At 43.2% G+C, this 576,716-nt stretch overlaps 1 protein-coding gene across 1 annotated transcript; it reads right to left on the minus strand.

Annotated features, from left to right (window-relative positions):
- Nucleotides 1–74,014: 74,014 nt before the first annotated feature.
- Nucleotides 74,015–478,744, minus strand: SLC7A10 (solute carrier family 7 member 10). The gene is made up of 11 exons (XM_085637573.1): nucleotides 478,447–478,744; nucleotides 318,678–318,882; nucleotides 201,368–201,519; nucleotides 188,950–189,075; nucleotides 128,911–129,064; nucleotides 123,318–123,441; nucleotides 123,121–123,224; nucleotides 117,173–117,269; nucleotides 82,569–82,718; nucleotides 77,262–77,439; nucleotides 74,015–74,147 (listed from the first exon to the last, which is right to left on the minus strand). Exons 1-11 carry the CDS (start codon nucleotides 478,616–478,618, stop codon nucleotides 74,017–74,019), a joined length of 1,593 nt encoding a protein of 530 aa, XP_085493699.1. The 5' UTR covers nucleotides 478,619–478,744; the 3' UTR covers nucleotides 74,015–74,016.
- Nucleotides 478,745–576,716: the final 97,972 nt, after the last annotated feature.

Raw genomic sequence — 576,716 nt, forward strand, 5'->3', positions numbered from 1 at the left:
TATCTTATGGCGTCCAGGCATTACGCCTACATGCTGGATTCATTGGTTACACAAACAAGTCTACCTCAAAGAGAGAAGTTAGGGTACATACATGTACCGGAGGTAGTACATTCCGTCTCCGAATGGTAAAGTCCTTCAAGTAAGAGTTTGAGGGAACGGGACTTAGAGGTATCAGTTGACTAGCGTAACAGATCTCACTGCGATAACAGAGGAGGTGACACTCAGGGTAGGGAGTGTTGTTAATATTATGGCTAGTGCTGTCTAAATGTTAGTCGATGTGAGAAAGGCGGGCAGTAAGGCCAAACATTAATAATAACTTCCATATTCACAAGTAGACTCATAGAATGACTTGCTTAGCGTTACAGAAAAAAGGGAAAGGAATACCTTAATAATTCGAATGGAGGGTTACATCTGGTAGGGAAGGCTGTGCCCGCTCTTTAAAAGGAAAAACGGAAAGTATTAGAAAATTAAATACATTACGTCTCTTCGTCGGCGTCCTAGTGTGTTAGGAGCGATACCTGTTCGACGGCAATAAACGACTTGTTCTGTCACTGCTTCTCTCCACCCGGTGTAGTTCAGAGTAACCGGGTCAAGATAAAGAGTTTATTCATCGAAAACAAAAGAGGACTTGCGTCGCAGTTCACTGGTCTATTTCGCTGCTGACAGTATATATGTATGTAATTACTACTCTAATCATTCGATTAATGAGGAATGTCATAACAATAGAAAATAAATAAAAGCTTCGTTTTTATAAGTAATCTGCTGATCCTCATGGGTATTCTTTTGCATGATAGAGTTTCACTTTTGCCAATAAAGTTTAGTCAAAAAAATACAAAAGAAAAAAAGAGATAGAGGCTTTGTTTTTTATCAAAATTATACTTGTCCTCAGGAATATACTTTATAGGGCAGTGTGTTCCTTGCGCCACTGAAGTTCAAGCTTCTGTTTGAAGTGAAGAAAGGAGATCCCATTTACTAGCACAACGGGAGGGCAAAGAATGGTCAAATTGGTAAACACACCACAAATTTATAGATGAAGTGCGTGCTTTCTAAAAGATGGAGAGGAGAGTACATAACTCAGAAGCAAGGCACTATAGTTCTTAACATACAGGGTATCTTTTACCTTTGTCAGTCTTTTCATATCACTGGAGTTAAGGAGTAATGAGCCTGTATTCACGTCATGATGCATCATACTTAGTGATGGTTGGTTTCGGTGTGGTACGGCCAGAAATGTCTCTGAGGGTGTTGTTGCCTCAAGTTAAAATTCTGTCACATTCATCCCAGTGTGGTTCTGGATTCATTATACTCAAATTCTTATTTCTTAATACTGAGCCACGGGATGTTATCGTTCAATCCGTGAGTATGTGTATGTAAGCGGTAGACCCACCTTTGTTCTTTTTCGAACAGAATACTTTCTGCGTTATGATTTTTCGTTGTTAGGGTCTCTAGAATCACCCATTGAAGGTGATTAACTGTGTGACCTTTCTCAAGGTAGTGGCTGCTCATCTTGGTCGTGCTTCTCTTTCATTTAACGTTACTCTTGTGTTCGCAAAGTCGTTGTTTGACTTTGCGACAGGTCATCCCAATGTAACGTAATTCGCAAAGGCAAGTGATCATGTAGATTACATGAGTAGTATTGCAGTTGGTATGGCTTCTTATAGTCCATTTCAAGTCTGATCTTTTTGACCTCGTTGGATACCAAACTGTTTGGTATCCAACGAGGTCAAAAAGATCATTAACAAGAATTGGAAAATTCTAACGTCTGGATCCCTGAAATGGCCAAAACCGAGGTTCTCAAAGAAACGAACCAGGAATTTGAAAGATATGTTAGTACACACAAGACCTCCAGCAAAACCAATCTTGGCAATTACTTCCAGCCTCTGGAACTCTACACCAGTAACTGGTCACTACCCCTGTGGCTCCTGTTCTGTCTGTCACCTCACTAAGGCAACCAAAACCTTACAACTACTACCAGACTTGAAATGGACTATAAGAAGCCATACCTGCTGCAATACTACTCATGTAATCTACATGATCACTTGCCCTTGCGAATTACGTTACATTGGGATGACCTGTCGCAAAGTCAAACAACGACTTTGCGAACACAAGAGTAACGTTAAATGAAAGAGAAGCACGACCAAGATGAGCAGCCACTACCTTGAGAAAGGTCACACAGTTAATCACCTTCAATGGGTGATTCTAGAGACCCTAACAACGAAAAATCATAACGCAGAAAGTATTCTGTTCGAAAAAGAACAAAGGTGGGTCTACCGCTTACATACACATACTCACGGATTGAACGATAACATCCCGTGGCTCAGTATTAAGAAATAAGAATTTGAGTATAATGAATCCAGAACCACACTGGGATGAATGTGACAGAATTTTAACTTGAGGCAACAACACCCTCAAAGAGACATTTCTGGCCGTACCACACCGAAACCAACCATCACTAAGTATGATGCATCATGACGTGAATACAGGCTCATTACTCCTGAACTCCAGTGATATGAAAAGACTGACAAAGGTAAAAGATACCCTGTATGTTAAGAACTATAGTGCCTTGCTTCTGAGTTATGTACTCTCCTCTCCATCTTTTAGAAAGCACGCACTTCATCTATAAATTTGTGGTGTGTTTAACAATTTGACCATTCTTTGCCCTCCCGTTGTGCTAGTAAATGGGATCTCCTTTCTTCACTTCAAACAGAAGCTTGAACTTCAGTGGCGCAAGGAACACTCTGCCCTATAAAGTATATTCCTGAGGACAAGTATAATTTTGATAAAAAACAAAGCCTCTATCTCTTTTTTCTTTTGTATTTTTTTGACACAACTTTATTGGCAAAAGTGAAACTCTATCATGCAAAAAAATACCCATGAGGATCAGCAGATTCCTTATAAAAACAAAGCTTTTATTTATTTTCTATTGTTATGACATTCCTCATTAATCGAATGATTAGAGTAGTAATTACATACATATATACTGTCAGCAGCGAAATAGACCAGTGAACTGCGACGCAAGTCCTCTTTTGTTTTCCATGAATAAACTCTTTATCTTGACCCGGTTACTCTGTGAACTACACCGGGTGGAGAGAAGCAGTGACAGAACAAGTCGCTTATTGCCGTCGAACAGGTATCGCTCCTAACACACTAGGACGCCGACGAAGAGACGTAATGTATTTAATTTTCTAATACTTTCCGTTTTTCCTTTTAAAGAGCGGGCACAGCCTTCCCTACCAGATGTAACCCTCCATTCGAATTATTAAGGTATTCCTTTCCCTTTTTTCTGAAACGCTAAGAAAGTAATTTTTTATGTAACGCTAAGCAAGTCATTCTATGAGTCTACTTGTGAATATGGAAGTTATTATTAATGTTTGGCCTTACTGCCCGCCTTTCTCACATCGACTAACATTTAGACAGCACTAGCCATAATATTAACAACACTCCCTACCCTGAGTGTCACCTCCTCTGTTATCGCAGTGAGATCTGTTACGCTAGTCAACTGATACCTCTAAGTCCCGTTCCCTCAAACTCTTACTTGAAGGACTTTACCATTCGGAGACGGAATGTACTACCTCCGGTACATGTATGTACCCTAACTTCTCTCTTTGTGGTAGACTTGTTTGTATAACCAATGAATCCAGCATGTAGGCGTAATGCCTGGACGCCATAAGATACTAACTACATTGTCACCCCACGTGACTGACTTTTCAGTACCTAGAACCCAATGGCCCACCAGGGACACATTACCTGTTCGTAATTTCATAACAAATTGGTTGTTGTGTTTGTGTTTTTATGTCTTTTCTTATGAATTGCTATCAAATAGAAAGGAGGGCTTATTTTGCCGTTACTGCATTTGAACGAAAATCAGCTGCCAAATTGGCTACATTGAAGTATTGCCATTTTTTAGTTGCTACGACAGTGGATGTCTCGAGTTTTGAACATCCCTACAGCATACACTCTGACTGAATTCGGTTTGTCTTTTTATTTCCTTTTTTCTCCCTTAACCCCTTACTTCCATTCTGAAATAGGTTCAAATCGAACACAGATTGGCTGGTGAAGAACATTATTCAACCTTTCCAAGATGGAGACTTTCTTAATAATAGAGCCTCCTACACATACACTAGGGTCCTGATGAAAGCCTATATGACCCTTTTGGGCATGAGATAAGGCTGAAACATGTCGACCTATTTTCTGGACACATTTTTATAAGTGCACCAGACCCTAAATAGTCTGTTTTGTGCACGATAAGCGTTTTAAACTCAACTCGAACCCAGTTCCATTACAATTACAAACTGGTTTTACGAGTTTTAAAAAAAAAAATATTTTCACTCACTATACAGCACTTCACTATACACCCAACACGGTTCTCTGATCACAACTGAAAAAACCAGAGGAATTACTTCCGGGTGGAGGAAGCACTCATTAACCCGATGATGATGCTGTCACGCTGTCAAGCAAGTAGCGGATAATCGAACATACCGCTAAATTCCACCTGTAAATAAACACGTGATTGAGGGTTTCTTAACAGTACCTAGTACTGTTGTTGCTAACCCTGGTTCTTTCAGCACCTGTGATCCACTTTGAATCCATATAACCAGAATTTCAACTCAACTTTTTGCTGCTAGTTTTAGGAGTGAACCTCATATGGGGATCACAAAGATTGATCCAAGATAGAAATTCTTCAAGTTAGTCTTCCTCGCCCTTCCAAATGAAAAAGATATTGTCTATATGTCTAAACCACAGGTCTACATTTTCATCAAAGGGTGCAATTTCATTATATATGAATTTGCCTTCAAAGGTTTCCATGTATAGGTTCACTACACTAGGGGCACAAGCTGCTCCCATGCTATAGTTTTCATGTAATACAATGGATAGACATTGTACGAAACAGTCCTAATGTTCATTATTTCCTGATTTATTGAGAGTAAGTCTTGTTGCCTCATGCGTTTGGTATTTATGGTATATTGGCGTACAACGCCTCAATATAAATAGTAACTAAGATTTCTGTAGCACAATTTAGAGATAATATGCCCAGTATCTTTAATGTATGACATTAAAGCAACAACCAGGGGTTTCAAAAAGGTATCAACATATTTAGAAAGCAGCTCTAAAGTCAACCCAATGGTGGAGACAATGGGGTGTAGAGGTGGATCCCGGGTCTTTTTTTGAGGGTCTTAGGAACTCCATAGATAAGACGTAACCTTGTATTGGGGCTGTTCAAATAATTAAATTCTTGGTTACAAATAATTACTTTTTCCAGAGCTGCCCCCATTACCATGTGGATCGAACTTTTGATCCTAATTTCCAGATTGCCGCTAGTTTTTACATAATAGGTCGGTTCTTTGAGCATCTCTTTCATTCTGTATTTGTATGTCTCAGTGTGAAGGACAATGCCTACACACTTGTCGCAAGGCTTGTTGGGGAGTTGTTGTATAGTGTGTGTAATGCCCTGTGTTCTTGGCTAGAGATATTATACACTGGTTTTGGGACACACTCGTGCATTTTTTGCATTTTAAATGTAACTACTTTCTCAAAAATGTCTACTTCCAGTCCGAATTTACCTAAAGGGGGGATATAAGTAGATTGTGGCTTTAATACCAAGCTATGTATCTCAACATTAGTTTTCCTGTTAAAGTATTTTTTTAGTCTGCTCCTGCGAATGAAGGTGAATATGTCTTTCATCACTTCAAATTTATCAATTGTCACCGTAGGTATTAAGGCTAACCCCTTGGAAAGAAGGACTTGGTCCACCAGGATCTTCAATAGATTAGAAACGGGGATCAGGTTTAGTCCCTCCAATATTGGTGCCACCTGGTTTGTAGATAATGTTGGGAGTTGTCCAGATTTGTATATCATCCCCGTGTTTGGTTCCTGAACCTGGTCCTGGATGTCCCACTTCTGGAGCCTAAAAAATAGCTATTCCAGTTTGCTCCTTCAAAATGACCCTGTCTGTTGCCATATGAGTCAAAGTGGTGAGAGCTAACTTCTTCTTCAGATTCAGATGTATCGGAGAAAGTCAGAATTTTTTCATTCATCCAATGCTGATTATCCGAATGATCTCTTGGATGATTGTAGTATTTCTCTCCAAGGTATGGGTAATCCCACTCTTGTGAGAATAGTCTCATATCTCTTTTCAATCGATCAGTTTTCTTCTTAACCCAGAATTTCTCACCAAGCATCCAGCTTCAGACAGCCTTATTGTACAGGCTTCAGCCAGTAAAGGGAATCCTATTTCATTCCACTCCACTCCTCCGGAAAGAGAATCTAAAAGGATTGACACCTTTAGCAAACATAGGTTTTCTTTTACTAGTCTGTCATTGTGATCTATAAACACAGTCTGTCGTTTGAGCCAATACACCGATGCCCTCTGGGACATGGCCAGTGAAAACCTGCCAGGTGCCCTGGAAGATCTCAAAGCCTTCTTGGCCCAAACAATACATGATTGGTAAGACTTGGCCAGATATATTATCCATGCAGGTTTGGATACCATGGATTTCCTTGGCAGGACAGTTGGTACCAGTGTGGTCCTTTGTCAACATGCCTGGATGAGGTCTATTGGGTACTCTGGTGATGAATAGACTTTGCTGATGAACATGCCCTTTGATGGTACCCGCCCCTTCGATGAGAAGGCAGACTCCACTGTGGAACACTTTCAAGACTTTTGAGTCTGTGCGTTCATTGAGGCTTTTGGCCCTTGCCAAACAAATTAATCACCAATTTCAGAAATGTAGGGGTTACTCCAGTGGGGTGGCATAAAGACAGAGCTAATTCATTTAGGGCTGTGTATGCAGAACGGGCAGGTAACGTGAGGGCCAGCAGGGACACCAGTCTTCCAACTTCTCCTCCCCTGCTACAAGTCTAAAAAACATTTTAGTTTGGTGTCAGTGGTGCATTCACACACAGATGAAGACCAAATCCAGCATTTCCTCCTGGGATGGCAATCCACCACATCTGCCAGATGGTTCTTGCAAATTATTCTAAAATGTTATACCCTATTTTAATTTCCTTCCCACCAAATATCTCTGCCACACCAGAATGGATTGTAGAGGAGCTTCTGCCAATCATTCTGCAGGCAGTGTGGGTGTTGCTCTCCTGAAGTGCCATAAAGAAAGGCTGGGGTAGTTTCTCTCACTATTTCGGCGTCTTGAAAATGGATGGGGACCTCAGGCCTATCTTATCTTGGTCCTCCCTCTCATGAACTCCTTCCTGTGAAATTGCAGATTAAAGAGGCTCATGTTGGCTAGGATCCTGTGTGCTCTGGACCCAGCCTACTGGATGGTGTCCTTGAACTTGCAGGGCATGTATTTTCATATTCCTTCCCTGCAATCCCACAGCCCTTTTACCTGCAGTTCAGGGAGGGTTCGCCAACACCCTTTTCAATTTATTGTGCTCCCTTTCAGGATCACCAGCGCCTCTCGGATGTTCACGAAAGTGATGGCGGTGATCACTTCCCACCTTTAGAGCATGGGAGTTGCTGTATTCCCATCTGTCAAATAATGTTTACTGATGGCGGGCTTGCCGCCGTCAGTCATAAACCACCTACGGAACAACAGTGGATCTTTTGAAATTTTTGTTTTTCACCCTAAGCAAACCAAAATCCCACCTGATCCCTTCTTGGAGACTTCAGTTTATTGGGGGTAATCCTGGATACAGGCGTGTTCAAGGCTTTCCCTCTGCAGCAACAAGTACAAGACATTCAAGCTATGTTCCATACGTTTCAGGCTTGCTTCTGGATCCTTTTGAGGGTGGTTCTGAGACTTCTTGGTCTTTTAGCCCAGTGCATCCTTGTCAATCACACCAGGTTGAACATGTGAGTCACAGTGGGGTCAATATCATGGCCACTTTTTTTTTTTTTTACATTTTTCAGATATTAGAGGAGGCAGTGCCAGATCTGCAGTGGTGGCTGACAGACTACAACTTGTTTTGTGGCATGCCATTCTCCCTTCCCTTCCTGGAGCTGATAGTGGTGACAGACACATCACTGTTGGGTTAGGAAGGCTCTCTGGGAGAGGTGAAGATCTGAGGACTCTGGTCTCCAGTGGAGGGACGGCCCCACATCAGTTTTCTGGAGCGGTGTGAATGAAGTGACCCAAATAGGGTCACTGGGTCACTCGCGACCACCTCTCAGCCTTCCAAGAAATGAAGAGTCGATGAAACAGTAGAGAATACAAACCAAGTTATTTATTAGTATTGCGCTGCAGTAGAGTCCAGTCTGACCAGCCTCACAATATAGCTGCCGAGGGACTGGCTTTCACAAGCATAAAGGTAACGAATATAGGTTTCGGCATGAGTACAAAACACACCCACCCGGTAACTTTCCACAGAAGGCAGCTTTAGGACAAAGGGGCACACAGAGATGAGCTAAGAGTCTGAGACCGGGCACACACTATCTCTCTGGCAAGGTCGTCCTGTCTGTACACGCAGCTGGTTTAGTGGGAGCAAACCTCTATCTTAAGGGAAAGGTATGTACTAATGAGCAATTTTCTCATGCTTTCAGTGAGACTTAGCCTTGGAGACACAAATACATCGGCACAGCTTTTAGTAATGAAAGCAGAAATATGATTCGATTATTTTTTTAAATGGTGACAGAAGAAAATGGTGCCATGAATGCTAACTTAACACGGAACAAAGCAATAGCAATATGACAGTAATTTTACAATTTTAACAGGTGGGCCATTTGACTGGGCTTGAAGGCCTTCCTGCTGTCCACAGTGTACAACCTTAACATATTTTATTGGACACAAATATCATGTAATCAAGAATATTACAGGTAAGGATATCATTTTTTTTAAATGTTGAATATTATGTTTGATTTAGCTGTTTTATTGTTTTATTACTTTCCCTGTTAGACTTTATTTTTATTTTAATGTTGATTATATGTAATACTTTTTTAATATAGTTTTTTATTTTTGCTTTGGTAATGTATTTAAAGAATTTTTAAATTTTATTTGAATTATGTTATTTACGATTTGTAGGGAAATATGTTGAGGTTTTTTGATATATATTGTATAATTGTTTAGAAATGGTTTATTTTTTTACAGTTTTGTTTGATTATTATGTAAATTGTTCTATTTATAAATTATTTTATAAATAATTTCAAAACATGGTACTTGTTTAACGAATTGATTAGTTTAAAGATGTAAATTTGATTATTGTTCATTTCTATACTCATTAGTTGTAATACTTTTAAATATTTTTAAGAAATACATGTTCTAGTATTAGTAGTTTTTTTATTTAAAGTGTACTTTTACGTTTATTTTAGTATTTGTATCTCTTTTTGTGGGTATTAGATTTTTAGGATACTACTGTGGGGGAAGTGTTAAAAGTTTTTACTTTGTAAATACGTCTTTAATATTTTATGTAGTATCCTAAAAGTTAATGTAATCCTATTTTAATCATTTATATACATTATATATTTTGAAAACATGATATACTTAGTTATATATCCATTGAAATGTATTTTGTTGTCTTATATATAGGTTTTTTTATTTTTATTTAGGAGTGGCAGTAGTAAAAAAGGCAAACACTTTCCCTACTGTTGCAGAAGTTGGAGTAGGAATAGTAAATATGACCCCTCCATAGTTCAATATTTTCCTACTGTTTAGGTTAGAGTAGGAATAGTGAATTTTAACCTCCGAGTCTAATTATTTTAAGTATGTCACATTGATATTTCTTTCTTCAGTATTTGTTGGTGATATTTTGTACTGTGATGTTTTTGTAGGTGATATTATGCCATAGAGTGCCATCCATCAAGGGGAGGCTGGTGCAGGTTCTCACAGACAACACCACCTTCATGTGGATTTACAAAAGCAGAATGGTTTGGGAACTTGGGTCTTGTGCAAGGAAGTAAAGCATCTCTTGAGGCACCTAAAGTTCCAGGATAGCTTTCTGGTTGCCAACCACCTAGCAGACTCCCTGAACACAAGAGCAGACCAATTGAACAAGCATCATCTGGTGGTTTCTGTGTGGAGCTTACATCGCAAAGTGGCACAAGGTATTTTCCATTGGTGAGGAGAACCCTGGGTAGAAATCTTCCCACCATTGAGAAATGCACATTGTCAACATTTTTGCATGTTGGAGTTTCTGCAAGAACACTCATTAGGAGTCACTTTCCGGAAGGAATGGAACAAGAGGCTTCTGTATGCCTTTCCACCAATTACTCTTTTGGCCGAGTTTTGAAGGAGACCAAGAATGACAGGGCCAAATCATCCTTGTGGCCCCAGATTTGGCCAGGCAAGTGTAGTACCTGGAATACCAGAGCATGAATATGTGTCCTCCTATCAAGTTGTCACTTTGGGAGAACCTCCTATATCAGCTTCAGGGTAGGGTCCTTCTCCGAGATAGAGGCTACTTATACCTCCAGGATGAAGATTAGGTGCTTACAATTGGCTGCATTCGATTTACCACCTGAAGTGGTGGAAGTGATCCTTACTGCCAGATTTTCCTCCACAAAATACATTCATGCCTGATGCTAGGGCAAATTTGCAACCTGGTGTGGAACCCGAGACAATAATTCCTCCCAGGCAAAACTGGCAGATTTTCTTTTATTTGTTTTGTCATTATCCTAGCAAGGCCTTGCAGTAAGCATTGTAAAATAAAAAAATGTTGGCCTTTCAGCGTTGGCAGAACCAAGTGTCCATGTTCGAAACACCTGTTGTAATGAGATTTATTAAAGGTTTGACCCACATGTTATATTTCAGTCCCTTTGTAATGCTACAGTAAGTCCTTAACTTAGTAGTACCATTCCTCAAGTGTACATTGAGCCAATGCATGTTTGCTCGCTGTGTCTCCTGACTTTATAGGTTGTTCCCCTCATTGCGATTACGTCAGCTCATCGCTTGAGTGAAATACAGGCACTTTCAATGTAACCTACCTACACCACCTTTATTCCTGGAAAATTGGTGTTGAGGACTTAAGTGGCCTCTTTACCTAAAGATATGACTCCCTTCGTTGTTTGACAGTCCATTACCCTATGGATGTTCTTTGCTCCCCCTGACACCAAAAAGGAGGCGTGGCTCCTTCACTTGGACTTCAAGAGGACTTTATGCTTTTACATAGCCTGTACCAAAGGTCATTGGGTAGATTGTCAACTTTTTGAGTAGTTCTCTGGACAAAAGAGTGGGACGGCTGTGCAGAAGAGGGCATTGTTCATGGGAACAGTACTCTGTTTTAAGATCTACTCTGCACTGGCCATGATTCAGCCCCTGGAATGTCTAAGTGCCTATTTCTCCAGGGGTAAGACTACTACCACTGCTTTGTTGCAAGGACTGCCTGCCCTAACATCTGCCTGGCTTCCATGTGAGCGTTGTTTCATATGTTTACAAAGCACTAATGCCTGAACAGCCAGGTCTGACGGAAAGGACACTTTGCCCACTGAGACCAAAAAGCCTTGAGGAACTGAGTCCACTTCACTGACGTTCTACATTGCGTGGGGGTGCTAATGCTCTCGTATCTATACTAAGGTGAAGAATCTAGGTTAGAAGTATCCATCGGAAAAACAATTTGCTTACTTTCGATAATGCTGTTACTGGTTGAGTAACCATCATAAGTGCAAGGTTTTTTTTCTTTGTTTTTATCCAATATCATCTATATTTTCCTCACAAGTCAAGATAAGGCACAGTCTTGAGCTAAGGAAAACACAACTATAACAATGTGCTAACAATAACCCAACTTTAGTCTGATAGGCAAGTCACATCCCCCCCCCCCCACATTATACAGTTTGTTTCCTCTTTCCCTTTTGTTTCTCCCATCCATGCTGTGTATTTTTTCGTTCACAACCATTTGTTTATAATCAACAGTGGATTATTCTAGCAGCCTATTTTTACGGTAAGTATCCATATGGGTTTTTGGTAGATTGTGCAAAGTTCAAACAGTCAAGCAGGTTGCCATTATGCCATATTAATCTAACTTAGCTCTCCCCCTTTCTGACTCATTTTGCTTGGTCTAATATGTGTTTTTCCTTTAACTGTCTTAAGTATGGTGGCACTCCCCACCTTTATTCATGGAGGTCTGGTTCTCAGTGGGTCAGATAGCAAATAATCTCAGACCATTACAGCAGGTCTTCAGAAAGTTTATTACCCCTCCTCTCTTTCTTCATTAGAGTGTCTTCTGCTGCAGCCCATTCCATCATATCCTGAACCTAGCTTCCAATGGGCGAGTTGCTTGAGCTGAAGCAATGTATAGGAATTCTTCTCAGTCAGTATTGCTCCTAATATAAAAAAATGTTGTACCCAAGTCTACCCTTTTTCTTTTTTTGTATTATTCCCAGCAAATATTGTTTCTTTTGCAGTGATCATGCGTCTCCCGGACAGGCTCCAAGTCTGTGGGTAACCACCAACCAGAACCCATGTATCATTGGGCATTCCCATACGACATGTAGAAAACCCGCCCCCTCGGCAATGCATCTGAAGGATCTACCCAGATTTATTACACTCAATTTGACTGGGTCAGGTATATCCTATGAACGTATTTATACTGAATTAATTTAAGGTGTGCATTACTTGATGCGGTCTTCACACTTGGACATGCTGCCTTCAATTTCCTATCAGTGAGAATCTCGTCATTGTTCAGCTGCCATTGCTCCCTTACCCAGAGGGTTTCCCAATGGTCTATCTCCTCTCAGCGCTCTATAAATGTTAGAAACAAGTTTTCTGCAATGTGGCAGAGCAAGCTGCATTACCACCTCCATGACTTTAAACACAGTTCGCATAATCACATGAATGGGTCCTTGCAGCACATATAAGCACTGTTGGTGAAACATCACTTTGGCTAAAGCCACTTTTGCCCATAACAGACTTGTGCAGTGTATTCCAGAAATGTATCGAAGACTGAAGCCTTTCCATCACCCTTCCCATATTCTACCTTTGACTATTGTTTGTATTCAGTGTGATCCCAATATCCAGTTACCTAAAGTCCATGGATTGCTTATGTCACTTTAACTTTCGATAGGGAGTCAACTGTCGAGTCCCTAAGCCCTCTTATTGGGTAGAGCTTGGATTTATTCTGGTTAATGTTCAGATCTGACACGTCTCCAAACTCATATAATGTATGTAATAATATCTGGGTGAAGTAGGTCGGTTGTCCAAGATAAACCAATGTGTTATCTGCGTATAATACCACTTGGGTGTTAGCCCCCATTTGTATTCCCCAGTGTTGAAGCGCTTCACATAATTTGCAGACCAATAGCTCCATCGGTAATGCAAACAGGGGGCAGGACAGCGGACAGTCCTGTCCTGTGCCCAGCGCCATCTTAAATCACTGCAAAACTATACTTATCTTGTGTCCTCTTGCCACAGGGCTGGTGTACAGCAGTTTGACCCATCTTATATACCTATGCCCGCGTACAATAGCTGTCAAAATCTTCCACACCTAAGACCAGCAGACTGAATCAAACGTCTGTTCGATAACCAGCAAGGCTAAAGCATATTCTACTTATTTTACTTAGGCCTCTCTATATTGAGCAACCAGCAGCACCTCACCTCCTCCAACCATCCTTTCCGAATTCCCAAAACAACATTCCACCTGTACATTCTCTCACTAGCTATATCATCCCAACATACCGTCCCCTTTTAATTAACAGAAGGATACGATTACAAAAACAAATGAGAATAATCTTGCAAAGGACAAAGCTAACCCCAATATGAAACAATTGAGAACACTTTACAAAGGACAAAAGCAAATGAAATATTGGTCATACAAGAGTTCACACAACTTTCCTATACTGTAGATAATACTTAGAGATTACATATAAAGCTATAATGGAAAAATCATAACCTATAAAAGACGTCATTTTCATCTCTTAACATACATAATCCTTGATGACACCTTGTGACTGTGTGATGTATGGTTTACAAATATTGCCATTCCCAGACTCTATTGTCCCCATTTCTACTTGAACAAACCTTTCTTTCGTTTGGGGAATTACTGCATTCACATCTTTGTCCCAAACCTTTCCTTGAACCACATTACACAAGACTTTGGTAACTTGTACTGGGACAGAAAACCTGGATTCACCATTGGGTATCCACTCTGACTTCTTAATCTTCACCCAACAACCAGTTACAGTGTTCTGATTGTCCTTATCTGTATGTTCACCAAAATAGTTGCTCCGTACTTTCTCTCTCACATTAACTACATTAGACAACTGTGTGACATCTACCAATTGTCTCTCTTCATCCATTCTCTATTTAACATGGATCCCACAACACAGCCCCTCAGAAGCACAAGCGGAGATACATCTGTCGACACATTGGGCGTTCTATATGCTCGTAACATGTTTTCAACTAAATGCTTCCAAGGCAACTTATTAGCCATGTACAGCTTCAATTGGTTCTTCAGGGTGCGATTAAAAAGTTCCACAAACCCATTACTACTGGGATGATTAAAGGATGTCCTAGTATGTCTGATGACATTATTATCCATAAAAGACCTCATTTCTTCAGACACAAATTGGGTGCCATTGTCTGTCACCAACTCGTCAGGATAACGTTCTCTCATAAATACCCTCTACAAAAACTGGATAGCAGATGCTATATTAACACTGTTCACAAAACAGATCTCAGGCCACCTTGAAGTAATCAATTAACACTATGGTAAATTTAGAATTCTCCCCCAATATTCTTATCACACCAGCAATATCTAGAGCCAATTTGGACCATGGTGCTGTAGGGACACTGGCTGAACTAACTAGATGGTTGGGTCACTTGAGTCTTGTCACTCAGAATACAAGTTCTGCAATCTCTCAAAAAACATTCAATGTCTGTATCCACTCCTATCCTCCCCTACCCTCCGTTTCATAGCTCAAATACCAATATATCCCTCATGAACTAGTTCCAACACTCTCTTCCTCAATGTTAGTGGTACAACAAACTGTCCCAACCTGTAGAGCAAACCACTATAACTAGTCAGTTCCGAGTCAATATGGAAATATGGGATTTTGTCCTGCCTTGCACCTTTAACACTTAGCCAACCTTGTGATAGCTACTTCACCACTGCTTTAAGGTTTGTATAAGCTTCCAGTTCACACTTCCACTCTCCCTCTTTCAAAGCCCCTTTCATTACCTCAGCTACTTGGCTAATCATACACATCCTTTTGTCATTATCCATAGCTTGGCTTTCCAAATCCCTTACAGGCATCCTAGGTAAGAAATCGGCCACAATATTTTTTCCTTCATGAAACATACTCTATTTTGTAATTGAATTATTGTAACTGATGCCACTTAGCAGTTCCAGGTGTAGCTTTAGCAGCCCCTTTAGCAGCAAAATGGGTTCATGGTCTGTGTGGACAACAAGTGGTACATCCCACACATATGTACTGAAGTACTGTGTTCCACCACCATAAAGCTAATGCCTCCTTCTCTATGGTCGAGTGTATGTGTTCTGCCATCACATCTTCTTTGTCATTCTTTTTCATAGGAGCTGCACCTAACCCAAAACTACTTGCATAGTAATAATAAGGGTTTCATCCCTCGTTTCATACATTGTCAAAGGTTTAGCTGAAACGGTGTCCTTAAGTATACCAACAAATGCATACTGGCATTCTTCATTCCACAGATTCACTACTCCCTTTTTCAACAAATTGTGCAAAGGATTGGTTTTGTTCGGAAAGTGTAGCACAAATTGACAAACTTCAGCTGGACCCAAAAATGATCTCAATTGATCTTTCTTGGTGAGCTGTGGGGCCTCATCAATGGCCCTCACTAATTTAATTTTGTTTTCCACTCCATTTTCAGCTATAAGAGGACTCAGGTGATCAACACTTCTATCCTCAAACCTACTTTTGTCATGTCTCAATGTCCTACCTCTTTCCTGAAGAATTTGACAAACGTTAATCACAAATCATGTTGCTGAGTACCACCTCATAAAAAAAAAAATCAATGTTGTCTTGAAAACACCTCGCAGCCACACATCCTTTAAACATCTCTTGATCCACTAAAGTAATTAAGAGGCTGACACCAAGACCAACATCATATGCTTAGAATGAAAAGCACCATCAGAACTCACAAAAGACGTGAGATATCTTGACTCTTGATTAAAAACTACTTGATGGTACGCAACTGACATATCAAGGTGGTACACACTGAGGCACCTTCCAAAGCAGTCAACATTTCATTAATGTTTAAATTACATTAAATTAAATTTGTAGAATTATATAGCGTGACTTATCAGAATCAGAATAAGCTTTATTCGGTAAGATAATTTGCAAACCATAAAAGCATATACAATTTAACATGTAAACATTTGTATAAGAACACAGGAGTTAAAAAAAAGAAGTATAATTTAAAAATGGCCAGTGTAATCAATACAGTACAAATCTGTGCAAAATCGCAATCTTAAAAGAGAAAATTGATCCAATTGTTATCATTTTCATAGGATAGTCATGAATTAGCCGCCCGCGTTTAGACAATTATGCATTTCTTCTGTACAGAAACTCATGTGGATTAAAAATCTTCAATACAGCCAATTCAAAAATATATGTCAATCATGGAATGAAATTTTGTCAGATTGTTATCGTTTTTCTTTACATGGTCATAGATTACTTATCAACTGTGAGGGTATCCAGGCACTGTCCATGGACCCGGGAAGATTACGTGATTTGCCCAGAATCACAGGATGTTGATGCCAAGACTCAAACTCAGATCCCCCAACTCCAGAGTCTGAAGCTCTGACCACTGTGCCATATCCTCTCCTAAATGTTATGATTTAAATCACACAGATCAACACACAAATGTAATGATTGTCTAACTTCTGTGCGAAAAACCCCCAGAGAAAGCCACTCTGAGCCTTCTGTCTGCTCAATCACATCAAAATTACACAGTCTAACTCTTTCCGGAGATCAGCCCTTAGGGATAATGGTACTCTGCTAATCTTAAGTGCAACTTGTATGATTCCAGACTTTAAAACGATTTTATGTTGGAAACCTTTTAGTTTTCCTAGATGCTCAGAAAAGACTTCTGGATATTTTCTTACTCATTGGTTCTCATTAACAACATTCAAACACATTAGCTTAGACCTTGAAACTACACTCTCTGGCTAATTGGAATCAAGTACTATGTCCAATTCACCTTGATGATGCCATCCTAGTACATTTGATCCTTGCTTTGCTACATAGACCACACATAGTGCTTTTTGTTGCTCAAATTCTAATAAGACATCAAATTGACCCTCAATTTTGATTCTTTTTCCCCCATAAGCATACATTTAAATGCTTGACTCAACACGTTTTTGAGGCATGAACTTATTGAACACCTCAGAAACAATCCATGTGAATAGTGATCCCGAATCAGCCATTAAATGTACATGTATGGCATTTTACATAACATTACAATACCGGGGCTTCCTCCTCATCTGTTTTTACTCTCGTACTGTATTTCATGGCACACCTCATTGCAATCTAAAGCAAGCACAAAATCATTTTCATCCTCACTTGGGCTTGTCACACCACACTCATCTACGAGACCTACTGTGGATTTACATACACCACAACACACTCTAGCAAAATGTCCTTTACGGTTACATTTGAAACACATTTGTAACCGTGGCAGGCAGTTTTTTGCTATTTCCACATGTGTAGTACCACTACATCTATAGTACATGTTTTTGTCACTTTTTTCCTTGCTCCTCTGATAATCGTCCCTTGATCTCTGATCCTTTTTGACATTCTTTCGGCCGTCTTTTGTCATTAGGACGTTAAAGTCTTTGAACAAATTCTGTTCACAAGGTCTATAGCTGATTATAGATCTGAATCCTCAGTAAGTAATTGCTCCTGTATCTTCTTTTTATTCATTTTCTCTATTAGCTTGTCCCAGATAATCTCGTCTTTGAATTCCCTATATTTACAAGTAATAGCTAAACTCCTTAGAGCTGGTACAAAGTCATCGATTGATTCTCCCTGTTCTTGAGAATGTTGCAAAAATGTAAGCCTTTCCAATACCACATTACGAGATGGTGAGAATTTTTTATCTAACTTTGTGAGAATTAAGGAATACTCATCTATGACTTCTCTTGTAACCACTTCACCAGACACTCCCTCTTGATTCAATTGAATCTTCACAACACTCAACAGTAATGTCTTTAATATAGCCCTGCCTTCAGGAATCCGATTATGTAGCAATTAGGCTTTCTTTTTTTAATTAGTAAAAGTATCACTATCTAGTGCCACCGATTATGTTGTAAATGCATATTTACAGTGCAGCCAATCCAGGGTCAGAGGACTAAAAACAGCCAAAAAAGGAGCCGTAACAGAAATAGTTTCTATTTTGGTTGTAATAGTGAAGTACCAAAAACACTGGATATCAAATCCTAAAAATACAAATTGGGCCCGTAAAACCAGTGGATTGCTGTGGCTCCTATAGGCCCATTTCGCTGATTAATGCGGAAGCAAAAATATTGGCAAAAGTGCTGGCTAATCGGCTGGTAACGGTCATATCTTCACCGATCCACCCGGATCAGTCCGGGTTTATGCCAGGGAGAAACACGACCCTTAATATACGGGCCAACACAACGTGCTGGCACGTAGAGAACTCATTGCGGAAGATGCGGTGGTGTTGTCACTGGATGCTAAGTCTAATTGGTCGCACACTGCTCCACCTACCAAGCGTGTTACCCCAATGAAAAATGGTCCCTGAGGTCAGCGTCGGCGAGTGCGCCTATGCCCGTGTAATGCATGCAAGTATGAGTAGCGTTAGCCATCCCTGGACACGTGTTTCGAGGTAGTTGCCTCTCGTCAGCAGGGAGTAGGAAAGTGTGTAGGGTTGCTGTGTAAGCTGCTAAAATCGTTATCAGGTAAAGTACCTCTCGTAGCGCGCAGGTGCGTAACCATGAGCCCGTCGGCTCCACCGGCTCAAGGGAGCCTGAAAATAAAGTTAAGTCTAATTGGTCGCACACTGCTCCACCTACCAAGCGTGTTACCCCAATGAAAAATGGTCCCTGAGGTCAGCGTCGGCGAGTGCGCCTATGCCGTACTCACCGTTGCTACTACATTATCCAGAGTTCTATGGGGCTATTTGCTGGTATGACGAGCAGTGTGCGACCTACTTTGTTTTGTTTGTGTTTGTCACTGGATGCCTCAATGGCATTCGACTCAATAGAGTGGCCATATTTGTTTGCAGTCCTGGAAAGGGTGGGATTAGGCCCTAAATGTATAGCCTGGGTGAAACTGTTATACACTGACGTACAGGGACAGGTAAGGGTCAATAACTACACATCCCGGACCTTCAGGTTAAAAAGAGGTACCAGACAGGGGTGTCCACTATCCCCACAGAAATATTCTCTCGTGTGAGAACCCCTTGCGGCATGGGTGCGATGAGATGTTATGGTGCGGGGGATGCGCTGGGCGGGCGATGTGGAAGTCCGAATATCCCTATATGCCGATGACATTTTGTTATATCTAGCCTCCCAGTACAGGTCTATACTTGTGGTGCTTGACATCTTCACAAACTTTGGGAAATATTCGGGATATGCGATCAACTGGCATAAGTCCATACTCTTTGTGCCATGTCCCTCGACTCCCGGTGAACTGCACCATAGCTGTGGCGAAGGAAGGGTTTCGATATCTGGGAATCTTTGTCACGTCGGATCCGGCTCTATTCTATAGCTTAAATTTGGCTCCTCCACTTGCTAGGTTACGTGCCGACGTGAAGCACTGGAGGTCCCTGCCTCTTTCATTGGTAGTTGGAGCCGCCCTCTTTAAAATATTAGCTCTCCCTCGTTTTTTGTACAGTCTTCATAATTGCCCGCACATAGTCCCAGATTCTTATTTTAAAGATGTAGAGAGTGAAATCCGCATCTTGTTGTGGGACGGTAGGGCTCCCAGTGTGGCACTGCAGAAATTAACAAAAGGCTGGTACGACGGTGGTATAGCGCTGCCTGACCTGCAACTCTATTACTGGGCGGCTCAGCTGGTGATGATTAACCATTGGCTGTATCGCCCCCCCCCCCCCCCCCCCAATGACCTGGCATACGCTCTTGATAAATATCAAATGGACCGCTCTGGTTACCTTGGGGCCCTATAGTCAAGAGATAGGAAGAAGAAATCAAAATATTTTGGGCCCACCTCACATACGCTAGAAATATGGAACATAGCAAATACTCGATTGGGATGGGTGGGTGTCCTCACTAGAGCAACGCCACTGTGGTATACCCAGAAGCTGGGCATGTTGTGATATCAGCCTGGGTTTGATAAATGGGACCTGATAGGCATCTCAGCAGTAAAAGACCTGGTGAAAAAGGGTTCCATACTTACATTTGGGGACCTCCAGAGTCAATACCACCTGAGCCAGGGAGAAATGTACCGGTATTTGCAAATAAGACATGCACTCCAGGCTGCATTTCCGACCCTTGCAGACATACCAGAGGCATCGCCATTAGAGGATCGCCTACTGGATGGGCCACTACTCTCCAAGGCTATATCTCTCACATATAAAAAATTGAGTAATAATCTACCGGATACCTTTTCACAGCTCAGGGATAGGTGACAGGATGACCTAGGACCAATAAGCGACGAGGACTGGCAACTGGCTTTTATGTCCCTTAGGGAGGCAGCAATCACACTTAGATTTAGGCTTATACAGCTCCGGAAACTCCATCGATCATACATGACATGGAAGACTTTGGCAAAACTGGGTTCCAGACCTGATGACCTTTGCTTGAGAGGTTGCAGACAACAGGCTACCTTTTATCACATTCTCTGGAGCTGCCCAGCCATTCGTAGCATTTGGGAGGAAGCCTCAAACTATATGCAGACGGCTTTGGGAAAGGAAGTAGCTCTGACACCACAATTGGGGCTACTAAACATATGGGCCGCAACAGACCTTTCTGACGTTGAACAGCAATTCACGACGCTGGGATACACGTTGGTTAAAAGGGAACTGGCGAAAGGGTGGGGGGGAGCAACTCCTCCCTCCATCACCAGGTGGGTGACAGAGCTGGACAGATGCATGCTGGCGGAGACGGAGGTCTTTGTAGCAAGGGGTTGCCCTAAAAAGTGGGACAGGAAGTGGTCAAAGTGGAATGTGTATCGTGGTGATATTTGTGTGTCCCCTGTGGTAGAATTGGAAATGCGCAGAAACACAGATCAGGATAGAACTGTTTGATGTATATCTTAGGCCGGTACATACATGCACATGTAATATTTTGAGCAATTTGAAAAATATTGTCTACTTCTTCTGTATGGCTGTCATTAAAACCAATAAAAATATTTAATAAAAAAAAAAATACAAATTGGGCCCAATCTAAGATGTCCGCTAAGAATTCACTGTATACACTAATCCTTTCCCAAGTCAAAATGGCTGCTGAATCTCCAGAAATGTTTAAATTTAATCCAAACCCAGATAATTGCTGTAGATACACTTCACAGGAAGTCAATCTAAGATGGCGCCTGAAGCTGTACAGTATAAAATGGTGGCAAACGCTGCACAGTCCTCTTTCCATGACCTCTCTTCTAATACTGGTGCAGATTGGGGTGTACAAATTCTCCCTACTTCCACGGATAGAGTAAATTCACAGATACACGCACATACACTCATCATACGCTTGGGCCCATTTCACTAACATACACTCAAATTACTCTATTAGCACTGAACCTGTGGAAAGAAAACCTTTTAAACACTCTGCATCTACACCTATGGTCGATAAGACCTAATTGACACTGTCTTGAGTCATGATTTAACCAATAATAATCAACAATAATCAAAATAGAGTACTCAATAATTGACAAGAAATAACCACCAACACAGTATCTCAAATAATGGTAATTTATATAAAATTAGTTCAAAGGAAATCAATTCAAAAGCAAAATCATTATTCTCATAATTACCTATTCTAGCTAGATGTCATAAATGGGTCAGGACAGGTCTCTCAATAGAAGTCTCTTAGGTCACCGTCCTCACAGCATCGATCCTCACCAACGCAAGTTCGGAAAGAAGTCGCCTCAGAATCCAAAATGCAACGAACGAACCGTCTCTAAGCTAACAATATTTATAATGAATTTAACAATAGAAGGCAACATAAAATGTTTTCGATATCCGCTGAACCGCTGAGCAAAGCGAGCAGGAAAGGATGTAGCATCGCTACATTTGGAAAATCTCCGCTCAGAAAAATCACAAAAATAAAAAGACGGAAGACGGAACTAAATCTTGAAATGTTTCTTTTTCATGTTCATATTTCCTCGGAACCAGCATGATGATCATAATGTTCATTGAGGCTGCTTTGTCTTCCAAGGACATTTGGATGTCCGCCCAGAGCTGCTGTCCTCACGGAAAACTTTTAACCAGGTGAAGACTGTGGTCAGATGACTCTCGACCATGTTCAGCAAGGCCTTCTCATCAAACTCTCAGCACTCAAATTTAGGCTTTAAACGGTAGCCATTTTTCACTAGGCCAAAACGTATCCTCTTAATTAAAAGAGCCAAAAACAACGTTACCACAGCATAGTGATTAAACAGTGTTAACCCCACTAATACCCTTATGTGTATGTAATTATCTAGCCTTTGCAACACAAGAAAAGCATTAGTACACAACATTTAAAAAGCGTTTTTGTGCTTTAAAATAAACAGCACTCAGCAACATTTATTAATAAAACATGCACATTATTAGTAAACAACACAAATGCTTCCCCACGTATAGTTTTCTCTTGTTATTTCTTATTGGTTAATTAGAACATTTACACAAAACAAATAATTAGTAATTATAAATTAATAATTTTAATTTCTTTCGACAATAGACAAACCAGAGCTTAAAAAACCCAATAGATTTTCAACAGAAAACTCTGCTCCAGCAATCCCCCCTTTGGTGATATTATCACCAAATAAACAACCCCAAAAAAAAAAAATTAGTAAAATTTAATCCCAATTTTTAGGAGAAACTGGAAATGTCTTTTCTTTTCACAACACTAGACACCAGACTCCCTTTCATCATCCCTCTTTGTCTCCAAATAAACACTCTCCCTCAATTCTTCTAATTTTATTTCTTGTGGATCTCTTTTTCTTTTATTTCTCCTTTCAATATTTCTTTTGATTAATTTCTTTTTCCCTCCCCTGTTTTTACAACACAAACACACCAATCTTAGTATCAATAAAGCAACAATTATACAAGTCAAAGGAAACAATATCTTACCTATAATAGTACAACCTATCTTTGCAATAAAATTCTTAACAGCAACTATTTTATTAGTTATTTTAGTCCAAATACTATCAACTTCCGGTGGTACCAATTCTTCATGCAAGTCAGTAATATTTTTGATATAGACCTTCAGGTCTTTGCTTTCGTCTGGAATGTAAGTGCAACAATGTTGAACTTTCAATATTCCACAGACCCCACCATCCTTAGCTAATAGAATATCAAGGGCAAGTCGATTTTGCATAGACATGGCACGTACGGCAATCAATTCCGTATTCACCACAACAAACCCTCCAGCGGTATTTGTCGATAAGCGATCCACCACTGTTGACAGTTTCCGAATTCCATATGCATTCAAAGAAATTCCCACTGCTGGAATTAAAGCTCCAAAAATGTCACCCACTATTTCTGACCAAGTTTCTCTCTTAAAACGTGTTAGTAAATTAATATGTTCTACATCTTCTATTCTATCTAAATGAAAAATCTTTGGAAAGACCAGGCCCACATAACACGTGCCATACCAATGGTCAGGCAACTTGTAATAAGCCTTGTTCCCACAAACATAATACACTCCTGGGAAAACTGGATCCTCTCCTCCTCTAAAACCCCATCCTGTCGCAATGAAGTTTGTATCATGACACTCACTAGTCCCAACAAAATATGTATCATATTGGGATTTCCTTCTTGTAATGCACAGCTTACCCTTCTGTGGTGCATCTAAAGCTAAAGTTGGACTAGCTCCATTTCTCAATTCTTTTCCTATCTCAATGTCCCAAATTGTCTCACTCACTTTATATTTCCCTGACTTTTCATGCATGCTCAATCTCCTTTCCTCCACCATGTTTAGGAAAGCTTTCTCCTCTTCTTTCAAACTGCAAGTTAAATTATTCTTAAAAATGTAATCTAATGTTAATTCTTCTTTTTCAATAAAAATCTCACCAAAAATGTTAGCTTCTTTAGCTGGATTCAGCTTTTCATTCATAGGCAATTGCCCAAAAATACTATCTTTGTTAGACATCTCATAATCTATTTTCCCTAGCAAATAAAAAACACTACTTAACACACTACAAGAAATTCCATACGTAGCTGGTAAATGGTGATAAGTAACACCCTCTGAAACGGATGCAGGTAATTGCATACAAACGTAGCAATCCCTCACTTCCATTGTCTTCACATATTCATACAACAATTTCGAAAAAACATTGCTTGAAAAATCATTAATTGACCTATCTTTATGCATGTAAGTATTACTAATTCTAGTTGGAACTACTTTTTGTGAACTTTTCTCTACATTAGTCTCATTCCCAGTATGTATTTCAAATGTACCTATTGTAACTCTAAATGTAACTAATAAAGCTAAAACACCCCATAGTAGCATCAATAATCCAGTACAGCAACAGCACATTCTACACCATCTTTTCAAGAAGGCACATCTACTTTGATTATTCTCTATGTTAGCCATTTTACTACTTTGACCGTGTCTTTTGACTTAGCCTCTACTACTCCACTACTGTATTACTCTTTATTTCTAGATTACTTCAGACAGCTGAATTTCAGACTTTCTCCTTTTCACTTTTCTCCAAGTGATTTCTTCAGTTCACTCAATTTGGATATTCATCACTTTTCACTCCTTCTTCTTCAGCAACATCAAATTGTATCAGATCATCAACAACATCCTGTGCATCCGACTCTTCTCCAATGTCAGTCAGAATAACTTTTAAGATTCCAACAGATTTTTCCTTTTCCTCAACCACTTTTCTCAAGATCCCCTCCGGATTGTCTCGATTCACTGTTTCTTCTTCTTCTCCTCCTTCAGACAGTGCCACATAAGACCATTCCGGTGATCTGTACTTTTGGTTGGGTCTTCTAATTCTCTTTATCTCCTCAGGTTCTCTTGACTCCTTTTGCTCCTTTCTTTTTACTTCGTTTTGACTCGACACCTCATTCACTTGTTCAGCTTTCGATGTATTTGCTCTTATCAGTCTGTATCTCAGCCTCTTTACTCTGTTGTTAGGCCAAAAATCTCCTCTTACAACCTTTTTCGGTCTTGTTTCTGTATTATTTCTTTCTCCAATCCAAGTTCTCTTTCTCAGAACTCGACCTTCTGATTTTTCATTCTCACTTGCATCCGATTCTGTTTCAAATGCCTCTTGTTCTTCAGCAGTTTTCTTTCGCTCCACAGTCTTTTTCACCACTGTTTGAGACTTCCCTACTTCTTTCCCTCCTCGAGTCTCCGACACGCAATCTTCTTGCTGTCTACTTGTCCCTTCACCTAGCTTATCAGGAATGTTCCCTACACCTCCTCGGGGGTCTTCCGCAATCTGTCCCTCTCTATCTTCTTCTGACCCTACTTCTTCAGGTATAATCTCAAGTGGTTCTTCAGTCTCCTCTTCTGATTCAGGAGTCTGTGGAATTACTCTTTTCTCTTTTTTTTCCTCCACTGCTTTTTGGAACTTCAGGCTCTCTTACAGAATCTGATCTCCCTTCTGAGACTCTCAATGGTTCTCTTGAAGTCTTTTCTGCTTCTTTTCCTGAACTTTGATTTTTTTCTCACTGGTTCTGGGTCTTCATCATCACTGGAATCTGATTCTTCAAAATACTCCTTGCCAGTCCCATCCTTTGGGTTTGGAACTCTCAGAGTATGACTCGCATGTACCCAGTTTTTCACACCAGCACACTTCACTGCAGTTGTCGTAGTCAAAATAACTTGTCTTGGCCTTCCCCACCTTGGAACCAAGCAATTTCTTCTTCTGTGTACTTTAATCCTCACCCAGTCCCCTGGACTCAGATCATGAGCTTGCTTCTTCTCAAGTGTGGTAGCTTCTTCTCCAACCTGGTGAAACACAGAATGAACTGCGTCGGCCAGGCCTTTACAGTAATCCAAAATCATGTCATCAGTTATTGTCATCAACTTATTGACAGGTACAAATGCATGACGCATTGCACGTCCCATCATAATTTCGTGCGGACTTAACCCAGTAGTTCTATCTGGAGTAGATCTAATAGTCATTAGCACTAGAGGCAAGACATCAGGCCATTTCATTCCAGTGGCTAAACACATCTTACCAATCCTGTTCTTGATTGTGCCATTTATCTGCTCAACAACACCAGAAGCCTCTGGCCTGTATGCACAATGTAGCTTTTGCTGTATGCCCAATGCTTCACAAATCAAACTCATGAGCTCATTATAGAAGTGTCCACCTCTATCAGACTCAATCGTTACTGGAAACCCGTACCTAGGAATCAACTCTCTTAACAGTAACTTTGCCACTGTTATTCCATCATTTCTCCTAGTCGGATAGGCCTCCACCCATCTTGAGAACAAACAGACTACCACTAGAACATTCCTCAGTCTGTTCACTTGGGGCATTTCAATGAAATCTACCTGCATTCTCGTAAAAGGACCACCTTCTCTGCCTATTGTTCCTAGACTCACCACTGTCTTTTTCCCAGTGTTAAATTGCTGGCAAATCAAACATCTCTGACAGATGCTCTCTGCAATGGTCCTGAACTTTGCATTGTACCAAGTCTGTTTAAAAGACCTGATCATCGCATCCCTTCCCAAATGTCCCTGGCCATGATACATCCTTGCCATTGTCGACAGCATTGAGTTTGGCATGACTGGTCTGCCATCTCTATAGACCCAAACATGGTCCGTTTCTCTTGGGGCACAACCTGCCTTGATCCAGTCTTTCTTTTCTTCCTTTCCTGCCTCATCCTGCAACTGTTTCACTTCATCCCACGTTTCTAGGACATTAGTAAACATCACAGAACAAAAAGACATTTCCCCTTCTCGTTCCCTATTAATTGAGTGATTGTTCTTAGCACAATATTGTGCAATGTCGTTAGCAAATCTATTTCCAACTGTCACAAAATCATCTCCTTGTCCATGAGCAGCACATTTTACAACTGCTAATTCTTTAGGCAGCTGTATCGCCTCAAGCAATTTCCCAATCACTTCTGCATTCTTTATTGGAGTCCCACTCGACGTCAAGAAACCTCTTTGTAGCCAAAGTTGGCCAAAATCATGCACAACTCCAAATCCATACTGACTATCAGTCATCACAGTCACTCTCAGATCTTTCCCAATCTCACAAGCTTTCGTCAATGCCACCAATTCTGCAACTTGTGCAGATTTCACTCCTTTCAATGATGATGCTTCCATCACTTCTGAAACCTTGCACACTGCATATGCTGCACTCAGCACACCCTCATCATTCCTCAGGCATGATCCATCTACAAACAGCACATGATCACTCTCAAGCAAGGGAAGATCCCTTATGTCTGGTCTCGGTTTTGTACAGTAATCCAGCACATCCAAACAATTGTGATCATCTTCTTCTGTCTTCACACCCACATTTTCAATATCCGGCAACAATGTCGCTGGATTCACATTCACACATCTCTCCAGAGTCACATTTGATGCTCCCAGAATGACTTTCTCATATTTAGTCAGCCGACTATGTGACATGTACTGAGTTCTGCTTCTTGTCAAAAGAATTGCCACGTTATGAGGTACGAATACCCTTACATGATATCCCATTATGATTCCCTCACTCTGTTCCAGACTTCTGCATGTTGCAGCCACAGATTTCAGACAACCTGGTAAACCCACAGCTACAGGGTCAAGTGTCGATGAGAAGTACGCAATAGGCCTTCTCAGTAATCCATGCTTCTGGATTAACACTGAAAGTGCACATCCATTTCTCTCACTGCAGTACAATTCAAACTCTTTCTCATAGTCTGGCATACCCAAAGCAGGGGCTTCACACATTCTGCTCTTCAGCTCCTCAAATGCTGCCATTTGTTCTCCATCTAGTTCCAATGGATCTGTCATCTCACTTTTTGTCAGCTTAATCAGTGGCTTTGCTATCAGCGAGAAATTAATTATCCACTGACGACAATAACCCACCATTCCCAGGAACATTCTCACTTCCCTCTGGGTCTTTGGGGCTTTCATTTCTTTGATAATTCTGATCCTGTCATCAGTCACTTTTCTCAGACCTTTTTCAATATTGTGTCCAAGATAATGCACCTCTTTCTTGCAAAATTGCAATTTAGCTGGAGATACCTTTAACCCTCCATCCGCCAGATGATTCAGTAAAGCTATGGTATCTACTTCACAAGCTTCACGTGTCTTTGATGCCACAAGTAGGTCATCAATATACTGCACTAGTACTGAATTTTCTGGCATAATCAAACTCTCCAATGATTTTTTCAATAACTGATTGAATATCGAAGGACTCTCCGTATACCCCTGTGGGATACGGCACCATGCTAAAATACGCTGGCCAAACCTAAATGCAAAAATTGGCTGGCTGTCATGATGCAATGGAATTGAAAAGAAAGCATGACACAAATCAATCACTGTGTACCACTCAGCATCATGTGGAATCTGATACAAAATCACTGACGGATTTGGCACAATAGGACAACATGCCACCACAATTTGATTAACTTTTCTCAAATCCTGTACAATCCTGAACTTCCCATTAGGTTTCTTTAGCCCCATTATCGGTGAGTTACACGGGCTACTCAATAGTTCTCTTAAAACTCCTTGCTGAATCATTTTCTCAATAATAGGAGTTATTCCCTCAATTATTTCTGGTGTCATTTTGTACTGAGGAATGTTAGGATAAGTAATTCCTTCTTTCACTGAAATTTACTCTGGATCTACATTATTCATCAATCCCACATCCTCTCCAGTAAAATCCCAAACTGTCCTTTTCACTGTGTCTCTCAGCTTTTGAGGCAAATTCTCCGGATCAAACACAGCATATGCACCAATCAACTCACTCTCTCTATTTTCTAGAGTCATTCGGTACAAAACATCCTCATCTGGTGTTTCAAAAGCTATCCCATCCGGTGTACAAAAAATTGTACAGTTCCTCTTACAACGCAGATCCCTTCCTAACAAGTTCACTGGACTAATGTCACAGACAATAAATCTGTGCATGTCTGAAAATTTCCCTATTTGTACTCTTACTGGTTCAGTAAGACGTGTCTTGATTTGTGTATTGGCTACACCAACTACTTGGATTGCTTCATCCGAGAGAGGAAGATTTCTAATATCTGTTGACCTGACAGTTGATCTTGTCGCACCTGTGTCTACTAAAAAAGTAACACCTTCTTCATTTATTTTTCCATCCACAAATGGTCCTGCCTGGTCTATTTCTAGAGTTGCACCAAGTATGCACTCTTCCTCCTCTCTTCGGCACCGTCAATAATCACCTTCAGATTCACTCCCTTCATTCTTTAACAAGTACTGCTGTACCTGGTTAGAACGCCTGTGTTTGTTTACCTGCTCATCATTGTAGAATCCCGAATCCTTATTATACTTTTGTGATCCTCTATTCTGCGGCAAGGGCGGTTTTGGCTCTTGACTCCGCTGTTTCACAACAGAAGGTTGTTGCTGCTGTCGATTATTCCCTTCGTTCTGCACCTGTTGATATAAGGGTTTACTCTCATTATTCGCTAATGGTGGATTGGTACATTCAGATCTCCAATGTCCCAGTTGGCCACAGTTGTGACACGGGAACTTCTTTTTGGCTTCCTCAAAATTCCCCTTTCCTTTCCCTGCATATCTGGGCCTATTCCCTGGATTATTTCCTGCATTATTCGCCTGTTCCACCAACTGTGCTTCCTGTCTTTCCGCAACTTTCACTTGTGCCCACATTGCTTTCTCTTTCAGCTTTCTCTGTTTTGCTTCAATTTCATCACTGAAGTATTTTGCATGTCTCAAAATCTCATCTATTTTCTTACTCTGCCAGTCTACTGTATGCTCACGAATTCTCTCACTAATCTCAGGTCTCAGGCCATATACAAATCTGTATACAAAATGACTCAAATCCTTGTCACCCAGGTGTTCATCCCCACTGAATTGTTTAAAAGCCAGTATCAGCCTCTCATAAAAAGCATGAACCGATTCTTTTGCTTCCTGATGTGTTCGATCTATTTTAACCCAGTCTGTCTCTTTTGGAGGTACTTTATTTTTCAGGTATACGATCACCTGCTCATACTTTCTCATTACCTCTGGATCTGGTGCTCCTGTTCTCTGATCTCTTGGATATTCCTCAGTAGGCCAACTTACAACTATTTTACACTCAGCCCACAAGTCTGCTGGAACAATTATATCAAATAGACTATTCAGGTCAATCCACAGCACTTTTGACAATTTAACAAACCTGTCTACCTGCCTATACCACTCGACGGGCTTTTCTCTCAGTCGAGGGAAATCATTCGTAAATGATAAAATATCCTGTCTGGTCCATGGAACATGTACATATCCTCCTCCAGGTATTTCTCTCATAGGATAAGCATCCACTGTTTTCTCTTTTTCTCTCACAGGAAATGCTGAATAAGTCCTATCCCCTGATTCTTCTCTTTTCTCATACCACCTGTCCTTCCACTTCTCAACATCACCCCATTTTCGCAATAAAGCGATCATCTCTTTAATCTGTCCTGTTCTACCAGCACCATTCAGATTCTCAATATCTTTGTCTGTGAAATCCATCCTGTAAGACTTCTGCAAAGCTTTCACTTTATCAATGTCAACTCCGTGCTCATTCGCTATTGCTTTTAATCTGTCATGTGTATTTTTAGTTCTCCAGGTGATATTTTTACACATAAATAACAATTCACCATCATGATGATTTTTCAGAATTTCTGTAGGAACTGTCCCTGCAACAAGCTCTTCTAATTCTACACGTAACCTAGCCACATCAATTGCCTGTGAATCTTTATCCCTCTTTTGAAGAACTTTCATCCATTCATTCAAATCTTCAGCTGTTATTTCAGTAGATTTTCTCACTGGAACCACTTTCTTCTGCGGTTCTAAAATCGGCATCCCTGAACAACTAGCTTCACCAGCATCCAATCTTGAATTAGACTGTATCTCTAATCCTTCACTACATGTCTCATGTCTGGATTGTCTCAAATCATCATTTTCTGTCCTTTTTCCTGAATCTCCTGAAGGACCAGCCAAACTTGTCAATCTATTCCCAACATATGGAATCACCAAATTATTTTCACCCGTCCTCTGCTTATCAAAAACAGGCATAACCGGACCTATGGTTACAGGCACCGTAACAGCTTCTAGATTCTTTGTCAGCTCTCTAATTTTTTCAGTCAACTCCGATGTAGTTCTGGCTAATTCTCTTGTATTTTCGCCTCCGCTTCTATTCTCTCTTTCCCTGAAAGGATTACCACTTCTTAACTCAGGTGTCACATTTTCTGTCTCAATGATACGCAATGTATCTCTTATCGGAGAAACAACTGGTGTGCTCTCTTCTGGTTCTGGTCTATATGGAGGTGGTCTTTTGTAAATCATGTCATTCAAGACTTCATCCTCATACTCATTAACTCCATATCTTCTCACTTCTGCCTCAGGAACCCTTTCTGTACCCTTCTCTTCAATTGTTCTCATAGGGTATAATCCCTCTGACATACTAGCATCTCGCCATCTCTTCATTCGATCATGATGAGTTTCACGATCATGTCTCCTCCCAAACATGTACCTATAATTTCCCCCAGACCTTTGTTTTTCTCGCTCATGTACTTCCTCTTCCCATTCCACTAAAGCCTCAAACTGTGTCGGCCTTGGTCTTGGGTCAAGACACAACATCTTTTCCCGCAAATTTTTCAACACGGCCAGATTAAATTAACCATGTTCTGGAAATGCTAGAACACCATCTTCTTTAGTATACCTAACCCAATTCTCCAACCATATACAGGTATGATACCCATATCTCGCAGCCATGAAGGATGCAGGCGTTTTCGATGGAGGTAACAATTCACCTTCTCTCGTTTTAACATCTTTATCCTTGTCGAACCAATTTTTAATCTTTCTGAACAAAGATTTTTTCTTTTTCTCTTCTTGGTAATACATTTTAGTTTTTACCAAACTTTCTAATCCCTTCCGTAATACAACTGAATAGTACGATGTTTTATCCAATAACAGCGCGACTCACACTAACGCACCAATCCTGGAGCGTCTACGTCACAAGAATACAAGGTGACTCTTTCCAATCCTTGCGCGGTTCACACCAAAGCACCAATCTCAGCGCGAGCACTGTTCTGATCTAATATCCAATCAGAGCGCGGTCTGTTTGACGTCAGCAGTCGCTGCAGTCTCTCCTGTCTCCTGTCAGTCGTCTACCCCTCCTTTACAAAACTTCTCAGTAGACTTCGTGTCAGATTCTACAAAATCTATTAGTTACAACATATAAACATCTCCATTGTCTGCTTCGCTAACCAAAGAATAGTAAAGAAAATCTATTTCACAAGAATACCGTTGACACAGTAGCACATCCCTCTACTCTGCCCTTCTAACATGCATTCATTAACTGTTTCCTCTAGGACTGCTCCAAAGAGTGTTACAATCAACTAAATGTATGAGCATTCACGCACATTCATACAAGAAAATGTAGTACATACACACAGAATCCTGCTTTTCCCGAGAACAGCGAACAATCTTCCCCACTACAGAATTATAACATACGTTAACCAAGCAGTGTTTACCTCTGCCCAGTCCTTCAAACAAACTCAGAGAATACCTATTACTCCTCCCGCGATAAGCTTTAACGGTAAACCTTACGGATCCCTGGGACTTAAGACCAGAGTTTCACAGATAACCTTCGCTACCATACACACTCCTTTTATACCAGAAATATTTCTAATAGTAACACACAACAATGTCACTGATTCCGAACCCAAACAATGTGACGCGCAACTTCAATTGTCACACGTTTTTCCTGCATACGTACAGGACCAACAATCCTGTCTTTCCCGAGAGCAGCATATACTTCCCTCTGCCCTACTACGGAACGGCTACCAGCTCCCAAATTCCAGAAGCACTACATAAAACTCAACATGATGACTCCAACATATAGTATTAGTACATATACCAACATCAATCAATAATCAATAAATCAAAAGCCAATGTACAAGCAATCTAATCAGATCAAGACAATCATCAATAACCATCAAATTCTGCTACCAGGAAATTGGTGCAGATTGGGGTGTACAAATTCTCCCTACTTCCACGGATAGAGTAAATTCACAGATACACGCACATACACTCATCATACGCTTGGGCCCATTTCACTAACATACACTCAAATTACTCTATTAGCACTGAACCTGTGGAAAGAAACCTTCTAAACACCCTGCATCTACACTTATGGTCGATAAGACCTAATTGACACTGTCTTGAGTCATGATTTAACCAATAATAATCAACAATAATCAAAATAGAGTACTCAATAATTGACAAGAAATAACCACCAACACAGTATCTCAAATAATGGTAATTTATATAAAATTAGTTCAAAGGAAATCAATTCAAAAGCAAAATCATTATTCTCATAATTACCTATTCTAGCTAGATGTCATAAATGGGTCAGGACAGGTCTCTCAATAGAAGTCTCTTAGGTCACCGTCCTCACAGCATCGATCCTCACCAACGCAAGTTCGGAAAGAAGTGGCCTCAGAATCCAAAATGCAACGAACGAACCCTCTCTAAGCTAACAATAGTTATAATGAATTTAACAATAGAAGGCAACATAAAATGTTTTCGATATCCGCTGAACCGCTGAGCAAAGCGAGCAGGAAAGGATGTAGCATCGCTACATTTGGAAAATCTCCGCTCAGAAAAATCACAAAAATAAGAAGACGGAAGACGGAACTAAATCTTGAAATGTTTCTTTTTCATGTTCATATTTCCTCGGAACCAGCATGATGATCATAATGTTCATTGAGGCTCCTTTGTCTTCCAAGGACATTTGGATGTCCGCCCAGAGCTGCTGTCCTCACGGAAAACTTTTAACCAGGCGAAGACTGTGGTCAGATGACTCTCGACCATGTTCAGCAAGGCCTTCTCATCAAACTCTCAGCACTCAAATTTAGGCTTTAAACGGTAGCCATTTTTCACTAGGCCAAAACGTATCATCTTAATTAAAAGAGACAAAAACAACGTTACCACAGCATAGTGATTAAACAGTGTTAACCCAACTAATACCCTTATGTGTATGTAATTATCTAGCCTTTGCAACACAAGAAAAGCATTAGTACACGACATTTAAAAAGCGTTTTTGTGCTTTAAAATAAACAGCACTCAGCAACATTTATTAATAAAACATGCACATTATTAGTAAACAACACAAATGCTTCCCCACGTATAGTTTTCTCTTGTTATTTCTTATTGGTTAATTAGAACATTTACACAAAACAAATAATTAGTAATTATAAATTAATAATTTTAATTTCTTTCGACAATAGACAAACCAGAGCTTAAAAAGCCCAATAGATTTTCAACAGAAAACTCTGCTCCAGCAATACCACCAATAATGTGTACATTTGCTGCGACCTAATGCCGCCCCTAGCACTACAATGTATGCTGTACCAACCGCTGCAGTGCCGGTCAGGGAGTTGGATGATCCCGTTACACTTTCCTCTATGCTGCTCCTGATGTGCAGCTGGCAGCAACAGGGAATTTAGCTCCCCAGAAGTGGAAAGCTGGTGGTTGGCAGGGTCCAGACCTACTCGTTGCCAATAAAATGAAGACACTGCACCAGAACTTAGAGGTAAAGAGATTTTACTTAGGTCTCTTCATATTGAGCGACCAACAGCACCTCACTTTCTCCAACTGTCTCTGAATTCCTGATCCTACATTCCAACTGTGCGTTCTCCAACCAGCTATGTTATCCCAGCACTATGTAGATTACACATTCTGTTTCTCTAATGCAAAAATTGACATTGATCATCGTGGATCAAACCCAAAATTGCTTAGGATAACCTCTAGGCCAGTTCTTTGCTAAGTACTTTGGCATGAGCATTCAACATTGATAGTGGTCGGTATGCCGAGAATTACTCTGGGACCCTATCGGATTTAGGACAAGGACTATCTGGGCCATCCTTCTGTACTCCGGGTAACACAGCAGTGACATATGCTTCCTTTTTTACCTCTAACTATTTCTCCTATATATTTCTGATGGAATTAGCTTGGTAAGCCATCACCTTCTGGGGCCTTGGCCTTCTGAATATCCTTGATTGCTCCCGTGATGTCTTCTCCACTTAGCGGTGCGGCAAGTATTTCTGGTTGTAATGGAGTGATTTTTTTTGAGGGGCAGGGATACAGTGTAGGCTCTAACCTGTTGTTGATCGGATATCTGATCTTGTCTATATATAGGTTTACATATGGTGAAAAAATGCGTGTTTATGCTCTCCTGGATGAGTACCTCATGTCCCCACCTATCTCCAACTTTTAATTTGTGTGTGTTTACGGCATCTCTGTCTTAAGTAGCCGTGCCAGTAACCCACTTGACTTGTCCCCTTTTAAGTATAATTTCTGCCTATATGTCCTGTTAGTGTACGTTTTGAGTCTATCCCAGGTGTCCATATATGCTATTTTTAAAGCTGCTCATTGCGTGATTTTTGTGGATGCTGGCGTAAGTAGTCAATCGGAACTTTAGACACTTCCTGGCTGCTCAGCAAGTTCTCCATCTGTTTCCTAATCCCATAAGTTTTTGCAATTCATCCCACGCTTATTACCACCTTCAGTGGCTCCCACCATGTGAATTTGCTATTGGTTATGACTCGGTCCTAGGTTGCTTGTGTTCCGGTTGAGGGTGGACCTGGCCTTGAATTTAGGGCTGGACTGTTCCCATGAGGCACAGGGTCAAGACTGATTTGCATATGGCTGGGTTCAAACTGGAATGGCATGGTGAGCAAAAAAACGATGGATTTAGGCCCAGATCTCGGCACTGGGGTGAATGTATGACATTGTTCTGCATTCTGTCCATCAACTGTTGTTTTTTTGCATTTGTCACCCTGAGTGGGACGGGTATGCCCAGACATGGGTCCTGTGCTCTCCATGCCACTGGAATCGAACTATTTTGGCTGAAGAGGGGTGAAACCCCGAAACCGGTCCTAGGATGCTTGTTTCTAGTCCAGGGAGGACCTGGCTTGGCAGTTCGGGCTGGACTGTTCCCATGATGCACAGGGTTAAGACTGATTTCCATATGGCTGGGTTCAAACTGGAATGACATGGTGAGCAAAATAAATGACGGATTTAGGCCCAGATCGCGGTAATGGGGTGAATGTAGGACATTGTTCGGCATTCTGTCCATCAACTGTTGTTTTTGCATTGGTTATGACTAGGGCTCCCTGTTTTATGGTATTTTTTTTTTTTTTTACATTTCTGTCTGTATTTATTCATATTTATTTTTTGCTCTGTATTTATCCATTTTTATTTTATGTTTTCAACATAAATGAAGCTGCAATGGGTATTTTTCCACTTTTATTTGACTGATAAATGTACACTTGCATTTGAATGTCCAAAAGGTTTCAGTAGTATACAGTGCAATAGCGTAATCTGAAAACACTTGCATTGTAGAAAGCATCAATAACTGTAGATTTGCACTTAATTTGAAAATCGATTGTCTTTTTTCATCTCCCCTACCTCACAATCTGTACTTCTTCTGACCTGTCACTCATGATTGACTGTAGAAACAATCATCCAAAGAAGACCTATTTTCTGTATTTTTTTGTATTTAAAAATAAATACAGACAGGGAAGTAAATAGTTTTATGTCTGTATTTATCTGTAAAAATCTGTAAAAACAAAAAATGGAGCCCTAGTTATGACTTAATTGTTCGTAAAATAGTGTGTGATTGTTTCCTAAAGCCATTGCAAGAATACCATGTCTGACAGGGATTCCATATTCAGTTGCTACAATAGAACCCTGGGGTCCGTACCACTGCATGTATATGTGCCGAGCAGTGGCGAGTGGTCCAGCAAATATCTAGCTAAATATGTTCTATTCAATAGTATATGACTATGCATAGCTTCCATCAGTAAGTAGTCTATCCTACTATATATTCCTGTAGCGTGGTTATAACCGAAATATGCCTCTTCTGTTGGATCCACCACACATCCAGCAGGGCCACCCACTCGATTATGTCAGAGATTTCTGGTATTGTTATGTTAAATATTCTCCCTAGAATGATGCCTCTCTAGCACTCCATTCATTGCACAGTTAAATCGCCTGCCCATTTAATGTCTATGTGCAGAAATGGGGCCATTGCACATAGAATTACACAAAAAGGGCCTCTTTTTAACATCTAAAATGGTCCCAAACTAGTTTTAAGCGCACTGTAACAGTTGTTCACGTTCTGCATGGGGGGGGGGGGGGCGTGAAAAATGAAAAAGACAAGAAACTGACATTAGCTCTCAGGGGAGGCACTTGTATGCTGCTCTGTCCCACTTCTCATGGAGTGGTATGTATTCGGCATAGAGCCACACAAAGCCACTAAGTGGTTCACTAAAGCTCTGCTATGAAATATCTCTGGATGTTGTCTGGCACCCGTGGGATATTCTAAGGTGTGGAATGTGTAGTTAGATAGAATATCCAACAAAAAGAGCTTTACAGAAGATAAGTAACTTGCTCTTTTCTTATCTGATGCCTTGTGTTGCGTTTTGCAGTCTCCTAAATTAGCCTGTTCTATTTCTGTCTAGCAAGTGCCCCAATATTCAGGACCACACAATCGTGCTTTGATGCATACTGTACGTATCGGAATTCATCAGCAGTCCATTTTGTCTGCACAGCTGTTTGGATCAGTACCTACTTCTCTTGAGCTCATTGATTTTTCTTTCCTACACAGGGTCGAAACCTAATACCTCATCTATTTGGTTTCCTCTGCTTTTCTACCATTCTCTTTCTCCATGTTGGCTACCTTATGCTACAACACTCCCAATTCAAACAGTACTTGTTGTGCTTCCGCATCTTTGCTGTAGCTGTCTCACATAATCTGTGTCTCATGCTTGGATAATGGTTATCCACTGCTGTATATGCTACCACCAGTACAAGGCCCTTCCAGAATCACCTAACTGGCTTGCAAGGTAAGGATGCACCAGCATCTGAAAAGACACTGAGACCCTGCACCTGCTTTGTGAAATTCAACCACAAGCCGTGGTAACGAGCACCCGTTTTGCTCTTGAAGTAGCAAGGCATCCCCTTCGAGGACCATTCCTAATACTTGCGTGGGTTTCCTTCACTGGTGCTACATAAGTGGAGCAAGTAACCATAGAGAAGGTGAAAGTACCTGGGTGCACAAATATCCCTCCGTCCCGACAATTCAACACTATTGTGGCAATCCATGATAGTGGTGTGCCCAGGAGAAGAGGACCCTCAGGGTCTTGGTATCTGTTCTGAAGCCTCAGCAACACCTTCTAGGCAAGCCTAGCTCCACATATTGGCATGTAGGACTCCAGCAGTTGTTGCACTGAAGGTCGAGTTAGCGGGCCTGATTCACAATCTGCACTTTGCAGTGTGCTTTGTAGTACTGCTAAACATACTACATAGTGTACGTTTTGCCTATACTTACTTATATGTGCGGAGTTCTCTGCCCGACTGCGGAGTCTCCGCACATTTAGGTATAGACTTTAGTAGTAAATGTGGGAAGAGCATGGGAGTGGGTTGGAAAAGCGTCAAGCATACTACTAAAGCAGATGGGATAAGGAAGGAGTAGGAGGGGTTTAGGAATGTTCATGGAGGGATCGAGAGGGACGTCCATCACCCACACAGGAGTAAACCAATTGCTTTACTCTGGAGGTGGAGATGTAACTTACACTTTTGTAATAAGTTTATAGTCGAAGTCTGTGAATACCGAAAGTAGTTAGCTTACCTTTGTGAATCACGCTCAGCATTTTCTTGCGGTTGTGGTGCTGCAGATCCACTGCAGTGAGATGTAGAAACCATCTCCCTTCCTGGATGTGGTTCAGAAAATCAAATCCCCACCTGCTCCAGTGGCTTTGCAAGCTTGTACTGGGATGTTGTGACTAGATCAGTGGTGTAGGGTGTAGCTAGGCCTTTTGCTGCCCATGGCGGCCCTTGCGTTTGCCGCCCACGGTGGCTGAATTTAAGAGCAGGGGGGTGCTGGCGATTGCCATTGACGGCCGCAAATAAGAGCTACGCCACTGGATCAGATCCTCCTGTGGGGCTGTCTATGTTGAAGTAACATTGTGATCAGGTAGACCCACTTACTACCTCTTCTTCCTCTCCCATGGTTGAGCCTGGCACTGTGCCGATGGCTATTTCAAATGGGACCTCCATCCAGGTATCCTTGTTAAGTCTTTCCACAAGAAACCTAGGAGGTACATCTCCTCCAGTGCAATAAGCTAGCTTTTCTGGATACCCTGTGGTCTCAGTCTTGTCCAAATTACTCACCTCAAATTCCTTCTTCAATGTTCGGAGTGTGAAGTTGATCACTGGAGAACATCTTGAAGCCCTTCTGCCTCAGATCCCAGTGCAGTTTCTGCTTCTTCCTCTCTGGTTCAGCCGCCCCAGTCTCTGTTATGGTTCCCAAGACCAGAGGACCAGCCAAAGACACCCGTCCCCTACTAATAGTTGACACTCTGATGGTCCAGGTTTGGACCCTTAGTTTGGTTCTGACTGCACTTCCTGAACAATTACTCCCTGGGTATACCTCCCAAGTTTGCTCCCTGCAAAAGGGTTTTGTCTGGGGGAGTTTTGACACTGACACAGAGGCTGGTGACTGAGGGCCAGCTCACAACTAGGGATGACCATGTTGTCATAGCCAAGGCTTTGGATTGCCTTTCCATCAAGACCATGGTGTACCCATCAGAAAGAGGTGGTCACAATAGCTCCTTCATCATAGCTAACCCTGACTACAGAAACTGAGAGGCAATGTGTAAAGTAATTATGCAGCACACATAAAAGAACCAAGCGAAAACACAACACAAGAAAAATCCAAACCAATTTAGAAAAATAGAGTAAATGTTATAAATAAAATGAGCAACAAAAATCTAATCCGAGTGTGGAGATATTCAGTTTTAACGTTTTTGTGTGAACATAGCACCTAAAAGTACAAAGAGTCATTTGCGGTTATCTGGTTGCACTAGACCATGATAAAGCGACAAGCTCAGGCTGACCGCGATGGAGCGTGGGTCGGATACAGAGATCAGGCTCGTCCCACTGAAGAATTATCTACTCAAGTCCTGAGAAGAGCTGATGTTCACCTTGGCTTCAAGGAGGTTGTTTTTTTGCACGAGGAGCAGGTTGGTAGTTGTGGATGGTCACTGTTTCAGAGCGAAGTGCAGGTCTCACCGGAGCTGTGTTGCTGGTTGTCACAGACGGTCGCTGTCTGCATGAAGTGGAAGTCCTGCTGAAGCTCCGTGTTGCCAGTTGTTGCAGTCAATTGCTGATGACCTGAAGTAAACGTCCCACTGGAGCTTTGCTTTGACAGTCGTTGTGGGTAGTTGAAAAGAGGTCACTCTGCGGTCGTGAGGAGCCAAAAACACCTCTATCTTCACCTTTTCTGCAGGAGGAATAGACCCTGATGCCATCCAGGACCTAGGAGCACCTGTCGGGGATCAGGACTAACTCCAACAGCAGGGCTTAGGCTGGTCCAGTTGGTGCTGGTCAGTGGGGTAGTTGCAAGGAGGCCTCTGGAACCTTGTTATGTTCCTAGAACTCAAACAATAGGTCAGCCACCTGACCCTAGGAGACACTTCTGTGGAGCCTGGGTTCAAGGCAAGCAGGTCTAATATTCCTTCTTCAGACAGCAGGGCAGTCATCTTTTGAATCTTCCACAGGTCCAGGAATGTTCTGATGTAAGGTTCAGAAGTGTCATCTCTATTGCCGGCGTTTGTGTGGGGGGAATTACCTGATCTACCCCAAAACTGGTTCTGGTCAGTTTCTTTCCCCTCCCCCTGGTCCTGGCTTCAAACTGTAAGGTTGACAAAGGCGAGGGCAGGCTTGGTGTTAGGTTCCTTTGTGTGTGCTTTAGGCAGGGCTCTTTGAAGCCTAATCAGGGCAAGGCACAACTCCCCCTCAGCCATTCTGTTACGAAGATCCCTCTCCCCCCACACCTAAGACTCTTATATCCCAATGTCTGGAATGTATATACAACCCACAATAGGAGAGCCACTCGGTCACCCAGGGCACTGGCAGAAAGGCACAGTTGGTTTGGGCAGAAAAACACTGCTCTCCAAAGTGGCATTCTCAAAATTGCAACCCAAAATCCTACCCCACCATCAAATAGAACTCCAAACTACAATCTATTTGAGTGGGAATAGCATTTCTCTTTCTGGCCCAAAACTGATGTAGTCATTCACCAAGGTGACACAGTGTTAGTCTATGGGAGAGATAGCCCCTGTAGAGTTTACCAACGACGCAACGAGTTTTCCTCTGCTGTGACATGTATTGGACACCATGTACCTTGCAATACAAGACTTTCGGGCCTACCCTAGGGTTCACCCTCGCGTTCCAAAATGAAAAGTATAGGCCTGGCAAAAAAGCCCACTTTGCAACGTCTAAAATGGCAGTCTCAAAACAGCAGCACAGGCTGCAGTGGCAGCCCCGAGTCAAGTTCTGCAGTTCTACTTTAGTTGTCACAAAGTGTGCTGTAGCCCACCGGCAGCACTTAATTTGCAGACCCTGGGCACATGCATCGCCATTCACCAAGGACCTATAAGTAATTTAAATGTGCCAACTGAGTGCATTCTGATGTTACCTTGTCTAAAGAGGAGATCACAAGCACCCTTCCACTGGATAGCAGAGAAAGTTCCCAATGGCTCTAGCCGCTAGGCCATATCTCCTGCAAAATGAGTTTACAGTCTGATACTGGGACACAGCTGGATGCAAGTGTAGGATATAGTTACCTTTATGGTCAGACTGTGACTCTAAACTCATAGCTCTATGGTTGTATGCTTTTTCCCATTATGTGAAGGATCACACCAACTCCTATGCTAAGATTCATAAAACATACAATGATTGTCTCTTTCTGGAATGTAGAACCTGCACAGATTGTCAGGAGTGTGCATCATGTGGCAGAAATGTGTGTGTAGTACAAGTCTGCAAAGCATTGTATTGGCTTGACCAGTATATTTCCATGTCAGGGCCAGACTGCAGCGGTCAAACATAGTGGGTTCTGCCTCATCCCTATATTGTACATTTACAAGCTCTACAGGCGGGAAGGAGGAGATGGAGCTCACACTGGTGGGCCTGGAGTACTCCGGCAAGACCATCTTCGTCAACGTGATTGGGGTAAGAGATGTTCCTACTCCTGCTTTTCATTGTCTTCAGTATTATGGATGGGACTCTCCTGTACCTTACTTTTAACTGAATGGATGCTGTGTATGCATGAAAACACGGGGATCATGATGGAGATGAGCAGCCCGACAGGTGAAGGTTGTGGGTGAGGGGGCTGGTGAGGTGGAGGGGGGGAGAATTGCAGGCTGCTCAAAATATGCATAACAGATCCTTGTGATAGTAATGTAAAAAGGGTTGAAATATCTTTTTAAAGAGCTGTCATTACTACGCAGGGCCTACAGAAAAAGATGCAACCATCTAAGTAAAATGTCCGGGGATGATATGGTGGGGATTGCAATGCAGCAGCAGAGCGAGGTGGGGCATCACAAGTTGTGTATCAGAGGCATTTATTGTTTACCATCATTGCTGTAGAACCATTTGAGAGTGTTTCTCCTTTCTAATGTCCCTTCTATGTTGTTCGCCAGACACAACCTTTGTTGTAGTGATTGATGGCCACCACAGAGGGGAAGACTTCGACCGAGAACACCCGTAACAGAGGCACAAATGTGTGTGGTTTCGACACTTGTCTGTTTTTAGCTTAACGGAAAGTGTGATCAAGAAAGACAAGAGGCTGGGCATCACCTGAGGCTCTCTTTCACCTTGCAGAACAGTATCTATCAATTTTTGCCCCTACCATTTACCAAAGGTCAGTGCTTCCAAAAGCCTAATGGGCAGCCTCCTGCTAACAAAGTCCTCATTACATTCAGAATGGTAAACCCCTTCTCCTGTCACCATCCTCCTATCCTCAATGTTTGGGTCACCACCTTCTAGACACAGGAATGCAGGCAATACCCTTCAACTGTCTAGGGAAGCTGTCCTGTTGTACCTTATCTACTTTTTTGTAATTAATACTATGAGCCAAACTTGAGGATGAACATCAGAAAACATCTGCTGCAACATATATCTTTATATGCTGCAGCCTTTAAATGTTGATGCTATTTACCCTATGTTTTCTCACAGTGCTATGATCTTCAATTTACTGCTTTTACTTCCTTTAAACGCAGCCTAAAGCATGCCATATATAATCACCCAACAATTGCTTTAACCAGCTCATGAGGTGATGAGCTGACCTCGCTGGAGAGATGGCCTAGTGGTAGCTTAGCAGTGAACAAAATGTTTGATTAATTCTAGTGCATATTAAGGGTACCTAACATAGCACTTTCTCCACAGACTAGCATCCTCAAATTGCGCACAGTCTCAAAAAAGCGTTCTCTATATTACTAAAAATCCAGCATTAAAAACTGGCTTTTAAATAAATTGTCTGATTTGTCATGCCTCCTTTTTTCTTTCAAATGCCCTCTCCTTACTTTTATGCAATGACAATGACACAATGACAATGATTCTTTATTTGTGGGATTTATAAAAACCAATACAAAAGAACGATCAATATAAAAGGGATAGTTAAAATAGAACAATATAATGATATATATACACGTCTTATTCCTAAAACCACCATTTGGTGTTTTGTTTTATAAAATGCAATAAATATTAGTCCTTTAGATGCACCGGGAAAACTTTCAGTGGGAGCCAGACTGCATAGGTCCTTCATCCGGATGGTTTCCATGCAATGCCGAGGTTGACCTGTCCATTAGGGCTTGACGGGCGTGATAGATGAACTTGGCAAAATTGGCCATATGCTTCACTGTGTCCAGCAAGTATAACTGAAGGACGGCCTCCTTTGCCGTCCGCGTTGGCCAGTTGGAGGAGAATGGGCCTTAGGTGGATTCAGCGGACTGGCAACAGGGCAGGGCAGCATAGTAAGATGTGAGCCACTGATTCACGCTTGTAATAGCAGAGATGACACTCCGTAATCGCTGGTCTTACTTTTACTGAAGGATACAGATATTTTAAAGGGAGCGCATGTAGTCTGGCTGCAAGAATCCTTTGTAGGGCTTGCCTCTCCACCGGCTGTGTGAGATGTGGTTTGAGGCCATACGAAGTATGAGGGGAACTTTGGGTCTCATGGAAGCCTCTAGCTGTCAGAGCTTCGATGTCCAATATACGAGAGCATGATCTTAATAGCTTTTTTATTGATGTTTTAATAGTGGTATACTTAATTATATTAGGATCCCAGTTCTCTATAGCTAGATTCAAAAGATCTTTGGCTGAGGCAAGACCAGTTGACCACGGGTTGCCCGGATTTTGGAATATTTTGTTTATAACAGACTTCATTGAGTTCTCTGGAGCCACAGTGGTTAAATTAAAGTATTTTGCCAGACTTGCCAGTTCTTCCAAAGATTGTCGATTAAGGTTGAATTTCAGGTGAATTAAAGTGTTCCTTGTGCATGCTGGAAGACAGAATAACTTTTTGTAAGCTGCACAGTGGATCTTTTCGAGGTCTTGCGCAAATTTGCCTGTGAACGCCTGTATCGCATAATTGAGGGAAGGTAATCATTTTGCCCTCAAGACTCGTTGGATGGCCGTAGTTGTTGGATTTTCCAAAGTGGCATTAAGTTTACAGATGCCATAGGTAACCATTTTTCCTTTCTGCTGGAGCTTGTGGCGATGGGCCTGTGGCCAGCCAGTCTCACTGAACCAGACTCCGAGGTAATTGTACGATTGTGTACTGTTCAACATTAGTGGACCCAAACTCCATTTCATAAGCTTCTTTTTCGGATGGCGTCCAAAGATCACTATCTTCGATTTCGTTGGGTTTGCAACCGGCTTATTTTTAGCGTTCTACTCTGAGAGTGCGGTTAAGGCTTTTTGAAGGCCGACTTTGGTATGGTCCAAAAGGACCAGGTCGTCTGCATATTGTATCAGCTGGATCCTAATTCTCCCAATCCTAGGAGTCGCTAAAGTTGCTCCGTGCAGTGCGCTACCCAAATCTGCTGTGTATAGATTAAAGAGCAACGGGGCAAGGACACAGCCCTGCTTTAACCCGTGATCTGTGATGATTTTTGCTGTAGCAGATTTGCACGAGAGTTTAACTCTTACCCAAGTTTGCGTATACAACGATCTGATGGCTTGTAACAGTTTCGGGCAGATGTTCCAGCAGGCCAATTTCTTCCGTAGGATGCTGCGATCTACCCCATCAAATGCTGCTGTATAATCGATAAAACAAGCAAAAAGCGTCTGATTGCCACGAGCCATTGTTTGATGTGCTAAGTATGAGAGGGCAATGATAATGTCTAAGGTGGAGCCTCCTGAACAGAATCCGGTCTGATAGAAGGGGAGCAGGTCTTCCTTGCTAACCCAGTCTGCTTGTTCCGTCAGGAGAGTGCTTGCATAAGCCTTGTCCTCAATATCCAATAAGGCGATCGTGCGGTAGTTCCTAGGGTCCGTGCTTGGCCCTTTTTTGTAAATTGGATGTAATCGTGATCCCCTCCAGGAGTCTGGGACATCCTCCAAAAACCTGCACTCAGCATACAACTGTCCCAAATTCTCAGCCCAGAAGTTGATGTCCTCTCTGAAGAGGGAGCCAGGCGGGCCATTAGGTCCAGGAGTTCCATTGTGGCGTATTTTTTTCAGGATGTTTCGTATTGCCTGTTTTTCTGAGGGGGTGGCAACTTTTATGCCCTGATGTCACATGCAAGGTTTTCTTAATCTCTATTAATTTACTTTTGCAATTTGCCCACAACTCTTTTCAAAGATCTCAACCTCTCCTTATTTGAAATTTATACCCTGCAATATCACAATTCCTAATCTGCACCAGCTCTTCTATTAACCCCAAAACCATCCGCAGGAACTCACATATTTCCCCCCAACCCCACTAATGTTAACACCTAACTAGTCGTATTAATTTAATCCACCACAAAGAAAACTTGAGTGAGTGCATGGAATAGTTTGCTGAAGAGCACTAGACTAATCCTAATAACAAACAATAACCATTGGATTAGCCGCTAACCTTCAGTTCCGGAGCAGTTGCTGCCTGGCGTAAAGCACTTCAACTCCTTGCCAGGAGAGGTAAGCACTATATAAATACAATTACAATGCAATATTAAAACTGCTATAAAGGTGGTTTACAGTCCCACCGCAAGGTGTCATGGTTACCAATAGGTTAGTAATTGGAAAGCAACTAAGGGCTCGTGTTCGCCATAAAGGTAGCTCTACATTTGTAACTTGTTTTTAGGTGGCACGCCTGCCATTTCGAAGTACTGCAATTACGAGGTGTTGTTTTACCTCCTTTCATGGTTTTCAATTTACTGACATAAGTCTTAGTAACTGTCCTCTTCAGACTACATTTTGCCAAGTGGTCTAAAAAATCAGCAGATGTGTATTTGGGCACTTGTGCACTGATTACCGCTGCATCAGCACCAAGGCTGTTTTTGAGATGCTACTCAACTTGCACAGTCCTTTCCTGGGTTTTTTGCTATCAGTTCTCCAACCAAGATCTGTTTTTAAGTTCAGTGCATTGTCAAGCAGGATTACCTGCTTTGCCTATTTCGGGTCTCCCGCCCCTTGTGCTTTTGATTTTATGACTCAAACATTGGCGTGAAGGGTGAAGAAATCTACTTTCAGAACAGCAGGCTATTCCACTTCAATCTATAACCCCAACCACTCACATACCCACTACCCAAAGACAAAAGAATAACCAATCCTGGAACTTGTCTTAAAATACTTTGGCCCTCATTCCAAATTTGTTGGAATCATGATGCTATTCATTGTACCTCATCAGTAACAATACCCCAGGATATTATTTATTGGGTGGGAAAAAATCATGCCTAGCACCTAAAATCCACATGGGACAGTATATACCGTACACTTTTCCCCTGTTAAATTTTGACAAGCTTGACCTGTCCAAATTTGATGAAGGGTGAGGTATTTACTGTACCCAGTGCCTTTCATAATCGGATCTTAAGTGTCTCCTATCATTTGATTTGCACTATGCTTTATTGGATTGCTTGTGGAGTTCCTGCCACTTTCATTTTATTGTTAGCTTATCATGGCCCAGAACGTCTTTGGATCAGCTCATTTGCCCCTTCAACTTTTGCATTTCAAGGTAAACTTTATGCAGTTACAACTATTGCTAAAACTAGAAGGTATAGCTTTTTTGTTAGAAGAAGTATCTGGTAATAGTTTGACGTTTGGAGTGTGTTGTCCCTACTTATCCTAGAAAGAAAATCTCATAATGAAGCAACATTTGTCGCTACAACAAGATGGCGGCTATGTCTAGGACCTATTTGCCGAAAAGAATTAATTAGCAAAGTTAAGCTGTACCCTTAAAGTGTTACGAAAAGGAATAAGAAGATAAAGGTTGTGATGTAAGCGGTGAATGGAAGAAGCATAAATAGCGAAATATTGTCTAATAGATACTTACAAAGGGCAGGTATTTTAGAGTCCTCCTTCAGTATGTTTGTGTGCTCACATCTCTGTAATTGGCGAATAAAGACTGTAAAAGCAAAATCATGGTATCACGACAGCCGGGATAAACAAATGAACATGTAAAAGCAATTATTGAATAACACTGTCTTTGACAGGCTAATGCATCCAAAAATGCAGACACTTCCTAAACAAAAAAACCTCATAAATGTAAAACTAAAATGTTGTCCGGTAAGCAAAGGCGCACACTGCCTCTAGTCTACCAAGAAAAACAACTTCATGCCCAAATCACCAAAGGCTAATAAAAATGTAAATGGTACAATGCAACCATCCATCCAAGTGCAGGGTTCTTGATAAACCACCCATGCAAGCACTGGCAAACCATGCAAAATACATGATGCAAATGGCAGATAGGGGCTATGCCAAAAGACACCATATCTCTATTTCCTATATTACTTTTTGAAGTTCTGATGGCACGAGGTCTTAAAAAGCTAAAGCTGCCTGTGTAGTGAGGGCTGCAATTTATATACGTACATTGCTAAGTTAGCATAACCGCGTTAGATGTTAGAAAGCCATCTTGCCACTTTTGCTGCTTTTACACACGACACTGCAGTTACATGTTATTATTTGAGAAATGCTTGCTCGCCTTTTCTTCACATGAGAACTGTCTGTTGTTCACATCCCTAACAGTGAGCTGCGACCTTGGTCTGAACATTGTGTGAAGAAACAGTCTGGGTCGCTAGACGGTGCATGTTTTTGGGTTCAGGTTGATCGGCCCACTATTTAGCCATAACACGCACACAGCTGCAAATACCTGAGAGTCGAGCGCTTTTAATATTGCAGGCGGCTTGCTTGATTCATTCATTCGGAAGAAGAGCTTTCCCAGGAGCAGAGTATACCTGATCCTGTGATGTGATTCCACTAAGCTTATCTTTACGGTATGGAGTTCCCCATTCAAGCCTAGAGACCATCTATTAGTCTAATAATAATAATATTAGTTTACTAGCGAAAGGAAGGTGGCTGTATTCCACTGTCATTTTATTATGATTTCTCCTTTCATTTCCTATGGTATTGTAACTATGCTGATGGTTTTGATTTTAATCATTTGTCTGCTTATGTTAGCCAAAGTACTGCATCTTAGGACACGAGGTTTATAAAATAAACTCTTTAAACTTTACCGTGTTTCTGTTTACTCTTGTTGTGGACTGATATGAGAATAATAACGAACAGGTATTTCTGATTCCCACCATTCCTGAGAATACACTAAGTCACTTGTTCTGGGTTGTCTATACATTGGGACCGCCGAGATAAAATCGGATAACGAATGGGACACTGATGCTGATCGGATAGGGGTTCTGGGTTCTGAGGTGAGTTTTTGGTACACCACAATTCACTGAGGTCCTGGTTTCCTGTGCATAGTTCTGTGCATGAGCAGAATCCCTGCAACATGGCACACCTAACGTTTGGTCTATTGATTTGAAACGCCTTCGTAGTGCTTATATTAGTCCACGACTCCCTCACTCTTGTTTCCGGATAACGGGAGTGACGGATTTAGACCTACCTGTTACTAGACTACTAGGTTCTTTCAGGCTTGATCATTAAAAAGGTTTCTTCAATATCTGAACCCTAGTGCTACTGATTAAACTCGTTGTTGATCTTTTGTGTGTCCTTATGGTGGTTGAGATTGCTGCACATAGCCGTACACCTCTGCGACGTCATTTGACGACGTATGGAGTGCCGGACGATGGGATGGCTGTTATTTTTGTGGTGAGCTCTGATGCGTCATTTCCTTACGAGTTGTTTTACTCTTGGGTGACTTTGCCGGCGGTGGATGCAGACGATGATACGTTTCACTCCTATACTCCCACGCAGCTACCTGCAAACTATACGCCATATAGGACACAAGAAATTCCTATTTCTGCCTGGCAGCATAGCATTTGGTTTAATGGCGCCCTTCCCCATGCGGTTACACCGGCTGGAATGGGCCCTTTGTCAATTCCAGGGACCACATGGCCGGTGCTGGCCGGATTTACGCCTCATCCCCGCTATCTCACGGTAGCGGTGGCTGAGTTGCGAGTACTTCACACAGCCCTTATTATAGTGCATAGGGCTTTAGTGCAGTACGTGTCACGCAACGTGCAGGTGGGGGCACCTGCTGTTGCGGGACAACCAGCTGATCACCACGCAGTGGTTATTAGTCCTGTTATGGTTAATTCGGTAATGGGCAAGCGCCCCCAAAATAAGGATGACTTACCTTATTGGCTTGCTGAGAAATTTGACCAACTGGAAGCATTTTTTCCGCATACTACTCCTGTGGAGAAACACAGGATACTCACCATTAGTTTGCCGAAAGACTTAGTCCCAGATATGGCCGATTGTGACAACTGGGGCAAGGTCTTTGCCGCGACATACTCGAAGTGCTTCGGCACTCCGTCTATGTCTGTGCTTCCCTCCGTCATTAAACGTGTTCAAGATAATCACGGTGTGGAGGCTGCTGTAGAATTAGGAATGCGGCTTGTCGGGGTGTTCAATGTGGTTGCTTCCATGGTAACGGGCAACCTCAAAGGCGATGCTATGCAGTTCCAAGTGGCTAATAAATTGGACCGCGTGGACGAACTCGACAGGCCTAAGGAGTTCGCTAAGATTATTGCGGAAGCCTATAGAACCATAGGCTGCAGTGCCTTAGGTGTTAAACCAACTGTAATAATTCCGGATTTGATACAGCAATCTAAGGTGAGCTCGTCTAGTAAGGACGAATGCCCACATTTTCCAAAACAAAATTGGTGGGCAAAGAAGCAGGCGAAGCAGTAACAGAAGCAGGGGTCTCGTCCTGCCACACCCGTACAGTCGACTAGTGAACGCACATATGGTCTGCGCGATCGCTCTAGTATTAAGTCACCTGATAGATTTCAGGTTTCTGAACAACGTTCTCCTCGTTCTTCACAGGAAACATCGGCTTCACAGTCCGGTGGCGGGGACCGTGGGAAAGGACGGGGTGCCCAACAAGGACGTGAGCAACCCCGTCAGACTGACAGTAAAGGCAAAGCAAAAACCAAAGAAAATGATGGACGGAGTGTTGAACATTGCAAGCACTCACCCCCAGTCAACTAATCTGGGTTTAATCCATCACCGTTCTTTAGCCAACTCTGCCACCCCAGTTCAGACATGGCCATATGCAAATCAGTCTGACCCTGTGCCTCATGGGAACAGTCCAGCCCGAATTGCCAAGCCATGTCTTCCCTGGACCGGAAACAAGCTTCCTAGGACCGGTTTCTGGCATTTCAGCCGTCTTCAGCCAGGCTTGCTTGTATCCAGTGGCAAAGTGAGCAAGGGACTCGCGTCTGAGCATACCCTGCCAACTTATGGCGAACAAAGCAAAAACCAAAGGAAATGATGGACGGAGTGTTGAACATTGCAAGCACTCACCCCCAGTCAACTGATCTGGGTTTAATCCATCACCGTTCTTTAGCCCACTCTGCCACCCCAGTTCAGACATGGCCACATGCAAATCAGTCTGACCCTGTGCCTCATGGGAACAGTCCAGCCCGAACTGCCAAAGTGAAACCCCGAAACCGGTCCTAGGATGCTTGTTTCCAGTCCAGGGAGGACTTGGCTTGGCAGTTCGGGCTGGACTGTTCCCATGAGGCACAGGGTCAAGACTGATTTGCATATGGTTGGGTTCAAACTGGAATGGCATGGTGAGCAAAAAAACGATGGATTTAGGCCCAGATCTCTGTACTGGGGTGAATGTATGACATTGTTCTGCATTCTGTCCATCAATTGTTGTATTTGCATTTGTCACCCTGAGTGGGACGGGTATGCTCAGACGTGAGTCCCGTGCTCTCCATGCCACTGGAATCAAGCTATCCTGGCTGAAGAGGGGTGAAACCCCGAAACCGGTCCTAGGATGCTTGTTTCCAGTCCAGGGAGGACCTGGCTTGGCAGTTCGGGCTGGACTGTTCCCATGAGGCACAGGGTCAAGACTGATTTGCATATGGCTGGGTTCAAACTGGAATGGCATGGTGAGCAAAAAAACGATGGATTTAGGCCCAGATCTCTGTACTGGGGTGAATGTATGACATTGTTCTGCATTCTGTCCATCAATTGTTGGTTTTGACAGTAAAGGCAAGCAGGACGAGTCTGCACGTCAACAAGACGTCAGAAGAAGGTTGCTGCGCTAACAGCGAGGTATGCCACAGATAGTGCGGACGCAGCTTCGGAACCTGACATTGGCACTAACGCTGCTCGACAGCGCGGCGGAAGTTACAGTAGTGCGACAAGCACTGCGTCCATATCTGGTGGCGACAGCAACTGACACGTTCATTACTGTAGAAACTGCTGACACTAGAGTGGCTCACCCTGACAGTCTATATAATATAGTCCTCTTAATTGAAGGTGACATACAACGTTCAATTCAGGGGATTTTTGGGGATAATCTGACCTCTTCGTACGATATTCTATTGGCAGAGGCAGACTGGCCCCCGGCTTTCATTCTAGATGCTCCTAGAGGGGATCCTCCCGTCCTTTGCGCACACAGTGCCAAAGGACCAAGCTAAGAAGTTCGCCGATGAGTGGGCTCTGGTGCTAGCACCAGCTTTGTATCGCACTCAGGTAGGCTGGGATAAATTGTCCCCCAGCCATGAGATTCCGTTGCGGTCTATGCCCCAGCCACAACCCCAATATCCCATGCGTCGCGAAGCAAGACCTCACGTCGCGGCAATCCTTGAACCATTGGAATATCAAGGTGTTATTGAAACGTGTGTCACCAATGAATAATCCTTTATTCACTGTGACGAAGCCTGATAGGTCGTACCGCCTAGTTTTAGATTACCGGCATTTAAACTCTCATTGCCGGACATGCGCAGTACAGAATACCCACAGTTCTGCTCTCGTCGATAGTCTCGTGAGAAAACGGTTTAAGACCACACTTGACATTTCCAATGGCTTTTACAGCCATAACCTGTCCTCTCTTAGTAGTCAGTGGACAGCGTTTACTTCAGGCGGCAAACTAAAACATTTTAAAAGATTAGCCATGGGCTATAAAAACAGCCCTGGTGTCTTTGCCGCTCGTGTAGTCTGTCTGTTAGAGAGCATTGACCCTGATGCGTACTCATATTTGGATGATATTTATCTCACAGATGACAAGTTGTGGCCGCATATGTGTTGCATTATTGTTATGTTTGCAGACTTCGGTTACAAATTCAACTTTGCGAAGTCTCACATTGCAGAGTATACAGTGTTGTTTTTGGGATACAAACTCAACAATGAGGGTCGAGGATTGGCTCCGCACTTCCTAGAGAAGTGCGCATGCCTGCGTGCTCCTACAACACTGAAAAAATTACAATCTTTGCTGGGCTTTCTGAATTTCGGTCGCACGTACATTCCTGATTATGACTAGCGTATCAAGCCACTTTATGCATTGGTACAACCTACTTTTTCCAAATCATGCTGGCTGCCGGAGCATTCAGCTATATTGCAATCTTTGCAAGCGGACCTTCTTGCTTCAAAATACTTACTGACGCGTGATTACCGCACTAACCTGGTAATTAGAATTGTGCAAGGCGCAGTGGGTTTCACGTACTTAACGTTCAATGAGGGCGACACTGTCCCCATTGCCTACAAATCACACCTGTACACTTTGGCTGAACTGCGCTTTTCCTCTGTCGAGAAAGTTTTGACGGCAGTACAGATGGCGATTCTTAAAGAAAGAGTGCTGTCGCAAGGGAAACGCATGTTGGTGGTCACACCATATCCTGCCCTTGAGGCAGTGACCAAAGCGAGTGTACCAAATTCTAAAGCTTTGCATCTCCGGTGGATACAATGGGCCACTTCCTTGACATCGCCCGACGTCACCTATATCTTTGACGCAGCATTACAGACTCATGAGTACTTACAGTATGAATTCGTTCATCCAGCTCCTCTGTCTTTGTGCCCGCTCGAGGATTACCATTGTGTCATTTACACTAACAGTTCTGCGCAACCGGCGACTGGATCCAAGCATGCCTATTCAGCGCCCTGCGCAATTGTGGTGGGTACTTTCGTGAATGGTGAATTCCAATCTGATGTCGTGCATACGCAGTCATTGGGTGATTGTACCGCACTGTTGGCAGAGCTCCGTGCTCTGGTTCTCGCAATGGAGTTTGCTGATTTTCTGGTCACTACTCTTATAGTGAGTGACTCGTTTTATTGTGTTTAATCTTACAACGACAATCTACAATTTGGGTCTCAAAATGAATACCGTGATTCCAAAGGTAGCACAATTTAGCATAAACTGCTTTGGGTTCGAGTGGCAGAACTTAAAGAACATCTGCCTCTCGTGAACGTTATTCACACTCTCGGTCACCAACGAGTTGGTGTCCATGCTGTCGGCAACAGCTTAGCTGTCGAGGCAGCAAAAACAGCAGTGGCGACATACTTAGTGGCAGCAGTTACAAGATCCAAAAGTAAGATCGATGATGACATCTTGGCAGCTATTGCTGCTACAGAGAAGGGAACTAGTTACCCAAGAGGTTTCCCTTCTCGTTACCATTATCACTTAAGTTCTGATAACGTCCCGTTAGTGAGCATTAACGACGTTGGTGACAGATTGATTCCCAACGCAGACTGCAGACCATCTTTGATATTAGCGGCTCACGAGGGTATGGCCTCTGCCCATGCCGGCATTGCAGCTACTGTATCTCTGTTACAACAACGTTACTGGTGGTGCGGTTTATATAAACAAGCTCGTGCTTATGTTCTTGACTGTGACATTTGCCAGCAGATTAAACCTTCAACTGCTGCGCGCCCACCACAAACTCAGTTGTACATATCTAATAAACCACTAGGGTGTGTTAATCTAGATCACTGCGGTCCATTCACCTCTGATACTGCGTACAAGTACATCTTGGTTGCAGTGGATTCGTGCACATGTTTTCTGTGGGTATGGCCACAAAGGAGTGCTGATGCCCATACTGTCATCAGGGATTTGCATGTCTTTGTGGGAAGTTTTGCGTGTGGTACCTTTCATTCTGATCAGGGCCCTGTGTTCGCCTCTAAGGCGTACAAAGAAGCCATGAGAAATTTGGGGGTCCAAGTCAAAATTTCGTCTCCCTACCGACCTGAGGGTAATAGTGTGGTGGAGCGAATGAATCGTGACTTAAAGCAATCTTTGACAGCTATGGTTTTAGGCACTGGCCGAAACTGGCTAGCCCATTTGTATAACGTCCAACGTGCACTTAATAATCCACCTAGAAGGTCTCTGGGTGGGCGGACCCCATACATGATGCTCTTTGGCATACAAATGTTTGTCCCGGACCTTGATGGTCTAGACATGGCGACGTCAGCCGCACCCTTTGACGTAGATGATCACTGTGCTGTATTGCAGACTCTACAAGAAGCCAGAGACAGTCTAGCGAAGGAACACGTGCCCTCCACATCTGATGCTGCGCTTCAGATTCCGGTAGTCGGCTGGCTACCTCGAGTTGGTGATCTGGTCCGTGAGAAGGTGGAGAATAAGAAGGAGTTCGGCCCCTCTTATCGTGCACCGGTTCCAGTGCTTGGCGTGCAGGGTACACGAACAGTAATTTTACCTCCACTTCCTGGTCGCAAGGATAACAGGTACATCTCTATTGACAATGTCAAGCTACAGCGAGTGGCCGATTCTTCTTAGTATGACTCCAGCGGTTTCTTGCCCTGCGATGCTGAGAAATTCTGTTTTGGCTCCAGCTTCTACCACCTTGCCTGATGTTGCCATCGAGATGCATACAGTTACTGGACCTTTGTTGCCACCAACAGCTGGTGGTCTACCTGAAAAAACTGAGTATGCTTATCCTGCAGATGTACCGTTGCCTGTTTTACAATCCACCGCAGTTAACCAGTCACGCTTCTCCTTTGACACTAATTCAATGACTTCCATTGCCCCATCAAAAGTTTCAATTTTTGCTGTCTGGTTTAAAAGACATTTTTTAATTCCCCCTTGGACTTACATTTGGCTGGTGCTCATATCTATTTTTTTGTTTATGTCCATTGGATTTGTGGTGGTGTTTTTTCTTCTTGTAAATGGACATTACCTAAAAGAAAGATCTACAATTAGACTAATTGATGGAACTTTGGCCCCCCCACTCCTCATCCCATATCATGAAAAGGGACCAGACTTTTGTGAATATTACTGCCTGGCCTGTGTTGGATGGGATTGCGTGGGATGCTGTTAATTTCAAATTCATGTTCCCACTGAAGTAATCAATGTGCCAAATGTATTTCGTGTTTCTATGGGTGATGTAGTTAAGCAAAGCATCCGCTCAGATGATTGGGATGTTCAAGCCATAGAAACACTGTTTTCTGATTTGAAATATTATGCTGCGTTTGAAGCTGAGGATCTGTATTTAGATACTGCTAATTATGATGAGCAGTTTTGCTATCAACATTATGGCAATCATTTCCTTCACAAAGCCAATACGTTTAGAAATTTTGTAAATTATACGCAATGGGAACACTGTCCAGCGCCTAGGCTGGGCAGCTCCACTACGTTAGTGGACAAATTCACATATTTTTCTGATTTCAGTGTGTCGAATCCTGCCTCCTTTTACTTTAAAGTGGCAGCTGAGTCTGCCTCGAAAGTTAGGCTGACACACACAAAATTGTTATATTCCAAATCATTTATGGATGATTTGGCAATCAGAGGTTATGATCTGTGGAAAGCTACTATTGATCTTAAATCGGTTTGGGGTTCTAAACCGTGGCAGGTACAGGGAACAGAAGCTTTGCATCGTGCCTGCCTCATTCCGAACCACGTTATTTTTGAATTCGTCAATTTTTCAGACCACCTGCTTTGGATTGGCTACTTCTAAAAAATGTAATTCTCCCTCTACTCCGGATCTGGGTGCTTATGCTAATTGGGATAATCATACAGATCTGTCCCTTGCTGCGTTGCAGTCATACATAAATCCGGAAGGATGGTTAATATGGCAAACAAGCTCAGATTCCTGTCAGCACCGGTTTCTGGATTTAAATCCGGGGTATACGCAAGTTCGTGTGGACCCCTGTTTTGAATCCTCTCATACTGTAACTACCTACTCAGTAGGGAAGTTATGCCAATCTTGGCTGCAACATTCCACCTTAGCATCTGTTAAACTTCATTTATCACAATTACACGACAAAATAGATTTGAATGATTTTGTTAAGGGTCCTGCGGTTGGCATGTCCAAAAGATGGGTATATGCTATTTATAACGAAGTTTGGAAGCTATCACAAATTGAAGCTGCATGCAGATTACAGGTTATTGATCAAGCCAATATGGAGAAGGTATTGGCTGTTATAGATAATAGCATTAACACCCTGTCTTCCAGAATCTATGCGTTAGATAATATCGTTTCATCTGTTGTTGACATTGTGCAGGATGATGTCTGTTTTATATCATGGTCAAAATCAATTGCGTTCTATAATGCAGTTTGCATGGACATTGCAAACGTTAAAGGCAGGGAAAGTCCCTTGGGATTACATGAATACTTCATCTTTGTTCCTTCCATTTAATTTAACTGCCAAATAACAGTTCATGACCATGAAAGATGCAACATACTCATTGCTGCACATTGAAAAGTTAGAACCTTTGCCTTTCTCTGTTGCCGAATTAAACTCCGCTGTGTGGCTTATCCACGGGTTAATCACATTACCATTTCCCCTGTTTAAGTTCAGTTCCTGCATGAAACATTATGCGCTAGGCAGATATGAACAACTAGGTACTGCCTTCCTGCATGAAGTTTGGTCGCTCCCATTCACGTACAGGTGCCTGAGGGAAGGTAAAGAGGTTTACTTAAAAGGTGAAGAATGCACTTCCACTCCGGATCACTCAGTGGTGTGTAGGCACATTCAATTGCATGGTGCATGTAATGTGCACGCTCCTAATTTAGCTTGCGTCCTGAAAGGGATTCCAGTGCCAGTCATAACACCGTCATTTACGCTGCTGTCTAACGGTAGTTATTTGCTATTAAATAATGAAGCTTGCTGTGGGATGTTAGTGGGAATTCCCTACACAGTGACTGTATCACAGAGAGTAGTCTGCTGTAACAACGTCCTTTTCCCACCCCCGCATGGACGGCTCGATGTATCCATCTGGCTTTCCATTCCAACCTTTTAAGCAGAGTTCAACAAGATGAGCAGAATAAGGGCTCTATTGTCTCAAAAAGAAGTCACGTTGACTTTGTCCAGGGAAACATTTGTCCTTCACGGAGCAAACACGCGCACAGAGGTGCAAGTGCTTTTGAATACTGATCTCCCACTTCATTTTGGTGCCCTGATTCAGACTATCTTTAATGCCTCGTCAACAAGTGGCCTGGCACATTTTTCCAAAATTATGGGCTCCGGCCTCGTGACCTCCTTCCAAACTATTTTTGGTGTGATCCCGGCATTTTTTCATTCTATTTTTCCAGCGTCTTTGGTGGTCTCCCGTTGATTCTCGCCCTCATGGCTGGGGTGCTGTTGTTGGTCTGCTTACTACGCAATGGATGCACAATTTGTGTCACATGACAGCCTGTCCCGGCTGCTCCATCTTCGTAACCGGATGCTTGAATACTATGGAACACTATCACTGGCAACCTTGAGCTTAGCCTATGGATTGTCCTTCCGGTTTCCCTACTTTATTTTGCGTACAACCTGTCTTTCATTGCCTAGAGTGTCCGTTCCAATGGGCTCTGGATTTGTGCTTGTCAAACTCGGTGTCTCCCGCCCCGGATTATGATCGACCAATGAGCCCCTTAGTGGCTCATGAGTTGGACTGTTCTGGTGTCAGGATTATGGCCCGTGGAGCAGCACATGGAGTCCTAGGGAATTGGGACATCGGTACGGCTGCAGATGATTTCCTGGCAAGAAGTTACCTTGAAGAACACGCCAGTTGTCCTCTGATGGTACTAGAGGCTCCAGTTGTCGAAGAACATGTGTGTTCATTCCCCTCGCTGAACTGGATGGCAGATAATTTTGCAGGACGTTCCAATGATTTCCTCCTGGAAGCCGTTGCTACTTATTGGGCTTATACATTGATGGATTAACTTGGATGTCATCCAACATTCCTTTGGAATAACTTTTGCCTTTTCGTTGGACATCCATCGATAATATTTTTTTTCCTTGAAATGTTTTTTTTTTCTCTCTTTTTTCTCTTCGAACTTTCACTGCCCTTATATGGATTCACAATTTGTGCCCTTAGTTCCATTCTATCGAACTTGAACTCTGCGTTCCTTAATTGTACCCCTATTGGTTAGTGGTCCGATCAAGGGGGGGTGTAGTGAGGGCTGCAATTTATATACGTACATTGCTAAGTTAGCATAACCGCGTTAGATGTTAGAAAGCCATCTTGCCACTTGTGCTGCTTTTGCACACGACACTGCAGTTACATGTTATTATTTGAGAAATGCTTGCTCGCCTTTTCTTCACATGAGAACTGTCTGTTGTTCACATCCCTAACAGTGAGCTGCGACCTTGGTCTGAACATTGTGTGAAGAAACAGTCTGGGTCGCTAGACGGTGCATGTTTTTGGGTTCAGGTTGATCGGCCCACTATTTAGCCATAACATGCACGCAGCTGCAAATACCTGAGAGTCGAGCGCTTTTAATATTGCAGGCTGCTTGCTTGATTCATTCATTCGGAAGAAGAGCTTTCCCAGGAGCAGAGTATACCTGATACTGTGATGTGATTCCACTAAGCTGATCTTTACGGTATGGGGTTCCCCATTCAAGCCTAGAGACCTTCTATTAGTCTAATAATAATAATAATATTAGTTTACTAGCGAAAGGAAGGTGGCTGTATTCCACTGTCATTTTACTATGATTTCTCCTTTCATTTTCTATGGTATTGTAACTATGCTGATGGTTTTGATTTGAATCATTTGTCTGCTTATGTTAGCCAAAGTACTGCATCTTAGGACACAAGGTTTATAAAATAAACTCTTTAAACTTTACCGTGTTTCTGTTTACTCTTGTTGTGGACTGATATGAGAATAATAACGAACAGGTATTTCTGATTCCCACCATTCCTGAGAATTCACTAAGTCGCTTGTTCTGGGTTGTCTATACATTGGGACCGCCGAGATAAAATCGGATAACGAATGGGACACTGATGCTGGTCGGATAGGGGTTCTGGGTTCTGAGGTGAGTTTTTGGTACACCACAATTCACTGAGGTCCTGGTTTCCTGCGCATAGTTCTGTGCATGAGCAGAATCGCTGCAACACCTGTAACCAGATTTAGAAAAAAAATTCAACAAATAATGACAAACCACTGTAGTTTTGTAGATGTTTTGGCGGCTCCACTACATATTTTTAGCCATTCGGAGCAGTAAGACCACACATCAGGACTGTTAATAGAGCTGGATATTTACTATGTAAGTATTGAAATTTCAGTACAGTATTCCTGCTTTGCTGTGTCAATCTGTTTCTCTCCGAATTAAAACATGTGGCGTCTACTCAAACTACCTTCTTTATTTGATTCTATTCTCCTTTTACATCAGTTCGAGTATTTTATACCATAACACTCTGGATTCAAGCCAGATGCATTGAGTATCCTTGCTGCGAAGTGCTGAAGTTCATCCTTAAGAAGGGATGTCAAGAGGGGAACATTGGGCTTCAGAAACCATGCCAAGTGCAGACTTCCTGTCATTGAAATAGCGAGGCAAATATTTCTTGGACCTCTCATTGACTAGGCACGATGGGTGCTTTCAATGCCAGAAAGGGTGAACGTACTTGCTTGTTTGGGCGTTATTCCCATGATACATGTTAATTTGTTTCAGCCAAATCCAATTTTTTAAAACTCAAGGAAATGGGTGTCTGATGCCTAGTAGCTGATGGCCAGTTGGCTAACAAACCACACCTCTCCACAGACTCTTCATTTTTGTGTGGATATCATTTGGTGACTTTTGTAAAATGGTATTGACCAAGTATGCTGTTGTGGACTTGTCTCTGACCCATTGCACTGCGATGTTAATCATACATCCTTCTATGGTCAAGAGCCATGGAGCCCACCGGGGTTTGCACAGAAGAGTAGAGTCAATATTGGTTTCTGGCCTCCTCTTTCTTATTGTCAGTTTGGTAAAGCCTGTCCAACTACCGTACATTCAAGTGGTACTTTCTTTCGCTGCACGATGCTGTTATTATTATTTTTATTACTATTATTCCGGAATTTATAGTGCGCACAGCTATCTCATGGGGTTTCCCGGTGCAGAACGAGGATAGGGAACAGAGAGGGATGGAAACCAGGAGCAAATTAGAACAGCCAGGTCTTTAGACCCTTGCGGAACGTGAGAAGAGGTGTTGAGTCTCCCAAATAAGCAGGCAGGGAATTCCATAGTGTCGGCCCTAGATAAGAGAAAGACCAGCCTTTCATGTGTGCTAGGTGGGTTTTGGGAACCACAAACCGAATCTGTCGAGCGGGGAACTGGGAGGAAAGCATAGATGGACCAAATCCATAAGGTATTTGGGAGCAGATCCCAATTTGAACCCTGAACATATGTCACAGTGCTTTGAACTTGATATAGTTCGACAGTCAACCAGTGTAGGTCAGGAAGAATGCCGGGGATGGAGATGAAATTGGGTAGGCGGTAGAGAAGCCTGGCAGCTGCATTCTGCACAAGTTGCAGTCTATAGATGATGGATTTATCGGCTCCCAGATACAAGATGTTACCGTAATCCAGTCTAGAAATCAAAAGGGCTTGGATCACTGATCTCTGTGCTGGGAGGGGAATCAGCCATAGTATCTTTTTTTTAACCACTTCAAGACTGCAAAGCAGGTGGATGTCATCTTGGCAACTTATTGTTTCATGGATAGTGACTCATCCAAAATGAACCCCAGGTTCTTAGCACTACTAGCAGGCGTGGGAAGAGCTCCCAGTTCAGTGGGCTAATGCTGAGGCCCCCAGAGATTAGGCCTTTTGCTTAAATTCATGACTTCAGTTTTATCACCGTTAAGTTTGAGCAGATTATTCTGCATCCAAAGGGAGACCTTGCTCTGGCCCAAACTGAGGTCTGAGGTTTCATGTTCATGCGACGAAGAGAGGGTAAACATAATCTGTGTATTTTCAGCAAAGGAAAAGAGACAGTCTTGCATTTCTGTCCACCACAGCTAAAGGGCGGACATATATATATATATATATATATTCAATAGAAGAGGACTCCACACCGAGCCCTGTGGTACTCCACAGGGGAAATCGTGTGAGTTCGAACTGGCCAATTGAGAAGAGACCTGGAAGGTTCGGTCCTTAAGAAAGGAGCGAAACCATTCCAAGGCTATTCCATTCAGACCCAATGTCTTTAATTTCCTCAGGAGGATATGGTGGGACACCGTGTCAAGGACCGCGCTAAGATCTAACAGGATGAGTGCCGCAGTTTTCACCCTCATCCAAGCGGTGTCTTACCATTTCTGTGACCCCCAGAAGGGTGGGTTGAGTGGAGAAGCTAGCTCTGAACCCCGATTGGGAGGGATGAAGAAATTTCTAGGTTTCCACAAGGGAGGACAATTGGCAATTAGCGTGCTTCAACACAATACACAATGGGGGCTGGAGGAGATTTAAAGGACCAGCGAGGGTACTCTCCCCAATTCTAACAATAAATAACACTAGAAGCCCTCTGGTCAAAGCAATGGGTAATCGGTTGTCCAAATGAGAAAGAAGTAGTGGAAAAGAGTGCTGTGGGAAAAGGGGTGGTGTCCCTTTTGAGAACGGTTTTCCTTACACACCAAAGGTGTCATGCTTCATCATGGGGATACCTCCTCACGTCACAGGCCTAGCCGTGACACGGGCTACAACCCCCTTGCTGAAAGGGAGGACCTCAGGGATGTTTTTATTGAGGGAAGGGGTATTACTAAGACTCAATGTGAGCGATTGTGTGAGTGAGGTGGTGCAGTGCTGACTAAACAGGTAGAGAAAAAACTAAAACTAGCTACTAGGTAAGCCTACCATAGTTTATTGATGCTTCCTGGTGCCCGGATTAAAAACAGACTCCGGTAGTTTGGATTCCGTCATTAGAGACAGCTGCACTGACAAGGGATCGACATGTTTCAGCCTTATTGACCTATAATAGTGTTGTGGCCTTCTTCAGGATCTCTTACTTAGCTACTGCAAATGTGTGTAAAAACAATGAAAAATAAGGGTGCACTAATAAACGCGACGCAGTGTAATACCAAACCAGTGATCCGGCTGCTCAGCAGATTCACCGGTGTACCTGCAAATGTCAGATATCATACATCATCTGTCCCTGGCACTTGGCCCTAGGTACACACGCCCATCCTACTCGCTCGCTTCAGCGTGGTGACAGCAGCGTTTGTCTGGGAAGTTTCAGACAAATGCAGGGACACCTCTACCCTCTCAATCAAAATCCAATGACAAGCTTTTTATCACATGAATAATAGTCCAAAAGAAAGTTTTTGTACACATTTGTGTTTATTTGTAAGTACATTCATTTTCCTGGGTTATACCAAAGATTCATTAGAAATACAAAAAGTGGACGTTTTAATGGGCACTGTACTCCACCGCGTACATCTCTCTGACTGGGCACCTCTAGGTTCTGCTGGGAGTTAGCTGTTAGATTGAAGTAGCACTGAACCCAGGAGTGTGTGACACTACTCTCATAACTCCTGTACCGGACTCTAGAGGGACAAACCATTAGACCAAACTCTCTGGATCATTCCTCAACTGTGGCAGCAGTTACCAGTGGTCATTCTCAAAACTCCCATAACTTCAGAGTTCTCCACTGTCTGTCCCTCTTTTTGGAAGGGTCTCCGGTAGTGAAGGATGGATCATTCAATAACAATTTTATGTTGAGTTGCTCTGGTTTCATCTGTTTTGTAATATTGATTTAGGGATTTTCTGGTGATGTTGAATGTGTAGTCCACTAATAGGATAATCTCTGTACAGTTGTGGGTCAGAGTCGGGGGTCCTCCAATAATTTTCTGTTCGATCAAGTGACACTGTGGGCTTAACACACTGGGATGCTTCATAAACTTTTACAAATTGTATTGGCTAGTTTGATATCTAAATAGTATATGGTCTTCTAGTTCCTGAGCCATGTTTTAGGGAAAACATGTTTTTTAATTATAGGTGGTTGCTCATCGTCCTTATTTTATTGGGTCAGGGTTTCCACAGTTTGCAAGATTTTTACTGAGAAGCATCTTGCACCTATATGGTTTCTTCTGAAAGGAGATATGATTAATAGCAGCACCATTCTTGACCTACGGTTCTTCCTTTGGGTGTACAGTATAGATTTCAGTTGGAGAAACATCACCCCAGCGGTATGGAATGCAATGCAGCGAGTTTGAAAGGAATTTCTACTTGTCACTGGCAACCAGTTTAGGGACTTGAGGTTGTGTCATGTAATTACTGGCCACAATTGGCGAGAAGTATTTTTGCGACTAGAAAATAATATTCAGAACCAACCTATGTGCAAATCAGCCAGTTTGTATGGTTCAGATTCAGACTGGGTTGCATGTTGCTTTTCACTCCGAATAGAGGCAGTCACCGGGATGGTGGCCTGCTGCCGTCAGCAGCACATTTCTGAAGCCCTCTGGCTTACCCCCTTCATAATGCTTGCTGTCCGTGCATTAGAGGTTATCGCAGCACGGTGTTCATTTCAAAATTAGGCGGGGACGTCTCCGTCAGGGTGATGGAGTAATTTACTCGGTCACCCTGGCAGCGAAATGGGCTGCCCGCCTAAATATAAATTGGGCCTTGAAACTGCAAGCCAGCAGTGCTCCATGAAACCACCACTCTAACCCAGAAGTTCATTTATCTAAACATTTAATCATGTTGGAAATGTTGTTTTGATTCTTTTCCCCCAACATCCATGTAGTGAAGTGGTGGGAATGCCTCAACACATAAGAATAAAGCACATAGGGTTTGGGGATTGCCTTCCTCCTTCCCCTGGATTATTGTCCCTTGCCCTTCTTGGGAGCAGTGACCACTTGCCCGTTCTATCAACAGTCCCTCATTGCTATGCTGCACCTTTCCAATTGAAAGCATGTGTTCCTAAACAATTTGTCTGTTCCCTTCCCTCTAAGGTCAACATTCATCTACTGTTTCAGTAATTTGGCTATTGGTACTTATAGTTGTCCGGTACTGGGAAAAAAGTTACTGATTCAATATAGCACTGTGTTCTGATCTTGGTAGGGACATTGTCACATGACATGGTCATTACCACACACACGTGAAGGCCCTACTTGTGAAACAGGAGTTGACACATACATCCAGGTTCATCGTGCAGAGTTGTTCAGCATAGCAACATGTGAACAACAATCTTAAACAAAGAAGGAGCGTGCAGCTGCATAATAGTACCTTTCTTCAACTACATTCGATGCTTGCACACAGTTGCTGATATTACTACCAGAGCACCATTGGCGCTAGCTCACTTTATTCTCCTATGACAAACACAGGTGACGAAAAGGCCAGTCTGTTGTGATGCTTTCTTCTTCAATATCCTTTTTCTTTCTCGACCATAAGGCTTGTGTGCTCTGTTTTGTTTAAGACTGAACTATAATTTAATTTGTCAATGAATAATTAATTACAATTCAAGTTTAGAAAATTGAGGTCTTTCATGTGGATTTATTAGCATGATAAAGTGATATATTGTGATGGATATTGTTACCTAAGTGCCAGATTGCAGCTGGAAACTTTTCATAGCAATGCTCTTGTGCGCCACCAGGTAGAGGCGTGCAACACTGCATTGACCCCAGAGGTGAAGAAGTGGAGCACCATAAAAGTGGCACCCTTGTGTGCCGATTTCAGTTCCTTGCCTTTGAAGGCAGATTTTGAGCTCCGCTCCTCTTTTTGTCAGTATTTAAAGATTTCGATAAAAAATCCAGTGTGCAAGTGAACAATGATTTCCCGATCTAAAACTACAGGGATCAAGCCTTGCAGTGACTGTAGGAAACAGATATCTGTAACAGACCTGCAAGAAGTGTACCTTTGGTGTTTGGACATGGGACACTACTCCAAGTCGTGCAATGAGCATACCCTCATGCACCTGAAGGTGATCCGGGACCATGAAGCAAAGCTTTATGTTGCAGAACATGCACAAGGTCAGTGACTTTCTCAGTCTCACTTTGAGTCGAGCCCGTGGACCCACTCCCACTCACATTCCCGATCCTGCAGCTGTTCTTCTCAATGGTCACAGTCATCTGGTATGTCAAAGTCCAAATCGTAGAGGAGACATAAGAAGTCGATCCAGTTGACCCATCTCATCACTCTAGCTAAAGAGAAGTCAAAAAGGCATCAATGTGGCATTTGATCTCACTCTGAAAATCCCTGATGGAGTAGCTGATTCTGCAGTTGATCCCAATGAACTCAAGTTGTCTGGCCCTTTGCTGATGCTGCAGCAGGTCGAGACATTTAAGAAGGCTATGCTGCATATTATTGCACTTTGCCTCTTGGGCATCTTTGGTCTCCAAGGATTTGCATGGGTCTTCAGTCAAGTCACAGCCAGCAGACCCATCATCTGCACAGTATGAGCCCATTGAACCTGTCTCTGGTTCCACACTGACCCAGTGCCAATTTCCATTCTGGCTTCAAGACCTGCTCTGGTCCCTCTTTCATTGATGCTGGTCCCAATGTCATTGATGCCAGAGAGGAATCCTGTGTATACTCCGATATCTGATCTCAAGCTAAATTTGTCTCGGCCCCAATAAGTCATGTTCCAACTCCACTTCAGCGCAGCCGGTACCTGCACAGCTTGATTCAGCCAATATACTTCCACTAGCATGGAGCCATACTCAGAAGCTCCATCTCTTTTTGGTTCTGATACTAACCACAGTTTGCCACCACTCGGAGTTGACAATGGTGATGATGGGGGTGATTTACTCCCACATTATGATGACAGTTTATACATGGGTTTATAGGATGCCAGTAGGCTTGATACTTCGCCTGATACAGGGGTTCATTTCCCCCCTTGTGCCACCAAAGGAAGAAAGTGCTTCCTGTGCTGTGGTAATTTGATGTGCTGCTGAGGTTTTGAATTTAGAACTGCCTTCTGTTGAAGTTCAGATAAACGTCCTTACAGAATTCCTGCATGCCTGAGTCTGCTTCTTTTGAGCCCTTGCTAACCATTCTATGAAGCGCTAACTAATACAAGGAGTCGAAAATGATTGAGGCTTTCAGAAAACAGATGCTGTCTTCGGCCAGTCTAGCCTTGATTAATGCAGCATGCCTCTTAGGGTAATAAATGCATGCCCTCTGGGATAGGACCAGCAAGATCTTGCCAGGGGTCCCAGGAGAACTTTGGCCCTCCTTATTCAAACCATTCAAGGTGGTCAGAATGTGGCCAAATACATCATTTGTGCTAATCTGGATAATACAGAATGCTTGGACAAAGCAGTCAGCACTAGTGTGTTTTGTCGCTATGTGTCGATGCTATCCACAACCTTTTTATATGTGCAGGTAATCCTTATGGATATGCCTTTCGATGGATCCCACCAATTTGCAAAAAGTTGCTGACTCAGGTTGTTCTTTGGGCCTTTCCACCCCTGCCAGACTGTTACCCCATCAGTTCCTGCCTTTTCAAGGCTACTCCAGAGTGTTGGTGTACAGGCAACACCAGGACCACCTGTTCCCACTGCAGTCACTCCAATCTTTCTGTGGTTAGGGACAAGGATCAGGCAGGCAACATGAAGATCACCAGAGGCAACGTTCTTGCAAGTACCTCTCCCCTGCAGCATCAGCATCCAAGTCACTTTAGTTTGCCCTTGGTGGTGTGCAACTGCCCTGTGGAAGTAGGATCAATCACTTTCTCTGAGGGAGGCAATCCATCACATCCGACAGAAGGCTCCTCCAGGTCATTCAGCAGGCTATGCCCTTCCATTCATTTCTGAACAACTACAGCTTCCTCCCACGCCAGAGTAAATCTCAGAGGAGCTCCTTTCCCTGTTACTGCAAGAGGTGTAAGGTCTACTGTCCAAAGGGGACATCAACAGGGTTGTGGACTCTGAAATAGGGACAGAATATTACTCCCACTTTTTCCTTTTGCCAAAGAAGGATGGAGGTCTTCATTCTACTTCGGATCTTTGCTCTCTGAATGCCTTCCTATGGAAGGACAAATTCATAAAGCTCACAATGGCCCAGTTTCTGTCTGCCTTGGATCCGGACGACTGGATGCTAACCTTAGACCTGTAGAACGCATACTTTTATGTACCTAACCAGGAGTTCCACAGACGTTAGCTGCAGTTCAAGATTGGCCTTTTCAGTTGCCAATTTCAGTTTGTTGTGCTTCCCTTCAGCCTTACCAGTACCCCTTTGGAGGGCGAGGATCCCAGTTTTCCCCTACCTCCTCAACTGGCTGTTGAAGGGCAGCCTTGACAAAGTCAGTCTTAGATCACCTGCAGACGATTGTGAACATCCTGACATCGTTAGGTTCTCAATCCATGAACCAAAGTACTGCCTGACTCCTTTATAGAGTTTATAGGAGCTTTTTTGAACAGTGTACAATTTATGCCCTTTGCTAAATCACGATGAGTCCAGGACATTCAAGCTATGATTCTGATGTTTCAGCCTTGGATCTGTGACAGCAGCTCCTAGGCGTCTTGGCATTATACATTCTGCTTATCCACTGTGCTAGGTGGTATATCCAGACTCTACAGTGGGATCTGAAGTCTCAGTGGGCCAAGCACCAAGGAAACATGCCAGATGTAATTCCAGTTTCGGTGGAGACTGCACAAGAGATCTGCAGTATTGGCTGCTCGATCTCAACCTGACCAGCGGCAGACCACCTATTCATCCCTCCCTCTACAGATGACAGTAATGATGGATGTGTCACTGCTGAGTTGGGAAAGATCATCTGGTAGATGTGGAAATTAGAGCACTTTGGTCTCCTGTAGAAACACAGACATCAATCTTTTGGAGTTACTGTTACTGGCCATTCGTCTGGCTTTGAAGGCCTTCCTAAAGTCCACCAAAGGGAGACTGGTACAAATCATACGGACAGCACCACCACCACCACCATGTGATACTACAGCAAGCACATCAGAGTTGGTCCTGGGTCCTGTGTAAGGATGTTTTGAAACTTTTGAGGTGGTTGGAATTTCAGGCCATCTTCATGATTGTGAGCGACCTGCCTTGAACTTTGAATGGCATGGCAGACAAGCTCAGTTGGTGTTACCTGGTGTATCACAAATGGCAGCGGCACACCAAAGGGACACCGGGCATCTTCCCACAATGGTGGGAAGCCTGGCTAGATCTCTTTGCCAACGTCAAGAACTCAGTGTCCAGACTTTTGCACATTGGAGCTCCCAGTAAGGCTCTCTGTAGGAAATGTATTTCGGCTAAAGTGGACTAAAGGACTGCTGTATCCCTCCTGCCTCTGCTCTCCTAAGTTCTGAAGGAAATTAGAAATGACTGGGCTCAAGTCACTCTAGTGGCCTCTAACTTGGCCCGGAGAGTGTGGTATCTCGACCTTCTGTGATTGTGTGTCCGACCCCCAAAAAGGCCACCACCAGAAAGATCTATTGTTGCAGCAGCAGAGCAGTTTTCTCCACTCGAGCCTGTAGAATCTACACCTCCATTAGTGGTGGTTGAGCAGTGCAGTTGACTGCATTTTATTTGTAAACTGAAATTGTGGCAGTCTTCCTTGCTGCCAGGCATCCTTCTATGAAGACTATTTACGTCAGGTGCTGGGACAAATTTCTGGCCTCGTGTGCAGTTGGCAGGACAAATCCTTTACATGCCAAACTGTTGGACATTTTGTTATTCGTTTTGTCTTTGGCCTACCAAGGCCACTCAGTGGGCACTATTAAAGGTTATTTATTAGCTCTTTCTACATTTGCCGGACCAAATGCCCTTCTTTAAGTCAACTGTTGTGATGCAATTTTTTAAAGGCTTGCCATCCAAGTTCCCTCTCAGAACATTTGTGATACCAGAGTGGGACCTTAATTTGGTTCAGAAATTTTACATGTCTACTCATTTCAAGTTGGCCCTCAGCTGATCATTGTTTCTTCTGGCCCTCAAGACTTTATTCCTCGTTGCGATCACTTTGGCTCATCACTTGAGTGAGCTTGAAGCTCTCTTTGTGCAACTGTTCTGCACCACCTGTCCCTGGACTTACTGGCACCGTTGGCCAGGGCGACCTTCTTTCCAGAATTGATAACTTTTTTTTTTTTCATGTAGGTGATCTATTATCGTCCCAGTGTTCTTTGCCACACCTCATCCCTTGAAAGAGTAGAGACTCCATCGGCTAGACCCCAAAAGGGCTTTACTCGTGTATTGATTGCATTAAAGATCTGGGTCAAAGAAAGGTAATGCGATGCAGAAAAGGATTCTATCAAGGTCTGACTAGTACTTTACATTAAGATCTGCTACACATTGGCCAGAAAGAGACCACTGGAAGGACTGAGGGCCCAGTCCACTAAATCCAAGGCTGCCACCACTGCGTTGGCCCTCAGAGTGCCTGTCCTTGACATTTGCGAGGCGGTGACATTGGCATCAGGGAGCACATTCATGTAACACTACCATCTTGACAGCCAGTTATGAAAGGAAGGGTGTTTCACCTATTAAGTCCTGCATGACTTCTTGGTCTCAGTCCACTTCACAGACCCTGCACCTTTGACAGGCACTGCTTTGGTATCTAATCCAAAGGCATCTGCGATTAGAAGCATCCATCAGAAAAAACAGTTACTTACTTCCAGTGACGTGCTTTGTAATGGATAATCTTTCGAACCGCTGGTTCCACACGGACCTCCTACCTCCCTGTTCTGTGGAGTGGTCTCTTCTTACCATCTAAAATGGTTCCAAATTAGTGGCCTGCACACTGGTACCGCCAATTGTTTTGCGATCCACATCCAAGAGTGTGGAAAGAGTTCAGGCAGAAACTTACATTGGGTGCATGGGTGATGATTATATGTGGCTCTGTGTGTTCTGTGCAGTACGAGGTCAACACAGAATTGCTCCGCATGTGGGAGCACTGTACTGAAAAGGTTCCAGGTCCAGTTTGGTAACTGTGGAAGAATCTAACAGTAAGGAATCTTTGGTTAGAGCATCCACACAAAAAAACCTTACCGAAGGCAAGTACCTTGTTCTCTTTTCAATAATTCCTAGAATTCTCTTGTTTGTGCTTTGAGAGGTGGGTACAGAACTAATTTCGACTTTCAAGATGCACACAGTTTGTTTTTCATGTGAACATATTTTACTTTGAAGATGGTTATTTGAATGATGGAATAGATGTAGAAGCTAACCAAATGGAATTCCCAATGACTCAAACCTCATTGAGAAAATCTTGTTGAATTTTATAAACCAGATTCTCTGGTGAGCTCCCATGCATCGCACTTGTACTTTACAAGTTAAAGACATTTCTACAATTTAACATTTATTTGTTGTTTTGGCTGCCATCGAGGTGAAAGACTGGCTATGAAAAATATAGTAGCATGAAGCACACATTAGGAACCTCTTTGGTTGGAAGGTAATCTCTGTCAGTACAAATTTGTACTTTCACTTGAATGGTCACACACAAAGTGTATTGGGCCATCCTGTTCATGGGATAAGTCTATCTGTATTATGTTCCTATTTCTGGATATCTGGCTAATTGGGACCTTTGTGGCAGCTCTATTAATGCAAAAGCTCTCTTGTTTCTTAACATCTCACTTTTCTTCATGCCTTCTCTAAATAATGGCAAGTTATGCATTGAATTGAGAAAGAACTTCCACTTCATGTGAGCCATAGTGGCATTGAATAGGACAGTGATGTTTACCTCCACCAAAAGAACCTTAATGCTCGGATTGATAGAGCTTCAACACCAATGGCCTTGTGCATACCAGTAGTCTCACTGGAAGGCTCAATATGACTGACTTGCAGATTCCTTGGCCCTCGCATCGGGATTGGGAAACAGAGCAACGATCAAAGGTGGTTGATCATAGTGTCAATCATCCACTCAGTAGTTGTCCAGCAGGCCTTGAAAAATCACCTTTTTAAAGTGGACTTCAGACGAACAAGCCTTGGGGATTCCCTACCATCCCATCGGCAACCTTGACCGGGATAAACCTTGTCAACAACTTAATATTATTTGCATAGACATGGCTTTTATAAAGCATCACCAAAAAAATAATACCATGGAATGCACCCTAACTGGCACAGATTAATTTAAGCATTTCCACTGAACACGTTTGCTGTCTAAGTAAGTCACCTTGAGTGTTGTGGCTAATGCCAGACATGGCTCCTTTGTCCACTGAGGCTGTTTGTGGGTTCATTAAGAGGGATTAATTATCTCCATCACTTCTGTGCTATTACATCAGCCTGTTTTAACTATGACTTGGTCAATTTGCTGGTCTAACTCCATTTATAGGAATTTGGGCGGTAGATCCAGGTCAATGTCATGATCATTTTGGAACCAGTGCTTTTGGTGCAAAGGTTTTGTAGATGGCAATGTATGTTTCTGCAAAGGTCAGTATATAATGGGAGTGATTTTCTCGCCCACATCTGAATTATCCGAGTTGTTGGAGGTGCCTTATGCTCCATGAATTCCTAGAGACCATGATAAAAGGAAGAGGGCGGGCACCACTTGAACAAGAAATGCTTGTGAAAATGGTTCTGGGGCCATATTACTGAAAGTCCCCCCGGGTTTGGGCCCGCTTTGCACGCCCGGGACAGACGCTTCTGCAGCCCCTTCTGTAATGGCGATAGTGCTGGCATATATAAAGCAACAGCGCTATCTTCAGGGGGTAAGCCCTCATTTGTATGGGCGAGTGCCCCATGCAAATGAGGGAATCCCTTTCGGTCTGTGCCCACGCCATATTACAGGCACGGGAAACAGAAACTGTCAGGAAGCGCACTCGCAGTGCACCATCTAGAAGGTGGCACACAGAGTGCGCCCCTGAGAGCAGCCCTCTGGAGGTGGAAAAGGGGGTCCTATGGACCCCCCAGGCATCCCCTTGCAGGCAGGTGCAGTCACTGACTGCACCCACCTGCAAGGGGATCTCTTATGCCCTATAAAGTGTAGGTGGGTTGCCGCCTGCACAGTGAAAACACGGAGTGGCTTTAAAGCAGCCACTCCATTGTTAACTGAAATGGCATGTTTTCTTTGGCGCACCCTTTAAAAGGTGTGGCCAGCACAAAGAATGGAAACACGCGATGTACATAATACGGGCCCTGATGTTCACTGAAAAAATCTCTTACTCTAGATTGCCATGTACCATCCAACCTACCTGGTTAATATACCTATCATCCCAACATCTTTGGATCTTGGTTCTAAGCAAAAAGATCATCTGGTGACTGTCTCAGTAATGAGTAAAGAATGTGGTGTTGGAAAGACTGGATTGAGGTGAACATAAAAGAACACTTTACCTCGTCTTAATTACAAAGAAACAAGCATCCCCACATATATCATTTATTACAAATGTCACAAATGCCAACTTTTCTAGGGTTGAGATGGTTGGTGTGACCCTTCCTCTCATCTCACCCGACATACCTTTGTAGATCTCACCTGGTCAATCCTCCTCTGTCTCCACTTTCTTTTTTGTGGTTTCTTGGTCATTTCGTTTGGGATTATGGGTCTCCTGGTAATGGGGGTAGTGTTTTTCACATAATGCTTGACAGACTGTGCAAATTGACTCTGTTAATCAGAACAACTTTAAGTGACAGGCCTAACCTTTATAAGGAAGCAGTGTTAAAGGCTTCCTCCTAAGTGGTTAAGTTGCTGACTTTGTATTCGGGAGACTTGGGCTCTGATTTCTTCATCTTCAGTGTTTTACTCCTCCTGTCACAAGAGGCGCGGTGAGTATTATTTCTCCACTAGGACCAACACTCCTTTGTTGTGAATCTATTATTTATACTAGAAGTGTACTAGAGACAGCTCTACTGCCTCAGAACAATAATGCAGTCTCGTATGAACTTTGGCATATTAGCTAATTTCCCTCTTTAGGACTTTAAAAAAAAGCCGAGCCTGAACACTGAGGTACCACGTTTTAGACTACACAAGTGCCACATTTTCAAAAACATTTGAGAAGCGGATAAGCCCTAAAATGCTGACTTTCCTAGACCCCACTTGCATGCTAAGTGACAAAGGAGCCGATTCACAAAGACAAAGGGCCTCCACACTCATGGTGGAGGCTCCGCCGTCTTATCAGGCGGCCTGAACTCTTGGCGGGGACCCCACATTCATGGCGTGACCTCCGCAATGGGTAACTGCAGTACCGAGGTCCCACCACGAGTGCAGGACCCCCGCCACGATTGTGGGGACTCCACCACGAATGCAGAGGCCCTTTGTTAATCAGACCCAAAGTTTTTTTTTGTGACTGAATGGTTTATGACTGAGAAAGGCCTTTCAGTAGCTGCCACATCATCTCCAAAGCACCAATAAGATGCAACCATTTCTCCTTGTTTGATGCTTTTTAAGTAGTGGCACAGGTAAATCTCCGATTGAAAGTCGAAATAATAAACAACGAGTTTCTGGTTTTATTTTTTAGGAAAAACCATGAGCATGTTGGTGTTCTAGAACGCGAGTTCTGGGTGCAGGTTTGCCTTATTTTGTGAATTCCTCTATCCTAAACACATTTTTTCTCTAAGTACTTTATAAAGATCAACATGGAAACAAAAAAGCTACTTCTATTTGAATATTTTATTTTTTCTTTAGTGAAATTTCATTTTCTGCAACTTCTGAATTATTATAAGGTACGTTATCTTCCGTCGATGCATCGTCCTGGGGATATACCACATAGCAAATCTTCTGCCCACAGTATGTCATGGACTCTGCAGAAGAAAAAAACAAACAAATACTGCTCTGTAATTCATTTTATTAAAAAAATGTATACATTTGGACTGGGCAAAGACATCATTGGGCTGCAATTACCAAACTGCAAATGCTGTACCATGTGAAATTCAACTCTCAAACTACAAATCGAATTAAAATATGGACTTTTAGATGTTAGCTTATAGATGCGAGGTAATGTATTCTGACAGATTGTTCGTTTAAAGATTTGTTTAGATAAGCAAATAAATTATTCTTTATGACGCATAGATTTTGGTCTTGATTAAATGTTTGAGATTGTTTTGCAATCCTTGAAGAAATTGCAGCACAGTCTAACATTGTTAAGTAATAAATAAAAATATGTGTTACAAAAAATGGACATTGCTTTGCCAGGCTTCAAAGCAGTAATATGAACACAGTAGCAATAACGCACATAGTGGACACAGAAAATTGAAGTGCAGTGGGTCAAATGTGTATACACCCCGTTATTTATGTGATAAATGTGTAGCCTCCAAATTGGTGTGTAACCATTAATCTGTGGATACAAGTTTACAATACACTGTTGCCAGAGGAGATTAACAAATACCAAAAGGTCTATATACATTGTGTTTATAGGTTGTGAAGGATTGTCCATTAAAATGTTACAAGTTTCTCAAAATGTTCCAAGTTGTTTTAAAGCCCTCAATGCAGACTCAATCTTGATTCTCTTTTTTCAATGTTATTCCTTCCTGTGAGGAAGTTATCATTTCATTGAGATATGCAGCTGATACCGCTTTCGTCCTGTATTGTTGGAAAACTAGCATTCTAATGGTTGATAAGATGCAACCTTTAATCTTAAAGTACTTAGTGCCAGATTCATTGGAAAATGCATACACCTACACAGTGCATGTTTCTGCTTATTGCTCACATTGATTTCTGCCTTTTGTTTTTAAGATTTACACTGTTTTGCTTAATATTGAAATGTTTATTTTTAGTTTCCTTATATGTATGTTGCATGACATTGTAAGGACGTGGTACTTTTCACTTACTACCTTTTCAATGTGACCAGCGGAAGATGCAGCCTGTGTTTCATAGGACTATAGCAATCTTCTGAATGGACACGGAACATGACCGGATCGTTACACTCAACATTTTACACATTTAAGTGAAGGCGCACAAAGTTTCATTGGAAGCTTCGAGTATTGATTCATTGAATGAGGAATGCCTGACTGCAGATTCCACTTCCAACGTGGGAATCTGGATTTTCAAACAAGAAATTCATTTTACAACTGGGTAATAGTGGAAAGAATTCCAGAAATTCTGCTCTTGTTTGGTTACAGGTGTGTGGGTAGAATTGGGGAGTTTATGTGCATGACCAAAGCCAGAGGAAGATCCTTCTACCTCTCAGGAAAGCCCTGGAATACCCTGCTCTCCAATCACCATCACTGCCTCAATTCAGGAAGGACCTCACAACCTGGCTCTTAGACTGAACCAAAGTGCCTTCGGATCAGCACCACCACCAACCCCCCGAACCCCCAGCGCCTTGAGACACTTATGGGTGAGTAGTCATGCTTTACAAGTCACTTGATTGATTGATTGATGGAAGTTATGCCAGGTGTGTCTGGCTCTGCAAAATGTTTGGAACACTTACAAAGTAGTTCCCAAACATTATACATAGCCAATCCCACTTTGAAAATGCATGTGAAGTTACTCGTACTGAAGTTAGGAACAAGTGTTTCAAGAATGGCAAAGTGTTTTCAACATCCCCTTATTTTCTGTCTTCGTGAGGCAATGGGGGTTTTCCTCCCCTGAAAAAAATTGTTCTAGGTGGAGGAAAAAAAGGTTTGCTCATACTGATGTGCATAACTGCTATATGTACACCTTTATGCAGCAGGTTCTGTTGAATATGGATGGGCCAGTAAGAATTTGCATGGTATCCCACAATTTGTAAAGAAAAGAAGAAAATCCTTATTTACTTCTGGGGATTTTCTTAATTCCAAAAGTCGTCAATTTTTCCAACTCATAAAAGGAAATCTATTGATTTTATTTTTTGTGAGTCAGAATCGACGTATTAGTATACCTGTCTATATTCTGGAACAATTGAACAGCACTTGTCAAGCATTCCTGGGATGACTGTTTTGTTAATATGTGACCTAATTAAGACTTTTAAACTTACTGTGGTAAATGACACAGCACGGGGCTAGAGGTGAGAACCATAATTAGCAAGCAGCACATTTGGTTGCTCTGATATACTTTTATTAGGACTTTGTTGACAATTGATCCTAAATGCCCTTTTAAACTGTCTGGTTTGATTTCCCAGTGCAGTCAAGCAAACTCAGGCTGGCCTCTTCATGGTTGAATTTATAGAGAATACATAGGAAGATTCTAGTAGTGCCACTTAATTCCCAGTGGAAAACAAGCTTGGTATCTGATTAGCAAACGTGCCTGCCACAACATGAATTAAAATAGTTAAGAAAGATTCACTGTGGTGGTGTTAGAATAGCTGCTGTGTGCTGTAGGCGGATAATGTGCAAGTGGAGTAGTTACCTGCATGGTTGATCCTGATCTCACTATTGATCACTCCCCTGGTCCTACAGTTACTGGTCAGGAGATGTCCTAAGACAAGTTTTAAGGTTATGTGAAGTTGCAGTTTTATTTCAGACCTTATTGAAGTTCTGTGGACAACCTTGCACTCTCACAACGTTTCAATGATTTACCCATTCTCCACATTTTTGTGAACATCCGGCCTTTTGCAACACTAGACCCCACACTGATAAACTTGAAAGGATAAATTCCACTTCCTTTTGCCACTGTGCAAAGATAACACTGATAAAACTAGATATAAAACAATCTATATACATCTTTGCTGGATTTAATTAGCGTGAAAATGTCCTCCCAATGAGGTGAAACTTACTTTGCAATACACATAAACTATGAAGGGGTGATGGCGACCCTTTACCAGAACACTTTGCAAACTTCAGAAATTAACGAAAATTGTTAACTTTGCTGGCATGAAAATACTAAGCAAACCCTTACATTATACTCCAGATCTTTTCTGGTGTTAAAACAATAATTACCCTTGACATTCTGAATGAAAGATTATATGTTTTGTACAGTAAAGTAAAATTGGTCCTCACCAATAAAACTATTTATGCATTTTGGTTTGTTTCTCCAATATACGCCCAGAAAAAAGACAGGTACTCCTGTCAATATGATTATAAGGCCAACTCCGCAGACGACTGGTTCCGAGTAAAAACTGAAGATGAGTAGGAATGCCCAAAATAGCAGGTACGTAATTGGAATAATCAGACTAATCTAGAGAAAGAATAAACATGTTAGCACAATATACCTATAAGCTGCGCATTTTAAAAATATTAAATCATGCAAATAAATGTAATCTAGGATATGCATTTCTATACACACAATTGGCTTTTTGTCTAACACTCAATTTGACTTTTTCTGATTTGACAAAAACCTACCTGTATTAATGTTTTTTTCTTCAGCCCATACTGGTAAAGACAAAGGGGTCTATTAGGATGGCGGGTGGACTTTTGGCCGCCCGCCACCCTAGCTGTGCAGGGACCGGCCGTCAGTGGTGCAGCAGTCCCGCACCGGCAATTAGGATGCCACCGCCACCATGGCGGTGGCATCCTCTATTCCTAGCACTGTGGCGGGCGGCCCTCACAGCACCACCCGTCACAATGCTGGGAATGCACGTTGTGCATTGTCATGCACAAGGTGACAGGCACTACGCGGTTCCTGCCACCTCGTCCGTGACAATGTAGGGGGTACCATAGGTACCCCCCCATGTGCACCCCCCCCCACCCCTCCAATACCCTGGGGACCCGCAACGGGCCCCCGAAAGCAAAATCTGCATGGCTTTCCATGGTGGAGTCTCCGCATGGAAAGCCCTGCACCGCTGCTCATGCTAATATGGATGGCGGCGTCTAGCAGACACTGCCACCATATGCAGCCCCTTTTCCGCCCGGTCGACTGGTGGAAAACCGGCGGACGGTCTTTCCGTCCGCCGGGGTCCCCCCGCCATACTAATATGACGGGGGGAAATGGGTGGCGGGGTATGATGTAGGGCGGATCGCCACCGCCACTGCCAATCTTAAGTTAGGGATCACAGGTACATGTTGTTAACTAGAAAGTCCACAGACCACTTGTGAGCCACTTGGTTCAACCACCCTCCATTTCCGTGCCTATGCTCTTTGGTCAATTATGAAATGAGACAGGAAATCTTTAGATTTAGGATTGGGCTCAACTCCATTTATTCTTGTACTGTGATGGCTAAACTTTTAACTAAAAGTACATAGGTGTGTAATTGTGTGTTGCAAATTGTCTGCATTTCTGTCAGGATAGAATACATATCTTGTAAATATGTTCAAATCTCCCAGCTCCGAAAACTAAGGTATAAACTGCTGACCAGGGGAAGATTTTGCAGCACTGGAAACATTTAAATATGCTCAACCACACCATCTTATACATCTGTCACTTGCTGTTGCATTCTATCCCCCAGGGCATTAGACCTGCTTGCTACCATACTGTTGTTGTTCCAATGCCAAGTAAAGCTATTCCATTTTAGTGCCAATCCAGAATTCTTCCCTTAACTCTGAGCAAGTCTTAGAAGCATTAGACCTCTATCTACAAACACTCAAGATACATAAGAATGAATGATGAATCTGAAATCCCACATAGTCAAAACAAGTGACTGTCTCCTCCAGTTATTCAAGAACAAAACTATTTTCATTAACACTTTAAAGGAAGGGGCAGGATCAGATACATTTCCAAAAGCCCTGCAAACATCCTATAGTGCCATTCCAGTAGTGGCAGTATGGTTGAACTAAGGAAGAATGCTGCAGGATAGCAAACACATAGAGGCTGCATAATGAACAAATAACATTAACAAATTTCATTTCAGATTCTGGACCTATGCATAGATGATCCCGATTAGGGAAAGCTCAAGTTAATTGTATTTCATTCATTAAGTCTTTATTTCGATTATAAGACCATAAAAGACATTGCATCTATTAAAATTTAGCAGTTAAAAAAAGAATTCTTTAGTTAAAATGATTGAGTCGTAGCAAAGTAGCATTGATGTAGCAGACACAATGATACAATTAAAATAAGTATTAAACCATGATTAATCTTAGTCTTATGTTATAAAATAATTGTTGTAGAAAGATGCAGGATATAAAATAGGGTAAACCATACGGCATCTACCCCTATATATACAAAAGAAAATATATCAGAATCCAACTACCCCACATCCCACAGACATTTTTAAGCAAGTGAAGTCAGTGTGCCTTAAGTTTGTTAACCCGAATCACCCATATCCAACTCAAGAATTTTGCAATAGCAATAACAATGGATTCCTGGGTACTTGTCTGTAGAATTCTCAAGGCCTCAATGGCCGCTCTAATTGTATTTCAGAAAAGTACCTCATATAGTTTAAAGAGTTATAATTTAACCTATGGCTGGAAAGGTCACCCTTCTTCAAACCCTTGTGGATCCATCATTAATGAAGAAAGGGTTTATTTCAAATGGCTTAAAGAGGACTAGACCAGAATATCGACAACCAGCAAATAAACACACTTGCAAAAGGATATCTTTATCAGAAATGGCTGTAAAAGTGACTAAATCAGGATTTGGAGGTGTGCGAACCAAGACTCTTTACTTCTAGGCCATCACATCTGCAGTTCACAGCAAATACTTATTAAATGTGCAAGAACAAGGCAAACTCTGTTTGCCTGCTCTGCACCAGGCGTTCCCTGATTCTAGACATATTCTTGATGAGTTGCATAAATGTACACTTTTCCTTGTACATGAATGGTGTCACTGAATATCTGGCACAAATCGCTTCAGAATTATGGCTTCATTCGGCCATGAAAAGTCCACTGCAGATGCAGCCATGCATGAGGACATAATGAAATGTTTTGTGAATCTCTAAAATGGACTACCTTATCTTCCTCTAAGTGACCAAAGACCTAAATATAACACGTCTGTGTTCAGCTGAATCTAAACAAAGAACTCTCCTTGACAATCTAATAGTCTTTTTTTTTTTACAACCCTCTAAAATTTGTCTTCTTTTTATTGATCACAGTTTTACGTAAGGCGCAATAGACTTGAAAGTCATTGCATGCTCATCTGGCTCCATACCCTTGAATCACCTACCTGCTAATTCTAAGAGCATCATTTGTAGCTTGTATGTGGGATGCTCACATCATTAACGTAGATGGTTAAGAGGAGACAGACTGGGAAGAACCCTTGATAGACCTCCCTTCTCTCTAAAATTGATGCTGCCTTTCCTTCATATTATCCTTATCTGACCCTACCCGCAGTCTTCACCTCTTAACCAATTATACTGTTTAGCAATGTCGGTTACAGATGAGAGATTCTACTTTGTATTAACATGAAAGTGCCTAATTTAGGTTTGCCTTAGTTACCATAGTAGGCTGCATTACAAAAGGGTGCATGTTTATTTTGCTGTGAACGAGCTGTGCACATTCATGTTTTATTTTGCTTTCAGAAAATCATTCAAATTCAGCTGCAAACAATGGTCTTCATATGCATGTAACAAAACAATGTTTCTCTAGCTTCTCTAGTAGAGGATGTTCTGATGTTGCAACATTGCAAGGCCACTCAGCTGAGCCTCTATTAACACATCCATGTTTTGTTATGTGCAAATGCAGTTTACTGTTTATTCTCACGTTTTGCATTAATAAAAGAAACCATTTTATTTCTGTGCAACAAATTATGTGCACTGTTAACAAATGCAAGTAATGTACAACTAGAAGTTGTTTTTACATTGATAGCTGATTGGCTCACTGTCATTTTTCAGTGCTGCTTTTACAAAATGTTGTGCTATGAAAATTGTGTGTGTTTCATTCTTCTGAGCATTAAAAAAGAAGAGCTTTTTGGGAAAGAACCAGCTATCTTTTTATTTTCTGATTGTTCCTCAGAGAGGGCAAGATGGTAGTGGTCAATTCTGTATTTATCATGGTTTGGGTTTATGCTAATTCACATAATGAACTGATGCGTTTCGCTTTCTGTAATGGTACTTTTATTTGACTGAATGTGCAAATATTGAGAACTGGCATATTCTTGTAGTACAGGTTTTCTTAATGATCTCAATTGAGTGGTAAAGTCCAGGATTCTCCCTTTCCTGCCTATCGAGCCTCCTCAATTAATTTTAGGTGGACAGTTGACACATTCTTTTAAAGCGTTACCTCCCTGTAGAAATTATTACACTAATAGAGTGAAGGCTGAGGTTTGAAAAAGCCGTGTTCACTTCGATGTGAGGAACTCATGGACTTGCGTCCCATTCTAGTCAATTGTACCTTTAAATTGCAGTTCATAGGTGACACTTGTGCACCCACTTATGCTAATTCGGATAAGTTACACCACCATGAAGGTATTTCCATGGGTCCATGTAAGCTAAAAATCAATTTGACATGGTTTCACACAGTGCTTTGATTCAGTCACTTCAATATTTGACTTCTGTGGACTATAGTCTATTGCAAACATAACTTTTGGTTTTATACTATCACAGGTATTCTTAGAGTCGGTGATGAGCATTTTTTTCCAGAGTAATCCCATCACATACTGTTCCCAGATGGGAACTTTTATAAATCTAAGTGCCTTTCATTTTGTTATCAGACTGAGAACTTCTGAAGGCTGGAAAATTTAAATGCAATGGGGCAATTGTTGTGAAACCATGTCATTTAGTAATGTCTCAACAATTATGCCTAACATTATTTATGCAACTTAAAGGATTAACATCCAGTTACTTTTGAACTAAAGTAGCCCTTCCTACATCATTTACTCTGATTTTTGTACCGAATTTATTCAATAGCATTAGTCTTCCAAAGGTCAAATTAATTTCATAGTATAATGTATATTGTTTAAAGTAAATGGATCCCTGAACATTGGAAATTAATGTTGAAAAGAGTGACCGTCCACAGGTCAAGTTTTAATAGTAATCAGTGAATGCAGAATTTTCAGTTGAAATTAATTGCATGTAAAGTTTTGTCATGTGGAGATCATGAACATCTGGTACAGCTCCAGCCCTTTTGGAAAGCAATTCTATGAATGCACTGATAGAATAACCAAATCTGATTGCCGTTCCACAAAGATGCGATTATCTGGTGACAAAAAACTGTTAACACTTGCATGAACTGCTGAGCTATTTTACTTTTAGTGATTTTACTTTCAATACCTTTTGCACCTTCTGTTTTCCAAGCACCTACAATTTCCCACCCACCAAAATACTCTGAAATTGTCTCACTTAACACTTGTACCAATAAGGAAAGCAAAGAATCCCATTCCCCCAAAAATTTTATCTTTAAGGGAGATTAATTATTGACTGGGCCATAAGAAAGATAATTTTTCACTTAGCACGGTTATTATCCTTTGCATTTGCACTCCACAGCGTTGCTTACCTTTATCGGCCGGTAGAGTTTTGGCTTCTTGAAACGTAGTACAATCAATCCCATGATCGTCACTCCATAGCAGAGGTAGTTAATGAAAGACACATAATTGATTAGTGTGTATGTGTCACCCACGAGCATGATGACGATGGTGGTGCCACACTAGAACAAAAAGAAGTCAGATAGAGATGGTCAGTGGCATCGAATGAATGATTATCAGAAGCAAACAAAGATATATTGAATGTCAAGTTGGGTGCCTTAATTCTGATGTTGTTATAGGTTCTGACAACACTTGAGAGTGGTGGGCCACTGAATCTTTGGAACCAGCCATGAGATTGAGCAGTTTTATGTTCTCAGCTACCTTCAAGAGAAATTGCCCCATTGTTTAGTCACTCATATTATAAGGTGCTGCTCAGGGAGATGAATTCAAATCCTCCAATTTGAAAATTTGCCAGAAACTTTTGGCACCTTTCAGTTCTGGACACAGCTGACTTTAGTTTGTTTCTTGATCGGCTGAGAAGTCCAGCTCGTGTGACCAGGATCTGCAAATCCTTCATAATCATAATGAAAGTTACTACTACCTTTTACATCTGGTTGAAAGTGCTCACTACCACCTACGAAGACCTGTTGGCAACAGGCCCCAGGTGTCCACTGAGGTTATCAGTCCCAGTCCTCCCAGACCATGCGATTAAAGTCAACCTGTGGATCTGAGGGGCGTACATCCGTTGTTGAGGTGGAGGTGGGTAGATGGCAACAAGCAATGATTGTCTCAAGCACTGTGTAGGATTCAGGTTGGGCGCATGGTTTTCCTCAAACTCTCCTATCCAGTTTTATTGTAACTGTGTTTGCACTAGTAAAAGTGCTGCAGTGCAGTTCAGACAGAAAATATATATTTTTTTAAAAAGTGTTTCTTCATGTATATAAATTACACGTCCTAAACTTCTTACATGTTTCATGGTATAGGAACTCAACAAGACCCACGAGAAGTAAATTTCAGTAAGCTATAGGGTAGAGTTCTATTTCACCATAGCACTGTAAATGAGTGAACAGAGCCAAGCCCTACCTTGAAGAAACTGATGGTTTTATAGGTCAGATAGGTTTAATAGTGAAATGTATACAAACCCTTTGGGCTCTCAGTGTTTGTTAGGCCCATGGAGCTCTTCGAGTTAATGTTAGATGTGAAAATATAAAATACAGCTTCTGGTGTAAAATAAAAATAAAATTCCACTTTGGGCAACATTTGAATAAAATATACTTTTTTCCTAACTTTCCCCATCTATACTGCAAGCTACAGCCACACAACTGAAGAAATGATATGTTGTGCATGACTTTAGAGTTCAGTTATGTTACATATATTAGTGTCGCATCTAGGAGGGTAGCTCACTTAAGGGCACTATGAATTGTTCACAGTTGTCCGGTATCCTGTACTTTGTTTTGCCCCCAACCAAATGTGACCTTCACACTGCACAACAAAAAGGTCCTGCCCTCTGGCTGTTGACACTAATATCCTGTAACAGCCGTTGTGAGTCTTTCTTGGCATTTTAGTGTCTGACTACAGATATGTAGGGCATGTTGTTGATGTTGATATGGTGTCATTGACACCACTTTGTCGCAGGTGAAGCGGCCATGTTTTCTGCGTCACTATTTTGCATACATAGAGTACTGATATCATCATGTGCCTTATTTATGTATGACAAGCCAGGGGCGTTTGTATTGCCAATGTTTTTTTCTAGTTTGAATCCCAGCATGTGGAATGGTTGGCGAGTCTATGCAATTGTTTGCAGCGTGCTTATTTACTAACAAATTTCTAGAGGAATTTTAACATGAAAACATTGAAAGCTACCGTAAATCGACATCGGAAGAACAAAGAACGTTACTGTTGGTGGAAATGTGTACAGACGATGTAAAATAACCACAAGAAGGACTGTGTCGGCGTTACAAAATTACGGAAAATCATCCCCATCAATCTTTTTTTCATTAAAAAAATTGCTACCTGATTTTGCTTAGTTATTTTAAAGTTATTACCTACAATATAGGAGAATGTAATTACGTTTGTGAAGAATTTCGTAAGACATGTTTTATCCAGTAGACAAATATTTAGACACTCTTGCAAAGAGTAGTTTTTGCTTAAAATATGAATTGAAAATTTAACATCTTAAATGTGTGGCTGTAGCTTTCAGCGCAGATACAGTAAATTATTGCAAATACACAGGGCATATACATCTTAGGCTACGAGGATGTCCATATATCAGCCTCTGCAAAAGGTAAGAGACAATGTCACTATATAACTAGAGTTAAGAAAATTGTTAGTGGGCGAACTCTTGAATGGCTAAACTTTATTAAAAAGCCACGGGATGACATTTGAAAGGAATCCATTGTCCGCAAGAAACAGAACCCCATGTTAGTCTGGGGAATCTTTATTTCTAGGTTCTCTCAGCAGAGATTTTTCTCAAAGATTGTTATTGGGTCTTCAGTGAAACCTTTGAAAAAGGGTCTCCCATATGAGTAGATGATGGCGGGATCCATGCCATATCTATATGAGAACCAATAACCATGTAAATTAGGATAATTTAATTGAATTACATTTAAAAGTATTTTATCTTATATTACAATATTCTGGCGTGGATCCGATCCCTGGACCCATATTGGAGACCCATGCTTCAGAAGGTTTGCTACTTGTTTTTGACCCCTCCCCCCAAGGTAGCTACGGTATTGCTTAACACCCGTTTTCAAACGCGCCACAACACCTTTCCCTTCTCTGTTGCTGAACTGATCAAAACCGAAATGACAGCAACTTCCCTCTCTACCTATATGAATTTTAGGTTCTATAGCCAAATATGTTTTCAAACATTACTGTGCCATGGGCGTTTGCGAAAATACACTGCTATAAATACTTGTCAGGGACGAACTAAGGCCTCTATAAAGCCTTCGGTCAAAAACAAGATGGAGGCACTCGAACTGTCATCAAGATGTACGCTCTGGAACTGTAAACAACATGGACGCCCTGGAAACTGGAAACAAGACGTGCACATTCCATCAGAAAGTTATTTCTTGGCATTGGGTTAAAGGCTGAGGTACACGGGTAGCAGAGATTATACTACACCTCTGTACTAAGGAGGAATATGACTTAATTGTTGGGGTGAGGAACGCTACAAAGCGAATTAGTTGCACTTGAGTCTACTTAAGTTGGCCTGTCAGTCCTATACATTATACTTGTACCTTTGAATATCACACCAACAGTAAAAACGTTCTTTATTTTTCCGTTTATTAGTTCACTTTTTCCCCCGTTCTGATTCCAACAACAGGTTCATCCAATCACTCATTTTCTGGTGACAGTGTGACCCTCTGGTAAGCAGACAAGCAATTGGAGCTAGACAGAAAACAGAAAAAATTACGTCTTTTAATACTGGTGGAAATTAGTTCTTAAAGAAGCGCGTGTCACATGTGAAATCAGACCCAACAAACAACTTTGTTTATCAAAATAGTTCCTGTATTTCCAGTGCCATATTTTGATATTTTTTCAAACATGTAATTCTTTTGGGAGTGAACTTGTGTAACTATGTGTACCCGCTCCTAACTTCTGTTAATTGTTGTAAAGGGGGACACATTTGTGAAACAGCAGGCCCACTGAGAATTTAAGAAATGAAAAAACCCTGTAAACCTTGCTTTCATCTTAATCTGACTATCCTTGTCATGTTTTCTAGATTTCAATTCTGGACCTGACTTAGTGTTCGGTGATAATGAAAAACCTTCTGATATTTGGAGATGGTGCTGAATTCAAGGGAAAATCCACTTGTGAAATGTTCTTGTTTTTTGCTGATTTTGTTTATTTATCGTAATGTTGGACAACAATTGGTTCATATAGCAGGGCAAGAGATAGAGAGGGTGGATACAGATAGAAGTAGTGTTACAACATAGTACCCTCAACTTAGAGAAAATCATCAACAGACACCTTGCCAAATACCTCATTGACCCACCAAACTCCTCGAGACCACTCAGTCTGGTTTCAGATCCAACCACAGCATTGAAACTGCCCTTATTGCCATCAAAGATGACATCTGTATGACTTTGGATGGAGGAGACATGGCCGGCCTCATCTTCCTGGACCCGTCTGCATCATTTGACAGGGTCTTCCACCTCATTTGACACCTACACGACATCCGAGTCCAAGGACACACACACTGAGGGATCTGCTCCTTCGTGACGGGAAGGTCCCAGTCAGTCAACCTGGCACAGTGCATCTCAGATACCCACAACCTCATCTGCGGAGGTCCACATGGAACCTCCTACACCACGACCCTCTTCAAAGCATACATGATCCCTCTTGCCAGCATCATCCGCTCTCACAAAACCAACTTCCTCTTCTATGCCAACAAAACACAACTCCTTCTCTTCCTCATGGACAAGATGCAGAGGACCCGGCTCAAGTTCAGTGCATGCATGGCTGAAATTTCCAACTGGATGAAGAGCAACTGTCCGAAGCTGAACACTGACAAGACCGAAATTGTGATCTTTGGGAAGAGCCATTCACTGTAGGACTCCACCTGGTGTGCATCAGACTAGGACCAACGCTCATCCCCACCACCCTCACCAAAAACCATGGAATCCTCCTCAAGAGCAAACTCGAGATAACCATCCAGGTCAATGCTGCCACCGCCTCATCCTTCCACACTCTGAAGATGCTGAGGGAGACTTTCAAATGGCTCCTAATCAAAACCCAGATAACAGACACACATTTCCTTGTCACAAGCAAGTTTGACTACGGGAACCCTGTCTATGCTGGGACCAGCAAACAAAAACTCATCAGAAGGCTGCAGACCATTCAGAACTCGGTAGCCAGAATCACTCTCAACCTCCCAAGCCACACTCAAATCACACAACAGCTGATGGAGCTCCACTGGTTCCACATACACAAGTGCGCAGAATTCCAACTCTTCACCCACACTTTTAAGGCACTACATAACACTGGCCCAGCATATATCCGCAATTCTGCTTTCACAAGCATTCCATATACCTCCACTTGTCCAGACTCCTGCTTCCACACATCCCATGCAAAACCAGATTCGGTGGTCAAGTCTTTTCCTACATTGCTCCTAAAGCATGGAATGGCCTACGACTACACATAAGAGCCTCCTCCTCCTCTATTCTTGAATTCCACAAGAAGCAAAAGACCTGGATTTTCGAGTAGTCCCACTAGGACCCAGATTTTGCTAGACCTACACCTGCTCAGCACCATTCCCGGGTGATAGTGAGCTCTACAAATCTGCACAACTTAACTTGGCACATTCAATTGGCGGTACAGTACTTCTGTGTGCCATCAGTCTTAATATACCCCAAAGGCATGCCTCAACAGATGCGATTTCAGGTCTTTCCTGAAACTCAGAAGGTCTGGTTCAAGGTGGTGGGTACAAGTTGTAGAGGGGGAGCCTATTTTCAGGAGATATCTGCTCCCAAAATAATGATATCTCTCCTGATGGGTGGTGAGCCAGCTGGAGAGACTTACCATAGATGTTTGGTCAGTTTGTAGGAAATCATCAACTTGGAAAGGTGGTAGGTGCATGTTCATGATAAGCCAAGTGTGCAAGGTAGGAAGTTTGGAATTCAGCTCATTATTTAGTTGTGTGCTAGTGCATGGATGGTAGGACAAGAGAGATACCTATGCACCTCAAGGCAAGGATGAGGCAGGCCACATGGTTTTGCATTCTTTAAATCTTGTCCATTGTATGGCAGGCGAATGTTCAGAGATTCTGTTACCTTATTCAATTCACAAGATAAGCATCTGTCAAGAAATTACAGCACACATTATTTGATGATGGTGTTCACTTGCGGATTTAGTCACAGCTTTGTGTCAAACATAACTGCCGCATTGCTCACTATGTATTATATTGGTATTGGTGGAGGAAATTGCTCTATTGGAATATCAGCCAGATTTGTGACTTTTTTTCAGAAATCAGAGGTTTTTACATTGCCTCACAGATGTAAGGAAGAGAGAGGGAAAGTCCATGATGATGCACTTTTTGCGACAGTGTGGTGCGGGAAATTGTGCTATTTAAAATATTTTGTTTACTTTGCCTCATTCTATTTGATTTCATGTTAATTTGGCGTTACCTAATGCAATTTTACTTTCATGATTTACTTAGGACTACTTTACCTTGTAATCACTTGTTTACTTGCAGATTCCTTGTGAAAAGCAGAGGTTACCTGGTCTCTACTTCTTGTCCCAAAAGGGATGTGTTCTTTTTGTTCAGTCAATTCCCTGAAATCAGATGGAATAGTTGCAGAGTAGAAGATGCGGCACCCATTGTGGTGAAGTGGACCATGACTGCTTCTATTTTAAAATGTCAATTTTCTATACTTGGTTTGACTGTTTCTCTTTTGTTTCTTATAATTTCACATTGTAGGCCACTGCCTCACTTCATCCTATTTGAGTTGGGGCGACTTTACTTTGTAATCATTTGCTTTCCTTATATGCTACTTGTGAAGTCTTGTGTGTCTTACCTCTGCCCCTGCCTAGGGCACTTATGTGACCATCTTGCTCCACCCTTTCTAAAATGACATCATCCAAACTCAGCATTTGTACCTGTGGTGGAACAGCTACAGAGGAGATGTCATCCTTGTCGCAGCATGGTGGTGGATCTTCTGTTTATTTTACTTTTGAGGTTTTGCCTGATTTCAATTGGTTTCCTTGTAATTGATGTTGCAGTACATCACCTCACTCCAAACAATTTTCAAGAGCTATTTTTCCTTGTAATATGCTGCTTTCTTTTCAAACTACTTGTAATATCCAACAAGTGATTGGCCTCCTTCCATGACCAGTTGGGGCATGTTGACCTTGCTGCTCCCCATTGGGCTGGCTTCATTCACATTCAGATTGTGTGCCAGTAGGCAGTTTGTTTCATTCCATCTATGTCAAACCTCTGCCAGTGGGGTAGGGCATTACTGTTCAAGTAAATTCCACTCCAATACAATAGTCATCTGTGGCACTTCAGATGAGGTTTGCATTTCCACTAGTGAATTCTGATGTGCAGTTGACATCATAGGTAGATAACCTCTTTGGAAGAGACCTCCCTAACTACTTGCAAGTGACTGTTCTCTGCTCAGTCTATTCGGTCAATCATGTGACACCCATTGTTACGTTCAAGGACGCCTTCTAGAACACAATTATCACACCTTAAAGCAGCTCTTCAAAACACTTGCTCTCTTCCCCGTCTTCAAGACAGATTGATCGTACTGATGGGAGAGGATTAGAGGAAATTAAGTTCCTTAGAGAAACTTGGCTTCAAACATCATCCTCGTGGAGTCTTCCAGTGACCATTCATTGAGGTTACAAAGTCCTTCCTTTTGACCACAGACTGAAGCTGACTTTATTCACCAAAGTACTCCAGGCAGGCCAAATTTTATCATCCTGGCAAGGGTTAGTCATTCACCTACTTTATAAAAAGGGTGATACTGACAACCACAAAATTATTGTCTCAGTGCATTATTGGATGCCGAAAAGAAACTATTTGGAAAATGTCTGTTAAAATACATGTTTTACTGTGCCATTAAATAGTTAATTCGCTACCGTTTAATCACCTTGGATTTGGTCAGGTTTTTCCGCATAAGACAACATCATGGCATTAAATCTTTTAGTCAATCATACCTTATTGAAAAAGCTGCCACTATTTGATTGTTATATTGACTATTCTGCTCTTTATTTTTTTTAATTTTTTTTGGTTTATTAACATTAAGTGGTACAATTATAGCATCGATGTACATATATATCAGTATGCATTTATACAGTATAAAACACTTTGTTTTACATCATCGTTAGAGTACATAATACGTTTACGGTTCTTAACTCCACATGTGTACATACAGTGGTATCCAGATTCCGCTAATCGGTTTCTATTTCTTGATCTATTACTGGCAACATGCATATATCCCCCCTATATGTGTTCCAAATGCCCCACAATCGCATCCATTTTTTGGGGCATCCACTGCGTACATATACAGGTTTTTCCGCCACCATAGCCATATCCACATCTTAACACCATTCTGTAACTGTGGGGGTGGTGAGTGCGCCCCAATGTTTAGCAATGTTTCTCTTGGCCAGCATCATTCCTAGCATCGCCCAAGTCTGTGCTGTAGAATTAAGGTCCGTCGCCTCCCAGATATTGAGAAGGCAGTGTTTGGGCTCTGGTGGGACTGGGCTCCCGCTCACTCTCGTAATGATGGACATAACTGATTTCCAATATAATACTATTGCGGGACAGTCCCAAATTGTATGAAAAAAAGTACCGGGCGCCCCACACTGTCGCAGGCAGAGTTGGTTAACAGTTTTTCCTATCTTGTAGAGAGTAGTTCTAGTGCAGTAGATACTATGAAGGATCTTAAGCTGTACAAGGCGCAATTTGGATGTGATCACAACTTCTCTAGGGGATGCTAAAGCCTCTTGCCAATCGGTATCATCTAGGTCCCCCAGCTCCTCTTGCCATTTATCTTGGTGCTTTTACATGGGATCGGGTAGGTTGACAATTTTCCGATATGTCATGGATATGGCCTTCGTGTCCATGTGGTCTGTCCACAATCTATCCTCTAGTGGTGAGGCCTTGGGGAGACTAGTGTCGGGGGGATTGCCGCCTCCAGGGCGTATTTAATCTGATGATAGCGGAATCGTTCCGTGGGTGCCATTTCATATTTGTCTTGGAGTTGCACAAAGGGGATCACCTTTCCTTGTACCCAGAGATCACCCACTTTGATATTCCTATGTTTTCCCAATACTTGAAACCTTTACTCTTACCCAGTCTGTCCGTGTCCCATAGGGGCGTCGCTTGTGTAATTTTGTTGTCCCATCCCAACCTTTTGAGTACTATGTTCCATACCTGGACTGTGTGTTTCGTTGGGCCTATCAGGTCCTGGGTTTTATTATAGAGTGCCCGATACAACCCTCCCTCTCCCAGCTCTAATCTGTTGTTTCTGTAGACCGGATCTGTGTGGGGGACATGCAACCAGTGGTTAACCACAGTCAATTGGGACACCCAATAGTACGTCTGTATACTTGGGAGTGTGATGCCACCATCATACCAGGTTCTGAACAGTTTCGACATCGCTATGCAAGCTGGTTTGCTATTTCAGTGGAGTTTGGTGACTTCTGCCTCTATGGCTCAGAAGTAGGACTGGGGGACTAAAAACAGTGTATTTTAGAGGGCGTAAAGGAACCTAGGGCGCGCCATCATTTTAAAAAGTGCCGCTTTTCCTAGTAGTGATAGTGGCAGCGATTGCCAGTGTTTGGTGTCCCTTTGGAGCCGTTTCAGGGGAGCCTGAAGATTCAGAGTCATGAAGACCTCTGAGTCATGGGTGACATGGATTCCCAGGTACTTGAAACTATTCTCAGCTATTGTTACGTTACAGCTGGCGGGTAGTACTGGCGGCGGCCCTCTGAGAATATATAAAACGGATTTAGTCCAATTAATCGTGTATCCTGAGTGGCTCCCGTAGGAGTCACATATGTCCAGTATGCTAGATAGGGATTATTTAGGGGAGGCCATATAGAGAAGAACATCGTCTGCGTATAGGGATATACAATCTTCACACCCCTCAGTCCAGCGGAGCCCGCGAATGACGGGATCTTGTCATATCCATGCCAGCAAGGGCTCCAGAACAAGGGCGAAAAGAAGTGGTGACAGCGAGCAGTCCTGTCTCGGTTCAGTGAAAACTCTTTGGACATATGCCCATTAGCCACCACATGGGCCAGGGGATTGGTGTATAGTAATCTAACCCAGGAGCAGAATCTTGGTCCAAACCCCATCTTCGTGAGGACAGCGAAAAGGAAGGGCCATTCGACCGTGTCGAAGGCCATTCGTGCGTCAAGGGATAATATAATGGCTTCTTCTTGTGTGGTGTGTTTACGTCCCAGTACGTTATGGATGTGTCTTAAATTTAGGGCCGTGTTTCTTCCTGGCATGAGCCCTGACTGATCTGGGTGTATTAATGTGGACAAGTGCGGCGTGAGTCTGTTGGCCAAAGTCTTGGCTAGTATCTTGGCCTTTGCATTAATCAGGGATATAGGCTGATATGAGGCACACTCCCAAGCGGGTTTGTAAATGGCTACTATTGTTGCCGTTCTTTGGTCTTGCGGGAGTTTCCCCTTTTCCGGACTGGCTTTATACATGTCTAAAAGGTAGGGCGTAAGTGTAGTTGCACTTCGTTTGTACCACTCTACAGGAATACCATTCGCTATCGATATTTCTTCCGTAGAGAGCTCTGCCTCTAATAGTTGAGACTCCTTCTCTGGGAGCTTTGGGAGTCGGGTATCATGAAGGAACTCCTCCGTTTCCTCTTGCGTTATTTTAATCGCAGAGGTGTATACTTGCTCGTAGTGAAGCGCTAGAAGGTCTGTTATGGCTTGGGGGTTTGGCGTAACTTCACCCGTGGGGAGCTGGAGTTCTGTGATCCACCTCTCTGCCCTGTCTCGCTTGTCAAGCTTTATCGCCGACTTCGTATATCGTGTGTTGAGTCGTGGATAGTCACATCTTCGCTTCCTCCCATAGGTGGTCTTTATACTTCTGTTTTTTGAGGAGTAAGAGATGTGTGTTTTCGTCCGAGGGGTCCTGTCCATGGGACATCTCCAGGTCACTCAACTCCTGTTCGAGTGTCAATACCGCCTGAGCCTTTTTTTTGGGTGGTTTCCTATGAGTGAGATTGCCTGTCCATGAAGCACCGCTTTATATGCCTCCCATAAAATAAGAGGGGAGGAGACCGTGGATGTTTTCTCATTGAAATAATGTGCGGTGGTGTCAGTCAGTCCCTTCCAGATCTTAGTGTTTTTTAGATACTCGGGGTATATAGAGAATATTCAACGCTGTGTTGTTGTATGCCCCGTGTAGCTGACAGAAATAGGGGAATGGTCCGAAATGCCCTTTGGTAGATGTGTTACGTCTGCAAATTTCCCTATCTCGCCCGCCGGTGCCAGTATGTGATCTATTCTGGAAAGACTGTTATGTGCGCCTGAACAATATGTGTATTGCTGAGTTTGTGGAAAGCAGAGTCGCCAGACATCCACCAAGCCTATGGTGTCCAGGAAGTCTGTCAGGTTAGAATGTGTCTCGTGTTGCTGCTGGGGAGGTGTTTGGTTTTGGGTGTCATCCAACGTTGCATTAAAGTCGCCTCCTATGACTAAGTCTCCTTGTGGAAGTTGAAGTAGGAACGCGCTAAGCGCTGGGAATGCCAACGAGTGAAGGGCAGGGGGGATATAGACTGACACTATTTTGACCACCCGCCCCTCCCATTGACAGGACAGTGCAGCGAATCGGCCCTGGTCATCCGTGTACCTGTGTTTGATAACAATTGGGTATTGCTTTTTAATTAATATCCCTACCCCTTGTGAGCCCGACGGGAACTCCGAATGGACCGCTAGTCTGACGCCCAATCTATCAAGCGCTTTGCAAGTCGTCCCGGTCAAGTGGGTCTATTGTAGTAGGGCTATTGCCTGCGCTTTGCGTTTTTAGGTATTGTAGGACTGGCCCCCTCTTCAACTTATCCCAGAGACCGTTTATGTTCCAGGATATTAAAGGTAGGTGCTGTATGCGTGTTGTCGCATAAGCAGTTGGATCAGGGGGCAGTGCCATGGGTGGTGTAAAAGATGTATTCGATGAGATCTGGGCTTTCTTACAGAAATGTAGGATCAATAGGAGTGGACCCTCGGTGTATCACAAAGCGTATCAAAACAAAAAAAACAGTGAAATGAAAACTTACCAACTTACCCTTTTTCCCTTCCTCCTCCCTGAATGACAGTTTGAAAACTACCCGCCACCCCAACTTTGCAGAGTGCTTATTTCCCATTACCCGGTATCTTCGTAGGGGAAGAGAGCTCCTACGTCGTCCCCCCTATGAAATGGGCCACTGTTTGTTAGTCTTGATGGGGAAAAAATCCATGGTTCTATTTCTCCTGGACCTCAGTCGCGGCCGTTGTTTCCTCCAGTTCTGAGGAAGTTGGCCCCGTCGCATTGCGGTTGGTGCTCCTCCCGGTTTACCATGATGCGAGACCTGATGCCATCCTTCAAGCCAGTCCTGTGCCTCCTCTGGAGTTGAGATGAGCCACGTCTTCCTGTCAGCCTCTACTCTCAACTTCGCGGGGAACATCATTGAGTATTTTAGTTCACAATATCTGAGTTCCTGCTTTATGGCGATGCAGCTCTGCCTTTGTTTGGCTACTGCCGCCGTGTAGTCCGGAAAGGAGATTGTGCTTTGCTGATAACGTAGCAGAGGGGCCGCCCTTTCTGTCTGGAGAATAAGGTCTCGGTCACGAAAGTTAAAGATGCGTGCCAGTATAGGCCGAGGGTGTACACCCGGCCTGGGTCTGCCACCTGGGACGCGGTGGGCCCGTTCGACCAAGAAATAGTTGGAGAGTCCTCTGGGCTGCAGGTGATTCTTAACCAGGGCTTCCATGAAGAGGTCCTCTGCACGGCCTCCTGTTCCCGCGGGCACTCCCACAATTCGTACATTATTGCGGCGGGAGTGACCTTCATAATCGTCCAGTTTCGCTGCCATGGACTTATTTTCCATTTCAGATGTTGCATTTGTTTCTTCAGGGAGGTAGTGTCCACACTAAGAGCGGTTGATTTTGTTTCTACATCTGTCTTGCGAACTCAGTTTCCTGAAGTCTGCGCAGATGAATGAAGGTTTCATAGCAATTGTCTCAATGCGGGACTCCAAGGATGTGTGCCCTTTAAGTGTGGCCATGATGTCCTGCAAAGTGATTTCTTTTCCAGTCGTGTGCTCCTTATCTGCAACTTTGGCATTAGTGTGGTCCTGCGGGTCTTGAGCGGGTTTGGAAAAAGTGTATTTTTTTGGTTTGTTCTGATGAGTCACGCGTTGGCCACGGCCTCCCATTGTGCCTTATTTTATAGTGCTGAGATCTGGTAGTTAATCGCTAGTTGGTAGTACTCACCGCCGCCGCCTGCCTGTGCAACCCCCTGGTGCACGCGGCCTGTCGGGTTTCCTACGCATTAGCTATTGCCTTGGCATCTCCACAAGGGAGGTGGCACGGTACATGGTATGGGGCCTTTCCCCACTGCAACACGGTAGGAGGTGGATTCTCAATGTAACTGGTGGACTGAACCAGCCGGGTCCGCAGGCACAGCAGGGAGGGCAGATGAAGCCACCAGGCCTTCGCAAGGAGCAGCCGTATGGTGCACTTCCGGGCGTTAGACCCCAGAGGTAGCAGCTCTATGCATCCGGGCGGGACCCCGGCTGAGGATATTGCCCCACAACGCAGCAATGGTGGCTGTGGGCTGGTCCCAGCGCCTCGTGTGCCTGCTTCGTGCTCACCCTGCACTCTCCATACTGGTCCCACAGCCCACTTCTGGTGCTCAATAGGGGCTCTGCGTCTTTAGCGGTGCCACCGTCGCAGCGGCCGCCAAGGTCAGTCGGCAGCAGGACCCATCAGGTATCGGCTACCATGTTCCGCCAACTCGCTCTCATCTGTGCGGGAGTGCCTCCAGAGTCGCCCTGCCCCAGTCTGCAGGAGTCACAATTGGGAGAGTGAAACGGTATCCAAACTGGAATAAACTGCAGGAAACAGTGAAAAATAGGTGTTGCTTCGAAAAGTGGGGAAGCAGAACTTGGGTTATTGAACATCAGACACAAGGTACGTAGAAGCCTTTTTAAAAGTTATTTGATGATATTTCCTGTACAACATTGCTTGAAAATTAGTTTTCTACAGATGTACTTTTAATGTAAAATGTTTTGCTTGCTACTGGTTGTTTATCTAAATAGCACACCAGGAAAATAAAATAGGACAGTTTACTTACTCAAACAAAAACTCTAGTGTTACAGATCTCACCTGACCACGTTGAGCTAAGACCTATATAACAGGGACACTTGAGGATAGCTGTGAGTCCACCGAATTCATTCATATCCATCGAAACCCAGCTAAGGCCACATAAAGGGATGACAATCTGGTCTTGCAAATTAAATATGGTTTCTCAAAACAAGAAAAAATACTCTCCTAAGGAAGGACGTCTTATAAATCTAAATGATGATGAAATAATTTGTGATCTATTTGACCTACAAGAAGCAGGTGCTGCTCTTATAGATAAGGGTTCAAAGGTTTGGAAAATGCTAAATTACAGTTTAACAGTGGAGTGCTTCACAACATCGGACCCACACTCTGGTCAGTAAACAAGCTGCTAGTGAGTATCTTTCTTCATTATTAAACATTGAAACTCTGACGTTAGTCATGACTCGCTTAATCTCACTCAATAATACAGTAGTAAATACAACGTAAATAAATAGTTCACCGGGTCCTGAACACGCACCTAACCTGAACTCCAACTCAAATTTTACTCTTATAAGCTTACAAATGGCCAAGGCATTAAATACTATCGTTGCTAAAACTTTTCAATAAATCTTTAAATTTAAGAACATCAACACCTTGCGTCCAGATCAGATTAGAATTGGGTCTTAATCACTTATCAGATCAACGTAAATTATCTATGTCCCTGTCACAATGCACCTTTGACAAGATTAAAGAGTTTAATCAATAAAGACTTAAACATTCACACTAGCAATAGAGTTGTGGCTTCAGAAGCAGAGTTAAAGATACTACTACAAAACTGTAGTCAGACTTCACTATCGACTTTAGCGACACTCTCAAAGCCGACAAGAAAGCTTTTAATCAAAAGAAACATGACATCTATATTCTATGATAATGACAAAGAATGTTCAACTACATATAAAAACTCAAATTATATGATTGACACATATACAGTCAGAAGGAAAGCCTATTCAGACTGTAATTTAAATGCCTGACCAATAAAACGCCTATCTAAGATTCTCACTGCTTTACATTTCTCTTTTACATTTTGAAGGCATCTAGTTAAAACCAACAGACACAAATAGTAAGTGTTGCCTCTGCAATATATACTTAGAAAAATAGTCCACATTTTATCTTTATTTTCAATATGGCAGGATCTGAGACATAAGAATGTAAAACCACTCTTCTGTGAAGCTGGTGTAAGAACAATCAAGGATGCAACGTTATTATGCTCCTCTGGCACAACAAACGAAATAATTGGCTACACAAGCACATTTCTCTCACTTATGACCTCTCATTTAACAGGACTAGTTTGACTAAGTTGGTTGAACAATTATACATTATGATGGTGTTAATTACCAAATGCATTTTCCTAATCCACTTGACACACTCGCAATTGATGTCTAACAGCAATGTTTTTCCTTTAAAAAAGCCAGTTTTAAAAAATGTTTTATCTAATTGTATTGAGTTTAAATTTAAATTACACATAAAAATTATTACTACTGCTTCTGCTAGTGAAATTTTTTTTGCATTGTTAACACGCTTTGTTTGTTGAAGAGTCTATTGTGGCCTCATGATTATGGTCTTAGATTTTCATTCTGAAAGTAAATAGTCCAAGTCTTGACCTAACATTTAGCATATGGGCTGGGGAACACCTGAGAAGGGTGTTTTATAATCTCGAGCGAGTTCAGAGGTTAAAAAAAAGAAAAATGGGAAAAGTGAAAGAAATTGTTAGTCCAACTTTTATTTTATTTTAAAGAAAAGTGGTTTGTCAAAGATATTAGTCGGATTCAAGATGTTCTATGCCAATGTAAAGTTTTCTGGTCTCCTCTTCGTTTATTGTGATACCATCAATGGTAAACGTTCATTTAAGAAGAAGCATTGCTCATCCAACTCTTTTTTTTGGAAGATGAGAGAAGGAAAGAGTCCTAAATTAATTTGAGGCACACTAAGAAAAGAAAGAAGCACACTGAGAAGAAGGCCTTATCTTTCAAGGAGATGCAGGTCTTAATTCAAGAGGCAGTGACTTGTGTATCAAAGAAAATGAGAAGTAGACAAAACAAGTAAAGAATTATGATTTCTCATCTTCTACAGAATCAGGCACAAGTTCTATTGTGGCTGGCAAATAGATTCACAGAGAAGAGGTCTGTCAGGTCTTAAAGCATGTGAGAAGTAACCTAGGATTTCATGACGTTAATCTGTTTGATGAAGAGGACTGTCTTTTTCTACAATGTACAAGACCAGGGAGTTTGACCATGCTGCTACATGACAAAATAGAGAGCTTAATTCTGCATGAGAGAGGATTTGGAGCATATAAATATTCCTTCCAAAAAAGAATATGCTAGAAGAGGCAGGCGACCATCTTACTCGTGCTTTTTAGATTGATGCCATGCTAGCTACATTGGTTGAACATACTTCTGAGAGCCCAGTGGATTATACTGCTAAAGATCTAGTAGATAAAAGAGTTGAAAAAGCTATGATATAACTTTTGAGGCAAAGAACATGACATTGAGAGCAGGAATGTATGCAGCGTATATGGCACAATCTTTAGTGAAGGATTATGAAAATCTAATGGCTGCGATATAAGAATGAAAGGATTGTTCTGAACTGTTGAACAACATTAAGATTTGTGTCAGTCATCTTTTAGTGCGACTCAATTACATCTTTGGCATCGGCAACAGGGGCTTCAGTTCTGGCCAATACATATGTGACATAGAGACGAAAAAGCAGACTGTGCGGAGAAAACTACTCTACTTAAAACAGTTTCAAGCGAAAACGTTATTTGGATACCAATTAGAGCAAATGTTTACAAAGACATTCATTGAGAGGAAGCATGCCTTACCAAATAAAGGTAGAATGTCTTCATGATCCGAGTATAACAAGAATAAGAATATATACACTGTGGAAGGCATTCACAGCCAAAGAGACATAAAACACGTCTGAATCCTCATCTTTCAAACCAGTACAAAAGCAGCAAATAGTCTGAAATTGACAGGGGAGATGCTTCCAGATGGAGGACATCTACAGCATTTCCTACACAAATGGTAGTTAGATGTGATGGATCGGTGGGTTTTGAATATCATTTGCAGAGGTTAAATAAAGGAATATGTGTGCAAGCCTTCAAATTCAGGAAGCATTCTTACTCCTGTTTTAAACACAAGCTAAAAGCTTCAGCATTAATGGATGGAGTTCTGACACATCTACACAAAGAGGCAATTGTTCTAGTACTGGGGGGGGGGGGGGGTTAACTCTATTCTCTTTCTAGTTAAAAAATCTTCAGGAACCTTTATCCAAGTTCTGGATTTGAAAAGAGTCAATCATTGGATAAAAATTATGAATTTCAAAATGGACAGCCTACAAATGATTATTCGAATGGCCTGGCCAAAAGATTTTATGGTGGCTATAGACCTGCAAGATGTCTACATTAATTTTCCAATTTTTCAAGATCATCAGAAATATCTAAGGTTTGTGGATCAAGACCAACATTTTCAATTTGTAGTTCTTCCCCTTGGGATAAAATCAGTGACAAGTCTTCACAAAGGTTCTTGCACCTGTGGTAGGCATTTTTCACAAAGAAGGGGTGCTATTCCATCCTTATTTGGATGACTGGCTTGTTCATGCAAGATCAGAAAATCAGATCATTAAAGAAAAACGACCAATTGCTAGAGGTGTTATAGTCCCATGGATTCCTGATAAATTGGGAGAAATCTCCTTCACAAGATCTGGAATTCATTGGAGCAAGATTTCAGACAGATGTGGGAATTAGTCTGTCTTCCACCCAGGAAACATAAGAAAATAGCAATTTAGTCCACTATCTGGAGAAGAAATGGCAAGGGAATGATTTAAAATTCAAGAATACATAGCAGCTTCCATTGTTTTAGTTCTCCATGCTGAGGTTTCATCTCAATCCGTTTGTGGATCAATTCCTTAGAATTTAGTCTCCAGTTCTTAGCAATTTCTAAGTCAAATTAACTGAGACAAAACAGATCAAACAGGATTTATCATGGTTATTGAATCCTTTTCACCTCTTAAAGGGGATTCAGTTAACTTCTCCATATTGGACAATAATAACTTCGGATGCCAGCATAACCGAATGGGGAGCTTGGATGGACACACAGACTATTCAGGTGAGATGGTCTTTTCAGAAGAGAAAAAGATCATCCGTCTAGAGGGAGATGAAAGCAATTCACTGATCTCTTCTGTACTTTCTGCCTGTACTAGACAATACAGCAGATTTGATAAGAATGGACAGTATGCCTACAAAGGCATATGTAAACAAGCAGGGAAGGCACAAGGTTGTAATCTATTCTAAAATGTGCAACTCAAATTTGTCAGTGTGCAGAGGTACACTTGTAAGGCTATCGGACTTCCACATTCAGGGGGTTCTGAATCAGAAGTTCGATCAATTAAGCAGAATATTTCCTTCATCTCAAAACTGTCCGTTTAATCCTCCAGTTATTGCAAAGATTTGCCTGAAGTGAGATAGAAGAAAACTTGGAATGTGGATGCTCTTTCTTGTATGTGGCCTCAATGAATAATGGATGCCTTTCCCCCATTTCCGCTGATCTCGAGATTTCTAGTCCAGGTGAGAGCAGTGATTCTGATTGCTCCGGCTTGAATTTGCTCTGCCTGGTAACCTCTGATAGTACATGTAGCGTCTTCCCCAGCCTTGGTATCCGCCAATGACTACCCGACACACAGAGCTTGGCATTACATGTCTTTATTCATCTGAGTGTAACTCCGAACTCAACATTCTAAAACCGTTTTCATTTCACTCGTTCTAACACTTACGTCACAGTTATAAGGAGACTATCAGGAGACAAAAAAGTTCTATAATTTCTAATTTGTAGGACACTACATCTCCCCATCTATTTAAACAATGTACAATTAAATCTCTTCAATCAATCTTTTTGGCGCTTTAGTTGTTCAGCCTGATCCTGTTTTTGAAAACTGGGAACTGTCACCACCACTGTCCAGTATCTCCATCAACAGTGTAGAGGCAACAGCAGTCACTGATGTTTCAGACCCAGTCTCTCCTTCAACAGTTAGAGCTGATGAATGATTATTTAAGTGCCTGAAATGAGAAGAGTCGCTGGTAATAGACTTCCCAGGGCACTGGACAGTCACCATGTGTCCTTTAGTCGACACCACTTGAAAATGTTCTACATCAAATGGAGCATCAGATTTTCTTCTTCGCATTTGTCGTGCAAGCATGGGATCTCCTTTCTTAAAGACCATGTTTTTCACATATTGTCTTTTGTCATCATACGCTGCCATTTTTTGTTTGTTAACCAAGTCCTTTTTATGAGTTGCTTTCACCTCATCTTTCTTTCTCTGATTGGTCCACTGAGGTAACTTGGTGTTCATTTCTCTCGCCAAACATCAATGTCACAGGACTTTCACTAGTGGTCAAGTGGGGTGTTGAACGATAAGCTCTCATGGTAGAATTCAACGCAGTTTTCAATTTGAGTTTCTCAAGAATAGCACGCTGCATTACTTTTTTTAGCGTACCCATAAAACGCTCAACAAGTCAGTTGGCCTGTGGCCATAAAGGTGTGCTCTACTGATGCTTTATAATCAAATGCTCCAAGAAATCTTTAAACTCTCGACTGTTGAAAGGCAGGCCATTGTCAAACTTTACTATGGCTGGAATGCCCCACATCGCAAAGATGCCATCTAGTCTTTCATTCACTCATTCTTGAGTAGTGTATGAAAGATCTTCAATTAATGGAAATCGTGAGTATATATTCATAATCACTAGCAGGTGATGTCCATTGTCGATTGGACTGAAAAAGGCAATGGCTATTCTCTCCATGCATGCTTTGTGAGTTATGACATGTTCAAGGAGTGGTAAATAGTTTTTGTAGAAAGGCAGCTGCATAGATGACAGGCCTTTAATTTCCTTTCAACCCTGTCATCAAGATTAGAAAACCAGACTCGATTTTTGGAGACCTCATTTTGTGGCAACAATTCCACAATGCCCTTCATATACCACTTCAATTATTTCGGTCGCAGACTTTCCGTAATCAGAATTCTCCAAACCTTGTAGAAGTCCTTCCTGAGTTATGGACAGTTCCTTATTGACTTTTTTGTAGTTTTTGATACTCACCATCACTGGTGAGCAGTCGAGTGTGTTGGATCCATGGTTGATGTTGTTAGAAATGGGGTCTCTAGTTGGTAGAGGTTTACACTCTGTCCAAGTAGGAACCTTAATCCTAGTCATGGTAAGTTAGATACATACCCTAAATTAACCTGTGCTCACCCAGTGCAGTCAGGCTTAACTTAAGAGGCTATGTGTAAAATATTTCTGCAACATACACACACACAGTAAGACAATGAAAACACTACAAAAAGACTCCTAACCATTTTAGATTAATGAAAATATTTATCTGAGTGAAAAGAGACCTAAACAACAAAAATCCAACAAGTAGAAATCAGGGTATAAACTTTTAATGATTAAATGTGAAAAGAATGCTTAGAAGTCACTAGTGGTCTAAAGGTTACTTGAGGTCGCGAGGGAACGGTGTAAATTCAAAGTTCAGTCTGACCGTAATCGACGGTAGGCCAGCTATAGGACACAGACAGGTCCCGCTGACAAAGTACCTTGGATTGAGCAAACCGTCAACATCGAGGACTCTAGTTGAAGAGGCGATGTGTCATCGATGAGCCATGGATGGAGGCGAGCGTCTGTGCCGATCCGTGCCATCGATGGAAAATTCGTAAATGAACCTCTGTACAATGAAGGCACTGTGAAGTAGTCAAGCCGCACTGTCAGTCGTCGCCGCGCCGACTGTGGAACCACTGTCGAGCAGCTGCTGCATAGTCATCTATTTGTTGGTTCCGATTGGTGCAAAGCTGCTGCTGCGTTGAGGTCAATGTAGAAAAAGTTGCAGAAACCCACTTCTGAGGGCCAGACTGAAGGGGGACCTCAGGCAAGGGTAGAACTCACCGATGGCAGAGTCTAGCAGCACCAGTAGGACTGTAGGAAGTTGTCTGTGATATGAGACTTTAGAAAACAGGAGGCAAGCCCTTGGAGTCACTCTTGCTTCAAGTGAGATGGGTCCAGTGCTTGCCCTCAGCAGAGCAGAGATCAGAAGGCAGCAGAACAGCTCAGCAAAACAGTGAGCAGTTCCTCAGAACAGTCAGTCACAGCAAAGTGGCAATCCTTTCAGCACAGCAGCATTTACTCCAGCAGAGTTCGTCCCAGGCCCAGTAGTGTACTGTCTTGGTAGGGTCAGAGCCCTGGTACTTATACCCAAATGTGCCTTTGATGTAGGGGATGACTTCAAAGGAACACTCTGGAGTACACAAGGATCCCTTTCAACCCAACCTTGTCTGCCAGGCTATATGTGGGGAGTAATCAGCCCTTTGTGTGAGGACAGGACACAGCCTTTTCAGATGTATGTGTGAGCCACCTCTACCCCTTCCTGCCCAGGAAATGCTATCAGAATGCAGATGAGTCCTCTATCACACCGAGCCCTTCCTGTATTTCTGGCTATCTGGAGAGAATGCACAAAGTGTAGTTGTCACCCAGCCCATACGTGTATTGGAGACAGGCTTCAGGCACACAGAGCAAAGTTAAGAGCAGAGAAATGTCCACTTTCTAAAAGTGGCATTTTATAAAATGGTAATGTCAAATCCAACTTTATGACTAAAGAGTATTGATCACCACCATTCCAAAGATATGACACATGATGTAGCTACTCCTTTCTGATCAAGCATTACAGCTTTAAAAGTGTTTTAAGGAATGTCCAATGCTAGCCTATGAGTGGAGTAGGCCTCACAGCAGTGAAATGTTTTTTTTAGCTGTTTGTCACTATCAGGGCATGTAAACCTTAAAAGTGCATGTTCTGCCTTTTAGTTACAGAGCACCCTGCCCTCAGGGTGACTTGTGTATAATAAAAGGGTTGTTTCAGGCCTGCCAAGATGAAGTGGCAGTGAACTGCACACACACGCCCTGACAGGCCTGAGACAGGTTTGAAAGGTTACCTGCGTGGGTGGTAGAACCAGTGTTGCAGGCCCACTAGTAGCTTTTAGGTTACAAGCCCTAGGTATATGGTATACCACTTTACAAGGGCCTTACATGTAAACTAAATATGCCAATTGCATATACACCAATGTCCCCAAGTTTAGGGGAGAAGCACATGCACTTTAGCACTGGTCAGCAGTGGTTAAGTGCTCGGACTCCTAAGGCCAACCAAAAGATGCAGCACAAAGTGGAGGGAAGCGGGCAAGAAGTTGGGGGAGACCACCCTAAGGATGACAGATCTATCTGAAGTGTAATGATACCCTTCAACTTTAGCACGTCATTATCATGGCTTGTGGCAGTGCTAATCTGAACTAACGAAATGGCAGCTGGTGTGTTTGATTTTACAATAAGGCCAATATAGGCCTCAGCAGTCGTGGATGGAGCACTGTGACCGTGTATAGGCACTCTGGAAAAGTAGTCAGCAGGGTTCTGATCCTTCCCTGGATGATGCACAATGGTATTATACTCTTGTAACTGTAGACTCCAATGCTCAATGGAGGAAGCATTTTTGTCTTTGACTTGCTAAAAATAGTCAGTAAAGCTTGATGATCAATAACCGGTGTAAAAGGTTTTCCAATTAGGAATACATGGAAATGTTTACAAGCCCATACCACAGCTAAACTTTCTTCTTCTGGTTGTGAGTAAGCACGTTCTGTTTCAGACAAACGTCTGCTATGCCACAATATGTTTTTGTAACATGATTGACTGGGACATCATCTTGCCCCAGAAACCGATCGCACAGCTAAGTTGCGCCACTTTGGCTAACATTTCTTCGTTATTCCAAATTTACTCCATGTTTAATCACGTACTCCATGCTTTTTGCGCCTCAATTTTTCATCCATAATATGCTTTCATCCACACACGGGTTGTTGCGCCTTATTTCACATTTTCTAATGTTTAAGCCGTGCCCATCCGGACCTCTTACTAAAACACAGCAGATGCACAAGTTTGTTCAAAGCATAAAAATAGGACCCAATGCATTTCGGGCTACAAGCGCCCTTCGTCAGGGGGTGCTAAAAAATGAATGAAACACATAGTCATTACCATGTTAACCATTTCTAAACATCTTACATCTTCAGCCTACATTAGTGATCGATATTCAAAATAACTTAACTTGAACCAACCCATCCCAGTTTCATCTCATGAGCCCCTTCAAGAGCATTATAAGTGTTACCCCTTCCCTCTACCAATGAGCGTATCCCCCTTCAACCTTAATCCCTCTATTCCATAAACCAGCTGACAGCTCCCACCTTATGCCTCTCTATCGCTACCATCCTTTTGAACCCCTCTCGCCTGCTTCCTTCACGCTCGCTCTTACTCGCTAAATTCATCACCCAACCCTGTGAGCTCCTTGCCTCACAACCCTTTTCACCCCAAAACTATTTTAAATGTGCGTGTACTAATTTATTTACACTTCATGCATGCGTGCGCTCTATGAATTTAGCGAGTAAGAGCGAGCGTGAAGGAAGCAGGCGTGAGGGGTTCAAAAGGATGGTAGCTACATGAAGAGAGGCATAAGGTGGGAGCTGTCAGCTGGTTTATGGAATAGAGGGATTAAGGTTGAAGGGGGATACGTTCATTGGTAGAGGGAAGGGGTAACACTTATAATGCACTTGAAGGGGCTCATGAGATGAAACTGGATGGGTTGGTTCAAGTTAAGTTATTTTGAATATCGATCACTAATGTATGCTGAAGATGTAAGATGTTTAGAAATGGTTAACATGGTAATGACTATGTGTTTCATTCATTTTTTAGCTTCCCCTGACGAAGGGAGCTTGTAGCCCGAAATGCATTGGGTCCTATTTTTAATAAAGGCTGCTTTGAACAAACTCGTGCATCTGCTGTGTTTTAGCAAGAGGTCCGGATGGGCACGGCTTAAACATTAGAAAATGTGAAATGAGGTGCAACAAACCCGTGTGTGGATGAAAGCATATTATGGATGAAAAATTGAGGTGCAAAAAGCATGGAGTACGTGATTAAACATGGAGTAAATTTGGAATAACGAAGAAATGTTAGCCAAAGTGGCGCAACTTAGCTGTGCGATCAGTTTCTGGGGCAAGATGATGTCCCAGTCAATCATGTTATTGTCTATCTTAGTGCCTTTGGGCGTGGCACCCAACCGGTATGCACGCACTCTTGAAAATTGAATAGATAAGCATGGATTACATTTAAGAAAAAGAGAGTGCATCCCACCCTTTCAATTATATATTCACAAATGACGCCCGACATTGGGGTAGCACCCGTCAACAAACAAAAGGAATCACACATATAAATGAATAATCAATGATAGCATCCACACAGACGGAGAAAGAACTGGGTTTATTAAAGAAGCAGTGTTGAAAAGAACGGAAAATGAACTGAAAACAATCGACTTTCATTTTTGAATTCTATTTGACAATCAGCTTTGGTGAATGATTCAAATCATGTTATTAAGAGTGAAATGAGGAACCTGGGTGAAGTTCACCATGTTTTGAGTACACAAGCGTATTGCATTGTGGGCAGGGTAGTTCACTCTATCTGAACGTAATCACGTAACTGGTTTTCTTGGCAGGAAATTATCAACGAGTGGGTTAATTGGTGCGAATTATCGCGGGAGCATGTGGGTAAATAAGGGTGGAAACCAGGGGGTTGAACACACTTTTACTGGGATGAAGTTGACGTAGAATTGGGTTATACGCTCAAAGCAGGTATGTTGATTGAGTATGCGTGTAGAGTGGTAGCAGTTTGTAAGAAAGTTTAATGGGAGGATGTATGCACGTATGAAGTGGGAATGAATTATTATAGGTACATTGAAAAATGGGTTTGGGACCGAAAGGAGCGTAGTATGTAAATGAGTGTAGTGGTAGAGCGCACGCATGCATGAAGTGTAAATAAATTTGTACACGCACATTTAAAATAGTTTTGGGGTGAAAAGGGTTGTGAGGCAAGGAGCTCACAGGGTTGGGTGATGAATTTAGCGAGTAAGAGCGAGCGTGAAGGAAGCAGGCGAGAGGGGTTCAAAAGGATGGTAGCTACATGAAGAGGCATAAGGTGGGAGCTGTCAGCTGGTTTATGGAATAGAGGGATTAAGGTTGAAGGGGGATACGTTCATTGGTAGAGGGAAGGGGTAACACTTATAATGCTCTTGAAGGGGCTCATGAGATGAAACGGGGATGGGTTGGTTCAAGTTAAGTTATTTTGAATATCGATCACTAATGTATGCTGAAGATGTAAGATGTTTAGAAATGGTTAACATGGTAATGACTATGTGTTTCATTCATTTTTTAGCACCCCCTGACGAAGGGCGCTTGTAGCCCGAAATGCATTGGGTCCTATTTTTATGCTTTGAACAAACTCGTGCATCTGCTGTGTTTTAGCAAGAGGTCCGAATGGGCACGGCTTAAACATTAGAAAATGTGAAATAAGGCGCAACAACCCGTGTGTGGATGAAAGCATATTATGGATGCAAAATTGAGGCGCAAAAAGCATGGAGTACGTGATTAAACATGGAGTAAATTTGTATTGACGAAGAAATGTTAGCCAAAGTGGCGCAACTTAGCTGTGCGATCGGTTTCTGGGGCAAGATGATGTCCCAGTCAATCATGTTATTGTCTATCTTGGTGCCTTTGGGCGTGGCAACCAACCGGTATGCACGCACTCTTGAAAATTGAATAGACAAGCATGGATTACATTTAAGAAAAAGGAGTGCATCCCACCCTTTCAATTATATATTCACAATATGTTTTTGAGCATTCGGGTGTCTGCTGTGCTGTGCAAGGATAGCACCTAACCCAACTGGTCTAGTAGCATCACAACAACCTCTGTATGAAGCTTCGGATTGAAGTATGCCGTATCAGTAGCATTCTAAATGGCTTGTTTAATTTTCTGAAAACTTTTCTTACATTCATGTGATCCATGAAATGAAACATTCTTTTTCATCAAGTCTCTCAACGGAGCACTTACAGTGGCAAAGTTTTGTATGTATATGGAATAGTAACTGGCCATGGTAAGAAATGAACGCACCATGGAAACATCATGTGGGGAACCAGCATTTGACAGCACTTGTACTTTAGTAGGATCTGGTGACATATCCCCATTGGAATAGATCTGGCCAAAGAATTTTTGCTTTGTCTGATGGAACTCACACTTGTTTGCATTCAAAGTCAAACATGCTTCGGCAAGTAAATGATATAATTATATAAGAGCTTTATCGTGTTCTTTTTGTGTAGCTCTGAAAACCAATATGCCATCACTGTAATTAAGCACATTCATGACAGGCTGTACTATATGTCGAATGACGTCTTGAAACCATTCTGCAGCGTTTAACACCCCAAACGTAGTCTTATGTATTGAAACCGAACAACATGTGTAGAAAAGGTTGTAATGTACCTCAATCTTCTTTGAGTTCCAACTGACGATAACCTTTATTTAGATCAAGGCGAGGGAAGACCTTTGCACCATTTTGTTGTGGTATCATTTCAGCAATTTGTGGACCTGGATGTCATTCTCGTTCAATTGCCTTGTTTGCCTGACGTATGCCAACGCATATGCGTACACCTCCTTCACTGTCTTTTGTAGGCACTACTACTATGGGAGAAAGCCATGGCATTGGACCAGTAGAACGCTTGATAATATCCTGCTTAAGTAAGGATTCAAGTTCTTTTCCAACAGTTTCTTGCATATGAAAAGCAATTTGTGTGTCTATCTGAGCAACAGGATGGACGTCCTCATTAATATGCAACTTTATTTCATAGTCTTAAGCTTTCCCAAACCATAAAATAATGAAGGGAACTGACTTGCTATTTTGCGATTAGCATTCATGTTGTAATTCATAGAAATCAGTCCCATGTCAGTGGCTGTGCTGAAACAGAGTAGACAAAGCAAAAACCAAAGGAAATGATGGACGGAGTGTTGAACATTGCAAGCACTCACCCCCAGTCAACTGATCTGGGTTTAATCCATCACCGTTCTTTAGCCCACTCTGCCACCCCAGTTCAGACATGGCCATATGCAAATCAGTCTGACCCTGTGCCTCATGGGAACAGTCCAGCCCGAACTGCCAAGCCATGTCTTCCCTGGACCGGAGACAAGCTTCCTAGGACCGGTTTCTGGCATTTCAGCCGTCTTCAGCCAGGCTTGCTTGAATCCAGTGGCAAAGTGAGCAAGGGACTCACGTCTGAGCATACCCTGCCAACTTATGGCGAACAAAGCAAAAACCGAAGGAAATGATGGACGGAGTGTTGAACATTGCAAGCACTCACCCCCAGTCAACTGATCTGGGTTTAATCCATCACCGTTCTTTAGCCCACTCTGCCACCCCAGTTCAGACATGGCCATATGCAAATCAGTCTGACCCTGTGCCTCATGGGAACAGTCCAGCCCGAACTGCCAAGCCATGTCTTCCCTGGACCGGAAACAAGCTTCCTAGGACCGGTTTCTGGCATTTCATCCGTCTTCAGCCAGGCTTGCTTGAATCCAGTGGCAAAGTGAGCAAGGGACTCACGTCTGAGCATACCCTGCCAACTTATGGCGAACAAAGCAAAAACCAAAGGAAATGATGGACGGAGTGTTGAACATTGCAAGCACTCACCCCCAGTCAACTGATCTGGGTTTAATCCATCACCGTTCTTTAGCCCACTCTGCCACCCCAGTTCAGACATGGCCATATGCAAATCAGTCTGACCCTGTGCCTCATGGGAACAGTCCAGCCCGAACTGCCAAGCCATGTCTTCCCTGGACCGGAAACAAGCTTCTTAGGACCGGTTTCTGGCATTTCAGCCGTCTTCAGCCAGGCTTGCTTGAATCCAGTGGCAAAGTGAGCAAGGGACTCACGTCTGAGCATACCCTGCCAACTTATGGCGAACAAAGCAAAAACCAAAGGAAATGATGGACGGAGTGTTGAACATTGTACCGCTTTGTTCGCCATAAGTTGGCAGGGTATGCTCAGACGTGAGTCCCTTGCTCACTTTGCCACTGGATTCAAGCAAGCCTGGCTGAAGACGGCTGAAATGCCAGAAACCGGTCCTAGGAAGCTTGTTTCTGGTCCAGGGAAGGCATGGCTTGGCAGTTCGGGCTGGACTGTTCCCATGAGGCACAGGGTCAGACTGATTTGCATATGGCCATGACTGAACTGGGGTGGCAGAGTGGGCTAAAGAATGGTGATGGATCAAACCCAGATCTGTTGACTGGGTGTGAGTGTTTGATTGGTTCTGATGCTCCGTCCATCACCACCCCCTTTTGTACCGCTTTGTGCGCCATAAGTTGGCAGGGTATGCTCAGACGTGAGTCCCTTGCTCACTTTGCCACTGGATTCAAGCAAGCCTGGCTGAAGACGGCTGAAATGCCAGAAACCGGTCCTAGGAAGCTTGTTTCCGGTCCAGGGAAGGCATGGCTTGGCAGTTCGGGCTGGACTGTTCCCATGAGGCACAGGGTCAGACTGATTTGCATATGGCCATGACTGAACTGGGGTGGCAGAGTGGGCTAAAGAATGGTGATGAATCAAACCCAGATCTGTTGACTGGGTGTGAGTGTTTGATTGGTTCTGATGCTCCGTCCATCACCACCCCCTTTTGTACCGCTTTGTTCGCCATAAGTTGGCAGGGTATGCTCAGACGTGAGTCCCTTGCTCACTTTGCCACTGGATTCAAGCAAGCCTGGCTGAAGACGGCTGAAATGCCAGAAACCGGTCCTAGGAAGCTTGTTTCCGGTCCAGGGAAGGCATGGCTTGGCAGTTCGGGCTGGACTGTTCCCATGAGGCACAGGGTCAGACTGATTTGCATATGGCCATGACTGAACTGGGGTGGCAGAGTGGGCTAAAGAATGGTGATGGATCAAACCCAGATCTGTTGACTGGGTGTGAGTGTTTGATTGGTTCTGATGCTCCGTCCATCACCACCCCCTTTTGTACCGCTTTGTTCGCCATAAGTTGGCAGGGTATGCTCAGACGTGAGTCCCTTGCTCACTTTGCCACTGGATTCAAGCAAGCCTGGCTGAAGACGGCTGAAATGCCAGAAACCGGTCCCAGGAAGCTTGTTTCCGGTCCAGGGAAGGCATGGTTTGGCAGTTCGGGCTGGACTGTTCCCATGAGGCACAGGGTCAGACTGATTTGCATATGGCCATGACTCAACTGGGGTGGCAGAGTGGGCTAAAGAATGGTGATGGATCAAACCCAGATCTGTTGACTGGGTGTGAGTGTTTGATTGGTTCTGATGCTCCGTCCATCACCACCCCCTTTTGTACCGAAACAGAGTAGACAGGCACTTGACGCCATGCCTTGAAGCACATGGATGGGTGCTTTTACCTTTATCATTGTTGCTACAAATGAACCTTGACTTTTTAAGGGCGTCAATGCAGCCCATGTATACACTTTGGTTTTTGATGGCATAAGTTGCAGTAATGGAGCAAATTAATTGTATTTCTTCTCTGGTATAACATTTATTGATGCACCAGTGTCGATAAGGAAAGGTATCGAACAACCTTTTACTTTCAGTGTAATCTTCGGACAATGTTTGAATGAATTTGGTGCTTTGGCATGTCGATGTTTCTTTGACTGACATTTTTCTTCACAAGGGGCTAAACCAACGTGCACACGCTTTTGTGAGGTAAATAAACATCAACATGGCACAATCATTTTCTTCACTCTTACTTGATACTGATACAGAAGAATTGTTTGACGATGATTAAGATGATGATTGACTTTAAGTGTCGATTTGTTTTAACTGATGTCGCCACTTGGCCTTGTGGGTGTGTGTCGAACATTGCTTCTTGAATGTTCTGGTAGGCATTTTGTCTTTGCGCTGCAAGGCACATACCTTTTCCTTCACTTTGCAAACCACCATATAATGGTTCTCCTTCCCACAGCCTTTATATATCTGTCCAAGAGCAAGATATTTACCTTTGTGTGGAAATGAAAATCCACATCTAAAACACAATTTCTTCTTTTTACATGTAGAAATCACTTTGTGTCCTTCACTCTTTTGTTTTGGCTTACTTTTCACACTCATGACGGAATCATTCTGGGGCACCTCCAGGCCTCCATGCCAGCAACGTGCTCTTCAGCTCTGGCAGCCATTGACACTCACTCCAGACTAAGAGTTTCTCTCCGCATTCTTCTTCTGAATGAATCTGACAAGCATCAGTCAATAACTCTCGGATACATAGCTTCTTCATCATGAGCATCCAGGTTCCCCATTTTGAGGCATCTACACTGATGCGCCCGCACTTATTCATGGCTGATCACACTGCTTAAGAATAGTTCAGCCCACTGTAATTAATTGCCCTCAACTGGACACGCCGCCGCAGTCCATTCCAAGGATAGCTTGCCCTCGTGCCTATCCTCATGGCAAGGTTTACTCAGGCATGTAATGTAATGTCCTGATGATGATCCACAATTGCTCTCATGGGATCGATATGTCGTTGACTCTGTACACCGTAATCACAATTGAATTTGCTATTGTTTTTGTGTAACGGTGTCTCCGCACATTTATGCTTGTTCTATTTAATGTATGACGAACAAGAATTTGTTCTGTCTGAGCCTTTGTTTTGTTTTATATGTACCTTGCTGGACGTAGGATTGTGTCCCCACTTTATTTTTTGAAAATATATGTGATATTAAACCAACCCTGTCCGGCTGGACAGCATTAATATAGTACTGATTCCTAGTCTATATTTATTTCCACTTCTTCTATTGTCCTTGTCTGAGACCACTGTGTTTATAACTAGCAGCTTGCCTATCAGCATACTCTTCAGCTCTGGCAGCCATTAACACTCACTCCAGACTAAGAGTTCCTCTCAGCATTTGTCTTCTGAATGAATCTGATAAGCATCAGTCAATAACTCTCAGATACATAGATTCTTCATCATTAAATTAATAAGACTTAGTGTCTGATGAGCGTGTCGAGTATCCCCACAAATTAATCAATGGTTTCACCAATTTTCTGCGGTTCTTGGGTGAAGATATATTGTTCGTAATCAACATTGGTCATTGGATTAAATTTAAGATTCATTACTTCTTTAATCTGATGATATGTGACTTATTCAGTTCACAGCATTTTCTTTGACTTCTTTTACACTGTCACCAGCAAGATTTATGAGATACTTGATAATCTTTTTATTATCAGACTCTTCAAGTGTATCAATGAAATCATCAAATGTCTCTATCGAAGCAGCCCATCGATCGTCAATAATCAGCTTTTTGGGGGTTTTGAATGGAGGTGGTTTCAGGAAAGTGTCAGAGTTGCAGCCATTTCTGGGAGTTGCTGATATTGAGGGTGGAGCTCTCTCCTGCTCCCTCGGCTGATCATCTTGAACCTGTTAGCCATATCTAAAGCCTTGAGATGTGCTGGCCTCTAGACCATTCTTGATGACTTTTGGAAAGGTGGCCCAGTCTTTGCCTCCATTTGAAAAGCAGCATTTCACTATTCCACAGATATTGGAAACTGTGGTGATTGTCACCCATTTATCAAACACAGCCCCTGTGCTTGATCTGGGTTGCAGCACCTGTGCTGAGGTTGGACCAGCTCACTGTACTCAGGTTCTGGGGAGTAAATAACTTTTTTATTCTTTAGTGTCTCTGATTACTGTCTTAACACGTGGTTGATCTCTGCCTCTCAGCGCTTCTGATCGCAGTGTTATCTTGCAATTTGCTGTCGCTATTTGCTGCTCTTTCAAAGCCTGATTGCATCCGCCTTTTGCATTATCACTCCGTATTACGCGTGACTGTATATTGCGTAACAACGCTGTACCTTTATGAACGATTTGACCAGCAGGTTCTTGGTCATTGATATGTATATTTCTTTGCAATGCTTTCATTGTAGTCAACTTCTATGCAGCAGCTGGAGTTGTGCTTTGACTCTACATGTGTTAAGCATCAGTTCTGTACTACTACTGCAACACATGTGGAATGCACAAGTAGTTTGCTTTGACCATGGCAAACTCTCAGGGAGAGCACTGTCAATCTTCCAGTTACCTAACCCCTAACTCATCGCCAGTTGTAGCATCCTCCCCAGCCTCTGTTTTGGCGTTGCTCAGTGCGTCTAAAAGAGCACCACCTCAAGCATTCAACAACTCACTTGTGCTCCCAGAATCATGCAAAATTGGGAGCTGTGCTGACTAACCAGTGTGACTGTGCCTTCGTTTAAAGTACAGTGTTGCCCAAGAAGGCACTGTGGCCTTAAACACGTGGTGTCCCGATGTTCAGGGATCAAATTCTGCCCTGCCTTACTCCACAAGAATAGACTTCAGTAAGGCAGCTATCTTGGGTGAGGCCAGGCGTGACTCCCTGCCATGTACCAGAAAAAGAGACTTCAGCAAGGCAGGTGTTGCTGGGCATGTCCCAGCTCTAAAAGCAGACTGCATCTCTTGGAATTTGCCACAAAGGAATCCCAGCCAACGGTAAGACTCTTTTCTTTGCTGACCTAAACTTACTTCTGCATTTCTTCAGGAGACAGGTAAGATTGGAAACTTTATTTACAAGGAAAAGAGCTTGGGAAGAGTGGTAAGTGAATTTTCATAAACTTTGTTTGGTGGTATTTCTAAAGTTTTAGCATATCCGCCACACCCTCTGCCCAGGAAAACATTGTCTACACACATTGTTCTGAACTTTTGGGGATAGTTTCTGGGGACACAAAAAGAAATTGTTCGAGACAAAGGATTGGGTTGTTCATGCTGTCTTTTGCTCTATTTTGGAGAGCATTTTGAACTGCATCGTTGATTGTGATAGCCAGCAAAGAAACTGCCTCCTAAACCCTGGAGACTTTTGATGATCATCGACTTAATACCTTAAATTTTGTTATGAAAGTTGTTTAAAAGAGGTCACAAGGAAACACTGGTGTCATTGACATAAAGTAGCACTTTTGAAGATTGCAAGTGTTGATATGGGTATGTATTAACTTTGTTGTTGATTTACAAGGTCTCAGTTCTGAACCCAACAACTTCCCTCTCCTCCTCTCATCCATACTGGAGGGTTCAGTTCTCCTCTCCCTCTCATCCAGTAGGCTTAGCATTACCGATGTCTGTGGTAGGAGAGTTTATTTATCTTATTAGAGCCGTTATCTGTATACTGACTGCAACCTTGAATATCTATGTCTAACCTCTCTCCAACAATTGTAGATTCAATTCCCCTGAGTTCCCTTCCTAACCCCCTCCCCTTTTTTATTGAAGTGGTTTGCTTTTATGTTCATCCGTGGCTACCGCACCAAAGGAAGAGAGGCGCTGGGTACCAATAAGCATACCAGGGTCTCAACACGGATGCATTATTTGTTAATTTTAAGCCTGCAAACAAAGGGGGCCATCCATCACTGCAGACTTTGAGCAAGTGGCTTAAATTAACAGTTGTTTTGGCTTACCAGAATAAGGGGGATGCTCAACCACCTGATATTCAATGCAGGCAAACTTTAGGCATGTCTGCTTCATTGGCAGAATCTCAAGAGGCTTCTTTGGAAGAGATACACAGGGCTGCCACATGGACAAATCAGTCTACGTTTGTCAGTCACTACAGGATTGCTAATGTTAGCCAACAAGAAGAAATGTTTGCTGTAAAGGTTTTATCTGTTTAGAAGTTATAGTAGAGAAACAAAACGATATTAGTGCATGATATTGATCAAAGCTTTATACTTCTTTTCCACTGTAATAATTGTCTTATAACGAGCATTCCTCATATGTAATAAAAAGAACAAGGAAGGGGATGAGGACATAATGCTTAAATTACTTACTGGTAATTCCATTACTCTGAGTCCGTACTTCCTTCTTCTGATCAGTATATAATTCAGTTCACTCCCTTCAGTTTATTCTAAAATATTTATTGAGGGGAAATACAAGTTTGACAAGCATGATATAATTCAGGAGGAAGCAAATAAGGGGAGATTGTATATCCACTGCCTGGGGGAGGAGCACGCTGCATATTTACTTCTAGGGGACATTGGGCTTGAAAACTTGTCTTTTTTGGCATTACGCATCAAGTGTATTGGTCAGAACAAGGAAGCATGGACTCAGAGTAAAGGAATTACCAACAAGTAATGTAAACATTACTTGGATCAATACCACGTTTTCTGGTCTTTATGAAAACAGCTTATCTGTCTTTGACTGTGAAGGGATTGTCAGTGTCCTCTGGCCTAGTTGTATAAGGAAGAAGATGGCATTCGATAATCAACCCTTATGGCACCATTCTGCAATGAACGTTTTCTTCTCAGTACTCCACCGCCCCTGACCATCTCATCTGAGTTACCAATCCCAGGAACATCAGTAGTTCTAGGGGGCAGACATATTCCTAATTAGGGGATTTTGTAAAAGAAACATGTAAGAATTAGTATTTTAAACTTGGTTATGCATATTCTAGTCTGATATTTAACCTTTAGATTATGGCTGCATTCAGGCTTCCGGCAGACAGTAGAAAAAGGTTTTAGATACATACAGGCAATCAATAGTGGTTGGTATTCTTGGGCAATGCAAGTGACAAAATAGCGTCTCTGATGCGTGAAATTTGGAATGCAAGCATGTTAAATGTGTTTTGTGAACTTTAGTTCCAATTTATTTCTTTGTTTCTGTTACAGCAGATAGTATTATCAATGATCTATTTACTATCCTATCTCTTATGGAGAAAGCGATTTTCACTTGAATATTCTACCACCAAAGATGGTTTCCTCCAACCCTCCATCAACTAGGGAAGATACATGATTTCATCAATATTATTTTAATCAGAACTGTTGGGTCCAATGCATTGTTCCAAGATCACCCATGTGATCACCATAGGTATAATTCTACTTAATTAGGATAACAAGATTGCTAAAATACTATACAGTTTTGGAAACTTACACAAACTAGAAGAGCTGGAATCGGAGTGCAATATTTAAAATGAATCATAGCAAGCAAGCTTGGCAAATGACCTTCTCGTGCTCCAGAAAAACATAACCTTAACAAAGAAAAAATAAAACTTATTTTAATTCATGCATATAACATTTTAGCATTTGAACATGAGTGGGTCAGATTTAAAGGTTGCACATCCATCAACTATTTAATACAGTTCATGAAAAATACAGTACAATATTCTAGCATTCATTCACAGAATGGATATGATACCAGATTGCTCTGTAAATAAGCACATTTTCAATTGTCAATTTGTCACTGACCATGCAACTTGTCACCAAGCTCCTCCCAGTGTTTTCTATGGACCATCCTTTGACCATATACATTTTTCATTGCTCTGCAGATTTTATAATGTTTTATGTTTGGCAGAGTATTTTAATTCTATTACATATGTTCCCCAATAATCCTTTACCATATTTTCTAATTAATCAGTAGTCAAGTTCTACTGCTTCTTTTTAAAAAAGAAACAGGGATATTACTCTAGTCTTTTGTTGGTGAATGTATGGAATCTCTAGATTGTAGACTTTGTGAAACGTCAGCTTTTAACCTTCCAACTTCAAAACCCTGACTGCATTTAAGATCTTCCATAATCCTCACTATTAACAGTCAATTTAGCACCAGTTGCTGCTGTTCTTGCTTAACAGGATTTTGAATGTGGCTATATTTATGGAGATACATGAAGATAAAACCAAGATGCTTATCTGGAACATTGATACATCTTTGCTGAAGTAAACAACCCTCTGAATGTCTTTACTTTGATCATTTTAAGCATAACGGTCTAGCTGCCCAATTTAGATGCTAGCGTACCATAGGTTTGGCTACAGTGGTGATTACTCTGTCATTGCCATGGCCAGACTTCTCCGATGGCCCTTATTCTGGATGGGAGTAAGGGCTAGAAGACATATAGCCATGTCTTTACTGTCCATCACCACCAGGTAAGCCTGGAGGTGAGGGACATTAAAATGCTAATAATGCCCCCATAGCCATTGGAGACATATTCCATGGCAAGGAGAGCATTACATTTTTTATTTGCTTTAGACAATTTCTTCCTTTTGTATCCCCTAACCTCTCACATGAAATAATACCTCTTCTTTGTTGTGTTATGACCTGGACTCTTCCTGTCCCAAGGGCTTGTATCAGTGTGTGTTCTGGATGGCTCCTACTTGGCTTGGGGCAAAAGCTGTGAACCATGTTGAGCAGCCTACTTGGTGAGGCTGACAGGAAGAGGGGGTAGAGGTGCTGCTTACTGATCTGTCTGGTTCAAGTTAGAGGAAGAGGTACTACAAGGTCAATTGCACTGAGTGCCTTTCAACAAAGTAAAGGCTGCCTGTCATTGCAGAGTATGGGCGCTAACTGGATTCAGGCGGTGCACACTCAATTCACATGGGGAACATGCTACGCATTAGAGCAGAAGCAGTGAAGTACGTTTTCAAGTAGGCCACCGACTGTTGAGTGTCTAGAGAGACAGCAAGCAGGCATAAGCTTTCTTCGTGGTGCTCTGCACCTTTACGAAGCAATTGTGCTATGATGTTGCTGCAGGCAGACCTAGCTACATGGATGTTGGTTTTCAGTCATTAAAATCTCTAAACCTTAAATGATTGGATTATGGACATATTGGTTTATGGAGAAGTATCCTGAAGTTGTGTGTTGTTTATAAACAGAAGTTGAACTATTCTTGAGCACTTGTTTGATTCTAAAGACTGGGGTTGCCTTTTGTGCTTAGAGCTCCTGTGATGGAATAGAATGGTTACTTAATAAAACTATTAACATGTATATGTGCCAATTGACCTAGTGTGTAAGTTATTAGATTTCCAGTCTCTATATGCAATACTAAGTTTCTTTTTTCCCAGTTCTACGCAAGTCAAGTGGATAATATATATACATCTTCCACTAAAGGGCATGTAGTGACATAGTTTGAGGATGTTATTATAAAGACAGTGAAATGTTTAAGTGCATATGCATTTAGCCAGATATCCATGTAACTTATGTTTTACCTTCAAGAAATTCCAGTTACCTGTCCAAGCACAGAGTTGGTTGCACAGTGATACTGCTAAGGGGAGGGGGGCATTGTTTCCCTCCCCCCCCCCCCACAAAAAACAAAATACCATTTTGGGTATTTGTTTTGGAAAATAAAAGTAATCTTGTAAGTTTGCATCTCAAAGGTCAAAACAGCATTTCTGATTATTTACTGAAGGAAATTGTCTGGTGGTAGTCCTGTGGAGGATTAAAATAAAAAAAACATAATTTCAATGCCTCTGCAAATGGCGGACCCAGCAATGTATCTAACTGTCCATCATTCTAGGGAAGTACCCTGCAGCGTTGGCGCAGATGTATATCTACCTTCATATTCAAGTCACCAAATGTCACTGGCAGCTCCTCTTAGTTCTAGTGAGGATATTCACAATTACTTCAAGGTCTAGGTCTTCATTCTCAAGTTATCACAAAAGTCCTGACTCCCGTAGTTGGCCTTCTAAATTTGCAGGAAACCTCTGTTTTACCAGACCTGGATAACTGGCTAGTCTGAGCTCCTTTGAAGAATAAAGTGGAGCATGACGTGCACTGTGCATGCTGAAATCTCATCAGACTGGATTCTTAATCAGTGAGCAGAACCACCAGTTGATTCCTTTATAACATCTAATTTAGATTAGGGCCAAATACATGACCTGGATAAGGATGGTGTATTGGGCAGAGGAGAGGGCCAACAACATCTGGTCTCACATGATCGAGCTGTTGAATTTCAAATAAGTGTTGGCTCAGCAATGCACACTCTAAACCTCAGAGGTACAAGGCGAAAATACCAGTCTAACTGGAATGGCAAAAGTCATGCAATTGTGACTGGCTTCTGACAACCTGGCAAAAGAAATTCTCCTGACCCTAACTATCTGATAACGGATTTGAGCTATTGCAAATGTAGGTGTACAGAAAATCAGAACTTATGGGATGACTAAGAGAGGCAATGCTTCTTCAAGTGGAAAGAGTTAGAAGTGTTGCTCGAAACTCTCTAGTCCTTCCTGCTACAATTTAATCAACATGTGTCTGAACTCAGGGCAGAGAATATGAGAGTGCTCTGTAGTAAGCGATATGTAAATATTTTCAGTCAATAGTGAGGCAGAAGATAAAGTCCTTTAGGAGATGTGGAGTGGTCAAAGAACACCTTTACACTGCAAGCAGTGCAAGTGAGGGGAAAATAAGACCGAGGTGTGCCTTTGTCATCCACGGACTGAAGTAAAAAATAACAGAGGTTGATCTGGTAGCTCCTTTTTGTCCAAAGAGATTGTAGTTTGATTTCTAGTCCAAATGTCTATTAATCACATGAGGTCTCACTTTCTATAGAGGAAACCCATCTCCCACTGAGGGTGTTTTGGTATTTGAATCTCGACCAGATGGGCCTGCAGAAGAATGTCAGCAATGGATAGAGAGTCATTTTAGTGTGGATTGTTGATGGCAGAGAGAAAGTGTCTGACCCAGCTGCATGAGGAGGCCAGGGGCCAAATAAAGTGAGAGCTGAATTGAGAATGGAGATCAGTAACAATCTAATATGTTTCAGGGAGGATGGTAGTATTCTGTGCATATATGTATTTATGCATGCATATGTCTGTATATACTCGTGCACATTTATCTGATTGCTGTCTGTGTGCCTTGCATTGTGTCACTCTCTGGTAGACTGCACCCCACCCTGGTAGCCTATCCTCTAGTCAGAGACCACCAAAGGTATCGGGTATTCCCATCATAAAAGTGTCTTGTCTGTCACAATGGGGTTTACGCCTGGTGTATTGATGGCTCTGGCAAATTAATGGACACTCTTAACATATTTTGGGCATCCTTTGATTAATCATGTCACAATGGCAGCCATCCTTGGCATAGGAAAGGGCATCCTCGGCCTTATTGTGCCCATCCTGGATTATGGTGACCACCCCTGGCATACCTATGTCCACGTTTGACATATTATGATCATATCGGTATTATGATGCCCAAACATGGCACAATATGCCCTGGCATAGTGGTGGGCATTCTTGCGCTATGTGGTGGTAATACCTGGGAATGGCAGGAAGTCTATTTAGGGCATTGATCTGTGTGAATAGTTGATGTCAATGACAAGCTGACATTTGGTGACCATGCACTTTTTAAAAATGAAACCTGGTGTTTTGTGGCCAAGATTGTGTTTTTTGTTCAAAAAGAGTTTTTCTTCTTGGACTTGATTCAGTTTGCCAAACACATAAAGTATCCATTACATCGAAAAATGTGCATTTTCACCACCATGTGTGCTGATGTTTAAAACAAAGTTTATATATTTCCAAAACATATTTAAATCTAATGTTTGAATGGCTATTCATGCTGAGTTGGGGTGATATATTGCTTTTGTTATTTCTTTTGTACCAGAGGGCATTTGCTTCTGTGGCTGTTATTAAGTTAGTTGTGCAAAGGCATTTCATATTGATAAAGCTTTTGCTGACATTATTGTTGGCAAACAAACCTAATTCTTTGGGATGTTCACCAATAGTAGTTCTGTGTAGGGTGGTCATTATTGTAATCTTATAGGATGTGGCCACTTGTGTAATAGTGGTAAATTTAAGTGGCTATGGATGATATTCTTTAATCAGAAGTTGCTCTATTTATGGAAACCTATGGAGGCCCCTAATTTGCAGAACAAGAACAATGTGTTTGAGATAAATAAATGGGTTAGTGGGGTGCATAGGGAACGGTGTCCTCAAAAGAAGCAACTGTTGGGTTACCGCTTTGTATACTCTATAAGTGTTAGGAAGCTAAAGCTTATGAGTACTATGTGCCGTTCTTGAGATAACCCCACTGGAAAGATTAAGATATACTGTTGGTAGCCCAGAGACATGCTAGCAAAATGATGCGTAGTTGGAACCACTTACTCTGCAGTGTGAGAAGAGCCTCAGGAATTGAATGTTTTGTGGGATGGAGTAAAGGAACGTGCGAGGCATGTGAAATATGAATAGATGTTCCTAAAGTGAATAATCACTGTACATAAGGCAAGTGGTTTGAACCGCCTAGAGGTTCATTAGATGAGATTGATTATTTTTTTCTTTGCATAAATATGTGTTATTGTTTCTTTTGCCATATTCTATCAGTCACCAAGCAGAAGATATGGAAAGCAAACTAGAAAATGGATTAAAACTATATCCGACAGGCACTGAGCAATGGTAATAGAGAGAAATTGAGAGATGTTGGGAGACCATGCATTCTGCATACATCAAGAGTGGATGCAGGAATGCCCAACCTTTTATTATATATGTTCTCTCAAATAATGTGTATGACTGCTTCTGTGACAAAATCCAGAAATACCATTACTGTTTCATTACTTACCAGCAAAATCTCTTCTGAGAAAACCACAGCCTCACTTATCAATCAAGCAGGGTCGCTTTGATCAATTGTTGCCAATTCTCAACTCGCTCCACTAGCTTTCAGTCAAGGAACAAAATCAATTATTGTGCTTGAGCGTAACTGCAAAGTCTACAATAACAATGTAGCTCTTCAGTTGGATCACACCCATTCTCCCCATGTATGTTTGCTTGTTGTAGCCTTGGAGACCTCTTTGTCCTTTGTCACATGATCACAGTGAAAGCATGCTTCGAATCCTCATGTCTAAAAGGGAGAGGATTAGCTTAATAGGAGCAACCTTATTGAAAACTCTGCAAAACCTGTTCACGGTCTGGGAAACTTAAGAATTGGTTAATACCCAAAACCTCTTAATAAATGTTTCTGCTCTCACACCTTTTCGCTCTACTCCCCACATCCTTTTGCTGAGGCACCTGAAGCATTAGTGATATGTTGCATCTTAAAATACGCAAAATAAAATATAGATTCATTATGCTTATGGTTTAAAAGGAAGGCCAGTGTAAAACCCATTGCAATAAGCAAATCCCACTTACCGTGATGAGGTAAATAGGTATCCATTTATTCCACCAAATGTGGACAGCGCGACTGATACCGGCATGATCCACGAAAAATAGCCCAGCAACTTTTCACCGAATGTCTGGAGTGAGAGAAGGCAGCATTTTAAAAATGCAGAGCAAGGTGTAGCACAGATATAATTACATGTTTTAATGGTATGGGGTGTCATACTTACAACTGCTACTGCATTTGAAGACAGGAGCTCTTGAGGTGACATGGCAGTGAAATATGCTATATTCGTGAAGGTGTACACAAATGTCACCAATGGAATAGATATAAATATGGCACGAGGTAGATTCCTACCAAAAGAATGCAGAGTTTAAATGCACGGTCAAAAACGTCTGTTAACATTTCAACAGGTTTTAGTGCATTGGTTATGATACATTCTACAGAATCTATATGCAGACAGGCACTGGCAAAGCAAGTTTGTCTGACTTTTGTTGGGTAAGAGGTATGCAGATTTATGTGTTGACTCCAGCAGTCCTAGAAGAGAAAATATCATAACTGAAGTAACATATTGGGATGCAACAATGTTGAATATGGATTTCTTCCCTTTTGCTAAACAGACTGCATTAGCAGAGTTCACCTTTACTCTAAAAGAAGTGTGCTCTGAAAAGGAGGAGAGAAATGAAATTTGTGGTAAAATGAAAAGGTATATACAACAAATATTGCCTAATAGATACTTTTGACAACACAGTATTATTATTACATCTTTAACAAAGGCTACGCGAGTGCATGCCTTTACTTTGTGAACAAACAAAAAAGCAAGCAATCCAATAATCCAATAACATGTTATCCCAACAGCAAAATAAACCACATAAATGTGCAAAGGCAATCTGTGAGTAGCATTGTAACTTACAATAGACCAAGGCAACCACATAGTAAGCACTTCCTACACAAAATTGCCATAATAAACAATTAAAGCGTAACCATAACAACAAAGTAAACACATCACAGTACTCACAATGGACCTTAATTAGAAGCTGAAATTCATGTCACATCTGCAATATGACAAAAAAATCGACTTGATGTCTCATCAATAACACCTAATGGGTGCACAAATGGGACAATGTAACTATCATCGAAATGCCATCGGCTTTATGGACAGCTCAGACGAGCAATGGCAAACAATGAAAAACACATGAAAGCCAATGGCTGAAGGGGCTGACCATTCTTTCTGTGTAATTCATTTTCATGTACTTTTTTTTTTAAACTCTGTTGCGCAGGACAAGAAGGTTTCATCATCAGATTAGCCCAGTGGCGGCCAGCAAGGCTTGTGGGTTGCCGGGCGGGGGGAGAATGGCTGGAGGGTGGGGTCACGCTTGGTGCAAATATAACAAAAAAATAAAAAAATTTACTTACCTAGCTCCTGCTCTCCTCTTGAACGTCGAGGAACAGGAAGCAGGCCTACTGACCAATAACAGTGCTGCAATGCAGCGTTGTAATTGTTAGGAATAAATAGGGGGGACTAATTCAGTTGAGGAACAGGGGCTGGAATTCAAAATACAACAAGCACAACCAAAAGTGCCCCCGAGACCATGAATAAGAATATATTCACTTGGAGTCTAGACACAGTACGTTGCCTACACTTAAGTTCCACTACAGAACATTATTACAACAAGAAAAACTTTTTTACAACTGTGAGTCTAGGTATACATAAGTTAATTACCATCACCAATGAGATTTTATCCAAAAGGTTATTTTTAATTCAATTATTTATAACCATTGCCACTTTTTTTTTTTTTTTAAGGAAATATCATTTTCATTGTAACAAAAATTAAAACACCACAAGAAACATTATTAAATCATAATTGATACATAGTGAAATGTACACACATTCTTAACATCTTTTTGGTCCTAAAGTTGGAAAAAACGGATATATATCATACATCGGGAAAATCATACATCATTGTTTCCTCGATTGAATTTAGCGGTCCAGAAAGAAGGAGGTAAGAGATAGCATTGGAATAGATTGTAAACAGCTATACCGCAATTGATTCAGTACACTTTGACATTTCATAAAGTCTCCAAAACTTATGTCCTGTTGCTGCTCTTGACCTCGTACGTGAAGAAGGGGGAAGGTTATGTGAAGTTGAGAAAGTGCGATTAAACCACGTGAATACCGGCGCGTTCTTAGCGTGTTAATGGATATAATCCCCGAAATTGTTCATCTAGCGCACACGGCGCGTAATCACTTTCTCCGATTTCATAAATGCTCGATCAGTGTGGGCGCTTTTGTCAAACCGTTCAAACGCTTTTAACGAACTGAAATGATTGTTCACTAAGAACGCGCCGGTATTCAGGCAACAGATTTAAAACCAGAGGCAGCGGCTGCTGCCTACATTTAGAACAAAGTGGTTTCTTCAAAAAGTGATCTTCTATTCAATCTTTTCAGTGTCCTACACAGAGTAGTACAGCCCTGAGGAAGACCTTCCTAGAAATTACTGTGGTCCCCACACTTGAAGGTCGAAACTCGTCGGCTCACTTTTTTTAAAAAGAAATAAAGTGGCAATGGTTATAAATAATTGAATTAAAAATAACCTTTTGGATAAAATCTCATTGGTGATGGTAATTAACTTATGTATACCTAGACTCACAGTTATAAAAAAGTTTTTCTTGATGTAATAATGTTCTGTAGTGGAACGTAAGTGTAGGCAACATACTGTGTCTAGACTCCAAGTGAATATATTCTTATTTATGGTCTCAGGGGCACTTTTGGTTGTGCTTGTTGCGTTGTAATTGTTAAGCACCCAGGCCCCTCTGACCGATCACAACGCTGCAATGCAGCGTTGTGATTACTTTTGAGTATCCTGGATTGAAACTCAACCAGGGAATGGGGGGCTCGGCATGTTTTCCATGCAGGCTGTAATGCAGCCTGCATGGAGAACAGGAAAAAGTGCGCATGACTGGTTTGGGAGGCGCGAGACGGCCGACCAAACAGTCATTGTGCACTTAGGAGTGGGCAAACCACTCCTCCCCTGCCCTGCTCCAAGAGCACAACAGACCCGCCAGCATAGCAGCAGGAACCGCATAAAATGATAATAATGCAAAGTTAATATCATTTTATGTTTCTGCTTCACACTGCTTCAAAGCAGTGGGGTGACGCTCCTCTGCCATAGCGGAGGAGCCACCACTGGTATAGCCCCAATGGTGCTGAGGATGTGACCATCTCGTCCAAGCACCCACTACATGGAATCCCTCTGTTGCTCGCACCAGAGAGATTTCCTTTTTTAGTTCAGACTGCTAGGCAAGAGCTTCTCCAGCAAACCAAGAATGCTGACGTCATTACAATGACAGTGAAAGTAAAATAACCCAATCAGCTCAGTTACTGACACTTACATTGGTGCGCAGAGAATATTTCAGCCCCCTGAGCACTGATTTACACATGGGGGTATTGTTAGGAAGAGAAGAATCTCCCCTTTCCATTGGTGTCCCTCCCTAGTGGATCCTTGCTTGGGGATTCCCATAGCAGTACAATCCACAAGCAGGGATACACCCAGACACTAGGAAGTTGTTTTGGAGGGGAGGTGCAACCTCCCTGGCAATGGGCTAGTGCTCCCCCGTCCCCATCCGAAAAGGTTTTCTGACTAACCCCCCCCTCTGGGAGCAGATTCAAGGTTTTAATCTTCAGTCTGTCCTATGGGCAGGGGAGACAGAAAGCCCTTTATACACCAGGGTTTAAAAAAAAAGTGGGTGGGAGCAGCCCCCAAGGTATCAGGCCTAGCCACCACCCCCCAAATCACCCACGATAGTCTTCCTGTACCCCCTCAGGGGCATAAAGGTGGTATTTTCAACAAATGAGCCCACTAGATCACAAGAAGTTTATTTGGGGAGTGGGAGCATCCTTCCTGGCAATGGGCTAGGCTCGCCACCTTCCAGCCACAAATGTTTTTTTGTGACCCTGGGGTAAATAGTAGGTATTGCCTCCAGTGTGCCCGTGGGGGGCCGAAAGCCACCTAGGCACCACAGATTTTTTTCCTTTCAAAAAGTGATGTGGGCAGTCCATCCAGGCATTGGGGCCTAGATGCCACACCATGAATTATACCCAACAGTCTTTCTGCCCCCCTTAGGGGAAGAGGGGGTGTCTATACCTCCAATCTGCCTAAAGCCCACTAGATCCGAAAGACCTATTTTGGAGTGGGGGTGGAACCTCTGGTGATGGGCTAGTGCTCCCCCCAACCCCAGACATAAAAAGTATTCTGCCCCCGGAGGGCATATAGGAGGTCTTCAAGAGTGGACAGAAAACCCACTAGACCCCAGGGATTTGTTTTAGAAATACAAAAATGGGTGCGATGGCCCGCCAAGCTTTTGGGCCAAACCCCACAGGGAGCGGAGAGGGGGTTTGGACTAATTAGCTTAACATGCGATGGGTAGAAAGCCACCTGGATACCATCTGGCCCATTCTGACTTTAGGCCTCACCACTAAAGGCTCAACCGTCTTTCTGCTCCCTTGGGGACTAAAGCACTCCTATTCCTATAGCAAGAGAGAGACAATTTTGATAGGTGTTGTTCTTCTAAATGGGCCAACAGAGAGTGGGACTAAATCCCAGTATTGTCTCACTTGCCATGCTGAATGGCTGCACTTTTCGGGCTCAGTTCAGCTACCACCTGGGAAAACCTACCAATTTTAGACATTTCTGAAAACTAGACACCAGAGGAAGAGTCCAGGGTGGTGTGCCTTACATTGATCACACAACATTTTCTTGCACACATACCCTGCAAACTTCAAGCTTTGTCTCAAATAGTGCATTTTCTTTGCATTTCTGTGATGTAAACTTCCAGAATCAGTAGGGATCCACAAAATTGCTGCCAACCAGCGTTCCCTCACTTGTACTGATAAAAGCGCTACCCTACTTGTGTGGCTGGGCCTAGTGCCCAAGACAGGCACAACTCAAACCAGGATCAATGAGAGATCCCCTCTGGTAGTACTGCAAGTTCAAACCACAAAAATTAGGAAAAATGCACTACATCTTCGAAAATTAATTGATCTTTGCAAAACCAGTGGTAATTTTTTTTTCCATACTGTACTTTTTCAGAAAGCTGGGAATCCGGTGGTCCAAGCACAGCAAACCTTTTGTTGACAACATATGCTTTATTGCAGAACACCTTTTCCCATTTTTCGCCCAAAAACATTTAGCTATATTTTGGCTATGTTCTTGGCCCCCTCCAGGGGAAAGCACAAATCTTGGGTACCTTTAGAATCCTGAGGATATTGGGGGGGGAAAGATGCATATTTTGCATGGATACTGTTAAAGCAGAAGGTCATCTGACATGGAATATTTTCTACACTTCTTTATTCAGAACATATCAGCTTCCACACGCCACAATAGCTATGCAGGCAGTCAACTCAACTGTCACCTGCAACTGACATTAGAATGTTGGCATGCACGCGTACCCTGAACAGAGAGGGGTAAACCATGGGAAAAACAATGAGGGGGAATTAGTGACAGTACCATGGTTCATATTAAGATGTTAAAAGGGAGACAAACACAGCAGATACCTTATGTAGATAAAACGTTATGAAGGCGTAAGTGTGAAGTACCCCAAATAGTAAAAAAGGGCATAGCATTCAAAGGGGAAAAGGCCTTTCAGCCAAGGGGTAAAAGAATTAACAAAATGAGGTCTGCCAAACTGCTAAAACTGCTTTCAACCAGACCTAAAATAGGAACCCACTCTTCACAAGAATGTTCACTTATTTTAGCCTCTAGCTCTTTAATCATTTGCATGTGCTACTGTTGGAGGTACAGTGGTGTAGAGTGCATACTTGCCTTCTGGGATCTACCATCTCCTCTGTCACATAATTGAGAAAGTTCCATCCACTAAATGCAAATGACCCCTGGAGAAAGGCTAATGCCAAATGTCCTACTGTAGGGGTCATCCAGAAGTTTAATGCATTGCTCGGCTTCAGCTCTTCATAATGCCCTGTAGGAATCGCATAAAGGGAAAGGACACACACATATCTAGTTACTGTTAGGCTTTATCCAAATTCAAGTTATTTTAAAAATTCCACATGAAAGCTGTACAATGTTAAAAATACAGAAAATAAATCATTAATTGGAACAGTTCCTTTTAATAATTGAGGAAAAAATAAGTGTTTGTTACATCATCACACATTAATTATATAATCTTTTAATAAACATTCCCAATATTTAAAATTAGTAAAACAAGTATATCCTATATACTTTCAGCAGATAATTATTCCAACTTTGAGATAACTAATAAAAAAGCCTTGCCTTGTTGATTTTGATAAAACAATTTTCAACACCATCAAAGTATGCATCTCACTCTCCTTTATAATGCAAGTGCTAACACTTGTTTGTAAAGCATTGTTAAAAAGAGAATGCTAAGCTAACATATTGTAAGGTATCTTTTTTTTTTTTTGAAAATATTTTTATTGATAAATTCAAACACAAAACAACGTACATTGGCATTGAATATATCAGCATTACGACTGTTGTGTACATAGATTCAAAGGACACCTTTACAAGAAATTGGCATATTAGTGGTGCACGGTATCACATTGGACTCCCACTGTATCAGGTAGTGGCATAGCAGTTCATAATCTATTTATGGATAGACCATATGATCTCAGTCACTCAGTTCCGATTCTGAGGTCTCACGCGGGGGTCACATATATTCCCTCTGTATGCGTTCCACCCTCCCCATACCTGGGTCCACTTTTTGGGGCAGCCTCTATGGATGTACACTGTTTTTTCGACAACCATTGTGGTGTCCATGTCTCTACACCATTGGGCGAGGGTAGGGGCCTGCCTAGAACCCCATCTTTGGGCTATGTTGCGCTTTGCCAGCAGGAGTCCCAGTGTCACCCAGAGTTGCGCCACGCGGCTAAGATCTGTAGGCTCCCACACATTGAGGAGACACCGCCTTGGTTCTGGACGCGTCGGACCTTTTGTCACCTGGGAGAGTGTACGCATGATCGCCTTCCAGTATTGGGCAATTACGGGGCAATCCCAGAGGGTATGGAAAAGACTGCCATCCATACCACACTGCCTGAGACAGAGCGGTGAGTCGGTCCGTTTAAGTTTATATAAGAGTGTGCGGGTGTAGTACGTGCGGTGTAGAATTTTTAATTGTACCAGCTTCAGTTTGGACGATATCCCCACCTCCTTAGGGGAGGAAAGCGCCGCCTGCCAGTCAGTCTCATCAAATTCCCCCAGTTCTGTCTCCCATTTAGCCTTAAGGGCTGAGAATGGGTCTGGCTGGTTGTTTATCACCTTCCGGTATGTCAGGGACGTAGCTCTCTTAGTCAGATGTTCCATGAGGAGTCTGTCCTCCAATGGCGAGGACTCCGCCAACTGAGTCCCGGGCGGGACTGCCGCCCGGAGTGCGTATCTGATTTGTAGGTAGCAAAATCGTTCATTGTCTGCCAGGTCATATTCTGCTTGTAGATGGGCAAACGTGACTATGTCACCTTTTTTCCAGAGATCGCCGACCCTCGATATCCCAAATGGCCCCATTGTAGAAACCCCTTGGTAGTGCGCAGCAATCCCAACTGTTTCGCCTCCCATAGTGGTGTGGCCTGAGTTATCTTACCCTCCCAACCAAGAGCACGTTGCGCCTCAAACCATATCCGCAGAGTATGTGCTGTTGGGCCCGTTAAGCAGCGTTTCTTAGTGTGATTATAGAGCGCTCCCATAACCCCCCCCAGTCCCCAGCAGTTGACGATCCATACGGTAAGCCGGGTCATCCCCTGGCACGTGAAGCCACTGGTTTATTACCATAAGCTGAGATGCCCAGTAGTATATCTTGATATTAGGAAGGGCGATACCCCCGTCGTACCAGCCTCTGGTCAGCTTATGGAGCGCTATCCGTGGCGTCTTATCTTCCCACAATAGACTAGTCACTTCTGCGTTTATGGCGGTAAAGTATGCAGAACCGACCGGGAAGGGTGTATTCTGAAGCAAGTAGAGAAATCTAGGGAGCGCCATCATTTTAAAGAGGGCGGCCCTTCCCAGCAGTGTCAGGGGCAGGGAACGCCAGTGTTTAACGTCACTGCGAAACCGAACCAGGGGTTTCGCCAGGTTTTCGGCAACAAATTTTGCTCTGTCTGCTGTCACATATATTCCTAAGTATTTGAATCCGTCCTCTACCACTCGAATGTCACACCCCCTAGGGAGCCGCGGCAGGGAGCCCTGAAGTACATACAGATAGGATTTTTCCCAGTTGATCGTGTAGCCGGACACCCTCCCGTACGACACACAGATGTCCAGAAGACAGCGTATCGAGCGCGCCGGCGAGGCCAAATACAGTAGGACATCATCCGCATACAGAGAGATGCGGTCCTCCCATCCCATAGTCCACTTTAGGCCACGGATAACCGGGTCCTGTCGCACCCAGGCCGCGAGCGGTTCCAGTGCCAGCGCAAATAGGAGCGGGGAAAGGGGGCAGCCCTGTCGCGTCCCCCGCCCCAACGGAAAAGCGTTCGAGATATGCCCATTTACGACAACCTGTGCCAGCGGCTTGGTATATACAAGCTGGATCCATGCACATATCTTGGGGCCAAATCCCAGGTGGCGAAGAACAGCAAAGAGAAATGGCCATTCCACCAAATCGAATGCCATCCGCGAGTCTAGTGAGAGGATGACTGCATCCTCTTCTATCGAGGAGCGATGCGCGAGGACCCCGTGCAACCGCCGTATGTTCAGGGCGGTATTACGTTTAGGCATAAACCCAGACTGATCCGGGTGTATCACAGCAGCAAGGTGGGGCTGCAGCCTCGTCACCAAGACCTTTGCAAGAATCTTTGCCTCGGCGTTCAGCAGTGAGATTGGGCGATAGGAGGTGCATTCATGCGGTGGTTTGTTAGGCTTGGGGATGGCCACTATGGTAGCCAGTCTCTGATCCCGGGGTAGAATCCCTTTCTTCAGACTATCCGTGTACATATCCAATAGGTGCGGAACGATGTGAGTAGTGGCTTTCTTATAGAATTCCACCAGGATTCCATTGGGCCCCAGTGCCTTCCCAGTGCGGAGAGCGGCTATTGCAAGTGTAATTTCCTCCGCGGTCAGGTCTGCCTCAAGGGCCTCCACCTCGGACGGGGCCAGCACGGGCATAGCAATGTCTCTAAGGAACGGCAGATTGTCCACGACGGTGGACGAGGCCTCAGGAGTGTAAATCTTTTTGTAGTGCGCCGACAGGGCCTCCGCGATTTGCCGAGGCTCCGACGTGAAACCACCCGTTTCCAACTGAATCAGTGCCACCCATCTCGCTGCACGTTCCTTTTTCTCCAACCAGGCTAACAAACGACCCGCCTTATCCCCTAGTTCGTAGATCGTATGCTGCGTTGTAACGTGTCTAGCCCGTGCCACCTCCCAAAGATAGGACTTATATTCTTGTTGCGCAATGAGCACTCTATGTGTAGTGTCTTCATCCGTATGTGTTGCATGGTCGGCCTCTGCCCTAGTCACCCCTTGTTCAAGGTCGAACACCGCTATTTGTTGGGTTTTCTTGTGGTCAGCCACCATCGAGATTGCCTGCCCGCGAAGGACCGTTTTGTACGCCTCCCACAATGTCGTTGGACTTGTCACCGAGTCCTTATTTTCTGCGAAATACTGTTTGGTTGTTACCAGAAGGGCTTTATTAATTTTGGGTACTTTGAGGTATCCAGGGTGAATTGGGAATACCCTACGTCTCTGTGGGGCAAAGGTTGCAAATGTAATGAGAACTGGAGAGTGGTCCGAGATGCCCCTGGGCAAATGTGTGACTTCCGTTATTCCCCTCAACCCCGTTGCCGGTGCGAAGATGTAGTCTATGCGAGAGAGACTGTTATGGACCCCTGAGTGAAATGTGTATTGTCTTTCCTCCGGACTGCGGGTTCTCCAGGTGTCTGAGGCCAAGTGCCTCCGTAAATTCACGCAGTTTGGGAGTAGCACTACCGTGATCTCTGGTGGACGACCTGTCCATTAACGGATCCATCGTCGCATTAAAGTCCCCACCTATGATTAGTTCCCCATGTGGTAGCGACAACAGAAACTCTCCCAACGCCCGGAAAGTGTCCTGATGGAGTGTCGGGGGGACGTACACCGTCACCAAGTTATACATTTTCCCTTCCCATTGACAGGTCAGCGCCGCAAAACGACCATGATCCTCTCTACGGGAGTCAGCAATGATCAGGGGGAATCGCTTATTAACTAGTATGCCCACCCCACGGGAACCTGACGTAAATGCGGAATGTACCACCATTTTAAACCCCCATCTATCCAGTGCCTTTGTAGTTGTGCCCACTAAATGCGTTTCCTGCAGTAGTGCCACTGCTGGCCCCCTGCGCTTGAGGTATTGTAGAACCAGCCCCCGTTTGATTTTATCCCCCAAGCCATTCACATTCCAGGACAGTATTCTGAACAAGGGGCTGGGCGGTTGCGTACTCCCCACATTTGAGCTAGTATTTGCCTCCAAGGTGGGCATTTGCGTTCTTTCCGTCATGTAGGGTAGTAGAAAAGTGGCTTGAAATGTACACTTATCCTCCGTTCTATAACAGACCTAGCTTGCATCAATCGCCAATGTGTAGTCTCAATACCCATAACAAAACATGAAACAACATCCCCGTGGTGCCCCCGTCCCTCCAACCCCCTCCCTGCCCAGCGGATTTTGAACTACCCGCCACCCCAACTTAGAGTGCTTAGGTCCCATAACTTGGTACTTGCGTATGGGGGAGGAGCTGCTCCCTGCCCGTCGACCTTTCCCTTCACCACTTGTGGGTCAATGTGAGAAACCAGTTATTGAGGACATCAAAGTTCAGTCTTGCAGCGCCCCTATAGTGGCCATGCAACCTGCGACCGCGGGGGCCCCTTCAGCACTCCACTCCACATTACCCTCAACAGTCCAGTCGTTCCCCATTCTGCTTCATTCCTGTGGTGTGCGCTCCATGTCTTCTAATCCAGCGTTGTCCGGAGCCCTGGGGGACCCAGAATGTTGTTTACGATCAACCCCTGCGCGGCCAGCATCTCTCGCCGGGCGCCACCCCTCCAACCACTCCGTGGCCTCCGTCGGCGTGGTGAAGAACCATGTTCGTCCCTCCGCCTCCACCCGCAGCTTTGCTGGATAGAGCATCGTGTACTTGAGTTCACGAGTGCGCAACTCCCTTTTGACAGCCAGGAAGTCGCGACGCTGCTTCATCACTGCTGTGGTATAATCCGGATATAGGGTTACCGTACAATTGTCCACCTTCAGTGGGGGGGCGGAACGCGCCGCCTGCAGGATTGTGTCCCTGTCCCGGAAGGTAAATATACGTGCCAGGCTCGGTCGCGGGGGAGCCCCCGGTCTTGGCCTTCCTCCGAGCACCCGATGCACTCTTTCCACGGAGAAAAATTTTGACAACCCACGTGGCTGAAGCTGGTCCGTGATACGTTTTTCTATGAAAAGGTCCAACGCCGGCCCCCGTTCGCTCTCCGGCACACCCACAACGCGTACATTGTTCCTTCTGGACCTTCCTTCCTGATCATCAAGCTTTTCCAGCAGCTGCTTTTGGACAAGTTCCAGTGTCTGTATCTTCTTTTTACACTCCGCTGCATCGCTGGTAAGGGTCGCCGCAGCCGTTTCCACCTCCGACAGTCTCGTACTCATTTTAGAGACATCGGCTCTCAACAACGTTATGTCTGTCGAGATCGTCCCTATCGAGACCTGCATCTGGGTCAGCGTGGCCATGACGTCCTGGAGGGTGATTTCCTTAGGCTTGTCGGGGGGGGGGGGGCGAGCCCACCTGGTCCTTCTGGTATGCAAATTTCTCGAGTTTGGCGTGTGGCCCCCCACGGTGCCCCTTACCTCCCATAGTGGCCAATGCGGGTGGGATTCCCCCCTACCGGTCCAGGCCTTCAGGAGAAGGGGAGGTGCAGCAGGGATCCAGCGGTCGCCGCCGCCTGCCACGGGATCGTCCATGTGCGGCCTGTCGGTTTTGCCGGAGTCCCGCCGCTGTCCCAGAGTATCCGAGGCTCACCTCAGGTCACCAGCTGCGTTCCGATCTGCAGCCGGGACCCTCGCTGCCCAGTCCACACCGTTGAGGCCAGCGCAAGCTCCTTCGAGCTCCTCGTACACCAGCCCGCTTTATTTGAGTCACAGGTCACCGTTGCAGAGGCTCGCCAAGGCTCCGGGGAAATCCCAGCACCCCTCCAGGGTTACCGCAAATGGTAAAGGTGCAGCCATACAAGTGCGCCGGCTCTCCGCTCCCACGGCGCACTCTGTTCCTCCAGTCCGCCCCAAGCAGGTCTCCAGTTCCGAGAGGGGGGGGCCAAGGACACCCCGGATCGCCGAGGCACAGTGCCTAGGCGGCAGTGGCCGCCGTCCTCTCCCGTACGGGACACCACCGCCAGTCCCCCAGCCAGAGCCCCGCCTCCACGCTGGATGTGGCACCAAACAATGCGGGACCCCCCCAAAGCGCCGTGCGGGTCCCCCAGAGCGTCGCAGTGTGCCCAGCTTCAGTTCGCTCTACCTCGCATCCACGGCGGCTACGATATTCTCGCTTCCGGCGTCCGTAGTCCAAGGCTACCAGGTTGAGGCCACGCCCATCCAGGCTCTCCAGGGCCGGCTGGCCGCCACCCGAGGCCCCGGCTCCGCTCCCCTCTGCAGGCCGCACACACGTTGTCGTGCGGCTCTCTGCCACCACGTCCGCCGCAAGGCGCGTGTCTATCCCGGCCGGTGCCTTCGTCACCCAGGGGATGTCGCCGAGGATATTTCGCCGGTTTCAGCCAGGATCTGTGCCAGGATAATTGCGGGATCGGGTGTTAGACACCGGAGCCGCACTAGGCTGCGTCTTCGGCTGCAAGCCACGCCCCCCTCATTTGTAAGGTATCTTGAAACTGTATGCTGGATTGAATATTTTCAATATTTATAAATGGCATGGTTTAGGGTGTGTCAGAATTTAAAGGAAAATGGTAACTGATGTCCTACAGGACTGGTTCCAACCATTTGGTGCTCTCCAGGGAACCCAGGATCAGATTTATAGACCTCTGGGAAAAGGGATACTCTTTTAGTCAGTGTTCTGACTGAAACACTAGTTGTTTGAGTGTTGGAGCCTGACCCTTGCCCAGTGTCATAAATACCACCTTTGTGTGTCACGGCGTAGGCTTTCGTGCAACAGGTGCAAGTAAAGAGATTTAAAAAAAAACAATTCCGATAAAGTCTGCTCCGTAGAGAAACCTGGCCAAAATATACCCTTTGCAGTATCTTCATGGATGAGCTGGGACGGGGGTGGGGGAGCAACATGGAAAGTGAGGGGAAAGCAGCACATGAGGAGAGAACAAGAAAGCACATGTTCTCCCAGGGAGCGCATGAAGAAAAAGAAGGTCCCTTATGTGAGCTGTGGAAGGTTAAAAGACATCCAGTTCAGAAGGATGGTAAATAAACTATGCTTGGGAGGAGGGAGAAATACAGAAAGAAGAATGAAAAACATTGAATAAGACAGCAGCAATGAGATTGATAAAAAAAAAACAATAAATGATGAGCAAGTTCCTGCCCCAAATCTCAGACCTGAAAATAAATAGCATCTGTTGCTCCAAAATCTTAATTGTTAATACAATATTCTGCCTCCCTTGTGTTAGCATAAATTTAATGAGTAGTAGAAATTGAATTTATTCTAATTAATTCAAAATGAGACCTTATGGAAATAGTTACATTTTCTTTTTAAAAGACTTTGTTTGCCGGGTCATTTATTTTTAAACAAAATTGCATTTTGTAAAATGTCTTCATTCCTAACATGCATTGTTGAATGTTTTTTCATTCATTTGTCAGAGAAAGATTCTGTAGCAAATAAAAATGAATTACTTGACAGACAGTTTGAACTTTTGTAACATTTTAAACTTTAACATATTGATTCTAATTGATATTAACATTTAAATGAAGTGAAAATGTATGTAGCCAACATTTTTAGAACAAATTGTGTTTTGTTACACATTTCCAAATAACATATAAGACTTTTTAGCAAACAATCCTAACTAAGAACAATTCAAACACCATAACTTAAAATTTGTCATAAAAAAATTCTACAAAGCTGTTATTAAAGTTTAGAGTATTGTCAAATATTCTTAACTTTGTAAAAATCCTAGCTAACATTTAAAAATATCTTTTGCAGCTTACTGCATGTACTTTTTTTGTTCAGGGACTACTTTTTTAGGTCTGCTGCGAGACGACCTTTTGATTTTACTAAAATTTATATACATAATTTGGTTATCGGGGTTTGCAGGACTTTTGTCTCATTCACATTTTTTTTGTTCAGGATAGCAAACAACTTGGGGCTATGAATCATCCCACTTCAACTATTGACTAACTTCAATGTGAGTGACCCATTCTGTTCTTTCACAAAGAGCACATTCATGCAGAATAGTTCCCTTCAGTAACATGGACTGCTATGGCAAAGTGTGCTTTATGAGAACATAAATATTTTTGCTTTGTTCAAAATCTATTTTTTTGTTGCTGAAGGCCAAGTATCTCCCCAGAAGTAAAGTTTCACAAAAACCATGACAAAATAAAACAGGCATTCACAAAGCAAAAAGGCTGGCACCTGATGGCAGACCTACTACCTTTGCCAATGCGTGTTAGTCTAAACTTGCAAGGAAATATCTTCCTGATTTGGTACCAAAGTATATATCCTATTATAAAAAAAACTACTTTATTACAAGCTTAGTACCAGGGAGAGCAGGATGAGATTACAGAGAATGACCAGGGTGCCAGGTAATCAAAGCATTATCTCTTTTACGCTTCCTTGTCTCAGTCATTCAATCATGGGGATCTACCAAAAAGGCAGACACCCAGAAAACGCAAAGTCCATACACAAAGGAGGAAACATTGAACCAAGAAGGCTCGGAATGCCAACTCAGGCACAAGTGCCAGTGGTGGTCCAACAACATTTTGTGGAAAGAATGTCATGAGACACAAATATTGCGTCTTAAATATCATGATGTCAAAAATGTTATGGGTTTCGATATCAAAGGTAAGATTGCTTCCTCAAATGTATTTTAAGATCTTTGTTATAAATATTGTTGTGTGTTCTATCCTAATATATATATATAGTTTTTAAAGTGCATTTATTTTTAAAAATCTGTTCGGTATATGATTTTAAAATATTACTTTTTTCTATAATAGTTTTATGAGCAGGATGTTGGGTTTATAGGGGAATAGGGTGGGCTGTAATTTACATTTTTAAGTTTGTTTAAATTGTGTTATTTTTTCTTTTTTAAATTGCATAATTTTTTTACTGACACAAGGAGCAAGAGTATCCACAAGAGTACGTGCTTTTTTATCTGTTTATGGTTTTTAAATCACACACATTTAATTAGACTGTTTTAAAGCAGCGCGGAAACACTCGGTTATCAGCATGAGTTAGCGCGGTTTAAAGGAACTGTCATTTTTATATACGTGTTGAATTATCTCACTGTTGCTCACCTGCCTTAGCGCTGCAGCTCCGCCCGCCCCGGTCCATCACGGCGTGTGCCGATTGTGTGGAGGGCGCAGCCGAGCAAGCAGACGCATTTCCTGGGAAGGAGGAGGGGAGGAGTTAACCTGACTCCTCTATTTAATTTCATGTGCAGGCGACCGCGCACTGACACAAGGAGCAAGAGTATCCACAAGAGTACGTGCTTTTTTATCTGTTTATGTTTTTTAAATCCCACGCTTTTAATTAGACTGTTTTAAAGCAGCGCGGAAACACTCGGTTATCACCACGAGTTAGCACGTTTTAAAGGAACTGTCACTTTTATATACGTGTTGAATTATCTCACTGTTGCTCACCTGCCTTAGCGCTGCAGCTCCGCCCGCCCCGGTCCATCACTGCGTGTGCCGATTGTGTGGAGGGCGCAGCCAAGCAAGCAGGCGCATTTCCTGGGAGGGAGGAGGGGAGGAGTTAACCTGACTCCTCTATTTAATTTCATGTGCAGGCGACCGCACAGCGGGCGCGCCGCTGGCGCGCCGAAGGCATGCCAAAGGCAAGCCCGTCTGCGCCCGTCTGCGCCCGTCTGCGCCCGTCTGCGCCCATCCGGGCCCAGGGGCCAGGTCCCCTGATCCCAAAACTCCCAGGTATAGGATTACTTACACCAGAGGGGAGTTACTCATATTATCTAAACCACTGAATCCTACATGTAAACATAGGCGAAGTGTAGACAAAAACACATTGAAGTGCTGGCACTGCCAAACCAACTTCAGGCCAGAAACCCATATCAGTAAGAACCAAATGTGGCGTTTGGCTCTGCTCAATTGCAGATAGTTAGCCAAACACAAATATGAAATTAAGGATCTGCTTGAGGAACATAAACTAGACGCCCTATTCCTGACAGAAACATGGCTTAATGAGAGTTCCACCCCAGATGTTTTGGATGCCAATAATGATGATTACAGGATGATGAGGCAGGACCGTTTGGGGCGAACTGGAGGAGGTATAGCCATAATCCATAAAGTCACTATGACATGTGACGTTAAACAAGTTGATATAGATGATTGTGAAGCTTTCTCATATACTCTATCAACCATAGAGGGCACTACATTAGCCGAATTTCTAATATACAGACCGCCGGGCCCAGCTACTAAATTTATATCAAGTCTGGTAGACACAATCGTGCAACCAGCCCTTAGACACAACAAATTTATGGTGCTTGGTGACTTAAATATTCATTTTGATAATAAGCAGGACGATGGAATAAATCTCCTATGTAAAGACCTACTGACATTAAATCTAGCCCAAAGGGTCACAACACATACACATCAAAAGGGGCACACATTAGACCCTATTTTCACTAACTGTGAAGATGTAACAGTTGGACTTCCATGTCCTATTCCGTGGTCAGACCACTACCTAGTTCCTTTCTCCGTACCCTTACACAGGAAAATACCGAAACAGCCCAATCAGAAAATAACTACAAGGAACAGGAACAAATTTAATTCCACCTCCTTTTCTCAGGCACTAATAGAAAGGGAATCCAGATTGGACAATGACATGAATCGTGCAAATAACCAACTAGACTCATGAATCTCCGAGACACTTAATGAAATAGCACCATGGAGCACAAGGATCCCCAAAAGGATGGGTGCTACCGCACCATGGTTCAATAAATAATTGGCTGTAGCCAAAAAGAAATGTAAAAAGCTGGAACGAATATGGAGGAAGAATTACTGCAATAAGGCTAGAGAGGAGTATAAGTACAAACTTAAACAATATCACTCACATATCCCGAAAACCAGAGGTACATACTATACAGAGAAAATTAACGGAGCCAAGAATGCTCCTAAAGAACTATTCACAATATTGAAGTCGCTAAAAACACAGAAGGAGCTGGATGAGGATCCTACCTCCAGGGAGAACTGTGACAAAATTGCAGAGTTCTTTGCCACTAAGGTCAAGAACATCTATGACACTTTCCCTATAGAGGCAAGATTAGGTACCAGCACTATTGACTCTGATAAGGTATTCTACGCAGGAGGAACGTTGGACGAATTTACCATACACAGTCTAGCTGTACTCAATGATCTAGCTAGAGGAATAAAATCCGGCTCCCCCCTTGACGCCGCTAGACCGGATATAATTATGGAAGGAGCCAACCCTATCATGCCTCATATCTTAGACATTATCTCTCGCTCCTTCCAAGAAGGTCTGGTCCCCGATAAATGGAAACGGCTATTGTCAAACCTCTGAAAAATAATCTCCGTATTAAACATACTGTACTTGAAAACCTACGCCCAATCTCCCTACTACCTTTTATAGCAAAGATAGCGGAGAAAATAACTAATAAACAATTAACTGATCATATAAATAAATACGATCTATTACATCCTTCACAATCAGGTTTCAGAAGTGCGCACTCAACGGAGTCAGCATTACTCTATGCCACTGAAGCATTGAGGAAACATGCCGATGAAGGGGATACTGCTGCACTGATCCTTCTTGATCTCAGTGCAGCTTTCGACACTGTATCCCATCAGCTGCTCCTACAAAGAATGGAAGCATGCGGTATTAGGAATAAGGCTTTGCGCTGGTTGAAGTCTTTCCTCTCTGATCGTAGTTTTAGAGTGGCTCAGGAACCTTACCTATCAAAGAGCATGTCTCTTGAGCAGGGAGTCCCGCAGGGTTCTTTACTAAGCCCTACCTTCTTCAACCTATATGTAAGTCCTTTGGCCGAGCAAGTGGAACAACACAATGTGTCAATTGTCTCATATGCTGACGACACACAGCTAATTGTCCTACTGTCACAAAGGGAGGAACAAGCAGTCACTCGCTTCTCCAATTGCCTATCAGAGGTTGCGAACTGGATGTCAAACCATTGTCTCAAACTAAACGGGAACAAAACTGAGGTAATGATTGTGGGTAAATCGCCAACCATTTTGTCGTCCGCTTGGTGGCCAGTCTCCTTAGGCCAACTACCCAACCCTAAAACTGAAGTAAGAAATTTAGGAATTTATTTTGACTCCGATTTGAGCTTCATCAACCAGATACACAGGGTTGCGGGCAAATGCTTTGGAGCTATTAAAGTCTTGAGGAAAATTCTTAACCTCCTGCCTTCTAGTGCCAGAAAAACCATTGTCCATGCGACAATAACCTCACAACTGGACTATGGCAATGTTCTATATCTTGGAACCACGAAGGGGGGACTTGCCAAACTACAGAGGGTACAGAATGCTGCTGCTCGACTAGTACTTGGCTTACCCAGGAGAGCAACACAGAGAATGCCCTGAAAAAACTTCACTGGCTGCCAGTAGGAAAGAGGGTCATATTTAAGGCTTTGTGTTATGGGCATTGCATCCTCATGAAATCCGGCCCTAAATATCTTCACTCGCTCATGATGGAATACAAACCTGATCGAACTTTGCGATCCTCGGATAAGGCCTTGGTTAAAATACCCAGGAAATACAAAGCCAGACTGGGAGCCCGCTCCTTCAGGTATCAAGCCGCAAAGACCTGGAATACTCTGCCAATAACCCTAAGAACGGAGACTTCTGAAATACACTTCCGCAAACAACTTAAAACATGGCTTTACGGCAAAAATGAACTATTATTGATTCATAACTAGCGCTTTTTCCCTCTTGCAACTCTCTCTCTCCTGTGTCATAGCGCGGGGACACACCGTTTGTGGTGTAACCAAGCGCTTTATAAATGTATTTAACTAAACTATTTCTTTATGGAATATGGAGTTATTTTTTGAGGGGGGTAATAATTCTACAAAAGCAACAACCACAATCCTTGTCAGGGTGAAACACAAATGTCACTAATTGTGCTTCCCCCACTGGTAGCTTGGCACAAAAGCAGTCAGGCTTAACTTACAGGCACTGTGCTCAGTTTTTATGCAGCACACAAAAAATAATACAGTGAAAACATAGCACAATCCATCTTTAGAAAGTAGTGAAAATTGTAATAAATAAAATGACACAAACTGTTGTGGGGATTCTGCACATACAAAGTACGATGCGCAGGAAAACAGGATCTCGGTGTACAGGGGTTGTACCTTCCTACCACCTTAGTACCCAAAATCCCAATACCTACAAGCTATAGTGTCTCACTCATTCTCCTAATCACAAAGCTACAAATGATTAGACAACCCAGAACCCAACACTCCCGACTCTCTCAGGAATCTTGGTAGCAAGACATACCCTTTCACTCACTCACTCGTACTTGTCCACAATATGGATTGTCAGAGTCATTGTATAGTTCAAAATGTTTATTTTAACTATTGTGCTCTATAATGCAGTATATGAGCCACTATCAGCAGCAAAATGCATAAACCTAAAACAGTTAGCATTGTTACAATACCATAGAATATAAAGGGGGATGTCATCATATACAGACAGTGGAAAAAGGACTATAAGGCCTAACCACCCTCCCCTTGGTAAGTTGAGGTTTATTATATAAAGGAAGATCTCTGAACTTTGTCAGCAGACCCCATACCTTAGAGCCTAGATGGAAGGTTTACATCATAGGAACAGCATAGCTCTTCTCCAAGGAAAGTCTCTCTCCAAGTGTGTGTGAACAACATGTATCCCCGTAATATCAAAGCATGAGTTTCCAGTAGTGCAGCTGTGTTTAGCATGTTTTGTCTAGGTACTAGGGACTGACCAGAACAGAATAACAAGGGGCAAGTTTATCGACCTTGCACATCGTGTTCAGACTAAACTCCAGGAATAAGCAGAGAACGCAGAAAGCAGACAGTTATCATGTGAAAGGCACAGAACAGAGTATTGCAAAATAAAGTCATGTTTCAACGTAACGTGCGCAAAAGCAGCATCATGGCAGCACAGCTTATGCTCACTTAACAATGTCGAGAATGACCCTAACGGAAATATAACCCCCCCCCCCCCCCCTTTGGTAAGGTCGTAGTATATAGACCGAAGACCAAAACAGAGTTCAAAATTAAGCGTAGTTCAGAAGCGCTTGAAAAAAACAAATTATAAAAAAAACTATTAAATGAATAAAAAACATTTTTAGGTTGTTTAAAATTTTGTCGTTTCATGGAAAACAAGATTAAGAAGGAGGTGGAAAATCCATAAAAGTACGTGAACTTAAGAATGCAATTCATTCCAAAAGGTCATCCCTATCGTTAGTAGAAAAAAGGGATGCCATCCAATTAAGTATGTCAAAGGAGCAGACATGCTCCTCGTAATGCGATGCCTCCAAGAGCATATCCGGACAACTTGCGTGATATTCGATAAAACTTTGTTGCAAGAGGTTCTGCCAGCCGTGCAGATATCACATTCAGCCAAGACCCCAAACACAGCAGCATACGCCATATTACCAGTCCCAGAACAGGCCTGCACATGGGCCTCCAAGGGACCCATTAACTGGTTAAAATCTGGGTCTGTACATGACATATTGGAGAAGCATAAATCCAAAGTCCAATAGAAGGGGCACAGCTGACTGCAGAACACAGGGTGCACCCAAGTGTAGTAGGCAAAGCGAAAAGTTAATACATAACTCACGCTAAGCGTTGCTAATGGCAAGCATCCAAAAAGTTGTTGCATTCGATCACGGTACAGTTGCAATTGGCCTGGTGTGTGCTTTAGCACAAGATGAGCAGCCATTGTGCAGCAGGAGCAGAAGGATCAGAAATCCACCAGCAAGCGTCAGTAACAAAGGAAACCCTCCGAAGACGCTAGAAAAGATAGAATGAATAAAAAACGGTATTACTCCAAATATCATCTGAAAAGAAGTCAGAAGGCCAGATCCCACAAGTTTAAAAAAATGAGCAAGGCCTGTGGTATCAGACACATTAAATATTTGATGTATCAGCTCCCCGAAATGAAGTGGGAGGTTAGTGTTCAGAAGTGACTGAACCTCGCTAGATGTTTTAGCCACCTGCAACTCAAAAGTCTCTTGAGCTGAAGTGAGGGCCACTTTTTGTTGAAACAATAGCGCTTTGAGCCGGCTTAATTTGTTGAAATCTGTTTTCAAAGTAGAAATGGAAGGCCAAATTTAACTATCTACTTTCCCATGCGGGGGTGGAAAAAGTACATTGCTACAACAAGTAACACGTTGTGAAACTGTTACTAAATAAGGTATCCCTGCCCGTAAACCACAGCAGTCGTGGTTGTTCAAAATAAGATAACTGCCATTGGTAAGCAAGGTAAAAGCGGGAATTATTGATGGGACAGGAGTTCCTTTAAAAAAACAAGCAAGATTAGGCGCAGATACATTTCAAGCGCAGTGCAACTTAACGCGTTTACAAACCAGGGAATGTCCTACTGTGGAATCGCAGTTCTCCCGTGTTAGGAAAACTTCCTTATCCTCCTGTTGACATCTGTAAGTAAATGGAAGGGACCATAATTCGTGGAGAAATGCACTATCCAGGGGTTCAAAGCGGCTTATAGGAAATATTTCATACATGATGTAAATTGAAACTGGGAGAATGGGAGAGATCTAACCCCATGAATTAACCAAACAGCTGAATATGTCTCTGCCGCAGAAAATGGCAAGTGTTCCAACTGTTCAATGTATAATAACGTGTATGTAGCATCCTTCATGGACATAAATCTCTGTTTATCAGTCAGATTAAAAGGTAAAAACAAAGCAGAAGCATTTAAATAATCCCAAGAGACTTTTCCCTTTTTGAGTGTTTGTAACGTCCATGCAAACTGCATAACTGATCGTAATTGATTTTGACCATGATATAACACAGATACATCATTCTGAGCAATTTCAATAACCGATGAAACAATATTATCCAAGGTGTAAATGCATGAAGACCATGTACTGATGCTAATGTCGACCACGGCAAGGAACTTCTCCAAATTTGCCTAATCAGTTTGACACAGACGAAAAGCTGCCTCCATCTGCGAAAGTTTCCGAATTTCATTGTAAGCTGCATAGATAAACCTTTTATTTCTAGGGGCTCTAGGACCCAAGATAAAATCAGCCAAATTGATGTCACTCGATAAGAGTGATAAGTGTTGTTTTACTGACGGCAAAGTGGAATGTTCTAACCATTGTTGGCACAATTTACCCACAGAGTATGTGGGTACTGTATGTGAATTTTGAAAATGAGGATCTGGTCTAGCCTGTATGAAACCTGGTGTTACATTATAAAAATGCAGTTGACGTGCATTTGAACTTATTTGCCAGACCAACCAACTGGATTGGTCCATCCCTGAAACATTTAACGTGCCATTTCGATACAAAGCTTGTAATACATTGATCGTATAATTAGTGTATGTGTGCCAATTATCATATTCCGCTAATGAGGGGATAGATGGGATAATTACAATTTTAGCAGTTGCCAAGCCAAAGCAAGTGGTTTGATGCACTGTAAAGTTTAACAATAAAATTTGATTTGGAATCAAGCAGGCACGTTGCAGAGCTTCAGTACCCTGAACCTGCCAAGTGTTAGTGCCCCAAATAGATTTTAAATCAATGGTATCTTTCCAGTGATCATAACCCTGTTTGGCCAATTCTGTTCTAAAGGAATTGGAATAGATCAATTTAGTATGGGTAAGAATAAATTTGGGCTGCGATGAGGAATGCAATAAAAAAAATAGGATTCTGGATTAGATGTGCTATAATCGGTAAAATAAGCGAACTTATCCCCTAGTGTTTTAGAACTACCCTGGATGGGAGCTGGACAATGTCCCCATTGAGTGTAATTAAAGACAGGTCTTAATGTGTTTGTTTTGTGTAAGTAATGATGCCCATAATGTTGATAACAGAATAAATCAGCAGAATTTAAATATAAATCTTAAGCATCAAAAGCAGCATAATATTTTAAATCTGAAAACAATGAATGTACAGCTTGCACATCCCAATCATCGGAATGTATGTCCTGTGTTAACACATCTAAGGAGATGAGAAACACGTATGGTAGCTTAAGGACTTCCGTCGGGCTGTGAATTTCAAAAGCTACTTTATCCCAAACAATGCCATCTGCGACTGGGAAAGCTGAAATGTTCACAAGAGTTTGATCACGTTTCATGATAAGGGACGATATATTTGCTGTTCACCCTATGTGGGAAGGGTATGCCCAGACGTGGGTCCCGTGCTCACTACGCCCCTGGAATCAAGCTATCCTGGCTGATGACGGCTGATAGCCAGAAACCGGTCCAAGGATGCTTGATTCTGGTCCAAGGAAGACATGGCTTGGCAGTTCGGGCTGGACTGTTCCCATGAGGCACAGCGTCAAGACTGATTTGCATATGGCCATGTCTGAACTGGGGTGGCGTGGTGAGCAAAATAACAATGGATTAAACCCAGATCTGTGACTGGGGGTGAATGTTTTGCCATCGTGCAACATTCCGTCCATCATCTTGTGTGTTTTGCTGTTCACCCTATGTGGGAAGGGTATGCCCAGACGTGGGTCCCGTGCTCACTACGCCCCTGGAATCAAGCTATCCTGGCTGATGACGGCTGATAGCCAGAAACCGGTCCTAGGATGCTTGATTCTGGTCCAAGGAAGACATGGCTTGGCAGTTCGGGCTGGACTGTTCCCATGAGGCACAGCGTCAAGACTGATTTGCATATGGCCATGTCTGAACTGGGGTGGCGTGGTGAGCAAAATAACGATGGATTAAACCCATATCTGTGACTGGGGGTGAATGTTTTGCCATTGTGGAACATTCCGTCCATCATCTTGTGTGTTTTACGATATATGAGGTGCCAGAAGTCCGTCGACCAAGTTCACAGCAGAGAGTTCTGGCAAATAATGACCATTAATCAGCAAGAAAAACACTGTCACAAATCCAATCGACATGAAAAGGAAAATTAGGAGAAGTACCAACCAGATGTAGGTCCAAGGTGGGAGCAGGTAAGTCTTTTTGAACCAAGAAATTAAAATACATAATTTTGTAGGTGGAAGTGTCAACGTGGAAGACAAGGAGGATGAGTCAGAAGAGAAGCTGGCATGATCTCCAAAGTAACCGCTTGCAGTTCTGTTAATTAAAGGTGGTAGTGCAGAATCAGTGTGATGTTGTCGATGACTGTTCGGCACCTCGCTTTTGGATGCACCTGTAGGGTAAGCATACTTAACGTCTGTGTTGGAAGAGGATGGGGGCAGAACAGGCAACAGGTCAATGGTAGTTTCCATCTCTCCCTCAACCACACGGGCATTAGTGGATGAGGATAAAGTCAGCAGATTCAATGAAATTGCGTTGCACGAAACAGCAGTCATGACACTATTCAGAAACAGCCAGACGGTGTAACTTGACATTGTCCACTGAAATGTATCTGTTGTCTTTGCTACCTGGTAAAGGTGGTAATATGACTGTACGAGTGCCCTTCAATCCAAGTACTGGAACCGCTGCACGATAAGAGGGACCAAATTCTTTTTTGTTCTCCAGCTTTTCTCGTACCAGATTTCCATTCTTAGGGAGCCAGCCGATGACCGGAATCAGCAGTACTGCATCATTGGAAGAGGGTAAATGTTCAGTTGCGTAGCTGTCACGGATCTTTTGTAGGTCCTGTAACATAGTAGAATGTTTATCTACGTCAAATGTTGCGGCAGCCACCACAACATCTAGACCATCAAGGTGTGGCACAAACATTTTAATGCCGAAGAGCATTTCGTATGTGGTCCGCCCACCCAGAGATCTTCTAGGGAGATTATTTAGTGCAAGTTGAACCCCATACAAGTGGGCCAGCCAGTTCCTACCAGTACCTAAGAGTCTAGCTGTCAAAGATTGCTTTAAGTAATGGTTCATTCGCTCCACTATGGAATTGCCCTCAGGCCTATATGGAGACGAAAACTGCACCAGCACCCCCATTGACATCAAAGTGTCCTTGTACGCCTTAGAGGCGAACCCTGGACCCTGGTCAGAATGGAAGGTGCCACAGGCAAAGATCCCGAAATAGACACACAAATCTCTAATGACATTTTGAGTGTCAGCACTGCTTTGTGGCCAAACCCAAAGGAATCTAGTGCTCAAATCAACTGCATAGATATATTTATATGCAGTATCAGAAGAGAACAGACCGCAATGATCTAGATACACATAGCTGAAAGGCTGATTGGAGATACATAGCTGTGTCTGTGGTGGGCGTGAGACCGTTGACGGCTTAATTTGCTGACAAATGTCATACGAAAGTACATAATTACGGGTCTGTTTATATAAACCACGCCACCAGTAAAATTGTTGTAAAATAGAGACTGTCGCAGACACACCGGCATGTGCAGAAGCCATGCCTTTGTGTGCGGCAACGATCAAAGCAGGTCTGTGGTCCTTGTTGGGAATGAGCCGATCCCCAACTGATGGAATTGTAACATAAGGAACTTGTTCGGGAGATAAATGATCAGAGTACTTCGAAGGGAGGCCCTGCAGCGGAGCAGTTCCATCCTTCGTAGCAGCACTAGATGCCAAAATGTCATTAACAATCTTAGTCATGGACCTTGTAACTGCTGCTATGGAACATGTGGCAACTGCAGATTTGGCAGCTTCATCAGCTAAAGAATTACCAACAGCATGTGCTCCCACACGCTGATGGCCAAGAATATGGATAACTTGTGTGAGTGGGAAACTTTTTAAAGTTCTGCTACTTGAATCCAAAGCATTTTATGCTTGATTGTGCTGCCTTTAGAGTCTCTGTAGTCATTTTGTAACCAAAAGAATAAGTTGTCATTAAAAGACTGAACACAGTAGTAAGAATCACATACAATAAGAGTATCAACTTTATGATCAGCAAACTCAAGAACAAGAACACGCAGCTCCGCCAATTGTGCTGTACAGTCCCCAAGTGCCTGCGTATGCACTATGGAATACTTAAATTCTCCATTGACCATTGTACCGGCCACAATAGTGCAAGCCACTGAATAAGCGTGTTTGGAACCGACGGCTGGTTGAGCCGAGCCATCGATGTAGAGGATACATTTGTACTCCTCTAAAGGAAGCAACGACAGTGGAGGAGGATGAACATGTTCATAATGTACAAACTCCTGTGTCTGAAGAGCAGGATCAAAGATAAACGTGACATCAGAGGATGTCAAAGAAGTAGCCCATTGAATCCAATGGGGATGTAATGCTTTAGAGTTTGGTACACTCGCCTTAGTCACTGCTTCCAGAGCAGGGAGAGGCGTGACCATAAGAATGTGTTTTCCCTGCGCCAGCTAGCGTTCTTTCAGAATCACCATTTGGAACGCTGTCAAAACTTTGCCAATATTCGAAAATCGCATTTGAGCCGATGTATAAATGTGATTGGTATGCAATAGGTACTGTGTCTCCATCATGGAACGTCAAGTAAGTGAAACCCACCATCCCCGGTACTATTCTTATCACCAGGTTTGTGGTATTGTCACGTGTCAAGTAGTTAGTAGCAAGCAAATCTGATTGCAAAGATTGCAGAATTGAGGTATGTCATGGAAGCCAGCTGGCCCAAGAAAATGTTAGCTGTATCAACGCATATAGTGGTTTGATACGCTGGGCAGAATCGGGAATGTATGTCCTCCCGTCATTCAAAAATCCCAGCAAAGACTAATTCTTTTTCAGTGTAGAAGGAGGTCGCAATTGTGCACATTTCTCCAGAAATTGGGGGACCAACTCCCTACCTTCAATATTGAGCTCGTCGCCCAAAAAGAGCACTGCAAAATGTGCGATGTGTGATTTTGCTAAATTGAATTTGTATCCATAGTCGGCAAATGACAAAATAATGCGGTCGACTCGGACAAGATGTGGCATCAGTTCATCATCCGTCAAATAAATATCAAAGTACGAGAACATCTCAGGGTCTATGATGTGTAGCAAAGACACAGCACATGCAGCAAAAACCCCGGGGCTATTCTTATACCCCATAGGCAGCGTGTAAATTTGTTCTGACTTCCAACGGCGGTGAATGCTGTCAAGTCACTGCTGTCCGGAGTCAAGCTGTGACTATAGAAACCATTGGATATATCCAGTGTAGTTTTGTATTTTTTATGGATTAGGCTGTTCACTAACGCAGAGCTGTGTGTGTTTTGTACCGCAAAGGTATGACAATGACTATTCGAATTTTGATCATCTAAGACAATGCAAAACAATCCGTCAGCTTTTGATACCGGAAAAAGAGGATTATTCATTGGTGATACGCAGGATTCAATCAATCCTTGATATTCCAACTGAGCTAGAATATCACAAATGGGAGCCTTAGCTTCTCGTTTGATTGGATGCTGCGGCTCTGGCTGTGGCATAGACCGTAACGGGATCTTGTGCTGGGGAATCTCTATCCCAGCTCACCTGATTATGGTACACCACCCGGGCAAAGGCCAAAGCCGAATCAGATGTGTAAGCTTTTGCATGTTCCTCAGGGACGTAACGCAAAAAACTCGGAAGTATCACGTCTTCCCCTTTGGGAGCGGCTAGCACAAATGGTGGTGGCCAACCTGCCTCTGCTAACAAAATGTCATATAAAGAGGTGAGATTTTCTCAGAAAACCACTGTGATTGTACGCTGTATATCACCTTCAATATGGAAGACTATTTCATAAAGTCTATAAGGAGGGCAACTCATGTATCTGCTGTTTTTACTGTAAATAATGTATCAGTTGCTCTCGCCTCCAGACAGGGAGGCAGTGCCTCCCGCACTATGGTAACCTCCGCTGCGCTGTCGAGCATAGTCACCACCCATGTCCAGTCTAGAAGAGGTGTTCTCATCGTCTGAGGCATATTTCGCTGTTGAAGCAGCAACTTTCTTCTTCTGATATGGTGGTCTAAAACAAGGCAGATCCTCTTGTTTGGCTTTAACGTCCAACTCTCGAAATTGATCTCGTCCCTACTGTGCGGTTGGACCTTTACTACGATCCTGGTGTTCCCCACCACCAACGTGAGAGTCTGATGTGTCCTGTAAAGAACGAGGAGAGCACTGATCAGGGACTTGAAATCTATCAGGAGTCTTAATTTTTGCTCAGAAGGCTTGGGTGTCAGTGAACCAACACGTGAACCCTGCTTCTGTTGTTGCTGCACTTGTTTTTTATTTCTCCAATTCCTATTAGGAAAGAACGGGCGCCCATCTTTATCAGTCTGGGCCTTTTGTTGAGTTTGAGTTTGTGGTTGAGTAAAAGGTTTGATTCCCAGACAATTGCGCCCTATGGTTTTATAAGCTTTAGCAATATTCTTCGGCAATTCGCGTTGCTTGTCTGCATCTGCCACAGCCTCCAAGCATTGCACCACTTGCAAGCTTATAGCTTCACCCTTAACATTTGCAAGGATCATAACGCAAACAATGTCGAACACCCCCACTAGTCTCATTCCCAACTCCTGGGCCGCTTCGGCCCCATGTTCATCCTGAATACGTTTTATCACAGATGGGAGAGCGGTCATTGAGGGGGTGCCAAAACACATTGATTACACCGCTGCAAACACTTTACCCCAAGTGTTACAACCAGCTTATTCGGGAACCAGGTTTTTCGGAAGACTTACCGAAAAAATCCTGTGTTTTTCTACCTGTGTGGTATTTGGAAAAACAGCTTCGAGTTGCCCAAATTTCTCGGCAAGCCAATAAAGAAGTTCATCCTTGTTTTGGGGACACTTGCCCATCACAGATTGAACCATCAACGGACTGATGGTCACACCACCAGTTGCAGGTGGTTGCACAGCAACACCATGTGGTCCCACATGGAAGTTGCATGACATGAACTGAATAAAAGCTCGATGTATACGTATTAATGAAGTGTGTAATACACGTAGTTCTGTGACTGTAGCAGTGAGATAAGTTGGGTGTAGGGTGTACCCAGCCAAAACGGGCCAAGTGGCCCCATCTATAGATAAGGGGCCTAAATGGACTGGTGTTATTGGGTGAGGAAGGGCGCCATTAAACCATATTTGGTGTTGCCAAGCTGTTAGCGGACCCTCAAGAGTTCTTAAAGGTCTATATTCCCGTGGAGTCACAGTGACAGTATACCCGTGAAACAAATTGTCTGTCCCATCGACTGCCGGAAAGGTGACCCAAGAATAAAATACCTCAAAGCGAAAAGCTGGATCCACTTCTACAACAAAGATAAGTGCAACACCTGCATCAGGTACACTGTATCGATTCAAATAAACTCTGAGCGGTGCACGGCTAGGAGGTGTTATGGTGACTGCCATAATGAATAATTGAGAATAACAACCTATGCCTGGCAGCGCAACACAGGGTTAAAAGAAAAATAAGACCTTTTAAAATTCAAGCTTTGAAAGACCTATAAAATATCACAATATAGGAGGCTACAGTGTCACAACTGTCTCCGGAAACAGAGGTGAGGGGATTGTGGACAAGCACAAGCACTACTCAGGAGTCTTGCAGATAAGAACCAGACCAAACGTTTGCGGCGCCATGTTGCGGGAATTCTGCACATACACAGAACTGTGCGCAGGAAAACAGGACCTCATTGGGTGCCATGTTGTGGGGATTCTGCACATATACAGAACTATGCGCAGGAAAACAGGACCTCGTGTATAGGGGTGTTACCTTCCTACCACCAAAGTACCCAAAATCCTAATACCTACTAGCTATAGTGTCTCATTCGTTCTCCTACATAATCATGAAGCTACAAATGATTAGACAACCCAGAACACAACACTACAGACTCTCTCAGGATTCGCGGTAGCAAGACTACCCTTTCGCTCACTCACTTGTACTTGTCCACAATATGGATTGTCAGAGTCACTGTATAGTTCAAAATGTTTATTTTAACTATTGTGCTGTATAATGCAGTATATGAGCCACTACCAGCAGCACAATGCATAAACCTAAAACAGTTAGCATTGTTACAATACCATAGAATATAAAGGGGGATGTCATCATATACAGACAGCGGAAAAAGGACTATAAGGCCTAACCGCCCTCCCTTTGGTAAGTTGAAGTTTATTATATAAAGTAAGATCTCTGGGCTTTGTCAGCAGACCCCATACCTTAGAGCCTAGATGGAAGGTTCACATCATAGGAACAGAATAGCTCTTCTCCAAAGAAAGTCTCTCTCCAAGTGTTTGTGAACAACATGTATTCCTGTAATATCAAAGCACGAGTTTCCAGCAGTGCTGCTGTGTTTAGCATGTTTTGTTTAGGTACTAGGAACTGACCAGAACAGAATAACAAGGGGCATGTTTATCGACCTTGCACATCGTGCTCAGACTAAACTCCGGGAATAAGCCGATGTAGGACTTGGCCTTTTTGGCAAAAGTTCCCTAAAATGTTTTGCTTTCCCCCTATACCATTTTCCTGACAGAGTTGCCAATTTAGATGCTTTGGGTACTTTGCCACTGCTGATCAGTGTCAAAGTACAAGTGTTCCCTGTGTAAAGTGTAATGGTAATTGGTTGGCCATGATTGGTATGTTTGACTTACTAGTAAAGTCCCTAGTGATGTGCACTGTGTGTGCCCAGGCTAGTGATGCAAAGGTGTGCGGAGAAGGGAACTCAGGCCTGCAGTCTAGGGCCTGCGCGCAGTTTGTTAAGTTAGCATGTTGTCCTGACAAGTGCAACCACTTGTCAGGCCTTACTTTCCCTTTTGCGTACACAGTGGGCACCCCTGTGGTAGTTCCCGTGTAACCCCTGGGCAGGGTGCAGTGTAAGTAAAAGGCAGGACACATACTCCGATGTGTGCTATGTCCTGACAGTGAAAAACACTCCATTTCGTTTTTCACTGGCAAAGGTCATGCTGCCCATAGGACAGAATGGGGGAGGCTGGGTATTGTGTTTGTTAGCCTAGTTTCCCATAGGTTTAACATGGAGAGGTGAAGTTTAGTATGTATGAACTCAGTGTCATAACACATCTTTCTATGAAAGTGGTTTTGTCACTGTGCGTTCAGAAACCACTCTTTTAGAAAGTGGCTGAGTTTTGTGCTTTAAGCATTTCTGTGTGTTTCTGCTGAATGTTGATTGACTGTCTGGATCTGAGAGGAGCTGTGGGAGGTCTTGACCCAGGGAGGGGTTGAGGGGGCACCAGGCTGACCTGCATTTGGAGAGTAGGCGTAGGAGAAGCCCCGGGAGGTGAAGAGGCATGGGTTGCTGCTATAAAACAATTGACCCGTCTCCTGCTGAGTGATTAAGGATTCAGACCCCAGTATCAAAGGGAGAAAGGTGACACTGGGAGGGAGACACCCAGAACTGATTTAGGCAGGGATCGGGGACCCCTGAGCACAACAAACTTCGAAGACATTTAGGGGTATAACTATGAGAGCTGAGACCCCTGAACGTTGGAATAGAAATGGATTGAGATTGAAAAGGCTTGGACCCCTTTTGTGGTCAAGAGGAACCTCTGCTAAGGAAGGAACAACTGAAGATGTGGGTGTGGTTGCATATACTGTACACTTGTGCCTTGGAGATAGGCCTGGCTGCTCGTGCCAAGCTACTAAGGGAGTGAGCAGGGCTATCTCAAACTGTGTCCTTACTTGGACTAACGTTGAGGGAGGAGTCCCGGGTTTTGCATTTGGTGACAGTGGTGCGGGACGGGGACTCCGGCTTCCAACAGCAGAGAACGCAGAAAGCAGACAGTTCTCATGTGAAAGGCACAAACAGAGTCTTGCAAAATAAAGTTATGTAGCAACGTGCGCAAAAGCAGCATCATGGTAGCAGAGCCTATGTTAACTTAGCAATGTGGAGAATTACCCTAACGGCCATATAACAAAACTAATGAAATCCAATTAGCAGAACCGGAGTTATAAAGTTCTTAGTGAAATCTAGTGCCTAAAAGTTTAAATCATCATCAGTGGGTATCTGGTCACATGAGACTGGGGCAAAGTCAAAAGGTATGTTTCTGGAAACTGAAAACCTATAGTGAGACAAAGCTGCAAGCTGTAGACAAAGAGGTCTACACAAGACAGGATACCATAATTTGGAAGTCCTAGATTTTATTCTGTGTAGAAGAACATAGCAGGAGCTCCCATGAAGTCAGGCCAACCAGCGATGGACTTTGGGTGGATCAGCTGGCAGGTAGGCCCCAGTCTTCTATCGGTTTATCTGTGTTTTTTGGTTAGAATTTTTCTAAGTCCCAACTTTTAGGATTAGGCAGGAGCAGCACCTCTAATGCCACTTGCGAGGGTCCAGGACTTGGGGGTCACCACATTGGGGGTTAGGACTCACTTCAACAGAGGCCAGGTAAAGTGTTTAAGGTCTATGGTGCTTGTGATTTCCCTGTAGCTTACACAGGAGACCAGCCGAAGCCCTTCATGTTTCTCTGGTAGTCCTGGGTTTAAGCAGCAAGGTGGGTATCTAGCAGCAGCGCAGTGCTCTAGGGAGCAAGGCAGTCCTCAAGCAGCAGGGTACTCCTCAGGTCGCATAAAGGCAGTCATTTGGGGAGCAAGGTAGGCCTCAAGCAGCAGGACAGTGCTCTGGGGATCCAGCCAGTTCTTCTGAAGTCTTCCAAGGGTCCAGGAGTGTACTGAAGAAATGTTATGAGGGTCCAATATTTATAACTGGTGCTAGCCTTTGAAGTGGGGAAATCGTCTACCCCCACATCTGGTTGTCGATAGTTCTTCCCTTCCCCTCTCAATGCTCCTAAAGGTCTGGGATAACAAAAACCTTGTGTTAGGTTCCTTTGAGTATGTGCTGCAGGCAGCCATTTAAAAATGTAGGTGGAGTAGGGAACAGCTCCGCCCCAGCAATGCTGGCAGGATGACTCATCCTGCCAACATCTAGTATCCCTTTATCTCACAGTCTGGGAAGAATACACAATGCCTAACAGATAAGCCATTCACAGTCATGTGACCCAGGACCCTGGCAGAGGCACAAAAACTGTTAGTGCACGAAACATGCTAGCTTTCTAAAAGTGGTATTTTCTGAATTGCGACTTAAAATTTGACTTTACCATTAAAGAGAATTTTAAATAACAATTCATTTGTGTCTAAATATGACCGTTCTACCCGCACCCAATCAAAAGATAGCACTTATTAAATGTTATAAGGTAACCCAATGTTATCTTATTGGAGAGGTAGACCTTACAGTAGTGAAAAACAAATGTATGTGTTTTCCCCTACCAGTACATGTAAAACTTAAAAAACACATGGAGTTCTTAGGGCGTACCTTAGGGAGTCACATATATTAAAAAAGGAAGATGTTGGCCTGGACAGGTCGAATTTGCAATTTAAAACTGCACTACAGATTACAATGGCAGGCCTTGGGCATGCTTTAAAATGCCACTAGAGTGGGTGGCACAATGTGTGCTGCAGGGCCACTAGTAGTATTTAATTTACAACCCCTGGGTGCATGTAGTATCATATACCAGGGACTTACAAGTAAATTACGTGTCCCAATCAGGCGTAGGCTAATTTTACCATGTTTTAGGGAGAGAGCACAAGCACATTTGCTCTGGTTAGCAGTGGTAAAATGCACAGCATCCTAATGCAAACAAAACGAAATTCATAAAACAGGAGTGGTGAAGGTAAAATGTTTGCGGGTGACCCTGCAGAAAAGGCCAAGTCCAACATTTACATTAATTTTTATTTTGGTTAATTATGTAAAATAAAAATTTCTTTGTGTAGTATTTTTATTGTTTAGGAAATTTCAATATGGTTATATTTTTAAAATTCCTAACGTTTTTTTTTTACATACATTTTTTAAATGTTTTCTGATGAAGAACATATTTTTTCTTAAAATAATTAAAGTTAATCTAATTGTTTTTTTCAAAAGTGTTTTATTTTTTTTATTTATCTACATTGGCAGTTTTAGATTCATGCCATTTAATTATATAGCTCTACAATTAACAATATTAATTGAAATTATTAATTTCTAAGTTCTAGTAAATATTTTTTATTTTTTGCTAGAACTTTCAATTTGTTTTTTATGCTGTATGGTTTAATTGTTTACGCTAATTAAACTGGATTTCTGTAATTTATTCTTTTTAGTGTGATGTCTATTATAAGTTTGTATTAGTAGTTAATTTTAAAATCGGTCTGGAGTTCGAATAGTAAATTTGATCCCCCCCACCCCAAACTACTATACTCTTGCCATTGTGGTTAAATGGAGTTTAAGGATTATATATGAACCACTCAAATCCAACATGTTCCTCAATATGCTTAAGTTTGGAGTGGGAATATATATTTGACCCCTTCTGAGTTTAACACTTTCCCAACTTTGGTTACACTTAGAGTTGGAATATTAAATCTGACCATCCCCTTGGCCCCCCAAAGTTTAACCTTTTTCCCAATGTGGTTGAGCTTGGAGTTCAGATAGTAAATTTGACTCCCCCTCCCACTCTTCAAAAAACAAAACGTTCTCAAATTTTGTTACGTTTGGAGTTGGAATAGTATATTTGACCCCTTCAAATCCAACATTTTCTGCTATATGGTAACATTTGGAGCGGGAATAGTAGATTTGCCCCACAGTCCAATACTTTACCAATCGTGGTTAGGTTTGGAGTTGTAATAGTAAATCTGAACCCTTAAAGTCCAAAACGTTCCCTAATGTGGTTTATTCAGGCGTCAGAATAGGAAATGTGAACTCCCCAAAGTCCAGCACTTTCCCTAATGTGGTTAGTTCTGGAGTGGGAATAGTAAATCTGAGCCTCCCAAAGTCCAACACTTTCCCTAATGTGGTTAAGTTTGGAGTGTCAATAGGAAATCTCAACCCCACTTCAAAACTACAACACTTTCCCGAATGTGGTTATATTTGGAGTGGAGAAATTAAATATATTTCTTTCCAACACTGTCACCAATGCACTAAAGTTTGAAATCAGAAAATTAAATTTGGCCGCTTCCAAAGTCCAACAGTTCCCAATAAAGCTAGTTTTGGAGTCGAAATAGTAAATATGAACCTTCCAAATCCAACACTTTCCTTAGTGTGCTTTAGTTTGGAGTGGGATTAAAACATTTGACCCCCACCCAATTTTTTTTCCCATTGTGGTGAAGTTTAATGCAGGAGTAGTACACTTTCGCCAATGTGGCTAAGTTTTATTGGAATAGTAAATGCAATGTCCATAAACGGGTTGCAATTGTTTGTAATTTTATCTGGTACTTTAACAAGTTATAGCCATTTATAGTAGAAATTGTTTGTTTTTACTGTAATTCTATACCAAAGTATTTTTCAATACCTACAGCAACTTGTTTGGAATTATTTTATTTCCAAGAAAAAAAACATATTTTTACCTAAGATTAATTACAAATTCACATATGAAATGTTTGTAGTTTGCATCCATTTGTATTTGTAGTTATATACTTTCCTTTATGTTGTATACTACTTTTTAACAAACATATTTACTTACATTTTTTAAACATAATATATTAAAATGCACTTAAAAAATGTTTTTATAATGTATCAGTATTTTATATTATATTTTATATTACATTTGTATATATTTTTAACAGACCTTTTAGCATGTTTAATATTTTATCAACAGTAATAAATAAAATATTTGTTACCATTGATTTTATTGTGATGAAAGTCTTTTCCTTTCATTCTGTAGTCTACGTACTTTTTTACTGTTCATTGAATTTTTTCATTTGTGGATTCCATTACTTCTGATTCAGGTAATACCATTTTAAAGGATTATCAGACACATGCATCAAGCTAAAATGTGTCCACAAAAACAGCGAATAGCTATTTGCGAGCGCATTTTAGCATTTTCAAATGCATCAACCAAATATAACAAAATCGCAAATATAAAGAATCGCTAAAATAGGGGTACAAGAAATTGCGATTCCTATTAGCGATTAAAAAATAATGCGAGAGCAAATAAAGAATAGCTAAAATAAATCACAATACTATGCATGTAAAATCGCAAATAGCGATTTCCATGAAAATCGCTATTTAGCAAGTGCAGATTAAGGGGAATCATAAGCAGGTGGTAAAAAAAAGAAAAAAATCTTATCGGCTGCAAACCATCAGAAGGCTATTTAAACTGACCAATGAGGTCATAGAGGCTTTTCACAATGACAGCACTTTACGTGTTTGCAAGGAGGATGAGGATCCATGCAGCAGGCCAGGCCAGAAGGAGAATACATGAGAGGATTTTCCGACTGTGCATCACTTTGTTGGGACAAACTGCAGAGGAAATATATGATAAGTACAGGCTGAACGCTGCAATGATATTTTACTTAATAGCCGAATTGGAACCACTAATGCAGAGGCAGACACTTGGGACCCATGCCATCCCTACCCATGTCCAGGTGCTATGTTGCCTGCACCTACTTGCGTCAGGCAGTTTCCAGGAGGTAGTGGCAGTGGCTGGAGGGGTATCACAAAGCTCCCTTTCACGGTTCTTCAAATCCTTCCTGGCCGCCATGATGACTATGATCCACAACCACATCACCTTCTCCACAACCCAACAGGAATTGAACCAAACAAAACTCGATTTCTACCAAGTAGCCCAGTTCCCTCATGTGATCGGATGCATAGATTGCACCCACGTAGCCATATGTCCCCCAGCATTGTAGCGCAATACCCTGGGGGCACCCATGATTCATACATCTTTCGAGATAGTGGCATTCCCACATGTCTGCTCAGGGGGGAATTTGGCGAAGGACACCTGCTAGGTAAACCAATATACCTATTCACATGACTAAAGTATGAAATGGCAATGCATACCTGACACTAACACTCTGCTTACTACCCTGTAGGTGACAGTGCATACGCCGTGAAGAACTATATCATGACTCCATACTTGAACCCAGCATCCTCACAAGAGCAGAGGTACAACGCAGCACATATCAGGACACATAATGTGATCAAACGGACATTTGGATTGCTCAAAAGTCGCTTTCGCATCCTGCACAAAACTGGCGGAGCGAGGCTCTCCCAGCCGGAAACCTGCTCTAGGATAGTGGCTGCATGTGCAGTGTTGCATAATATGGCAGCAAGGAGAGGCATACCCATAGAGGTGTCCGACACTGAGGACAACCAGCCCCCGGCACACCCACGACAGGCACATTTGGCAAGCTCAGCGGAAGGGCAAAGGAAATGTGCAGACATCACCCAACCTTATTTCTGAGGTATGTAATGATGAGACACAACACTTAATTTTTTAACTGAAAATTATTTACTTGCACGTCAACAGGTTGTGGTGTTTAGCTAAACATAGATGGTGGTTGATAGCACAAATACTGCATGCACAAAAGGACAAATGAAATGCATATTGGACTTCATACTTAGTCGCTATGAATGTCTTGGACATGGTTACGTCACCATGGAAAAACTCCAGAGGTTTAATTCTGTTTAGCACTTCCTCCCATGCACACCCAAACATCTTTCGCCTGCATCTGCATCATCACTCATGGGTGCAACGGTAGGTGTTGTTCTACGGGTACTGCACCTCCTGCCAGTGCTGACTGGCGCAGACATGCTGCTAAGGCTGGATGCCTCCTCGCTACCCTCTTCCCCAGTAACATTGCTGAGCCCACCAGTACCAGCCTGGAGCTGTTGAACGGTAGTGGTTATTTGGCCAAGTGCCCTGGCCACATCCCCACAACAATGGCCCATATCTATTTTCATTGCCACTGGCGTACGTGACAGCAGTGCAGTGGTGTTGCATAACTTGTTGTTTGACCTGGTATAGCCAGCCAAGCGCATCATGAGCTGGCAATGCCTCCTCCTCTGTGTGTTGTGTCCCTCCTGAATCACACGACCCAGCTCCTGCATTGTTGCATTTGTCTGTCTGTTGCCTTCCACAACTGCTTTAGTCAGTTCCCTCACACAATCAGCCATGACTGATATGTTCTTATTCATTTTTGTCATTTGCATATTGATAGCTCCCATATGTCGTGCTTGCAGGCGCTGCACCCTAATCATCTGGGACTCCACGCCACCCCACACATTTGGAGTTGGTGCCTCCTGTGCTTCTATGAGGGCCCTTGACCTGCATCTTCGTCTCATCCGGACCTGTGCCAAAGGTGTAGTGGTGGGCCTCACACTAGGCTGGCTTATCTCAGGAGCTCTTTCAGGATCCTGATCGGTCTCCATTGTCTGCAGAGTTGTGACTGTGGCCCTGCGTCTCGGGGGTGCCTGGGATATGCTTGGTGGTGTCACAGGTGTCGACACGGCAGTCTCTGCAGTAGCCTGTGTGCTCTCTCCACATTCACTGTCATCAGTGTCTACTTCTTCAGCATCTGTGGTGTGAAACAGTGCAATATTAATTTGTGTTGGTGCTAATGTTGTGCCACATTAAAATGACTCTTAAGATCTCACTGTCTGTAATCAGTGACTGTAATGCAGTTTTGGGAATATTGGCTCACAATGTTGATTTTGACTACCAATTTGACTAAGCAGCCTACAACTCCCAAAATGCATTTGGGTCTCTATGTAAAATGTGGACTGGAGTTAATTACTGTAAATTTGGCTTTTACTTACAAAATGTGCACAATTACTATGTACATTGATATGTATATTTTAATGCATCTTACCTTGTGTACTACTGGCCGCCCCAGATGTATCCAGCTGCGTTACTCCCACAACAGCTTCTGGCTGGATAGTGCCCTCAACCAGGTCCGTGTTGTCTGGGACTGTTGAAGGTCCTCCTCCAGTATTCTTCGCCTCCTTCAGCCTCTGTGCTATTCGCTCCTTGGCATGGCTACGCAGGTCGTACAATCTCTTCTTTAAATCTTCTATACTGCGGTGTGTTGCCCCCACAGCATTTACTTTTTAATCCTGTTCCATATTCTTCTTTTTTCAGCCTTTTGTGCTTTAGTGTACTTAAATGGTGTTGTTGTTTAGTATGTTTTTTTGTATTAAAGTAGGGTTCTTGCAATTGAGTCTTAATATTGCATGCCATGGTTCTTAGTAAAGATTCTTACTTGGAATGCTAAGTGTTCATGCATTTGTTTAATTTGTTAGATGATTTTTGGTTTGAGTTAGGTTAGGGGTTGTTCGAATTCTTAGCTCCTGGAAATGTTATTTTTCAAGTATTTTCAGGAACTGGTAGAGTCCAAAGTGGCTTCTTCCAAGTGTTCCTTGGATCAAATTGTTCAACCCTTGCAATGTGTTATTTGCCTTTAATTATAGGGACATGGTACTGTCTTAGACATCCCACCATGGAAGCTGATAATTGGGTTGGCGTCTGTTGCTTGATCGGTGAAGGCGATTAACCCAAGTATCCTCCAAAAAATCCATTAGTGGAGCTAGTTTTGTTTCATGTTGTTAGTAATTGGGTGCAGAGTTTAATTTGCAGATCCTGATCCTTACTGCCTTCGGTTACAGGAACGTATGCTAATGCTATTAGCTTTTTCATATGGTGTGACAATTCTAGGTTAGTTACATGTTTTATGCTTAGGGTGCATTTTTGTAGGTGCCTCCACATCTTCTGTGTAAAGTAGTAGTATCACCTTTAAATTGCAGGTTGTGGGTAACATTTTAGTAAGGTTGAAATAACTACTTGTTCATAATCTATGTTTATTTTCTGTGGGTTATGGATGTTAGTTTGTTGTTTTATATGTGTTAAAATGTATTTGTGAATGTAAATTTGTTTGTTAAGTTACAGTCCATACACTAATGGGATGTTTATATTTTGATATTGATCTTGTAGTGTGTCTACCTAGTTGAATGGTGGAGGGCACAACTTAAAAGTTTAAGCCCTCATCCATGTATTACATTGCATTAGGTTAGTAAATTGTTAGTAAAGAGGAATCGTGTGAACAGAGATCAACTAGCGAGCTGCACTCTTGGTTTGAATAGTGATAACGTTAACTGGAAGGAGAAACCTGGGGTTTTGAAAAAGGTGGAATTGCTCAATGAAAAAGGATTTAGAAGACTAGCTTTATTAATATCTTCTGGCTCCCCGTTGGATCCTATCCCTCCAAGAATCTGGGAGGATAGAGCATTTGAAATTTTTACAACATTACAAACCGGCTGTAACTATTCCTTAACACTAGGAATTGTACCATCCATGTGGAAGAAAGCCATGGTTACACCATTGTTAAAGAAACCCAGGGCTGATATTAAGGACCCCTCTATCATCCAATTTCTTTGCTCCCCTACCCTATTAAAATCTTTGAAAAATATGTCCGCAAAATACTGGCAATCTACTTGGAACAAAATAAACTATTAGAGCCACAGCAAATGGGCTTTAGACCAGTCTATGGCACTGAGGCTGCCCTGGTAGTAGCTACAGACGAGCTAAGACTGATGGTTGATGGTGATCAGTTAGCAGTCTTCATTCTGCTGGACTTATTGACTGCCTTTGACACCGCCGGCCATCAAATTCTGCTTACCAGACTTAAGGAGATAGGTATAGGTGGCTTCCTTCTCGACTGGATTGAATCCTACCTTACTGGCAGATTTCAGGCAATATCTCTTCCCCCCCTATGTGTCTGAATATAAAGCAATTCTCCAAGGTGTTCCTCATCGGTCAGCTTTGAGCCCCGTTCTGTTTATTATTTATCTTCAGCCACTTATGACAATGGTCACATTTTTGGGTGTCATTTGTAAACTACGCCAATGATGCACAACTAACAGTATCCATTGACAACAAGGATCTGGCTCAGTTTGAAAAATGTCATGCCTACCTAATAGAGATGGCCAAATGGCTCAGTAAGAACAGTTTCAAATGTAATTGCAGCAAACCTGAATTATTGTGCTTCTCCTCTGGTAAAATGCATTATGCACTGCTGTGTAATGTTTGGCCATGGTCAAGGACACTAGCCTAAGTTCTGCGCAATCAGCTTGGAATTCAGGAGTGCTGATCAATGACAAACTCTCTATGGAGGCGCATTTCAACAGAATAGTGGCCACATGTTGGGGACTGTTGAGGATTTTGAGGAAAATTGCCCCCTTGTCACCTCAGCCTGCCAGGAAACTGGTGGTGCAAGGTACAGTCTTGAGCAGGTTAGACTACTGCAACTCCCTTTTGATGAGAGTACCAGACTGCCAGTTCGAAAGACTTTATAGGCTATAAGTGCTTGCTGCCAAATTAGCCTTGAATAAAACCAGGTTCGACTTGGCGACTGAAACCCTGAAAGAACTTCAGTAGTTACCAGTTAGGCATAGAAGGATTTTTGAGACCATGTGCCTAATTCACAAAGCTCTAAATGGGCATGGACTCAAGCTTCTACAGGAAAAAGTCTGTTATTATAGACCCTCAAGATCTATAAGATCCTCCACTGCAAACCTGGTTTGTGTGCTGAGTTTTAAAAAGACCAGATTTGGTGGGAGATCCTTCCAAGTCAAGGTTGCACAAACCTCGAATGGACTCACCAATTCTTTGAGATCAAACCCAAATTTGTTGAGTTTTAGAAAAGGTCTGAAAACGTGGCTTTTCTCTGGATAGGCGAGATACAAATCCTTTCTCCTCTGCATGTCAGATTTTCTGCACTCTTTTTAATAATAATGTAGCACCAAGATGGTGAACATTTGCGCTTTACAAATGTCTAATATATATATCCGGGCTATGTTTTAGAGGGCAGGAGGGTGCGGTGGAGTGCGGACACCTTCCTCTACCTCGGTGTCCAGATCTACCGTCAACCGGCGATCTCTTCGACGGTAACCTGGGACGGCCAGTGACGGCCATTAAGTCACAAATTAACTTTTGGAGCACGCTGCCCCTGACAGTCACAGGCAGGGTGGCACTATCTAAGATGGTGATCTTACCCCGACTACTGTGCTACTTTGCTAACTTGCCCCTCTATAACCCAGCGTCCTTCTTCGCCACACTCACTAAGTTGCTACGGGACTTCCTATGGGGCAAGACACGTCACAGGCTAGCACTGGCGAAGCTATACCTGCCCACTGATCAGGGAGAACTAGCTGCGCCCTGTTTTGAACACTACTACTTAGCCGCACAATTGCAGTGGATAGCCCGTTGGCTCGCTGACAGAGGACGTGCAGACACTGCAACTAGAAGCCCCCCCCACTCCCTTGCGTCCATCACCAGACTTTTCCACCCGGCCTCCTACCCCTCTCCTCCTAGCGGTGGCTTATAAATGCTATCGTCGCTGCCTGTATCTTACCAAGTCGGTGATCCCTTATGCGCCAGCCATACCGCTAGCGGGCTTCCCCAGCGGGCCCGGGGTGCTAACAACACTAGAACTCACTGACTGGCATGAAGCTGAAGTACACAAACTGGGAGACCTGTATCGAGACGGCAGGCTTATACCCTACGAATCTCTGGTAGATGAATTGGGGCTCCCATCGGGACATTTTCTACAACACCGCACACGCATCGTGACACTGTCCTCTAAATGGGGGAAACTGCAAGAAGAAACAACGCAATACCTTATCGTTCAGTACCTACATGTTATGGGACGTGGTAGGCACCTAATCCGCTGGTTTGCAGCGTCTCTTCGTGTGCACGCGGCTATGGCTCTAGACCTGCTGCGCCGCAAGTGGGAGGCAGATCTGAATCGGCCGATGGAGGACAGGGAATGATAAAATATACTAAAAAGCCCAACACACATCTCTAGGAACATGCGCTTCAGGCAAATACAACTATTTATTGTCCACAGGGCATACCTCACGCCTGAAAAGATAAACAGGTACTTTCACCGCACAGATGCACTGTGCCCCCGATGCACGGAGGCGGGGGCTGGTATAATACACATGCTTTGGGGTTGTCACAGGCTGAGCGATTATTGGCAAACTGTAGGCGCTGCGCTGCACACCTGTACAAGCTGAGTCATACCCTTTGAATGGCCAGTTTATTTATTTATTGCATAATTTCCGTAGATCCAAGACCATGACGTCATCCTCTCGCTTCCTAGACCTCGGGCTGGTGGTGGCCAAGAGACTTCTCACCAGTAAATGGAAGGCCCAAGACCCACCACACACACTGGCATGGAGACATTCACTCATAGCATGGGCTACGGCGGAGGGAATTGCCATTAGGCGGGAGGAGACACTGGGGTTTACGAAAGACGCCCAATGCCGGGCGCTGGGTGGAAATGCTCCAGGCCCTGATACGTCTAGGGGGGGAGGACCGGGGGGGGACAACCGTGGAGTGGGAGACACCCTGACAAGGGGGAGAGGGGCCCTGACGGCAAGTGCCCGCAGTGATGAGTAGGAGTGCGCAGGCCACCTGACAGCAACGATACGCTATGGCACGGAAGATTGATGCAAGAGTAGACCCTGAGGGGGTGGGTCAGGGGGAGGGGGGATGCGGGGCGGAAAATAATGACAAGGTACTACACACACACCTGAGAGCCGATGTATGCTGCTGCTGTTTGTTTTGCTTTAGATTTTTTATAGTTGGGTTTTTCTGTTCATAATGTCTGCACACTTGCCCGAACTGTTTGATCTGTCAAGACTCTACACAAAGGGAACAAGGGAACCAAGCCAAATACAAGCAAGCTGTTATCCCTATGGAACTTGTACAATCTGCCGAGACTCAGTTTACAGCTGCGCCCACAGCTCCTCCGAACGAATGCCTGATATAGGCTGCCCAGTTACTATACAGATTGTCTTGTGTAGAAAGATGGTTCACTGCAAGGTCAACTGTTTGTGATGTATGTTATTTTTCATGATGCTGTATTCTTGTGGAACACAACAGGAAAATTAAATAAAAACAGCTTCGCTCGTGCCAGAGGATAGGCTTTGCTGCAGGTACTTTAAAACACAGAGCACTGAGCATGATAAAATCAGCATTGGACAGTTTGAATATTATACCCACTAATTGTGATGCCAGTATGATTAATAACTTTTAATACGAAGGCAGATGGATTTTACAAGATTCCCTGCAGTAAATATTCAAAGAAATGCATCATGGGATTTGAAGTGTGAAATAAACTGTCACATGACTTTTAATTGAAAAAGCGTGCACGAGTGCACTTTGCACATACATACTCAACCTGTGATCAAGGCGAAAGGTTGCCGAAACGCGTAAGGAGACGAAGTTTCACTGCGCTGCTGTACCTGCAATTAAAAGCTTTAACTCCGGTATTGGGCCTCACTTTTTCTCCGTGATGAAGTGTCATAAAGATGGGTCTCTCCAGGATCATTGTTGTGAGGCCGCCCTGAAGGGTCTGGGGCTCCTGTGCCTGGAGGTTTTGCTTGTGGATGTCTAATCTGGAGCTCAACTCACTCATCGCCAGGAACCTAAATAAGGCAATGCTATTACGCAAATCCACGGTGTTGGAAGGGATTCGAAGTGAGGTGACCCCCGCTTCACTCGTGCCGGAGGATAGGCTTTCCTGCAGGTACTTTAAAACACAGAGCACTGAGGATGATAAAATCAGCATTGGCAGTTTGAATATTATACCCACTAATTGTGATGCCAGTATGATTAATAATTTTAAATACGAAGGCAGATGGATTTTACAAGATCCCTGCAGTAAATATTCAAAGAAATGCATCATGGGATTTGAAGTGTGAAATAAACTGTCAGGTGACTTTTAATTAGAAAAGCGCGCACGAATGCACTTTACGCATACATACTCCAACCTGTGATCAAGGCGAAAGGTCGCCGAAACGCGTAAGGAGACGGAGTTTCACTGCGCTGCTGTACCTGCAATTAAAAGCTTTATCTCCGATATTGGGCCTCACTTTTTCTCCGTGATGAAGTGTCATAAAGATGGGTCTCTCCGGGACCATTGTTGTGAGGCCGCCCTGAAGGGCCTGGGGCTCCTGTGCCTGGAGGTTTTGCTTGTGGATATAGTTATGTATATATACATGTATATGTATATATATATATAATTGTAGATATATGTTTATGAATATGCATGTATATATGTATGTATGTATATATATATATATAGATGTGTGTGTATGTTTAATATATATCATTGCTAGCATACATGATGATTCTTTTGTCATTACTGTAGTTCTCATATAATAAAAAGGTTTATTTTGTATGTGTTGTTAGTAAATGTGGGGGTATGTCTATATTTTCCTATTTCTAAGTACTACTGCTGTTTCCTTGACTGTTCTGTGTTTTGGTAACTAATATGTTAGGGTTGGTATACAAGGGAGTTGGCCTGTTACTTGTTCAGGAATATTTAGTATAATATTTTTCAATATCGTGCATGTTGGCTCTTGTGTGCTCATACTGGCCTTTTCTAGGGCATCTAAAATATTTGACTTCTATTTCAGTGTTATTAGGGAGATGGTTATGTTCCCTAACTCTTTCAACTATTTCATCTGTAATGGTAGCCGTGCCATAGAGTGGGTTTGAATAATATTTTGTGCATTAACACTGTGTTTCCCACTGGTGGCATTCCCCTTACTATCCATAATATCCTCTATAATTTAATAACAGCTTTCCTTTTTTGGCATTTGATGTATTTTGCTGTTTCTGATATTTCATCCATGGTTTTTTATAGCTTAGAAAATTTGTATTTTTTATTTAAATATGAGAATCCGTGGATCTGCAGTATCTCACATATTGCATCATTCATGACATGCCTTATTACACCATTGTTAACATCAACTCAATATCTGAAATAACATCATTGATGACATAACTGCATGGCGGGGGTGCGAGTTATAGTTACTAAAGGGCAAACGTTAGTGTTACTTGAGATCACTATAACTTGTGAATTTCAGTTGCATTGCTTAATTAAAATTGTATGTTTTAACTGACCTTTCCACATTAATAATGTCCCTTTAACCTTTGGTTTGTTTCAGTGAATGAATATATATTTATATAACTTTAGAATGATTACAAGTTACTCCAATGCAGCGTGCAAGATAAGAGCCATTTTGCAAAGGAAGTGGAGAATTTTAAAATCAGATGGAGTTGTAGGGAAAGATCTGCCTTCTCATCCAGGAATGACATTCAGGAGATCGCGGTCTATAAAAGACCATTTAGTTGAAAGCCATCTACCGGTGGTGAAACAGTCCAGTCTACAATATTTCCATGGTTCTTTCCCATGTGGGAAATGTAAGGCCTGCGCTAACAGCAGAAAAGTGATTTCATATCAGATCAAGGGCCTTACGAAGGAGAAGAGGATAATGAAATTCATGACCTGTACCACAACACATGTGGTCTATTGCTTGGTCTGCCCATGTGACCTACGCTACGTGGGCAGCACTATACATCCTGTCAAAACATGAATTTTAGAACACCAAAGGGCGATAAACAATAATGAGTTGCACGTCATTTTGCGAGCCATCACAATAGCAACAGGGCATTCCTGGAATATTTCGGTTTAGACCATGTGCCTAGGGATGTTAGAGGAGGTGACGGGGAGAAACAATTGAGACGATTGGAATCGTGATATATATTAGACCTGCAAACTAAGTCACCAGAAGGCCTCAACAGTGGAGAGGAACTAGCGATACATTTATGATTTGCATAATTGGAAGGGTGGAGATGTCATTGAGGAACAGGGATGGACAGCACAGGGAGGCCCATTCCGGGCTTCATAGCTGATGTATATAGATCGAAGCGTGAAATGTAGAGAGTAATTTGCCACATGCAAGTGAATTAGCAATAAGGAGAAATATTTTTACTCAACCTGAGGAGCTAATGCCTATACAGTGCGTAATAAGTGGAAATATGATATACACATAAATGAACTCAGATTGGTTATAACTATCATATTGGCGTCTGATATTTAGGCATTTAGTCCGAATTTGCAATATGGCGACAATTGTTGATACAGTGATGATCAAATGTTAATAATAATGAATTATGCGTGCTGAAATATATGCATGAAGTAGCGCGTATGATGAATTAATACGTTGCCTTATGTTTTAATGAAGAATTTGCATGTTTAAAGATGGCCCCCAAAAAATAAGCAAATGTAATTGCCCTTCCACACTTTCAATTAAATGAGTTCTATACAAATATGACTTCAGAAATGGCGCTCGTCGACATTGACGAAGGCTCACGCCAAAACGCGTCTGTTTGTTATAATTGTGTGTGCGCAATAAATTCCTAATGAGGATTAACCCAACACGAGTGCTGGTCCTTCTTTTTGGGGTGGAGCTGGAGATATATATATGGTAGTGGGTCAAATGAAGAAATGACCCCAGAAAAATGACGACAACCTGTAAAACTCATGAGTTTGATATGAGTATTATTACCGATATGCGCTGCATACAAGAGCCATAAGTTGTTACCGTGGCAGCCCCAATGCATTGATGCTAAAAGTTCTGAGGAATTTAAAAGTTCAATATAGTATACTTTTAATATGTATTAATGCTAATCATATTTTTAATTATGCCTTTTATTAACTTTTCAATAGCCAGGCGGCATTAGAAATGTTTATTGAGGATAAGCAAAATTATTGTCTTGGACCCGCATGTTGTATCCACGAAAATAGACAGAGTCTTTTCGTTATGTCTGGTGGGAGTCATGTGACACTTAGAGGAGGTACAAAAATAGTCAGTGTAACACTGTTTTCTACATGTGAGCAAGGCCGGTTTTACCGGTCGAAACACGTAATGACTTTGTATGTGAGCAAATAAAATTACTTACGCCAAGTACAAGTGGAGTTCGCGCCTTCTTCATCGCCGTCAGGAGGTTGAGGAAGGGAATTCTTTTTGAATATGTTTTAACTGACATTTTCACCTAATTATAATGCCCCTTTAAGCTTTGTTTATTGTTTTGCAATATTTGTGTATGTCATATTGTTTTTCTTGATGTAGTGTCATGCAATCAGTGCCAGCACAAAAAAGCACTACACACCCAAAGCCAGACAGCACAACCAATATGTCCACAGGAGCAGCTTTAACCAATTATTCAACATTCTTACCATAGTGTGCCATTCTACAAACTATATAGAGATATCTTTTCTTCTGTTACTGAGTTTTCCCATGAATTGCCCCACATAATGATTTCATGGTTTCATTTAAATTATCTTACTAGACGCACAAATTACACTGATGTTGTACCTGGCTCATCCGGCATCAGCTGGGCATACATTTATTGGTAGTAAAATTTACCTTCTTAGTCTTTGGATATAGAGGTTTGTTCTACGTCATGTAGGCATACGTACATGTGTAGGTGAGCAAGCGGTTTGTCTTATGGGTTGCACTTTTCTTTCATAAACTGTAGCAGGACTTGTGATGTCCATTGGTGTATGTATATCAATGATGGCATTATTCTGATTCTCTACCTCATCTTGATTTTTTCCCTCATGGCCCTCTGATATGTTTGCCTCAATATCTGTAGTGCAAGGATGGAAGGATAATAGAAAATAATGACGATGTCCTATGGACATATTTAAAATGAATTCTATGTGTAATGTGTGTTTCAACTTTGAAAGGTATAACAATATATCTCACCATGCAAAACAGATTTTAGATAAATGGAACCAATAATTGAACTATCATCCAACACTTCTAATAAACACATTTATTATTTAAAAAAATTAAATTACATAGTTCATTTGAGGTTTGACTGAGGAGGGTGAGATGTGTACATAGAAGTCCAGATATCGTGTATGATGATAAGTACTTTCTATTGCCTCATCCAAAGGTGTGGGTGGTGGCTGTGTGGATGGGCCCCCTCTAGCTCTAGCAGGTTCCTTCCTCCGATTTGCAAGCTTCTCCTTTGTTCTGGAGCAAAGGTCATACCACCCCTTTCTTATTTCTGCCACACTGTTTATTACCCCGACAGCATTAATGCATTCTTGGATTCTGCTCTGGATTCTTTTTTTGGTGGGTTCTGAAGTTAAGAAGCTTTCCGAAAAAGATGTTCATTATTGCCCACACATTCCTCCACAAGGATTTCAATTTCTTCTTCACAAATTAAAAAAATGTTATCGGCCTGAATGGTCCTTCTGACCTTCCTAAATTACCATTTTAGCGGAATCCAGTAGAGGGTATGCCCAGCTCTAATTTCCTGCCAGGTCCTATGCTTTTCAATGTGAGTTCAACAATGTAGTTCCTGATTCTTAGGTCCTCACTGTGGCCCAGATGAACAAAGTCACTTAGCATTTCTTCGTCGTGCCACATTGTCATTTTGGCCCATTAAGAAATGCTGAATGGCCTTTTCCGATGTACAAAGGGCCAAAACCCAAACAGTGATTATTTGTGATTTCGACAAGGTAGAATTTGCAAATTGAGGCCATGATTTAGGAATCGCAAATAGGGATTACCTATTTGTGATTCCTAAAGCACATGTACAAAGCATTTCCTAAATGTGAATTGGGCATTTAACAAATACAATTACCATCAACTACAAGATGATGGTTGGTAACCCTGTGCAAAAAAAATGCATTCATTTGTTATTGTGACATAAAGCTCACATATTCCCCAGGGGAATATGTGCACTTACATGTGCACTAGGAAATTCAGGGTGCCTCCAGGGGGGCCTTAAGCCTAGATGCACCCTTGCTTTGCATTTCTTAAATTGTGATTTCTTATTAGGAAATCACAAGTTAGGAGATGCAAACCATTTCCTATTTCGCCGATAGGCAGGAATGCAATGACATTTCCCATTTGCGATTCCCTAATAGCAATTTCTTATCTGTAGGAATCGCTATTAGGGAATAGCACATTTTGTACATATCCTTTTGCATTTCTTAAATAGTGGTTTTTATGGTGTTACTGTTTAAAAAATGCGAACGGGAACCTTAGTACACCTGGCCCCATGTATCTTACATTCACATTTTGCAAACGTGAATGAATCGTTTTTAGAAAATCTTTATTTTAGGAACGCAAATCTTAAAGAATTGCTATGTGTAACATGTACTCAATAGTACATTTAATTTACCAAATCATAAATCGGGCTCACGGTTTTATGGTATTTATTTTTTGAACATTTGTGTCTGTATTTATCCATATTTATTTTTTGCCTATTCCATTGGTGTCTATCCATATTTATTTTTTGTTTTGATAGTAAATGGAGTCATGAAATGGTGTATTTCCACATTTATTTAATTGATAAACAAGCACTCATTCATCAATGCCTGTCTCAGTTTAGCAAGTAAAGCAGCCAAATATATCAAAACACTACACCCACAGGTAAATATTAACATGATATAAAATATATATATTAACATGTGTTTGCATTTAAGGACATTTCATCATGTTTTCTAAATCCACGTGCTGTCTTTCTGCTCAGCTGGTGACCTGAAATTAATGGAGAGCCACTCAAAAGAAGCACTATTTGTTGTATTTTCTTTTTTTTTTTTTTTTTAAATAAATACAGACAGGAAACTTTGTTTTCTGTCTGTATTTATCTGTAAAAAATCCACAAAAATGGAAAACTGGGAGCCTTAATCATAAAATTTGATTTCATATCATTAAGAATTTATGATTAATTATATTACACATTAGTACATCTAACCCTTAATGATCGGCTAAGGTTACGCTCATTATGGCCATCAGTCTTCAAATTGCTTTCTAGCAGGAAAATAAAGGAACATGAAAAAAGAATGGGAGAAATAATTATTAGGTGATTTCAATATAAGAACTGCCCAGGCAGGTGATGGAAAAGAATTCTACTTAGTCCTCTTAATGAAAAACCTTCTGAAATTGGGTAGGCAGTTTTTTCATAATTCTTGAGATGGACAGAGACTGGACAACTCAACAAGTTTCATTATTATGTTTATGATTGTCCATGGGAGAATGGAATCAAACAGCATACACAGCTGACTAGCGGTCAGTACAAGTGTACAGGCAAAATGGGACAGAGAGAGAATGACGTTGAGTATGAAAGGAGACAGCCCAGATTAACACTTGTCACGTGCCCTATGACGGAGGTAGGGGGCCAGAAAAAGACAAGGTTGCGAGAGAGAGGATAGGGAATGAGTGGTAGAGAACTAGACTGTTTGGAGCACAAGACTTAGCTGATGAGATTGATCTGACTCCAGAGAGCATCAAAAGGGATACAGTAGGAGTGATTCGGATAGTGAAAAGCTCTGGGGAGTGGACTTGTGTGGAACAGGGACACCGTAGCAGAGGTGGATTGGCTGCATGAGAAAATAAGGTGAGGAAGGCAAAAAACAGCCTAAAAGATTCCAGCATCCACATCATCAATCCTACTTACAACCAACACTATCAAGAGCAAAGTCAAGACTAAACTTGAGGAGGAAACAAGGATAAAATATAGGGGCATTGAGAGTGTGGAGATTGCAGAGGATGCATGAAGCACGATCAGCATAGCCTTGTCTGTGGGATGGAGGGCACCAATGAGATAGAGGTATAAGGTAAAATAGAGATGGGGTAGAGAACATGGAGCTCAGGCAGGGTAGCAACCAATGTGGCCAGCAGATGGGTCAGTGGAATGCATTGGATGGGGTAGAGATGGTAGGGGAGAGGACCAGGTACATTGCACTCTAGAGGGTTGGTTGGGTGCTTTGGAAAGTGAGATGACAAAGTGAAAGGAACAAGGGCTGGGTCCTAGGCCCAAAGAGCTGTGCCCATGTTGTAGTCATTCAGTATGAGATTTAACCTGTGGGATTTGGTACCTCTGGACTTCTGTGGAGAGCCAAGAAGCAAGAATATGATAGTCCCACTCAAAACCATCTCTTCCTAGGACAGCTCATTACCCCAATACCAGCAGCCCCTTCAAGCTTCCACACACTAAAACCAACACACCTCTCACCCAAACTATGTGCAGTCCACATGCTCTGAGTGTGGCCTCTGTGTGCAGGAGGGTATGCGCTACAGAAGAGTGTCCAAAGTGCACAGTGAGTTATAAAGGTGAATTGGAGAGTTTGGCAAGGTCTGTCCCACGGGACAGTTGATGGGTAGGGCTGCTGTGCTGGTGCTGAAGTTGGAAGGCTGGAGATCTCAAGCTGTCTTGCCTTGAGTTGCCTCCTGTCTTGGCCCCAGTCAAGGAATGTTTCTCTCAGTTCTTTGTTCTTTTTCTATTGCCCATTTCCAATAATATCTGACAAATAATATATCTTCACTGAGCAGCAAATAAGTAGGGTGGTGTCCATATAGTAATCGTAGAGTAATCATAGGAATGATTCAGATTGGCAAGTGGGCAGACAGAAACATTAAAAAGAGTTGAGCTGATGCAGGAATCCTCAAGGTCACCTTGCCAAAGGACCTTAAAAGATAATCTAAATGGTACAAGGTTAATTGGTTGATTGTTTGAGCATGGTACGATAGATAAGAAACAATCCAGTATAAAGCAATGATATTCACATCAATCTCTTAGAGTCAAGAGAGGAGAATGGAATGCCTTTTAATACAGAGAAGATGCACCTTTTATCAAATGCTAGTGAGGATACACTAGACATAAAGCTAAGAACCTATAGCTTTACAATACACTTGTCTGGAGGTAAGCGCAGGGTTTCTCCATTTTCTTATGTAATGGATTGTAGACAAGGTACATTCTCCCTAATACTAGTGATGATGTAAAGAACATAGACCTATTAATATAGGGTCAGTACTAGTATATAATATATATGTTTGGTGTTATATACACGTGTTAATGTTTTTTCTACTCAGTGTGGGTGTAAGTAGCCACTGTGTTTTTTAATGCAATTTTTGTACATGTGTGTTGGCACATTGGAGATATGTATATATTGCATTGTTTTCTCCTTCTTTCTGTACATATATATGTATACAAATGTATATTTTATTTGCTTTCAGTCCTGATGAAGTCCCATGCTGGGGACGGAAAGTGTTGGTTGGGCTGCTGTTGGAAGTTATAAAGAATAAGGAAAATTTGGTTTAAAATACAATACCATGGCTCCCGCGTTATTGAATGTATAAGAAGACCATATTTTGTGTTTTAAGAATTCGGAAAGACTTTGCACCAATTGAATTTTGAATGTTCAAATTGAATATTGTTGGACTTCCTAAGTACTCCTTTTCTGCATATCTTTTGTTTCTTGGATTTATGGTCTCTGAGCAGTAGGACCGTTAGAAGGTTCAGTGCTGTATTCATATACTTTTGTTACGCACACCTGTATTGCGGAACTGGAGCCAATACTGCTCTTTCTGGTGGTTTTGGTTTTCCTAAAGAACTAACTATTTAAAAAGGTCCATTGTGGTGGAGTCTCAAGAGTACCAGGCTAGAGTTTTGATTTGTTATGTTAATTGCAGTAGATTTCAGAGTGGGTGAAACACCAGGATCCTAGTAAGAGCACAAGGTGGTCTATGCAGATTTTAAAGCTGAGCAATTTGCCTTTGCAACTGGTAAACAGGCAGCTCATGACCTTGTAAACATGGTGAGAAGTGGCTGGTAGGTCAGGATTGGAGTCTTTGTGCATCCATTATTTGTTAACGAATAAACTAAATCCAACTTGCAGATTTGTTTTTAGTTTCGATTTGACCATATACTAGGCATTTATTAGAGAGCAGTGCAGGGTGCTGAGGATGTTCTTCAAGTAGGGGGAGAGAGATTTCTAATCGCAGAAGGCAAAGGCCTTGCATATGTAGGTGATTCTGCTTGCTGTAGGATCAGAGCCAACGGCATTGTGGAGTCTACTTGTTAGTGAATAGGAGCAATAACAAGCAGGGTACCTGGTGCTGGAAATGGTGAGTTATAGGTGGTTAAAACTAGCTTTCCTCACCTGTGTTTTCGGCATGCCAGCTGCGCGCCTGCAGTGTGACTGTGACAAGCCCATTGTAAGGAGGAAACATCAATTGATCTCAGAAGGACAAAGTCTTGTCTCGAGCAACTGTACATTATAGGTTAAACAAAAAGAAACACAGGTGGGGAAAGTAAAGGAAATTAGCTCAGCAACTCTTGCATACTGGAAATGCACACCCAGTACAGCTTAGGGAGAAATAAAAAGTATAAATAAACTGTGAGCTCTAAATCAGGGTAGTTAAAACAAAAATAACAAAGCTTTCCACTGAGTGCCTAACTTAAACTTAAATATAGATAATAAAATATCCCCCAAAGATTAACACAAGAATTAATTTCCTTTTCTCTGTTTTGGAAAACCTTAGGTCAGAGTAGGGTTATCTCCTACTGCCTCCTAACCATTTTTTTTATAGCAGCAATCCAAGTCCAAGTATTCTCTCTTTGGGTAAAAGCCCTCTTAATATTACCCAGAACTAAACTTTAAACCATCCCACCTCTTCAGATTATAGTCTAATCATAGAGAATAAACAAAGAATTCTAAAAAGAAAAAGCAGCGTGAGGCAATTTTCATCACCAGCATCAAAAATATAAACAAATGGCCCAGAGGAACAAGAAAGGAATATCCTAGTGATGTATACAGTGTTTTATCGTTATGCATAATCATTAGGAAGCATCTTAAAGACTGCTCCAGGGTCTTATTCAACCTCTCAATGTGCCCTTCAGTCTGAGGATGTAAGCTTGTCAACATGCAATATATTACCCCCAGATGTGTATGTAAGGCTTTCCAGAATTTGGCAGTAAACTGGTGTCCCTTATTTGGTGTAAAAAACAAAGGGTAATCCATGAAACCTTACTTTTTCATTCAGGAAAGTTATAGCCAAAGCAGGGGCAGTAGGCATCTTGTCAAGGGGAATGAAATGGCCTCTCTGAGTAAAATATCCAACCACAACTAGAAGCACAGTTTTCCCTTACTGTCACAGAAGCAATGGAAATTTGGCACCAGAGTTGTTGGGGGTAGGAAGTGACTGTAATATTCCCCCAGGTTTAATTCTGGAGGGATTAGCTTGTGTGCTTAACAAACACTGTTTAACAGAGTAGTTTGAGGGTTTGATTTAGAGGTTGGCAGGCAGGGTGAAGGTAGCCTGTGACACACCATGCCTTTACTCTGTCTGCCAAAGTTAGTGTTCACCGCCAACCCTGTAGTGAACTCCATGGGTTTGTATGAATTTCTGTCACACCATTTAAAAGTTTGGTGTGCGTCCCTCATCAATAATGGACATGTACAACAAACTTTGAAACGTTTTTTCTTTTCCAAAAACAAACCCCAAAAGCGTTTCTTTTTGGAGACGTATAATCTAATGACCCGAACACCATGGGAGTTTTCTACCATGGTGTAGGGGTAAATCTTTAATTTTTTTCTGCCCATCACCACCAGGTATGGACAGTAAAAGAAAGCTATCCGACAGCCCACTCTATATAGGGCAGACAGTTGGATGGCTTACCTCCGACAGATCGTGCTTCCTCTTGGCCATACTCCCTTAGGTTGAACGAGGAAGGTTTATGCCAACTGAGTAAAATGTACTCCATCGGTGTAAACCTGGACGTTCACCTGACTCAAAATTGAGCAGACGGGATCCTCCTTGACAGTTTTGACCCTACATCTTTTCTTGGAGATTGCCACCAAAAATAATGAGCAATCACGTCTTGAGTCTTTCTCATCCCCGGATTCATGCTATAGGGGAATAAGATCCTCTCTTGAAAATGTTTTGTTGGAGAACTCTGACAGGGATATGAATATTACTTTGATCATGACAAAATGGTTTATTCTATTCTTTTCTTAAGTAGAGATCATTGGAAACCTATTGAGTCAGACAATTTTGTAAAAGTTGTTTCATAAACCTTTGATCAGTTTCTGATGAATTGATCTGAGTGGCCAAAATGGCTGGAGGGCTACTGCTCCCCTTCCCCATGTTTGATTACTAGTTTGTACCTAACCTCATTGTCAAACCTAGCAAAGAAAAGAGATCACCTGGCATGTCTAGAATTCATGCATTTCATGGATTTAAGGAACTCCAAGTTCTTGTGGTCACTCCAGATGATAACACAATGTTGAGTTTCTTTTAAGTTAAGTCCCCTATGTGAGAGGGCTTCCTATATTGCTAAGAGTTCTCTATCATAAATGGGGTAGTTGACATCCACTGATTGTAAAGCTAGGGAATCATATGCCACTGGGTGAATTTCATCAGATTTCAGATTTTTCTTTGACAGAATGACCATGATATTAAAGGAGGAGGCATCTGTTTGCGTGATTAAGGGTAAATTGCAATTCGCATATCTGAAGATGGGTGCAGTTGTAAATGATTCTTTAACAGCCAGAAAGACCATCTCTTGTTTCTTGCGATTGACAAGGGACCTTCTGCTGGTTGGGCTTTGAAATCGGATGTAAATCTCAGAAAATTATTTTATAAAATACCTATCACAATTGGAGAACCCCAAGTCCCACTGAACTTCTTTAATGGTTCATGGTGGGGGTCAATCATGTGCTGCCTTAACCTTTTCTAAATCCACATGTATTCCTTTTGCTGAGATAGAGAACCCAAGGAATATGACTTCAAGCACTGCATACACACATTTTTCTTACTCTCCAAAAGCAAATGTTCTCTTAAACTTAATACTTTCCTGACATAGGTATGATGTTTTTCTAGATTCTTTGAAAAGATCAAGATGCTATCAGGTTAAATAATGATGTATGTGAGGAGTAGGTCTCAAAAAATGTTATTTATACAATTCTGGAAATACGCAGATTCATTGCACAGACAAGAGGCATCATTGCATACTCAAAATGCCCGTATCTTGTGTTAACCGCCATTTTGCATTTACCTCCTGGCCGTATCCTCACTAAATTGTAGGCTTCACGAAGATCAGTCTTAGAAAAGATCTTGGCTGGCTTGATCTGATGTAATAATATGGATATCAATGGTAAGTGATACCTATTTCTGATTGTGATGGCATTAAGTCCTCCATAGTCTATACGTGGTCTGAAGTCACCCCACTGGGCAGGAATGAAGAAAATCGGGACTCCCGCAGGTGAAGCAGAATGCCGAATTGACCCCTTCTGTAGATTTTAGGTTACATATTCTTCAAGGATCTTATCTTCTTGTACTGTTAATAGATATGTCTCCCCATCAGGAATCTTTGCTCTGGGGATCAAACCAATAGGGCTATCATAAGGATGATGTAACTGGGACAGTTGAACCACTACCCTTTCTCTAAAGACATCATGGAAATCCTCATATGCCTCTGGCATCTAAAATTGCTCTTTCCCCTTTGATGCTTTCCAACATGATTAAGAAGTACACGTTAATACGTTCAGAGGGAACAGCCCCTATGGCAATCTTGGTATGAAAATTTGATGATCTATTGTTGCCAATCAATAAAAGGCTTACGTTTTTATTGCCAAATTGTAACCAGCACAATGTCAAAAGATAGAGTTTCAATTAGGTCACATTGAATGGTCTCAAAATAACCATTCCTAATATGGAGTTAACAAGCAGTCTTCCCCGGAGCCAGGGCATTCATAGAATCTATGGTCCATAAAACATCCTGAAGCAACACAGTCCATGAGAGCCAAGCGGGAAAGCAGAACTTGGTTGGTAAGAATCTGTACCAGGAGTGGGAAATGCTCTCTCCCAAATTCTCTACTGATGGGGGAGAACTTGGGAATATGGTGAGGATTCTACAGGGGAACTCCCTTTATAGTTGAGTCCTTGAGTTTCCTGTTGTGACTAGAACATTCTTTAACAAAATTTCCTTTGTTTCCATAATAAAGGTATTTCTTTCTTCTTTTATTCTTCTCTGAAGATAAAGCTCTACAAATATTGCCAAATGCATGGCTTCGTCAGAGACAGTGATAGATATATTTGCTGGAATCCAACAACTATCTTGCTTTCTCTGAGTTTTTTGGACATATATTTGCAATGGGAGATCAATAGGCACACCAGTGGCTGTTGGTCTAATTTACTACTAATGAAAGTGCCTCCTTTAATCCCTCACAGTGGCCTTAATATGGTTGCTGCAGATTCATCTGTTTAGGTTACCTCGGTGATTACCTGCTGGAAACCGATAATATAGGGTGCCCGATTCTCCTTGCCTTGTCAAAGGAAGTAAAGCAGCATGTATGGAGGCCCTTTTCTGACTCTTACTGAAGATTGCTGTAAACTGCTGCACTAATGTTCCAAAGTTCATCAAATGAGGTTTTAGGTTAAAATTATGGGAGTTGTGCAGGCTAAAGCATCTTTGCTTACGTAAGATAACATAAAATTTACCTTAGCCTGATCAGTTGCAAATTGTTGAGGTTTTGCATACAGTGCAAATTACTATAAGCCATTAACGCTTGGAGGGGATATGGATTCCCAGTGAATTTTTAGGGTGGTGCCAAAACTGGAACTACATACGGTGCAGCTCATGCCTGACTTGTTGCTGAATTACTCCCTCCTATATCTGTGGTGGTATTGATACTAGGAAAAGTAGTAGGATTCAATCCTCCTCACCTGAATGCATTAGGAAGGTTGATTGCCTGATTTATTTTCTCTAATATGAATGCATGAACTGAACGAGCAACTTCAAGATCATTTTGGATCTTAGGGATCAAATGTGTCTGCCTGCAAGGAACTGGCTTCCGACTACATTTTATATAGTTCTGGCAATTTGTCACAGATACAGTTATCCCGTAATGTGGATGTTGAAGCCAATCTCCTACCCCTTGGAACAACTTAGCCACTTGCACTGCAACAAGGACCAAGGCTAAGGTGAAAAGGTGGTAAGAAGGGTGAGAGAAACACACACTCCTGTAGGCTGATGTTTGGAAAAACTGGAATGAATTTTGGAGGCTCAGCACTTCAGGGCGCAACTATGAACATCACAGTCTTCACCTATAGGAGACAGAACACAATTACCTTTAAGGTGACGAAATAGGAAAGGACGTAGAAGCAAAGGGCACAACATGTGGGACTTACCTGGTGCAAGAAAAGGGGCTGGTGAAACTAGCCCCCAACATACTGTAGACCCTGCTGAGGAGCCGAAGGTGAAAAGCCTATGCTGCACTAGCAGAGAGTCTGCCTGGACAAGGAGACAAACTGGCATGATGGTAACAAGATAGGAACCACTATCAGTAGGTAAGAAAACAAGAGAACCGAACGAGGGAGAAAACTAAAGTTAGGGGGCAAACAAACTGAGTGCAAACTGTAGTAATTTGCAAAGCATGGCACCAACTGCAGACAATAGAACTCTATACAGGTGGATCGGAACTAGCCAGTTTGCCAGTACTGATCTGATAATATGCCTGATTGTGCTGGTCCTATAGTGTCTGTGGCTGTGCTTGTCAGTGGGAAATCTAGTCTTTGGGGTACAAATGCTTATTTTTCACTGTCCCATGTGCCACCTCCTGTGTCCCAAAGTGTATTGAGACCTGACATTATATAACCCTATTTATTATAGCAAACAATTCATTTTCAAATTCATTTTCAAATTCACTCAATAAAAGCTTTGTAACCTTAATTTGTGAGGCTTGATAGCAGATTTTGACGTCAGGGAGCGCTCAACCTACTTTTAGCAATCATCTCCATAGACGTTTACGGGCTAGGCAAGAAGATTTCAAAGTCCTAACAAATTTTGATATTTATTTCTGTATTTTATTCAAGAGTTCAAGTTTGATGTATATTGGGAAGGCCTGAAAAGGAAAGTTGAACTGAAGGAGAGCTACAGCTTTCATAGCATGAATCTAGTCAATTTAAGCCAGGAATAGGGAGTTCCACTTTCTGAAGTTTTATTGAATACATGGACTAGAGTGTACATAGTCACTGATGCTTTGGAACATTTCCCTACTGATCCTCATGAATTAACTTCACCTCATATGTTAACTCGTGTTAACTAAGCCTATAAGCCAAAATCTTAGCATAAATCCTAGTATCACATTTCAGTAAAGATAAGGAGTGGTAAGAGAAATATTGATGAGGATCTTTTACCAGCTTTTTAAAAACCACGATCAATGCAGAATACCATGAATGGCGAGCTACAGCCAAGGGCAAAGTCTTATTAAATAAAGTATCAAACTGAGAAATAAAATCCTCCAGAAACATGTATACAATTCTATGGAAATGACCTTCCCATTAGCTTGTTTAACTAGGGTCACATGCTTTTCTTCCTTTGTTATGGCGGCAGTAAAAAAAAAAAGAATAATCTTCAGATGACCCAGTTGTGTGAGGTATCATTTATGAAACTCTCTGAGATGACCCTTACTGCCTTTAAAACTTTCTAATAGATCTTCAAAGCACCCAATTTATTGTAGGTGCCAATGAGTCATTACAAGTGATCTCCTTAATTCACAAACAGGTCTGTTGTATTTATCGTAGTCATGCAAGTTGACATTCTCTTTTCTCCACTATCTCAAATGTTCTAATGTCTTTCTACAGCCAAGTTCTCATTATTGTTAAAGATCATAAAGTTCAGTTCTTTTACCTCTAATGGGACTTGCCTGCTCGCCATCTAAATGGAAACCAAGATCTCTCCCTGCCAAGGACTACTGAAAGAACACCAAGATTTTTACTAGTTTCTATATACTAGCTGGCACTCAAGAAGTCATTTAGATCTCAGTCTTTCAGTTAACCGAGTCATCAGAACAAGTTGATCTGAATTAAGTCTGCCATAAATGTGATCACATCTTTGCTGCTCCTGGCCCCTCCACATTCCCCAGAAACTGTAGGTTATTTCTCCATGCTCAATCTAAGTTTTCCATCATAGTCTTCATAGGTTTCATATTACTTTTGTTTTCCATTAGAGTGGTTTCTTGCTTCCTCATCTACTAATCTAACTTTTTATGACCAACTTTGAGCTTCTGTAGCTGCCTCTTAAATCCCTCCACCTTACTAAGAATGTGTGCCATGGATTGCTGGATCATGCTAAATTTAGAGGCTATAGAAGAAAACTCTTTGTGATTGTCATTACCATTTGGATAAGCATCTTTGTGACAAAATCCGGAAGCAGTTGGTAACTCTTTAGCTCTCTCAGTTTGGAATGTTCCCTTTGTTGTCAAAGCACCTCAACACTGACCTCTACTCAATTAGCTTTGTGAGTAGCTTGTAAACTTTAAAACGATTGAAACCATAGTCTCTTAACACATCTTCCCCTGAAATTACAGTTTCTTCATTCATCCCAGGAGCTTCCCTATTGACTGCTCCCTGTAATGACCTGACAGGAGCTTGTAGGAACAGAAATAATCTCATCATTCTGAGGCCCACCATTGGTTGTGGCTGATTGGTCTCAAAATGACACCAGTGGAGCTCTATTCATAAGTATATTAGGTGGTTGAGTATTATCCTTATCCTGTCTCCTCTCCTGTGTAGCATGACTGAAGGTCCAAGTCTGTGGTCTTCCTGTTGATTAATATTGGAAATCTTCTTTATTTTCATCTTAGCCCAGTGACTGTGTTGAGGTGATAGTTTAGGTAATGTTGAAGTCATAGATATTTTAACAAGTGTGATAGGGGTCTTTCAGGACCTAATACTCAAATAATGGCATTTTAAAGTGACTCTCATAAGGATGTGCGTGAAACTCTTTGAGGGCAGGGCCCCTTCCCCTCACCATATATTGCAAACACTTTTTCAAAATTCGGGGATACAACATCACACAATTGATAATCTTTCATGTTTTATGTATCTAATTGCCAAATAGCGTAGAACACACACGCTTATATAATTCTATGCAAGAATTACTGTATTCATCATAGTGCATAGAAAAGAGGAAAAAGGTGGAAATCCAGTTTGTGGTAAGGTATTCTATGTTCTTCATTTGATGCAATAACAGCCAACACATATTTTGCGGCGTAACAGCGCACAAGTCTGGGTCCTTTTCAAGGCTTTCAGGTTCACTTGTCACGTGGCTAAGTTGGGCCCAGGAAGAAACACTGCCATTTTACATGTACACATTTCTTAAGTCGCCTTCTTTTCTACACAATGACTTTTGACACCCATGTGCTTGTGTGACAGTGCAGAATTAGTTTCTCTGAAACCATATTGCTTACAATTTCACTTAGTAGCTACACTATCACGATTCCTTGAACATTGGGTACAAGGCCTGAACACACATTGTAGAAATGTTGTTGTTTGTTATTCGTCCATGAGGTGAAATGGCTATCGCAAAGAAAATAAACAATAGTGGCCCTGCTGAAGCCTTGACAGGGAAGCATACATTTCCTTCCTCAAATTAGAGGACCACTCTGCTGTTATTGCAAGGTTGTTGCTGTGTCTGAGTCTCAGCCCAGCTGATTCCTGTTTACCCTCTGCGAGGTGGGATATCCAACTTGTGACCAAGACGGGGACCTATATACCTTGGCTTCAGGTAATGGAGTTTAGATCATCCAGTAAGGGAATTCTTGGTGGAACACCCGCCCTAGGCAACTATGTTAGGGAGCACATAGTAGGAGTACACTATACCCAGTACTTATATGCCAGCATACATACATTATTTTAGCACAATGGTGGAATTGTTCATTCTTTTCACTGTCCTTATATTGCTAATCCCTTTTATCTGCTACTGCCTATTAATCATTGCAGTGCATATATTTTATACAAGAATCACAATGGTTCAATAAATATTGAAGATGCCCCTTTGTGTATCTCTCTGAGTGAGAATGAGTGACTGAAAGAAAAGGATCTAGATCTGTTATGATTCCTTGGGGAGTCAGAGTTGTCATGTTCTGACGTTGCCCAAACCATTTATTACCTTGCCAGGTTTAGGGGTACTTATGGTGGCACTGTGAGCTAGCAGGTCTATAGGCCAACATATCCTGAGGGGGTGCGAGGGATTGATCTGGCACCATTCCGACATAGAACAGTTCCAACTGAGAAAGTGGAAATCGTACAACACACTTATCAGGGTCAAATGACCTTGATTGTGAAAGGAATCAATTGAAATACCTGATTGTAAGACTGTAAGGATTACAGTGTCCCACGTCACAGGTGACTCAACTTCTCTCCTTGTTAGACGGACTGAGCAGAGATGGTACTAGAACTACATCCTTCTTGTAAGGGGTATTTAGTGGCACAACTTTCTTCTTTTACAGAATCTACAGTCTTATATTTAGGATTTTCAATTGACTTCTTAGACAATCAAGGGTATTTGACCCCGAACAGAAATACCTGAAAGCCTTGAAAAGGGCCCAGGCCTGTCTGCCTATGGTTTTGTTTGTGTAAAAACTGAACCTAACTATAACGTCCTTGTAAACTTTGTTTGTGTGTGTAGCTGTATGGGTCTGTGAGTGGGTGTGTGAATGGTTTCGTAGGTCTGTCAGTGGTTTTGTGGGTGTCTGAGTGTGTGTGTGAGTGGCTGCCTGAGTCTATGAGTGGGTTTGTCAGAATTAAATGGGGGTGTGAGGGAGTGTGTGAGTGGGTCTGTGAGTGGGTGTATTTTTTTTCATTGGCCCCTGGATCTGTGGATCCTCATGGGTGTAAAGAAAAAAAGTTTTTCGGCAACTTCCTGCCCTTACCCCTCTACCACACACATGGTGGCAGGGTTTCTCTACCCTGACCTCTTCTATCCATTTTCACTTTTATTTTCTGGCCCAGGACCATGTTCCGATATACAAAATGGCAGCCGCAACTTTCCTTCCAGGTTTCGGCCAGCCAATCACAGCACTGCTAGTGGCGCATGGATCCGCCGTGGTGGATTCATGCCCCTATATATCTATAAATATTTTTTCTTTAATAACTCCAAAACTACTGAACAGATTCACACCAAATTATAAAAAGAGATCTTTCTGGACCAAGATCTAGCTTTCTGCCAAACTTGGTGTAATTCTGTTCAGCAGTTCGGGCTGTTGTCATGTCTAAAATCCCTTAGGGAAATTGCATGGGGAAAACGCGTTTTGGGCCCCTCTTATTCTCGGCCCTCGCTTGACGACTCAAACCGAAACTTTCAAGAAAGCAGCTGAGGTGAGTGGCAAACTATTTTTGAAAATTTCATTAAAGATTCATCAAGCGGGCCAAAGTTATTGTCAAAACAAAAAACACTTTGTCTATGGAAACTAGGTCCTAACTATAACTATCTACTGACGACTGCCAGCGGCTTAGATTAAGAAAATAAACCACACTTAAATTTGTTTTTTGTAAAAGGCCCCATTTTGGGTTATATAATACAGATATCATACATTCTTGGGTGACAGCTTGGCCTGGAACATGTTCCTTGGGTGAGCTGGTGAGTCATTTATTTTGTATTTAGACAATCCAGGACATTTTTTTAGGTCTCTTAAATGATTATGTAAAGTGGTATACAAACAGTAATACAATACAGTAAAATCATGGAAACATATGGCTGACTTTGTCAGGGCCATCCCTTCATTATGGGGTGCATAGTATAACTCTGTGTAATGCTCTGTGTAATGCTTGCTGCCCCTAAAAGTTGAGAGCCTGTGTTGCATAACATAGACCACCTTCTCCTTTAAGAGAATGCTGGGCCTGGCATATTTCTATCACAGGAATATCCACTGGGCTAAGCTGGAATCCCCTCCTGTACACCTAGCAGGTTGCAAAGGAAAGTAGCTGCTTTTGTCAGATTGCGACCTCAGACAGCACATGCTTTGTACAGGGTTGGAATCCAGACCATGGTGTCAAAATATGTTTCTCTAAATATGGGTGTCACAAATGCAAGTATAGCCTCATCCCTGCCCCCTGTTGTTAGCTGAAGAAGAGAACTGAAGAGACATGAATCCAAGAAACAGCCAGTATTTGGTTGGAGGACTGTATAAGAAAGATGCATATTATGTGCTTGATATCTCTAATACCATGGAATCTGATCCACTGAGAATTTTATGGAATCTTTGTTACTCATAGATCAAACTATACCTGGATATAGAAGTAATGATCCAAATTGTTTCCTTCCACAATTTGAAATATTACATCTGCTCTCACTGGATGGTTGACCTGAACCAGTGGTCACTGTTTGTGAATGCAGGTTGGCCCTTTTGTGACCTAAAGGAGAAGGAAGCAGACTGTTCTAAATGCTTAGAACCTGATTTGCATTTGCTCAACAACTATAGGCCCATCTACATCAGGTGCAGCCACAAGGGCCACTGAAGAGAGAAGTGTGGCCTAAGAACTCAAAATCTCAATTAACAAGAGTAGTGCATTCAATGCTCTCCCTATGTCACCTCGAGAGAGAGGAACATGACCCCATTATGCCCTGCCACCAGCAAACGACCAAGTAGGAAGACCTCAAGTAGCCTTTGGGCATACCTGTTCTTTTGAGGATTGCCTGAGGAACTGCTCCTTCACCTGGGAGTGCTCCCCCTCCCCATTAAGTGAGCTAGTAGGTTGTGGAGCTTGCCTCATTCTCCTTGTGGAGCCTTGGTACTGCCTTGTCAAACTGAAAAGGCTTCACCACCTCAGAGAGCATACACCCTCACCATCTGTTGTTGAACCAGAGCCTTTCCCCTTGTGATCATGGCTAAGTATGTTCTTTGTGAGTGGAACAGTTTTCCCTGTGTGCTGGGGCCTCACTGCACACTGCTGCCTGAGAGAACCATTCAAAGGACTTTCCTGCACCTGATGGAGTCCAGTGGTTGCACCGCAAACCCACTGTGCCACAATGCTTCCAATATAAAGCACTATGAATTGCTGACTAATTGACTAATCTTTGTGAATGGATAACACCACATTTTTTCCTTAAGTAAGCATATCTTACTCTTGAATTTTATCAGTAAGTGACAAAAAAGTCTTTATGAATAAGGCCTGACTATTTAGGTGTAGTTTATATATAAAGATTAGTAAGTCGCAACTACTCAGAAAACGTTTTGTAAATGAGTCCCTGAATGTAGCAATGAAGTGATAGCCTTGCATCTTTCCTATCTTTGTAGCCAGGGCTTAAAATAAAGTTGTTTGTTAATTTTTGATAACCACAGCGTGCTTCGCTATAAAACTATTTCTATGCCCTTAAGCAATAAGTTGCTTTTAAATTCTTGACTACCTCCTCTTTAGCCTAGCTTCTGTATTCAGTAATCTTACCAGTAAATATTTTTCATTTTGTAAAAACAAAGAGCAAATCAAATGGTAGAAATAAAAGAATTATAATGTACTATATGAACAGAGCGAAGGTCCTAGTTGTGTGGGTTAGTAGTACCTTTAAAGATCTGCATCAGTCCCACAGCGATGATGAGGGCTAGGGCCAATAGCTTTCCGGCTGTGAATATATCTTGAATGCGAGTAGCCCATCGAACGCTGGAGCTATTCACCCAGGTCAGAAGTACTGCATGGAGAAGAAGCATATTCAATAGAGCAGGATGGAGTATATGCAATTTACAGTAGAAAAATGTGGCAAATGCTTCCAGATGGAGCATTAAACAAATTGGCTATAAAACACAGAACAATTCACATAGCAAGTTTTGCTTAGGCCTGCCTCTTCCACACTCATAGCTCACTGCCCAACCAATCAGTGAAAAGAGTAACAATAACTGCAAGATCAATAATAGAACATATAAAGTTTGCTAAAGCAGAAAAAGGCCTATTTTATTTATTAACTTGGGCACTGGCATAATATGCCATTTGTTTTGATATTCCATGTGTTCATCCTTGCTGTGTCACAACTGCAGCCATCTTCCACTCAGAAAGTGATCATATACCAAAGCACAGCATCAATTGAATGTCTAGGCACATATGTGTAGGAACAGCTCTAAATGCTCAGACAAAGAGCTAAGTGATTAGGCACAGCCTCCAAATACCAAACACAGCACTAGTGCCCAGCCCAGATACCTACCACCCAGGTGCAACTCTCAGTGCACATATACAGCTTCAAATGCAGACACCATTATTGCAAGTCACAGCCAAACACAGAGTAGGGACAGCATAGGCAGCAGCAGAGTAAGTAAAGTGGACAAAACTGCCAAAATAAATATAAAATGAATAAAAGTTATTCTCTATGGAAGTCCGTCTCTTTGGTAGCTTTGTAACTCAGTGAACAAACAAGGGGTAGGGATCCAAATCGAGTGGGAGATCAAGAAGAATAGGTTGTAGAGAGAAGGAATAAGTGTGTCTTTAGTTGTTTCAAGAACTTGATGAGGGTTGTCCGAGTTCTGTAATTTGTTTTTCCATACTAATGTTGCAGCCCCTGAACAAGATATGTTTTGGTTATAAGCCTTTCAGAATTTGGAGACTTCAATTCCCAGTTAATTTCCACTGAGGAGATTTCTTTGGTCTCTGATATGAGAAAAAGAGATGTAAGTTGGATTCTTAGCCCTTATTTCATCGTAAGACAGTCAGCACAGATTTAGATCCATCCTCACTTTTAGTGGTGACCAGTATAAGTCATACACTATGGGGGAGATGTTGCTGATCTTTCTTGAATACATTGCTAGCCTAGTTGCTGAATGCTGTACTGCCATTAGTGGGGCAGGATATGATTGAGAGATACCTGGCAGAACAAAATGTCCAACGTCTAGCCTACAAATCACTAAGACATGAACTGCAGTTTTCATTTGATCTTTTGGGAATTATGTATCTGCTTTTTTGACACAATAGTGATAGAGAAATGCTGGTCTTGGCCACATTGTTAATGTGAGGAGTAAGAATGAGTGGGGAGTCTAAAGTCTAAAGATGTAATGTTTGGTTTGCAGGTAGGGGGGAAGCCATCCATTTTCGTGTAATCAAAAAGATTGGCATCCAGCTTGCCCCTTGGTGGGGTGAACGGGGGAAGCAGTAAAATTCAGCCTTGTTTGAAATCATTAGGAGAACTTGTGTCGACATCCAGCTTTCGATTTAACTGAGGCATAAGTGGGCTGGTATCCGAGATGGTTAAGGTTTTGAGGTAAAGTTGTGTGTTGTTCGAATATTGATGGGAGCACACACCTGCCTGGCTAAGGCCTAAACAACACTTGATGGACAGAATGCAGAACAATGTCATACATTCACCCCAGTAGAGAGATCTGGGCCTAAATCCATCATTTTTTTGCTCACCATGCCATTCCAGTTTGAATATTTTTTTTATTTTTTACTCACAATAAAGGGAAGGGGGAGAAGGTACAAACCCTACCTCAACCTCCTCAATAATTATGTATACCACACAAAACAGGAGGTAGGGTGAAAGAACGGCTTTAATCCACTAGCAATTGCTGAATGTTTTTAAGAAAGCACACATGTTTTTAGAAAACTGCCCTCACCCACAACAAGTTGTGGCATGCTTCATCATCGGGCTGCTACTAACGCCTCTGCGCAAACCAACGCTAGAGGTGGAGCAATAGGGAGGGGTAGACAGTACAACAATGATACAAACAAGAACAAAAGAAGGCTGGATCCTAAAGTGCAGAAAAGATGAATCTTAAAACTGACCCAGGGATATCTCTCTAATAATTTTATTCCTGGATTCCCCTGTCAGATTAAAAAGGTATATATATGTGAAAAGACTATATACCCAAATGGATGGTGGTGGAGTGAGTTAATTAGGTGCTCACCACCCCTCCATTCTGCGTAGCAGTCGACATGTTTCTGCCGGTTCAAAAAACTAAATCTCCGGCATTCCTCAGGACAAATTTGATCCACATGCCCTTTTGCCAAGCCCCTGTTTTTTCCCACTGTTGTGGGTTATACTCCACCTGTCGGTCTGGAGTTCCTCTTATAACTTACTCCTTCAGAGAGTAGGAACAGAGTTTATTAGGCAATTTGCTTAAAAAGGCACTGGAGAAGAGAGCGACCCTCTGTAGTCAAACATTCGTCAAGAGTGGTGCGCTGCCTCCTGATTCAGTCTCTCTTCTCCAGTGCCTTTTTAAGCAAATTGCCTAATAAACTCTGTTCCTACTCTCTGAAGGAGTAAGTTATAAGAGGAACTCCAGACCGACAGGTGGAGTATAACCCACAACAGTGGGAAAAAACAGGGGTTTGGCAAAAGGGCATGTGGATCAAATTTGTCCTGAGGAATGCCGGAGATTTAGTTTTGTGAACCGGCAGAAACATGTCGACTGCTACGCAGAATGGAGGGGTGGTGAGCACCTAATTAACTCACTCCACCACCATCCATTTGGGTATATAGTCTTTTCACATATATATACCTTTTTAATCTGACAGGGGAATCCAGGAATAAAATTATTAGAGAGATATCCCTGGGTCAGTTTTAAGATTCATCTTTTCTGCACTTTAGGATCCAGCCTTCTTTTGTTCTTGTTTGTATCATTGTTGTACTGTCTACCCCTCCCTATTGCTCCGCCTCTAGCGTTGGTTTGCGCAGAGGCGTTAGCAGCAGCCCGATGATGAAGCATGCCACAACTTGTTGTGGGTGAGGGCAGTTTTCTAAAAACATGTGTGCTTTCTTAAAAACATTCAGCAATTGCTAGTGGATTAAAGCCGTTCTTTCACCCTACCTCCTGTTTTGTGTGGTATACACTCTAGTTTGAACCCAGCCATATGCAAATCAGTCTTGACGCTGTGCCTCATGGGAACAGTCCAGCCCGAACTGCCAAGCCAGGTCCTCCCTGGACTGGAAACAAGCATCCTATGGCTGGGTTCAAACTGGAATGGCATGGTGAACAAAAAAACGATGGATTTAGGCCCAGATCTCTGTACTGGGGTGAATGTATGACATTGTTCTGCATTCTGTCCATCAATTGTTGTTTTTGCATTTGTCACCCCGAGTGGGACGGGTATGCTCAGACGTGAGTCCCGTGCTCTCCATGCCACTGGAATCAAGCTATCCTGGCTGAAGAGGGGTGAAACCCCGAAACCGGTCCTAGGATGCTTGTTTCCAGTCCAGGGAGGACCTGGCTTGGCAGTTCGGGCTGGACTGTTCCCATGAGGCACAGGGTCAAAACTGATTTGCATATGGCTGGGTTCAAACTGGAATAGCATGGCGAGCAAAAAAACGATGGATTTAGGCCCAGATCTCTGTACTGGGGTGAATGTATGACATTGTTCTGCATTCTGTCCATCAATTGTTGTTTTTGCATTTGTCACCCCAAGTGGGATGGGTATGCTCAGACGTGAGTCCCGTGCTCTCCATGCCACTGGAATCAAGCTATCCTGGCTGAAGAGGGGTGAAACCCCGAAACCGGTCCTAGGATGCTTGTTTCCAGTCCAGGGAGGACCTGGCTTGGCAGTTCGGGCTGGACTGTTCCCATGAGGCACAGGGTCAAGACTGCTTTGCATATGGCTGGGTTCAAACTGGAATGGCATGGTGAGCAAAAAACGATGGATTTAGGCCCAGATCTCTGTACTGGGGTGAATGTATGACATTGTTCTGCATTCTGTCCATCAATTGTTGTTTTTGCCTGGCTAAGGATCATACTTAGTGACTCAAGGTCTGAGGTAAAAAGAGTAGGTGCGAGGATAGATGCTTGGGGAACCCCAAACAACACCTCATTTGCTGAAAATTTATTTACATACAATTAAACTTAGACAATGCAAAAGTACATTGCATATGCATCTCATTGTACATTGGTAAAATGTTCTAAAAAAATCAAAGCTTACAAAAAGTAATGAGATTTGTGCATGCTACAGTGCTAAAGGAGCATTCTGTTTTGTTACCCACTAATGACACTGACAGATCCTATAGAATCATGCAACCTTGTAAAATCAGAAAAATTAGAAAAATGAAATGTGTTATTAAATAAGAAGTGGAGACCTTTGCTGGGAAGTGGAGAATCAAGTAGAGAATTAAATACTACTCAGCATGAAACAAATATTTTTTGGTCATTATCAATTAAGGGGATGGATGATGTTTACAAAAGTATTTGCACTGAATCACTCTCTGGCTTGGAATGGAGGAATGGGAGAGTACTTTGATGTTGCAAAGATTCTGCACCCATTCATTTGGATAAGTGGAAGCGCTGCATTTTGGGTCTGATTTACAAAAAACAAAGTGAGACTAGTAGAGTTGCACCTGAATTTGGGAAAGGGTTTTCACAGTTCTGGAATCCTCAAAGAATTTCTGGAATTTGTGGGCCACTTTTACAGCCATAGCGTTCAAAACTCAATCATAAGCAGTTACCCATGCGCAAACATATATAGCGGACAATTATTGTGAAAATGCTTGCCAAAAGAGCATTTGCATATGCTTTTTGATCCATGCAGAAAATATTTCCCCTTATGTAGAAACTATTTCTCTAACACTTCCACCAATTTTGGGGGTGTCCCTTTCTCAGTTAGGGATAATCTGCAACCATTTACAGGATGGGTATGGTCTGAGGTTTGTGAATGCCCCCAAAGTACCAGGTTTATGGACATGCATGAACTGCCCTGTGCATCAATGCCCTGAAAAGGTCTAGGGAACCGCTTCCAAAAACCCAGGCCATGCAAATCTGAGTACTGTAAGTGAAAAATTATAGTTAACCTTAATTATATGATTATGCAGTCTATTTGCGAGATGTAATGCATATTTCTCCTTGACATGAATTAGCAATTTGTGTGTGCGAAAATATAACAGCTGAAAAACAGTAACACATACAAACACCCTCTCTCTCTCCCTAGCTCTCTCTTTCTCTCTCTCTATTTCTCAACTTTCACACACTAGTTTTCAGTTCTTACATTCTATTTTTCAACTCTTTGTCACTTGGCAAGATTTGGCAGTCCTTTATATACAAGACATTCTACAAGAGATGTATTTTATGGGAAACAGCAAATACCACGACCGTCAAAGAATTTGCTGTCTTTGCAACGCGGGCGAAACAACAAATGCGTCTGAACCAAGCATTCCATTTGCAACGCAAGTCTTTACAATGACATGCGTTAGGTAAAGCGGTGTTGTTTAAACTCCAGCGCTTTCCCTGCTGTTGCCAGGACTGGAGTTGCAATAGTAAATTATACCATTCCAAAGATCAGCACCCCCCTAAGGCAAGTTGTTGTAACAACTTGCGTTGTAAATGGAATGAGTGGTTCCGGCACGTTCGTTGTTCCGCCTGAGTTGCTAAGGAATGCGTGGAAAAGGAAAGCATGGTCGTCCATACAATCTTTGAGAATTGTGGCTCAAGTCTGTCAGTAGAGATAGGCAGGACTAAACGAAATTTGTAAAAGCTCTCCTGTCAGTAAAGTTTAACCACAGTGAGACCAACTTATTCATCTCAATATTGTTCTAATTAAGTAAAATGCCAAACTCCATGACATCCATTAGGGCAAAACAAGTCCATGATAATCTTGAAATGCATCACAACTAATTGCTAGGTTTCAGGGAATTTTATTTGTTTGAAAATTACTTCGATGTGACCATTAAAACTGCATACTGTAGCAGGGGAAGCAGTAATGTACGACCAGCAAGGGGACTACATTAAAGACTGTTTATGCTCTACATAACAAAAACACTTCTTCAGACTTTTCAACTTGTAGTGTTTTCTAAGAGCTAAATATTTATATCAATGTTGTGGCCATATCTACAAAGTTGACTCTGGTCATCTGTGCAACATGAACTGCAAAATGTATCAGATGGGTGTTTAGTGGACTTAGGGAAAAAATCTATAGTGCCATCAATGTAATGTAGTCTGATAGTCATAAACATGTGTAATCAAACACCGACAGATTACAAGTGAAGGCCTAATTCATGGCCTCACAAAAAAACATTGGTTGATGTGGGTGCTACATCAGGATAGATCACAAGTACAAATGGATGAACTGTGTAATTCTCTTTTCTGTAAGGAATGATCAATTTGATATGTGACCACTTATGATCCTGACCCAAAAACCACAAAAACTGCACAGACCAAATAACATCCTTGCTCACTCCCTAGCATCTGATGAAAAATTGGAGTTTTTGCATTGTACTGTGTGAAAGGTTTCATTGATATAGCAAGAATGTTAGGGACTACACACTATTAGCCTACCATGCAAAGGTTCATGAAAGATACTTCATGTTGCTTTAGCGTTCTACTAAATACATTGAAACAGAACTTATATTTCAGATTTGAAATGGATGCTGCACATGTTGATACCTCAATTTATAAAGTACAATGACCCCCTACTGTGTACCTGTGATACATAAGTACACTTGCAAAGGCTTTTGCTTTTCCATTTTCTAATGGTCATTTTTCACATTTTGGTAAAACTTTATATTTTTTTAAAATGTTGTGTAGCAATACAATGATTCCACTTTTAGAACTTCTTTTAACCAACAGCAAAGCAATCAAGGGCAGCAGTCAAAGTTAGAAAATGAAATGTGGATTATGATACTTGATCATATCTTAGTCACAAGGAATGTGAGTGCACTATTATTGCCTCTATCTGAGGAAGATGATGCCCATTGTGCCACATCTTTTTAAAGACTTGAGAGAATCAAAACTATGTGGGTTCCATTCCTTCTCTTGAACTATGCCGTTCAGATTTGAAGGCACTAGTGAGAAATATGGTTTTATGAAATAGTACTTGTTAGAAATGGGGGTCTCTGGTTGGCAGAGGTAGGTACCTTTGTCCAAATAGGGACCTTTCTTCCTAGTCGGGATAAGGGAGTTACACTCCTAAAATAACCCCTGCTCACCCCCTTGGTAACTTGGCACGAGCAGTCAGTCTTATTTTAGAGGCAGTGTGTAAAGCATTTGCACATAAACAACAGTAATGCAGTGTAAGCACTACAAAAGGACACCACACCAGTTTAGAAAACTATCCAACATTTTTATTTACTCAAGACAAGACCAAAAATGATAAAAATCCTCAATACAGTTCTTAGAGATTTTCAGTTATCAAAATAACCTTGAAATACAGTTCCTGAAGTCAATGGCTCCGTCCGGAGCTATCACAGCGTTGTGAACAAACAAATCCAAACAGTTTTGACCCGCAAAACAGTACCTTTAGAAATGCAGGGCCTGGGCGACCTCTCGTTGAGCTTCCGAAAGCACGGCGTCCACAGGTGCCGGTTCCGGAGGTCAGTGCAGGAGTCGTCGGGCCCTCGAATTCACACGCATTGCAGATCGAACCCCTTACGGTTGAAGTCAGGAGGACTGGCGTCGGCAGGTGTCAGGTGCTGCGGTGTGAAGTGCAGCGGTGTGGCGTGCAATGCCCTCAAGTGGCGGTGCAAGCAGCGGCTTAGTGGCGGCATCAGATGGCCTAGTCAGTGGGACCAGGGTCACGGTGCAAAGTGATGCAGTACTCGTTGCGGTGCTGGCAGGTCATGGTGTAGTCAGCTGCGTCGTCGTTGCTGAAGCGCTGTCATTGGCTGATGAACTGGAGTCGATGGCACTGGCGTCGGTAGGCCAAGGGTGCGGTATTAGGGCAGTGCATTATGTAACTTTACGAGCAGTACCCTCGAACCACGGTGCAAGTAGTGGCGTCGATTTTGGCGCGAAGTGTCGTCATCAGGGATACCAAGGCGGCGGCGTAAAGTGAGGCGATGCGGAGTGCAGTGCCCACAGGTTGCGGTATGAGCAGCGGCTCGGTGGTGGCGTTAGCAGGCGTCGTTGGTGAGACCAGGGTTGCGGTGCGTCGTTGCGGCAGTGCCCTCTGGGGTGCCTTCAGGACACGGAGTCGGCAGCGGCATCGTAGATGGCGTCTGGTTGCTTTTTCTTCTGTTGCAGCACAAAACACACAGTCCCCAGTGCTGAGGGCAGAAGAACTTGAAGTCTTTGCTGTTCCTTAGACTTCTTGAACAGGGGTCAAGCTCTACATCAAGCACTTGGAGAAACTCACAATGATAGATTGCAGAAAGTTCAGTCCAGTCCTTTCACTGCCCAAAACAGAAGCAGCCACTGCAGGCCAACACAGCAAAGCCCTCAGCAAAGTGGTAGTTCCTCCTCACAGCTTCTCCAGCTCTTCTTCTTGGCAGTCTTCTTGGTCCAAAAGAGTTCTAAAGTTCAGGGGTTTGGGCTCCACTTTTTATAGCCCAAAATCCTTTGTCCTCCAGGCAGAGAGTGTCTGTGCCCAGCCAGAACCAGTTCTGCCCTCTCTGGTGTTGCTTTCTGGCAGGAGGTGGAGACGGCATTGTCAGAGGCAGACCAGGCCCATTCACATGCAAGGAAATATTCTACCCCTACTCTAAATGCAGCCCAGGTCTATTCAGCTCTTTCCTGACCCACCAAAAGTATCTGGAGCCTCTGCTGCTCCCCAGCCCCTGTCATCCAAAACCCAGACAGTCAATCCACAAACCCAGCAGAGGCCTGCTAGATGGCTGAGCAAAAAAATACCTACTTTATTTTCCTACCTAGTTCCCAGGGCCAGTTATGTTTATAAGATGTTATAAACAAACTCCCCATTCTGTCCTAAGGGGAACAGGTAGCCTTGCAATAGTGAAAAACTAAATTGGCATTAATTCACTATCAGGACATGCCACACTCACCAGGGCATGTCCTACCTTTCACATACACTCCACCCTGCCCACAGGGGTATCTTGGGCCTACCTTAGGGGTGACTGACCTGTAAGAAAAGAGAAGGTGAGGGCCTGGCAAGTGGGTGCACTTGCCAAGTTGACATGACAGTACCAGACTGCACGCAGGCTCTGCAATGGCAGGCCAGAGTTACATTTACGGACTGTTTGTGTGGTGGCACAATCCAGTGCTGCAGCCCACTAACAGCATTTGATTTACAGGCTCTGGCACACCCAGTGCACTTTACTAGGGACTGACACATAAATCAAATAGGCCAATCATGGAAACACCAATCCGTAACACATTTTACCACAGGAGCACTTGCACTTTACCACTGATCAGCAGTGAGAAAAGTGCGCAGAAACACTAAGCCAGCAAAAACAGAGTCAGAACCAGGAGGTCAGTAAGCAAAAACTCAGGAGAAACACGCCAAAAGATGCCAAGTTCAGCAGTACTATGAAAACCTAGGGACAATCTTTGGTTTCCCAGCAGAGCTACAAGGGTATTGCCAAGAATAAGTTTTGATCTTAAGAAAAGTGTGTCACCTGTTAAGAGAGGGAATCTCACAAATGATAAGATAATATTCTGCATCTGAATATCCATGATGGTAAAATGCATCCACTACATAGACTCTTTTGACTGTGTAATTTCTTTCAATCTATGAGGCTCTGCGAAGCATATGTTTTTAAACCAGAAAGCATAGACCTAGTACCGCCTAGTTTGAATAGCAAACAAAACCATTATTTTATACTAATAGTTCAGTGTCTGATATACATGTCTAAAAAGAAATAAATGTTTATTTAGCATGCTGTAGAAGGCACAAAACATCAGGTGGGCCTGTATTTCACAAATGGATATCCAATATAGATGGAGTACCAACACTTGTTTTTACCACTGATACATCCAGTGCTAAAGGCACAATTAATTTATAACCCAGTAGGTATTAACTTTGAGTAGCTGCCCCAACTGGTATTGGTAAATACACATGTGGTTTCCAACCACCACATTGATGTGAGAACCTTGTGGGAACATGAGCAACTATAGATGTTATGAAAATGACTTGTTTTTAGAAGAAGATGGGCCTTCTAGAGTCTCCAGAGCCCTGCAGTACTTTATTTGTATAACTGTATAGCACGGTAGCAGAAGGGAAAAAGTACACTGCAGTTTCATGAGTTTTGGCACCCTTTCCATGCACTGCTAATTACGTCCCATATTACACCACTCATGACCATTGATAACATCACTGCAGCATATGAAATTACATCATCAATGACAACACTGTGCATGGTGGGGTAGGGGGATTATAGTTCCCATAGGGAATGAGTTAGAGGTACTTAAGATAACTGTAACTGGTGAATTTCTGTGGTTTTGTTTGTTTAAGACTGAATGTTTTAACTGCGATTTTCACCTAACTAGAACGTCCCTTTAACCTTTGGCTTTTGCAATGAATATGTGTGTGTGTTTGTATGTGTTTTTTTGTATTTTTCCTGTAGCAAAATGAATAATTTTTCAAACGTGTGCGTAATTGTTTTTTAACTTTTTCAAACAATACAATTTAATGTTTCTGCTTCCTTTTCCTTTTAAGCATTGATTGTTCAGAATTGAAAATAAATATAAACCACTTTCTAAAGGAGTTGCTTGCAGTTTGCAAAACAGGTCAGGGCATATTCACACATTTTATGACATGGTGCAGGATTATATTCTTGTGGGATTGGTACTATATTATGGTAATCCTCTATGTCACTGTCTTCAGTGTTACTTCCTGTGATTTGCGTGGTAGAAAGTGTGAGGGTGGATTGACAGGATGTTGGGTCACCAGTTCCATTACTTACTGCACATAGCATTATGGGAAGAGTTGAAGGATAAGTGTGGTTTGACCCCCTGGGAACCTGGAAGTTAGGCTCACCAGTTACATCACTTCCTACAGGTTGAATGCTCAGAAGGTTTGAAGAGATAGTGTGGTTTGACCACTTGGGACTTGGATATTGGGTCACGAGTTGGAATACTTCTTCAGCATTGCATTGCGGGAAGGGTTAAATAAGTGTTGCTTAACCTCTTTGGACCAGGCTATTGGGCTCACCAGCTATATCACTTCCTGTGCATTGCATGCAGGTGGGGTTTAGGGGTGAGTGTGGTTTGAGCTCTTGAAAACTACTTGCTCGACTCGCCAACTAAGTCAATTCTTACACACTATATGGTTGGAATATGTTGAAGTGTAACTGTAATTGGACCCCTTGAGATTTAGATGATGGGGTCACTTAATACATCACTGCCTGTCAAGCCACTTCATACAGCATCAATACCTACCAAGTTACTTCCTGAGCGAGCTTCTGGCAGGTTCATGGATGATATCACTTCTGGGGTAGGACTTCCAGGTCATATCTCGTAGGTGACATCACTTCTAGGATAGGTGATGGAGGTCCGGAGCAGGAGTTCATGGGGTGTGGTGTTACCTAAAAAGGGGCAGGGTCACCAGCAAACCACCCCAATTTTTAGACTGATAAAAGTTGGACGATTTGTAGTGTAGTCTTTGTGGTGACAGCTGTAGCAGCATGTGGAGTAGAAGTAGTAGCTGGTGCTCCACATGCATAGGGGTATAAATACTGTACCATGTGGCTACTTTATGTAAATACAAAAAGGGTAGCTTAAGGCCCTACTAAGGTTCTTCTAGGACCTACCTTCCCTGTGCACCTCTTCTGGCACTGCTATTAAGACAATTGTCCCCTGACTGTTGTTGAAAATGGTAGGGCTCTTGTATATTTGCAAGAGGCATATCATTTTTCTTTCAATTTTTTGGGCTGGAAACACATATTGAGCAACTGAGAAGGAAGTGCAAGTGAGCTAATATGATCAGCGTGGAGAGGATGAAAGCAACATGGAAGGGGTGAAAATACATAAACATATCAGTAGCATCTGTGGAGATAATTTGCAAACTCTTTCCTACAAGGACTATTAAGGTACAGAAGGAAAGAAATTGACAATATTTTTCAAATTCACTTTTTCCATTTTGTTTTAAGTTAATGTAAATGTTAACAAGATACTCCCCTCTACAATGCACATACAAGGTATTTGGCAATTTGAGCAAGAGAGGTCACTCGGGGACTCCTCACATTGACGATTTAGCCACAATGTTACCATGCCAACTTGAAGGAACAGGCCATTTGAAGGTTAATGCAAACAATCATATTTATTGATGTCAACCGCCAATTGTGGTAACTCTTTAGCCTCACATCTCTTTCTGTTGTTACTAAAAGGATAACATACATAATCAATACTTACATAAGCAGACGATGGAAAGTACTCTCGAAGCATTGTAAGGTGGGATACAGTCTGGGAACACAGGTTGCAGAACATAGTTTGAAAATGTCAAGGTGATCACAGCCAGGCTAGTGGGATACATGATAATTACCGTGCTCCATAGCAGCAAAAAACTGTAGACAGAAAGAGACACAATGGTTGATGCTTTTCCAGGTCAAGGTACTTTTTACAATAATATTGTCACTTATGCACTTTTCCAATTTTCTGGAAAGAAAAATCTGTTTGCAATGATTAATAGGTATCCGTTTTTGAGGAGTGGTTTTACAATGCAGCACTGATGGTCAGTACCTCACAGCTTTCTGTAACAAATGGCTGCAAAGAAAGATTATCAGTCATTGTGATATTGTTCACTAGTAGCCAGCATTAACTGTGAGTACCATCTGAATTTAATTGGCTATTATATCAGTTTGAGTATCCCTTCTGCTCACATGGGCCTATTCAGAAAGTTACTAGGAAACGTTATATAATTTCCCCCCAACGAGTGCTCCTTTGTTAGAAGCAAATTTCTGACTTTTATGGGATTCACAAAGTATCCCAGGAGTAACTCCTAAAAATCTAAAACAGGTGAAGTTTCCAAAAGTATTCAAGCATGCAAAATGTACCAATGTGAATTTTTCACATGATGGAAAATTGAGCATGAGTAAATCAAGCACTTTATTGTCTTTATATTTGTACCCAGGGAGAAATCTCATATCATTTAGCCTACACCACCGTGAAAGATGGAGCTGTTACCTTGATGCTGTTAACACGCTAAAAACCAAAAACTCCTACCTTTGACAGGAACATACATGTGTGGATTTTCAAGTTGGTAAATTAGCTGCAAGGGCTATGTGAACCTAGGAGTTTAACTGCTCCTATAGAAGCCGGTTAGAAATTGGATTTCTGGTTGGTAAGTGAGGTACACACTAAAGGTTCATTTGTGCTCACCCTCTGCTAGCTTAGCACAGAGCAGTCAGGCAAATTTAAAAAGGCAAGGTGTAAAGGATTTGTGCAAACACAGACAGTAACACAGTGAAAACACCACAAAAAGACTCCACATCAGTTTAGAAAAATAGATCATTATATTCTGAACAAAAAAGACCAAAACAACAAAAATCCGATAAGTACAAGTAAAGATTTAATTTTTTTAAAGAATAAGTGAAAAACAGCACTTAGAAGCAAATTGCATTTTGGCATTACTCAGAAGTCAAGAGTTCAGGCCTCCCGTGACAGAGCGCAGGCTGGTTACAGAACCCATGAAGGGTCCGCTGAGCAAAGTACCTTAATTCTTGTTGCAGAACAAAATACAGTAGTGGCGAGGCCTCGTTTCCATGGACGAACCACCAAGTCTGGAATGAAAGGGCAATATGCTGGATCAATTCACACTGGAGACAATGTGTTGATCTTTTCTACGTGCTGGTGGCAATGCGTTGAGATTCCGGAGGTGCTGCCGCCGTAGTGCTGAGTGCAGTATGCCAGGTCCAGACCTCGCAGCGGCAGTGGGGATGCGTCGATCCCAATTTCATGGCAGGTGATAGGTTGGTGTCTGATCGGCTCAGAGATATCGAAGGGCAGGTAATGGCAGATGCATCACTTTCAACTCACATCCAAGGGTCATGGACTGGATTGGCACCACTTGGCAGAGCAAGACTTAAAGCAAGTAAAGTCCAGGTGCTGAAGTGAAGATGAAATGTAAAGTCTTTGCTATCCCTGAGACTTCAGCAACAGGAGGCAAGCCAACAAGCCCTTGGAGAGCAGGTACAGTCCTTCTCACTTTCAGACAAGACACATCAGGCAGCTGTCCAACATAGCAAAGCAGGTAGCAAAATGGCAGTCTCTCCTACAGCACAGTATCTCTTCTTCCTGGCAGAATGTCCTTAGTTCTAGCAGTGTTCTGAGTAAATTGTGTCAGAGGACCAGTACTTATGCACATGTCAGCCCTTGAAGTAGGGAGACTTCAAATACAGGTATTTGTAGTGCACAAGACTTCCTTTGTGTGTGACTGTATGGAGGGAATGCAGAAAGCTAGCTGCCATCCACCCCAGATGAGTATTCCAGAGACAAGCAGAAGGCACCAAATGATATTAAGTAAGAAAATGTAAACTTTCAAACAGTGACATTTTTAGAACTGCAATCTAAAAACCAACTTCACTAAAAGTTTTTTTTTTCTCTAATGCAACTGATACTAAAGCACATGACACTACAGGCCTACATTGTCCTTCCACTTTTTACCCGCCATCAAATACGTGCCTAAAGAGATTACAACATTTGAAAATGTTTTCTTCAAAGAAATAGAGTTGTTGTTCAAACAGCTCAAATATGTGAATTACAACTTTACCAAATCAAAAAGTGAAGCTCTAACCACTTTGTCAAAATGAATATTGTAGTAAAACCCATGGATAAGGGTGGGGGGGGGAATCATAGTTCAAGATGAACTAGATTATGACAATGGGGTGTTGAGGCAGTTACAGAATCGTTCGCATTATAAGAAACTCTCAAGAAACTCGACTTTATCAAGAAAGAAACCCTTACACTAACTGTGGCAGGTTTGATTGCTATGTGACTGAGTAAAAAATAATGTTATTATTTGAACAAAGATGATTATACCATACCAGCATTTTATATGCTACCTAAGATACATAAAGATGACAAAAGACCACCAGGGAGACTGATTGTTGCAGGGTTTCAATCCATTTTACAGCCACTTACAGAATACGTAGACTTCTTCATAAAACTTTATGTTCCTGTTTCTACCAGACTATACCAGAGATAGTCTTACAGTAATTACACAAATGGAAGGTGAGACATTCGATGTTGACTGTAGCATTCTTGTAACAATGGACATCGAAAGTCTATAGACGAAAGTCCCACAATCAGAAGCGTTGGAAGTTATAGATTCTACTCTTGAAACCAGACATAGGCCTCATAATATACCGACTAGTTTCATTAAGGATTGTGCTAAGATAGCTTTGGAACACAACGATTATATTTTTAATGAGGACTTTTATGCCCAAAGAAAAGGAGTTGCGAGGGGGGCAATTTGTGCCCCAGACATAGCTATTTTTGAATGTTACTGCTTTTGAAGAGAGAACTATTTATAATAGTACCAACCTGTATGAGAGGAACATAAAGAAGTGACTATGATACATAGATGGTGTTTTGTTAATTTGCAGGGGTCCACTGATGAATCGCTTGAGTTCCATGAGTGGTTAAATAACCAGAATGCCAATTTACAGTTCACTCTCGAAGATAACAATTTGATACATTTTCTGGATCTGAAGATCACAAATGAGAAAGGCTGCCTTTATATAAGCCTCCATACTAAACATACAGCAAGAAATACTCTGTTGAAATATAAAAGTCACCATCCTAGGAACTTGAGAGATAAATTTCCCTTTGGGCAGTTGTTAAGGATTAGGCATAACTGTACCAAAAAGGATGAAAATTTTGCGGAGGCAAAGGCACTACTTTCTAACTTGATCACCAGAACTTACTCATATCGGTTGGTCAAAAGAGCTCTAAAACGGGCATGGTATTTTGATCGTGATTCATTGTGAAGAGTAAAAGAGAGACGGAATCAATCCTTTTTGGCATGTATGACTATGTTTGGTACGGAGTCCAATAGGATTAAAGAGATCATCCTAAAAACAGGCATTTATTAGACACGCTACACATCAAATGGGAGAAACCTTTGTTCTCCTTTAAAAGAGCGAGAGATCTTAAAGATTGATTGGTCATAGCATGTGCGGAACCAGAACCAATCACAATCAGTCAGATGTGGGGGCTAACTCCTACTTGTGGACATTATCCATGTGGCAATTGCACAGCATGTTCAACCACAACTGTCATGAAATCATGTGTTTTGAATGAAAGAACGTGGGAACTGAATCTTTTTTCCAACTGTGGGGCAATTTTTTTAATTTAGTGTATTGAATGCCCTTGTGAATTAAACATTGGCAAAACCACACAAGAGTTGAGGAAAAGTATCATACAGCATCAATCAAGAATTTGTTGTAATGTCATCAATACTCCTTTGGTTCACCACTACACAACTATGTCACATGCCCCTAATGCAATGAAATGGTTCGTTATGGAAGTTGTGAAGTACTCCAGGAGAAGACATGATGTGGATCGCTTGCTCACAATAAAGGAGAATAGGTGGACTTGGAAGGCCAATATGGTTAAGGAGGGTCTTAGCCAACAGGTTGAATGGCATGTTTCGGCCATCTTGCAAGAATATGATCCATTGCTGTGGTTAGCATCTGATTTGCTTTTTTCATGTACATTAGTATATGATATTGTCGGATTTACATTTAAGAAGAGATCCGAATAAGAATTAGATCTTGCTTTGACATTTAATTGTCTCTGCTTTGAATGTGGTGCCATTTTTACAACTTGTTGTTGGTTATATTTAGACTGTAATATTGTGCCATGCAATCTTTTGATTATTGGTGCACTTTTAGTGTTTCTTGATTGTTGATTTTTCATTAAGTGTACACTGGAATGAGTCTGTAGTTAGTTCTACACTTATTTAGAGACATATGCCATGTGTTTATGTGAGGTCTAATAGTTTGTTATTGAGGATTTTCTATTTCCCCCGGAACGTAATTTTGTTAGTCCTCATAGGCTCCTTTGATTACTATATTCACTTTGAATTAATTACATTAGAGTTGCTCCTCAATATAGGCTCTTTGACTATTTTATTCCCTCTGAATTTATTGCATTAGTGTTCCTCCTCAATATGGCGACGATTGTACAATCGGTAGGTAGAGCCAAGTGGCTGTGGTCGCCCCTTTCTGTTTATGACTCCGCCTGTGCCGTGAAGCTACAGTTTGGTTTTGATCACCTAGAGCACAGTAAGTGTTAAAGCTGTTGATCCGTTCAGCTTTTAGTGGACTGCTGTACCCCTAATCTCATTATTGTTTAATGCCAGCTACATTGGCTGTCCTCTTTCAATGCAGTTGAGCTACATTTTTGTCTCAATATAGCGCAGATGGGACCACAGTTTTGAAGTGACGAGTGTTTGTGGGTCTTCTTCTATGCTGATTGACTCTGGGTGTGTCTTATAGTTACAGACTGACTCCCTTTTTCCGTGAGCCTAGTAAGTCTTTAAAGCTTTGATACATACAGCACTGAGGAGGTAGCTGCACTCTGAATTAATTTATTCATGACAGCACTTTCTTTCATTTACTTGTGATGGTGGGAATGCACATTCTATTAGCGCTTAGATGATGTGTCTTCTACTGAGAGTGTGTGCCCCATTCTCAGTGTAATGCTATAGGTAGGTTCTTCTTTTATCAGTGACAGTGATGGCCTGTGCCATTAAAAGATGACGCTTTCCTGTTCATGCGTACCACATGACCTTCTCTGGGCATATCTGCCTCACATGCATTTATTTTTGTAAACAAAGGAGCGTTGGGCTCTAATTAGTAAGGTTGAGCCAAATATCAACAAACAACAACAAAGCTGCCAATACTGATATTTTCTTTTAACAACTACTAGTAGGTGCACAGACTTTAATCAGTCACCCAAATCTAATTTTATCAGAAATACCTTTTTATTTTATTTCCATAAGAACCAACACATTTATTTCTTCATAGAAATGTGAATCTCTATTTTCTTCTTTTTTAGATAACACACGCAAAAAATATTAATTTAACATTTATACAATACAAACAATCAAAAAATCAAAAGCCTATTAATAACACACCTATATAACAAATTAATTTGACAACATTCAGACATGGACTAAGACAACATTAAACAAATAACATAGAACCACTCGACATTCATAAATAGACAGTGATTTGATTACATATATTTCTTTATAGGAAATCGCAATTTGATCAATAAACAGTGTGAATTTTTTAACAAACCGGATTTCTGCACTGAAAAGATATACTAAATTTCACTATTTTTATATACCAGGCAGAAACCTCAAACATGAATTTATGACCACACTTGTTTGGAAAGAACTGGTCGACGCGGTATTCTAACTTTACTACGCGGTCATTACTTCGTATTACCATTACTATGCATATTTTAGTTCACAGATGCCATTACTTAGCATGCATTTACTACGCATGTTCCATTACTTAGCATGCACTTACTACGCATAATGGAGTTACTGTGCAAATTAAAGTTTTGGGGTACAGGGGTATTTTTAGGGGTCAGGGTGGGTTAGGGTTTTGGGGTGTAGGGGGTATTTTTAGGGTTGTGTGCATTTAAGGTTTCGGGGTGCTAAGGTATTTTTGGGGTTCAGGGTGCATTTAGGTTTTGGTGTGCTGGGGTAATTTTAGGGGTCAGGGTTGGTTAGGGTTTTGAGGTGTGGGGTTAATTTTAGGGTTCAGGGTGCATTTAGGTTTTGGGGTACGGGGTATTTTGAGGGGGTCAGGGTGGGTTAGGGGTGTAAGGGGTATTTATAGGGTTCAGGGTGCATTTAAGGTTTTGGGGTGCTGGGGTATTTTTGGAGTTCAGGGTGCATTTAGGTTTTGGGGTTCAGGGGTAATTTTAGGGGTCAGGGTTGGTTATGGTTTTGGGGTGTAGGGGGTATTTTTAGGGTTCAGGGTGCATTTAAGGTTTTGGGGTGCTGGGGTTTTTTTTGGGGTTCAGGGTGGGTTTAGGTTTTGGGGTGCTGGGGTAATTTTAGGTGTCAGGGTGGGTTAGGGTTTTGGGGTGTAGGGGTAATTTTAGGGTTCAGGGTGCTTGTAAGGTTTTGGGGTGCTGGGGTATTTTTTGGGTTCAGGGTGCGTTTAGGTTTTGGGGTAATTTTAGGTGTCAGGGTAGGTTAGGGTTTTGGGGTGCATGGGGTTTTTGAGGGTTCGGGGTGCGTTTAGGTGTCAGGGTGGGTTAGGGTTTTGGGGTGTAGGGGTCATTTTTAGGGTTCAAGGTGCATTTAAGGTGTTGGGGTGCTGGGGTAATTTTAGGAGTCAGGGTTGGTTAGGGTTTTGGGGTGCATGGGGTATTTTTGCAGTTCAGGATGCATTTAGGTTTTGGGGTGCGGGGGTAATTTTAGGGGTCAGGGTAGGTTACGGTTTTGGGGTGCATGGGGTATTTTGAGGTTTCAGGGTGTGTTTAAGGTTTTGGGGTGCTGGGGTATTTTTGGGGTTCAGAGTGCTTTTAGGTTTTGGGATGCTGGGGTAAATTTAGGTGTTAGGGTTTTGGGGCATAGGGGGTAATTTTAGGGTTCCGGGTGCATTTAGGTTTTTGGGTACTGGGATACTTTTAGGGGTCAGGGTGAGATAGGGTTTTGGGGTGTAGGGGGTATTTTTAGGGTTTAGGGTGTGTGCCAGGGGATAGGTTACTATTACGATTAAGTTTTTGTTTTGAAGTACCAATAACGAATTGTAACGGTATGCGTAATAATTAACTGCGAAGTAAAAGCATTTTCAATGTATTTGTATATATTTGTGAAGTAAAAGCATGTGCACTAAATTCATGCGTAGTAAAGGTATTTGCGAAGTAAAAACTTTGAAGTAAATACCTGCGGAGTAATGGTATGCTAAGTAACATCATATATTTGTCAACGGGTTTCGATGGGGGTTCTCTTCAGGACCACACACTAGTGATAGAGATCAGCCGATCTCAAATGCAGCTCAAATGAAGTTTTCTAGCCTTACTTTTAATGTCCAGCAGTCAACGTCTCATATGGTATGCTAAAACAAAGATTTTTTGATTGGAGAAACCTTTCATGTGCGTGTGTGGAGATTTTGGACACCAGATGGAGGCTAAATCTTCAAAATAAGATTCCACAATTAACGGACACTGAGGAGAGCGTCCCGCAAATCGCTACACACGCACATGAAAGGTTTCTCCAATCGAAAAAAGCTTTGTTTTAGCATACCATACGAGACGTTGACTTCTGTACATTAAAATTAAGGCTAGAAAACTTCATTTGAGCTGCATTTAAGATCGGCTGATCTCTATCACTAGTGTGTGGTCCTAAAGAGAACCCCCATCTGATACATGTGGGGTTCGAAACGCGTCGACCAGTTCTTTCCAAACAAGTGTGGTCATAAATTCATGTTTGGGGTTTCTGCCTGGTATATAAAAATAGTCAAATGTAGTATATCTTTTCAGTGCAGAAATCCAGTTTGTTAAAAAATTCACACTGTTTGTTGATCAAATTGTGATTTCCTATAAAGAAATATATGTAATCAAATCACTGTCCATTTTATGAATGTCGAGTGGTTCTGTTATTCGTTTAATGTTGTTTTAGTCCATGTCTGAATGTTGTCAAATTAATTTGTTATATAGGTGTGTTATTAACAGGCTTTTGATTTTTTGATTGTATTGTATAAATGTTAAATTAATGTTTTTTGTGTGTGTTGTCTAAAAAAGAAAAAAAGAGATATTCACATTTCTATGAAGAAATAAATGTGTTGGATCTTATGGAAATAAAATAAAGTATTTCTGATAAAATTAGATTTGGGTGACATGGATTAAAATCTGTGCACCTACTAGTAGTTGTTGTTAAAAGAAAATATCAGTATTGGCAACTTTGTTGTCTGTTCACATGCATTTATAGCATTTTCAGTTGCAGTGCTGTTGATTGCAACTTTTGGAGGTGATCCTGATGCGAGTTAGGCGGACGTGTGCATGTGCAAGTGGAAAGTAAGTGCTGCAACCTATGTGAGCATAAAGATTTTTACATATAGTAATTTTGTGGTAATTTATGTCTACATAGATCGTGGTTTGTATTTACAGATTACTTTACCCTGCAGGATCGATTACTCATTGAGCATTGGTAAGAATGTCATTTTTTCATTTATATGCCCCTGGGTGTAACTTCTTTCAGATGCTTGACATACTTTTACATTTCTATTTCTCAGTTTGGTGGTCAAAATCTAGGCGAGATACATCTTTTTGACACACCAATGTGGTTGAGTGTGAAATGGGTACTTGAAACTGTGGACCTATGTTCTGATGTGGGCATTCAGAGGCACAGTGTGGTGTTCTGAACCCAGTACCATTTGGTGTTTTTAAAGATGGCATGTTTTAAATGAAGTTATAGTCACTTTTTGTGTGGCCATAGGCAGTTTTGGCTTGTTTGATTTGAGCACTTTTTGGTTTTAAAATAGGTGGCCCATTTTGTTTTAAGCGATAGTCACTTATAGAGATGTTAGATTGTGGGCAAGCGGTGCACATGATGTTTGTTGTTTGGTATACTATTCATTTGTATTGATTTCTTTTGTCAGACCATTCAGGGATTGCCCTAGTTTGGGCAGATCTACACTGTGTCCTGATGATGGTCTTGTGGACTGCTTGGTCATAAGAGACCGAAACGTTCATGGTTCATCCTCTCTAACCTCCATTACAGTATTATTTTGTTTATCAGTCCTTATGATTTTTGGAGTAAAGAAGAGGAAACTGAACTGGACTCAAGGTTTATAAACATATGTGGTCAGGTGATCTGGTTAGAATCATTCTGTAATTATTTGTTTGATCATGTGGGGTGTGACAGTGTGTTGCATTAATATTTTCGAAATGGTATTGTTGTCCCTGAATATTATATGTATTTGTATGATAAAACTGCAAGAACTAAATAAGAACAGTCTTTTCAGACCAGTCAGTTTAAAATCTCATTTGTTGGTTATGATTCGATTATGTTTTCTGCATATTAATTATACTGTTGGATTGAGAGACCAACTAATTGAGAAGTATACTTAAATAATTCCTCCAGGATCATTTTGTCTGTTAACTGATTACTCAGTTCCCTGGGGTAATATACGGTTGCCAATTTGTGTTAAAAAAACGTTCTAACAGTGGCATTTTCAGAACTTCAATCTGAAAATAAACTTCACAAAAAGATGTGTTTTAAAATTGTGAGTTCAGAGACACCAAATTTGGGTTTCCTATCTTCTCCCAATTGGAAGCTACACTTTTAAAATGTTACAAAGCAGTTCCAATGTTATCCTATGGGAGAGATAGGCCTTGCAGTAGTGGTACACAAATGTAAGATTATTTTGCTACCAGGACATGTAAAACTTAAAAGTATATGTTCTACCATTTAAGTACACTGCATCCTGCCCCTGGGCTGTCCAGGGCCTACTCTAGGGGTGACTTATGTATAATAAAAAGGAATGTCTGGGTCTGGCAAGTAGGTTGAGTTGGCAGGTCGGCATGGCAGTTTAGAACTGCACATACAGGCTCTGCAGTGGCAGGCCTGAGACATGTTTAAAGGGCTACATATGTGGGTGGCACAATCATTGCTGCAGGCCCATCAGTAGCTTTGATTTATAGGCCCTGGGCACTTGTAGTGCACTGTACTAGGGACTTATAGGTAAATCAAATATGCCAATCAGGGATAAATCAATTGTTATCATATTTTATATACAGGGCACATACACTTTAGCACTGGCCAGCAGTGAAAAAGTGCACAGAGTTCTATACCCAGCAAAAACAGGAGGTCAGAAGGCCAAAAGTTAGGAGAAACCACACCAAAAATGAGAAACACCCTCAATTATGCCCCTTCTCCTGCATTTATGGCTGTGGGAAATCTAATACTGGCAAATATTCTGTGTTTGTCAATGCACTTTGTAATTGTAAAATTCCAAGTATTGTATCTCTTTGAATATGGATGTGTCAAAATTATACTTCCAAATGCCGCCTTTTTGTGCGAAACATCTGTGACACGAGTCCTCAAATATCCACTGTGGTGCGATTCAGCCTAATCTGTATCAGTTGCTTTAGGAGTTTGATCTAATTAGATTTTGGTTTGTTTGAAGTGCAACATTCCTCTTTAGGCATCTTGAAGCTAGAGATCAGATTCAGGAGCCCTTCCCAGAGTCAACAGAAAAGATGGGTTTTTAAATTTAAACCTGAAAGAATAACCCGTATCTCCAGAGTCAGTAATTTCCAGGACTGTACCAGGTCAAATTCCAGGTCACACTAATGATGGCTAAAGTGTTTTAAATTAAAACCTTTGGACTATAGGAAGTCAATGCAAATTGTTGTGCTTTAGAAATGTCATTAAACCTGCTCTAAAATGTTCAAGGCGTTAGGCAAAATGACCTCATACCATCTGTAGGATATTGTTCTGGAATGGAATATGCATATGCCTCCTTTTCTCTTAACAGTGTGATGATCTAGCAAGTAATTCAGCCAAAGACGGGGTGAGAAGTGGAGATCTCAGCCATATAAGTGCAATTGCCAGTAAAAAGAGCAGTGCTAGGCTAATGTTGACACTATTCTAACCTATAATAAATTGGGTTACTGGTTTAAGGGGGTGAAGCCTTCTGAAGCAGCAAGCACAATTCTTCTCAGGGTGAAGTCACAAGCAAACCCGAAATTAACCTGTTCTCAACCCTCAGGTAGCTTGACACAGAGAAGTCAGCCTTAACTCAGGAGCAATGTGTAAAGTATTTGCGCAACACTTTAAACAGTAACACAATGAAAACACCACCAAAGGGTTCCACAACAGATGTAGAAGAATAGAGTAAGTTTTAATAAATAAACAAGATCAAAATGACAAACAACAAATTCAATCAGTAGAACTGGAGATATGCAATTTTAAAGATTTTAGTGAAAATAGTACCAAAACCCACAAATTGCCAACTGTGGAGATCTGGTTGCGCCGGACTGGGACAAAGTCACAAGTTAAGGCTGACCGCGATGGAACGCAGACCAGCTACAGGGACCAAGTTAGGCCAGTGAACAAAGTAATGTTGCGGAGCGCTGTGAGGATCTGTGTTGAAAATGCGTTGCGGAGCCGAAGTGATGCATCCGTTCCGAGTTGCTGTGAGGCTGCGATGCAAGGACCTTCATCCTCATCTAGGATCTCGACGAGGGCTTGTGATGCGTAGTCTGGCGTCAAGGATACGTCGCACAGTCAAGGTGATGCATTGGTTCCGAGGAGCTGTGAGGCTGCGATGCGGAGTCCGTCATTGAACTGCTGGCGATGAGGGATGCAAGGGCCTGCACTGAGGATGTGTTGTGCAGCGGCAGATCCGAAGAAGCTGTGGAGGCAATAAGGGTCTTTATTACAGTTCTGCAGCAGCAACAATGCATCAGTTCTGCTCGACTTTGCATCGCCCAGCAGAGGAGATGCATTGATTCCACTGGACCCACTGAATCTACAGAGGCTGGCAGAGCACCTTAAATCCCAGGGTCTAGGACTGGAGTGGCACCAATTGGCAGGGTAGACTCCCCGATGGCAGATTCAGGTGCAACCTTGTAGAAAGCCTATTGTGACACCGAGGCTTGAGATCAGGAGCACAGTAGTCCTTCTTCCTGGCAAAATAGTATCCACAGGTCCAGAAGTGTACTGAAGAGTTGGTGTCTGAGATCCAATATTTAAACCTGGTGTCCTTAATCTGGGAGGTGCGGGAAGCTTCTAAAAATTCTCCTTGAAGTCCCAAGGCATTCTGCCTTCCCTGTCCTGGCTCCAGACTAACTACAGGGGGTCTGCAGACCTTTTGTCTGGAGGTAGGGCTATTCAAATGTAAGCAGGGCTGTGCCCAGTTCCTCCCTCCCATCCTGCAGTGATAGCCCATCCAGGCACATCTGAGCTCTCTATTGTGTGTGACTGTCTAGGTGGAATGCACAAAGTCCAACTGCCTGTTACACCCAGAGACAGGTTACAGGCACTAAATGGTTCAGACAGGAAAATGTCAACTTTCTAAAAGTATTAAAAAAAAGAGCACTCCTCTCGCGCCCTCACTGTCGCACTGCATTAAAGTGGGAATCAGTCCCGCAAATACATTTAAATTAATCCAGGTGCTCTAGTATAAACTCTTATAAACATAACCATTTTTTTTTTGAAAATCCAATGTTCAATCCGTACACTATTTCTCTTCATCACAGCGGAGACAGTGTAATTGAATCTGCAATCTTTATTTAACTCTTCCAATACCAAATGTATGCCATTCCAGGCTTTATACATTAGTACGCGCAAATCAATCACAATTTGAAGTTGACCCGTTGTAGAAATACCCAATGCATTTCGAGCCTGCTTGGCTCTTCGTCAAGGGTTATTAAAACAGATAAAATGAACAGCTTTACCACACATTTCATTGAAAATCATATTCAGATGTACAAAAAAACATTATTTGCAGAAACTCATAAACCCCTCCGTGACCCCATCTCAAGTATGGCATGAATACTGAAACTTCCTATCTCATGCACCCTCTTATCTCACCCAAAACTGTATTTATCCTCAATATGCTCTAAATCAATAAAAAAATCATTGTAACTCCCTACCCACGAAAAACCCGTTACCCTTCTCATATTCCTCCCATATGCTGCAAACCTTTCACTCCCCCACTCCTGTCCCATCTTTATTCGTGTCCCTCTATTATACCTTTCACAAAACGGTCCCCATCAACGCTCAGCTACTCGTACTGTTCACCATGAATCTCCTACTTCCTCCTGCTTCCTGACTATTAGCCTAACTTTCTAAAAGTGGCATTTTCAAAACTGTAATTTAAAATCCTACTTTACCATAAGTTAGGATTTTTCATTACAATTCCAAAGACACCAAACATGACTGGTTACCCACTTACATTTGAAAATCACGTCTTATTAACTGTGATAAGGTATCTTAAAATTACGTGTCCTACTTTTGAAATACATTGCACCCTGCCCTTAGGGGTGACTTATATGTATTAAAAAGGAAGGTTTGGGCCTGGCAAAAGCTTTTTTCTTGCCAAGTCAAAATAGTAGTTAAATACTGCACTCATAGGCTACAATGGAAGGCCTGAGGCATGTTTAAAGTGCTACTTAAGTGGGTTGTACAATACGTGCAGCAGGCCCACTTGTAGCAATTAATTTACAGGCCCTGGGTACATGTAGTTACACTATACTAGTGACGTCTCAGTAATTCAAATATGCTAAGTGGGTATAAGCCAATGCGACTATATTTTAAGGAGAGAGCACAAGCACTTAAACACTGGTTAGCAGTGGTAAAGTGCACAGAATCCTAATGCCAACAAAAACGAATTCAGCAAAAATAGGAGTGAAGGCAAAAAGGTTGGGGTGAAAACTCCCAACTAAGAGCCTTATTTAGCTCTTGGCGGCTGTGACAATCCATCCCAAATGTGGCGAATGTCCTGTCTGCCGTATTGCAAGTGCATTATAGTCTATGGCACATGTAATGCAGCAGGCAGGCTATTTTCCATGGTTTGACTAAAGTCTAAATACAGCCCTACATTTGATGCTTTCCCATTTTTGAAAGAGGTGTGTGGTAAGTAGGCAATCTTGCTTCTTTTACTTTATTCATCATTTAGAATATTCAGTGAATGGGTAGTTTGATTTAAGCTACTTCCTAATGAAATCAGTAGTTGATTCACAAAGGCCAAATGCTTGCAAATTAATCGTTTCAATAGAAAAACAAGAAGTGGCAAAGTCAATAGTTCTGAATTTGGCCACCAGCGGTTGTGTCATAGTTTTGGAAAAACGTTATTGTTGGAGGAGATACTGTAGGGCCCTCATCAATCTAGAAAGAGAAATTGGCTAAAAACAAAAAGAAATGGTTTAAAAAAAAGCACACATTGCCCTAGTAGTCCCTAGAAGTTAAGGGAACTCCTTTGTGTGGATGTGCCCCTTGTGAAACATGCCATCAAGGTCAGGAGTATTCTTATATTTCAAAAGCATACCTTCCATAGGGTCCTTTTCCTTTGGCATTGCAAAAGCAATCTTGGGAAATTAATTAACCATACTGCAGCATCATAGATAAATTAAGGTTCTAGTTTTGAGTATATATACCTTTATTATAGGTTTCAGTAATCAAGCACTAACTACCTATTGCACCTTAGTAATTCATCCATTAAGGTTAACGCTAACCTTTTCCATGTATTATGAAGCATCTGCTGGGAAACCCTGGAATCAAAGAGTATGCTCACTTTGTAACCTTAATTCTCTTAGGACCCATCCTCTGCTGTATCTTTGCTTGACAGCAATCATCATCTTTGACTTTTTCATGTTGTTCACAAATAAGTGATAACTCCAGGTAGTCTGCATGACAATCTCTGAAAGTGCCATTGGCATATCCCAAAATTGACACCATAAATGCTACCAATATCTCAGTGGCTCTCTCTAGCATACTTATTTATTGAGGTCAAAGCTAACGTAAGGGCACCAGGACTATGGTCACAGAAGCCAGATTCATCTACACTGAAAAGAGCAGTTGTTAGACCTTTACTTCTAAAATGTTGTACCTTATGGGGAGGTATAGCCTTTGACTTCCACAGCAATAGTATCATAAAAAACTCCTCTAAGAGTCAGTTTTAGTTATGTGTTAAGTGCATTTATTTTGCCAAATCCTGTTCACATAATACAAAAGCGGATCTCAACAGTATAAAAGAATTTACATTTCTCAAAGAACAAGGTACTCCTAGCAAGTGAGGGAGCAGTGAAAGTGTTATATATAGTGAATAAAAAGTGCCCTTTTGCTATATCCAAAAATATATACATGTGACTGATTGTGACACTATAATGTTATGAACGGCACTCATAATATGAGTGTCAAAACCCCCAATCAAATTTTAAAACCTGTCCACATATGTTAATATCAATGTTTCAACCTCTTAGCACAGTTATTTAGAACAGGGTCATCATCAGGACAGAGTAATATATAGGAGACACCTACAAAAAAAGAATCCTGTATCAATTTGTGATTGTGAATGTTAATTATATATATACCAAGTTTACAAATACCAAGTTTACATAATAAGATTGGGGCAAAGAGTCCCACAACTGAAGATATCTCAATCACTATTTCATGGGGAAACCCTCAAAGGATTGCATATAAGAAGCTGCAATTAAATAAACCAAGTTCAAAAGGGCTGCATCGTGAACTTATATGTAAAGGGGTTTAAAAACCTAAGGCCTACCAGGGGAGTGTGACAAGATATCTCACAGACAGGGCTGCATCAGTCATTCAAATAAGGCTTGTGTCCTTGATTAAGGACTGTAAAAAGAATAGCTGTGTTTAGGATGGTGCATCCACATGGTGATATGGATGAGTGCGCATGAGGGTCAACATTCCAAAAGGATTTGATGGCATTGTACAATGTGGTTGAACGGGTAACAAGACCCCAGTGTTCAGGGAAGTCTCACCTGCATCTATAAAGAAGCTTAGAGGAACCATGTAGTGGACTTGCGCATAAGAGAAAAAGTTAACTTCCAGTTTACTAATGCAGATAGTAGGGGGTATTCATACCTGCGCGCTCTGTGAATTTATCACGAGTCCTCACAAAGGGATGCTGAGTCTAATATGAACAAAATGTAAATACACTGCAGTAGGTTAATTGAAATGAATTGTAGAAATATCTATGTGCTGCTCTGTTTAAATAAATCCCCTATGGATAGAGTTTGAATCACTCAAGGGGATCAGCGCTTAGAAAATGTTTACATGGAACCATAATATATGGACATGCACAAATGAGCAAAAGCGCCAAGTGGACTTGCCGACCCGAAGTGGGAACAGATACTTCTATGAATGCATTTGTCATCTAAAATGAGTCATATAAAGTGAGAACAAAACCTAATATTTAAAGCACTAAATGTTTGCAGAGTGTGTTACTGTAGCTCCGGGAAAAGCGCTTCTAAGTCACCAAAAGGAAGAACACATCATTGACATAAGATGGGGCTGTAATAATAGAAAAGAACAAATTAATATCTTTTTCGGCAGGCTGGGTGGAGCGCAGACAATTTCTGCCGAAACTTATTTATAGTGATGAAGCACGCTGGCTGGGTTAGACCTGACATCCTTGACATGGTTTCCCCAGACGTGTTGTCTTTTTTTGCTGAACTCATTTTTGTTGGCATTAGCACTCTGTGCACTTTCCACCTGCTGACCAGTGGCAAAGTGCTGCTCTCTCCATAATACATGCTACAATTGGTTTACACATGATTGGCACATTTAATTGCGTCCCTAGTAAATGGTACTACATGTACCCAGGGCATGTAAAGTAAATGCTACACGTGGACTGCAGCTCTCATTGTGTCATCCACTAAAGTAGCCCTATAAAACATGTCTCAGGCCTGCCACTGCAAACTGTAGTGTAGTTTTAAACTGCCATTTCCAAATGGGAAAATAAATATTTTTGCCAGGCCTAAACCTTCCTTTATAATACTTAGAAGTCACCCTTAAGGTAGGCCCTAAAGGCTCATAGGGCAGGGTGCATGGTATTTTAAAGTAAGACATGTGGGTTTATGTTTTGCATGTCCTGACAGTGAACAACTCCTAAAAATGTTTTTCACTGCTGTAAGGTCATCTCTCCCATAGACCTAACACTGAGTATCTTATTACACTTAATAAGTGAAAATTTCAGATTGGGACCATATAGAGAAATTCTGTTTACACTCAAATGAATTGGAATTTAAAATATTCTTTAATGATAAAGTTGGGCTTTAGGTTACTATTCAGAAATTATATTTTTTAGAAGGTTGGAACTTTTCAGCCTCAACCAAATGTGCCTTTCTATTTGTGTCCTGGGTCACATGACTGACTGACTCTTTTGTTGTGGGTTGTGTATTGCTTCCAGACATTGAGACAAAGGAGGCCTAGGTGTGGAGGGAAAGGGCCTTCTTGACAGAATGGCTGGTGAGGAGTTGTGCTCTGCCATGATTACACTTCAAAGGGTCCGGCCTGCAGCACACACAAAGGGGCTTGACATCAGTCCTGTCCTTGCCTCTGTCACTCTAGAAAGTTTGGAGCCAGGACCAAGGGACGAGGATGAACTGACAAGAACCAGTTTTGAGGGAGGGCCAGTGAATTCCCAAACAGATAGGCTGGCACCAGGTAAATAAAAGTGGCACCTTCAGAATCTCTCATCATTCTGGACCTCTGGAAGATTCAGAAGAAGGATCACCCTGCTGTCTGTAGAAGGAAGACTGGACCTGCTTACTTTGAACTCAGGCTCTCCAGAAGAAACTCCAAGAGTCAATTGGCTGACCTCCTGTTTGAACTACAGAGACACAAACAGCTTCCAGAGGCCTTTTCTGCTTCCAAGCTGACCACACCCAACTGGACCCAACTTGTTCCCCTCTGTTGGCCTCTGTGGGAGTGAGTCCTGACCCTCCAAGTGCTGTTTTCAAGGTCCTGTACCCTCAGATGGGGTCAGAGTGTACTGCTCCCTGAGTAACTGAAGTACTCTCACACCCATTCATACACCCATACACATACTCTGACACCCATTCACACACAGACACTCTCACACCCACTCAGATACCTATATAGATGCTCACACCCATACAGATACTCCCACACCCACTCATACACAGACACTCTCACACCCACTAACATACCCATCCAGACACCGTCACACCAATTCAGACAGCTATTTAGACACTCTCATACACAGTAACACACACAGAAAGACACTCTCCTACCCACTTGCATACCCATACACTCACACCCACACTCTCACATCTACTCACATATCCATAAAGATACTCTCACACCCACTCATACACCCATACACACACTCTGATATCCAGTGACACACGCAGACACTCTCACACCCACTCACATACCCATACACACACTCTGCCATCTACTGTGACACACATACAGACACTCTGACACACTCATACAGACACTCTCACACTCAGTGACACAAACACAGACACTCTCACACCCACTCTGATGCCCATACAGAAACTCTCACACCCACTCACGCATGCAGATAGACACTCTTGTACTCGCTAACTTAGTCACTTACAGAACTACTCTAATATCCACTTAAACGCTAACATATTCACTCACAGACCCACACAGGCACTTACACACCCAGTCACATACACACACACTAAGTGTTACATATAGTCACAAAGCTGTAGAAGGGAATCGTAAATGCCTTGTTTTGTATTAAATGTGTGCTTTTGGTTTGCTATAGTTATAGTTATAATTAGGAAATTAATTAGGATATTAATTATTTTTCAATATTTTTATATTAGGAAATTAGGAAGTTATAGTTCGGAAACTGAATTTAGAAAATCTGAGAAATTCACATAAAAAATATAAAGATTACAGGGGTGTTATAGTTAGGAAATAGAATTAAAAAAAAAACCTTAGACATTCATTGACAAAAACAAAGGTTGCAGGGACGATAAAGTTAGGCTCAGATTACGCTCATGCAAAACCATTGAATTTAGCAGTTATAGTTATCTGGGCTAACTATAATTTATGCCCCCACAATGACCTCACATATTACATCACTCATGACATGGTCAGTGACATCACTTATGACATCACTGATGACATCTCAAATGATGTATTTTCTAATAGTTTATGAGTTATAGTTACTTCAGAGCATCGTATTATTCTGAACAAAGTAGAGACTATTTTTTAATAGATTCTCTTCTAATACATCAATGCACGGTATCAGGAAGGACACCCGCATCAGGGATAATAATAAGGTTTCTCTCTCTGAGTTTAATCTCCTCTCAGAAAATCAAATTAGACAGCTGGTTCTCTCCACTAAATCTGGCTCACCTCATGACCCCTGCCCTCCTAAAGGTTTGCAGCTTATTTCTGACTGGGTTCAATTGCCATCCATTTTTAATGCTATATTTAGGATGGGCACCTTCCCAAAAGTTTGGAAATCCACATCAATTCTTCCTTTGCTTAAGAAATCCAATATGAACATCCTTCACCCAAATAGCTATAGACCAATCTCTAGGCTGCCCTTCCCTGCTAAACGGATCGAGAAAGGAATGAACTATCAGCTATTGTCTTTTCTGGATAATAATCATCTGCTAGATGATTCAAAATTTGGGTTTCGCAAGGGGCACTCCACTCAATCAGCTCCTATTTAAGCCACTGAGATGATTAGGGCAACAGTTGGTCCTAGCTGTCAAAACAAATGAAAGCTCCACTCCCAACGAGCAGGAGCAGTTTTCCTGCTCCTGCCCACTGGGAACAAAGTTACTGTTTGCTATTCGCTTGTTGGGAGCTATCTAAGTGCCCGATAAGTGAAAGAAAACTGCTATCTAGCAAGGTTAGGCACCTCGGTAGATAGGGAGGTGGCCCTGGGTGGTAGTGGTTCCTAGGACCATTAATGGCTCAAGGAGGGGGCACAGTCTTCATTCTTTTCAAATGCATTGCTTTTCCCCGGGGAAGTGGTAGTCCCCAGGGCTCTTAAGAGCCACAGGAGGAAGGTGCGTGCACCCCCCTCCAATAATTAAATTCAGCCCTGGGGAGGTGGTGCACCCCGGGTCTCTTCAGAGCATCAAGAGGGGGCTGAATGCACCCCTCCCCCAACTTTTAAACATTTGACATGCCCCCAGGACCTGGCCCACCCAGGGGCTAAACAGTAAACAAGCGTGGAAGACGACACTTTATAAAAAACTTTTTTAGGGGGACTCGGCTGTGTCTGAGTTCCAAAATGGCTGCCAACACCTCCTGGTTGAAGTGTTGGAGGCCAATCCGATATCAGCACAGGGATATTTGGATTTGCAGAGGATTCGCATCCCTAGATATCTATATTTCTTTTTCTTTTAAATCTCAAAAACTACTGAACAGATTTACAACAAATAACAAATAGGTCACTTTCTGGACCAAGAGCTACTTTTTCTGCCAAACTTACCGTAATTTCGTCCAGCGGTCTGGGCTGTAGTCGTGTTCAAAATTCCTAAGGGAAATTGCATGGGTGAAAAGTGTTTTGGGACCCTCCATTTTCATCAAACTGCTCCAGAGTTATTGGCAAAAAAAAAAAATGTTTTTCCTATGTAAACTAGGTCCTAACTATAACTACCTACTGGTGATCGCCAGTAGGTAAAATATATCGCTCAGTTATCTTCCTCCGTATCGGATTTAAGTTCGGTACCTGGAAGTGAGTCAGAGAATGAGCAAGCGACATCTAATGCACAGTTGGGGTTTACAAAATTTTCCCTGGGCCAGGAGTTAGATTGTCTGCGACAGGACCGCAGGCAAACCCTCAGACCCCGGGCGTTGAATTGCAAGCCAGACAAAGAGCAAACCGCAAGCGGCGTGAACGCAGAGAAAGCCGCAAGATCAGACAACGGCGGCAAATCGGCCTCCAAAAAGCAACAGAGGAAATGGGTTCGGAAATGAGCCCTTTGGGTGTCAATTCGCTCTCCATCATCAATCTCTCTGATATCCATCTCACCCATACAGAAAGCGAAATCCTCTCCTTAGGTTTATCTTTTTGCCCTCCAAATGATTTTAATTACACAAGGACCCGCATCGACTTATACAAATTTATTCGTAAGCTTAAACTGAGTAAATTTCATCTCCTAACTCATCTAATCGTGGCACTACAGCCATGAATATTGGTGCAGGTCTCAGTCCTTCTTGCCCCACGATAGGGGAATATGAGTTATTGTGTAATTTACAGGACTTACACAGGGAAGGAACGACTGATGAATATCTCCCCGAAGACAATCAACAGCCTAGACTGGATCTACCGGGCTGTTCAGGCTTCAAGCCTAAGTCCAAATTCAATCCTATTATGGTACATGATAACATTGATATCTTCAACGATGTGGTCATCACCCAGCTCAAGAAATTGCATGCTTCAACTTTAAAAACTCAAAAACATCGTGAAAGACAAAACAACAAGTTTGGGAGTCTAATGAAGAAGTTGCAGAGTAATGACAGTGTGGTAATCCGGCAATCCGATAAGGGGGGCAACATTGTTCTCTGGCCAAAATCAATGTACATGTCAGAGGCCCTCCTCCATCTCAACAATCGCGATTGCTACAGGCGTGGCGACTGGCCAGCTGTCAATAGAGCTTGGAATGACCTCAATGCTAAGCTGTTTTCATGGAAAAGTTTGGGCTTATTGAGTGGGGACAAATTCAAATTTTTAAAAACAAACTATCCAGTCATCCCTGTGTTTTATTTAATTCCGAAAGTTCACAAAGACCCTGCCAAACCCCCGGGGAGACCCATTATCTCTGCTAGGAATAGTATGATGGAAAATATCTCACAATCTATTGATTTCTTCCTTCAGGAACATGTCAAGAACTTACCCTCTTATCTCCAGGATACGGGGGATTTCCTAAGGAAGTTAAGTACTGTTTGTGGGCAAGATGACTATCTTTTAATAACATTGGACGTTTCTGCCCTGTATACCAGTATCAACCACTTGGATGGGATAAAATCTATTGAACACTACCTGCGAACTCGTCCTGTGCATATGCTGCAGCACAGCAAAATGCTGGTTGACATGATTCAGATTTGTTTGAATAGTAACTACTTTCTCTTCCAGACTCGGGTGTATCAACAACTGAGAGGTGTGGCTATGGGGGCTTGCTTCTCCCCCAGTTACGCATGTTTACACATGGGACTGTGGGAGGAGCAAGTCCTCAGGGCCCGCTTCAGTCACATTATGGACAATCATGTTATATTGTGGTATCGTTTTATTGACGACTTGTTCATAATCTGGAGAGGTTCAGTAGCTTCAGCTAATACATTCATTGAGGAAATTAATATCAATAATCTGAATCTTGAATTCACCTCATCGATCAGCAATTCATCTGTCAATTTTTTGGATGTAGAAGTGTTCATCAAGGATAGTCGTATTGAGACCAAACTACACCGTAAGGCTACAGCAGGTAACACTGTTCTGCATGCCTCCAGTCACCACCCAGACCATCTGGTGCGCAGTATCCCGTATGGAGAAATGCAGCGCATCAGACGGATCTGTAGCAGGAATACTGACTATGTAGAAGCCCAACTGGAGAGCAAGCAACGATTTATTGACAGAGGTTACACCATTTCAGTGCTAGATAAAGCAATTAAGAAAGCTAATTCTATTTCACGATCTACAGCACTAACAGGTAGCCCTGAACTTACGGCATTGCCCAAAGGTAACAATCCCATGTTTGAACCACCAAGGTTAATTACCACCTACAATTGTCAACACAGTAAGGTGCGCGCTATTTTCAACAAAAATTGGCCATTGGTTCAGAATGATTCTGTAATTGGGGAGTTCTTGCCTAAAACCCCAAACATTACTTTTCGTAGATCAAGGTCAATGAGTGACATGCTAGTGCAGAGTAGTCCAGAGATCAGTACACATAACTCTTGGTTACAGAGCTCAAAGGGGTTCTTTAAATGCGCCAGTTGCAAAGCATGCAAACTGGGGCGTAACAGGACATCCTTAATGACTCCCTTCAGTGATGTTCCTGTCCTGATCTCGAAGAAACTAACGTGCAAAACTGAATTTGCCGTGTATGTGCTGGAGAGTGCATGTGGCCTGCGATATGTTGGTAGCACCAAGTTGCAGGTTCACAAGCGCATACTCCAGCACATGCGGGCTATCAGTAATAATGATGCAGCCTACCCTGTCGCTAGACATTTTAAAGAGATCCATAACAACTGCTTGGATTTTTTAAGCTACTTTGTGGTAGATTCAGTCCCACGGCTCCGTCGCGGAGGCGATCGGGAATCTCTGCTTAGACAGCTGGAGACTGGATATATCCTTATGTTGGATTGTAAAACACCTAACGGGCTTAACTCCAGCGAGGATCTCTTCACTTGTTTATAACTATGGTCAGCACCCTAGAGGTGAGGGGACAACTATGTTTTATGACCAATGGCCTATCTTGGATTCAGTTCCAAGGCCCTATTATGTCTTAACTCGGTCTACCCTGTTTGACTATGACTTGACGGATGGCTGCACCGTTTGAATCGCCAACATCTGAGCTGCTCATGTAATATATGAAAATAATGTTTCTGTAAGAAAGTTTTTTATTATTACTATGTCTTCTCTCCTCCTCTTTTTTTTATATTTAATAATTCACTAATGCGTGATGTTTTTCAGGGCAGATTAGGCATGAGAAAAACATTTTTTTGGATTATCCATTACAGATTTAGATGTCACCGTAAAGTTGATGAAACCTGAACTGTAACTGCTATTTTGCACTAAATACTAGGCATTTGCACTTTAGCTTGTTTGAGATTTTGATGTCATGACCTCATTTCAAGGAGCCTCAATGTTTTGTTGCCCCTTTTTTTGCACTTGCAGCTATTTGCACTTTGCTATTTTTGCACATTCATTTTTATTCGATCAGTGAAGCATTTTTGTATTAACAATATTCTGCCACTCGAATGTTGAACCTACTGTCACTTACAGTCTGTGTTTTACGAATGTTGAGGTATTTTATAATTCTTGCCAAGCTAGCTATTTTGCACACGCAGTTACTTTGCACAGTGTGAAATTTGTCAATCAAAGCTAGCTATTTTGCACACGCAGTTACTTTGCACAATGTGAAATTTGTCAATCAAAGCTAGCTATTTTGCACACGCAGTTACTTTGCACAATGTGAAATTTGTCAATCATTGTATTTTGGTTTCATTAATGCTTGGAGTTTCATTTTGTATTTTACATCTATATGTCTTTTATGTCCATTGGCCCAGTCATCATGTGTTCTAGTCACTGGCACTTTAAATAATCTGGCTTGTACTGCAGGCGTCATGTGATCAAGGCCTCCGTGTTGAGGCCGAAACGCGTCATGTTGGTTCGTGTTGCACTTACTGATCAAAATTTCTTCACGCACTGAATTACTTGGGTCCTGTTTCGTCCTTCCAGAAGATGTGGCAGCAGAGGTGAAGTTCCTTTCATATATATATATATATACATATATATATATTAAAAAATTTCTTTTAGCGTGGCTGCAAGAGTCTCTCCATACGCATTTCGGTTTTACGCCTTGATCACAGGAATAGAGGTATTCACTCACAAGATACAGGTGTATTAAGTACGTTTCATCACATGACCAGACCACATTACTCCAAGTCCCAAGATGCATTTGTATTGTCATCACAAAATCAGTCCTGCAGTGTACCTTAAATCATTGCTTTATAGCGTTTTGTCACCACATGCAATTCATAATTTATTATTATAAAGTACACACTTTACAAAGATAATATAAAGCAATGATTTAAGATACACTGCAGAACTGATATTGTGGTGACAATGCAGATGCATCTTAGGACTTGTAGTAATGCGGTTTAGTCATGTGATGAAACGTACTTAATACACCTGTGTCTTGTGAGTGAATACAACTATTCCTTTGATCAAGGTGTGAAAGCCGAAACGTGTAAGGAGAGACTCTTGCAGCCATGCTAGAAGCAAAAATAAACGCTGTGGTGTACCCTTGAATTGGCTTCAGCAAATCTTTCTTTGGTGTATGTATATATATATATTACCTTCTGGCGGTCACCAGTAGGTAGTTATAGTTAGGATCTAGTTTCCATAGGAAAAGCGTTTTTTTTATTTGCCAATATCTTTGGCGCCATTTGATGAATCTTCGCGGCATTTTCAAAACTAATGGGGCACTCCGGTCAGCTCCTGTCTTCAAAGTTTCGGGGTGATTTGTCAAGCGGGGGCCAAGAAAAACGGGGGGGTCCCCAAAACGCGTTTTCCCCATGTTCATTTCCATAGGAAAATATGGAACAGGCTACAGCCCGAACTGCTGAACGGAATTACACCAAATTTGGCAAAAAGGTAGCTCTTGGTTCAGAAAGTGACCTTTTTTTTAAGTGATGTACATCAGTTCAGTAGTTCTTGAGAAATTAAAAATATTGATATCTGAGCACCAAGGAGGATTTGCGACTCCTCCCGTGCACTAGCTTGATTCTGATTGGCTGCCAACACTCCAAACCAGAATGCATTGGCAGCCATCTTGTGACTCGGTAACGGAGTCACAAGAAAATAGTGAAACAAAGATAAAAAACAAGAAAAGGGTGCAGGGTAGAAACAACCTGTACCCCCAGGCCCAAAAAAAGCATTTTGTTGAGTCGCGCTGGGTGCACGAATCCGGAGAAAAATTTTAAAAAAGCAAAATGCGGTCTCCCGCACTTCGTTTTCCTAAAGCCCCCGTGGGCCAGGTCACGGGGGCAATATTTATATTGCTCCGAGGACCGCCACCTCCCCAGGACGATCCTTGTTCAAATGCGGGGGGGCTTGTGGCCACTGTTCCCAATAAGGTGCGCGTGTGCGCTCGTGCGCACCTCTATTACCTGTAGCGCGCAGTACTGTGTGTGGAGCGCGCACACACAGCACATCCAGCGAGAGCGAGAGCGCCACTCCTTTTAACAAGCGAGCGGAGCGAAAAACCTGTGTTTCCTGGCAGAGGGAGCGGCAGGAAAGTCTTGGGCACTTGGTATCTTCTTTTATATGTAGAGCCCGGCTGCGGTGCCTACTGTGTGCTTTTGTTTAAGTATTCATGTTAATTGCAGGGCTGTCAGGAGCTGCGATTAACATGGATACTTTAATAAAAGCACACAATCAGCCCACAGCCGTGCTTATGTAACAAAAGAAATTCAGCAAGTTTACAAACACGGCGTCTAAAGTTCACGCCGTTTATGTAGACTTGCTGAATTTCTCTTCTTAACATAGCTGGGCTATGGGGTGATTGTCTGACCTTGTTAAAGTTTTCAAGTTAATTGCAGCTCCAGATGGACGCTGTGATTAACCTGAAATCTTTAACAAAGTCTCACAATCACTCCTCAGCTGCGCTCTATTAAGAAAAGAAATGCAGCAACTCTACAAACACGGCGTGTAAAACACACGTCGTGTTTGTAGACTTGCTGAATTTCTCTTCTTAATAGAGCGCAGCTGAGGGGTGATTTACACTTTTCTGTTATTGGCAGAGTGTGCCACCCGACTTGTATTTTCCTGTTTCTGTCATTGCATCCAGATATATGATACAACCAGTAACATCATACACAGGGCTTTAAGTGGGAAGATAGAAACTGTTTGGAGGTGGGATCTCGCAATGGGGGTGGCCAGTGTAATCAAGGGTTTAGCTTTAAGACACATAAGCTACAAATCTGTACTTTTAGCATAGTGCACCGCCCGACTTGTATTTTGCTGTTTCTGTCATTGCATCCAGATATATGATACAAGTAGTAACATTATACCTACAAGTCAGGACTATTAGCTTTGTCAATGGTTGTTAGTTGCAGAGGATAAATAAACAGCAACTATGGCTTGTATATAATATTGAAAAAGCTTGAACTTAAAACCCTGGTGACACCACGACAATGTTGCTGTGCCTGAGTTTCAAAAAGAGAAGGGAAATCCAGAGAGAAAATGACTCTCTTTAAAGGATTTCCCTTCTCCTACAAGGCTCACCTGGCATGACGTCATGCCCTAACTTCTCTACTAGTGAGAAGTGAGCAGTGCATATCGATGTGCCTACTCTCACTGCAGTCTGAAAAAAATTGACCACCTGTGCCAGGGCATAAACCAGAGCCCGCTAGAGACCCGGTTTGAGGCCCCCTTTAAAAAACTGCTTATGCTCAGCACTGGTGAGACCCGGCCCACTTAAAGCCCTGATCATACCTACTATTGGCTTTGCAAAGCCTCTGACTGCCTTTCTCTTTCTGTCCCTCTCTTACCAATTTCTCCATTACTCCATTATTGTCATGGCGTGGGAATCCAAATTGCAAATCTGCCTTAAGCCCCCTAACATGGGTTGTATGTGTGGAAATGCACCGTCTTTTCAGTTTTTTAACCAAAAGTTTGGAGTGATATTTGGCACAAGCGCGGTCTGGTTCCTGGCGCACATAGCCATGGCTGCAGCTCACAGAGACCCTACACTGCTGCACACTGAGGAAAAAAATTAGAGGGAACATAGCTTGTGGCCCCCCGCAGCCCCAGGGACTACCACCTCCCCGGGGCTTTATCATTAAAAATAAAAAATAAAGCGTGGGGGGCTCTTGCTCCCCATACAGCACCGGGGACCGCCACCTCCGCGGGGCTTTAATTATTAAGTGCAGGGGCATCGTGGCAACCCCGGAGACCACCACCCCCGGGGCTTTTAAAAAAATCTTAAAGGCATGGGGGGGCTCCTGCACCCCATGCTACTCCGGGGATCACCACCTCCTCGGGGCATTCAGTAAATTAAATATGGGGTCAATTGCGGAGCCCCGGGCACCACCACCTCCCCTTGGCTATGCAGACGATGGGAGGGGGACCGCACGGCCCCCTCCTGGAGCCCTTCATGGCCCTGGGGACCGCCACCCCCTAGGGCTGGCTCCTGCAATGTCCCGGGGTGCCCACCTCTGGGACATTGTTGTTTGCTATGACAGGGCGGGAGCTCGGCTCCTGCCCTGCCATAGCAAACTCCTGCTTTGCTTCTTGGACGCGAGAGCCGGAAACCTGCTCTCGCTTTCAAGAAGCAAAGCAGAATTGCTGTTGGGCAAGGGGAGCTGCATGTTAGCAGTGACCGTGGGGGCATTGGGGCTCCCTCACGGTCCCCATCAAAGAGACCAGGCCCCGGGGGATGGGGTCCCGGGGCAAAAAGCGGCCTACGTTGCCCCCCTCCATAATTACAAATTAAAATAAATAAAATTAAAATAAAAAGATCGAGGCACAGCCCCGGGGGATGGGGTCCCCGGGGCTGTTAATGGCCTCAGGAGGGGGACCGCGCAGCCCCCCTCCTTAAAAATAATAAATAAAAGGATTAAATATGTGGCCATGCCCCAGGGGATGGGGTCCCCAGGGACAAAATCAGCCATGGGAGGGGGGGCCACGCGCCCCCCTCACGTTTATTTTTTTTATTTTTAAAAAGACCAAAAATGCTCAGGCCCTGGTGGATGGGCCCAAAAATAATAAAAGGAAGGGGATGCCACACAGCCCCCTTCCACAAAACTAATTTTAAAAAGCAGGCATATCGCCGGAGGACCTGCCCCCTCCCTGCACCACTCTGCAAACGCGCTGCCTGGCACGTTCTAAGTTGGGAGATTAAGTCACCTTCATTCCTGAGGGTCCGTGAGGGCCAACTAGCTCACAAGGTACCTCCAGTAAGCCCCACAGAGTGGGATTGCTGAGAGGTGGTCCGAGGCCATGCACCTTTTTACACCACTCTGAAAATGTGCCTCTTGGCGCACTGCTGGTGGGGCGATGAGGTCCTCTTGTGTCCTGAGGACCTCAGGACACAAGTGGACTTCATCCCCCGAGCAGCAGTGCGTCAGGAGGTGTCTTTGAAGAGTGGTGTAAAAAAGGGGCATGGCCTCGGACCACTCTCAGCTATCCAGCAGTGTGGGGCTTAATGGAGGTACCTGGTGGGCTAGTTGGCCCCCAGGGACCCTCAGGAGGCAAGGGGACTTCATCCCCCAACCAAGAATGTGCCAAGAGGCGTGTTTGCAGAGTGGTGGACAAAGGGGGTGTGGCCTGTGCCCACCTATCAGCAATTCCACTATCTGGGGCATACTGGAGTGATCAGGTAGACTAGTTGGCCCCTAAGGACCCCCAGCAGCGAAGGGGACATTAATCCCCATCCAAGATCATGCCAGGGAGTGCATTTGCAGAGTGGTGGGGAAAGGGGTCATGGCCTGCTATGAAAACTTAGCAATCCCGCTGTGTGGGACTTACTAGAGGTAATAGGAGGGGTAGTTGGCCCCCAAGGTTGTCCTTGGGGGCCAACTACCTCTCCTATTACCTCCACTAAGTCCCACACAGTGGGATTGCTAAGAGGTCTTCGGAGGACACGCCCCCCTTTCTCCACCACTTTGCAAACGAGCCTCCTGGCACAGTACTGGTTGGGGGATGACGCCCACTTTACACCTGAGGGACTTTAGGGACCAAGAAGCCCTCCTGGTACCTCCTTTAAGTCCTACGCAGAGGAATTCCTGAGCGCTGGTCGGAGGCCCAGCCCCCTTTCTGCACCACTCTGCAAACCAGTGAAAGAAGCATTTGTAATGTAATAGGTCTCGCATTTGCGAGAGTTAGAGCTATTGGCATTGTAAATTTAAAAGATTTTTACTAATGTTTTTTGGTGTAGAGTGGATGTACGTTGTGTGTAGTGGAATTATGTTGTATGTGGTGCAGTGAAATTATGTGAATAGAAAGTATGTGGTATTTAGTGTATAGGAATTATGTGGAGTGGAATTATGTGTTTTGGAGAGTAATTATGTGGTATTGTAGTCTGTGTTGTGGAGTGATAACCTCAGGTTTAGCCTTCCTCGTTTCCATAGAAGTTAAACTATAAACTCAATGAGACACAAAAAACAGAAGGAACCACTGAGGAGCACTTCTGGACCTAGTCGGAGGTATGAGCAGGGCCACTGGAATTATGTGACTGTTCAGCAGCATCAATTTTCACATAATTAAACATTTTCCGCATTTGACAAATATTCCATCATCTGCTGCCTAATCTGCAGATTTGAACAAAAAAAGCCTTGTTTCTAACTCAAACGGCTCAAATGTTCCCAAAAATGCAGTGTCACGCGCTATAGCGTGGTGGAAGGCCCTTTGCTAAGCTGGAATGGTCATGTGATACTTATTGCAAAATGTGGGTGTTAAACTGGTACTAATGGTGCACAAACCTCTCTTCTTTCTGTGCCTCTCTTACCTCTTTCAGCATTTCTCTTGCTTTTTTCTGCACCTCTCTTGCTTTTTTCTGCAGATCTCTTGCCTGCACCTCACTGTCTTCTTTCTGCACTTCACTTGCCTCTTTCTGCACCTCTCTTGCCTCTTTCTGCACCTCTCTTGCTTTGTTGTGTAGATCTTTTGCTTCTTTCTGTACATCTTTTGCCTCTTTCTGCACCTCTCTTGCCTCTTTCTGCACCTCTCTTGCCTCTTTCTGCACCTCACTTGCCTCTTTCTGCATTTCTCTTGCTTCTTTCTACACCTCTCTTTCCTCTTTCTGCTCCTCTCTTGCCTCTTTCTGCATTTCCCTTGCCTCTTTCTGTACCTCTCTTGCCTCTTTCTGCAACTCTCTTGCCTCTTTCTGCACCTCTGTTGCAAATTTATGCATCCTCTTGCCTCTTTCTGCACCTCTCTTCCCTCTGTCTGCACACCTGTTCCCTCTTTCTGCACCCGTTTTGCCTCTTTATGCAACTCTCTTGCCTCTTTCTGCAGTTCTTTTGCCTCATTCTGCACCTCTGTTGCTTCTTTCTGCACTTGTCTTGCCTCTTTCTGCACCCCTCTAGCCTCTTTCTGCACCTCTGTTGCTTCTTTCTGTACTTCTCTTGCTTCTTTCTGCACCCATCTTCCCTCTTTTTGCACCCCTCCTCCCTCTTTCTGCACCTCTCTTGCCTCTTTCTGTACATCTGATGCTTCTTTCTGCACCTCTGTTGCTTCTTTCCGCACTTCTTTTGCCTCTTTCTGCACCTCTCTTGCTTCTTTCTGCACCCCTGTTGTCTCTTTCTACACTCGTATTTCCTCTTTCTGCACCTCTCTTGCTTCTTTCTGCACTTCTCTTGCTTCTTTCTGCACCTCTCTTGCTTCTTTTTTACATCTATGTTGCTTCTTTTAGCAATTCTCTTGCCTCTTTCTGTACTTCTGTTGCTTGTTTCTGCACCTCTCTTGCGTCTTTCTGCACCCCTCTTGCCTCTTTCTGTACCTCTCTTGCCTCTTTCTGCACCCCTGTTCCCTCTTTCTGGACCTTTTCTGCCTGTTTCTTCTCCTCTCTTGCTTCTTTCTGTACCTCTGATGCTTCTTTCTGCACTTCTCCCACTCTTTCTGCACCCTTTTGTGCCCCTTTATGCACCTCTGTTGCTTCTTTCTGCACTTCTCTTCCCTATTTCTGCACCCTCCTGCCTCTTTCTGTACCTATCTTAGCTCTTTGTGCACCCCTCTTACCTTTTTCTGCACCCTTCTTGCCTCTTTGTATGCCTCGGTTGGTTCTTTCTGCACTGCTCTTGCTTCATTCTGCACCTCACCTGCCTCTTTCTGCACTTCTGTTGCTTCTTTCGGCAATTCTCATGCCTCTTTCTGACATCTCTTCCTTCTTTCTGCACCCGCCTACCTCTTTTGCCTGTTTTTGCAACTTTCTTGCCTCTTTCTGCAATTCTCTTGCCCCCTTCTGCACCTCTGGTCTTTCTTTCTGCACTTCTTTTGCCTCTTTCTGCACTTCTCTTGCTTCTTTCTGCACCTCTCTTGCTTCTTTTTACATCTATGTTGCTTCTTTTAGCAATTCTCTTGCCTCTTTCTGTACTTCTCTTGCTTGTTTCTGTACCTCTCTTGCGTCTTTCTACACCCCTCTTTTCTCTTTCTGTACCTCTCTTGCCTCTTTCTGCACCCCTGTTCCCTCTTTCTGGACCTTTTCTGCCTGTTTCTTCTCCTCTCTTGCTTCTTTCTGTACCTCTGATGCTTCTTTCTGCACTTCTCCCACTCTTTCTGCACCCTTTTGTGCCCCTTTATGCACCTCTGTTGCTTCTTTCTGCACTTCTCTTCCCTATTTCTGCACCCTCCTGCCTCTTTCTGTACCTATCTTAGCTCTTTGTGCACCCCTCTTACCTTTTTCTGCACCCTTCTTGCCTCTTTGTATGCCTCGGTTGGTTCTTTCTGCACTGCTCTTGCTTCATTCTGCACCTCACCTGCCTCTTTCTGCACTTCTGTTGCTTCTTTCGGCAATTCTCATGCCTCTTTCTGACATCTCTTCCTTCTTTCTGCACCCGCCTACCTCTTTTGCCTGTTTTTGCAACTTTCTTGCCTCTTTCTGCAATTCTCTTGCCCCCTTCTGCACCTCTGGTCTTTCTTTCTGCACTTCTTTTGCCTCTTTCTGCACTTCTCTTGCTTCTTTCTGCACCTCTCTTGCTTCTTTTTACATCTATGTTGCTTCTTTTAGCAATTCTCTTGCCTCTTTCTGTACTTCTCTTGCTTGTTTCTGTACCTCTCTTGCGTCTTTCTGCACCCCTCTTGCCTCTTTCTACAGTTCTCTTGCCATTTGCTGCAACTCTTTTGCCTTCTTCTGCACCTCACTTGCCTCTTTCGGCACTTCTCTTGCTTGTTTCTGCAACTCTCTTGCCTCTTTCTACACCCCTCTTTTCTCTTTCTGTACCTCTCTTGCCTCTTTCTACACCCCTGTTCCCTCTTTCTGGACCTTTTCTGCCTGTTTCTTCTCCTCTCTTGCTTCTTTCTGTACCTCTGATGCTTCTTTCTGCACTTCTCCCACTCTTTTTGCACCCTTTTGTGCCCCTTTATGCACCTCTGTTGCTTCTTTCTGCACTTCTCTTCCCTATTTCTGCACCCTCCTGCCTCTTTCTGTACCTATCTTAGCTCTTTGTGCACCCCTCTTACCTTTTTCTGCACCCTTCTTGCCTCTTTGTATACCTCGGTTGGTTCTTTCTGCACTGCTCTTGCTTCATTCTGCACCTCACCAGCCTCTTTCTGCACTTCTGTTGCTTCTTTCGGCAATTCTCATGCCTCTTTCTGACATCTCTTCCTTCTTTCTGCACCCGCCTACCTCTTTTGCCTGTTTTTGCAACTTTCTTGCCTCTTTCTGCAATTCTCTTGCCTCCTTCTGCACCTCTGGTCTTTCTTTCTGCACTTCTTTTGCCTCTTTCTGCACCTCTCTTGCTTCTTTCTGCACCCCTGTTGTCTCTTTCTGCACTCGTCTTCCCTCTTTCTGCATTGCTCTTGCTTCTTTCTGTACCTCACTTGCCTCTTTCTGCACTTCTCTTGCTTCTTTCTATACCTCTGTTGCTTGTTTCAGCAATTCTCTTGCCTCTTTCCGCACTTCTCCTGCTTGTTTCTGTACCTCTCTTGCTTCTTTCTGTACCTCTCTTGCCTCTTTCTGCACCTCACTTACCTCTTTCTGCACTTCTCTTGCTTCTTTCTCCACTACTGTTGCTGCTTTCAGCAATTCTCTTGCCTCTTTCTGCACTTCTCTTGCTTGTTTCTGTACCTTTCTTGTGTCTTTCTGCACCCTTCGTGTCTCCTTCTGTAGCTCTGTTGCTTCTTTCTGCACCTCTTGCTCTTTCTGCACCCGTTTGTGCCTCTTTCAGCACCTCTGTTGCTTCTTTCTGCTCTTCTCTTCCTTATTTCTGCACCCCTCCTGCCTTCTTTCAGCAATTCTCTTTTCTCTTTCTGCACTTCTCTTGCCTCTTTCTGCATCCATGTTCCCTCTTTCTGCACCTTTCCTGCCTCTTTCTGTAGCTCTGTTGCTTCTTTCTGCACCTCTTGCTCTTTCTGCACCCATGTGCGACTCTTTCAGCACCTCTGTTGCTTCTTTCTGCTCTTCTCTTCCTTATTTCTGCACCCCTCCTGCCTTCTTTCAGCAATTCTCTTGCCTCTTTCTGCAATTCTCTTCCTTCTTTCTGTACCCTCCTGCTTCTTTCTGTACCTCTCTTGCCTCTTTGTGCACCTCTCCTACCTCTTTTTGCACCTCTGTTGCTTCTTTCTGTATATCTGTTGCTTCTTTATGCACTTCTCTTGCTCTTACTGCAGCCTTTTGCGCGTCTTTCAGCACCTATGTTACGTCTTTCTGTACTTCTCTTCCTTATTTTTGCACCCATCCTGCCTCTTTCTGTACCTCTCTTTGTGCACCCCTCTTACCCTTTTCTGCACCTCTCTTGCCTCTGTTTGTACCTCTGTTGGTTCTTTCTGCACTGCTCTTGCTTCTTTCTGTACATCTCTTGCCTCTTTGTGCACCTCTCCTACCTCTTTCTGCACCCCTCTTGCCTCTTTTTGCACCTCTGTTGGATCTTTCTGCACTGCTCTTGCTTCTTTCTGTACCTTACTTGCCTCTTTCTGCACTTCTCTTGCTTCTTTCTACACCTCTGTTGTTTCGTTCAGCAATTCACTTGCCTCTTTCTGCACTTCTCTTGCTTGTTTCTGCACCTCTCCTGCGTCTTTCTGCACCTCTGTTGCCTCTTTCTGTACTTCACTTGATTCTTTCTGCACCTTTCTTACCTCTTTCAGCACCTCCGTTGCTTCTTTCTGCACTTATCTTGCCTCTTTCTGCACCTCTGACTTAGAGGTAGTTTTAATCCCCCTTCCCTATTATGTACTAGGGTCTTACAGGGGAGATCATGCCAATCACAGGGGTACCCCAACCCATAGTGTACCCTGGTATTTGTCGGTGTTTTCACTGCATTCTAAGTGTCTTTCAGCATAGCACTGGCTCCGGGCCTGGTTTGTCAGAGTCAGTTACCACCAGTACCAGTCACCAAAAAGTTGGGGGCACAGGATGACTTTGCAACAAGGCCTCTTTCTGCATCTCTGTTGGTTCTTTCTGCATATCTCTTGCTTCTTTCTGCACCTTTCTTAATCTTTCTGGACTTCTATTGCCTCTTTCTGCATTTCTCTTGCTTCTTTCTGCGCCTTTCTTCCTCTTTCTGCACGTCCTACCTCTGTAGGCATAGTTATTAATTAGAATTTAAAAAACCTTAGAAATTCACTGAAAAAAACTATAGGTTTCAGGGACGTTATAGTTAGAAATTAGCATTTAAAAAAGTTTTGAAATTCACTGAAAAAATCATAGGTTTCATATCCCCGGAGAGGTGATGGTCCCCGGGGCCGGGGGTTCGTAACAGACCCCCATATTAGCATATTCAATGCCCGGGGAGGTGGTGGTCCCCAGGGCAGTGTGGGGGGCTTGAGCCCCCCACACTAATTATTTATCAAAGCCCCGGGGAGGTGGAGATCCCTGGGGCTTGGGGAGGCCGTGAGGGCCCAACACCCAATTTCATTAAAGCCCCGGGGAGGTGGTGGTCGCTGGGGCTTGGGGGAGCCCGCAAGGCCCCTGCCCTCATTTAAACAAAGCCCCGGGGAGGTGTCAGTCCCCGGGGCTGTGGGGGGGTCCCGCGAGGACCCCCGCCCTTATTTGAACAAAGCCCCGAGGAGGTGGTGGTCCCCGGGGCTTGGAGGGCCTGTGAGGCCCCCCACCCATAACTAATAAAGCCCCGGGGAGGTGGCGGTCCCCTGGGCTGCGGGAGGGCTGCATGCCCCCACACATTATGCATAAAGCTTAGGGGAGGTGGCAATCCCCTGGGCGACGGGGCCCCCGCTATATATTTAAATATTGCCCCCGGGACATGACCCACCTGCAGGCTTAAGAATAACAAAGCACGGGAGCCCGTGCTTAGTTTCTTTTTTCTTTCTCAACCTGATTCGCGCACCCATCGCGAATTCGGGCGATTTTTTTTTTTTTTTAATGCTTTTTTGGCCCTGGGGCTCATCTTTTTTTCTGTTTTCTTGTGACTTGGTTACCGAATCACAAGATGGCTGCTAACACTTCCTGGTTTGGAGTGTTGGAAGCCAATCAGAAGTCAACTCGTGCTTGGGAGGAGTCAGGACTCGAACTCTGTGCTGAGATATCAATATTTTTATTTATTGAATTTCTCTGTAACTGCTGAATGGATTTACACCATTTAAAGAAAAGGTTGCTTTCTGAACCAAGAGCTACCTTTTTGCAAAATTTGGTGTAATTGCGTTCAGCAGTTCGGGTGGTAGCCTGTTCCAAAATTTCCTATGGAAATTAACATGGAGAAAACGCGTTTTGGGACCTCCCTTTTTTCTCTGCCCCCGCTTGACGAATCACCCACAGACTTTCAAGACAGGAGCTGACCGGAGCGGGCTATTCGTTTTGAAAATTTCGCGAAGTTTCGTCAACCGGCGCCAAAGATATTGGCAAATCAAAACGCTGGCGATTCTTTTGTTGAAAAATGGAGCATGGACCACAAAGTAAGTGATTGAAGTTTGTTTTATTCCACAAGGTTTACATGGCAGCCATAACGCGTTTCAGCCCCGAAGGGACTTGATCACATGACGCGCATACCAGTCAACACGTGATTTTTATCTCGTTTTTTTACCCTGAATTTAAGTGACCAGTGCATGAAAAAAGGAAATATAGCTGTGAACATAGACAACATACTGCTTGTTCTCTGCCTTTGCGAGCACCATCCAATATGTGTATTGAACTACTGCCATATATACACATTCAATAATTATTATACCTTGTCATTGTGTGATCGGCATGACTGCGTAGATAACTTATGGTTTAAATACCATTTGCTAACTCCGTATTTGGTTTATCAACAGATTAACTAGCTATACAATAAAAGCAAGTATATCATAAAAATTGCATGTTAAAAACTGTGATAAAAGAAACATCATTGTACAGTACAATATGTGCAAATTATGCCAAATACAGTACTTGGTTCGTCGGATATTCAGAGTGAGCCCACTCTGAATTTCCAAAATAAGGTGCTTGCATCAACAGTTTCATCAACAGCTTATACTATGTAAACATCAGCTACAAAAGTGCACAAGTGCTTGGTTTATAGATTAAAGTGCAAGTGCTAAAAAAACCTCCTCAGTGTGTAAATGCTAAAAAGAGCTAAAACAATACAAATAGAATAAAAAACAATCTGTCTTTTGACTGTCCTATCGAGTAGTCTAGCAACATCTTTCCAGTATGTATATTGGGTTAGAGATAGTCATGGTCTAAATACCTTGACTGCAAAGATGTGTTTATCTTGAGCATTCCTAACGTGAGTTATAGACATGTATAAAGGTCCTCAGTAATATTTAGGCCACCAGGGTGCTTTGAGTCTAGCTCCAGAATGTATCGCGTTTCTAACCTGCGCAGGGCTTTTTCTCTGTTCCCGCCTCTTTTACTGACTTGTATGGCATCAATTAGAAAATATTTCAGATCCTTAGGATCAGATTGATGTTTTTCTCCGAAATGGTGAGCCAATGGGTACATTTGGTCTTTGGTTGCAATATCCTCTTGTGCCCCTGTAGTTTGGTACTTCCCACATACCTCAGACCACAGGGACACATGAGCACATATACAACATAATCGGTTTTGCAATTCCTGTTTGTTGAATGGTGTTTTGTATGTTGATCTGGTAATGCCGTGTTGGCATTTACATTTAAAAAACCCTTTTCTTTGGGCCAGCCAAGTCACCGGAGTTTTGTTAACAGGGTTGTTCTGTACCAAGTTATCTTTCATGGAGGGGGCTCTGCTTTAAGTGATCGCTGGTTTGGTTGGAAGCAAATGGCTAATCGTTCGGTTGTTTAACACTATTGGCCAATTTCTCCGAATAATGCGGTTAATTGCTTTCTCTTGTCTACTAAACCCGATTATTATTCTGAACGTCTCCCCTGGTGTGCTGAGCCTGTCTGAAACTACCATCGATGTTGGAGTTGATGCTTGGGGTTGGGTGAGTTTGAGTAGATCTGCCCTATGCAACATCTGGCTTTTGGTAATAGCTGCATCAATGCATTTCCTCATGTACCCCCTCTCTAGAAATCGGGCTTTGCTAGCTTGTTGTGCTATTCTTTAATCCTCATTATTACTGCTGATTCATTTCAGTATGACCATTTCCCCATAGGAGATACTATGTATGAGGTGTTGCGGGTGAGCACTGGCTGCATGCAACAGTGAGTTGCCAGCCGTAGGTTTTCTGTGTGCCCTGGTCTCTATTCTGCCCTCTTTGATGTATACCTCGACATCAAGAAAGATTACAGTCTCTGTGCAGATATTGGCTGTAAATTCCAAACTAATGTCATTGGTATTCAGACTGTCTATACATTTTTGTGCATCTGGCACGGTCCCATGCCAGATTAAGAGCAAATTATCTATAAATCTTAACCACATTTTCACGTAATTTCGTAATACTGTCTCGTAGGTTTTTTGTAGAACCAGCTCCTCCTACCAACCCATGTGGACGCAGGCACAGCTGAGGGAGAAGCTGGCCTCCATTGCTACACCACGTAACTGTTGGTTTAAGGTACTCTGAAATAGAAAGATATTATTATTCAAGCAAAATTCAATCATATTGATGAGCATTTTGCTGTGCTGCTCATGTGGGGCGGGTCTTTTTCTGAGGTAGTGCTGCACCGCCCTCATGCTATCTTTATGGTTAATGCTTGTATAGAGTGCCGTAATGTCCATGGTTATTAAAAGAAAGTCCTCTTGCCACTGGAAATCTTGAATATTAGCTAGGAAATCTCCAATGTTTTTTAAATAGGAGGGAAGTTGCTGGACGTGCTCCTGCCAAAAATGGTTTACATATTGTGATGTTTTTTCAGTCAGACTGTTCTGTGCAGATATTATTGGCCGTCCCGGGGGATTTAGTGAGTTCTTATGAAGTTTTGGGATGAAGTAAATGACCGGAGATGTTGGTGTGTCATTTAAAAAAAAAATTATATTCATCCGTTGAAAACAGACCTGCACATTTCCATGCTAGTAGTCTATTATAGTATGCATTGTAGGTTGCTTTTAAGGACAGCATGTCACTCTTGCGATAGCAATTTCGGTCTGATAATTGCCTTGTAGCATCCTCTATGTAGTCTGTTTTCCCCCAAATAACTAGGTTGCCTCCTTTGTCAGCATTTCTTATGATTAGCTGGGGATTGTTCTTCAATTTGGCCATGAGTTGGCCGTATTGGATTTCCTGTCTGTTGTTTTTTTCTTCATTTTGTGGTTTAGTCGTATTATACCCGCGATGGTCTGTTCATGGAATATATCAATTGAATCTCTTGCCATTATTGGAATAAATGTTGATTTAGGTTTGAAGAGTGTGGTGGCAGTGATCTGTTGTTTATTCCTGTTAGTGCCGAATTCTTCTGTTGTTGCTGATGTTAGAATGTTCACTTCCGCTTGTGGATTTTCTTGGGCCAATTCCTCTAAATCTCTTAATATTGGCATATCTGAGGCGGTTAGATTGAAAGGGGTCGATGTTTGTGGCTGCTCAATTAACTCATCGGTCTGTGTGTCATGGTTTGCCTTTTCCTTGAGTAAATGGAATTTTTTGAGTTTGACTTTCCGTACCCCTTGAAAATGTCCATTCTTGTTGTTGCGTAGTTAAAAGTTTTTTAGAGTCGTATGAGAGTCCAAGGGACAGTATTTGTTTTTCTGTTTCATTTAAATCCACATTGGCTAGATTCATGGAGACTGTTGTGCCTGTTGTCTGCGTTTCCATTTGCGTGTGTTTGGTCTTTTGTGTTCTCCCTCGTTTGGCTTTTCTCCTCTGACATAGTCTAGTTGTGTTGTTTTTCCTTGTCTTGTCTGCTGGGGTCATGGTCGCAGAGGTTGTCTTCGTTTTTCGCATAAAAAATCAAGTTCTTGTTCTAATGATAGTTTTGCCAGGACCTACATGCCTCTGAAATTCCTGGATTCAAGATCGGTCTCGGTTTCTAGGGCAGAACTGAGGTCCGAAGTGGAGGAGTCTGCATGCCCCCCTATTATTGCCAGTATTGGTTTGGGCTGTGCTTGTCCCACTGTATTTTGAGATTTTCAGAGAATCGTATTTTTTTGCAAAAGTAAAGATGCGGCCGCACTCATAATCGGCCTTGTCCCTGTGGAACTTGAAAGTCTTGCGTTCCCGAATTTTCTCCTCTTCCTTCCGGAGTCTTTTGGTCATTTCATCCCGCAATTTCGTCTCTTCCTCACTCTGACCCATTTGGTTTAAGTCATCATTTAACTTTTTTATTTATTCCTGTAATTTCAGGTGATCAAGTTCGGCATATTTAACAAGTATTGTCACCAGTCTTCTTGAAGACTCCAGATTGGTTTCGGCCCACTCTTTCATCATTCTTGGGGTGGGAGAATCGTAACACGGCGCTATTAGAATCCTCAATCCTCGTGGGATTCTTCCCACATCCAAGTATCTTTGGAGGGACTTGCCCTCCCACCATTTGCTCTGTTCACTTTTCATCAGCTTTTCCAAACGCCAGATTTTATCTATGATGCTGATTGCGCTGTTACCTGCCGGTGCATTCTAGGCAACTGAGTTCACATTGGGAATGCTAGTGTCATCAAACATCTCTAATGTTGCAGCCTCTCGATATATATATAAATAAAGAAAACGAATTACATTGCGCGCGCTGTAACACAAATGTCGTTGCAGTGCGTACAATGTAATTCATTTACTTTATTTATTTATTTACTTAACTCCCTTCGGCCGTATGCTGGAGTTTACTACCCCCCACCCTGCCCCTCCCCCACCCCTCGTCACCTCCCCGCAGCACTCCCTTGAGGAGCCGCCACTGCACTACTCTCATTGGAGTGATCCGTTTGTACCTTGCAGCTCACAGAATCACTGTGGAGTGACAGACATTTTGTTCTCAGGCTCATTTGAGAGCAGCAAAACTCAAGTAATCCAGTGTTTGGGCAACACGACGTTCAGTGTTACCTAGGACGAAAATATTTCCCCCCCTTAATCCATTTATTTTTACTTCCAGGCCTCTCATTTGTATAATTAACTATTGAAATTAGTGTGGCAGCACAGCTGGGTTCCTTCACTGATTTGCAATATAAATGTTACGGTTCAGAATCCTGGTGCTAAATTAACGAAATGTAATATTATCACTTAACAAATCCATTACATTTCTATCCCCGAATACATCCCAGCATAGGTTTGCTTAATTACTAAGCAAGATAGATTTATTTTTGTGAATTGATTCATTTCTCAGTTTCAGTACTGCCATGTGAGCACCCAGGTAAGACCGAGCTGATGTTACTACACTTCAAACTCTCACCATGCACTGTTGAATAGTTTGCTTCTGGTGTGTAACTTCTCCTATCCAGATCTCTTTACCTGACTCATTTGCCATCTTTGCCTCCTATTGAGTACCTGTCATCACACTATCACCAGTCGCGTAGTGTAGGGGGGCGGCACATGTTTTGGGGGCAACGGCCACCCCACGCTGTCATGGAGCAGCAGCCGCAGGAATCACCAGCAAACTCTCCCCACCACCTCCGCTCCTTCCTTCGCCCACCGGGGGCGGCAAACTCAGGGGCTGCCATGGGTGGCATAAGGCCTAGTTACGCCACTATCACCACTCTCAGATTTAAATGTATCAGTCAAAAAGCCCAAATCACGGCCACTAAGATTCTATTAGGAAACTTAGCCCAAGGCATATTCAAAATGTCCTGTGCCCTCCCTATCAGAAATATAATACTTTTGACCTGGGACCCAATGTATGTATATTTTGGACAGTCAGTGGCCCATTAAGGCTAACCCATTGCACATATCGCCATGAATTGCACAGACTTGGTTTTTTAGCGTGTCTTGGAAATTGTAAAAATGCTTTTAAAACTGTTTTGAATTTGCAAAAGAATTTGTTTAAATCATTATTGCCACTCTCACTATGATGCAGAGCTCAAGGTGAGCTGGTGTACGCCTCATGTAAGAGTGGGTCACCAAGCACACGCCATCTTGGTTAGTGCTCTAGCTGTTGTAAAGGAGGAAGCTACCCTCCCTACATAAACCGATGCAAGCGCGAGCACGGGAACATTAAGGCTAACCCATTGCACATATTGCCATGAATTGTACAGACGTGGTTTTTTAGCGTGTCGTGGAAATTGTAAAATTGCTTTAAAAACTTTTTGGAACTCGCAAAAGTATTTTTTTTAAATCGTTATTGGCACCCGCACTTTCATTCAGAGCCCAAGGTGAGCTGGTGTACGTCGTATGTAAGAGGGGGTCACTGAGCACACGCCATCTTGGATTGCGATCTAGCTGTTGTAAAGGAGGAGGCTACCCTCCCTACATAAACCGATGCATGAGCCATTCTGCTGCTGTGAGATCACACTCTACAGGGAGTACCCGCCATCGATACACAAGGGAACAGCTCCTGGTGATATGTGAGCAAAGGGGTAATGCTCCTAATTATACCATACCGACGAAAGTGGGAACATTCCCTGGGAAAGTAGAAGTGGATAGCCTCAAATGTGGATTCATTAATGTTAGATCCCTGGTGAAACATCACCAGGAGATATATATCTTGTTAGAGTCACTTAACCTGGATGCACAGTTTCTGACAGAATCATGGACATGCCTTGACTCAGATGTTGAACTGGGGCTGGCATGTCCACCAAGCTATAAAGTGTTTCATAAGCCACGGCCTAATGGAAGAGGAGGTGGAGTAGGAATAATTTCTAAGGACATGTGGAATTTTACTCCGATCGCCATTGATGAAGCCAAGGGCATTGAGCTTATGGGGTTCGCCTTAAAGGATTTTAAAGGGCACGTGCTTACTGGCATAGTATGCTATAGACCCCCTGGTCCAGTTAGCCCTCAACAACACACATTCATTGACATTCTTTATAATATGTCATTCACTCATTTTAGAAATGATTATTTTGGGAGATTTTAATATATGGGCAAACGGGAATTCAGGTCCGGCACTTAAAGACCTTCTTCAATCTTGCGAGAATTTAAATCTGCAACAGTTGGTGACGGAACCGACGCATCAGGGAGGCCATATTTTAGACTTCATCTTTTTGGAGAAAAACGTGGAAGATATTCTACCTTTATGCTGGACTGACCACTTCCTTATGACATTTTTAGTGTCCAACCCCAGGAGGAATAAAAACACTGCTGCCATGGTAGATAACCATCAAGGCTGGGAATGGAACAAACTGCTAAAAATAACAAAACAATCCCCAGCATTCACTGATAAAGACGCTTTCGATGCAAGTAAATCAGTGGATGAAAACTATTTGAAATTCTGTAGCCAGATTAGCAATGCACTTGATCAGATCATTCCAATGAAAAAATAAGCATAAGTCGTCAGCCCCTTAGTATAATGAGGAGCTAAAAAATGTAAAGCAGGGCTGCAAACAAGCAGAAAGAAAGTGGAGAAAACGTTATGGGGAGGAGGATAAAATAGGCCCGAAGGTAACATTGGGTAACTATAAAGGGGAAATCGCTAAAGTGAAAGTCGAATATTATGCCAATACCATCTTAGGGGTGTCTAACAATGCTAGAAGCATATTTAAAATAAGGAATGATCTCTCCACACCGACTGCATAAAAAATAAGATCATCGCGACTCAAGACCTATGTGATGGTTTAGCGATTTTCTTTGAGGAGAAGATTACGAAAATTGACGGTCTTGAAATAAACCAGGTGGATGAGACAGAAGGTGAAATCAGAGCAACCGAGGTGCTGCTACTAATTCAGATGGAGGAGGGGGCAAGTGAGGACAAGTCAGTGACTTTAGATCACTTTGAGCCTCCTACAGAGGAAGATTTTAACAGACTTGCTCTAAGTATTTCTTCAGGGTCCCCAATGGATCCTCTGCCAGCTCCGTCAGATTTGCTGCCAATCCCTGAGTAGTGGAATAGTACCTACATGTTGGGAACAGGCAATTGTGACACCACTGTTAAAAAAAGCTACGCTTGATTGCCTGTGCCCAAATAATTACAGACCCATCTCTCTTCATTCCTAAACTGTGAAAATTATAGAGCGCTTGGTCAGTAAAACTCTTTCGCAATTTCTAGAAATTAATCACAGGCTAGAAGATGTACAATTTGACTTTCACCCAGGTCATGGAATTGAGACTGCATTAGTAACAGTCATGGATGAACTTAGAATGTGAGCAGACAGAGGACAATCGGTTATACTGATCCTACTGGATATGTCCGCCGCATTTCGATACGGTCAATCATAAGATCCTTCTGAGGCGGCTTATGGAAATTGGGATAGAGGGCATGGCTTTGAAATGGTTCCAGTCATACCTATCAAATAGACAACAAGCAGTAGCCTTATCCCCCTTTCTATCTAAAGATGGTACCATTCAGCATGGTGTCCCCCAAGGATCGTCATTTAGTCAGATTCTGTTCAACATATATATGAGCCCACTGATTCCAATTATTAAATCATATAAAGTTAATTTGGTGAACTATGCCGATGATACGCAACTCATTTTGTCATTGGAGGGGAATCAGTCAATACCATTGGATAGTTTTCACGAGTGTATGCAAAAAACTGCAAGAAGGCTTAGAGATAATTATTTGCAGTTCAACAGAGATAAAACAGAAATTCTGTATTGCATGGCTAAGAAAGTCCCACTCCCGCTCCTGACCAACTTTTGGCCCATCCCTACAGATAAGCCACTAACATCCTCTGAGGCATTACGCAATCTGGGGATGGTATTTGATGAGAGGTTGAGCTTAGAAACCCAAGTGAACAAAATGGTTGGAACGTGTTTTTCCCTTAACAGAGCACTGCAAAAAATACTCCCAATGCTACTGATGACAGCTAGGGCACCTGTGGTGAGAAGTGTCATTCTGAGTCGGTTAGATTATTGTAATGCTCTGATACTGGGCGCCCCAAATTACTTGATCAAGAAACTTCAAAGAATTCAGACAATAGCTGCGAAGCTAGCTCTAAAGCGACCACACAGATATTCTGCCTCTCTGTCCCTCAAAGAGCTTCATTGGCTCCCAATATCCCAGAGGATACAGTTTAAATCGCACTGTATCATTTTCAAGTCCTTGCATGGACTTGGGCCTGCGCCACTGCAGAGAAAATTTGTCTAGTATGCCCCGACCAGAAGCCTTCGATCCTCAGCAGCCAATTTGGTTAGTACACCTAGATTCAGAGCAACAAGGTTTGGAGGAAAAGCATTTAGCTCTGCAGCCACTCGATTATGGAATGAACTTCCGTCCAATCTTAGACAAATAGAAGATTTTCTACACTTTAGGAAGAAGCTCAAAACTTGGCTCATCCCAAGGGTGTAATGTAGACTAGCCATTCTTTATGAACATCTGCCTTCTTCATGGTAACATGTGCAAATAGGGGAACTAATGTAATTCTAGCGCCACAATACCCGTGGGGTTATAGTGCGCTTTATAAAACTTTATAACATAACATAACATTTGAAAATCCTGATATTATTTTGCAGAGCAGCTCTTTAGATAGAAATAAACATATATCACCCTGTTGACAAGGGAAATCTCCACACGTATACATTTCTGCAAATGCCTGGACACAGAAAGGCACACAGGAAGCTCTGACCTGGATGGTATTAACCAATTGTGGGTGCACATATCTGCCAACTAGTAGTAGTATGCGTCTTCATCTCCTTACACAAGGCTGCCTGTAAGCAAAGTTGAGGAAGAGCGGTCGGTCTCTGCTGTATAGAACTAGGAATTGAAGAGTATAGTGTTATATTTCATATCGGTACCCTAATACAGGTCCAGGGAACATCGTACACTTTCCCTACATCACCTCCCCTTCATTTCATATGAACGAGCCTTATAAGGACATAACTTCAAATAAGGACAGAATGCCTTATAGGGACATAACGCCTTATAAGGACTGTTGCCTTTTATGGACTAAACCTTTCACCTAGTTCCATGCCGAGGGTGGGTTTTTCCCAATCGATATTGCTAAGACGTCATCCTTAGCACATTTGAATAATTTATGAGTACACTCTCCAGGGGGTATACTTCACCTCTCCCATCTACGCACAAGGTTTAATCCCCAATGTCATCCTCATACTGAACAATGGCTAACACACGCACATGGACTGTATAAATACAGCACCTCTTGCTATCAGTAGACAGGAGGGAACCGTGACTTCAAGGCCAACACACTGACCAGAGACGCTGTAGCTCCAACATGCAATCGCTCCAGCTGACAGTGGTCCGACTATCCCTTGCGGGGTGTCGAACTCAATTCGAGGACAAAGTCCCACACTCTCACTATTCAGGTAATGGGGTTTCACTAAATCCTAGCGGGATTCTTGGCTCGTACAGGCACATGCATCAAGCTAAAATGTACTCGCAAAATTAGCAAATAGCTATTTGCGAGCGCATTTTAGCCTTTCCCAATGCATCAACCAAATAACAAAAAATCGCAATTATACCGAATCGCTAATACCGGGAAACAAGATATAGTGATTCCTTATTAGCGAGAAAAAGAAATGCGTGAGCAATTAAAGAATCGCAAAAAAACTCGCAATTCAATGCATGAAAAATCGCAAATAGCGATTCCTATGAAATTCGCTATTTAGCAAGTGCAGATTAAGGGGAATCAGAAGCAGGTGGTAAAAAAAAAAATTCCCTACAGCGAATAAGCTGCAGAGGGCTATTTAAACTGACCAATGAGGCCATAGAGGCCTTACACAATGGCGGCACTCTACGTGTTTGCGAGGAGGATGAGGATCCATGCAGCAGGCCAGGCCAGAAGGAGAATCCAGGAGAGGATATTCCGCCTGCGCATCACTCTGTTGGGACAAACTGATGAGGGCATATATAATAAGTACCGGATGAACGCTGCTACGTTACTTTACCTCAAACCCGAATTCGAACCACTAATGCAGCGCCAGACACCTAGGAGCCATGCAATCCCTACCCATGTCCAGGTGCTATGTTGCCTGCACCTACTTGCATCAGGTATCACAAAGCTCCCTCTCACATTTCTTCAGATCCTTCCTGGCTGCCATGATGACTCTGATCCACAACCACATCACCTTCCCCACAACCCAAAGGGAATTGAACCAAACAAAACTCAAATTCAATCAATTAGCCCAGTTCCCTCATGTGATCGGATGCATAGATTGCACCCATGTAGCCATATGTCCACCAGCAGTCAATGAGAATATCTTCCGTAACCGGAAATCGTATCACTCCATCAATGTCCAAGCAGTGTGCAATGGGAAAAACATCATAACCGACATTGTAGCGCAATATCCTGGGAGCACCCATGATTCATACATCTTCCGACACAGTGGCATTCACACACGCCTGCTCATGGGGGAATTTGGCGAAGGACACCTGCTAGGTAAGACAATATACTTATGCACACAAATTAATTCTGAAATGGCAATGCATATCTGACACTAACACCGTGCTTACTACCCTGTAGGTGACAGTGCATACGCCGTGAGGAATTATATCACGACTCCATACTTGAACCCAGCCTCCCCACAAGAGCAGTGGTACAATGCAGCACACATCAGGACACGTAATGTGATCGAACAGACATTTGGATTGCTCAAAAGTCGCTTCCGCATCCTGCACAAATTTGGTGGAGCGATGCTGTACCAGTGGGAAACCTGCTGTAGGATAGTGGCAGCATGTGCAATGTTGCACAATATAGCTACAAGGAGAGGCATACCCATAGAGGCGTACAACACTGAGGACAACCAGCCCCCTGTCCACCCACGACACCCGCATCCTGCAAGCTCAGCGGAAGGGCAGAGGAAACATGCAGAGATCACCCAACATTACTTCAGAGGTGTGTAATAATGAGACAAAACACTCGCATTCTTGACCTGTACAGTTTTAATTTGCACGGGAGCAGGTAGTGGTGTGTGGCTAAACATAGATATTGCATAAGGGCACATTCACTGCATGTACCAAAGCACAAATTAAATAAAGTTTTGGACTTTATTCCCAGTCACTATGAATGTCTTGAACATGGTTACGCCACCATGGAAGATAGTCCGGAGCTATGTTTGTGCTCAGCGCTTCCTCCCACGCACACCGAGACGTCTTTCGCCTGCATCGGCATCCCCACCCATGATTGCAAGTGTAGGTGTTGAACGACGTGTACTGCACCCTCTGCCAGTGCTGACTGACGCTGACATGCTGCTAAGGCTGGATGCCCTCTCACTCCCCTCATCGCCTGTGACATTACTGAGCCCACCAGTACCAGCCTGAAGCTGTTCAACAGCAGTGGTGACTTGGCCAAGGGCCCTGGCAACATCCCCACAGCAATGCCCCATGTCAATTTGCATTGCCACCAACCCCTGTGACAGCAGTGCAGTTGCGTTGCACAACTTATTGTTCGATCTGGTATAGCCAGCCAAGCGCGCCATGAATTGGCGATGCCTCCTCCTCTCTATGTTGTGTCCCTCCTGCATCACATGCGCAAGCTCCTGCAATGTGGCGTTAGTGTGCCTGTTGCCTTCTACAACTGCTTGAGTCAGTTCACTCACGCGATCTGCCATGACTGAAATGTTCTTGTTCATCTTCGTCATTTGCAGGTTGATGGCTCCCATGTGTTGTTCTTGCAGGCGCTGCACCCTCATCATCTGCGACTCCACACCTCCCCACACATTTGGAGTTGCTGCCTCCTGTGCTGCTATGTGGCCCCTTGACCTGCGTCTTCGTGTCATCCGGACCTGTGCCTGAGGTGTGGTGGTGGTCCTCACACTAGGCTGGCTTGATGCAGGGGCCCTTTCAGGATCCTGATCGCTCTCTATTGACTGAAGAGTAGGGACTGTGGCCCTGCTTCTTGGGGGTGCCTGGGATGTGCTCGGTGGTGTGACAGGTATCGCAACGGCAGTCTCTGCACCGGTCTGTGGGCTCTCCCCGCATTCACTGTCATTAGTGTCTACTTCTTATGCACCTGTGGTGTGAAACAGTGCAATATTAATTTGTGTTGGTGCTAATGTTTTGCCACATTAAAATTTGTTTGCTCTTAAGTTCTCACAGACTGTAATCACTGACTGAAATGCATTTTTGGAACTATGGCCTCACAATGTGGTATTTGGCTCAGGGGACTACAACTCCCATGATGCACTAGAATTTCTATGTGAAATGTGGACTGGAGTTGATTACAGCTGATTGGCTTTTAATTACACTATGGGCACAATTAGTATTTACATTGATGGGTATATTATAGTGCCTCTTACCTTGTGTACTGCAGGTCGCACCGGATGTATCCAGCTGTGCTACTCCCACAGCAGCTTCTGGCAGGATTGTGCCCTCCACCAGGTCCTCCAGGGCTGTGTTGTCTGGGACTGTTGAGGGTCCTCCTCCAATGCTCTTCGCCTCCTTCAGCCTCCTTGGCACGGCTCCGCAGGTCCTACCACCTTTTTTTCAACTCTTCTATGCTGCGGTGTGTCACACCCACTGCATTGACTTTGTTCTTGATCCGGTTCCAGATCCTTCTTTTTTCTGCCTCTGGAACTTTTAGTGAGAGCTTCCCAAAGAGCTTATCATGGCTCTTTACCACCTCTTCAATGAGTTACTCTAGTTCCCTCTCACTGAATTTGAGCTTTCATTTTCTGGCCACTGCCCCCTCTTCTGCTGATGTTTGGGCCATTTTTGGGATCTGCAGTTGTCTGGAAACAATGTATTCCTTTTCACAGCTCTCCCCCAGCACTCTGCTTCCTGCTCTCACTTCCTCTGGGCACAGACTGCAGCATGGGCTGCCTGACTTCCTGGTTGTGAGGTCATCAGCCTGCTCCCAATGCTACTCGGTAAAATTGCGATCTCGCTATTAGCGATATCGCTAATTGCGATATCGCAATTTGTGTGTTTCACGGGCTTTGCGATTAGTTTTCGTTTTATCGCTAATATGTTTAGCGATTATTTGCGATTCGGTATTTAATCGTTATCTGCATCATGCATAGGTAATAGCGATTCCTTATTTGCGAGTCCCTAAAAATCGCAAATAAGGAATCGCTATTTTTAAGATTGATGCATGTGCCTGGTAGGCTCTTAGGCTTAGGCTCCTTTGCACCTACTCACATGCTAGGTAGACTTAGGTACATCTAGACAGGCATCTTAGGAGTACGCACTTTATTTTATAAATGCATTTTATATTCATGTATATGTCCATGACTATTGCAAAATGATAGAACTGTAATATTCCTTTTTATTCACTGTACTGCTGATTCTATATATCTGCTACTGTGTAACAGTTGTAGCAGCGCATTTATTCTACATGAGAAGAACAACGGTACAATACATTCCTATTGTAAACATGCCCAACTGTTTCTTCTGTGTCAAGCAAGCACGAGTGACTGGGTGAAAAGTAGTATATTATTTCCACAAGTCTGAGGAATCAGTAGTTGTTGTGTTCTGAGGTTGCCAAAAACGAATCTCTCTGATAAAAGGAGATTCTAGTGGCACTGTGAGCCAGCTATTGCAAAAGCATCGGCTAACCTACTCGGCGGGGTGTACAGAGTCAGTTTGGCACCAGACCCGCAGTATATGTTCTCCACAAACAGCGCAGTCCCTGCATGAAGGGTACTATAGGAACTACACTACATGGCGCCACCAACGTTTGGTACTTATTTAACAGTAGAATCTGAGTAGCTCAGTCGTGCTTATTTTCAGAGACCCTACTTACAAAAACCAGAGACGTCTGGAGTAGGTGGGCACTAAAACTCCGCCACAGCTGAGTAGGCGAGATATCCTATTTATTGTCTGTTGGTTAATCAAGCTTGAAGGACAATTTTCCCAAAATTGTGCATACAACCTTTTTCTTAATTTCCTTAGACAAATAGTCTGTGTTCTAAGCACAATTGCTAACGAAGAAGGAGCCTTAAACCCAATAAACCAGGCACGTAATCCTCCAGAAGTTGAAGAAGATGCAGATGCAATATAGATTGCACCCAATGTAAGACATACTCTGACAGTTAGACTACTCAAAAATGGGTTACCACCCAGAGGAGGTGTAGTAATATTTGTGATAGAGGCACACGAAGATTTCCAAACAGAGGTATTCTACTCATGGATTACATTCCCAGCAGCGAATGCCATAACAAATACTTTTCATTATTACACACATGAATAAGTTCCAGCGGTCTACACTCCGTTTGAGGAGATTGAGATTCCGCTTACTTACCAGGAACATATTTTCTGTTTCAAAGTCGCCCTACCCCACTCAAGAACAAGAGCAAGGATTGGTCCTTTAGGAAGACCAGGAGCAACATGGCCGATATTAGCGATCTATGCACCTCATCCTGACATTGACACAATACCACGTGATGAACTGCTTGTTCAACACAAAGAGTTGATAAATCTTTACTGAAACATGACACACTTCGTCTTGAGGACACTAGCAGTCCAACCTACAGTAATTACACCAAATGCAGCTCCGACACAGAGCACTACTACTAAAATTACTCCACAAACATTACAAGCGGTAATGGGCAAAGTGCCCACAAAACGTGAACAAATTCCTTTCTGGGTAGCTCAGAAAATAACCCAGTTAGAAGCAGTATTCCCAAATACAACACCATTTGAAAAACACAGAATGTTAACATTCTGCTTGCCCATGGGGATTACACCACAGTTAGAGGATTGCACCTCTTGGGGTACAGTCTTTGCTGCCATATATACCAGAACTCATGGTATTCCTTCATTAGCAGTAATACCAGATGTATTAAGACAAATACAAAATGAGTACGGAGCAGAACCTGCCCTAAACTTAGGGATGAAGTTATTAAATAACTACGACCAGGTGTCAGCCATAATACTAGCTAACATTAAAGGGGAAGCAGCATCAGTGGCAATCTGTCAACGCCTACGGGAGTTCTCTCAATTAGAACAGGAGAATAAACTACCCAAAATAATTGAAACGGCGTATGCAGTGTTAGGCAGGGATGGTTTGGGGGGAAAGGATTTAAAACCTCAACTACAGGGCAGTCCTGAGAAGGACACTTTTAAGCAGACACCTACTTTTTCTAAAAAGAAGTGGGATAACAAAAAACAAAACTCTAAAGACAAGAGATCTCAGTCTCGAGGTAGGTCTCCTCCACAGGAGTCCTCTGAAAAGAGGTACAACCATAGGAATAGGGATAATATAAGGAAACCTGACAGGTTTCAGGGTACTGATACACGTTCCTCTGATTCCTTTCAGGGCTCGAAGAAAATCTCCGAAAGAGAAGGGCGGTCAGAAAATAAAGAGGAACGCACACAGTCCAGAGACAAGCATCGCACTCAATACTTTACTTCTAAAAAAAGAAGAGAAGAAAAATTCAAAACCTCAATTTAAGAATAAGAAAGTTGCTGGTCTGAAAATCAGACATGCCCAGAATTCTGAGGACACAACTTTTGAACACGGAATGGGCTCTGAAGATGCTAGACAGTGCGGCAGAAGTACCAATAGCTCGCCTGAACCTTAAGGAATTTCTGGTGACAGCGGAGTTGTATGATTACATCACGGTGGAAACACCAGACACCAGGGTGAGCGTCCCACATAATTTATATGAAATAACACTCCGGATGGCGGGGGACAAGCCCAGGAAAGTAAAAGGTCTTTTTTAGAAGAACTTATCATCTGATTATGACATCCTGTTAGCAGAACAGGATTGGCCGCCTGCATTCGTAATCGAGTGCCCCAGGGGAGAAAGTATAATTTTTCATGCCTTTTCCAACCACGTTCCGGTTCACCTTAAACATAGTTTCTCCTCATGCTCAGAGGCAATATCCAATAAAGCAAGAAGCTAAAAAAAAAAAACAGGTCAGGGAGATCTTAGATCAACTTGAATAACAGGGGGTCATTGGAAAATGTACCTCTCCAATGAACAATCCTTTGTTTCCCGTCTCTAAACCTGACAATACGTATCGTTTAGTTTTAGATTACAGACATTTAAACTCATGCACAAAGACATTTGCTGTCCAAAATGCACATAGTGCTGCATTAATGAATAACATTCCGCGCAAAAAAAACAAAACCACACTTGATATCGCAAATGTATTTTTTGTGCCAAAATATAGCACCTGAAAGCAGGTATCTGACCGCATTTGGTGCGTTAGGGTCTCAACGACAATTTTGTCGACTAGCCCAAGGGTATAAGAATAGACCGGGGGCATTTTCAGCAAGAGTAACAGAGTTACTTCAAAAAATGTGATGAAGAAGCGTTGTCCCGCCTGTCGCGGATAGAACTACATGCTGTCTGCCCACTCTCGCAATGGTTCCCCTGGGGTGGGTCCTGCCGCAGGAGACGCTGGTCGCGGCCTGTGGTGCCCCCCCTTCCGCTCCATTCCCCTGCACTAACATAGCATTACAATGCCGCCACTCGTGGGGATGGGCGGGTCATAGCCCCCCCCCACGGTGGGGCACGGGGGGGATTCGGGGAGGGGATGAGCTCGACCAATAATGGACACTAAAGAATTGTACAGCTGGACGCGGCCGGGGATCTCCCACCGGTCGAATGGGATCATCGAAAGGACCTGGCTAGCCGGATGGGACATTAAATAAATTGGCTGCTACTCCGAGGGCCCACCGCGGGGCTGGGATACTCCGATTGTATAACAGTACCAAGTGTAAGATGACAAGAATAATGATGGTACTAAGTTTATTCCGTATATGACCAAGTGTGCTGTACTATTGTTTTTTGTTGAATAAAGAATAAATAAAGAGTTAAAAAAATAAATTAAAAAAAAGTATATTAAAAGTACTATGCATTGTAGATCACAGATGTGGCTGGGCGTTTCACTACGAATATCAGGCACTGGCAAACCCTATAAGTCTGACTTTAATTTGCTGACACTTTCTTTAAATATTAAAGCTAGATCAATAAAAAAAAAAAAAGAAGCGTTGTCCTATGTGGATGATATTTATCTGACAGACGACGACTTAGAGAGGCACTTGACCAGGGTAAGCAGAATTATTTTGGGATTTGCCTCAGAGGCTACATATTCAACATTAAAAAATCAAAAATAGCCCACCTCAATGTCCTATTTTTGGGATATGAGCTGTCAAGTGAAGGCAAAAGTCTGGCAGCTAACTTTTTAGAAAAGTGTGCGCTGCTCCAGCCTCAAAAATCATTAGAAAATTTACAATCAATACTAGGATTCCTAAATTTCGGCAGGGCATACATTTTAGATTACGCACAAAGGGTAAAACCTTTCTATGACTTAATAAAACCTGAATTGTCAGCCAGAGATTGGACACAAGAGCATACTAATATTCTTCGTTTACTCCAGGAAGACATGATTGCTTCCAAACATGCGTAAACGTACGCCACTTAGTGATCCAAATAATTGCGGGTCAATGCAGGTACACTTATTCGACCTTTAATGAAGGATAAACTATACCAATCGCTTACAAATCACACCTGTACACAAATGCAGAAATGCGTATCACTTCAATAGAAAAAATACTGACAGCTGTTCAGACTGCTGTAGCAAGAGAAAGAGCACTGGTTCAGGGGAAACGCATTATTGTCGTAACCCTGGTACCGGCTTTAGAAGCTGTTACAAAGGCTAGCATCCCAAATGCGAAAGCATTACATCCAAGATGGATACAATGGGCTAATTATATTACTGCAACAGACGTTGAATACAGATTTGATCCAAGTTTAAAAACACAAGCATTCCTGCAATATGAACAAGAATATCCTCAACCAAATGAAATCTTGGCTCTAGATAAGAATGAATATATCATTTATACTGATGGATCTGCGCAACCGGCCATAGGAAGTAAGCAGCAATATTTTTCGGCCTGTTCTATCGTTAAAGGTCGCATGCATGATGACAAGTTCCATACTAGTTGCACAAAAATGCAATCTCTAGGACACTGCACAACTCAGTTGGCAGAATTTAAAGCACTGATACTGGCACTTGTGAATACGGATCACGAATTCCCCACACTAATCGTGTGTGATTCCTTTTACTGTGTACAGTCGTACAATGAGTACCTACAGCATTGGGAACAAAATGGGTTTAAGGACGCAAAATGTGGCACAATTAAGCATAAAATGCTATGGGAACAGGTAGCAGAGTTGAATGCCGAGCTACCGAGGACTCACATGATCCATACACTGAGTCATCAACGTGATGGTGTTCACGTTGAAGGGAATTAATTGGCTGATGAAGCCGCAAAGGGGCCTGTTCGCGCGGCTTCCGTAGCTGCGCTGACTCATTCAAAAACAAGAATAGGCGGGGATATTATGGTAGCTGTCATAGCATCACGCAAAGGCAGCACAGCAGTACTTAAAAAGTTTCCACTCAAATACTCCTACAAGTTAGATGCCCAAAACATTCCATATGCTCAGATTCCTGGAGTGGGGGATAGAGTAATACCAAATATGGATCGTAGGCAAGGTTTAATACTAGCTGCACACAAGGGTTTGGGCTCTGCGCACACAGGCGTTACAACGACAATTTTCTTTACTGAAACAGCACTATTGGTGGCCAGGGTTAACTAAGCAAACTAAAGACTATGTCTTGAAATGCGACATCTGCCAGCAGATGAAAGGCTCCACCGTTGCACGCCCGGCACAGACGCCATTATTAAAATCAAACAAACCTCTTGCACGTGTGTACTTGGACCTCTGCGGCCCCCTTACAAATGGACAGGGCTTACAGATATATCATGGTTGCAGTTGATTCATGCTCGAGATTACTAAAGGTATAGCCTCAGCGCTCAGCTGACACTCGAACTGTTATAAAAGGTTTGCGAATCTTTATTGGCACATACGCAGTTAGCACGTTACATTCTGACCGCGTCCCTGCGTTAAGCTCTGGGGCATACAAAGAGGCCATGGAAGGAATGGGCGTAGCATTGCGGTTCTCATCTCCGTACCAACCTGAGGGAAATTCGGTTGTGGAGCGAAAAAAACGGGACTTAACGCAATCTTTAACAGCTAGGGTATTAGGCAAGGAAGGTAGTTTGGTCACGCACCTTTATGGGGTACAACGGGCATTAAACAACCAGCCAAGAAACTCTCTAGGGGGTGTCAATCCATATGAAGTCCTGTTTGGGACACGAATGTGGGTACCTGATCTTTATTGTGAAGGCGCAGTAGCGGATAAAAAACCATTTGATATCCATGATCGTTTAGCTGTTTTACAGGATCTAAAGTAATCCAGGACCAAACAAAGCAAAGTCCGTCTAAAGCAGACCGCCACTGAGGAAGTCAAGGTAGTCACAGCAAGACCTGTCTGGATCCCAAAAGTCGGGGATCTGGTCAGAGAGAAAATTACGGACATAAAGGAATTTGGACCTTCATACAGAAAACCTGTACCAGTTCTTGCAGTACACGGAACAAGAACTGTGCTGCTCCCTCCTCTTGCCGGAGAAAAGATTTGTCTCAATCAACTTAATCAAACCACACTATGTGGCCGATACTAAACAGTGGGCCTAGTGGACTCCGCTGTAGCAGACGCCCTCCTCTAGATACAATCCAAGAAGTTCAAACAGAAAGACTCATCACGTTTGAAGAGCCACCTGTAAGGAATGAAGGACTAAGCAACAATGCTATGGAACTTGTTCCACTTGGGTTTTTGCCAATAAAGGATACGACACAGAATATTCTCAGAAAACTGTGATCTGAGGCAATACTCCCTCAAAGGTGGAGGTAAATTAATTTTACCCCTGAGACACTGGTCTGGACGGCAGCTGGTGCCACTGTCCTTAAACTACCATATCAAATTAAGTATGGTTTTCTTTTTACATTTCACTTAATTTTTTGGCAGAGTGACAACGTTGGAGGTCCTGATGAATGCCGTGAATTTATAATCAATTGGCAGAAACATGTCGACCATTGACAAATAGGACATTATTTCAGTCCTTTATCACTTGCTTTTAATCTTAGCCCATGGGGACAATCATTAAACTTCTTGTGCCACGCAGGAGCTATTTTTAATGCACCTTTTCTGTTTCGTATTTTGCACTCTGCCCCTCACTCCCATTGCCTAAATTGGTAACCTTGCAAAACACCTCACGCTCCTCTCATTCCTTTTTTTGGAGAGTTGTAGCTCACACTGTATACCTTGCGGTTGCAGTGTGTAAGAGGGGACCCAATGATGAAGCATGTCACCCTTGGGTGAGTGAGGGTTCTCGTCTTTATAAATTAAGACTTTTTCTCTTTATTGTTTCCTGCTGATAGACACAGTAGTGACCGTATCTGGTTACTAGCATCCCATTACTTTTTGTGAGATACACTTGTTCCACTTGAACCAGACATTCAAATTCAAAATGAAAATCAGAATAATTCACAAGTTGCTATCAGACCTAATAAGTCTACATCAACATGCCTCGTCGAGAGGAAAATAACATTCCAACTAATCCCAATGCAATTCCTACAATTGATCGAACTGCTTCTGGCTATTTCATTAACTTTGATACATTTTCTCTGGATCCAAGCGAGCCGGAAACGACGCCAGCCAAAACAGCATTCAAGCAAGAACTAAATAACTTTCTTCTCTTTCTTCAAAGGACATACCTGGTATCACCTTGGATTGAACTCTGGGTAATTTCTGGGATATTGTTTTTTCTTTTCTGGCTAGGTTTAGGATTGACTTTTAGTATGCTTATCAATGGACACTATCTTCAACAAAGTTCCACAGCCCAAAAGGTCAACATCCTATTGAAGCCACATTCATCGTCACATCGTGAACAAAGAGACTTCTCATCAGTGAACATTACAGCTGTTCCTATACCGGATGGTATAGTATGTGACAAGGTTGATTTCAACATATTCGGCCCGACCAAACTTTTAAGAATTAATCATGTATTTAATATTTCTTTAAGTAATTTCATTACCTTCAGTATATTTTCTGATTATTGGGACACTGAAACAGTAAATAACATGTTGTCTGATTTAGAGAAAACTGCTGCATTTTCTAATAATGAAATGTTAGAGGGTTCACCAGACTATGACAAATTGTACTGTTACCAACATTATGGTCATCATTTCCTGCACAAATCCATTTCAACTAGGAATGTTTTTGAGTACCATTAGTGGGAACATTTCCCAACACCACCAAAAAGTAGTTCTCAAGCATTTGCACATAAATTTGCATACTTTTCAGGGTTTAACACCACAGATCCAGCCTCATTTTACTATAAGGTTGTACCAAAATCAGCACTGAAAATTGTGTTGACAAACACAAACCAGATTTGCTTCCTTTTTGGCCCAATTGTCTGAACAGGGTTTCAACCTATGGAAAGACGAAATTGTCTCAAAATCGATTTGGGGTTCAAGGGACTGACAAGTCCAGGGTACAGAGGCACTATTTAGAGCATGCCTCATTCCACGGCAGATTATCTTTTTAAATGATACTGTGCAACAAACATCCTGTCTTGGAATAGCCAAGATAAAGGACCTGAACACTCCAAAGTTTCCTACACCAACACAGGGGTGGCAGAATTCTTCTACAAAGGAAGTGGCAACAGTTAATGACGTACTAAAGTACTATAGATCAGACCCAAATTGGAAGGAGTGGGTGGTTTGGCCCTTAGACACAAACACATGTCAGAAACGGTTCCTGCACATCACCAAGGGCTCAGTGTGCATAGACCAGACCCACGTTATGTAAAGAGAAAACATCCAGGGGTAGTGACATCCTACAGTGTTAGGAAGTTGTGCCTAGAGTGGCTAGAAACCTCAACACTTGCAGAAGTGAAACAACACTTATCTTTACTCTCACAAGACATGGATCTTAGGGACTTTTTACTAGGACCTAGAAAACAACGTCAAACACGTTTCATATATGCAGGCATTTATGCTGCCTATAATGAAATCTGGAAGATTTTCCAACAAGAAGCCGCAGAGAGAATACGGGAAATAGACCGTATAAACTTAGGAAAAGCTTTAGCTGTGGTGGATTATGGGTTAACAACTTCGACCTCCAGAATATATTCATTGGGCAACATTGTATCTTCTGCTACTGACATACTGGAACAGGATTTAGCCATATTACAACACGGCCAATCACAGTTACCTTCTATTATGTTATTGAGCTGGACACTGCAATCTTTGCGTGCAGGCTTTGTGCCTTGGTGTTTTATAAACAGTATGTCTCTGTTTTCAGAATACAATCTAACTGATACACAGATAGAAATGGCACAAAGGGGAGCTAAATATACATTTCTGCAAATTGAAAAACTGGACAGGCTACCATTAACAGTGGCTGAATTATCATCCACAGAGTGGCTAATCCATGGCCAAATCACTCTCCCGGTCACGACCTTTCATTTTCCCCATTGCCTTGAGGAAAGGCAGACAGGCAGATATGAAAAATTGGGTAAAGGATACATTAAGAAATCCTGGGATTTACCATTTCGATTTCGATGCCGGAGTGGGGATTGAGAAGTGTTTCTTAGTGGTACTAACTGCAAGAATGCTTTAAGCAGTTCTCTCATGTGCCAAGATATAGTTTTGCACGGAGCCTGTAATGGTTCTATAGCGAATCTGTTTTGCCACATGCAAGGAACTCCAGCTGCCATGATCGCACCAGCGTTGGAGTTACTTTTGAATGGGAGTTACTTGATGCTCTGAACGATCAAGGTTGTTGTAGGATGCTCCCGGGCATTGCCTATTTATTTATTTATTTATAATTTTATATAGCGCTGAATCACCCCTTAGGGTATCTCTGCGCTTGCAACAACAGTCTATCTTGAACTAGAAGAGGTATGTTTTCATCAACTTTCTAAAACAGAAGAGGGACATTTTCATACGAAGATAATGTGGGAGGCTGTTCCAAAACAAAGGGGCCAGGTACGAAAAGGCCCTGCCGCCAGAACGGGCTTTATATATTCTGGGAACAGCGAGAAAAGTTTTTGATCCTGATCTGAGTGAGGATATAGGATTGTAGGCCTTTAGTTTCTTTGTTAGGTAGCAGGGACTCAGCTCATTTAGAGCCTTGAAAATCATGCAACCTGTTTTGAATTGCACTCTTTTTCTTATTGGCAACCAATGTAATACATGCAGTAAAGGCAGAGAAGGGGTTCTGGCCGGAGAATTCGTAATCCGGCGAGCAGCAGTATTTTGAATGACCTGCAGTTTGTCCAAGGAGGCAGCATGAGCAGAGAGAAGAAGGGCATTGCAGTAATCAATCTTGCTCATGAGCAAGGCCTGAATTAGAGTCTTCCTGGTGGATACTGGAAGCAATGGAAAAACTCTTCTAAGTAAACTTAGAATATGATAGCATGACCCAGCAATGGTGTTAACATGGGTCTGCAAAGTGAGTTTGTTATCAAGCTTAATGCCCAGATTTTTAGCTACCTCTTTGGGAGCGGGAGCTTTACCCAACTCCTCCGGTCACCAGCTAGGTGACCAACAGATGTCAGCCCCTCCGAACAGCAGGATCTCAGATTTTTCAGAGTTTAACTGGAGATAGTTGGTTTTCATCCAGGAGGCAATAGCCATCATACCCCGAGAAAAGATGGATTGTATATCTGGACTCCTTTTGTCGAAGGTGAGGAGGAGTTGAGTGTCATCTGCGTAAGAGATGGGGTTAAACCCCAAGTCCCTCATCAGTATTGCCAGGGGCGTCACATAGATGTTAAATCTGGTCACCGTGAACACCGTGAACACCAGGGTTACTTGCTGTATGCAAGTATTGTTTCCATCGACAAATACAGTCAGGGAGGCGCCACTATGGCCTTCACTGAATGTTTCTTTTATACAGTTTGATGCTTTGAGCAGAATGAAAGCCATGCTTTCACAGCAAACCGTGCCATTAACCTCCGCTCGAGAAACCTTAGAACGTCAAGTTGCAAGGACCTCGACAGAGATACAGGCGCTAATACGTACTAACTGCCACCGACATTTCGTAGAAATGATGTGTCGTATTGTTAATATGTCAGATACGAGCGGCATTGTACACTTATTTAAGACCATAACATCAGGATTCCTTAACACCTTCCAGACCATCCTCGGAGTTGTTCCTAACTTTATACACTCCGTATTGTGAAGCATTTTCAGGGGTATACCTCTGATTCTGCTTGCTATTGCTGGAATCCTGATTGTCGTTTACCTGCTATGCAATGGACGGACCATCCGCCAGCGAGATTGCAAAAGCTCTACCGGAGAGATATTACCGTGAGCACATGGTACAACATCTGGGTGCACCTCGCCTTCGAGAACTAAGTGCTTCTTGGTTTCTTTCATTCAGACCAGTCTTCGAAGACTGCATCATACCTGTTTTCCGATGCCTGTGTTGCGGAGAAGAATGCGAGTTGGACATCTGTCTGACATCTCTAACGGACACACCAGCGGACTTAGACTCCCGGCTGAAACCACTGCGGTCCCATTCTCGACTCTATCCTCAGCGTATTCCCATCTTGACACATGCATTCCTCGTGAATCCGCAGGTGCCCTTAACTGAGTTGGATTTCAGCTCCACTATTGGCACTGAGGTATCGATTACAGCACCGGCTGCCCCTCCAACAACTGTTGGCAGCACTGAGTTTCATCTATGCAGTCTTGACGTGCTATGCGAGGTACTACAATGTTTGTCCCCTACGGCAGCAGGCAGCGATAATGTTATGTTTCCCAGCCAGGACATTTAATCTAAATCTGGCTCACCGTGTGCTGGGAACGAATTCAGCTTTTTCTTTCCCCCTTTTCTCAAAAGAAATTTTTCAAATTGACATTTTCTATAACAAAGCATGGCCTTCTAAGTACGCTTGCAGTAGTTCAACTTGTGTGATAGAACTCATTTAGAACTATGATTTGCGGAACTTTACAACAAAAATCAAACTTTTACACCAAACTTTTTTTCCTCGTTTTTTAAACTGTTTTTAAATGATTTTTTAACATTTTTAGAAACATTTTAAATGAATTCTTGATGATTTTATGCACTGACACCGTTATAAATGTGTATCTAAATTGTGTATTATTAGTGTTAAGTATTAGGTGGAGTGGGTGTTATATTTCATATCGGTACCCTAATATAGGTCCAGGGAACATCGTACACTTTCCCTACATCATCTCCCCTTCATTTCATATGAACGAGCCTTATAAGGACATAACTCCAAATAAGGACAGAATGCCTTATAGGGACATAACACCCTATAAGTATTGTTGCCTTTTGTGGACTAAACCTTTCACCTTATTCCATGCCGAAGGTGGGTTTTTCCCAATCTATATTGCTAAGACATCATCCTTAGCACATATGAATAATTTATGAGTACACTCTCCAGGGATTATACTTTACCTTTCCCATCTATGCACAAGGTTTAATCCCCAACGTCATCTTCATACTGAACTATGGCTAACACATGCACATGGACTGTATAAATATAGCACCTCTTGCTATCAGTAGACAGGAGGGAACTGAGACTTCAAGGCCGACACACTGACCAGAGACGCTGCAGCTCCGACATGCAATCGCTCCAGCTGACAGTGGTCTGACTATCCCTAGCGGGGTGTCCAACTCAAGTCCAGGACGAAGTCCCACACTCTCACTATTCAGGTAATGGGGTTCGACTAAATCCTAGCGGGATTCTTGGCTCTTAGGCTTAGGCTCCTTCACACCTACTCACATGCTAGGTACACTTAGGTACATCTAGACAGGCATCTTAGGAGTGCACACTTTATTTTATAAATGCATTTTATATTCATGTATATGTCCATGACTATTGCAAAATGATAGAACTGTACTGTTCCTTTTTATTCACTGTACTGCTGATTCTATATCTCTGCTACTGTGTAACAGTTGAAGCAGCGCATTTATTCTACATGAGAAGAACAATGGTACAATAAATTCTTCTTGTAAACACGCCTGAATGATTCTTCTGTGTATCTCCCTGAGAGAAAACAAGCAAGCACGAGTGACTGGGTGAAAAGAAGTATATTATTTCCACAAGTCTGAGGACTCAGGGTTTGTTGTGTTCTGAGGTTGCCAAAAACTAATATCTCTGATAAAAGGAGATTCTAGTGGCACTGTGAGCTAGCTAATGCAAAAACATAGGCTAACATACTCGGCGGGGGTGTACAGAGTCAGTCTGCCACCAGACCCACAGTATATGTTATCCACAAACAGCATAGGTCCTGCATGAAGGGTACTATAGGAACTACACTACAATAAGGAAGCAACACTCATCTCAGTAAAACAACACACACCTGACAAACATGAATCCTGTAGGCATATAAAGTGCAGAGCACACCAGCTGAGGTCAGCACTCTTCCCCTTGTACTGGAAGTTGCCAGATGTCAGCACCAAACTCTAGGATGCAGCTAACCGCACTCAAGAGGAAGAAAAACTTCACTGAGCAAGAGGCAGAACTTAAGGTTAACTTTGTAGTCGATCACTACAGGGAAATAGTTGATCTGCCTCCACACACCCTCAGTGAAGCTGGAAAGAAGGCCATGTGGGAGGAAGTCACAGACTCTGTGAATGCATTTGGGTGGAGGTATGCATTGTGGAGGATTTAAAGAAAAGGAAGTAACACCTTTTTTTCTAAAAAACCTAAATACAAAGATGCAACACAGAGTCATTGGACTGAGGGCGGGAGATTCGCTGTGGCTCACAGTTCAGTGAATACGAATCAGAATGAAGAAGAGTGCTTTACATGAACCCTCTGGTGATGTTAATTAACAGCAGATGAGATTGCAATGCTAAGTGACTTCTGCTTTGCTCTAATCTTCTCAGTCACTCAGTCAGTCAAGAATGTTCATTTTGGCCTTATTCTCTAAACATCATAAAAACCATACTATATATAAAAAAACATTCTCTTACATGTAAAAGCAATTAAAATCCCTTTACACAACTAGACATAAAATGTATACATTAGATAATTTTCTTTTTTTAAACCCCTTTAAAAATCAGATAATATGCTTTTAATGGCCACTGCAAATCTTCCTATGGCGCATGCCACGTCCAAAAAGCACATTTCAGTTATTAATGCTACTGCTTGCCTCTGTTCATAAGTGCCATATTTGAAAAATATTGGCTTTAAGAATGCCTTGCGAGGGGTGTACAACTTTTAACAATCCAAAAGGATGTTCAGGCAGTTATGTTTTACCTGCAACCCACATGTGCATTTTCCCGGCTCATCCATCATTGCTGACTTTACTTTGCTGCTTAACCAATCCTTGGTCTTCAAATCTCCCCTCGTAGACTGGGATTTAGTAGGGCGCCAACATAGGAGAAACCACTCTGCCATGACATTAACATAAACCGATCGTAGGATTTTCCCTGAAGAAACTGCATGTCCTGTTCTCTGGCTTTATTCTTGACCAAACTGCGGATCCTGTCCTTTGTGATCCCCATCTGGAGATTATTATCTGTAAAATCTAAACCCAGGATCCTGCATATTTCAACCAGGTTTCTATTTGTACTCTTGGCCCACTTCAACTCACTGTGAAGGATCTCACTTTTGCACAGCGACAACTTTTGCCCTTCTTCTGTCTCCAGTCGTAAGCAGAATCTTACTGTCTCGTCATAGGCGAAGTAACTCCAGGATGTTATTCCTGTTTTTATTCTATTTGCCTGGTTCATTGCTGACCTCGGTAGTGATAGCATGCTATTCAGGCATTTTCCCTCCTCATGTTCCCAGGTCATTTTGCCCTTATGCATAATTATTCTGCACCGTAATGAAACTGCAGGCAAACCATAGCCATGTAGGCAGTCAACACAGGTCTTAGAGACATGTCTCCATATTATTTCTTAAATTTGTAATGCCGCTTATTGACGCTAAGGTTTTCCCTTGAAGAGACTCAATATGTTCTGTCTATGTTAGGCTCATTTCAAACCAGACTACTAAGCACTTATATATGTTCACAGTTTCTAATTTGTTGGGAACCAAGTACCATGCAAACTTTTCACGTTTTTTTCTTAAATGCCAGCACCTTGGTCTTATACATATTTATCACTAACTTTTTCTTAATATAGTACTCCTGAAATGCATTCAATTTGTTTTGTAGGTCTCTTTTCGTCATATCCATTATGACCAAATCATCTGCGTATAGGAGGCAAGCTGTATGGGTACCATCCATTTTTGGGTTGAGGCCCTTTGCTGCAGCTAATACAGCCGGAAAGTCTGAGAACAATGGGGCCATCACACATCCCTGGCGTAGGCCATTTCTAATTGAAATTTTACAGGTCAATCTGCCTTCTATGTCAATGATTACCTGGGCCGAATTTTGTGAATGCAGACCCAGTCTAAAATAAAGAAGACTTGAAGGAATTTTCATTTGGATCAGCGTTTCCTATAGACATATGTGACCCACTGAATCAAATGTTGCATGGTAGTCAACAAAGTAGCAAAACAAGTAGCCCCTTTGTTCCACTGCCTTCCTTGTACAGGGCCACGGGCTGAAGCAATGGTCAGCCATTGTGTGTCCTTTCTTGAACCCCCACTTGTTATGGAGTCCTACCCAGTCCTTAAGGGTGCCTAGGATGATCTTTGCATTTTTGGAGGTTCTTCTTCAACTCACTTGGTAAGTTTTCAATTACTTCTATTGATTGCTCCACTGGTTTGCCTATTTGGGGCTTCCCTCTGTGCCTTTTCCCCCTTCCGTATTTGTAAATCATGTCCTTGGCGTATCTTGGATCTTGTAGGAGACATACTTTCTACCTATGAATTCAGCTCCTAAAAGCGTATATTTGAGCTCACTGGCTGTTTTAAAAGGGAGGTCGGGAGAGTATGGCGACTATGGAGCTAAACTAAAATGTCTTTCCCTGTCCAGTGTGTTCCAGCTACACAATGCGGGAGACAAGCTGCTAAACCACTCATATAATCAACCAGACAGCTTGCACTTACCTCACCCTCCTGACACGCTGTTTCTGAGGCTGCCACCAGCACCATCCTTCCACTCTGCCAGTTCAATTCCTGCAAGAACTCCTTATATTCTGCCATTCCAAAGCTCCTCCATGCGTAGAGTGTAGGTGTTGAGGGTTTTTTAACCTTTCATCAGCCGGCCTGCCTCCAGGTACGCTCAATAATTATTAGGTTTGCCTACTGCCTTAACTCATGCCTTATCAGCACCTGTCCATCAGAGAATGCTCTGCCCAAGCCACGTGCAAGCTCTGTAGCATGCCAAACTCAACCCGGCTCCCCGAGTTCAGATGGCACAGTAGCTGCTCGCAGCCTCAAATGTACAAAAAAAGCAACTGCTTTAAAGGTCTGCAGCAAGCAGTCTTTAACTTATATTCAATAACCAATTTTTGGGTGTTGGCTTGGCTGCTGGCCTGAATATCAGCAGCCTTCCACCATTAACCTCAGACCCCTCTGTGCCTCCTTGCGCTGCCCTGTGGTGCAGCCGCAGCAACGGGCCAGTGATGGGCCAGCGAGGGAGAATACCAGAGGATTTTTTTCGGCGTGCCCGAAGGTTCCCAGCATCCATGTCTCCATGTCTGTGACTCCGTCACCATGTTTCGGCGAACTCAGCGGGAGGGCAGGCAAAAGCATGGCAGCGTCAGCGTTGCTGTCAGGGGTTGTGCTTTATGAATGCTTTAATCTTCTGAATACCCCTAAACAGTTTGAGCTCCATCAGATCTTGAGGGTGGTCTCCATTAATTGCTAATAAGGGGACCGAAACGTTGACACAAAATGAGCTTTTGAGGTTGGTACTGTATTTGGATGAAGGGAGATGTTCAGGCTGTATTCTGTAAAATCAATAGGGCTGAACTTCCAGGATATTTTATCCTTTAGTCCTTGGCCTCTCTTCCCTTATTTATATATTTTTTTACTTTGTCCATATGTGTAGTAATTTAGCATTTTTGTTTTTTAGAAGGAAGTGATGATGGGGTTCAATTGTCCCACCCAAAGGAGGACATACATAGGGTACTTGTATATTAGAGCATTGTTCTACATTAAAGTATTGAATAATCAAAATGTTTCTCTCATCTGGGGATTTTACAACATAAAATGCAAAATTAATTAATTATTTATTTAATGCACAAGGGGCACTTTTTTGGTTTTGCTAGTGTGCGGGTTACCCCAGCCGCTTGTGAGGATATCGTTCAAGCTACAGCCTGTTGCTGATTAAAGTATCTTATCTGCATATGCTAGGAAAATGTATTCATCACATCCTTATATTGTTTTCAAATATACTTGAAAAGTTCTCACCCATATCATGTCATCCTTTACATCGCAGGTCCTGTTTTGTCAGCTGCTCTACTATCTGCCACCACCTCCACTGCTGCTGTACTGACTGCATTAGCAAGTGCATCCCACGGATCCTCAAGGCCACGGCTGGAGGAATATACTTCTCCAAACTCGCTGCGAAGACCTGGAACTCCTTGTCTCTGCCCCTCAGGCAATCACCATCGCTGCCGCAATCCAGGAAGGACCTCAAGATCTGGCTCTTTCACTGAACTGCCGACACCCCCCCACCTACTCAGCGCCTTTAGACCCTAGTAGGTGAGTGCCGCGTCCTACAAGAAACTTGATTGATTAATTGGACTGGGCTCTCAGACACCAGAAGGATGGTATGGCAAGGTAAATCTGCCTCTACATCAATTGTGAATTGTCTATGCATATCTATCTCTGCATAGGTGTGAGGGTAGTTGAAAATGGGATTCTATAACACTATAAGGATCCAATATTTAGCACTTCTCACCAACAGGTCTAATTGGTGAACGTATAGGCCTGATGTCTGTGTCCCTTTGTCACATAATTTAACCTTCAATTGTGCTACATCAATGGGAGATTTCGATATACGTCTGCTGTCACCGACCCCATCCACCCATGTCCCCTTTGCAGCCAGTCATAGAGTGATTTTTTCTTTCTCACAGTACTTAACACTCTTTCACATCATTTCAATGTATGTATGTAATTGTCAAGACTCTCCCAGTAGCTGTCTTGCATGTTTATTTGTTGTTTAACCCTAACATCCCTACACTCTTCTACATCGCCACCCTCATTTTAGCTGTGTCGGGATGTTTCAATACTTTTGATGTTTCTCTTTCATCAATTGCAGTGATACAAAGGCCCCTGGGATCAATTTATTTTATTGTATTTTTTTATTGTATTTATTGAGCGCAACATTCATCCCAAGGGATATCACGGCGCTAGGAAGTGTATTTTGAAGAAAATAGTGAAATGTCCGGGCATCAAGGAACAGAAAAGAATAAATGGGCTACAGGATCAACACATTAAACCACAACTGGAACATCCTGGAAGCGGCAATTCAACCCTCTGCCACCCGTTCTTTATGTAAGCATGTCACCATAATAAATTTACTAATATTTTGATCCATTTGTTATTTATTTCCCAGTGTTTTACTTTTCCAACACATTTCTGTCCATTTAGCATTTTCTCCATGTGAAAGGAATATGCCATATCTATCTTTTTTATGATCATTGACACCAATTGTCTCATCTGTCACAGTTCTCCTCAGTTACACTGTCAATTCTAAAGTTTTTTATTACTCTTTTCTGCAGCAGCTGCTAGGAGGGAAACATGCTCATCCCCATCTTCAGGGACACATCCTCAGTATCTGACATCAAGGGGTCCATGTATACCACATCTATCCATGCTGGTACGGAAAATAGACTATTACATGGGCACATATCCGGGAACCTTTCTATATTAACATAATATCTAATTTTCCTTTCCTAAAATGCAATCTTTGCCTTAAAATGTATTTAAAAAATGTCTTGATGTTGCCTGTACATCTTCTCGAATATCTAAATAGCTTTCATTTTGCTTCCCTTGCCACACTTGGGGACAAACAGCCTGATCATGATGCTATACAACCCAAGAGATGAGGACATATACTATCCTCATGAAAAAAACCCTCTCCTCCTCCTAGCTACCAATCTCTCCTGTTTCCCTTGCAGGTTAGTAGGAGGCAATATAATTCCACGGCCGGCCAGCATTCCCCTTCCTAGTGTTCTCCTCATTATTAGAAGTCTGTTGTGACCATCAATGAGTGCTCATGCCTCTGAGTATCTCTGTTGCCTCCCCTATTCCTTCCTGCCACATGCCATTATTGATTTTTTATATTCCACAACAATCCTTCCTGCCACCATTCCAGTGATCCATCAGACCCCAAGTGACTGTACTGACCAAACCCCCACAAAAAAATCTTATAGAAGCAAAAAGTCATCAGCAAATGCTAGAAAGCCAACTTGAGAGGTGCTTCCACAGCCCAACGTGTCCCCTCAAACAGGAGAGTTTTCATTCTAAGCTATATAATATTAGCTCAAAACTGCAACAACACAAACATTTCTCAGAACGTTGCACTTTTTAGTCACAGATGGGCTAATGACTACCACACCTCTCCCAATCCCTACTGTGCTTTATTATTCAGGACCTTTCCTTTTATAAGTAAATTCTTCGTGATGTTTGTGCACTGCAGAAGTGTTCTTTTGAGCTATTTTTTATAACCTCTGACACTAAATGCACATTTTTCCCTCTTGTATGGCATGGAGCATTGTAAGGTAGTGTAGGAAGCTGGCTCTTTATATAGTGAACCAAAACTTGGTACACTGTGTAGAGAGTCCAGGCAAACCCCAATTGGTTTACAGAGGCACAAATGGTATCCCAAATGTGCTCTTTTATGGTAGTGTTGGCAAGCCTTTAGGTGTATCAGAGGTTAGTGCTAAGTATTTGTTGTACTCACGGAGGCAATAAATGAGACGAACACTCTAGAATAATTCAGAGATCAATTAAAAAAAAAAATCATATTTTTATATAAATTTTCATACCAAGAACTTCATTATCATGTAAGTACTTTTACAGGTAAGTAAAAGAGTTCAATGTCGTGCGTCTTTAGGCAGCAATGCTTCCCTATGGTAGAAAAGGCATATTTTGCACACAATTATTTGCTATAGGTTTCTGGGGGTCCCCTTCAGGACATAGGGTCGTACGGGGCTAAGGTCCAAAGTACCACCAGCAGTTATTTGTTACCTCCATGTGCAGAGGTGCTGGTCGAGTTGGTAGCTGTGCGCTCTCCGCTGGTGGAAAGAAGGGGGTCCACCTAGAAACAGACTGCAGAGAGGGACTTGGGGACAAGTCTGGGAACTCCCAATGGGGGGCTCAGGTCACATGGGTCCTGGGGATAAGGGGACACAGTTGGTTCATCGGTACCCGGGTTGGGGTGCCTGGGTGCAGAGTGAAAAGGTTGGTTGGGCTCTGTGCATCCTAGAGCCTTGCTGTTTTCAGTCTCGCAGGTTGAGGATGCAAAATCAGGACACCTCAGTCACTCAGGAGTTGGGTCTCTGTGGTGCTGACGTCCCTCGATGGCTGCTCGACCTTGGTGTTGTTGGTGTCCGGATTGGACCCTCACAGTATTTTCTTTGTTGCAAGGGGTCTGGTACCCTGGGTATTGGTCCTGTGCGACTCTGGTTAGTCCTGTTGTCCTCTCAGTTAGTGAGGGGCAGATCTGACCTTCAGGAGCACAGGGTCTTCTTCCAGGGGGGCTGCTGTGTGAGGCTGGCCGAGGAGCCGCATGTCGGTCGACCGAACTTTGCATTTCGGTGCCTGTGGTCTGCAGGGTAGTAGCTCCTCTACTCCAAGGGAGATTGCTTAGCAATTTGCAAAGGGCTGGAGGTCTCCTGGGGTTCTTGGAAGCTGGTCAGCTGCAGGACGAGTTGTTGGTCACGATTGTTGAGACTTGGTGCAGGCAGGTAGGTTTTGTGCCAAATGTCCACAGCAGTCCTCAGTTCTCACTTTTTTCACGGCTCTTCTTTGTCCTCTGTTCTTGATCCACCAAATCTAAGTTCCTGGTGTGAGAGGTGCCACCTAAATACTCAATTTAGGTGTGTTACTGGGAGTAACAGGTAGTAGCCAATGGGCTACTTTTCTTTAGGGTATCTACTAGGCCAGGGCGGTAAATTCCGTTCCGCTACTGGAATTTGCGAATTTGGGTAATTTTGCACGCCGCGGAGAACGTGGAATTGCACAAAATTCTGCGTTCCGCGAATTTTTTGCTTATTCACGTTCTCAAAATGCGTGTTCGCAAGATATTTCCCCCCGAGCAAGCAAACCGCGTTCGCGAACAGGAAAAAAAAGCATAGCGAACAAGCAATTCGCGTGTTTGCGGAATTTCTGCGTGCTCGCGGAGCTTTTTTACCGTTTCTCAGAGCTTTGCGTAGCGCGACTACGCAAATTTGGCCCACCCCTAGTGTCTACACCCTCTATATGACTACTTCCTGTGTGAAGTGTGCATAACCCTGATCCAGAGAGGCTAATTCCTCCAAAAGTAAGATTGTGAAATTCTAAAAGTCGTGTTCACTTCAGGTAGGCCACCGCAGGGGTGGTACTAGCCTGAGAGTGGAACCCACCCTCCTGACTTGCTAATTCTCCCACCTGTCCTGGTGCCAAATGGGCTCAGGGCGGGGGAGGGGTGGCGATTTCCCTTGTCTAGGGAAGCCGTAGGTCACATATCAAAGGTGGCAGAGGCCTTTGAAGCCTCCTGTCTTGATATGCTGATTCCTTAGCCGTCCTGCTTGGAGGAGGTGACAACACCTCTGGCGTGGGCAGGCATTGCTTATTCCCTCAGAGAGTGCAGGCTCTTACCTGCAGGGGGTCAGAAACCTGTCTGTGGTGGCAGGTTGGTCTGCACCAGTCAGCCAGTACAAAGGTAGTTGGTAGGTTTTCAGAGGGCACCTCTAAGGAGCTCTCTGGGTGTATGTGTTAATGAATCAATCACTGGAATCAGTGAGGGCTTATTAATAAGAGATGTTTGATACTAAACATCTCTAGTTTCAGTAAAGCCATCATGTAGCTGAGGAACTCGTAAACACCTCTGTCCAGCACAAGTACTCAAAATGGCATCCCGGTTCACTTGCAAAATCTAGGAATCGACTTGGACATCACAGAGTCATATCTACTCATGCAGATATGCCCACACAGGTCGAATAGTGTACCCTGCTGTAGGGCAGTAAGGCCTGCTGTAGGGGTGACTTACCTATACTGCAAGCAGTGTCTGCAGGCATGGCACACAGGAGGTGTGCCTTGTCGTGTCTTCACTTTTCTCTGCGCCATGTCATGCAGCCTGCAATGGCAGTCTGTATGTTTGTGCTGAGGGGTCTCTTAAGTTGGCAGAATACATGCTGCAGCCCTTAGAGACCCTCTTTAGCCTCTTGTCCTAGGTACCAAGGGTACCATTTACTAGGGACTTACAAGTGGGTGCTAAAGGTATTGCCAATTCAAGGAACAACTGTACCATTTTAGAGAAAGAGATCGAGCACTGCGGACCTGGATAGCAGATGTTCTATTCCATATAGGTACCCGAATATAGGCTCAGGTAACATCCTAACCTTTCACCTATATTCTTCCCTACATTACATACATAACGGTTCTTAGGGACTGACCTTTTACCTAGATACAACACTTCTGACAGAATGCTGGATTTTCCCTGGTAAAGGCCTCATACATTATGCATGAGGATTCTTGGAAACTCAGCAGGACTACCATCTCCTGTATAATATCTATGTATAAAGTTCATTCCAGACGTCATCCTAAGTCTGACAAGTATCCCAGCAAGGTAGAACCCCTGGGGAGACCTTTGGTTATAAAAACATCACATCTTGCTGAGAGAAGGAGCGGAGATCAGGACTTCCCTGCTGACACACACTGACGCGAAACGTTGAGGTTCCTACATGCAGATACTCCAGTTCACAGTGGTCTAACATCCCTTGCGGGGTGTCCAACTCGAGACCAAGACAGGGTCCCACAGTCTCTCACTTCAGGTATTGGGGTTGACTTTATCATAGAGGGATTCTTAGCTTGACACCTACATACATGCTAGATACACTTAGGTACATCTAGTTAGGGTAGCATCGTGGGATTACGCATTTTATTGACATGTATTTTATATACCTGCCTGTATTGAGATGGTTATAGCAAAATGGTAGAAATCTACCATTCTTTTACTTCCTTAGTTGTTCTAATCATTTATATCTTTTACTGTCTAATGGTTGTTTCAGCGCAGCTATTTTACACTAGAATAACGAATGTTCAATAAATACTGTTGCAAAACGTCCCTACCGTTTATTTTGTGTAACTCTCTGAGACTAAATGAGTACGAGTGACTGATCGAAAGGTAGTACACTGTTTCCACGGTCCTGAGGAATCAGGGTTGTCATGTTCGATAGTTACCAAGAACTATTCTCTCCCTGGTAATAGGAGATTCTAGTAGGCACTGTGAGCTAGCTGGTACACAGGCCAACATACCCGACGGGGGTGTCTAGAATTAGTCTGACACCAATCCTACAGTGTATGTTGTCTAAACGCGCAGATCCTATATAGGATTTATAGGAACTACACGACACAGGAACCCAGTGCACTTCTGTCAAAATTGCACCAGAAACCAGGAAAAAAGTGGGGGTGACCATTTCAAAAAGGAGCACTTTCCTACAGATATTGGTTTCTAATGCTTGAACTGCCCATCCCCCATTTGTTTTGCTTTTGGTCCTCTGGTTTTTTGACCTCTGTGGAGACATGGGAGCTTCTAATGTAGGCTTGCTCAGTGTAATTATGTTAAAATGGATTTGACCTGTAACCTCCAGTGCACACCTTTTAACGCATGGCCCACTGAGGTGGAGCTGGAGCAAGATACTGTGCAGAGGTGATGTATTAAGAAGTGTGTAGACACGTGCAGACTAAGTTAGGAATAATATTGTCTTACTTTGCCTAGTACCTGGCGCACAGATAGTACTTTATCAGTGAGGTACGAAACGAACTTGGTTGCGGCCTGCTAAGGTCATATGATTCAATTGAGAATCCATAATATAATGTCACATTTGTTATTGGATGATGTGTAAATCTGTAGTGTTTATTGTGATTTGTACTTCAAGTACTGTGTGCCTAAAATGTAACTTTTAATTTGCGCAAGGTAGAAGGGTCATTCATGTGTCCTTTTCTATAACTACTAGGTCATGACCTCATCTCAAGAGCAGGTTTTAGTCTTCATGAGTTCCTTCTTATACTTCTATATTTCATGTTTTTAGCTGCCCTGCTGAGAGGGTTCATATACTCTGCTGTTTCTTTATGAATGGTTCCAATTGGTATTTCCACCTGTCAGTTTGTAAATGTTTGTAATTTTATGTGTAGTATATAGTCACATGTGTATTGACATGATTTTATCTTTTGAAAAGAAAAGGCCCCAACTAGACCATGGCATTTGCCGTGTTATGAGTATCCAGCCTACAGTACATGCCTAAGTCAGCCTTGGACTACTCTGCCTTTTACACCTGAGAGGGAAGGGGTACATGGTCCCCAATTTGAGGATCCTCAGTACAGGTCTGCCACGATACCAAAGGTGAAAGATCCCAGTTGATGCAATTGAGGCCGGTAACTTCTGATTTCCGTGAGACCTTCCGACCCAGATACCTCATGTTGGTGCTAGCTATGTAGGATCACTGAATTCCAGTTAATCATCCATTAATAGTTTTTAATATGTATGGGTAGCCTCTTAGTTGCGTGAGGAACTGTAAAACCTCCCAAAGGGATCTGTATGGGCCCTCGACGATCCTCAGTTTAACTACTTGGAAACAGGGAAGTTGTTGGAGATTGGGATATATCAGGTGAGGCCTGCACAGTGCTTAGAGACACTCCCAATCAACCCATTGGATTTTAAAGTTCCTAGGTATGAGATTTGGATTCTGTTCTTGAGGGGGGCAGGTGGGTTAGTGTTCCTGGATTGGTTGGTTTCTATGGGTGGGATGAGTAGGGCTAACCAGTAGAGCGTGCAGGATGGTCCATCCGGGGTGACATCAGCACTCCTGATATCACCAGCATGCTGGTGTCTAGCTTTGGCCTGATAGCTGGAGGCAAGTGCTGTTCTCTGGTGCCCCAGATAGGAACAAGGTCAATGACCCTGAGGTGAGGTTGATACTCAGGAGATTGAGTGGGCTGTTCTTCCAGAAGAGTAACAAGTACCAACCTTTATGGTAGACAGTATCTGTGCTGAGCCACTGAAAACCTGCCAGAGAAAGGTCAGCAAGAATTGTGTGATCATGGGCAGAGAAGACCATATAACTGCTGTTGCCATAGACGTGGTTAGAGTTTTGGATCCATCTAACACAGAATAAGTTTGGTTCTTAGTGAAGTCTAGCTCGCTGAGGCAGAATGTGCCCTTTTGGCTAGGTTTGTGGGGTTGTTCTAAATTTAAGAAGGTCATGTAAGGATATCTGGTTTCCAAATAACAGGTGTGTCATGTGAAATGTCAGAACCTGTTTATTTATTTATGCAGGTTTACTTAGTGAAACATGGCCCAAAGGCTCTGGAGTTCTTTACAATAGATGAGATGCGGTAGTTTATGGTAACAATACATAATCAGACAAGTTACAGCACGGAGTAATGCAGAATGATAAAAAATATCTAAACTGAACAGAGTACGGGGAATAATACAAGTAGTATTACATTTGCCAGAATAATACAAGGGATATTTTTTGAGAGGAGCAGTAGAATCCACATACAAAAGCTAAGCAATTTTAAGAGTGCATTAAGGAGTAAGGTGATAAACAAAATTACTATAATAGGAAGCAGTCATATATAAGACAAGGAATGGAGCAAAACAGATATGGAGTTAAAGTTAAAGGAATGAGAACATGCAATCCAAAGACATCATTGGGCAAATGTAGTAGAAACTTCAGTAGTAGAAACATCTGTACTTAAAGGGAGCCACAGGATGAGTTACCACAACTCTATTAAAGGAGTGGGAAGCATCATATGATTAAGGAGAACACAGTTAATATGGCAAAGTGAACAGAACCAGAGACTTGCCAGTGTGTAAGGTTAAGGTTGACAACAGGACAGGAAATGGTGATAAGGGAATAAATGGAAAGTAAAGGAGGAAGAACAGGGGATGTGATGTTGGAGAACAAATTGGAGCAGAAAGTTAGGGCCCATTTCCAATGTGCTTGCTTGCATTGGAAAAACATTTAAATTGTTGGCTCGGTTCTTCCTAAGTCTAGGTGGTGAAAGAGCTATTTATATTTAATGTTTTTGCATTACCATGACAGTAACACATAGATATATTATTGTCATCATGTGGACAGAAATTATGTTTATTCATATTTACATTTAGTATAGCTAACGTAGGCCTCAATTTTAAAATGGCTAACATTGATTGCCCTCTTTGCTTTGTGATACATGAACATTTTATTTCTAGGCTAGCTGGAGTTCCAATGCTGCCAAACACAATATTATTTTCCTTTCTTTCTATGTGAAGAAACGTTTTCTTTTCTTTGTGGTAATCTTGGAAAGTTTTATTGAATAGCACATTGAAGACAAAACGCAACAGTGTCTTAAAGAAGGAATTGTTTGATACATTAGTGTGATCCTATGTTATCACAAGTCCACAATCATCTTTAATTTATTTGTAAGATCCTCACACACCTATTGGTGTCATGCTGTAGCGATCACCCACATACTAGGTTCCAAACAGGCCAGTCAGCGCAGCGCACTGGATCCCGTTTCCAGGCTCCCACAACGAAAATGCCTCAAACTACAATTCCCTACAGGCACTGGGGCGCAACACAAGGCCTGCAATACATAAGCACTTCCTCCTCCGGAGGAGGGTGCTTATCAATCGGAACCACGACGGATCTTCATGGCGGATGGTGCTCCCCGCTGGACTCCAGCGAGAAGCATTTCCGCACCTCCTCCCGTGTCGGGCCGAGCCCCGTTCCCATTGAAGGCATGCACAGCAGCAGAGAATTGAGACGTGCCACGAGGAAGAGCCCCGTAGCGGTACTGGTAACCAGGGAAGATAAGCCCGTGTGCTTCCTTCCGTGACCGCGTCCTTTTTGCTTAGCGAGACTTTCCGTAGCGATAGAAAGGCACAGGGGTGCTTTTCCTCGCTACGCTTGAATCTGCTTGGTTTACATTTAACGCTGTACGGAGAACGTAAGCGTTTCTGGAGCACCGCGACCCCTGTGGTTGTTTTGGGTCACAGGTGCATACGTATGCTTTACGTCTGGCATCTGGGGTTACTAGTGTGAGGAAATATTCACCCTACGTAAAAAGACGCTGGGAGCGTTACGAACCACGATACTTCCACTTGGCTCATTGTTAGGGCAATCACCATTATTCTTTTGTGGCGCTAACCGGCAGTATTTCATTATCACTTGAGTTCAGTCACTGTTTGGGTTTTTGGAACTTCCCCTGTACTTGGTAACGTCGAAGGGCTCAAGGAATTCACCGTGCAGAGGTTTGAGGTTAAAATCTCTAGGCACGGTAACTGATTAACCTCGCTACAAGGGAGTTTGTGTAGCATGGCTTTGAGCGAGACATTTACTTGTGTTTGAGTAACAGTTTATCCACACCCTGGCAGGACTAGACGTTCCTCCTAGCTGCAACATTACTGGTGGGTATAAGTAGGGCTGTATGCTTATCCATACCTGTAGTAGAGAGATCACCCTTACATCCGCTGTCTCTCTCTTCCCCCGTGCCCCACCTCACGCAGCAGGGTTTTCCTTCCTCTGCTGGGGGTTATGCTCTAGGGAATTAGGGACTTAAACAGCTACCATCGTCTCTGCTGGGATCAAGGAAAAAGGTTAATGGCGTACTCTCTATATGTGTGCTACTGACAACCTGGCAGACCTGACACATGCCTCATCATTTTCTCATCTCTGTCCCTAAAAACCTGGATGGGCTCAACCATTCGGCGGGGAGAGGTGGCCCAAATAGGTGCATGTGTGACATGGTACCCTTCACGACTGTTTGGCTACAGGGACATGACCCTGACTCCCCTAGTTTAGTTTGACTTCCTGAAAATTCAGGGACCCAATGAGATTATGTTGTGGGAAAGGACAAACAAGCCTTTCTTGCATGCTTTACATGTATATATAGGTATATATATATACTGTTTGTCATGGTTTGTCCTGACTTGAACTGATGGGTAGGGTGATGTACATATATAGAACACTGGTATCATTCTGGAGCATACAATAGTGATTTAGTCAGTTCAGTTCAGTTCAATAGAAACTTTATTCGGTCTTTTACAACCATGAAAGTATACAAAATAGACAACATACCATTCGTTAAAAATACATAGATAAAAATAGTACAATAACATCCTACCCGGTAGTTCATACTATCACAAATACAGTCCATTAGGTTCAACAACTGCACATGCAATTTATTAACTATGCAGAAGGTAATATCTCTATATTCAAAACAAATTATTTTGACCAATAGTCCTCTAAATATTTTAAAATTATTTTTTAAAACTTCTAAAAATCACAATTCATTCTTAATCTCATTAAAAAAAAAAAAAAAAAAAAAGGAATTCATATATTCTCCTCCGCATTACATTTACCCTTTTCTGGCTCATGCACCACGTAAGCTTCTAAAAATAGACTGCTCACGACTCATTACATTTAAGGAACTCTTTAACTTTTTTTATATATTTTCCCATGGCACAAGCAATGTCTAAATTGATCATTTCCACTAAAAGGTTTACTGCTTGCTACCTATTTTTAATATCATATTTTTTAAAAATCGGACATAAAAACTCTCTTCGGATTTCTAAAACCTTCTGACAATCCAGTAATATATGTATGATATCACATGTTGCTCCTAAAGTGCAGGTGCATTTTCCCTTACTGTTTATCATAGATCTTTTTACCCCTTAATTCGCATAGCATGGATTTACCCCAATTCTTAACCTTAACACTTCTTGCCTTAACGGGCTGCTAGGTAACCTGTCAATATAAGGAAAGTGTAGTTCATTTTGCCATGATAAGGCCATATGGAGAACTGGCTTTTCCTCAAGAGGTAATCTTGGTCCTGTAGTCGAGAGATTTCTTTTCCCAGGATCCTAAATTCCCTCTTATCGATCTTAAATTGGAGGGACTGGGGGCACAGTGTAAGCTTTATCATACAACATACCTTATTAATAGTGGCTCTGATCTCTTTTGCCCACGTTAGCTCACTGTTTACAATCTCGTTTCTGCACCATTGTGAGATTTTTTGATTTTCTCCAGATCCCAAGTGCTGCCAGAAACGTAATAGAGCCATGCAATCTGTTATACCCCATGAAGTGATTCCCAATTCTAGCCTCACTGCCTGTACCATTGACGATTTAGGCAAGGAGAAAAGATTTTTCAGAGTGTTTCCCTCCTTTACGTCCCACCCATTTATTCCACTCAAATAGAGTACCTCTGCGCCATACAAAAATTGGGGTGGTACCATTGCTGAGTATGCATTTAGGACCGCTCTATCGGACATTTTGCCATACACACTATTAAGTCTTTTTATTCCCTTCACTGAAGCCAATGCCCTCAGTTTTAGTGCATCAAGATGTGTATTCCATTGCAGGCTTCTCTCGAACCACAACCCCAGTTATCTGTATTCTGTTATCTTTTCCAACTTCTCGGTATCCAGACACCAAGAGAACCCTATTTTTCTTCTACCAAAGCATTAGATCTTTGTCATATCCATGTTAACAACAAGTTTTTTGACATGGCAGTATTCATTAAACTTTTTTAATTTTCTTTGTAAGCCAATCTCCGTCTGGTCCATAATTACCAGGTCATGGGCATAAACTAAACATGAAATATGTTTCCCGTCTTGCTTCGGGCTTGCCCCTCCTGCATTACCAAGAGTTCGGGGCAAGTCAGCAATAAAGAGGGAAAAAAGAAGGGGGGCCAGTACGCACCCCTGCCTCAGCCCATTACCAGTTTGGATTTTTCGGGATAAACTCCCCTCTACATCTAGGATTATCTGGGCCCATCTTTCAGTATGCAGTACTTGAATCAGGCCCAATATGTCCCCTGGGATGTTATACCCTATCATGGTCTCCCACAGCTGATCCCTGTCCACTAAATCAAATGCTGCACGGTAGTCCACGAAACAGCAAAACAGATTTCCCCTCTGCTCGATTGCCTTCCATGCAATGGACCAGAGAGCAAAGCAGTGGTCTACCGTTGAGTGTCCCTCTTTAAACCCTCCCTGTTCTGGGGGCACAATCTGATTTTCTTCCACCCAGTCCTTAAGTAATCCCAAGATTACTTTGGCGAATACTTTTTCACCTATGTCTAGAAGGTTTATTAATCTGTAATTTTATTGGGCATTTATGTTTCCTTTTTTATGGATTGACCTTACGATAGCTCCTTTCCAATTATTTGGCACAAACCCGTATTAAGGATCCCCTGGAACATATTCGCAAAGAACTCTGACCACCACTCCGGCTTAGTTTTTATAGTTACTGCTGGCAGATTATCTGGGCCAGCTGCACGGGTTAAGTTTAGACTAGTTATTATTTTCCTCCTGTGGCTGGCGGTAAAGTATTCCTTTATTTTTTCCCTCGCACCTGGCCATGCTATTATTCTTGCTTTATCTACCAATGACCATTTCCCATAGATTTCCCCCAGATAATCCACCCATTTATCTTCGGCGACCGAACACTGCAGAGACCCTAATACATTACCAGAACTTTCTTGTACCAACTTCCAGAAACCTTTCACATTTTTGACTTCAATTACAGCTAGCAAGCTAGCCCTGCATCTTTATATGTTCTTTTTTTTATTCCAAATAATTGTTTTATATTTTATCCTTAGTTTCTGGAGGGTAGATAACAGTTTCCTGTTATACCTTACTCTTAGTCTTCTTTCCTTTTGCCTAATACAAGCTTTTACTTTGCGGCATTCCTCATCGAACCATGGTCTTTTATTAGTTTGGGGTCTGTTTTTACTTGCTGCCCCGGGTTTACCACATTTAATTTTAACCCTTAGGCATTCTACCAATTGACTTATTGTGTTTTCATACCAGGTGTTATCGTCCTCAGATGGAGATTTTACTAATGAGAGACAGCACTTAATTTTGTTCTGAAATACGGGTTGTAAGCCGCTTTGGGTAGTCCACATGTACTTGAAAAACCGTCTCGCTCTGATTACCCCTTTTTACATATAATTTTGTCATCAGAGGGTAATGATCAAAACTACTTCAAAGTGCTTAATTAGTTCAAAGCTCCAAGCATGTGTACATGCAGTCTATCGGGCAAGGTTGCTGACCTATCATAAATGTGTGCCTGGCCGGCCGGTCAGCTTCCATTCTCCCATTTACACAGAACAAGCCCATGGAACCCAGCAATTATCCAAGAGCCAGATCTTGGGGCGAAATGTCTCCTCTAGGGAACATCGCAGTCTCTATATTGTAGGCGCTTAGCAAATCTTTGCACTAAGGATCTAGTCTTCGGGGGTCTAATCTGTGGTTAAAATCGACAAACAACAGAAATACATCCTTAGGGTAAGTATTGCATATAGTCTCCATATCCTTTTTTAAATTACCCAGGTCCACCTTGTAATCATCTTCCTTTCCCTTCAGAATATACACATTAACAATACATATACCTTCATAGCAAGGATCAACATTTAGTGTCAGCACGCTACTACCTAGTGCTCATTTACATTTTAGTTCAAGGTGTTCTATTTTCCTGGCGATTTTTGTGGATACCAGCTTCAATTGTCCTGAGGGCCTACCAAATAGATTCTTCCTTGCTACTTTCATGTGATGGGCAAATCCTTCAGTAACTAGGGTTTCGTCGCACAGCCAAGTCTCCTGCAGGCACACAATGTCATGGCTCTTTAGAATGTTGTTAAAACTTTCTTGAGACACATTTCTTTTATACCCATATATATATTCCAGGATAGTATGGACAGGCTGTGCGACAACCCTTGCTACTAATCAATCTCACTAAGGCACCCATCTTCCTGATACTCTGAGTATGCTAGGGCTCTATATCTATTCCCGGCTAACAGTTCTACCTCATCTCTCCCTATTTCTTTAGGAGCTATAGTAATTTCAAGGTCTGCCTTATTACTCCAGCGGAATTAATTAATCTTATTTGCCGTACTCCCAGCCCGGCATGATTCCTGAGAAATGACTTCCCCTGCTTATGAATAAGCATTTCCACCCTTTTTATTAATCTAATGCCTTCCTTTAGCAGCTCAAATTCTGCATTTTCCAGTGCTACTTCTACTAATGCTGAATAAAGGAGAACCTTAGTTACTTTACCCCCTTTGTTGTTTACCATGAACCCTACTTCTCTAAGGTCCTCCGAACTAACATAACGTAAGCTTGCACATTTTGATAGTGAAAAAAGGAGTTGGGAGTGGTTTAGGGGGTTTAATTTTCTAGCTTTTTCCCCCACCTTTTCCCTGCCCATTTGGCTAAAAAAAATCCACAGGTGCTGATAACGTTCTAGCTCTACTCCCGGTGGGCCCCCCTCTATAACAGCCTCCCTACTTCTGCTATACTCCTCTTCAATGTCTCTCTTCCTAGGGCCCCCACTACTGTTTAGGTTCTTAAGTCCTGCATGTATCATCATCTTTCCCAACCCTCTTGCCTCATCTCCCCATTTTTTCCCCCCCAAGGATTTCCTAGAGTTATCTTTAGTACTCCTGGAGATTCCTTTACCTTTTGTCCGCCTTCTCTGATGTTCAAGACTACTGGCAGTTATTCCTTTTTCTGGGATGCTTAGCTTTTTAAGTTCTAGGGGCAATTTCGTACCAATAGTCACATGTTCTTTTACTTCTTCCTTCCCACTGCCCTGCCGCCTTGGACCTTGGCCTTTGCTTGAGAGGTTCACCCCCTTTCTTGATCACGGGGTGTACTGCTTGTAATTCCTCCTTTCCCCACGTATTTTCACACTCATCGGGCATCGAGAAATATATACGCTTGGCTCCTCCTTTTGTGGTTGGCTATCCCTTACCACTTCTTCCTCCCCACCAATCGCCGTTTCCTGAGGGTCTCCAACTGGCCTGACTAAAGTGGGCATTAAACCTTTAATTTGTTTCAATTCCCCAATCATAGTTTTAAACTGTACACTTTGTGTTTTTGAGATTTCATTATTCAGTACTGAAACTTCTAATAAACCTTGCAAGGTTTTTTGAAGAATCAACATAACCTCCAACACGGAGGCACTAGAGGCCCCAGTGACCTCCAAACTATGCAATGATGGACCCATTAAATCAGTTCCAGTAACGAAATAACTTTCCCATCTTTCTTTCTCATTGAGATGGTCTTTCATATAGTTACTGTCCCCTTTACTCGGTGTCTTACAACATAAGACTGCCTCTTCCTCCTCCTCCTCTGCCTCAGTTTCGTGGTCAATGAAGGGCCGAAACAACTTTGGTGAAGAGGATAATCATCGATCAAGGGCGATTTCTGAGATGTTAAAATGTATTTGATTTGGGAAGTCCAAGCTCGAGGCTGCAAGATCAGCAGGGGCTGGATGAATCTCAACGACACTCGGCTCCTTTTCAGATGCATCCTTCCCTTTGAAATGTTTCCCCAAAAAGTCCTTGATTGACTTAGAGTCTGATGAACCTCCTTTTACACCCCCTGTCTTTAATGTCTGTGGGGTCAAGTTCAGTCATCGGGTGTTTCTCTGTGCTGGTTTTTTACTTCCATTAGATACTCCTATACCTCCATTCACCTCTCGCTTTTCTTTCTGCATTTCAGCCATATCCTCAACCCCAAGTTCTTCATTTTCAGGCTTTTTGATGTTTTTTAGGGCTTTCCGAGTTTTTGCTTTCCCTAAAGTCATTGTTTTACTTCTTTGTTCTTTCTTCTTTTCCTCAGCCACGGGCACGCACTGCCCTAAGGATCCTTTCTTCCAATACAGAGAACACCAAATGTCCTTATTCGTCAAAATACCTTATACACCCTCGCTACTCTTTATAGCTAGCTCCAACAACTCGTCTTGGGTCTGCGGCTATTCTACTTCCTCTATCATATGTACTTTGCTTAAACTCTATTTCTCTATGACTCAGAATACTTAATTCGACTTACCTGTTTCATGGCCGTACGTATCCACCACCACTGCACTGCTGCTCCACTGCTGTACTCCCACTGCTGTGAATCAACTGTTATTCGCCTGCTAAGCCAGTGCTATATCTATGGCTCCTGGGGCATCATATGTGAAACGCAGGCTTAGACCCAGCTAAAGCCAGCTAATAAACTGCTCTCCTGCCAATTTACTGCAGGACCTTATGTAAGTATGAAAAGATGGGGGAGATTCAATAAGGTGTAACAGAGGCTGGAATCTGAAATAATTTTTACGTCAATCTGTTTACCTCTGACACCATTGATCACACGTTATTTGATCTGCTAGTCTATTTAATGACTGCAATTAGAAACAATTGTTTTCTATACTTCATCAATTTGTACTGGACGAACACTACTTCATCTCAAATTGCACATTATAAATACAAAAAACAGTGATAAATATTTACATTTGTACAGTGACTTTTTGTACAGTGACTTTTTGACATATCAAACATAACATTGCAGTGAATTTGAAATTAATCGAAAAGTCAATTTTTTAGTGTCAAAACAATCCGAAAATCAATTAAATCATTTGTCCGATATTGGGTTATCTTTTCAAGAACTTTAGCTGGTTGGCTCCTATAGTTCTTACTATAATTGCGGTCCTAAACAGAGTCAAGTTCGAAGCTTTGTAAATGTAAACGAGCAAACTTGGTTGTTTTAATGTGTGTGCTCGGGTGGGCGTTATTTTGCCTTCGTATCTCCCACCATTATTAATGATCTCTGTTTGTTTGCCAACGCGTTTCGACCTTTGACATTGGACCTATGTCTTAGTTGTTAGGTCGTCTTCAGGGCTGGTGTTTTGTTGGAATCGGACGTCTATCTCTGCAAGGACAAAAAATGTCTGTTTTAATTTTTATGTACAATTGGGGTGTTGTGAGGGCAATGGTTTTGTGCTAACTTACGCTCATTAACGGGTATGGAGACTTTTCTTCTTTTTCTGCAATAAATAAATGAATTGTAAGTGTGTTGGTACTCTTGGTTATCTTGTGGTTATTGAATGGGTATCATAATACGTGTCCTACCTTGCCGTTCTGGTTGTGGGCTGCCGGCTCACGAAGTTAACTTGTTTTTTCAAGTCCGACTGGTTTCTCTCTGGGGGACAAGAAATGAAATGGGTACTAACTTCTACCTGGTACTCGCGCTGTTGCCAATCAAGCCTAAGCTTAGCTGTGGTCGATTAGTCACTACCTCTCTTTTTTTGTGATTGTTTCCATGATGCTATTGATACGTAGCTTTCCTTGGTTTACGTGCCTCAAACTCGGTATTTGCGCTTTTAAAGCATAATCAAACAACTTGCATGTCGGTCAAATTGCCCGCATTAGGGAATTTCTTTATCTTATTTCTTTTATCGTTCCTCTTACGCGCGTCTTCTTTAGCGGTGTTCTAATGTCCCTACATTGTGCTTCCTGGCTCGTACCTTTGTTAGTGTTGGTTTTTTCCGGACTTGTTCGATACAGCGTCGTAGCTTCCGCGTCCTCGGCTATTCTCCCATTTCCTGCATGTTCGGAGTGCTTGGAGAACGTTCTTGGCGATTGGTTCGTCTATATCGAGGTTGTTCCGGCGTGATTACGTGAAACGTAGTCATGGTTACGGAGATGTTGTTATGGAAGACGAAATTTTTCTTTTTTTGTTGTTGAATAAAACTTTATTGTTTGGCTGCAGATTCAAAGTTGATTGTACTTCAGTGAGAAAGGACCATTCCTGGTTTTCATTGACCTGTCTTTGTGGATGTTTCTATTTGATATATCTTTTACTCTCTTCCGGTGTCTTAGGCCGCGAAATGGTCGGTGTATTCAATATTGTCTTCTGTTGTTTTTACCCTTCTCGGAGATTTGAGGCGTGTTGGATTTTTGTAGACCTTTTGTCAATCATATTTAGACAAGGGTGTCATCTCTTTCACATCGAATGCGCTTTGCCTTTTTGTGGCGAACTATTTTGTTGCAGGTTGGTCTCCTGCATGTTCGGAGTGCTTGGAGAACGTTCTTGGCGATTGGTTCGTCTATATCGAGGTTGTTCCGGCATGATTACGTGAAACGTAGTCATGGTTACGGAGATGTTGTTATGGAAGACGAAATTTTTCTTTTTTTGTTGTTGAATAAAACTTTATTGTTTGGCTGCAGATTCAAAGTTGATTGTACTTCTGTGAGAAAGGACCATTCCTGGTTTTCATTGACCTGTCTTGGTGGATGTTTCTATTTGATATATCTTTTACTCTCTTCCGGTGTCTTAGGCCGCGAAATGGTCGGTGTATTCAATATTGTCTTCTGTTGTTTTTACCCTTCTCGGAGATTTGAGGCGTGTTGGATTTTTGTAGACCTTTTGTCAATCATATTTAGACAAGGGTGTCATCTCTTTCACATCGAATGCGCTTTGCCTTTTTGTGGCGAACTATTTTGTTGCAGGTTGGTCTCAGGGAGGTCCCAGTTTTTGTGTGACTCGTCAGCTTTTCTCAAAGATTCTTCTGTAGTGTTGGTAAGAATGTATCAGTTATGTTGCTGGGTCCAAGAGCACCATTGTATCCTACACACTTGATCAGTGTTATTGGCTTCTATTCTGTATCCGAATATGATGTTGGTACGGAGGGGGAGATATCGTGTCTGTCTCCTGTTATATAGTATGTGCTATTTCCGTCATTTCATTTAGTCCATTATCTATGGTACCTAGGAACATGATGGTTTTTGCTTCCATTTTGGATAAAGTAGCGTCAACGTTTTTTCCTTGGATATGGCGTAGAACTGTCCACTTGAGGTCAGCAGGACTGTGATTTTTCTCGATACAGTGGGATACCATCGGTGCATTCTGAATTTTGCATTTAATTCTTGAGCGGTGTTGGGAAATTCGATTTTTCACGGGTTGCGTGGTTTTCCCAATGTACGCCAATTGACAGGGGCATAGAACACAGTAGATGACATTGTGGGTGTTGCAGTTGGTAAAGTTGTCGTGGATTATATATTTCTGCCCGTACTCGAACTTAGTGCCTTCCACTGTGCTTTCACAGGATACACATGTGCCGCACCTTTTGTGTCCTTTTACTGGAGGTAATGAGAGCATGGATCGCAGTGATGCCATAGGTTGTTTGTAGATTGTATTTGCACGTACCAGTTTTTCTCGTATACTGCTGTTTTTTTTGAGGGCAAAAATTGGTATCTGTGTGAAAGATGGAATGCTTTTTACTGTATCCCAGTTTTTTCGGATAATCTTTTGCATCTCAGTTGTTCTACTTGAGAAAGTCGTGACGCATACCAGATTTGGAGTTGTTTTTTCCTGTTTCAATGATAGAAGAGACTCTCTGGGCGTATACCATGCTCTTTTGAGTGCCCTTTTGAGCAATTTTTTGGGGTAGTTCCTTTTTAGCAGATTTTCCATTAGTGTGTTAGCATTCGTGAAATAGTCTTCCTTTTTGGAGCAGTTTCTCCTTATTCTCAGAAACTGACTATACGGAAGGTTCTCACGTAAGTTGCGTTGGTGGAAACTTGAATAATGGAGAAAAGTGTTTCTGTCAGTTTTTTTGGTGTATAGTGTTGTGTAAAGATGACCTTCTTCGTGTCTTATTAAAAGGTCCAGAAAATTCATTTCTGTTTTATTGTAGGTCATGGTGAATTGAATGTTTGGGTTTCTGTTGTTCAACCATATCACAAATGCTTCTAGAGTTTGTATCTCGCCTCTCCACAGCATGAACACATCATCTATATATCGACGCCATAGTTTTATATGGCCGTCGTATGGGTTGTTGTTGTATACCCATTTCTCTTCGTATAGTGCCATAAACATTATGGCCATTTCTGGGGCGAAGGGACATCCCATCGCGGTTCCCGTGACTTGCAGGTATTGGATATCATTGAAGGTAAAAAAATTGTGTTTCAAACATATTTCTGCTAGTTGGACGAGATGGTTCGTTGGTACATTGTGAGGTCGAACTCTTTTTTCAAGAAACACTTGTAATGCCTCTAGGCCCCCTTCTTGCGGGATATTTGAGTATAGGCTGACAATGTCCAGAGTTACAAGAATTTCGTTCTCTTCATCAAACGGGAAATTTTCCAGCGTATTAATTGCCTGCATTGTATCTTTCACATAACTCGGAGTGTCTCTAATCAACGGTTTTAAGAATGTGTCCACATATTTAGCTGGCCTCTCTAGTATCGAGTTTACTCCCGAAATTATGGGTCTCCCTGGTGGATTCCGGGAGTCCTTATGTACTTTTGGAAGGACGTACATCATTGGAGTCCTAGGGTTGTCATTGATCAAATATTTTGATTCTTTTGTTGTCAGCCAGCCTTCTTCTTTGCCTATGTTGATGATTGGCAGAAGTTTTCCTTTGATTTTCGAGTTCCAATCTTCATTGGTTCTTCTATAGTATTTGTTGTCCGCTAGTTGACGCTGTACCTCAGCTTCATATTTTTCCCTCGGCCAGATAACAATTCCTCCTCCCTTATCTGCCGGTTTAATTATGAGGTTTTTGTTCTGTGCCAGATGGTCTAAGGCTTCCGTTTCTTTCTTTGACAGATTCCATTTTATATAAGGTTTCTTTTTATCAAGGTTGTCTAGATCTCTTAAGACGTTTTTCTCAAATGTCAGGAGTTCTACGGGCATGTTTTGTGTATTAGGAAAAAATGACGATGGGTCTTTCAAGCCGGAGAAGTTTCGAGATGTAGTTTCTTCTCTATCTTGGAAGAATATTCGGAGTCTCATTTTTCGGAAAAGTTGGATTATTTCCATTTTCATTTGGGTGAGGTCTGGTCTTGCCGTCGGGATGAATGATAGGCCTTTTTGAAGGACTTGGATTTCAGCTGGTAAAAGGGCTTGGTTGGATAGATTGTATATAGAGCCTATTTCTTCCGTTACCAGCGGTATACGTTCCTCCTGGTTGTGATCTCTCCTTGGTGTTGGTTCGATTGGGGATTGTACCATCTGTTTGCTCGTGAGCGCCCTCTTGGCCGGCTGTTGCCTCTGTCTAAAAAAGGTGCCTGCTGGTAGAACGGTCTTTGTTGAATGTTTCTGTTGTCGGTTTGGCCTTCGCTTTCACTTGATGTCCCGGATGAAGATGACGGTTCTGAGAAGGTGATAAATCTTCTCCTACTTCTGCCTCCGTATGTGTTCAGTATTCCGGTGTTTTGGGACTGACTGTAGTATTCCTTTTCCAAGTAGGGATAAGTTTTGATTATTGAGAAGTTGATTATATCTTTTTGTAATTTGAATCTTTTCGCTTCCTCTGTGTTTTTTTGAAGGTGGAATTTTCTTTTTCTAGTTTAGATAGGATGTTCTTGGCGTCCTCTATTGCTGAATTGTTTGCAAAGGCTTCTTCCAATTCTTGAATTAGTTCTAGTTCTTTTATGCTCAAGCGTTCAGCGGTTTTAATGGAATGGAACATCCAATCTCTTGAACATTTTGTTCCGATGTGGCTAAATCCTTCGAGATACTCTGGTTGATCTGTGAATATCACGGGTATGTTCTTGACTTGTAGGCCTGTTGGTATTGTGCCAGCTCTTAGGTGTTCTAATAGTGCTTCTCCGTGTAAAGCTGTCCTTATCTGTTTTTTCACAAGACTGAAGAAAAAACAGATAAGGACAGCTTTACACGGAGAAGCACTATTAGAACACCTAAGAGCTGGCACAATACCAACAGGCCTACAAGTCAAGAACATACCCGTGATATTCACAGATCAACCAGAGTATCTCGAATGATTTAGCCACATCGGAACAAAATGTTCAAGAGATTGGATGTTCCATTCCATTAAAACCGCTGAACGCTTGAGCATAAAAGAACTAGAACTAATTCAAGAATTGGAAGAAGCCTTTGCAAACAATTCAGCAATAGAGGACGCCAAGAACATCCTATCTAAACTAGAAAAAGAAAATTCCACCTTCAAAAAAAACACAGAGGAAGCGAAAAGATTCAAATTACAAAAAGATATAATCAACTTCTCAATAATCAAAACTTATCCCTACTTGGAAAAGGAATACTACAGTCAGTCCCAAAACACCGGAATACTGAACACATACGGAGGCAGAAGTAGGAGAAGATTTATCACCTTCTCAGAACCGTCATCTTCATCCGGGACATCAAGTGAAAGCGAAGGCCAAACCGACAACAGAAACATTCAACAAAGACCGTTCTACCAGCAGGCACCTTTTTTAGACAGAGGCAACAGCCGGCCAAGAGGGCGCTCACGAGCAAACAGATGGTACAATCCCCAATCGAACCAACACCAAGGAGAGATCACAACCAGGAGGAACGTATACCGCTGGTAACGGAAGAAATAGGCTCTATATACAATCTATCCAACCAAGCCCTTTTACCAGCTGAAATCCAAGTCCTTCAAAAAGGCCTATCATTCATCCCGACGGCAAGACCAGACCTCACCCAAATGAAAATGGAAATAATCCAACTTTTCCGAAAAATGAGACTCCGAATATTCTTCCAAGATAGAGAAGAAACTACATCTCGAAACTTCTCCGGCTTGAAAGACCCATCGTCATTTTTTCCTAATACACAAAACATGCCCGTAGAACTCCTGACATTTGAGAAAAACGTCTTAAGAGATCTAGACAACCTTGATAAAAAGAAACCTTATATAAAATGGAATCTGTCAAAGAAAGAAACGGAAGCCTTAGACCATCTGGCACAGAACAAAAACCTCATAATTAAACCGGCAGATAAGGGAGGAGGAATTGTTATCTGGCCGAGGGAAAAATATGAAGCTGAGGTACAGCGTCAACTAGCGGACAACAAATACTATAGAAGAACCAATGAAGATTGGAACTCGAAAATCAAAGGAAAACTTCTGCCAATCATCAACATAGGCAAAGAAGAAGGCTGGCTGACAACAAAAGAATCAAAATATTTGATCAATGACAACCCTAGGACTCCAATGATGTACGTCCTTCCAAAAGTACATAAGGACTCCCGGAATCCACCAGGGAGACCCATAATTTCGGGAGTAAACTCGATACTAGAGAGGCCAGCTAAATATGTGGACACATTCTTAAAACCGTTGATTAGAGACACTCCGAGTTATGTGAAAGATACAATGCAGGCAATTAATACGCTGGAAAATTTCCCGTTTGATGAAGAGAACGAAATTCTTGTAACTCTGGACATTGTCAGCCTATACTCAAATATCCCGCAAGAAGGGGGCCTAGAGGCATTACAAGTGTTTCTTGAAAAAAGAGTTCGACCTCACAATGTACCAACGAACCATCTCGTCCAACTAGCAGAAATATGTTTGAAACACAATTTTTTTACCTTCAATGATATCCAATACCTGCAAGTCACGGGAACCGCGATGGGATGTCCCTTCGCCCCAGAAATGGCCATAATGTTTATGGCACTATACGAAGAGAAATGGGTATACAACAACAACCCATACGACGGCCATATAAAACTATGGCGTCGATATATAGATGATGTGTTCATGCTGTGGAGAGGCGAGATACAAACTCTAGAAGCATTTGTGATATGGTTGAACAACAGAAACCCAAACATTCAATTCACCATGACCTACAATAAAACAGAAATGAATTTTCTGGACCTTTTAATAAGACACGAAGAAGGTCATCTTTACACAACACTATACACCAAAAAAACTGACAGAAACACTTTTCTCCATTATTCAAGTTTCCACCAACGCAACTTACGTGAGAACCTTCCGTATAGTCAGTTTCTGAGAATAAGGAGAAACTGCTCCAAAAAGGTAGACTATTTCACGAATGCTAACACACTAATGGAAAATCTGCTAAAAAGGAACTACCCCAAAAAATTGCTCAAAAGGGCACTCAAAAGAGCATGGTATACGCCCAGAGAGTCTCTTCTATCATTGAAACAGGAAAAAACAACTCCAAATCTGGTATGCGTCACGACTTTCTCAAGTAGAACAACTGAGATGCAAAAGATTATCCGAAAAAACTGGGATACAGTAAAAAGCATTCCATCTTTCACACAGATACCAATTTTTGCCCTCAAAAAAAACAGCAGTATACGAGAAAAACTGGTACGTGCAAATACAATCTACAAACAACCTATGGCATCACTGCGATCCATGCTCTCATTACCTCCAGTAAAAGGACACAAAAGGTGCGGCACATGTGTATCCTGTGAAAGCACAGTGGAAGGCACTAAGTTCGAGTACGGGCAGAAATATATAATCCACGACAACTTTACCAACTGCAACACCCACAATGTCATCTACTGTGTTCTATGCCCCTGTCAATTGGCGTACATTGGGAAAACCACGCAACCCGTGAAAAATCGAATTTCCCAACACCGCTCAAGAATTAAATGCAAAATTCAGAATGCACCGATGGTATCCCACTGTATCGAGAAAAATCACAGTCCTGCTGACCTCAAGTGGACAGTTCTACGCCATATCCAAGGAAAAAACGTTGACGCTACTTTATCCAAAATGGAAGCAAAAACCATCATGTTCCTAGGTACCATAGATAATGGACTAAATGAAATGACGGAAATAGCACATACTATATAACAGGAGACAGACACGATATCTCCCCCTCCGTACCAACATCATATTCGGATACAGAATAGAAGCCAATAACACTGATCAAGTGTGTAGGATACAATGGTGCTCTTGGACCCAGCAACATAACTGATACATTCTTACCAACACTACAGAAGAATCTTTGAGAAAAGCTGACGAGTCACACAAAAACTGGGACCTCCCTGAGACCAACCTGCAACAAAATAGTTCGCCACAAAAAGGCAAAGCGCATTCGATGTGAAAGAGATGACACCCTTGTCTAAATATGATTGACAAAAGGTCTACAAAAATCCAACACGCCTCAAATCTCCGAGAAGGGTAAAAACAACAGAAGACAATATTGAATACACCGACCATTTCGCGGCCTAAGACACCGGAAGAGAGTAAAAGATATATCAAATAGAAACATCCACCAAGACAGGTCAATGAAAACCAGGAATGGTCCTTTCTCACAGAAGTACAATCAACTTTGAATCTGCAGCCAAACAATAAAGTTTTATTCAACAACAAAAAAAGAAAAATTTCGTCTTCCATAACAACATCTCCGTAACCATGACTACGTTTCACGTAATCATGCCGGAACAACCTCGATATAGACGAACCAATCGCCAAGAACGTTCTCCAAGCACTCCGAACATGCAGGAGACCAACCTGCAACAAAATAGTTCGCCACAAAAAGGCAAAGCGCATTCGATGTGAAAGAGATGACACCCTTGTCTAAATATGATTGACAAAAGGTCTACAAAAATCCAACACGCCTCAAATCTCCGAGAAGGGTAAAAACAACAGAAGACAATATTGAATACACCGACCATTTCGCGGCCTAAGACACCGGAAGAGAGTAAAAGATATATCAAATAGAAACATCCACAAAGACAGGTCAATGAAAACCAGGAATGGTCCTTTCTCACTGAAGTACAATCAACTTTGAATCTGCAGCCAAACAATAAAGTTTTATTCAACAACAAAAAAAGAAAAATTTCGTCTTCCATAACAACATCTCCGTAACCATGACTACGTTTCACGTAATCACGCCGGAACAACCTCGATATAGACGAACCAATCGCCAAGAACGTTCTCCAAGCACTCCGAACATGCAGGAAATGGGAGAATAGCCGAGGACGCGGAAGCTACGACGCTGTATCGAACAAGTCCGGAAAAAACCAACACTAACAAAGGTACGAGCCAGGAAGCACAATGTAGGGACATTAGAACACCGCTAAAGAAGACGCGCGTAAGAGGAACGATAAAAGAAATAAGATAAAGAAATTCCCTAATGCGGGCAATTTGACCGACATGCAAGTTGTTTGATTATGCTTTAAAAGCGCAAATACCGAGTTTGAGGCACGTAAACCAAGGAAAGCTACGTATCAATAGCATCATGGAAACAATCACAAAAAAAGAGAGGTAGTGACTAATCGACCACAGCTAAGCTTAGGCTTGATTGGCAACAGCGCGAGTACCAGGTAGAAGTTAGTACCCATTTCATTTCTTGTCCCCCAGAGAGAAACCAGTCGGACTTGAAAAAACAAGTTAACTTCGTGAGCCGGCAGCCCACAACCAGAACGGCAAGGTAGGACACGTATTATGATACCCATTCAATAACCACAAGATAACCAAGAGTACCAACACACTTACAATTCATTTATTTATTGCAGAAAAAGAAGAAAAGTCTCCATACCCGTTAATGAGCGTAAGTTAGCACAAAACCATTGCCCTCACAACACCCCAATTGTACATAAAAATTAAAACAGACATTTTTTGTCCTTGCAGAGATAGACGTCCGATTCCAACAAAACACCAGCCCTGAAGACGACCTAACAACTAAGACATAGGTCCAATGTCAAAGGTCGAAACGCGTTGGCAAACAAACAGAGATCATTAATAATGGTGGGAGATACGAAGGCAAAATAACGCCCACCCGAGCACACACATTAAAACAACCAAGTTTGCTCGTTTACATTTACAAAGCTTCGAACTTGACTCTGTTTAGGACCGCAATTATAGTAAGAACTATAGGAGCCAACCAGCTAAAGTTCTTGAAAAGATAACCCAATATCGGACAAATGATTTAATTGATTTTCGGATTGTTTTGACACTAAAAAATTGACTTTTCGATTAATTTCAAATTCACTGCAATGTTATGTTTGATATGTCAAAAAGTCACTGTACAAAAAGTCACTGTACAAATGTAAATATTTATCACTGTTTTTTGTATTTATAATGTGCAATTTGAGATGAAGTAGTGTTCGTCCAGTACAAATTGATGAAGTATAGAAAACAATTGTTTCTAATTGCAGTCATTAAATAGACTAGCAGATCAAATAACGTGTGATCAATGGTGTCAGAGGTAAACAGATTGACGTAAAAAAGGACCTTATGTAAGAGCGTCCAGACAGGGGGCAATCAGAGCAGGAACTGCTCGATTTTTACCCGTGGGCCCTAAGGGCCGTTCTCCGTGCTCGTGGATCTCCAATCCGCGGTCCGCACTACTCAGGCACCAAGTCCTCTTTACAAAAATTAAATTAATTAACTTTTGAGCACTCGTGGCACTCGCGGCTCGCGGCTCGATTCCCTACCATATTCCGCTCCACTGCTCGTGCTGGACCGTGCTCGTCTCTCCGTCGTGTTGCTTGTTGCGCGTTCGTCATGCGTAATCCGTAGTCCATAATCCATTGTGGGAGGGGCAGGGTTGGTGAGCGTCTCCGACCAGGAAACAGACTTGTAGTGATTTTGTCCTGAAGAAAGTCCTGGCCCCTTAGGCCTATCATATAGGGCTGAAACATGTTGACTTAACACAGGTGTAGGAACACTATCTCCATAGGCACCCCTTCTTAATCTTTTTAATCATACCAGGAATGTCCCTAATAAAAGGATACCTAGGTGTTTGGAGGTATTTTTAGCAATCCCTGGTAGGAAACCATCCTAAGTGCTCCCTGGAATATGGTTAAGCCCATCCTGGATTTTAGGGACCAGGATGAGATCAGATGATGAAGCATGACAAAAATAGGGTGTGTCAGGATCTTACAGAAAAATCAAGGATGACTGTGGACTTGTGGTAACATAGGAAGATACTAATGTATCAAACAATTCATTGTTTAGGACTCTGTGTTGTGTTTTGTGTTTAAGATGCGTGGACATGTCCTAAACATCCTTCCTCTCTTCCCCCATGTGTAGATTTTGAGTGACTTTGATCACTCCTTTGCTATTCATGTGAAATTGATATAGCCAATTGAAGAAACACCTGAAGTGCACTGACGAATCCCTTCATCTTATCCTGTTACAGATAGTGAAAGTTTGAAGAACGCAGAGAAAAGCTTGTACTGTGAGATATCATGAGAACCTAATGAGTATGAAATTAAATAATTTCTCATTAACCTGATTCGACAACCTTATGAGAACTCTATATAGGTGTGTAACATTTTAGAGTTTGTGTGCTTTTAGTAAAGCAGTATAGCAGTTCAGAGCAGGAGAGTAAGAGGTCTTTATAGTGCTCTCTCAGAGAGAAGACTGACATTTTCCTTTGAGGCAACTCTATACTGGATCGTCCTCTGAGTTATATGATTTGGATTTATTTGAATTACATTTTAAATGAAGCACACTAGTTGCAGGTAATCTGATTTCTGCATTCTGTAAACCATTAACTCTTAAAAAAAAACCTTCATGGATTGAAACTAAAATATTTTCTATCCTTCCTGTGGAGCCCAATGTGCTTCACATAATGTTAAATGCATTTATTTGTTGACCATGCTCAGCCATGCAACTCGATCCATCTGATATTGCTTTATAATGTCCAAAGTTAGCACACACAGAAGCCCCAGCAGTGGTATGTGTCAAGTTATAGCCCATTTTTGATTTTGGAACTCTGATTTTTGGAACTTTGTTGTGGCGTTGTCCCCCAATGGGGTCTCATTCACCAGAAGCTCTATTTTTAAAATGTATTTCATCTGTAACCTCCACTGCCCTGCTTTTTAAAATAAGGTACACTGCTGCACATCTGGGATAAGAGGCCCTATGAAGGTTACACATGAACACATGCACAGAAATATGCACACATGCAGGCTCAACAAAGAAAACTATAATCTGAGCTAACGGTTGCACTAGTAAAGTGCTGTTTTCTATATCACCTTGCAGGATTGATTTCTTCCTCTTTTGTACTTTTTAATGAGCTGTTCACACTTAGATGAAGAGAGGGGGATAAAATACCACTAGTACTATTATGACTACTACTACTAATAATACTGCTACAACGGATGGAATTTGAAACTGGAATTATATGCCAATTTTATTTTAATGTGCTTATGGTACTCCACAGAAGCCATCAAAGTTAATAAGCTTTTGAGGCTGTCATCACCGAATCACCCATTATAATTCAGTGTAGAATTAATCTAATTGAGATGAAAACTACAACTCGTAGCTTATTTTTATTTTATTATATTGCACTTTACAACCAAAATGCTGAAACACAGAGCTGTGTCACCAGGCTTATAAACATGGGAGAATGCTTGAATCTCTAGGCTGAAAAAAGCAGGGCAGTATGGGTGAAAGGATAGTTTTAAATGCATCTTAAATTTTATGTCAGTTATTTATAGGCAGCTTAGTGGACATCTTGACATCTTAACACATGCAAAGTGTGAACAGTTAATTCTCCATATATTTCATACATAATTCGTCTTCCAATGCTTACTCATCCACATCTTTGAACCATTCCTCTAACGTGGGGGGCTATAAACCCGTGCATTGTATGTAGATTTTGTGTCTGTGCAGTAGTACAGATAAATAGGCAAGCATTTTGAGCTTCTTAGCCTTAATTCTGGAAAGAGTTATGCAGAGCAGACCTGACAAGGCCTTTTCAGTCAACCCTATGTTTTGTGTGTTTCTGTTCATGACCCTCTCCCAATATGTCTGAATGAGGTGTATGGCTAAATCAAGGGTATAAATGTTGCACCAGCCCACTGACATTTCAAATACATATTTGACCTACATGAATCTATTCCAAGTAGCTGTATGATACGTACAAAGCAAAATCTTAAATTGTATCACTCAAAATCTAGCCTTACATGATGATTTTGTTTTTATATTTACCAGGACTTCCGTCTAATCTTTGGCTGATATTACATCTCTGCAATCCCTCTCTTATGTACTCTTCATCTGTAATACCTTCTGTATAAGTTCCCCAAGAAATCTGGATCATTGCAAGTCTATTATTGCTGTCAATGTATTATATACATATTGTGCCAATAGAAGCAATTTCCATGTATTTCTGGCTGCTTTCCAGACTCTGCTTTGTTGCAAGTGTTGACCTAAAAAGGCTTAGCCTACTCAAATATCAAAAACCTATAATTGAAGTATATTTCTCCAATCACCACACAGACTCCCATCCTGCATTTAGCCATGATGCTATTCACCATTACTTTTCAAGCAGCATTTTGGGAGGTCTTCCAATAATTCTGGTTCTAGGAGCAATGTCCCAACTAAACTTGTTTTCTCCGAGAACACGCATACTTGAAAATATTATGCAGGATTTTGAGTTTGGCTGTTAGGGTATTCCGCTACAACATGGTGGAGTACTTTGTTGACCAACCCGATAGACTGCCCACTTTGAAGAGTTATGTGGGCTGTCATCTATCCATCAGCAGTGACCCTGTCACTGCATGTGCAAACCTTGCCTGACGGCTTGACAGACTTGGGGCTATAAGTGTAAATACATGGGTATGTGATGTCGGTCCAACACATGGGCTAGATCAGTGAACCGTGAGGTAATTATCTCAGTTTTGGGTTTAGGGACTAATCTCATGAGACAGACCGATGGAGTCTGATCTGGATTCTGGTATTAATAAGGAGTAACACATTTCCCAATACGGCATGAGAGACGTGGTGTTTGGACAAAATATTAAGTGTAGTTTTTAATATTGCTGTAAGACATTGTTAGAGAAAATATTGTTGTATATAATATAGGTAAATAATTTAAAAAACAATTATTAAAAAGAAACTTTTTTTTAAATGGGCTGAACTAATTTCAAAATAAATGTGTATTTGTATGCTAAGGCAAATATTGTAAATATATATATATATATATATATATATATATATATATATATATTGAAATTAAAAAATTATATTTTTTATTGTTTAATCTTAATGTTTTTGTACATCTATTCAATTGAATTTATGTATATATTTTCATTAAATATATATATATATATATATATAAATATATATATATATATATATATATATATTTGTACTTATACAAAAACCTTTTCATTGTGATAGATAAACAATATTTTAATTTAATGTTATTAAATAAAACATGTAACTTATGTTCAAACAGTCTTGTATGTTTTACATTTTTCTGTATTTTTTCCTCTGTGCTACATTAATATTTTTAAATTAATACAGTTGTTTCAAGTACATTTAAAAAACAATTTTTTACATTACTTTTTCAGTATATATTAAATGACAGTATATTTGTTTAGTATTATTTAATTTATACTTTTTTACACATATTTTTACAATACTTTTTATGACTTGCTTTACGTTATTTATGTAATTTTGTAAACTTTTTAAAACAGTTTTACATTAAATTTCCATTGTATTTTTTTAGTTTCATTAGTAGCTATTTTTTTTAATGTTAACATGTATTCTGTAGTCTATTTGACTAATTTTGAGTCCATTTTCCTGGAACTTAGGGGCTCATTATGATGTCAGTGGGACCGACACCGATGGCACATCGGTGTCGGTCCCACTGACATCTAAAGCAGCAGTCAGACTGCCGAATTACAATGCGGTCACTCCACCCGCATGGGTGAGGGACTGACCGCTGCAGTTCCAACGGGCTCAAAAAATTCATCAGCCATGTGGTCGAAATGTAATTCCTACAATGAGGGCGGTGCCAGCAAAGCACCGCCATAGGGATTACGATGGCCCTTTCCGATGGCCTTTTAACGGCGGTCTGCCCGCAATTGAAAGGCTGTTGGAAACGCACTTTGGGGTCCCATAGCAGGGCCCTCATCCCTCTGTAGCCTCAGCTATGAGGCCAGAGGGGCACCATCATGGCCCAACAAACATCCATGCCCCATGTGGCAGGCACTGTGAGATGCCTGCCACAAGGTGCATGGATGTTTAAAAACAGGCCTTTTCCTGGCCGCAGCACAAGCCTCAATGCAAAGAGGCATGTTTCCGACCACCTCTACGGCAGTCAGATCCTAATTTGACAATTGGAGCTGCCAACTACCTGTTGACCAGTCTCTTTACCGCAACAATGCCGGCCGGACGCTCCAGACTCGTCCGCCAGGCAGCATAATTAGGGCTTTAGTGCTGCTGTTTATCGGAACAGGTAAGACTTTTTCATGTTTTTTTCTGATTTGAAGGTTTTGGGGATGTAGGGAGTACTTGTGCATTGTAGTTATAAAGTTGTTTTGGGGTTTGTGGTAGATTTAGTTGTTCTTTGTGTGGTTTTATTTATTAGTGTTTTGGGCTAGGTTTATGTAGAGTTTGTTAGTAATGTATCGTTATATTATGTTACGTTATGGGCTTTGTGTTGATTAAGCGTGATATATATGTTTAGTTTGAAGTTACTGGTTTTTGTAGGTGGGCATGGCCTTCTATTTTACAGGTCTTCCTTCGCCAAGGTGTCCTATGGACGTTTGGATTTTACATTTTCTTTTAGACAAAATCACTTTGGGTTTCTAGTTAACTAATATTTTTTAGTTTGATTTCCCTTTCTTTTTGGGGTTTCAGGAGTGTTTATTTTTAAACACTTTTTCAGTTTTTTGGGGTCCTTGAAGACTCTGGATTGCTTTACTGGATCTCTACTGGATTCATTTTATTTTTGTGCTTTTTGAAAATTGTTTTTCAATTTTTGGCAGAATTGACTTCTTGAGTACATGGATACATAGGTGGATCTGCAGCTACAGAACAGTAAGTTATTCTTTGAGTTCTTTGTTTTTTGGTGCGAAATATTATATTTTATGAATTACGTGAATTTTATGTGATTGCCATTTGTTAAATATATTTTCTGCGTTGTAGTTAATTTTTAAATTCCACTTTATTTGTAAATTCAGGTTTGTGGCTGGTGAGACTTACGGGTTTTACTTAATTAATATACATAATCTTTTTATTCATTAGCCTTATAAGAAATTCTAGTTTTATATATTTTTTGGCGGATGTATAGAAATCATATGTTTATCATTTTAAAAATAATTTTGTTATGCTGTTTTGGAATGCTATTTTGATTAATTGGGTCTTTTGTTGATTATTATTTATTTTATAATTGGGTTTTGGCTGTTGATTGTAAGTAGTGTACTCCATTGTTTTTAATAAACAGACTCAATAATCCTACATTTTATGCTGTACCATCAGGGCCAGGTGTTTCTCTCTTTCCAAACGGAGGCTGTGCCGGTGGGGTCGGGGCACTGCTGGGTGGGAATTAAACTTCCTTTAGGGGATCCTCCTGGTGAACGATCTTAGCATATGACTGAGATCACATGCCGGATATTTTGGTAGTACAGTGCCCCCTAATAACTAACTTAAAGGCCTGCCATTCCACTAAGGGAGAGGACATGGTTCCCTCATTCTCAGTGAAATAGTTGCAGATAGCATCAACTCAGACTGAAAAACAGGGTCATCAAAGGCAGCAACATTATGCATTAACTGGAGATGCAAGGTCTGGGGACTCCCCAAACGTGGATCAGAAGCACTTTGTTATGGGGCGGGGGTGTTTTTGCAAGGTAATCAGGGTCAAGCACCTGATCATGAAGTGGTTCTGTGCATAGGAACCTATTGAGGCAGACAGAGGGATGATGAATGCCAGAATAATAGGAATATGTCATACCCCTCGTGTTATGGGCCCCACTCTGATATCCAGTTGAAAAAAAAGTCTAGCACCCTTGTGAATCAGAGATGTGGGGAGGGGGTGAGACCTCTCAAGGTTGACATCTGCTATACAGTTGAAGTCCCCGCCCACCAACAATGTGTAATGTAGTACAGTGCTAAAGAGGACAGAAAAGATGATTGGTTTGTGTTTGGGGCATATACATTAATGAGAGCAATATCTTTACCATCTAATTTGCCCCCTAGCTCCACATACCAACCCTCTGGGTCAATGATCACCACTTGGAGCAGAAAGAGAGTGCCAGGGAGCACCCATATCAGTAGTCCCCTTGCAAAGCATGAGTGAGTGGCATCATAAACCTTGCCACATCGGCGCCTCTGAAGCACCTGGCCCTCTGCTGTAGAAAGGTGTGTTTCCTGGATAAATGCTATCTGCACCTTCCGTGGTCTAAGGAAGGCTTGAATGTTATGTCTTTTAATAGGGGAGTTGAGGCCATACATATTCCAGGTGATTACCTGCAAAGTAGGGGCGATGCCAGCCCAGTGGAGAACATAACCAATCACCCACATCAGTGGGCAAACAACAAGAACATACCCCAACAAGAACCCCCCCCCCCAAGGACAGTGGTGACATGGGTCCCATCAAACTCAAAACAAAATCTCAGCTCCCGTGAGGTCACAAGGACAAAAAACACTGAAGGTCAGAAGCCGGAGTGGTCGAGAGACACATGAAATGCGGGGAGCCTATCCCGCTTATCCAAAGTCACCCAATAAACATAAAAAGCATTGCTACAGAGAAGTGATAGTCGAGGCTCCAACATTGTAAGGTACAAATGAGAGAGCCATAGAAGCCCTGTTGGTTTCCAGAGAACCCAGTAGGGAAAGGAGGCAGTTAGATAATGTTGTCTGTAGTGCCAGGCAGGACCCGGGGGAGTGCAGTGTTGGATTCAGAGCCAGGGACACTCTCTGCTAGAGCTACAGTTTTCAGCTGATGTGGCTCTAGGGTACCTACTTTCCGTTGACAAATGGGCGTAGTTTGCGTAGTAGTGCTACGCGTAGCTACGCAAAGTGCACTTCGCGAGATATGCGTAGCACTACGCGAATTGCGTAGCACTACGCGAATTGCGTAGTGCGCTGTTCGCGATGATTGCGCAGTGCCGGATGCTTGTCCGCACTGTGCAATCATTGAAAACGGCATCTTGCACAGTGCGAGCTGTTGTTTTCTGTCGCTCGAGTTGATTTTTACTCGAGCAGCAGCTTTCTCAATGCGGACTGCTAGTTTCTCATCGCGAGCGGTCACGAGCATACGCGACCACTCGCAATGAGAAACCTGACCTCCCCGTGTTGAGAATCTCGCCGGGAGGTTTATTTTCCACGTTCGCAATCGGCAACTTGATGTTGCTGATCTTGACATTGAGGACCATGAGCGAGCACAAAATGCCCGCTACGCTACGTGTTTTTCCACTGTGCTATGTGCAATTCACGTAGCACGAAGTAGCACAAACTACGCAAACTACGCGAGCGTAGTGTAGTTGTCTGCCCAGGGTTACATATCATCGACCCGGCACAGCCAGACCCTGAGCTCTGCCAACCTGGGCCTCCAGTGGTGTGGGGAGAGCACCCCTTCCACCTCCAGCAAGGCCGTTTGCATCTCCTGGGAGTGGGAGGAGCTTGCTATTTCTCAGGGAGAAGGTGAGCATCATAGGTTTCAAACTAGATCCCAGCCTCAGTGTCAGTGTAAAAGAATAAAGACTTTCCAGCAAGCTGCACATGTAGCCTGGCTGGGAAAAGAAGGGCAAAGGATATGGAAGGGCATAGAACTTAGAAAGGCCCTCCGGGATCACCACCTCCTGGACTCAGTCCTCAAGGAAAGTGACCATAGAGCTCCCCTCAGTGTTCTCTCAGAGACTGATCCTAACATTTCCACGCCTGGCCCTGCCCTCACGATCCTCGATCCTGACTTCAAGAGTTTGGACATGGTCAGCCATAGCAGCGAGCTTAATTGCATAATATTGCATAGCTGGGACAACGTCAGATACTGTAGTTTAAACTGTACATATGTGGTCAGCCACTTTCCAGTGATCATCTCTTAGGCGGGTGCGTTCCACCACCAGGGAGTTGATTTTACTCTCTAATACTTCCCTCACAGCGCAGATGGTGGCCAGGATAATGCTCAGCTTATCCCCTGTCCAAGGTGTTGACTCAGTAGAGGTAGAAGCAGCCTGTGAAGCTGGGGTGGGTTCCTCCACTATAGGGGGTGGGGGAATCCTTCTTCGGTCAGTGAGTGCCCCCAAAGAAGAATGAGGACAAGGAGGGGAGGCCATCAGCCAGTTGGAATAAGCACGACAGGCGTGGTGGCGATGGTCAACACAGCTAAATGGTAAAGGGCTGTGCAGCAGCCAAAGATGCTCGGAAGAGTCGGTGAAGGGGGCTCCCAACAGCCCCACTCACAGCAGTATTACACGATGGCCCCCTTTTCATGAGAGGGGTGAACTGGGCCCAGGAACTGAAAGATGCAGTTCAGGAGGCAATGTGGGCCATTGTGCCACCCCGTAGACACATCCAGGTACTACTTCCGATAAGGGGGGTACTTTACCACAGAAGAGAAGGCGATCAAGTCAGAGGTGGCAGTCTTCCCTGGTGTCTAGGTCCAGAGGTCAGGTCGAGCATGGAAGGGAGCACCTTTCTCCCATAAACGCCCACTTGGAGGGCCAGTTGCAAGTGGTGGAAAAGGTGCAGTAGTCCCGGAGTGGTCTGACAGTAAAGTCTCATGTGGGCGTATTCACAATTTCCAGCAAGGGTCCTAATGAAAGCACTCATAGGTCATGGACCCTGGCTATGTAGGCACCTTAGAGGAGCTTTCAGAGCGCAGTCCTCCTCCGTAAACTCACAGCGCCTGCTACAGGCGCTTAGCAGCAGGTCACCAGTAGGCGGTGGTCTCAAACAGTGTCAAGATCTACTGGCCAGATAAATGTGGGTGGGTGGAGCGCCTATCCCCCTAAACACAATCCCCGCTGAAGAGGGCAGTGGAAGAACAGCAACAGAAAGGGGCAAAACATTCCAGGAGAAGCCCATCAGCAAGACCATATGTGGGCTGTCACACCACAGATGGCTGCATCTCACCCCACAAGGGAGCCGCAACTTAGCAGGTGAGCCCCTAGTGACCAGTGGAGAGGGGGCCCTAATGTCCTAGCAGAGGTAGCCTCAGTCTCTGCGATCACCTCTGGAGAGTTCACGGAGCTCAGCTGCCATGTTGGAATCTGATGCGCTGGCCGACCGTCGCTCCCAAACTGGCAGGTTTGAGGCAGTTGCAACAGTCATAGGTGCTCGGCAACTAGAGACCAGCTTCCTTGCACCCAGCCAGCGTTCCTGAATTATCGAGTGGGGGTCCTGACAGGAATGGGGTCGGAAGGACCTAGGAAAGACGGAGAGCTCCAAGACTCTGCTCCTTACAGCTCACTCCTCATGCCTGACTTAAGTTAAAACAGATGAGTGCTGAAAGTAGATATTTGTCAGAAGCAGGCCCATCAGATAAACCATACAGGTGGAAGAACATGTAAAGTGGCATTACCACAGTTTTAGGCTTCCCACAAGTACAAAACTTCCCTACTCAACTTCATTGGATTATTTAGAATTATGTGTAGTCAGTGAAAACTGCTTGTTAAGAAAACAGAAATAGTAAAGTAATTCAACTATGTTGCTATGACTTCAGTGCATACTTACTAACCATGGACCTAGGTATGCATCCTACTCCTCTCCATTGAGGAAAACAATGTTCTAGTGTGTGGATTTAGAACTCATGGCCATATAAGGTGCATTCATTCGTGTTGAGCTCTCCACCTGTCGGTACTCCTGTATGACCCCACTATGAGCTAGTGATTGTTCCGTGTCAGTAAGTGAACTGCGTTAGATGGATTCAGATTCACTTCGATTATATCTATCCGACCATTTGGGGACTTGCATGGCCTAACAAATAAACTACCCGACCAGTATGGCATATCCAGAAAATGAATGGCCTGGCAGAGCAGTTTCTTCTCAAGCCATTTTCAGGGAGTCATTTGATTCCTCTGTTTTTGAAGCAATTAAGGTAGGGCATACAGTTGAGGATTACTTGCCACAGCAATGGTAATATGACCAAAACATTTGGGAGATTTAATTATCCCCATTGCTCTCTCTTTGGCTCCTTTTCTGTAAGCACAACATATCATATTAATACCCCAAAACAATAAAAAAAGAGAGAAACAGTGTTGCATCGAAGGACCTTGATGGTTTTGATAAAAACCATCAAGGAAAATTCAGCACATTGTTTCACATGCTTTGCTTGATCCTTACTACACATGAACATCAGAGCTACTTTGAGGTGAACCTAGAGTCAGCTCCGTAGGATTCCCACCATGGGATTTTCCATATTTCCGGAAACCATAGGATTCCCAGCAGTATAGCCTTAATTCCCGCCACCAGGAGTGTAGATTTTGGGTCAAACACACTTGCATGCAGGAGTCCTGAAAACTAAAAGCAGCTCTAGAAAATTCAATAACACGCCAGTATTGCACAGAGTATACAGTTATGGTGAATGAATCCACCAATTTGGGGAAATTGAGAGTTAAAAATAAAGTTTTTTTGCCAGAAGCAATTTAAAAGTGAAACTTTAGTAAAGTAAATATATCTAGATTTGAATTCATATATGATAAATAGGGGTGGTAACACAATTCATATAATTTGTTTTCATAAATTATGCAACATTTCAGAATAATTGTGCAAAATCATGCATAATTACACGAAACAGAATTTTGTTATTAGTGCAAAATGTGTCCTAGTGTACATTTCTGACACAAGGCGTCATTTGGCACTGCAAAAGTGTGAAAAAACAAAGGCACTGTGAATAAGAGCTGCTCACATGCTGCTGTTCCCATGCATTGCTGTAAATTTTAAATGCAAAGCATAGTCAGTCTTGTGCCTCATCTACAATGGTGACCAATCCCACTGTGCAGGCTCTGCACCCGGCCTCTGTAGATGCAGAACCCCACTGCATACTGCCTTTTGGCTATGAACAGTGGGTTGGCGTGCAGAGCATGGCTGGTCCCACCCTCACCCATCCACGAAGGTCATTCAACATTGCCCATGGCTTTCAGCCAGGCCCTGCACCCCACCTTCTGCAGATGCCCTGACACCGGGCCTTTGGGTGTCTGCACCCCTGTCTTTGCAAATGCTCGAACACAAAGATCATGCACAGAACGAATGCACCTTAGGGTCTCAGGAAGGTCCAAGATACATAGTCACGTAATGGTAGCTGCAACATTTTCTCAAGACATTGTGGCCAGCCAACCAGATTCTGGGGCTGGTGGCACAAAAGGGTTCATTTGCTAGTAATTTGCTAATCTGCTGCAACTACCAAACCAATGTGCACAACCTTCAAAAAATGCATAGCACATGTTGGCTTCAGGGCCTGGCCTGTAGCCTGGCCAGGTATTTTATTTATGGACCCTGTTTTAACAGGTTTGCAGTCCAAACGTTGGTACCCTGGTCACGAAATGGGCACTGGGAGCTAAACGTGTCTTAGTCGAATGGAGTCTTTTCTTTTTAAATGTAGATTGATGAAAATCCTCCAAACCTGGGTTTTGGGATTATCTACATACCAATGATCCAGTAATTGCTATATTTGAGCTCTTTCAACCTCACTGGTACATTATTGTAACACTAATTTCTTGAAAACGACTGAACAGATTTACTACAAACCTAGCAATGGCGCTACTGTGAGTAAAGCTTTGCTTACAGGATTGCTATAATTCCCTGGTTTTCTTCTGAAGCAGAGGGCAAAGATTCCTATGGGAGTTAACATGGTAACTGCTGCTTTTGACTGCCCTTTTAAGCGTACCCCCAATGGGTTTGCATAAAACTCAAAATGTCAAAACTAAGGTAAGCATAATAAGTGTCTGTCAATTATTGTGCTAAGTTTTCTATTATTGCATCTAGCCATATCACACAGCAATTGAAGTACACCTAAACAAGTCACAACTATTTACTGAGACTATGTAGTGCCAGGAAAATGAGCAGTACCAATCGTTTTGTTGTGAATACCTAGAGTTAAACATGTTTCAATTCTCACAATATAAGATTGTAAATTAAACAATACTAATGTCTGTGCGGGGTCATGGTTGTTTTTGGAGTATCTCAGTTACTCCTGTTGTCCCCTCCAGACCACTCTTCTCTATGCCTTAATTAGTTAATTAGTGCCTCTCACAGTGCTACTCAAACCCTTGTTGTCCCCATATCTTCTGAAATTGTCAGTCTGCATATCTCATGTGCCATCTTATCTGCTTCTTCACTGACTTTTCACTTTGACCTTCTGCATGTACTTGATTCACCTCTCCATCACCATTTCCTCCCTCTCTCACACACACACACGCAACCACACACGCACACACACACACACACGCACATACACACGCACATACACATGCACGCACACACACACGCACTGTGATAAACTTGCAATGCCATCCCGTCTCAGATCTTGTGCGATCGTGAACACTCACCCACATCCTGAAATCACCCTAGAAGTGATCCAGTTCATAATATACACCATTCAAGTGGCATATATTGCATCAATAAATTGCAGAAACACAACATTTGAAAAAAACCAAATACTTTTGGGAATGTCAGATAAAGTAAAGCATGAAATGTAAACAGGGAATGCATTGCTAAAGTTGATTAACTTAAGAGTTTTTACAGTCATTGTTGAGAAATCCAAATTGCCTTTAAAGTTAAAGACATGAATATAGGGCCTGAAAGAGACCAATCTCAAAGTTGTTTTTTAATTACGGAAGGATTTAGGAACTAGCAGGACCCTCCACACTTCAAACCCTGCCCATATGGCGCCTTCAGTTTATTTCTGGACATGGGTGTAAATATCTGTATCCTGTAATAGTTTTCATGCAGCCATCCAATCAGAGCCTTCAGGTACGGAGATCTATGTTTGGGTCAATAGACCCAAAGTTGGTGATGGGAGAAAGAGCCCCCTCTATGATCATTTTTGATTACTTTTGTGTATGGGCCTTTGAACTGTCCACAAACCTACATTGGAGGATGGTTCAAGGATGCAAAGGCCAACCTATTCAAATGTATTACACCATCAGAAGCCCATCCGACACTTTTAGTAATAAACATATCTTGAACACTACTGAACAGATTTCCACTAAACCACAAAATGCTAGTTTTCTGTATAGCATTCTACATTTATGGCACGTTTGGTGTAAATTACATTTTTTTGAATGGTGAGCTGAAATGAGAAATATCTTTTTTGAGCCCCCATATCTTATCTTGCAAGGAAATTGGTGTACCAGATCGTGTTTGCATACGCTAAGTGGGTGTTCCAAATAATGTGTCAATCCATCCACGGAGTCCAGGGTTATAGGCAAATCACAAAATGGCATCTCAAAGGAAAGTGCGGCTAGCCTGTCATGGGCCAGAGTTAGGCCTGGTAAGAAATAGTTCTGTTCTTGCACACACACACATCTTTTTCCTAAATATGCCTTCTCTTTGCCACACAACATTTGTCAGTGCCGGGACGCCCCTTTGCTGGGGCAGCTGATGCGCTTTACAAGTTGTGGTAACATTAACATAAACGCACATTTTGCATTTGTAACACTTGGATTGGTTTTCACAGAAACACCGACCTTGCTGACACAGAACACTTCATGAGAATCCTATCACACTGCCATGGCATTTGATGCAAGGACTCTCACATGCATAATACAAATGTGTTTTATTATTGCATCCACATGGTGACAGAGCTATCTGTAGAACACAAACATTGGTTGCCCGATTTACAATCTCGACTCAAGGCAAGGATGCCATTTTCTATATATAGCCTTTTGTTTCCTAACATACTCAGAGGAGACGCTTCTGCTGATCTCGAGGGGTCCCTGCATGCTTAAGCTTTTACCTAACAGCTGACTGAGATCTCCGTGATGGGTGTCCAGTTCTTGACCAAGACGGGGTCTTACACTCTTGCCCATCAGGTAAAGGGGTTGGGTCATCTAGAAGGGTGTTTTCTTGGCAGAACACAAATTCACACCCTAGACACGTAAGTTAGGGCTATCTTCTTAGGTACGCTCAATTGTTATGATCCTTTATATATATATATGCATATATAACTTGTCTCAACAAGATGGTGGAACTCTTTGTTTTATTTTCTGTGTTGACACTTATTGTAACTTTTATCTGCTTTAGTCTATTAATCATCACAGCCCATATATTCTATACAAGAATCACTCTGGTTCAATAAATATTGAAAACACCCCTTTGTGTATTCTTTGTATATTTCTCTGAGCGAAAGAAAGCACGATTTACTGAGCGAAAGTTTGAAATCTGTCATCACGGTTTCTGAGGGACCAGAGTTGTCATGTTCAGTGGTTGCCAAAACTGTTCTCTCCCAGTTCAGGTTTATGGGACTGGCAGTGGCACTACTAGCTAGCCGCTAAAAGGGACAACATTTCCTCCCAGCGATGGCTCCTCAGTTAAGGCAGAGGAGCGTCGCCCGACAGCTTTTGAGCAGTGAAAAATCAAAAATAAAATGATAATGACAAAGGTTATTATCAGTTTATTTTTCCTCCCTTCGCCCTTACTTCTGCAGCTGAGCCAAGGGCAGGCTATCCACGCCAGCACATCTACACAGCTGCAGGAAGGAGGAGAAGTGTTTGCACTGCTTCAAATACGCACAAATGTTTGGCTGGCCTTCTAAGGCCTAGCCAAACACTCATGCGCACTTCGATCTCTCCACCCAAGCTGTGCTTTACAGCCAGGTGGAGAACAAGCAGATGGTCATAGACCCTTAGTGAGCACCTAACTAGGGCACTCACACCAATCACAGCCCTGCTCTCATGCTGGGTAATACCAGCATGAGAGCAGCATCTGGATTGGTGTAGGGGACCCTATGGCATGCCGGAAGTCGAGGCGCATGGCCAGAATAGCACCAATGCTGCAGAATGCAAGTGTGCAATATTAATTTCCCCCACCCTGCCACCCTGCACTGATGTCCCCCCACCCCTGCTGCCCTCCACCACGCTGCCCCACCACTTAAATGTCATAGCAGCCAGCACTGTATACTATGGGGTGCATGGAATCCGACTGGCACCATCCTAAGTTCATGTTGTCCACAAATGCGCTGTTCCTACTGATTGGTGGAAACTACAGGACAAGCCCATAATTACACACCAGCGACTGCTAGATGTACGCCAGACTAGGCATGAAAGTAGAAAGCATTCTTTTATTGGGTTGGTGGAAATACATTCAGTAGTTTCTGAGAAATTAATGTTCAGAAAAGGGGACTGGTGTGAAGGATTAACACTTTTGTGTATCTAGGCCACTTTTGTTCTCAGATGTTCAAGGAGTAGGTCTCAGATTAATGTTAAAAAACATGAATGTTTCAATAGGCTGAAGAAGGTTTCTGCTGCTGTGGCTATTTTGTGGCCATGGATAAAAAGACACAGCTGCAGATCTGATGGCACCATGTCAGTAAAGTTTGTTTTGCGGACGCCATTATACATGCTGGCAACCATCCCCAGACTCTAAAGGAAAAAAGGCAAATGTCACATAACTATTTTGAGGTTCTGATTGGTTGCTCACTCAGATATTTTTTTTAAATTGCATATTCTTGGCAAGTAGTGGAATACACGGTATTTGCTGAGAAACTGGAGATCTGAGAGGGCGTTTCAGCAAGCCGCTGCTCTATTTTCCAGAATATGTCACAGTCGAGATAAAATAATCCAGGACCATCTGCTGTGCAGGAGGAGAAGGAAGATGTACAAGAAAGAGAAACAATCTGACCTGTAGGAAGTCTTTAACCTCCTAGAAAGGGAGAAAAACATGAATGCATGCAGAATTATGTAAAACCTCTGCAAAATGAAGCTGAGCCTGGAAACAAGATGCCTATACTCCTTCAGCACCCCAATCATTAAGTGAGATCTAAAGTCTAGGCATGATCAGGTGAACAACACGTGTGAGAGAGTGCATGCTGAATTGCATGAGGGCACAGCGATGCTGAGGCAATGGTTCAGAAGTAGCAGAAAGAGACCAAATCGCACCTAAGAGTGTTTTCAGTCTGTTTTTAGGGTGCAAGGTTCACATCTGCTGTCAAGAGCAGAACAAATGGTTTTGATGAGTATCAGATGGAGTAACACTATCAGAGGTTCTACTAGTAAGAAAACAAAGTGGAAGCTTGAAAAAACACAACCCTACCCCACAAAGACAAAAAATCACCCACAAAATACTGAACAATAGCTTGTCTCTATTAACTCATAGGCCCTGCATATTTGCCCATAGTGGGTGTGCCAGGCCCTGTGGCTAAAACCAGCTGCGCAAGGCTTACGACCCAGAGGCCATTCATTGCTGCAAACAGCTTGGCTAAAGCCCTGAATAGCTGGGTTGTCCACCTACAGCAATTGGGTGCATGGGTTGGCTTCAGGCCAGGTCCTGTGGACAGCTTCGGCTATGCATGGACAAATGCATACATAGTGGGAGTTGGTCACTAACAGCAGATTGGGCTCAGGGCCCAGCTGCAGGCCTGACCCTGCGGCAATCCCCCACTGTGAATAGGTTGGGACTGTGGCATTTGGATGTCTGTGGCAGGTTTATTATTATTTAAGATTTGTAGAGCGCCTGGCCTTCCCAGCGCTGAGAGACAGGATGCAAGCTGAGGCTGGAGGGAAGTTAGAGATACTGCTTGAACAGCCACGTTTTTATTGACTTCTGAAATTCGAATTTTTTATTCATGATCAGCGAGAAATGTGGTAATGAGTTCCACAGTTTGGGTGCTAGTTGGGAGAAGGATCTGCCTCCCCACCTCGCTTTCCTGACACCTATTGGTTTTATAAGTCCTTCAGAGCTAGATATCAGGCTTCTATTTGTGACATATGAGGTCACCAAGTTTCTGATTTTTCTTGGGCCCATGTTGTGTAATGCTCTGTGCGTTATAAGCAGTGCCTTGAATTTGATTCTTGCCTCCACCGGTAGCCAATGAAGTGCTTTAGGGGCATTTTGGCTGACTCCTGAGCTGGGGCCTTACACAGCATCCTTGCTGCCGCATTCTGGACCACCTGAAGTCTGTTGATCACATATTTCGGTTGCCCCTAGGAATAGTGAGTTTCTTTAGTCCAGACGTGATGTGACCATGCAGTGGACTACAGTCTTTCTGAGCTGTATGGGAATCCAATCTGGTATTTTCCGGAGCGTTCTGAGTAGTCCAAAACAGGTGCTTACTACTTTTTTGGCTTGAGTCATCATAGATAGGACCTTTTCGAGCCAAAACCCCAGATTCTTGATGGATTCTTTCAGCGTGGGTGGGCTGCCCAGGCAGTTGGGCCAGCTTATTGATGGCATAGGAGTTGTCTTATTCCCGAGGACCATTAGCTCAGTTTTGTGCCTGTTTAGTTTTAAGCAGCTGTTAGTCATCCATTCCATAACTTTCTCCATACAGGGAGATAACCTGTTGGAGTCTCCCCTGGTTCTAGGGTCTAAAGAAATCACCAGCGGTGTATCGTCAGCGTAGAATGTCATGGAGATGTCAAAATCTTGGGCGATCCATGATAATGGCTCCATATAAACGTTGAACAGTGTGGGACTCAGCGAGGATCCCTGTGGCACCCCGCAGGTTAGTGACATCGAGTTGGAGAGCATATTATTTTCCATAACTTGGAAAGTTCTTTCCTCCAAGAACGAAGCCAGCCACTGTAGCTTGTTGCCTTGTACACCAATGGCCGAGAGTCTGTTTCGCAGAATGGGATGGTCCACCATGTTGAAGGCAGCACTCAGGTCCAGGAGTAGTAAAGCTCCTGAGCTTCCCCGATCTAATGACATTCTGAGTTCCTCGACCACCGTTAACAGAGCAGATTCAGTGCTGTGTTGTGCACGGAATCCCATCTGGGAGGGGTGGAGACAATGGTTTGTTTCCAAGAATTGCGATTCTCCTATTACCATGACCAGAGAATCTGGATTTCATTAAAGACACGGAGGCTGACATTATGCATTATCTTTTAATGCAACTTCAAATACAGCCACTTTAAAGTTACATCATAAGTAAAACTTCTAGAACAAACAAGTGTATCTAGGCAACGGCAGCACGGAGATCAGCCTCTTTTAAATGCGGCTTCAAGTCAGATAAGTTGCCTTTTCTCATATCTCCTGTCCTTCACTATTGTTTACTTATTTATTCATATTAAGATTTCGTATGTTCCTTACTGCTTTGATATCGGCATACATTTCCCTCAATCCTTCGAGCTTCTTCTACTTAAGCAGATAATCGCTCTTCACCTCTACGCTCTCTCTGATACCCTTATTATTACCGGTATTTTCAACTTGCCATTACACGCGGACCCCCTAATTCCACCACCAACCTGGAGTGTTTTCAGGTCGCAGGTCGCCTACCAGTGCCTCCCTCTTGCCTTCCCGCCTCAGCGCCATTACCTCGCAACCGCTTCACTCACCGGATGCTCCCCGCACTCCGTCTCTTCCCTCCGCACTACTAGTTTCGCAACTCTCGTTCTGGCCCCCATTCGGCCGTCGCAGCTGTAACGTTCAAGCTGCGGGACGCGCCACACTTTCGCCTTGCCTTCCGCTCCACTCGCGCCGCACCTTCACCGTGCCTTCCGCTCCAGCCCTACCCTCTGCATAAATTAAATAAAAATAAAAAAAGGGGGCGAAAGACAACGCGTTTGTCTCGTTGGCCCTCCACATTAGAGGAAAGTCGCTAGCAACGACTCCCTCCTCTTTAAGACGTCCTTTCCACACAAAGCTGTTTCCTAGCAACTACAGTGAGGATTCGCCCCGGGGCCTAGCCTGCACACAGTCCCTCTACTAAACCCACCACAGGAACCAATGCCTGCACCAAACGCTGTAACAAAACATATTTTAACTATTGGTAGCCTGTTTTAATTGCGCCGAAAAGTACTTCGCACATTTTCCCCCGTAGTGGTAGTGCACATAGCCACACTGCACCTCGCACAAAGCACTACGCTGAATAGGAAAACCTTGCAGGTCGGTGTATACAGCATGTTGGCCGTTAGGCAGGATCATAGAGTCCGGTAGAGAAGTAGAGTTACCCCTCTCTACCATAGAGTGCACATGGATATGTGGATAAGGCCATGCAAATCCGGGTTTGGACGCTTGTGATGGATTGGGCACAGGGTCTAATCACAGGTCATGCCCTGCAGCCAACACCTCTTGTGTATAGATGAAGGCCGTGTGCAGCCTGACTTGGATGCCTGTGGCCGTTTGAGCGTACTGCTCAGCAAAAAGCCATATGTAGTTGGGGTTAGGAATAAAATGTATCATAAAATACTCCTAGAAATTCAAAGCAAAAATCAGTCAGAAACTGGGTTATGATTCTGGCTCAAACACGAAACAATTCTGAAATTAGCCAGTTGTGGTATACAATGCACCCATTGAATGCTATAACTTACATTGCCACAATGCTCAAATGATACATTTGGAAATAGCACAGGAAAAGGTCACTCTCGCAGTAGAAAACCATACCAAAAGGAGGAGTTTCAGAGTTTCTTTGTGTTTGAGCCAGAACCATGAGTCAGTTTGTAGCTGATTTTCTTCATTGACTTTATCCGTCCATCCATCTGTAAGTCTGTCATTCTATATATATTTATATATAGATAAGTTAAGAATAATAAATCTATAATTATCTCTATATAATTATGTTCAGAATATGATGATAGTTGATATTCTAGATACAATAGTTTGTACGGAAATATTTAAAAACTCAGTATTCTGGTAGTAAACCTCATTGATAACGTAACAAATGTGAAACGTTTCAGCTTTATACATACATTGAGTAAAATGTAGCTGAAATATGTAAACATCGTTATATGGGCATTGTCGTTTTATGCATTTAAAGTTGTTTGTGCTATTTGTACTGAGGTATTTATAGACAAGAGTATATGGAATGGGCAGTTGCGATTTATAGTGGAAATAAAATGTTGAGGTAGATGCTGAATAGATGCTTGAAAGTTGAGTAACATACATACACAAGTCACAATATGGATAGTAGCAGCCAATGCTTATTTCAGATACACCGAGAATCCTCACATGCTTCTGCACTTATTGTACCTGCTCAGCCTGTATGAGGGCGACATGCTCCTGAGACCTGTGCTCTAACTAGTCTTTGCGTCAGGAAAGCATGCACTGCTGCTGTCTAGACTGCATTTCTGTTTTTTATTAGTGAAGCTTACTGAACCTCATTCTACTATCCAAAAGCTAAAGCGATTTTTATGGTAAAGGTAAAAAAGTATAGGGGCACTACAGATTGAATGGAGGAGCACAGGTTGCAAAAGGGAATCCAAAGTGCAAATGTGTTGTGTAGTATTCCAGGTGTGCAGGTTTTCTTTCCAAAAATACAACAGGTTTAGAACAGGCAGCAGCGTTGTAGGCTCCTCCTCATCCAGAACAGGTACCACATCAGCAGTATAAATGTGCCTCACACACACACAAAAGTGTTACATGTGTGCATTGATGTCAGTATATGTTTGGTAGGTTACACATCTCAGAGACTACATCAGTCTTGCTGTCTTTGTCCATTTGTGTACATTCAAAGCTTGCAGTGTTGGTAAGACAGGAGGTAAATGACTTTAGGAACATCAGGTAATTTCTTGACTGCCCTACAAACCTTACAGTGTGTGAGTGACTCTGCCATAGACCTACAGGCCAACACAGAAGATCACCTGGTATTTGACTAATAGTGTCCAAGGAGCTTGTCAAAGTCACGCCTGACATGTGGCTGACTGCTTTTCAGAAGCAGTGGTCTGTGGGGAATTTTTCTAACCCCAAGAAGCCCATCTTCGATACCTTACTACTTGCACCCAATATGTAAGTACTCTAATGAATAACACCATAAAAGCACAGTGTTCATATATTGTTAATCCAGATCGGTATCCCAACATTCTCTGTGTTTGTTTTGAATAGCAGTAGAATATTTTATGAGCTCATTTAGTCATGTTGGCTGGTCAACCAAAAACCATAGATTCCTGGAAATGTTTTCCTGGTCCAGAAAACAAAAATCAGCTGCACAACACAGAAACAACAGGGCACCCCTTTGTATGTGGCCCTATCTCACTACTGGACCAATCAAAGTATGTGTACATTCAAAACTCCGATAGCCAGGAATAGCATATGCACTCAACCAATTGCTGTTGAACGTGTTGAATGACAATTTAAAAAAATATATATACTGTTCTCTATATACATTAGATTAGATCCAAATAACAGATAAAGCTGTCTATCAGACCTAAAATTGAGGGCAAATAATTCATTTTTCTGCACAGTTCTGAAACTATTATGGTAAAATATATTCGGTGAAGAAACATAGGTTTTGTGATCTGTTCTGAAGAGAAATCTGTCAAATATTCCAACATTCTGTGTGATGACGCAGTATCCAGGAGCATTATTTTCAGGGGCGGCTCCTCCGTAATGGCAGATGAGCGTCGCCTCACTGCCCGCAGATGATAAATAAAACTATAATAATACGCTGTTATTAATGTTTTATTTATCTATGTCGGAGTTACTTACGTCACACAGGAGGGGTGGGACCAGGCTGGGGCAGGGAGGAGTACTGTGCACTTATAAGTGCGCATGTGTGTTTGGCTGGCCGACACACATGTCCACTTATGTTTTTCCAACCCAACAGTATTTTTTTAAAGCCAAGTTGGAGAAACCCCACAGGCTCCCTGGCATCGTCTGTGCGGCAAACGAGGCCGCTCAGACCAATCCTGGCACTGCTCTCACGCTAGAGAGCAGCGCCAGTATTGGGTGCGGAGCCTGTCCAGGGAGGACCTGGCATAGCAGTTAGGGCTGAACAGTCCCGCCCGAACTGCTAAGCCAGGTCCTCCCTAAACCGGAAACAAGCATCCTTGGACTAGTTTTGGGTATCACCCCTCATCAGCCAAGCACTTTTTGCTGGTTTGCGTTACTTTTTCTTACAAACCAACAAAAAAACGATTTTGCGTTGGTTTGTAAGGCCCCAAAAAGATTTTTCATCAGGTCTGTGTTAAAAAAGTAACCGAAACCCGGCACAAAACCTTTCTAAATCTGGACCTGAGTTCTGTTCCCCAAGCCTGGTTAGACTGCGGATCATTCAGCCCTCTAAGCCCTGAAATCAGCCTATTGCCTCCCAGCCCATTTCGAGTTTCCCATAGCCCCCAAACAGCAATCCAGCATTTAACAGAACCAGTCATTATTTGGTATTCTTATAAGAACTAATCGCAAAGCACATCATATGGAAAAGGAAATACGGTCAATGTTGAAGTTTTAGAAGCATTGAAGTCATTAATTTTACATTTTAAATTTTGACATTTGACATGATGTGAAATAATCAGGTAACAAGGAAATAAAGTAAGAGGATCTAGTACTTACCCCGCTAAACCACCAAAGATCTCTGTGACGTAAGAATAATCACCACCTGATTTGGGGATAGTTACCCCAAGTTCAGCATAACATAAAGATCCAAGGGCAGAAATCCCCCCTCCAAGAACCCAAACAATCAAAGCTAGTCCAACTGAGCCAGTGTGTTCAAGAACTCCTTTGGGTGAAATAAATATTCCGGAACCAATTATATTACCTGCAAGAAAGGAGAGGATAGGAAATGTTATAGAGGCAATATGAAAGCAGATTTACATAAGCTACCATTGTTAAGCACCTACACAATAGAGGTGATGGTACACCCATGAGGTTAGACTACATGCTGCTCTGTTACATGCCTCTCCATTATTATTATTATTAAAAACTTGTGGTTTTATCTCAACAGTAGAGTGTGATGTAACAAGGAATAAATTAATTTTGTGCACAGCTATTTTGAGATTTATGTAATATAAGATGCTGAGTCTTTCTTACTATATTTGTTAAAATGTACAATGTATATATATTTCATAGAAGAAACAGGTGTGCTTCATAGTTTAAGAGCACAGATAACCTAGGCTTTGTGACTGCAGAGAAGCATTTTATGTACAAAACCCCTTGTAGGAATCAAAAAAGTATTTTGGACTCATAAACGTTTTTCCATTCCAATGGAATATATCAGTTAAGTAGTTATTGTGGTTTCAAATCATTCATTAGCTACAGATATATCAAAGGCGTTGGTATCTGATTTCCAAATGAGACGTTATCCCTGTTGCAAGAAATGTGGTTGTTGGTTGACTGGGGTGTGAGCCCTGCTCAAGCAGCAACCACAATCTTTTTCAGGCTGAGGCACAAACCAACCCTAATTTAACCTGTGCTCAACCTTCTGGTAGCTTGGCAAAGAGCAGTCAGACTTAACTTAGAGGCAATGCGTAAAATATCTGTGCAACACTACATAAAGTAATAAAGTGATATAAACACTATACTAAAAGATTCCCACACCAAGTTAGAAAAATACAAATTTTGTTAATAAATAAAACAAGATCAAAACAATAAAAATCCAGTCAGTAGAACTGGAGATTTTAGTAAAAATAGTGCCAAAATGCTCAAAGCACCAACTGTGGATATCTTGTTGCAACGACCAGGGGCAAAGCCACAAGTTCAGGCTGACTGCGATGGAATGTGGGCCAGCGATATGGACCCGGTTAGACCTTAAAACCTGGTTTGAGGAGCATTGTGAAGATTTGCATTGAAGATGTGTTGCAGGGCCGAAGCGATGCGTTGGTTCTCAGTTGTGGGAACACTGTGCTGCAAGGTCCTGCACCATCATTGAGGATCTCATCCACGAGGGCTTGTGAAGTGAAGTCCGGTGTTGAGAATGCATCACGCAGCCGGGGTGATGCTTTGGTTCAGAGGAGCTGCGAGGCTGGGTTGTGTAGCCTGGCATCTTTGCAAAGGCTGTCGCTGTGAGAAGTTGGCCTGATATGTAGTGCTCACTATTCTAGTGATCACTGTGTATCATTCCAAACGACCCTTATTGATGATTGGTTGTAAGTCAACCTTTTTGACCAGCTATCCTAGTAGCGTGGATACGAGCAGTCTTTAGGCTAAACTCTAGAGGGCGTGTTAAGCCAGCTGTTTACCATCACATATACCCCTTGAACACCAAGTGAAAGGACACCACACAAGTTGTTATGAAAATAAAAGGATATTTATTTATAACAAGACTACCCTGGCTCTTTATGAGTCAGGGAGCTAAGCACAATACAAAACTCTTAGGAAAATACTACTGGTTGCACAATTTACACAAATGCCCGAGGGGCACGGGAAACCATCTACACTTACAGGGAAATGCGAATGGATAGAGTCTGGAGGTACTGATTCCGGAGTGTTCCGATCAGTGGGACTAAACGAAAAAAGGGAACTAGACACTTGTAGAGCGAACCTGCGATGGAGCACTGAAATGCTCAAGTTACCTAGCCCAGCGGCTGCGGCTGCGTGAAGTTCGGCAAGTTGTCAGGAGTCCTCGTGTCGTCTCAGGAGCCTGAAAGAAGAAGTTGCTGGCAGGCGACCAGTGTCGATATTCAGCGAGATCCAAGCCTGGATCGGTGATGAAGGAAACCTGAAAGCAGAGGGGACTCAGTTCTTAACCGCTAGCCAGCGATCGTGTGGGTACCAGGAGGGTACCGGCTGAAGTCACCTCGACCAGGTGAGTGGGTGACGTCGGACTCGGCTGTTCCTCGGACCAGGAGGCGCGGCGGCGACCAGGATGGGGGGCGAGCTGTCCCACGAAGGTGTCTGCTGTCGATGATGCTGAGCCCAGGAAGGGGCAGCGGATCTTGGCAGTGGCAACCCAAGCGGGGAAGTCACGATGGCGTCGGGAGTGGACCAGGAGGGTCCGTGGTACTCCTCTGTTGGAGGGAAGCAAGAGCCAGTCTGGAGCAACCAGACCGGTGATGAAAACAATCTTGGCGCGTCGTGTAGAGGGCCACAAGCCGGTCGGCAAGTGGTCGGACAACGCAGTGAGCAACAAGGAGCGGAAGGGCCCCCACGCAGATCTCGGAGATGCTGGGGAGGCAGACTTCGATGCTGGAGCTGCTCAGGGTTAGGGCTTCTCAACCCTAGGTGCACTCACTCGAGGGTCCCTCGGTGGGCGTGCTAGATAAGCGTCGTGTAGGTTCTGAAGATAGCCGGTCCCGCAGGTCTCGTCACACCTACGACTCTCAGCTGAGCTGATGAGGGAGGTAAAAGGTCAGAGATGGCAGGGAACTCGGGTCTCGTCGAGCTGGGCAGTCTTGATCCGTAGGAGAGACTTACAGCAAACCGCAAGCGCTTAGATGGTGCCTGCTGGTGCAGGGTGGCTACTCCTTAGCCACAAGGGAGAGTCTTCAGAAATAGTCAAGAGTTCCTTTCGTGGAAAGTGGTTCGTGATTCGGAGTTATCCGATTATCTGATTATCCAATTTGGGAAGGGGACTCGCTCCTACCTTTATTCTAAGAAAAAGGGGTTGGCGCGTGACTAGGTTCTACCTATGGGTGGAGCCAGGAGGGGGGTGGTTACACCCCTATCCTTTGTCCGGCTTCGCGCCAGCTCAGGGGCTGGTAGGCCCCCCGAAACTGGTCTGAGCCGGGCTATGCACCGTGAGCACCGGGGTGCCACTTGCAATCACCTTCCTTTCAGCCCTGCCTACCTGGAATACACAAACCCTGTCTGGGACGGTGCTAACACCGCCCTTGACAGGAAACCCTTTGTCCAAGCTCCCCTCGCTGGAAGGTCTCCCCGCAGCAGGAGGTCAGACTTGTGTCTGGTGGCAGCATCCATTTTGTGATGCTGAGGCTTGAGTCAACTTTAACCGGGGTTCAAGGTTACTTCCATGTCGTGTCCCTCTAAAAGGGGGGAATGCTAACCCCGCCACCAGGACTGGCGAGGGGTTCGTATTCCCATTCGTATGACACCTTACTCGACATGTATAGGTGATGCGATGCCAAAGTTAGCAAATAACCGCAAGGATTATAATGCATTAAAAGTAGTTGGCCCGCGTCACCATGGAACGGCTATTAGGACTTGGTTCCGCAAGCCGTCGACGGGCTCAGCTCGCGCCAGAGCACCGTCCCACATGATTCCCTGCACTCTGCCTTCAGGATTGTTAAGGCCTGCTATCGGAGTGACTGATAGGAATCCATGTGTCCATTTTAGGGTTTAGGTGTAGGAATACTACACCTACAGCAACGGGTGATTACACCACGTGGCCCCAGCTGTCGTGCAGCCAGTTGTGTCAGATTTGGGCGGCCATTCCGGGGGTGGCATAATACATGCTTCAGCCCCTGGTAGGCCCTGGGTACACCGATGCCCTGGATACCTGTGGTATGCTGAGACAGGGACTGACAAGGCGGCCCAGTTCCAATTAGTGGATGCACCTAATGTACATGTGTGTTAATTTCGAGAGAGAACAGCTAGGCTGTGGGTCTGATTGGCGGGCCCACAGCCGGAGAAAGTCGTAAACCAATGAAGCAAAAGCAAAAAATCTGGGTGATCATAGGATTGCAGACCCTACTCTCCTACATGACCCCCCCCCAAACTTTGGGACAATAAGCTAACCTTGACCAGGTGAGTCTTCTTGCTCTAAGTGGAAATACCTGGAGAGCCCATCTGCATTGCCATGATCAGTGCCAGGTCTATGCTCCACTGTGAAGTCCATCCCCTGTAGGGAAATGGACCACCTAAGTAGTTTGGGGTTTTCACCCTTCATTTGATTTAGCCACAAGAGGGGCTTATGGTCGGTCTGAATCTTGAAGTGAGTGCCAAACAAGTATGGCCTCAACTTCTTCAGGGCCCAAACCACAGCAAAGGCCTCCCTCTCAATAGCTGACCAATTCTTCTCTCTGGGGGTCAGCCTCCTGCTAATAAAAGCTATGGGCTGGTCATGACCATCAAAATTCAGTTGCGATAGAACAGCTCCCACACCCAGCTCCGAAGCGTCTGTTTGGACAATGAATGGTTTGGAGTAGTCTGGACTCTTTAGGATAGGTGCTGTGCACATGGCCTGCTTGAGGTCATCGAATGCCTTCTGACAGCTTGCTGTCCACTGAACTTTTTTTGGCATCTTTTTACTTGTCAGGTCGTTTAGCGGGGTCACAATGGATCCATAATTTCTGACAAATTTCCGGTAATAACCAGTCAGGCCCAAGAAAGCTCGAACCTGAGTCTGGGTGGTTGGAGGAGCCCAGTCCTGGATGGCCTGTATTTTGCTCTCCAATGGTTGAACCTGGCCTCCACCTACAAGGTGGCCCAGGTATACAACCTGTGTCTGCCCTATCTGGCACTTGGTGGCCTTGATAGTGAGGCCTGCCTTCTGCAGGGCCTCTAACACTTTCCTCAGGTGGACCAGGTGATCCTCCCAGGTGGAGCTAAAGACAGCGATATCGTCCAGATACGCCGCACAGAAGTCGTCCAACCCAGTGAGAACTCGATTCACCAGCCTTTGGAAGGTGGCAGGTGCATTTTTCAAACCAAAGGGCATTACCACGAACTGATAATGCCCACCAGGGGTAGAAAATGCTGTTTTGGGCTTGGACTCCTCAGCTAACCTGATTTGCCAATACCCAGCTGTCAGGTCAAACGTACTTAAGTAGTTGGCCGAGGCCAACCGGTCGATAAGTTCGTCTGCTCTTGGTATCGGGTGGGCGTCGGTCTTAGTGACCGCATTGAGACCTCTGTAGTCCACGCAAAACCTCATCTCTTTCTTACCGCCCTGGGTGTGAGGTTTCGGCACGAGCACTACGGGGCTAGCCCAGGGGCTGTCCGAGGGTTCAATGACTCCCAGCTCCAACATTTTCCGCACCTCTGTCTTGATGCAGTCTCTGACATGATCAGGTTGCCGATAGATTTTACTCTTTACGGGCAGACTGTCCCCAGTGTCGACCTCGTGGGTACACCACTTGGTCTGACTGGGTGTCAGAGAGAACATATGTCGAAAGGATTGAAGAACCTGTTTACAATCCCCTTGTTGATGTCCAGAGAGGCTGCCACAAAAGACAACACCATCTACTGATCCATCGTCAGGGTTCTGAGAGAGCAGGTCTGGGAGAGGGTCACTCTCCTCCTCCTGTCCCTCATCTGTGGCCATGAGCAAGCCCATGCCCTCCCTGTCGACATATGCCTTGAGCCTGTTTACATGGAGCACCCTGTGGGGGCTCCGGGGAGTTCCCAGGTCTACCAAGTAGGTGACCTCTCCCTTTTGCTCAATGATCGTGTGGGGCCCAGACCATTTGTCTTTGAGTGCTGCTGGGGCCACTGGCTCCAGCACCCACACCTTCTGTCCAGGCTGATACACAGTTAGGACAGCCTTTTGGTCGTGCCAAGCTTTCTGTAATTCTTGGCTCGCCTCAAGGTTTTTAGACGCCTTCTCCATGTACTCCGCCATCCGCGAGCGGAGACCGAGCACATAGTCCACAATGTTTGATGCCGGCTTTCTGAGAGGTCTCTCCCATCCTTCCTTTACCAAACAAAGGGGTCCCCTTACAGGATGTCCGAACAGAAGCTCAAAAGGGCTGTAGCCAACCCCCTTCTGCGGGACCTCTCTGTAGGCGAACAAGAGGCAGGGTATCAGGACATCCCATCTCCGCCGAAGCTTTTCAGGTAGTCCGTGAATCATCCCTTTTAGGGTCCGGTTGAATCTCTCAACCAGCCCATTGCATTGTGGGTGATAGGGTGTGGTGAACTTGTAGTTGACACCACATTCCTTCCACATAGCAGTCAGATATCCCGACATGAAGTTTGCACCTCTGTCTGAGACGACCTCCTTAGGGAAGCCCACTCTGGAGAACACTCCAAGTAGGGCCCGTGCCACCACAGGTGCCGTAGTGGTCCTAAGGGGAATAGCTTCAGGATACCTGGTGGCGTGGTCCACCACCACCAGTATAAACTTGTGCCCTGATGCTGTCTGGGGTTCCATTGGTCCGACAATGTCGATCCCCACTCGTTCAAAGGGTACCCCCACCACTGGTAGTGGTATGAGGGGGGCCTTTGTCGTGCCACCTGACTTACCACTGGCTTGGCAAGTGACACAGGAGCGGCAAAACTCCTTCGTATCCTCGGACATGTGGGGCCAGTGAAAGTGTGGAACAATTCTGTCCCAAGTCTTATTCTGGCCTAAGTGACCTGCAAGGGGAATCTCGTGGGCCAAGGTGAGAAGGAAACCTCTCAGAGACAAGGGGATGACCAGCCTCCTGGTCGCACCAGGTTTGGGGTCTCTTGCCTCAGAGTACAGGAGTCCATCGTCCCAGTACACTTTGTGGGTACCTGTGGCGTTCCCTGCAGCCTCAGCAGCGGCCTGCTGTCTGAGGGGTTCAAGTGAGGGGCAGTCTAACTGTGCCTTCCCCAGGTCTTCCCTGGAGGGTCCCCCTGAGCCCAGAAACTCAACCTGACCAGGTTCAAGCTCTTGCGGCTCAGTTTCCCTCAGTTCTTTAAGGTCAGCCTCCTCGGAGACTTGATCCACGACCTGGGGCAAGGGGGAAGGCGAAGCCTTACCCTTACTGCTCCTTTTCTTGGAAGGTGTCTGGTCCATTCTTCCAGGATCCAGCACCTGTTCAGTGGGGCATCTCTTGGCCTGTGACCTGGTCACAGCAAGGACATGTGCTGGCAAACCTAACATTTCCATGTGAGTCCTCTGCTCCACTTCTGACCATTGTGACGTTTCCAAATCATTGCCCAACAGACATTCTACGGGGAGGTCTGAACTAACCACAACCTTTTTCGGGCCACTTACCCCTCCCCAGGAGAAATCAACAACTGCCATACTGTGATTGGTAGTGACGTTGCTGGCATTGGTCACTAGGTAACTGGTACCTAGCATGATCTGTCCAGGGTCCACGAAGTTAGGCGTCACCATGGTGACACTGGCACACGTGTCCCTGTAGGCCTGAGCCACTTTTCCATTTATCAAAGGTGTCTGCCTGTATTTGCCCAAAGTATTGGGACTGGCATCAGGGGACATATCCATATCCCCTGTACAGACAAGGACGGCCTGAGTGAGCGTGCCGACTAAGTCGTCACTCCCCTCGGTTCCCAAGGTTAACCCCACTAATGCCTTGGGAGGCGCACTACCACTGCTGACTGTACTAGGGGGTGCAGGTGCCTTAGGGGCTGCAGTGGTAGGAGTTTGCCCTCCTTTCTTGGTGCACTCACTAAACCAGTGAGTCTTACTTTTACAGTATTGGCACCACCTTTTTGACTGGCCTTCTTGAGTCTTCTTCTTCTGTGAAGCCTGACCCCCACCCTCTTTGGTTTGTTGGGGACCTGTCGAAGACTTCTGGTCATTTTGTTCGTTCTTGTTACCCTTTTGGTCTGCTTTCTTCTGACCACCCTGGTTCTGATTCTGGTTCTGCTTGACCCTTGTTCTGACCCATCTGTCTGCCTTCTTTCCCAATTCTTGGGGAGAGGTCAGATCCGAGTCGACAAGGTGCTGATGCAACAATTGGTTCTGACAGTTGTTTAAAATCTGTTCTCGCATGATAAGATTGTACAATCCTGTGTAATCAGTAACCTTGCTACCCAGCAACCAGCCTTCCAAAGCCTTAGTGGCACAATCGACAAAGTCAGCCCAATCCTGAGACTGAATTTTCTGGGTGTCTCGGAACAGCACCCGGTACTGTTCCGTGGTTAAGCCGAACCCATCAATCAGTGTGTTCTTCAGGACTTGGTAGTTGTTAGCATCCTCAGCTCTTGTAGTGAGGAGCTTGTCCCTTCCTTTACCTTCAAAGGAAAGCCACAGTATAGCTGCCCACTGACTTGGGGGGACGCACTGGACAGTGCAGGCCCTCTCCAAGGCAGTTATCCACTTGTGGATGTCGTCCCCTTGTTTAAAGGGGGGCACTATTTTACTCAGGTGTCTAGTGTCTATACCCCTGTCTTTCTCTCTATTGAGAATGCTGCCACCAGTGGGATCTAACCCACTTAATTTCTGCTCTCGGGCTAAGGCAAGTCTTTCTTTGGCGAGGGCAAGTTCTTCCCGCTCGATCCTCAGATTGACCTCCCGCATCTTCGCTTCATGCTCCCTCCTCTGAGGGGAAGTCATTCCTCTCTGAGAAGGTGCCTGAGAGACATGAGTATGAACCGATCTGCCAGAGCCTCTGGAGAGAGACCTAGCTCGTCCGTTCCCAAGGTTAAGCCTGCTTGAGCGTGGGCCCGGGGCTCCCCCAGTTCCATTCTCATGCCTGCTTAAGTTGGTCCTTGTAAGCCTGCCGACTACCACTGGACCTTTGTCTGCCTCGTCTCCCGATAACTCGTCCTCGTCCTCCTCCTCTGTGTGGAGGTCGAGGTCTGGGTCACCGAGGGTTCCCTCTAAGGGAGGCATGTTCCCATCTGCACTGGGGGGACCTGGGTTAGAGGACCTCCTAGCATCGTACGCCTCTAAGAGACCTATCAGTATTGCGATGGTAGGGTTAGAACCCTGGTTTAGCTTCCTGGAGGCACACAGTTGTCTCATCTCCTTGAAGCTAAGAGTTGCATATCGTGACACGACCTGTGGAGGGTCACTGACCACTAAGGGAGTCCCTGCAGACTCTCCGTGGACCGACATGCTTTTCTAGTGAGGTGTAAGTGTTGCACCTACCTACACTATGGGTTTACCTACTGATCCCTTGCTAAGAGTTGTAGTCAGGGTGTGCTAAGCCCTGTTACGCTACAACAGCCGGTTCAGTAGAACTCGGAGTATTCTAAGTTAAGTTATATGTACCTGGGTACTTATGTGATCTTTCACTGCGATATTCTTAGGATACGTGTGTGGTAAAACAACAGCAAGCTCAAATCCCAACCGCTGCTCACCAATGTGAGAAGTTGGCCTGATATGTAGTGCTCACTATTCTAGTGATCACTGTGTATCATTCCAAACGACCCTTATTGATGATTGGTTGTAAGTCAACCTTTTTGACCAGCTATCCTAGTAGCGTGGATACGAGCAGTCTTTAGGCTAAACTCTAGAGGGCGTGTTAAGCCAGCTGTTTACCATCACATATACCCCTTGAACACCAAGTGAAAGGACACCACACAAGTTGTTATGAAAATAAAAGGATATTTATTTATAACAAGACTACCCTTGCTCTTTATGAGTCAGGGAGCTAAGCACAATACAAAACTCTTAGGAAAATACTACTGGTTGCACAATTTACACAAATGCCCGAGGGGCACGGGAAACCATCTACACTTACAGGGAAATGCGAATGGATAGAGTCTGGAGGTACTGATTCCGGAGTGTTCCGATCAGTGGGACTAAACGAAAAAAGGGAACTAGACACTTGTAGAGCGAACCTGCGATGGAGCACTGAAATGCTCAAGTTACCTAGCCCAGCGGCTGCGGCTGCGTGAAGTTCGGCAAGTTGTCAGGAGTCCTCGTGTCGTCTCAGGAGCCTGAAAGAAGAAGTTGCTGGCAGGCGACCAGTGTCGATATTCAGCGAGATCCAAGCCTGGATCGGTGATGAAGGAAACCTGAAAGCAGAGGGGACTCAGTTCTTAACCGCTAGCCAGCGATCGTGTGGGTACCAGGAGGGTACCGGCTGAAGTCACCTCGACCAGGTGAGTGGGTGACGTCGGACTCGGCTGTTCCTCAGACCAGGAGGCGCGGCGGCGACCAGGATGGGGGGCGAGCTGTCCCACGAAGGTGTCTGCTGTCGATGATGCTGAGCCCAGGAAGGGGCAGCGGATCTTGGCAGTGGCAACCCAAGCGGGGAAGTCACGATGGCGTCGGGAGTGGACCAGGAGGGTCCGTGGTACTCCTCTGTTGGAGGGAAGCAAGAGCCAGTCTGGAGCAACCAGACCGGTGATGAAAACAATCTTGGCGCGTCGTGTAGAGGGCCACAAGCCGGTCGGCAAGTGGTCGGACAACGCAGTGAGCAACAAGGAGCGGAAGGGCCCCCACGCAGATCTCGGAGATGCTGGGGAGGCAGACTTCGATGCTGGAGCTGCTCAGGGTTAGGGCTTCTCAACCCTAGGTGCACTCACTCGAGGGTCCCTCGGTGGGCGTGCTAGATAAGCGTCGTGTAGGTTCTGAAGATAGCCGGTCCCGCAGGTCTCGTCACACCTACGACTCTCAGCTGAGCTGATGAGGGAGGTAAAAGGTCAGAGATGGCAGGGAACTCGGGTCTCGTCGAGCTGGGCAGTCTTGATCCGTAGGAGAGACTTACAGCAAACCGCAAGCGCTTAGATGGTGCCTGCTGGTGCAGGGTGGCTACTCCTTAGCCACAAGGGAGAGTCTTCAGAAATAGTCAAGAGTTCCTTTCGTGGAAAGTGGTTCGTGATTCGGAGTTATCCGATTATCTGATTATCCAATTTGGGAAGGGGACTCGCTCCTACCTTTATTCTAAGAAAAAGGGGTTGGCCCGTGACTAGGTTCTACCTATGGGTGGAGCCAGGAGGGGGGTGGTTACACCCCTATCCTTTGTCCGGCTTCGCGCCAGCTCAGGGGCTGGTAGGCCCCCCGAAACTGGTCTGAGCCGGGCTATGCACCGTGAGCACCGGGGTGCCACTTGCAATCACCTTCCTTTCAGCCCTGCCTACCTGGAATACACAAACCCTGTCTGGGACGGTGCTAACACCGCCCTTGACAGGAAACCCTTTGTCCAAGCTCCCCTCGCTGGAAGGTCTCCCCGCAGCAGGAGGTCAGACTTGTGTCTGGTGGCAGCATCCATTTTGTGATGCTGAGGCTTGAGTCCACTTTAACCGGGGTTCAAGGTTACTTCCATGTCGTGTCCCTCTAAAAGGGGGGAATGCTAACCCCGCCACCAGGACTGGCGAGGGGTTCGTATTCCCATTCGTATGACACCTTACTCGACATGTATAGGTGATGCGATGCCAAAGTTAGCAAATAACCGCAAGGATTATAATGCATTAAAAGTAGTTGGCCCGCGTCACCATGGAACGGCTATTAGGACTTGGTTCCGCAAGCCGTCGACGGGCTCAGCTCGCGCCAGAGCACCGTCCCACATGATTCCCTGCACTCTGCCTTCAGGATTGTTAAGGCCTGCTATCGGAGTGACTGATAGGAATCCATGTGTCCATTTTAGGGTTTAGGTGTAGGAATACTACACCTACAGCAACGGGTGATTACACCACGTGGCCCCAGCTGTCGTGCAGCCAGTTGTGTCAGATTTGGGCGGCCATTCCGGGGGTGGCATAATACATGCTTCAGCCCCTGGTAGGCCCTGGGTACACCGATGCCCTGGATACCTGTGGTATGCTGAGACAGGGACTGACAAGGCGGCCCAGTTCCAATTAGTGGATGCACCTAATGTACATGTGTGTTAATTTCGAGAGAGAACAGCTAGGCTGTGGGTCTGATTGGCGGGCCCACAGCCGGAGAAAGTCGTAAACCAATGAAGCAAAAGCAAAAAATCTGGGTGATCATAGGATTGCAGACCCTACTCTCCTACAGTCGCCAACAAGGGATGTGAGGGCCTGTGCCGAGGATGTGTTGCACAGCTGTGGTTCCGAAGAGGCTGTGGAGGCAATGTGGGTCTTTGCAATGGGTCCAATCCACGCATCAACAGAGATGTGTCGGTTCTGCACTAGGTTGTGCCATGCAGCAGAGGAGATGCACGTGATTCTGCTGGATCCACAGAGGCTGGCAGAGCACCTTTAGCCCACTTCCAAGGATCCACGACTGAGGTGGTACCACTTGGCAGGATAGACTCACAGATGACAGAGTCTAGGTGCAGGGGTCAAGGTTGTTGGAGCCTTCTGTCCCTGAGGGTCAAGTCAGGCATCTAGCACACTAGCCCTTTGAGTCACTCTGGTGTTCCTGGTTTCAACTGATGCAGGTCCAGTCCTTTTCGCTGAGGCAAGATGGCAGCAGGCCAGCACAGCAGGGCAGCCGTTCCTTAAGAGAAGCAGTCCAGCAAAGTGACAGTGCTTTCAGCAGCACAGCAGTCCTTTCTCCTGGCAGAGTATCCACAGGCTCAGAAGTGTACTGAAGATTTGGTGTCTGATGTCCAGTATTTATACCCAGTTGAGCCTTTGAAATGTGGAGAAGCTTCTACAGGCATGCCTTTGAAGTGCACAGGTACGCTGTCCTCCTGGCCCTGGCTGCAGACTGACTAAAGGGGGTATACAGTTCTTTCTGTGGAGGCAGGGCAAAGGCTATTAAAGTGTAAGTGAGGCTGTGCCCAACTCCTCCCTCCAATAGAGCCAGTGAAAGCCCATCCAGGTACAGCCAAGATGCCTATTGTGTGTGACTGGCTAGGAGAAATACACAAAGCCCAACCGTCAACTACACTTAGGGGCTGATTACGAAAGTCCGCCATCGTCCCGGGGCTTTGGACCGCCCGCCTATATGGCGGCTGTCCCGCACATGGAATTACAATGCGACCACCACTATGGTGGACGCATTGTGCATTTTTACCATTGCGGAGGGTGCTGCTGGCTGCAGCACCGGCTGCAATAGTAAAAATGCAAGTTTTGCATTTCCCTTCACTACGTGGCAGGCACCATGTTGTGCCTGACACATGGTGCAGGGAAATGTTAGGGGCAAGTTAGGTGCCCCCAAGTACAAAACCTGAGTGTCCCTGCTGCAGGGAGGCCCGCTACGGGCCCCCTAAGTACATCCCCGCCAGCCCGTGAATGGCAGTTGAACCGCCATACACAGGCTGGCAGGGATGCGGCATTCTAATCTGGCAGACTGCCTGCTAGGCACCGCCACCATTTTAGAGATGCTTGGTGGGTCCGCCAGGCAATCGTAATGATTGCCTGTGGCGGGCCCGTGGCGGACGGACTTTGCATCCGCCAGCACACCGCCCGCCATCGTAATATGGCGGGCGGTGAGGTGCCTCATGATACCGGCAGGCTGCCGGTGGCGGTTTCTTTGCCATCATAATCAGCCCCTTACACATGAGACCCAGAGACAAGCTGCAGACACCAAATGGCTAATGCAGGAAAATGCCAGCTTTGTAAATGTAATTTATGAACATTTTGAAACAACATTTAGTTCCAAATCAGGATGCACTGCGGTAAAGGGAAAAGCATTCACAGAAAATGAAGTTCTGACAATTTCTGCCATTAGTACTCCATATTTATTTCTGGCATGATAAACCTAATTCCATCATGGTACAACTGACTCCAAATTGCATCCAATTTTTAACATGTGCCTATCCAGTCTTTCACTTCTAACATTAGGAGATTCACCATTCCTCATGGCGCAACGTCATGTGTTTTCTTTCGGACCCAATGCATTTCGGGCATTTACTGCCCTTCCTCAGGCGTGACTGTGATGAAACAAAGCATGTATTAATCACCCATACTCTTAACAGACCCATATGTTTCATTAACTTTGCGACCCTCGTTGGTGCTATTTAATCTTCACTAGCATGTGTCCCATGAAGCAGAACAACATAGAACAGTTGTGTCGACATGCACATTCTCTCAAGGAAAAAAAATAATGTTAATAAATAAATATGAAGTGACCAAACCCTTATAACCCCATATCATGCAGCGTGCTCCTCAACCAAAAGTCCCAATAAAAAACCTATAGTTCTGCCATGACTCCAGAAATCGTGTTTTAAAAAAAATGACTAAATGAGCCTATTAACATCAAATGCCGTGAGCTAGAACCACCCCAACACTCCGTGCCCGGTAGCTCCGTGCCCGCACACATCGTGTCTCAACAGAAAACCTTAACTTGTAGTGCTTGTTACCTTAAAACTGAATGTGCGCCACCCTTTCCAGCCACCACAGCACAGCAAGTGTGCCGATTAAGCGCTGAACCTAAGCTCCGATGTGTTTCAATAATATCAGGTGCCCCAGACTTCCTAGAACTCGACTAAATTCTCAATGACTCGTGCTGTTCTATAAATTCAAACATAGGGCCCGATTCACAGAACTAACTTAAAACAAAATCCTAAACTTACTACCATTTTGGTATTCACAGAAGGCACTTACTCATTTTGGTATTCAGAGAAGGCACTTACTCATTGCGGTATTCACAGAAGTTAGGACTCCTAACTTTAGGACTCCTAAATGCCTTCTGTGAATACCGAAAGTCTTAAAGTCTCAGTCTAAGTCTCAGTTTAGGAGTAGTAAAGTTAGACTTTACTACTCCTAAACTGAGAAAAATCCTAACTTTAAGACTTTCGGTATTCACAGAAGGCATTAGGAGTCCTAAAGTTAGGACTCCTAACTTCTGTGAATACCGAAATGAGTAAGTGCCTTCTGTGAATATCAAAATGAGTAAGTGCCTTCTGTGAATACCAAAATGGTAGTAAGTTTAGGATTTTGTCTTAAGTTAGTTCTGTGCATCGGGCCCTTAAATCTTAACAAAAAACATAAATGCAAAATTAACAAACAATACGCTTGTGGCCCAACAACTCATCGTCAAACAACAAAAATATCAGTTACTATCGCTAATGTACAGAAACTTCAATAAGCAACGTTCACGTTCAATGTTCCCAAATAACATCAAGCACTGTAATACTAAAAGTTGTCAAATAAACAAATTTCTTCCACAGCGAGCTGGAGTTGTGTGGAATGTATAAAGGAAACGAACAAAAGTCTGTAAATGTCATTCCTACGTAAGATTAAGACGGAAAGGTGAGCCTCCGATGTTGTGTTATCCACTGTAGTTGACCATTGTTCCTTTAAATCACTGTTTTGTCCATGGGTACAAACATACCGGTGGGCGGAAGAAATATTAAATATAGTTGCATAGATGCTAGCATGCACTCCTAGTTTGTCCAGTTTATTTGTATAGCTCACAGGCTCAAGATTGTCGCTTGCAACACTGAAACACGCGCTACGCCCACACGCATGCACGCTATGAGTAATTCACAAACCTTTTGAAATAACATTTAGTTCCATATCAGAATGCACTGCGGTAAAGTGAGAAGAATTCACAGAAAGTGAAGTTCCGACAATTTCTTCCATTAGTACTCCATATTTATTTCTGGCTTGACAAACCATATTCCATCATGGTACAACTGTTTTCAGACTCCAAATTGCGTCCACTTTTCAACATGTGCCTATCCAGGCTTTCACTTCAAACATTAGGCAGTAGACCAAGGGACCACTACTTGCTCCCTCTGATGTGGCCCCAAATTGAAAGCATTTTTTTTTAAAGCAGCTTCTGTTCCCTTAATGAATATAGACTGTTTCAAAAACAAGCAAACCAATAGGTCTTGTCTTTGGTAGATATTGGCTTTGCCAGTGCTTTTTGTATGGAATGTGCAGCATCAAAAAAACAGGAAAAGTGCACCACATGCGAGTCAGTGCAACGAGTAAGGTACCATTTGCTTTCGTTATTATTTACTGATACAAGATGGTGGACATAATTTGGCTCGGTAAATAAAAAAATGAAGACTATTTAAGTTCAAAATGTTTTTTCAAAAAGAACCGCAGGGTTGAGTGGCAGTGGTGGAGATTGTAGAGGAGAGGAGGAAAGCAGCACATGGCGAGGCAGCAATACCGGGGCAGGTGGAGAAGCACACAATGGAGATAAGAATACAAGGTGCAGAAGCAAGAGTGAGTGACTGGAATATGGGTTAGGGGAACAGCAGACGAGGGCGAAAGCAACATGGAAGAGCAGCACATGAAAGAGAGAGCAACACAGAGTTAAGGTTGGGGGAGAAGTGCACATGAGAGAGCAGCACGTGTGACAGCAACACAACAGCAACATGGAGTGTGGGGCACTGGGGGAACTCACACGTTCTGGAAAAAAACATGCATTGTCAAGGAGTGTTAGAAAGAAAAGAAATGTTTTCTAAAAGTGAGCAGTGATGGATTGGAAATCAACCAGTCAAAGAGATGGTAAAGATGCTATGCTCCAGAGATGGGACAAACACAGGATGGAAAAGATGGGACAAGAAAAGTCATCAGATAAGAAGAAAGCAAATTAGAGTGAAAATAAAGTAAACAGTGATATGCAATGGGCAGTCTGTAAGGCCCTGCAAGTTCTTGGTAAGCCCACAATAGGTCTTTTGCAAGCAGACAGCTTGCACTGTCTAGGAGGCAAGACTCAAAAAAGTTAACCAATTGGTGAAGTAAGTGCAAGGGAGGCGGTCTCCTGCTCCATGCAGGCCACCATCCATGCATTAGCAAGCGTTGACAGGGGGTAGCAGTGCAACTTGCCTAATTAATATTCATTTGGGCAGTTGTTTTTTGAACACCTGCGAATGGACAAATTAATATGCAACCTGATAATTCATAGATTGCATCACAAATTGCATACCCATTCGCAAACCAGTCGGTCTCCAAATTGCACATCATAGTTGTGAGTGGGTCTTTGTACATCAGACCCTAATTTGCTTCCTCTACCACCGCCGACCTAAGTGCCTTTAAATTATATTTTGACCATGACTAGTTATATATCCAGAGCAGCCTGGGTGGCTCCTTCTCCAGAATATACTCCCTCAACTCTCACACTAAACAGTCCTTTCTCACCTTCAATACACAATCGGGTCTATCATTTTAATTATGTGAAGTTGTTGAGTCTATCCAGCAGAATGTCAAAGAGAAGGCACCCAGGTCAGAGGAAGTCCTTCTAGGCCTGGTAAAGTGTAACATTGATCTCTGGGCTCCACTACTGACTAATATTTTTAATAATCTTGCACAAACCTCTCCACTAAGTTCATGATCCTCCTCAGTTATTGTCCCGATATTCCAAAAAGGTCACCAATCAGACCCCAGCTGCAATGGCCCAATATCACTCATCAACACTTTAGTTAAAATATTAGGGAGAGTCATTTATAATAGAATTAGGGACTGGGCTTCAGAAAGTGCCATTCTACATAGCTGTCAATATGGCTTTAGGAAGCATGTGTGGACACATGTTAATTTAATTATTGGCAAGTATACAATTGCTAAACTTTGCCCACCTTATCTTGCCTTTATGGATTTGATTGTGTAAATTGTTCAAAGCTTTGGAGGTTTGTTTTGCCCATGGGACTGAATGACACACTTGTGCAGTTTCTATCAACCCTGCCTGAGAACATGACAGCTAGAATAAGATACAGGGGAAATGGTGAACTTTCTAAAAAGTTTGAAATCTCTCCCGGAGTATTGCAGGTTTGTTTTTAGCACTTCTTATCTTTATAATTTATATTAATAAGTTATGCCCTTAATTATTATTAGCACAGATGTTCCTTGGGTCGATTGGGCACCCGTCCCATTGCTGCTCTACGCAGATGACGTGGTGTTGATGGCTCATAGTCCTAAAGCTTTGTGTTTGTTAGTTACCTCTTTAACCCAATTCATGGCCAACTAAGATTTACTTACAAATTATTTGACATCGTTTATTATGGCTTGTGTCCTAAACAAATGTGAGTTTCCCCTATAGTAGTCAGCAATAAACTCCTAGACAAACTAATACCTTTTCTTATCTTTGGATCACTTTTGATTCCTCTGGCTCATGGACCTCTAATATCATACTTCACAGGTTAAAGCTATCTAGAGCAGTTGGTTCTCTTCTCAAACTCCAAGAGCCTCCTTCCGCTATTGCAGATTTACAAAACACAGTGTGTACCTGTTGCAATGCAGGAGCTACGATTTGGGGTATTGCTTACTGTGCCACTATCTAGGTGGAGGAAAATCGCTTCTGCACAAAGTTTCTGTCAGCCCCCCTTCCACTCTTATTTGATATGTCATGAGAAACGTGGCATGAGCTATGCACAGGATCATATCAGAGATAGTGCTTTATTTCTGTGGGTATCAGCATGGCAGATCAGGGAAGCGGCATCAAATCAAGCCATCATAAGGATTGTCTAGCATGTGAGTAGGGCCTTAGTATTCCCAGACTAGCATATGTGAAAAAACCTTTCATGTTATAGGGCTGCCCCATCTTTTAGCCGAGACTTGTCCTAGTGGGAAAACTGGGAAAAAGAATGGGAATGTGCTGCCGCTAAACTATGCTCGTACACAGACGTCTATGACACAATGTAAAAGATCCTCAATCTCAGCTTATTCACACCTGAACCCCGCAGGTATGAATAAGCTGAGGAAAAAGATAATGTTTTACAACTGTTTAGACACGGCAGGTTAAAGTATTTTTTATCACCAACCTGAACTTGTGCTGGATGTATTTACAGAAGCAGTAAAGAGATTAGAAAACCATTTCAAGGACGGCCTGAGCATAATCCTGGAGATACACAGATTTTTCACTCAAGAGCAATTTGAGCACAAATGTATTGATCGTTTCCTAGCTGAACTCAGACTTTAAGCATCTACAGGCAAATTGATAGCCTCTTGGATAAATATTTAAGACATCAATTGGTATTCAACTGCTTTAACAAAAGAACAAAAGAAAGAATACTTTGTTGCTGGAACCCATTGTTGGAAGAAACAATTGAGATTGCTAGGGGCAGAGAATGATCTGTTAGAGCACCTGAGTTAGGAAACTTCAAGCAGACAATATCTGAAAATTAGAATGCTATATCTTCAAGATCTAGGCAACCCTCTATCATTGAGGTCAAAGCTAAAAAGTCAGACAAAAATGTGAACATTATTGGTGGGGTAACCCACAGATGCGGGTCCAAAAGTCACCTCGCTAATTCTAGCATATGTCTTGCATTAGGGAAAATATGCATGAAGTGTAAGAAAATTGGTCTCTTTGCAAGGGCTTGTAAGAATGCACCGAAAATTGTGCATGCAGGTGAAAAGCCTGACTATTTGACTAAGAGACAGTAAGAAGTGGACCATGGAAGCAGGGTGGTGTTGCCAATTAAAATGGTGTCTTCTAATAACAAGCATTGCAAAAAGGAGACCCAATTTGCAAGAAAAAATTGGTGGTGTAGTCCTGATTGTCATGGTGGACTTTGACTCCACTATCACAATTGTGTCTGACAAACTGTATGAGCAAGAATGGCCAAAAATTTTAAATGTTACCACCAGACATTCACACTTTTGGTGGACTAGAAATTGATATAATGAGATACATTTATGAAAGCCTAATGCATAAAAGACTGAATAATTAATTCAAAGGTGTGTGTGGAAAAAGATGGTGCTACATCTTATGGGAGAGGACCTAGGGAACATTTGGGATGTATTGAGACCAGGAACTGAGCACACAATCTCCTTGGTTGATATGGCATTTATAAAGGTAGCTTTACTAGAAGAAGTGTTAAGTAACTATAGTTCTATATTTGAAGACAGACTGGGAGTCATCATAGGATTTGAGCATAAGATTGTTTAAAAACCTGACGATATTTCTGTATCACAGACAGATTGAAGTATCAAACAGATTTAAGTACCAGAACACTTTGTGCTGATCAAGTCATTGTGCTAGTGAATTCTTCACAGTGGATTTCACCAATAGTTGTCGCTATGAAGAAATCTGGCAAACTTAGGCTCTCTATTGACCTCAGGTCTCTTGATAGACACATCTTACTAGATTGCTTTCCACTCCCTAAGATTCAGGAGATGTTGGCACAGTTGATGGAGCTAAAGGTATTTCTTTATTTGATTTAAGAGCTGGCTACCATTAGGTTGAACTCAGTAAAGATTCCTATTTTCTAACTAAATTCAACACTCCATTTGGTGTATTCAGATTATTACACATGCATTTCACCTAGCTTCGGCTGCGTAGTCTTTCAGAAAATTATGTATTTTAGGAAAAGAAAATGGAGTATTGGCCTACCAGGATGATATTCTGTGTTATTTTAGATTCTTAACATGCTCACTTAAAAACACTTTACAGGGTGTTGTCTTCCCTAAAAGGTTATGGCATCACAGTCAAAAGAGAAAAGTGCTAATTTCTGGTGGATAAGGTTCAGTATTTTGGGCAGAAGGTTTCTGCTCACGGGATATCAACCCCCCAAAAAATCGAATAAAGGCCATAGAAAAAAGCCTGCTACCTAAGGATAAAGACCAACTAAGGTCTTTCTAGGTTTGTACAAGTATTACTTGCGGTTTATGAAGAGCTTTGTGTTACAAACAGAACCTTAAAGAAAATTGATGAGAAGTGGTATAAAATTTGTGTAGGAACATGAGCAGGTCTTGGTCTTTTTTGCTTTGGATGGTTAAGAATGTAATCAGTCAAGGAGGCCCTAGAGAAGGATCAGTAGCCAGTAAGTTGAGAGTGTTTTACAAAATCAAAGATGAATTGAGTTTAGAAGATGGGCTGGTATTGAGAGTTATTTTATTAGTACCTCCAGGTGACATGAGAACAAGGCTGGTCAAGATGGCTCACCAAGGTCATTTAGAGTTGACAGGGACAAAGCAAAGGCTAAGATTATATTTCTAGTGGTCTAGAATAAATACTGATGTGGATGTGCTAGTGAGTGGATGTTCTGAGTGTATTCAGGCAGTTAAGTCTATACATATGCAAAATGTACGGTTGTGACCGGTGGAGTTCCTAAATCTTCTAGGGGAGAAATTAGGTATGGATTTTATTGGCCCTAAGTTTTCTACGAAGGAAAGCCTGACATTTGCGTTAGTGGTTGACTATCACTTAAAGTGGATCTCATATTAGTTCATACATATAAGAACTAAACACCTATAATGTAATTGAGTTTTTGAAGGAGATGTTTCATTGCGAAGGTTTTCCAACGTTATTGGTCACCTATAATGGTGTGCAGTTTAAATCTTACCAGATGGACTCCTTTTTAAATGAGTTAGAGGTCAAGCACTTGACCACAGCATTGTACAGCCTATAATGTAATGGCATGGTGACGGGTGATCTGAATGCTTAAAGAAACCATGCAGCTAGCTCTTTTTGATTTGAACGTGCAGGAAGCGATTGTCGAAAGGATCTGGGCTACCATATTACTCAGCAAACACAACCATGTTTATTATTATTTTCCAACTTTGCTCTGTTACTGCTGAGTATGGGGTGATCACAGAGAAACGTTGTGTGCTGCCAATTTCTTGCTGAAATAATCTTTGTTAATCATCCAAGCAAGTGTGGTTTAATATTTTCGTCGCCTGGAGCAAATACTATACTGAGGAGGAGAATACAACCCTGTAACACAGAAATGTACAACTGATACTTTGAAATATGGGCGATGATATGTCAGTCTTTAACAATATGTACCACGAGCTCTGGCTGCATTAACTCACTTTTCTCTTGCTAGGTTAGGTGCTCTGAAAAATTTACTCTGCACTCAAAATTCTAGATGTAAGCACCTCTAGTTCCACATTTTCCCATATTCCACATGAACTTTTAATAACTTAATTTTCAAACATTCCGAATGAACTTTTAAAAATGTCTGCTGTTATTACTGGTGTGGCGGTATTGTACTGCCGTGTCGTGCTGGTCGGGTGCCGGGCTTGGCTTTGCCCCCTTCATTGGTCTCCAAAAACACCTACCAGGGAATCCCTCGCTACCTGCATCGACGGCCGGGCATTGCTCCGCCGAACTACATCCCCCAAGAGCCTCGGGGGCAGGACGCCTCACACCAACGCGCCAGGAGGCGCTTACAGGCGGTCCCTGTGCTGAGCCCCTCGGTCTGCTGTTATTCCTGGTGTGGCGGTATTGTACTTCCGTGTCGTGCTGGTCGGGTGCCGGGCTTGGCTTTGCCCCCTTCATTGGTCTCCAAAAACACCTACCAGGGAATCCCTCGCTACCTGCATCGATGGCCGGGCATTGCTCCGCCGAACTACATCCCCCAAGAGCCTCGGGGGCAGGACGCCTCACACCAACGCGCCAGGAGGCGCTTAAAGGCGGTCCCTGTCCCTCGCCCCACCAGGACGCGTGCGGGACGCGCCGGGCGAAGCCCGGGACAAGGGCGGGACCGTCTGAGGCCGTCCGAGGACGATCGAGGTCGGGTCGGGCCTATCCACTAACATCGTGCTGGTAGGGACTTGGTTTATACGTGTGGACCACGGAGTGCTGATAAGATATTTGGGTGTCTTCACTACCTTATTATTGCTGGCTGTCGTGACATTTTGTGGGGGCTCTACCTGATTGTGTTCGTATTATCGCCATACGTTGTGTTTGGGGGCGCCTTGTAATATGGCCCTGATTACTGTTAATCCTAAAGGAGGGACTGGAACTCTGGATGCGTTTTTAAAAAGGGCCGAAACTGCGGTGGCAAAAGAGATAGAGCTGGTGGAAAGGAGGCTATCTCTTGAGCCAACGACTGTTAATATTAATACCCCACTAATTTCATTTTCTACCACTCAACCAGGGAGTCATTCGGTACCTATGGCAACTATGCAAAATCAACATTCTACTAATCCACTAAATGCCATTTGCTCTACTGTTCCTAGCCCAAAGATATTATCCCCCAAAATAAGTTCTAGGCAGGCTCGGTTTCAGCCTGTTACCAGACCTAAAGAGCCATCTAGGAAGCGGAAAGCCGATAGTGCAATTAAGGGTAGCAAACCCCATGCGAAACATCAAAGGAAAAATAAACACATTGTCTGTGAGAATGCTTCGGTTACAATACAACAACCCCAGATTAATAAATCTAAGCCCCAAGAAGAGGGAGCTCAAATTGCCCCCACTTTAAATAATTTCATTGAGGTTGACCAATTGCATAGGATTTTGGGGGTCTTAGAGGAGAGCCTAAAAGCCTTGATTAGTCCTGTTATGGATAAACTCGAGCTGATTGATCTTAGGCTGTTAACATTGGAAAAACAGGTACATAATCATCATGGCTCTCTGACGAATACTGATCTGATACCTACCCGCTCTGATACTGCCCCTACACATCCACTGTTAGTTACAGCACTAGCCCCAAGTCTGAATAGCGATGTTCAAATTGTTAGGGAACAGGTAGCAGTACAGGACAAGATTGCATCACTAAATTCAGTCAATCTAAGAAATACTACCTCTGGTCGTGGAGGCTCTATGGATACTATCAATGCTACCAACCCTTCTTCTTCTCACAAATATATCAAATTTCAGCTCCCACCTGAGGCGTGCCCCTATACGGTCGTTTTGGCCAATGTTCCTAAGACCTCAGATGGTCTGGAGGAACATTGGTTATCACTCAAAAATAAAGCACTACATCATCTGAATTTAAAAACCGTGTTGGGTAATAACCTGTTCACAAATTTTAAGATGGTTCGTAGGGTTGATTGGGTGGGTGACACCAAGAAGAACATGGGTGGAGATTGTGTCATTGTAAACTTTGCTTCTCCCCAATTGGTTGATCATATCCTACGACAGGCAGGCTCATTGAGAATACATCAAGATCGTATTAACGTCCTGACCCTAGGGTATTTTTATCCTCCGCGCCCTATTGCCCTTACTAGATGGAGCCATCCGGGCACTTGTTATGATACTTACGCCAGACCCATTGAAGTAAGCAATAGATTTGAGGCATTGAGTTCCTTAGATTGCAATGACTGACTGGCTCTTGGTCAAGACCAGGGTTTGAGCGAACCCATTTCACAAATTCTTCTTGTAGATAACACACTATCTGGTAGAAAACGAGCAGGTGTAATATCCTCAGATCAAAGCAAAGTAGCCGAGAATAGTGCCCTTGTTAATATTAATTGTCAAGTACAAGAGGCTCCGCATCGAGGGGACCTAGCTGATAAAGACCTGCAGGAGGGTTCAATATGTGGTTCGCACGACAAAGACAGGTATGATGTTAACGTTTACTCGTCTTTAATCTCCCGGAACGTGGCAGGCCTTAAAAATAAAGTTGTATCATTAGACTGGTTAAAGTTCATGGGGATGTCATATTATTGCAGGAAACTTGGACTATCGTCCCAGATCACAGACCAGGCTATCTTAATTTTCATGTGCCAGCCGTCCCTGGTGTTCATGGAAGAGCTAAGGGGGGACTAGTAACATGGATTAAACAGGACATTGGGCATTCTGTAACACAATTGGATTTGAATAGCAAGGATATCCTACTTATTAAAATCCAGCGTCCTGGGTTAAAGGATCTCTTTGTTTTTAACATATATGCCAGAGGGTTACCGGGGGGTAAATCTTTGAACACTGTGGAAGAGTTGGACCAGTTACTCGAGGTATACAGCCAAGAGGGTGACGTAATTGTAGCAGGCGATTTTAATTGTTGTTTTGAACCTCTGGATACTAACGATATTGATCTTACTTTAGAAGAAGATCGCATCTGGAATATTCCCCCTTTGACACTTCCACCAATCAACAAGTGGACCGAAGCTGTATTACAGCTTAAAGCACTTTGCATCGGCCATGGTTTAAGAGCTATGAATGGTAGAACAGCCTCTGATTCACATGGGGCCTCCACTTTTAACAATGGACTTCGTAAAAGTCGTATTGATTATATCCTTACTAATAAAGAACACTGGGTTAGTGTCAAGGACATGATAGTGGTAGGAAGGGTAGAGAGTGATCATGATCCCCTACTCCTAACCTTTAAGATATTTAATACCAACCACCAGGAGGCCCCTATTAGGAAGGTGGACATTGTTCCATCTAATAATCTAAGGCGCGTCAAATGGGAAAAATGCCAAATAAATGAGAGGCAGATTTTAACTATTAGGGATCTAATTATTAAGGCCACAAATAAGCTACAGAATTGTACTACTCAGAAGGAAGACTTGGATAAAGCCAATAACATTCACACTCACCTTTTTAACCAACTTAGTGTATTTTTCTTAAAACAGACCCATGCCAAACCAAATAGGCCTCTTAGAAAAGAGGATCAATGGTATGGGAAATCATGTAGGGTTGCTTATCAGGCACTGTCAGAAGCGGTTAAAACTAAGGATTTAGCTGGTATACGGATAGCTCGTGAATTTTATAAAAAAGCTCAATATGAGGCAAAACGAGCATGGGACCAGGCCTACTGGAATGATCTCCATTTAGCCAGCAAAGAACGATCTATGTGTTCCTTCTGGGACCTGGTTAGGTGGGGCAGGGGATCAAATAGAGAAGAACCAGTTAATTCTGTACCACCCAATTTGTGGGTTTCGTACTTTGAGTCCCAGTTTGCCTCAATAGATGACTTTGAGGGGAGATGTACATTAATCACTTCGGTGACTATAGATCCAACTCCCTTGGTTTTTTACTTAAACGAGGTGCGAAAGGTACTGAACTCTATCCCCAAAGGTAGAGCTCCAGGTCTAGACTCGGTTCCGGCTGACTTGTTCATGTCTGACAAGGAACTGTGGGCACCCTATATTTTATGTTTAGCCAACTGCTTAACAAATGGCTCACCCATACCATATAGCTGGAAGGGCGCTCAAATTATTCCAATTTTTAAAAAGGGAGAGCGTTCTGATCCAGGCAACTACAGGCCGATTAGCCTGATCGACTGTATACAGAAGGTGGTGGCTAGGCTCGTCCTACTAAGAATTCAAGGATGGATAGAGGAGGAGGAAGTCTTATCACCACTACAGGCAGGGTTTCGTAGTCATACGAGCACTATAGATCAGGTTTTCAGGTTTTTGTTAATTTATTGGCGGGTGGTGCAGTTGGGTGATGGTATGTTATTTGCAGCTTTTGTTGACTTAAAATCAGCTTTTGATTTAGTACCCAGAGCAAAAATGTGGTCTGCTTTTAAAGATCAAGGGATGCCTTTTGACATTTTAAATTTTCTAATCAAATTACATGAGGATAATTTTGCTCAAGTCAGATGGAATCAATTAGGCAGCCTCACAGATAAATTCCCAATTGCCAGGGGAGTACGCCATGGGTGCGTTTTAGCCCCAACTCTTTTCTCTCTATACATCAACAGAGTAATCAACTATTTTAATCATACCCCGACTGATGCCCCAAAGTTGAATGGTAAGTTGATTCCTCTGCTGATGTTCGCTGACGATACTTTACTTATCTCTAAGACCCAGCGGGGACTACAAAAAGCAATAGACGTGTTTGAAGTTTTCTGTAAGGACCATGGGCTCATTGTAAATGTTACCAAAACAAAATTTATGGTCCTGCATAAATCCAAACACGTCAGGGGGACCGTGCAGATGAATGGAGTCAAATTAGAGCAGACAAAGGTATTTTCTTATTTGGGTATAACCCTCGCATCAAAAATGGAATGGAAACTGCATTTAGATCAGGTGGAATTAAAGCATGCACAGCTAACTGGTGTCTTAACAAAAGAACTCCACCGGTCTCACACGAAACCCATGATTCCAGCCCTTAAAATATATGATGCCAAGATAAGTACAGCAACTCTTTACGGGGCAGAATTGTGGGGGTATTCCAACCTTACTCAGTTGTCTAGGGCCCAGAACAAGTTTTTGTGTTTAATTACCGGCCTCCCGTCATCAACTCCTATAATTCCCCTCTATTATGATCTGGGTGATTTTCGTCTAGAAGACATAGCGCGCTACAGACCAGTGGCTTACTGGAGGCGGCTATGGGTAACCCCCGAACTTTTGGAATATGCCCGGGCTTTTCTGGACATTAGGGGGGCAGATAAGGCACAAAAGATCTTATGGCTGAGGGAGGTCAGGTTACTATATTACGCAATGGGCCTTGCTAATCACTGGGAAGAACCCACTTTACACATTTTTCCTCCCAAAACAATCTTAAAAAAACTATATTGGCGGGTGGTTTCAGAAAAAAGCTTTGGCGCAAGCATTGGCCCGTCTTTAACCTCGGACTTTTTGGCACTTAAAGACAGCCCCATGTTTGAAGAATACTGGGACTGCATTACAGTTGTGGAGGACAGAAAACAATATCACCAATTCAGGGTGGGCACCCTTCCAATAAATTCCTTTGTCGCCAAATGGCGAAAGGGCCTTAACCCTGATTGTCCTTTCTGCCCAGCCCAACTGGAAAACATTGTGCATATTTTATTTATTTGTTCAGAGTATAAAACTCCTAGACGGGTCTGGCTTAAACCAATTTGTTTTATTATGGGTTTTTGGTCAGGCACTGAGGCGCTGCGGTGTCTTAAAACAAATACATCTCAAGCTGTGACTATTGCTGTTGCAAAATTTCTCCATTGGACTTGGATTATTCGCGCTAACAAATTACGACTCATTGTATAAAATTGGTAATTTTAAATTTTTATAAGATTTTACTGAATAAATTATTTATTTGCGTATTTTTTTTACCATTGCCGCTACATACGTGATACTGGCTGTCCACGATGTGATTTCCTATCCCCTTTCTGCCTTCTGTACCCCTCTATTTTTTTTAAAATGCTTATCAAATTATGTTGTCTTTTATGATGTAAAAATCGAAATAAAGACTTGGAATTGAATTGACTGCAGATTTGCATATGTTGTTTGAGAGAGGATGTAACGTTACGGCCAGAGCTGCAGACTTTGAAACTGGGAAACCACTTTCGAGTCTCGGCGTCACCTCAACATCCTGTAATTTTGGGCAAATCACTTAGGGCCACATGCATCAAACTTAGGAATTGCGATTCCTAAATTGCGATTTTTAAGAAATCGCAATTAAGGAATCACAATTCCTTATGCTTGTAGGAATCGCAAAAAAAGTGCGATTCCTACACATTCCTTATTTGCGAATTGCGAATCGCAAATACGAAATGGCTTCCCATTCATTCCTATGGGCCTAGAGGCCCATAGGAATCAATGGGAATTGCATGCGCAATTTGCGAGTACCGAATTGATATTCGCAAAATGCGCATGCAATTTCAAGGGTGCAATGGTGCCAAAAGGACACCCGGATGCACCCCTGAAAGTGCAATTAAAAAACATGTTGCACACACACATGCCCCAAGGGCATGTAAATGCGCTTTTGTGCATTTTTCAACGTATTCGCAAATTACCATCAACTTTAAGTTTTTTTTGAAAATTCTTTTTCTTGGCATTTAGCTTTAAAAGTTGACAATTATCACGTTTCACGTAAATGACTGCAACATATACATAGCAGGATAGACCATCATTGAGTGTATGATTACATTTACACCGTGGTTGATGTGAGCGTGGTCTGCAGTATAGCAGGTCTGTGCCAGTGAAAGAAGAACTAGGGGAGAGAACTGAACTGGGGAGTGCCATGGGGTGCTTAGCGTCGGGGCGAGGCGTGTACCATGAGTCCGTTATTGCCCACTCAGTCAGGCAGCCACTATTCACCTAGGAGGGAGTGTGAATGCGGGCTAATATGGATTACTGTGGAGCATTCCCACTGGGGAGAGCCAGACCCGATGTATCTGAGGGGAGCGCGGAGGGTGGTGGAGGGGGGGGGGGGGTCTTCGACCTCAGGGGACTGTATGGTGCAAAGTGATATGGTGTTGGGGGCTTGTAAGTCAATGACCGGGGTCTCTGGAGTCTGGGACTGCCTCTAAATTGGTGCAGCAGGAGCGCCCATTCTAGGGAAATTGGGACCTTACGTATACCTTTGGCTTCTTCCTCCCAGATTGCGTCTTCCTCGGCCGCTGCCCACTTGAGAACCGCCCTCACCCATGCCGCAATCGGGGGACCTGAGGGGGCCTGCCAGTGCATGGCTATACAGCGTTTGGCCAGTAGGTGTGCTAGGAAGACAAAGCGCATTGGTATTTTGTGTCGTTTCCTCCCTCCCAGAATACCGAGTGCACAGCCCTCCCAGGTAGCTAGATGGGACAGTCCGGTGAGATCCCTGAGCGTCGTGTGGATAAATGACCAGTAGGTCTGGATGCCCGGGCAGGTCCAGAACATGTGTGAGAAGGCGGCGTCTCCCGCTTGGCAGCGAGGGCAAAGGAAGGTCGTGTCGGGGAAAAAACGTTGAAGGCGCGCAGGCGTTAGGTATGCCCTATGTAGGATATGAAATTGTATATTCTTGAACCGAGCGTTCCGGGAGACTTTTTTGGGGAACTCTATCGCTCTGTTCCACTCGTCATCATGAACCGATCGTCCCGCTTCCTCCTCCCACAGAACCCGAAGAGATCCCAACAGTGGGGGTGCCAGTTCCCGGATTGATTTTTAAAGCCATGTGATGAGATGACGACCCGATCCCATTCGCAGGATTGAATGTAGAACAGGGTGAGTGGGAGGTTCCCCCAGTGCGAGATCGGAATATGGTCGGTAGCAGCCAAGGAGTTGTCGGTGTATCAGGAACTGCCCGGGGGGTAAGTCATATTCGCCCATAAGCTGTCGGTATGGCCGGAGCTGTCCCCCTTCAAACAGTGCCTCCGCCCCAGTAATGTCTCTAGACGTCCATTCCCGAAGCATAGCAGGAGTAAAGAACCCCTTATGTCTGGGCCAGCCGACTAGTGGCAGTAATGGTGTGTATGGGGGGGTGACCCGTCGCCATGCGGTGTATGCGCTGAATGCACTTCCGGGCTATATCAACCTGTAGGGGGTAGGTACGCGCAGGACGGAATCCAGGTAGAAGCAGACGATGCAGCTCCGGCAGGGGTATACGACCTGTGATTGTATGTGTTTTGAGTGTATATCTATCTGCCGTCCAATACGAAAGCCACTGAAGCTGTGATGCCAGAAAGTAGGCCTCAAACGACGGCGCGCCGAGCCCCCCCTGCGTCGTGGGCAACTTCAGCTTTGCTAGTGCGATCCTATGCCGCCCTTTACCCCATATTAAAGAGCTGAGGAGTGTATCCAAGTCTCTAAAGAAGGAGCGGGGTGGGATGACCGGGAGGTTAGCAAAATAATATAAAAGCCGCGGGACTAGAATCATCTTAGCCAAAGCTACTCGGCCTATTGGGGCCAGCGGAAGGTTCCGCCAGAATCCAATGGAGGACCGTATCCCCGCAAGCGCCCTGCGGTGGTTACCTTCGTAAAGGTCGACTGGGGAGTGGTATAAACGAATCCCGAGGTATCGGGGGCCCTCTGCTGCCCACAATAGTTTCCGGTTCCCGATCCAGACGTCCTGAGAGGGGGCATCCGGGTGGAGAGTGTATACCATCGACTTGTCCCAGTTCACTTGCAGGCCTGAGGCCTCCGAGAACTCTGTCAGAGCGGTCTCAAGTGTAGTGAGATCCGCCGTCACATCACGCAGATATACGAGGAGGTCGTCCGCGTACAGGGATACGCAGTGGATAACGTCAGCCAGTGGAATACCCCAAGCCTGCCCGTCCCGGCGTAGCCGGATAGCCAAGGGTTCCACCGCGAGCGCGAATAATAAGGGTGAGAGGGGACACCCTTGTCGTGTCCCTCTGTGTATAGTGAATTCTGGGGAGATGTAGCGACCGAGACGGACCCGAGAGGTGAGATCGGTGTAGAGGAGACGAGTGTAGGCTAAGAGCGTGGGACCTAGTCCCGTCCGTCCGAGGGCGGCGAAGAGGAACTGCCATGTGAGGGTGTCAAACGCCTTTTCAAGGTCCAGAATTAGGCACGCCGCCCGCGGGTAGCGATCGCCCAGTTGGTCCTGGATATGAAAAAGGCGCCGAATATTGTGAGAGGTGTTCCTTACCGGGACAAAACCACATTGATCAGGGTGGACCAGCGGACGAATGACTTGCGAGTACCTGTCTGCTAAAATTTTTCCCAAAATTTTGCAGTCCGCCGTAAGTAGCGTTATGGGGCGATAGGAGGCTAGGAGTTGGGGGTCTCGGTCGGGTTTCTGGAATGTCACGATCACCGACGCTCTCATGGAGCGGGGCAGTTGACCAAGCTTGAGTGCCGAGTCCAGTACTGCTGATAAGCGGGGAGTCAGCGAAGGGGCAAAGGTGGAATAGTATTCCAGTGGGAACCCGTCTAGACCGGGGGCCTTACCACGGGCCAGAGCACGAATCGCACTTGTAATCTCGATGGCTTGGATCATGGCGTCCAGCCCCTTCCGGTCCGTAGCCGAAATCTGGGGGAGGGATAGGGGGTCGAGGAAGTGATCGATGGCCCCTGGAGCGAGAGATGAGGGGGCAGTGTAGACCGCCGAATAATGGTGATAAAAGGCCTGGAGGATCTCATCCTGGGATTGTACCAAGGTGCCCCGAGAGTTTATGATCGCAGTGATGGGCCGGACCTCAGCATCCTGCCTGGCGAGCCATGCTAAGAGCGTGCCCGTTTTTTCACGGTCTCTGTGCATACGAGAAGCATAAGACCGAAAGTTGTGGCGACGAAAATCCACACACGCCTCCTGATATGCAGATTTGGCTTGGGCGACTTGGGCCGCTGTTACCGCCGACTGATCAGCCGCTTTCGTGGCCGTGGCCAATCGTTGTTCCGCCTTCTCTAAGACTTGCTCCAAGGTACGTTTTATCCCCACTCTCTGCCGGATACACTCCCCGCGAGCCACCACCTTGAAGCCATCCCACTCGACCAGGGGCGATGACGCAGTCCCTGTGTTATGCGTGAAGTATTCTGTAAAGCTACTTTGGTGTGCGTGCTTGAAAACCTGGTCTGTGAGGCATTCCCGTGCCAATCGCCATGTGGGGACCGGGGGTCGCGGAGTTCTCCGTTGAAGACTAAGCAGATGAGCATCGTGATACTATCAACTTTAAGTTGATGGTAATTTGCGTTTCTTAAAAGCAAAATCGCAATTTTTTGTTGTTGCATTGCATTTAGGGAATCGCAATTTGCAATTCCCTAAATGCAATTGCAATTTAAGTAATCGCAAATTTTGCGATTAAATAGCGATTTTTGCATTTGTGATGATGCATCCCAAATGCAAAAATTTCTCTACGAATCTGCCCCTTTGCTACTGCAAAAAACAGTGATGCATTAGCCCCATAACCTCCATGTGCCTAAAAAAATTAATTGAATCTGAATTTCTGTAGTGTAACTGGTGCTCACGATGTAAAGCACTCCAATACCTTAGGTTTGAGTTTGCGCTATGTAAAATTGCAAAACAGAAAATCCAAAAAAAACAAGCATTGGCCAAGCCATTACGTCTGGCATTGGCCACCAGCCATTTGGCAATTATTGTTTTGTCATGGTTTTTACAAAACTGTATTGTCCGAGAAGCTGATGGACCCACATTACATCTAAAAAAACATAATGGCTGTAGGCAAAATTATTTTTGAAAAAAAGGAAAAGGAAAACAGAAAGAAATAGGGACCGAAAAGCAAGAAGGTAAACAAGGAAGAACATAAGAAGGGAAAGAAAGAAGGACAGACAGAAAGGAAAATGGAAGAAGGCAAAGCCGTCAAAGAAGAAAAAATGAAAGGCAAAAAAGAAAAAAGAAGGTGCGAGAGGAAAGAAAGCAAAAAGAAAGAAGAAAAAAGAAGGCAAGAAAGAGGGAAAGGAGGAAAGAATGATGGAAACAAAAAAGGATAGAAGGAAATAAAAAGAAAGGAGGAAAGAGGATTCACAGTATAAAATATTGGATACTAAAACCCAAATTGCGCCCGACAAATGTTTAAATAAAACTATTACACTTGTAGAGCAAATTAAAAACCATTAAGTGTGGTTTTCTTCCTAGGCAAAGTTAGTTAACAAAGAACCATTGGTAAAAGAATGAAAAGGGGGGGCTCTTGGCCCCCCCGCCCGCATGGCGGTGCGGCGACCGTCCTTACCTCCGGGACCTCTCGGGGGTGGGGCGTGTCCTTTGGGGCGCGCCCTGCCACCGATTGGTCGCCACCCTCCCTTGACCCGGATGTCGCTAATCGACATCCGGGTCGGGGGGGGAGGGGGGCGGGTTACTGAGGATTAAAGAAGCGGGGAGCGCCCATGTGACCCTCTTGGTCCTTGGTCGCTCCCCCACACAGGACGTGCCCTGGGCTCGGGGCTTCTTATTTTCCCACCCACCATCCCTGGAGTACGCGGTTGATGCGTTGCTAGTCCAATTTAGTGTGTGCATTGCTAGGATGTTGTTAGCTTAATTTTTTCAGGCGTTGTAAAGTATAACTGAAATGTTTATTTTCTGATGAGGTTTTCTGTAGGACTTTCTCTCCCAGTGTAGTGCCCAATACTGTATCTGGAATGTTATGTTGATGATGATGCTTTCTCGTAGGCCTTTTTCTCCCATTGTAGTAATGGTACTGTATTATGTGTTGCTGCTGCAAATGTGTTTAGGCCTCTTTTTCCCTTTGTAGCTCTACGGTGTTATACATGATGTATGATTTAGTCAGTGTAGTTGTCCTTTAGAATTTTTTCCCATAGGTCGTCGTATTTATTAGGAATGGGGCGTGCGGTAAGGTCATGACCGGTGAGCATTTTAAGGTCTGAGGGGGCGGGCATCATCCTATGGAGGTTCCCGCCCAGGGGGAGGGGACATTGGCCCCTCCTAGAACTTCAGGGGCAAGGTAACTGGTGCTTCAAAGGGGCGCGGGTTGCGGAGTCACGCTTTCCTTAGGCTGGTAGCCACCCCGCGCGTGCATACTCATGACGTCACCAGATGGCGCAGAGTAAGGGCCCTCCTTAAGTGGGTAAATGAAGTTCACGGCGTGGACCGGGTAATTACCGGGCCCGGCTGCGCATGCGCACATCTTTAGGGGAGGCGCAGCTAGTAGGACCTGACACCGGTTAGCGACCTTGCCATATGGCCCTGAAATGTTAGTATTCAAAAATGCAGAGGAGGATGTTAGACTCGGTTAGGAAACAATCTGTATTAGAGTTTTGTTAAGGATAGTCACTCACACCTGTTGACAATAATGTATCTAATGTCCTGCTGATTTTTGTATAACTGTTTATCGTGCAATCATAAATTTTATTGTTTTCAACTTAATAAATACGGCCGGGGGGTCTTGCGACCTCCCGCCTTCCAAAGATACCACGTTCTATGTTCCTGTGTCTGGGGGTGGGTGAGGTCATAGGGAGGGGGGCGGCAGCCAGTCACTGACCATGTGTCCAGGAACACAATATTGTATTGTGCTGTTGTAGAAGGAATTTACAACAGCACTTGAAGGAGGGAACTGATAAAGCTAGAATGTGCCCTGTGCTCACTTCAGTGCGCCGTACTGTCACACCAAGCAACACCAGCAAGCACTAAAGGGAACTCCTTGCGTGCGGATGTGCACCTTGTGAAAGCTTGTGTGCGGATGTGTACCTTGTGAAAGACAATTCAGTAACTCAACGTGACATTAAACAGAGGCTTAAGTAGGCTGCACTATTGGCCTATCATGATACTGTAGTGGGCGGAAACAAAATCGGAAAGTCACAACAACAGAACAATGGGTGAAGAGAGGTGGCTGAAAGCTTTTATAAATAATATATTATGCATATTATTTTAGTAAAATCAATAGGTCTTGGCAGAACGCCAGTGCTAAAAATGTTGCAAAGTACTGTGATTGGCATCTCGCGATAAACACACCTGGTAATGCGACAATAAACATATTTAGAAAGAAACATAGGACATTTGTAACACTTTAAAGATACTGACCTCGTTGGCAGAAAGCAAATAAGATTTCCAAATGTTTACATATGCTTATTGCTAATAGCTCCAAAGAGTTTTGGGCAGTTGTTTACGTACACATTGTTTTACCAAGTACATTCTTGGAAGTATCATGGCGCGCTCTGGACCTCGAGACTCGCGCCATGAATAAAAGATTGGCTAACAACATAGAGAACAGACCAGTGAATACACAAGCAGGAAGGGGCCTGCCCACGGGCCTCGCAGTGCCATGTGGTTCCCACAGGGGACTAAACTCGGTGTTGTCTGTAAACCTTGTAAACGACTTTTTGAAGCAAACTGTAAACTCATTAAAAATAGCACATAATTAGAGAAATTGGATTAACAACGCAGGCACGCCGAGTAAAAAGGATTCGTTTTGCAAACGAGCAGCATAATTTGTCCCAGTTTTCTTTGCTAGAAGACAATCTTTCGAGTATTCAGCAAAGCTCCTATTATACAGCAAAAGGCTTTTTAGCTCAGTGGCACGAGGTCAAACCAACACCCCCTGCCACATTTCCAGCCTTCCCTTCCCCAGGCAACCACACTGAGAAATGATGTCGTTGTTTTAAGAGCTTCCTGCTTACCATGCAGGCCTGCAGCCAGACATTCAGGCTTGTGGGGCCTGAAAGAGATGGGGACAAAGGGACACCATATCACCGTGAAATGCTCTGGTGACTTATTTTGTCCAATCCTGCCCTCTTTGGACTTGCAGACTCCGGCTCTATGATATGGCGTCCACTTTGGTTGGCAGTGGATAAAAAGATTCTGCTAGTTCACAGAAATACGTCGTTAATGCTGAACCGATTGTGCCTTTATCCTTCAGAGGCCCTTCTTTTGCGTTGACAGTCGATGCATAATGCACCTATTTAGTGCAAGCTATAGGGGTTAGGGTTTCAGGTCGACGAGAGTAGACCTTTCTAGAAGCATCGGATGTCACTGAAAGTTTGCCGGTAGCTTGCTGTGAATTTGTATTGGTTTGGTCCCATGTACAAAGTATGTTTCTAAGGTGTCAGTGCCGCTCAAGAAAACTGTCACCCGGAGAGGGTAGTCGAAGCACTGCCCGTCACTGCATTCCTATTTTTTCATTAACAAAAATGTGTAAATTGGAGAAAAAGACACAAGCATACACGCATGAACAAACATATGCACGTAAAAAATACAGACAGGAGAGGACGTGTCCTAACTGCCAGAGCTGCTGACTTTGGAGCTGGGGAACCAGGTTCGAGCCTCGGCATCGCCTCAGCATCCTGTGATTCCAGGCAAATCACCTAATCCCCCTGTGCCTAAAATAATGAATGTGACCTTGTGTAATGTAACTGGTGCTCATGTAAAGCGCTCCAATACCTTCGGGTCGAGTTCCCGCTGCAGGGCCGGCTTTAGGGCGGTGCGACCGGTGCCACCGCACCGAGTGCTGACTCTTCAAGTGGGCGCCGTCCTTGGAAGTATTTTATAGCTTTAGAAGCAACTGCAGCTGCATTGCTAGCCTCCGGCAATTCTCATACAGCAATAAAAATATCCAAGATAACTACGATGATTCATGTTCTTCCTGGAGAGAGAAGGAGTTTTGTCTAGTGGAAGTTTTAACTCATTTTATCGTAGCACAGAGGGTTTATATGCCTGCTGCCAAGAATGTGTACCATGCAGATCAGAAAGTGCATATATTTTAAATCAGTCAGTGCTTTTGACAGAGAGATCCTTTTATTACTGGCAGTGTAGATGTTAAAATCCTAACATGGAACAGCGAGATAATAACTATCAAAGAGCTGCATGCAAACTGCAAGCTATAGATTAGAACATTATAATTTTTCCTCTGACTTTCATTATTCTAATGTTTCAAAAAGGGTTCATTTTGGTAAGAATAAAAAATCTCTATTATTAAATGTAACCCCAAACCATGGGGATATGTTTTCAATTATGAGTCTGTGCCTCTCCAGACCAAGCACTCTTAAACTAAAATGTCTACCAGTATGTATGTATGACATGTGACTCCTACACCTTGTAGTCTTCTGGCTTATGTATATACACTGATTTACACACCTATGATTGATTGTCTCTGTGCAGTGTGTGTGATGTAAAGTGCTCTGACACCCTACACTGGTATAGGAGGTGCCATACAACTAATTAAATACATGTGAGACAGAGTGATTATGGAGACTTGAGGGGGCACTGTGAAAGGTTGGTAGTGAGGGAGTCTGTGGGGGGCGCCAACAAACATTGTCGCACAGGGTGCCACCAGTGCTAAAGCCGGCCCTGTCCCGCTGTATAAAACCTCAAAAACTAAAATAATCTGTCCAACTCAGGCAGACATTTACTTCTACTCCAAACAGCTGTACTTAAGCTCAGACAGCCATATGCGAATGCAAACACCTGCGAGCGCTGACTGCCATTTAAAAATGCTTGAATCTACTCATAAATTCGGACAGCTGTTCACAAATACACACAGCTGTAAAAGTGTTCAAATATATGTATGAGGTATATATGTACTGCAAATGTGGTAATATATACTGCAAATCTAACAAAAAGGCAGCGGAGCGCTGTACAGGGTCAAAGGCAAATACATAATCAACATGTGATAGGAGAAGTATGTGGTTTGTTACTACGTCATGATGTAGTGTTGTGTAAAGAGATGATTATTCCGCTTGGTCATAAATTAGAGTAGGGTTGTGGCAGTCCTGATGGAGGCAGGCATCTGCTAGCAAGCACGACCCGCCGTGTAAAAATGCATGCTTCTACGCAGAAACGATAACGGCTATTCACAAATGCAAGCGTCTACAATATATTACTCACCCAGGCTCTTACATTTTCTTACTCACATGAGATTTATAAAGTGCTGACCTGTCCTTCAGGGTGTCGAAGCGCTGTTCATACTAAAGCAATTGTAACTTTTGACATATTTGATTTCAGAAAGCAAGAACAGTCACTGAACTCAGAACAGTTGAAGATGACGTGGTGTGTTAGTGTGATGCATGCTCCACAAGACAGTGGTGCTGTACTAAACATTTAAAAGTAAAGAACAAGTTGTTGTGTTGATGCCACAAGTCGGGCAAAAAAGGGGTGCTTAAGTGCTGGAATTTTCGAAATGCATACAAAAACAGGTAAATGTTGCTACATAGGTAGAGAAGGAAGCGGATGTAGAAGTATAATACATGGGATTCTGCAATACTTGTATACAAGTTTGTATCTAATTTCTTTATAACAGGTGACTTGTGACAGAGGTCCACTGAACCTATTACAGTTGAGTTCTGATGTCACAATGCCTGCTGCCAGAGTCAATAGGTAGGGAAAAGCAGGTCAGGTCACTGAGCATAAGTAAAGCCGCTCGCTGTTCATAGAACGAAAAGCAAACATGGCTTTTCTTTCTTCGGCTCAGTTTTTCTAGCTGTACAGGGACAACCAGAAAGGAGATATTTATGGCAACATGTTATTTTTGTACTCCTTTGCTAATTATTGAAAAGTTAGAATCTTCCTGCACATTTCCACACATTCTGGGCTGCTGCACCCTTAAAAAAACAAAACTGGATTGTATTAAACTGATACTAATACATTCTTCACAGACTTTATGATCTGTTTAATTTTGCACTAGAGATTCTATTTTTATTCTTCATGTTTGCAAACATGCTCTCTCTTTTATATGAAAGGGCTATTTAACAAAGATTTAACGGCCAGATTTTCAAAAATGGCACTCTCCTTCCCTCTTCCTAGCTCTGGCGCAGAATTCTGCTGCAGAGCACCACGCTCGCACCTTTGCGCCAGAGTGCAAGGGTATGTGCGAGAGTCGACCACAGGTTTCGTAATGTAAGGGTTTCCTTCGACTACAAAATACTATGTCTAGACCAGTTTTAATACTTTTCCTACATTGTATGTGTGCTGTACAGTGTAGCACATATGTAAAGGTGGAAAAGAAAGGAGAAATTAAAACATGTCTCCTTTTAACGCCTGCTTTCAAGTGGCGTGAAGTTTTAACGCAAAACCCTGTCTACTATTGTTTGTAGATAGGGTTTTGCGTAAAAAACCATAGGTGGTTGCATGGAAATGCCTATGCACCACTAATATAATGCCCCTTTGATGATAAGTAACCCAAAGCGGTACTTTTTGAGCAGGAAAGTAAATAAAAAAATATTTGTGCTGGTTTATATCACTTTTGTGACACAAACCCAGAGCAACATGCTGGTAAATCTAACCTCTTAGTGGTTTGTGGGAAAGTTGATGCTGTGACCATGTGTTATAAGGGATAATGTACCTCCTGCCGTACATGATAAGGATATTGCAAGTCACCTCGGAGTTACATAACCTTATAAAAGAAATTGGCCTTCGGCCTCATTCCTCTATAAGGTCATGGAACTCCTCAGTGACTTGCAATATCCTTATAATGTAAGGCAGGAGATATTTTATCCCTTATATAACTGAAGAAGGACCCATTAAAAGAGATTTTCTTTTGCAAACTACCAATGCATATAAGTATAACAGCATGGAGAAATTAGCTACCTCTTTGTAAGGTAATTTATTAGCTCATAGTTAAAAATGTTGATAGTAGGGACTTGGTGAAGGTAGGGCAATATTGAGTGTCTGTCATTTCAGGGCCTCACTAGAGAAGGCTTGTTTTCTGGTCTCATATTTCACTTTTTGCAGAGGTTCAAGTCTTAGACCTATTTTTTGGAAGCACAGATAACTCCTGATATTTAGAGTTTTTGTGGTGCCAGCTATTGTCCTGTGTTTAAGTGAACAAACTAGTCCATAGTCTGCTAATTTGTAGGCACATCTTGCTTCCACTGGAAGCTACTCAAGGCCATTGAGCACTGGGGGGTTGTGGTCCTTGCTACTGGTGCAAGTCACAAGACCGTCAGCTGTATGAAATATTGTGTTAAGGTGTTAGCCTGGGTTTCAGGGCCCATCCAAGATGGCATTAGTGTAATCAACTTTTTTAAGTACTAGTACGACATGCTTGTACGACATGCTTCAAGTCTTGCTGGGGAATAAAGGGTTTTAGTTATCTTAGCAATTTCATTTAAAGTTAGGCACCTTTAACAATATTTTTAATGTATTCATCCATTTGGAGCCTCTTATTTGAGTCCGCATTATGACACATACAATCCATCGCCCTTCTTCCCTAAGACCTAAAAAGACCTTATTCTGACAATCCCTCCAAAAAATAGGTCTGAATATATTGAATGGAACCTCCTCCACCAGCCATCAAAGAGCCCAGTGTTGGTCTGTCTCCTGGAGACTAAATCCTACCTGGTCTTCAGGAGAGGGTACCTAGCTTTTATTATTTATGTTTATGTTGGCACAGTACTTACTTGGCACTGCCTGACTAGGCAGGTCACCAGTTTCATAATGTATTTATTTATTTTGAATGTTTGTATAGTGCGCACAAGACCCAAATAAGTTACAAATATATCAACAAAATCATTGGAGCCAGTCCTTGTGGTGCTCTCAGAATTCAGCTAAAGGATGCAGTTACTACACAAACTGAGTTAATGTCAATTTAGATTCCAAGGAATAGAAAATACACAACATAGGCCTCCATTGGCCTAGATGATTCCAGGAATGTGCATTACTACTCTTACTGCACATACCAGAATTATTAATTTGGCTTCTGAAATTTTCTAAAGGAAACATTTCTACTTTTGACTTTTCACCAGTTACTAGTGTGAAGTTACTCAAACATGTAGGCTTACATAGCCCACCCTCTAATTTCAGTGGGTGGGACCTAATTTATGAGTGTAAAGTTACTACCTGTAACTTTTCACCTGTAGAAGAAGACGTCCACCACCAGGGTAGAGATTCCCTATATAAAAAGGTAGGGAAGAGTTTAAAAGTTTGTTAAAGTAAAAAAAATAAAAATAACTTAATGTTAAATATTAGTGTAAATTAATTTATTTAAAATATAGAACACAATTTTAAAATGCTACAGCATACTTAACGTAATGTCAAATCAAATCTGTAATTATTTTTAACATAGTAAATTAAATTTAAATTATTTTTCTTAAGCACTAAATAAAAACACTCTCACCTGAAGTTAAAAAGTAGTTATGTATAAAATTAATTTTGCATTAATTTAAGTTTTGCATGTGCATATGCTTGATGGCAACTTTGCGACAAGTGCATTGGGCTGCAAGTAGCCCCAACCTCTGGCAACTTCTTCCACCAAGATCTTCAGCCTCACCACCTTGTGGGCACCATGGCCTGCTCCTGTTGTTAAGCTGCTCAAGGTCTTCTCGTGACTCCTGTGCCTCCAGCCTTTGGGTCCATTTGAGGGTTACCTTTGTTTTCCTTGCGCTTCCATGATTGCTCGGGCCTGCCCTGACTCCCCTGCTTGTGGTGAGTCTCCTGGAGCTTGCTGATCCCAACCCTGCACCTTCTTGTTTTCCTGCGTGGGTTGCATTCGCCAAGGCTCGTTGGTATTCCCGCCAGACACCGACCCCTCAGCACTCGACATCCTTCGTGGGACAGCTTGTATCTGGGTCCTGGTCATCCTCAGCATCGCTTGGTCCTCGCAGCTACAGAGTCAAGGTCACTGTCATTATTGCTGAAGCACCGGACATCGGAGGGCATTCGTCTTTCATGTCTCCTGGTCACCCCTGAGTGACATAGACTCTGTCCCCTCTGCGTCAAGAATCCATGTTTGGATAACTCCGGACACTTTCTCCTCTTCCAGCACTGGCACTTTCCTGAAGTCCCCCATTGGGTTCGACTACGGTTTCCGACGCCTCTTCACACCTATGCACCCGGCCTCCCTGGGATGGGTAACTTGGGTACCACGGTATCCACGGGTGGGCTATCCGACCTTCTGTTTTCCATTAGGTTTCCTTAGGGTCCATTGGGAAGGGTCCCTAATCTTTAAAAATCCAACTGCAACTTGCACATAGACTTGTACGGAGCACGCAGACATGTTCTCACACTGCACACACTCTCCGTAGGGTCCCTATCTACTTACCTTGGGTGGTTTCGTGGGTCCCCAGTAATTCTACATCCTCTTGACATTGTCCTGACTCGGGTCATGGTTCTTATACCACTTTCTTCGTATATGGTTTGGTCACCACCCCCCCCCCCCCCGGGGCCCACTGTGTATTAGGGCTATTTGCTGTGATTTCTTTGCTAAGGTATTGTGTGCTTTGTGCCTATCTCCATGTAGGAGATACTGTAACTTACTAGAGAGTGTTATATAATAAATACATATTTTTATAAATACTTTCTGTGGTCCTTTTTTCATTTAGTCTATACTATTAGATTGCATTCTGGTAAACCAAGCTGCTTTACACTCCTTCAAGACTAAGCCTGAAGGCTGCTCTCCACAGCTACCACTTGGATAGCTTTCTAAGGTTGTCTGAGACCTCTTAAATCACCATAGGGGTTGTCTGGACTGGTGCAAGGTGCCCACTTACATTAGTGGACATCATATACCAGGCAAGCCTCTCACAAACTGGATTTGGTAATGCTTGCTATTTCAGTCACTGCACGTTAAAATAATAGGTTGTTATAAAGGCTGGGAAAGGGGTCAGAAACCAAAACCCTTGGATAAGAAAAAACATAAAGTACTGACAAGATAGATAGATGTTCTATAAAAACAACTAAGTGTTAAATATTTTTTCCATAGGTTTTGGTTAGACTCAATGAGCAGGAGGGCTATATGAATGAAGATGAAGATGTCCATCTTTAACCACAAATTTCAGGTCAGGAGCATGAGTGGCATTTATCTTTTATATAAAATGTTTATTTTGGATTAAAAAAAGTCCATAAAACACAATACAATAGGTAACTATGCAAAAACAGATGGATAAAAGAAACAGTAAATACCAACAGTCTCCTACAATCGACAGTCCCACAATCAATAAATACAAGATAAAAAATATGAAAAGGAGGAAACTCCAGCAGGGCTACGGCAGCATTCGGCATGGATGCAGAAAAAAAAGTTCACTCTTTAAACATCATTTCTTCAGCGCTTTGACACTGCGCATACGGATATTCCAAGCAGCATGCAGACATGTCATTATCCCAACAAAAATTACCTCTCTCAGGTCTGAACATAAAGTGCGTAGTGCCTGAACATAGTGTCGAAAACCCAAATGTTTACATACTGGACTTATCCATAGTTTTCGTGCTCTATCGTAAGCAGGGCAAAAAAGGCAAAATGATGCGGCGTTTCCTTCTGCTAAGTTGCATGAGGGACACATGTTAGAGCTACAGTGCTGCACACCCCATTTTACAAAGAAATTGATTAATGGAGGAACCCCATACCTCCATTTTAAAAAAAAGTTGCAAAGGGATGGGACCTGGAAGGATATCAAAGAATGACTCATAAGCGGGAATGAACTTAATATATAGGAAATAGTCAGTTAGACTGCCCCCTTTGATATATTTCAATCCCCTCATCCACAGATGCTCCTTTAGTCATTCTTTGACCAAGGAGTGAGGAACATGTTCTGCTGTGGCAGGGATATCCCACAGCAAAGGCAGGCCTATCTCATACAGCATAGCCTTGATATAGGCAAACCAAGCAATCCTCTCACAACTCTGGGATTTTAAGATCACAACTCTACATGGTTCTAGTTCATCTATGGACTGAATGCTATGCCAATATATAATAGGGCAAGACATATTACGTTGATTTATGGAGAAAATCCCCAAGTCCAAGAGTTGGGGGAGGTGCGGGACGCTCTGTGGGAGGTTAAGAATGGTCCTCACAAATAGTGGTATTATCACAGAGTAATTATCATCAAAAAGAGAAAAAAGTGCCAAGTAAATACATGCCAACATGAACATGATGGAGAAATGCCCTAATTAACATCAGCTTATCAGCATGCTGTTAACATTAATAGCATTGATGACAATATGGGCTGGAATGGTTAAAAGTTATTTTAGTGGCTTCAGTTGGCTATAAAACATAAGTGATGTTAAAGTGGGAAATGTGATTTCTTGGTGAAGAATAACAGTGCAGCTGTCGGCAAAATCCATTGCCTAAAATATACATAGAGTGGGGCTTAGGCCAGTCCTCTTCAACCATTTCCTTATTAATATCAGTGTCTTTCAGCCATTTTCTTGAGACAGTGTCAGTCACTTCATAGACCAGCACAACAGACAGCTATTCTCTCACCATCATGCTATTAGTTGTTTGGGGTACCAATCCACCTCCTATGGAGTGCTTATAGTCCACTGTACAAGGGACTATTTTAAATCCGAAAAGAACATTTATTCTTGAAACCTCTTGACATATTTTATGCTTTACCTTAAACATGTATTCTCAACAGACAGCAATCAATTTTTTCACTGTAGTAGACAGTTTTTAAATGCTTTTTCCAAGCCTCAAGTGCAGGCTTGACAACAACTTGAAATCATAAATGCTTTTTGTTTATCACTTTGGATGGCATTCTTGGGATCAGCCCATCAAATGTGATAAGCCAAAGCAAGTTAGGAGGTGCATGAAATGTACAATGACGCAGAAAAGAAGAAAGAGTCCTATTTTAGGTCTAGCTCCAGAACACAGCTGTCTGAATTGTTACCAATTTCTACAGTATAAATAGAGTGGACTTTGACTCCACCCAGAGACTAGCTCACCACATTATTGGCTATTAGGTTATCATTCTGCCTTCCATGGAATGCTTGCATTAGAATCTGTGAGGGAATATTTTACAACTGAAAGTACACTCAAACATCACCTGTTAGTCACACTTTTTTTTCCCAGAGTATGTGTCGGAAGCGCATGTAAGCAGCAATTGTGAATGCCTGTGTTTACATGCATTGGCACATTGAAGCCAGACTTATTGTTTTTGTCAATACCTGGTGTTTCTATGACATAGGAACAAAGATGGTCTGTAATAAAGTTGTTCTTGCTATCTGCTATTCACTTCACATAGAAACAAATTCAAGACAATAATCAGGTCCACTGGATTTATGTGATTCTGTGGCTGCAACTTTTTCCGCATGATTATGATTTGTCACACTTGCCACATAATTCATCACCTTCTGCATAATATGTAGGTTTTAACAAAAAACATTTTGTTTACTGCTCAAGTGGATCAAAGGTTACTTTAAAAACTGCCATATGTGTTGCCATGCAGCAGCAGACCATTTGCTGTCTAGTAACAGGTCACCTTTCAGTTGCTGATTGATGTATTTAGGTGTTAAACTTATCCTAATGAAGTTAAACCTTTGGCCATGCAGTGTTAACATGTAAAATGTCAAAATAGTAAAGTAATACTGCCACAAATTGTGCTGCATTATGCCGCATAATTTGCTTTGCCATGTCTCACAATTTAGTCAACCCTGCCGCATAACCTGGTCCTCCCTGTTACATAATTGCAGTGCCTCTGACTATAACGAAGGCTACATATAGCAAGGAAACCTTCATTATAATCCTGCTTCTGTGTCCAGTTCATGGAAAGTTATACAGCCTTGTTTTTCTTGAATGCTTTACCCTGCCACCATTATTCATGCCCACTTCTGCAACAGCTGATTAAAGCAAGGCTTTGCCAGTACACAGACTTTATGAGCAAACCCTGCAAACAAAGCCCACACAACCTTCACTACCAAGAATACACCACAAATCATATCTCATAACCACCACCACCACCACCACCACCAATACAGCACCTATACCACCACCAGCACCAATAGTTATATCACCACAACCAATACCACCAATATCACAAACAATGCCACTAATACCACCACCACAACCAATCAGCATCACCAATACCAGCAACAGCCATACCATAAACATCAACAATACTAATACCATACATTTTTACATATTCGGTGCTCGAGCACACATTCTGGTTCCGGCATCGTGATTCTCGCGGGCTAGTACTATCAGGAACTACAATGTCCATGAGCCCTTGTGAGTCATATGGTACGCGCTGAAGATGCCTATTAAATGGCTGTCGGACTACAGAGCAGCGTTGAAAATTCCGTTCCTGGTACCGGAGAGAGTTGAAGGATGCCGTCTTGACCGCTGGTCGGGTAAGGGTGCTCTGCACCACTCGCCTGTTTCCCGGACCTTTCCCTTTTCACTTGGAGAGGCATTCTCTGCGTCAGAAATGCTGAACCTCTATGTCAGGTTTCCTCCTAAGTTACTTTGCATAGCCATTAGGAAACAACTCGTTCTGACTACCTTGTGTCTGTTTTCCTCCCTAAAGATGTTTTATACCTGTCTATCCCCTTCTACAGCTAACACAACAGACAAAATTACTTCCCCCCCCAATGGGACTACGAATTACGTAGAATATTGCATTCTTATGTTTTGTTACAGGTATTGTTTATGAAAGATAAAAGAGGAAATGTCTTGTGTTTATGCATTCAGTTGTGCGCAATAGAATTAGATGTTTGAGTCTTGTTGATGTAATTGCAGATCTCCCTCCTTGCTGTTCCCTCCCTTTTCTTCCCTCACTTGATCATGCCACTGTCCTGTGCTATTATAGCAGTTTGGGCTTGGGACTATCAAGAGGTGGACCATACTGAGCAACAAACCGATCCTGAGGATACCACCTTGACAGAATTTCCGACCCAAGTTTAACTATCCTCCTGATCGGGTTGTTGTGGGATGGCCACTCTTGAAGATGTGGTAGCCGTCCTGGCAAACGTACAGGCAGAATTAGCGGCGTGTCTGCAGGAAACTGCAGAGTTGAGGGTACGCGTAGAACCCCTTCAGAAGAATCCCTTTGATGTGGGCATCCAGTCAGCAGGACCCACGGGTGCTGTTGTGGTAGAAATACCTGATGACCCCTGAGCGATATCATGGGGAAGCAGACAAGGTGCAGGTGTTCTTAATGCAAGTCATGTTGCACTTTTCATGTAAACAGAAGTCTTTTCCCACTAATCAAGCCAGAGTGGCTTTTCTTATTTCCTATTTAGCGGGGAATGCTGCTCAGTGGGCAGTACCGTTAGTGAGTAGGGACGACCCTCTGTTATATGATTGGGAGGCCTTTAAAGTAGAGTTCTTGAAGGTGTTTGATAGACGTGCTGAATCCTTCACAGCTGATATGGAATTATTAGAATTGCGACAGTGGAACAAGGATCTGTTGGTGTATTTGAATGCCTTCCGGAGACTGGTGGCGGAAACCAAATGGCCTGAGGTAAAACAGGCTGCGCTCTTCCATTAGGGTCTTCGTGAACATCTTAAGGATGTGATCGCCCAGATTGACCCCCAACACACGTCCTGTGAAGAATTAATTAGTTTGGTTCTACGACTGGATCATAGGATGAGCGAACATAAAGGGGATCACAGAACCATGTACCGCTATGAACGACCACGAGTGGCAGAACCCGCTACTACTTCCACACCCGAGGCCATGGAAATAGGTACTGTACGAGCCGCACTCACACTGGCAGAAAAAGATACACATCGTAAACAAGGTCTTTGTTTGTACTGTGGACAAGAGGGGCATTTCGTGAAGCCAACAGTTCAGAAATAACCGGTTGGTATCTGCTGTTACAGATAAACCATTGGAAAACTAATCAGCTCAAAGAAAGATAAAGGTGGTTCTTGGAGCCAGTCCTACATCCCTTCTTTGCATAATGGAAGTTCCTCTCAACAATGACACCTGTTTGTCGACTTAAGCCTGTTTGTTGAGTTAGAATGGATCCAGGTCCCAGCCATGATAGACTCAGGAGCCACAGGCATTTTCATGCACATGAAGGAAGCACAACACAGAGGCATACATTTAATTCCCAAGGATACTCCGGAGGTGGTGTATGCGGTGGATGGGAGAATACTAGACACCGGTCCTATTGGATACCATTCTGAAACCTTGGAAGTGATGTATGGTCCCTCTCACTGGGAGAAACTCTCCTTCAATATCATACAGGCACCACAATACGGCCTCATTCTTGGATTACCTTGGTCACAGAAACATAACCCAGCCATATATTGGGTAACCAGACAGGTATCTTTGCTGTCCCCTTATTGTCAAGAACATTGTATTAAACCCCAGAGGGACCCGCAACCATTTTGGCATCTGGTCTGTGTATCGCCACAGCAACTGAAAAGAAAACGATACTCCCAGCCCAGTATCAAGAATATGTTGAAGTGTTTGACGTGCTGGCTGAAAGTCTGCCTCCGCATAGACAGTATGACTGTCAAATCAACCTGATTCCAGGGGCAGTGGTACCGAGCGGGAGGGTGTACACCCTGATGGAGCCGAAACTCTACATCTCAGGGTGTACCTGGATAAACACCTGGAGTTGGGATTAATTTGTCCCTCCAAGTCACCGGCAGCCTCCCTGGTCTTCTTCATCCCAAATGCTAATAGCGAGCTCGGCGCTTGCATCGATTACAGAGCATTGAACAACATTACGGTGAGGAATAGCTACCCATTTCCACTAATTCCGGTATTGTTGGAACAAGTGAAAAAGGCATCTGTCTGCACGAAACTGGACCTGAAAGGGGCATATCACCTGGTTTGCATGAGGAGTGGTGATGAGTGGAAGACCGCATTCAAGACTCGTTATGGACTGTATGAATATCTGGTCATGCCCTTCGGGTTATGCAATGCCCAGGTGGCATTCCAGTACTTCCTGAACGATGTTCTTCGTGAGATATTGGACCATTATGTGGTGGTTTACATAGACGATATTCTCATTTATTCAGAGGACGAAACAATACACGTACAACATGTGAAGTCGGTGTTGCAACTCCTACAAATCAACTGGTTGTTCTGTAAATTGAGTAAGTGCGATTTCCACGTCCACACGGTAGAGTTTCTTGGTGTCATGCTCACCACATCAGGACAGGAAATGGCTGAAAGGAAGATCATCACGGTGAAGGAGTGGCCCCTGCCCTAAAATGTTTGAGATGTCCAATGTTTTATAGGATTTGCGAACTTTTACCGTTGCTTTATAAATCAATTTTCCAAGTTGGTGGCACCCATTACCAAACTTCTGAGGAAGTCCCACATGTTCAAATGGACTCAGGAAGCACAGGAAGCATTCATGGCCCTGAAAAAAGCCTTTACTTCTGCCCCGGTCTTAACTCACCCTGATCCAATAAAGCCTTACATAGTAGATGCAGACGTCTCTGATGTTGCTATTGGTGCTGTGTTATCCCAAATACACTCTGTAACGGGACAGCTCCATCCGGTGGCCTATATGTCCAGGATTTGATGGATGCCGAAAAGAACTACACCATTTCTGAAAAAGAGCTCCTGGCTATTAAGGAGGCATTCGGGGAGGAGAGACACTTTTTGATGGGAGCGGCTCACGTGGTGACGGTATACACCGATCACAGGAATTTGCAGTTGTTGACCACAGCCAGACACATAACTCCCCGACAACACAGATGTTGTTCTTTTCCGAGTATCAGTGCATTATTACATACAGACCCGGCTCTGTTAACAGAAAAGTGGATGCTCTTTCTAGACAATCGTCTGCGAAGGAGCCAGAAACTATCCAGGAACATGCAATAGTGGATCCTACGAAAGTACTTTGTGCCATACAACCGCATACCTTCCTCAAAGAGATTATATAGGGAGTGAACACCTTCTCATGGAAAGCATGGTTAAAAAGACATTCCGAGTGGCAGCTAAAAGGAAGTATCCCAATGAGAGAGAATTGCCAAGCTCTGGTCACAACGGCATGATAAAAACCATGGACAGGATAAACAGACAATTCTGGTGGCCATTTTTGAATGTCGACATCAAGTCATGGATACAATTGTGTGAAGTCTGTGCCAAGATGAAAACCAATCGCCAAAGGCCCTCAGGGTTGTTACAACTTATACCTGCACCTGCATCACTTTGGGAAGCCATCTCACTGGATTTTGTTGTTGGGCTTCTGAATGACATAGGGCACACCGTTATCCTGGTGGTCGTGGATTATCTCACCAAGATGGGTCATTTTATCGCCTGCAAGCAGATTCCATCAGCGGGCCTCTTGGCTCATTTACTCATGATACACATTTTACGGTTACATGGCCTCCCTAGAACCATTGTGTCTGACCGTGATTCTCAGCTCACCGCCCAATTTTGGCAAGTGTGGTGTACATCATTACACATTACCACGGCCTTGTCCACGAGCTTCCATCCACAAACCGATGGTCAGACAGACAGAATGCCTGAACCAAACATTGAAGCAATATCTGTGCTGCTATGTGGACAACAGTACCAAAGCATGGGTGGACTACCTTTGGTTAGCCGAGATAGCTTACAATAGCGCTACACATAGTTCTACACAAGTATCCCCATTCTACAGCTCGTTTGGTTATCACCCCAGGTCCATACCATTCATTCCTCCGACTGAAACCACCAAGATACCTGAGGTGTATAAGAGAGTGGCTCACAGCCGTAAAATGATGACACAGGTTCAGGATCAATTGGAAAAGACCGAGGCCAAGTATAAAAGAGCTGCTGATAAACATCGACGGCAAGGTTCATTGTACAAAAATGGGGACACCGAGTGGTTATCTACTAAGAACATTTGTTTCAAGAAACACAGTGTGTTTAATCCAAGATACATTGGACCCTATAAGATACTTTAGTGTATCAACACAGGAGCGATGAAACTGGAGTTGCCATCTCACCTACGGATTCATCCAGTATTCCGCGGGTCAGTATTGAAACCATCAAGCACAGCCGTAAAGAAACTACCATTGCCAGTTCAGGTTGATGAGGACATTGAATATGAGGTAAAGAGAATCATTGATGCTAAACTGAGGAGAAACCGCCTATGGTATCTGGTGGCATGGAAAGGGTATGGACCGATAGAAAATTCTTGGGAACCTGCTTCTGGAGTGCATGCCCCTAGGTTGGTGTCATATTTCCATAGAAAATACCCCCTGAAACCTGGCCCATCGATGCGCTCTCATTAAGAGGGATGTACCGTTACGTATTCGGTGCTCGAGCGCACCTTCTGGTTCTGGCATCGTGATTCTCGTGGGCTAGTACTATCCAGAAGTACAATTACCATGAGCCCTTGCGAGTCATGTGGTACGCGCTGAAGACACCTATTGAATGGCTGTCGGACTACGAAGCAGCATTGGAAATTCCATTCCTGGTACCCGAGAGAGTTGAAGGATGCCGTCTTGACCGCTGGTCAGGTAAGGGTGCTCTGCTCTCTCTAGTTACCACCTTACTCAGTGACTGTTGTTGTTGTTGGGTGTTATGCACCTTGTAAAACTGGATTTCATATACTGATAGGATTTGGGTATAAGTTCTTGGTTTGTGATTTGTTGTCTCTTTGGGCTCTGTATAACAAGGGTGGTTATGAGAGCGGTAGAGGACTAAGCTCAACCCTTGTGACGACAAGTGGAGTCAAATAAGGGTATGTTACTGTATAGGAAGAAATATTGATTCCCTAAGTAATTGCATTGTGAAAGTATGGCTGTAAGCATGTGTCATGAAGATATTTTATCCCTGTCTATCCCCTACTACAGCTAACACAACAGACAAAATTACTTCCCCCCCCAATGGAACTACGGATTACGTAGAATATTGCTTTCTTATGTTTTGTTACAGGTATTGTTTATGAGAGATAAAAGAGAAAATGTCTTGTGTTTATGCATTCAGTTGTGCACAATAGAATTAGATGTTTATGAGTCTTGTTGCTGTAATTTTAGATCTCCCTCCTCGCTGTTCCCTCCCTTTCCTTCCCTCACTTGATCATCCCACTGTTCTGTGCTATTATAGCAGTTCGGGCTTTGGACTATCAAGAGGTGGACCATACTGAGCAACAAACTGATACTGAGGATACCACCATGACATAAATACAGCCACCACCAAGACCATTTGACCACCAGCAATAACAACACCAATGCCAATTCCACCACCATCACCAATACCAACACCCCCAATACGACCGATTTTACCACATCACCCTCCAAGACCACACCACCAATGATACTACATCCCCCCAAATGTCAACACCACTAGTACTTCATTTACACAACTACTACCACCAACATGGCTTAAACCTATCTCCACTGATACAATCAGTGCCAGACCACAATAATACCCCCAACAGTTACACCATTGATATCACCAACAACACCAATACCACTACCACCAATACCATGCAACACAAAATCATCACCATCAATAATACTACAAGACCACCATCAGTACCACCACCATCAGTCCCACTATCACCACCTTCACAAGTACCAGTACTTCACATATACCACCTATACCAATAGCACACCACCACATCATCAATACTGCTAATTGACAAGAAGTATAAAGTCAGGTGACCAAGTCCTCAGGAATGAGGCTCTTGTGGGGGTGGGGGGGGCTCTGGAGGATACCATAGGGTAATAAGGGGAAACAGGCTGCATGAGCTAGGCATTCTTCTGTTACTGGTTGTAGTGACTGGGCACTTGTTGGGCTGTGTGAACACAGGTTGTACAATATACATTCATCAAGACTCGTAACTCCCTGAGTCAGCACATTGCTGTCTGCAGGGAATCTCAGTTGTGAGTCATGTGATTGTTAGAACAGCTCAGATTTTAATAGTTTCCTGAAATTAGGATTCTTTTTCTGAATTCTGCTGGCTGGATGGAAGGTGTCCCAGAGATTTGGGCCCTTTACTTCCAAGGATATTTCCTAATGTTTTGATCATTTGAATATCTTAAAAATGTACCAATTCTACTATGATTGTATGTGGTTTATGGTGATCAAAGTGCTGTACGTGGCACAACATATTTCTATATTTTGATGTGATCCAACGTAACTGATTGAGAACTATTATACGTGCTGCTCAGCCAGTATGACTGTGGTGAGAGAATGTTGGTGAGTGGAATGTTGGGGAGTGTGTGAGTCAGTTGGTGGATGAGCTGAGCAGCAGGAAGGCTGCTCCTTGTGGGGCTCTACGCTGTAACATCTTATCTTGAATGAACTTACATAGAAACTACTTGGACCAGACTTGCTTTTATTCACTACATTTTGGCAACGAGGATGGGATTAGAGCTCCACCATGACCAGCCTTCCTGCTGCTCAGCCCATCCACCAACTGACTCACACACTCCCCAACATTCCACTCACCAACATTCTCTCACCACTGTCACACTGGCTGAGCAAAAGGTATAACAAGAACATTCTTGATGCTGACCCAAATAACACTGTTCAGGGTTGGCTCATTTTCCTGGAATGCTATCCCAAAATATGTCAGTCATTCTCTAGGGAACCACGATGCCAGTCAAAGGAGTCTCACAGACCAGAAAGAGATGCTCACATAGACCATTACTATTGGCACGTGTACTCATGAGAAGACATCTACCTCAAAAGTATCAAAGTAATAGACAACTAATTGAGAACCGCATGAGGCATGCTTGGTTGCTTTTCCAAATCACAACCTGTTGAGATGCATGCACGACATACGGAGGGGCCCAAATGCTATGCTACACACACCTGTGCTCACCAGGGAAGCCACTCAAGAGACCATGAAAGTCAATCAATTGGTTTAGAAAGCTAATTGTCAACAGTGAGCAGCTTGCATACACTGGTTTGTTGTTATCCATGGTTTAACTAGCCTATATAAGAGGCATACCTATTTAAAAGCTGCACAAGGCATTGGCAGATAGCTTCAGAGTTAGATCAATGACATGGCCATGGTGACCACGTAGCATGCAGGCAAATTCTGGGCAGTGTCTGTAAAAATTCAAGACAAAGATTACAAATTTAGGACAAGAATTCAGGACCAAATGTCAATATTATGATTCATCTTAATGGAATGTCATGCCTCAGTACTGTACCAATGCAATTATTTACTGAATTTTATATTGCACTGTTTATTTACTGTGTTCTGTATATGATTGTCTCTAGGCATATTACCTTTATGTAGTGCATTGCATTCTAGTTCTGTAGCAAATTGGTGCCCTGAACACAATGTCAAGGGTGTCACCCCTATATAAGCTACACAAAGGACCTGATTCACAAAGATAAATTTACACTTTTGTGTATGTTTACTACATTTTTGCTATTCACAAACTACGAGTTTATAGAAGGTTTATCACTGCGGAGACTCCGCAGTCGGGGTAGACAACTCTGCACATAAAAAGATAGGACAGGCCTATCATTTTATGTGCAGAGTTCTCTACCCCAACTGCTGAGTCTCCAAATTTGTAAACTCACTATGAACTCTTAATTTATGACTATCAACTCCCCACTTTTGCGTGCATTAAAACAGCTCTTCAGCTGAGCTCATCCCTAAGAACCAAAGCTCAAGCAACCCATCAAAATATTTGCAATGTAAATTACACAACAAACAACATGTAAACATGATATAAACTACCTTAAAATAACATATTGTGCCTAACAATTGGAACTGTTTCAATTTAGTACATTAACTCACATTACTAAATTGACATTATTCTAAGTTTAAGTTTCTAAGCATGTACTGAGATACTTTAAGCCTCCTTTCCTCCTGACATATCTATTGTTTGGTCAACAAAACTTTGCATGCTGTGGTTTTGAGCACATAATGATAGTATTAAAAGCAAAGCTACATGCCTTACAATGCAACATGCTGTTGGCTGAAAAGTCAGGAATGGCTGATGGTATATGCCATAGTGCTACTTGGCTGACTTATAAAATGAAAAAAAAGAAATAGTTCCTGATTTTCTGCCTTTTTCTTATAGGCAATCAAGGGTTAAAAAGCCCAGTGGATGAGCGAGCTGAGCTTGCTTTCACATCCAAGTGCATCTCACTGCTAATGGGCTATCATTAACACTCCTTGGAAAAACAAACTGTTATGTTAAAAAGACATTATGTACCAGAACTAATTAAGCAGCGGTTAAATGTGCCTGAAGAGACACTGAGTCAGTAAAAACAATATGTGGCTTCATTCTCCCTGGGCCCATCCTCGGTCTAGACCTTGGTGTGATTTAGGTGAAGCCCTGGCAACACCACAGTGATGCACCCTGACTTTGAACAGGTGCAGCATGTGCTGCCTTTGGAGGGCAGCCAGTGAGTACAGGAAAATTCAGAGTTCAGGAAAAAAGCTATTTTTCCTGAAGTTAACATTTTGGACAAATGTCATCTGTTGACAAATTAACAATGGACAATAGACAGAAGGCCTAATTTATAGAGAAATCCAGGTAAATACCATACGGTGGTGATGCCAAACAAAGTACATGAACCATTAAAAACCAGCACCGTTCCCTGGGTAAGTCTCTTGGCCCCTTTTCCTCAATGAGCAGCAGGGGGAAAAATAGAAGTGCTGGTACTCTGTATCAGAGTACCAGCTTGATTCTGAGAAGTGCCGGTACTCTCCAAACAAAAGTGTTACGTCTCTTGAGAAATGCTGCTACTCTCCCTCTCAAAATAAAAACGCACTGGTACTCAGTACCAGACAGTATCTGCCCATTTAAAGCACTGATGGACACAAGACTGAAGAGGTGAGTGCCAGGTGAACGGGTGCTTGACATAGCTAATAGGATTGTTGAGGTTTCGAGACATAGCAAGGCCTGCGTGGTTCAACTTGGCTCAGGCTCTTGGAAAGGAGCCATTATACTGCCGATCCACAAAAAAGGAGTTAAAGTTCCCTGAGAATTAACAGACCATAAGCTTAAATTATAACATCCAGAACTGTTTTAGTTCCCTGATACTTAATAGGCTATGGGATTGGATTTAGCAAGCCAAGGCACTATCTCACCTACAGGCAGGTATGCGGGCCAACTGACAGATGAGATACCAATCTGGAGAGGAGTGCACCAAGAGTGCGTATTGGCTCATACACTTTTTCTCCTATACATTAATGAGTGTCTCCCATATCTTTTCAACTGTGAGAACGATTCGCCCAAGATCAAAGACATCATGTTTGTTATTTGCCGATGATACTCTGTTATTGTCAAAAAGTCACTGGGCCTTTCCCTACTGCTCAAGAGATTCTCCTCATACTTTAGGGACTATGGGTTAGAAATTAACAACAACAAAACCAAATATATGGTGTTTACCAATCGCAAGGGCAAAATAAGAAGATCTATAGCAGTGGATGAGGTAGCCCTCTAGCAGGTCTCTGAGTCCGATTACTTGGGTGTTCACTTGGAAGACTGGCATAGGTGGCCAGCTCAATTGAGGAAGAGCACCCTGTCGCTAAAGCAATCTGCAGGGTCTATCATAAGGTTTGCACATAGCGCACCATCTTTTCCCATTTCCCCCCTTTGGAAATCTATAAGAACCAAGCATTTGGGGCGGCCCTATACGGAGCAGATATTTGGGGTCACTGTAATCTGGAGATGTTGGTCAACAATTTCTTGAAATCGCTGTTAAAAATTCCTCCTAGCACCCCCACACTTTCTATCGCATGGATTTAAATTTGAGATCTATCTCTGATATTGCAGCAATGAGACTGATTCAGTATTGGCTAAGGGTTTGGGTGACAAGAAAACTAAAGCCCTATAGGGAATGGCTCCAAGGTTTGCTAGAGGGGTCATGTGCTGATAGGATCCCTTGGTGTGCCTACATAAAATCATGGTTATACAAGCTGGGCTTAGGGAACTTTTGGTTAAATCCCAATGATATCTCGGGGGATACCATTGAAAAGCTCAAAATGGCTATTAGGACCACCTTGGGGAGACTGACCGATAGCTTCTTCTTATTCAAATGTGGTTTTGAATTTGAACAGTATTTAGATATGGTTACAAACTCGTCTGATCGGGCACTTTTTATTAAGTTTAGAGGAGGCACATTACAGATAGCTTCCTTTACCTGTAGGAAGAAGGGGCCAGGCCAATCAAATATGTGTCCGATGGGATGTGAGGCAATAGAGTCCATTGAACATGTTTTATTCTTTTGTATGGCATACACAAAGCAATGTAAATGCTGGATCATACCACTATGCAGAATGATGGGCTTCAATGACCGCATTACAGCACTGAGATTATGTATTACAGACACAAGTGGAACAGTTGTCTTTTCAATTGGTAAATTTCTCACAACCACATGGTATTTGAGGACCAAGAAAATTACTGTGCGAGAAAAGTTTTTATGGACATTTTACATGTTATAATTGTTTATACTTTTGCCAAAAGGGCTGAAACAAGCTTTTATCACTTCTTAACCTACAGTATGTTTATATGTCCACATATGTATTTTGTATTTTATATTGTTACCTTTTATGTTTTTTTATGAACTGAAATAAAGGAAAATGAACGAATGAATGATTCAGATCTGTTGGGAATATTATGTGAAGTTCCAGAATTAATGTGTAAGTAAATTTGGGGCATTTATGTCTGGCCAAGCAATGTAACACACTGGTTTCAGCTGGTAATTTCGGGAGACGGGTGTTTGAATTCCACTACTGACATAGTATCTTCAGTATTTGTAGTGTTTCCTGGATTGGGGTTGTTGTTGCACCTCAACAGAGGTGGTATCTGGCTCTCTTTGAGCAGGTTGGAATGTCCATGAGCACATTTCTGGGATCTGTGTGGGCCAGTTAGTAGTAGTTTCTTGTATGCCTGTTGATTGTAAAAGGCTTAATAGCCTTAGTATAGATGCTAGGAAATTTGGGGCCTGATTCACAAAGGTAACAAACACTTTTGAGTAATTTATACTTTTGAGTGCCTTTACTACTCTTTGGTTATTCACAAATTCCAAGTGCAAATTTACTCCAAAAGTGTAACTTACATGTCTCCTCCAATTTGAAAGGCATGGATGCTATACCCTCCTGAGTAATATACACTTTTGAATAAGTTTACTGTTTTTGGCTATTTTCAGACTAATCGAGTGAAGTTACAATTTTGGAGTGAATGACACTTTTGGAGTAAATTTACACTTGTATTTTGTGATACTCAGAAGTTAGATTAAAGTCATTTCCCCAATGGGCTTGGGGAATTCACTATTGTAGTTACCTAGAGCAATATGGCAGGTAGTAATAGGCAAACAGTTATATAAAGTTTTGTTAAGAACTGCTTCAAAGTACTCATTGATGACACTTAACTCAGTGAGGAAACCACTGTGATGACATGATGGCGAGGCTTCCCAGAAAGATGTGGGGAGCTGGAAGAAAGCAGGGATTGGTGCACATTGAGTCAACTGTAAAAGTGCTAAATGCGATATCGATCCAAAACACTGAAGGAAGTGGAACAAGAAGTCACCAGTGGTTGGTAGTCATGTGTCGGTAAAGGAGGCATTAGTCCCTATAGGTTCTGTGGTGGTTAATGAGGATATCTGATTAACATGTTTCTTACTCTGTAGGGCATTCAATGTAGTTTTCTCCGGGGTAGCTGTGTGTCATGTTGCTAAACGGTGACCATCATGGAGTTCACACAAGTATTGTGAGTCGGTTAATTTCCGTATGACCACAGCACCTTTAGAAGTTTCACAGTATTTTGCAACAAGTCGGGGAATTCAAATAGCATGGTTGCCAACTATGTCCTCTTTTATAATTCATTTCTAAGCTGTGCTTAGCAGAATAACACAAGCTACCAACACAGCCTCATTATTGGCAAAGGGACACAAAGCAGGAGGAATAGGAATGCACCCTTCCTTTTTCTCTGTGTCTCAGCTCAGGAAGATAAATATTTCCCTTTCCTGTTGGTCTTATTTTACTACAGCTACAATTATTTGGTGCTTCCTACCTCCGAGGGTGCTCTGAGGTGCTTCTCAGGACATTTAAGTCTTTTATGTACTGACTTTAGTACACATGGCCAATTTCGGCAACTGGACTCCCTCTCTACATCCACGCCTGAGGTCGTAGAGCAGGTGGATCTCGACAGTCTTATTTTATTGCAGTTGCATGTATACAGCACATCCTACCTCTGATGGGGTACTGAAGCCTCCTATGGGCCACTTGTGTCTCATAGGCACTGATATTATTGAGCATAGCTATTTATGGCTTCATCAGTGCTTAATTTGGGCCGGTGGTTTCCAGTGCTCGGCACCGGCTCTAGTGACTGTCCCCCACATGGTGGCACTGTCTTTTTAATTTGAGATGAGTACAACAACCATGTTTATTAAGTCAATATACACTGGAAATAAATAATAATACCAGTCTCTCATGCCATATTATAGTTTTGTGTGGCTTGAAATAGTCTGAATTGTCACACTTGTAGGAGTGCGATGGTTAAGTGTTATGTTGGTACTGCCTTTGGCAGCACTGGCAGGGTGCAGGCTGCAGTGGCCTTCCAAGAATGGCCCTGGCACTTAATTATTTTACAAATTAAGCACTGGCCTTCATGCAATGGACCGGTTCAAGATCAACCAGTGAGGTCAGAATGCCTAAATAACATGTGCCACACAGGCCGCGTGAATACCCACCCATCCAGATCCTCATATTCAGCAATAGTCTGCCTGGCATAGTGGTGGCAAGTAAGCCAAAAGAGAAAACGTTCATGACTTAGAACACCGCCATTTGATGTTTCTCAACCCTTTTCATCAGTGACGGCTCCTCCGTTAAGGCTCTTCAGTTAACTGAAGTTATTATCATTTTATTTTTTTATTTTCACAGGCTGGGCGGGGCTTGGCTTACCTGACGTTGGGGAAGAGAAGTGGTTGCTGCACTCTAAAGTGTGCATGATGCTTTGGCCGGCCATCTCGGACCGGCCAAAGCATCATGCACACTTTGCATGTTCTCCACCCAGGCTGCATTACAGCCTGGGTGGAGAGCATGCCCAGGCCCCCAACACCTGTCTTAGCGCCGATCCACGGCGCTCAGACTAATCACAATGCTGCTTAGGGGAGCCTGGGTGCTTACCAATCACAACACTGCATTGCAGTCTTGTGATTGGCTGTGGGGAGCCTTGGTGCTTCCTGGAAGAGACACGAAGTGGGAGAGATAGAGGAGAGATGCCGCAAGACCAAGTAAGTGAATTCTATTTTTTTTCAGCTCCCCCCACCCTCCCCGCCACCCCGACCCCCCTGCCATCCCCCCAACCACCTACCCCGACTTCCACCCCATACCGTTTCTACTGCCACTGCTTTTCATGATGGTTGTGCTGAGTGCAGGACTGGTTGGAAGGCTCAGATCCTCTAGCCCTACCCCAGTGTTGCCCACATGGTGTGATTGGTGCCAGTCACATGGCGCCCCAAACAGGAAGAGCTGGGAAGCAGTTCCCTAGGCTCTGATTCTGTAAATAAAAAACTCCGTGTTCAGCTAGAGGTCATGTGCTTGCTTGATTAGCTCTTATGCAAATGTTTCTTGGCCGCTGGGCCTGCCCCACAAGGGAGTTGCAAATATTAAGTATGTGTGAACAGTCAATTAAGCATTATGCGTGTTGTCAAGCTTGGGAAGATATGTAATTTGTTGACAGTATTTGCAAAACAATCTGTAAAAACTTGTCGCATGCAATTTACCGACCAGCTTTGAAGTAAATCTAAACTACGTCCTGCTACTGACTACCTCAAGCCTGTTAAGGGCTCTTCCTTCATAATCAGTTGTTTGAAATTTGGGCCCAAGGCATTGTGCATATGCACGTATTATTTTAATACAGATAGAGCAGGCGTGGCATGGGGGTGGGGGGGCGGAGCCTTCAACGGGCCCCCAACTCTTCAGTGAGGCCCCATTCAGCCATTGCATATCTGTGAGCCATGGTATACTCAGGGGCCCCTCTGCACATTCAGTAGGGGCCCCCATCATTTTGTGTTACGCCACTGGGACAGAGAGGAAACACAGATAGCCCCATCTTGCCCATAATTTTCCATAAAACAGCTACTTGCAAACACAGTTGTTAAGTTCTGCTGTAAAATGTTCAACTTCGCATCCAAAAACATTTTAAACTAATGACATTTTGAAATAGCGTTTCATTTGCAACATGGTTACTTTTTCGTTTAACTACGAATGCTAAATGTAATGGTGTACGTACGGGAAATTGTATTTTTCAGATTTTTCTAATAAACTTGACTGCTGCTTCCAAATTCCTAAGTTGGAAATGGTCTGTAGAAGAAAAATCTGTAAAAAATGTATTCTGGTAAATGTATCTTTCTCTCTCTCTCTCTCTCTCTCTCTCTCTCTCTCTCTCTCTCTCTCTCTCTCTCTCTCTCTCTCTCTCTCTCTCTCTCTCTCTCTCTCTCTCTCTCTCTCTCTCTCTCTCTATATATATATATATATATATATATATATATATATATATATATAGGATTATGAAAAAATATTGGAACTATTTTGAACAAGTACCCTCAAATACACTAATGCGATTGACTCACAATATGTCAGAGAATGCTATGACCAATGTGACTTGAACCTGCTTGACATTTTTACATTCCAAATCTTAGCAAGTAATAACATGACCAATCATTGTGCATTGTAATTTCAGCATTCCTGCTGGATTTCGCTCTGCTAAACCTGGAATCGGATTACACTTTGCCCAACTTTCAAGATTTTTCAAATTAGATTGCTTAATACAGCATTGACAAAAATGCAATTTTCAAACTTGTGGGCACATACGTAAAAAAACATCTTTTAAGTACGATTTGTTTGAGAATTTCTTGATTTTTGTGAGTAGGAGATGACATAGAAGGTACTCATGACACAATAAAAAAAAGAATTGTAGATGAAGCTGACAGGGTGAGACAATGGGCAATGGTTCAAGGAGTCATGTGAATACCGAATCCAAAAATATAATCTTAACTCTTTAGCAATAACACACCTCATCTTTAAAAACTAACATTACAACACAATTCATGAACCACCAAAAGACAACGCACTGGGGAGCTACGGTGGTAATCTTGCACTTATTCACATTCGTGTTTTACATTAGTGTTTCGAAACCTTCGACTTCACATTTCACAACATTTGAGGCTTCATAGGTACTTTTGAAAAAGCATGTCAATGCACGTTATTTCACTTAATTTTTTCTAATTCTTTTTGACAGTGATCACTCTAACATAATCTCTCATTGTGAGCATTGTTTTTCATCTTTGTATTAACCTTGATTTTTGTTTTAAGGAGAAGATAGCAAGTATATATGGCACTGCTCTATAATGTTAATCGTCAACACTGATACCTATAGCACAAACTCGACCCAAAGGTTGCACTTCACGTGAGCACCATTTAAGGACACATTCATTTTTTAATTTTTGTAGGACCTGGGAGATTAAGTGATTTGCCCAGAATGACAGGGCGTTGAGCCTTTGCTGATACTCAAACCCGGTTCCTCAGCTCTAAGGTCAGCAGCTCTGGCCCTCATGCCACATTCACTCCCCACTTGTAGGGTTTTGATTAGTTCTGTTATAGACAGCATTGGTCTGGTTGAACCTGCCTCCTGTCAAAAGCCCTTGCACCTATTTTGTCACAAATTAGCCACTGACCTGCACTACATTGTGAAGCAAATTTCAAACCATGTCCTTGGTTTTCAAATTATGAGTGCAACTGCTCCTGCATGGTCATCTACAAAAATGAGTGCGATGGAGAGGCTAATCATCATTCTGCACAGGTCACTGTAATGTATTAATTAGTGAAGTCTGTGTTTTACTTGTCAACTCTCCCTTTTTTCAAGTGGATCGCTCCCTTGTTCTCTAAGAAATACATTGGGGCAGATTTACAAAGACTTTGCGAAGCCGCAATCTCTGGTAAAGGGATTAACTTTCCAGTTCAAAAGGTGTCTTGTGCTGGAATGGTGCCCTTTTCTTGCACAAATGTTGCTACTTTACAAAACTTTGCATCAAGGGAGAGTTACAAGGGTGGGACAAGGACTTAAAATGCGTGCACCCATGTTTTTGATTCAAATCCTGATCTACTAAGATAGACAGAGTGGGCTTTGCCTAAAACAATAATGCCTTATTGAAAGGTATGCAAAGTTGGACAAATTATTTTATTTCTCCTAACATTTTACACATTGCATGTGTGCTGCACTGTACAGGAAACACACATCAATTTGTGGAATGTTATAAAAATTGTCTAGGCACAGGATTTGCAGTAGAAGGATATACTTTCACTACAAACTTATGGTAGACATCACACACACACTTTGCACCATGGTGCAAAGGTGTGTGGATTACGCTAGGCAGCCTGTTTGTGTGCCAGCACCATATTTATTAAATGTGACTATGTACTTCTTTCCCCCCTTGTGCAACACAGCACAGCACCTATAGCCACTGAGCTGCATTGCCCTAACATTTAGTAAACCTGCCCTATTATTTCACAGCTATGTTCTAACTAACCTTCCTGAAATGCTCATAATTTCTGGTCCACTGTTTAGATCACCATCATCATCACTCTCCATCTTTATCCTTAGCCACCCTGCCCCCCCATACTTATCTGTCCCCTTGGTGTTTTAAAGTGGACTGAGGGTGGATTAAGCAGTTTATAAGCAAACGTTATAGCGTGAGACTCACGTGCTGATACACTGACACGGGGGGTGTTACTAGCACTGACACCAGAAAACTGACACAGGGGTGACAACAATGGCACAAGGTCCCTGACAAAGGGGCACCAAGACCATCACTGGCCCACTGCCATAGGAACGCCAACATTGATATGGGTACATTGCAGCATGAAAAGTAGACTGACACCGGGGCACTAACACATGGGCAATGACATATAGGCATTGTCACTAGTATAATGACACAGGCAAATTGACACTGACACTAGGTCACTGGCACAGGGGACACTGAAACATGAGCTCAAATACTGACATGAGAATAGTGACACTGGAGAGCTGATGTGGTGGCACAACCACTAATGCTGGGACACTGGCATGGGGGAAATCAACAGAGTCATGCTAGGACACAAGCATATTGAAACTAGGATAAGGTACTAGTATGGTAACATCACACAGGGACTGTGGGGTGACAAGATGTTAGTGTACTGAATGTGGATGCTGACGGGGATGCTTACTCAATGACATCGGCATGGAGACACTGATACAGGGATATTTACTCTGGGACAAGGACACTACAACACCAACACTGACCTGGGGATTGTGACATAGTGACAGTGAAATTGGAACATTGACATGGGTCACAAACATTGACACTAAGATACTGACACAAAAGCACCAACACTGACACTGGAACACTGATATGGGGGCACCAGCTATCACTCCACAACACTGATACACCAAAGTCACTAGGACACAGACACAAGAGCACCAACATATCCAGGAGGATATTGACTTTTAAACTGTGACACTAAAATACTGACAGGGAGCACAAACATTGATGCTGTGACTATGGCAAGGACCAATGCCATTGGAAGATTGAAATGGGATACGGGGATACTCAAAGTAATATACTGAGCCCAGACACCACACCAGGACCGTGAAATGGCATAGGGACGCTAACACATGGGCATCGACAGGAAGGAAGCAACAATGTGGTGTACTAACCTGTGCTTGCTGATGTGGGTCACTGACACTGGGATATTAACACAAGGACACTGATATAGGTACACAGCCATTAATACTTCTATTAAGACATACACTTGGATACAGTGCACTGTAACACTGGAAGCACTTACTGCCACAGTGACACTGTCAGGGAAGACAGACACTGGGAGAAGAGAACACTTTCACAGAGACATTGACAGCAGGATGTTGCCATTGGAATATGAACAGCGACACAAATGAACTGGCATAGGGAACTTGATGCCAAGACACTGACAACATGGCACAGACGCTATGTAGATAGAAAAATAGGGGCAGTGTGTTTGATACTGGAACAATGCAGGGGAAGCACAAACAGAGGGACACTGACACATAATGCACTAACTCAGACATGAGGACACTGACACATACGACTGACAAGTCCACAAATACTAATAAAGAGATACTGACACAAGGACACCCATGCTGGGACTCTAATGCAGGATGCTACAACACATGGATATTAATACTAGGAAGTGACAACCCAGGGCACCAGCACATATGCACTGACACTGGGTTGCTGGCACAACCGCTATAAAACTGACATAGGGCAACTACCAGGAGTCACACACATCGGAGGCACCACCATTTATACACAAATACTGATGGCGAGACAGTGACAAGTGATACTGACACTGAAGCACTGACACAAGAGCACTGGTATGAATACACTGACACAGGAACAGAGGGTTATCAGTATTGACAGTGGACACTAGCATGCACAATGATAATTCCCTTGCTGCCACTGGTACATAGCCTCAGAAATTGTGAGACATTGACACTTGGACAGTTAAAGTTTCATAGGTCACTGACAATGGGATAGTGACACTGGGACAATGACACTGAGATTGAGATGCACATAGTGGCACCGGGACAGTGATACAGTGATACAAACTGGCAAAGATGTAAATATACATGGAAACACTGGCACCGTTACAGGGACATTTGGACAATGATGTAGAGACACTGTTACAAGGATAAAGTGACTGACACTGACATAGGGAGACACACTGCAAACCTGACATTGGGACAAGGGTTAAAAAGCACACAGAGTCACTGAGAAGGACACTGAAAGTTACAAAAGGCCCCTGGCACTGGGACTTGGGTACATAAAGACACTGATGTGTAGATAAAAATACAAAGCATGTCAGAGAGACCAGGAGATCACAGACACTTAGGCCATGTGCATAAGAGCAAACCAGGCTATGGTCCAGATAGAAAAATAATTGGCCCAGATGTACTATACACCGGTCCCAAAATCCTGGTCACAGTGACCAGGATTATTGTCACCAGTGTGGAATTTTGTGAACCGACCTACGTGCTAGTAAGTCGTTCACACAATTCTGAATTGTAGCGGGTTGCAGTCCAACCAACCCAATCAATAATTATACTGACCAAACTCCTGAGGCGGAAGCCGGGAGAGCGCATCGAGCTAAGCATAGCCTTTTAAACATTACTACTGTCACTTGATTCTGTGTGTGTATCTTTTAAAACTCACCACGCCGCAGGGCACTTGACCAGCACGAATTGGCACGGGGAGCGGATTTCAGCGCTGCCGCCTAGCCTTCACCTGATCTCTCCTCCCGACGCCAGCACCGCGAGGAATCAGGCCATGCCCCCTTTTTAGGCCACGCCCACTGCGACGAGTATAAGACGCTGACTACTAGCGCCATATACCAGAACTGACCAAACTCCTGAGGCGGAAGCCAGGAGAGCGAATCGAGCTAAGCATAGCCTTTTAAACATTACTACTGTCACTTGATTCTGTGTGTGTATCTTTTAAAACTCACCACGCCGCAGGGCACTTGACCAGCACGAATTGGCACGGGGAGCGGATTTCAGCGCTGCCGCCTAGCCTTCACCTGATCTCTCCTCCCGACGCCAGCACCGCGAGGAATCAGGCCACGCCCCCTTTTTAGGCCACGCCCACTGTGACGAGTATAAGACGCTGACTACTAGCGCCATATACCAGAACTGACCAAACTCCTGAGGCGGAAGCCAGGAGAGCGAATCGAGCTAAGCATAGCCTTTTAAGCATTACTACTGTCACTTGATTCTGTGTGTGTATCTTTTAAAACTCACCACGCCGCAGGGCACTTGACCAGCACGAATTGGCACGGGGAGCGGATTTCAGCGCTGCCGCCTAGCCTTCACCTGATCTCTCCTCCCGATGCCAGCCCCGCAAGGAATCAGGCCACGCCCCCTTTTTAGGCCACGCCCATCTGACCCTCCCCCTCGGCAACTGCATATATCATGTGCCTCAGCCGGAAGCGCAGCGGACGAGCGCAGCGGGAGCGCCGTCTGCGCGCCAAAGGCGCGCATAAGGCAAGCCCGTCTGCGCCCGACCAAGCCCAGAGCCCAGGACCCCTGCTTCACCGACTCCATTTCCACTAATATATACCCAGGAAACCCTGCACAGGCTAAGGGATCTCCCTTCCGCGCCCTGTCGCTGTATCATTACCTTAGAGGAAGGACATTCCCGCTGTTCAAACTGCACATATAGGTTGACCCCACACTTCCCCCCCTAAACCAAGCTGGCTCAGGATGGCCCTGCTTAACTGCAGATCCCTCCCGAAGCACCAGGCAGAAATCAACATACTTCTGCAGGACTCGGAAATCGAGGCCCTTTTTCTCACAGAAACCTGGCTTACTTCAGACTCGGAACCAGATATTATCCAATCACTCCCCTCTGGCTATCTTATAAAGCACCAGAACAGACCGTCCGGTATTGGAGGTGGGATAGTAATTATCTACCGAGATTACCTGTCCTGCCAGTTTAAAGAAAGCCCCATTCTGGACTGTGAAAACGTACATTTCTCTATCCATCAGCCCCCATCCACTACCATCTCAGGGATACTAGTCTATCGCCCACCAGGAATGCAACGACGATTTTGTGATTCCCTAATGGACACCACCTCCTCCCTCGCCTGTCTATCCCCAAACTTCACGGTCTTGGGAGACTTGAATCTCCACTTCGATGACCTCTCTAATAAATCAGCCGCCGATCTCAAAGCAGATCTAGCCTCCCTGAATCTCCACCTACAAAGTAACCAGCCCACCCACAACAAGGGCCACTTACTGGACCCCATATTTACCAACCTCACGAGATTAGTTGTAAATACCCCCCTCCCTGTCCCATGGTCAGACCACTTTTTAGTCCCCTTTAAGCTACAATTCTCGGCTGAGGTGCCAGAGAGACCTCCCCCCCCAAGCACCCTCCCGCCCGTGGAAAAATCTGGACACCAATTCTTGGGCACAAGTACTCACTTCCACCATACCAGTACTGGACCCAGACCCCTCCAGAGCAGACGTTCAACTACACGAGTGGATTAACCAATCCCTCAACGTTACCCTGCCAGCTAAACCCCTCCCCAGTAAAAAGAGAACAGCCAAATCCCCGTGGTTCACCCAAGAACTACGCAATCTCAGGAAAAAATGCAAAAAACTCGAGCGCCTTTGCAGAAAGAACTGGTTGACGGAAAGCAAAAACGAGTATAGGGACGCCATCAAGTTCTACAAAAACTGTATAAAAACCACACAGGCAACCTACTTCGAGGTAAAAATAGCAGCAGCAGCCAACTCTGCGAAAGAAACCTATCGCATTGTACGTTTGCTCACGAAAATTCCAGACCCCTTACCCACACCCGACCCATCGGGCATTAGATGCAACCAGCTCGCTGAGTTCTTCTCATCAAAAATTCACAAAATTCTTACCTCACTTCCAGCCCCCAATTCCTTTCAAATCCCAGACATCCCCCACCCCTGCCTCGATGCGCCACACCTCAGAACTTTTACCCAGATTACCACAGAGTTATTTCTGTCCACTATACAAACCATAAAAGGTGGCGTTCCATCAGACCCAGCTCCCATGAGCAAACTAAAACTAGTCGCCTCCACCGTTGCCCCTCCTCTAACCCACCTCATTAACGCCTCTTTCACACTTGGCTCTGTTCCAGCCAACTGGAAGAAAGCCACGGTTAAGGCTCTTCTAAAGAAACCCCACCTTGATCCCACGGACCCCACCAACTTCAGACCCATCTCTCTTCTTCCTGCTATCAGCAAAGTGGCCGAACGAATCGTCAACCACCAACTTTCCAATTTTCTAGAAACTAATAAACTCATGCGCCAATCTCAGACAGGGTTTAGACCCGGACAGGGAACTGACACCGCTCTACTAGCCATGGTCGAAGAGGCAAGAACCATCATAGACGCAGGAGGATCAGTGGCAGTGAACCTCCTCGACCTGAGTGCCGCCTTCGACACGGTGGATCATGCCATCCTCATCCACCGGCTAAGTTTGATAGGAGTCTCTGGCTCCGCCCTATCCTGGATCAACTCCTTTCTGGAAGATAGAACCTTCCAAGTGTCGGATGGCACAGCAGTGTCCACAGCCCTGCCACTTCAGTGTGGGGTCCCCCAGGGCTCCTCCCTGAGCCCCACACTTTTTAATGTCTACATGCCCCCTCTAGAGGATATTATTGCCCCATTTGGCATAAAAACAGTCATGTATGCCGATGACACCCAGCTGGTGGTCTCTATCAACCAGATGAGTAAAAGCCTAGACAATCTGGCAAGGTGTCTCGAGAGTGTTTTCCACTGGATGTGTGAATCTCGATTAAAACTAAACAGAGAAAAATCCGAGATACTTCTCCTGGGAAACCCACACAATCTCCCTCTATCCCTTTCTTGGCCGCCATGTATGGGAACACCTCCTACCCCCAAACCCGAAGTCAAAAGCCTTGGCATCTGGTTGGATCGAGACCTCAACTTCAAAACTCAGGCCAGAAAAACCACGGGCACTTGCTTTGGCCTCATTCGAATGGCGCGTAAGATCCTCCATCTGATCCCCTTCCAATCTAGGAAATTGCTTCTGCAGGGGCTGGTGAATTCCAGACTGGACTACGGCAACGTCCTGTACCTGGGGGCACCAGCATCAGTTATTTATAGATTGCAATGCGCTCAGAACGCTGCAGCAAGACTCCTAACCGGAACCAAGTCGAGATGCTCTGCAAAACCAGCACTCAAAAGCCTGCACTGGCTTCCAGTTAAAGAAAGGATAACTTTCAAGACCCTATGCATCTCCCACAAAATAATGCAAGGCAGAGGCCCCCCGATTCTGAGATCCTTCGTCAAACCCCATAACTCTAACAAACAACTTAGATCAGACTCCCTCTCCCTTGCCAGCGTGCCCAGAATAAAAAAGTCCCGATCCGGGGGGCGCTTGTTCTCCTACAATGCCCCTAAACTGTGGAACGCTCTTCCTCTTGCCATGCGGAGAGAACACAATCTTTTGGCCTTTCGCAGGCAACTAAAAACTTGGCTCTTCCCATAAACTGTCACTTCTTCTACTCCACCCTCTGGAACTTTAGGTCAGGTCAGCGCTGGGACGCCCTAGGGTAGCTATGCGCTTTACAAATCCCAATTCAAATTCAAAATTCAAATTAAGGTAGGTCACAGATTGAGACGCACTACAATTGGCTGCCATCACATAGATGGTGGTCTGCTCGGGTCAGCACACCACCATGTCTGTGATCACATTTTATTAAAGCATATACTTCTTGAACGAATCCAGTTTTCCTTACAGGGGCCAAAGGTGTTTCTTAGTGGGCCGTCAGAGCACTACTGAATGGCAGACCAGCCCTAACACCAAGGCAACCTAATTTTGATTCCACCTCGTGCCTCCTTTTCCCCTCCCCACCCTAAACTTCCTGTTTCTATTTTTCACACTTGCAGGTTAATTTTTAACACTGCTATCCCTCTTGTTATAGTTTCCCGGGTTTTTCTTAGCATCCCATTCTCTCCTATGGTCTAGGTCAGTCTGATGATGAAAATTAAGTCTGAGTTCCTATAAATGAGCACTGGTACCTACCACCTACAACCACCTGCACAAATTAAGCACAAGTTCCAAAGCTCTGGAATGATGAGTGGGTAGCTGCACAGTTAGTCCTAGCTCTTTTTGACTAGTGGATTTAGGGACATTGTGAAACTTCCTGTCTGAGCTGTGTGCATGCTCCCCCAGAAACCTATGCTTACTTTGTCCTTCTGCCTGCTGACTGTTCCATTGAGGTCTTTCCCGCAGCAGTCAATACAACTACAAACCATCCCACTCTTACAAGTGAGGCAATTCAGACGATTCAAGGCCACAAAAGCTATAAGAATGTGTTGTAATGATTTAAAGTAGCTGCTGCTGCATGTCTGTTCTATCTCCATGGTAGCGTCTTGTGTGAAACAGTTTTACCAGGAGAGCTGACAGGTCAGCAGCAGGAGTTGGTGGCTTTTCATCTCAAGTAAATAAACTACTTTAACTTACCAGTGTGTCGCATCTTAACAGAATGACATGAGCGGCAGGTATTAGTCATTTGAATGTATATGGGAATAATAAACAACTGTTGTTGTGCTCATCTCTAAATAGGAGAAACATCGCCCCTATGTGGCAAACTGTCATAACTGTCAGTGTTAACAATTGAGTGCAGGAGCCGAGCAACAGAACCCACCGGCTCAAATTAAGCACTGACCTTGTTACTGCTGTCAATAGGCCAGAAATATCAACTTCAACAGGAACTCCAATTTCCAAGGGTTATGCTTAAGAGGCACTTAAAAAACATGTCCTTAAGAATCTGTGTGGGGGAAATATGGCCCTGCAGGGAAGAGAATTTTGTATTAAGCTGAGTATTATGGTAAGGGTGTGGGAGATACTGAAAATGGTAAAGAGGTTCCATACAATGGTTGAATAGAGTAAGAGACAGAATTGAGCCCTGATATTCTCCTCGAAGAGAAAATGGGCTGCAGAGAGGGGCAATTTCATTTGTTGATTAGCTCAAGAATACAGCAACAGCCACATTCTAAGGTCTGATTTACTAAGGGTTGTGCATGCATGTGTGCGGATCTGCACAATTGTGTACATCAACACAATGTAATGAGAGTATTAAAATCTTCAATATTTCATCCACAGGCTCTTTACTTGCATCTTACTGCTTTTAATTTACATTCTGTGCTCTGAGTCGCATTCATAATGAGCCCCTTAATGCATATTCAAATAAACCTGTTGCAGTTGAAAACAGATCCTACTTGTATGAATTATGTTTTGTTCCAATGGGTAGACCAGTGTGACTAGGCACTTTAAAATAAAAAATAAAAAATTGTAAAACGAGATACCTTGGGACCCCCTTGGGTATCCCATGTAAGCAGTCCTTACCAAAATAACATATATATAATTGTTTTAAAATCTTTTTTCAAAGCGAACAGATGCTCAGCAACACATCATAGATATACAAAACATATCTCGTGCACAATCATAGTGACAGATTCCTCCCTTATGTGCAACTGGATTCTTCCAAAACATCAAAATCGACAGAGTTTCAAGTCCAGTGGCATTTTGACCTTGTACACAGTTATTCCCATTCGCCTTACCCTCAGCCCATTACATCATTGTGATATTTCAAATCCCTCTGCATTCCGCCCATCTACCCCATACTTTAGCCCACTTCCTGGGGCATCCGCGAAAAATAACATATTTAAGTCCGTTTTACAAGACTTAAGCCTGAATATTGTATGCATTGTTTAAAATACAACATTTTAGCAGCAGTAAATTATACACGTTTTTAAATAAACTCTGTAAATTGTTGTTCCCTTTTTGTTTGTTTTTAAAACAGTTTCTCAACATTGTTCCTGCTTCCTCATCGTCCCTATGAAACCTGAATTAATTGGTGCCCTCTTTGCATTTTTTACAGGAGTTACACCAGAATCCTTCAGATGTGCTATAAGTGTGCAGGTCAGGTACGTGTTGGAAATGTATTTACAAACGTCCTTGAACACCCACTAAGTTACACTCGAGTGGTTGTTCACCATAGTTGTGTGAGATTTCCATGAAAACCTCTCTGACACACAATTGGATAATACCTACAAGTATAACATATGGAAAAACTTGCACGTTCGTAAGTTGTGAACATATAAGTTATGTAGTTATAGTTCACCGACCTACACCAGTAGTTAAACTTTTATTAATAAGGGGAAAGTCACATCTTTATATTGGTGTAAGTCATTTGTCAGTCTGGAAAATTTCGTAGGTCTAGACAGAATTTTCTGGTGTTGGACAGTAATAGTGTAACTCCATGTACATTTTCATATAGTTTCTCTACACGAAAGTATTTCCATAAATTTGAAGGATGGACTCTTAATAGGAGTCTTGACTGCTAGCATTGTCTGAGCTTGTCTTTTAAGCAGTTTCAATGCTGCTAGGTTTTTTATTTGGGAGTGTTTCTTAGGTGTTTCTTTAGGGCATGCATACAGTGCTTAACTAGAGCCGGTGATTGCAGGTGGGCCACCAGCACTCATTTTTGGGGACCAGCACTCATATTTTGTCAACAGACATTGATCCAGAGCAAGAGAAAGAAAAAGCACGAAAGGGGGAAAGAAGGGGGATAACGAAGACAGACAAATTGTGCAGATATGAGAGATCAGGGGTGAAAATAGAACCTGCAAGTGTGAGATAAATAGGCAGGAAGAGTCTAGTGGTGGATTAAAGAGGCATGAGGTGGGATCATGTTTATCTTTGGGCCCTGGCACCTATCCTTTTGCAAATGAAGCACTGAGTGATCGTGTAGGTATGGAACAGAACTGTGCTGGTGCATCAGCCAAACAGGAAGGTGATTAGAAGTTCAGTGAGGACGGCTGCAAGGACTGGAACTGCGGGTCCTGAAAATAGAAAATGAAACGAGCAAGATGCCCAGGGCATTTGACCCCAAAGAAACCCCAAACCTGAGAAGAGAAGCACTTGCTTCAAGACCTATCCTGGGGCCTCTCCATGCTGCATATTGAGGGGCACTAGTCTTTGATTCCATTGCATGTAGGTGGAAGAGATGCCCCAGTCTTCCAATAGAAGACCTGGGTGACCAGTGACACAATACATTTGAGGGGGCCCCCCTGCAAGGTACACGGTCCTCCGCTGCCTAAATCAGGAGCTCTCAGACCAGAGTAATGTGCTGAGGGGACCCTTGCAGCTCGGGGGACCCACCGCGCTGCAAGTGCTGCGGGGGCCTCTGCTATGCCACTGTGGGTGGGAGATAGAGTCTGTGATTACAGGCAAACTGCTGGAATGCATAATGGTATCGCTGGAGGAATAGAGTTTCTTTTTCTGACTTTTCTACAGGCAGGGCTGTAAGAACATAGAGTGAGGGAGCAGCAGTGCTTAAATTTGAGCCGGTGGTTGCCGGTGGGGGTCACTGACACTCTTTTTTGGGGATGGACACTTATTTTTCCGCATCAGAATTGAACCTGGAGCAAGACAGGGAAAAACACACAAAGCAGAAAGACGGGAAAATCGCCACAAAAAGAGAAAGCAGACACATGCAGGAGTTAGATGAATGGGTAAGTAGTGTCAGGTAGTGGATTACAGAGGCCTGAGGCAAATTTAAGACTACACAGCCTTGGTATTCGATGCGCCTACATTTCATTGTTCTGGTCGCGGGCTTCTGAGCAGTGCTTTGTGCACCGGCACTCATTCTCTTACAAATTAAGCACCGAGGAGTAGTATGTGTGTGTTTAACAGTGAGTTTCTGCTCATGTCCCAAGGCTTGGATGTGGTAAAGTGTTCTGATTTTCAAAGAGGGGTGAAAACGTTGTCTGTGCCTCAAATTCAGCACAGTCCTCATGGATTGAAATGACACACAATGGAGGATTTAAATTCAATTACTAGCCCAATCGCATCAGCGCATTGATACTGTTTACTAAATACTCTGTCCAAAGGGGCCAAGTCTAGATGAAACCTATGCTATGAAAGCATCTGACATGGACCACAAGCCAAGACTAGTATCTTGGAGTAGTGACACGCAGAAATACCAAAGTGCTCCAATGGATTGCAGCTTGTTAACTGGTCTTAAAGGTTTATTAAATAAACAAAAGATATAGGTCACTCGGCTTATGAGTGGCAGACCTATTTCTGAGATTTCCAGTTTTACAATAAATAGTCAGGGCTATCCTTCGGTCTTTATCTTGTCGTGGTGAGCCACTGTGAATTGACCTTGACTACCCCAGAGATAGCCGGCCATCTTATATTTATTTTAATTTCTCCCGCCGGGGCGCTACACCCAAATGGGTTCGGAAGTGGGGTTTCCCTTCCCTCTTCTCCTCACCATGAGGGATTGTTTATCCTTTTCCCCCTTGACAGTGGTGTTCCCTTTCTCCCCCCCGCTTAAGTTGCTTAACTTGTAGTTTCTACTTACATGCCCATCTCTTGTGTCTGTTCTCTAGAATCAGTAATCTGCTGTTCCTGGTATTTCTTTTCATTTTTGCAGGTCACCCTACTGAGGCCTGGCATGTAGATTGTTGATGGAGCTTGCACTCTAACTTGTTGGGTTCTTCGCCGATTTAACTTGTATTTATTTTCAATGTTCTATTCTGGTTACGGCCATAGAAAACTCAATAAAGAATTGAAACACATCCTTGAATAATCCTATTAGGGTGACGTATGGCCAAGGTGGAGGCCATTGTAAGTGTAATGGCCACCTCGGACACACACCCAATTGCCACTGGGTATATAGGGATTGTCTTCAGGTAATCAGTGTTACTGGCATCAAGTACTCTGTTTTTATACCCTCACCAATGAGGTACACCCCACTCCTGTTTAGTATCTAACACCATGTCAGAAGGCATGAAGCCTTGCAAATAGTTGAATACAGTCAAAGGTGGACTACTAATAGAAGGGACACTTATGCAAAAACACTGTTGAGCCAAAAAAAACATTTCAGAAATCCAGCCTCTATTTCTTACACTGTTATACAAATCCAGTAAGGATGAAAACAGATCCTAAAATCAGTATCCTGCCCTGACCAGTAAACTGCGCTTGCGGTAATGTGCAAGCGTAAGCGCTTCAGAATAATTTATAAAAATGTGTTTTTCTAAAAAGTTGGAAATGATTAACTCTGAGCAATCGAGACCCCACACACGTGAGTAATCCACGACGTGCCACACCCTACGCTTATTTCACTAGGTCCACATAAGAGCTCATGTGGGAAAAGGTTGACAACTGCAATGGTGAAATTACAGGGGTAGTGATTATCCAGAACCACGCCTCCCTTTGAGGATTTATGTTTTTTCCTTCCATTCCAGTGGCTCATTTGGGACAAAGAGCCCATGGGGCTGGGGCAAGACTCCTGCATATAATTTCACAGTGGGTGGCTCGTTTCCGTAAGAAGTCCACCTCAAATGCCTTTATAGTAATTAAAAGATACACAACGCCTGCGTATAGTTGGCCGCAGCCCAAGTCCAGCTTAATTTTTTTCTTCAAACACCAACCCTCATGCTTCACTTTATCCGTTTTCAAGCTATTTAAGGGCAAAATCTACTTAAACCATTATTAAAAATACATTGTGAATGCTGAAATAATGCATACTTGCGGTTGCTGCATTCCACCCTCAGTTATGTGCATTAGAATGTTTAATTCCCCAGCGTAATATGTGCATTAAAATGTGTGCCTTTCCTGCTGAAAAAGCATATTTGTATTTTTAATATAGTATTTCAGGGAACTGTGGGTATTAGCAGGCACTGGCTGACTGTAAAGACACTGAGAACAGATACACAGTCACATTCAAGGCTGTGTGTTAGCTCAGACTGGCTCTGATAGCACCGTCACATTCAAGGCTCTATAGTGTAAGAGACTGGCTGGCTACAATCTCCTAAGCAGTTCCCAAAGTACTGAGACCAGTTTGGTATTAATTGCTTTCAAAAACGTTTGGGATGGTTTCAGCTGGGTGACAATTCTGCTTTTATGGGAATCATTGTGCTTTTATGTTTTAACTCTTTACATAGGCTGGCAAATGCAACTTCATGTGAATGTTTGAGTTTGCATCTTATGCCTGTTACTCTACCTTTTTTTTCCACATTTGGGTAAAAGCACCATGTGCTCTATATTACAAGTAGGGGTGAGGGGAATTCAAGGAGATCGATTCAATGAAGTCAAGCGGAAATACATCAAAATTCCACCAGATTTTTCGAGGTCCACAATGGGGCGGACTGGGCTATTTTTTTAGCGCCATAATGCACCCTTGTGTCTAAAAATGGATTTGAGGATGAGTTTTGTCTAAGAAAATAGAGCACATGTAAGTGGGCAGAGTGGTAACCATGTCGTTTCTAAATGTAGGGGGCCTGCTCAGTGCTGGAAGAGGGAGCAGTCCCTCTATGTTTAAAAACCACTGCAGATTAAACTTTAATCTGCCCTATTTAGAAATCAGAGCCCTCGGCGCCCTTACATACTCTGCAGTAATCACTGCCCAGTATGTAAGGGTGCTGAGGGGTGTGCACTGCAGTGCGGTGGTTTTTAAACGGGGCGGAAAGAAGGAGCAGTCCTTCTAATATTTAAACACCACTGCAGATTTAACTTTAGTAAGCAGTGGTTTTTAAAAATAGAGGTACTGCTCCCTCTTCCTGCACTGGTTAGAAACCAAACCACTGTAGATTAATTCCCTCAGTGGAGTGGAAGAATTGATCAGTAATGCTGCCTTCCAAGAGTAACGATGAATTAGCAAATTCCTCCGATTGCACTAGAGGAATTCAACATTCCACCCAAGCCTAATTAGAAGGATTCTGCAGGTCACAGAAGGGTTCCATGACGAAATAGAGGAATAATGCTGAAGGCCCAGTTGTTCACAATGTGACAGAGCGTCTCTATTTTTGTATGGTAGGGGTATTTTATTCCCTTAAATATACCATGAACCATCACTGTAGAAAATATCATTTTCTGCCTGGTCACCCCCAATTTTCTATCTATTTTATTGTTGCTTTTTTACTCTGTCTATTGGGGCATTGTTACCCAGTGCCCATTGTGTATGTGATTTGACCCCCAAAATTACAGAGAAATTGTCTAATCCCTGATTATCATATTTAACTTTTCTATAAGGTAACAGTATATGGTGTGGAAATGCATCCATGGCATGAAAAGTTAACTATCACCCGTGCACTGCAGCACTAATTGTGTCATTCATTAATGTAACAAGAGAAAATATGGCCTTAGGCCTGCCATTGCAACCTGGCTGCTGCAGTGTCAAACCCGCAATAAGACCTTTTGAAATAATACTTTTTAGCAGGTTTACACCTCCTTTTTAGGTCGAGCATTCAATACCTCTTGTATATACTTTAGTATATACTTATTATTTGCTTATATGTGTATGTACTTTGTGGGCTCTCATATACTTATATGTGTATGTACTTTCTGGGCTCTGGAGATCAGCCCTAGGACCTGTCTGCTGCCACTTACGGACTTTTTTTCTGTTCAACTGCCTCTATTTAACTGTTTTGATAGAAAACAACCAGCAGAGGTCAGTAAAATACCAGAATCACTTTAGCATTCTCTAGATTCCAGTCCATAGAAATTGTCTTCCATGAGCACCCTTAGACAATATTTTTTTTAAATCTTGTATTTTCAGTGATATGACCAACGAAGGCCGTGATTTTATAGTTTAAACAGAGCTTTGGACTATACCATTTCCTGCTGAAAGGCAATATTTCTCTCCATGTGTTCCCATACCTGGCGTGTCACGCAGTTTGGTGCTTACTTTCCCTCCACATTAAAGAACATTAAATGTTTCAGTACCCATGCTAATGTGCTGCATAGCTAAATGCATATAAGGTCCCAAAGGCGAGATCGATTGTATTGCAAATGCTTGTTAAATATTAGTAATCCCCCCCTTACTTTTAGCTCCCAAGGAGGGGAGCATGGTATTAATGGTATTAAAAGTGGGATTTGATATGTAGAAAACTAATAATAGCATGTCTGTACAGTGGCAAGACCCACACAACTATTTTCCATGTGGCAGGTCTATCTGTTTTATGTAGAAAACCAGAGTAGAGAACATACTAATGCTATATCTCAAGAATGGGACCAGCTAGAATAATAATTAAACCATTTTTTTTAATAGTGATTAAAAATCCAATTAGTAAGGAATTGGGTTGTTGGTTGACTGTGGTGTGGACCTCCGCTTCAACTAGTTATTTAAAGGGTACGGTGTACCGTTTATAATATGGCGCGATTTAAAGACAGATATTCTATACGTATCCCTTTTATGGTTAAGTTTTTCTCCTGGTACCAATACAATAATGGGTAATACTATGGAAGCCATTATTTAATTAGTTCTTTATTTGGCTCCTACACGTCATAGATACCTTTACTAGGACCAGATTTGACATTAAACAAAGCGTGAGAACACGCTGAATCTAACTATAATACGGTGAGCGAAAGAATCTTTACAACATTCCAACATGGCGGCCAAACAGACCTAACAGAGTCCATCTACCCTTACGGGAAGAGTCCCATATGGATGACGTAGCCGGGGCCGGAACTGTGTATTTAAGACGTACACACTACGGCTATCGCGTCTACCCGTGAAAGACGAGGGAGCATAACGAGGACCGATGCGAGTGGAGCTACACAGGCAAGTCTCGGGCAGTGTAATACAAATTAACATTTCTTTGACCCTTGAACACAGTTGACAAGGATATTGACTGTTGGGTGTGCACCGTTTGGTGCAACATGGGGGTTATTCGCACGTTATGTGGCACTACCCTTTGTTTTTATTCTTGTTTCTTTGGAAGACTAAAAAACTTGTTGGATAATATAGATTAGTCTTTTAAACTTTGACAATCTCACGCACAGGGGTACTATCTCCATTTAGAACTTATTGGTCTAAAAGGCTCGTTTTCGTCAATATTATGATACCCAACACAGTAATGGGAATAACGAACATTCATGTGATGTTTTTATTTGGTGTGGCGCCTATAACGAGGGCCATCTTCTTTCTTTGTAGCCTACCAGCATCAAACAGATGAAAGGGCGACACTGGCGAATTGTTTTAATAAGCGGAATTTAAGCATTAATTACCATCGCCGATATTTTGGCACCACCGGGTAGCTAAATACGGGGTGTCGAGAGGTAAGCCAAGGCTATCTTTCCAATATATGTGAGACTAACTCAACAGCATCTCAGCCGAATCCATCCTAATTTAGATGCTCTTCCATCCTAGGGTGTCACGCCTACAGTGTCTTTGCCTCAGTTTTATTATAAGGGAATAGAACATCACAATCGGTCTACGGTGTGCAGAAAATATAAATTAATCTGAGTGAGTATTTATTTCATGCATCGGCCCATTGGACACTTTAACATTATTCAATTTATTGGATGATGGTCAATGTGGCTCATTTTTCTATCCTCTACAGACACACCTACACCATTCCCTTTCACCTTTGTGAACAAGTAGGATTATAAATTGGAGACGACGTGTGGTGTATGAACCCTCACGGCTTACAGATCTCTCCCGAAAACTTCTGAATATGAGGTACATTTATTAAATGTTGGTTTGTTCAGGTTGTGTGACTAGATTATTATCCAGGGCAGTTTTATTCAGTTGTCTAAACCGCAGTTCTATTCATCTGTTTAAACCTCGATCATGCTGGCTGCCCGTTTATAATACTTAACCAGACTTGACATTCAGAGGCTACATTAGGCTCATTGATAGCCACCTCCATACACAATAATCTCTATGTTTCGTCTTTTTCTAACTTTTTCTAATCTTTTCTATTCTTTCTGTTTCCGATTAACTAGAAATATGTCTTTCTTTGTCTGATCCAGCTACAGCAATGAGCAATATTATAAATGAATTTGTAATCAAGTTTTAAATTAAAAAAAAGGACTTTTTTGGATTTAATGAAAAATGTTTTAACTTGTCAACTTGGAGTCTTCATTATGTTCATTTATAATCTTTATGAATCGATGTTGTTTATTACTGACTATGACATTAATTTGATCATGGATTGTATGCACTTTTGTCTGTTAGGCATTTTTAGAAGCTTGATTCACGGAAGGAAGGACCCCAATTTCTTGTCCTGAAGAAGGTGGCTTTATGATTTGTCCCACCGAAACGCGTCGACGCCTGTTACCTAAGTTGTATTTGTCCTGGGACCAATTACCGAAAATTAGGATTTAGTAAGCTTAGCGGTACTGGTCCCAAGGGTACACAAACCAACAAGATTGAAGCACAAGTGAGGTGCCTTTACCATACTTTGTGTCCTTCCGATTAATTTGTGTGTTTTGTAATTGTGAGACATATAGCTGATTTTTAATGAAAATTGTGTTCATATACACATTAAGACATTTGGTTTTTTTAATTAGGATTTTTTATTGTATAGATTTATTCTGTATGTGTCTATAATGTGCACTTTAATTTTAATTTTAAATTTGTTTTAATAAAACATGGATTAAATCACTTAATTTCCTTGATGAATTCTTTTTGTCTATTTACATTGCTGTGTCTCGGATCACTCTTGTGACACTTTCTTTGGAAAGATTGTTTTTCATCTATATCGACTTCCTCTGTGCACACTGTTAAGTAGCTTTACATTTCTTTATGTTTAGTAGCTTTGATGTGGTAGAAACCTTTTCTGACCTTAGCCTTTCTTTGACACGACACCTAAGTAGTGCCTCCACCATTGATGGATGAATAGTCCAAAGGGAAAACTTTTACTTTACAGTATATTTTGGTGCTCTGTTCCTTTGGACGTTATTGAGCCCCTCTCCTTGTGTTTACGAGGTGACTGTGGTGTGATCCATGGTCAAGCAGCATCCACAATCCTTGTCAGCGTGAATCACAAGTCAACCCTAAATTAACCTGTGCTCAACGCTATGGTAACTTTGACAATAGAAGTCAGGCTTAACTTAGAGGCAATGTGTAAAGTATTTGTGCAACACTTCAAACAGTAACAAAGTGAAAACTTCACACAAGAAGTATCCCATACAAAGTTAGACAAATATGACTTTGGTTAATGAATAAAACAAGCCCTAAATGACAAAAATCAAATTAGTAGAACCGGAGATATGTGATTTTGAAGATTTTGTGGAAAATAGTGCCAAAAACGGATTTCTGCTCATACTGGATTCACAAGTTCAATTCAATAAACTTGTTCTTCCTAAGCGCATGTCCATCCGAAATGGGATTCCCAATGCTGTGAGCCCTTGCTTGAGTAGTGAGTGATTAGGTGAAGAGGTAGGTTTGGTGTTCTTTTCTGAAGCTTAGTAGATTGTTGTTAAGTGTTAGGCTGATCAGCAAGGAGTGCCAGAGCTTAGGGGCGAGATAGGCATATGTACTGCCTTAGTCGCTGGCTCTCTTAATTCTAGCGATGGTGAGGGGACACAGGTTGTTTAACCTCAGTTTTCTCTTGGCATGGTTAGGATTGATGAGGTGCCTACTTTGTGTCTTGCACAATGTGAAATGCACAGTGCTTTAAATAGGATCCTTCTGTTCATTGGCCGCCAGTGAAGCGTGGCAAGGGCCAGGCGGGTTGAATGACTCCTAGGAACACCTAATAGTATTTGAGCAGCATATAAAGTATAGAGATTTGCTGTAGTCGAGGCGCGATAGTATTAAGCTTTGGACCACTATTCTGTATGCATACATAGTAAGCCATTTAAGGGCTCTAAGGAGACAGAAGCAGCTGGCTGCAAGCTTCTTTGCCAGGGAGGCCATAATAAGATGTCTATCCAGTGTAACACCCAGATTTTTCACTTTTTGTTAGGGGATGAGTGAGCACAAAGGGACGGGGGAGTTGAATTGGTCCCATAGTGATGGATTATTGCCTAGTACCAGGACCTCTGTTTTGTTTACGTTTAACATTAGGCAGCTAGCTGTCATCCAGTTAGAGACCTGCTCTAGAAATGAGTGTCGTTTTTGGGATATGAGCTTGTATTGGGAGAGAGAGGTGATAATCTACATATCGTCCAAGCATGATATCATGGTGAAACCTGAGGAACCTATGATGTTAGATAAGGGGCGAACGTAAAGATTAAAAAGCGTAGGGCTTAGGGAAGAGCCCTGCAACACCCCACATTTTAAGTGATGGTTTGTGAATAGAAAAGGCCTCTTGCTGGCTTAGAAGCTTCTATTTTTTAAGAACAATGCTAGCCATTTTAATGCACCCTGAGATGCTGGCTTCTTCCAGTCTGTAAAGTTGAGTGGAGTAGGTGACCGTATCAAAGGCTGCACTTAGGTGAAGGAGGCTAAGTGCAGTTGACCTACCCTAATCAAAGACTTTTTAAAGAACTTCCGCAGCCATTAGGAGTGCTGTTTCTGTACTGTAGCCTAGTCAGAAGCCCGTTTGAGTGGAGTATGTATATGGTTCGAATCCAGGAACTCAGAGATGGCTATTTATTGCCTTTTCTAAGATTTTGAAGACAACAGGAAGAAGCGAGATGAGTCTGTAGTTTTCAAGTAGCTCCGGATCTAGTGACAGTGTCTTTAATAGGGGGCGTATGACGGCATGTTTTCATGCATCTGGGATGCTACAGCTATTCAAGGAAGAGTTATAGATGTCTGCCAAGGATGAAGGAATGCCGAGCCTGATTTCACTGAGCTTGCTATAGCCAGGATTTCATTTTTACCCAGCATAAGGAATGTAGCGAGCTCAACCTTAGTTTTATTAACTGTGAGCTCCACTTTGATCTCCCCGCGATGGAGCGAAGGCCAGCTACAGAGACCCATTAGGCCTGATTAATACAGTACATTAAATACTGGTTTGCGGACCTTTGCTAGGGTCTCCATCGAAGATGCAATGCGCAGATGAAGCAATGTGTCGTTTCCAGAGTTACGGCAAGGCTGCGATGCGAGGGGCTATGTCATCATCAAGAATCCTATCGATGGGCTTGCAAAGCAAAGTCCGTCATCGAGGATGTGTCATGCACTCGGGGTGATGCGTTGGTTCTGAGGAGCTGTGAGGCTGTGATACAGAGCCCATCATCGAGACTGCCATTGATGAGGGATGCGAGGATCTGCGCCAAAGATGCGTCATGCTGTGGTGGCTCTAATGGGGCTGGAAAGGCGATGATGGTCTTTGTGATGAGTCCGAATCTATGCAGCCATGGTGATGTGCTGGTTCTGCAGCAGCAGAGATGCTTTGGATCCACTGGATCCGCGGAGGCTGGCAGAGCACCTTAAGCCCACTACCAAGGTTCCAGGAATGGGGTGGCACCAGTAGGCACGGTAGTCTCACAGATTGCAGAGTTCAGGTGCCGTTGCAGATTTGACACTGTTGTGTCCCTGAGGCTTCAGATCAGAATGCTAGCCAACTAGCCCTTGGAGTCATTCTGAGGTACTGGGTGCAGGTCCAGTCCTTCTCGCCCAGACAAGAGGCCAGCAGTCAGCAGGTCAGCACAGCAGTGCAGCAGTCATTCAGAGCAGCAGTCCAGCAGAGTGGCAGTTCTTTCAGCAGCACAGCACTCCTTCCTGGCAGACTATCCACAGGTCCAAAAGTGTACTGAAGAGTGGGGGTCTGAGGTCCAGTATTTAAACCCAGTTGTGCTTTTGAAGTGTGTGTAAGATCCTATAGGCATGGCTTTGAAGTGCACAGGTGCCCTGCCTTCCTTGCCCTGGCTCCAAACTAACTACACGGGGTGTGCAGCCCTTTGTGTGGGGACAGGACACAGCCTATTCAAGTGTAAGTGGCGCTGTGCCCAGCTCCTCCCTCCCATACTGCCAGTGATGGCCCATTCAGTCATACCTAAGCTCTCCACGGTGTGTGGCTGTCTAGGAAGAAAACACAATATCCATCTGCCAACTACACCCAGTCGGTAAACATCCAGAACACCGCAGTCTGAACCACGTGTGTTCCAACAATGCAAATGCAACCATGCTTGCTTCAACCACGCATATGTCTTAAACACGCATATGCATTGTTAAGGTAGTGCGCGGTCTAGCTGCTGGAAGATGGAAGCAGAAAGACACTGCGGGGAGGTAAGCAGGGCTGTGGTGTAGCTTTTAGGGCTGGAAGTGGGTCAGGGTAGGTTTTAGGGCAGGGGAAGGCGTTTGGGGTAGTTTAAGAGGCAACGTGGGGGGGACGAGTGGGTCAGGATAGTGTACATAAAGAGGCAGGGTTTTAGGCCCTAGGGTGGGGTAGTGGCGACCTTAGTCACACATACCCCTTTACCATTCATGCTTAAACCACAAAATTTCGTGGTGAAGGCATACATGGGAAAGGAATGTATGGTTAAGAAACATTCATGGTTTGGGTTGCATGGTAGAGGCACCCGTCGTTTAACAATGCATGCTTTTATCATACACCCCACCCAGTCATGTGACCCAAAGACAGACTGCAGGCATCAAATGGCTACGGGAGGAAGATGCCAACTTCCTAAAAGTGTTTTTTTCAAAATTGTATCTTGAAACCTGACTTTACCATAAGTTAGGATTTTTCCTTACAATTCCAAAGACATCAAACATGAACTGGTTAACTGTTCCCATTTGGAAATTACAGCTTATTAAATGTAATAAGATAACTCTAATGTAAGTCTATGGGAGAGGTAGGCCTTGCAGTAGTAAAAAACAAATTTAACAGTTTTTCACTACTAGGGTATGTAAAACTTAAAGGTACATATCCTACATTTTAAGCACATTGCACCCTGCACTCTGGGCTCTCTAGGGCCTACCCTAGGGGTCGCAGTTATGTATTACAAAGGAAGGTTTGGACCTGCAAAAGGTTTACTTTGCCAGGTAGAACTTGCAGTTTAAAAGTGCACACACACAGGCTGCAATGGCAGCCCTGAGACATATTTAAAGTCCTACTTAAGTGGGTGACACAATTAGTGCTGACAGGCTCACTAGTAGCATTTCATTTACAGGCCCTGGGCACAGGTAGTGCCACTTTACTAAGGACTTACAAATACATTAAATGTGTCAATTGAGTATAAACTAATCTTACTGTGTTTAGAGGAGAGACCACAAGGACTTTAGCACTGGTTAGCAGTAGTAAAATGCACAGAGACTTAAGGCTAGCACAACAAAGTTGGCACAAACAGGCGGTCTGAAGGCAAGAGGTTAGGGTGAAAACCATGCCAAGGAATATCCAGAATATTCAGCGTGGGAGTTGTGGGAATCCCGTGACACCACATTGCCAAATCCTCCTTGACAGGTCTATTCAGCCAATTATAACACAAGGGGCACACTTGAAAGGGAGAGAACAGGATTCTAAGATAGTTCTTGTGGATCCTCTGTCTGTTATTCCATGGCAGTGGTTGGCATTCCGTCCCAGCCTTCTCCTGAAGATTCAGCATCGAGCCGGTGGGACGTCTCTGTCCCCCCACACTGCGTGTCCTGGGAGGCTTGAGAATGCACCGAAGGGTCACCTTATTGACCAACCCACCTCACCTGTCTTATAGTTTCCCAGCTCTGCTTCCTGTGTCTGGCCTATAAAGGTTTAGCCTACTAATCCCTGTGTCACAATGCATCGAGTAGTAGAATCGTCATGTTCCTAACTCAGTCCAGGTGTTTTAACCCAATCTAGTGCCAGTTTTCCTTCTCAACCTAACTTTTCTTACATCTCCCTCTCCCATACTTCCCATATCCACCGAAGCAAGAGTGGTGGATGCTCATTCTCCTACCTGGCTGCCAAAGCCTAGAACAGCCTCCCTTTCCACCTCTGGACCTCTCCCTCCCTGCAAGTATTTAGAAAGGAACTCAAGACCTGGTTGTTCAACTGGTTCCACTTGAGCAGCAGAACCCGCGGTGCCTGGATACTCTCACAGGTGATTAGCAGTGCTATACAGATCCTGTTTGCTTGATTGATTGATTGAAACAACACAGGTCAGGTATTCAATCCCATTTCCCACTTCTGGCATCTGGGATATCAGTCAAAAGAATTTGAAAACTTGTAGGAGGTAAACATACAGCATTGATGCCAACTATATCACACCTTTATGTCCAAGGTTCCATCACTTTCAACATGCGAGTACCCCCACCATTAACCCTACATTTTGCATGTTTTTGAGAAAACATCCTGCCTTATACACCATTTCTTTTACTTTGGTGCTGTAGTCCATGCCCCTCGCTCATTCCCCCAGCCCAACATCCTCAGTCTTCTTGCCAGCTGTCTATCTGGCAAAAAAACTGAGGATATTTGCTCAGGAGACCTTACCTTCTTGACGATATGGGGAATCCCAGCGATTATATATCAATCAAGAAGATTTTTTTCTGATAAGATTCAACTGCATCTATTTATCAATAAAAAATCACTCCATTCTTGGAAAGTCTTATCTCAGCCAAAGAACCAAGGCTTTAATTTGGGTGATTGATAGCACACTACGGGGGATTCACTGCACGAAATATAACTATTCTCCATTGGAGGGCCTGCTCCATTGGTACTGATACCACATCATATTTTAACCCTGATGAAGTCCTTTTACAGACGAAACGCGTTGGCTGGGCTGATGCATGTATTCATTCTTCTAATTGTGACAATAAAAACAACATAACTGAATTCAAATACTATCAAGACTGCCGTCTACATATGTTTCATTAATGCCATGATTTAAAAGATTATATTGTACTTGCATATCTATAGAATACTGTCATTTGGAAAAGTGGCACATATAGGTATTATGCCCATGATGGGTATTATTCATTAAAATGCTTGCATCTCAACTTCCCATCCTAGACTGATTTGGTTTAAGGGGTATTACTTCTATTTTGCAATGTCAATCACATTGTTAACACTGCTACACACTTTTATTGTGTCTTATCTCATAACCCAGGGTGTCTCACAATTAGAGGCAAGAGAAGTAGTCTAGCAAACATGTGTTTCTTTAGTCAAAATCATTTAATTTCCCAGTACCTAAAAAAAAAAATAATGAAGGTGACCTTGTCTAATGCAACTGGTGCTCATGTAAAATTATCCGCTATCTTCGAGTCGAGTTGCCTATCAAAAAACAGCAAAAATAAATAACTATAAGTTGCCAATTGTGTCCAAGGTGACAGGTGTTCCATTTATCCAATACAATTGTCTTTAAAGTGAGTCACTATATTTCAGACTTTTTTAAACACTGTTACCCCTCCATAGCATAATAGAAGTAACTGACTTTTTCTGATCACTTCAGGTATCATTGCTGTCTCCTGATTGCTTCTTCATATCGCATATATTCATTATCTGAGTTAGGAATATTCAAATGTGGAAGTTCACAATTAAATAGGACATATCAGAGAGGCATGCCTCGGAAAGGGTTCCTTGAAAATTGTGGACATGGATTGCTACTAGAAATGTGCATACAAGGAAAGCTGACATATAGTGCTGTGTTATTTCACAATTACAGGGGCCACGGGTGGTTTAACCACAAAGCTACTTATACAATACCATATGTATACGTTTCTTTGCAGTGGCCATTGCTCTGTGTGAAGTTCTGAGCATGTGTGCAGGCTTTGCTTGCCCTCCTTCTAATGCTTCTTGAGATGACACTGCAGACAAGTAAGGCACCTGTGGCCGCAGTACTGTACAGGCGCATAGTGCCAAGCTGTTATGCAATGATTGTGCATGTAAAACGACACTGTTGTGTGTATTTAGTAACAGGGAATATTATGAAAAAAGGCCAAATGTTCTCTACCATTTATTTAAGTTCTAGAATACAGTAATTATAATTTGCATTCCCATCCCTTCATGGGTTATGTTTTGGATGCTAATGTAAAGCCCATCTGCAAACATTTGCCTGTGTAGTGAATGCAAAGACAATGTCCTTTAGCCTGAAACTCCCTTGGGTCAGTTGGTGTCACTCGCTTTCCTCACTTGGGGACAGTCGAAAATGACTTTTTTGCCTTACCATCTACAAAAGTCACTAGCCGCCACTGTTGCTAAAGTGAAACACCCAACAATGTGTTCCACAATTAAGTTTTCTGACTGCCCATATGCAATGAGTAAAAGCATCTTGTCGGTGAAACTGGTGTTTTCTGCCAGAGACATACTTTTGTTTTTCATATAATGACAGTCCACGTTTCTAGCTCCACTGCTATCAAAGGTACTCAATACACTTCTACTCCAGACAGTGGCAAAATCACAAGACAAGTAGAACAGCCACCATCCTTTGCAGTTTATCATGGTATTGTCTGTCCTTGAAGACACTTAAGAGCCAGTTCACTAAGACGTTTATGAATAAGGGCAGTAGTATTACAGGAGCACTCTTTTACGCACTCTTACACGCCTTTGCCTTTAGTCTGTGGTCTTACCATGAAGCTGCAAAACACGAGTGGTTTTGTGTGTTGAATCTGCTGTCTAGTTGTCAAAGCTGCAGACTAGGAGCTTTTGTTGAGACTGCAGTCTGGTTGTTGATATCGCTGACTATGGGTGCTATCTTAGGTCTGTCAAGTCTGCAACTTAAAAAAACTGTTTGTGGACTACTAACACATTAAGGGGCTGCATACATTATTTTGAAAATAATGTTCACAATATAAGATGACCCATTTATAAATGCCCTGAATCACATTCAATTTTTAAGGGGTTTGTTGATATTGAACTCAACTTTCTTTTTAGTGTGATGAATCAGTGGCCCTTCTCACAAGACCGTGGACTTGGTGCACATTGCAATGAGGGCCGAACTTCCTGTGTAGTTAATGGACATCTGCTGATAATTGTACATTGTAAGGAACATTCGGAGGCTGTCATTGACTGAAAAATCAGTTAGCCTTACACCACATAAAAAGTACCTATCAGTTTTCAGTAACAAGCATCTCCAACATCTCGTCAGGACACGACACCAGATCAGGACCTGCTCCTATTCAGTTTCAGCTTCATCTGGCTCCACTGTGGTGCATTGTGGAAAAGGAGTGATCCTGGGACCATCCTCTGCTGTTGCACAGGTGGAGAAAGAAGATGTGCCATGTCTTTGTGAGATAGTGTTTGAGCTCTATTTCATGGGGTGCAGGGGGGGCATATCGTGTGGTGAGCAAAACTACTCAATATGAGATGAGGAAAGAACATTTCCCAAAACCTTTGGAAGTGGGCCTGTGCAAAAACAGTTTAACAAAAACTAAAACACAAAAACAACCTGATACAAAAAACATCCAAAACTTGTATTTTTCAGAGCTAACACAAATCAGTCAAAATGCTTCTCTCTAATAACTCTTAAGCCCTGCCAGGCTACCCACGGTGGACTGGAATCAGGACTGGGCTGAAGACCAGGCTCTAAGGCCAACCACCATGGCACACTATGAGCAGCATGGGTTAGCCAACCCAGCCATGTTAGGAATAAGGACCTGTTGCAAGTGGTATGAAGAAAGCTGCTAAAAATGTGCTGAAAACAACAAAGGTTAATATGGAGGTATGGTTACCTTTGGGTATAACACATTGCCTGGCAGAATTTGCTCTAGAAGCATTTTTTGTGAAAATCTGCTAATTATATGGCACAATATGTAGCATATGTGTTAACTCCATAATTATGAGGATATGCTGCAAACCCAGGATAATATAATTCCTTCCAATGACCATTGTTCATTGTTTTATCAACAATCTATTCATGAATGGTAAAGAAAACTAAACCTTCCAATTGCAGTCTCTGCCAGTGGTTAGCTGCACCTAGAACTGCCCAAGAATGTCTCCTGCTACTGAGTGATCATGTTCTTTGTGTTTTTTTTTAGCAACGTTAGGGGTGCTTTTGTCTAAAATTATATATTTTTAACTACATTATTAAGTATTTTTCACTGCATAAAACCAAAGCGTATAGCCCAGTATTCGACTTACTTTTATAAATATACATTTTCATCTTAAAGCTAGTAATCTAAAAATAATCAAGTTTTATAAAAATATGCAAAAGGTAACATGTATGGTCCTATACAGTCTTTGGCGTCATCGTTTATGATGTCATCAGAACTCCTTAAAGGCAATATGGGGCCACATTGCACAGTTACTGGCTTTATATCCTTTAAGTATATTCCACATATATTCGGGAGCTTTGTATTGATTTGTGAGTCAGGTTTACATCTGAGCAAAGGGCTGCTCGCAACACAGTATCAAAGAAATTATTAGCTACATGGAAGGAGAGCAAGTATCTGGATGGAAAGAAGATGGGGGCTGAGGCTGGAACAGGAAGTGGTTGAAAGGTCAAGGAACGGATAAGACCTTGAATGCATAATAAATGTTGCAGTTAGGTAGCTCAGCAGATTCAAACACAACTGCAGAGACCCATGTGTAATATGCAGGTCACGGGGTTCCAGTGGCCACAACAAAGAGGTGGTGGGACGGGTGGAGGGGGCGCTTACCTGGAGCTGCCGCCCGCCTCCCGCGTCGCGTCTCATCCTTCCTGGTCCCAGCAAGCACTGGGGCAGTGTCATGGGCTCCCTACAATCCCCACACTTCTCTCATACTATGAGATCAGTGCAGGGATTGGCCTGAGCGGTCTGGGGAAACGCTACACTCAGATCAGGGACTCTGTGGGGCTTTCCCCAGCCTGGCTGTTCAATGCAGTCAGGCTGGAGAAACCTAAGTGCGCATGTGTGTTTTGGTCGGCCTGAGACGGCCGGCCAAACACATATGCGCACTTAGGGGGTGCAAATAGCACTCCTCCTCCTCATGCCCTGCCCCTCCCTGCGCAAGCTGGCTCAGAGTCGGCAAATAAAATAAAAAAATGACATTTAAACCAGGTAATGGGGCGACACTCCTCTGCCATTGCGAAGGAGCTGCCGCTCCAGGGTTCAATCCTAGCAAGATGTCTTTATGTGCTAAGGCTACCTGACGCAGAGGCCTACTTGTGATATGAAAGTGACAAGTTTGAAGGCTTTAAGATACCTTTGTGGGTTAAAGTACCAGCTGCCAAGGCCTGGGTGGAACTTCCAGGCCATATTACCAGGAGTAGTCGGACAGATGAGACTGTTGGGAACTGCCTGTACAAATGGGAGCTCACTCCCTAAATCACAAGCTGAAATAACATTAAAATAGCTTGGATGGATTGCACAGATGCTGCAGACGAAGACATTTATGTGTAAGTTACAGGTCACTTTTTTGTAGTATGCAAGATTTTACATAAACGCGCCACAAGAGCCACAAGAGCAGGAATATGCTGAATATTCAATACCAGCAATACGTGCAATGTTTACAATGGGTCCTTATCCACCTGAAATGTTTGAAGGACTCTCCTCAAACTTTTTCTCCAAGACTCTCAGCAATGCCACTTTCCCTTATCACTTTACAGATTTTTCGAAGTGTCAGCTTTAAAAATACAATAATAATCCTTAAAAATCACTACTGTAACCAAAACGCTTTTACTCAACTGTTTACAGGAGATGTCCAAGGACTGAATCTAGGATCCAGTCCTGTGGTTAGAAAAGTAATCCATTAAGTAACTAATTGCATTTGACTAGAAATTCACATTGAGCTCAATGTTGCTTTGAGTTTGAAATTGTGTTGCTCATTGCAACAACTGTAACTACTGTACTTAAAAGTATATTGCCTATTTGCAAAGTATTTAAACTAAAGTAATTCATTCTGAGAAAGTATATTTTGTATTGTAATGTATAATGTAATTAAAAAAATAAAATATCTAAAAATAAACAGTTTAAAAATGCAGTAAATCAGTATAAAAAAATCAGTATAACAATTAATACATAAAAAATTGTCATTTACAAAACCTTTGAAATTCACTGAAAAAACCATAGGTTTCAGGCCTGATATAGTTAGGAATTAGCATTTAAAAAACCTTTGAAATTCACTGAAAAAAACATAGGTTTCAGGCCTGATATAGTTAGGAATTAGCATTTAAAAAACCTTTGAAATTCACTGAAAAAACCATAGGTTTTAGGGGTGTTATAGTTAGCTGGACATTTCACCCGAAAAAAACCATTGAAATTCCTCTGATATAGTTAGTTGTACTAACTACATCTCGCGCGCCCGCATTCCACTGCTGATGATGTCACATATTACATCATTCATGACATCCGTACAAATTGGATCGGGAAAAGTTGTACGAGACGGACCCGGACACTTTTCTGTACAAATTGTAAAAATGCAGTCCGACCGTACTAGTACGATCTGGACCGGCTTTCCGATTTACGATTTGTACGGAAAATGTCCCGTACACGGGGAATGCCATTACCCGCTACGAAGCGAACTTTGTACGACTCGTATCCCGGGAAAAGTTGTTCCCGGGGTGCGAGTCGTACAGGGGTATGAGTCGTACAGGCATACACCCCGTGCGTTGTGTATGTACTGTGTGTACCCCCAACATCGCATACCCCAACATCGCGTACCCCAACATCGCATACCCCAACATCGCATACCCCAACATCGCGTACCCCATCGCGTATGTACTGTGCGTACCCCCAACATCGCATACCGCAACATCGCGTACCCCAACATCACATACCCCAACATCGCGTACCCCAACATCGTGTATGTACTGTGCGTACCCCCAACATCGCGTACCCCCAACATCGCGTATGTACTGCACGTACCCCCAACATCGCGTACCCCAACATCGCGTACCCCAACATCGTGTACCCCAACATCGCGTATGTACTGTGCGTACCCCCAACATCGCATACCCCAACATCGCGTACCCTAACATCGCTTACCCCAACATCGCGTATGTACTGTGCGTACCCCCAACATCGCATACCCCAACATTGCATACCCCAACATCGCGTATGTACGGTGCGTACATACGCGATGTTGGGGTACGCGATGTTGGGGTACGCGATGTTGGGGTACACGATGTTGGGGGTACACACAGTACATGCGCACTGGGGGTAAGCACCGTACATACACAACGCACGGGGGTGTATGCCTGTACGACTCGTACCCCTGGGGACTCTGCTTTTACGGCTGTTTTTGGCTCTCGTAAGAAAAGAGTCGTACGGAGTGCCGTAGGGACGAATCGTACTTGCTGGGCCGGAAACCGCTTCTTAAATACGTACAGACGTCGCGTACAAGCTGTTCCGGATCAGAATCGTTGGGTTTATTTTAGCCGTATGGTCTTTTGCACGATTTGTATGGAAAGAGGCTTTCTGTACGAATCGTACTTCCTAGGTTGTAAGAAAAGTTTACCGGGTACGAGTCGTACGGGAAAAACGCTCCATACAACGATTTATACAGCCTTTTTCCAGGATTGGAATCGTCCCCTTAATGTTAAGAATTTAAAAGTTAAAAAAAAGTGAGAATACCCATACAAAGATTAAATGACTATGAATATGATCAAGTATATTCATCAACCCACTTCCACACATATACTAGATAATTACTGTAGTTTAATTGTGTTGATAAACAATTGATTTACTCGTAACGACAAGTCTGAATCTCAATGAATTGCCGTAGTGCTGTAATGAAGCTTCTATCTGCACAGTCGAAGAACATGTGAATAGTTATATCCTTTGCTGTTGGAATTTGTAGTCATAGTGTAATAAGCGCTACTTAACAGCTGCTTCAATGAACAAAACCCTTGTGCCACTTTAACTCAACGAGTCCCTGGCACAGATCAGCAGGCATGGCTTTGCATCTAAGACCTCTGGGCTGATAAAGATTACACTGCAAGTGTAAACTGTAGTAATGTGAAACAGATTGTTCTTTGCTGCTGCAAATTATTACACAGCCAGAGCATGGACAAGCTTATTTTAGGACTTTCAGATATATGTATTCCATGAGAAACAATTATATGTTTTATATATATATATATAGACCAGAGGTGGGTGTTTTTCTTCTCCATGTTTTCTAAAATGTGTATTACTTGTTGCACTGACTGTCTCATAGTTGTAAATAACCAAAAAGGTGTGAAATAGTTAAGTACTGAATGAGTGTAATCATTTTAAGGTGGCTATTTTGGGTCGCTGTTTGAGAGTGGTTGCTTGAAAGACATCCTTCCTGTTCTCTGTCAAATGGTCCAATATTTAAAGTAATTTATACACATAAATGAAACTCAGGTGTGTAAATGGCCTGGTTGCTAAGAGTAAATCCTAGTTTGATATTCAGAAAAGGTGAATTAGAAAGAAAGTTTGCTTTATTTAAAGCTGGTCACAGACATGGTGGTCTGCTGACCCTAGAAGGTCACGATCCCTGTGATGGCCTCCAAACAGAGTGAGCCACAATTTGTGACCTACCTCCTTAAAAGTCATGAGGTAGGATGGATTTCATCTCTCTCCAAATGGGAAGTTTGCAAATTGACCTATTAGAACATAGATTGGTTAACAAAATCAGAATCAGTTTGCAAAAAGTCAGTGCATAATATACAACCGCTTTTGCATACCGGTTCTTAGTATAACTGTCACTTTGTTACTATTTGATTAGTAGGAGGGGGTCATGAACATCATTCATGGGGTGGAAAGGAACACCATACCCTATCTATGGCTCACTGGGGAAGATGTCACCTTTTTGGGGGTAGATTGACACACACTGAGGACCTAATTCCCCCTCCGAAAGGTCCCTCCCCCACTTTGGAGCAAATCTTAGGCTGAGTATGTGTTTTAGTGTATTTTCTCTATGTTAATTGGTGTTTGTTTACTAATTTGTTTGTAGGGGGAAGACAGATCTTTGCAGTCTTGCCTGCAAATGGCTGGGTTCCAGTGCATTATGTTACTGGATGTTGCCTATGACTATCAAACAGAGGATGGAAAGTGTTTTTTTTATGGGGGCGAGGGAGGCAACTCACAGGCAAATAGAGCTGATCTCCCACAAAGTGTAAGGTGTCACTGGTGAATGTTAATTGTCTTAACCCCTTCAGTGCCCGCCCCTTTCCCCGCCCTGTGCCGGCCGTTGTATTAGCGGGCGGGGTCTATGACGAGCTGGACTCGTCATGGGCACAGCGCCACCGCGGCCCATGACGAGTCCAGCTCGTCATGGGCACTGAAGGGGTTAAGAGAAGGTGATTTGGAGTGTTCCTGAAAGATAAAGAGTCTGACACAATAAGTATACAGCAAACATATTTTACACATATATGGTGCAAATAAAGCATGGGTCCTTCCCCTCAGACTTCTATTCCTCATCTATTGTGAAACATAAGGTAATGATCTTTCTAAAAAAAAAAAGCGATTTCCACTTACAGATACTGACTTCAGGAAAGATAATGCTTAAAGATACTTTGCTATATACATCATTAATGATCACCAAGGTCAACTCACCTAAGTCAGATCAGGATACTTTTTCACTTCATTTTCCTTGACTCCTGATAGGGGATTTCATTTTTTAAACTGTCTTTATTAGAACATTGCTCATCATACATTGCATATAGGACAGGACCACAGCTATTAACAGAGTAATGGTTTCACTGTAAGACTTTACAATTCCAATAGTTGGGTCGGAGCTATGATAGCAAATGGTGCTTATATGGCCCAATGTTTGACAGATGACAGTCATAACTATCAGTACATGAGGAGTACAATGCCCTGATCCTCTCCTAGCTTAGTCATGTATCAGTGCCCCTTAAATCTCTCCAAGACCCCAACACTTTCTCCCATTTTTTAGGGCAGCCACGACTTCGGTAGATCACCTATTCCACCCTTTGACACCAGTCAAGGTTTGACTCCAACTCTGCAATGCTTGGGGGAGTATGTGCACCCCAGTTCCTTGCTATATTGAGCTTGGCCACTCCTGCCGCCATCCTGATCCATATTTGATGATATATGGGCCAGTTTCCCTCCCCTTGTACCATAAGTATCAACCATTTTGCATCTAAGGGCACCTTCAAGGAGACAACCTGGGACATCACCTCAGTCACCTAGGTCATTGCCACCGCAGTGCACAATCATGAGGTGAGGAGCTCGGCAATCCACGATGGTTTTAACCAAAGCCAGCAACTGATGAAACTTTAGCCCTCTGTGGCCAAACCAAATAATCTCCACATTTGGCAAACTCAAATCCTTGTCAATACCTCTCTTTTTTGCAGCCTCTTTAGCCCACTAGACATAGCTGTGGTCAACAATCCACACTCTAAGCATTTAGAAGTGAAGGAGCAATAGCAGTCAGAACACTGGAGCTGAATGAGGTAGTTTTCCGAATAAAAAGCAGTTAAAATGGAGGTGTTTTCTTTTTTGTTTAAAGATATATTTATTTGGATTCTGTTAGCATGTAAGTGAATAAAATTAGGTAGTGTGTTGGATGCAATGACTAGAAGTCCTATTATTGGCTGTTTAAAAAAAGAAATGTAATACAGACATGGATATGCTTTTGAAGCTGTGAAGTAAACCACACCTGCTGTATCTCATTTGGAAGTAGCATGTTCCTTCTAGAACTTTCCGTGTACATGTGACCTACTGGTTCCACTGGGTTGCGGTACATTGAGCTAAGAGTGTATTCGGGGGGGGGGGGGAGAAGGGTGTTAATAATCAGTAACAAATCAGGATATTTCGACGATGTGGCAAATCTTGCATGGATTGACGGGTGTTGGCTATACCCTGTTTCTCATCTCTCTGATGCGGAAAGCACAATTAGTTGACATTGGTGAAAAATCAGTTCATCCTGGCATATTAGCCTAAAGTCGATTTGTCATATTTTTTTTATGTAAAGTGGACTCACATTTATGCTATCGGAGATTCGAACAGCACGCTCTACCCTCTGCCTCTAAAGAAACCCCTAAAGCAGAATCATTTGCAATTTACATTACAATCACAGCCCATCTAAACTCAGGGCAAAATATTTTCATGGCCTCCTCTGAGCTCTCTGTATGTTTTTTGAATCAGTAATGAGAAAAGGGCAGGGGAATAATTAGTGGAAGTTCAAAAGTAAAGAGAAATGTTCATATGCTTTCCTTTACAAGTATATCAATATAGATTGTAATCAACCTAAGACTAATAGAGTGGGTACAAAAATTAGATATAGCCTTCAGATTGGCTACCTACATTTTGATTAAAAGGCACTTCTGTGCTGTAATTCGTGACTTGTGGTATTTTATGTTAACAGTAGTTTTGAGGCACACTGCAAACATAAAATTGACAAAATATTTTTTCTGTAATTGGTTAAAAGAAAATTAAAGTTGAGGAGTTATGACACAATTTAAGTAATTGTAAAATTTAATTTCCAACACAGGACTATGTATTAAACTATTGTGCAGTATTTACATTTTTTTTTAAATGAAGCTAAAGATCAGTTTGGACTCTCATTTTTTCGCAATTACTCTGTGACGATCGCGAAAACATCGCGAACACGTGGATACCGAAATCTCGTTTTGAAAGAGAGGGAAAGGGTTAACAGCTGCTAACCATTCACAAGTGGAGATAGAGTAGTTTAAAATAAAAGACATGGTTTAATTTGCCACCTTTCTCATGATCATAGAGTGGAAAATTGAAGAGGTTGCCATTTTACAGTTGCTTTCTAGAGAGTGGTGTACCATTTTGGTGCTTAGTTTTTACAAATCTTAACAGTGTCAAAACTATCCAGAAAGAACTAAAATATCAATATAATCTACAAACTCAATTCACTAGTATGCATATAACTATTTAATTATTTAAAAATGTTACATTAGAAATGAAGATGTATATTGAAGTTTGATAAAAAAGAGTATCACAGCGATGTGAAAAACAATATCTCAGCTTAACTGCATCTGGCAGCGCATATGTGTTTAAGATGTTAGTACTGTTAGTACTGTTGAAAGTTACCACGAGCAACGCCTTTAAAAATTACAATGTTTTAAATGTCTCAGCATCATGTGCAGAACACACAGATCTATGTTATTTGCATTCTGGGAACTGTAGTACTTTTAGTCACATTATTAAACAGGAGTAGTGTAGTCACGAATAAAATATAAGAAAATGTGCTGTGCATGTGTATGAATTATAAAGTATTAGAACATTGGAATGCGGAGCACTCCATTGAAGACAATGGTGTGCTCCGTGCTTCTACGGACCGGTAAAGCCCCGCAAAGCAACATTACAATGTTTTCACAAAGGCCTCTCGGAGCTCGAGGGAATTTAAATCCCCTCGGACTTCGAGAGGCCTTTGTTTTATTTGTTAGAACATTCTGCCCTCTAGTGGCAGAATGTTCTAATAGCCTTATAGCCCTTCGTAGCTGGGCTATACCAGCTATTAAAGTCCCGCTCCCTTGTTAAGGGCCCTCGCCTTCGGCTCAGGCCTTTAATACTGGAGCAGGCCTTTAATAGCGGTATAGCCCGCTACGGCAGGCTATAAGGCTATAGTAATACCTGTTAGGTAGGTATTAGGAAGTGTTTGTCAATGTGATTTTTAACTTATATGACCGATTTGCATATATTTAGATGGTGGGATATGGTTTTTCTGGTTACAGATAGTTATATGAACGATGAGACTCTTGAGTTTCTTAAAGATCTAGAGAACTATATATTTTTGTAAAGATGGCCTGAAGGTGTATATCTATTATGAAATCACATATATGTTACATGATGATCTATATTCTTTAAGGCTGTTGAAAGTGTCATGTATATGGGGACAAGACTTGTTTTTTCTCCTTTGTGCGGGGCCCCTTCCCATACCTAGGTCTCTGTTTTCTTTTTTCTTTTTTTCTTTTTGCTTTCCGGTAGGGGCTATTTAGCACCCTTCCTTTGGAACAGTGTCTTTTGTTGATTTAAGTATCATGTCAGAGGAGCGCAGACACTGGACCATAATTTGCTCCTCGGTCCCCCCTTCTTTTGTTGACTTAGTAGATGTACGGCGGCTCAGCCGAGGGACCTTATTCTTTTTTTTCCCTCCTATTTCCCTTCCTTTTCACACACTAGACTGCACCACCACCACCCCCCAACCTGGTGTTAGCTTGCTACCCCTATTGGGGGCCGATGTTATGTTCTGTTTTAAACCCCTTAATGTGGGATGATGTTGCGTTGGGCTGTAGTGTCAGACACCACCCTTACTTCTTTTTCCTATACGCATTGTGATCACTTGGTGTCATGTTTGATATAATATATGACTAAAAGGTGCAGCCTTGAGTGCACATTGGTTGCTTTGTGACTACAAGCCTCCATCCCGGTGATTCCATGATATTACCTAGAAAACAGTGGGTACTGCCTACCTGCAGCCAAAGAACCGGTGGTTCGGAAATTCCGGGCCGGTGTTTGTCAGTAATACCAGATCCACTGTAGTGGAGTAGAACCTCTCTAGATTACTGTCCTCTGTTACCATACTGTCGCGCAAGCGTGGGTGAGTAGTTCTCCCCCTAGACGCATAGGCATCCGAAACTGATCCTTTGCGCAGCCGCAGTATCACCCAGGGGGTCTGAACGTCCCGGAAGAAGGTGCCGCCCTGGCTCTTCCCCTGACATTTTTTAATCTTGTGGCCTGTTTTGAGTGCTTCCCCCTGGCAGACGTGAGGACGGGGTAGGTTCTCTGTATCCTGCACCCAGAGAGAACAGTGAGTACAGTAGGGGCATTTTGTTGTGAACGGGCACATTGAGTTCTGAGTGCTCTGCCCGTATACAGCTTTTGGACCTTACCGGTTCCTCTCTGTTTTCCATTCGCTTTTGAATCACCTTTCCCCACTCTACTCTCCTTTACAGTCCAAGAAGGAGCGGGTGCCCCGCGTCTTTGGCCAGAGGAGAGGTTTCTTTCCCCGATAATGTCGGGTAAGGCCTGCCTTTTGATTCTGTTTTCTTCGTACGCATGCCCAGTGATTTAACATACATGCGAAGTCCCCCTATTTTATGCACTATTTTTAGTCTTTAAATTCATACTTAACCTGTGCATTGTCTGATGGGATTGTGACGAAGGATGGTGTCAACTATATGGACACCATAAGCCTCTTTAGATTGGCAACTTTGAGAATTTAGAAATTTTGGGCAAGCAAACATGGGCCCGAGTCTGGGGGGTGGGGGGATGGTGACATTAGGGGTACACTAGGTGTTCCCTACTTTCTGGTCTTGTGTGTTTTTATTGTGGCAGGTCGTGCACACGATTGTGGCACGTTTTGATGCACCAAGTTGTACTGATGCTCATACTGTGTGTCCTCTATCTTGTTGTTCCTTCCTAGGTTACTTATCAGGAGCATTTACAAACTCTCACCACCCTGTTTGGGAAACAGTATGGTGGCCCGCCCTGACCAATCATGAGGGTATTTACTTTTAATCATTCATTTCACGTGCACTTCACTACATCTGTCTTTTGATCCTGAAGAAGCGCCAACGACCCTGGTGGCAATAGGGGCGCAAAACATGTTGGTCCACGACAGGCATAATATGCCTGCAGGGCTTAACTTTATACCCGAGGGGTTCTAATCTATTTTATTTTGGCAATATCCCTGCTCTAGCTTTTTGATTTTGTAACCCCGGATTAAATTTTACTCATCTTGCACGCACTTTGTTTTACCCTCTTTTAGGGACCCGCACCCCACACACCCACATGCACCATCCGGCATTTCCCCAAAAAGATCTCCGCTAAAGTGACCCTTCGGGGGACCCGTAGGGCATTGCAGCGCCGGGCCCGACGAGGAGCAAATGCCCGATGATGAAGCATGACACCTTTCGGGGTGTGTGAGGGCAACAGGGGACAAGACTTGTTTTTTCTCCTTTGTGCGGGGCCCCTTCCCATACCTAGGTCTCTGTTTTCATTTTCTTTTTTTCTTTATGCTTTCCGGTAGGGGCTATTTAGCACCCTTCCTTTGGAACAGTGTCTTTTGTTGATTTAAGTATCATGTCAGAGGAGCGCAGACACTGGACCATAATTTGCTCCTCGGTCCCCCCTTCTTTTGTTGACTTAGTAGATGTACGGCGGCTCAGCCGAGGGACCTTATTCTTTTCTTTCCCTCCTATTTCCCTTCCTTTTCACACACTAGACTGCACCACCACCACCCCCCAACCTGGTGTTAGCTTGCTACCCCTATTGGGGGCCGATGTTATGTTCTGTTTTAAACCCCTTAATGTGGGATGATGTTGCGTTGGGCTGTAGTGTCAGACACCACCCTTACTTCTTTTTCCTATACGCATTGTGATCACTTGGTGTCATGTTTGATATAATATATGACTAAAAGGTGCAGCCTTGAGTGCACATTGGTTGCTTTGTGACTACAAGCCTCCATCCCGGTGATTCCATGATATTACCTAGAAAACAGTGGGTACTGCCTACCTGCAGCCAAAGAACCGGTGGTTCGGAAATTCCGGGCCGGTGTTTGTCAGTAATACCAGATCCACTGTAGTGGAGTAGAACCTCTCTAGATTACTGTCCTCTGTTACCATACTGTCGCGCAAGCGTGGGTGAGTAGTTCTCCCCCTAGACGCATAGGCATCCGAAACTGATCCTTTGCGCAGCCGCAGTATCACCCAGGGGGTCTGAACGTCCCGGAAGAAGGTGCCGCCCTGGCTCCTCCCCTGACATTATTTAATCTTGTGGCCTGTTTTGAGTGCTTCCCCCTGGCAGACGTGAGGACGGGGTAGGTTCTCTGTATCCTGCACCCAGAGAGAACAGTGAGTACAGTAGGGGCATTTTGTTGTGAACGGGCACATTGAGTTCTGAGTGCTCTGCCCGTATACAGCTTTTGGACCTTACCGGTTCCTCTCTGTTTTCCATTCGCTTTTGAATCACCTTTCCCCACTCTACTCTCCTTTACAGTCCAAGAAGGAGCGGGTGCCCCGCGTCTTTGGCCAGAGGAGAGGTTTCTTTCCCCGATAATGTCGGGTAAGGCCTGCCTTTTGATTCTGTTTTCTTCGTACGCATGCCCAGTGATTTAACATACATGCGAAGTCCCCCTATTTTATGCACTATTTTTAGTCTTTAAATTCATACTTAACCTGTGCATTGTCTGATGGGATTGTGACGAAGGATGGTGTCAACTATATGGACACCATAAGCCTCTTTAGATTGTCAACTTTGAGAATTTAGAAATTTTGGGCAAGCAAACATGGGCCCGAGTCTGGGGGGTGGGGGGATGGTGACATTAGGGGTACACTAGGTGTTCCCTACTTTCTGGTCTTGTGTGTTTTTATTGTGGCAGGTCGTGCACACGATTGTGGCACGTTTTGATGCACCAAGTTGTACTGATGCTCATACTGTGTGTCCTCTATCTTGTTGTTCCTTCCTAGGTTACTTATCAGGAGCATTTACAAACTCTCACCACCCTGTTTGGGAAACAGTATGGTGGCCCGCCCTGACCAATCATGAGGGTATTTACTTTTAATCATTCATTTCACGTGCACTTCACTACATCTGTCTTTTGATCCTGAAGAAGCGCCAACGACCCTGGTGGCAATAGGGGCGCGAAACATGTTGGTCCACGACAGGCATAATATGCCTGCAGGGGCAACTTTATACCCGAGGGGTTCTAATCTATTTTATTTTGGCAATATCCCTGCTCTAGCTTTTTGATTTTGTAACCCCGGATTAAATTTTACTCATCTTGCACGCACTTTGTTTTACCCTCTTTTAGGGACCCGCACCCCACACACCCACATGCACCATCCGGCATTTCCCCAAAAAGATCTCCGCTAAAGTGACCCTTCGGGGGACCCGTAGGGCATTGCAGCGCCGGGCCCGACGAGGAGCAAATGCCCGATGATGAAGCATGACACCTTTCGGGGTGTGTGAGGGCAACAGGGGACAAGACTTGTTTTTTCTCCTTTGTGCGGGGCCCCTTCCCATACCTAGGTCTCTGTTTTCTTTTTTCTTTTTTTCTTTTTGCTTTCCGGTAGGGGCTATTTAGCACCCTTCCTTTGGAACAGTGTCTTTTGTTGATTTAAGGTGCATTTCTTTAAACATGGTCTGTTTAAAATTGAGGGTAATAGTGTAGAATATCTCATGAGAGTTCTAGTGCTTGCTTCACTTGGTGTGTAACTTTTCTTTAAGAAATGCTCAATATATGTTTTAAAGACACAAGAAATATTTGAGAAATGATGTAGATATGCCATTAAGAAAAGGTTTTGTGCTTTGAAAAGGGAGAATTGTTGTTTTCAGTTTTAGAAACTTACCAATGCATGTGCACGCTGAGTAACAGAGCAATGTATGCTACTAGAGAGCCATGTATCCAATTACATATCAAATGTGATCTCTTGACTTCACTTTCACGTAGCTCCGTAGAAAAGGACTGATACACTAAAACAGGTAGTTTCATACTGACAGGAGGACTTAAACAACGACTCTTAGATATAGTCACAACTGTTATGTATCTAACAGCAATGGAGGTACTTTCACAGTAAGCCAGGCACTACTCAGGCACTCATCCAGTTACTCAGCCACTACTAAGGCATATATCAAATCACTCATGCACTGTTTATGCTCTAATTCAATTACCCAGCCACTACATATGCACTCTTGCAATCACGCAGGCACTAAATATGTAATCATTGAACTATGCAGGCACTACCTATGCATTCATCTAATCACCCAGGCACTAATCATTCACTTATACAATCACCAAGGCTGTACCTATGCAGTCATTCAAACACCCAGGCACAACCCATGTACTCATCTCAAACACCCATTTACAACCCATGTACTCATTAAAATACTGAGGCACAACCCATGCACTCATCCAATTACGTAGGCAGTACAATTACAGTGAATCTATCACCCATCCAGTACCTATGCACTCATTTAATTGCTGAGGCAATACTGTTGCACTAATACAATCAACCCAGTGGTACACTTGCTTTCATCCAATCACTAAAACTTTAACAATGGACTCATGCAATCATTCAGACACTAGTCATACACTCATCTAATCAGGCAGGCACTACTGATGCACTCATTCGAGTATCGAGGCACTACCCATGTACTTATCAAAACAACCAGGCACTACCTGTTCACTCAACCAAAAACACATGGGCAGCAGCCATGTACTCATCCAATTACTGAAACACTACTCATGCACTCATCCAATCTGCTAGGTGCTATGTATGCACTTAAACAATCATGTATGCACTATTCATGCACTCTATAAATCACCTTTATACTATGCATGCACTCCTGAAATCATCCAGGTACTAGAGTAGCACGCATTTAATCTTCCAACCACTATCTATGCATGTGTTGAATCATTGCACATCTCTAATCAGTCAGGCACTACTCATGGACTCATCCAAACACCCAGATAGTAGTGATATACTCATACAAACACGCAGGCAGTAACTATGTGGATATGAAGTGACCCATGGAGTTCTCATATACTCAGGGAATCATCCAGGAACTACCTGTATCCTCAGGGAATCACCTAGGCACTACCTATGCACTCATTCAATCATTCAGGGTGTATTTATGTATTCAACCACAACACGTATTGACAAGTTTTAGTGAGGATTATGTAGTCTTTTAGAACCATCTGGTGAATTATACATGCAACCTGTCACACACTCTTTGCATGTACTCTGAAGAATTAGTGAGCTGTATGCTCTGATAGAGATTAATGTGCAGATTTTTATATGCACCATTTCCCAAAATTTAACTGTGATACATTTAAGTAGAAAAGTATTGAGATACTAAATACACCAGTGACACAGTTGTAGAGAGGCACACAAATAGCATATATGTTGCGTTTTTGGATTTACAGTGTTGAAACACTGTAGGTACTTCCACACTTTGGTTGATGTTCATGTTAAAATATACTACCGAAAGGATAAACTAGTCTTTCATCATGGATAAGTGAGAACTGAGATATGGTGCAGCTGTGTTGTAGGCGAGAGCGCTATAATGTTAAAATGTAACTAATAAATAACATTTTGTGTGTTGCTTTGGGGTTGGTATATTGAAGTAAGTGCATGTAGTTATTTAGCTAGGTTCATCTGTAGATTTAAAACTGCAACATAACATAAAAACTGTTTTTGTAATATGTGTAAGTCAGTAGTAAAGTAGATGGTTCATTGGCTAGAGTAAACATTTAAATATCCTTTTTTTAAGAACAATATATACATAACTACAGACAGTTAGAATGCCTACTAAAGTTTGGAAGAAAAAGCAGCAGAAGCAACTACAGTATCTCTGCAGAACTGAAACACAAAAGGGGAAAATGCAGAAAAAGTGCTGAAAGAAAAAAGAGCTACTGGTAGAAGGACAAAGTCATTTCTCACAAATAGCAATTTACAGGAGAGGTCTTGGATACAATACCACACCAAATATTGTAGAGAGAAATTGTTTTTGTGTGGTAGAAAGATCAAAAGAAACAAAACCTCATAGTTTCTTAACTGTGAATATAATTCACATAAACAATTCTGACAAGATTTGATCAGTACACACTAACTCATGAAGTCAAAAAATCTCAAGAAAACATTTATTCATAAACAGTTACGATGGAATCATTTTTGAAACATTCTTATTCTTTTAATCTTAACAGGATAGCCAACACATTTCGTCCCTATGTAGGACTTCTTCAGGGCTCAAACATGTGTCTTTCATATGCACTGAAATATAAGCTCCAGATTTTTTTTTGTACGGCAAGAAGTCTTCCTCTGAATCAAAGAATGGAAAATCCATTGGGTCCAATTATTGAAAAGTAGAGTATTATCCTGATCAGGTTTCTTTCAGGTTTTTTGTTGCCAATGTCGGCCACTGCATCTATTCGATGGTTTTAACCGCTTCGGTGCTCATGACGGAACGGTTCCGTCATGAGCCACGGTTGAGCTGTGCTCATGACGGAACCGTTCCGTCATGACCACGCCCGCGCAAGAAACCGTCAGCACAGCGGCGGAATTTGCGCAGCATGGAAGGGGTTAAGGAAAAGAGGTGATGGTGTCTAGAAATGTAGAACAAGGTATTGCAGAAGAGATATAGGAAAGGCGTAGTCAGGCCCTGTGTACAAATGGTGTTGTAGTAGTGTTTTTAGTATTTGACAGCAATTCATTGATACATTTAGAACATTTCTACATATCTTTCCAAGGCGAAGTTTAAAACATAAAATAATTACTTTACAAGGATTGGATCCTTGCAAGGTTAGAAATCAAACAAATTTGGAGGGACACTCAGTACCTTGTTTATCAACGATAGTGTAGTGAAGCACCTTTCATCATTTTAGGATGTAAGCTGTACACCTCTCAACAATGCGAACTTTAGTTAGAAGGTTGTACTATGTGAAAATTCCTGCTTTATAAATAGGAGAAATGAATAGAGCACTTTTGCATGGTACTGTGGCAGAGGTAGTATAATACCAGCAGCCTTAAGCTGCATCTAAGAAGTCTTGTTTCCATTTCACCATTGTATCTTGTTTTGGTTGCCTAATGTTCAAAATGAAATCCTAATACATTTTTCTATGTTCACATGTTTTCACAGTGCTTGAACTGCTGCAATAAAAGAATAAAAATGATCAACTATGGTTTTTCACATTCTGGAAAATTAGATGCACAGACTGCTTCACAGATGTTATGATGGTGTTATAGTTCATGCAGAAGGTAGCAAAATGCTTTAGTTCTGGTGATATTTCATTGCATCTTCTCTGCAGTTCAGCTCGAACTTTGTTTTCAAGGGCAGGGGCTGGAGGTCTGGAGACTGATGATCCCGCTCCTTTTGTTTCTCTGTGTAATTTTAAGTTGCTTTTTCTGGTATGTTTTCAAGTGGTAGAACATGCTTGTTTTACCACATGAATATTTTTTTGCTGTTCCCCGAGATAATGTCTTCTCACATATGCTGCACCTCACCAATTTAGTTGTGGTCTTTAATTTACCAGATGGAATAGTGAAAAAATCTCAAGCTAGGTTATGTTTTTTCATTAGTGGCTCTTCATGACAAGATTGTTCAAGTGCAGCTGAGTCCTGCTGCTGTTTAATAACTTCAACCAGCTATAGGTCCTAGTTTGGTTCTTCTGATAGCATTTTACTTTAATAAAGAATTAGTGGGAAAAAAACAGCACAATTTTCAAAATGAGTTTGGGTGACAAAGGGTAGTTTGATGGGGGATACAATTTCTTTGTTTTGTAGTTATGTTGTATTCGTGAGCTCCAATGTTGAAAGTTATTTGAAACTGTTGTTTTTGTCATATACGTTGTTAAATAAAGTTAAACCATTATGTTACGAAACAGCTAGACTCAAACTTTCAGTAAAATATGTCTATATATCTGTTTTACACTTTGTCATTTTTATTCATTACTTCTGACATCATTGCGACCTCCAGTGTTGCTGTGAAGAAGGAAAATGCATTTTTGATGTAGTTATTTTGACAAATGAATACAAAGGTGAAAATTAAATTAGTATCTTACAAAATAGCTACACTGCAACTTTATGTAAAAACATATCTATATATGTGTTTTACACTTTGTGAAAAACACGCGGTATTCACAACGTGAGCTTGACCCTTGTGAATCATCGTGAAAATCAAAAATATCTTGAAATAAGATGATTAATGTACATTTTAAATAAATAGATGACAAATACAAGTCGTGCTTCAAGCAGATGTAATGTTTAATATCTAATTTTAGAAAAAATACAGGGAAGTTATAGTTATGAAATAGAATAAACAAAACTTTAGAAATTGACTGAATAAACCAAAGGTTACAGGGATGTTATAGTTAGGAATACGTTGGGAGCTCACTATTACTCTGCCTCTACAATGCATATTACATCACGCATGTCATGGTCAGTGACATCACTGATGACATCTCAAATTTCATCACTGATGACATCATCCACAGAATTTCTGACACACCCACTCACACCTCAATATAACTATTTAAACACCCTCTCCAACTTCCGCACTACCATTATCAAAAACATTGACACACCCATACCATTATTTACACACCCACTCAATGATTCATAGATCTACACATACATCCACTCAGTCACCCATATAGCCACTTATACATCACTCATTCACTAATACAGCCAGTGATATATCCACTCATACACCCATATAGCTACTCACACACTGTCAGTCACTCATAGAGCTACTCACACAGCTACTTACTCACCTACAGAGTCAATCACACAGGCACTTACTCACCCATACAGTTATACACACCCACTCACTTATTCATACAGATACTAAAACATACTCGCTCATCTATACTGTCACTGACACAAGCACACACTCACCCATATAGCCACTATCACAATCTCTCACTCGCACATACACTCACTCATATACTCCAACACCCACCTGTACTGACTTTCACATATGCAGTTACTTACTCATATACCACTGACACATCCAATCACTCACTGACACAGCCATACACACACTCAGCCACCTATACAGCCCCTCACTTATGCACTCACTAACCCATACAGCCACTGACTCATCCACTCACTCATCCATGCAGGCAGTCACACATCCTCTCACCCACCCACACAGACACTTCTATACCCATTGAGGTACTCAGACAACCAATCAATCATCCATACAGCCACTCACATACCCACTCACCAACCCATATAACCACGTAGACGCCAACTGACAGACTGATACAGACATTCTCACAACCAAGTCACTCACCCATACATTCACTGAAACACCTAATCACTCACTTATACAGTCAGTCACGCACCCACAGAATCATTCATACTGGCAATCATGCACCCACTGACTCATCAATACACCTTTGTATATATATTTAACACTCATAACCTTTTTAAAAACACTCACAGTTACTAGATTATGTCATCAGTGATGTCATTTGGGATGTCATCATTGATGTTACTGATCATGTCATGAGTGATGTAATATGTGAGGTCATAAGCAGTGCATTGCGGGGGTATGAGTTATAGTTAGCTCAGATAACTATAACTGCTAAATTTCTCTGGTTTTGTGTGAGGGGAAATGCCAGCCTAAATATAACATCTGTGTAACCTTTCGTTTTTATACCTGTTTAAACAACAAGTATATTTTTAACAAATTAGCAAAACAAAAATTACATTAACTATAACAAGAGTGTGCGTCACCAAAAGTAACTGTTGAAATGATTACCATTCAGAGGCCCAACTTCCTTACCACACAGCCTACAGAATAAATTCCTATGAGCAATCTGAAGCTTGGCACCAATAACATCAAGTACACTCACAGCCTTGGTTTGAATATTTTACTCAAGATATCAAGGCTGGCTTGAAAGCCACATATTGTAAGTTCTAGAGAAGCCATTTTAGGTCTACCCTTTTAACAATACTATGTCACTCGAATCTCATTGGTTAATTAATAGCTCTATGATACCCAATCTTAATGCCCATTCCAGGTATCATAATTAGACCCTTCATCCAACCTCAAAAAATAATGTATTGTTTGCACTCATGTCTGTTTTCTCACTGTGCCAAATAATTAAGGTGCACATGGTCAATATTATTGAAAATTGAAGACCCATCTAACTTCTGATTGCCTAAACAAGGGCAGTGTTGTTGAATTTTAGAGTATTTCTTCATTAATGTTATCAGGGTTTCTTTGTTCTTGTCTTAACCTGATAACATAATAAGTTATGATACAAAGAGAAGCTCAAAGGTATATATTCTTGAATAAAGGGACATGAACAATATTTCCTATCTAACTGTTTCAAGGCATTTATTGTCACTCTAGCACCCAATAGCTTCAGCTTCCAGGAAGACATCAAACTTACATTCAATACAAGTACAATTCCCACCAAAAGGTATGATTGCACTACCTCTAATTAATGGGAGAGAACCGTTGCAATTACATATCATAATATAAGTCAAGAGCAGGTAAAAGGCTCAATAGCAGCAAAAATATTTAAATCAAAAGGCATGTAAATCCAACACCCCTACTCAGTGAAAATAAATGGAATAGGTTTATGAAGGACTTTTAGAAACCTGGCTTATTGTTTATGAATATAGTGGAACAAGGAAGGGTTTGTGTCATACAGAAATAAGGATTTCACTGTATCATATGTACAGTTTTACTTTTGACCAATTTGGAGGCGCACATCAATTGGCCTGTGGAAACACAAATGGCCCAATTACAAAACGGGTGGTTAATTCCGATCCATGTGTAAACCCCTTTTTATGCACGGGACGGAATTATGAGTTTGATTTTATTTAATGCATCCAACAGTTATTGGATGTGTTATAAAAACCCAATCTGCGTTACATTTTTTGTTGAAATTCATCAAGGGAAAACATGCGGATTTTGGTCTGTTAAACATCAAAATTTGCATGTTATTCCCCATAAATTCGTAGTATGTGTTATTCATCATACCTGATGAATAACATATGCCGTGGTATTGTTATTTACCTGTGGCGATATATACCGCCTCGGCTTGTAATCAGACCTATAGTATTAGGGCATCCATTTCACAAATGGGAATTGAATGGTGTTGAAGAAAACCATGCCCAGGGACCAAACCTTGACTGCAAAAATGCTACAATTTCACATTTAGAGATCAGTACATAAACCTAGTTTATACAATTCAAAAAGGTATACAAGCTCAAATAAAGCATATGCTACCACAAAGAGGTAACAAATCAGCTCAATTGTTTTTATAGAAGGTTTATCAACTGCTGTCATTATGCATTTTTTCAAATTATTTCCAAAGTCAATTAGTCTCGATTCAACATTTTTTTTCAGCTTTACCAATGCCAATAAGGCTTTGGCTAATGGACGAAGGGACAGCCAGATGGGTATCTAAGAGGAACCTCACAAGAAATTGAAGAAAGTCTGAGAGGAAGAGTTGCACGTTTTTTTTTAGCTCTGGGCCAGTGACAAATTTAGCAGCCTATGGCAGCTCATGGAAATAAAACAGGTAAATAATACAGACTGAGGGCTTTGGGTCAGCTACCTTCAGCCGTTGCTTTCATTTATAAAAGTCAGAACTATTGGATTCGCCAATCCTTTTGCTTTGTGGTGTTTCACTTTTGCCTGTTTAGACAGAATTATATAGTTGGGCTAGAACCACTGGGTCCGTTTGTTTAGGTATGACTAGTCATTTGGGTAAAATGCCTGTTTAAAATTGGATTTTGGGTAGTTGGTGCAACAACCCAAAATACAATTTTAAAGAGGCGTTCTACCCTAGTGATCAGTCATGTTATGGAGCATGATCTTGATGGCTTGGTGGTGCATTGCATGTGCCATCCATCCTTTTGTGGAAGATGATGAGATTGTTGCTGTGTGGAGAGAGCTGAAATCAAATTAACTTATTTGAAAGCTGTACCTAAGTTATAACACCTACCACAATATTTGAAAATGGAGTTCTGTGGCAATACCATCACCCTTTCCTCACCTCTATAGCTATTGGAAAGCCTGGCCATGGATCCAGTGGTTAATTTGTAAAAAAAACAACAACAAAAACCTTAAATGCAGGGCCCAACTTATTTCTTATGAGCCCACCACCAGCGCTCCCAAATTATGAGGCAGCAAAATGCCAAGTCTGTATAGTCTTGATTTGCATGTAATTCCTCTTTTTTCCACCACCGTGCACTTAATTTCTCTTTATCTCACTTCTACCGGTTTTATTTTTTCCTGCTTTCTCCTTCTATCACATTTTTCCTGTCTTTTCCTTCCTATCTCTTTCTCCATTGGCTGCCTTTCCCTCTCTCTCTAGGTCAAACTTTGATGATGAAAATAAGTCCTGGTCCCCGAAAAATGATTGTTGGCTTCCAGCATCTGCACCCGCTGGCAGAAATCAGGCCGCTCCCTTGTGAACAAGGGTAGACATTCATTAGCTGCCAGCCATTCTAAATGGAGACGTGGTAGCAAGAGACCCCTTTTCAGCTCTTCTGCTTTCACCTCATTTGGCACTCTGATTTATCCTTGAACATTCACTGACTTTGTTAGAGATTGAGACTACATGTAAAAACTGTCACTACATGTACCATCATGCATGTTTTTTAAAGACTGTTTGTGGCTATATATGCACTATCAAGCAGTTGGGTAGATCTGGGACAGTCTGTGCATTCTCACCCCCTCTGATTAAGTGAACCAGTTGGCTGACAGCCCCACGGACACTTGCACCCTCTGACTTGTGTCCACAGTCATCTGTGTTTGAACTGTGCCTGGGATCCCCATTGAACCACGTGGATTTGTGCCGGTGTCTCATTACAGCTAACAGTCTTCACCAAATAGAAGCATACCTGCCAAATCACAGGTGCCGCACGATATAGGCTCCCATCACACGGTATCTCGTGAGGAGCCAAAGTCCATTAAGGGGTTTGAAAACACCCCAGGATGTTGGCACCAGCCCCAGCAATCTTTTTATTTTTGGGGGGAGGAGGGGACTTGTGTTAGGGGTGGGATGTGGTTCAAAAGTGCATCATAGGTATTTCTCAGCACGAGATCTGCCCACTTCAAGGCCCCTCCCCTCCGGTGAAATTGTTCTTCAGGTTGGCAGGTATATAGCAGCACGGGACAGAATAGTGCTGGCCCTCAAGGCCCATTTCGCATTTGCCTTCAGACCTTTACAGCTAAGCCTGCTTGTGGCTCACTGCCACCTCTCCACCCATGGTTGCAAACTTTCGTATCGCATTTTTCAATGTACCACTTTTCTGATTGGTGTGTCAGTAATGCAATGGCTCGATTGGACAGCTGCTCATGTCTTGAAATTGTGAGAGTTGTCAGTCGCGGCCGACATGACTCACGGGTGGGGGTGGGGAGGCGGGGGGGGGGGGGGTCACGCGTGGTCCCACGGGGGGATTAATTTAAAATAAAGCAAAATAAAAAAGTTAACTTACCTTTGCCGGCCCGGTTCCGCATCGTCTCTGCTCCTCTCCTGCTCTCCTGCCTCCGGCAGGAACATGAAGCAGGCAGCCTCCCTACCCTACCCAAAGCCAATTACAACGCTGCATTGGAAGCATTGGGATTGGTTGGGGCGGTTCCGCATCGTCTCTGCTCCTCTCCTGCTCTCATGCCTCCGGCAGGAACATGAAGCAGGCAGCCTCCCTACCCTACCCAAAGCCAATCACAACGCTGCATTTAAATTGAACTGCATGTACCAGGATGCAAAGGGGCGAACTGTGCTGGGAGGTAGCAGTGTGCTCCCATCCCCCTTCTGTTTCAAAAAGGCTCCCTTGAGCCACTGGGCTGACGAGCTCATGGGAGGCGCCTGTGCGCCAGGGAGAGGTACAGAGACCTGCGAGGATTGTGGCAGCTTTCTCAGCAAACCCCAGAAGAATTTAGTTTTATCTCTACTGAAGAAGGATGAAATCCAGAAACACATGTGTCTAGAGATTAACAGCACTAACCTGCACCAACTTTGGTGAGACACGCTGCAAAATTTCAAGTAAGCATTTAAATTGAACTGCATGTACCAGGATGCAAAGGGGCGAACTGTGCTGGGAGGTAGCAGTGTGCTCCCATCCCTCTTCTGCTGCATTGGAAGCATTGGGATTGGTTGGGACGCTTCCCAGGCCGGCGCCTATGTGGAGGACATTTTCTCCATGTAGGCAGCATGCAGCCTACATGGAGAAAAGGCAGAGTGCACATGACTGGTTTTGTCAGCCCCAGAGGGCCAACCAAACAGTCAGCGCCCTCAGCAGTGGGTAAGCCACTCCTCCCCTGCCCTAGAGCAGCCCTATCCACTCCAACCAAACACTTCTGCTTTCTCACAGTTTGAGAAGCAGAAACATAGAATGGTAGTTTTACCATTTTATGTTTCTACTTCTCACACTGCGAGAAAGCAGTGGGGCGACGCTCCTCCGCCCTAATGGAGGAGCTGCCCCTGGAGTTGTGATAAATTTCAATGAAAAGAAACAGACCTATATTATTATTTTAGGTTGTGGTTAGTGCCTGAAAAAACTAAATACAGTGCACAGACACTCCGTGTTAAAACCGTTACGTAGTTGTCCGCCTTAAATTGCGCTTTGCTCCTTGGAATGCGGAGGCCTGGTTGAGGCGCTTTGCAGTGGTACCTCATTTCTTCATGTAGTGATTTACTCATTGGTGTGAATTTGTGGGAGGACTTGCACGGTGAGCTACTTCTAGACAGGAATTTTGGGATTTGTGGTGATTTACATTACCAAACACAGTGTGATAATGATTCTTAGCATCTAGGGAAACGCATGCAGGATCTCCGAGGGCACACTACTGCGACGGCTGCTCCAATCCACTCCAAATGTGTTTTACTAAAAAATGGAGAGTCGTAGCGGGGGAGTTTGTTACAAATTTGTGAAAATTACAGTTAATCTTCAATTGCGTGCATGATCCTTTCAATGTACAATATTTCACAGTGACTTTGGGAGGAAATTTATTCCTAAAAGGAAGTGGTAACTAAACTTATCATTGTGTTTAAATCATTACTAGGCAACTCACTAAAATGACTGTAACTGGACACTTAGCTAAAAATGTGGTAATAGAGAATAACTTCGATTACGGATAGGGCTGTGGCGTGCGACAGAGCTAGTAGGTCAAAGTAAAAAAAATAAAAAATTGACCATACAACGACTAGAAATACGTCTGTGTGCTTGGGTCATTTAGACCCTTGTCATGCATCTGTGGCAAACTGAGGAAAATACAAATTGATCATTATAGTAGACCTCATGCTCAGTGGTTCTTCATTGGCCGCACCCCTTAATTTTTTTCAAAGGTCAAAGTTGGACAGGTGAGCTGCGAAGAGTTGGATGCCAATCTAGCCGCTGCAGCATTCTCTTATAATACAGTACACTGCAAACACATATACCTGGTGCATGAAACATCATTGTATATATACAGAGCACTTTTTAAAGAACAAATACACTTATGGGCGTTTATAAATAAGCGTAGAGCATTTCACATGTAGAAGCAATATCTGAATATGTTATAGGCCATAGAAAATGAATGCCTTACCCATAAATTAGAAACCATAAATGCTTTTGAAAGTGGAAACTTAAATTTATCATGCACAAAATATAAGTTTTAAGTCATCCTTGTGCTTGGATAGAAACTGACCTACATATGTTTTTAAACCTTAATATGGAGGCCTTGTCCAACAAATCATAGATGGGTAATGTGCATTAAAAAGGAAATTGCAAGCCACCACTTGCACTATCTTTTAATGTATGTCAGAGGGTATTTTATCCCTTACAATACATGGTCACACAGTCACTCTTCCCAAACAGTGCTTAAATCATTGGTGTCTTGGCGTTTCATGCTCATTGGAGAGCAGAAAAAAGCTGAATTTGCACTGCAAAATGACACACACGAATTAGCAGTTAGTCATTTTTGCAAAAAGATATGAATTAGTTTAACACTAGTCAGGTTAAAAAATGCTGTTTTTCAGATTGTACTGAAACACGCAGCAATTCTATCTTTTTTTGCAGCGACCAGTAGTGTTGAAAAATAACCACAAAGGCCATAAACATCCTTCTGATGATCACTTTTTCTTTTTAGAAAACCATAACAGAAGAAGGAAAAATCTATTTCTGTTTTCCTTGTTTAAGCTGCACCTGTAACATTCTCTGTTATATCGCTTCTGCCTTGGCTGCTAGCTCTGGGAGCAGGCCTTTTGATGTTACATCTTGACTGTAATAAAGTGTAACAGTTAACTTAGAGAGTGACTTTTATAGAAGGATTGCATGCCCGTTTTATAATAATAGGGAAATTCAAAAAGCAGAACTCCCCTTACAGGTGGTACAAATTAGGGTATTTGATAAGAAGGTGTGAGATAATGAGAGCAAATTACATTGATTTGCCACTGCTATTAAAAAAAAGAAGTTAACTGGTTGTGGCGGCACAAGGTGGAAGGACTGAAGGAATATTACAAAGGTACAAAACGTACTATGAACCGATCACTTCATTACTTGTGACCTCTAGAGGCGTATCCCTTGCAAACCAGGTGGAAATAAGGCCACTTCATTGCATTCACTGCAGTCCAGGTCTGGGAAACTATGGCGGTCTCTGTTCTAGAGCTGCCCTCTCATAACTGATACTGTTCTCTGGCTACAAGGTTCACAGAAATCCTTCAAGAAACCCATTGTGATGGGCACATTACTTTAATATCCAGCATTCTTGGCTCTGGAAGAAAAGCACGCCGACGAGGATCCGGTGTCCCTAAGAGGAGGTTTTTTATTTACCGGAAATTAGTTTGAAGATGGCAGGAATTCAGCCATTGTATTTCCTTAATAGTTACTCTGGCTCCCTGGCTAATCTCCTGTGGAAGTACAGAAAAGTCTCCAAAATGGAACTCTCAATGTCAACACTAAGTAATGTGCACTCTTCAACTACGTTGTTGTCCAAATTGGCTCAGTTTATATCAGTATTATGTGGGTCACAGGGGGCATACACGATATTTTAACAAATGCAGTTGGGAAATACTTTTTAGGTTTCGCCTGCGCTTGTTAGGTTTTGCCTGCACAGCGCTTGCGCTGTGCTTGAGAAATCTATTGTTTTTAATATACACTTAAAAGGGACTTACATCCTGCCTCCTCTCTTTCATGGCTTCTCATTGGTTCCTGTGCCTGCCACATACCTTTCCTCCATTTCTATTGGCTGTAGCTCATTTTCCTACATTTACCAGTGCTTCTCTTATCAGTTTTCCACTGCTGAAATACTGTTAACATCTGCTTTGGTGGAACTATGGGCCATATGTATCAAAATCCTCTTTTGCGATTTTCAAATAGCGATTGTTTGCGAATTGCTATTTGAGAATTGCAAAATGCTATGTATGTAGGATTTGCAATAAATTTTGCGAATTTCGGCGTTTGCAATCGCAATTTTGCTTGATACATATGGCCCTATATTTTCATAAAGTTTTGCGTTTTACTCTTGCAGCATATTTATATAATAATTTATCACCAGGAGAGATAAGTGATTTGCCTCGAATCACAGGATGTTGCTTGGCGCCACCGAGACTCGAACCCTGTTCCCCAGCTAGTGAGCCAACCGCTCTGGCCACTGTGCCACACCCTCTCCACTCGCATGTTATCTGTAAGGTAGCTCTTTCCTTCTCCCGGACAATGATTGATGAAAACAGCTCTTTTTTCATTACATAGGCAAAACTGATGCATTACCAATGCTTGTTCTGTTGATGTCCCCACGCTGGCATACACATTTCAGGGCACATTTTCTTTATTAGCAATAGTTTACTACCAAGGTAGATGGATTACCCTTTTTCATCCCAAAGGGGCGAGAATGTGGACTTAGTTGTAAGGTTTATTCATGACAATGGCTGAGGGATGCGAGAAGTAAACGGAGCCGCAGTGTATGTACAGAAAAGTAAAAATATGAAGATGTAGTAAAACGCAGGAGGTAATAACCAGACTTGTTACATTTAGTCAATACTTGAAAAAATACAGACGATTAAAAAAATACAGACACAGCCTTTTTCTGAGCATTTTAATTGTTAGGTCTGGCCTAGAAGATGGCTTTACCATTCTTCCCAGGAGCGGAACTGCAGGGGTCCCCCAACACTGCAGAGGCCCTCAGACTTTCAGAGAGCCCCCTATTCAGCCGAAGGCCAATGAATATCAGTAAGACACAGGAGACTCAGGACACTTTATCCCAGTCTGCAGTGGGACTGGGGGCGCCATTTTGTGGTACGCCACTTATCAGAATATTGTTTTTTTTTAAATATACACACACACATATACATGGAGGGAGAGAGGGAGGGAGACTTTTGGTCAGTAGACTTCATCCATTGGCCTGTTCAATTATACACATTTTACTTCCATCCACCTCAGCATACAGCATAGGCCAATAGGTTTTCCCACTTCAGCCATAGGCTTCCTTGACTGTGAGTGACAGCACTTGCCTATGCACAAGCGGCCATCCCCAAATTAAACAGAGCACTTCGGTGCCAAGGCTCATGGGACAACAGTTCTTTCTTTTATTTTTTAAAAGGCTTTTATGTCAATGGTTTGAGAAGAGCCCACAGCTCTTCACCCAGTGCTAGCAAACCACTAGGCTCTCATCATGTGCATGGCACCCTGGACACATGCTATTATCACTTTAACATTCCATAATTCCTGTCTTTTTTATTGCTACCATTTGCAAGCTATCAGCCATTTTGTCAGCAGTAATAAAATATTTCTAAAGCATTCAACAATGGATGTCTGATCCAACTTTGAACGCTTTTGAAATACTTTATTGTTAACTGAGAAAGGCTAATAATAATGCAGAGAGAGAGGCATGGCTTAGGGCGTCAAGATGGCGGTCACACTCTAAGAGTGCTCTGGACCCCTCCATCATTGGCCACCGTTAACAAGGTTTTCCCTGCTCCCCTCCTGCTTCTGGATATCGGTGCAATCAGAAGGAGCTGTAATTGCAACAGTTTGAGGACCGGGACAATCTTGAGGCAAGGCGCGAACCGAGTGGGCCCCGGCCAAGATAAAAATGGTAGCCCTGCCGAGCACTGATGCTGCTGTGAATTTACTGGAGTGTGGCTGGTATATTGTGGCTAACGAGCAGCGCTGCTGTGGGTGTATGTCCCTGGAGGCTGAGAACGGCCTGATGCCTGCCAGCTCTACCTGTGCTGGGCTATGTCAAGGGAGCAGAGTGGGCCTGACTTGTGCTTTATCCGAGGTTGGGCGGTTTCTAGGGACTGGCCAAATGACTGGGGGGCCATCAGCTCTGGACTACCTCCTGATGGACTTGCAATAGGCTACCGCCAGACCAGGTTCAGAGGAAGATGTCCCTGGGATTGGGCCTGCCAGGTTGCGAGGCCATGCAGCAGGATCTTGACTCTTGGACCTGGCCTGGCGGCACCCCAGGCTCTTGTTTATATCATAGGGCGGAGAATAAAAGTTGTGCCGGGCTGAGGCTCCCCGGGCTGTGCCTTCACTGCTGCTGACCCCCTGGCACCTGGGAGCGGCTGGACCCCTTGCCTGCCCTCTGCTGCAACATTCTTGACCTGCCCTCCCGGCTTCTCATTGTCTTCCCCGCATTCTAGACTACTGGGCACCACTGCTGAATGTCTCGCCCTGTAATGACCATGGATAGTGACACAATGCTAACAGGTCACGACTGCCGCCACTGCAAGGGCTGCGAATGGAGGCTGGGGCCTACATGTACTGTTGGGGGTGATGCGTACTCTGGGCTGCTGCTGATCCTGAGTTCATCGCTCTGCACAAGCTCTGGACTACATTTGAATCAACATTCCAAGATAATGGGGCTTATTTATAGAGCCATTGTTAACGCACTAGTACCCAATCCAAGATGGCACCCTCCTCTACAGATAATGATGTCTAGTCTCTTCCTGATCATTCCAGGCAGAGACACTATAAAAGGCGGCAAGATCACTCAGTGCCTGCTAAACCTGCATCTTAATGGCTTCTATGACTCATGCATTAAATTGCCCCCTGCCCTCTCCCTCCTTGCAACTTTTTTGTTTTCTCAGATCCCCTTTCAGGTCCCATTGCATGTGCAATATTAGTTCTCTTGACTTTAGTCCTTTGCAGGTTTTTTTTAACACTCCTACTGAACCTCTGTTTTCATACCTTCTCTAGGGCCAGCAGCTCCCAGGTCCTGGAGGAGGTAACTGTTTGTTTGCAATATTCTTTATGCAATATCTATACTATTGTTGTTCCATTAAATATGAACAGTTCACCCATTTTACAGGATGGGTGTGTTCAGTCACGATTGGACCTCCAATGTCTCTTCTTTTTGGTTCAGGGAAGCTGGAGCTTTGACGCTGAACATTTTTAGTAACACTGGTGGTTGTAACATTGGAAAACTGCAGGAATGTAAGAAAGTTTGTCTACTATGATGGTACGAATACAGATGGAAGGGGAGGTGTTAGATCCCCCTGCACATTTTTCATTAGAGAATCTAGCCCCTACAACTCACCACCTATGGGTGTAAATGAATTAACAATTTCGGACAATAAATCCACTTGCATTCACAGGTAATTAGAGTATTTAGACTAACCCATAATCAACACACTGATTCCAACAGTCAGTGGGTAACATGTAAAGGAGATCTCCCACATATTTACATGGGGATTCCTTCAGTGGGGTGTCATAAGAGGGCGTCAAATACACTTTAGATGCAATACAGAAGAACTCCACATACATAAATGGATCACATAACTGCTCATTAGACTGTTGACTTGATATAGGGGCCTCCAGGTTGGAAAAACAGTCATACAGTTGTTAGTTTGTTCCTGCTTTCCTTTGCTTGACTGTGAGAGGGTTGGAATTAGGTTCCTCAATTGCAATTAAGAGTGATGTGTCTTTTTGTACCTGGTCTACTAGTTACACCTGTTGTATTCGTCATTCTGAAGTAGTGCCACAAGGAGTGGAATGAGTGGTCCAAGAGACATCGATTAATGTTTTACCCAACTGGCATAGTGCTCCCCACCGCCCTCTAGCATTTGTGTGTAACACACACACTATCTAAGTTCGCTATGGAAGATTGTTATTTTCTAAGCGCAATTATCCATTCAGGGATGAACTTAGCCTGAGGAGCACCTCCTGTACCTCACATCACTGCCTAATGGTGGCCTTCACAGGCCAACTGCGGTGCTTGTAATGAGATCAGATGAAAAGGTAAAATACATTCAAGGTGTCTTTTTCCTACATAACTAACTATTAGTTGGAGATTCTCAGTATAGTAAATAGTTGCTATTTGTTCCATAAAATCTGCTTTTTCTATAATTCTGCACACTGTCCCATATCATATCTTGCATGTGCATTTAGTTACTTTTTTAAATGTTTGTTCGCCCTTCTGTTAGATATGTGAAATTGCAATATTCATGCATGCATGGGGAAACTCTGTAATCATAAGAAACTGGGTACAGTATGAGGTAACTAGAACAGAGATTCGCTCAGAGAAAGCCTTACTGAAAGCACATAATAGGTTTGAGGTTAAATGATTCTATTCCAATGCAACTCAATTTCAGTAGAGAACTCACAGACATATAGGGGCACATGCATCAACAATGCCATTTGCGATTCCTTATTAGCGAAAAATAAGGAATCGCTAATAAGGAATAGCAAAAGGCTATGCATGTAGGAATCGCTATTCAAATAGCGAATCCTTAACTTTCCTTAATTGCTACTAGCAAATTGCGAGTAGCAATTAAGGAATGCCATCCCAATCATTACTATGGGCCTCCAGGCCCATAGGAATGAATTGGAGATTGCATGAGCAAATAGCGAGTACCAGTAGGTTCTCGCAAATTGCTCATGCAATTTCAAGGGTGCAAGGGTGTCAAAATGACACCCTATTGCACCCCTGAAATTGATGTGTGCACATATGTTGCACACACACATGCTCTAAGGGCATGTGTGTGCGCAACATGAAACTTTGAAAAATGCACAAAAGTGCATTTTTCAAACTTTTAGCAAATTACCATGCAGTTCATCTTCATGGTAATTTGCTCCCCCTATTAGCGAATTCGCTAATTTTTTAACTTTCATGCATTGCATTTAAGGAATCCCAAATTGAGATTCCTTAAATTAAGGAATCTCAATTTGGGATTCCTTAAATGCTATCGCTATTTAAGGAATCGCTATTTAAGGATTCCTTAAATAGCGATTTTTGCTTTTGGGTTGATGCATTGGGATTGGGTATTTTTAACTCAATACCGGGAGCTATTAGCGAATCGGTATTTTACCGACTGGATTTTGGCTTGATGCATGAGGCTGATAATATATTAAATAAATAATGTATACACTGGAAATCCTCAAAAACAAAGACATTCTGTGCTCCAAACAGTAAAGTAGCGCAGTGCACATGAGCACTGCTAACTAAATAAACAATCAAGAAACCAACTCAAAGGTAAGCATTGTGACATTGGCTGCCAGTGTGAAATAGTGCAAAATTAAATCAAAATTGTTGTCTTCAAGCTTTCTCTATCTTTAGATCTGATATTTTAAGCGAAGCTGACTTGAGTTTAGTGCAATACATGTACCAAAATACAAAGACAAAGAGCACACTGTTTGAACTGCTCACATGATATGATGGGGGACAGGGTCTCAAAATAAATTAGCTTTTCCAAACCCAGTGGGATCAATTTGTTGCACGAACAGTGAAAGTAGCACAACTAGTTTCTACTTTTTCTGTGACTTTGTCCTACAGACAACCTCATTTAAAAAAGAAAAAAAATCCCCACATTACACAGTGGAGGTCACTACAGTCTAGTTATAGTTAGGTCAGAGTTTCCATAGAAAGAGTGTTTTTTTCCGCTAATTGCTTTGGTATCAATTGCTGAATCTTTTTTTTTTTTTAAACGTTTTTATTAACATTTTCCATTGATTGGTACATATTACTGCATATTGTAGTATAGAAATAACGCATGACGGTACAAATAGTCTCATACACATTGGTTACATCTACATGTTCTTCAGCACAGTTTCCCCTCACGATCCTAGCAACGCTGCAATGTGAATTGGCGGATACAGCATAGCCCTCACGTTCTGTAAAATTATTTGCTAACATCAGACACCGACTCCACCCTAGGCGGATCACAAATGTTGCCTCTGAAGGCATTCTACTTTCCCCATTCCCTTGTCCATTTCTTGGGGCACCCTCTATGCAGATATACCATTTTCTCTGCTATAATTGCACCATCCATGTCACAGCACCACTGGTGATATGTGGGAATTAGTCTTGCTCCCCAGTGTTGGGCTATGTTTCGCTTTGCTATTGTCATGCCCAACGTCGCCCGATTTTGGGCCTTTTGATTGAGGTCTGTTGGCTCCCAGATATTTAAAAGACAGCACTTGGGTTCTGGTTCAACGGCAGCTCCACCCACCCGCGAGATGGGGCGCATGACTGCTTTCCAATATGGTTTGATCTCCGGGTAATCCCACAGTACGTTTTAAAAGGTACCCAGCCCCCAACACTGCCGTAGACAGGATGGTGTGTCAGCGCGTCCCATGTGGTGCATAGTCGTTCGTGTGTAATAGATGCGGTGGAGGATTTTAAGTTGTACCAACCTTAATCTAGAGGGAATTGCTACCTCTCTCGGGGAGGACAGCGCCTCCTGCCAGTCTGTTTTGTCAAGTTCCACTATGTCGGTCTGCCATCTGTCCCTGAGGGTTTTTGTGGGGTCAGGTTGGCGGGGGATTACAATTTTGCGGTACGTTTGGAAAATCGTTTTTTTCAACATATGGTCCGTCAATAATCTATACTCTAGGGGTGAGGCCTCCGGGAGCTCAGTGTCGGGCAGGATGAGGTTCGTAAGTGCGTGACTCACCTGCATGTAACGGAAAGTTTCCGTCAGTGCCATCCCATATGTTTCTTGGAGCTGGGTGAATGGAATGACCTTACCCCTCTTCCACAAATCCTCAACCCGGGAAATACCAATTAAGTCCCATTGTTTAAATCCCTTGGTATTGCATAGTTTGCCTAACCGTCAGGTTTCCTACAGCAGAGTGGCTTGTGTCAGTACCTGCTCCCAACCAAGCGCACGGAGTGCAGTGAAGCATATTTGTATGGTGTGCACTGTTGGCCCTTTGATGCTAGGTCCTCGATGTTTATTATATAGTACTCCTATGACGTCCCCCCCACTGAGGACATATCTGTCCATACAGAACGCCGGTTCCTCTTGTGGAGCATGGAGCCATTGGTTTACGACGGTGAGTTGTGATGCCCAATAGTATACTTTTATGTTTGGAAGGGCGATTCCACCATCGTACCAGCTCCTCACCAATTTATGCATTGCTTCCCGTCCCAGAGGAGATTGCTGACTTTGGTTTCAATTGCTTTAAAATGGTTGGGGGGGACCACGAAGGGGATATTTTGCAGGGCATATAGGAATCTAGGGAGCACCTTCATTTTGAAGAGGGACGATCTTCCCAGCAGCGTCAGTGGCAGGGATCGCCAGTGCTTCACATCCCGTCAGAACCTACCCAAGGGTTCCATGTTTTTTTCCCCCTGAATTGCTCAGGGTGCAGTGTTATATGCAATCCTAGAGATTTAAACCCATTATCGGCAATCTGTATCTCATAGTTTCTAGGTAGTTGCGGAGGAGGGCCCTTGAGCACATACAGCAGTGATTTACCCCAATAATGGTGTTTCCTGAAACTGTACCATATGCAGTGCAAATGTCTAGAAGGCAATTTATAGAGCGTGCGGGAGATGCCAAGTACAGTAACACATCATCTGCATATAAGGAAATACGGTCCTCCCATCCCTCCACCCACTTGAGCCCTCTAATGACCGGATCATGTCTTATCCACGCCGCCAATGGCTCGAGCACCAGCGCAAACAATAGCGGTGACAGGGGGCAGCCCTGTCTGGTCCCCCTGCCCAAGGGGAAATCCGCTGAGATGCGGCCATTTACCACTATGTGTGCCAAGGGTTTTGTGTAGAGTAGTTGGACCCACGCACAAAACCGGGGGCCAAAGCCCAGATGGCGGAGGACTGCAAAAAGAAAGAGCCATTCGACTAAATCGAATGCCATACGCGCAACCAGGGAGAGGATGACAGTGTCCTCCTCAATGAGTGGTATACGGGCCATGATGCCATGCAGTCGCCTCAGGTTAAGTGCCGTGTTACGACCTGGCATGAACACTGATTGGTCCGGATGCACCAATTTTGTGAGATAGGGTAGCAGTCTGGTGGCCAGCATTTTAGCCAATATTTTGGCTTCCACGTTTAGCAATGAGACCGGTCAGTAAGATGTACAGTCCTGCAGTGGTTTTTCCTGTTTTATGTATGGCCACAATTGTTGCTAAGCGTTGATCCCTGGGAAGTTCCCCTTTGTCCAAACTATACATTTCCAGCAGGTGTGGCGCTAGTTGATTCGCAGTTTTCTTATACATTTCTATAGGTGTCCCGTTGGGACCCAGAGCCTTCCCAGTGTATAGCGCGCCGATTGCCAGTGTCAATTCCTCCACCGTCAAATCCGCCTCTAGGTCCTGCCGTTCTTTGGGGGCAAGTGTAGGCATCTGAATATCTTTGAGGAATGCGAGATTGTCATCTATCGTGGCTATGGTGGTAGGTGTGTATACTGTCTCATAGTGGAGCACTAGTGGGTCAGCTATTTGCTGTGGATCTGTCGTGTTGGTTCGTTTTCTAGTCTCAGCTGTGTCACCCAATGATCAGCAGTCTCATGTTTATCCAGCCAAGCTATGAGCTTGCCCGCCTTGTCCCCAACCTCATAAATAGTGTGCAGTGTTTTGGTGTGCCTAGTCTTCGCCTCCTCCCACAGGTAGTCCCTGTATTCCTTCTTGGCCAGATTCAGTTTATGTGTCGTGGTGTCATTGCCATCCAATACGTGACCTACTTCCGTATGGCCCACCTCCCTCTCAAGAGCCTCTATGTGACTCAATTATTCCTGTTTATGGGATGTGATCATTGAGATAGCTTGGCCCCTCATTACCGTCTTGTATGCCTTCCACAGTGTCATCGGGGATGTAACTGAGTGTGCATTTTCCTTGAAGTACTGTTTCGTGGTTGTAAGCAGACCCTTCCATATCTTAGGGTTTTGTAGGAACCTAGGATATACTGGAAAGATGCGTCTTCGCCCCAGGGTGTGAGATGTGTATTAAAGTAGAACAGGGGAGTGATCAGAAATGCCCCTGAGCAAATGTAATACCTCCAGTATCCTCTTTAGGCCTGTCGCTAATGTGAAGATGTAATCTATTCTTGATAGACTATCGTGTACCCCTGAATGGAAGGTGTATTGTCTCGCTTGTGGAAACCGTGAACGCCAAGCATCCACGAGACCGAAGGTGTCAAGGAATTCAGATAACCAGAGGTTGATCCCGCTTTGATTCCTGGGGGGCCATCGAACTATGGAGGAATCCACAGTGGCATTGAAGTCGCCCCCTATTATCAATTCACCCTGTGGGAGTGAAAGTAGGAATTTACCCAGTGCAGGAAAGGTCACCCGATGCAGCGCCGGCGGCATGTATACTGGCACTAGATTGTACAGACGTCCCTCCCACTGACACGCTACAGCTGCAAAATGTCCCTGAGTATCGGACCATGACCCCTTTAGAATTATCGGAAAATGTTTATTGAGCAGAATGCTTACCCCCCCGAGAGCCGGAGGAGAATTCGGAGTGCGCCACCATTTTGAAACCCCATCTATCTAGGGCTTTGCAAGCCGAGCCCACTAGATGAGATTCTTGGATCAGGGCCACTGCTGGTGCCTTACGTTATGATATTGTAGGACTAGCCCTCTCTTTATCTTATCTCCAAGGCCATTTACGTTCCAGGATAGAATCAAGAGAGGGGGGCACTTCGTATAAGCATTCAATGATTGTGGAGCCGAAGAGCCGGCCAGGGCATCCAATTGTAGCATATCTTACATCAATGATGGGCAAACAGAAAGAGCATTGCAGTAGAAACTTCATGCAAATAGTGCGTATGTACCCCATAATCTTGCAGTGTACCTGTAACTTGAAGCAAACCGTAACGTGAAACAGAAACCATCCCCCCTCCCCCTCCTTGCCTCCCTGCTCGGCGGACTTAAAACTACCCGCCACCAAAACTCTGCAGAGTGCTTTGTCCCCATAACTTGTACTTGCGTGCTGGGGGGGGGAGATTAGTCCCACGATCACAGCAAACCATCCCCATAGATAAAACAAAGTGTAACTGCTAACTGGTCCCAAAAAAGAGGGTTCTTCGGTCCATGACAGCGGCGTAGCTGTGTGGTGCTTAATATGTAACAATTCCGGTCACAAGCGTTGATCCGTTACCGACAATTTGGCCTACACCTGGATCTGTCCGTCTGAGTCATAGGGTCCTGTCCCATTACAAGTGTGGATTACCAGGTCCTAATTTAGTCCTTAGTGTCTGCCTTTCTCCTGTTGTGGATCCTCCGGTGAACCTGAGTCTTCCGATTCCTGAGAGGTCGCCCCTTGCAGGCGATATTGTTGTGTCTTTCCCAGTCTTTTAGGGCCGGGCGTCATCCCTCAAGCCAGTCGTGGGCTTCCTCAGGATTTTCAAAGAACCAAAGTTTCCCCTCAGCCTCCACTCGCAGCTTTGCCGGGAATAACATGGAGTACTTCAGCTCATGGGCCCTCAATTCGTTTTCGTTTGGCCTTGAAGAGCTTTCGGACATCTTCACCCATGTGCTGGCATTTCTTCAGCTTCCAAATGGTGGGAATGTTTGAAGATTACCATATTCCAGGCTTCTCTCCAGATGTGGCCTTTGTGTAGTGATGCCCTCATATCCGGGTAGTCTCCAGCCTGGAGCACCCACAACAGAGGCACAAAGAGGTTAGAGGTGTCTGGTCTTGTCTGTCAGCAACCCAGCTGAGACTGTGATCAAGGAACGCAAAAGACTTTCTGTTAAACGTTCTATCAAAGTATGTCTTTCTCAGGTGGCTTTTCTGTGTTTTTGTCCTCCACCGTCCGTCTGCTAACCCACTCCCTCCTTCCGTCCCTTTGTGTTGCCTCCTGCCATGCTCTTTCTGTGTTGTCTTGGAAAGTTAAAATTAATTACAACTTGCCCGTCATAGCGCTTTCTTTTAACTTTCAGCCAAGCTGCACAAAACCCGCGCTACTGTACAGCATGGCTAAAATAAACAATAGCTCTCTCATAGATGTTTGCTTAGTTACCCATCTATTTTCTCACATTGCTATGATCTTGATACAACTGCTTCCTTTGAGCTTAAGCCTAAAGCTCTTGAGATTTTCCCAGATATGCATCTTGCCATTACTTTACGTTCCCAAACCTGGAGATGTTTCAACTCTCCTTGCTGAAGCAATGGCCTAACAGCAGCCTAACATTGGCTAGACTGTTCACCTTAGGACAGACCGGTGCATGAAACGACATTTTGAACCATTACAGTACTAAACCATTTATGAATAAAGATAGAAATGGCCACTTGAGTGCTAAGGACGAGTTGGTCTTGTTCTCAAACCAGCTAGCACCAGTGGTGGTGGGAACAAGACCATCTCGTCCTTAGCACTCAAGGGTTAAGCTTCATGGAATGGTGTACTGAAGGATATTTAATTGCACACAAGGGCCTGGGTGCTTATCAAGAGTATCTAATATAACACTATCTTCATATGCAAAGAACATTGTTCCTTTCCACAGTCTTGGATCCTCAAAACTTCTCCTCAATATTTCTAAAGTCCAGCATATAAACTGACCGGTACTCAAAACTTCTGATTGCTGCTTTTCCTTTGTCTTTCAAAGAAGTTGCTTGCATGTTTGCCTTAATCTTTGTGAATTTTTTGTGTGCAAAGTTCTCGCAACTGATTTAAAACATCACAACCTCCCCTTCCTTGAAAGTCATGATCCTGCTGCCTAACAATACCTAATCTCCTCTAGTGCATCTAATAATCCCACCAATCATCTGCAAGAAACTCACATACTCCCCTACCCTGTGCCCCACTAATGATCACATCTAACATCTATTAATTTAATCTACCACGAAGAATCTTGAGTGAATGCCTGAAATGGTTTGCATGAGTGCACAAGACTAATCCCTTTAAAGATCAATAACCAATGACACTGGATTAACCACTAACCTTGGGTTCTGGAGCAGCACGCTGATGGGCATGAAGTGCTTCACTGGCTCAACAGGGGTAGTAAAGGCTCTTTAAATGCAATTATAGCTACAATCACAAGGGGTACTAGATTGTTAAAGGTGGTCCACAGTACTCTGTTTGTCAAAGTTTTGACCCGTAGGGTGACTTAAATGAGAGTCTTCATCAGGGCAAAAATGGATGCACATTATGCATAGAGCAGTAACATTTATTTAAAAATAGATAGAACATCAACGTTCCCTGTTCCCTTTACTCTAAAGAACAAGATCAGAAGTTCCAAATATGGCTTGAACGCTGCCGCTTTCTGCAATAAACACAATGGACCTGGCCAGCCAAGTAATATATACTGTATATTGAAAGAATCCTTTGGTTATGCTCCAACTCCATGGGATACTGATATTGAGCCACAGAATTATGTCTTCTGTGCTATACCGTAAATCTGTGCTGCAACTTCCCTTGCCTTTACCTCAACTTTTTCCTCATGGCCTGACTGACTCTTTTTTATCACCAACATATCTATAAATGTATAGTGAGTCCTACGTCCTGGTTGAGAAAGGCTCCTATTGTACATTTGATAGTATGATGAAGAACATAATTAAGGATATGGATAGCAGAAACTGCACCTTAACTTATTTTGGCAGTAGCAATAACCAGTATCATCCAACTGAATTTTATATATTTCTGTGGACATTTCTGTGGAACTGATCTGTAGTGTCCCACTGTTCTTTACTTTGTTACATATACTTCTCTTAGTATTTTTATGCAACTTGTTTTTTCCAGTGACACATTTTTCCACAGATTGTAACTCCTTCAAACAGTCTAATTTAATTTTAATTTTGTGTAGTAATAAATGTACTGGTTAGATAAAAAAAACTTTGCAATATACATGTTTATCACATTTATGTCACATATACAAAACACATAGTTAAAACCAGTAACATTTACAGAACATCTTTACCTTCATTCATAATTTTACAATACTTTTGGATAACAAAACATCAATAGCATGTATAATTACTGGTCAGATAGATCAATGAAACAAACCTTCCATATTTTTATATTTGGGAAATAGTTGTTGCCATTTCATTGGCCTTTGAGAGTTCTACATTACCCCCTCTTTATTTGCCTCCCCCAATCCCTCCAGGAACTCACTGACAGGGATTAAACACTGTTGTCTGTGTGAGAAACATATTAATATATTTCAGCAGGTGCTTACAGTGGAATTAATTCTAGCTCTCTCTGGATAGTGGGAAGTGATGTTCCTGGCAGCAAACCTAAAATTATCCTCCAAACTTTACCTTCAGCAATAGTAAGCCTTGTTAAATTAACTCCATTCCAGTTCTCCCATAAATTGGTAATCATGCGTTTAATTTTCCCAGCATAAACCCATGAAAGGAATTATGGGTACCACCAAATTCATATTCAAACTTTATCAACAATTTGTTTGCAGGCTTCAGTTTAGAGTTTTCTTAATGGTGTTTTCTTCTTTTTCCTCAAAAATCACATTCCAAAATCCCCTTTGAATTTCTAAACGTAATCCTAATTATGCTCTTTTGTTTAGCCCAGTACTGAGATACATCCCCTTATGTTTACTCCACAATGGACTACCCAAGGGACACTATCTGTACTAAAATAGAAATAAAAAGGGAAATGTTTTTGGCTTCAGCAGTTCTCAGTATGGTTGATCTGACCATTGGCATTTCTCACCCACCTCAGTACACCAAGATAGGTGGGCCTTGCAGCTGCATCCCATAGCTTTATCTATTTGCAGCAGGGAGCTGGATAGTATTGTGCTATGTGTTCCATGGATTATAAAGGGTGAATCGTCCCCTTAATAAAAGAGAGGGAGGGAGATGTACTGCATGGACTCGATAGCAGATATCTTATGATACGATAAAATATACTTGTATAGCACACTGTATTTATACACTTCTGTAAGTGCTGTAACACTGTTCAATACAACTTTTTTAATATCACGTTATACGGTAGTATCATGGTTTTAAACACCTTATCTGTGTATTATTTCATTCTTCAATGAAGCTCAATGACATTTTGATCCATGTGACACCAAATTAAGACATATAAAAATAACCAATATATCTTATGTTAGATTGTGTTTTGGGGCCCATAGGACAGACAGTGGATACTGGGCCTCAATGGTGGTGGTTGTTTTCCATGGGTGTCCTGGTGTCTGTTCTACTATGGCTTTGCTAACTGGCCAAAGTACACACTTTAATACACTTGACTCTTGGGAGAGCAAGAGCCAGCGGTGCAAGGCTTTTCAGCAACGTAGTGTGGGGGACAACAGCTCAGAACCTGACAATCAATCAGTTGTCACAGTATCTTGAATTTCCAGCCCAGTGGTTCTCTTTGCAGGCAATAATTACACACTAGCAATACTACACTACCAGCTACAGAAAACATTATAGTGTCTGGTGGTTATAAGCAGGTGGCCTCTGCACACGCAGTCCATATATTACAGCATAGGTACAGCACGTAATGGAGAGAACAGTCAGATAATAAAAACAGTGATCAAAGTGCAGTATGACGTATCTTTCTTGATTTAATGCAGATCCGTTGCCCAGCCAACACGTGTTTCGTCAGGGTGTGAACTCACAACTTCTTCAGGGCTACAGAGACGTGTAATAACAATGTGTAAAACACTGTTGCAAAATCATCAAAATTCACAAAATAGAGCAAAGCGGACTGAAACTGTGACAAAAGTGTACCAATTCCCACGTGACATGACCATTCACAACATGAAACCAAAGGCACATTAACAGCAGAAAACTTCAAAGATCACCACAGTGCCGGTGCCGTGTCATTTGTGAAGTAAAAAATACTAGTTAAGATCACATTTAATCTAAATAAAGATAAGTCACAAAGTCACTAAAAGGGTGTGTGTAGTCTGTATACTCCAAAATACAATTAATTCACATGATTCATTAGCCAGTAAAGACTCGCCAACAATTAGACATTTACTGAATACGTTATAAGTCAATATATTGACAAAGTTAATGAGTCAAAAGGGTGGTAATTGGTCAATCAACCGAATATGAGCCCTGGTACAAGAATGGGGGAGAGAAGATAGATATACAGTGAAAGAAGTAGAAAAGGAAAAGATACAGTATGTGTGACAAATGTAGTCTCATTGATAATAATCTGTCTCATACACGGGCAGATAAAGACAAAAAAGAGACTTCTTACCTATAGGGCTGATGGAAAAGGCAGAGTAATCTGTAATTACAAAACGTAAAAGAACCTAGTGAGTCAGCACACTAACTAGAGAACCGTAAATAACGTATCAAACAGCGAGGGTGAAGACCGGCTCACCTCTCCGCCGGTGGTAATTCCGTCCCGGCTGTATGAGATAGGTAACTGTGAATGGAACGGTTGCTTTAAGAAGGAGGTGAGTACCACATCAGAGTATAAACCTATAAAAATGGACAGAACAGTACAAATCAGGACGGTGGGTCAACGTTCGTAGCCTTTGATGAGTAATCAAAGCCACAGTGGCGCACATTGTGAAATTAAATATCGTAAATGGGGGAGGGGAATTGCCACTACAATGGTATCGTGACAAGTAATAAAGAAGGTGTATCTTCGGTATCAATAGGGAGCCCAAAAATTGTTTAACAGAAATGTGGTGGATATTAGCCCTCGGAAATACCATAATAACACTCCAATGCGAGAACAATAATAGCGCCGCAATACCACAAACGATTACGGATACATGCAGCCTGCACGGTGCCCGTCTAAAGGCTAAACCATAGGAAGTAATGCATGGTGCGTGATATTTAAACACGACAATTACATGACCAAGTCGAAAAGTTCGTACTAAGTGTCAATTAAACCAAGGAACATGCGATATATGTGAACCAAGAAATACCTTGCAGGCATGTGCACCATGGAGTAGCGAGTGCGCTGTGACAACCTTAGCGAACCGGAAGTAAAAGGCCGCTGTCGGTCTGGTCTACAAATACCCGTGACGTTAGAGCTAGACCGTCAGATGTATTTCCGGTGAGCGTCCCGGAAGTGAGTAAACAAACAGATATAGAAAGTGGATCTAATAGAGTAGAACCCGAGAGACTGTAAATAACAACTATGCTATATCTACCATTAGCCAAAAAAGTGCCGTGAAGCTAACGTGTGGAGGAAGGGACCCATCCTATTAATTACAAGAGATTCGATGGTTCTGTAACCATAGAACAAAGTGAGTACATATAAGAACTGGTCTAAGGTCACCGCCACATTAATGACAAAAATGGTACCATGTAGAAATCCCCAAGGAGGGGAAAGAATAGCGGTAGTAAAGATATAGTGGAGTAACAGGAAAGGCAAGACATGTATCGATAACATAGTGATCCTAAAACACATGCACTGATGATACTATGTCTGATGCATACATTAGTGACGACAATAACATAGTTCAGTTATGGTCATCTCATAAGAGGAATATATATCACAAATAGTGTTGGCTGGAACATGCCAGAGAGTAAAAAACTAGTACAGTTAGTAGAGCATAACGTACAATGTTAAAGCGAATTGCTCCAAATACAGCAACTAGTATACCAGTACTTGTCAAAGAGTAAAAACTAATATAGTTCCATAGAGCAATTCAGTACAATGTCAGAGTGAATGGCTACACATAGTAAAACGGTAACATGACAATCATATGTACCCATAAGAGCACATGTACATTGCCCACTATGCAGTGGATATCAGTGGTGGCTGTGTAGCATATGTAGTAATGCGCCTCATATTGTCAAGGGCTGGCGAAACAAGCCCTATCTAATTACCTAAGAAGAATTGTAGCTCATGGTCTGTGTTGAGTCCCAGCTCCACCGCTTTAAGACTCATTATCCAAGTGGCTTCTGCACGATGCAGGGTCAATTCTCTATCCCCACCCCTGGGATGAGGTGGGATCTGTTCTATTCCAAAGAACGTGAATTGTTTATATGGGCCCTGTTCGCTGCAGCCATTTGCATGAGTGGCCATAGGGTATCTGACGTCACTTTGTTCCAGTGCCCTAGCATGTTCGCTGATGTGATTTTTGAGCATCCGAATCGTGCTTCCCACATATTGCCTACGACATTTGCACACAATAATGTATACAACAAATCGCGTCGTACAGTTTGTTCTACTTAATCTGATATTCCCTCCCGTTCGGGCCAAGAAATGTTTTAGTATCCTCTGCCGCCCATCTACAGACCCCACAGCACCCACATTTGTGAAAGCCCTGTGTGCGTGTAGTGAGCCAATCACTCCTCTCAGCTTTCTTGGGGACGGTGGGAATCAAGATGGTCCTAAGTGTCGTGCCTCTCCTATAGGTAACAAGTGGTCTGTGTGATGTGAAGGTTTCTATGATTTTGTCTGCTCTTAGGGTGTTCCAATGCTTGTGCATACTCTTAGTCAGAATCTCAGCCTTATGATTATGGTTGGTAATAAGTCTTGCCGGTTGAGTTAATGTGTCAGAGGGTCCTCTGGTCCTAAGTGTCTCTCTGCGTGGTGCGTTTTTCTGCCCTGTCTAGGGTAGTCTGTTGGTAGCCACGAGCCTTAAACCTATTTTTCATCATGTATATGCAGGAGTGAAATTCTTTGTCCTCTCTGCAAATTCGTCTTGCTCTTGTAAATTCTCCAAATGGAATAGCCCTGAGCTGATGTTTCGGATGTGCACTGGTAGCATGCAACACAGCGTTGCATGCAGTGGGCTTGCGGTGTAGTTTGCTGTGTATTGAACCTTCAATGATATACAGCTCTACGTCTAAAAAGACTAGACTAGTTCTGCTGTGTTGATGAGTGAAGACTCTAGGTAGCTATAGAATTCCTGTAGCTTGGGTTCTGTGCCTGACCAAAGTAGTAAGCAATCGTCAATATATCGCCCCCAGTAGACAATGTATTGACAGAAAAGACTGCCCTTGTCGCTCCATAACATTTAGCCTCAAAGTATCCCATGAAGAGATTAGCAAAGGACGGTGAGAATTTTGAGCCCGTAGCTACTCCCCATGTTTGCTTATACCATTGGCCCTCGAACATGAAGCAATTGTTGGTAAGTATCAGTTCTGTCATAGACAGTAGCATTCTTGTGTGCTGCTATTGTGTTGCTGGTAGCTTGCTGAGATGCCATTCCATGGCTTGCATGCCTAATCGTAGGTCAATATTAGTGTAAAGGGAGACTACGTCCAGTGAGGCTAAAATAATGTCATCATTCCAGGTTAGATCAGTCAATAGGCTGAGGATGTGTTTGGTGTCTTTAATGTAGGCAGGAAGATTCTGAACCATTGGTTGCAAGATTAGGTCCACATATTCGGCTAATCTCTCTGTGGGGCCCCCTATACTGGAAACGATGGGTCTGCCAGGATGGAAAGGTGTTTTTTTATGTACCTTAGGTAGTGTGTATAGTACAGGAAATCTTGGTCTATCCACTTTAAGATTCATGAATTCTTCTTGACTAAGTAGTCCCTCCCCAAGCCAGTTTCGGAGATGCTTGTTGATTAAGAGGGTAGGGTAGGTAGGCTTGCTACGAAGCCCGCACTAGTAGGGTTACTAGTGCGGGCTTCGTAGCAAGACTCATCATCGAGTTGACCGGAAATACATCTGACAGTCTAGCTCTCGCGTCATGGGTATTTGTACACCAGACCGACAGCGGCCTTTTACTTCCGGTTCGCTAAGGTTGTCACAGAGCACTCGCTACTCCATGGCGCACACGCCTGCAAGGTATTTCTTTGGTCAGAATATATCGCATGTTCCTTGGTTTAATTGACATGTAGTACGAACTTTTCGACTTGGTCATGTAATGTCGTGTTTAAATATCACGCGCCATGCATTACTTGCTATGGTTTAGCCTTTAGACGGGCACCGTGCAGGCTGCATGTATCCGTTATCGTTTGTGGTATCGCGGCGCAATTATTGTTCTCGCATTGGAGTGTTATTATGGTATTTCCGAGGGCTAGTATCCACCACATTTCTGTCAAACAATTTTTGGGCTCCCTATTGATACCGAAGATACACCTTCTTTATTACTTGTCACGATACCATTGAAGTGGCGATTCCCCTCCCCCCATTTACGATATTTAATTTCACAATGTGCGCCACTGTTGCTCTGATTACTCATCAAAAACTACAAACATTGACCCACCGTCCTGATTTGTACTGTTCTGTCCATTTTTATAGGTATATACTCTGATGTGGTACTCACCTCCTTCTTAAAGCAACCGTTCCATTCACAGTTACCTATCCCATACAGCCGGGATGGAATTGCAAACGGTGGAGAGGTGAGCCGGTCTTCACCCTAGCTGTTTGATACGTTATTTACGGTTCTCTAGTTAGTGTGCTGACTCACTAGGTACCCTTACGTTTTGTAATTACATATTACTCTGCCTTTTCCATCAGCCCTATAGGTAAGAAGTCTCTTTTTTGTCTTTATCTGCCCGTGTATGAGACAGATTATTATCAATGAGACTACATTTGTCACACATACTGTATCTTTTCCTTTTCTACTACTTTCACTGTATATCTATCTTCTCTCCCCCATTCTTGTACCAGGGCTCATATTCGGTTGATTGACCAATTAGCACCCTTTTGACTCATTAACTTTGTCAATATATTGACTTATAACGCATTCAGTATATGTCTAATTGTAGGCAAGTCTTTACTGGCTAATGAATCATGTGAATTAATTGTATTTTGGAGTATACAGACTACACACACCCTTTTAGTGACTTTGCAACTTATCTTTATTTAGATTAAATGTGATCTTAACTAGTATTTTTTACTTCACAAATGACACAGCACCGGCACTGTGGTGATCTTTGACGTTTTCTGCTGTTAATGTGCCTTTGGTTTCATGTTGTGAATGGTCATGTCACGTGGGAATTGGTACACTTTTGTCACAGTTTCAATCCGCTTTGCTCTATTTTGTGAATTTTGATGATTTTGCAACAGTGTTTTACACATTGTTATTACACATCTCTGTAGCCCTGAAGAAGTAGTGGGTTCACACCCTGACGAAACATGTGTTGGCTGGGCAACGGATCTGCATTAAATCAAGAAAGATACATCATACTGGACTTTGATCACTGTTTTTATTATCTGACTGTTCTCTCCATTACGTGCTGTACCTATGCTGTAATATATGGTCTGCGTGTGCACAGGCCACCTGCTTATAATTTCTCACAGACTCCGGTCTATTTAGGGGGTTCAGGGTTTTTCCCCCTGCCTGTTGCACCATTATAATTTAAAACTACTTGAATACTTGCGTACACACAAGTGGGTGCCACCGTATACTGCATTTTCAAACCCTTCTTTGTTGCTTAGTGTCTGTTGTGTTTTTCGGGTTTTGGTGTAGCACCTCCTCCTGCTTCAGTTCTACCCGACTGCCCCAGGTACAACTTTGCAGACACAGCACCTACATGGGCTGCACTATTTGCAAAAGTAAGATGGATCCCGAGACCACATAGGCAAGTGACATTAACTGCTGTGGTAGAGATCCAGTAGCCACTGCTTGCTCCCTGTTCCCCTAAATAGAGTCTGACCGGGGTATTTTGGGTCCTATTTTTATACATATTTTCTAGACAAGGGATTTGGATCCACTGTCTCAACCAGTTTGGGGTGTTTCTCTTTTACAGGGTGCTCTTCAGACACTGTCTTTGTATAAAGTGAAGTTTCTGACAGTATGTAGCTCTGAGGAAGTCTCAAAGCAGGAGCATCTATCACATGAGTCCAATGAAATGTGAGATCTCTGCACTTGGCTGTTATCTGTCTTTCTAAAGTAGTAATTAGTGAAAGAGTAGGCCTGACCTAGAAACTTCCTCACCTTGAAGAACAACAACTGTAGACCCAGCATTTTCCCCATCCACCAAACTGCAATGTGCTGGAAGAAATAATCATCAGCCCCTTAATAACAGTCACAGAGTTTTTAAAGGTAGCTTTGTCTTAGGCAGTGCCGAATTTCTGAAAACAAAAAAGTGTCAAGTCCCAAGGTATTACTTATTGGTCCACTGTAGCTAGCATAACCTACGTCACTTTTGAACAGCAGGCTTAATTTCATGTTTCATAATTACTTTTAAAGATATATTAATGCTCCACTAATTACATTTGCTTACAAATACACATACTGCACTTGGTGGTTTCTCATAAAATTGCACCAGTATTTACAAATAAGTGCCAGTACAGAGTATCGGAAAACTCTGGTACTAATTAAGCATTGGTGTCTGTCCTTCTCACTTCCTTGTCTGGAATGAAGACAAAACACTTCCATTGTCTGACAAAGATGTCCTTTTATACACACACACACGAGCACTCATGCACACACACACACACGTGCACGCACGCGCACACACACACACACACACACACACACACACACACACACGTATACATAACATAGGAACATTAGATCACAGTCTCACTGACACAGATAAAAAGATCTAGCCACTTTAAGTCACAACAAACACAGAATGCTGTTACCACTTTTTTATGTGCTACACCTAGGACAGGATTAATAGCCCCCTGTCCTCCATGAGCACACTTTTTGTGCCCCTCCAGTTCATTTGACAAGTACTGGACCTTCTAATTTCATGGACAAGCCTAGGCCACAGTGCATACACTAGATTAGTATGATGCCAGGGCCAAAATAAAAGTCAAGATACCAGATTCACATGCGGTCAAGCACTGTGGACAGAGGAACAAGACTGTAACCATGCAAGGGACATTCCCACACCAACCTCTGATGAACATGCATATTACTTCAACTTGTTTCTTCACTGTCTCTGTGAGTTCCTTATAAATTAATAAATGTTTAATGAACTTGCTGATGGGTTTTACTCAGTGATTTCCAAATTGCAGGTCATACGCCTTTCCATTATCAAACATGTTAAGTGCTTGATGCTTTTTATTGTTGATTGCAGACAGAAGTTGAGAGGCAGCAGGCCTTTAGATGCATGAGAAATCTGAGACTTTAATGACAAGTGATGAGGCCATTTTCTATTCACACTCAGGCAGTAGCGGTGTGCGGGCTGCAAAAAGTTGCCTTTTTGCTGAGATACTGATACCTCCCATGAAAAATGTACTCCCGTGAATATAAACATACATTTCGGGTTCTGATATCTTTTTCTTCAAATGGCTTTCAAAAATAGCTTTCAAAAAAAGCTCACGAGGATTGAAGCAGCTAACCCCTTGTTAGCCATTTTTGAATGTCATCTGAAGAAGAGGTCTGAGGGCCCTCCAAGCTTGAGTATTGTAGTTTCTTTATATTATTTTTTCAGTTAGTCAAATGTAAGGCATCTAAACCTGGAGTGTTTGCATTTGTAGACTGTACTTATAAGCCGTTTAATTTTTTTTTGCACATAGCAACTTGCAGAAAATAGTAAAATCCTGGGGCCAGATTTATTAAAAAGTAACGCAGTGCAACACAGCAAGACAATTTGCTGTGCTGCGTTGCGTGACAGGGAGAGGGCAGGAATGCGCCATATTTACTAATTTATGGTGCATTCATGCTCTTTCTCTGCTCTGGTGCACTGAGTGTAGTCTAGCGCCAACGCAGGCACCCGTGCCTCCTTTACACCCAGGTTGTTTTTGTGCAGGAAGGGACAGATTTCTGCACAAAAACAATCCTTTGAGGCTTTTTTCGCTTTTTAACCCCTTCGCTGCGGCGCAAATTCCGCCGCAGCGCTGGGGGGGTGAGGGGTGAGCACGGCGCCGCCATGCTCATGACGTAACCACGCCATCATGAATCACGGGCGAGCTGTGCTCATGACGGCGTGGTTCCGTCACGACTCCGCCCACTCTCTATTTCGCCCGCACAGTCAGGGAATTAGAGCCGCGTGGGAGGAGCGGCCGCCAACGGCCGCAGCATGACGGAACCACGCCGTCATGAGCACACGCCGCCCGTGGCTCATGACGGCGTGGTTCCGTCATGAGCGTACAAGGGGTTAAAGTGTGTTGCAGAATGCAGCATCACTTAGAGGAAAAAACAAATAGAGCAATTTCTCCTCGTTCCTCCTCCTATGGGAAGGCATACCATTGTGATGCATTGCCTAGTTTACTAGTGTTGGCAAATCTGAGAATTGCGCCAAAATACATGGGTGCATGCGTGGGAACACCCACTCTCTACTCATGTGACGCCTTCCCAGCGCAGAGTAATGCAAGGCAGCAGCTTGCGCTGCATTGCGCTATTCTAGGTTTACTATACCATGTGCGGTGACTCTGGGTGGCATAGTAAATCTCACGTAACGCAAGCCCTTGATAAACCTAGCCCCCAGGCTATACATGCCGATGCACAATTAAAGCAACACAAGCTAGTTACTAGAATGGAATTAAAATCTATATTCTAGTCTTATTCTGGAACATTAGCACATGCTGATTCATTAGGACCTGGTTCTGATGCCAAACTAAAGACAAAAGGTACTTGTGCCTCTGAGCCCTTTTGCGGATTAAGAGCTGAGGGCCAGATGTATCAAAGGGATTTACCCTTTGTGTGTCTATGGAAAAATGTGCTCGTACATATGGCCCTGAGTGTATATTGTGTATGCTCCGGTTTTACACTGGCATTTACCACAAGCTTTTAGCAGTAAAAGCAAGCGCAGTATTCCATAAACATGGAAATAAAATGAACAAAACGATTGTGATTACAGCTTTTGTATGTTATTCCCCATTTTCCCACATGTGCATTGTGGCTGTAAAAACAAGCCGATACTTGTAATCAGCGCTTGGGCATCTATGGGCTTTTAATGAAACTCAGTTTCTTTTCCAAAGATAAATTAAGAAAACTCATGTGGGATTTCAGGGACTCCCGATTTCACATCCCTTCCCTACACCCATTCCGAATTAAAGGAATCTCCCTCCATGGTCCTAGTTTTGGATTTAGGAAACAACACTAGTATTCAGGCTGATTCCACACAACAATCAGACCCTGGTTGAGTATGCAACGCATTTGGCAGTACAGGGAATACATGTTACTCGACTGAATTCTGGGAAAGAATCATTGGATACAGAGGGAGTGGCGCTAAATTCAGATCTCATTACAAAACGATTGTTCTCAAGGTTGTGAAAACGTGCTATCCTTCTCTTCCTGCTCTAAACTCTAAAAACCCTTTGGGCCAATGGGCGTTGCGTGCCTGTGTGAATACGTTCTGTTTCTTTCAGGGAATACAACGTGTCCTTTGGGTACAGCTACCGACATTATTAATGTAAAATTTTGGAACTGTCAAAACATAGATGTGACGGGATTCATTTTGATATATGCTAAATTGAGCTGTGTGGCTGAGTCAGTTTTAGTTAAAGGGGAGTTTGGGACTTTCCTGCAGAGATGTAATGTATGCTTATGTGTCCACACAAGATAATTTTGAGGTTCAGCCTGGCCCCTTTCCTGACAAAGCAGTCCTAATCTAGGGGTACACCTATTCCTTCCTGTGCCATTGGAATTCATAACTCGTTCTTTCACAAATGTGAAAGAGTCAAGTGTGTCATAATTTGAAATCTAATTTATGGACTGACACAAATTTTATGCTAAATGCATTTTTGAAACTTTTGGAGACGTGAAGCCAGTATAACAGAAAGTGCTCTACCCCAATTTTGACCTTTGCATTTCACACATTCGTTTGTGTTGTTCCAATTGTGATCGTATGTGCAGTGCCGCTATTACCTGGATAGAAAGGTGCAAGTTCTTACGCAAAAAATCCCCTTCTTTCCTAAAATTCACGAACTTCTGATGAAATGAGTGATGGAGTTTTACAAAGGAATGCAAAAATATAGTTTCCATGGTGATTGGTGCATTCAGTTTGTGTAAATGTAGTTCACGTAGTGAATTGTATATGTTGCTGGTAGAATTGTAGTTCACATTGTCAATGGTATGTACAAATGGTCTGATTGTAATTCCCCAGGTGAGTAGTACATGCACAGAGTGGTATGTAGTTTTGTGCAACTTACGTTTGTTTGGGGAGTTGTACATGCAGTTAGTGGAAATGGGTTTTAGTGGAAACCTGTGTACATCTGATGCTCTACGCCTTGTAGACTACCGTTCTTCATGCACTGGATTCCTGATCTGTAGATTTGTCTCATGACACTAGATTGTTCCTCCTGTTTGCAGTGGAGCGAGTTTTGCTTTTGGAGGGCATAGTAGTTTGGTGTCATAATTTTTTCCCCCTTTATCTGGTTCCTGGATTTTTGGGCAGCAGGCTATGTTGATGTCTCATGATTCTTATTGTTCAGTTGCATTTTCTGGTGATTCTGATATTGTCTGGTGATGAGGAAGGGATGTGTTTGATATTTTGTGCTGTGTGTTTGGATTATTGGAAGGATGGAACATGTTTTATCTTGTCCTGAGTGTATATAGTGCATTGTATGTCTTTATTTGTGATGCAATCACATGAAATGTGCTGTCGGTGATTGGCACAGAACTGCCCTTGGGACATTTGGCAATAGATGTATACACAGGAAAACATGTCTTGCTTGCATCCTGAGAGATGATTCATTTAGTGGTTTTCCCATGGATTCTAAAGTTCTTTTTCTTTCAGTCCCATAGCTCCTTTCTTCAAGGTCTGTGTCAGGGGCTAGTTCAAGATGGCAGATTTGTATGGGCATTTCATAGCTACGTTCTCTTTGCTATTACAGCATGCCTCTAAAACCTGCAGGAATCTAAAGACTAAAGATCTCAAAGAGGAGAGGATAACAACGCTGACCAACTCGAAGAGAAGGGTTCAAAGCAAAGGAAACACCAGCAGTAGAGACATGCACAGCCAGCTCTCACTAAGCCTTCTATTGTGGATTCGAGGTGTAGAGGGTTGGCCATACCTTCCAGGGTGGGTAGAAACAACCTCATTCACCATCTGCCACTTTGAGAGTGATCGCCAAGCCTCTTTCAGAAGATTGTATATACCATTCTCTCTACTCTCCTTCTCCTGTCCCAAAGTCTATACTCATTGTTTACGAAACAAAAAGCAGTGACAGCATTGTTGATGATTATTTCGACAACAACCACTTTAGCACAAAGCTGAATTCAATTTGGCACCCAAATACCATATACCAGTGAACTGGATGAACTGTACACAGATGGTGACTGCACCTTCATTGTTGGTTTTATTCCACAAAGGTGAGAGGTGGTGATGACAATGCAGATGACATTCACGAGACCATCTACCCGTGGGAGCGTATGAGGATTTTGGTAACAAATAGGGAGACACTGCTTCCTGACTGTGTATAAAGTGTAATCTCTTGGAAAATTTGCCTCTTCTGCTGTCACTTAAATGTATGATACAAAATGTAATATGCCTGCAGGCAACAAAATGCTAATGTCATTATTATGTGTGGATTATGTTGACACTTCTTTAGCATCTAAAGTGGGTTTATCTGGGATACCAGTTTTCCAGGATCCTATTGTCCGCCAATAGGTATTTTTGAAATCCATTTACCAGTGCCTTTCCAGTTCCTTAAAAAGAAGAAATAGAGTCTCCGTCATCTTTAGTGAGGGCAAAGATAAAATTGTCCCATTTGAAAGTGTGTGACCAACAGTATCAGATACGTTTTTAGGCGATCTACTGTAGTGGAGTAGGGAATAGAAGCCCCGCCCACTCTCTGCCCATATTTGCCATTGGCTTGTGTCATTGTCTGTCCAAAATACTGGCTTCTGATTCGTAAATAGGCTTGTTAGTCCCTCCTTAGTACCACCTCCTCTTAATTTGTCACCTCCCATGGCGACTGGCCCCTTTACTTCAGTTGTTACACGGTGTTATTTAGACTGTGAGCACTATTTTCTTTATCCAGTTTCTTTTACTGCAGGCACGACATGCTTTGGTGCCTTCTTTACAACCCCGCCCTCCTCCCGTTGTCCATGCCATCTTTACCCCCCACCCTCCCTCCCATTATCATGCCTTCTCCCCCCCACTCTCCCTCCTTCCCGTTGTTGTGATGCCTACCATTTGCAATGGGTCTCGCATTTACGCGTGTTTGAGCTATTGGTGTTTTAACCCCTTCTGTGCCCATGACGAGCTGGACTCGTCATGGGCCGCGGTTGCGCTGTGCCCATGACGAGTCCAGCTCGTCATAAACCCCGCCCGCTAATGCAACGGCCGGCACAGGGCGGGGAAAGGGCGTGGCACACAAGGGGTTAAATGACAATGCTTTTTAGTTATTTTTTGGTTTTTAAAACATAAATAAAACGCATTGTAATTTACAATGCAAATAGCTTAAATTTGCGTAAATGCGAGACCTATTGCACTGCAAATGCTTGGTAATGTCTGACTCCATTCATGTGGCCAAGTCTCCAGGAGCAGATGCCTTTATGGGATTCCAGCTTTGTGTGTTATAAATTGGCTACAATTACAATCCCTGTTTCCTAAGGGATTGCAGCAATGTATGCAGTGCTCGAAATGGAAAATTAAAAAATGCAGTTTCTCATTATCTCGGAATACCTGTTTGCTACTGAGAAGAGCAGGTAGTCTCCCCTTAAAGGTATCTCACCAGTGCTGAGAAGTGCTGGTACTATCCATTCCAAATTAAACAAGCATTAGCAATACCAGACACGTCTGGCTTTAAAGGAATGTTGTATGGTAATGCGTAGCATTAAAAGTAAATAGCACAGGAAAAGATATGCGTGGAAGCAACGAACTGTAGAATAATATTGGTGTAGATCAAAAGATCAGGTGACAGTTGCACTGTCAAGTCAGACCTAAAAATTAATGTAGGTTAATGACTGCCATTCTTCAATCTGTGCTGCTGCCAAAGAAAAATAACACATTATCTAGCTATCCAAGACACTTTAATAGCATTATAATGCCATGTATGTGCCCCTGAAAGTTCAACCTCAGGCTGCTGGATAAAGAAACAAAATGATCACAGCTGCATGGAGGACACACTTTTTTGTGGAAGCACACAACTTCTGCCCAATCAAAACATGTATTCTTGGCTCCCATATAGTGGTGCTCATCATATAATTGCCGGGACACAGCTGCGCTGTCAAGCCAGACCATAAAAAGTGCAGGCAATCTGGGTGAATACTTACCCTTTAAAGCCATGAATATATAGCTTGCTGATCGCGGATACAAGGGGCCTGTCAGAATTCCAGTGGTCTTGCTGATGGCTTCTTTGAGAATGCCCACCACACAAAGAATGGACACATTCTACTATGGACCTCTTCCATGTTTAATTCTCTCTTAGAGAAGGGACAAAGTGCTCAGTCCTTTGCAATTTGCTGCATGCTCACAAGTCTCTGGCACATCTGCTTGACTCTCGTAAGAAATGTGTATTTGCCTTTCTGTGCTTGTGTGTCATAAGCACCTGCAATGTGAATTTTAAGATTCATAACAACAATATTTACATTACTTATATTTATTCATGCAAGTATTTTAAGAGAGCAGACCTTGTCAACAAGTGGGACGCTTTACTGTGAATTTCAATCACATAAGAACATAACTTACAGCATATGATCAACAAAAAAAGGGAGACGGGGTGAAAGGAGGCTCAAAGTGAGTTTAAGTGAACATGGGAAAACAGCACTTTGCACAAAGGAAGCATGGAACACCAACTCTTTACTCAAGGGAAGTATAGAATACCAGCACTTTACACAAAGGAAGCAGAGCAGATACACACTGAATCGCTCGAAGGGCGGTGCTCCACATCTTAGGTAGCAGCCAGGGACAAAGGTGATGTCAGTGGCTAGCTGAGTCACAAGGCTTTGTAAATTACTGCAAGCCTTTGTTGCAGGGCATATCCAGATTTTTGTCCAGTTTCAGAGTACTGAGAAAATATCACCTTCATAGGCACAGCTGTATAAATAGTGTGTTCAAAAGAAGTAGGCCTTGGCAGTGAACTCCGCTCCGTTCGTGGAGTTTGCAGCGTTTTAAAAAATCTGCCCCGTGTAGCGTAGTGGAGTTTATTCCTCGCTTGCGCTTGCCAACAGTAAGTTGACGAGTGCGAGTGAGGAATATCCAACGCTAGACCGCTTCTCATCGATATTTCTCTACGTGGGCGGTCGCGGATGTTCGCTACTGCTCACATTGAGAAACCTTCCATTTGCGTTGAGGAAGCTGCTGCTTGAGTAGAACTTCTACTCGAGTGGCAGAAAGAAGCAGCGCCCTCTTGCACTGTGCGTGATGCCATTCACGCTGATTTTACAGCCCGGAACAAACACCCGGCGCTAAAAATTAGCGCGGACGGCGTGAGTTAACGCACTGCGCTGCTTGCGGAACTCCGCGTAGCTTGGCAGAGTTTTTTTGTCACTGAACTCCGCCCAGGCCTAAAAAGAAGAAGCTATGCACAGTTAAATACTGGCTCAAGGAATTTCTTGGTGTTCAAAAGGAGGGACTATACAAAATCTGCTGCAAATATTGTCAACTTCTTCCAGAGTTATGAGAAAACACATCCTTTCCAGACCCGAATGACATGCTCATAGCCTAGGGCTGTCTTAGTTATTAATGATTTGTGAAGCTAAATGTAGTGGCAGCCAATGGTTTGCTTCTCTGTTAACTGCTCATCCAGGCTTTAACAAATGTACCAAATCAACAAAGAGTCTATTCCATGGCCCAACTGCCCACTATGTAAAACGGTATTCCTAGGGCAGGGGTTGAGTGTCCATTCCAGTCTTACTCAGCGCCCATGTGTTCTTTTTACTATTCTATGGCTCAACTGTTTTCTGACATATCCAGACTGATATAATAAATGCAATAATAAAAATGAAACTTTTTGGATCTTGATGTAGGCCATTTATAGACTTAAAAAGGCTCATTGCCATCTCATTCTTATTCTCTCTAGAAAAACCCTACACCTGTTTGAGACTCTCTTTGTAGGACAGTTATTCTACAATCCCTCTGTTGTTTGAGCATCTTTCAACTTTCACAATTCTCCAAAACATTATTTTCACCTTTGATACACATAAAAAGCCATAGCATAATGTTGTACCAGACTGTGAATTTAAGTTCTTTTAACACATAAAGATGGCCTATTTTAGGGGCTCAAACTCTTCACTCTAACTCTGGGGTCCTTACGTCAGAATCAAAGTTCTAAAAACCTGATTTCTGATTCCCAGAATCGGAATTCTTAAAACTCTCAGTGTAGGCGAGATCACACAGAACATGTTTCTTGTTTTGATGAATTATATTGCATTATATTGTAATTACAACTATTTAGCGCTTAGTACCAGGGACCCAGGATTGAAGTGCGTTGTGACGCCTAGTACACTACTCTGGAAGACCAGTGGTATTGGTTAATCCAGTGCTTATTGGTTATTGTTTGTTATTGGCATAAGTCATGTGCTCTCAAGGTGACTATTCCATGCATTTACTCGAGTTTCTCTGTGGTAGATAAAGTTAATAGGTTTTAGGTGTGATCATTCGTGCAGGTTCATACAAATTGTTGGTGAGATTGTGTTCCTGATGAAAAATTACAAACCAAGCCTGATGAGGGGGTTTGTGGCTGAGTAGAAAAGTGAAACTCTCAGTGCACAAGTAATGTAGCAGAGACAGCTGATAATTGGTGGTCCACTCACACAGTTAATTAGCAATGGGTGTGTGCTTTCAAATTAGCCAGGCTCCCATCCTAAATTAGTACCACAACCCTGTCTCAGCTTAGAGAACTGTCAGAGATGGCTTAGATTCAAAGGTGCCACCGGCACTGCTAAAAGAAACACTGCCCATAGGATGAAAGTATACTTATGGGCACTGAATGGATTTGGGGGCCAAGATGCCCACCCCATTTCTGAAAGAACTTTGATATCCTGGAAGAATCAAAAAGATCAATCAGACCTTAGGACTAATTTATAAAGGTTGTACGTCCACCAGGATGCTGAGGCATACTGCCCTGGTCCTATGGAAGGCGGAGGGAGAGGAGGAGGAAGCGGTACTCTACCAATACCTCACCCCCAAGGCGGATACCATTATTGTAGCAAAATGCACTGCCCAGACTTCAGTTATATATATATATATATATATTTCTTGACCACTCGTAAACGAAGCTTCCTGAAAGGAAATCACGAGCGCAGACCTCTTTTCGTGCCAACAGTTTATTTATTTGCAATCCCCATGAAGGATATCAGGACGCGTTTCGGCCGTCACAGCAGCCTTGGTCACCTGACCACACATCAGTGCAAGCCCTGTATTTAAAGTGCAAGTGCAAACAGTTTTTTTCTTTTTTTCATCAATAGACATAGAAAACATATGAACACCAGGAAATACGATGTAAGGACAATGCTTTTGAAATGGAAATTCAATTTTCACAATTCCATAAATTGTTTTGCATTGCAACTGACAAAATAAAAGCCTAAATGCATATATTAATATCAGTAAAAATTACTTCATATGTGTCCCTTTTAAAAGCGTCATAATATGTCACATTGATGTTTATATAAAGTGTTCACCGTTTTGAAATAAAAAATGAAACCCAACATGTGGGGTAACTTTGAAAATGATAACCACAATAGTCCAAAAAATTCCAACAGCTAGTGTGTTAAAGTGCATAAATGCCACAATATTGGAAGGACATAAAGTGGCTAGTGCTAATCGAAACAGAATGAGGTAGACAGCAATATAGAATCAGATAAAGTGCATAATGCAACAGTACTTAATAATCTAAAGTGACAAATGCTATTAGTGCTAGTCAAACTCTATGTACAATGTCGGATAAAGTGCATAATGCAACAGTACTTAATGACATAACGTGACAAGTGCTACTAATGCAAAAAACACATCTAGGCAATCAACTAATAGAGACTAAAATTGAAAGATGCAAATAAATCCTATTTTATAAATATATAAAAAGGATAAAGAACATTTCCCATAAACAATTCATTTTTTGCAATCAAATTCATCAGAGTCAAAACAGACAAAGAAATGCAGAAATTACATATGAGTGATAAAAAACAGTGACCTAATTAAAAATGATCAATAAAAGGAAATGGGTATATAAGAATATTATTGCCTACCCTACAATATCCTAAAAACCAATCATTAAAATTAGCACATAGGATCCCAAGATACATTCTACTTGTATTCTTAGTGATAGAGCTAAGGAATGAGGAAATATCTGTGTAGTTGCCTATATGAAGTTCAAAGAAACGTATAAAGGTCCTCCGTGGCATTGAGGCCACCTGGCCATTTCGAATCAAACTCTAGTATGTATTGAGTTTCCAAACGGCGGAGTGTTGCCTCCCTATTGCCACCTCGTTTTCTCAATGGTACAGATTCAATAGCAAAGTACTTAAGGCATTTAGGGTTGCTGTTATGTACCTTTTCAAAGTGCCTAGCCACGGGGTAATTCTGATCCTTGTTATTAATAGCTCTAATATGCTGCAGAATGCGTTTATGCACCGCCAACTTTGTGCTGCCAATATACTTTAAAGTGCAGTCACATTCCAGGACATAGACACAGTAGTCCGTTTTGCACGTGAGATGTTGTTTGATTTCCCGTTGTGTATTAGGGAATTTTGTGCAATAAGTTTTGGTATTTATACCAAATTGGCAGGCCTTGCATATAGAGCATTTATAAAAACCATTTCTGATAGGCAACCACATTTGTTTGTTAAAGGTATCTTGGCTGTTGCCAGTTAGCATGTTGCCCATACTTTTAGCTTTACGAAAGGCGATAGAGGGATTAAGTGGCATAAGTCCCCCTGTCACTGGATCTTCACGTATAAAATGCCAATGTTTCCTCATGATATTCCTCAATTCCTTTTCCTGTTTGGAATATGTTAGTATGAGGCGTACCGGTTCAATATCAGTATTTTGAACCTCTTTTTTGTCTTTTTTTCTATATTCCAAAATGTCCTCTCTTGGTTTTAGTTGGGATATTTTCATGGCCGCATCCACTACTTCAAAACTATACCCTCTATCTAAAAACCTCGTCATACATTCTTTTTGTTTTATTTCCATATCCTGGGGGTTACTACATATACGTCGGATACGGAGCATCTCCCCATACGTTATACTTCTAATAAGATGTGGGGGATGCGCACTGGTTGCATGAAGGAGTGTGTTGCCTGCCGTAGGTTTTCTAAAAAGGGTAGTAGTTAAAATGTTATTGTTTACTAAAACCAATACATCTAAAAATGTCACTGTCTCATTACTCACATTTGATGTAAAAGAAAGGTTAAAATCATTGCAATTGATATTCTCTACAAATTCGAGCACACTTTCTTTGGAACCCTGCCATATGATAAAAAGATCGATGTAACGGAACCACCGCATCACATTATGAGTAAAAATATATATATATATATAACAACAATCGTTACCATGTTTTCACAAGAACGATGCCATGGCCTCAAACTTCATCTCCGTGTGATTTTATTTTAAATGGTCTTGTCACTCTACGCGTTTCGGAGAACACACCTCCTTGTTCACGAGGCCATGGCATCGTTCTTGTGAAAACGTGGCAACGATTGTTGTTGGATATTGGGAGTCGCTTTCCCGCCGTGGCCCGCCATTGAAAGTGGCTCGGGTTTTCGAAGCGAAACTTTGTGAGGTGGATATATATATATATATATATATATAATCTGCAGGACGACTCCTGCATGTTGTCTGTTTGCACGCACAAGGAGTCATGGACCCAAACTTGGTGGCTGAAACTGTTTTATTCAATAAGCCATATGACGCGTTTCGGGCATACAAAGTGCCCTTGATCACATGCGGAAAAGCAGTCCGCTTTCTGTTTTTATATCTTTTAATGAACTACACCCGTGATAAACATAAACAAAATACTGTCATTCACAATACTCTTTGAGTCGGCAATGGAGATATTATGCCATTGATATCGTTGTAGTGGCTCTTTTTACCACTATTATTGGTCTAGGTAAACATAGTTGAATATACATGCACAAAGTGTGAATTGCTACCACAGTCATTATGCTACTTAAATGTCTCTAATTTGTATAAGTGCAATAGTTTTTTCATCAACATATTTTAATACTGTTTATTAAAATCATGGTTAATTTAAAACCAAAATAATAAATAAATATAAATACATATAAATATATATAAATACATATATAAACAGATTTACCAATACATAATTTGTTTGTATTAGTTAAAACACATATTATAGCATGTGCCTGTATATTATTGCATAAATGCTTGAGAACTTGTAGATTATGATTTAGTGCACAGAATTCCTGTGATGTATTAGTTGTTTAACTAGTTACTACCATTTTGATTGACGTAAGGGGCATGCATGTCTCATTGCTTATCTTTTCTAACTGTCCAGACTCTATTGGTATGATAGCATGTTATAATTAAAGTGCTTAGTGCTACCTTGATTGATTAAAAGTGCTAGTGCATAAGTGCATAAAGTTCAGGTGCTTGACTGTAAACATCAAAGAAAAAGGAAAAAAAGAGAAAATAAGGGGCATAGCAGCTAGTAGTGAACTGTAAAAAAACATTATTAAATCATGTTTTTATATTGATAGTATTGAATGTTGTGGTATTCGTACTGCATCTTAACCTGGGGGAAGCTAGCTATGCTGCGTGGTGATCAGAACACGAGCGATTAAAATATCATTGTGTAGGCTTTATATGGAAACATGAAGTAGGACCAATTTCTCAAATTGTAAGAAGTTATAAAAAGTTGTGAAGGTCTTCTGTGTTGTCAAGACCGTTCGGATGTTTGCTGTCTAATTCAATAATGAACCGTGATTCAGATTGTCGTAAAGACCGTTCTCTGTTGCCTCCCCTACGTGGTTTTGATATTGAACTAATAACGATGTAGCTTAGGCAACTGAGATTGTTATTGTGGAATTGTTTAAAATGCCTGGCAACTGGGTAAGCATCGTCATTGTTGACAATTGCCCGGATGTGCTGCAAAATCCTGACATGCACCTGCAGTTTCGTGCTGCCCACATATCTCAGCCCACAGGTGCAAGCCAGGACATATACAGCAAACTCGTTTTTGCAATTGTAGTTGCCTATAATTCGCTTGGGCCTAACGTTGAATGGGGTAACATAACTAGTTGTGTTAATCCCAAACTTGCAGGCTCTGCAACTCGAGCATTTAAAAAAACCCTGTTGTGGTTGCAACCACATTTTATTGTGGCAGATCTCTGGACTATTTTTAACCAGCTGTGTTCTCATAGATTTGCCTTTCCTAAATGTGATTGTAGGGTTATCTGACAAATAAGGTGCCAGTACCGCATCTGTGAGGATTATGGGCCAATTGCGCTTGAGAATTGATTTAATTTTTCTCTCTTGCTGATTATAGGTAATAATCAGTCTGGGCTCAGAATCGTCATTTTTTGTTGTTTGGACATTGTTATATATAGGTTCAATTAGTCCTTCTCTGTTTCTTAATTTAACTTTAGCCTGTGCTTCTTGGAGGACAGTCTCATCATAGCCTCTTTCTCTAAATCTTGTAATGGCTTCGTTTGTGCATTTCTCTAAATCTTGTTCTTGGCTACAGATTCTCTTAATGCGGAGTAACTCTCCAAAAGGAATACTTTTTATGAGGTGTTTAGGGTGCTTGCTAGAGGCATGTAGAGTAGAATTACCTGCCGTTGCTTTTCTGTGTAATGTCGTAGCCATCTGCTCATTTTAACAATGACTTCAACATCTAGGTATTCAATTTTTTCTGTATCAATGTTAGATGTGAATTTAAGATTGACCTTGTTGTCATTGATGGTATTAATAAATATTTGTGCATTGTTTACATTTCCTTGCCACACAACAAAAACATCATCAATATATCTGTACCAATACTTAACATGTTGATTGTACATTGTCGCGTGGGTCCCCCTAAGGACCTGCTCCTCCCACCAGCCTACCATCAGACAGGCATAGCTGGGAGCGAAGCAGGATCCCATAGCCACACCGCGCAGCTGTTTGTACACGTCTGTACCAAATAGAAAGAAATTGTTATTGAGGCACCAATCAATACATTCTAACAGCATATTGTTATGTTTGTAGGATTCAATGGGTCTTAAATCTAGAAAGTATTTAATGGCTTGAAGTCCTATCTCATGTTCTATGCACGTGTAAAGGGATTCAATATCTAATGTCATAAGAATCATATCTTTTTCCCATTTGATATTCTTAATTTTGCTCAGGAAGTCTCCCGTATCTCTCACGTAGGTGGGTAAATTCTTGACTAGTTTTTGTAAAAAGAAATCAATGTATTGAGATACGTGTTCGCTCATACTGTTGATGGCCGATATTATTGGACGCCCTGGAATTGGTACAGTCTTTTTATGTATTTTGGGAATGAAATAGATTATCGGAATCACTAGATGTAATACTTGCAAAAAATTGAATTCCTCCAGTGAGATCATCCCTTCTCTTTTAAACTGGTATAACATTTTGTTTAAAGAGTCTTTTGCTTTATTGTACTCTTTCCAGTTTGTTTTTGCATAGCAGGTTTCATCTTGTAGTTGTCGTTTCGCTTCGTCAATGTATTGAATCTTTGGCCAAATGATAATGTTGCCTCCTTTGTCACTTTTAGTGATTACCACTTCGTGGTTTCTCCGCAATTTATTAATTAATTCTTGATATTTCACCTCGTTATGCTTCTTTATACGTTTTCTCTTGCTCAATTGGAGACGAATTCGTCTTCGGGTCCGTCGACGGAATCAACCGATATTCCGTAATTAGTATCTGCAGGACGACTCCTGCATGTTGTCTGTTTGCACGCACAAGGAGTCACGGACCCAAACTTGGTGGCTGAAATTGTTTTATTCAATAAGCCATATGACGCGTTTCGGGCATACAAAGTGCCCTTGATCACATGCGGAAAAGCAGTCCGCTTTCTGTTTTTATATCTTTTAATGAACTACACCCGTGATAAACATAAACAAAATACTGTCATTCACAATACTCTTTGAGTCGGCAATGGAGATATTATGCCATTGATGTCGTTGTAGTGGGTCTTTTTACCACTATTATTGGTCTAGGTAAACATAGTTGAATATACATGCACAAAGTGTGAATTGCTACCACAGTCATTACGCTACTTAAATGTCTCTAATTTATATATATTATAAAAGGTCACAGAGGGTTAATTGGAATACTGGCGGCCGTTCGAAGAACAAAGGATACAACCTTTTATTCCCTAAAGGTCACTGACAGAAAATAAAATCAGATTTTGAAGGAAAAAGATTTTCTGTCTGACACCAAGTACTACTGATTAGATCTAAACATACACCACCCTGTGCAATTCTGAAAACTCCAATTAGCAATACTTGGCTTGCTGTACTTTATAGTATATTTGGAGTTTCAGGGGCTGCTATAGTCCTGCTGGACACCACTTCTCAAACCTAATCAAAAATCCAAATACATACGAGCCTGTGAAACAGGCAAGAAACCTGTACGAATACAGGCTCATGTGTTCTATTGAGTTCATTTTCCATGTAAAATAAGACAACCTAATGAACTGTGTAAGACGTACAATATTTAACAATCTACACTTTTAAAGCCCTAGACAGGCACACTTCTAAGGTATAGGCGTATATACTGTTAAACCAGGCAGCTGACTTACATTTTCTTGCAAACTGGTACAACATCACACCTGATTAAATTCATCGTTTTTGAAATATCCTAGACCATTTAACACATAAAGTACTTTCAACAAAAAATTGTGAGTTTCAAACTAACTTATACAAGTGTAACAACTCGTTCTGGTACCCCCTTGCAGTACACACACACTTTTTGTAAATTACATTCAACTGCCACCTGCTCAACATTGTCATCAGTGCTGGAAAATAGGGATACCAGTCCAATCCTGCATCCTGCAGCTATTAATCAGCCAGGTAATCTTATTGGCTGCACAATGTAAGGCACGGGGTCATAGGCTGCGCCGCCAGCAGGAGGCGATACAGACCTCCAGCTTTTCTTTGCAGCTCTTGCCCAGTGCACTTAAAGGGAAATCACCAACTCTCTTTGTCAGACAAGGCTGTGAAAAGTTAAATGTCGAAGAATCACAGCTGCAACCTAACACCTTGATGCCAAACGCAGAGAGACATCAATGCAGAAAAGCGTGCCACTTCATGAGTTTCCAAGACATACAATAATATTTGGACTACCTTTTCATCTCTAAAGTTGTGCTTGTAAAATGTGTAGGTCTCTGTGGATGTACCTTTCTATATGTGTAATAACCTGGATTGTAACGCTTGGCCTGCTGGTAACCCAAGGATGAAAGCAAAAAACACACATTCATCTTTTAGGCTCTTTTACTTAAAAAAACAGACCTGTAATCTTCACATAACATGGTATGTTCTGAAGCAGCCTGCTGTGCTTAATTTAAGCCAGTGGTTTCTAGTGCTCGGCACCGGCAATTAATTGTCAACACCGGCACTTGCGACAGTCTGCCACAAGGTGGCGCTGTCTGGTTAATTTAGAGATGACCACAACATCAGTTAATTACTAATTTAACACACATTAAAAATTACTATTACCTGCCACCCAATCCCTTCTTATACCTTTGGGGGCCTGAACTACTCCGAATTGTCACCCTTGTTGGAGTGTGGTGGTTAGTAGTTCTGTTGTTACTATAATTGTCAGCCGAGCAGGGGCAATGAGTGGTGGAAGCTGCAGTGGGCTTCTGACAAGAGCCCTGGCACTTAAGTTTTTTTATTACAAATTAAGCACTGAATGCAGGTATACTAAACCTCCATGTAATTTTATGGTACTTTAAAGCTGGGATAGGATAATTCTCTCTCTAGCACATGGATTGACCACCAACTAATTTACCACTTTTATACCCTGAAACTTGCTGGATGCCCATAGATCTATGCAGAAGGTGCATTAACACCAATATTTGCAGTGGGCAGATTATGCCTGTGCTCAGCACCGGCAAACAAAACAAGCAATGGGAAAGCTAATAGGCCTCATCTTTTATAATGAGACATAAAACTGTTGGCTTTGCCAGTGCTTGTTTACATAGCATGAACTAAATTACAAAATTGGCACCTGTGCTTCAGTATAGACATGCAAGCAAGCTCACACACAGGTATGCCTCTTGGGATGCTTTCTCTTTATGATAACCATTCCAATATAGTATTTTGATTCACCAGCAGCCATTTGTGTGTTTTTTCAAACTTTAATTTACTAGTCCAGGTCGGTCGATGGCTATTTGGGAATGGTAAAAAATGGATGCAGCGAAAACTTAAGAAATGAGTATCCCAGTAGCATAGTGCAGCTGCCTGACCCTTGGAAAAAATAAATATATAAAGTATGGGGCAGAAAACCATTTCACAGTGAAGACAGTGGCTCATATCAATGTACAGCTGCCTGTCCCTCCCAAAAGCACCTATAAAATAATAATAAAAAATGATGAAGCAGGGGTGAAAAAGGGATAGGTTGGGGTGCAATGGATGAGGTGTGGGGGTCACAAGTAGAAGCATAAGAACAGAAAGGGAGAAAGCGAGAAAAGCTGGGAGCTCTCATGGTGTGCTGAAAAAAAGTGCTATCCTCATTCGGCCTGCATGTGAAATACCGCTCTGCTTGCGGAGTTTGCAGCGTTTTTCTCTCCCCGCGCTCCACATAGCATGCAGAGTTCTGAAAAAGTTTTTTCGTCGCTAGCCAACATTAAGTTGCCGAGCGCAAGTGAGGAAAATCTTACCCCAGACCACATCCCGGCGAGATTTCTCAACGCAGGCAGTCACCGATGGCCGCTACTGCTCGCCTTGAAAAACCTTTCGTTTGCATCGAGGAAGTCGGGGCTCGAGTATAACATCTACTTGAGCACAGAAAGACGCAGCGCCCTCTTGTGCTGTGCATGGTGCAGTCTACGCTGATATTCCAGCGTGGGACAAAAACCCTGCGCTAAAAATAAGGGCGAACGTCGTGACCTAACGCACTCCGCCGCCTGTGGAACTCCGTGTAGGGCTGCTGAGTTTTTGGATCCACCCAGGCCTAATCCTCATGTGAGGAGTGGAAGGATACACCTTATCCAATCAAAAAGATTGCAAAGCAGCAGCGCTCCGAGGCAGAACAAACACAGTGCTAGGGAGGAAAGCCACTGAATCATGAACATATGTATTTTAATGCTCATGATAGATCCTTGACAACAGACTCCTTTGACTGTAGGCAAGATTTAAAAACACAGGAGCTGAGATGAGGATCTACTGGGCTCTATAATTCTGCTCTCCATGACTACTCATCTCCAGCTTAAAAATCTGGAAGGTGCTAAGAAAAGAAACACGCATTGGCATAGCCGATAGGTCTCGCTTTGCATTGGATGGGGGAGCGGATGCAAGCTACTGCTCACCTGGGCACCTAGGGATGATTGTTGACATGGTGCTGTCTCGATGTGGAAATTGATAAGGTGATCAGCCTTGTTTTAGTTCCCTTTCTAGTTACAAGCAGACCTGCCAGGCAGGGTTTTAAGAGGGTCCTTGCAAAATGCCTGGTGTTACCTGTCACGACCTGGGTTAATGAAACTCAGTTATGCATTTTACTGTGAAATCATACAGACCAAATAACTGTGGATTTGTAAATGCTCACCAGGGAGTGATTGGATTTTAACTTCATATATGGTACACAAAGTCCCAGAATGCCACCATCTGACGTAAAGGCAGAGGCAAAGCAAAACTTTCTGAAAAACAAACCGAACGGCCAGCAGCCGCCAGACTACCCCCCTCTCCCTTTGCACATGGCTCATCACTGTGACGTGGTTGACTTGATCTGCCACCGTCTCTTCCACACAGGCCTCCATGTAATAATTGTGTGCTTTGGCGCCTGCAGGTTCAGTGTTGCATGGTCACCTGCAGTAAATGTTTGACTGGGGCTGCCCGCCATTGACATGTCCTGTGCAGACCTGTGCACTTTGATCGTTGAATGTTCGCAGTCACTAGGGGCTGCTGCAGCATCCGGCGCAAGCCCAGTGATTTACTCGACTGTCTAGCAGGTGTGTTTGTAAACGGGTTGAGGCTGATGTGAACGTCCATCTTTCTGGCGCCCTTCTCTTCCTAGATGGTGGTAGCACTTGCACAGAACAGCACTCGTCTTCGTGAGACTGCTGAGAAATGTTGAGTTGTGTAAAGTCTTCACCAGGCGGCCCTCCCTCGAGGGTCTGCATCCCTGGGCCCCCCTTGCATGCCCGGGCAAGAGAAGGGTCACGTTACAAAGGCACTCAGGCTCGCTTCGGGAATTAATGTTAATTCGGCGGAGTTGGTGGCCTCAGGGAAACCTGCTAGAAAGTGAAATGTTTCTGCGTTGGAGGAAGACGCAGCAGGGACATTTTTTTCTGCTGCTGAAATGTTGCAGTGTAAACAGTGGAGTCGGAGTTCATATTAACGTTCACTGTGGTGGCGTTTGTAGCAAAAGTGCACCAGGGCCAGCGCGACCAACATATGTTTCCAATTAACGTGACAGCTAGACGCGGGTGCGATAATTGGAAACAGATGGCGCTGCTGCTCGCTCCTGAGCACCCTAGGCCAGGGGACAGAGAAGGCGGGACATGCACCCGCCTTGGACCAACTGCGTGCTGTCTTTCTTTGAAAGACGCATGCACAGGCCAATTGCGGGTTAATTTAAAAAAAGCAGACCCACAAGCTTGTGTTCAGAGTTGAAAAGCCGTTACTAAATGCCTCGCAGAGCAGCGCATGCGCGCTGGCTCAGGCGAGACCTAAAAATGAATAAATAGTGTAACACGCTTGGAGGCAGTGCTGGCTGATCTGCGGGTAGGGAGGAGGACCTGGTTCACCAGAAGTACTAGAACCATCATGGGGGCAAGGATTTCTGGGACCATGAGGACAAGTAGGACAAGCAGTAGCAGAACCATAAAGATCCAGACGGCCAGGACCAAGAGGACCAAAACCAGAAAGACCACAAGAACAAAGATAAGGAGTACCAGGACCATGGGAGCAGGGAGAGGAGGACCAAGGCCAGGATGTCCAGGGTACTAGGATAAGGAAGTGCAGATGTACCTTGGCCAGGACAACCAGTGCTGCAAGGAAAAGGACTAGGAGCACCAGGACCATGGGGAACAGCACCAAGAGGACTGTCGTTAGGAATAAGGGGACCAGAAGAGAAAGAGTAACAGGATATAGAGGAACAGTGACTGGACCAGGCCTTGAAGGGACAGGAACTGGGCCTGGGGAACCGATAATAGCACAAGGGTCTGCAAGAGGACTATGACCAAGAATATCAAGACCAGGAAGACCACAGAAGCAAGGAAAAGAGAGATCAAGAGGACCAGGACAATCAAGACAGCGGGAAAAAGCGAGGATCAGGAGAACCGGGACCAGGAGGAGAAAGAGAAGCTGGACAAGGAAGACCAGGCCCCAGGGCACCATGTTCAGAACCAGGAGCTTGGACCAGGACCTGGAGAAGTATGAAGACCATAAGGATCAGGACTGAGCAGAGCAGGGGGATTAGGACAAAGAATATAGGGAGAACCAGGATCTGAAGGAGCAGCAACAGAAGGAGCAGGAGGACAAGAGAGTAAGGACCATGAGGGCTAATCCAGGAGCATGGGTGGGAGAACCAGAAGGCTCAGCGGGCCATAACCTGGACAAGAAGAAGGGCCAGGAGGTGTTCCACAAGTAAGAGGTAGACCAGGAGCCTGTCCAGGAGGATGAGGAGGAAGACCTGGACCACAAGGAGGAGGATCAGGACTCATGAGGATGGGGATAGAAAGGCCCAGGGGGAACCAGAAATTGAAGGATCAGATGTACTAGAAGGACGACGAGGATCAGGACTAGAAGAGATGAGGCCAGATGTCAGAGGAGGATCATGAGGAGTGTCAGGAGCACAAGCAGGTTAAAACCAAGACCAGGGCTCTGAGAAAGACCAGGACTAGCACACGGAGGAAAGCGAAGAGCAAGAGGATGAGGAGGGAGAGGAGAGGAGAAGTAAAGGAGTAAGTGAAGGATCAGGAGCATGAAGTCCAGTAAGAGGAGGATGGTGATAAGGGGAAGAACCAGGAGTGAGAGGAGACCAGAAGGATGATGGTGAAGCGGAAAAGAAGGACCAGGAGCAGGATACGAACAGAGGAGAAGGAGCAGGACTGGGAGGAGCTAGAAGTCAATGTGATTCTAGAATCAGATTTAAAAGTATCAAGCACAAAAATATCGAGCTACCAAGAAATCGTAGCCTAAATGTTGACTACCTAAATATTGCGAAAATAAGAATTTAGAGGTAAGTATACCATTTACTATTTTTAACTCCACATCTATGTACCCTGAAGATATTTATATATAAATGTATAAATGTGGATTTAAGTACAATAAACCAGTTTACTGCTAAGTTATTTTCTTGTTGACAATGTCCTTATGGCTTTGGTACAGAACTTGTCAAAAATAACTTATTGGTTGAGCCTCAATCATTAGTTCGCTCCACTTGATCCTGGCTTGCAGGTCTTTGCCCCTAAGGACTTTGCCACCTTTTGCTACAGCCAATGTATGGGATACCAGAATAAACTTTTTCCATTTCCAACATTGTACATGGAATCACTAGAACATGAAAGCACATGATGCCTGCCAGACAGTGAGGGTGAAAGAGCTGCAGCAAACAAGCATGTCTCACAACTTCCCCTAAGCAAGCGCTTAATTTGACATGCGCAGCACAAAATTGCCCCCTAATCGCCACTTAGAATTATGCTCAGCGGAGAGAACAACTCTGGAAATAAATCGTTTTTGTAATATTAGGTGCCACATGACTCAGACCTTGTGATCATTTTACAACCAACGCTTTATAGCAGCAGGGCATCTCAAACCGGTGGTGCTGCACATAAAACAAGTGTGTGTGTGTGTGGGGGGGGGGGGCGTGGGGGTTAATGGCTGAGATTGGTAGACAGTACCTAACTCGGTATACATGGATATATAGTATCAGTAATCGACTGCACTCAATTTTCAATTTGTGGCACAGAAAAAGTGAGTAATTTGCCCAGAATCAAACAGCTTCGGATAAATCACGAAGCTGGGATTATTAATCACACTTTCAGGCTCCGAGATACCACCTTCCCTCCAAGTCTTTTCACAGTGAGAAGTTAAAAAGTTACCTTAAATGTTTCCTAGTTGCGCTGGCCCAAATGTGACAGCCTTTTAAAAGTACTTAATTCATTTATTTAACGCTGTCAGGTCGATCATTTTAAAGTTTACAAAAACTCTCAAGTCGTGAAACTTTTATTAGACTAACAAAACATATGCGAAAATAGGGCACTGCATGGACTTCCCAAGTCACACAGACTTCTTCCAAAGTTTGCACTGCTGCAAGCCGTCGTGTTTCACACCCGCCAGCGCCTTACCTATGATGATGGCACACGCACTGACGAGTCCTATCTCCTTCTTCAGAGTCACCTTTTCTGAGCTGCTGTCGCGAGCGGCGTTGGCTGTCGCCGACAGCTGGCTGGGCGCTGGCGGCTCCGGGTGGTGCGTGCTGTTCGCACTCAGCTTTTTAAGCCGATTTTCTCCAGCCATTTCTCCGCTCCGCTGGACGTCCCCGCTGTGTCCCTCTGCCAGCCTGCCAATGCATAAGGCAAGGAGTGAACTTGGCAATGAGCGAGGCCTCCCAGGCAGCGCTGTCTGCCCGGCAGATAAGTCCCCGTTGTTGCCGGAAGCCACGCCCCCCGCCATCAATCCCTCTCAGCCCTATTCATAAGGTCTCTGTTTGGGTATGGCCTCTGGATGCATTCACTGATCGGGCACGCCTCCTGATTTGCATATTCACACCTCTCTTACTGCATACCCACGCCAGTTTGTGCAGTCGGCGCCTGTTTGTTAATTCACTACCGATTTAAAGCAGAAAAAGCAAAAAAAACTTTTTTCACTAGGAGATTAGGAATAGCATCTTTGGAACCAAAAAGTGGACAACCTTGACAGTAGCGGAGTAAGATATCCACGTTTGTGTACCTTTACTTCATTTAAGGTACCGTTAATTCATTCCCAATCCCAATCGTACACTTCAGTTGGAAATAGCAGAGAGCGTGCTCGTCATTTAAAATAATAATGTTTTCGATGATAACCCTGATTCAACATTTTCTGACCTATTTATTATTATTTTTAGTTAATCACTTTTGTACATGGCTCTGTTTGCAGTAAAGCGCCTGAATGCTGTTCTCATGCAGAGGTCCTAGAGAAAACCCGTTAAATACATGCTTACTGGTTACAGCAATCAGAAAGCAAATGGGCAGTTTTAATTACTTACAGGAGGTGCTAGATTTTCATCATCGACGTTTTATCATGGAGCCTTGAATGCATTTTTAATGTAGTGCCTTAGCTAAAAGCATTTTGACCGCTCAAACCTCTCTCCACTTCTTTTACGTTTTCATACGAGGCACTTTAAGCACGTGCAGCCACACCAGAATTATATTGAAGCTTTTGTAAGGAAAGTGGTCTTTGTGTTTTAAGTATCCAGTATGTTAAAATAAGCCCAATGCCCACAGAGACAACACCTTGCTCAGACTTAGCCGCTGGAAATATGCGGCAGAGTCAACCATACTTGGACAGGCTGACTAAATTATGCAGAAAGACAGGGCACATTGTGCAGCATAATGCGGCACATTCAGTATCAGGACTTTTCACTATTGAGATATTTTAACACACAATACTAATGCCTGAGCAAAAGTCCAGGGCTTTAAGTGGGGGGGGGGTTCTGTGGGGATCTGAACACCGTCAGTTTTTTGGGGGGGCCTCGAAAGGGGTCTCTATGGGGCTCTATTTTCGGGCCTCAAAGGTAGTCCGTTTTTTAGATCTCGCGCCTAGCGATGCATTGCGCAACACTGCTCATGCAGCGAGAGTCCTTTTGTACCGGGTTCCAAAACGGGGCCTGAAATCGCACACGCTTGCGCGTGTGCTTTTCCTTTTCTGGCACGCTATTGGGCTTTGCGTGCGAGTATTTTTCCAAGTTAGCATGCAATAGGCCAAAGGCGGGCGCATTGCTCTGCCCATGGCCTATTGGTGTCTGTTACACGCACCGCCGGGCATGTGGTTTCAAATATCGTGCCCAGACGCGGGCGCGATTATTGACACCACATGTTATGCTGTGGCGCGCGCGCACCACTCCCGGGTGTGTTGGTTTTTAGGTCTCGTTTTTACTGTTACTACTAATACCGAAGACAAAACTCAACAGAAAATACGAACGGTGGCGGCTGATTACTAATTATTTTATGTGATCACTTTGTTTCCCTTTTACCTTCTTGCTTCTCCAGCGCTCCTAGGCAGGTCTAATTGGGTTCAACTTTATTCATTGTTCATCTGCTCTTCTGCTACACGTTGTAGCTTGAAGTTTAATTTATTCTAACATTCATGTTTTGAGCTGCTGCAGCCTTGTTCACTTATGGGTTCGAACAAGGCCAGGGAAAAGTGTGCTAATTTGTCTCACTTAGGAAGTGGCGGGGCTGAGGAGATCGATCTTTGTAGAAGACCAAAGCCCTGGCACATAGGCTGATCATGGCTAGCCTTTAAGCAGGGCACTCATCAGCCTGTGTATTTTCATGAATGATATAGAAATGTATTGTTTTTTTGGGGGGGGTTTGCAGTGGCGAATATGCCCCTTGTAGAACATCGTTTCAGCAGCCCTTGGTTTAGCAGACTGGCTTCTGTCATATGTAGTCTCTGGAAAGGTGGAGGAAGTGTTTGACTGCTGGTGTGGGCTTTACGTGTCTGTTAGGGGCTTAGGGGTACAAGTCTTATTCACAGCTGTTCACTGCGGTGCTGCTTCTCTCCAAACCTCTCCCCAAGTCCAGGTAAGCTAAGGTTGCTCTGGTGGCCCCGCTGGACTCAGCAGCAGCACTGACAGGTTGACAACATCTCGGCTACAAAGGGTGTTTGTTGCCAGAGGAGTTTATTCTAATTGCACCAGAGCAGAGGCAGTCACCGCCATCAGCTGATGCAAACTACAGCCCCGCAGCAGCAACCACAGCCCGAAGCGCATCACGCACTACAGTCACAAGGGACCTGCTCATTTCCGGACAGTCGTCTTCCCAACCCCTCCTTCACCCCAGCCTGCAGGTTTCCTGCTATGAACGCTGTCGCTCTCACAACACTCCCCTCTAAATATTACTCCCGAAACCGGTACATCGGCGTAGGCTCGCATGCTTTTCAAAGTTCAACGTTAATGTAACCCTGCTTTGCGCACGTGCGGGGCACTCGCAGTAATCTGGGGATAATGCTAGACTCTAACCAATAGTAGTGTTGGACTCTCGCAGATGCTGGTCTGCCTCACATAGAAGCCATAATCTCCCTCCCGATTGGAACGAGAGCCAGGGGTAAACTCTAATCACGGAAAGAGCCCTGCTCTCCACTGTGGCTCAGCACACTGATTTTGATGGGCTGTGTGTATGTGGTATACAAACCCCAGTGATCTAGTATAACCGCGGAGTTGCTTTGCATGCCGATTTTTTATGAAATAAGTGCATCTTCACTTGAGCGTCTCAGGGGCATGCTTCCGTTTCACACTAACCTGCGGTCCTGCAAGAGGGAGGGGAGCCAGGGCCCGATAGTTCTCTTGCAAGGTTACAGTGGTGTGCGGTTCAAATCTGTCAGTGTTCGGAAGAGAGTATTTGGAAATAATTACCTCACGCCTTCAAGCGTTGACATACGTTGCCCAGTTGTTGCATCATCTCCTTTCTTGTGTTGTTTGCCGCTTCTGTAGACGTTGAAATTATTATTCTCCAGATACAGCAATAATCCGTTCCAAATCAAGTGCTGAGTTGCTCCATTGCGAGTGATTAGCAACGGTTGTCCATTTCAAAACCCTTATTAATCGGCCTTGACGAAGCCAATAGGCCTCTTCCCATGAGTGCTTTTGGCAATTAATTTTAGCTGCTATGCTCTAATGCACTTTATTTATATTAAGAAACTTTCCAAATGTGCAGTCGCGCACAACAACAGGAACGGACAACTCCAATCGCCAATGCTTACAAATCGTCTTTATTCAATATACGATACATGCTCAGTCCATGACGCGTTTCGGGCCACTCGGCCCTTGCTCACATTATTTATATTAATTTAAACAAGCATTTGCAATGTTTCAGTTATTGGCGTTGCATTATTATCAGCAACGCTAATAGCTCAAACTTTTACTAATGCGAGACCTATTGCATTGCAAATGCTTGTTTTTTTTCATGGACTGCCGTGAGAGCATGCACATCCGCGCATGTTCATTTTCCTCACTGAGTAGTGGAGGTCATGACATGACTTCCACGGCACGACGGCATGACGTCATGCCAGGTGAGCGTTGTTGGAGGAAGGGAAATCCTTTAAGAGAGCCATTTTCTCTCAGGATTTCTCTTCTCGGTTTGCAGAGCAGGAGCAACGTCGTTGTGGGACCAGCCTTGAAAGTGAAGACATTGTGGGGTGATTAAAAACTGAAGAGGCAGACGACCACAGGCAGCCTGCTCCAGCACGACCTACACTTACTGATTTGGACGCAGCATTTCCGAAGATAGGATAATTGGAGGGGTCGGGGAAATTGGTTTCCGCATTTCTCACCTGTGGAGCCGCATCTTGATAGGTAAGTGCCGGCCCCCTCCTCTCTCCCCTCCCCCTGCTGCCACCTGAGGCACGCGCTTGGGTTTTATTGCAGCTTTATATAGTGCAAATGCGATCCGAAGGTATAGGTCTGCTTTACATGAGCACCAATTTCCATTGAATAGGGTCACCCTCACTTGTGCCAAGTGTATTGCAAACTTAAGTTCTTATTTGGTGTAGTTGCTTTCAAACCTTCCCACCCTCCTGTGGTTGTTTTTAACTTCCCCCCCCCACACACCTTCCCGTCACAACTTTTAGATCTCCGCCACACTCCGGTCCTTGCTTTCAATTCACCTCCCGTCGATTTTAATTCCAAAAACCCTCCCATTTTTTACTTTCAGACCTGTCTCCCACCTCGCCAGAAAAAGAGCATTGGCAAACCTTTGGTAATACTTTTTTTATTTTTGGCAGCTTTATATAGTGCCAATCAAACATGAAGGTATTCGACCGCTTTAAATGAGCGCCTGTAACATTACTAGCTCTATTCGTTTTATTCTATTATCCACCTAAAAAGCGCTATTAGGCAGCCAGCGTTGGTCGCTATACAGTGCCTTATTTTAAATCATCCCCTTATCCAACTCCAACACCCCTCCCCTCTCACACTTGCTAACCCCACCCCATTGCCAAAGCCAATAGCTTGCCCATGTTCGAGACCTATTGGCTTTCCCAACGCTTCTTCTGAAAGTAGTCAGAAGGGTGCCCACAGATGATGGATTCGTCAAGATAGACGACAAGTAACATTATTTTCCATGTGGAAAGGATATAAAAAGGTTAGTTTGAAATTTCACTTTTGCCCCCATGCTATGAGATTACTACCTGTTCCTCCTCATTATGAACGACGCTACACAGATTAAAAGAACACAAAAGGAGTATACTCTAACAAGTTTATGAAAAGCAAAATCACTAGCGTATGCCTCCGACTTCTGTAGGTAACAAAAAGGTTGTGAATCAAAGCCATGCTTTAGTTTGAAGAGCGTTAAATGTCGGAAACCAGTGCACCACTGAGAAATCCCACATTACGCTGGCCCTTTAGCGATAAAGCACGGTTTTCCTTGATTCCAAATTATCACCAATAAAATGTGCAAAAGTGTGCTTCTAAAGCACTCGATGGAGTGTCAACGTACTGTGTGTCCAGTCCCGCAGAACAAATTCCCCTTTTCAAAATGACTTTCCAACAGATGTTTCAGGACACCAGATATTCAATAAGCTATGTTTGAAAAACGAAAGTTACTCGGTCATACTAAAGAGTGCTCTAAGGATAAAAGATACATTTTGATGAATCAACTGGTTTTAAATATACCATATTGGCTGTAGCTAAGAATCTCCATTACTTTCAAAGAAGGGCAAAGCAAAGCATCCTAGTCCGAAAACATGCGATAATTTTTGTAGTAAAGGAACTCAAAATATTGGTATTGCAGCAGCACAGGCTGGATTATCCAGGCATTAAGACGTCTCAATGCTCATTGGAAACAGAAGTTCTCAATGTAAGTGCTTTTCTAACAGGGTGATCAGAAGTAGTTTCCTGAACACCAGCATATATGCTGTACGTTCGCGACTGATGAAGTTACTATACCAGCATATTTTACTACCAATAAAGTTATAATTGTGTGAATTTCCAAAAGATAAGTGCAACGCACCACAGTGACATTTCGCTTTATTAACTGAATTTCAAGGTACCTGCTGAGTGCCTTTAGCAGCAAAACAAGAACTGTTAACGATGTGGAAAAAGACAACAATTCCAACTACAGGAGCATAGTGGATTAATATTTGATCAATACTGGGGATTACAAAATTAGCATACAGCATTCAGGAGAGGGAGAGGATATTTGCAAATGCATGGGGCCCAACAGTGACAGTTAACTAGAGACTTTGTGGAACTGAACAGTCTGAAACAATGAGGAGTCGTCCATATTACTGAAACGGATGCTGTTGGGGATTCAGACAAACAGACCAAAAAAGAATCCTTGAAGAAATAGAAAGGGCAGCACTCTAGGGAAGAGAGATTGACCATTATTTAGCAGAGGTTAGCTGAGGGGTGGGTGAAGTTGCAAAGTTTTTCCTTTGGTATCTGACCAGGCGATAATATCTGTCTTGCACTATTCACTAAATTCAAATATTGAAATTTAGATTCATGTCTAGTAATGTAAATAATTTTTACATGATTTTTAAATTGTTTGGTATTTTTATGGCTTATACTTAATTAATATACCTTTTTGCCTATTTTATTATCCTTTGCTGGATGCGACTTCATGATTTTCTAAAGCACACAATGCTAGTTATCTTGATTTAGACCACGCCCCTACTCGGATAGGCCATACCCCTTTAAGAGATTTGCCACTCCCCTTTTAGAGCACCCCCAGGTTTTTTTCCCCCCACTTAAAGCCCTGAGTCTCACCTCTTTAGCGTGAGCCTAACATCTGAAAATAGCAGGCAGTAACTGAAAGGTGACCTGTTACCTTAGCAAAGTTACCTTTATTTTAGTAACTTGTTGTTGAAATCTGCGAGTTATGGACTTGATGGGGGAATTTGTGGCAAGTGTGGCAATTCCACAACTATGCGGTGTGAGAAGTTGGGTTGTTGGTTGACTGGGGTGTGAGCCCTGGTCAAGCAGCAACCATATATTCTTGTTAGGGTGAGGCACCAACCAACTCTAAATTAACTGCTGTTCACCCCCTGGTAGCTTGGCACAGAGCTGTCAAGCTTAATTTAGAGGCAATCTGTAAAGTATTTGTGCAAAACATCAAATGTTAACACAGTAAAAACAGTACACAAAAAGGATCCCACACCAAGTTAGAAAAGTATAGCAAAATGTAATAAAGAAAACAAGATCAAAATGACATATATCAAATAAGCAGAATTGGAGTTATTCATTTTTTAAGATTGAAGTGTAAAATATCGCCAAAAAGCTCCAACCGGGATATCTGATTGCTCTGGACTGGATCAAAGTCACGCTTTCAGGTCGACCGTGATGAGCTTCAGGCTGAATCGCGTTGTGAGCGGTGACGGCTCAGTGCGAATGGTGCTGTTTTCTGTCGTGAGGAGCCCAAAAGCTTGAATTCAGCTCCTGTGAGGCACACCAAGGGTCCAGGCCTGAAGGGCACCACCTAGAGGCCAGGAACATGCTGCAACTGGGTCTAGGGGCTGATGCAGGATGTTGGGGAGCATTTCCAGAATAAATAGTTTTCATTAAGGAGTTAAATCTGGCCAATTTTTTATTCACTCACCTTTTTTTCACTCACTCAAAAAATACCCGCTCCACTGTAATCAGGTGTCGCAGCACACCCGAACGGCACTCAGCTGTTTGGGTGGGACCCCAATGATGAAGCATGTCACCAACTAGGTTGGTGAGTGAGGGGTCTTCTTAAAAAAAGGGAATTTTGCCTTTTTTTGTGTGCACTTCTTTTTTGACTTCAGAGACATCGCAATGTCTCCAGGGTGTACCCCTCCTAGTGTTTTGACTATACTTTTCTAAGGGGACCAGGGGTATTCCCGTACAAAATACCCTTTCTCTCTTCTTTGTTCGCAATCAGCCCCTATTAGGAGGCCAGCAGACTAACCCTTGGAATCACTGGTGTCCTGAGTTCAAGATGAAGTTGCAGGTCCAGTTCTTCCTCCCCAGGATAGTGGGCAACAGGCAGCAGGTCAGCACAGCAGAGCAGCAGTTCCTTCAGAGCAGCAGTCCAGCAGAGTGGAAGTCCTTACAGCTACACAACAGTCCTTCCTGGCAGAGTATCTACAGATCCAGAAGTGTACTGAATAGTTGGTGTCTGAGGTCCAGTATTTATGCACAGTTGCGACTCTGAAGTGAGGAGAAGCTTCTAGAGACATGTCTTTGAAGTGCACAGGTGCCCTGCCTTCTTGGCCCTAGCTCCAGAGTAACTACTGAGGGTATGCAGCCCTTTGTGTGGAGACAGGACACAGCCTATTCAATTGTAAGTGGTGCGAAGCCCAGCTCCTCCCCCCATCATGCCAGTGATGGCTTATCTAGGCACACCTAAGCTCTCCATTGTGTGTGGCTGTCTAGGGGGAATACACAAAGCCCAACTGTCACCCACACACAGTAGTGTAACCCAGAGACAGGCTGCAGGCAACAAATGGGTAAGGCAACAAACTGCCAACTTTCTAAAAGTGGCATTTTCAAAATTGTAATTTGAAATTCGACTTCATTATAAGTTAGGATTTTTGATTCCAGAGGCGCCAACATGAAATGGTTACCTGGTCCCATTTTTAAATTATACTTATAAAATGTAATAAAGTAACTCTAATTTTATCCTCTGTGAGAGGTAGGCTTGCAGTAGTGAAAAACAAATTTATCAGTTTTTCCCGACCAGGATATGTTAAACTTAAAAGTACATGGCCAACTTTTTAAATACATTGCACCCTGCCCTCCGGGCTGTCAAGGGCATACCATAGGGGGGACATATATGTATTCAAGATTCAAGATTCTTATTCAATTTGATTTAGTACTCTACTGAGGGCAACAGATTATAAAAATACATTCAGTCTAAAACAATGATAATGTGACCACATCAAAACAGTTTTAAAAAGCTCTTTAACAATTTAAACAAGTTATGACAAACAAATTCATCAGAGGGTAATTTAAAAAGCAATATAAGGCCTTGTACCGTAATTATATTGTGTCTGGTATGGATAGGGTTTAAATACTGGCACCTGGCCTCGACCAGTGTTGGGTTTGGACATTTAAACAGTACATGAGGTAAGTCTTGCACCCCTCCATCGCATAAATCACAATTACTGGTGGCATTTTCAATGGTGTTCCATTTAGAAGTAAAAGCTTTTAAAGGTTAAGATCCCTAGCCGTAATAAAATAATACAACGCCGGACCCCGTGAACTAAGGTAAAATGAGTATAACATTGCTGGGATTTATATTCTATTAATTCTGCATACTGTTCATAATGCTTTATTTGAGAGCAGTGTTTAACATCAAAATCATAATTTATTCTTGGGGTCAGGTGTTTTAAGAAAAGCCTCAAGTGAACAGGTGTCCAGGATTTAAAAAGTGCTAATGTGCAATTCGATAGGTAAAGTGCTGTAATTAAATTCTGTTCAAAAGTATATTGCAATGATTCATTCCTCAAAGTCTCCATTTTCAATATACATCGTAAGGATCCCTGTTCGGCATGTAGGAGATTATAATCCCATTTTATGTTGTTAGTGATTGCTCTGCCATTTGAGCTAACTAGGGAAAGCTCGAGGTGCAAAACATGAGCTGGAACTGCTTGGTTGACTTTTATCAGCTTACTGAGAATACTCCCTTCTTTTATTTTCACTTGATGCCAATTTTTTATTGTAATGTTTTCCAAGGCATAACATAGAATAGGTGGGATTTTCGAACTATAAACATCTAAAAGGAAGTGAAAATGTCTATTCCGGGTAGAGTAAACGTTGCAGTGCGTAAACATGGGAATCGGCTTTGCGCCCTATATGCTGAAGATAAGAGGAATTTTGTAATGTTTTTGTAAAGATTCACCCCAGGTATATTCTTTATCCACCTCTAAGGATTTTTCCCCCAGTGACCAGTTACATTTAGTAAATTGCTTTCTTCCTCTGAAAGGAACTACTTTTATTTTAGATATGTTTGGTACTAAAAAAATGTCGTCTGTATAACTGGTGAGTGCCTGTAAGTTTATTTGTAGGCCGATTGGTGTGAGATCTAATATAATCACATCATCGGCGTACATCAAGATATGTATATTACAAGATTATAATTTTGGGGGAAATATATTTACATATATGTATTAAAAAGGAAGGTTTAGCCTAGCAAAAGGTTTCTTTTGCTAGCTCGACATGGCAGTAAAAAATTGCACACACAGGCTCAGCAATGTGAGGCCTGAGAGATGTTTAAGGTGCTGCTTGAGTCAGTGGCGCAATCAGTTCTGCAGTCTCACTAGTAGCATTTAGTTTACGGGCACTGGGCACAGGTAGTGCCACTTTACTGGGGACTTACAAGTAAATTAAATATGCCAATTGGGTATAAGCCAATTGTGTCATGTTTAGAGGAGAGAGCACAGCCACCTTGAAACAGCTCAGTTGCAGAACGTTGAATCCTGGATCGCAACCCCTTTAATACGGGGAGAGAGACAGGAGTTGTCATCTAAAGGGAATGAACTTCATTGACTGGCATGTTGCCCTTTCATCAGTGTATGGTACATGGAAGTGAGTGAGAATCCAGAGGGAGGGGTGCCTTGCCTGCTTATTTGTGCATTTCCAAGGAGAGCAGGGAGAAGAGACAATTTGCTTTTGGACATGTGTGTTGAAAGCACTATTAACTAATCATTTGTAATAATTTGTAAATATTCCCCCTGTGATGGGACTTTAGTAGCCAGACTGTCATTGTGCCCCTAACTTCGCCAGCCCAGTGGTGAGAACTGTAAACGTACCTACCAAAAGTGTAAGCATGAAAATGAATGTCCAACGGAAACCTGTACACACATAGCGAACACCTTGTGTTTTGGAGACAGGAAACCCAACAACTTCATGTAGCACACGTGCGCCATAGAGCAGTCCAAGGACTTCCACCACCCACTAAAGAAAAAATTTGAAAGGCAGGAAAATGTGAAGATACTTTTTCAGATTGCGCCTAAGCTTGTGGTACACATTTGCTAGGTGCCCTCAACTTCAGGTCAACCCCTTACCATTAACCCAACATGGACTTTATAGAAAACCTATATTAAGACTCCATTATCAAAATAGTTTGGCCAATCAATTCTTATCAAGACTGTTTTCACTAGTTTATTAGTCTTCCAAGACTCTCCTTGAGAACTACCTTTTGATGATGCTGCTTAGAAAAATGTGTTGTTGGCTTGAAAAAATCACCTTAGACTATGATTCGGTACAAAAAAAAGACTGGCTTTTTTAACAGGAGCGGCTCCTCTATAATGGGGAGGGGTGCCACCCCCTGCTAAAAGAGGAACAAAAAAATGAGCAGAAATGCATTCTATTATCATTTTATTTTTCCCTGTTTGGCAGCTCACGATGCAAGTCTTCAGCGTAGCAGGGCGGGGCCAGGCAATCCTGTGTGACAGGCATTACAGGGGGAAGAGTGGTTAGCACTTTCAAGTGTGTATGTCTGTTTGGCCGGCCATTTTAGGGTGGTCAAACAGACATGCACACTTATGATTCCTTGACCCAGCTGTGTTGCACAGCCAGGCTGGAGAAACACCACAGGCTCCCAGGCACTGTCTGAGAAGCAAACGATCTGCTGAAACCAATCCCATCACGTCTCTCATGTCGGGAGTAGTATTCCCAGCATCCAAGAAGCACTGTGATTGGGATCTAGGAGCCTGTGCAGTGTGCAGCCGGAGTCCAGAATCGGAGGAGAGAAGCAAGGCAGTAGCCATCGGAGCGGCAGGTAAGTGTTATTTTAATCATTTTAATTATATGTGTTGTTTTTTTTTCCTCCTCCCCCCGCCCCACTACTAGGCAATGATAGCAGCGGACACTGTTTTTTTAAAGAATGGAATATGTGCATCAAAGGGGCCAGTTTGCTTGATGAAACCTTCACTAAAGAGGAGTCCCTTAACAGGTAGTCCCATCAGATGAAGAAATGTTGGTTGAAATTCCAGTTAATCTTAATAAAAACAGAGTGATGGAGCCCTACCGATATAGTGACATAAGCATTGTCGAGAAGGCAGAAGATGTGTTCTAGTCTATTCTAAATATAAGTTTGCATAGCACAAACATACAATCTTACTAGAGGGTCTCTTTGCAATTCGGAGCAGAATTTGCTTTCATGGGAAAGCACTGCTATTATAGAAGGTCTGCAGTTTTTCTCTAAAATTCAGATTAGATATGCTGTGAATGTAAAATGGCAGAGCGCACCAAATGTTGGCTCCATGACAACTGTGAGGGCGCCACCAGGGTCCTAGGAGCCCTCTTTATCATTGCTTGAGCCTTTTGTTACCTTTATAAAGCTGTGTGCCACCCAACCCTCACCACCACGCCTAATGATGAGCGACTTCCCCCCACCACACACGCTATTGGGCTACAAACACTTGATATTACAAATTTTTGAATATTTTTTTCTCCTGAACCAAGACAGTGTTTTCCAGGTGTCTGTGCTTATTGTGTGCGCAACTTTATATTGCATATATTTTAGTATGGCTTCACTGTTGATGAAATTATAAAACAGATAATCACTTTTTGATGTAGACAAAGTTACATAAGTCCAAATATTGGGTTGTTTAAGGCATTTATCATCATACATTTATGAGACATATAAAGAAAGCCTGATTTGCACCTTGGCATTCACAACTGGAAAGGGCAGATTTGGACACCAACAGGATCTGTTGATTCAAGGACAACTGAAAAACTTCAATGATTCCTAGATTTTGTGCTTCTTCAGCTGGCACAGGGCATTGATCCTTTGAGGTTTACCACAGATGATTATTGTCTCATCACTGTGCAGTGCTTTTAGCAAAAAGGGTTTCTGTTTTGACAGCTACGCAGTAGGTCAAAGCCTGGGGCTGGAATAGTTAGTAGTGAACCATTTTCAATTCCTAAACTCAGCAATATTTGCTTGTTATCTGCATTCGTATGAAATGTTGAACCTATACCAGGTAGTAAATGCACAAGTGGGGAAACATAAAGATTAAAAAACAGATTGGAGAGAATTGAGCACCGGGGAACTCCTCACTGAACAGGATGGGAGCAGTTGCAACTGTACCTACTGAGATTTTTCTGATAAACATGATGTGATCTGAGGGCGTGGCTTGGGTGCCGATCGCAATTGCTATGCATCGGTGATGCTCTGTCATTCCCCAGTCATTAATCTGCCACAAATGTCCGCATGAGGTCTTAAAAATGCATCCAGAGACCGATGATCTCCAGAGGCAAGCAGCCAGCACCTTTTTGAAGACTGAGGAGGACATGTAACGGAGCACCGCATCGCGGCCTGGCACGGTCTATGAGCCTGGCCTCAGGTGATCACCACGTCGAGACAGACTCCTGGCGACGTACGGCCCAAATATCACACTATCATCCAAGGTCCCAAAAATATTCACATCGCGACTCGGAATAGCTGCATCCCATCCGGGAGTCATATAGTGCACCCGCCCTGGTGTGACGCTTGAACGCGTTGCATGGGGGCCGAAGGACCGATTTTTGGCCGGCAGCCGAGGGAAGACATCGGAAGTGAGGGGCTGAGAAGTTGCAGGCGCATTGCCTCCTGGAGCGGCAGTGTGAATCTATATTACAGAGGCGCATGGTGTGTGAGTTCAGGGTTAGCTGGAGGCCCGAACAGCGTGTGAGTGCCCAGTGGCATTAATAAATACCCCTGAGTGGAGGAGAACCTGGCATCCCTCCAGAGGGAGTAGATGGGCCCAGAAATCATCCCAAGCAGGAAGGCCCACTCGTGGAGCTACAGTATACTGGGTGAGCAAAGTATTATGTAAACCACTTACTGACATAGGGCCTCACCCTGGATTTGAATATTGGGACATAGTGAAGACATCAAAGGAGGCGGGCAGGTGTCGGACACCGGGGCTCAGGCAGATAACCAGAGCAGAGGTGAGATACAGAGCTCCTGCGCACAACACTGACGTAACAAAGCCCCTTGGGTGCACCCCAACAGGCCACTGGGACTGAATACCACAGGAACAGGCGGCAGGTGGGAACTGCGGGGACTCCAAATTGAAGTTGTAACACCAGCAATAATGTCTGGCACCAAGAGACAAAGAAATACGCTCCAGACTAAGCTGGATTCATTTGCCACCTAGACCCCCGCCGAATCAGATACAGCACATAAGGACGCCACAACTGTCACAATGGGCTCGGAAAAGGATGATCCTACGTTGAAAGATATCATGGACACCATAGAAGGGATCCGCACATCACTGGAACACAGAATGGACTCCAGAACAATTGAAATGACATTAATGAGAGCTGATCTTCAAAAGACGAACAAGAAAGTAAAAACTATGGAAACTACCACCACAGAACTTGCCAGTACAAACAAACAATTGCGTCAGGAGATTAAAGAGCTCCAAATGGCCAGCAAAATGGCGGAAACCAAGCTGGATGACTACGAGGGAAGGTCGAGGCGAAACAACTTTTGAATATTAGGAGTTCCTGAAAAGGCGGAGGGTCCGGCCGCAAATCTTTTCGTCGAAGACCTGATCCTAAACCACCTATGGCCTAAATTCTTATCCAAGTTTTTTATGGTGGAGAGAGCTCATAGAGTCCCAGGGGGCAGAACAAAATCGGCAGTGCCTCTGCACCCACTATTGGCAAGACTTCTAAATTTCCGAGATCGAGATACATACTACAAACGGCTCACTCGAATCCTCCTCTCAAGCATGAATATAGTAAACTTTCCTTTTTCCTGGATTTCACAATGGTGGTGCAAAAGCAAGGACGAACCTTCATAAACATTAAGAAGCAACTTAGAGACAAAGGTATCCGCTACTTTATGTTATTTCCAGCGAGGCTTCGGGTCGAGGCGGACGGAAAGGCCTGGTTTTGTGATACCACAGAATTGTTATCGGAATGGCTAGATGGTTGGCGACCAGCGAAAGAGCACAACACGCGACATGAAAAGGACTAATCTCTGCCTTAATATGCCTCCTCACCTGTTAAACCAGCAGGACTTACTGATCATGGTGGATCAAGAGGGCGTGTTGGTGTCTGGTGGCTGATGTGGTACTGGGCAGTCCCTGGATTACAGCGAACAAAAACGATAAGTGACTTGTTAAATGATACCTGCTATTGATGACAAGCCTGAAGTTATGTGCTACTTGCATGGCTGGCGAACACTGGGGGAGGGACCACCCCCCAACTTTCACATTAGTTTTGTGTTAGGGCGACAGGCACTCTGCACAGTTGGGTATATGGGTAGTTTCAAGTCCAGAGTGCGGGGGAGCAGGGTGGGGGGTATTGGGGTTTGAGAGTTACAGTTAGTATGTTAAATGACAGTACACTGCATCAAATCATTGGGGTTGGGAGGGACACAACAGGTGGGTGGATATTTAGCTGCCCCCCGCGGCATCGGTCAAGATTAATGGTCGACATAACTCATCCTCATATGGGGGCAAAAGATTTTTTTAGTAATATGGCTTAATATTCATGCAGACGGGGTCATCAAAAGAGAAAAGATTAAAGCTGTTATCCTGGAATCTAAATGAATTGGGGGACAAGTTGAAAAGGGGAGTAGTATTGCAATTTATTAAACAACATTCCCCCTGAGATAGTTTTACTCCAGGAGACGCACCTAGTCGGTAATACATGTAAAGCACTGAATAGATGGGGCTACTGTTTGGTTACACACTCAGGGTTCACTACTGGGTTCAGAGGGGTGGGCATAATGACACGTCGATCCTTTCCAATGAAAACTTGAGCATACCTGGACCGACACACTAGGGAGATATGTAGCAGTATCTGGAAAATGGGAAGCTATGTCACTTATTATTGCGTCTCTTTATATTCCCCCTGGACTACAGGCACTTGTGTTTCGAGATTTGGGAGATATTATGTTGAAATTCCCCAAGGAGAGAAGAGTGCAAGGTGGTGACTTTAACTCAGTGATGTCCGGTTGATTGAACCGATACCCCCCTTGAAACTTGGGACCCTCGCAGATGATCCTTTCACATTTTTCGAAGCGATTGAGTTGGTGGACACATGGAGGATCCAACACCCTACAGAGACACAGTACACATTTCACTCTGGCGCACACAATAGCCTCTCGAGAATCGACTATATTCTAACACCGGCCGATCAGATGGGATGTGTAACGGAAGTGAAACACCTGCCGCTGGGTATATCTGATTTATCTCCGGTCTTGGCACAGGTAGGGACGGGGGGGTCAGGTTGGGAGAATCACACCAATCAATCCCTGGCATTAACGTAACTCCACCTTTAGGCAGAATATCACACAAGCAATAGAACATTACTTCCAGGATAATGAGGGGTCAGTGGGATCAGCATTAACACTGTGGGAGGCCTTTAATATAGTAATTAGAGGACAGGCAATTTCTCAGATAACCGGGACTAAGAAAGAGAAGAACGCTGAGATGGACAGGTTGGATGGAGTGATCTTGCAGTTGGAGGGGGAGCTGTCGGGTTCTGGGGACCAAGACACAACACACAAACTTAAGTTTAAAAGTTATGAATATAGAAGTCTAGCAACAGACATGGCAAAAACACTAAGTAGGAATAGGCTCGGGAGAATATATGAACTAGGAGACAAAGCAGGCAAGCTATTGGCTTGGCTCGATAAAAGGGACCAAGCAAATCGTCTGGTTACCTAGTTAGCAGCTGATACAGGGCCGATCACTGACACACAATCAATAGCAGATGTATTCGCTCATTATTATGAGCGGATATATGACTCACACACTGTTTTTCCTGGGGAGGAGTCGAGGGCTCTATTGTCAGAAATTGCGCTCCCGACTTTGTCTGAAGAGGATAAGACCTTACTCAACAGTGAACTCACAATAGACGAGTTAGCACAAGTCAACAGGAGTCTTCAATCTGTGAAGGCGATGGGCTCAAATGGTCTTCCAATAGAGCTCTACATATTGAAACCTGATAAAATTGCCCTGCATTTAAAAGCTATGTTTTAAGAGAGCCAGGAGGTGGGTTGTCTTCCCCAAGATCAGAGTTTGCCCACGCTGGTGGTTATTCACAAAGAAAACAGGCTCCGGAAACAGTGCTCCTCCTACAGGCCTATCTTACTTTAAAAGCAGAAGCCAAGATATTGGCTAAATTGCTGGCCTCACGATTGGTCAAGTTAATCTCCAATTTGGTCCCCCTGGACCAATCAGGCTTTATGCCATCTAGAAATACATCACTGAACCTTCGTCAGCTCCATGGAGTGATGGGCTGAGTAGATACATTGAGAGAAGACTCAATGGTGGTGTCCTTGGATTCCACCATTGCATTCAATAAAATTGAGTGGCCCTACCTTTTTGGTGTACTGGAGAAACTAGGGTTTGGGCCCAGTTTGATAGGCTGGGTTAGGCTCCTATACACTGAGCCATTGCCACAAGTATTTGTAAATAACAAGAAGTCAGACACCTTTATCCTTAAAAGGGGAACAAGACAGGGATGTCCTCTGTCCCCGTTGCTATTTGCACGAACACTGGAACCTTTGGCGGCGTGGATCAGAAGGGACCCCACCATTAGAGGTTTGAGATGGTCAGAGGATTGGGAGGACCGTATCTCCCTCTACGCCGACGATATATTGCTATATCTGGCATCACCTCGGACCTCTGTCCATAGAGTTCTAAATATATTCACTAATTTTGGGAAATACTCCGGATACACCATAATCTGGTCCAAGTCGATGATTTTTGTGCTTAGGGGGAAGTTCCCAGTTTTACCTAGAGACTGCAGAGTGACAGAAGCCACGGATGGCTTTAAGTACCTCGGAATTTACATTGCCAGGGATCCTTGACAGTTCTACGTCCACAATCTTCAGCCTCCGCTACAGAGGTTGAAAAATGACGTGGAGCATTGGAGGTCTCTCCCTCTGTCTTTATTGGGCAGAGCAGCGCTCTCTAAGATGATGTCCTTACCCCGATTCCTATACATCATGCATAACCCTCCCAATCCTGTCCCTACGACCTACTTTACGGCCATAGAAAGTGAGCAAAGAGCTCTGATCTGAGCGACGGGTCGCCCAGAATTTCATTTGCAAAGTTGGTAAGGAGGTGCTATGATGGTGGAATTGGATTTCTAGACGTTAAGAAATATTACTGGGCTGCTCAACTGGCGGCCATCAACCAATGTATCTATTGCTCCCCCTGATGACCCCAGGTATCAAATGGATAGATGGCTTTTGCAGGGGGGATCCTATACAAGGGCACTGTACTCTAAACCCACTAAATTATCACTAACGGGACCTACATCACACTTTGTCGAAATATGGCACACACCACACAAGAGTCTGTGGAAGATCACACAGGCGACCCCCCTGTATGACTCAGAACAACTGGGTACCTTAAGAAACACAAAAGGATTTGACAAATGGGACATAATAGGACTGTCACTGGAGGGCGATTTATGGAAGAAAGGAGAGGTGAAATCATTTTTACTACTACAACAGGAACACCTGCTAGCTGCAACCAAAAGATTTAGATATTTACAGGTGCGCCATGCCCTGCAAACAAATATCTCAGCAGGTGAAACGCTTCCTGAGGCATTGCTGTTTGAGGAGAGACTCCTCGATGAGTATATGCCTAAAAATCAATATCATTGACCAACCACACCCCGACCCCCTTAAACTGCTGCGTAATAAATGGGACACTCCCCTCGCAGAATTGGACGACGAGGACTGGTTGGAGGCACTGGCTTCACCTAGGGAGGTCACACGTTCATCCAGACTTAAGCTTGTGCAGTTAAAAATACTTCATAGAATATACTTCTCTGGTCCAGTGCTAGTTAAGATGGGCTATGGGGACGACCCACGATGTAGGTGACAGTGTGGACAAGACTGTACTTTTCTACATATATTTTGGGAATGCACCTATATTAGAAAATATTGGACAGGCGTAATCCGCCGCATGGAGGTAACTTTAGAGCTGAGCTTGGTCCTCGAGGCAAAAACTTGTCCATTAAATGTCTCAGGATCATCTGACTTAAGCGGCAAAGAGCAAATATGGGCAACCTTGGGACTGATGATCACCAAGCGTAACATCGCTAGGTTGTTGGGGGCGCAGGAGGTCCCAGTCATAAGTGCATGGACAAAAGACATGGACTGATGTATGTTTAGGGGAAAGACAGTGTATGTCTCCAGGGAGTGCCCCAAAACATGGATGCAAGTATGGGGTAAGTGGAATGAATATAGGGGAAATATTTGTACTCCACCACATCTCCCCCTCGTTTGATGAACCTACATCTGTTTAAATTTGTGATAAATATATTCACAGAAAGTGGTAAAAGTTATAACTCTCATACTTCATGAAGAAAATGTGTTTGCTTTGTATGCCTAAAGAAATATTATGTACTGTTTATGATCTGTCATTAATAAAAAAAATGTATTTAAAAAAATTATTTCAAAGTGGAAATCCTGGAGATGCTGTAAAAGGATCTTCTGCTCTATGGTGTTGAAAAAGCCGCTGATAGGTCTTTTAAAATCAGCTCTCCAACACTGATATCATCAACGATCCCCCCTAAAGTGATCCATGACTGAGGTTACCACATCTTCTGTTCTGTATCCCAGATGAAATCCTTGCTGGAATGAATTTTGTACATGATTGTCTGCTTCTTACATCTGGAGCTGGATCATGACAGTCTTTTCCTGAATTTTTGCTGCTAATAAAGGCTTTATATAATGGTATAATTGGCTGTATTTGTGGGTCTAATCAAGGTATATTCAGCACAGGATGGACAATGGCCCCTTGAGCTCTGTCGAATGAGTCAGTGAGCTGTTAAATAATGGTAAAAAAAAGCTTCTTTGTTTTAGGCCCATTTATACCAGAGGCAAATGTCAACAGGTGCGCCCTTGAAATAATTTTTTCACCACATTAATAATAATGGGATTATGTGGTTCAATGAGATGAGTCACCCACTTTTTTTAGGGGCTTGTGTTCACTGTTGTGACTGTGTTGCTGAAGAGAGGTTGCATGGCATCAAGGAGGTGACCCCGTGACAATTTAAGTTAAATCCTCTTCATGGACAAATGAGTAGTAGCACCAGGAATGTAATGAAGATACAAGTTTCTTTATTCACAAAAGATCCCAGCCATCCATCAGCAGGGCTCCCTCCAACTGACAGGTACATTCAAGTAATCACATTCTGTCACCATAGAAACCCACAGCAAGTGACATAATGACCCGCCCACAGCTGTGCCTATTCAGGAAACAGCTGTAAATACCAGAGAACCATACTTATGAGGAATACCACAGACCCACTTACATTTTTGGGGCTTGTCTTGACTGTTGTGAGAATCTTGATGAAGTTAGAAAAGGTATTGTGATCAACATCTTTGTCTGAGACAAAGCAGGACTTGTCATTAATATTAACTCTGGCACTTTCGACCGTCAGGATATCTTGGTCTCTTTCTATAGCAGCTTTGTAATCTAAGCTTCAGTTCAACTGGAGGCCTGGTCCTTTGGTCAACTTTCTGAAGAACACAGATGGCGGATAGCCATGTGACTAATAATTTCAAGATGATGGAGGTATTAAAAAGACTTTAACCACTACTAGATAGGGCCATAGAAGTGTAGAAAAGAGGCTGGGACACAGAGAAACCAACATTGCCAAAGAAGATCCCACCCACTTTATGATGAACGGCAGCTTTGTTTACAAGCTGCCATGAATTGTGTGCCACTGAGGGCTCCTAAACCTTTATGTTGAGATTCATTCTACATTGAAATGGCCCTTTCAGGGCTCACAGTTCTGTCCTAGGGAAGGCAAACCGCTCTGGCCTCTATTTTGGCAAGGCATTTTCTATTATTTTGTTTTACCAAGGATTTTGAGGCATCATGGCTTATATAGACCTTGCTGCCTTTTGAAGTTCGGGAAAAACCCGTTTTGCTATGGTGAATATAGTAATCATGCTAGTCAGAAGTGATTAATGTACTTTATTAAGGCTACATGGAGAGAGGAGGCGACAGACAGGACCGACTCCAGCAGCAACTCCAAGTCATCATTGTCATTCTAACACAGTTGCTAGGAGAACATAAACCTCCTAAGAACAGTAACACAGGATCTTTAAAGAGTAACACCAGGTAAGTAAAACATACACAACATAAGATATAACATATTTTCCTTTCTTCTAACAAAAAGAAAAGAAAAAAAGAAAAGAGAAAAAAAAGTAAACTCTATATCTGGCAGGTTTAACAATCCATCTAGAACTCCGTCTAACGTCAACTTGGTCAACATGAAAAGAGACTGAAGACCAATCAGTCAGAGCAGAATCTTTAGTGCGTACTTTCATCACCCTGTTGAGATTCCACCAATGCCCCCCCATGACTTTTACAGTATTACCAACAATTTTAATGACCTTGACAGGCTCACTAAATTTACTGTCACCTTTCTTTGTATGAGCCGTATATTTGATTTTGATCATGTCTCCAACTTCAAGTGGAGAAACTTTAACACCTCTTTTTTGTATCATACCACACTTTTTGTTTGGTCCATAACTGTGGACATCAATTTAGAAACATCAGTTTCTGACTTCACCCATTTAGTCATCCAACCAGGTCTGAAACTGGTATTGGCCTTTCTCCCTCTTGCCAACTCAAATGAAGAAACCATTGTGGAAGAGTGAGGCGTTGTCCTGTAGAACCATACCATACTGTCAAGAGCCCTTTGAACATCATGGTTACCTGCTCATGCCCACCTGACACACTCCCACACCACCCGATTCATCCTTTCCACAAGGCCATTATTCTGGGGATTATATAAAGAACTTTTCTTATGTTTAACTCCTCATTCCACAAGAAAAGATTGAAATTCCTGACTGACAAATTGCTTACCATTATCAGAAAACAGCACTTCTGGACAACCCTCTCTCAACCATACCTCTCTCAAAAATGGAATGATGCACTTGGTGCTGGCTTCTCTGACAAGCTTGACTTCTGGCTATTTCGATGCATAATCCTTGAGGACTAAGACAAAGCGAAAACCACCTTCAATGCGATCATAAGGCCCCATGATGTTGATACCAAGTTTCAACCACGAACCCTGTGGACACTGAATTGGCATCAATGGAAGAACAGACACTAAAACACGTATCTGCTGCTCCACAAACACAACAACTCGAGACTATATTCTCAATTTAAGTGTCCATTTTCAGCCACCAATAAGTGTCTCAAATCCACCGCTTTGTGAGAGTACAACCAAGATGACCCTCATGAGCTCTTTGAATAATCTCTTTACGAAACAGATGTGGTGGTACAAACTTATCACTTCTAAGGAGCAAACCATACTCCAAAGAAAGTTCATCTTGCACCTTCCAGAATGGCTGAATAAGAGAAGAAACTATTTTTTCTCTAGGCCATCCATTTTTCACCTAAGAGCACACAATCAGACTCAATCACTTGCATCCACTCACCTTCCGAGCAAAGATTGAAACAGGGTATTTCCAAAACAGCCACCAAACAATCATCGCAATCCTCATTAGATAAATCAAGAAGTTTGAGATCTTCCAGATCATCTGACATGACAGGAAATCGAGACAAAAAAATCAGCTCTTCCATTCTTTCCCCTAGAAACATGTTTGAAGTCAAATTGATATTGAAGAAGTCTTGAAACCATCAGCAAAATCCTCGGAGTGCAACATTTACTCATGCTGCCACCAAGAATGTTGACCAAAGGTTTATGGTCAGTTTGTAATAAAAAACGTCTGCCCCAAATGTAAGGGCGAAACTTCTCAATAGCCCATGTGCAAGCTAATAACTCTCTCTCAATGACTGAGTACTGAAGTTCAGCTGACCTCAAAACTTTAGAGGCAAAACAGAAAGTATTCTCCAAACCATTATCAGACTAAGTCAACATTGCACCCAAACCTACTTGGCTGGTGTCTACTGTAACACAACAGGGAGGATTGGGATCAAAGGGTTTTAATGCTGCACTGTTTTTTAAAACAGATTTAATTATATCAAAAGCAGAAACACACTCACAGCACCATTTAAACTTTACTCCTTTTTTAAAAAGGTTACTAATTGGTCCCACAATTGAAACGAAGTTAGGAACAAATCTTGAATAGTATTCACACAATCCAAGTAGAGATTTAACTCCTGACTTGTCCACAGGAGCAGGAGCATCCATAATTGCTCCCAACAATCCCAGTTTGGGGCTAACACCCTCACTTGAAATAACATGACCTAAATACTCTACTTTGGAAGGCAAAAATGCACACTTCTCTTCCTTTAACACCATCCCATTTTTCTTGAAAAGTGAAAGAACTTTGTGGAGTATAGAGTTGTGAGTAGCAATGTCCTTTCCAAAAACAAGAACATGGTCTTGAAAGACCAAAACATCATCAACTTCTTTGAGAATGATTCTATGAAAAACTGAGGCTGCTGACGCAAGCCCAAAAGGCATACGACAGTAACGGAAAGTGCCTAAAGGGGAAATAAACACAGTCAAATGTCGAGATTCAGGGTCTAATTACGCCTTGTGGTATGCGCTGGCCAAACCTAATTTAGTGAAATAACAGGCACCTTTCGTGGAAGAAAGCAAATCACTTATCTTGGGCAACGGATGAGAGTCTATCCAGATTTCTTTGTTTAAAGATCTCGAATCCACACAGACTTGAAGATCTCCTCCCCTTTTTCTGGCCACAACCATAGGAGAAAGCCACAGAGAAGACCCTGTGGGCTCAATAATGCCCTTAGAATACAAACTTTGAAGTTCTTTTTTTAAGTCTTCTCTACCACTAAACGGTACTCCCCTGAGCTTGACTGGTTTGTCTCCATCCTTCACAATAATTCTATGCTTAAAGCCTTTTATCTTCCTTAAAACATTGCCAAAAACTTCAGGAAATTTGTCTTTCCAGACCTGACCTTCTTCTTCAACCACTAACATTTGTTCTTTAGCCCCAGGTTTAAGAATCATGCAAAAGAGTCCTTGGTGAAACCACCCCAAAATGTTAAGACCTTTGACTGCAACATACACCTTCCCCTTGATTCTTCTCCCTTTAAACCTCAGGTCTTCTTCTTCAAAAAAAAAAGATCAATTTTCTGCCCTTCATATGACACTGGTGACCTATCAGGTGGAGATAATTTGTGTGAACCATTCCAGGTTTCCTCAAAAAGCTTCTGCATAATCATGGTTATTTTAGCTCCTGAATCAACTAACAATTTGATAGTGTGACAACCTATATCAATGTCAACAATAGGATCAATGCAGGATGACAGATCACCTTCCGTTACTCCATGACAACCATGGACAGTGTCATTTTTATCATTGGTAACAACAGATATAACTTCTGGATCGGAATCATCATCAGAGTCAATCACACAAACTGTAGGTTTCTTGAAACCTTTCTTTTTAAGACAGACTTTTGCAAAATGTCACATCTTTTTGCAGTAATTGCACATTACATTTATAGCAAGGAAGACGTGTGGCGCCGCGGCCAGGGCGACTGACTCCGGAATCTGGGGATCACGGTTCGATCCCCGGCGCCGGAGGCAGATTAGCCCAGCACCATGTGACTCTGGGCAATAGCTTGCTTAATCTTCCCGATGGCCCCCAGCGCCTAGAGACCCTTACGGGTGATTGTTCGCACTTTACAAATGTGGATTATTATTAGCAGGACACCTAGATCCTTTGATATATGAGGAGATACCACATCTCAAACATATATTGTTATCATTCGCCTTATTTGAACTAACATCTTCAAGTTTAAACTTTGAAGACGTGTTGGTAGAACTACAATTAGGTTTAACACGTGGATTGTTAACATTAACAACATTACAACATCATTAAGCTTCTCGTCTAATTCCTTCAATGAAGCCATGGATATTTCTATACTTTTGGCTACTTTAATGCTTTCATCTAGGGAAGGATCACCCATACTCCTCAAAAGTTTTTGCCTAATGTTCTTGTCTTTGCATTGGCAGACAAATTGGTCTCTGATCAATTGATCCATTCATTTTTCAAACTTGCAGTCAGCTGCAAGTCTACATAAAACTGAAATATAAGAATCAACATCTCAGAAACAGTTTGCTTCCTTTTAAAAAATGCATTTCTCAAAACCATGAGGCTCGGTTCTTTGTCAAATCTGTGTTTAAGTTTTAAAACAGTTTCTTGATATTCATCAATACCTTGTAACTCCTCTTGTGATAACGGAGGTAGATATTTGAAGATTGACCTTCCTACAAACCTTAAAGAATGTAAGGGACAGCGGGGTAGAGTGGTAAGAAATAAGGAAATGGGGATGCCTCCAGATGCTGTCAAAGAAGAAGAGCTGGGCGTAATCGCGGTCCTCTCTCAGGGTATAACCCCACATCAGCTCAATTCCGTAACACATAAACTAGCGGAACCTATTCCTCAAACTCATCTCATTGACCTATGTTTTTCAGCTGAAGCAGTTGAAGAAATGGAAATGGATCTGGAGGATGTTAAGGCTGACCCCAAAACAAATGGCGTTGGTGCTGAGTTGATTTCTCAGCCCGTGTTTACGCTGGAGTCTATGAGTCTGATGGCTCTATCTGGCCCGTTAAATGTTGAGTCAGTTCCAGGGATGTCTTCTTTCAAAGAGGTCTCTCGAGTTTTGCAGCATGAGCTAGGTGGTGATGAATGCAACTTTGATCCTGGTGAACTGGAGGACTTCTCATTGCTGGACATTGCTATACATATGAAGAAAAATCAAGTTTTGGAGGCTATTTTAAAATTGTTGGTTGCCCGAGAAATGGCTCTGAGCCTGTCATCAGACTGTCCTGTCAGTCGCCCTCCTTTTCCAGCTTTGTACAGCAGTACTCCCTCAAGTGTATCTTTCTTATGTTTACTGGGATTGATGAAATTAGAGGCACCCCGAGAAACGGGGATCAAGCGTGTTAACGGGAATAGTGGAGGGAGGGCTGATTCTGATTTTCTTTATGCTCTTGAGAGGATTTTCTCCTCAATTTTAACTCTCCTAGATAAATTAATTGTTAAATCTGATCATGTGTTGGATGCATTGTCACCTTACCTATGCTGGTTTTTGTTTAGGGGAGGCAGAAATAGGTATTGAATTGAAATCTCAGGCTTCCCAGACTAACAAAGTGGCGTCATATGGGGTGGTGGAAATAGGAGTCCAAGTAGGAACCTATGATGGCCTGGGGAATTTTTCCATTGGGCTGTCTGAAGATTTCCAGGTGTCAGATAATATGTTGCGTTCCTTTGCCCAAAACCAGGTACCCGGGGATCACCACTCTGCTGCTCAAGGGGAAAATGCAAATCGATGATGTTCCTCCCTGGGAGGGTGCCTCTCATTCAGATTGCAAGGGCTTAAAAGTACGGTAGGAGAAAAAGAAAAGGATTCGTCGCATCACGAAACGTAAGCCCAAAAAAGTTGAGGTTTCTCAATGTACCGTAGGAACCTGACTTAATCACTCTACCTCAAAATAGAAATAGTTTAATGTTGGGCAGGAGCCGGGGCACTTGGAAGTGAATTCTCTCCCTGCCCCTATTATAATAGAAGTACCAGTATTAGGTGGACAAGGGCAAGGGAAAGGGCCCATGGGTACGGGGATAACAGGCTATAACAAGCGGGGGAGATTGGGCATTGGATTAGAGAACAGGGAAGCAAGGATAGGCTTAGTCGATTTGGAGAGTATAGCAGTAAAAGCAAATGGAGTTCCACCATAGTTAGGGCGGACTGTGGATAGATTCCCCCCAATCCTCTCTAGCATGGATTCTCTCCCTGTATGGATTGAGCTAAATCAAGGGGGGGTCTCTTGATGGGGGGCTGCTTTTACTTCTCCACCAGCACAAATCTACGAACTGGGGGCTGGCAAAGGCAGAGCAATAGGGTATTTGTAGGACCTGGGTCAGGACAAGTATCTAACTCTCTGATCTTTGTTTCCTTGTTTGATAGGGATCTGGGTCCATTTAATAGGAGTTTCTACTACAGTTATTATCTGATATCGAGGTTCTGAGATTAGTAGCAAGTATTGAGTGAATATTCCTAGATCCTTGAAGCAGACTCACGAATAACTTTTTGCAGTAGGATAATTGCAATGTTAATCCTGCCTAATGTTGATCATTTTAGGAAAAATGGGATTGATATCCCCCCGTTCGAGAAGCCAGTTGTTGCTCAGGTAGATTCTTGTAAGAAAGACACCCAGGGCTCAGGTAGAGTTGTATCTAATAGCAGGGAGTTGTAAATCCGAAAATTTGTATAATCTCGGTTGGCAGTATTACAGGAAAAAGAGTGATTAATATTGTGAGATATGATGACCAAAGGGTCAGTGAATCTAAAGGGGAAGATGAGTTTGCCCATTGGAATTGGGTAGCTGGTTCTCTGATCGCTTCCAAAGAAAACATAATACTCCCCAAGCTGCAGAGGTAGCCCCCTGGGAAAAAGTCAGTCGTGGAATATGGCAGGTCTAGGACACCCTTTCTTTAAGCTAAGTTCATTAATGTCATTCGATCCAAAGATAATTTGCTTACAGGAAACATGGTGTGGTGCAGATTTTAACTATGAGAACTATTTTGTTTTCTGTTATGCAGCAAAACCTTCTGTAAAAGGCAATGCAAGTGACGGTTTAACTATTTTACTAAGTGGCAGTATAGATTGGAATCCTCTGGTTTTTGTCCATCTGTCTAATTTCTGCATGTGCATAAAGCTGGCTTTTTGGTAATGTTATAGGAGCACAGTACTCAACCTTTTTACTGGTAAACATTTATATTCCCCATGAGAGGGCATTTGACTCTCTTGTTGAATCAATTTTCTCTTTCGTGCATAAAATCAGTACTTCAGAAAAATGCACATTCATAATTAGGGTGGGAGATTTTAATGCCACAATCTCGAATCGTTCCTCTTTTGCTTTTGGTAACTAGGAGCCGGAAGATGTATGGACCATCCCTGAGACAACTTTGCCCATTGATATTAGATCAGATAGTCGAGGGTCAGGTTTTTTGGATTGTCTAAGAACTAATGACCTTGTTATTTTAAATGGGAGATTCCCAGAAGACTCTTCAGCTTCCCTTACTTTTCATTCCTCCCGAGGTCAGTCACTAATTGATTACATTGTGGTATCTTATTAATTCTTTGGAGCATGTACACAGTTAAAGGTACTGAGGACAAATTTGAGTGATCACAGAATTCTCTTCGTGAATATTAATTCAAATGGGCTTAATTTTTGGTTTAAATAAAAATTTGACAAACTTGGTGAGGATTGTTAAAAATACGAGCTCTAGTTCCACACAGGAAAATCCCATTGTTTGGTTTCAGAAGCATTTAGCTTTAATTAGATCATGTGGGAGTAAGAAACTAGCTAATGGTACTAACCACTTGGTGGCTGCCTCCCGGGAGTTAAAAATCTAAATCGGGAGCTGAATTCCTTAGTTTGGGACCGATTCAAGCAGTCATCATTGATGAGGCAAAGGAAAATCAATCGACTGAAGCTGGTAAGAACGAGACTGAAGAGGTCTGAACATAGAGGAGTGGAGGATCAAAAATGGATTAAACTTAGAGAGGATGCACTTTCGGGTAACTCACTTAAAGTCTGGGCTTTAATAGGTGAATATTGTGACTTTAGAATTAAGGCTGAAGCCATTTTAATATCTGATGCTGAAGTGATCCAATATATCTCGCAGTTATATGCAGTAAATACTAGGGGCGGGTTTTATTTGGTGTCAATCAGTGAGTCTCCCTTAGGAAATGTTTATGTCCCTCCCTCTTGTGAGGAGATAGAGTGTTTCATTAAAGGAGCAAGATATTCTGGGGCGATGGGCCAAGATGATCTACCGATAGCCATTATTAAACAAGATAGCTCCGCTCGGGCCTTTTTTCCTCTAGCCGGTGTTTCAATACTGCTATATACACTGGACGATTCCGTCCTCTTCAAAAGGAAGCAAAGTGGTGCCTGTATATAGAAAGGCTCCTAAAACTTCTCCTGACAGTTTTAGGCAGATCGCATTACTGGATGTGATTGGAAAACTGTTTGCTAGGAGTATACTTCTTCACCTTCAGGACTGGGCCTTTGGTAATGATCTTGTTCCTGCAGAGCAAGCAGGTTTTCGTAAGCATAGCTGTACCCTACATACCATCTCTGCCCTGCAAACTTTGATTGAAAAGTATCCAGTAGGTAAGGGTATGCCTTGTATGCTGCCTTTATAGATTTCTCCAAGGCGTTCAACAGGGTTGACCGAGGGACGCTGTGGATTAAGTGGACCTCAATGGGGATTCCCGTGCATTTGCTTAGGCTAGTTATCGCATTGCACTCCTCAACTTGGACTCAAATCCTGATGGGAGGTAACCAGGACCTGTTGAGCAAAGTGGAAACCCATAATGGATTGAAGCAGCGATACTTATTAGACCTCTCTTTTTCTCTCTTTATATCAATGACTTGCCTACTAGGGTGGGGCAATATAAGGGGGACCCACCGAAGCTAGGAACTCAATTGTCTACTCTGCGCGGATGTCGTCATCCTGTTGGATTTAACTCCAATAGGTTTACAAAGGCGACTGAATGAGGTAGTCCACTATGCTGATGAGTATCCTTTAAAATAAATATCTCCAAGAGCAAAATCATGGTTTTCTGGTCCCGAGGAAGCAGGGCTAGAAATAATATGCACTGGCTCTTTAGGAAAGATAAGCTAGATGCAGTGACGTTGTACCCGTAATTAGGTAGAAAGATTAAAACCTTGCCCTCACTGAGTTATGCTTACGAATCAGTGGATGAACAGAACTGGAACTTTTTTGAGAAGGTGGATGGGCGCATTTGGCGCCAAATTTGTAACCTGAATAGTTTAGCTGCTCCATCGGCCCTTCAGCTTGAATGTGGGCTCCTTTTGACTTGTGTTTGCTATGGCAGCAAGCCTAAGATGGGGTAATGCTTAATTGAATAGTGATGCAAGTTCTACTGGGGCTGCAATAAAACAGGAAATTTGTTCTTGTTTGAAGAGAAAAAGCATTATTTTGATAAATTATGAGAAAGCCTTAGACTTGTTTGAAACTGGGCAAAGTGGAGCAAGCCCTCTTCCAAAGCAGGTTTTGGAAACTTTAATTAAAAAAACAATTTATGAAGTTAGTCACAAAAAGATGTTGGACTGTGTTCAAGGCTTTCTAGGAATGACATAATGGTGGAGAGTAGCTTGTGCATATATGTCCATATGTCTTATGGTCCATATGTCTTATGGAACCTTCCCCATGCAGTGCGTAGAACTATTCTGCTACTAAGGCTGAACTTGCTCCCCTTGCGAATCATAACAGGAGCATGGGAGGGATTAGCCAGGAAGGATAGACTTTCCGACCTGTGTGGAAACTGGGTGCAAGATTTAAACCATGTGTTATTTGTTTGTCCCCTATACAGCCATTACGATGCCTATTATTAAGACCAGTGTTTCTAAAGTATAATATCACCTCAGCTGTGGAGGCCTGGAATTGTCTCCTAACTCCACCCACTGAATCCCTATGTTCCCAAAACATTTTTTTTTTGTTTCAAATTTGTTTATTGAGATTTTACATTTCCTGTTACAAGTTGTTATTGCATCACTGACATATTATAGCATACATTTGCAAGTATTTTATTATTATTTATACCAATGTATTCAACAATCTCATCGTACATCAAAACAACTTGGATAAGGTCGCTTACGACAGTCCGGGAGTTATCTTCTAGTTTAACTCGACATACATTAGTATATTATGTGATGTCAGGTTGGGTAAGTATCCAGAGGGTGTGGGTTGGTATTTCGCCCTCACCTCTCCCCTTGTGTGTCCTCTCAGCAGGTGTAAGGGAGGAATGGGAGCAGTCGGAATATGCGCCTGTGGCGATCAGTGATGTGACTGGCTGTGATTCAGTGTTACTGTGTCGCGCGTGTGTGGGGGATGTGTCTGACATGTCCTGGACATGCCATTGGTTGTGTGTGTCGTGTTGCTATACAGGGGAGGCTGTTATCTATTCCATGGGGGATATAGGTGAAGTTTGGGGTTGAGGTTGTGAGGCCTCAGGTGTTGCCACCGTTGCCGTTTCCTGTGTGAATTGAAACAGTAGCTGTGCCCATTCCATGGAGATGGGATGTTTGCGTGTTCCTTTAACTTCCTCGTCTCTTAGTGCCTCTTCCTCTGCTGCGCCCCATTTTTACATTTCACCAACCCATGCCACTTCTGGGGGTCCCGCTGGGTCTCGCTAATGCACGGCTATTCCCCTCTTTGCTAGGAGAAGGGCCAGGGATGGAAAACGCCACTGTAATTTTTCGGTTTTCCTTTTGCAATAGATTCCAAGGGTGCATGCCTCCCATGTGGATATGTTCGGAAGATTTACCGTCGCTTGGAGTGTCTGCTGTACCTTGTCCCAATACTGTTGGATGGTGTGGCAGTCTCAGAACAGATGCTTAAAGTTCGCCTCCTGGGCTTGACAGCGGGGGCAAGTGAAATGCGTTTTAGGGTAAAAACGGTGTAACCGGTGGGGTGTTAAATATGCCCAGTGTAAGAGATTGAACTGGATGTTTTTGAAGCGTGCATTCCTAGAGACCTTTTTTGGATATTCCAGCACCTTTTCCCATTCTTTATCATGGAACACCCGTCCCACCTCGTCCTCCCATATTTGTAGCAACGCGTCTAGGGGAGTACTGGTCAGCTCTCAAATCGCTTTGTAGTGCCAGGTAACCATGTGCCTGCCCCCGCCCATATGAAGGATCGTGTGTAACACTGGATGTGTCAGGGGTTCCCCCTCTTGGAGATCCCAGTAGTGTCGGCCGTTATCTAAGAGTTGCCTATGTGTTAGGAATTGTCCTGGTGGGAGGTCATAATGCTCCACCATTTGGGCATATGTCATTAACTGTTCTTCTTCAAACAGAGACTCAACCTCGGTCACGTTGCGTTCTGTCCATATTCGAAGGGCTCCTGTAGGATAGTATTTGTCCTTTCGGGGAAATCCTACTAGTGGGAGTAATGGGGAGTACAGGGGTTTTCCTTTTGACATGCAGTGGATTCGTAGCATACATTTGCGGGCTAGAGATGCCTGTAGGGGGTGCATGCATAGTGGCTTGGAACCCGGCATTAATAGCCTCCGGATAGCTGGAAGGGGTATGCGACCTTCATTGGTAATTGTTTCCCCTATATGTTGTTCTGCTGTCCAGTGAGACAGCCATTGGAGTTGTGCCGCAAGGAGCAAGGAAGTACGCCTCGAAGGATGGAGCTCCCAACCCCCCCGGGTTGTGGATAATTATAGTGTGTTTAATGCTATCCTATGCCGTCCATCCCCCCAATATCAGTGTTGTGAGTAGTGTGTCTAATTCCCGAAAGAAGGAACGCGGTGGTATGACCGGGAGGTTCGTGAAATGATAAAGTAGTCTAGGTACCATAGTCATTTTAGCTATGGCTACGCGCCCAATGGGAGCCAGGGGTAGTGTTTTACAGACATTTACCGCCGTTCGCAGCCCCGCTAATGGCTTTCGATGATTCCCTTCGTATAGGTCTTCGGGAGAGTGATACGAGCGCACTCCCAGATATCGAGGAGCTACAGCACTCGAGGTGATTGTCTGGGTTCCAACTGTTATGTCTAGAGGTGCCAGGTGAGAGCTAAGTGGGAAGATCGTAGATTTGTCCCAGTTGACTTTGAGACCTGAGGTCTCTTCAAAGTCTTGTAGTGTTGACCATATTGAGGTGAGGTCACTGGTAACGTCTCGGACGTAGATCAGAAGATCGTCTAGTCCCCTGCTCCACCGGAAATGAAGCGGATATAAGTTTGCCTATCCTGACCCTGGAGGTGAGACCCCTATAGAGAAGTTGCGTGTACGCCAATAGAGTTGGGCCTACTTTTATTTTCCGGAGGACTGCGAATAAATATGGCCATAGTAGTGTATCAAAGGCCTTTTCAAGGTCCAGGATCAGGCATGCTGCCCGCGGGAACTGTTCTTTCGCTCTATCTTGGATGTGGAACAGTCTGCGTAAAATCTGCGAGGTGTTGCGTCTTGGGACAAAGCCACATTCGTCTGGGTGTACCAGTTCAGGGAGAATTTGACTCTAACGATCTGCTAGCATCTTACCGAGTATTTTGCAGTCCGCATTCAAAAGTTTGATCGGTCTATATGAAGCGGGTAGTGTTGGGTCTCTATGTGGTTTCGGGAATGTCACCAAGATCGATTCGCGGAGCGAGCGCGGGAGTTCGCCCCTGGTCAACGCATCCTCAAGCATGGTTGCCATCCGGGGCTTTAGCTGGGTCGCAAAGGTGCTATAATACTCGAGTGGGAACCCATCCATTCCTGGTGCTTTGTTACGCGCTAGTGTTCTGATCGCGTGCGCTATGTCTGGTGGCTTGATGCTCGTTTCTAACTCCTTTTTGTCTTCGGGTGAGATGCTGGGCATAGGTGATGGGCCGAGAAACTGAGTCAGTTCTTGATGTGGTGCCTGTGTCGTGGTTCGGTAAATTTAAGAGCAATAGTCTTGAAATACATGTAGTATGTCTATCTGAGTTCCGTTATTGGTTTAACATCTGTGTCTTGCTTAGCTAGCCAGGCAAGGAGTGTCCCGGTTCTATTACCCTCCCCATGCACTCTGGTTGCGTATGCTCTGAAGTTGTATTTACGGAGGTCGCGCATGGTTTCGGCATGTGATGTTTTAGCGTCTGCTACTTGGGCTGGGGTGGCTTCCCCTTTATCCATGTCTTTTGATAGACCTGTCAGTTTTGCCTCTGCTCTCCAGTGTTTTTCGCACTCCCACTATTTGCTGGATGCAGTGCCCCCTGGCTTTGACCTTGAATGCATCCCATTCTACTAATCTGGAGGACGCTGTACTGGTGTTTAGCGTGAAGTGTTCTTGAATGTGATCTCCATGTATTTGACAAAATGCCTGCTCAGTAAGGCACTCTCGTGGCAGCTTCCATGTTGGTACAGGGGGGTGAGGTGGTTTCCATCTAAGGATCACCATATGTGCGTCGTGGACTGATACAACTCTACCCAGGTAGTCTGTGTGTTGTACCTTAAGGAGGAGCGTTTCGGAGCATAGAAATCTATCTAGTCTTACTCGCAGGTTGTGCTGGATTGAGTAGAAGGAGTATATTTGAGGGGTTGGGTTCAGTGCTCTCCAGGTGTCCACCAATGCCCAGTGAGCCACCCATTGTTGGAAGTGTTCTGTCTGTCTGTGCGTGGGTGAGTGTGCCGGCGGGGGGTCAGATCTATCTAAATTGATGTCTAGGGTACAGTTGTAATCCCCTCCCAGAAGCCATGGGATCGATGTGTGTTGGGTCAAGATTCCCATGAGGCGCCTCCAATATTGATCTTGCTCTACATTGGTAGCATATATGCTTCCCATTAGTATTGGTTGACCCTCTAATAACCCTGCTAGCAGAGAGTATCGCCCATCTTTGTCCACCACACGTGTCTGTTCCCTGAACGGCACCACTGGCCTAATCCAGATTAGGGCACCTCTGGCAAATGCGCAGTATGTTGTGGCACATATTATGCCGCGCCATTTTTTATGCAGGCAGTCTACCTCTGTGACGTCAGGTGTGTCTCTTGCAATAGGGCTATCTGCGCTTGTTTGTTCCAAAATTTTTATTTGATGTAAACAATTTTAAAAGTTTTATAGCGAGGGTCATTATACAGTTTTTAGCTTTGGTCTTGTTGAATATGGCCTATCTGGGTAACATAATTTGCACATTACAAATAGAAATTCAGTGTATCAGAAATTGCACTGTTGAAGGTGTTAGAATACTTATATTGCTTAAAGCCACTAACACTTACCTTGCACTGTACTGTATTTGAATTGCACAATTGTCCCCATGTATTTGTATGTTGTTCAGGCTTTGAACTTTTAAAAAATATTCTGGTGCACTTGCACTTCATACGTTAAAGACTTTTATTATATCTGGAGTATGTTTTATCTCGATTATTGCTTCTATGTATTTTGCACTGTATATAATCAATTGCGTGATTTCTAATTGATAGTTTCCAGAATGTATTTTATCTTGTTATTAACAACTGTAAGATCTGTTGTTTTGTAGTTTTTTTGTACATTTTATGTGGAACTCTTTAAAGTTCTAAATCATTCAAAATGTGATATGATTCAGAACAGCCATGCAAACTATATCTTTCACAAAAAAGTAATACTTATAAACTCACCCTTAATTATACAGATGGAATAACAAATCTTGTGAATAATGTTATGGCTAAAATTACATATCACATTGTCCTTACACTTTTGACAGAGACAACTATGAATGCATTATCAGTGGACTTTCCTGTTTTCAGTGTTTATTTGTTTGCAGATTCGAGGAAGGTTTTCTCAATATTTTCTAAATGTTTTGAAACCATTGTTTATCAGTGTTTATCTAGCTCCCCGAGCCTCAAAATTGACAAAAGCTAGGTTTTCCAGTTCTTACAAAACAATTTCTTTTTTTGCAGTATTTGTGATAATGCACTCATTTAACTGAAATTGGATTATTGCAGGGTATGTAGAGTCTTCTTGCTGGCAGTGTGTCCATTAGACTTATCGTAGACTGCTTAGTATTGAAGTCTGTGAATTGCAACCTAACACTCACAGAGTCCCTTCCAAGCCCTCATTCATATTTCACTACCTCTTGCACTCACTCTCTTGAGACTCTGGGCCTTATTTAGAAGTTGGTGGAGGGGAACACTCCATCACAGATGTGACAGATATCCCGTCCACCATATTCCGATCACATTTTATCCTATGACGATCCTAATATGGCAGACGGAATATCCATCACGATTGTGATGGAGTATTCCCTCTGCCGACTCCTTAATCGGGCCCTCTGTCTCGACTACAGGACCATTAGTTTATTAGGAAAGCAAGAAAGTGTTATCTTCAAATGTTTTTATTAAACCATTTCTTGGACACAGTTGGAAAGAAGGGAATTCACCTAGTTCTTGTGAAATAATATGACATTGCAAGGGTTTCCCAACCCTGTCAAAAGCTTGGGACCTTATATAACTTTTAATATGTTGAATAAACATCACATCATTTTGTAGCCCTGAGTTCTAAAACAAATTAAAACTGAGGGTTTCATTGAGCTTCACATTACTTCTCTTACTATTTGTCTGACTATATGAAAGTGGTTAGGCTATGGTTGTGTGACAATTCATAGCTGCCAAGTGTCCCTATTATACACTTCAACTCTGTCAGTCCTGGCTTTTTTAATAGACATCACAGTATATTCATGGACTTGTAATTTTGCTGTTCACATTGTAACTATGAGTTAAAAAAGCCTTGCAATAAAGCGAAGTTGGCTAAAAAGGCAATAATAGCTGAATGTGTCACGCTTGACAAAAGGGTACCTTGCACCTATGATTTTTTGTTGTTATGCTGCTTTGGTAGGTGGAACATCAGCATACTTTTTACATCTTGCATTAAATATTTAAAGCCTGCAGCATTTGGCGGTTGTCTTCTATCAATATTGATTTGTGAGCAAAAGGTACTGATTTAACCGTGGTTTTTACCAATTCAGTGTCTACGGAAAAATGTGGTAGTACAGATTGGCCAAGTATCCTTTGAGCAAACTATTTAATTAATTAGTAACAGACTTAAACTTGCCAAGGGACAAATAGGATTGTGATGTGCACAGGTTTTCTATGGTTTATAAAATAATTACTTAAAACCTGACAATATGCTTCAAAACAGCTTCTTTCGTTCAAAAAGTTACACGATGGTTCATTCACACTTGCATGGAGTGTTCATGCAATTGTGTAACCAGGGTAATAAAATAATATATATATATATATATATATATATATATATTTTTTTTTTTAAATATTTTTATTACGTTTTTCTGTTTATCCACAAAATCAGAATATATTTTGCACAGAGCACTACCCCCATATCCAGAAGGAACATTAATCGCAGAAACCAAAGACAGGAATAGAGAGGAATGCAATACATTATCCCAAAAAGATTTTCAACAAAGAAAATTATCATACAGAATCATATTGAAACATTCTCCTTAATTAGAAGCCTGCTCCTTCCAGCTCCTAATAGGTTCCCAAATACGCTTACCTAACATTCTACCCTTCTTCCCCTTCCTATCATATATCCCTTTTTCCAAATTATATGCTGACAATAATCTAGCTATCCATTGATGAAATGTTGGAGCTGACTTATCCAACCATGCTGATGCGACACAGATTCTTAAAACTGACATTGCCACAAACATAAAGTAAGACGAACCTGCCTGCTCGTTTCCACCTCCTACCCCAAGGAGAATCCATACTGGCGTAAGAGTAATATTTATTCCTAGGTTTGCATCTAGAAAAGATTCAATAGATTTAATCAGTGCATTAAGCTGTGGGCATAGCGCGAACATATGGACAATATCAGCCTCGCTGCTATCGCACCGGGGACACGTAATTCCTGTTGTTCCCCCCCATTGAGCGATCCTGTCGGGTGTGTGGTATAATGAATAGATTGTCTTGTAATGTTGGGCTTGTAATGCAGCTGAGCAAAGTATAGTCCCTCCGAGTTCAAGGGAGTCCTGGAAGCAGTCCTGATCGACCTGAAGTTTATCTGCCCATTTCCTTCCATATTTTCCCAGATCATCACCTTTTATTAAAGATAGCTCAGCATAAATTTTCTTAATAGAGCATTCTGCCCCACGCTCAATCACATCCATTACCCTGTTTCTACTAAAGCCGGCACATCCACCATTCTTATTCATCACAAAGCTTCGGACTTGCAAACACTTGAAGAAATTATTCCTAGGGCTACCATACTTCTCTTGAATTTCGGTGAACTGTAACACCCCTTGAGTTCCCATAAAATCCCCCAGTTTTCGTATCCCCAGCCGTCCCCAATCACTAATAACTCCATCTGCGAATATTTCTACTGGAAGAGAATCATTCCCTCCGATCCGTGTGTAGGCATTAAATCTACCCAGTCCCAATTTTTTACAGAGTGCTGCCCAAATTTTAAATCCTGCTATAAGTGTCTTAAACCTTGTTCTTTTGTAATATCCAGGATCTGTATATTTCAGGAAGCAGTTCCCAGCATCTTCACCTATCAGTATAGCATATATATCAGTTGATGCTTCCTTAACCTGGATATCTAAGGTGTCTCCACCCATGAGTCCTCTCATATACTGAATAGCTGCAGCCCAGTAATATAGCTTAAAATCCGGAACGGCCCATCCACCCCTATCCCTAGGGAGAGTTAAAAAACGGAGGGCTCTCCTAGTTTTTCCCTGTGCCCATATAAATCTGTTGATCAAACGTTCAATTGCCACAAACCATTTACCTTCGAATATCAGTGGAATTGTCCTAAATAAATAGAGAAATTTAGACAAAATTAACATTTTAATCACGTTAGAACGTCCGACCAGGGACAGATGTAGATTGTGAATCCTATCAAGATCTAACTTACATTTCGCTATTATAGGCTCTATATTTTGCTCTACAATTTTATCTAAGTCTGCCGAGATGCTAATCCCGAGATACACCGCCGATTTCCCTACCCGCACATCATTACAAATCGCCTGGTTGTTTTTTACTATCTGTGTTTTGGGGCCGTTTAGAGCATATCCCGAGATCCGACCAAATAGCTCGGCTTCCGTTTCTACTTCCATAATAGCTCTAGAAGGGGAAGGAGTCACAATCGCTACATCGTCCGCATAGACTAAGGATTTACACGATTGGCCCTGGATACTAATCGGAACAATTTGATCATTTAATTCCAGCCTACGGATCAGCGGGTCAATATAGACCACGAATAACAACGGTGAGCATGGACACCCCTGACGGGTACCTCGTTTGATCTGCATTGGCAATGTGTGCCCTCCATTAATTCTAAGCTGGGCTGTAGGTGACCGATAAAGTGCCTGTATTGCCCTTATGAATCCGACGCCGACACCAGACCATGATAAAGCAGCCCAAAGGAAGTCCCAGGAGACTCGGTCAAATGCCTTTTCTGCATCTAAAAACATGACCGCCATAGGTTCTCCTGAGACTTCCGCGGCATCAAATAATGTAATTACCTTGCGGACGTGTTGTGCAGTTCCTTTCCCTCGAATAAACCCATGCTGTGAAGGGCTAACCAATTGCTCTATTATTTTAGACAATCTGAGAGCCATTACTTTAGAGAAAATTTTGGCATCCGAGTTCATGAGGGTAATGGGTCCATACGAGCCCGGTTCCAAAGGTGACTTACCCTTTTTGAGAATCACCACAATATCAGCACCTGCCCATGATGCTGGGACAGATTGTCCAGATTGTGCCTGTAAAATTGTGTCAGCAAGGTCGGGACCTATTACATTTTGGAATATTTTATAAAATTCAATCGGGATTAAATCAGGCCCCGCAGCCTTACCAGAGGGGAGATTATTAAGAGCCACTAAAATTTCCTCGATTTTCAGAGGTGCATCAAGTGCCTCCTTGTCTACCTCAGAGATCTGGGGGGGAGAGAGGTCCCCTAGATATCGATATATATCTGAGGTGGCTCCAGGCTCTACTTGATCATATAGTTTAGCATAAAACTGCCTAAAAACTTCTCTAACCCCGTCGGAATTAGTGACTTTACCTCCCTTACCATCAGATATCTCATTGATTTTCCCTGCTGCAGCTCTCTGTCTAGTACGAATAGCCAAAGTATGTCCAACCCGTTCGCTCAGCTCATAACATTGCTCTCTTTTAGTTAGATAAATCGTAGCTGCCTTTAACACGAGCCCTTCATTAATATCTGCTTTCATAGATGCTATTTTAAGAAGTACCGGAGTGGGGGAAACACCGGCCTGAACTGCAAGGATCAATTCCTGCTCTGCCTCTGAGACTGCTTTTACGAGTTTATTAACTCTAGCCTCTTCTTGTTTTTGATTATGCAAACTAAAGCTTAACGTCTCTCCCCGAACCCCGGCTTTAAAAGCGTCCCAAATCACCCCTGAGGAGGTACTACCGCGATTAATTTCCCAAAATGTTTTAATCCAATTGTTCATATGCTTAATATAATTATCATCCTTGAGAAGCCTTCTCTCGAAGGTCCATGTCTGCATGCGCTTATCACTTCTTATCACCTTTATTGTTAGAACCAGCGGGTTATGGTCAGAAACCAGTCGAGGAAACTTCTCAATCTGACTATCAGAGATTAGGGAGTTTGAAATAAAAAAATAATCCAACCTAGCAAAGACCATATGTGGGGCGGAATAATAAGTTATTCCATCATCTAGTGGATTCAAACGTCTCCATACATCAATTAGAGAATTATGATACGCCAGGTTGACTAGCGCTCTAGATACCTTTTTCTTCCGACCTTGATATGGCTGTCCATCCACCGTGCCCACCCCGCCAACCCCGTTTATATTAAAATCCCCCCCCAATATAACTGGTTCTGGCCATAAAGCCAGTTCAGAGTCTAGATGTTCGAAGAGAGCCGGATCATCCTCGTTAGATCCATACAATGATCCAATGGTAACTATTTGCTCGTTGATTAAACATTCCACCAAGACCCATCTCCCCCAATGGTCCTCCTTCCTCCTTATGACCTCGACATCTCTTCTTTTAGTTAGGATAGCGACCCCTCTAGTCCTTGTCCCCTGTCTCGAGCAAGCAAGCAGGGAATAGCCAAGCTGTTCCAGTATGAAGCTCCTTGTACCTTCAACATGCGTCTCCTGAAGACATACAAAATCCAGCCGCATCAATCTAAGGACAGCCGCTACACGCTGTCTTTTTAGCTGGTCATTCAGCCCACACACGTTAATCGAAGCAATCCTTATGCTCATTAAAATACATCGTATGTCTGATCCCACCAAGAAGACGATACATTAATACATAGTCTACTTATATCTCTCATTCCCTGCCCATGTTGTTCCCTTACCTCCCCATTCCAAGTGTTAGTTCTCTTATGATTATTAGACCATCTCAAACCTAGTGCTGTGCAACACCACCCAAATACGTATCCCCAACCCCATCCCTCCCCGAACCCCACCCCGACACTGGATTTCCCCTTCCAGTACACACCCCACTTACAGGCAAATGGGTCAATCATGACCCATGTGTGACAGCTTAAGATGCAGCAGCAGCAGCTACTCCCCCCCTTACCCTTGTATCCCCCATCTATTCCTAAATTTGTGCCCTGTCACCCTCTAGAGCCTCCTATGCCTCCTCAGGGTCAGACAAAGGGGCTAACCCTTATCCCCCCTTCTGCTCTTTTAATTCTGCCAGGTATTGCTGGGCCTTAATCTCCGAGAAAAAACCCTGACCTGACCCTTGACAATAACCTTTCGCCTTGCTGGATACATCAAATAGGCCTCATGTCCAAGGCTCTGGAGAGGCGCAATTATTTGTCTCAGTCTCCATCTTCTTTCCACCGTGGCATGGCAGAAGTCAGGACGGGCGAAGAATGTCACCCTATCAAATGTGCGTCTAGCCTCTGGTTTAGCCTTCTCCATTATCTCCTGTCTCAGGAGGAAGTTACCAATATAAACCAAAATTGCTCGAGGTCTTGCAGCCTGAAATGTACTAGACGGCTTTTTTTGATTAAACGGGAAGCGATGTGCTCTTTGGACCTCCACCTCCCACTCCCAAGACTCCATCTCAGGGAACGCGCCCTTAAACAATTTTATTACAAAAGCTCTAGCGTCCTGTCCCTCAATCCCTTCAGCCACACCCAAGAGTCTTATGTTATTGCGCCTCTGACGGTTTTCAAAGTCCTCGAGTTTCCATTGAACGTCCTCAGAGAGCTTCTCTTGTGCCTCCTTGAATGAGTGCCATCTGCTAACATCATCTTCGAGTCGGCTCGTTCTTTCCTCCACATGAGCGACCCTGTCAGCCATCTCCTCGTATAGTTTGTTCATTTTCCGCATTGAACTCTGAATTTTTTTCGCCGACTGCTTTGCTCTAAGACTCTCAATTCTAGCCTCACTCTGCATCTGCTTCAAAGTTGTGTAGAGAAGGTCCAGCGATGTAGCCTGCGGCTGGTTGCCAAGCACTTCTTGATCTGGCTGTGGTTTAAATGCAGCGCCCTCCTGATAAAGATGGGACGTCGCTGAGTAGTCCCAGCAGAGTTTCCTGTTCTCCGCTCCCTCAGATGGGCTGGGTGGATACTTTAATTTGGACTTTGACTTTTTCTTATGTAAAGCCCTCTGAGTACAAGGAGCCTTCTGTACCGAAGAGCTAACTGCGGAGTCCAAATCGGAGCTACTGTCCAGGCTTTCCTCACTTGACAATAAGGAGTCTGAGTCGTCATTTAGCGAAAAAAAACATTCTCCATCTGGGGTGCCAGGGATTCCTCGGCTAGTTAACAATGATTTAGCCTGCGTCTGAGCAATTGCACCTTTAGCACTTGATTTCTCAGGATTTTCCAAAATCTCTAACAATCCGCCTACTTTATTCTGATCAGTACTTTGAGTAGGCGTAAAATCGCCGCAGATGCTAGCCGCGCTATCAAGCAGTGTCCCATCCCCACAAAAAAGCTCACCTTCAGCCTTGTTCTCGGCAGCCATATATATTTTTTAAATGAATTGTAGTTGGTATACAATGATAATTGCATGGTCAGTAAATAACGCGATTATAGTGATGACCCCGTTCAACATCATCTCTCATAGGCATAGACCCACAAATAAAATATAATCTTACTGTAATATGATTTAGCATTGGTAATCATGTACCTCACTCACTTGTGAAAAATATGTTTGTGATTTTAGTGGGGAATCTACAATGACATTTTTGTTATGTGATTGGTCTTTCTATTTCATTAGACTTTCAATGTTACAAATCATGTTATGAGGATCCATTTCCAAAGGCTGTGAAGAAGCCCTGTGACAAACTAAGAACAGAGCAATACATGTTGGCTTGAAATACTTAGCTTCAACATTTCGAATCAAACAAAAAGTTTACTGAACCATTTGTATGAATTAATTGAAGAACGTCTCTGACAACCAAACTTGTGATTTGCTCTTTCTTCTGAATAACTCAAGTTTGCTAGGAGTACCAATATCATTGGATGTCCTAATTTTAACTGGGTATGAGGCCACCCTCCAGCTTGGCATCACCACTCCTTATTAACTCTATTGAAGGCACGGTATATATATATATATATATATATATATATATATATATATATATATATATATATATATATATATATATATATATATATATATATATATATATATATATATATATATATATATATATATATATATATATATATATATATATATGCATTTTCAGCCTGGTTCAACCACAAAACCTTGCAACCACCTTGGGATATATGCTCACATCTCAATTGGGGAAGGTGGAGGGTCCACCCCACACTCACACTTCGGCAAGGCTCAAAAAAGCCCACCACAAGCTTTAGCAGAGCTGTAACTTTAGAATGAAAACAATCTAATTCAATGGAAAAAAAAGAATGAAAGAAGGCATATGTCTGTAGGATGGGAGTGAGAGTCAAGGTTAATGTAACTTTTGATTTTTTAATTTTTTTTAGACTTTGTGACGTACCAACTATTGCACTTCCATCAAACCTTAACGTTAGATCTTTTAATAAAAAGTCACAGTTCAGAAGTTAAGGTGTCGCTGTTGGGAAAAACTTCAAATATGCTTTACTCCCATATGGCCCACTTTACCCTGGTACTCTTGGTCTTTTTGGCCATGGTCCTCTAGGGCCTAGACCTGCTAGCACTGGTCTTCCTGGTTCTAGTCTCTTTGTCTTTCTGGCATGTTTGTACTAGTTCTTTTTGAATGGTCCTGCCTCTCCTGGCACTAGTTGATTCCTATTGCTTTGATGCAGCTAAACCTCCAGGGTCCTCATTTTTTTGGTCCTCCTTTTCTATGTCATTGAAATAAAAAGTAATTGCTATCTGTGAATAGTTTACATAGACGTCTGTTCTTGAACTAGATCACTGTCCCTGAAGAAAAATAACCACCATCTTGCATGTGGGTTGTACTGTACTAGATGCTCAAAGATAAAATACCATGTTTGGTATGTCCACACATCATGACACTATAAAAGCATTTAGACCTTAGAAAGAAAACTGTCATTATTGTGGGAAAACAGTAACCACCATTCCAAGTGTAAATTGGTTACATGAGCAGCGATTGTTTTTAAATTGAACACTATCACTGCAGATAAATGACCTCCATCTTATATGTAATTTTGGATTACACAAAAGATACAAGGACAAAATGGCTTGACTGGATCGCTGTAGCTAAAAAGGATGTTCACAGTTTCTAACACATTAGGGATCTGTGCATAGAAGAGCTCTAAATATTGCCGTTCTTAAGTGTATCCACACATCATCATAATTTTAAAGCTTTTAGACTTCTGATAGACTGCTGTCACTGTTGAAAGATGCCCCTCTTCTTGAACATAAGTGGGAAGAAATAAATTGCTACTGAATAAAGCATCTTTTCACCATATTAGATGTAGAGTACCTACAGGAACCACCTGTGTCCCAAGTGTCCCCTTATCAGTGCGATATCCTCAGACACAACCACATGGAATATCAGAACCAGAAAAAGGACTAACAGATAAGAGTGCGGATTCCGTGCTGTAACCAGCACAAAACCAAGACTGAGTGCAGTGGAGCATGTTGTTCTCCAGCAAACTGGAGAGTTGTTGGTTGACTCACTTTTGCAACATTTTGACAGTAGCAGGCAGCAGAAAGATAGACCTGAAGTTGCCATGCACTTTCGGATCCACATTAGCTTTCTTCAATAGAGGTAGAAGCAGGGTCTGCTTCCAACTCTGTGGCACTATAACTGCCTCCAGCGATGTGTTCATCAGTTTATTAAGGATGGGATTGATCCTCAGAGCAGCCAGTTTGAGGATATTCGGGTTGGGGGGGGGGTAGGGTTCAAGTCGAGACCCAGATTTAGAACTGGCCAAAGAATTGACGAGGCCTCAAGGGTAAGGGGATCAAAATTGATTAGCAATGGACCTGGAAGGTTATTCCTATCCGAAATGGGGGTGGGGGCCTCTTGGGGAGGACATTTGTTGTAAATTACTTGGATTTTATTTTGGAAAAGTCAGAGAGCTCCTCGGACATCAAAGCTGTCGTAGTCATGTTGCTTTGAGAGGCGTTGGGTGACAGAAAGGAGTTTACCACCCTGAAGAGCTCGCTGCGTTTTTTGGAGGCAGCAGCGATCGAGGATGAAATAAACTCTTTATGCGTCTTGCGTGCTGCACTACAAAAGTTATTTAGCACTTTTTTATACATCGCTTTCACACTTAGGACATAAGATTTCCTTCACCTGCGTTACCGTTGTTACAGTGTGACCTTTGTATTTATAAAGTGGCTGTAAACCACAGAGCTGAGGGCATTGATATCTGTTGAGATACTGCTTTTAGAGGAGCGATTTGGTGAAGGGCTGAGAACAGCCAGTTATTCACTCTGGCCAGGTCAGGGTATACTGCCCCTGAAAGTTTGAGCAGGATTGGATCCAACTGGATATTCGGGTAGTGAGAGAAAATTAGGTCTAGTATGTGACTAGGATAAACCCTCTAGCATTGAGAGCAAATGTTTAGCCAAAGAGTGGTTAGGGTCATCTATGTGTAGATTAAAGTTGCCTAGCAACAAGCGGAGAATCGAAAGTTGACCTATTGAGTCCATTAGAAGGTTCAGAGAGTCAGAAGAGCAGTAGGGGGATCTATAAACTAGTAGCCCTGTAATTGTAAAGGGGGCGGAAACGGTGACTGCAAAAAGAGAGAACCTCAATGGCAGACATATTTAGAGGTTTAGACATAGAGCACTACACCCGCCTACCTGTTTATCCACTCTGTTTATATGCTGGATTTGAAAGCCAGTTGGGATAGTAAAAGTGATGTCTGGGGCAGAGGAATCTGAGAGCCACGTTTCTGTCAGGAAAATATTATCATAATAGTTTCCTGTGAGTAGTAGACTAATTTCGAAGAAATGTTTTGGTAGAGACCAGCAGTTGATTAGGGAGCCGATACTTTCTTGATCTTTACAGGGCAAAGTAGTCTCAGCCAGAGGGGATTTAAAATTAGACATATTTGTTTCATTTATGGAGTTGAAGAAAAAGCCACAAGATGGACAGATAGTCCTGGCATCTGTGCTCAGTAGCATAAGTTAAATTTGTGGCTGCAATGCGTCAAAGGTAGCAGATTTGTGATTGCCATTAAATCATCTTTAGAGTATAGGTAGTAGGAGAGATGACTTGCTCGCCTCACTAGCAGCGTGGCTGGCACTGGGGTGATCCAGGTGCAGTCAGGCTTTCCTTTGGCGTATCTAAGTGAGAAACCCGTGATTACAACCACTAAAGCACGACCAGCCAAAATGGTGCCTCTGTGGTGGAACCCAAGTGAAGTAAAATGCCCCACAGATTGCACAAACCCGTTAAATTAAAATGGATTACAAAGTTATTAGCTGCTCCCAATCCCAGCACCCTTTCGCAAATTTATACAGTTTTACAAGTGCAGAGTTTCTAAAAGTGCAAAGTTTTTTCAAATTGCTTCAGTATGAGCCGCTGAGTGTCCGCGCCATCTCCCACTTTTATCTAAGTGAGGAGCCTGCAATTCCAACCACTAGAGCAGTACCTGCCAAAATGGCGTCTCTGTGGTGGAACCAAAGTTAAGTAAAAGGCTCCACAAATTTTACAAGCCCCATAAATTAAAATAGGTAAAAAGTTATTAGCTGCTCACAATCCCAGTACCTTTCCGCAAATTCATACAGTTTTTAAAATACAAAGGGCCATATGTAGTTTTGCGATTGTCTAATTGCGTTTTTTTGCGAATCGCAATTAGAGAATCGCAAAATGCAATGTATGTAGGATTTGCTAAACAATTTGCGAATCCTACATATTCCTTATTTGCGAATCGCAAATTGAGGTTCGCAAATAAGGAATACCTTCCCATTCATTCCTATTGGCTAGGAGGCCCATAGGCATGAATGGGAAGACATTCTCAATCTGCGATTACCAATTAGAGAATCGCAAATTGAGAATGCAATTTCAAGGTTGCAAGAGTTCCAAAAGGACACCCTGTTGCACCCCTGAAATATGCATGTGTTCACATTTTGCGACATACATGCCCTAAGGGCATGTATGTGCAACATATGGCACTTTAAAAAAATCAAAAAAATGCTTTTTTTTAAAAACACGCAAATTACCACCAACTTGAAGTTGGTGGTAATTTGCGATTCCTTAAGGCCAATTCGCACTTTTTTTGTGCTTCTTACATTAAATTTAAGGAATGGCAATTTGCGATTCCTTAAATGCATTCGCAAAATAAGGAATCGCAAATTTTGCGATTCCTTATTTAGCGAGTGGGTTTTTGTGTGATACATTGCACACTACTAAATTGCGATCGCAAAAGCTGAAAGTCTGCAAATTTCAGCATTTGCGATTGGAATTTAGCTTGATACATATGGCCCAAAGTTTCTAAAAGTGTAAAGTTTCTACAAAATGCTTCACAATGAATCAAAGTCCCCACTCCTCTTCCTCTCTTTACATTTCCTTCTCACTATCTCTTGTTCTTTCTACCTCACTCTTAAACCATGCCTATATCGCTACCTCTCTTTCCATACCAATCAGTTCTTTGTACCTCTCTATCGTTCTTTCTGTCTACCTCACCTTTTACTCTTTACCTCACATCTCTGCCTACATCACCTTTCTCTCTACCTAATCTCTATCTCCATTCTCTCGTATTTAACCTCTCACACTATACTTTACCTTCCTCTCCTTCCCCTGTTTCTCGCCCATCCTATTTTTCTTAGTCAGCAGAGTCAGAGGTAACTGCCTAGATGAATGCACACATTGAAAGAAGGGAAGGAAAGGGCAGCAGTGGAGCAATAAGTAGGACATTATTTCACCCAATGGAATGGTAAGAATCCTCTGTACAGTGTTCTGCTTTTCACCGTTGCGGCTACAATGCCAGCACTGCCTGTTGCCCTATTTGTGATTATGAATTGTTTATTTTTAATTATGAGTCTGACAACCCTGTAAATGTCTCTCTAGTATGATTTGGATCTCTATTCTCTTGTTATTAAACCTGTCTCACTGTTCTCTTTACGTCCCTTGCATTCCTCTGTGTCTCCCCCCCCCCCTCCAGGTTCTCTTACTCAGCAGAGACTGGGGTGACTGCCGAGCCAGATAGGCACACACCTTCAAAGAAGATCGGATGGAGTCTGACAGTTAACTCTGTTCTCTATCTAGGGTGAACCTTTCCTTTCTCTGCTCCTCTGTACCTTTGATTTTGAGGTTCACTGAGGGCTGAGACCGTTGTGCATGCCTCGTCCCAGTTGCTCCTCATTGACATAGACATTAGGTCCGGCTTTACCAAGCAGGTTGGATGGTTGCCTTTAGTAAAAAAAAAATGCAAGTGGGTGCCACAAAATGGAAAAAAGGAAAAACCAAAGCATGCCGCGACCTAAACGAGGAAGCCATGTGCTTGCAATGGAAACTGTAAATTTCTTAAAATAGTATCTTATGTGTGTAGTATTAAGAGTATGGCGACTTCCTAGCAGGCGGTGGACTTAGAACATGTATACAAAATCTTTTTCGTTGTAATCTACATTTCATGAAAATATGATTCGTAATGGCACAAAAAGAATATACTATTGCCTTTCAATTACCATAAAATGAAGCCCTGCGTAAACACACAAGAATAAATAAAAAAAATGAAAGGATAAAGAATAAATTGTGGAAAGAAAACTGCATCGTCAAGGTAAAGTGTTGATCATTCCTTGCTGGCACTGACATGAACTTCTTTCTAGAAGTGTGTGCACAAGTGATCAGGCAAAATGTCATCGCTGTTGAAAGAGAGCCAATGCCTGGATTTGGATGACGTCATTGCACAATCATGTATGCTGTGGTGGGCATAAGCAGATTGTGAAAAAAAGTTAAAAAGGCCAATGGAAGATAAGAACCAGAGCCCCTTTACGTAGTATGCACGTTTGGATTTATTTATTAATGATTTTTTTAATTACAAGAGAATGGTGAACAGTTTAAGATGTCTGTAGGCCAGGGGGCTTGGTGGAAGTCAGGAACGCTAGTTAGCATGCGGGGAAGCTGTTTATTAAAAAGAAAGGAATCGCACCTTGAAAAGTGCTCCTGCATATTCGGCCCTAGCTTTGTCATCACATTTTCTTCCATTTCCCTTCCTCCTTCCCCTCATGCAAGCAATCCCTCCTTCTCTTGTGGGCAATGTCTAAAGTGAAGAATATGTCCTAATACACTATATAATAACTCCATTCTGACATGTCTAATTGGCTGCCCAGTTCTCAAAATTCTATGAATGTGCTAATGATAAAAGCGTCCTATTGTGGTCTTGCACCCCTGAAATATGCATGTGTTCACATTTTGCGACATACATGCCCTAAGGGCATGTATGTGCAACATATGGCACTTTAAAAAAATCAAAAAAATGCTTTTTTTTAAAAACACGCAAATTACCACCAACTTGAAGTTGGTGGTAATTTGCGATTCCTTAAGGCCAATTCGCACTTTTTTTGTGCTTCTTACATTAAATTTAAGGAATGGCAATTTGCGATTCCTTAAATGCATTCGCAAAATAAGGAATCGCAAATTTTGCGATTCCTTATTTAGCGAGTGGGTTTTTGTGTGATACATTGCACACTACTAAATTGCGATCGCAAAAGCTGAAAGTCTGCAAATTTCAGCATTTGCGATTGGAATTTAGCTTGATACATATGGCCCAAAGTTTCTAAAAGTGTAAAGTTTCTACAAAATGCTTCACAATGAATCAAAGTCCCCACTCCTCTTCCTCTCTTTACATTTCCTTCTCACTATCTCTTGTTCTTTCTACCTCACTCTTAAACCATGCCTATATCGCTACCTCTCTTTCCATACCAATCAGTTCTTTGTACCTCTCTATCGTTCTTTCTGTCTACCTCACCTTTTACTCTTTACCTCACATCTCTGCCTACATCACCTTTCTCTCTACCTAATCTCTATCTCCATTCTCTCGTATTTAACCTCTCACACTATACTTTACCTTCCTCTCCTTCCCCTGTTTCTCGCCCATCCTATTTTTCTTAGTCAGCAGAGTCAGAGGTAACTGCCTAGATGAATGCACACATTGAAAGAAGGGAAGGAAAGGGCAGCAGTGGAGCAATAAGTAGGACATTATTTCACCCAATGGAATGGTAAGAATCCTCTGTACAGTGTTCTGCTTTTCACCGTTGCGGCTACAATGCCAGCACTGCCTGTTGCCCTATTTGTGATTATGAATTGTTTATTTTTAATTATGAGTCTGACAACCCTGTAAATGTCTCTCTAGTATGATTTGGATCTCTATTCTCTTGTTATTAAACCTGTCTCACTGTTCTCTTTACGTCCCTTGCATTCCTCTGTGTCTCCCCCCCCCCCTCCAGGTTCTCTTACTCAGCAGAGACTGGGGTGACTGCCGAGCCAGATAGGCACACACCTTCAAAGAAGATCGGATGGAGTCTGACAGTTAACTCTGTTCTCTATCTAGGGTGAACCTTTCCTTTCTCTGCTCCTCTGTACCTTTGATTTTGAGGTTCACTGAGGGCTGAGACCGTTGTGCATGCCTCGTCCCAGTTGCTCCTCATTGACATAGACATTAGGTCCGGCTTTACCAAGCAGGTTGGATGGTTGCCTTTAGTAAAAAAAAAATGCAAGTGGGTGCCACAAAATGGAAAAAAGGAAAAACCAAAGCATGCCGCGACCTAAACGAGGAAGCCATGTGCTTGCAATGGAAACTGTAAATTTCTTAAAATAGTATCTTATGTGTGTAGTATTAAGAGTATGGCGACTTCCTAGCAGGCGGTGGACTTAGAACATGTATACAAAATCTTTTTCGTTGTAATCTACATTTCATGAAAATATGATTCGTAATGGCACAAAAAGAATATACTATTGCCTTTCAATTACCATAAAATGAAGCCCTGCGTAAACACACAAGAATAAATAAAAAAAATGAAAGGATAAAGAATAAATTGTGGAAAGAAAACTGCATCGTCAAGGTAAAGTGTTGATCATTCCTTGCTGGCACTGACATGAACTTCTTTCTAGAAGTGTGTGCACAAGTGATCAGGCAAAATGTCATCGCTGTTGAAAGAGAGCCAATGCCTGGATTTGGATGACGTCATTGCACAATCATGTATGCTGTGGTGGGCATAAGCAGATTGTGAAAAAAAGTTAAAAAGGCCAATGGAAGATAAGAACCAGAGCCCCTTTACGTAGTATGCACGTTTGGATTTATTTATTAATGATTTTTTTAATTACAAGAGAATGGTGAACAGTTTAAGATGTCTGTAGGCCAGGGGGCTTGGTGGAAGTCAGGAACGCTAGTTAGCATGCGGGGAAGCTGTTTATTAAAAAGAAAGGAATCGCACCTTGAAAAGTGCTCCTGCATATTCGGCCCTAGCTTTGTCATCACATTTTCTTCCATTTCCCTTCCTCCTTCCCCTCATGCAAGCAATCCCTCCTTCTCTTGTGGGCAATGTCTAAAGTGAAGAATATGTCCTAATACACTATATAATAACTCCATTCTGACATGTCTAATTGGCTGCCCAGTTCTCAAAATTCTATGAATGTGCTAATGATAAAAGCGTCCTATTGTGGTCTTGGAATGTAGTTTTTGCTCAGTAAAATGCACACAGATCAAACTGTGAATTCAATTGTGCGCCTGAGTTTGCAAGATGTAGATTTACTTTGTATCTCACAAATTCTGCTACATTCATCCTTTTCAGTGCTGTGATGAACAATAGTACTCTTTATGTTCACAGCTGTGCTTTCGCTTTGTTTCACAACGACAATGTTATGATGACGTGTATCTGGATTAAATATTACTTTTGATTGCTTCATGTGCAAAAATAGGAGTGTGTATTCATTTAGACATCGTATGATCTTTGCATAAATTATGATTTGCTTTCGTTTTATAACCCTTGCCTAATCTAACCTAGAGGTTTTCTTTCTCTGTTTGTGTGCATTGTATTAAAGTATAGTTCAACAAAGGCCCAAAAGCATTCGAGCTCGCACTCCCAGCCAACGTTACCTTCCGGCATTAACATGGAGAAACCAGCCTCTGCATACTAGGAAATCCTTTATTACTTATGCCGACGCGTTTCAAGGCAACAGCCTCTTCTTCTCAGGCAACTGCACAAACGTGAAACGGGCTTCCTCATTGCTTGTACTATTTTATACTGCCCCAGTGGGCCACACCTATTCCGGTGAAATTGTGGTGCATGCAGGGACTTGTGGTCCAGGAATACATTAATTACCCTCAGTGGGTTCCGTCTTTCACATTAATAATTCATGCAGCATTGTCTTTATATTAAAAATTGTATTAAAGTATCCACACTAAATGTACTCTTTAAAAAGACTCTTATAGGTTTAAGTTTCCACTTCTGTCAATTCTCTTGTGGACTTCAGTTCTTCCAAGACTGATTTGATTTTGATCAGTATCTCTAGCCATTCCGTTTAATTGGATGGTATTCTATGTTTTATTGTGTGAGTTAATGGCATTCTGTCAGATTTCTTTGCTCTTAGCGAGTTATGTTTGGATTATCAATCAATCAATCAAACAGCATTTGTAAGGTACAACACTGTCACCCCTGGGGGTATCTGGACGCTGTGTCTGTGTCGAAGAGCCAGGTCTTGAGTCTCTTTCTGAAGTCTGCCTGCGGGAGGGCTGTACGAAGCTGGAGGGGAAGGTCATTCCAGGTCTTGGCAAAGAAGAAGCGGCCACCGCTGTGGCTACAATGGAAAAGGGGGGGGGTGTGCAAGGGTGATTGAAGAAGAGCACGGGTGTCTAGAGGGTTGGTGGAAGTTCAGTCTTCACTGTTTTCTTTGTTCCTTTGATATGAAACATATTGTTCCCTTGTCTCAAACCTTGTAGGGTCCCATCCCGTTTTATTCGCATTTCGTTTCGGCACAGTGGAGCCATTGGTGTGTATAACTTCACTAGATGGAACCCTCAAAAGGAAGTATTTAGATCCACCATAATTTGCTGTGTTTAGAAACGTGAACCACAGGGATCAGATGATTTGAAAGTGAATCCCGACCAGAAGTAGCGAGTTAAGCAGCAGATAAATGCCATGGATGTCATGACTTCATTCAGGTGCTCGCCATAGATATATGGGTACAGCGTCTGCCTGACCCTGAATGAGGTAGTTTGAAGACCTCTTTGACAACTCACACAACAAGCATTGGTAATGCATCGGTTTCACCAATGCAATGAATAATGAGCTTTTTTCATCAATCATCGTCTGGGAGAAGGAAAGAGCTCCTGACAGATAACATGGGAGTGGAGAGCTGCCAGAGCTGCTGACTTAAGAGCTGGGGATCCCGGTTCGAGTCTCAGTGGTGCCGCACAACATCCTTAGATTCTATGCAAATCACTTAATCTCTGCAGGTGATAAATTGTTATAAAAATATGCTGAAATAGTAAAAAGCTAAACTTTATGAAAATATAGTTCCACCAAAGCAGATGTTAACAGTATTTCGGCGGTGGGAAACTAATAAGAGAAGAAGAAAAGGAACAAGCATTGGTAAAAACAGGAAAATATGCTGCAGCCAATAGAAATGGAGGAAAGGTAAGTGGCATGCACAGGAACAACTCAGAAGCCAGGAAAGAGAGGAGGCGGGATGTAAGTCCCTTTTTAAATTCATATTAAAACCAATAAATTTCTCAAGCACAGCGTAAGCGTTTTGCAGGCAAAACCTAAAAAGGATCAGTTACAGGATCATCCTTATTTTCTTGCTTCCCTCGGTGGTTTCTCTCCTGTTTACAGTATCGGCTCCTTATAGGACTCGCTACAGACAGCTTTAGTTTGCTGGTGACCTAATGTTACCAATACTATCATTGGCAAAGCCAATAGATTTCACTTTTTGTAAACAATACAGTGGAAAAGTGAATAGGTGTGACATTTTGTATGGGAAATGCTTGGTAATCATTGGATAACTTTGTGTAGCTTGTCCAAGCTGTTATAGGAAAACATACCATATTGAAGCAACCTTTTTGACTGCAGCCACATGAAAGCTTGAGTTAAGTGGTCAATTCCAAATGCTCTTGCCACCCTCACAGTCTCTATTCAATTAAATCAAATAAACATTCAACCCAAGCTCACCTCGATGAGCCTGTGTAGTCCCTGACTGCACTGCCCATGGTGTGGGACCATGAGAGCGTTGGGTTTACAAGACTGTAGGCAAACACCATTGCCATTGATAGAGGCAGCCTGCGGCTCAAGCAGAGATGAAATGAGGTGAGAAAGGGAATTAGAGGTAAGATTCTTTTACACGGGAATGTTCGGTGGTTTCGATATGTGATTGATTAGGACAAAGTGTTAACAAAGGTAAAAAGGTGTCTGTTTCTACGTTGAGTTGCTGGATTCGACAAGCTATTTCTCAAGCATATAAATCGATTGGTAAGTCCCCTCCTTCTCAGATTCAGGGTCTTTTCACCAGGTCTGTATCCTGTTCCTGGGCTGAGGTTGGTGGGGTGTCTATTCAGGAGATTTACTGGGCTACCACCTGGACATTCCCTCACACGTTCATCTGCCATTACTGATTGGATGTGTTGGCTGACACTTCTGATAATTTAGGATTGAATGTTGTGAAAACATCAATGCGTTAATTGTTATTCCCCATCATTACTCTTTTTTTGTCTCATCGAAAGCTGGTGCAGTGTGTTTTGTTCACAGCTTGTGACATCCTCATTTTGTGCCAACTGGGACAAGGGGGACCATTGGGGGGGTAATGACTCCATTACTTGCCAGTAGCCTTCATTACCCCAAATATGGTCCCTCTCGTCCCAGTCAGGGCCCCTCCCTCCGTCTCTGGTGAAGGGTTCTTTCTCTGGGTCTTGTTACTCACAGAGCGGGATGTGGGGGAGGAGCATTAAGTCAATGTAGGTCATGAACATAGAAGTAGGACTTTAAGCGCGGTATAGGACCTGTGGTGCGTGTGGCCACCTCATGCTGTGCCGACAGGGACAAGGGGGACCATATTTGGGGTAATGAAAGTTACCAGTAAGTATTGAAATCAATGCTTGCAGTGGGTTTTTGATCTGCCCATTGCGGTTGGGCTCTCATCAATTTATTTGTCTTGCTTCTTATTTGATGGCTTTCTTTTCTCTTCTTGTATTTGTTCCTCCTCTGGTGCATAGCTTCTTTGCCATCGTTATTATTGGATGACTTGAATCTTTACACTACTTACATTAAGGGACTTTTTGTTATTTTGCTCTTAGTACTCCATGAGAGTACATGTATTTTGCTGCTTTCTCTTGTGCGCTGCTGCCTCTTCACACCTTTCACCCTCTGTGTTGCTTTTCACCAGACTTCACTTTTTGCTTCCCCTACCTTCCTGTCCCACTCAGCTATCTTTCCATTTTGCTTTCTTTCCCTCCTGAGCTCCTCCACTGAACCATCATTCCTCCCTGCTCGCTGTTCTATACTTTCTGGCATTTTTGTTGCTATATGCCTCCCCGCGGCATTACATGTCTTCCCCTGCCGTTGCTCTTCTGTTGCTCCCCATCAAATCCAATTTCTTTTTCTTTCTTTGTTTGCTGTCCTGGCTAAGAGGGCACAACTTTCTTTCTGAACAGTGCTTTCATGCAAATATTTTTCAATGTCCCACTCCAAGATGGGCCTTGACCATCTTGGAATGGTAAATTTAAAAAAGGGCAAACTTGATGGCTCATTCACACACATCCATAATCACGTTGGGAATAGCCATAGTGACTATTTTTGTTTGCCAAAGCTGTCCAACACCTCACCACTTATTGGAAAAGCCAAATGTTTGGCTAATGCCTTTGAAAGGCAACATTTATTGCCTTTGTCAATACCTGTTTTATCTGCACAGCATATCTCAGTAACTGGCCATGATAAGTTGCACAGATAAAATGCAGTCATCAGCCTTTTGTTTCATATATGGTGAAAGCATGGCTGTAATAAATAATCTGTGTGTCTTGCACAATGGTCAAATATGTTTTGGTGCTAAGACATGCACATTTCATTTTCAAGGTAACCATTGTCGAATGTTGACATTATTGCTAAAAAAGCATTGGCAAAGCTAATAGGTCTGGCTTTAAGGCGTTGCACGCTCACAGACACACTGTTTACCCTCTTCACACAAAGAAACGCCTCTCACGCTACACACTGTTCACCAAACACTAGCCCAATACAGTGCCCACCCTGCACTCACAAATATACACACTGCTCACCTTGCACTCCTGCAAGCACACTGCTCACCCTGCACTCACAAGTAGACCGCTCACCCTGCATTCAAACAGGCACAGAACACACTCTGCACTCACTCAGGCACCCCCTTACCCTGCACTCATGCCGATACAACACTCATCCTTCACTCATACAGGCACTCCTCTCACCATGCACACACAATGCACACTGCTCACACTCAGTTTGTATAGACCGACCCTGCACTTTGGCCCAGCACTCACCAGACACTCAGAGAGGCACACAGCTCATCCTGCACTCACCCTGGCACATTGCTATCCCTCCACTCACAATACACACAGTGCTCACCCTGAAGTTATATAAGCACAACCTTCACTTACATAGACACAACCCTCATCCTGTGCTCACACAGGCACACAGCTCATTATAGATGTATATAGGCACACCGCTCATCCTGCCTTTGTACTCTTTCCCCTGAACTTCCTGTCAACGGCTTATTGTAATCCTTTCCTCACATCCATACCTTGGCAACCCTTACATGTATTTCCCAGTTATAGTGGAGAAGCCGAGAAGGTGTGGGGGACAAGACCCCCCACAGTCAGTGCACCACTGGGTGCTGCCTTCTGTCTCCTCTGGCCAGGTCCAGTCTCACAGAGACATTGGCTTCAGAGATGGTACGCCACCTCTACTGGAGCAAAGTATACAGCGGGTTAAGGGTGCAGCTTTAGGGTGGTGGAGGCTGACAATAGTAGCAGGCAACTCACACTCTTCCATGTTGAGGGGCTCAGGTGTTAGATAAAACTTCAGCAAGATAAAGCAGAGCCCACTATATCACTATGTTTTGACACAGCAGTTGGTAGCTGACTCAGTGGAAGTGAAGCCCCTTGCCAGCCAATGAGATTCCTCCTCGAGCTGGATGGAAACGTCGTTACGTCATTTCATTTGAACACAGCAGCCATGTTAGGGGAAGGAAATCCCCTCACCAACCACAGAGGTTTCTTATATAGCCAAAGATGGACTTAACAGACTAGGCTTTGTGCTGCTCATCAGCTGTGCTGTTGCCGCATCAACCCTGCTACTGTCACCACAATTGTATCCTGCTGTATAACCATGTCATGGGGTCCTCCTTCAGCAGGTTAGTTTTGCCTGGAGGTGGACAGTAACAATACAATGACAGTTCCTCCGTTGCAGTGCATGGACTCGTCCCTGCCCATGCAAGGGTCATTGCACTGCAATGGGGATGCTCTAGGAGCAATTTAACAAACTGCTGCCCAAACAAATGCCTGTAGAGACCATCTACATGGAATGAAGCCAACGCCGCACTCTGTATATTACTTCTTGATGCTCTTTTACTGCGATTACTGAGCCCTGGCCAACAGATGCACTGTTAAGCATGATCTAAAAATGGACATGGCACCTCCAGCCATGCTGCTGGATTTCAAAGCACTTTGTACTTTCAAGACACTGATTGTGTGTTTGAACAGTCCTCACCTTCCTTGTTGCTGTCTGTGTTGCATTTCTATATCTTGTGCTGGCCTCCAATTGGTGTCCTGTACTCATCACAGATCTAGGAGCATAATGACCCCCCCCCCATACAAAGAAACATCAGCGAGGGATTTTAAACTACATCTAAACTTAAATCAGGAGGCAAAATATGTGAAAAGTAAAGAATGTCATGCATTAACTTGACAAAAATGCAACATGTTTGCTGCACATTTACATTTATTGTGCCATAAAATGTCCTAATCCATGTGCAACGTCCTAGGTGGTTTGTACAACGTGCAATTGCACATTTATTTCCTTTTCTTTTTTTTTCTCCAAGAGAAAACTCCTTTCCTTACATCCCCTACCCTATAGGTTCGAAGGTGAACCCTTCAGCTCCTCGCCATGGAAGGGGAGTTATTCCAACCCTTTGCTCGAGTAAAATCCTCCTGCCATTTCCAGGGTGGGGAAGGCTCAGATCAGAGACTGTAAGTGGCCAGAAACTAACAAGTCTGTCAGTGAATATAAACTTACAAGACAACCCGTCCCTTGCTGGGGTTTACTATGGTGGAATTGTACACACTAGTGGTAGAGAATTAAACAATAGTAATAGCTTTTATGCCTGTCAGTGGATTCCTAACTGGCATAAATAAAGCTATTTTCAGCAATAAACTTTAGTTTACGGTTGGAAATGCCTTTAAGAATCAGGATCCCACTGCATACATTCTATGATATTACCCTTTTATGCGTGGTCAACATGTCTAGTCATTCTTACAGTTGTAAATCTCCATGTATTTTAGTAATACCTAGTCAGTTCAATTTCATAACAGCAGCTGCCATTTTTATCAGATCACAATCAGTACTCTGGATGGGCAGCAGCGATGGGGTGACTGAACCCTCACACCCTCGCATCAACACTGTTAAGTGTCTGCACTGTACTGAAAAGCACTTTTATGGGACTTTGGAGGAAAGTACCACATGATCATTATAACATTTTCTTCATATTTTAGCAATGCATTTTACTGAATTGAATTGCAAGCTGCCTAGAAGACTGGACATTTACAAACATTTTAGTTTTCTAACTGCTAGAAGCAGATAGAGATGAAGAGGTTAGGACCTCACATGAAGGAAAATTGTGGTGATATTACTGGTTATTATTGACCATAAACGAAAAAGTAACTGAAGAATTCAAGGGCAAAATTTCTTCATAGAGGAACACACAGCTAGGTGGAAGGTCACACTCTACCACAAGACCTTCGGCTTACTGAGGACTATCTTGTCTTCACGAAAAAACTTAAGACCCACCTGTTCTCTAAAACCTAAAACTGGCCAAACTCATTAACAGCTCAGTCATCCACCGGAGTCTTAGCACAGCGCCGTGATATCCTTCTGGATGAATGTTGCGCTTTACAAATAAATGTGCAAATACCCAAACCTACGAGGAGTGAAAGCCACATCTTACCATCCTTAGCTTTCCTGTCTGTCTCTACCATAATCATGATTGTCATAACAGATTTTAATTTTGTTCATTTTATCATTTTATGCTTATTTTGTATTGTTATTCAATTATATAGTCTGCGGCTGGTGTCAAGGCACTTTAAGAAATTCTCATGGTAGGGGCCAATGTCCAGTAGTTCTCATGAGGGTAGTATTGACATTTCCTACAGCAGTATGTTGATACCTTAACTAGAGGCCTGTGGTTATTAACTGCACTCCCGTGGGATAAATGTGGCATAGAAGAGATGCAAAGAAAGTCCAGCTAAAGCTGAGGGAACGACAGTGACAGGTCCACCTATAGGAAACAAGCTGCAGCTCTATTATTTCCACTCAAAATATCCAAAATATAACCTTGAAATAAGAGTTTGGGTCGCCACACCATAGTATCTGGACATTTTTATCAACATTTTCAGATTGTCATACCAGGTTGACACAGTGGACATGTGCATGAATCTTCAGCTCTCCCTCTACCAGCCCCCAAACTGACCAATGGGAAGAGCTGATGAGAGCACTTGTGAATTGCTTAGGCTACTCAATTTATTTCTTGTCAACAAACTTCATAGGCTCCAGAATAAAGTGTCTGCAAGTGTGCACCTGCAGCATGCAACCACATAAAGAGGGCCTTGAAAAAATATTACTTAACAGCAACTTAAGTTGTGTCTTGTAGTGTGCACATGCCTGTCTTGTTGCTAAACAACAGATATGTACTGTTACCACAGTCAATGGTACTCGTTTTATCAAGCTCAGAAGAGTGAAAGGATGAGAGGGATCCACAGGATTTGAACCTGTGATCATGAGGTCAAATATAGATCCATGGAGTTATTGAGCCGCCAGACCCAGCACTTCTCTGTCTCTCAGTAGAACCAAGAATACATTTAAAAGTTCTTTGAACAAGAGGTAGTGGGGTTGAGACCCAGGAAATATGCATGGGGGGGGGGGCTCCACTTCGCCCACTACAGAAATCAGTGATCAGTCATGGAAAACCCTATCTCCTAATGGAACTTGAGGATGAAGAAACATGATGGCTGTTTACTGGGAGTCCAGGGACCCTGTGGAGCTCACCTAAACCTAGCCCCAGGGCAGAACCTAAATACCTTTTATAAAAAGACTTGAAAACTGAGATGCTTCAGGGTGCCTTTAGCAAACCCTCTGCCTCTGAAGAACGTCAGACCAAGACGCCTCCCTCCTCTATTATACTATAACTTGCCTATTGTATAACTCACCTAGCGCTCCGCAGTAACTGAAGGAGACATTCGCCGCGCTACAAACACTCTAAATGAGAAAATAATTAAAAACCAATAAAAGCAGAAATTATGAGGATATGGTTGTGCAATAATAGCTGCCAGATTTACAGTAAGACCCTTCGAAACGCAGAGGATAATAGAGCGCCTCGGGCAGTGTCCCACTTGGCACAAGGGAAGGAATTTTTAAGTCACATGAAGGGTTTTGACTCAGTGAGATTATGAACTTAATGAATTACTTTTACAAACGAATTTCTTAAACAGCGGGAGCCCCCTTTCACTTCGCCCTTTGACCTTTCCGTTGATTGTGCCAAGCTCAGCTATTTCAGGAAGAAGTCACGTGGCAGTTCTCTGATGGTTTCTTTTGTGCTGATACTTCTCTTTTGTGGCCATGAGTAAAGTAGCGTTGTGATATTTAGCTGTGCCCTTTCTCTTTAGGTACAAATCTTTTCCCGTTGCTCTCTGGGTTAACTTCTAATCAGATAATATTTCAAGTTAAGTGAGTGTCAAAAGCAGAGTGAACTTTGTCCAAGCTCCAGGATGCGCATTGTGACTTACACGGTCCCTATTTAATTCATGATATTATTATTTTCTATTATTTGTATGTTTTTATATTTTTATTATTATTATTGTTGCTATTATTGTCATTATATATTTGTAGATTGCTCGATTGTATGCAAACCAGGGACCTGTGAGTATGATGGGAGGTGAGGGAGGGTGGAGTAGGTGTCAGAAGGGAGGAGCATTGTATAAAAAAATGGACAATGAGCCAAAGCTTCATGGGATTTTCCTGGCCGGCATTACAAGCAAGAAAAATAGAGTATGGTTCTTGCACACCCAGAAGAAAGCGAGCATTGGTAATGCCAAGAGGTCATGCTTACGAATGCACTGCCAAGCCAGACCTAAAAATGCACGTCCGTTGACTACCCTCCTCCCATCGGCGCTGCTGCCTGAGAGAAATGCCATGAATTATCTAGTTATCTAAGGTACTTTAATAGTATTGCAATGTCGTGCATGTGCCCATAAAAAGGGCAAGCTCAGGCAGCTGGATACATAACCAAAATGATCACAGATGTGTGACGGACAAGCACTTTTTTTGTGGAAGCACACCGCTTCTGCCCAATCATAATAGGTACTCGTAGCTCCTAACATGTAGTCAGAGCCAAAGCCCCTTTCCTGGTGATGCTCACGTAATTGTCTGGTGACAGCTTCGCTGTCAAGCCAGACCATAATGAGTGTGGAAAAACCAACCCATTGCGGAAATGTGTCAATCCAGTACAGCAAGCACATCATTGGAAAATAATTCATTCTTTTATGTGTAAACCAAAGATTTAAAATGATGTGCCTAGTGTGTATTTTATGATGCTCAGATTTGGTATTAAGAAGACAATGTCTCTTCTCAGTATTCTTCTACATGGAGTGGCTTCTCAGTCCATGTTGATTCAACAACAAGAAACTGTGACAGGCTTCCCGAAAGTATTTCAGTGAGAGCCAGGTTAAAGTAGTGGCTGTTTAGATGCAGGGCTGGCTTTAGGGCAGTGCGACTGGTGCGGCCGCAATGGGCACTGACCTGGGGAGCGGGCGCTGACCTCAGGGAAGAGGAAGCTATGTTTAGCAATAACTTAGGATTTAAAAACACCTTCAGCAGAGTTCCTCGTGCGTCCAGTTTTCAGGCAGCATTAGAAATGTCAAGAGAACTCTTGTGATTAATGTTCCTAATAGAGAGAGAGAACAGAGTTTTGTCTAAGGGCAGTTTTGACTCACCATAAAGCAGTCGCAGCCAGCATGACTCGCGGGGGCGCGCAAGGAGGGGGTCGCGCAGGGGTGAGGTTTAATTTAAAAAAAAAAAAAGTTAACTTACCTTTGCCGGCCCGGTCCCGTGTCGTTGCTGCTTTTCTGCTCCTCTCCTAAACAGGAATCAGGCTGCCTCCCTCCCCTCGCCTAAGCCAATCCCAAAGCTGCTATGACAGCGTTGTGATTGGTCAGGACGCCGACCAGCCAGGCATCTATCGGGAGGCCATTTTCTCTTTGTAGGCTGCATTCAGCCTACATGGAGAAAAAGCAGAGTGCGCATGACTGGTTTGGTTGGCCCCAGAGGGCCAACCAAACAGTCAGCGCCCTCAGCAGTGGGCAAGCTACTCCTACCCTGCCCTAGAGCAGACCCGCCCACCCACCCGCCCCCAACCAAACCCTTCTGCTTTCTTGCAGTGCGAGAAGCAGAAACATAAAATGGTATTTATAATACCATTTTATGTTTCTGCTTCTCGCATGGCGAGAAAGCAGTGGGTGACGCTCCTCCGCCCACATGGAGGAGCCGCCCCTGGCGTAAAGTAGTTGTTGGACCCGGCCTCGTAGCATGGCTCTACTTGTCCCCGCACCACCTAACCTGGTACCTGCAGCCCCAAGCACACGGCCTAGCCGGTCCTTCCCACCGAGGCACACGCACCCGACCCGGACATCCTCATCCATGGCCTCTCTCCTTTCGGCCACCCCGGGCCCGCGTGCCCACTTCATGCACCAAGATGGCTGCCCAGCCCCAGCGCGACCCTGGCCTAGAGGCGCCACTCCGGCTGGAGGACATCACGCTTTCAGGGGATGAGAGAGGGAGGAGCAGTTTCTGTCGCACCTCTGAACTCCCCTGGGACGATGGGTTTCGATCGGCCCTCCGGCCTCCCTGAGGGCTGGCTCCACGCCTGCTGGGTGTCTGGGACTCCTCCCGACCCGGCCCTGAAAGGATCAAAAGACAATGGCAGGAAACCCCAACAAGCGACCCCCAGGTGACAAGACCCCTGCCTGCACAGACTCCAGACATCAAAGAGGAGTCGCCCTATAACAAGGGGTGCTCTGGGACTGTCCGGCAGATTCGCCTTGGAACACCTGAGCCCTGCTGAGTGACTCGCGGCTCCCTGAAGATCGTAAGACCTCCGAACTTGTGCTAGAGCCCTGCTGAGTGACTCGCGGCTCCCTGAAGATCGTAAGACCTCCGGACTTGTGCTTGAGCCCTGCTGAGTGACTCGCGGCTCCCTGAAGATCGTAAGACCTCCGAACTTGTGCTTGAGCCCTGCTGAGTGACTCGCGGCTCCTCGAAGATCGTAAGACCACCGAACTTGTAACCGAGCCCCGCTGAGTGACTCGCGGCTCCCACAGACTCTCTTGGTCCTGCCGGACCCCACGACGACAAGCGTATCCCCCAGCTCGAGGATTGTGAGCTGTGCGCCGGGTACGCTCCTGCATTTGATTCTTATCCACAAAGACTGTCCCGCTACCTCCTAAACCCCCTCCAAGACTCATTGAGCCCACGCTCTCCTTGTACATCTTTGCAGTGCTGATCTGATTGATAAAGATTGATTCCTAAGAACGCACGGTGTGGTGTCTCTGTGTCGTGTGGTGCCAGGGGTACGATCCTAGATACAAGGTTCCTCCCCCTGAGGAATCTTCCGCCAGTGCCCGGCTACGATACTTCGAGGGTGGGTCTCAGGGTAGTCAGGACCCCTTTCCGGGCTCCTCTGAGGTCGCCGTCTAACATTGGTGGCAAGCGACGGGATTCGGGCCCATAACCTAGAGATCGTACCGTGAACGACGGACGCACTACTGACAAAAGATGGCAGAAGGAAGCGCCATGAGCCCCGCAGAAACCAACGCCAACAGGGTGTTCCAGGTGGAACAACTAGAAGAATACACGCATAAATAACTAAAGCAATTCTGCAAAGAACTTAAAATCGCTACCACCGGTCTCAACACCAAAGAAGATTTGCAGAAAGCACTGAAAGCCTGGGTGGATGCCGGGGCCTCCCGCCCAGAAGGCACGGGGGAGCGCCCCGACGAAGCCGAACCCCCCCCAAGGCGAAAGCAGCAGCAATCGGGTGCGAGGCATCGTACCAGACTGGGGCCTATCCCCGGAAGAACTCGCGGACAGAGAGAGAAGTCGCAATCACGAACTCGAGTTAGCCAAACTCAAAATCGAGGGCGAATTGAAGTTAGCGGAAAAAAAGCTAGCAGTAGAGCAAATGCGCGTACAAGGCGAACTGGAAGAGAAGAAGCTCCAACGGGAGCACGAAGGAAGGAAGCTCCAACTAGAGCACGAACGCAGCTTGAAGGAACTCGAGCTCAAGGCCAGAAACGAGGAAGGGAGGCCCCCGGGAAACCGAGAGGCGGCCTCCCCAGCGGAGCAGAAGGTCCACATCCCCAAGGATGTGGTCAAAGAATATTATAAAAACGATGACATTCAACAATGGTTCAGGGCCTACGAGGTCGCCATGACCTCCCATCGGGTCCCGCAGAAGGACTGGGGGGCAGGGTTGTGGGGAAGATTTCTGAGCGAAGGGAGAGACACCCTGCTCGACCTACCCATCTCCCTGCAGACCTCCTACAGCCACATGAAAGAGGCTCTACTCACAAGGTACGGCCTCACCCCCGAGATGTACCGTCAGCGATTCCGGGACTGCAGGAAAATCCCGGGCACCAACTGGGTGGAGTATGTAAACTTTTTCAGTCGGGCCTTCGATGGGTGGATCAAGGGCAGCAAGGTCACCACCCTTGAGGAACTCACCGACCTCATGTTGTGGGAACATCTGGCGGCGAACTGCTTTGTGGAACTACGCCAGCATCTGCTCGACAGCAAACTCACCGATCCCAGGAAGCTGGCTGTGGAAGCAGACCGCTGGACCAACACCCGGGTCCCCCGGGGCCTGGTAGGAGAATACCCCCGAGCCAATCAGGGACCACCCCGCCAGAGAGGAGGGGGGAACCAGGGAGGGCAGAGAGAGTCCCAGCCTAGCCCCCCAAAGACCCAACCTCCACCTTTCCCAGCGCCCCCCCACCAGTAACCGGACCCCCCGGGAGACGGGGACACCGGGTAACCGTCACTTGTTTCCGTTGCCAGAGGCCCGGGCACTACGCCAACGACCCGGAGTGCCCCATGGCCACCCAAGTCCCCCCTGCGAGACAGATAGCCAACGTAGCCCTGGGGGAGGAGGTTGAGGAAACAGGGGAGTGGGAACCCGCAGCTATGGCCCTAGTATCCCTGGGAGATAGAGAGATGGTCCCTGGTAGCCTCCTGCCCTCCAACACGAAGAAATACGGGCAGCTCGTCAAGATCAATGGCCACCAAATAGAGGCCCTGCGGGACACCGGGGCCAGCATCACCGGTGTCCTCAGGCACTTAGTCCCCGAGGAACAGATCCTCCCCAACGTCTTTTGCCCGGTAATCTCCGCAGATAATAGAGAGAGTATGTGTCAGGTAGCCCTGGTGCCGTTTGAGTGGGGAGGGGTGATAGGTAAACTAAGGGTTGCCGTAAGAAACTCCCAGCCGGTCGACTGCCTCTTAGGGAACGACCTGGAGAGTTCTCCCTGGAAGCACGTCGAGCGCAAGGCCCACCTAGGAATGATGGGACTCCCCGAGTGGGTGTGCGCCACCACCCGATCTATGTCCGCACGACTCACCCCCCTGGGAGAAGTCGAAGACGCCCCGACCGAAGAAGTCAGAACAGTCCCCACCGAGGGTCCTTCCGTCCCCCCATCGGGAGGGTCAGTCGCCAGCGACGAACCCTCACCATCCGACACCGCCCCGGTCCCCGAGTTAGGCGATCTACCCGAGTTGGCCCAATGGCGCCACGAGGGCGGGCCCACCCGGGAGGAATTTTGCCGGGAGCAAGCCACCTGTCCTTCCTTGGTCGGACTGCGGTGCCAGGCCGAGGGCCAAGCCGCAGGCGACCAAACCGGAACGCACCGAGTTTATTGGGAGAATAACATTTTGTACAGTGAGCAGAAGTCGGTGGAGCTGGGATCCGGCCGGGTGCTGGTAGTACCTCTACGCTTCCGAGACTTCCTCCTGGGCTTAGCCCACGACGTCCCCCTCGCCGGCCACCTGGGTCAGGATAAGACCTACAGCCGTCTCGTGACCCACTTTTACTGGCCTAGAATGAGAGCAGCTGTAGAAGCCCACTGCAAGTCCTGTCCCACGTGCCAAGCTAGTGGGAAGAGTGGGGGGAAGCGCAAGGCTCCCCTCCAACCCTTCCCGGTCGTCAGTACCCCATTCGAACGAGTCGGGATCGACATCGTGGGGCCCCTGGATCCCCCCACCTCCCAAGGTCACCGTTTTATCCTGGTCCTAGTGGATCACGCCACCCGATACCCTGAGGCTATCCCCCTACGCACCGTCACGGCCCCCGTGGTGGGCCGGGCCCTGATGGGGATCTTTTCCCGGGTGGGGTTTCCCCGCGAGGTCGTGAGCGATCGCGGCACTAATTTTATCTCGAAATACATGACGTCCCTGTGGCAACAATGTGGAGTGTCCTATAAGTTCACCACCCCGTACCATCCCCAAGGGAACGGCCTAGTAGAGAGGTTTAACAGGACTCTGAAAGGGATGATCACCGGCCTAGAAGAGCCCCTCCGGCGTAAGTGGGACGTCCTGCTCCCCTGCCTCTTGTTCGCTTACCGGGAAGTCCCCCAGAAGTCCCTAGGGTTCAGCCCGTTTGAATTACTCTATGGACACCCCGTCAGAGGTCCCCTCAGTTTGGTCAAGGAAGGGTGGGAGGCGGCACCCCAGACCACCCCACGAGATGTGTTCCAATACGTTCTGACCCTCCGGAACCAGACCAGGAAGTTCCGAGAACTGGCCGAGGCCAACCTGGAGGCAAGCCAAGAAGAGATGAAGCGCTGGTACGACCAGAATGCCACTCTGGTCGAGTTCCAGCCGGGCCAGCAGGTATGGGTCATGGCCCCCGTGAAGCCTGGCGCCCTCCAGGACAGGTGGACCGGGCCCTACAAAGTGATTGAGCGGAAGAGTCAAGTCACATACTTGGTGGACGTCCAGTCGCCTCGGGATCCCCTTCGGGTCCTTCACGTGAACCGCCTCAAGCCTCACTTCGTGCGGACAGAACTGAGCCTCCTGCTGGCCACCGATGACGGGGCCGAAGAGGAGTCCGATCCCCTCCCGGACCTCCTGTGTGTCAAGGAGCAGGATGGCTCCGTGGAAGGAGTGAACCTCTCCCCAGCCCTCACTGCCCAGCAACAAGGGGACTGCCGCCAGCTCCTAGGAGAATTTTCCGACCTCTTCTCCCTGATCCCCCGAGTCACCGACTGGTGTGTCCATGACGTGGACACCGGGGACAGCCCGCCGGTGAGACACCGAGCCTACCGAGTCCCTGACCGGGTCCGGTCCTGCATTCAAGCGGAAGTCTCGAAGATGCTGACCCTGGGGGTGATCGAGCCATCTGACAGTCCCTGGGCCAGCCCCGTGGTCCTCGTCCCGAAGGCCGCGGCCCCCGGTGTCGCCCCCGAGCTCCGATTCTGCGTGGACTACCGGGGGCTCAATGACGTCACTCGAGCCGATGCCCACCCCATTCCGCGGGCCGACGAGCTCATCGACCGGCTCGGGGCAGCCCGGTTCCTCAGCACATTCGACCTCACCTGCGGATACTGGCAGATTGCGCTCACCGAGGGAGCCAAGGAGCGGTCCGCCTTCTCCACCCCAGATGGACACTACCGCTTCCGCGTAATGCCCTTCGGAATGAAAAATGCCCCAGCCACCTTCCAGCGACTGGTGAATAGAGTCCTGGCCGGGCTAGAACAGTTCAGCGCGGCCTATCTAGACGACATCGCCGTTTTCAGTTCCGAATGGAGTGAGCACCTCCAGCACCTCCGGAGGGTGCTAACCGCCCTGCGCCAGGCAGGCCTCACAGTAAAAGCCAGCAAATGCCAGATTGGGCAAGGATCAGTAGTCTACCTGGGGCACCAGGTCGGGAGCGGCCAGGTCGCCCCTCTACAGCCGAAGATCGACGCCATCTTAGCCTGGGAACCACCCACCACCCAAACGGAGGTCCGAGCCTTTCTGAGCCTCACTGGCTACTACCGAAGATTCATCCGGGGGTATGGCAGCCTGGTCGGCCCCCTCACCGAACTCACGTCCAAAAAACAGCCAAAGAAGGTGCAGTGGACCACTGCCTGCCAGGAGGCGTTCGAGGCCCTAAAGAAGGCCATGTGTACTGCCCCCGTCCTCCAGGCTCCCGACTACTCCAAGGAGTTTGTAGTACAAACCGATGCCTCCGAGCATGGCATTGGGGCCGTCCTGTCCCAGGTGAATGACCAAGGCCTAGACCAGCCCATCGCCTTCCTCAGCCGGCGGCTGTTGCCCAGAGAACAGAGATGGAGCACCATTGAGCGCGAAGCCTTTGCCGTGGTCTGGGCACTCAAGAAGCTACGCCCCTACCTGTTCGGCACCCATTTCAAAGTCCAAAGTGACCACCGGCCCTTGCGATGGCTCATGCAGATGCGAGGAGAAAACCCTAAGCTACTGCGGTGGTCAATCTCCCTCCAGGGGATGGATTTCACCGTAGAGCATCGCCCTGGTACGGACCACGCCAACGCTGACGGCCTCTCCCGGTTCTTCCGCCTCAGCGAAGAGAACCCCCCAAGATGATGGGCAGTTCTCTCCGGCTTTCAGCTGGGGGGGACGCGTGTTGGACCCGGCCTCGTAGCATGGCTCTACTTGTCCCCGCACCACCTAACCTGGTACCTGCAGCCCCAAGCACACGGCCTAGCCGGTCCTTCCCACCGAGGCACACGCACCCGACCCGGACATCCTCATCCATGGCCTCTCTCCTTTCGGCCACCCCGGGCCCGCGTGCCCACTTCATGCACCAAGATGGCTGCCCGGCCCCAGCGCGACCCTGGCCTAGAGGCGCCACTCCGGCTGGAGGACATCACACTTCCAGGGGATGAGAGAGGGAGGAGCAGTTTCTGTCGCACCTCTGAACTCCCCTGGGACGATGGGTTTCGATCGGCCCTCCGGCCTCCCTGAGGGCTGGCTCCACGCCTGCTGGGTGTCTGGGACTCCTCCCGACCCGGCCCTGAAAGGATCAAAAGACAATGGCAGGAAACCCCAACAAGCGACCCCCAGGTGACAAGACCCCTGCCTGCACAGACTCCAGACATCAAAGAGGAGTCGCCCTATAACAAGGGGTGCTCTGGGACTGTCCGGCAGATTCGCCTTGGAACACCTGAGCCCTGCTGAGTGACTCGCGGCTCCCTGAAGATCGTAAGACCTCCGAACTTGTGCTAGAGCCCTGCTGAGTGACTCGCGGCTCCCTGAAGATCGTAAGACCTCCGAACTTGTGCTTGAGCCCTGCTGAGTGACTCGCGGCTCCCTGAAGATCGTAAGACCTCCGAACTTGTGCTTGAGCCCTGCTGAGTGACTCGCGGCTCCTCGAAGATCGTAAGACCACCGAACTTGTAACCGAGCCCCGCTGAGTGACTCGCGGCTCCCACAGACTCTCTTGGTCCTGCCGGACCCCACGACGACAAGCGTATCCCCCAGCTCGAGGATTGTGAGCTGTGCGCCGGGTACGCTCCTGCATTTGATTCTTATCCACAAAGACTGTCCCGCTACCTCCTAAACCCCCTCCAAGACTCATTGAGCCCACGCTCTCCTTGTACATCTTTGCAGTGCTGATCTGATTGATAAAGATTGATTCCTAAGAACGCACGGTGTGGTGTCTCTGTGTCGTGTGGTGCCAGGGGTACGATCCTAGATACAAGGTTCCTCCCCCTGAGGAATCTTCCGCCAGTGCCCGGCTACGATACTTCGAGGGTGGGTCTCAGGGTAGTCAGGACCCCTTTCCGGGCTCCTCTGAGGTCGCCGTCTAACAGTAGTGGAGAGGGTTAATATGCCTGCTGCAAAGAACCCATACCATGCAGTTCACAGACCTGTATTTTATATGGATAGCTGAGGGGATTACTACTTTTGTCACAGAGAACCTTTTTTACTGCTGTTCATGAGATACAATAATACGAACTGTCCTCAAAAATCTGTATGCAAACTGCATAAAATAGGTTAGGACGTTCTGTTTTTTCCCTAAGTCTATCATTATCTATTCCTAATGTTGCTAAAAAGTGTATGTTTGGGTAGATATACATTCTTATTAGTAAAGTCAGCCTTTATCAGTGCCTTAAAACAAATGAAATGTATGTGAGGGAGGGGGTATGAAGAGATGAGAGGCACTTTCGCCCATTGGCTGTCAGGGCATCCAAGAAGGTGGCTAGGGGGGGGGCGCCAAAAATGATTGTCGTACCAGGCGCCAACAGCTCTAAAGACGGCCCTGTTTAGGTGTAATATGCTAATAGCGTGAGAGGGCAACATCGTATACAGTCAAGTGTGGTGAGAGCAGTGTATGTTTCTGTTATTGTAAGTGCAAATAGGAAATGTCTGATTGGAATTGTCAGATGTTTACTTTATGCATTCGTGTGCAGAATATCTCAAAGCATATCAGAGTCCATGACACACATGAAATGTTTTAAATATATGTGCCCAATTTTTTATGAGTAGCTGTATCTTACCCAAAACAAGAGTAGAGGGACCGGTGCTCTTGTAAGGTCCCGCACACAGGCCCCTGCACATATGAGAACACAGAGTGTACTGTTCCTATGTGGATACCTAGGTCTAATAGATGCTAAACGAAGGGGAGTGCCCCTCTTCTCAGGTGTGTTGAGGGTGCACCCAACCCAAGAAAAGCTTGAGGAAATGATGGAAAATTATGAATGTTTCAGCACAATTTGGAGAAGTGTGGCTCAATGGTTAGAGCGGCAGACCTCGAGGCAGAGCACTGGTCTGGGACCAGGGTTCGATTCCCGTCGCGGCAGGGTCTTGGGCTATAAATTCCGCGGACCGGATATTCTCGCCTCAGTGCCTATTCTAATCATGGGTCCCACGCTGCAACTCTGGGCAATAGCTTGCTTAATCTCCACAACGGCCCCACAGCGCTGGGATGCCTGGCTTCACCCTGGGGAGGCTCAGGAGTGGACATTTCACAGGGAAAAAGCCAGGAAGGGTTCCCTAGCGGTATGAGTACAGCGCCGGGAAACCCCGGTCCGGGGTAGCTGTGCGCTATATAAGTACAAGCACATTTACATTTACATTTCTCAAGGATTACTAAACATCTATTGGTAATAAGGTCTATTCAGAAAATATGACTTCTGATGGTGTTGCTGCACCTTCCAAGCAGATTTTCGTTTATATGTTATGACTGACAAATGTCATAACATATAAAATGCTAAGATTTGAAACATTGCATGTCCAGATAGCAGATGCCAGGTTGCAATAAACTTACAGACTGGCTTGTCAGAAAACAGTAGTAATTCTGATTCAAATATAGATTTGGAAATGCAATTATTTTATAAACAAAGCTCAGTCAGTCAATTTATGAAAATCCACACATTTTGCTAGAAAATACTAGCTTTCTGTTTGGAAAACGGGATGAAACTCCCACAAAATGTTTATCAAAAACATGTTTATCCTCAAATAGATGCTCTTCATTTAAAGAAAATAGATATTCGGTCCATAACATGTTTGTCACTTTCATTAAGTAGTCACATGTACTGCTGTCACACATTGATATTGTTAGAAATACGGTTACTGGTTGACTGGGGTGTGAGCCCTAGTCAAGCAGCAATCACAACCCTAGTCAGGGTAAGCTACAAGCAAACCACAAATTAACCCGTGCTCAAACCCTGGCAGCTTGGCACAGAGAAGTCAGGTTTAACTTAGAGACAATGTGTAAAGTATTTGTGCAACACTTCAAAGAGAAAAACAGTGAAAAACACCACTCAAAAAGATTCCACACCAGACTAGATCAGTGGAGCACAATACAATAACTAAAACAAGACTAAAATAGCAAAAATCTAATCAGTAGAACTGGAGGTATGAATTTTGAAAGAATAAACTGCAGTATAGCCCCTAAAAGCATAAAGCGCCAAACGTGGCTATATTGTCACGCTGGACTGGGTCAAATTCAAAGGTTCAGGCAGACCGCGATAAAGAACAGGTAAGATACAGGTCCGGATTAGTCCTGCTGAAGTTTTACCTTCTCAAGTTTTGTGCCAAGAATCCCATTCACGTTGGGAGGGAACAAGGAGAGTGTAGCGGGTGGCAGTCAGCATGGCACAAAGATCAGGCCAGTCGTCACAGATGGGTGGGCTGGAGCTTCGTGTTGGCGGTCTGGGAGAGCACAAAAGCTTTAATTCAAGAGCGCGAGAGCAACACCAAGGGTCTAGAACTTGAGAGGCACCACTTGGGGGTCAGAAACTTGCTGAAGGCAGGTCCAGGAGCTGTTGAGGAACCTTTTATGTCCCTGAGGTTCAGACCAGGAGGCCAACAGACAAGCCTTTTGAGTCACTCTGGGGTCCTGGGTTCTTTTGTAAAGTGCTCTGACACCTTCTGGTAATGTTCGCGCCATATAAAATCGCAATAAATAAAATAAATAAATAAGAGGAAATTGCAGGGCCCGTTGTTCTTTTCCCCAGGCAAGAGGGCAGCAGACAGCTATTCAGCACAGCAGGGCAGCAGTTCCTTTAGAGCAGCAGTCCAGCAGAGTGACAATCCTTGTAGCAGTACAGCAGTTCTTCTTTCTGGCAGAATATCCACTGGTCCAGAAGTGTACTGAAGTGGTGGTGTCTAATGTCCCTCTTTTATACACAGTTATGCCGTTGAAGTGGGGAGAAGCATCTAGAGGCATGCCTTTGAAGTGCACAGATGTCCTGCCTCCCCTGCCCTGGCTCTAAACTAACTACATGGAATAGGCAGTCCTTTGTATGGAGACAGGGCACAGTCCATTCAGTTGTAATTGAGGCTGGGCACAGCTCCTCCCTCCCATCCTGCCAGTGATGGCCCATCCAGTCACACTTAAGTTCCCATTGTGTATGACTGTCTAAAAGGAATACATAGAGTCCAACTGCCAACTAAACCCAGTGATGTGACCAGGGGCAGGCACCAAATGGCTAAGGCAAGAAGATGGCAACTTTCTAAAAGTCTCAAAACAGGGGCGACGTCTCGCCCCAAACCAAACCAAACGCAGGGATAGCACCGCAGAAAAAGAAAGAAGATAAAACTAGAGTGCATTCCTCATCCTCATGTTTCTTGTTGAATTCACTGCCCTACGAGGGATAGCACCGCAGAAAAAGAAAGAAGATAAAACTAGAGTGCATTCCTCATCCTCATGTTTCTTGTTGAACTTTCTAAAAGTGGCATTTGCAAATTTGTAATTTAAAATTCGACTTCACCATAAGTTAGGATTTCCGATTAGGATTCTAGAGACACCAAACATGAGCCAGTTATCTAGGCCGTGCAGTAGTGAAAACCGAATTTAAGAGTTTTTCACTACCACAACATGTCAAACTTAAAAGTACATGTCCTACTTTTTAAATATACTGCACCCTGCCATGCGGATGTCCAGGGCCTACCTTAGGAGTGACTTATATGTATTAAAAAGGAAGGGTTCGGCCTGGCAAAATGTTTACTTTGCCAGGTCGAAATGGCGGTTTATAACTGCATAAAACACAAAGAGGATAGAAAAGGGCACTGCTGGGCTCACGCCTTCCCTTGATATACAATCACAACACAAAAATGGAGTGGACACCATGTTTTTATTTGCTTGAAACCAGGTTTTTTCAAGCACACATGCACCAATGTTGTTCTTGCTACCTACTACTACTCTACCCCCCGAAAAAAGACAATTCCAAGAATTGGACGAGGTAGGCTTACTCACATAATGTGACATGATTCATCATTTGCCACCTCATTCCACTCTTGTGGTGCTACCAGGGCAGACTCAACCTCAGGAGGGGGATGACCCGAGGGAGTTCTTAGGAATTAATTATTTTTTTCTGGATAAAATACTTGGATCCAGTTTTTAAATTAAAAAAGACTTAGGATAAACCACAAAGTATCCTTTATTCAGGTGGTATCCTAGGCTTGTTTAAAACAAACAAAAAAGTATTCTTAGGGGACATATACGGTTGTTATGGCTTATATGTACCACTGAATTATTAAATCTATCATGCCAACATGCTTTTGCCGATATTCTTGTGCCAGATGGTCTTCAGGGCCAAAACAATGTGTTCCTACACTTCTAAATAGTTAGTGCACAGTATCATAGAAGGTATGTAGAGAGGACCTGCCTCTCTTTAAAATATAACCAGGACTATTCACTTAGTGCTTGAATGCTAATTGCCTCATGGTCTGTTCAAAATGGGTGCCTCCTACTGTCACACCTGCGCCAAGGAAGAGCACCCACACTGGTCCTCCCATGCCCCATGGAACAGCCCACTGGTGCCGACGAACTGCACACACAGGCTTTGCAATGGCAGACCTGAGACACGTTTAAAGGGCTACTTAAGTGGTTGGCATAATCAGTATTACAGGCGCACTAGTAGCATTTAATTTACACATGTAGTGTCACTTGACTAGGGACTTACAAGTACATTAAAAATATGACAATTGGGAATACGCCAATGTTACCGTGCTTTAGGGAAAGAGCACAAGCACTTTAGCACTGGTTAGCAGTGGTAAAGTGTGTAAAGTACTAAGGCCACCTAAAACAAAGTCAACAAATACAGGTCTGAAGGCAAAACGTTAGGGAGAAACTACTCCAAGAAAGCCAGGTCTAACACGTGTGGCTCCCAGATGAAAGTGGGGATAACTAGCCTTGGGAGTTCTCTACACTAAGCCAGAAGTCCCTGGAGAGACCATCAGCATTGGCGTGGTCTGTTCCAGGACAGCGTTCCACCATAAAATCCATTGCCTGTAGGGAGATGGACCACCAAAACAATTTGAAATTCTCACCTCTCATCTGCATTAACCATCTGAGGGGTCTGTGGTGTGTCTGAACCCGGAAGTGAGCACCTAACAGGAATGGTCTTAGCCTCTTCAATGTCTAGAACACAGCAAAGACTTTCCTAGCTATTACACTCCATTACCGAAGGAGTAACCTACTACTGATGAAGGGTACAGGTTGATCCAAGCCCTATTTGTTCATCTGTGGGAGCACGGCCCCAAAGTCAAGCTTTGAGGCGTCTGTCTGCACAATGAATTCTTTGGAGAAGTCAGGGGCCATGAGCACGGGTGCTCTGCACATGGACTCCTTCAGGGTGTCAAAAGCATTCTGGCATGCCTCTGCCAGAACAAACTGACGTGGCTGCTTCTTGGAAGTCAGCGCTGTCAAGGGGCCAACAATGGTGCTATACTCCTTGACAAATCTCTTGTCGTAGACGGTAAGGTCTAAGAAGGCTCTCATCTCTATCTAGGTTTTAGTGGGTTCACAAGCTAGAATGGTTTCAATCTTTGCCCAAAGTGGCTGCACTTTGGTCCTCCCTTTTTGTGGCAAAAGTAGACTAATAAACCCTGCACTATCTGAAACTTACTGGCCTTGACAGTCAGGTCTTGTTCTGCCGCACTTCTCTGAGGGGGCACAGCTGAGCAACCCAGTTAGAACTGAAGAGCACAATGTCGTCCAGATAGGTGGCACTGAAGTTCTCCAAACAAAGCCAGGACCTGTCTGACCACCCTCTGGAAGAAGGCAGGGATGTTTTTCAATCTGAAGAGGATTTCCTGGATCTGGGAGTGCCCTTCTGGGGTAGAGAACGAAGACCTATCTTTGGCCCCTTCGGTCAAGGTAATCTGCCAGCACCCAGACATTAAATTAAACGTGCTGAAGAACTTGGAAGCTCCTAGCCGATCTATGAGCTCATCAACTTTGGGGATGGATTGTGCATCAGTCTTGGTGACTGCATTGAGCCCATGGCAGTCCACACAGAACCTGAGATCTGGAGGGGCAGCCTTGGGGACCAACACCACTGGGCTGGACCAAAGGCTGCTTGAGGGCTCAATAGTAACTACCTCAGCATCTTGGAGACCTCCTCCTTAATACTGGCTCCACCTTATCAGACAGCCTGTAGATTTTACTCTTCACAGGCATGTTGTACCCAGGGTCAATATCATGGGTACACCAAGTAGTGAGTCCTGACATAAGGGAGAAGAGTGAGGCGTACTGCTTCAACAACTGCCGGCAGTCTCTGTTTTCTAGGGTCAGTGTAGGGGAGAGGCTGACAACTTCAACTGACTCATCCTGCTCCTTGAAAGAAAGGAGTTTGCAAGAGGTTCACTCTCCTCTTCCACCCCACCATCCGTGACCAGGAGCATGGTTAATTAGACCTCTCAAAGTGAGGATTGAAGTGATTGACATTCAGGACCTTTAAAGGGTTCTTGTTTTCTTTTTAGGTCCACCAGGTAGGTGACATCACTCTTGAGCTCCTTCACCTGATAAGGCCCAGACCAGCGGTCTTGTAGGACCCTGGGCTCTACAGACTACATAACCCGCACTTTTTGGCCAGGCTGAAGCTTAACCAGAGTGGCATTCTGGTCTTACTGCCGCCTCATGTCTTACTGGCTGGTTTCTAGATTTTACTGTGCTTGCTTCCAGAAGTGCTTCATCCGGCAACAAAGTGCCAGCATGTAGCTGACCACACCCTGGGGAGCTTTCCTGAGAGCTTGCTTTCAGTTCTTCTTTTACCAGACTGAGAGGTCCTCTCACAGGGTGCCTGTACAGAAGTTCAAAGGGGCTGAAGCCAACCCCCTTCAGCGGTACCTCCCTTTAGGCAAATAAAAGGCATGTCAGGAGGACATTCCGTTTCTGCCACATGGAATCTGACAGGCCAATTATCATGCCTTTTAGGGTCCTGTTGAACCTCTCAACAAGCCCATTAGCTTGAGGGCGATAATGAGTGGAGAACTTGTAGGTTACCCTACACTCCTTCCACATGACCTTCATGTACCCCGACATGAAGTTGGTAGCACGGTCTGACACCACCTTCTTGGGGAACCGCATATGGGTAATGATCCCCATCAGTTCCCTGGCTCGGGCAGGTGTAGCCACTGTTCTCAGAGGGATAGCCTCCAGGTACCATGTGGCATTGCCCACCAAGACCAGGATGAACCTGTTTCCCATGGCTGTTTTGGGGTGCAGAGGCCCAATAATGTCAATGCCCACTCTTTCAAAGGGGATGCCGATGACAAGTAAAGGTTGCAGGGGAGCCATGTTCTTCCCTCATGACTTGCCATTGGCCTGGAAGGTAGTGCAGGAGCTGCAGAAAGCATCTGAGGCTCTCCTCATTTGAGGCTAATAGAAGTGAGTGACAAGCCTGTCAAAGGCCTTGTTCTGCCCCATCACGAGCCAGCTCCAGTGGGAAGGTCCTGTAGCACTGGGGGACCATCAACACACGGGTTGCACTAGGCTCAGGGATCTTAGGCTTACTGTTTGAAATGGGGTCTCTAGTTGGCAGATGTTTGCACCCTGTCCAAATAGGGACCCCAATCGAAGTCAGGGTAAATCAGATACACAACCTAAATCAACCTGTGCTCGTCCTCTGGTAGCTTGAGACAGAGCCGTCAGGCTTAACTTAAGAAGCGATGTTTAAAGTATTTGTGCACATTTTAATTATAATAACACAGTAAAAACAAAACAAAAAGACTCCACACCAGTTTAGACAAATAAAGAATATTTATTTGAGTAAAACAAGAGGAAACAAATCCAATCAGTAGAAGTCGAGATTATGAATTTATGAAGATTAAATCCCAAAACAGTGCTTAGAAATGAATAGTGCTAAAAGGTTATGTGAGGTCGTGCTAGACTGGGGTAAATCTAAAGTTCAGGCCAACCGTGATGGATGGCAGTCCAGCTACAAGATCCATGCAGCGCCTGCTAAAAAAGTACCTTGTACGGAGCAAGCATCGGTGTTGAGGACTTCATGCTTCAGTTCTGATTTAAGCTGTCGGGTCGATGCGTCAGAGTCGAGCCTCACAGTTAGAGTTAAAGGATTGCTACTGTGTTAAAGTCAAGCCTCGCAGTGGTGTCTTTGGATTGATGCTGCATCGCCCTCGAACTTCGCAGTCGGGACCCGCATCATAGTCGAATTGGCACTGTGTCAGAGGGCCCTGCGTCACTTCCGATCGGGCCAAATGGATCGCTGGGTCAGTTTTTGCATAAAACAGCTGCAGATCCCACCTCTGAGGCCCAGGACTGGAGGGAGCACCTCAGGCATGGGTAGGACTCACAGATGGCAGATCCAGCAGCACCAGTAGAAAGCAAGACAACAAGCCCTTGGAGAAACTTGGGTTCAAGGATGTAGAGAGCAGGTCTAGTTCCTCTCAGTCCCAGGCAAGAAGCAGCAGGCCAACACAGCAGAACAGGTAGCAAAATAGCAGTCCCTCCTACAGCACAGTAGCTCTTCTTCCAGGTAAAATCCCCTTGGTTACAGCAAAGTTCTGATTTGGTGGTGTCAGAGGTCCAGTAGCTATAGCCAAATGTGCCTTTGAAGTGGGGTACACTTCTTAGAGGCCTTTGAAGATCGCAAGGTCCCTGCGTTTCCTGACCTGGCTTCAGACGCACTACAGGGGGTTATGCAGCTCTTTGTGTGGGAACAGACACAGCCCTTTTCAAGTGCAAGTGTCAACTCCTCCCTCCCTATCTACCTCAGGAAGGCACATCAGCTGTGTGATGTGCCATCAGGATGCAAATGCCACACCCCAGCTCCCTTTATGTGACTGTCTAGAGGGAATGCACAAAGTCCAGCTGTCATCCAACCGAGAAGTGTATTCAGGGACAGGCAGAGGCACAGAATGGTTAAGTAAGAAAATGTCAACTTTCTTAAAGTGGCATTTTCAGACGTACAATAAAAAATCTGACTTCGCTAGAAGTTATGATTTTAAATTGTTAGTCCAGAAACACCTAACTCCAAATCTCTATCTTTTCTAAATTGGAAATGACACTTAAAATATGTTTTACGGCAACCCTAATGTTAACCTATGGGAGAGATAAGCCTTGCAGTAGTGAAAAATTAATTTAGCAGTTCTTCACTACCAGGACATGTAAAACTCAAAAGTACATGCCCTACCTTTTGAACACATTGCACCCTGCCCATAGGGTTGCCTCTGTCCTACCTTAGGGGTGACTTATATGTAATAATAGGAAAGCCTTGGTCTGACAAGTAGTTTCACTTGCCAGGCCAAAATGGCAGTTTAAACTGCACACACAGTCTCTGCAGTTGCAGGCATGAGGCATGTTTAAAGGGCTACCGAGTGGGCCTCATAATCAGTGCTGCAGGGCCTCTAGCAGCATTTAATTTACAGGCCCTGAGCACATATAGTACACTGTACTAGGGATGTCTAAGTAAATTAAATATGCCAATTGTAAATTAGCCAGTGTTCCCATGCTTTGAGCACAGAACATATGCACTTCAGCACTGATTAGCAATGATAAAGTGCCCAGAATCCTAAAGCCAGCAAAAAAGAAGTCAGTAAAACAGGAGGTTAGAAGGCAAAAAGTGAGGGGAAACAACACGAAGGATGCCAGGTCTAACGCTCACTATACAGGAGACCATTCTCCCAGTAAATCAGGTGATCAACAGAGGCTTTGCCAGCTGCCTGTGCCTCTGCCTACAGCTGTAGGACTACAAGAGTAGGGCATTCCCTCTGCACCTTGGAAAACTCCTCCCTGGGTGACCCCCTTCCTGCTGCCAGTTCACCAGCATAGGCAGGTCTCCCAGGGTGGCAACATTCTCCCTCGGAGTCTCGGGTGTTCCCTCTCCGGTACAGCCTCTTCCCGGACCATGGGATTTTCAGAAGTGGGTTTTCCATGCTCCTTGCCCTTCCTCTTTTTGACAGGCACCTAGACCATTCTTCGAGGTCCTCCTGACTACCCTTTGCGGTGGATTTGGACCATGTGGTGAGGCAACCCTAACATCCCCAAGGGGGAACTGAGCTCCACTTGCTTCCAGATGGTGTGCTCCAGATCATTGCTAAACACACAATCCACAGGCATAGATGGACTCACAGCTATCCTCAATGAACCTGGGACTCCTCCCACTCAAAGGGAACCAGAGCAACTGGATAGTGACTCTCATAGTTGTCAGCTGCTGCAACTTGGTGGAATGCATTAGGGACTACCTGCTCTGAGGTCACCAAATGACATATGAAAGTTGTCATGCTGGCTCCAGTGTCTCTCAGAGCCTCCACCCTTTGCCCATTGATAGTGACTGACTGCCTGCATGTCATAGTATTTCTGGACATGTGAGTTCTCTGTACCACCTCTCTGTCACATAGGGACACTGGTGTAACCTCTACTCTGTTCCCCACACTATCTGGGACAACCGCCTCCCCAAGCGCTACACTAGCCAGCCCCAGTGACAGCCCACCATTGGGGGGCCGTGCCTGCTTGGGACCCTTGGCATCTCCTTGAAGCGCCCTTGATGTTGGGACTCATGACACTTGGGGGGGTGACTTCCTTGAAGACTTACTGTCTCTTCTTTTGCTCAGTTGGGGAATGGGAGTCCTGACCCATGAAACTAGTTTGGGATCATTTAAAGAACTCTTTTTTTGTTTATCTCCTCCCTTCTTCTTCTGATGGGGACCCTGCCCAACCTTGTGGTGATCCACCGAGAAATGCTTTTCTGGTGCTAAGCCAAAGGCCCACTTCCTTAGCAATCTTCCTGGGGACAGTGCGCTCACTATCAATCAAGTGTTGGTACAGCTGTGGAAAACAATTACTGAACATATGCTCTCTTGCAAACAGATCATACAGCCCCCTTGTAATAATTCAACTCACTGCCCTTCACCCAGAGCCTCGCTAATGGAATCTACGAAATCCACCCAAGACTGCTGGGGGAGCTTCTGGCTGTCCCTGAACGTCTGCCAGCACTTCTCTACAGTCAGACCATACTTCCTGAGAAGGGCTTCCTTCATGGGGGAATATGTCATCCTGTCCCCCTTATTTAGGGCCTGTAGGGTGTTCCTCCTCTCGTTAGGGATATGCCTCCACAGACTAGCCCCTCAATCCTCCTTAGGGACCTTGTATATCGTTAAGTCAATCCCATAAGCCTCAAATCACTCATCAATTTTGTCTCCCACAACAAAATCAGGCACCAGACATTTAGGAATATGGGCCCTCTTGTCTTTAAGGGCACTGTAGAAATTATGCTACCATCATTGATGGACTCTGCATGCTTGGCCTTGATGTCCAGCTCCTTAAGGTTCTTCTCATGAGCCAAATGCTCCAAAGTGATTCTCTCCTCAATGACCCGCTTCCTCTGTTCTGCCCCCATGGCCAGTTTGTTTTGCTCTGTCTCACTGGCCAATATTTTTCCTCCATGGGCAGTTTCTTTTTTTCTGCCTACATGGTCAGTCTCATTTCCTACATCTTGCGCTTGGCCATCTCCAGCCTTGACTCCCTCTCCACCTTCCTTGCAGCCAGTCCAGGACAGGTTGCGAGAGGGCACACTGCTCCCTGCAATGGAGGAGATTTCTAATTTGGGAGTAAGTTACCCCCCTTCTCAACAGGTTGCATTCCAAGGCCCTCCTGTAGGTCCTGTTCTGATTCTTCCTCATCCCCCTCTTCCTCCTGGTCATCTGTTGTGACTGGCAACTGGTGGGCCTCTGCCCATTCCCCCGAGATCTTTTGGAGCTCCACCTTCTTAGTACCCCTTTTGGTAGGCTATCCCCTCTCCTGACAAAATTCCTTGAGCTCAGCCACAGTGTTGCCCTCCTGATTGACAAGCTCAAAGTCCATCTTTGCAAGTGAGGCTGCAGGCACAATCAGCCATATAAAGTAAGAATTAATTTAGAAAAAATAAAAATGTCAGCCAGGGAGAATTTAAAACTCTATATGGTCTTAGATATGGGATAGTAGTGTACACCAAATCACAGTATGGCACTGCACAAACACAAGTCCTATCTTCACCGCTGATAACCAATGTTAGAAATAAGGTTACTGGTTGACTGGGGTGTGAGCCCTGGTCAAGCATCAACCACAATCCTAGTCAAGGTAAGGCACAAGTGAACCCCAAATTAACCTGGGCTCAGCCCCCTCTGGGTAGCTTGGCACAGAGCTATCAGGCTTAACTTAAAGGCAATGTGTAAAGTATTTGTGCAAAACTTCAAAGAAGCAGTCAAAAAATACATACAAAAAGGTCCCACATTATTTTAGGAAAATAGAGCAACATTTAATAAACAAAACAAGAGCAAAAGGACAAACATCCAATGAATAGAACCGAAGTTATGAATTTCTATAGAATTAACTGCAATATAGCGCCTAAAATCATAAAGCGTCAACCTATCTGCTTGCTCTGGACCAGGTCAAAGTAACAAGTTCAGGCCGACCATGATGGAGCGAGGGTCAGATACTGTCCCAGATTAGTCGTGCAGTAGCAGGGAGAGCGTCACAGGCAACAGTCAGCGTTGCGTGAAGAGCAGGCTGGGCTTCACGGGCGGGAGGACTGGAGCTTTTCATTGGTAGTCTCCAATGGGGACAATGCTGCTATGCGAAGAGATGTGCTGATTTTCGGAGCAAGAGGCATAATTACGGTGTGAACGGGCCAGTTCACAGTCGCAAACTACCCAAAAGCTTTAATTCAAGAGTCCGATAGCCACACCAAGGGTCCCGGACCATTTGGGGGTCAGAACAACTCTGAAGATCAGTCTAGGAGCTGTTGGGGAGTCTTTTATGTCCCTGAGCCTTAGATCAGCAGGCCAGAAGACTAGCCCTTTCAGTCACTCTGGGGTCCTTGCTTCAAGAGGAAGTAGCAGATTTGCAGGTTGCCTCAGAAGCAGATACAGATTCATCAAATAGCTCCATGAGCACTTGCGGGTAAGGGAAGGGAAATCTAGTATAATACTGATAAGTTGGGTGATAATGGGTATTACTGTGATACATGTGGAATATTTTAACACTTTATTTCTGACTGCTTTTCTTGATTAGGGGTAACTGTGGGTGGGGGGATTGATGCTATAGTTTTATTGTACTAATTTTTATAGACCTAAAATATGTATGAAAAATACAGTAGTTGGAATATGGTTGATTGCTTGTGGATGCATGTCATATAAGATATATTGATATCACTTGTAATCTGTAAATTATATTTTTCTGTGTATTTCTCCTTTTTAACCTATATTTTAATCTATTTATTATAATTATCTGTGTGACTTTTTAAAGCAAATTGCTGTGTATGTAGTGCACATCATTTATGATCTGTATTATATGCCTGTCAATATTGCACTAAGGTCTATTTAACAAAACTAATAAAAATTATTTAAACAAAGAGGAAGTTGCAGGTTCCATTCTTAGAAAACGACAACTTTCTAAAAGTGGCATTTTCCAGAATTGTAATTCAAAATCCAACTTCACCCTAAGTTAGGAGTTTTGATTAGGATTCCAGAAACACCAAACATGAATCAATTATTTCTTCCCATTTGGAATTACATTTTTAAAATGAAATAAGGCAAATCCAATGTTATCCTATGGGAGAGATAGGCCTTGCAGAAGGGACAACTAAATATAAGAGTTTTTCATTACCAGGACATATAAAACTTAAAGGTACATGTCCAACTCCTTAAATACACTACACCCTGCCCTTGGGGTTGTGCAGGGCCTACTTTAGTGGTGACTTGTATGTGTTAAAAAGGAAAGTTTGAGCCTGGCAAAAGGTTTACTTTTGGAAACAAAGTTCATACGCGCACAAACGCTTGTTATTCGTTTTGAATTTTTGTGGCGTGCTTCTGGGGTTTCACTCTCTGGTCTAGAGTGTAAACGAAATATACTGCAAGTAGCATCTCCTAAAGTAGGGGACCTCCCCTTGAGCACAGCGTCTAGCCCGTGAAGGGTCAGTGTTTGTGAGATCAGTACGCAATCCTTTGTGTGTGAAGCAGAAAATCATCACAAGACTGTATGTATATTCTTTAATCCACTGATATTATTTATTCATATCATAAAGAATTTTTCAATGGGTATACTGCCAAGTTCACCGCGTTTAGAAACGAGGATGGAGAACGCCTTCGTCTTATGAAAACTGTGACATGGTTAGTGAAAGAGGACAGGTTGGAATGAGAACGATAGGCGCCATGTTGAGTGAGGTCATGTAAATCGGCCGGTGAATCTAAGATAGGCGCAACGAGTAACCTGACAGATGAGCACGAGATCAAGTGGAAAATAATATTAAGAAAGAATAAATGAAACAAAAGAGACAGAATACCAATGGGAAAAGTTACTAAAAAATTAACTAAATTAGAATAAAGAAGCGTGAATAAGCTCACTTTTCCCATTGGTATTCTGTCTCTTTTTTTTCATTTGTTCTTTCTTAATATTATTTTCCACTTGATCTCGTGCTCATCTGTCAGGTTACTCATTGCGCCTATCCTAGATTCACCGGCCGATTTACATGACCTCACTCAACATGGCGCCTATCGTTCTCATTCCAACCTGTCCTCTTTCACTAACCATGACACGGTTTTCATAAGACGAAGGCGTTCTCCATCCTCGTTTCTAAACGCGGTGAACTTGGCAGTATACCAGCACACTTTTTCATTAGTAAGTACTTAACAAAACTGGAATATTTCTTTCATTGCTCTTTATAATTCTACTAATGTCACACGCTTCACTCACATTCATGATTTTCATATGCGCGTCAGTGCATTACTTGCATGTTTAACCTGATTAGCGTCACCATTTTCCTTGTTTAGTCCATCACATTCACGTCGTTTTTATCTAGTCACTGGTCACGGTTTCTTTTGAACACTAATACACATGTTTTTTGCTACTTTTGTTTAAACTCTGCACTTCGTTCGTGACTTTTAAGCACTTCATTATTTTCTGAAGTCCACCGTTTTCACTCATCTTCGACATCGATATGTATCATTAACGCATGGATTGCTTTTGTCCCGTATTATTTTTAAGCTCTTTCACCGTCTGTACTGATGTGTAACTGATTATACACTTAGTGTTCTCTTTGGTTTCCTCCTGATTCATTGTTGTATATTCTTCATAGATCTATTCCCCTGATGAAGACCTGTAATGGACTGAAATGCATTGGGCAAGGTTCACTGAAATAATGGATTTATATTTTTGGATACCCATTGAAAGATTCTTCATGATTTGAATAAATAATATCAGTGGATTAAAGAATCTACATACAGTCTTGTGATGATGTTCTGCTTCACACACAAAGAATTGTGTACTGATCTCACAAACACTGACCCCTCACTGGATAGACGCTGTGCTCAGGGAGACTTCCCCTACTTTAGGAGACGCTACTTGCAGTATAAAAGGTTTACTTTTGCCAAGTTGAAATGGCAATTTAAAACTGCACACTCAGGCTCTGCAATGTCAGGCCTAAGGCATATTTAAAGGGCTACTTAAGTAGTTGGCACAACCAGTGCTGCAGGTCCACTATCAGCAGGCCCTGGGCACATGTAATGCCATTTGATCAGGGACTTACAAGGAAATTAAATATGCCTATTGGGTATAAGCCAATGTTACCATCGTTTAGGGAAAAAGCACAAGAACTTTAGAACTGGTTAGCAGTGGTACAGTGTGCAGAGTCTTAAGGCCAGAAAAATGATCAGCAAAAACATGAGGTCTGAAGGCAAAAAGTTAGGGGGAAACCACACCAAAGTTGTTAGGTCTAACAGATACATTCTGCTGTGCTTTTCCATGTATCACCATCAAATATCATGTATGCTCAAATTGACCAGTACTTACCCTCACTCTGCCAAGTTTAGAATTACATCAGAGATGGACATCATACTACCAGAGGTGCCCAGAATATGGCAAAAACTATCACCATTATTCAAGAGACTGCACTTTCAGCGGGTACTGGAAAGGGCACCAACACACCATGGATGCTAACAATATGTCAATGATTGTATAATTCTAGCTCTGACATAATCATGGTAAAGGGTAGGCATAGCACAACAGATTCATGTACTCGCACATACACAGATACCTCATAGCTTGTATTGGTTTCACCTCATACTATTTTGCATTGTGAGAGCTGTCTGTAATAGCTGTGTTCCGTCTTCAGTTTGACAATGTGGCTCAATTTTTATCTATGACACACTTGCAACCCATGCAATGTTTACCTTTGTGGATGGTTCGACATACATATTTCTTTGTGCATCAAATATACAAACTGGTAAATAATGTGATATATTTGGCTATTTTCACAACATATATGTGAATTTATTTATTTATTTAATGGGTTTTATATAGCGCTGGCTAGACCCGTAGGTATCAGAGCGCTTTACATTGGGTTACATAAAGTTACAGAAACATAATGAAAAATTACACATTACATCAAAATAAACAACACCGTGAAAGAAAAAAAGAAAAAAAAAATAGAGCAGGAGGGGGAAGGTGGAGGTGTAAAGGGAGAGGATGAGGGAAAAGACGGTAGGCGAGACGAAGAGAAGTCTGCCTAATGACAGGCTGGTTAGGTGACGGCCGAGGAGGGAATCCACAGCCCGTCTCGCCTATAGCTATCAAGGTAGCTCCATCATGCATCGGTCAGATTGATAGGTCTCTATTGACGAGGGAAAGTTCACAGTGGGTACAAGAGCTGGAAAGAAGAGAAGAGTAGAGCGGGTAGGGTGCAGGGGGAGGAGGGAGATAAAATCAGGAGAGACGAAGGAGAGTTTGCCCAAAGACCGGCTGGGTAGGTGACGGCCGAGGAGGGAATCCATGGCCCATCTCTCCTATAGCTAGCGGGGCAGCTCCACTGGACATCAGTCAAAATAGCTAGGTCTCAACTGTTCAAGAGAAGTTCATCGAATAAAAGTCCTGGTGTGAGGTTAGGAACAGGGTATAGGTGAGGGCTGAACGAGATCAGGACGATGGCCAGTTATTAGATAGAGTATCAAGAAAGTTTCCACTGGGGCGGCCATCTTGAAGCCAGGCAAGGGGGATGAGTCCTTGATGATCAATTAAGTCGGTCCCCATTGTTTCTCTATTACCCAAAAGGAAAGGGGGTGCGAGCAAGCCGAGGATCGGCAAGAGGAACAGGGCCAGAGGCCGTAGGTCAATAGAGGGGGTTCGAGATAATTGAGTAATGTCCGCCAGTGGGAGAGACGGCTGCCATTAGCAGGTCAGGCTGGATGCCTCCGGTGTCTTTCTCACTTAATTCATAGCGCTGAACCGGGACATCCCAAAGGTCCGAGCAGTAGAATGTAGACTCCGATCGCTTACAATGCCTATATGGTATTAGTGGAAATGGGGGGGTCTCACATAGTTGTAACCTCGATCCCTGCCGACGATCGACTGGGGATGCCATTTTGTGTTTTTTTACAGATTAAGTGATGTACAATCTTTACTGGTCCAGGGCACAGAGCTTTGAGCTAGATGTGTGTAACAAACAGCGTTTCGCTGGATGGCCTCAAACATCAAAAATTGTTGATGATTAATTTTTACATGTAGACATAAATCAGGTGTTGTGTTCTTTCCTGGGGTATTTGTTATTAGTTATAATTTTGATCTGCAACAAGTGACTGAATATAACTTTGTCACCCTGTCAGTGGCACTGTGTATGATAAGTATAAAACATGTAACATTGAGTGACTCATTGTTTTGCTCAGTTTTGTATCCAATTGTTTATATGCCTTGCCAACAGACAGCTTATAGCTGTCTATTGTTGAAAGTCTTCTTGGGGAATATGCCAAAGAATTACCGTGGGTTTGCTTCCAGGCAACTGCTTACCATTGGTTGACTTTCTTGTTACTCTTATTTGCTTGTTTCTTATTCAATGACTTTCCTGCGTGTTCTTGTGTTTGTCTCTCCCATAGAGCCTGACTTCTTTACCATTCTTTTGATTTCTTTATATACTCCCCTGCTCACATCCAGGGATCTGCCTTTCTCTTCTTCATTTAATACCTCATGGGAGTACATGTGTTTTCTAGCTCTCACCACCATGTGTTACTTCCCCCATCACTTCTCTCAGAGGGGCTCCGCGCTCCTCGCAACCAGTCTGTAAAAGCACAGCAGCAACAGGCATGCTTTTGCAAAGTTTGATCACAGAGTAAACTTTATTGATTTGGTTCTGTTTTATTTCCTACATTCATATGCTGCCCGAAACCGGTCCTAGGAAGCTTGTTTCCAGTCCAGGTAGGACCTGGCTTGGCAGTTCGGGCTGGACTGTTCTCATGAGGCACAGGGTCAAGGCTGATTTGCATATGGCTGGGTTCAAACTGGAACGGCATGGTGAGCAAAAAAACGATGGATTTAGGCCCAGATCTCTGTACTGGAGTGAATGTATGACATTGTTCTGCATTCTGTCCATCAACTGTTGTTTTTGCTTTTGTCACCCAGAGTGGGAAGGGTATGCCCAGATGTGGGTCCCGTGCTCTCCATGCCACTGGAATCAAGCTATCCTGGCTGAAGATGGGTGAAACCCCGAAACCGGTCCTAGGATGCTTATTTCCAGTCCAGGGGAGGACCTGGCTTGGCAGTTTGGGCTGGACTGTTCCCATGAGGCACAGTGTTAAGACTGATTTGCGTATGGCTGGATTCAAATTGGAGCGGCATGGTGAGCAAAGAAACGACATATTTAGGCCCAGATCTCTGTACTGTGGTGAATGGATGACATTGTTCTGCATTCTGTCCATCAACTGTTGTTTTTGCTTCCGCGCTCCTCTCTGTAAAAGCACAGCAGCAACAGGCATACTTTTGCAAAGTTTGATCTCAGAGTAAACTTTATTAATTTGGTTCTGTTTTATTTCCTACATTCCATATGCTGCATTAAAGCTCAGGCCTTAACAAACAAAAGCACATTTTATTCATTGTGGGAGGGATGGGATTCTGCACTCACTTAGCTGCCATTTGAGGAAGCAGGTGCACTTGGCATGCCTGCAAAGGAGATGCCTCTTCTCGAGGAGTTCAGAAATCTACTCTGTGGGCTACTGCTGAGCACCAAATGTCTACATAATTTGACAATTGCTTCAATTCTGACTCCTTTGGAAAGTAAATTAGGCCTTGGCAAGAATTTTCTCCCACATACATATTCCTTTTTTATTCTATTAAGTTCCGTGTGTGACATTTAGTTGAAAGAAAAATTATACTGTATGCTGGGTCTAAAGATAGAAAATATTAAATTTAAGCATTTTTATATGTACTTAGCCCTATTTTGCGATTCTGTAACCTATTACCGAACCGCAAAATGGGTTTGCGATTCGGTATTAGGAAGCGGGTGTTAAGGCCATCCCTTCCTTATAGAGACTCACAGTGGTATGTGTAAATGATATGCGACCGAACTGTGGTTGCAAAACATTCGCATTTTACTGCCTATTTCAAGTAGGTGGTAACCCATACGTGAATGGGAGGGGGTCCCCCAGGTACCCCTTCCCCTTTGCGAACGTTTGTAAAAGCATTTTTTAAGAGTGGGACCACAGCCTATTCTTGAAAAATGAAAAGAAAACTTGTAATTTTTCTTTTCGAAATGCATCTGCATTTAAAAAAAAAAATCACTTTATGTAAAAGAAATAAAAGACATAGCAGTCTGCTGACCCCAGCAGACCACCATCCCTGTGATTTTAGCGATTCCCAATGGGTCACAAATTGTGACCTACCTCATGAATATTAATGAGGTAGGTCTATTTGCGATCCACTGGGACTCACAAAAAATGTGTGCAACACACATTTGTACATAGCTGTTTGCGTTTACCAAATAGCGAATCGCAACAATTCGATATAAGGTAATCGCAAACCCAAATCTATGTACATCTGGCCCTAGGTTTCTAAATGCAAAGAGACAGGTCTCTGCACGAAGGGCAGGAGAAACAGCATTCTTGACAATAGGGGCAGAGGAAAAAAAGGATTCCCTCTCAAACGTCTTTGCCTCGAGCAGGGGACAGAATAGTTGGGGTTAGCTAGAAGAATTTAACAATTGAACCAATAATCCTACCTCTTTACTCACCTGTGGTAACAAATGGAAATTCACCAATTCCCACTGGTGCAAGCAGCCTGTGGATTAGTTGTCCCACCTTTAACTCATTTATGTATACTCTTCGCTACATATAGGCATTTAAACATAATTAGGACCAGCCACTGCGGGTTTTGTGCTGAGTACTATGACCCAGTAATGTCTGTTTAAGTGGAGCAGTACGATATTTCTCATCAATGGTGTCATTGAAACAGTTATTGACACACTACTCTACTAGTTACTCATCAAAGAGACAGGCTTTCAATACTTGAGCAATGTGTGTACGCATTATCCATTCCCAACAGCTTTCAGGGAAGTATTTTGCCAATTATAAAGTGGTACATTCCTTTTACAACATTGATATTTACGGGAAAAATGCAGAAGAAGAGCAGTTCATAGAACCATTAGCACTAAATCATGGAATAGTTGTTAGACATTGGTCAGAATATCATAAAATATGCATTAGAAGGCATTAAATCACTTAAGAAGAGCTTTTGCCAAAGTGTGTTTTAACATATTTATGAACAAGAAAAAATGTCTAGCCGTTAGTTAATAAGGGCTTCAAATATATAAGTAAATTCATTAATTTGATTTATTTAGCACTTGTCTCCACTGTGCAGAACGACTGCAATGTGGATCGAAGGTAACCATTGTTAGGAATATATGAAACTTAAAGGCAGGAGATGTTTGACTAAAGGTCAGAGAACATACATGCTCTTTTAAGAGCTTTTTGAACAATGATAAGTATAGAGACCTTTGCCCTGCATTATCCTTAAAAATACAGTTCTTTTTTCCAACATTTGGGAAAAGATGGAGACTCAGCACTAGTGGCCATGAGGAATTAATAATCCCAAATGATTGCCTTGCGCAGTATCGCTCTACTCGGGCACCACCAGAAGAAGAACCAAGAACAAATCAAGACTGCGTGCTAAGAATCACGCTCACGCATGAACAGACTGTAGTAGATACAGTGGTGTCTACCATTTTTGTCATCTTTAGAGAGCTGCTCACAGCGTTCTGAAAAATGGAGGACCCTCAAGCTTCTCACAAACGCCAACCCACTGGTAGCGGGCCTTGGGCAGAGTAGTGTGGAGGTGGAAGCAGTGCTGAAACAGCGGTAGACGAAAAGAAGAACCAAACCCCAAGACATGGTTGGATTGCATATGTCAAGATACCCGGCTTACTGGCAGCTGCCAGGGAGTATGATTTTTATCCAGACGCTTGCTGGACACCACCAGGAAGCTTTAACACTTCTTCCTGAAATAATGAAGAAGATACCACAGGATACCCTGGCTCAATTCTTTGCTCATCTCCCGGTTCCTCAAAGCATCAGTACCAGGTTGTGGCTGGCAGTGTCAGGAACCGGCAGTGGCACAGCTTCCAGGGGCAACTCATCAGGATATCAGTTACTCAAGAGTGCATGGGGTTTTCACAAAAACAAGACTGACTTACAACAAGCAGAGGCAGTGGATAAACACACAAGGGTAAAAACATAGAGAGCTATAAAATTCATATCTTATGACATTTCTAATGCTAATAATAGTGGTAATAACGTAGACAATAATCGTACTGACAGAATCAATTTGCATAATATACTTAAGAATACATTGCTTTCTGAGAAGGATATAAGACCAGTTGCTGAGGGCAACAAATCCCATTGCAGAGGCTATGCTGAGATAAATTATTCATCCTTGGCTTTTCTGGCACCTGAGATATCACAAGACAAGTAGAACAATGTGGAATCACAAGGATGTATGAGAAAAACACAAATATTGCTGCTGCATCTGCCCTGCAAATCAAAAAAAAATTACATAGCACAGATAAATGCGTAATTTACCAATCCAAATAGTGAAATTACTGGTAGTACTAGATCTAACAATACGGATTTGGGCATTCAGGATACATTATATAAATTTAATGAAAAAAGCCACAATGGTGAACACAAATGACTGAAAATGGATGGAGGCTGAAAGTTAAAAAAGACCAGTAGGAACTTGGTACAGTATGTACCTGCAGTATGTCCAAAGATGAGCAGGAATGCTGCCTTGGAGCAAAGGCATATTAAATCATCTAGTCATCATGACCATAGTAATCATGGTTAGCACTATGGCGTAGTACCTAAAGCTCCCTCGTCCAGCACATCAGAGAAAAGCAGTAAAGAAATACTGCTGCAAGAAGGTGACTGCAAGGTACCTGCTGTGATGGATCAATGTGTTGTAGTAAATGAAGAGGTCACTGGATGAGTACAAAGTCAGGCAGTAGATGACTCCCTGGATCAACAAGCAACAATGATGCAAGATGCAAGCAGCGCTAACAATACTACTCAAGAGCATACTCTTGCTCAGATATGTCATCTAATACAAAGGCACAGAGGAAAAACAGATTTTTATTACACAGACTGATCAAGCAAAAACTCAAAAGACCATGCATGCCATTGACAATAACAATGGTACGACCATTGATTGAAACAGAGTTAGATCAAAGAATTGCTGAGACTGAAAACAGTACTACAAACATTCAAGAATCTGTGGAAGAGCAAGTTCAAATGGTGCAGGATTTAAAAGGAAAGGTTTAAGATTTAGAGAATCAACAATGCCGAAATAATCTTCAAATTCTTGGTACGAAGGAGGGTGTTGAGGGCAGAGATACACTTTCTTTTATAGTAGACTTGGTTAGACAAGTATTTCCAAAGTTATCAGACTGGCTTTGGGATTCACAAACTCAGCAGACACCTAGATTTCCTTTTTTTGATGAAATCCATTGTAAAGGGTGCAAGTAAGGTCCATTCTGATATATGTCAGGAACTTCATTTTATGTGAATAAATATTTTCTAGAACAAACCTGGCAGCACCAATCTCATTTGGAGATATTAAATTCTGTGCAAGGTCTGATTTATTCTATGAAACTGTTGAACGTTAGTAGAAAATCAGGAAATGGTTCTCGCAGCTGCAGGAATTGCTTGTGCAGGTCTAGCTGCAAGAGCCATCCAGGCTGAACGTAATTTGCTATGGTCAATACATTTTTATAATGAGGAACATGATGTCAAAGAGCTGATCTCAAAATGGTGTAACAAGAACAGATCTAGACAAAATTCTGAGACACAGCAAAATATTGTCTGAGTATGATTGAAAGAGATTTTGGCATTCTAAGGTCAAATCGATGCCTGAAACTTTAAAAGAAACCTATGATGTGATGTTGAGATGATATGGTGACATGCACTGATAGTCAAGGGCAGTGGGCTCTAATTCAAATTCATGCTGAAGCAATCAATGTATAGTATTTGAGTAGTATGGGTAAAATACTGATGAGAATGTATTTCATTTCATTGCAATAAAACTAGCCAACCAGTTTGGTGAGATTATAATGATTGGTGACTTAGGTGAAAAGTTTGGCCACATCAAAAATGAATAGAACTGGAAGTGTTACTATAAGGCTTACACAAATATATGGGGTCAGAGATCTCTGGAGATTGCTGAAAGGAGATGAAAATGGATTTTCTTATTTTTCACCTTCTCACAGGTGTTATTCTCGCATCAATAAGGCATTCAGCTCAACATGGATGATTGCTAAACCCAAAATTGAGCTATGTTCCATGCTTGTATCTAATCACAAGTTATCATTGTTGATGGGTATGGGCAGTTATAAAGATAGTAGTTTAAACTAAACCAATGAGAGAACTCTTTAGAAAGACCAGTCTTATCGTCAATAGCCACACTATACATGATGTTTTGGAAAATAAAATAAATAATGCACTCATCATGATGGTTAGATATGCTTTGAACAAGTATGTCTGAGGGATAATTTTGCAATATGTTAATACCCAGAACAGGATCTGAAAGGAAAATAATAAATTCAGCTAGGTAGATTAGAAATATTACATGCAACAGTAATCCGGAAAGCGCATTATATTAAACAAGATATTTGTAGAGAGATGTTTGTGTGTAGTCACAAAATTAGCCATGGCTTAAGGGAAAAAGCAGCAGCAGCCTATCTTGCAAATAGAGGGCAGTCAATAGAATATAGAGAATCAATTGGACGTATATTAGCATGCAAAATTAAAAAAAGACTCTCATGCTATTTTGGAGCTATTTCCAAACCTTTAGTAGAAACTAAGAGGTCGATGAGGATGACGGTCGGAAAACCATTCGGACCGCCGTGGTAGCGGAAATTAACCGTCCGCATGTACTGCGGAAAAACCCGCAGTCAGATTAGGATGAACCGCCAGAAAAATCCGACCGCGGCGGATGGATCCCACAAAACTCCCCCGGGACTGTCTGGAGCAGGTGAAAATCCGTCCGCGGTGGTTGGATTTGCTGCGGAAAAACCCCAAACTGCTGCACGACCAGCGGATTGACTGCACTTGAAATTAGGATACGATTGCGGTGATAGCGGAATGATGATTGATAACTAAATAGGATGAAATTCTCCCCGTGTGGTAGTGGCGCTCACTAATTCCGGTGTATAGTTATATGTAGTATACCTATCTGTTGGTGCTCAAGGGAAGAAGGGTCAACCACCATTCAGCATAAGTGACCCAGTGGGATCACACTGTACATTAAATCCCATGAATTACTTATGAAAATTACTATAGTGTGACCCTTGTATCTGACATCAGCACCTTAAATGACTACAGCAGTCACAATCAAATACATGTAATGGCATTTCAGTTTGGTCCAACATTGTATTATAAGCATAAGTATAAGTTCTCATGGGTGCATACATAATATACTTGGGCTAACGTTACATCTTGTGCACAATATCTATTCCGACTCAGGAAAACGGACAGCATGTATAATCACTACATATATCAGACACCCTTGTACATTGAACAAATATAAGATAGTAAATACAGTAATGGATGACAGTGTCTTTACATATTGGAATCACATATTGTGGTGAGAATACATAGGCGAGTAGTACTATGCATAGAACAAGGTCCCAACTGTCCCTTTTTGTGTGTCAAGACCATGACCGATCCAATTCAATCGCCTAAAAGGTAATGTAGTTCTTGGTCTAAATTCAAACCACAATCTACCACTTGCATTTTCATGATCCACATGGCTTCTCTCTGTCTAAGGAATAGTTCCTTGTTACCACCCCTGGGGTCTGATTCAACCTTGTCTATTCCACAGAAGGTAAATGTTATGTACACCTTGTGTAGTGCATTCATTAATATGTACAGCTGTGGGATATCTGGTGTCTTTATATCTGATGGCTCGACCATATTCACTGATCCTTTCTTTTAATGGTCTGATTGCGCTGCCTATATAAAATTTGTTGCACTTGCATTTCAACATATATAAAACACATTTGCTGTTACAGTTGATCATCTGTTTAATTAAAAAATGTCGCCCCATAGGGTTAGTGAAATCTTTTTTCTTATCCATGGCTATGTCACAGACCCTATAGTTTCCACATTTATGGAATCCTATATACCTTTGGGTCAGCCAATTGTCCACTGGTTTGTGTTTGGGATAGCTTGGCATCAATAGTGATCTAATAGTCTGGCCTCTCCTATATGTGATTAAAGGGACATCTGAGATGTGGCTATTTAAGTGTTTGTCAGCACTCAATATGTGCCAATGTCTTTTCATGCTGTTTCTAAGAACTGACGACCTTTCATTATAATCAGTAACTAGTCTAAGTGCCGAAGGCTCCGAGTTCTTATACCGTCTCTCTTTAAGAGTGTCCACCCTGTTCACTTTCAAAATTTTACTCTCTGCTTTGACAATAGTGTCTGTACAATAGCATCTGGCTTTAAATCGTTGCTTCATATTACCCACACAAGCTTTAAAATTAGCCTCATCACTGCAAATTCTTCTGGCCCTAACAAATTCACCATATGGAATCGACTCTTTTTGATGTTTGAGATGGGCACTTTTAGCATGCAGTATAGCATTACAGGAGGTGGGCTAACGGTGTAGTTTGCTGTGTATTTGGTTGGCATCAATATATAGTAATGAGTCTAGAAATTCTATTTCTGTTTGACTGCAATTAGAAGTAAATTCAATACCCATGTCGTTGGAGTTTAAAAATGTACAAAATAGTTTCAGATCATTCATTGAACCTGACCATATCATAATACAATCGTCGATGTATCTGCCCCAATAGATAATCGATTCACACCATTCAGTTCCGTTTGGGCCCCAGATCCACTCCTCCTTGACATGATGCAAGATACTAGTGTTTCCCATGGAAGTTTGTTGCACCAAAAGAGCCAAGACTTAATAGAGTGAGGGCTATTTGTACAGAGCACTTCTTCATTTTTAGCCGCATAGAACTAGTCTTTTCATCCTCCTCTGGCCCAAGTACAGTATACGTTTCCTTTTGCAAATGATGTCAGACTACAATGAGATATCAGTTTAGTTTATCTTTATTTTTAGAACTATTGAAGGAATGAAAATTAAAAGTGAACGGAACTAACCAATTATCCCTGCCCTCTTGGCCGGGACGGAATTATAACCTGTTCAAAGGTATGAATCGCTATGATGCAGTTCTTATCATCACTTTGTAGATAGTCTTAAATCTGACATCTACACTTTTAATTATTTCCTTTAGGCTGACCGTTCAATCACAAGGTCAATTAGGTATGCCTCACCCACACTCTTTCTACTCTTTTTTTCTGCGACACAGACACAAAATAAAGTTACGCTATGAGCACCTACACTAGGTCTTTGTCACGGGGACCACCCGGACTCCGTACTTGAAGGAGGAGAATGGTGGTCCCCTCCAGAACTGACCAATGACTTGTCTTGTGTCCCTCAGGACGACCCGTGGCCAACAGAGGCTTCAGACGGCACTAGCACGGGACTCTGTACCTTTAATTGGGACGTCTTCCAGGATAGCCCCGCCCTCTACTCCACCGTGGACGGCCTGCCGCCAATAAGAACCCGGGAAGTGAAGACCATGGTGTGTGACGACACCGGAGGACGGAAGGAGACAGAGCACGACGGTGAACCGGAGGAGGAAGGTGGGACAGAGCGAAGCGAAGGACCGAAGAGGAGCAGAGGACGCGAGGAGGAACAGAGGCCGGAGGCAGGAGACCGCGGCATTCACGCTCCGCCGAGCCACGCCCCAGGAGGAGGTGCGTGGCTATCCCAGGTACGGGATCGCTTCACGGGTTGGGTCGGGAGGCGGGAGAGGAGAGCGCGCCACTGAACGCCGCCGCTTACCGCCGTACCTAGAGCTGCACAACCTTCCTTTCACTCACCCCTTCACGACCGTTCGTTGAAGTGCACCCTATCACCAGTGTGTTACCCTCACTCCCCTCCCTTACATAACGTGGTAATCAGAACACTCGTTCCTAACAGCCACCTCTCCTTCTTTATTTTCCATTGGCACGGCGAGAGCCCTCCGTACCGGAAGCCAGGCGCCAGGAAGAAGAGGGACGCTAGCCCCGAGGACCAAGAACACAACGCCGACCCTGACGTCCCACCACCGAGGGAGAACAGATCGCGAACCTTGTTGTGAACCTACAATAAAATACCTCACCACATCCTCCCGTGTTCGTGTCCTCTGTGCGACCCGCTTACAGTCTTATAGTAGATCACCTCACAGCACAAACACCGATAAGAATATGAATTAAGGGCACTGAGGTCAGATGCAGTCATAGTATTCTGACATTTTATTTTCCCACTTCACAAAAAGCCATGATTGGTTTGGACACTATAAGTGAGATTATAACTCGGACCATTTGGTAGAACTTAAGGGTGATGAGTTATATTTCACGATTTGGGTTCCACTACATTAATGATGTAATTTTTGTCAATTTCTTTAAAAATTATATTATGTTGTGGTTTGTAACTTGTATTCCAGCCCTGAGGAAGTCGTGGGTCACTCTCGGGCGACAAAACACGTGTTGGTTGGACCAACAGAAGAAAGAACATTAAAAGACAAACTGTAATATATTGTTGTTGTGACTAATATTACTCTGCGTAAGTACAAATGATATTGTGTGTGTGCTCGGGCCTGTGGTAAATAGCGGAACGATCAGTTGTTTCCGACCACCGCAATCGCAACAAATGATGAATGGGAGAGCCGGCGGAAGGGCTGTTGTATTCCGACCACCGCGGTGGCTCCGGAAGAGTAATGGCAGTCGAAAGCACCCACACAACAAAGCTACCAAGTGTGGCCATTAATCTGGCTCAGCCTCAAAAAACACATAACACACCCCAATGACACATCCCCATGGCAAGTAAAAAATACAAATCTCAGGTCAACCCACGCAGCACACCTGACATGAATACTCCATTTTGACCCACCCACATAGCTGAGTATAAAAGCAGCCCCTTCCCTGACCAGAATCCTTTGCACAACTCTACAACTGAAGGGCCCAACCCCACAGCACAAAGGAGAGGCAAATCAGCACACATCACACCCACACAACCACACACACATCACCACCACCTTCACAACTGCCCTTTTCCCACATTTGCACAAATGAGTTGTCAGTGATGGTAGATGAGGTAATCAGAGTGGAACCACATTTGTATGGAAGCATGGTCCAACAGACACCAGTAGCCGCAAAAAAATCAAATGTGGGCAAGGATAGTTAACAAAGTCAATGCAGTAGGGACCACCCCGCGCATCCAGAAGGAGATCAGGAGGAGGTGGCATGAC

This window comes from Triturus cristatus, chromosome 12 (assembly GCF_964204655.1).
Source record: "Triturus cristatus chromosome 12, aTriCri1.1, whole genome shotgun sequence".
In the NCBI taxonomy this organism is placed as follows: Eukaryota; Metazoa; Chordata; class Amphibia; order Caudata; family Salamandridae; genus Triturus; species Triturus cristatus.

What these genes read in the sequence shown, in the direction of transcription:
- SLC7A10 (XM_085637573.1), bottom strand. Translation starts at nt 478,618, where the DNA reads ATGGCTGGAGAAAATCGGCTTAAAAAGCTGAGTGCGAACAGCACGCAC. An exon ending in ACTGATGCAGATCTTTAAAG is followed by an intron (nt 129,065 to 188,949) that starts GTACTACTAACC and finishes CGATTCCTACAG; the next exon opens with GGCATTATGAAGAGCTGAAG. An exon ending in CTTCAAATGCAGTAGCAGTT is followed by an intron (nt 123,225 to 123,317) that starts GTAAGTATGACA and finishes CTCTCACTCCAG; the next exon opens with ACATTCGGTGAAAAGTTGCT.